The sequence below is a fragment of the Zalophus californianus genome, chromosome X (assembly GCF_009762305.2).
Source record: "Zalophus californianus isolate mZalCal1 chromosome X, mZalCal1.pri.v2, whole genome shotgun sequence".
Lineage (NCBI taxonomy): Eukaryota > Metazoa > Chordata > Mammalia > Carnivora > Otariidae > Zalophus > Zalophus californianus.
In genome coordinates, this window is record NC_045612.1 from 17,600,606 (window position 1) to 18,168,766 (window position 568,161).

Here is a 568,161-nt window from a genome sequence, read left to right on the forward strand (position 1 = left end):
AGAAAACAACTTGATTGGCTGATCAAAATTTACATCACCCATGGGGGGCAGACAGACATCCTGTGCCTCCCAATATTATGCTCTGAGAAGGACACAGCATCAATTATGCAGTTGTCTAGCCAGGAATGCATAATATGAATCTAAACATGAGGAAATATTAGACAAACTGCAAATGAGGAGCATTAAAACAAAAGGAAGGACTGTATTCGTCAAAAATCTCAATGTCAGAGAAGAAAGACTGTGCATGTTTCAGACTAGGGGAGACTAGAGAGACGTGACTACTAAATGCAATATATGATCCTAGACTGGATCCTGGGCTCAAGGGTAAAGATGTGCTAGACAGGGCATTATTGGTCAGTGGACAAAATTAAACTATGGAAGTTAGATTAGATCAAAGCTCTGTATTCATGTTACATTTTTTTTTTGATTATTCGATATGGCTCTATTTTCTGATCATTCAACTGTGTCCCACAACCAGCCTGAGCTCTCAACAGTCAGCGGTCCTGACAACCTGCCTTGGGGAAGGATGAAGGCGGAAGGATGAGCTAATGCTGGTCCCTGTGTCCAGCACCTCAGAGGTGATTGGTCTGGCTGGGCACTCAGTAAACAGTCTCTGAGGGAGACAGGCCACCCAGCGGGGCAGAGAAGCGGGGCAGAGGCAAAAGAGAACCGGTGGCCTGCATGCCTGCCCCTCCCTGGGCCCGGCTTGGCCCACATTTGGGGCCTGGAAGGCTGGGACGGCAGCCCTGCCGGGGAGTCTGGCTTGGCAAAGGCAGAAGGCCCAAGGTGGAGGCAGAGATGCAGTCCTCCAGGGGCCTGTCCCTTCCGGCGATTGGAAAGCTGGCTTCTGATTAGGGAGTGGCTGGCTGGGCAGCAGACCAGAAGATGGCAAGACCTCCCTGGGGGCAGACGAGGCAGGTGCCTGAGCCCTCATCCCTCATCCTGACCCTCCTCCCAGCACAAAACACCTAATTGATTATACTGCTAATGAATCGGTACCCCTGGAAGAAACACCTGGGTCTCCCTGAGGTCAATCTCAGAGGGGCTCGAGGTCTTCTCCCCAGACCCCTCCCTTCCGAGGCACCTGATTTGTGGGGTTCAGGCCCTGACCCTCCTCTCAGGTCCCAGGTCCTGGAAGGGCAGCCCTGCCGGCCCCATGGTTGGTTGCATCTCCTACAGAAAACGCTCTTGCTCCACCCCCGGTCTGGACGCCCTCCCAGGACCCAGCAGCACCAGCTACCCCAGAACACATCCTCTTTTCTACAAGTGAGGAAACTGAGGCCCAGAGAGCCCGAGGTAAGAGGCAGAGGAACCAGGGGACCTCCTCTAGGGCTGCCTCCTGCCCCAGGGACTCTGAAGGCACCCAGGACCCCAGGAGGGACAGGCCCAAGCTCCCTGGGGTGTGGCAGGAGGGCAGAAGCAGTGAGAAGCACAGGGGAGGGCGAGTGGTGCAAGGAGCCTGACAGGGAGGCCGCTGGGTGTTCAGGGCACCAGCCATCCATGGGGGCTTGGGGAAGACGCAACCAAGGTTGCACCCTGAGCTGGCTCCCCTCAGCCCTGACCAAGGTGGGGGGGGGCACAAGGCTTCTGAGGAAGGGGCCAGAACCGGGGATCCAGAGGCTGGCCCTGCCCTCCTTCAGACAAGAGGAGAGAGTACCCCAGTCACGAGAGGGCGACTGGGGTAGGGTGGAGGACAGACAGGGTTGGGGGTCCCTGGTCAGCATCGCGGGCAGGAGCAGGGACGCCGAGGCTGCACATTTCCTCTGTCATCTCTGCTCACAAGCCCCGAGGACCATGGGGTCGCCTCCAGGGCTGAGGGCTCACTGGCAGGCTTGTTCCCAAGTCCATGGCCTGGCCCTGGGACTTCTACCTAAATGCTCCTCCAAGGGAATTCAAAAGACGAAAAGGAGAAAGAGTCCCCCAAGTCCTCAGGAGCAACACAGAAAAGCTCTGTAATTCCAGGCGGGGGCCTCTCAGTAAGGGGTGAAGCCCTGCTTCCCGCCGGGTGGAGCAGAGAGGGGTGGCAGGTGGAAAGCTCCGGGCGCTGGTGTGTGGCCCCGTCACTGCATCTTGGCCTTTGGGAGCAGTCCCTGAACTGTTTTGTACAGGAGGTCGAAGTGCTGGGGGGCAACAGGATGGTTTGAGTGAGGTCAGGGGCAAACCCTGCCTCAAGGAAGGCCTGAGGGCCACCTGTGGGGTCACCTGCTTCTAGGCAGGACGGGGGGCGGGTAGGGGATGCCGAGGACTCACCTGGCCAGGTTGACTCTCGCACAGAGGCCTTGCCTCCCACCTGAGCTCCCACCTGCTCACCTGGACTGCCGTGTAGGCCAGCCCGAGGTAGGCATCAATGCAGATGGCCAGGAGCATGTAGAAAATGGCTGGCTTGACCCTGTAGGCACTCATCACCTGCTTCAGCTGGTCATGGAAGACAAACTTGGGGTCCTGTGTATCGGCTTTGATGTGGTGCTGCTTCCCCTCCTTCAGGTAGTGACTCAGCTAGTGTTCCGGCATGCTGAGGAACGTGCAGGATTTGTCCCACAGCTGGGTGGCCTGCGGCTGGCTGGTGGGCCAGCCCATTGCCAGGTCTAGCTGTTCCTGCTGGATCATCTGCTCCAGGAAGACTGGCATGTCTCAGGGGTTCCCTTCGCGGTCAGGTTGTAAATGACTCAGGTCAGGGCTTCTGTGATGAGCCTCAAGTTGCCGGTCAGAGTTTTAGAATTGACCAGAGACCTCACGTCCATGCTGCTGCTGCACTGGCTGTCACGGCGGCTCTCCAGGTGGGCCAGGGTGAAGGCAGACAGCCAGAGAATGGTGCAGTGCTCATGCTCCCAGGTCAGGATGTCCTCAGCGGGGTTGATCTTGTGCACCACGGGTTCCTGCAGCTCCGGGACCTGGCGGCCACTGTCTCCAGCTCAGGCAGGAAGGCATGTTGCAGCGTCTCCTTGCAAGGTGGCTAGGACGTGTGAAGATAGAGGCTGTCCGCCTGGACCACGGTGTCAGAGGACAAAGGCCACATTGTACTGAATATGCTGGAATCTGTGCGGTTCACGTTGTCTTCCAATCAGTGCTTGGTTCCCTGGTAGTTGAACTTGCCCTTCCAGGAGCAAAGAACAGAAGGTTGTACATTGCGTGTGTGCACAGGTTGGGTAGTAATTTGGCAACAGAGGCAGAGCCCTGGGAAGCGGAGCTGGCCTGTGTCTACGTGTAGATGGAGAGCAGGGCCTCCTGGTGCACAGCAAAGGACATGGGGTTGATGGTCTACGTGGCCAGCACCTTGGGCCCCATCTCCATGAACTGCTGGATGACGTCCTGGGACACAAAGGACACATTGTCTCCTGCCCTATCTTTGCTAGATTACTGGTATGTACTAATTATGAGAAATAGATTTGGAATAAATCTTGCACTTATTCTTGTCAAATAAATTTAACATAAATTGTCCTGTATTCTCTTTCATCATCATGTAACCATGTGAGATGAGGAGAGAAGCTATTTTCTGCATTTTATAGCGAGGAAACTGAGGCACAAAGTGGCTAACATCCCATATGACATAATGATGGAACTGGTATTAGAATTTAGGCTTTCTAGGGGTGCCTGTCAGCTCAGTCAGTAGAGCATGCGACTCTTGATTTTGGGGTTGTAAGTTTGAGCCCCATGTTGGGAGTAGAGGTTACTTAAAATCTTTTTTTCTAAGATTTTATTTATTTATTTGAAAGAGATAGAGAGAGAAAGAACAAGCAGGGGGAGTGGCAGGCAGAGGAAGAGGGAGGAGCAGGCTCTCCACTGAGCAGGAACCTGATGCAGGGCTTAATCCCAGGACCCTGGGATCATGACCTGAGCCGAAGGCAGACACTTAACTGAGTGAGCCACCCAGGCCCCCCTAAAAATAAAATCTTAAAAAAAAAGAATTTAGGTTTTCTCTTCCTCATTTTACTGAAGCATCCCAGGCCCAATGAAAATATTGCCAAGTTCCCTAAAATATTTTGGAAATACTAAATATAACTCTGCAAGAATTTTGCAGAGATATCTTTTAACCAATGTTAAATAATCATTAGGATACTAAATACCACAAATGAGAAAGACAATGGACTCTGAAAAACAAACTGAGGGTTCTAGAGGGGAGGGGGGTGGGGGGATGGCTTAGCCTGGTGATGGGTATTAAAGAGGGCACATTCTGCGTGGGGCACTGGGTGTTATGCACAAACAATGAATCATGGAACACTACATCAAAAACTAATGATGTAATGTATGGTGATTAACATAACAATAAAAAATAAATATCACAAATGATGTCTCAACTCAAACTCAAAAGTTCTCTCTCTCCTACCAGCTTTCTCTCTCATTGTCTCAGTTTTTTTTTTTTTAAAGATTTTATTTATTTATTTGAGAGAGAGAATGAGAGCCAGAGAGCACGAGAGGGAAGAGGGTCAGAGGGAGAAGCAGACTCCCTGCTGAGCAGGGAGCCCAATGTGGGACTCGATTCCGGGACTCCAGGATCATGACCTGAGCCGAAGGCAGTCGCTTAACCAACTGAGCCACCCAGGCGCCCTCATTGTCTCAGTTTTTGCCAATGATGCCGTTATTCTTTGCTTGCTCTTCTTCCCCTCAGCTTCCAACTTTGGCTGGCTGCGCACCCCACCTAGATTCTGATGGTTAAGATCACCTTGTCTTAGCATGCATACCTCTTCAGCAGGTGCCTTTCAAGAAAATTCAAGCCTGGGTATCTTCCTTAAGACCCCTTCTGTCCCATGGTAAACACTCTGTACTTTTGCCCCACCAAATACTTGAAGTTCAGACTACATCCACTGCAATCCGCTGTCTTTGCTCGACAGTCATAGACAACTCCAACCAGTCTTTAAATCTATTATTTTAGGTAAACCTCAATCGCCACTCCTTGGGCCTTCTGATTTTCAAAGGACACATATCAACTGTTGTCCAAACTCTAGAGAATATATATCAAGCTCAGAGTAGTTCTCTTGAAGCCCCTTTAATTTAGTTTGAAGATCGTGAGAGTGGGGAGAGAAATGCACAGCATTATGACAATCTTCTAAGTAATCCTCACTCATTGGTTACCCTTCCTGATCACTCTTTTCTTCTCTTGAATAGACCAGAGGCTGGTAATGGGCTATTTTACAATGCACTAAGCATGTCCTTCATTGGATAAATTGATATTTCTTTTTAGAATTGCCTTAGTTGGCTATAACAAATGATCCTAGACAAAGTAACTTAAACAACATACATTCCTTTCTCACAGTTCTAAAGGTTGGAAATTGGAAATCATGATACCAGCATGGTCGGGTTCTGGTGAGAGCCCTCTTCTTAGTTGTAGATGGCCAACTGCTTGCTGTATCCTCACTTGATAGAAAGAGAACTATCTAGCTCTCTGGTCTCCTCTTATAAGAACATTAGTCCCATTCATGACCCAATCACTTCCCAAAGGCTCTGTCTCCAAGTACCATCACATTGGGATTAGGGTTTCAGCATATACATTTTCAGGAAACAGAAACATTTTGCTCATAACAGGAATGATGGGTATTTGTCACATATATTTTCCAGCAGCAATTTGGAGACAAATATTCCCATTTTAACACTGTGCTTCACAGATAAGCGATACATTAAAACATAAAAAGACAAGGATCCTGGCTCACATAGCTTAATCTCCTGGAAATCCCAACAGTTTTATGCTGGCTTATAGTGTACATGGTAATTTGTGATATTGTTATCTACTTAATTCCTAGGAAACAGCACAAGTTGGTCCAACAACATTTGGTGCAAAGGAAGAGAAAGTAGTGGAGGCTAAAAGCTCAGATCTAGATGATGTCAAGAATGGGGGGGTAAGGAACTCTGAGAAACCTCTCCTCCATAAAAGCAATGAGGGGGCACCTGGGTGGCTCAGTCGGTTGGATGTCTGACTTTTGATTTTGGCTCAGGTCATGACCTCAGGGTCATGAGATCAAGGCCCGTGTCAAGCTCTGTGTTGGGCATGGAGCCTGCTTCAGCTTCTCTCTCTCCCCCTCCCTCTCACTCGCTCTTGCTCTCTCTCTCGCTCTAAAAAAGAAAAGGCAATGAATACTAGCCAAAAAATGTAAAAGCAACTTTTCCAGAACTCTAGAAATTAACTAAAAGCTTGCAAAAATCAAGAGAGCATTTCTTCAAGAAAAATGGTTTAATCTCGGTAAGAACAGTGAACTTTGTGTCATTAGAACTTCCCCTATTCCCATACTCTCTCCCCAGCTCTGTGGTAGCCTTGAAAGTCGACAGCCCACAATCACAGTGAAAACCAGCACCTTAGCAGCCGTGGGAAGGATCAGAATGACAGAGAATATAGACTTTATACTTCCTGACTTAAAAACTTACTGCTAAACCATATTAATCAAGATAGTGTGATGCGGGTCTATATAGATCAATGGCGTAGGATAGAAAGTCCAGAAATAAACCGTCACATCTATGGTCAATTGATTTTCAACAAGAGTGCTATAACCATTCAAGGGGAAAGAGTAGTCTTTTCACCAAAAAAATGTGCTTGGACAATTGGATATCCATATGCAAAAGAATGAAGTTAAATCCTTACCTTACACCACATACAAAAAATGAATTCAAAATGGTTCAAAGACCTGAAACTATAAAATTCTTAGAATGAAAATAGGTATAAATCTTTATGACCTAGGTTGGGCAATTTAGGCACTTTTTAAAAATATTTTATTTTTAAGCAATCTCTCTATCCAACATGGGGCTCGAACTCACAATCCTGAGATCAGGAGTCGCATGCTCCATTGACCGAGCCAGCCAGGTGCCCCAATTTAGGCACTTCTTAGATATGACACCTAAAGCATGAACAACAAAAGAAAAAACAGATAATTTGGATTTCATTAAAGTTAAAAAATTAATGGGGTGCCTGGGTGGCTCAGTTGGTTAAGCATCTGACTCTTGAGATAAGACAACCCATAGATTAGAAGAAAATATTTGCAAATCACATATATGATGTCTTGCATACAGAATATATAAGGAACCCTTACAGCTCAACAATAAAAGGATACCCCAGTTAGAAAATGGGCAATAGATTTGAATGTACCCTTCCCAAAAGATGATACACGAATGGCTAATAAACACATGAAAAGGTATTCAGCATCATTAATCATTTGGGAAATGCAAATCAAAATAAAATGATACCCACTATTCTGGCTATAATGGCTAGGAGATATATATTAGATAGGTAGATAGGCAGACAGACAGACAGACAATGACAAGTGTTGGTGAAATAGGAACACTTAACCATGTTAGTGGTAATGTAATGTGGTCCAACCACTCTGGAATACAGTCTGGCAATTCCTGAAATGGTTAAACATAGAGTTATCACAAGATGCAGTAATTCCACTCCTAGGTCTATTACCAAGAGAAATGAAAACTAATATCCACACAAATGCCTGTACACAAACGTTCATAGCATTATTCATAATAGCCAAAAGGTGGAGACAACTCAAATGTCCATCAACTGATAAATGGGCAAATAAAATATGGTACATTCATACAGTGGAATAGTATTGGGCAATAAAAAGTAACGAGGTACTGATACCTTCTACAACATTGATGTACCTGGAAAACATTATGCTGCATGAAAAGAGCCAGTGAGAAAGACCACATATTGTAAATGTCCTTTTGTATGAAGTCCAATATGGGAAAATCCACGGAGGCACAAAATGCATTAGTGGTCGCCAAGTGGCTGGTAGAAAGGAGGAATGGGGAATGACTGATAATGTGTATGGGGTTTCTTTTGGGGCAATGAAAATTTTCTAGAATTTGGGAGTGGTGATGTTTGCACAACCTTGTAAACATGCTAAAAATCACTGAAAAATTGCTTACTACTTCCTTCTAAACAAATATAAACAGATGGTATAAGGCTCTATAGTTCCACTTACCAACTTAAGGCTGAGATATAAACGCAACTCACTTCTTTGGATTTCCAGCAGCAGGCAGAAAGACTGTGTGCCTTGGTGTCTCTTCAAAGTATACTCTTGCCTACAAGTGAAATCCAAAGGGGGTAGTAGATGATGTTTTTTAAGATGATGCTTAAACATTATTTACAAATTTGTCATTCCCCTCCTCCTGTGAGAAAACTGTGTAACTCTCTTTAAAACAAGTTTGTGTCTAAGATGTGTTTAAAAATACCAACTTTTAAAAACAGAAAAGCCTCTTTACAAAGAGCTGCAATTATTTAAAAACTGTCAGCATCTACATATTTGAGAATTTTCATTGCATGTTAAAGACTGATTCATTCAAAAGAAGTGGAAACAGAAGACTGAATATATAGGAAAGAAAGAGAGCAGGAGCTTCCTGTAGAGTCGTGATTTCCTAGGTACCATATTTGGATTTCACAAAAGTCATTACAGGATCTTAGGCTATTGGCATAAAAGAAGGGCAGCATGATACATCATCCAGCTTTCTCCCTTCAATTTTTGATTAGTGTAGACAAAGAAGTAGGTAGAAGGCATATTGAAGTTATGAAGAAATACGGGCATCCCTCTGGTGAAAAGTGTGCTGTCACCTTTAAAGTAAGGTATAATGAAAGGATTCTGGAAGACCACTCCCTTGGGAGCATCTGAATGATGAGTCATTATAAAGAAAGCAGGAAACAAAAATCAAACACCTTCATCAGATCACGTGTTCTTGTCTATCGTTTGAGTTAACCCCACTACAGAGGCATGGCAGGAAGGCTTTGAGCACAGCCCCATCTGAGACAACCGTGGTGAGGGAAGGCCAACAAAGTGCTAAGAAACAGAGAAGTCGACTGGTAAGAAAACCCAAACAGTTTCCCCTTCTTCGACAAAACCCAGATATTTGTGAACCTAGAACACCGTTGCAAGTTCTGATTTCTTCACTTGAAAAAGGACTGGATGGAGCTACAGAAAGTCCAGAGAAGAGCATTTTTGAAACTCAGGCAAATAAAGAAGATTGTTATGTGAGGCCATGCTAAATAACTAGCATCATGTATTTTTCAGGCTAGCAAATGAAGGCCGAGAAGTGATATTATTATATACTGTGAAATCCATATGGTGACCATAGGCTTGTTTGTCATCTTTCAGTATTAGAACTTTTCATTCCTTATCTTTCTAACCATATTGTAACATATATTAATGCTTTGAAACGTGAAATGTGAACTTGAAAGCTCAGTCCTATCCAATGTATGAGCCACTCTGAAGGCAAACACACTGTTTAGGAGCTTCCAGTAACCAGTGGAATCTGGCTTTCCCTGAACCCGGAGTATTGGTCAGGGTTCTCCAGAGAAATGGAACCAATGGTGTGTATGTATATACATGAATATGATATGTATGGACTTGTCAGCCTCCATAATCATATGAACCAATTGATTATGGAGGCCGACAAGTCCCAAGATCTGCAGGGTAAGTTGGCAAGCTGAAGACTTGGGAAAGCTGATGGTATAGTTCCACACTGAAGATTGGCTTGAGATCCAGAGAGAGCTAATGTTTCTGTTCTAGAGTAAAGGCAGGAAAAAGCTGATGTCTCAGCTCAAAGGCAGACAGGAGGGATTCTCTCTTACTTGGGGAAGGGTAAACCTTTTTTATTTTATTTTATTTTATTTTATTTTATTTTATTTTATTTTATTTTATTTTATTTTATTTTATTTTATTTTATTTTATTTTATTTTATTATGTGATGTTAGTTACCATACAGTACATCATTAGTTTTTGATGTAGTGTTCCATGATTTATTGTTTGCATATAAATTCTATTCAGGTTTTCAGCTGATTGGATGAGGTCCACTCACATGGAGGGCAATCTGCTTTACACGGTCTAATTTAAACATTAATCTCAGGCCAAAATACCCTCATAGAAACACCCAGAGTAATGTTTGACCAAATAGCTGGCTGCTCCATGGCTCAGCCAAATTGATATATAAAATTAACCATCACCGGTGGTATATAGGAAATGAACCCTAAATACTTTATTTTCTTAATTCCTCATGTTTTTCTCTTTCCTGTACCATTTTTGCTAGTATGAACTTCTAGAATTCTGCCTTGATTTCCTGGACTTTCTCTCCTGTTCCTTCCACTAACTCTTTCCCCCATTCTCTGTATTCTGAGTGGCTGATGGCAGTTCTACTCTCAACTGAATGGACTACTCCAAACCACGTTGCTGACTTTCACTTCATTCACAGGTTTATCTACTCCGGTTTGGAGACCCTTGCTGCCATAACTTCACTCTGCAGACTGACTCCTTTAGATGCTGATGCTAGAATAATTTAAGATCCAGGCTACCTTGATCTTTTGGCCAATGATTTAAATTGTTAGCTATCACTTACAAGAGGGAATCCAACAGTTGATTTCATTTCCCTAACCCAAACCCCCACTGTTCACAGCTTCCTTTCTTTCCTTGTGGTCTCTTTGCTGAGTTACTACTTCATATACATATGTTCACTTAAAGTATAAACATAACAAGATTGTGTCCCTCATCTCTTGCTTTACTTTTGGTCCAATTTCACAATTTTAAAAGAATTAGACTTTAGAGAAAAAGGAGATAAATTGGACTACATAAAATTTTTAAAACTTTTGTGCTATTGACAGTATTATCAAGAAAATGAAAAGACAACCTACAGAATGGGAAAATGTTTGCAAATATATCTGATAAGGGCATAGGATACAGAATATATAAAGAACAATGACAACTCGGGGTGCCTGGGTGGCTCAGTTGGCTAAGCGTCTGTGGCTAACTGCTGCCTTTGGCTCAGGTCATGATCCCAGGGTTCTGGGATCAAGCCCTGCAACGGGCTCCCTGCTCAGCGGGGAGTCTGCTTCTCTCTCTCCCTCTGCCCCTCCCCCGTGTTCATGCTCTCTCTCTCTCTCTCAAATAAATAAAATCTTAAAAAAAGGAACAATGACAGCTCAACAATAAAAAGACAAATGACCCAATGACATAATGGGAAAAGGATTTGAATAGAAATTTCTTCAAAAAAAGATGTACAAATAGTCATTAAACACATGAAAACATGCTCAGCATCATTAGTAGGGAAATGCAAATCAGAATCACAGTGAGATACCACTTCAACCCACTGGTGTGGTTATAATACAAAAAAACAGTGACCAGTGTTGGCAAGGACTTAAAGAAATTGAAATCCTCATACATTGCTAGTTGGAATATAAAAAGTTTAACTTCATTGGAAAACCGTTTGGACGTTTCTCAGGGAGTTGAACATAAAGTGACCATATGATCCAGCAATACCACTCTTAGATATATTGAAAATACCCAAGTGAATCAAAAACATATGTCCACACCAAACAGTGCATACACATGTTCATAGCAGCATTGTTCATAAAAGCTAAAAAGTGGAACCAACCCAAATGTCTTTCAACTGATGAATGGATAAACAAAATGTTATATATTTATACAATGGAATATTATTCAGCTATAAAAATGAATGAAGTTCTTATATGTGCTGCAACATGGGGGAAACTTGAAATCATTATGCTAATTAAAAGAAGCCAGACACAAAAGGGCAAATATTTTATGATTCCACTTACATGAAATGTCCAGAATAGGCAAATCGATGGAGACAGAAAATAGAATAGTGGTTGCCAGAGGCTAGAGGACGGAATAAAGATTGGGGAGTGACTGCATGGGTGTGGGATTTCTTTTTGGGGAGTAAAACTGTTCTGGAATTAGGAAGTGGTTGTACAACCTTGTAAATATACTTTAAAATGTCGAATTGAGAGCATACATCCAAACAAGAGGTTTTACATGGGTTTTCATAGGAGCATTATTCATAATAGCCAAAACGTGGAACCAACTAAAATGTCCACCGACTGATGAGTAAATAAACAAAATGTGGTATGTCCATACAGTAGAATTTATTCATTAATAAAACTATAAACACTGATGAAAGAAATTAAAGCAGGGTGGCTTAGTCGGTTCAGTGTCTGACTCTTGGATTCAGCTAAGGTCATGATCTCAGGCTCATATGTGAGACTGAGCCCCGTGTTGGGCTCCATGATCAGTGAGGAGTCTGCTGGAGATTCTCTCTCCCTCACTGTCTGCCCCTTCCCCCCTGCTTGTGTGCTCTCACTCTCTCTCTCAAAATAAATAAATCTCTAAAAAAAGAAATCAAAGCAGACACAAATAAATGGAAAGTTATCCCATGTCCATGGATCAGAAGTATTAGTTGTTAAAAGATCCATGCTACCCAAAGTAACCTACAGATTCAACGCATCCAATCCCATTATCATTTTTTTGAAGAATTTATTTATTTATTAGAGAGAGAGAGAGAGAGAGAGAGAGCACGTGTGCGTGAGCAGGGGGAGGGGCCGAGGGAGAGGGAGAGAGACAAGCAGACTCTCTACTGAGCATGGAGTCAGATGTGGGGCTCGATCCCAGGACCCTGAGATCATGACCTGAGCTGAAGTCAGACGCTTAACTGACTGAGCACCCAGGTACCCCTCCCGTTATCATTTTTTACAAAAATAGGAAAACAGTCCTAAAATCCACAAAAGACTCTAAATAACTAAAGCAATTTTCAGCAAGAAGAACAAAGTTGTAGACCTCGTACTTCCTGATTTCAAAATGTATTATGAACTGATAGTAATTGAAACAGTATGGTACTGGCATGAAAACAGACATGTAAAAACAACCAGACATGTAGAACAATGAAAGAGAATAGAGCCCAGGAACCCATGCATATAAGTCAAATGATCTTCAGCAAGTCAGCCGAGACCATTCAATGAGGAAAGGACAGTCTCTTCAACAAACAGTGCTGGGAAAACTGGATATCCACATGCAAAAGAATGAAATTAGACCCTTGCCTTACATAATAAAAAAAAAACAAACTAAAACTAAGTCGAAGACTTAAATAAGACCTGAAATTATAGAACTCCTTGAAGAAAAAATAGAGGAAAACCTTGACATTGGTCTTGGCAATAATTTCTTGGATATGACACCAAAAGTACAGCCAACAAAAGCGTAACTAGACAAGTGGGACTATGTAAAACTAAAAAGCTCTGTAGAGCAAATGAAACAGTCGACAAAATAAAAGACAACCTATGGATCGGGAGAAAAATATTTGCAGGCTATGCATCTGACAAAGGATTAATATCCAAAATGTGTAAGGAACTCCTACAACTCAATAACAAAAAACCCCAAATAACTTAGTTAAAAAATGGGGAAAGGACCTGAAGAGATATTTTTCCAAAGAAAACATACAAATGGCCAAAAAAAGATGCTCAACATCACTCATCATCAGGGTAATGCAAATCAAAACCACAATGAGATATCACCTCATACCTGTTAGGATGGCTGTTATAAAAAAAGAAAAGTGTTGGCAAGCATATGGGCAAAAGGGAAAGTAAAAATAAAAAAATCTTACTCTCTCAAAATTAAAAACCACTGTGTACCAAAGGACACAATCAGCAGAGTGAAAAAGTAACCTACAGGATGGTAGGAAGCATTTGCAAATCATATATCTAATATGGGGCTCCTATCCAGAATATATAAAGAACTCCTACAACTGAACAGCAGAGAAACAACACCGTTTAAAAATGGACAAAGAATTTGAATAAACATGTCTCAAAGATGACATACAAATGGCCAACAAGCATATGAAAAGATGCTCAACATCATTAGTCATTAGGGACATGTGAATGAAAACCACAATGAGATACCACTTCACATCTATCAGGATGGCCACTATCAAAAAAACAGAAACTAACATGCATTGACAAAGCTACAGAGAATTGGGACCTTTACGCACCGTTGATAGGAGCACAAAATGGTATGGCTGCTATTGAAGATGATATGGTGGTTCCTCAAAAAATTAAAAATAGAATTACTATATGACCCAGCAATCCCACGCCTGGGTATAGACCCAGAAAAACTGAAAGCAGGATCTTGCAGAAATATTTGCATGCTCATGGTCATAGCAGCATTATTCACAATAGCCAAGAGGCAGAAGCAACACAAATGTCCATCAATTAAAAAAATATGGCCTATACATACAGTGGACTATTTTTTTTAAGATTTTATTTATTTGACAGAGAGAGAGACAGTGAGAGAGGGAACACAAGCAGGGGGAATGGGAGAGGGAGAAGCAGGCTTCCCGCCAAGCAGGGGGCCCGATGTGGGGCTCAATCCCAGGACCCTGGGACCATGACCTGAGCCAAAGGCAGACGCTTAACGACTGAGCCACCCAGGCGCCCTACATACAGTGGACTATTATTCAGCCTTAGAAAGGAAGGAAATCCTTGAACAATATTGTACACCTGAAACTAATACAACACTGTATGTGAACTCTACTGGAATTAAAATAATAAGCTTAATTTTTAAAAAAGGAAGGAATTCCTGTCACATGCTGCACATGAGTGAACTTCGAGGTCATTATGCTAAGTGAAAATAAGACAAGAGTTCTTGTCTTCACAAGAAGACAAACATATGCAGTATGATTCCATCTGTATGAGGTATCTAAAGTAGTCAGATTCATAGCAACAAAGTAGAAGGGTGGTTGCCAGGGGCGGAGGGGAGGGGGGAAATGGGGAATAGAATTTCAGTTTTGCAAGATGAAAAAGTTCTAGAGATTGATTGCACAACAAGGTGAATATACTTAATGCTGCTGAACAGTGCACTTAGAAGGGTTGAGATGGTGAATTTTATGTTGTGGGTTTTTTTTTTAAGATTTATTTATTTTAGAAAGAGTGCATATGCATGCGTGCATGGGGGGGTACAGAGGGAGAGGGAGGGAGGGGGAGGGGCTTAGGGAGAGGGAGGGAGGGGGAGGGGCTTAGGGAGAGGGAGACAAGCAGACTCCCTGCTGAGTGGGGAGCCTGACACAGGGGCAGGGCTCAATCCCACGACCCTGAGATCACGCCCTGAGCCGAAATCAAGAGTTGGACGCTCAACCGACTGAGTCACCCAGGCGCCCCTGTTGTGTGTGTGTTTTTTTTAAACCACAATTAAAAAGTTTAAAACAGAAAGAAATGCTGGAGGTGCTACTTTACACAACAGGCAGCAAACTCAAGGATTAATTAGTCATTCAAGAGCTGGTACAGGTTCCTATTGTAAATAAGTTTTAAAAAGATTTAAGTATAATTATAAGTGATAACATTAAAATGGATTTTTAACAGAATTTGGGATGTTTGACATTCCAGATCTTTAAAAAGATCACTAAACAGAGGATGATATGCTGTCAAACAACCTAGCTTTTGGTGCATGGATAAAAGAGACTTCTGGCCTGGATGGACCACACCTCTGACAGAATGAGGCTACTACTATGTTCCAATAAAATTAAAAGTCTACAGTGTGCCTGTTTAATTAATCAGTCACTTAAATAATATTACTTTAATGTAAGTTTGTCGAAGCCAAGTGATAACCGCAGAGAGCTTTGTAAAACAACCAAACCCAAACAGTGCTACAGATTTAAAAAACTGAAAGGACCCTTTTCATTATTTTATGGTTCTATATTTTCATGGCAGATGTTGACATTTTACCATTGTTCCAGAATCAAATGTCAAGTTATTCCTGTTCAGAATTTTCCATTTCCATTTTCAAAGAATTCCATGTGCAGCTGTATTTCTAAGTGAACTCTCTGCTTGCAAAAGCCCAGCATTTCTAAGCAGGTTTGTAAATAGGCTTGAAGGAGGACATGCAGGCACTGGAGACCTGCTTGGGTTAATTAATTCTCTTTTCAGGCATTAGAACCTACACAAGTAGGCCAGCTGGAGGTGAATGTTTCCTTTGAAAGAGATAATTATATGCCTTACCAATTGTTTGCTTTTCCACATCTCCCCCGGTCAGATTCCCCAGAATTCATAAACTAAGTATCAGGAGAGGTTTTTTTCACCTCCTGGGAAACTGAACGTGTAGATGAGCTGAGATAATAATTGTGGATAATACAGATAGTTTGAAGGTCTGGATGATGCATACAAATAATTATAAAGAGCGGACTGTGGGCTTCTGCTAAGTATAGCATCTAGAAACTGCTACGGCATTGTAAATTGGTAATTATGCTTCAATTCACATTTTCTTCCCTTTGTTAGTTATAGATGTTATTCCTCAGATTTCACACTATCCGCTTTCTTTCCTGCAGAATGCTGTGGTAAATGACTCTCTGTACCACCTCGGGTGTGTAAAAGCAAGGGGACCCAGCCCGTCTCCATCCCTGGGGGAGAGCCCACGCCCCCCCCCCCGCCCCCGCAGCAGCAGGGGGCAGTTAGGAAAGGCTTGGCTTCGGCTTGGGGTGGGGGGGTCACCGTTCAACTGGCCTTTCCTACGCCAAAGCCCACCTCACCCAGGAGATGGCTTCCCGTCGCGCTTTGTTAGGCAAACCCAAGTAAGTGTTCGTTCTTCCTTCCTGGTTAACGGATTCAAGCTGGCCCGGCCTGCTTCTGGAAGTGGCGTGAGCCCAGGGAGGCAGTCCTGTGTTGCGGGCCGCTTAGCAGCACGACTGCGTGGACTTCGACGCGGATCTGAGGCTCACTGCTACTGGTCTTTTCTTTACAGCTATTTAGAAAACGACCTGTAAAGACTAGAAATTTCATGTGCTACTCTCCTGCCATGCCTAAAATCTTGTTTGTTCTATGCTGTTGGAGTCATGGAGCTTTATAAAGCTAAAGGACCACAGTTCCTTAATGTCTTTCCTCTCCCAGCTTTAATTATGCCCAAGGGAGAGACTATAGGAGGAACAGGTCAAGAATGACCTTTGCTTCCCTTGCAGGAATGGAAGGGGACCAGAGGGGTGCTGTCTGGTAACACCTAACTGAGACACAGGTTAACAGCTTTCTCCACAGTAAAAGCAGCAGGGACAAAGGAACAGGGGACTTTGCTGACCTGTTCACAGTAGCTCCGGCCGCACAGGTCAGTGCTGCTCTGTGCCTCAAGCTCCTGTCGATTTCCTTTCTGCTGTGTCAGTGCCTCTGTCCAGGCAAGGAGCTCGTGGTGACTAATGTCTTCTCCCCATCTTGCTCTTCAGGGGGAGAGTGGGGGGTGGTGGCTCCTAAAAGTTTCCAGACTTGTTCACTGGGATGGGAGTTAGTCCAAAGGGAGAAAAAGTGGGAGGCCCTGGTGGGGGCCTCTGGCATTAGTCCCCAGTGGGGCAGAAGAGGGGCGAGAGCTGAGCTGCCCTGTTTACACCAGCTCCTTCGCGGGCTTCTCATGCTGTGGATCCCATCAAATCGCTTGATTATAGTACCAGGGGCCTGGAGTTCCTGATGGCCTCCTTTCCCTTGCTGTTCTGTGGTCACATGCAAGAAGTATCTATAGAGAAGAGAATTGGGCACGACCGAATCTTGCCTTAATTGGTAGAATGAAAGGTTTGCAGAAGGAGATTTTTGGGGGGACAGGTACACAAAGAGTGATGCTATCTATGTTGACTTGGAGCAAGAGAGAAGCTAGTCTGTAACGTTTTCCCTGTTAATACCAGCATTTCCTTCATAGCCCTCTACTGCCCCTGGGCCTGTGAGTTTTGGCAACCTTGCTTCCTCTCCTCGTGAGAGACTGGAACAGAACAGCTGCCTTAGTGCTTTCACAGAGCTTGGGGACTGGAAACACCATCAGATTTTCCATCTCCCCACAGCATAATCCATTTCTGATAGAAACAACCATGCAGTGGCTGCAAGGGGGCTGGATCAGGAGTGACCCACACCTTGCTTCCCCTGCTGGAAGGCAGCCCAAAAGGAGAATTAGGGGGAGCTCTGGTGTATGTCTATGGAGAGGAAGTAGTGGTGGAGGAAATGTTGCTGCCCTGCGAAGTCTAGAACCTCTGCTGCCCTGCACCTGAGGGCTTTGGATAGCTCTCCTTTCTCTGTTTTTTGTTAAAATAAACTTTTAATTTTAAAATAGTTTCAGATGCACAGAGAAGTTACAAAGAAAGTACAGGGAACTCCTTTGTAGCTCACACCCGGTTTCCACTGTTGTAAGCATCTGACATTGCTCTGGCCCATTTGTCATAATGAACCAAAATTGATACATTACTATTAGCTGAACTCCGCACTTTATTTGGATTTCGTTGACTTTTCCCCTAATATCCACTTCCTGTTTCAGGATCCCATCAAGGCTACCACTGGTACTAGGGCTGCCGTAACAAAATGCCATGGATGAAGTGGCTGAAAAAACAGAAATGTATTTTCTCACAATACTGCAAGCTGGAAGTCCAAGATCAAAGTGTCAGCAGGGTTGGTTTCTCCTGAGGCCTCTCTCCTTGGCCTGCAGATGGACCATCTTCTCGCTGTGTCCTCGACATGACCTTTTCTTTGTGGGCATGTACTCCTGGTGTCTCCTCCTCTTCTTATAAGGACACCAGTCCTATTGGATTGGGGCCCCATGCTCATGACCTCCTTTAACCCTAATTACTTCTTTAAAGGTCTTATATCCAAAGAAGTCACATTGGGGGGTTACTGATTCAACATATGAATTTGGGAGTCACCTAATTCAGTTCACAACACCACTTCTCTCTTTTTGATAGGTTGAGACTGAGTAACTGTGTTTCTGCCTTTACAGAAATATTTTCCCAGAAGTTTGCCTGTATTAAAAAGGAAAAAAATGGGGTGGTCATTTTAAGGTAAACGGATCGTGACTGATCCTTTCCTTTTTGGCAATGGAAGGCTGCTTAAATATAAATTTAGAGGTCCGACTCAAGTGGGCACCTCTGCTTATCAGTCTGCAATGTTTGAGAAACATTGGTGAAGAAGAACCTGCCCTCTTCACACTAGATCTTTCTTCACTGGTCTTTGCTGCTCTCTGCCTCTGGTCCTGTCCTTCAGGTGTATGCGTGACCCTACAGTTTTGAGAACATTGCTGGTAGCCCATTTATAAAACTAGATGCCTCAACTTCACAAAAGCCATGATAATTTCTGTCACCCAGTTTATGTCCCACAAAAGTGTGTGGAAAAAAGTCCCAAAGTGATCCTTGAGAGAGTGATACCAGTGAAAATGGAAGAGTGAGGACCTCTGAAATGACCCTCCTGCATCAATGAATAAGAAAACTGTCAAAAAATGTCAGATGTGGTACACACACACAGAGGAATGTTACTCAGCCATAAAAAAGAATGAAATCTTGCCATTTGCGGCGACATGGATGGAGCTAGAGAGTATAATGCTAAGTGAAATAAGTCAGAGAAAACCTAATACCGTATGATTTTCCACTCATGTGGAATTTAAGAAACAAAACAAATGAGCAGAGGAAAAAAAGAGAGAGAGGCAAACCAAGAAACAGACTCTTAACTATGGAGAACAAACTGATGGTTACCAGAGGGGAGGTTGGTGGGAGGATGGGGGAGAAAAGGGGATTATTAAGGAAATTTAAAAAAATCTGTGTAGAAAAACAACAACAACAAAGGATTATGGGAGAGACTGGTAAACATTAATAAAATGAAAGTGCTAGAAAAAAGTCAGAATTAATTTTTTTCAGGACTTTGGAAGTTAACCAAATATTTGCAGCAATCAGGGAGTGTTTCTATAAGAAAAAAATGCCTGGCTAGGTGAGAACAGTGAGGTTTGTGGCCTCTTAACTTGCTTTAGTCTTGTCCCCAACTCTCCAGCTCCCTGGTAGCCTTGAAAAACAACAGCTGACCTTCTCATCTTGGCAGCCAACAGAGGGAGCAAAACCAGTATGGAGCTCTTTCAAAGACTCATTCCCCACGAATGATCTGTCTGGTGGCTCCCTGGAAGATCCCACTTGCAAGTGTGTCTGTATTTGACCTGACTCAGAGCTTATTTAGTGTGAAAAACTTTTCCCCATGAGGCATTTGTCAAAAGCAATTTGTGAGGAAATTGTTTAACTTCCTGGCTGTCTGGGAAGGTGATAACAGTTGTAGAAAGCAACAAGCTAACTAAAAACTTTTAAAATCAAGTTAGGGAATGAGGTTTTGAAAAGCTCTCTGATATATTCCTGGGAATCTAGAGGGCCATGTGCATGCTCAGGGTTATTTACATACTCAGGAAAGACCCGAGAAGGCCCTAAGCTCTCACCACTGGTTGACTTGAGGCTCTGCAAAAGCAGAAAGTGAACAGTAAGGCAAAGTTTTAAACTGCTTACTGGAGCATTGAATGTGGACCTTATCACACACACAGCCCTTCAGCAAAGATTGGTAGACTTGTTGGTTTCGGTAGTTTAAAGAAATTCCTGTTGAATGGGTAACTGACCACCAAGCCAACTGAGCAGAGATTTTTAATGGTCACACATGACAAAGAATACAGACTTAAAAGAATAACTTCAGAAAAATCACTAAACAAGCAACAACAATTACAAGAGACAGCAACAACAACTCCCTCTGGGGAGGGGAGAGAATTTGATTTCCAAAGTTTTTATATTACTTAAAATGCCCAGTTTTCAGCAAAATATTACAAGATAAGCAAAGAAATGAGAAACCATGGCCCATACACAGGATAAAAAGCATTAAACTGAAACTGTCACTGAGGAAACCCAGACATTAGACTTACTAGACAAAGATTTTAACTCAGTCACTTACAATATGTTCAAAGAACTGGAGTAAAATATGTCAGAAGATCTAAAAGAAAGTATAAGAATGATGTCTCATTAAATAGAGCACATTAACGAAGAGACAAGAATGATAAAAAGAACCAAATGGAAAAAGAGAATGAGATCTTGACATTTGTGATGACCTGGATGAACTAGAGGATATTATGTTAAGTGAAATAAGTCAGACAGAGACAAATACCAAATGATTTCACTTACATGAAGAATCTAAAAAAACAAAACAAATGAACAAAGAAACAGCAGGAACAGGTCCATAAATACAGAGAACAGACTGTTGCCAGATGGAAGGGAGTTGGGGGATGGGCAAAATGGGTGAAAGGGAATGGGAGCTATTTATTCTATTTACAGAAAGAATAAGTCATGGGGATGAAAGGTACAGCATAGTGAATATACTCTATGGTGTTGGTGGTTTTTCTTTTTTAAGATTTTATTTATTTATTTGACAGAGAGAGACACAGCGAGAGAGGGAACACAAGCAGGGGGAGTAGGAGAGGGAGAAGCAGGCTTCCCGCCGAGCAGGGAGCCGGTTGTGGGGCTCGATCCCAGGACGCTGGGATCATGACCTGAGCCAAAGGCAGACGCTTAACGACGGAGCCAGCCAGACGCCCTGCTCTATGGTGTTGTAATAGCACTGTATGGTGACAGATGGTAGCTACGCTTGTGAGCACAGTATAACATACAGAGTTGTCGAATCACTATGTTGTACACCTGAAACTAGTGTAATGTTGTGTGTCAACTATACTTTGATTCATAAAAAAAGAACCAAATGGGGACACCTGACTGGCTCAGTCTGTAGAGCATGTGGCTCTTGGTCACGGGGTCGTGAGTTCAAGCCCCATGTTGGGTGTAGCGATTACTTAAAAAAAATAACTAAAGTGAAGAAAAAGAACCAAATGGAAATTCTGGAGTTGAAAAAGACAGTAACCGAAATGAAAAATTCACTAGAGGGGCTCAATAGCATATTTGATCAGAGAACTTGGAGATAGGTCTATTGAAATTATCTAGTCTGAGGAACAGAAAGGAAAAAGAATGAAAAATAAACAGAGCCTCAGAGACCTGTGGGACACCACCAAATGTACCAACATATGCGTAATGAGAGTCCCAGAAGAAGAGAAGAGAACAAAAGGCAGGAAGACTATTGGAGGAAATAATGGCCAAAAACCTCGCAAAATGTGATGAAAAACATTAACATGCACACCCAACAAGCTCAACAAAACCTAATTTGATTAAACTCAAAGAGATCCACACCTAGACGCATCAGAGTCAAACTGTTGAAAGATAAAGACAAAGTGAGAATCGTGCAGACAGCAAGAGAAAAAGTGATCCAAACCATAACAAGGGGGTCCCCGATAAGATTAACAACGACTTATCATCAGAGACCATGGAGGCCATATTACCTGTATGAAGGCAGGGGCATGACCTATTCAAAGTGCTGGAAGAAAGAGTCTGTCAACCAAGAATTCTAAATACATCAAAACTATACTCCATAAAAGAAGAAGCAATTAAGACATTCCCAAATGAATAAAAACAAAGAATTCTTCACTGGCCGGCCTGCCTTCCAAGAAATACTAAAGGGCATTTTTCAAGTTGACCTGGAAGGACACTAGACCGTAACTTGAATCCACATGAAGAAATAAAGATCCTCAGTCAAGCTCGCCCCATAGATAAACATAAAAGACAGTATCTATGTATCTTTCTTTGCAACTTGTTTTTCTCCCATCTGATTTAAAAGACAGCCCCATAAAGCAGTAATTATAAATCTGTGTTCATGGGCTCTTACCGTGTAAAGACGTAAAGCGAAAAGGAAGGGAGAGTGAATGCAGTTTTATGAGAGCAGAGTTTTTGTAGACTGTTACAATTGAGTTGATATTAATACGAACTAGATTGTTATAAATTAAGATGCTAATTGTAATCACCAGAGCAACCGCTAAGAAAATAAGCCCGTGTCATCGTGCCAACTGGAGAGTGATAGCTTATTTTCTTTACACTTTCTCTCTGCCTGGAGCCTGGTTTGCTCTCTCCCTGAGTTCCCTGTGTTTTCCCTCCAGGGCTGCTGCTAAGTTGGAAGCTTCACAGAGCTGGGGGTGTGGAGGGCGGGCGACTTGGTGCATTCTGCTGTATGCGTATCTAAGGTAAAGGGACTCATCATGCTCAATCTTGTATTGGTCACTGGCTAATTTCTTCTGAAGAGAATTGAAGTGAAAAGAATTCTTTGGTGGAATTATCTTTGATGAGTGAGGCAGTTCCGGTTGGAGGGGTGGCCTTCCTGGGGCCCTCTCTCCACCTCAGGCTGGCCACATGCAGGCCACATGCAAACTGCGTCAATAATACGTGCGTATACATATATATAGTTTTAGCATGTCTGTGAATGAATAACATAATTATAGACATGCTATAAACTATATATATATTATACATGCTACACATGACAGTAATATTATATATATAGTTTATAGCATGTCTATTAATGTAGGCATTCACTTGAAGGAGTCTGGGGACCAGAGGATTTTCAGAGAAAGTGTCCATATAAGGTCCCCACGGAGGCTCGGTACCGAGTTGAAGGATACAATGAGTTGATGAAAAGTAGAGGAGTCTGGACATTTCTCTGTCGCTCCTTCGCTGGGCCTCAGCGGCTTTGTGCTGACAACCTTTGTTGATCTCTTCCCACTGTATGTCCCATTTTGCATTCTACTTGCCTCTGCCCCCTCTCCTAAATGCTGGGTGAGTGATTTTGGTGTTTTGTTCCCTCTTAAAAAAATGTATATTCTACCCCAAGCCTGCAGTACTCCATACTGCCCTACAGTTGGAAGAGAAAGGAGAAATTTCGGTTGTGTTCTCTCCTTTCCTTCCCACTCCTCCCCTTCTCTTCAAGCTCAGGAGGTTGTCTCAGCCCTCGAACAGCAGGCCGTGGCTCAGATTTCGGCAGTCTGGCACTTCGTCAGGGCCGTGAGGCTCTGCTCACCCTGGGATCAGATAGGCCCAGAGACAACCAGGAAGCAGGTCCTGTTTGGACGTATTTGATGTAAAGCCCTTTTTTTTTCTTTCTGTTTTTCTTTCCATTGCAAAGGCCGGACCAGCAGGCAAAGTGTGACCACAATAGGAGATCGGTGTTGGGCAAAGGAGTGGTCAGTATCTGTGCCAAAAGCAGTGGCAGGTGCCACCGGACCGCTGGGTGACTACCCACCTTGGAAAGTAGGGAAATGTTAACAGGTCCCCATAGTCTGGAGGTGATTAGGAGTTCAGTCCCCAGAAGGGGAGCCAGCAACGCTGGTGGCATGGGATCATGGTCCTAGGTTGGACACCAGAGGGAGGGCTTAAGCTCAGGGAAGACGCACAGTTCCAGGGACTAGAACCGGGGCACAAAGAGGGCCTGGACCTCAGGAAAGGGTGTGTGCAGAGCAGTAGAAGTTCAGGTGTGGCGCCTTTCATTCATCTCGAGAATCCCCCATGTGCTGGATGCTGCATATATAATGACGCCTGGGACAGGGTGACCCCAGCTTTGGAAAGTTGGGGAACCAAAATGGCCTCAGCTCTACTACTAGCTGTGTGACCTAGGGCAAGTCACACATTGTGATGCGATTTTCTCGACTGTAAAACGTTTCTGAGGCTGCGGTGGCTCCTGTGAATTCCCAGTCTGGTTGGAAGGAGCAGATGTGTGGCCGGCTAAGGAACTGGTTCGGAAGATGCTTTCACACAGCAAGCCGAGGTTGTTTCCTCTCCACTGTTTTATTATGAAAACGTTCAGACATGTGAGAAAGCTAAAAGAAGCGCAGAGCAAACACCAAATGCCCACCCCCCAGATTCTATAGTGGTGAACGTTTTGCTATGTTTGCTTTACCATCTGTCCATCCTTCCACCCACCATTAAAGTTAAGTTGCAGACATCTGTACACTTCACCCCTAAATGCTTCCGCATGCATTTCATTACCTAGAATTCAGGGTTTATCTATGGTTATTTTTGTTTTTGAGGTAAACCTTACGTACAGTAACATGCACAAGTCTCAAGTATACTATTCGATGAGCTGTGGCAAATGTATATATTCATGTAACCCAAACCTCTAGCAAAATATAGAACATTTCCTTCACCCCCGAAGAGTTCCCTAATGCTCCTTTCTAGCCAATCCCTGCTCCACCCACCCTGTATTAGTCTCCTAGGGCTACTGTAACAAATTGTTACAAACTGGATTGCTTAATACAACAGAAACTTATTCTGTCACAGTTTTGGAGGCTAGAAAGTCCAAAATCAAAGTGTTAGCAGGCCCCTGCTCTCTGAAGGCTCTAGGGGAAGAATCTGTTCCATTTGTTTCTTTTAGCTTCCGGTGTGCCTTGACTTTACAGACATATCACTCCAATCTCTGTTTCTCTCATCACATGGTGTTTTCCTTGTGTGTGTCTGTTTTTGTCTCTCTTCTTATAAGGACCCCACTCCTATCGGATTAGGGCCCATTCTAACGACATTATTTAAACTTCATTTTATTTGCAAAGACCCCATTTCCAGATAAGGTCACATTCACCGATACTGAGGCTTAGCACTTCATTGTATCTTTTGGGGAGACGTCATTCAACCCCTAACATGCCTCTAGATGGCAGCTGCTGTTCTGATTTTTTTCCACCGTTGATTTTGCTTGTTCTAGAATTTTCATATAAATGGAATCATGTAGTATATATTGCTTTGTGTCTAGCTTCTCTCACTCGGCATGTTTTTGTAATTCATCCACATTGTTGCATGTATCAGTTCTTACTTCCTTTTCATGGCTGAGTAGTATTCCACTGTATGGATGTACCACAGTTTATCAATTCTTCTGTTGATGGACACTTGGGCTGTTTTTAGTTGTTTTAGCAATTAAAAATGAAGTTGTAGGGGCACCCTGCTGGCTTATTCGGTAGAGCATGGGACTCTTGATGTCAGGGCTGTGAATTCGAGCCCCACCTTGGGTGTAGAGTTTACTTCAAAAAATAAATAAATAAAAATTTAAAAAACCCACAAAAGATAGAAAATCTTTTAAGAAATAAAAATAAAGTTGCTGTGAACATTGAGAGTCAAATCTTTTTGTAGGCATATGATTTCATTTCTCTTGGGTAAAAACCTGGGTGTGGAATTGCTGGATGATGGGGAAGAAGGAGGGAGGGGAGAGAGGGAGGAAGTAAAGGCAGAAGGGAAAGAGTGGGGAAGGAATTCCATTTTCAAAAACTGGGCCAGAAGCACAGGACTTGCAGCAAGTTGATGTTGAGCCTTAGGGTGTCGGGGTGCAGCTTCCTACAACTCTGCTGACGAAGCCGTGTCTGGAGCTAGCGCTGAGCCTCTAGCTGGGATCAAAGTGATGTTCCAGCTCTGAGTAGAGGAGGCCTAGGGAGACTGGAATCAGACCCTTGTAGATGACCTTAGAGCCGTGGTCAGGAATTAAGATTCATTTGTCTTGAGCTGTGCCTATTCCATCACCCTCCCCCCTAATTTGTATGGGTATTGCCTGTAGTGACCAGGGTCCGTGTGTTTCAGGGTTGTTTTTTGAAACATCACTTGCTATTTCTGTGTCTAATATATATTTTCCGACCAAAGGTCCTGGAGCCTTAAACTAAATCATATTCTGGTTTCCAAATGTCATAGTAGTGGCCCTGGTGTGGCCATGTTCTGACAGAAGAAAGAAGCAGGTGAAATTAAGAGGAAGCATAGAGTCCAGTTCTCTAGGAACTACTTCTTGGGACGGTCTGGCTGCACTGGAGTCAAGTGGTCCCTACAGACTGTCGGGCTTGCCAGCCTGTGCAGCGGGCTGCGATCCCGTCGGTTGACTGCAGCCAGCCCTTGCTGCAGACCATGCTTAGGCCCTCTCTCTGTGTCTCCGAGTGGCATTCCTCTGACTCTCCTCCGGGCTGGATTCCAAGTGGGTATCTCTCTTGCTCTTAATGAGTTCCAGGGAAGAAGATTCCACAGCCTCCTTTGACAGCTTCTATTACAGTGCTTTATAATATTGTCAAGCTATGCCTTTCTATTTCTACTACACCTCATTTCCTCTTTTCCTGAATTAGTGAAAGTAGAGATGAGGCCACCCCTGCCTTCTCCCATGGCAACCCTTCTGTCCTGTGATCCTCTGAAGGTAGTTTAGTGCATTAGCCTTCGGCACTTCTTTCTCGGAAAAGTAGAGAATACATCTTTGTGTCCTCCCAATCTGAGGTATTACTAAAGGTGAGTGAATCAAGTCCCTTGAGAGCTGAAGTGACTCTTTCGGTTACTCGTCCCACCTGGACTGTTACCACACAAAGCCTTTTTTTCTTCCCCAGGCTTGCATTCAGTTAAACCCTTTTGCACATGCCTGAGGAGGGCAGTTTGTTTTCTTGCTGACTGGGCAAAGCTCACCATTCTGACACTAACCTGTCTGGTCCTGCTTGGACTCATGTCTGATCCTTGATTCTGGAAACCTTATACTGACAAGGGCTTTTACTTTACCCTTTGTGTGTGTGAAAGGATCTTTTAGATCATTATAGGTTATTAGGGGAGGAGGACCATGATCCAGGGCTAGACTGTGACAAAAACTGATATGGCGTTGGCCGTGGGGACCGCACATATTTGATGTAGAGAACAGATAGGTTTTCTCAGTTTGGAAAGACAGTGTAACATAATGGTTAAGAGCATAAACCCTGGTATTGGACAGACCTGGGTTTGAATACCAGCTCTACTACTTACTTGCCTGTGATTTAGGACAATCACAGCTGACGTCTCTCCATGCCTCACTTTGCCTTATTTGTAAAGTTGGCGCGAATATAATACTACCTGTCTGAATGGTTAAACAAGTTGTGGTAGGTCCATACAAGAGAATATTATTCAGCAACATAAAAAAAGTCCTAAAATGGCAAATTTTATGTTATATATATTATGCCACAATTTAAAAATTAATAATGTAATATACCAAAATCATTGCGTTGTACCCTTGAAATGGGTGAATTATATGGCATGTGAGTTATATCTCAATGAAGCTGTTAAAAAAAAAAGAATGGACTATTGATATATTGAAGCAGTTGGATAAATTCCAAAATCATTATGCTGAGTGAAAGAAGCCAGACAAAATAGAGTATATGCCATATAATTCTATTTATATAAAACTCTAGAAGAATGCATACTGACCTATAATGACAGAAAGCAGATCAGTGGTTGCTTGGCAGGGGGGATGGGAAGGGTCAGGAAGGAGGGATTACAAAGCAGAGCAAGGACATTTTAGAGATGATGGAAATGTTAATTATCTTGATTCTGATGACGGTTTCATGGGGTGTATACACATGTCTAAGCTCATCAAATTTACACTTTAAATATGTGCATTTTCTTGTATGTCAATTATACCTTGAAAGAGCTGTTTGACAAAATGGTACTTTTTTCATATGCCTGGTAAGAGGTTGAAATGAGACAATGAATGGAAATGGCCTGGCATATGGTAAATGCCTCATAAAATGTAACTTTAAAAAAATAGTCAGATATACAAATGGTCAATAAGCACATGACAAGATGCTCAGCATCATGAGCTATCTGGGAAAAGCAAATGAAAACCACAGTGAGATACCACTTCACATCCACTAGGATGGTATAACAGCAACAACAAGTGTTGTCCAGGATGTGGAGAAATTGGACCCCTTGTATATTGCTGATGGAAATGTAAAATGGTGCAGGCACTCTGGAAAACAGATTAGGTCTCCTCCAACATTTAAACATAGAGTTAACATGTGACCCCCTCCTAGGAATATACCCACGAGAATTGAAAACATACGCCCACCCAAAAACTCATACACAAATGTTCACAGTAGGATTATTCGTAAGAGCCAAAAAATGGAAACAACTCAAATGTCCATCAACTGATGAATGGATAAACAAAAGGTTGCGTATGCATACAATGGAATATAACCAGCACGAAAAGGAATGAAGCACATGCTATACCACCGACAAACCTTGAAAGCATCATGCTAAGTGAAAGAAGCCAGTCACAAAAGATCACGTATCCAGAATAGGCAAATCCATACAGACAGTAGATTGATAGCTGCCTAGCGCTGGAGGGGTTAAGGCGAGATGGAAAGTGATCGGTAATGGGTACCGGATTTCTTTTTGGAGTGATGAATATGTTCTAAAATTAGAGTGTGGTGATGGCTGCACAATTCAATGTGAGTATATTGAAAACCACTGGATTATACACTACAAAAGGGTGATTTTATGTTATGTGAATTATGTCTCAATAAAGCTGTTATTTTAAAAAAGTCAGTCAGCCAACAAGTATTTATTAATTATTTTCTCTGTGTTTGAGAGGAGGCGAATGTTCCTAATGCCAACATCTACCATGGAGCAATGTGAATAGAGAACATTTTTATCCAGAGGAAATATTTTCAATTTTTGTTGAACACGTTGGAAGTGTGAATGAAAGAAGTGGGAACTAAAAACATATTTGTCATAAAGTTTCCTGAAGAATATAAAGTGTTTTTTTTGTAACCTAAAGCCTTGCTACTCAAACTGTGGTCAGTAGCATGAGTACCACCTGGGAACTTGTTAGAAATGCAGAATCGTGGGTCCCATGGAGACTTAGTGAATCAGAATCTGCATTTTAACAAGATCTGCAGGTGTGTGGCATGCACATTAGAGTCTGAGAAGCACTAGCCTGAAGGTTAGCAGGATGACTTCATGACACTTTAATTTGCCTCGTAATCAGTCTGTAAGTGAGATGGTGACAGCATATTTAATATTATATTATGTTGAATATTCTCTATATAGATTAATCATAGATGTAATCATAATCCTAAAAATTGAAGCTGAGTCCATTTTAGCATAATTTCTGTCCTTACTTTTAATCTATTACTTTCCATGGCCCTTTGTAGAATCCTATAATACATTTCTTCGCAGTGATAATATTTTAGTGGTAATTTGTCATGACAATGATTAATATTTGCATATTTCAAGAAGACACACCCACTTAGTGTACTGCAAAAAATAAATCTTGGAATTTTAAATTTAAAGTATGGGTACAAAGATAATTTGTGGTTTTAAAGTTAAGCTCAGTAGTAAGAAAAACTATTTGGTATTTAGTGTGTTATTTGTTTAGTATGACAAGTAGGTAAGCTATGTTACTCCGTTAAAAGCTGTTCATTTTCAAAGGATTACAGTGTCCTTGTTAAATTGCTAAATTACATTTTCAATATTATGGGGCTGCTCCTTCATCTATGTAAAAATTAAGATAAAATGACAGACTGGTTTCATAAAATAAAACCGTTAGATACATTAATTGAGCAATATTTGATAACTATATATTTCACATATTTTGAAGTGACCATATAATAAACTTTGAAAGCATTTCTGATGTATCAATCATATGTATACATCTTGTGAAATCCAAATAATTCTCTTCTTGCCTTCCTATAGTAATATTATGCCTTTTGAATATCCATTTGGATGATAAAATGGTTTTCTTGATCTTCCTATATTGCTGGAGGTTTTATTTTGCAATTCAACTGCAGGATCTCTCAAGTATGAACATCTGGCTATTAATAATCACTGAGTAGGTGAGAACCTGTGTTCCTTTCTTCCCTAAGTTATTGTGGCATAAAGAGAAGGTAGTTTATTTGTGGTTTATTTTAGGTATCCTTCATTAATATGGTTTGATAATATATATGGCCACATTTCTGCTTCTTGCCTTTGCTCTCTTTTGGCCCAACACTTTTCGGAAGAAAAGGGACAAGTTACTCTTTAAGAATTACTCTGTTGGGGTAATCCACGGAGATTGTGAAGGAAGGGTTCAGGGTGGAAGAGAATGGTTATCCCAGCAGAAGCGAGATCAGAGTTGTCCACCAATATTTTATTGGTGAAAACATTTCTCAATATGAACTGCCCATGAAAGGCCCAAATTCTCAACATGGTCTACACAGTCCTGCATCATCTGGCCCCTTCCTCACTCACTGTGAAGAAGCTTTAGGAATATTATAACTATCTTATTTTGTGTTTGTCTATGTCTAAAGTCTGAAAGAGCTCCTTCAGTAAATATAGAATAAAAATTCCATATGAAAAGAAACTATTGAGTTACTGTTTGATCGGCAGTGTTTATCTTTTCTAAGTGTTGCACAAGATAACAATGAAAAAAATCTTCAAAAAAAAAAAGAAAGAAAAAAGGGGTGCCTGGCTGGCTTAGTCAGTAGAGCGTGTGACTCTTAATCTTGGGGTTGTGAGTTCGAGCCCCACATTGGGTGTAGAGATTATTTTAAAAATAAAAAATCTTTTTTTAAATTTTATTTTTTAAAAATATTTTATTTATTTTATTTGAGAGAGAGAGAGTGAGAGAGAGAGAGAGCGCACAAGCAGGGGGAACGGTAGGCAGAGGGAGAGGGAGAAGCAGGTTCCCCGCTGAGCAGGGAGCCCCACTCGGGGCTCGATCCCAGGGCCCTGGGATCACGACCTGAGCCGAAGGCGGATGCTCGACCAATTGAGCCACCCAGGCGTCCCAAAAATAAAAAAATCTTAAAAAAAATAACAATGCATCTTACAATCACTGGTGCTTTAAGATTCATTGAAAGACAGTACTTGCTATTCTTATGTGCATTTTCCCATGAAGTTACCCCTGCCTGGCATCTCCTTTCCCTTTCTTCTTCTTTTTAAGTTAATTAATTTATTTTTAATTGAAGTATAGTTGACATAGGATATTATGCTAGTTTTAGGTATACAACATAGTGATTTAACATTTATATACATTATGAAATGCTCACCACAATAAGTGTAGTTACCACCTGTAACCATACAAAATTATTACAATATTATTGACTATATTCCCTGTGCTGTACTTTTCATCCCCGTGATTTCTTCATTTTATAATGGGAAGTTTGTACCTCTTAATCTCCTTCACCTATTTGGCCCATCCCCACGGGCCCAACCAGCAACCACCAGTTTGTTCTCTATGAGTCTGCTTCTGTTTTTGGTTTATTTGTTATTTTATTTAATTAATTAATTAACAAAATTTATTTAAAGATTTTATTTATTTGAGAGAGAGAGAGTGTGTGTGAGTAGGGGGAGGGGCAGAGGGAAAGAGAGAGAATCCCAAGCAGACTCTGCACTGAGCGCAGAGCTGGATTCAGGGCTTGATCTCTTGGCCTGATCATGACCTGAGTCAAAGCCAAGAGTCAGACGCTTAACCGATTGAGCCACCGAGGCACTCCAGTTTGTTTTGTTTCTTAGATTCCATATATAAGTGAAATCATATGACGTTTGTCTTTCTCTGATTTATATCACTTAGCATAATACCTTCTAGGTCCATCCATGTTGTCGTAAATGGCAAGTTCTCATTCTTTTCTTTGGCTGGATAATATTCCATTGTGTATATATACCACATCTTTATCTATTCATCTTATCAATGGACACGTAGATTGCTTCTATGTCTTGGCATTTGTAAATAAGGCTGCAATAAATATGGGGGTGTATATATCTTTTTGAATTAGTATTTTTGTTTTCTTTGGGTAAATACTCTGAAGTGGAATTACTGGATCGTATGGTATTTCTATTTCTAATTTTCTGAGTAACCTCCATACTGGTTTCCAAAATGGTTACACTAATTTACCCTAACAGTGCACGAAGGTTCTTTTTTCTCCACACCTTCACCAGCACTTGTTATGTCTTGTCTTTTTAATACTAGCCATTCTGACAGGTGTGAGGTGATACCTCATTGCAGTTTTGATTTGCATTTCCCTGATAATTAGTGATGTTGAGCATCTTTTCATGAGTCTGTTTGCCATCTGGATGTCTTCTTTGGAGAAATGTCTATTTGGATCTGCCCATTTTTTAGCCATATTGTTTGTGTTGCCGGTGTTGAGTTGGATGAGTTCTTTGTATATTTTGCATATTAACCCCTTATCAAGCATATCATTTGCAAGTATCTTCTCCTATTTAGTAGGTTGCCTTTTCATTTCGTCGGTTTCCTTCACTGGGCAAGAGCTTTTTAGTTTGATGTAGTCCTAATAGTTTACTTTTGCTTTTGTTGCTCTTGCCTTCTTCCCCTTTCTATGCATACTAAAACCTTCCTATCTTTCAAGCCCTAGAAACTCCATCACCTCCTCTGTGAAGCCTCTCCTAATATCACCAGCTAGAAATAACCTTCTGCTTTTGAATTCCCATATCACTTAATCCCATTTATGGTTCTTATTTTCATTATTTTATTATTGTTGCTTGTATATAGGCCTCATCTCTTTTTCTAGTCTGTAATTTTTATTCATATATATCTCTCTCCCACTATGTCTTGGATTTAGTAATTAAATACTTGCAAAACAGTAACAATAATATTTGGATAATATATCACTATTCAAATAACAGACACATGACAGGTACTGGAAGGCCTCTTCTCTTCCATCTCCAAGATGGACTCTTCTTTTCCACTCCAAAATTGAGCTGGACCTAATGGTCCATTTTCATTTACATATTTCTTTGGGTTAAGCATTGCCACTCTTACTCTGTAAGTCCTCCCACCGGGGAACCTCAGTGTAAATGAGTTTCTAAGATCTTTCTGACAATGACTGGAGAGTCTAGGAAACATAATGATCAGTGGATCGGGGAGGGGGTGGGGATGCAAAAGTGGAAAAAGAAAACTGAAAAGGAAGGGGAGGCTCTGATAATGAGGAGAGCCCAGCTTGTTGACGACCAGCTTTGCCCAGGGTTTGATGGAGCCATTGGCTTAACCTAGAGTCCAATTTTATCGTTAGAGCATGCACCCTTCTCAGGAATTTCTTGGTTGTCATCGGATTGCCTCTCTTTGATTTTAAAATTTATTGGAAAGACAAAATTAAAGGTAATCTTAGAAGGCAAAAAGTCATCCTTAATTCTCCTACCTGAACGTGACTGTTTTCACCTTTTCATATACCATTCCAGTATTAGTATACACAGAAGTCTGTATTGAGATTTTTATATTATGTTCTATATGTATATAATGCAAAAATGTTTATATATATCTCCTCATCACATAATCTTTGTAATTTTTACTCTTAGTTACATAATATTTTATTGAATATTGATTTATATAACATACTTTCTTTAAACATTTCTCAGTAGTTGCGCATTTAAGTTCTTACAGTGTTTGCTTCTAAAAGTTATTCATCAATTCATTATTCACCATTGATATAATGCAGAGATAAATATTGATGCACATAGCTTTTCTTCATTTGAATTTATTCCTTAGAATAAATTCCCAGGAAGGAATATCATCACTAGGTTAAAGGTTCCTGATAGGTATACCTAAATTCCTTTCTGCAGTGGATATTGTAGTTCTCTTCCTAGCAACCATTTGATATGTGTGGAATTGACCTCACCACCAGCTTCCAAGTGTGAGCCCTCATTCGTCTTAGCCAATCTGAGTGATCTATCCCCTTTGCCATAGTATTTGGTCAAGGTAACCCTGGCCTAAACTATTCAGCATATGGCATTCTCCTGGCCACAGAAATGGTTCGGCTATGGCCCAGTCATTATGAAACTCGGGGCTTCTTACTATGCTTATAAAAGGCAGTAGGCTCTCTTTCCTAATATATTCAAGAAGAAGCATATAGCCTCGTTGTTTTGGCAGCCATTTTGCAACAATGAGGGGCAGCTGCCTGAGGATGAAACCAATGCAAAGAGGCAAGCAGAAGTGAAGAAATTACAATGAAACAGAGCTAGAATGGCTGGGCATTCCGGACAGAGGAAAATAGCAAGTGCAAAGGTCCAGAAGAAGGACTGTGCATGATATGTTCAAGGAGGCCAGTGTGGTTGGAGCAGAGTGAGCAGAGGAGGAGATGAAGTCAGAGAGGGACCAGCAACCCAGATTATATAGATCTTTGTAGATTATCAGAAGGATTTTTAATTTTATTGTACAGAAGTTGTTTAAACAGTGCAATCATAAAAGTTTATCATCTCCTTTTAAATTTCTTTGTCTAAAATACATCTTTCCAACGATATAATACATATTCTCTTCTAATTCCTGTTTGTTTCTAATTAAGTCGATTTTCAATAGTTAGTTTTTTTATTACTTTTTTTTTTAAAGTAATCTCCATGCCCAGCGAGGGACTCTAACTCATGACCCCGAGATCCAGAGTCCCATGCTCTACTGACTGAGTCAGCCAGACGCTCCTAGGCTGATACTCTTGATTGGCCATTTTTACCAGCTCAGAGTTGAAAACAAAGGACAAAATGCAAAGGCAAATATTGAAAGCCTTTATGAAAGTGGCTTGAAGAACAGACGGCATCCGTACTAGTGGTGGCTGGCGTGAGGACATGGGAAGGCTGTAAGAAAATGGCAAAGAAGTCCTAAGTAAGGTAAATGAAGCTTTGCAGACATGCCCTGGTTGCCGATGAAGGGAGACTTAGCCTAGAAATGAATTAGGGCTTCCTCAGTGGTCTGAAAAAATTCCTTTTGACTTGGGTCTATTCGGAGCAGTTTGGATTTCTTGAAAACACCAGTTGTGGTAGAAGGTAGACCAACTGTTGTCTTACAGCAGAAAATCTCCACAGGACAAACACTATGCCCTGCATTTGACTATTTTTCATTAATCGAGCTGGAGCTTCTGCAAGAGAAAGCCATCTTGGGTCCTGGGATTGGAAAGAGTACTGAGCCTTGACGCTCTCGTGTCTTAACAGCTGCTTGCAAAAGGGCATTTTGTAGGGAGGGGATGTTTGAAGAGGCAGTGAGAAAAGTCACAGAAGAAGAAACGAGAGGAGGGAATCAGCAGTGAAACTGCGTGTGGCAAAAGGATAGGCAAGAGGATCAGTGCAGAAAAACATGGAAAGAAGGAACTGGGGTTCTGGCAGAGGAGACTGAGTTTATTAACATACAATAATTGCAAACCGAGTTATCAGCCACCTTAGGCATATTATCTCATTTAATCCACTCAGCGATTCTATGGGGGTAGTTACTATTATTACCCCAGTTTACAAATAAGAAAACCAAGGTCCAGAGAGGTGAAGTAACTTATCCAAAGTTACCCAGGTGGTAAGTGGCAGAGCCCGGACTCTATAGTCTAGACGGTCTGGTGTTGAGTCCCATGCTCTTACTACACGGTCTTTCTCCGGCCGTGTGAAAAGAACTAGAGCAGGATTTTGACATCATCCCAAGGCCAAATTTATTTCTTTGGTTGTAGTTATTATTATTCTGTGTTTAGTGTGTGAGGATTTATTTTGTGATATGGGATACTTTGGGTCCCTCGAGGTTCCTTTCTGAAAAGTGAGGTCTACTTTTGCTTTTTTTTTTTTTCCAGATTGCCCTATGGGGAATGCTTGGACCTCTATATTCCCGAGCCAATTTTAGGACAAAATTCATGATCACTGGGTTGGCGCATGCTTTCAGTGCTCTGTGTGTTTTATTTGTGAATGCCCATCATGCTTGCAGGAGCCCGGAGTGTGCAGGGTGATGACCATCTCAGGGTGATTTAATGAGCTTCTGTGACATCCATCAGTATAAAAGCAACAGGCTCATCAACCAAAAAAAAAAAAAAAAAAAAAAAAAAAAGTGGGAATCTTAGAAATGATTAGAAAAAGGGAGAAATGAGTATTGCGAAAAGAAGGTCTTGAGAAAAGATGGAGAAAACAGAATCAAAACATACAAGGGCTTTTGGACTACATTCCTCACTGTTAAGAGAGAACGGAGCCGAGTGTGGGTGAAGCCACTAACAGAGCCAAGTCCCAGGGCCTTCCTGTGATCTGATGAGCTCTGGTATGAAGTAACCAGGGGAGAAGCTAGAGCTATAGAACTCTTTATACTTTGGGCAGGGTTTGGAGAAGATATCCCTAGTGTACTTTGAGATCTCTCTCTTAAGGATATCAAGTAAAACCTATTAATAAAAAATACCCAAAGATTTTCTTTTCATAAGCAATCTATATTCCCTGTATCTCCGAAGTTACTTTTCCTCTGGAATATGGTGCTAACAAATAACAAATTGATTCAAGGAGAATTTATATTCCTACAATACTGTCTGTCTATGAACATGGCATGTATTCTATTTATTGAATTCATCTTTTATGTCTCCTAGAAAAAAAACTTCTACCTTTGTTAATTAAATTAAGCCTAGAACCCTTAACTCTTGTCCTTGACAGTTGTCTTTCCTTAGGGATCTCTTAGAGCAGGTGGTAGCTGAGAGCACAGAGCTGGAAGTTGGACGGAGCTGTGTTTCTGTTCTACCTCTGCCATTTTCCTTCCTGTATAATTTTGGATACATCACTACACTTCTCTGAATTTCAGTGTTCTCACCTGTAAATTGGGGTTAATAAAAGTGCCTACCTCATCAGTTTGTTGAGAGAGTTGAATGAGATAATGTGTGTAAAGCAGTGCCTAACCCAAGCACTCAATTATTCATAATTACTGGCAACCTTGCTTCTATCTGCCTATAAAAATTGAGGTCCTGCTCTTCCATCAGCACTTTCGCCTAAATGTAGACACATTCACCTTTCCTGAGTACCTTTTAGCATGGTTGAGGTGAGGCTGGAATATTGAATAAGACTGTCTAAAGACGAGGGAATAACATGGCGCGCCTGGGTGGCTCAGTCGTTAAGCGTCTGCCTTCGGCTCAGGTCATGATCTTAGGGTCCTGGGATCGAGCCCCGCATCGGGCTCCCTGCTCCGCGGGAAGCCTGCTTCTCCCCCTCCCACTCCCCCTGCTTGTGTTCCCTCTCTCGCTGTGTCTCTGTCAAATAAATAAATAAAGTCTTAAAAAAACATAAAGACTAGGGAATAACAGCAGATAAATAAACAGAAAATAATATGAAACCAGATCATTGTACTTCACGCTATGGCTTGCTGTTCAGAGCACCGTCTTATTCTTGGTCCTCATTTATTTCCACAAGGTGGGTACCATCTTAACAACCCACCACCCAGGAGTGTAAGATGAGAACTTCTGAATCCTCTGACCTCTGAACCCACGAGCACTAGGATCGGTTCGTTTCCAAGACCTGCCTTCTTAGTTTCACATTCTTGTCTTTTTGCTCAGATGACTGCTAATCTGGAATAACCACAGTTTTCCAGGGGGATTCCACCCATCCTTTGCCCACAAGAGTGTGGCCTTTCCCTACAGCCATAACTTGACAACAAGATTATAATATAGCACAATAGTATTGGCATTCATACCAAAAAAATATATGGTTGATGGTGGGAACTTTTTGTTATATCCTCCCATAGTATTGTAGTTTTCTTTATATGGGTAATATAACTTATGTTTATTCTGAAGTTCCTGATATTTTGCATTTTCTATCATAATTTAGTATTTATACCTTATTTCTTTTTTGTCTCATTGATCAGAAATTCTTTTTTTTTAAAAAGATTGTATTTATTTATTTGACAGACAGAGACACAGCGAGAGAGGGAACACAAGCAGGGGGAATGGGAGAGGGAGAAGCAGGCTTCCCGTGGAGCAGGGAGCCCGATGCGGGGCTCGATCCCAGGACCCTGAGATCACGACCCGAGCCGAAGGCAGACGCTTAACGACTGAGCCACCCAGGCGCCCGTGATCCGAAGTTCTAAAACAATATTAAACATGATAGAAGATATCTTTATTTTGCTTGTTTTTTAAAAAAAAAGAAATGCTGGGGCACCTGGCTGACTCAGTCAGTGGGGTGTGTGACTCTTGGTCTTGGAGCTGTAGGTTCAAGCCCCACATTGGGTGTAGAGATGACTTAAAAATCTTTAAAAAATTATAATAATAAAAAAGAAATGATGTAGGGGACGCCTGGCTGGCTCAGTCGGTGGAGCATGCGACTCTTGATCTTGGGGTCATGAGTTCGAACCCCACACTGGGCATAGAGCTTACTTAAAAAATGAAACCAACAATAAACAAACAGACAAATGAGAAAGAAATGCTGGTAATATTCTTTGGTAAGTATTCTCTTACCTCATGTTTAACAGAGATGTTCTTTCTTGTGTCTTCCTTGTCATTTTCATGTATATCTTTACCCTTTTACCTCACAGTCCCAATTTGACATAACAGGTATTAAACACTATGATTTGTTTTTTTGGATATCTCTTCAAAATGATTCTTTTTTTTTAAGATTTTATTTATTCATTTGAGACACAGAGATAGAGAGAGAGAGAGAGAGAGAGAGAGAGAGAGCATGAGCAGGGAGAGAGGCAGAGGGAGAAGCAGGCTCCCCGCTGAGCCGGGAGCCCGATGTGGGGCTCGATCCCACGACCCTGGGATCATGACCTGAGCCGAAGGCAGACGCCTAACCGACTGAGCCGCCCAGGCGCCCCTATCTCTTCAAAATGATTCTCGATCCATCCGGCAAACATTTGTTAAGCTTCTATATGTCAGATACTTTGCTGGGATGCTGGGAAGACAAAAATGGATAGCTCCACAGACTAGTCCGAAGAAGGACAAGATAATCATGGCATTGTAATAGCACTGCATGGGCAGAGAGGGCAGCTATTCTTGTTGGGAGCACAGTAGATCGTATAGACTTGCCAAATCACTCTGTTGTACACCTGAAACTAATGTAACATCATGGGTCAACTCTACTTCAACTAGAGCTTCCCAAATGATGCACCTGACGATTTGGTCTGGGTCACAGCTAGAGCTGATATTCAGCTGGTATACACCAAAACGGTAAGACCATTTAAAATATTAAAATACTTCCACCCAGTAAATTGCTACTGCCCTGAGCACCCTGAGTGCTCCCTCCCTGACCCAGTTCCTCCTGAGAATCTACCAACTAAAAGGGTAATACCTGGTATATACAGCATGCGGCCGCCAGGACCCCGGTCCAATGCTACTACCCAGCATGGCTTGTACATTCTGATTGGTCCATTTCTGTGCCTTAGCACTTGATAAATACTGCAAATAGCACCCTTGGTAATAGTCAATATATCCATCCCTTCAACTCTCAGGGTAGCCAGTGGGCTTGGGATAACCTGACATGCCTTCTCCCCTTCTTCAGCTAGGAGCAGCCTCATCCGCATACTCCAGTGGCCCAGGCAAATATTTTGATTTTCTATGTATGCCATGAAAAGTTGGGTTGCACTGATTTAACTTAGATAGTATTATACTAATAGACCGCCTTAGGCTTGAACTATTGTTGCTTCCCTGGGATCAATCCTTTGTGGTTGTGCTTTGTTCCTTTCAAGCTTTGCTAAATTATGTTCGCTACTGTCTTACCTAAAGTTTTTATATCTATATTTGGAGTTTATATTGGTCTCTGATTTTTGAGTTTTATCTTTCTCAGGTTTGGGAATCAGGACCATATTTGTTTCATGGAATGAATTAGGTACATCCTAACTTTTTCTGTTTTCTTCCTTGAAGATGTGAAACTACCTTATCATTAGGTTAAGGGACCTGGTGTGACAGTTTCTCAATTTACTCCTCAGTTATTAATTTATTCAGGTTTTCTACTTGGAGTATGAATTTTAATATTTTATAGTTTTGCCGGGAAAAAAAAGGCATCCATTGCATTATATTTTAAAAACCTATTAGCATACAATTGTGCATAGAATTTCCTTACAATTAAAACTATTGTTTATCCTGGCTGTTATACCCCCTTTCTCATTTCTAATTTTATGTGTGTTTTTCTCACGTAGGTTTGCCAGAGGGTTAGCTACTTTATTAGCCCTCTCAAGCTACCAGCTCTTGGATGTATTTATTAATTCCACTGTTTTTACATCCTCTAATTTATTTATTTCTGCTTTTATCTTTATTATTTCCTTCCTCCTATTTTCCTGTGCATTTTTTTTTTTTTTTGCTCTTTTTCTAAACTGTTAAGCTCAATGTTTAGTTTAGTTTATTGGCCTTAAATGTTAACGGTGAGACGTAAAGGCTGTTGGACGTCTGTCAAAAGCCCTTTTCTCTGAGCTCGAGACAGGGAGGGAACGGAAAGTGGGGACTGCCGGGACCCCAAAGCCAAGAAGGCCGAGGGTGGCAATGAACGTTTTTTCTCTTGCACTTCAGCGCTTTGCCCGAAGCGTTTCTCCACAGCGGGGCAGCAGGGAGCAGGGAGTGTGGGAGCGGGCTTGCGGGCGCCCCGGGATTCGGCCGTGCCGGGGCCGCTGTGCAGAGTGTGGGTGCGAGCCCTTCACCAGCCGGTCCGCTGTCGGTGCGGGCGCCGGCCTTCTGGTTCTTGTTCCCTGGTGTTCGCTCTTTCTGCGTCTTGCTTTCCTTCCTGCTCGCCACAGCGGTGAGGAGGTTCAGTTCTCTGCACCACGGTTTTAAGCCACGCAAAAAATTGCCTTACTCCCTCCAGGGGTCAGGCCGAAGGAATCTTTGAGCTTTGACCTCAAGCTGGGACTTGTCTGCTGCCACTGTCACCGTCACTCACTCCTCTTATCTGCCTCGAGGGTTTTCACATGAGAGGCTCAAGGCACAGACTGGCTGGCTTACAGTCCCAGGAGGAGTCGAAGGAGATGAGCGGCACCCTTGAATGGTTTTAGAGATGTGTGTGGAGGACCAGGAGGCGGAGGAAAGGTACAAAATGGGAGTAGGGGACAAAGAAAGGTATCCCCAGGGAAAGGAGTAAGTCGGGATGGGGAAGGCCCGTACTTTCCTTCCCCAGCCCAGAGATCCTGCCTCTGAATAACCCCCATCAAAAAAACTTGTTTCTTCCACCCTGGCTCCTGTTGGGAATCAGTAGGGGGCAGCAGTCCCAATCCTAAGTGTAGGGACAATAGGAGGTGCCTAAGGCCTACAATCCCGGTAAGATCAGACATCTATCCACCACCCACCCCTCTGCTCCCTGCTCTTCACCCACACCACTAGCCCTCTCTCCCTCCTCAAACGTGCCAAACTCTTTCCCAACTCCTGGCCTTTGTACATTCTTGGCCCTCTGCTGGGAGCACGCTTCTTCTGGCTCTTCTCATGGCTGGCTCTTTCTCGCAAGTTAGGTCTCAGCTCCAGTGACCTTTCACCTGCTTAGAGAGGCCTTCCCTGACCACCTTCGCCTCCTGAAACATTGCCCACCCCCACCCCAAGCTACTCTTAATCACATTTTCTTCATTGAAAATCTTGTTCACTGGTCTGTCTCCACCTGAATGGAAGTTCCACTAGGCCAGAGATCTTACTGCCTTGGTCACTGCCGTATGTCCAAGTGCCCTTAGCTAGTGTTCAGCTTACAGTACACACTCAATAGATCTGTCCTGAAGCAATGAGTGAACCCGCGTGCCAAGCCATGTGCTGGTGGTACAAACCTAGAGGGAGCTCATAGCACAATGGGAGAGAAGGATTTGTAAGTGGATAATTACTACATGATGGGAGGCATATGTCCTGTAACATCGTAGACTGTGCCTCTGTGTTCGGAGAGGCCTGGTTTTAAATCCTGGCTCTGGGGCGTCTGGGTGGCTCAGTTAAGCGTCTGTCTTCGGATCAGGTCACCGTCCTGGGATCGAGCCTGGCCTCAGGCTCCCTGCTCAGTGGGGAGTCTGCTTCTCCCTCTCCCTCTGCTCCCCCTGCTTGTGCATTCGTGCGCCCTCTCTCTCTCTCTTTCTGTCAAATAAATAAGTAAAATCTTAAAAAAAAAAAAATAAACCCTGGCTCTACCACTTACTAGATACATGACTTTGGGTGGTTGTTCAACCTGTCTGGCTCAGTTTCCTCATTTGTAAAATAAGGATAATAATAACAATAAAATGATAATACTGATCCCATAGGATTGTTATGAACGTGATATGAGATGACATAGATAAAGGGTCAATACCATATTCGATACATGGGAGCTATTATTATTGAGTATGGTACACACTTAGAGCGGTGTATAGGTAGAGACTATGTCGTGATTCTAAATCTTTTTCATTGTTGCTGCTTTTGCCTACCTTTGGCTCCAGTTGCTCTAACAGAGAGCAGTCCAGACCTGGAAGGAGCCGCAGTCGTGTTCATTAATGACAAGCCCACTCAAAATAGCTTGGGCCGGGCTGATGGAGCTGGGAAGTGTTTCTCTGAGAGAGAGGGGTGCCTCCTACTTTCCGTTCCATCTTACAAAGCCAGGCCAGGATTGGGAAATTAATTCAGGTCTTTAAATGCTGATAAATGCAGAGGCACTTACTGCTAATATTTCAATCAAGTGTCAAGATAGAACTGATTAAAAGAGGATTCAGAAGCTTCTAGTTGATGGAGGCTGTATCCCTTAACCATTCTAATGTAAGACATCGTTTTTATTTTTTGTTTATTTGACCCCAGTAAATGCTACATTACTAATGCTATAAGAGAAAAAAAGTACAATTTGTACAGTGCCATTTTGCATTCATTTGAAAGAGGAATGTATTTTTAATGCATTTGGCATCCTTCTGGCTCTCCTTAATAATTATAGGACTAATTAAACATATACTTGGAAGCAATCAGTGTCAGAGCTAAAAGGAATTGTAGGCATTATTCGGGCAAGCGCTTCATTTTGTGGAGGAAAAACTGAGGCCGGGTATCTTGCTGGAGGACATCAGGCTTGAAGAAAACAGTGTTCGGACGCTTAGTCTGGTGGCATATTAACAAGCCTCCCCTTGTTCTGCTAACAACGGAGCCTCCACCTTTCTGTTCTGGGCTGTCCCCTCCCCCCTCCCCCGTGTTCCCATTTCATTCATTCAACAAAGCAATCGAGGGCCTATGTGTGCCACCTACTCTGCTAGGTGCGGGGGATGAGCAGTCCCCACGCATAGCCCTCGTTGTTCGGCTGGCAGTCTGGGAGAGAGACAGACAAAAAGACCAGCAACCGGGGAAGCATCCAGGAGGCTTACCTGACCCAGACTGGAGAGGGAGGGGAGATGGGAGGAGGCTGTCATCTAAGGCTTCTTGTCATTCCATCTAGACCAGGGAGAGCCGAAGTTTGAGTGGGAGTCACCCGTGTGAGCCGGGGTGGGAGAGAAGCCACGGGTTCTGGACAGAGGCTTACCGAGCACAAAGGTCAGGCAATAGGAGAGGCCGTGGTGTGGCTGTAACAAGGGATGAAGTACTGATACCTGCCACCACAGGGAGGAACCTCGAAGACAGGATGCTCAGTGAAACAAGCCTGTCACGAAAGAACAAATGTTGTATGATTCCATGTCTAGGAAAAGTCCAGGATGGGGAAAGCCACGGAGACAGAAAGTAGATTGATGAGTGGTTGCCTAGAGCTGGGACAGCTGGGGAGGGGGTTGGGAGGGCAATGGATAAGGGGCGTGGAGTTTCTCTTTGGAGTAATGAAAATGTTCTGAAATTGACTGTGGCGATAAATGCACAATTCTGTGAATGTACAAGAGGCCACTGAAGTGTACACTTAAAAAAAGAAAACAGAACGTGTCGTGCTCTAGAAACTAAAAGACATGCTATGGCCAGAGGATGGAGAGAGGGGGAAGGTGTGGCAAGAGATAAGGTTAGAGAGATCGTATTACTACGCAAAGCTGACATGTAGAGGGCACGTTTTCAATACGATACGCGTATTGACAAAATATTCAAAAACAACCCTAGAAGGGATGGAACCGTAATTATCTCATTTTACAGATGCGAAAACTAAGACTCAGGGAGGTTCATGTGCTCAGTTACATAGCTACCGAAAGTGGTAAAGCTGAGATTTGAACCCAGCCAGTCTTGCTCCTCGGTCTGACCATTACACTGTATGTGAAAGCAAGATCTGATCACGAAGGGCCTTGGAAACCATGCGAAAGAGTTTTAATTTTTTTTTTTAAAGATTTTATTTATTTATTTGAGAGAGAGAGAGAATGAGAGATAGAGAGCACGAGAGGGAAGAGGGTCAGAGGGAGAAGCAGACTCCCTGCTGAGCAGGGAGCCCGATGTGGGACTCGATCCCGGGACTCCAGGATCATGACCTGAGCCGAAGGCAGTCGCTTAACCAACTGAGCCACCCAGGCGCCCTGAGTTTTAATTTTTGATTCAGGTTCCTCTGAAGTGTCTTAAACAGAGGTGATAAGATCAGATCTATGTTGGAAGACATTGATTGCGTTCTTGTTGCCATGTGACCAAATGGATTAGGAAGGAGTGACATGATCAGAGGCAGTGAGTTCTGTAAGGAGTTGGTCTGAACTTGGGGGCCTGGAGTGAGAATGGCAGTAACAATGGGGATGAAGAGAAGTGGATGGGTTTCAGAAATGTTTAGGAGAATTCACTGACAGGACTTGCTGGTTGACTGAATGTCGGAGAGTAGGAGTTGAGGCTGACTCGGGATCTCCCTCGGGCAGCTGGGTGATGCTTTCTCTGAGATTGTGACAAGAGGACAAATTCAGATTTGGGCACGTTGAGTGTAAGTTCAAGTTTAAATGTTGAGGAAGAAGCTGGATATTAAGGTCCAAAAACCAAGAGGACAGACCACACTAGAAATACATATTTGGGGGGGCCCTGCCTCGCTCAGTTGGTAGAGCATGCAACTCTTAATCTCGGAGTTGTGAGTTCAAGCCCCATGTTGGGCATAGAGCTTACTTAAAAACAAAACAAAACAAAACAGAAATACACATTTGGGGAGTTATCAGCCTATCCATGATGTTTGAAGCTATGCGGGTATGTGGGAGTGCTCAGGATGATGTGCCATTTGAGAAGAGAAGCAGGCCTAAGACATAGCCGTGTACCCCACTGTTTTAGGTATGAGGTCCATAGAGTAGGACCAACACCAGGAGGATATGGCATTGCAGGAGCCAGACGGACAGAATGTTTCAAGAACAAGGGAAGGTTGACTGTGTCACGTACAGCTGAGAGCTAATGACAGCAAAGTGCCCATTGGGTTTTGCAGTAAGGAGTCCACTGGTAAGTGCAATTTCAGTGGAGTGTGGGAAGAGAAAGACTGATTATGGTCATTGAGAGAGTGATTCATAAAAAGCTTGCTTTTTCCTTTTTTCACAGATCCTACCAGCTGATTTTTCTGCTTGAGTTTCTCTCTGTCTAGGCTGGTCTTGTCAGGCCTTCTCCCAACCCTAATTTTGGTAGCTCCTGTTGGACACTCAGGCTCCTTTCCCTTTAAAGCTCCATTTGGAGGCGCCCGGCTGGCTCAGCCAGTAGAGCATGCGACTCTTGATCTCAGGGGGTTGTGAGTTTGAGCCCCATGTTGGGCGGAGAGATGACTTTAAAAAAAAAAAAAAAGAAAAGAAAGCTCCATTTTGCTTTAAAGGTTTTGTTTTTGTGTTTGTTTGCTTTAAGGGTTTTCCTGGCGATAACTAAATGGGAACAGGCAGAAGACAAAAAACAAATCTGGAAAAGTGACTTAAGGCTTCTAGAAATCTGATAAAATTCTTATGATGATTTCCTAAAATATTTCTGTAGGTATTATATGATAAAAGGGTTCTATAATTAAGCTTGTTTCCTTGCTATCTGACATCTGAAAGCCTTTAACATGCTAAGACACACCGTGCATCTGTCAGTGCCCTGAGCGTAAAATGAATCGTGCAGTGTTTCTCGAACTTTCTTGACCATGGAACCCTCTTGCTGAGAAGCATTTGTAGGATTAATTTTCCACAGAAGACACTTTGGGAAAGTCTTACCTGTGTTTATAATTCCAAATACACTTTTCGGATAGTTCTAGAGGTTTAAAAGCCCCCTCACTACTACTCGTCCACTCCTGAGGGTGGAGCTCATGCTCCTTTACTGCCACTTCCAAGTACTATCCTCTTACTCTTCACCACCATTCAGGTCAAGCCTGAGAGGGAGGTGCATACAGGACTGGAGAGATGGGAGGCTGGGAGCCCAGCTAGGAAGCGGGGCTTTCTTCATCCATCCATTCATTTGGAGATTTATTGAGTGTGTGCTATGTCCCAGACATAGGGCACAGTCCTAGGGATCTATCAATGAATCTAAAATAGCAAAAAACCCAAACCCAAACCCAGCACAAAAAACTGTTCTCATGGAGCTTGCATTCATAGCAGGGCTGAAAGACAGTGAGTAGACAAAAACACAGAGAGTGATTTAAGGGATGAATTCCTAAGTCAAGTAAGGTAGAGGAAGTGAGAATGGATGAGCTAAGCTTCAGGAGTGGGTTTAGGGAAGAGGGAGAGAAATTCCAGTTTCGCAAAGATGACTGAATGAGGAACCCACTGCAGAGCTTGGAATCACCAGTCCTATTTTGCTTACACTTTTCTTCCTCAGAGAAGGTTTGGACAGCTGTTTCTCTGCCTACTCATAAGACCGGTTGGATGGCTTCACATCTGTTACCTGGGCAAGGATCTCCAGAAAGGCACCGAACATACTGAAGGGCACCGGAGAGAGGGTTTTGGACCCCTAACCTGACACAAGTTGAATAATAATGACTTGTCCTGTACTTTGTATTTTTCAAAGTGCTTTTCTGTCCAGGTTATGATTTATTGAAAATTGAGGCTCAGAGACTGACTTGCGGTAGATCGCACAGCTGCTCAATGTCGGGGCTGGAATATGAATTCAAGTCTTTAGCTAGCAGAACATCCACACACTGGCCACGTTATTGCTGGTTTTTCAGTCCTCTTGCTCATGGACATGTCTGGATTATTCCTGTGTGTGTGTGTGTGTGTGTGTGTGTGTGTGTGTGTGTGTGTAAGCTCCCGTGGGTCTGCATGTGGGGGAGGGGAGAATTGAGTGGAGGAGGTTGGGATAATGATTAACTTTCCTTAGGGTGGGGGAAATGGTCCCTGTTAATGTTTTTGGATTGAATGAAAGAGTTTTCAGGGCAAGGGCCAAGTAGCGATTAGATCTTTTCCCTCCAAGTAATCCCCATTCAGGGCTGCGTAAATTGGAATACTGAGCAGAGGGACTGGGAGGCAGCAAACCCTTTAGTCTCTCCCAACTAGCAAGACCCTTTGAATGATGAATTTTGATGGAGTTTGTGTGAAGATTTGGGATTTTAGCTCAAAGGCAGATGTAGTGAACTTGAAGAAGGCTCAGAGGAGACAATGAAAGGCTTGGACAATTTGACTTGAATTCAAAAGGTGGAAGGGATAGGAATTGTTCTGTCGAGACCTGCCTCCCTCTCGCATCACCTCTGGTCACTTCCTGCTTTACACTTTGTGTGGCAGCCATACTGAAATGCCCACCACGTTTCCCATCGCTCCCAGCCTTTCCGTGCCCCTTGCTGCCATCATGTCTGTGTGTCATGCGGTGCAGTATGCCCAGAATGCCCCTTTCTCCACATAGCCATCCTTTGCTCAGGGGCAGCACTTACTCTTCGTGGTATCCAGCACTGTGCTAACTGTGTTAGAGGCAGTAGACCATTTAATCCTCATAGAAACCTTCTGAGGTGGCTACTGTTACCTCCACTTTATGTTCAAGTCAATGAGACTTAGAGAAGTATGGTAACTTGCTCCAAGGCTACACAGCTTGTAAGAGGAGCCAGAATTTGAACCCAGGTATTTCTCTCTCTCTCTTTTTAAAGATTTTATTTATACATTTGAGAGAGAGAGAGAGAGAGAGAGAGAGAGAGAGAGAGAGAGAGAGAGAGAGCAGGAGCGGGGGAGAGGGAGGGGCTGAGGGAGAAGGAGAAGCAGACTTCCCACAGAGCAAGGAGCCTGATGCGGGACTCCATCCCAGGACCCTGGGTTCATGATCTGAGCTGAAGGCAGACACCTAACCGACTGAGCCACCCAGGCGTCCCTCATTAGGAAATTTAGAACCAAGTTTATAGCCCATTTCTAGCAACTACACAAAGACTGAGCGGTGCTTTTTTATGTATGCCAAACGTATTTTACGTTTTAGTGTTTTCCTCCTTCAATTTTCCCCTGTGATTGGTTCCCTCAATCATTTATTTTCTGGTTGTGGTATGTGGGTTTTCTTTTTTAGATTTATTTTTTATTCATTTGAGAGAGAGCATGCGCAAGCAGTGGGGGGAGGAGGGCCCGAGAGAGAGGGAGAAGCAGACTCCCTGCTGAGTAGGGAGCCCGACGTGGGGCTCAATCCCAGGACCCCGAGATCATGACCTGAGCTGAAGTCAGATGCTTAACTGATTGAGCCGCCCAGGCCCCAAACCCGGATAGTTCTGATTTCAGAGTCTGACTTCTTCTGTTAGTCCGGTTCCTCTGAGAAGCAGAAGCCAAGATGGGATTAAACGTGCAAAGATTTCACTAGAGTGATAGCAGTACAAGAGACACTGGGGAGGTTGCTGGAGGAGGCTGAGAGAGCCATCAGACTGAGAGGCAAAGAGAGGAAAAAAGGTTGGGTAGGAACATCCTAGATGGCCATGCAGTCCAGGAAAGGTTCAGGAAGCCCTTTGCTGAGTCCTTGAGCTGAAGTCCGCCGTCAGTGGAGTCCTACATGTTTCCGCGGCAGGCCTGCCTTCGGGTCCGTCGTGCGGAGTCCCCCGGCTAGCAGCAGCCAGGGGGGAAGAAGTGCCGCCTCGTGCACGCTCCGTGATGAACACAGCACCTCGGGCCCTTGATCAGATTATGTTCCGTGAAGTTCAGGGGTTCTCTCTCGACTGGGCAGATTTCGTCCCAGCAGGGGACAGGAAGCAACATCTGGAGATAGCTTTGATTGTCACCAGTAAGGCGGGGGTTGCTCCTGATACCTAGTGAGTAGAGGCCAGGGCTGCTCTTCAACATCCTACAGTGCACAGGACAGCCCCCCCAACATAGAATGATCCAGTCTCCAATTTCAGTGATGCTGGGGTTGAGAAACACTGATGTAGTGGGAGGCTGGCAAGGGGCATTCTCAGGACCACGGCATTCTCCACCTCTCCATCTTGTCCCCTTCCGCCAATACACCCTCTCTGGCTTTCCCCCTCCGCTCACTCTGGTAGAGGCCCCCCTCTCTTACACTCCCGGCGCTCGGCGTGCCTCCTTCCCAGCACTTCCCATTGCTCGTGGTCTCATCTGTCTCCCTGGATGGACTGTGAGGATGCGGAGAGCGGGAGCTCCATCTTACTTTGCTTTGTATCCCTCACACCCAGGCTAGGGTCTGGCCCCTAGTGAATGTTTATTAAATGAATGAAGGTGGGAGAAGGCTCTGAAGCCATTTAGTGGCAAATGTTCTATAGGTGACAGGCTTTCACATAGCTCCTTTTCAGGACCCATCTACCCCAGGGGATCCTGTAACTCCCTGCTTAATGGCCACCAGTATAACAAATTCCTTCCTGAACAGTTTCACTTGAATGTCCCATAGTAACTCAAAGTCAACATGCCAATAATGAAAGGTATGCTCCTCCCCAAACCTGATTTTCTTTCTATGTTCTCTTTGTCTGTGAATGGCCGCACGACTTCTCCTATTATTAAAACTAGAAACTTGGGAGTCGCATCTTTTCCCTCACCACCCCCCCGTCCCCTAAATCACTAAATACTGAGAATTTGACCCTTAATATCTCTCAAATCTTCCTTCCTGCCTCCATTCTCACCACCGTCGCTGTAACACTGGCTCTCATCACTTCTGTTCTGGATGATTGCTCGTCTCCTAACTCATCACCCTGCCACATATCCCCTTCAGATTTACACTCGACTCTGCTGCCGGAGTGATAGTCTTAACACATATTTGAGCAGATTATCCTCTTGCTTGAAATCTTTCAAGGGCTTCTTGTGATCTCCAGGATAAAGTCCAAACTTCTTATCACAACGCCCATGACTTTCATGACCTGGACCCCTGCCTGGCTTTCCAGCCTCATCTCCTATCACTTCCTCACACATACCTTTGGCGCTGTTTCTCAGCTGGGGGTGACTTTGCACCCCAGAGAACGTCTGACAATGTCCGGAGACATTTTTGGTTGTCACAGCCCCGGGGGAGTGAGGTGCTAGTAGTATTGAGTGGGTGGAATCCAGGGATACCATTTGCTAAACAATCTGCAACGCACAGGACAGCCTCTCACAACAAAGAATTAGCCAGCATGCAAAATGTCATGAGGCATTTCCAGGGCTCCTTTAGCTCCCTGGAAGCCCCATGCCCGTTTCACTGGTCTGTGCCTAAAACGTGCCTGGAATGCCTTTCTCTCCCCTTTTCATCTGGCTAACTCCCACTTGCCCTACAAAACTCGATTTAACCCTTGCCTCTTCTGGGAAGCCTTTCCGACCTCCCAGTCTAAATCAGATGTCCCTCCTTTGTGCTCCCGTGGCCCTCAGGGCCCGCCCCCTCTCATGGCGCTTATTAGATAGTGCTGCAGTTATTTCATTATCTCTTCCCTGGGGAGACTGAACTCCTTGACATCAGGGAACACGGTTTGTTCACATACGCATCCCCTCTACTCGGCGCATGATACGTGTTCCAATAAACATTTGAATCCATGAATGAATGACCACACGATCCGAACAAATGATGGCCTCAGATTCGAAAAAAGAGTAGAAGTTGTTGCTTGCCATCAGCCTCACCACTGGTCTTCCTTTAGGGAGATGCCTACAATGTTTACTGTGACGTTGGGCCAGTCAATTGGTGAGAAGATGAACTAGAAAAATACTCCTTCCTTTATCCGTCAATATTTTATTGGTCACCTACTATGTACCAGACACCGAGGTAGACACTGAGGACCTGGCAGTGAATAGGACAGACATTTGTAAGTTGCCTCAAGGAACTTACAAATCGAGCAGGTTATACACGTTTGACTGAAATCTAGTTAGTCTAAGTAGACCACCTTGGGGAATCTCAGTTAAGGGTCTGGAAATAAAATGTATTAGAAATTTAGAGTGCTTCCCAGTCTGATTTGATTTGCTTGCAGCAAATTGACCACCTTGCAAATCCTTGGTGTAACAGGCATGTCCTTCCCCTGAGCGATACACAGAGCATAAATGCAGCCAAACTATTTCTGGCCCTGACTCTCCAGCCATAGGAAAGACTCTATCTGCAAGGAAGAAAGGAGGTTACTGATCAGAATAAGCTACAAAATAAGTGGAGACCACCCACTTCCTTAATTGACTTTGTATAAAGAAAATGAAAGCTCATTACCCGTCTTGTCAGTTGCCCCACATCTCTGGAGCTGGGGCAGCAGCTGAATAATGAAAAGCTCACTAGTGCAGAAACAGTTAACATTAACTTTGGCACTGTGTGTCAAGTGAGGTTTGGGCCTGTTATCTCTTTCCTAAGAGTCTCTCAGATTCAACTACAACACTAAGATATCCAAATGCACAGGAGTAAATCTCTACATTTTTAAAGTGGATCTAACCATACTCATTTGATTTATTTGAGTAGCTTTGGGCTGAACTAATGCTAGGGAAAGACTTATTTGACCATGATTGGGAAAATGCTATGGAAAAGTTAAAGCATTATACTCCGGTATATGAGAGAATGGGAGGGATAGTATCTTCCAGATGCCCAGAGAAATTTCCAACTGAGATAAACTCAGGGGTTATTAAGGAGTCTTTGGGCAGCAGAGGAAAGTTCCCCCCATTTCATTCATTTATTCATTTTTAAAGTTCTATTTAAGTAATCTTTGCACCCAGCGTGGGGCTTGAACTCACGACCCTGAGATCAAGAGTCCCATGTTCTTCCGACTGAGCCAGCCAGGCGCCCCCATTCATTTATTTATTGAGCATGTACTATGCATGAGGCACCATGCTGGGTATTGGAGATACTGCAATGGGTGGGTGGGAGTGTGGACAAAAATCCCTGACCTGATGTAGATTACATACTATTGGGTAAATATTTGGCAAAAAAAGGTAAGCTGCCCTGTGTGCGTGCACGTGCACGCACGGGTCTCTCTCTCTCTCTCTCTCTCTCTCTCTCTCTCTCTCTCTCTGTGTGTGTGTGTGTGTGTGTGTGTGTGCACGTCTGCTGGGCTTCTGTTCAGCCTCCTTTCACCCTACACCCTTCCCCCTCCAGGGCTGGCAAGTAGAGGTGTTGGCTTCCTTCACAGATTCCATAACTTTTGGGGGAGCTGTACTGGATGGATATGTTAAATCACTGATGCAACTGTCTCGACCCTTAGGTGCAGTTTGGGTTTTCCCCTAAACACTTACATCGCCTTTCAGGACTGTAAGGCTGTAAATGGAATCATTCTGGTTCTCAGGATCCATAATTAAGCTCCTGTGTTTGCACGTTCAAACTTTGAGGGTGCCCCTTGGGCATTTGGAGAGCATTTAGCATACTCAGCAGCCTCTGCGACAGAAGCCAAAGTGGCAGCGGGAGTACATTCCATAAAAGCAGCTCTCTTCCTAGAGCCCATAATTAGAATGTGTTAACTACATCCTCTTTGCATCTGGGACACAGAAATTCAAGGGTGACAGAGGCAGAATGGCAATGGGACCCACAAAAATGTTCTGCTATCTGTAAAGGTAAGAAGTTGGTCTTTATTCTCACTTGTCTACTAGAAGTCAGCGGTTTTTTCCTGCCTGAGATTAGACACCTAGGGAGGCATTCTATGTAAAACAGCCTAGTCCCCGGCCCATCACGAGAATTTAAAAAATGACAGCTATCATCATCATTAGCATCATCCTTATCATGTTAGCACTTCACTGTCTTAGGGAGAATGAAGTAGAAAGAAACAGAAACAGGGTCTCAGGTCTGCGATCTGGTTTTGTCATTAAATCGTCGTGGGGTCTTCGGAAAGCTCGCGTAACCATACAAGAAGTGTAATCTTTGGCAGGGTGGAATAAGGAGGAGGGGGAGGTGGAAGGAATCCTAAACGGAGCAGACTGGGGCTAGGGAGGAGATAATCCAGTTGCATAGTGTTACTGGATGTCCAGATCCACTCTTCACCCTGCTCTGTGAGACAGGAGGCTGACCCATATGGATTGCATTCATGGACTGCCTTGCCTCCTGACTTCTGGTTGTGTTTGGCACCAGCTGGGGATTGGAGGGTGGGAGGAGAGTGAAGCTGGAGAGTTTATTCCCCAGGCTCTCTCTTGATGGACTGAGGACCGGCAGTGCCTGCGTCTCTCTCTATGGAAGGCCACAGGGTCCTATAAAGCACACTCTGCACACCGTTCCCTCTCCTTGGCCCTGGGTGGGTAACAGCGCCCTGCAGTTACTATCTCCCAGGTATGACCCCATCTCTTGTGAAGGTTCCACTCTCTACCCACACCTTTGTAAGTAGCCCCTTTATGAAATTCTCCCCCAGATTACTCAGTTTGAGGGTGCCATCTTTTTCCTGCCCAGACCTTAACTGATAAACCTTGGTCATTTTTGTACTATCTCCTAAGCCCGGAGTGACATTGGCATCATGGTAGCATAAGACGTCCCTCATTTTTGTCCCTCAAGCCCCTAGCACGGTGCTGGGCACCTGGTAGGCACCCAGTAAACACCAGTTAAATGAATAAGTTAACGAACTTTGGGGAGGGTAGCTGGGTAGTCCAAAGGGAATAGGTAATTCTGGTACAATTCTGATCATCAGGAGTTCGAGGAGGGTCAATCTAGCAAGTGGAGCAACCCTAGGGCAGGGAGTAGGATTTGGAAAGAGGAGGATCTAGCTGGGGCAGCTGGAAGAAATTGAGCAAGGAGAGTATGTAAGACCCTAGTCACTGACGGAAGTTCAGGGCGGGGCCCAGATGTGGGTACGTAAGGACAGAAAAAGCAGCAATGCTCAGGTCGACTTAATCATTGGGCTTTCGGCAGGAGAGAGTGTCCTGGCTGATCACTCAAAGTCTGCGAGCTATTGGGCGGGGGTAAAGGAGTCTAATTCGCTAGACCGGCATAGCTTGAGGACTCGTAACTATTCTTTCACGGAGGGTATTTCTTGAGCCCCTTGTTCTGCTTTTGACACTTCGCAAATGATCTTCAGGACTTAACTCGGTTTCCATCATTTTCCTTTTTGGGGAAGGAACTCACACAGTAGCTGACAGTTCACTTTTTCACTATAAAATAATGAGTGACTACATGTGTAGGGGTTGAGAACATGGGCATTAGAATCAGACAGACTTTTATAAGAATCTTCACTTGACCAGTGTGGGCAAGAACCTTTCTGAGTCTCTGTTACTTATTTTTTTAACAAATGAAGCTGGTGATAGTGCTTTTCTCCTTGTGTCGCGATGAGCATTAAATGAGATAATTCATGCCGAGCACTTAGAACACTTCTGGGCATATAGTAAATACATAGTGAATGAACTTTAGCTTACATCTGTATTAGTATTTATCTTTCTGGTTTTTCACGTGTCCGTCTCTTGGAGTCTGATTAGCGCTAGAGCAAAAGCAGCACATAAAATTACGTTTCGGAGCCTGCAAAACAGAGGAGGCCACATCTCCATGATGCTGCCGCCGCCCTTCCCTATCATATTTCTATGCCAGTCACTAGCACTGGCCAGTAGGGGACCGTTATCTATCCTCTGGACTTTCCCAGCTTTTGGTCCGTGCTTCCGTAATGGTGCTTATCACATTTTAACATGTCTGTTTCCCCTACCTGATAGTGAGTTATGCGAGGGCAGGGCTAGGCACGAGAGTAGGGGCTCAGAAATACTTGTTGAAATTTTTTAAAATAAAATTTCGTCTGCGCACATCCTCCTAGGACCTTAGCCTCTTCTGAAGAATAAATTGGGCACTTCACTCAGGACGTTAGGGCACCTGCTTCTTTCCTCTTGTTCCAATCCCTATTCTTTCCATTCCCAGGCACCTGCCTCCTGCTCTGAACAAGTGCTGGAAAGCAAATATGGCAGAAATAAATACCATTCAAGCAGTGCCTACACTGCAGGGAGCCCATAAAAGGAGAAGGCCCCTCTAAACTGGAGATCTGTTTATTTTGCAATTAGCAAAAGGTCAGGAGGCCTGGCATAGAATCCAAGTGTTACTCTGCTGTGTTAGCAAGAAATGTGGGGTTGGGAAGTTATTGCTGGGGATTTGGAATTTTTATTATGAATTCCAGGAAGCCAAACTTTTCTGGGTAATATGTGAATCGCAGCAAAGTATTCTGCCATCCTTTGACCCAAAGTTAGCTCCTTTTTGGTGATATAACAAGGTCAGTAGGTCATGGGAGCTCTGGTGGGTTACCTTAAAATGACCCCTTTTGAGGATGTAACAGATTATTAATCAGGAGCCATATCAAGGAGCTATGGCTAGGGAGGAGCAAGCTTTCAACCTTTGATTTAGGAGCTGGGAATTTACAGTTCTCTTTCTTCTGCAGGGCCCTAAATTGGCTCGACATAACTCTAACAGGAGCATTTGTTCAGTGGGTGCTCTCTTTACCACAGGGCATTATGGGATACCATCCATTCAGAAAAAAACATATTGAGCACCTACTATGTGCCAGGTACTGAGCTAGGGTGATGGAGACACACAAAAGACCAGGACGTTGTCCTCAAAGTACTCGAGGGCTAGTGAGGACACAGGCATGAAAACAGAAATGCGGTCCGTTGTTAGGGGTGGCGCGACGTGGAGCATCATGGTCTCATTCCTCCATGGTCTCACTCTATCAGGGCAGAGTGAGGCCTAAAGCAAAGAGTGACCCATATTTTAGCCAGGGAAAGAGCCAGCGACGGGAAGGACTTCATAGAGGAGGTGGCGGATTTCAATTGCCCGAACAAAAAGAATCCTTTAAGTGAGAACAGTGCCTCCCGAAGATTCTGCTGCGGTGGCCACAGTATCATTGACCCTGCCTTTACTTTAGCCCTCTTCTATTGGCTTGTAGCTACTTGTACTTTGAAAATTGGTTTTGAAGTCTTAATTGTAAGATTGTGCATCTCAAATTCATTGACTTTGCCTTTGACCCTAAAATGCGTAGGCTTTTCTATCCCTCAGTTAATGCATACATTTGGTTGATTAACAATGGAGCACTTCTGTACTACATGTGTCATCTCAGGCCGGAAACTTCTTGGACGGGGAATCCCTTTGTTGTTAAAAGCTGCCTGCCTCGTAAGCTTTTAAAGCTTATTTCATCAGGTGCATGCTGGGAGGTGAGGGATGATAAAGTCTCTGGGCTACAAAGCCCCGTCCAGAAGGCCTTCCCCTCAGCACCAAACTGCCTCAGACCGTCAGTCAGTCACATTTCTGACCTGATGCCAGCCAGGGGAGCTCACATCTCCACAGTCTCCGCACTCCCTTTCTCTTGCCTAGAATCAGAACCGGAGGAGCATCTCTGTTCCCTTTTTATTCCTGTGGCTCTAAAAATGCTTTCCCATCAGCAAGCCACAATTTCTGTGATACGGGAAGCCAACACAACAATCAGTTGACATGTATATAGGAAACTAAAGACTTATTTGAAGCTTCTGCACCTGGTTCCATGTCTTCCTGGGAAACTCCAGCTACTGCGTAAGCCTGGAACCTTGGTGTGATGGGTTTCTACAGGCTTTAGAGCTGAAGTGCTCTTTAGCTGATTAAAAAAAAAACCTAAATATACATTGAAATATTGTTTTCCCACAAGTCCCTTAAATATTAAATAGCTTATGGCTTTTTTTTTCTTTTTTTTTATTTATTTATTTGAGAGACAGAGAGAATGAGAGAGAAAGCACATGAGATGGGGGGAGGGTCAGAGGGAGAAGCAGACTCCCTGCTGAGCAGGGAGCCCGATGCGGGACTCGATCCCGGGACTCCAGGATCATGACCTGAGCCGAAGGCAGTCGCTTAACCAACTGAGCCACCCAGGCGCCCATGGCTTTTTTTTTTTTTTTCTGACCATGTGGTTTATAGCTTGTTGATCTTGGAAAACACTATTCAAAAATAGCATGTCACAAGTATTGCAATCCACAGGATTGTTTTGAAGAGAGTGATTGGCCAGAGCATCTTCTATGATACTTCTAAGTCATGCCACTGATGAGCATTTGTGCTTTCCATTTGCAAATGAATGAAAGGTAATTTAATTTGGCATTAGCTAGGGGCGCCTGGGTGGCTCAGTCGGTTAAGCGTCTGCCTTGGGCTCAGGTCATGATCCTGGGGTCCTGGGAGCTGCTTCTCCCTCTCCCTCTCCCTGCCGCTCACCCTGCTTGTGCCCTCTCTCTCTCTCTCTCTGTCAAATGAATAAATAAAATCTTTTAAAAATATAAGTTGGCATTAGCTTAATGATGACCTTTATGGAACCAAAAGAGAGTCAGCCTATGGAAAAACAAAGCTGTTTGGCACTAAGCAAGAAAGTCAGGACGCATTCTTGTTGTAATGCAACTTGCTAAATGGGAACCAAGGTAAATAACAAGTGGGGAGAAATTGTCACCTATTGATCCTAATAGTGAGATGTCAAACAATGTGTCTCAAGTTTAAGAGAGGGAGAGGGGGAGAAATCCCCTCTTTTGCTTTACCATTTGCAAAGGACTCAAAAATCTGCCTCAGCAAAATCTCATCTATTTGGACTAATGGGCGTGGGGGCAGGCAGACCAATCTGAATTAGTGACAGGTTGGAATTCTGGAATGTTTTAAAACATGCCCTTTTATTAGCTGAAGTCTATGTGTACAATAACTCAAACTAACTGCTCGCAGTGGTTCCCAAGAGAGACCCTCAGAGACTTGCTTTCGTGAATAGATAAGACCCATTTGTTATTAGCAGTTTCCATTGACTCATAAACAATGTGCTGAAGTCCTTAAAAACAATTTGTTCCTTTAAGGAGATGAAAACGCATTTGTGATGTGGTTTAAAGAATCCTGTCCAACAGACTCTCTCTTCATGGAAAGTGCAAAGAGATCTCTCCCTAGATTCTTGTGGCACCTGAGGGATTAAGGCGTGGCTGGCCTGGTGGGGGAAAAGGAGGTTCACCCAGCGGTCTCTGTCAAGAGAGATACAGAATACGGAGTTGGGAAAAAATATCCCCATCCCCAGGCCGGCCTCCGCTGGGATACTGCTGGCATCAGGAAGGAGATCACTACCTCTGGAGGCTGGGCAGTGCGAACGTTTGGAAATGGGTTTTTCCTTTGCTCTCGATTACCTGTGGGGAGGACAGCCCCTGTAAACCTGTCTGCGTGTGGACTTGTCACATCAATATCTTTTGCATCCCCAGTCTCCTTCATTTGGGCGTCAAAGTGGGAAGCTGACTTTGTTTGCCCACCCATCTCCTTTCCTACCCCACTTCTTCGCCTCTCGTCCCGAAGCCCTGTAACATAAAACAGGGAGCAAACTGTTAGCTCAAACCCATTCTTGTCCCTCCCTGGGTTATTTGCCTACTCATGAGGAATTGTGGAAGATCCTAACCCTTCAAGATTGGAAAGAAAGAACTGTAATTTTGCAATGTATGACGGGCAATGGCGTTCGTTGATAAAGTTTGGAGAAACGGATCAGGAGCAGCATCCGGGCAAATCATACTGTGTGGACAGCCTGCCCTCCTTCCATCCCCAAATGCACTCACCTTTGCTCTGTTAGGTAATGTAAATATCCAGCTGCCTCTCCATATCTGGGTTGAATGTTTGTGTTCTCTTGTCTGTGTGGCCTTGACACGCCTGGCCACATCATGAAGGGTCTGTATTACAATGTAAACTCTAGCAAAGCGCTCATGTTTGTTAATCTTTGTACATTTCTCACAAACGAGTGTTCAACAAGTGTTTAAAACAATTTTTTAATTACACATATCATCATTTCAAATACACCTATCATGAAATTTACCATCATAACCATTTTTAAGTGTATAGGCCAGTAGCGTTAAATACCTTCTCATTGTTGTGCAACAGATCTCTAGAGCTTTTTCATCTTGCAAAACTGAAACTCTATATCCATTATATAGTTACTCTCCGTTCCTCCCACCCCTCCAGCCCCCCCCCCCCCCCGGCAAGCAACCATTCTACTTTCTGTCTCTATGAATTTCCCTACTCCAGACACCTCATTTAAGTGCAATCATACTGTATTAGTCTTTTCTGACTAGCTTATTTCACTTAGCATAATGTCTTCAAGCTTTATACACGCTGTGGCATATGTCAGAATTTCTGTCCTTTTAAAGGCTGAATAATATTCCATTTGTATGCATAGACCACATTTTGTTTGTCCATTCATCCGTCGAAGGACGCTAGGGTTGTTTCCACCTTTTGGCTCTTGCAAAAAATACTGTACGGGCGTACACATATCTGCTCAAGCTTCCGCTTTCAGTTCTCTCGGGCATATGCCTAAGAATGGAATTGCTGGATCATATGGTGACTCTCTTTTTAACACTTGAGGATAATCAGTGTTGTTTAATGAGACTGAGGAGGAGGAGAAACATAAACTAGATGCATTATTATATTAGAGTCTCTCTTTTCACCACATTATCTATTGAGTAGTTCTCATGTGCTCAGGCTGTGTCTGACATAACTTGGAACTTTATGGTTCCTTCTTTTCTATCACTATAACGTAATCTCTCCCTAAAAGCGGGGATTTCTGTCTATCGTCTTCTTGACTGGCAGATGCCCAGAACCTAGGATAGTGCCTGGCATTCATTCGTTCACCTGTTCAGCAAATGCTATTGAGGATCTAATATGTAGCTTGGACAAAATGCTCATGAAAGTGATCACAAGTCAGTGAAGAAAGCAGTGTTTCCTGTCTGCTTGGCTAAGGGGCAGAGTGGATGAAGGGAGGCAACAGGGTCTTTCTCAATCACTTTGTGCCCTATCAGCCAAACACTGGCAATCCCCTGCTTGCGAAGGGAGACAGGGGTGAATTTAGGACTCTGAAAGAGCAGCTCAGTGAGAAATGAAGATTGTTAGAGACAGAAGCCTTTTCCAAGTGGTCCTGGACAGAGAGCCGCCCATTCACAATACTGAAGCCATATTGAATTAGGAGGAGAGCAGATCAACCCTTACCTTAGCAGGACACGATCAACTCTTGGCTGAAAAGAATTTTGTTGTTGTTTTTGTTTCACTTTTGCCTCAAATCTGAATGAGGAGATGCGGAGCCACTATTGTCCAAGGAGAACCTTTGAATTAGGAGGCTCAAGGAATCAACCTACGTGTTCCCTGGTACTCAGTCAATCCTAGCTAGTTCAACCAGGTTGACCCTTGAACAGCAGAAGTCTGAAAAGCGTGGGTCTGCTCATATATGGATTTTTTTTTTTTGCAATAAATACAGCGCAGTACTGTTAAGTGTATTTTCTCTTCCATGTGATTTTTTAAAGTACTCTCTCCATAACATTTTTTTGCTAGCTTACTTTATTGTGAGAATACAATATAGAATACATATAACCTATAAAATATGCACTAATTGATGGTTAATGTTATTTGTAAGGCTTCTGGTCAACAGTTGTTAAGTTTTTGGGAAGTCAAAAGTTGTATGTGGATTTTTTACTGCATGGGGGGTCGTCACCCCTAACCCCATGTAGTTCAAGGGTCAATTGTAGGTACAGAGTCGTCTCAGGGCTCTCTGGGGTTCACAAAACGGGGCATTCATTCAACGGTGCCCCTTAAATTCCGGTTCTCTAAAATAGCATGTGAGACACTGCTGGAGCAGTGGAGCTGGGGGGGAAATGGCTGAGGTTCCTCACAGTTCAACCCTCAAAGGCATTTTGCAATTCCTCGCTGACTCCAAATAGGCCACATCTCTTCCCTCTTCTGTGAGCCCCGGTGATTTTCCTGGTCTGTCTTCCTACTTCTGAAACCACCTCCACTTAGTCCATTTCTTAGGGTCCTTTTCGCCTCTGTCTGGCCCTTTGGGGACAGGAGTAAGCTCTCTAGCTCTCCTCTCCTTGCTGTCATCCCCAGTGGCGCCGACACCACAGGGGAAGAACAAAGTCACAAATATGAACAGTGATAAAAACTCAAGACGTGTCACAGAGTTCTTGTAATCAATGTCCCTGCTTCTTTCCTTGAAGGTACCCAGAAGCCCCAGGGGTCTCCTGCTTTCTTTTATCTGTGAGGGCGGCTCTCCTTACTGCTTATAGGCTAAGGCGACGCTAATTAGCCTAGCATTCAAGGCCCTCTCCAAGCAGACTAAGGTCCACCGCCCCATTATTATCTACCACTCGTCTTCTAGTCTACACAAACTGTCTGCCCTCGGCAAATGGTCTCCTAATTGTTTCCCCCTCAAATAGCTGAAACTATTTTCATTCCTGTTTCCTGGTCTTTGTCCACATTAATTCCGTCAGGCTCTCTGCTACCCTTTCTTCAGGGCTCGGAGCCTTACCTTTTGTGACTACCCGGGGCCCTTGGGGGAGAATTGCACCCTCCCTGGAATTCCAGTAATGTTTCCAGTCTGCGCCCCTTCTCTGGATGCTACACCCGGGAGTACATGTGTGTGCGTGTGTGCCTGAAGGCAAGCCCTTCTTTCTACCTCTGGGGCTAACGCAGTGCCGGGCCCTGAGTAGGCACTCCGTAAGTAAACTTTCGTTTCAATGAGGGTGCATGTTCTTGAAGCTGATGCTTTCTTTCCTTAGGTGGTGTTTACTAAAGCGAATGAAGTGCGGCTGAGACTTGCTCACATTTTGAGAAAAGATGAGGATGGTGATGACTCAGTGGCAAGATCTTTTGGCAGAGAATTCATCTTGAAAATACTCGTACTATCCTGGCAATGTACACGTAACAAGAGGAAACAGCCGAACCAAGTCTTAAGATAAAGCTAAAGAGCTTTCAGCATTTTAGTAGGCAAGACTTTCCTTCCTTCCTTCCTTCCTTCCTCCCTTCCTTCCTTCCTTCCTTCTTTTTTATTACCAAGGTTGTTAAACACTGCAGTGAGCTACAGAGGTAGATTATTGAGAAAATTTGGAGGGGTGGACAATTTATTCATTCATTCAAAGGAAAACTGGCAGGCAAAATAAAGGAAGGGGGGAAAAGTTTAAGTATGAGGGATTTGGCATTCATCCATGGAAAACAGAGGAAGGCGGATAAAATCTTTTTTTCTTTTTTTTTTTTTTTTTTTTTTTTTGGACTTTTTGGTCTCTCAACTGTGTATGGCTTCCCCAGCAGGATGAAGAGACTCGTGGAGGGTGGGGCTCCTTCTTCACTGTGTTGTAGAGCCATCAAGCAGGCCAATAAAATAAAAAAGGCCTGCAGATGTTTTTCTCCTGAAGAAGGGGTTGGAATGGTTCCTGAGTAACTGTTGGTTAATGGCGATATACTTTCAGTCATGGAAAAGATACGGAGAGGCTGACAACTTTAGCTCTGATATACCTCACCCCAAGGAGTGCGGGGGGTGAGGCGTGCTGAAGGACATGGTCTTACAAAGAGGGGGGGCGGGCATCAGGAACTGGACAGACACAGCCTCGCACAGGGGCCGGACGGGAAGTCAAAGAATGAGAAGTCGTGTAAAGAGTCACTGAAGGAAAAACAAGAGAACAAAATGAAAATGTTAGAGGGACACTCACTACAGAGAAAGCAAGTTTGGAAGTTTGTGATTAGATTCTTGGCGAAAAGTACAGACAACGTGGCGTGTATTGTTGAAAAAGCCGATGAGGACATCCAACATCTTCAGTCCCAGAAACATCTGATCTCAGACTGCTTGTTTATAAAATAATTTTAGGTGTCTAAAGAGTCAGAATCTGTATCTGTAATAAGCGCTTCTGTTGATTCTTAAGATCAAGCAAGTCTGGGAAGCACTGTCATGTAATGTAGTAGAAGGAGTTCTGGCAAAGTGTGAAAACAGCAACAAGTGATTTCACTTGGAAGACAAGTCATACAAAATAAAAAAGGGGAAAAGGGATAAAAGATGGGAAATTGGATTGGGGGAATAAACAATCAGTTTTTGCCCTGCTTGCTCCCGAAATGATTTAAGGCAGTAGCAAAGTTATACTAGTAAATAACCGAATTGCTTACTGTCGGCTTGGTAGGGCACATGCGTTCTCTCATTTAATGCTGACAACAACCCCCACTTTACAGATTGAGAAACTGAGACTCGGGGAAGGGAAGCTAGGAAAGGGCAGAGCTGGGATCCAAGCGGAGGCCTCTGCTACTCTTAACTGTGTCACTAAACTACTTACAGACATCAAAACAAACCAACCCCAAAGCCCAGGAACCACAAAAGATACAACCAAGGGAAGAACTTTGGGTGAAGAGAAGATAAGGGAGGGAAAGCATGGTGACGCGGATTGGGTCCTGTTCATTGATTACAAATGTGGCTGTGAGCTAACATAACAGCCAAAGGAAGCCAAAACTCTTGATTCAGAGCATCCATAAGATAAAAGCAGACCTGCTTTTTCAGGAGAGACATCACAGTTTCTGATAGAATTTCCTGAGAGAAATGTCTCGTGTGGATCCTCAAAAAGAGGAGAAATGCTTCCATTGAAAGGATTTTTTTCCCCCAAGGGAAAAGGACATTTTGTTGTTTATTCATTTTTTAAAACTCAGGAAGGCAAATAGTGAAGCAAGGAAATCATTTAAATATGGATTATAATATTCTTCCCTTGCAAATATGTTTTGTAGTTCACATTTTCTTGGTAACAAAAGAGCTACGTGTGGAGTTTTTGTCCTTGGAGATCTTAAAAAAAGGGTGGCTCTTCCTCTGGCTTGGATGCTTGAAGGCAAGGACTGGCTTAATGGGGCCCCTTCCAACTCGGGGGCTGGGATTCCATCCTTCTGTAGCTGTGCAAACACCTTCTACCTGAGGCTGCTTAGCCAGTCTTAAACCTAAAGACTCAGCCACAGAGATGGCTATGAATGCTTCCATTGTGAGGATCCTTTCTGATAAAATAAATATTTAAACACACACACACACACACACACACACACACACACACACACACACACACACACACACTAAAACAAAACCTCCACAACATTCGGGATTAAGACACACCCAAGTAAGACATTCGCAGTAACAAAAGTCTCACTTAGTCAATGCTTGTCACCGGGGATGGAGAGTCAGCACTTAGCGCCACTCATTTAACGCCGGAGCGTTTGCTAAAGTCCTTTGTGTCTTAGATGTCAAAGAAATCTTTTCTAAGGGAACCATCAGCACCACCTCAGGGGTGATGTTTTAAGCCTAATGTGAAAAAGAGAGCTTCTCTAAAACTTCTTATATGATTAACACGGTTCAGTGCCCTTTATGACAAAGCATGGGGAGTGCAAATAAAATTCTCTTCAGGAGGAGACCTTCCTCCCCCCCCCCCCGCCCTTTTTTTGCTTAAATCATTTCTTAGCAATGTGACACAAGAAGGGAACTTTCACATTTCTGCGGGGGGGTGGGGGAGCTCAGGGAGATAGAGTCGTGCAGTTTCCACGGACCCAACCCACTCCGGAGTGTGCCAGAGGGCTCCAAGGAGGCTTCCTTGGGGGGCATGTGGCGAGGCTGAGACCCGGGAAAGGCGAGAGAGAATGGAGTTCCCATCTTGGTGTGCGTTAGGGAATGGTACGTGGCGAGAGCTAACCCTAGCCCGTTGGCCTCTGAGAGTCTGTTTGAATCTGCGGCCTTCTTTCCGGCTAGCATGGCGCGTCCAGGAAGGAGGCGCCCGGGAGGTTTCTGTAAAAAAGGAACGAGGTGCTTGTGCTACAAAGAGGGATATGTCTACCCTGCTGTCGAGGGGCAGACTGCATCCTTGCAACAGAAGGTGTCACCCTCTGGAGTGCTTGATGGACTGCTACTCTAACAGGTTTTCCCTTTATAAACAGAGGCCGGCCGCTTTGGCCTTATCTACTTGATTCTAAAATAGCTCGTCAATTTAATAGCGTTCAGGTTGTTTATGCACACACAAGGCCCTTTGAAAAAAAAAAGAAAAAAACCCTTTTCATGTCGCCAAACGGGCATTTTGAAATCAACTAATTGGATGGTTGTCTGAATTCAACTCGTTGTTTTAAAAATAACCAGTTGTTCCGCTGAATTACATTTTTTTACCCCCAAGCCAATTGGTGTGTGTAGACAGAGTTTGAGTCAATCCAGATGGCTGGCTGCATTTTTGACTTGAACTGACTGGATGTTTTGTGGTCAGATATATACAGCTCTTGATAGCCACTGGGGAACTGGAGTGGAGGGGAAGGAAGGTGTAGGAAAGTTAGGAGAAATTATATCAACAAAAGTTTCCATCTTGAGGGCCGTGGATTCAGACATTTTCTGCAATCAATCCTCAACACACACGCACGCACATGCACGCGCACACACGCATAGTTAAGAAAACAGAAATAAAGTAATAACATCCCTCCCAGCTGGCTCTGCTCACGGCTGTGGGTCTTTTCTTTCTTTCTCTCCATGAATTTCTTCACTGCTTGGGTGGCCTGTGGAGGGATTCTGGCACGTCAGCTTCATAGGTTTAGCCCCCTCTTAGGCTCACTGTTCCTTCCTGTGGGGAGCTCTCCTTTGAGGGACTCTGTGCTCCTCTCGGTCTGTGAAGGCAAGGTAGGAAAAAGAGGGCTTTGGTCGGACCTGTACCCCCTAATTCCAAGCATGAGGCCTGACTCTGACCCGTGGAACCACTTTTCCTCAGGGAAGCTGTGGATTTCCCGTAGTGAATGTAAGCGGCTCTCCCTACCCAGGCGTGTCACTACTACATTCGGAGAAATTCTGAGTTTTGTATCATCGATAGTCTCCATGATTAGCTGTCAAATTCCACTGGCCTGAGGAAGTGCGATTTCAGAGGCTTTCAAAGGCTACTTCATTCGGACTTCTCCTTTTGATTTCTTCATTTACCTTCCTGATAACAGGATGAAAGTAAAACAGAGCCAGACTTTCCCTGAACCACTTGAGGCTTTTCACCTACAAGGAGGAAAAGGTTCTCCAAACATTTAAAATCCAACTGCAGGGTGATTTCCAAAGCGTCTCCCACTTTCTGCTCCCCCCCCCTCCCCGCCCACAAATTGGGAGTGAATCGTCTGAAACAAACTCGCTTTTCCACACACAGCCAACACCGTACCTCTTCCATCTTGTGCTAAGGTCATGGTTTGCAGGAAAGTGAAGAGCAACAAGAAACGTTCTGAAACCTGGCCCGGTCTATATGGTCCCCGACTTTTCTCTCTCATCTAGTAAATCCTAAATGGGCATTGTGTTTCATAACATGGCATTTTTCAGGCCTGGCTCTTGAAGGTGAGTATCGATTCCCCTGAGCCTTTCAAAGACATCTGGATAACATTCAAAAGTTTTTGCCTATGACATTTAGGTTTGAAACGACTGCCACATGGCTTGTTGGGAGTTTTTATTTTTGTATCTTTTAGAAATGGACGGATATGACTTGGGTTATGGTCCCATCTCCGTGGCTGACCTGCTATGTGATCTTGGGATTATCACATTATGTCTTTGAATCTTGGAGGTTTTCTCATCAGTGTTACCGGGGTAATAATACTTGCATGTCTGGTCTGTCTCATGGGGCTGTTGGGAAGAACAATCCGGATAAGGTATGGGGAAGCCCTTTGTGAGAAGCATGAAGTCTAAAACAAGTGTAAGAGAGTTGGAAAGGAGACAAGTTTACTGGGGTGATTAGGCAGTCCTGGAAACCGGGCCCTTTCTTCTCAGATCCAGAGGTGTGTTGTCAGGCCCCCAAATTGCCCTACATAGTACCATCCCTTTAATCCCTGTTTCTTGGATGTAAACGCCCTGAAAGATCAAATTCTAAGGAAAAAAAAATGGTATGAATGGATATATGCCTCAGTTTGAAGAACCCATAATAAGATTAGTACAGGGGTAAGGAAACTTGGCAGGCTTAAAGTTCTGTTAATATCAGTGATGCTGTGAGTGTATTTAAGGTATATTGCTAATAGTGCAAGTCCTGTTTGCAGCAAAACTGAAGTGAGACAGATCTTCTCCCCGGATTCCGGAATCATGGCTGCTTCAGGTGTAAACACAACTGCTCGGAGAAAAGATCCTCTGTTGATCTGCTCATCTCAGAGTCAAGAACTAAACAGTGCCTGTGAGAAGAGACAAAGGGGCGATAGGCAAATCCATCCTTCATTCTTTGATTTTTTTTCTCCTTAACTGTCTCAGGGTTTCCCATCCTTGAGTGTTGTAGGGGCATCTGATAAACCCCAGATGGTTTAGAAGCACACAGAATCCTGCTTTATATTACCATCTTGTCTAGCTGCCGGCATGTGATTAAATGACCTTTTTGCCATAGGAGCAGTTACACTGAGGAAGATGAACTTTCCCTTCCACATGTGGGAGAAATGTTTTCCCTCCACATATAGACTATCCGCCAAGAGCCTGGCCTTGTTTCCAGTTGTCAAGAAATCATTTGGCCTTTTTCCTCTGAAGAAGAGTCAGTTCGTTGCCTAGTATCGAGCAGAAAAAAAGAAAAGTAAATACAGCATATGATATTTCTGTACAGCAGTAAATTAGAAATGGTATGAGTATATGTGAATATGACTGTGAAGTTTAAAACTGGGGTAGATCTGGCTGCAAGCTCAAGTTTGAAAGCTTTTTTTCAGAAGTGAATTTGAGCTCCTGTAGTTACATCCAGGAAATACGAGCCATTACGAAGGCTGGGAATTGAGGGTAAGGCCAAAAAAAGGGTCTGGAAATGTAATTGTAATTGGGGAGGCCAAGCGACAGAGGTTAAGCCCCGGGAAATGGAAAGGCAAATCGGTGTCTGAGAATTCCTGGGCCTGTGGCAGGTCTCTTGCTGGAGCCTGGCCATCACTGAACACCGTTCAGCTCTTACACCCTCCACATGGACCTGTTTTAAGGGAGGCTGCGGGAGGGTTGAGCTGGAGCCAGCAGTGTGTAGTTAAAGGAGACCCTCTGAGAGCATATGCCCCCCTCAAACTTTTGAATCCTATAAAATCTTGATAATCTGGCACGCCCCAAAGCTGGGACTGTGGCAAACCTGGCAATGAACTCCCAACGAAAAATGCAAGATCTCAGTTAGGCCTGACCACTCTGGTGGTTAAAAACAAACCTGGATAAGGACCACGAGGGTAAGAATTTTACCCTAATTGCTGTATCAACAGCGCTTAGAACATGGTGACGGTTCAATAAATGTTGTTCGTAAAAAATAAGGCAGTCTTTATTAAAAACAAAAAACAGACAGAAAACCTGGCTTTGATGGCCCTTAAAAGAAATAGTCTTTAAGTTCATAGGATAATGTGAATATCTACAATGTGCCAGACAATTTACCTATATTATCTCTAGGCCTCACAAAGACCTTGCAAGGTTATATTTTTCCTAGCATACAGAGAAGCCAAAGGAATATTGCAGTGGACGCCAGTATCCTGGCCTACCTGTACTATTTTTGTATTATCACATGAATTTACCCACCCATCAATTCATCAACCAAAGGTTAAGCTTTTAATCCTTATTTTTAAAAAGATTTTATTTATTTATTTGACACAGACAGCGAGAGAGGGAACACAAGCAGGGGGAGGGGCAGGCAGAGGGAGAAGCAGGCTTCCCGCTGAGCAGGGAGCCCGACGTGGGGCTCAACCCCAGGACCCCGAGACTACAACCCGAGCTGAAGTCACACACCCAACCAACTGAGCCACCCAGGCGCCCCTTTAATCCTTATTTTGTAAGTGAAGCTTCAGCCACGTAGGGCGGCTGGCCTAAGGTCACCCAGCTAGTAAGTAACAGAGCTGGAATTTGGACTCAGGACTATCTGACTCCAGAACCCACACTCACTCCACCATGATGCAGGGACTCTTGTCATCACCGTGTTGCAACATCAGTTAAAACAAGTAAACTAAAGAGTGGTTTGAAACTGACCGGATGGTTGAAGTTACTCGTTGCAAGTATTGACAGCAAAGGAACAGCCCATGAAGGGCCTTTCATTCCAGAATTACAATTTGTAAAATTCAGACTCCTGCAGGAGGGTTTGGATCGCTATATGTTCTATGGCATACATTAAAGAGGAAGAGACAAATCATCCAGGGGATTTTTATTGTGCTTGTTTTTAAGAAAGCAAGTTTCATGATGTGTCATAGGCCCAGCACAGATTCGGCTCCAATGTATCACCATTTCTATATATTCACAACATCATACACAAGTTAAATAAGAGAAAACAGAGCAGCAAGAATAGATTAGATTTCCTATACTTTGTCTAGTAAGGCAGGGAAATATGCACAACATTTCAGAAAGATTTCCATAGAAAGGATTGACACAGGTCTTTCAACAGGGAAAAATTGATGATAAACCCTCCTCTAAGTTTACTACCATCAGTTCCAGCCAATATAGTAACCTGTTAGACCCCCATGCAGCAAGATTTAGATAAACATAGTCTCTTACCTTCGGTACTTCACGATCTTAGAGAGTCAACATCAAAGCCTCAGTTATGTAAAGATTTTAATGACATAATTCTAAAAATCTCTAACTGAGATTTCTGGAGATGAAGAAAATACGATAGAAGTATGTCTGTTTGTATCTCCACTCTTGCAATATTGCTTACAACAAGCGTGCCTGGGCTGCTCGTTAGGAGAAAAATTAGATTCTAAATGTTGTACACAGTACTTTAAGAAGAGCACCGGTGGACCAACAAATATTTCTCAAGACTCTCCTGTGGAGATTGCACCCCATTGTTGGGGTGTGTGTTGTGAGGGCTTTGTTCAGTCATCCATTCGACATATAGGTATTGGGGGCCTGCTATGCTGTAGGCACTGTTCTAGAAGCAGGGTATAGAAGTATAGGGTTCCTTCCTTCAAGGAGTTCACAGTCACAGAAACACAGACTGTCAGAGCTAGAAGGACTCTTAGAGAGTATATAGACCACCTTCCTCAGTTGGAAGTTAAGGAAGGAGGCTGTGGGTTCAGAGATGTTAAGCTACTGAACCAGGGGCACAGTGCTCTGAGTGGCAGCACAAGAATTAGAAACCAGCTCTTTGGACTCCCTAGTCCTATGTTCCTTCCGTTATTCCAGTCTATTTGGGAAGACAGGATACTCCCACATGAAACAACTTTAGAACAATAGCAGACAAAAAGCTAACAAACCATATGGTATTAACCATAAGTTTAACAGGAGTTAGAGGAGGACTGGAGACATCCAAAAGAGCTTAAATCTTCTGAGTAATGACATGCAATTTATTTATGGCAGGGGAGACTTGCTCTGCTTCTGACATGTTGCAAGGATGAATGAGATGAAGGCATTCCAAGGAAGCAGTACTTCCCTCTGGGTCTTATCATCTCGCTCTAAGAAGATGGGTTTTGGTACACAGGCTAGCATCTCCTTCATTTCCAACAGAAAACAGGATATAAAATCCGGGGGGTGGGTGGATCATTGGTAAAATAATATACGAAAGCTGTGGAGTTCAACTTCTGTTTTGCAATTTACACCAAGATCTACTGAGACACAAAATCTTGCAAAAACCATATCTACTCTCTTCTGAGTATTGCCGAATCAAAGTGAGCCAAAGAAGAAGAATGTTCCTATGGGGAAATTTTTGTAGGAGAAACCTTTCAGTTAGAAATTTATCTTCAGATGGGCTACGGTATTATCAGAAAGTTTTTACGTGTTGTGATTTTAATAGGAACTCTCTATAAGTAGGGAAGGTGGGAATTTATTTTTGTAAAGAAAAGCTTCACAGGGCTTTATTTGAAAAATATGTATGAAGTGGCTACCATGGCACTGGGCACATCCTAGGGCAGTGCTTCTCAGGCTGTAGTAAAGGATTAGTTTATATATTTTTTAATTTTCTGTCTGACATGTACAAATACTTGGGGAAACTACAATAAAAATGAATGACTAGAAAACCCGGGAAATAAAACCTAAATACAAGACTGTTTTTAAACAATTATGAGATTCAACAGTGGGGCCAATTCATCATGTGTTTACATGTGGCCGCGGTATCAAAATGCTATAAAATTTTCTAAAGGCTTACTCTCCCTTTTTGTACTTAAACTTGGCACAGACTGGTAGCAAACAGTGCAGGGACCAGCACAAGTACCCAGACCACACTTTGAGTAGCACTGTACTAGAGGAAATAGAGAGAGAAGCGTCATGAGAACCTGTGCTCATCTAAAGCTTACAAGTCATGGTGGAGACAATGGTCCCTCCAGGTGTTGGTACAGCAAATATGGCAGACGCTGGGCTAACGGGTATAGAATGGTTTGGTACCTACTCTCCCCTTCCTTTGGCTGCAGGCCCCCACCACACTGCTGCTGCTCAGGAACACAGTCCCTCATGGATAGCCTTTATGATAACTCTATAGAGTTAGGGGTGGGGTGGGGATGGCCTTTTCTTGAGAGATGCTACTTTGGAAATTCCCCAAGACTTAGAACTGTGGATGGGGTTTGGGAAGTGGGATGGGAGACGTGGTTGAGAAAGCATCAGTTGCTATCTGTGGTGGTGGCTGTCGATTTTCTTCCCCCAGACTGCTGGGAATTCAGGGAGCTCTGAGGATGAGAAAGGACCCTGATGGAAAGAAACAACGTGAGAGTTCAACTGTTGGAGAGCCTCTGTTGACGTAGGCTCCAGAGCATAAAGACCCAGGGAAAACAAAAAACAAAAAACAAAACAAAAAAACAACATAGTAAAATTCCTTATAGGTTCTACACACCATACGACAAAATAAATATATTACATTACCTGAACCACTGTGTTTTGGGGCCATGATAATTCAAAGCAAAACAAAGGATGTGTGAATTGCCATGTGGCATATAAAGCCATGCCTCAGGCATCACCAGCCTTTAGATTTAATGCTACCATAGTCTCAACCACCAAACTACAAACCCCTTAAATTGTTTAGAAAACCAAATACCCTATGCAAGAGACAAAATGTTAGATATAGATAGATACACTATATCTGCCCAATCAAAAAAAAAATCAATGGACTGGGGGTATGAAGAAATATGTTAGGAATCTAGATCAATATCCCTCATACAAACAGAGACGGAACAGAATAATTTTTGATTTGTAGTAATCAACATGGTGCCACAAATAAAAATTTCAATAATTTTTTCCCCCAAGTCTTAGACTCTAGCTTACAAGAACCTCAGTATATTTTGTGGATTTAGTGAGGCCCAAGCATAGTCCCTGGTCTGAGGAGAGGCTATCCATCCACAACTCATAATGCAAGCATCTCAGCCGGCCCTATTAATTTTCCATACACATGGAGCCAAACTCTGCCTGGGATTATTATGCAATTTTCAAAATGGCTTTAAGTCTTTCAACTTACAAAGTTACCATTTACATTGCACTGGCCTGCTGGCTGGGATGAATGAATGAACACTCTTTCCCAAAGGACCATAATTCATTCTCTGATCATAGCTTATATGTTTGGGAGAATTGGGATCAGTGTGCCTGGCGCCTCCCCTCCTCTCTGCCCCACAAAGGACTCATACACTGCGAGAGAAGGGGAGACAAAGTGGCTGTGTGCCACGGAGTGCAGAGGTGTGGCTAGGGACGTGTTGACTGGGGGCAGCAGCGGTCCAACATATAAGCAACTGTCTACATGATGTGATTTCAGGTGCACCAAAAAAGGCCTCATTGCCCCTCAGTTTAAACACTCCCTTCCCACTGGCGAATGCCTGGAATTCCACAGTTTGGAGAGCTCTGTTCCTTTGGTTTAAAGCTTTGATCCCTGTTAAAATACCCGTACCCCTGGGTGGGCAGCCCCATTATATCCTATCAAGCAGATAGACTGTGGGCAGATGAGTCTGAAAGTTTCTTCTCTGAAAGCCGGTTTTGAGGGTAGGGCAAGGAGGAGAAGGCACTGTGCACCTGAGGGGGGTGGGAAGAGGAAGGCATAATCTGGGGGGCAAAGGGAACCGGGCCCAAGACAAACCATGTGTGCGTGTGTGGCCGCGTGCACGGCTGTGTATGAGCCCCTCCCATGGCGGCAGCTGCTGAACACCCTTTCTTAACTCTCTCCCAGAAACCTTGATTTATGCTGCTTTTGGAGCCATGGAACTAGACTCTCCTCCCAGCTACAGCAAGATAATAGCTGCTGGCTACAGCTGGGAATTCTCGAATTCTTTCAAACTGGAGACTAGGAACGAAAGGTGAAGAAAAGTTCTTCTGAGGTCCAAAGAGGAAAATGGGGCCCAACGGTGTCATCTAAATGCTTCCAATGGGGCTTGAAAGCACAGAACCATGAATTGTAGAAAGTGAACACTGGCTCAATCAGCACATCCTTTTGTGTTTCTCGACTGATTGTTTCTCTTTGTTTCTTCCAGCTGAAGAGTAAGAATGAGTCATTGGCCTGACTCCTAACACGAGGAAGGGAGCCTTGAAGGATAAGATGGTTGTTTATGTAAAAGAGCAAAAAAGAAAACCCAATCTTAATTCATAGTCACTTATCTGGGCAGTGGAGAGTACGTAGGCTTTGGGAAAGGAACTGGATGTTTGTCAGTAAAACTCCGTTATCACTGGATGTGCAGAGGGCACCGGATCGATCGCTGTTCCTGACCCCAAAGCCTGTTGTTCCTCAGGGTCTGTCCCGGTGCCTGAAATTCCACTGCCAGAGTCATCGCTTGGGGGCTGGAAGACCAGAAAGTCTTTGAGAGGCCCTTATAAAAATGGAACCGCTTCTTTTTTTTTTTTTTTTAAGATTGATTGATTGATTGATTGATTTGGCAGAGAGATACAGAGAGCCTCGAAGAAGCTGCTTGGATGGAGGAGGAGCAGATGCTTTGAGGCCAAAGACAGAGTTCCCCAAACATCTGGCTTGGGCTGGTTTGCCTCTGAGCTAGCCCCAGTCCCGGTCATTCACATAGCACCCCACAAGTTTTGCCATATCATCATATTCCCAATACTCTTTCCTGTTTTTCTTCAAGCCAGCTCACGTTTTCACTGAAAGCAGTTCGTTTCAGCACTATCTACTTAGCTTTGTCCTAATGCAGTCAGGGGTTAGGTGCACTACTCCTGTATATATTTTTCTAATCCACATTAAAATAAATATCAAGTAAAATAAAAACCCCAAACTTCACTGGCCCACCTATCACCACGGATTCATGCACTTTACTTTGGGAAGCACCCCCCTGGGCTCATACAGAGCGTATCACATAAAGAAGTTCATATTAAAAATAGGTCTCCGTCCCTCATTTCAAGGTACTCACTACCCAGTAGTTGAAAACAACTGTCGCCTTTGTAGTTAGTTGCATGAGCTCTGGAAGATCATGAATTTATGGGAGGTCATGTCTTCCTCTGCGAGGTCATGAAATTCAATCAATGCTTGCCTTCCAATCTGCCCTTTGGTCACAGGGCTCCACAGGTGGAACATATCAAACTCACCAGCCAAATTATGACTCTTAATTGGTGTTTCTTTTAAAGTGGATATGTCATTTGTCAAATGTTCAATGCAGGCGCAGGCCTAGCCCCAGGCAAAATTATGAAGTAGGAGAAGAATGCCAGATACATAGGCGGCACTCAAATGTTTGTTGAAAAAAGAATGAATGAGCCCTCCGTCCTTGACTCCTCTCCCAGCCCCCACATCCACCAGGTCACTAAGCCTTTTTCATTCTCCTCCCCAAGTACCGCTGCTAGTTTTTTTTTCCCCTTCCACACACATCTCCTCTGCCCTGGGCCTTTATCGCTTCTGGTCTGGATGACTTTCACGGCGTTTTAACTTGCTTCCATTCCTCTTTCTTCTCCAAGCCATTCTCCACAATCCACAAAGTCGATGCCGGAGAGATCTTTCCCTCAGGCAAATATGATCATGTCACCCCTCTGCTTAGCATTCCCTTAAGTGGTTCCGCAGGCTCCTTGGCCTGGCTTCAAGACTGCATCACCTGGCCCTTGCTCGCTCACCTCGGCCTCGGCCTCGTGGGCTCTTCTGACACATTCCGCCCCGCCCCCGCAGCCTGAGCGGTCGCTTGTACTTCCCGCCCTGCAATGGGGCCCTGCAGGCTGTCCCTGCTCCATCTCTGTTCATGCTGCTTCTTTTCCCTTGGCCCCCTCCTTGCCGGCTTCTTTTCTGACTTCAACTCCTGCTGGCCTTGTAAGCCTGAGCTTATGGCACCATCTCTTCTGGGAAGCTTTCCCTGACCTACCCTCTCACCCCTTAGAATGCTGCCCTTGCTTCTGTCTTATCACTGACCGTGTGCTGTGTTAACATTTTCTGTTTGGTTGTTTTCCCCATTAGACTTGTAGCTCTTTGAAGTTAGGTACCAAGGGTTAATCTTTGGATCCTCATTGTCTGTTTGCATCCCACATGTCTGGTGCATAGTAGGAGTTCAAATCTTTGTTACTGAGTGAATGAATGAATGAATGAATGAGCGAGCGCCTCAGCAGCCTACCCTTCCTTTACCTCTTTCCTCAGCCCACAGGTTCTGGCACATGACCTCCTCTCTCCTGGTCTGGCACTCCCTGGAAAATTCGTGGTGTGGAGGCTCTCCCTTTTCTTTCCTAATCAAAACCTACTTTTACCTAGATCAGAAACAACACAATCAGATGATAAACTAATCCACACTGAAGTGTTAAATCATGTCATTATACAATTTTTGAGTTCCTACCACGTGCAAGGCACCGTGCTAAGAGGCATGTGTGTGTGTGTGTGTGGGGGGGGGTCACAGAGAAGAATAGGAGAGTTAAAGATCCTTGCCTAGGAGCACATGAGTAATGACCAAACGCATTCCTCCTTTGAGAGGTATTTCATTTTCAAAGAACTGGATTTCTAATGGAGAAATTTAAGCAGGAGAGGTGGGGATTTGGGTCTAGGAGACAGTTCAAACAGCCTTCTACTCCATCTACGAAATAGGCAAGCTCTGGCTCGATGAATCTGCTGTGTCCAATGATTTCCTCATGAGTTAGGCTGGCGTTAAGCCCCAGGTTATTTTGTTGTCACCAGTTATGCTTTGCTTCGTGAAGGGTCACCCGGGGCTATCCTGCAGGAGACAGATTCTTTTAACATCCTGGGATCAGGTGCTTTCTCTGACTTTGTGTGGCTCATTGGAACCAAACGTAGCAAATCCCACGGGCTTGTGGACTTTTTAGGTACAGGAGTCAAAGATGAGGCAGGCTGTGACCCCCCCCCCCCGGGCGGTCCCCAGCTGCCCCTGAATGTGACTATTCGTGGGTTGGGTTTGCTAACCCGACCGGGGCCGCTGCGTTGGGAAAACGGTTTGAGGGAAGCCCCTCCGAGAGCAGGAAGAGGAGGTGGATTTTGTGCGGAGGAGGAAGACCTCGGTTGGCTCCGGTGGCCAGGGGCGAGTTGGACCCGGCTGGGAGGAGGCCTGCGGCGAAGCGGAGAGGGGCCCCGCGGCCAGGGAGCCCCCACGCACCTCGAGGAAGGATGGAGAGGTTGCAAAAATCCTAAAGGGAAAAGCCCTGGCGGCTGTAGGCCAATGAGCGGCGGGAAGGAGGAGTGAGGCTGGGGAACTTCTCCCAGAGCCAGTCAGAGGGGACGGCTGCTGGGAAGCCAATCAGCGCGCCGGAGCCCGCAGCCCCTCTGCAGTAGTTATGCCAGAGCGCCCTGGGTAGAGCGGCGGCGAGCGGGCAGCTGGGCTGGGCCGCCAGGAGCCACCGCACGCGCTCGGCGCCCTCCTCCCCGCCGCCCCCGCCCGGTCGCCGCGGCGCGGTGCCCCAGCCGACCCCGCAGCCCCGCGCCCCCGCCCCCGCAGGCTCGCCGCCGCTCGGCGGCCGCCGCCCCCCTGGCCGCGCGCTTGGCCTCGCCCCGCCCCGCCCCGCCCCGCCCCGCCCGGTCCCTCGTCGCCCCGCCCCGCCCGCCGGCCCCGCCCCGCCCGAGCCGCCGAGCCGTTCCCGCCCTCGCCCCGCGCCCAGGTAGCTGCGAGGAAACTTTTGCCGCGGCTGGGTAGCGGCACGTCTCCCGCTCCTCAGGGCCGCTGCCAGCCTTGCCGAGTCTCGGGACCGCTCTCGCCCCCGCTGCCACTCTCCCGCGCTCTCCTCGCTGCCCGCGAAGCAGGATGGCGGGGACCGTGCGCACCGCGTGCTTGGTGGTGGCGATGCTGCTCAGCTTGGACTGCCCGGGACAGGCGCAGCCCCCGCCGCCGCCGCCGGACGCCACCTGTCACCAGGTCCGCTCCTTCTTCCAGAGACTGCAGCCCGGACTCAAGTGGGTGCCCGAAACCCCCGTGCCAGGTGAGGAGGCGTCCCCGCGCGCGTCCCCCGCGCCCGGCGGGGAGCCGGGGTCGCGTGGCGACCGTACCCCCGGGCGCGCTGGCCTCGTGGGGCCGCGGTCGTGCGCCCGGCCGCTGGGCACCTGGGAGTGGTGGCTGCGCCCGGGGCCCGGCCAGGTCTACCGGAGGAGGGCGGAAGGGTGAGTGTGGACCGTGTCCGCATCTCCCGGGCTCGCTCTGCTGTCAGGGAAGGTGCGGGTGGGAGGCACGGCGGGGAGGGCCTTCTCGCGAGCGCCCATTTTTGGGGGAGGGCGGGAAGGTGGGAGCTGCTTCCCGGGGCCTTGGCGAACTGGCGCCCCACAGCCGAGCCGGTGCCTCGAGCATTCGCCACCCTCGCTTGCACGAACGTGCCAGCGTTTCAGCCGGAGCTGGACCGTGGCTACGGCCATTCTCTCCCCAGCCTGCCCCCCACGCCCTCCTTTCCGCAGCCTGGGCTCCCGGGGTTCGCGGGCCCAAGTGCAGGCAAAGTTGGGGACAGATCTCCGAATCCTCAGTGGCAGATAGAGTACACGCTGGGGGAAACTTTTGAGTAGGAGGGTCCCCAAGATGAGGAGGACCGAACCTTTCCCTTCAAAACAGCGTCCCTTATCCAGGTTGGCAAAATCGCTTCGGAAACGGTGCTGCCGGCCGGGGAGCAGGAGTCCAAAGATGATTTAACTCCTCCCCTTCTCAAATTCATCTGCCTTCTTGACAGGCTGGACCCTGAAGGGGAGATGATTTTAGGTGGAGGAAAGTTTCCGAACGCCTGCCTTTTGTTCTGCACAATCAGATCCTGTTGTAAGGGCATATTTTAACCTTCGCTGTGGGCTGCCGCTGTCAACAGATGAATATTAATGGCCCCGTGTGATTGACTGTCCCGCGGTTGGACTCCTAAAAGCCTGCCTTAGAATCCAATTAGGACAAGTTGCTACACTGACACTGCGGGCGAGAAGAGTTGGTTTGAAACAGGTTAATTTATCGGAGGTGCGCTCTGCAGAAGCGGCCGGTGGTGTTCGCAAACCCTGAGACGTCCGTGGCCTTCGGGGTCTCCTCCCAGCCGGGGTCTCCTCCCAGCCCGCGCCTCCAGCGAGGCGCGCGTCCCGCGCTTCGGAGGGATCAGGGATCGGGGAGCAGCCCTCGTCAAAACTTGGCTCGTGGCTCTCAACAAGTCAGAGAGGCGGGCCTGACGGTTGGACCAAGTTGTGAACGCGACGCGCGCCCTGTGGGCGCTGCCAGCGAGCGTTCACTAGCGGGAGGTTACCTAGGCAGCCGGCGCTCCCTCAGCCCTCAGCCTTTTCTTTAGGTGGATGAAAAGAGCCGAGCGAGCCCGCTGTTTGGTTGCAAAGGTAATTGGTCACCCCTTTTGGCGACTGAAATGCATTTGCGCATATGTTAAATATTGCGTTGCAGGATTTCGCTCTATGGGAGGGGAGAACTACCTCTCCCACTGTTAAATGTTCATAACGTACCACGTGGGCGTGTGCAGGAGCTGTAAGGGGCAACCTACGAATCAGTTCCACAGAGCTGAAACAACAGGCGCAATCTCTCTCCCCTCGAAGTGTCGTGGTAATTAGATTGCTAAGGCCAGAGAACATGCTCTTGTTGATAATGTAAAAATTGGTCCTCACAGGATGAGTCCCCGTGAGACGAATGGTTCCGGGGTTGGGGTTGGGGCCACATTCGGCTGGCTGGTTCGAGGCCAGGGAGTAAAGGTTGTGCTTTAAAAGAAGAAAAAGACCAGAAGGAACACACTGATACTCATTTAGCAACCCCCTCCCTCTCCACACACTCGTGCTGGCGCTGGCCCTCCCTCCTCCTCCCCAGCTCTCTGGCTGCCGGCCTCTTTGCAGCATCTGTATACAAGTACTGGGAGGGCCCACACACTGTGTGTAAGAGATTTGGCCTGGGCTCCCTCCCTGCGAGCTCTCTTGCTCCCCGCCTAAGGATGGCCATGCTGTAGAGGACAGGAATTCCTAATGGGGATTTTTTTTTTCCCCTTTTCCTCCAGTATTTCCCAAACTCTATAGGCAAAATCACTTTCCAAGGGTCTTCATATAAACCCAACCTCCCTTCTTCACTTCTCTTAAACAGCCGTGTGCGGTGGCTAGCACCTTCTAGATGGCGGGCAGGCACTGTTCTGACTCGTGCTGGAGTAAAGCCAAACTTCAAATACGGTGACACCCAGGCAGCTAGCTACCATAATATCCTGGATGTTGCTGGGACTGCGCAGATTTCCAGTACTCTTGTCTTGCCATGAAAACCATGTGTCCTGAATTTCACTTGGGCAACTCTGGTCACTGTAGAATGGGAAACATGGTGAAAATCCTAATGTCCACAAGTGGAAATAGCTCATCGGTATTTCAGAGAAGAGATGATAATGGCCGACTAAATACAATGGCAAGTGCATCATCTCAAAGTGAATAAATGTGTCATTTGCTGCTGTCATTCCGTGGTTGGAAATTGAGAGAGAGCTGCAAATTATTTGATAGTTATGAACCGTCAAGGTGACCGTTTGACTTTTTTTCCCCATCTGTATTTTAAGCCATGTTCAGTTTGCCCGTGTCACTGTACTAACTGCTAATTAAAGCTCTTTTTGTCCCAGATAAAATGAGATTTGGTCACAGGAAGGAGAAATCCTCAAGAATGTCCTGTCTCACTTAGGGGGAGCATTTGGGATTGACTGCTAACTTCGGCCATTAGCAGAATTGGGTTAGAGTGGATAAGGTACATTTCTTATGCTAGTATGGATGAGACTGAATGGCATTTGAAATCAGCCAGCCTAAAAAATAAATCACTGGTGCTGAAGGGCTACACCAGACTTCCACAAAGCAGATCTAAAGCCTTACAATCTCATGTTCCCATTTCTTTTAGAGCGTTCAAAGGCACGGGATAGCAATTCTAAATAGCATGTCCCCCAAATCCATAGATCTTTTCATACCCCACTCTCTCTCTTTTTAAGGATTTGTAACTTGGAAGGCACCACAGATGGAAACCAGGCACACAGAGTTAGCATTTGGCAGAAAAATCCATATAACTGACTTTCAGTGTAGCTCTTTTGCCCTTATTTAATTTAGAAAAATTCAGAAAAAAGCCAATGAGCTCATAAGTCTGGATGTTTATTTTGTTTTGCTTAACCTACCCACAGGCGCAATCAAGAATGGATACAATTTTAGGCAAGGAAAGTGAGCTAGTAATCAGACAATGATGTTTCCAATTGTCTCAAGGGAATGTTACAGAAGTCTGAAAAAAAATTCCTCTAAACAAAAATCAAGTGTAATTCACTTTATGAATGCCATACACCGCTTTTGTGGGGGGTGGTGGTGAAGGGGACGGTCGGGAATGGGAAAATCAAACAAACCGTGGTAGTGTTGCAACTCCCCAAAGATTGAGGGATCTTGCCTTAGAGGGCCCTGGAAAGTGCAGGAACCAATCCCGAAGGCCAAACTCCCGTGTGGGTCAAAGGCAACCCTGAAGAGCCAAGCCCGACTTGGAGTTTCTCAAGATAGATGAAACACCATAAAAATAAAAATCGGCGTTCTTGAAACAAAGGGAGAGTTTGGTATTTGTTGTTGTTGTTGTTTTAAAGTGTGAGACCTAGTGACCGTGTCTGGGTGACCAGCCGCGGCTCCCCAATCAGTTGGAAAGAGCTAGGGGTCCTAAGGTCGGGAGAGAGAACAAGACACGGGGTGTGGGTGTGGGAGGACTTGCTCCCTGCCAAGGCCGCACTAGACGTGGGGGCGAGCAGGTGATTTGTTCGCACTTTGACAAAGTTGCATTATTGCACGCTAACTGGGGACAGTTCGGAGGGCTCTTCCGGAGCATGGTCTGAGTAGATTTCTGAGGCCAGTCCTGACGGGTGGTACCGGGCTGGGCTTGGAGGGCCGCGTGGGGCCCGTCGAGGAGATGGCTGGAGGTCGGTGGAGCGCCCTGGCCTGCGAGGAACCTAAGCCTGGCGCTCCTTGGCCGGCCCCGCGTGAGGTGCTGGAGGTGCCGAGAGGTGTAAGACACAGCCCCTTTTGTCAAGGCGCTCACAGTCTAGTGGGGGAGCCTACGAGTAAACAGCCTTCTCAGGAAACTTGTAGGATTAAACAGGGTGAAAAGGGCTAGAAAATACCTCCAGGAAATTGGCTGAAATGGTCACAATAGCCAGCCTGGCCAAGGGAAAAGAACTGAAGAGATGAAGTGGGAGATAGGGCGGTCGCTCTTAATAGGGCCGCCATCTTAAAGAGAGTTTTCTTAATTCTTGGAGCAAATTCCACGCAAGCATTAGGAGATGCATGCATGGGATGGTTCTGATGGATGCTAGATGACACAGATGGTGTCAGTTTTGCAATTTTTTTTTCTTATGGGCTGGTAGATTGCGTCCAGTCTTTTTGATGCAATATTTTTGAGCTTTCTGCTACTTACATCTTTAGAGTTGCCATGTTTGCTGTTCGCTGTGGCCTAGAAAAAGGCTGCTTATTACCAACCTGGGAAGAAAGAGGCCTGGGTTTGTCTGCTATGAGACAAGACAGAAAATATGTTTTCTCCTTAAATGGCAGCTATCAATGACCACGCCAACTTTAGTGTTTGATGCATATACAAAAGCATGGGTCTTAAGAGGTATCTTATTACTCATTTCTAAGAAAATTGAAGATAATCACTTATAACTTGTGCACACGATACATCATTTGGAAAGAATTTCACTAGGGATCATATTGCTCAACTGAAAAGTTCTGGCATGCTGAATTTGTACATTTTTGTGAATGCTTCCTTTACTCTGATCTCTTGCTTTTTTCTGCATATGGTTATTTGTATGTTTTAGATTAGAAGCTTCTTAAAGGGAAAGCACTGCATTTGGTGCAGTGTTGAGCACAATACCAAGAGCACCACAGCACATTTAGTAAATTATTGACAATAATAGAATTTCTAGATCATGACGTATTCCCTATGAACACTCAGATACTTTCCTAAGCTCTGTGTCATCTTACTTATTTTAGAAGCCCAAGTCCAGTTTGTTCGGGTACACTGCTGGGGTATGTGGACAAACTTTTCAGGCTGTATATATCTTGACTGGAGCCAGATTCAGTCTTTCCTCAGTTAGCTGGCGACTCTTAACCATCAGGAAGGGCTTATTAATGTCGAGTACCCAAAGAACAAATTGAAATTAGCAACATTGTTATGATTGGCGTAGTATCATTACAGATCAACAGTTATTATAGCACATAAATTGTAAGACATCTCTTAAATCAAACTCTCTTTGATTGAATGTCAGCTAGACCTTTCTCGCTAACGTTGACATTACTGTATTTGGGAGTTGAGCTATAACACATGCACGGACCTGTTGAAGTACCTCACACGTTTCTGTAGCCTGGGATCAGAATTTGTGCACAGGCTCAATTCAAGACACCATACCAGGAGCCAACATCTATTCAGCCCTAGCCAAGCTTGCAAAGGGGTTTGATGTTTTGGGTAATCTAGGGTCTAATGGAAAGTGTGGGTAGAACCCACCCCCCACTCATTTGCCCATATTTAGCAAATTGTCTGGCTTGAAACAGGATCCCCAGCACTCCATTAAGAAATGAGCATCAGAGAATAGAATCCAAACCCGGGGCCCCAGACTGGCTTTAGAGTCAGCGTAGGGTAATGGGAATTTACCTTCTGAGATAGAATGACAGGGAGAATGTGAGTCAGAAAGCAAGGTGAAGGTGGGCATACCAGCAGAGAAAATGTGCATTTTGAAATGCTGCATGTGTGGAGAAAACCCTCGCTGGAGCACGGTAGTCTCACTTGAAGACCTCGTTGAATGTACAAAGTAAAAAAGATTTAGTTCTGTACTTCAAGTTAGGCCAATTAAACCTCAATTGTCCAAGTGCTAAGTATTAGAAATACTTGTCCGCCATTTTTAAACAAAAGTGAATCCAGAGTGATTACCAAGAAAGGCGTGTTCACTTTTGCCTCTTTTTGTGTGTAGCTGGATAAAGCCTTATTTGAGAGTTTGTATTTTTCCTCATGAATAAAAAAGAGTCAATGGTAGGACCAAAATGCATTGCTAGTGTTCCAAACAGTTAATTACTTCCAGTAGTCGAAATTGTATTTATATGCTAGATTAGTAAATCTACTAAGCTCTTTGAAGTATACTTAATAGGCTTATATTGATAAATAATTGATAGGAAGGGAGATAAAATACAAGTGAAAGCGGCAATAAGAAGGGACAGGGAAGTTAAAGCCATTATAAAAGAAACCTCCACTCACTGTATTCTATCCATCCACCTGAAAGTTGAATGATGTACATTTCTCAGAAGTGAGGATTTTGAGAATATCCTGTGTTTTTCAGAATTTCCACAATGTGGCATGCATTTATTTCTTTTATAAATCCAGAATAAAGCAGAGTTCTAGACTACAATTTTAATTGGCCTTTTTGAGTCTGCCTTTTGGAAATAAGTTTATGACTGGAAAATTAGAAATCCTGAGTATGGCATCTTTAAGGTATGTGTTCAGAGTCATCTATATCTGCCCTACTAGACTGTGATCTTCATCTTTGTGTCTGCCATTATCTAGCGAAGAGCATGGTACAAATCATAGGTGCTCCATAAATATTTGTAGACTAAATGGATGATTGGAAGTAGAAATGTATTACAAACAAAATTTCCATAAAGCCAATATTTAAGTAATTGATTCACTTTTACTAATATATTAAGGTTTCTAAAAAAAGCAGCTCCTTTTTCAGGTCAAAAATCCATTTGTTGTCTATAGGTAAGTGACAAAGGACTGGTTTAATTCATGTGGCTGTACTATAATTCCCCGAAAGAAGTAGTCTAGCCAAACCTTTCCAAGAGGTAAGTATTCTGTGCTTGTTTACAAGGCTATTCTAAGAAGTTTATAGATAAATTAAATATATCCGCCTATACGTAAATGCATTTATTTACTTTACAGATCTGTGGCATTTAGGTTTCAAAAATAATGCAACTTGGTGTCAGTTACAGAAACATAAATGGAATGTATGTAAGTTTTTCTTTGGTGTTTCTTACCTATAACATGAAGCTTCATAAATGTACATTTAAAAGGACATAATCCAAAGTGGATATTCAGCCAAGGAAATTTTATTTGAGTAGGATAAAGGGCCTCCTGAGAGGTCTCTCAATTTCTGTATGCATTGGGGCAAGCTTTGAAAGTCAGCTGAGAAAACTCAACTATTTGGCTAGGGATGACCCATCGGGAGTTCTTTCAGCTAGAGGCTCAACTAGGAAAGAGGGTAAAAAGGAAAGGGATGATGTTCATTTGAAAATAATATCAGAATTGTGTTTGCATACTTTCCTCCTTAGTTATGGTTCTGCTCCCTCTCTCCCAAACTCTGCATTCTGGTACTTGTGGTATGTATCAGCATCCTGGGATACTCCATTGCTCTTTGTCCATTTTTGGTTCGGAGGATTGAAGCCGAGGGAAACGTGGGCGAGAGAGGAAGGGCTAGAGCAACAGATATAGGGAGGACATCCAAAGCCCTTACTCTGGTGTGTATCAGAAAGTTCACTGACACATAACACTCTGAAACGATTGGAAAACGTTTGAATTTGGAAGCTTGCATGTTCATAGCAAATACGGAGATATGTCCCAAGTGCATTTGGGTCCCTGAAATACTCTATTTGTACTTCTTCTTGCTTAGTATCCTTTTTTTTTTTGAAGTACCTAGCTTATTCATAGCCTCTGCCAGACCCTACAACTGTTGAATACAGACGCCATATTTGATTCCGCATGATATCCTCTAGAGTGGTGAGTAGAGTGCCTTGTATAGAGTTATTAATAAAGGTTGGAGCTAAGGTAAGAATAAACACCTAAAGACACAGTCTACAGGACTTGACTGCTGTTGAATGAGATCCTAGGATGGCATATACCTAGAGAAGGACTGAGTCCCTGGATGCATCACTGTCTAAGTTGATCTGCAGTAGGATTGAGGATGGGGTGGTGGAGGTGAAGCCCATTTATTTCTTCTTTGTGGTCCTGGGAGCCTTGTTGCCCCTCCTTCAAAACTGAAGTCTGGGGAGGAAGTGACAAGTAGAGAGAAATTTTTACCTACAGGTTTCTCTAAGATTTACTTATTTATTTGAGAGGAGGGGAGAGAGGGAGAGAGAATCTTAAGCAGACTCTGTGCTGAGCACAGAGCCCCATGTGGGGCTTGACACAGGGCTCGAACCCACGACCCTGAGATCAGGACCTGAGCCAAAACCAAGAGTTGGATGCTTACCTGACTGCGCCCCCCAGGCGCCCCGCCCCCCAGCCTTCTTTAAATGTGGTGTTTGAGGGGCACCTGGCTGGCTCATTTGGTAGAACACGTGACTCTTGGTCTTGGGGTCGTGAGTTCAAGACCCAAATTGGGCATAGAGCCTACTTTAAAAAAATGTGGTGTTTGGATATGTTTTATATGTATTTATATTTATATACACATGTGTGTGTACATTCATAGTTTATGTATGTATAAATATTCTATATTTCTATTATTTTGATAGGAACAACTTATAATTATGTGCTATTTAAACTGTTTGAAAGTTGCTAATTATTACTCTTAGTAGTGAGTGGTCTTTCACAATCCTATCTTATATTTGTGTTATGAAAGCCTTGCTTTCATATATTTTATGTACAGACAATGCAACCACTCATAAAGTTTCCATAGCTTCTGAGTTCAGGTGACCTGCCTGGTTCCAACACACACACACACACATATGTACACTCATACATACACACATATACTATCCCTACATCTATACATCCTTAATAACCTAGAGAAAAAGCCTAACTTACCCTGGGAAGAGCTATGGGGTACAGCTTCTCAGAGCTCGAGTAAACCATTTTCAGTTGGATTGGCCCCAAATTGTTGCAGAGTGAATTGTCACTGATATCATAGAGAACATTTATTAAGTTCCATCATTTTCCTAAGTACAGAGATGTGATCCTCATTTAAAGCAGTGGTGGTCAACCCATACTGTGAATTTGACTCATTTCGGAGAATGACTTCTCGTGCTGGCCACATTGCATGTTGAAGTCCATAGCAAGGAGAATGTGACCCAAGAGGCAGTTTCCAAGTTAACTTTCATGGAGTGATTGTATTGGGGACAACATTTAGTTGTTTGGGAAAACAGATGGAAATCCTCAGGAAAGCAACCTACTAATATTGAACTCTATATGCCATTGCTGCATAAATATTGAAAAGTTTTTCATTCTCTACCTCAGACAATATTCAATGAGCCCTGATTCTATGCCAGGTACTGACCTAGGAGCTGATGCATAAGATACAGTCACCGCCTAGGGAGGGAGCTGTGTAGGGATCTGGGGGTTGTTGAGCTATGGAAGAGGGGTGCCTAGCTGCCTTAAGTGGGCTGTCACGTAAGGTATATGCAAAGGCCTGTAGAGACAAAATGACACATTTGTTGGACTGGACTGGTTTGGATTGGTTGGAGAACAGCCGTGGCGGGGGGGTGGATGTAGAGGAAAGATGAACTAGAAAAGTAGGCAGGAAATGATGAGGAGTTTCCTCAGGCTGTATCCAAGGATGATGAGGAGCCATGAAAACATTTGAAGAAGAGAAAATGGTATTCAGGATGGAGAATGACTGGTACAGAGTCTTAGTCTGTACAGGTGAAAAAAAAGCAGGGCAGAAAATAGGGGAGTAAAAGATCAAGTTGAGAGACCAGAGGAAGTGGATCAGGTATGACTTGTTGACTGGATATGAGGATAGTGGGGAGAGTCTAGAACTTCTGGTTTTTCTGGGTGGTGGGGCTATGGCACATAATAGGTGCTCAGTAAATATTTGTTGGCTTAGTGAAATAGAGGAGGAACATATATTTTTAAGTAAACTCTACCCCCGACGTGGGGGCTCGAACTCATGACCCCAAGATCAAGAGTCGCACGCTCTATTGACTGAGGCAGCCAGGCGCCCCAAGAAGAACATATTTTTTTTAAAGATTTATTTATTTATTTGAGAGAGAGAGAGACACAGTGAGAGAGGGAACACAAGCAGGGCGAGTGGGAGAGGGAGAAGCAGGCCTCCCGCCGAGCAGGGAGCCCGATGTGGGACTCGATCCCAGGACCTTGGGATCATGACCTGAGCTGAAGGCAGACGCTTAACAACTGAGCCAGCCAGGCACCCCAAGAAAAACATGTTTTTAAGGGGGGAAATAATGAGTTTGATTTTGAAGGGGTGGAGTTTGAGAGGTTCTTTGATCATTGAGGCAGAAATGTCTGCTAGGTAGTTTAGGTTGTGTTTTGGATGATAGACGAGAGAAATCAGGGCTGGGGATACATACTCGGACATTAACAACATATAGATGGTAACTGAAACTCTGGGAATAGATGAGATCACTGGGAAATAGTGTATACACTCTCCTGGAGTTCAGAAGAAGCATAGTTGGGACTCATCAGCATATAGGCTCAAGTTGGAAGTCAAGGGTGTGGATGATATTTTCCAGGCTTTTGCATGTGACACATCTTAAAATGCATTTTGCCAACATCTGGTGATTTAAAAAAAACTGCCAAAGACTTCAAGAATTCTCTTGATTAAGAGAAAGTATGAGTAGATGTTGTCATGGTCCAAGATTTTGCAAATAAGATAATGCGCTAACACACACACACACACACACACACACACACACACACACACACACACAGGGGTGTGGGGGGAATGTAGAGAAGCACATTTGAAGCAAGGGATTGGATTTCTATTATTTTTGATAGCAGTAATTAATAATTTTGCATGCTATTTAAACTGTTTGAAAGTTGTTAATTGTTACTCTTAGCAGTGGGTGGTCTTTCACAATCCTACCTACATTTGTGTCGTGAAAGCCTTGCTTTCATATATCTTATGTACAGACAATGCAACCACTCATAAAGTGTCCATAGCTTCTGAGTTCAGCTGACCTGCCTGGTTCCAACATAGAGGCCCCCCTGCCGCACCCCAGCCCCCACTGGGGACCAGCCTCCCACTCTGGAGAATGAAAGCTGTAGCTTTTTGGAGCTCTGGTCTCTATTCCACTTCAGACTGGGCCCTGCTGGCTGGTCTCTGAAACATGTGGTTCCAAGCAAATACTAGGCATACTTGTGTAATTGGGCTGATTTTTCTTAAGTGTCTATGGAGATGTAGTGTGTGTGTGTGTGTGTGTGTGTGTGTGTGTGTGTGTGTGTGTGTTTGGTTGGTGGGGGGGGGAAAGGGTGGTAGAATTCTCTGTTTCTCTGGCATGAAGAGTTTCTTTAATTTCCCTATTGTTCAAGAGGTTGCCTTCATCCAGGCTTCTATTTTCATTCAGTGTAAACTTGAAACCCCTTGTTCTCCAGTAGATTTTTTCACGACCACTTTCAGGTTAATGAAATAGTATGGAAGGGGCCCCAAGGGAAGAGCACAGAAACTACCATTTACTGAGTGCCTACAATGTGCCAGTTGCTTTATATTTAATCTCGTTTACACAGCAAACCTGAAAGGGTGGCGCTGTCATCTCCATTTTACAGATGAAGAGACTGAGGCCCAGAAAGGTTAACTTTCCCCGAGCTTGTGTAATATGCGGAGCCAGGATTTGCATCCAGATTTGTCTCACTTGATAGCTCATGCTCTTGCCAGTATGCTCACTGGATTCTGAGGGGAAGGAAGATGGGCTGGATAGAAAGCATTTGACTTAACTTCCCACACTCCTTTGACTTTATGACATTTTTCACTCCGGGCTTCTCTCCTCCTCTCAGGCTGATTCTGTCTCTGCTTGTTTGCCTTCACCCTCCCACCCTTTCTTAGATGCAAGCGCTCCAGTCATGTTTGTCCTTTGCCCCTTCTGTTCTCTTTGCTCATTCCCACACCCATTCCCATGACTTCATTATCTTCGCTGTTTGAATGACTCCCGTCTCCCTTTCCAGCCTGACCTCTTCCTTGCTGTCCAGTTCAGGATCTGCCAGTCGCCCTGCCAAACATCTCCATCCAGAAGTCCTGCTAAGGCTTCCCTTTCCGCAGAGCCAAAAATCAGTCCATCATTTTCTCCTCCCGCCTGCACAAAACTGCCCCCCTCCAACATTCTGCATCTGTGGCGATAGCAACTCCGGTACCCAGACCTGAAACCACGCAATCATCTTGGACTTCTCTTTGTCCACCTCTCACCCCCGAATTAAATGGCTAAGTCCTGCGAGTCTATCTCCGCCATGTCTTTTGCGCTTACCTCCTTGGCCCGTGTGCCTTCTGTTTAAGCACAACAGGCCATGAACTCCTTAACTGAAAGGACCCTGTAGTTGTCTGCCTCCGAGCCTTTGCTTGTGGACCACCTGACTGTCTGCCTTCCATCAGTGCATGTTCTCGTCCTGGCCACCCTTCAAGGTGGCCGTGCGATGTCATCTCCTGCATGAACCATATCACGGTTCCCCATGCCTAGTTCCCTTTGAACCCTGGTCTCATTGTACTTCTCCTATGGCCTTGGTTCTCTCTTGCTCTTCTAGTTATTTATGTCCTTGACCTTTTCGTCTTCCTAGAGGCTTGCTCCTTAAAGGGTGGCCCATGCACCAGGAGCATCAGCATCACCAGAGAGCGTGCAAGAAATGCAGAATCTCAGGCCCCATCCCAGACCTGCTGAATGAGACCTGTATTTCTCTTTCTATTTCATTTTATTTTTATTTTTTTAAAGATTTTATTTATTTATTTGACAGAGAGAGACACAGAGAGAGAGGGAACACAAGCAGGGGGAGTGGGAGAGGGAGAAGCAGGCTCCCCGCTGAGCAGGGAGCCCCGTGTGGGGCTTGATACCGGGACCCTGGGACCATGACCTGAGCCGAAGGCAGATGCTTAACAACTGAGCCACCCAGGAGCCCCGAGACCTGTATTTTTAAACAAGATCCCCAGTTGATTTGTATGCACTTTAAAGCTGGAGAAGGGCTGCTTCCAAGTGTAAGCTCCTTGAGGACAAGGACCTTGCAGGACTCAGGGGAGGGTTTTGCACATAATAGGTCCACGTTCTTTTGATTTCTTGCATTTGTGCTGTGCTTGGCTGTTCATTCATTCATGTGGCCCCAGCGATCTATACACAAGAAATGTATGCAAGAAATGTATGAGGGGGGAGGATGGGAGAGGAGAGAGAGAGAGATTCAGAGAGTGGGGGTGAGAAGGAGGGAAGGGGGGGTTGAAGAATGAAGGGGCTGGATTGAGCCCATATGCTGGCTAATAACTTTGCGACTAGTTTGGAAAACAATCTTTGCGCTCCCAGATAGTTAGAGCCTCTTGTCTACGCCTTGGCTTAATTTAATGTGGCCAGAGGCAAGTGTCTTCCAAGACCATTTTGCTCTTACCCTAGGGACCTAATGGTTTCCCACTTTTTTTTTTTTTAACTGGGCTTCTGGGGTGTACCTTCTCTGGCCATCCCCAGAAGTCAGAGTGGAGCTTTTGAAGCTATTCAGAGGGCCATGGAAGAACTGTGCTCAGTGTTTCAAATAGTCCCGTTTTCAGAAACTGATTTTCTGCTTTGTTTTCAAACTTCAAAGTTTATTTCTGAAATAAAGGTTTATTTTCCCCCACGGAATTCTGAAGGTTTTATACAAGTGTTAATTTCTAAAACCTAAGTCATTTCTTGCCTTTGAAACTTCAGTGCTGTGGGTCAATTTAATAACGTTGCCTGAAGGTTCTTTTGGCCTTCAAAAGCTGTCAGATTGCCTTTTCTTTGTTCTTTGAGGGAGTAAGGTTGCCTCATTCACAAAGCTTGAAGGAGTTGGAACCAGCTTTAGTCAATCATTCAGGCTTTCTCCACCCCTCAGCAATATCCAGTTTTATTTTCAAGCTAGGTCCTAGTGGCAACGAGATGTATCGCCGACTAAGTTCTATGTGAAAGTCTCTGAAAACTCATCGCCATTTATTTCATAGAGTAGAGTGATAAGAAGTAGCCTGAGTTATTAGGATACCCGTAGCTAAGGGGAGCAGCGGGTGTTCTGAGCACACCCATCGCTGCCCTTCTGGGGCTTAGAAAAGCTCCAAAGCTACCGAGCCCCCCCTTCATCATCTGCCGGACTGCTCCCCACATCTTTCCTTTTTGCCTTCCTCCTTTTCTATCCTCATGCTCTCTCTCAACTGGTTATAATTTAGAACAGAAGGTGTTTTATGGTTTGTTATATTTATTGAATGGTTTTGTGTTTCTTGTTCTCTAAAAAAATTGGAGGAGTGGAATGTTTTATATTTCCCTGTGTATTTTAGTTTTTAAGTTGTGTTTCCTTTTCCTATAGCTCCTGATTTCCTTTTCTCCTCTCTCTTCCCCCATCTTCTTCTGCCTCCTCCACATCCGCTTGCCCTCAGTGATTCTGGAGAGAAAACAGCCTTTCCGTTTCTGCCCGCATATTTGGTTTGGGTACCTGGTTACTTCTCCTGGGGATATTTCGAAATTCGATTCCTTAGTTTGGAATTGCAGAGCTCTAAAATATGCACCAATGAATTTACATTCCACTTTCTAAGAACTCCGAGTATTTAAAAGGGTTTCTGTACAGATAGCACCAGGCTAAATATATCTGACTGGAGTATCTCAGATCATTGCTATGTAGTTTACATTCTCTCTCACTTTGTCATAATTCTCGATGAATGCAAATTGCATCTTTGTTCTTAGAAATCTCTTGTCTTCCACCGAACTGCCTTTTTCTGAAGATCAGGGAGCCCCCTTGAGACGCTGCTACAGTGGGGTGGAATTGACACCTAGCTCACAGGCTAACCAAATGTAGCTTGCTTTTCCCTGATGAAGTGATCACATTTCAGGACATCATGTCACTTGCAGGATTTTATTGTCCTACTTTCAAATTTGACTTCAGGTTAAAGAGCGTCTTCCAGTTGGACTATTCCTTGGTATTTTTTTCTTCGTCTTTACACTTAGGGGGATCTTTTGTTTGTCCTGTGTCTATTATCTCTTCCAAGCTTGGCCAAGGCTGTTAGGTTATGCACCTACGTATAAATATTTAACAAGATAAGTTAGACAAAACGTGCTGGGAGATACTGCAGCCCTTCCATCCCCACCCCTGCCTCCGCCCCCACTCAGTTTTTGTGTAGAGTCACAGATGGTTGCTTTATCTCAGATGTTTAGATTTGGAGGACATTCCTTTGCACTTTGCTTGATGGACACAATGAAATGGAAGCATTTGAGTCAATCTGGACTACCAAAATGGTAGCACCAAGTAACAGATAACATTAGGCTCCTCTTCCTATTTTTTTCCAACTGGTTACCCAAACTCCCCTAAGCCAGAGAGTTTTAGGTAGGAGATTGTGTTTTTAAAGAAAATATTTCGGATAAAGACTAATGTTCTCGAGTCAGGAATAACAATTAGTACCATTCATTAATCAGGGACATGTTTTGACTTTGAGTCCTGGCTAGGAAATATAAACTGTGAAAGTCACACATATATATGAACCTCAGGCAAATTTATGACTTGTCAGCCTTTTAAGGTTAAATTCTTAACCCCAAATCGGGGCTGGCTTTATATGTGGAGTCCAGCACATTCCTCTGGGCCACTGAACACCCCCCCCAACCCCGCCGCCCCAGCCCCAGCCCCAGCCCTTTGCTTAACAGCAGCTAATGGCCTAATGAGCAAGAAGGATTTCTGCCTCTTATCAGCTGCCTGAACAGCAACAGGAAGGCTGATATACAGAGTACGGGTCAAAACCCGAGTTCTCGAACCAAAAAAACTACAGGCGCAGTTTAAAACTCTGGCTATGTGGTATCCGTGCAGTTATCAATACCTATCAGCGAAGGAGCTGGACACTTGAGTTCAAACAAATAGCAATAGTTGTCAAAAGTATGAACATTTTTTGCTAATAGTTCGTTCCTTCTTTGTTTAGTTCTTCTATAAATAGCCTCCATATAGTCTTTAATGAGCTTTTAGTTTGCGCCTGGAGGTTGTTATGGTCATGCGGGGGTGTTTGATTGGCAGATGGTGAGGATGGAGGCAAGGATATTTATGTTTTGGCCCGGAGTTTGGAAGGGGTGCCAAATAAACGTAAATAGATATCTACTACTACTTTTATTTGTTATTCAAGCCGAGCTTTGGAATAAATATGCACTCAGCTTGCCACCGAGTCGGAGAAAGCTTTGTGCCTCCTCATATCGTACTCAGACATTTTTGAGGAGAAAGAGTCCTTGCCTATTTGTTAGAACCACTTGGAATCCAGGCTCAGACTCACATAGAATAAATATTTTAGGTTATTCAGTGCCCATTATAGTGAAAGCCCCTTGACTTTCATCTTGTGCATTTGCATTTTTTCAGAGACAATAATGAAAACATTTTTTTTTTTCAGATTCCGTCCTGTTGTTGAAGATCCTATTTACATAAACAGGCATTGTTGTGGCTTAGGGGAAGAATGTGGGGTCCCATTCTTTAGCTCCCTGTATATCTTTGCTAAGGCTTGTCTAAATAGAAGTAATGACGCTTTAGTCTAAGCAGCTTTTCTCATTTAGGTAAGCAGGGTGGTTTGAAATTTCAGTTTACTAGATAATTGAGTCTCTTCTTAATTATGTCAGGCATGCAGGTTGCTCTCTTGATAGTAAAGACCCTAAAAATCTAGTAATCTCCTCAGGCATCCGTTTGGTAATAAAATCCGGTGCATTTTCAGGGGTTAATTTTCATGACAATTGTTTGTCCCCTCCCCACCCCCACCCTTGAAGAAACCCTGCTATCTTTTAGGGCCTTGGTCTCCTCACGTCTGCCAGAGCACACTTAGCAATATATGTCACGGTGTTGCTGGAGTTACCGGATCTAGAGGAAATTTAAATGTATTCAGATTCATGCTCATTACACAACTTTCATTTCGAGTTTTTAATAGCCTTGTCATATTTCTCAGAAAATCATCGGCCTGACTTCGCCAGACTTGGTTTTCTGCCCTGAATGAAAAGCTGAAGATCAGCAAAAGTGGAGCCTAACTATCCCCTATTCGATCCTTTAAATCAAAAAAAGAAAAAAGAAAAGAAAAGAAAGGAAAAAGAAAAAAAAAGAAAGAAAATCTCAGAGGTCATCCGGGGCAGAGTGAGGTGGGAAAAACCTAAAAAAAAAAAAAAAAAAAAAAAAAAAGCCCAGGCCGCCTTCACATCTGCTAGTCATTCCCACTGGTGTGACTTCAATTCAGCGAGTTTTTATTGAGCACCTGTGGTGGGGGCGGTGCTAATAATCGTTAACATTTATTGAGCCAGGCGCTGTGCTAAGCCCTTTATGGGCAACATCCCATTTAATCCTCACTATAGCACTACCAGGTGGGTAGCATTATTTCCCCCATTTTACAGATGGGGAAACTGAGGCTTAGAGAGGTTTCATGACTTGGCCAAGGACAAATATTTTTCCGAAATGAATCACACTTAGTCTGGTCCCGGAGCCATGTTCCTAATCACTACTCTTGCGAAGGGCTCCGCATTTCTGGGAGTTACTCCTGAAACCAGTTCTGAGAACCCAGACTGTGTGAGATGCTGGGGATTCAAAACCAAGCATTCCACTCTCCCTGCTCTTGGTGGGGGAGGCAGACAGGTAGACAGATGCGGACCAGGCATGGGGGGGGGGTCTCCCGATCTGTGGAGGGGAAGAAGGTGGGCATGGGGGGTGGGGAGCCGTGGCTTGAATCTGTGGGAATGCTGTGTCCTGAGTGAGTTCAGCAGCCTGGGGGTCGTGGGCATTTGATTTTCCTGTTCAGTGAAGGTCATCATCTAGGAGTTGAACTGCCTCAGTGATTACATCAACCTGTTTCCATCATGGCCCCAGCTAACTGTAGCATCAGGTACCTTGAACCCAGCACTGCTTAGACACGCATGGTCAGCATGGTTTGGGACCTAATTGGCTCCATAGTTCCTGTATCACAGTTTCTCTCTGATTGCACTTCTCCCTTAAAAAAAAAAAATAAATTAAATGAGGCAGATATTCCTGAACCAAACTGCTGTGATCTTGAGAGCAGGTGGTTTTCTGAAGGTCTGAAGGCAGGTTATTTAAGACTGGCCGCCCACAGGGAGACCCCAGATCCAGGTTGGGTTCGTGTAGCTTGATGTGGAGCCCTCCTGGCATTGCCTGTTGGAGCCCACACGGGGCTCTGGGGAGCTCTGTATCTGCATCACCCACGCCTTGACAGAAGAATGAAGTGACTATTAAAAATTTTTGAGTTTTTCAGTGAAATCATGGGAATGGAAGCAAAATCCCCAGATCACTGTTTGGGTAATTTATTTTTGTTTTTCATAGCTCCCGAAGAAAGCAAGGAGGAAAAGAGTCACCAGTGAGCATCACTGAGAAGTCTTTTAGGTGTTGCATTAATAACTTAGATTTTCCTTGATTTGGGGAGACATTTGGTTCAGGGTAGAGTGGACGCACCAACATGTGTGTTTGTGCATGTGAAAGACAGACAGACAGACAGACAGACAGACAATATCCTTTGGCTTTCAGTCTCAGCTTACCAAGAACGCCTTGTGTCTTGAAGCTTCCTATAGTTGCTCTGCAACGGTTTGCTCGCCAAAACCCCTCCCGTGCACTTTCTCCTTCATTAAATCTCTTCCACAGAAAGGGGTTGCCACCAAGTCTAGACTTCGGTGACATGTAGGAGGAGGGCCAATTAGTGGGGATTTTGATTCCTATTACATGAGGGTGAGGCGGGGGGAGGAGGAGGAAAATCTGTCCTTCGCAGTCCTTCAGATTCTCAAGTTCTAACACAACAGTATGTGGAAGATGTATAAAATTACCGGAGCATTTACACAGCTATTCCCCAAGATGGCATAAATGCCACAGCGCTCGTGCATGTCAGTGTAGACACTCAGACCAGCTGAAGGGTAGGAAAAGCGAGAAGATCAATAACGTGGCTTCTCCCTCAGGGATCAAGAGTGAGTGTTTGATTTCCTTGCGGTTGCATTTTGCTCAGGTGCAGTTCGTGTGTTGTACTAACAAGGCAACCGACCCCCTTTTCTATAGGTTCCTGTCGTCGGGAAAGAGGAAAGATAAAATAGAGGGCACTGATTATTTACAGTGGCTGAGAATGTAATTACAAGGTGCAATGGCTTGAAACTGAAATTTAGGTTAGCCATTAGAGCCGGGAGAAGCATCTTAACAGTAAGGGCAATTGGGCATCGGAGAGATTTGCTCGGGAGCTGGTTAAGCAGTATCTCCCCGAGTGCCCAAGACTAGGAGAGAGACTCCAACCAAATTCGTGGTTGGGCTGGAGGCCCAGGTGGATAGACATCTGCCATTGTTGCCTGGCTCTGTTTGTGACTACTTGCTAGGAGCTTGAAAACATTTCTTCATGTATCTGAAATATGCCTAGTTTGTGAAGCATAAGAAAACAAATGCAGTTGAGCAGTGAGAATGAGGCGTTTGGATTGGTCTGAGGCCCCCCCCCTTTTTAAAAAAGATTTTATTTATTTGAGAGAGCAAGCGAGCGCACAGGGCGGGGAGGGGCAGAGGGAGAGGGAGAGAGAATCCCAAGCAGGCTCCACGCCCAGCGCAGAGCCCAACGTAGGGCTCAATTTCACGACCCTGAGATCATGGCCTGAGCTAAAATCCAGAGTCGGGCACGTAACCGACGGAGGCACAGTCTGAGCACCCTCTTAACAGACTTTCAGAAATATGGGCCAAGGACAGAGGCAATATTAGGATTTTTTGCTTCTATAAGGGCTTCCTCCTTCTTATAACATAGGACTGTTGTTGTTCAAGTTACATTTGGGCTCTGTCAGTAGGACTTTCTTAGGGCTGACCCTAGATAAAATTTGGTTTGAGTCTCTTTTTAAAAATCTTTCCTTCCTTTTTGACATTTCCCCTCATCCCCATCCAGGTGTTTTGGGTTGCCTGCCCACTCCCTTCTTTCCCGTGCTGGATGAAAATCCCAAGTAAACTCTTTAGCCTTGAGGTAATAAGGACATTACTCCAGGGGTGTTGCACTTTAAGACAAAACCTGAGGAAATTGCCTAACCAGAGTACTGACTCCTCCATGATGAAACATTTCAATACTGCTAGGCAGATACTTGCAGGTGGGGTAGAGGGAGAGAGTGGGGGTGTTAGCTTCCTAGGGCTGCCATACCAAATTGCCTCAAATTTGGTGGCTTAAAACAACCGAAATTTATTCTCTCACAGTTCTGGAGGCCAGAAGTTCAAAATCAAGGTGTCAGCAGGGCCACGTTCCCTCCACAGGCTCTAGGGGCGGATCCTTCCTTGCCTCTTCTGGCTTCTGCTGGCTCCAGGCCTTCCTCGGCTTGTGGGCTGTGTCCCTCCAGCGTCTGCCTCTGTCTTCACCTGACCTCCTCTTCTCTGTGTCTCCCGCCTGTGTGTCTCTTGTAAGGACGCTTGTCATCGAATTTAGGGCCCACCTGATTAATCCAGGATGAGTATTCGTTCATTCAGCCAACAAGCATTTGTGGAGTGTGTACTATATACCCGGCGCTCTGCCATGTCAGGGAGTACAAGGATGGCCAAGATACACTTCCTGCCTCCAGAAATGTACAATTTAATGGTAGGAATACAAAAAGTATGCCAATAGCTATAACACCTAGATTGCAAAATTCGCTATTAGAGGGACAAAGTGTGCTGCGAATTCTGAGTTGACGGCTCTTGGGGATTATTTGGTGGGGAGGGTAGCCGGGGTAGGGGCGGCAAACATGATGAAAAAGACACTATGGATGAGAAGGTTTGAAGAGCTGAAGCTCAGGGAAGGGCACTCCAGGGACAGGAATAGCATGAGCAAAACAGGGAGGCTGGAAATGGAGCCATGTGTTTGTGATGCAGGAAATAAGTTTAATTTAATCCTCAGAACCATGTCGAGAGGTAAGTGATCTTGTCCCCATTTTACAGGTAAGGAAACCGAGGCTCAGAGAGGCAGTAACTTGCCTATGATCACACCGCTGTTAAGTGGGGTTCATACCCCCCTGGTCTATCTGGTTTCACAGGTCCTCCCTTTGCCACTGTGTACCATCCCATCAGGAGGCTCCCTGCCGTTCGTTGGTCTCTGGAGACAAAGGGCTATATAGAAGGGGATGTGGCTATTGCGCAGAGTGAAGCGCTGTAAGCCTGAGTCGTTGGCCTTGGCCCCATATCTATGTTCATGTAGAGCCAAGTGCTACTGACAAAGCAAATCCTTTGCCTTTTTGTTGTTGTCCTCCCAATGCCCAGTCTAGAATGGGCTCAGTGACTATCAATTGACCTACAGTTGGGGAACATAGATCCTCAGCTCTGAAATTACCTTAGCCAGGCCTGGATTTGAGAAGATACTTGAGTAAGTCACACAGCTGATTTGGTAGCAGAGCAGGTAAGAACACTTTAGTCTTGGTAGGGAAGGGCTCTTCCTCCTGCCTCCGACGTGATTTCATACACAGGGGAAAGGGCCTAGCGCTCAGATTGAGCCTAGGGTGTTGAAATTCTCAGCTATACTTCAGGTCTGCATATTTGAAGATTGTATCTGAAAAATAGAAATTATACATCTCCTGAAAGATGGGATCTCAGCTACTTATCTGAGTAGAATAACAATTAGTGAAAGAGTGACTCAGGGAGACAGGGAAATTGCCTTAGTTTAGTCCCTCTGGCAAAATTCTAAACTAAAAGGTTTTTTTTTTTTTTATCCCAACTGGCATTGTTCTCCAACCCAATTTTGTTTTTATTAGGACGTTTCCCCGTGTCTAAAGAGTATGAGAGAGAGAGAGAGAGATATCTTTATGTGGGGCTCTGAGGACTCTTCCTTCATTTTCCCTGGAATACCACTCTTCTAAAAGTTGCTGTAGTAGCATCAGTTAATCTGATCTAGTTCCTTTAAAGCTGAACTCTCTTGAAGTTCTGGCATTGGTTTCAAGTCAAAGGGGAGGGCATCAAGCCCAAACCTCAGCGGGTCCCTGGAGATACAAAGATGAGTCAGTCAGGGGTCTTTGCATCGAGGAACTTAAATCCGGTGGAGATAAGCCATGCAGATGTAACTATGATGCAAGTTAGAGTAGAAGTGTCTTCATAAAGGATGCAGAGTGCTGTGGGAATTCAAAGGACAAAGCTTGTGGAGTACATCTCTTTCTGCTCCCATAAACACTGGTTCCTGTGAGAATCCAGTCCAAAGATAAGTAGGAGTCGATGATACCTCAGTAAAGCTGGGAAAAAAGTTGTAAAGATAACAAACAAAAAAGAACCAAAGATATGTGGAAATCATCTTGTAGCAGGACTCCCAGAGCTCCTCAGCATCTGGCCCTGGCCACTCTCCACAGCTCACTTTTCCCTGTAGCCTTACCAGGTTTCTTGGCAGTGCCTGGCTGGGCCACCCATTTTCACACCCCTGTGCCCTTGCTCCCTTTTCTTTTCTTTCCTTTTTTCTTTCTTTCTTTCTGAGAGAGAGAGGGGGGGAGGTGAGGGGCGGTGCACGTGGAAGGGCAGAGGGAGAGAGAATCCTAAGCAGACTCCCTGGTGAGCATGGAGCCTGACGCAGGGCTCAGTCTCACAACCCTGAGATCGTGACCTGAGCTGAAATCAAGAGTCAGACACTTACCTGACTGCGCCACCCAGGCACCCCCTTGTTCCATTTTCTTGAAGGGTTTTTAAGAAGGAGAATGATGTGATCAGATATGTCCTTTAGCAGGATCTCTCTGGGGCTCGGGTGGAGGAGAGCCTAGTAGAGGTAGGAAGACCAGTGTGGAGGCTCTTACAGCTGTCCAAGTGAAAAGAGGCAGGGTGATGAGGGACATTTACAAAGTAGAACCAGTGGGATTTAGTGGCATTTGGCTACAGGGAATGAGGGTGGGTAAGGTGTCTAGAATGACCTAGAGGTTTCTAGTTAGTTTGGAAGTCCATATCCTGGACAGGGACTGTGTCCTGGTCTTTATTGTACTCCTCGGGTTGGGCATGGGCCCTGGCCCAAAGTAGGCGTTCAGTAAATGTTGGATGAATGAACCGTACACCACTTTGGCCAGCTGAGGGTAATCAGTGAATTTGTATTCCCAGAGCACATGTTGACTGCTGGTTGGGAATGGGGTCCAGAAAGAACCTGTTTGTGGGAGAGTGTAGCTAGCGGTCTAGGGATTCAACCTTTACCAGGCATGAAATGATACGCAGTTAATTGACAGTTGGCAGTAGAGATAAAAGTAATTCATTCTTTAATTCTCAGGCTTAGAGAATGGCTTATCTCCAGGGTTGCTTTAAACTCCCAGTACTCCAGTGTGGTAGCGACATTTTGGCCTGCCTTTTACAGAGGCAGAGTCTGTGGTGGCCCCAGGCATGATCTTTGATTTGAAGTCTGAGCTCGTGATACCCAGGTGCACCCTCTGCAAGGTCATGTTCTTTCAGGCTAAATAACAGAAGGGTAACCTTCAGCTGGGTTCCCTAAGATGATTTCTTCCACCAGCAATCATGACTTTCCCCACCAGTTTCGAATGAAGTCATTTCTTTCATCTGTATTCCTATCTTGATTAGTGAGAAATTAATGAGCGTGTAAGATTTGATTTAGATAATGATTAATTAGGGGAAAAGGCACCGTTCTAATAGCACGTCACTATTATATGCTAAGGAAATTAGTTAATATTTTTGGATGGCTAATCGACTTGTCCTCCGTTTAAAAAAATACCTTTTAAAAGTGTCTGATATGATTTTTTGGTTCATTAGTAGAGCAACCTGCACTTAATCCCTTGGATAATTTTAATAGGCATCTATTACTTTCCCTACAAGTCATGAAGCAACCAGTTTGGGATATCATTCATTCTTCTGCTTAATATTTCTTTAATGATGATATTACATCATTTTTTTAGCACAATGTACCTTTGTTAGCAAAAAAAAAAATAATCTGCCGTTCATAAAGCAGACCTTGGCAAAGAAATGTGTCAAATCATCATATATATATGTATATATGGAAAAGATTTCAATTTTCATTGTTACTGAGCCCTGACGATTCCCCCTCTTCTGTTGTTGTTCGAATATGTTTTATCTGCTCTTAGAAAAGTATAAGGAGCAAGGTCTACATTAATATTTCTTATGTTCTTTATTGTGTTTTTTTAATGGGATTTTTGACAATTTATAGTCATTAGTAAAATTGCAGTGGAGTAAAATAACCAACGTATAGAACACAATAAAGGTAATTAGAGAACTGGCAGGCTGGAAGTGACCTTGAGTGGTTATTTAGTCCATTCCCAGTTTCAGGCCGTAAGACTCATCCTCCTACGCAGCACTCCTCCTGGAGTTCTGCTTTTGTTCGAGAACCAACAGCAGACCTTTATAGCCTGGGGGGCCAAGCCCCCAGGTTTCTCTGCGCACTCCCATTCTACCCTGAGAAGCTAGCTGTGCCCCACATACCAGCAGGCAGGTTAGTCTTGCTGCTGCCAAACCCATTGTACCCCTTCGCCTCTTCAAATCCTTCCCATCTAGCTCAAGTCCTACCTCTCCCCTGGAAGTTTCGTTTGGCCCCCAGAGCCTCTGGTGAGCACTCATTTATCTAGCAAATGTTGTCCATAGGACGTATTTTAAAAACCAACTTGATTGAGATAATTCACAAACAGTAAAATACACCTGGGCTGAGGGAAGCATTTAATGAGTTTTTACACATGTACGCACCCATGAAACCCCCTATCCCCAGTGAAAATAGACTCTTTCCATCACCTCAGAAAAGATACTGCGTATTTTGTCACCTGACCACATACCAACTTTTACTGTTCTCTAGCTATTTTTGTGTGAAAGTCTGGTCTCTGTGTGTGAGTTTTGTATTTGTTTATTTTAATGTTGCTTAACACATACTGTGCCAAGAAGGCCAAGAGCTTTACCCACATCATCTCACTCAGTCCTTGCAATGACTCTGTAAGGTAAATGCTATTGATAATCCCCTTTTAGAGATAGGGACAGAAAGGCATGTGGGATTTAAGTGACCTACCCTTGCTTGTGCGGCTAGCCAGTGGTGGCGTAGGACCACATGATAAGCAACTTGACAAGGGGGCCACACTGTGTTCGCTCTTTCCCGCCCATAGTGCCTGCCATGATGCTGACCTCCAGGCCATTAATACTTGCTGATTTGGAATAAAATCCAATAGAACAGATGTATTTAGACAGACCTACAGCACATTGTTCACTGTCCTCTTCCAATTAGGGGCAGGGCTCAGGCCTGAAATGGGGTCTCCGAGTGAATGTGTGAGCCTATGACCGCAAGTTCTTGAATGGAGCCAAAAAAAGAGCAAGAACCGGGCCCAAAGGACAGAGGTCAAGAAAGCAAGGCCACAGGTAGCCAAGGCTGAGACATCCCCTGACACAGGAGTACACATCAGGAAACAGCCTTCTGTGGTCCACCTGTGCCCTAGCCTCTGAGAGGGGAAGTAACTGGTAAGGGTGCCCAGCTTGGGTACACGTGGCAAGAATCCTCCAGAGGAAAGCTGCCATAATCCAAATATCCCTTTTTAGTTGTCGGACCCAGAAGCGGACCCAGTGTGCAAGGAAGACATTGCCTCAAAATAATCAGAAATAAATTACTTTATAGTCCCTTCAAGTGAAACAGCTATTTGTGTATCTTCAAGATGTTTGGAAATTGATTTTTGTGATATTTAAAAATATTTTTCCAAGATCAAAGTTAAGTGCACAGATGTAAAATTTTCGGGGTCATCTGCCTCCACTCCCTCGTTTTAGATCAGAGAGACACGAAGTTGTTTTTACCCGTGTTCTCGATCTGAGGCCCTCATTAATTCAACATTATATGCGCAGGGCTGAGTGGGATCGACGGGGCATCCCAAGGAGATGGGTGTCATTCTCTGTTCTTCAGGAATGGAAAATCTAGGAGAGGAGATTATAGTATGAAGGTACTTTTTAATCCTCCAAAATAAATGTGAACTAGCAACCCTGTAATGACTTCAGTTAATTTTTTTTTAAGCATCTGAGAATGCAAAGTTATTAAGCTCCAAAGACTTGAACCTTTCTGGCTCATTTGAATAGTCAGTTGCTGAGCCTTCGCCTCATCTCCAGCCCAGGCTATATTGCTTGTCTCTAGTCCCATTTCCCAGCCAAATTCCATTTTTATATAAAAAATGAGCACCTCTCTGGTGAGTGTGGTCAAGGATTACTTTTCCTTTCCATCTAATAAAGGAGTTATTTTCCCTTGACCATCTTTTGTTTCTGACATTCTTAAAGAATGCTTTGCTATTTATTATGTCTTTTGTACGTTGCATCTGATTTTTTGAATTGGCCTTTCTGCTTTCATTCATACAAGTATGTACCAGTTCTTGGTGTACCTCCTTAGTTATTTGCCCTTGGTTACTTTTTATTTATCCCACTTGAGATTTGGTTTCCAGAGGAATTCTTTGTTTCGTTGATGAGGATTCCTCTCTAAATTCTTTCTCTACTTCTTTTGGTTCTGCTTTGTTTCTTTCATGCGTCTGTTCCTGCACTGAAATGGTTCTGTTTCATTATTGTCATTTCATTTAGGCATGTCTAGCTCTCCTGGCCCACTTTGTTCCTTATGTTCTCTTGTGCTGAAGCTTATTTTAAGCTGGCCTATGAGTTATATGAAATTTACTTAAAATGTTTTTCCCTTTGGTATATATTCCTCTCCTTCCTGGCTTGGAAATTCTGAATTCGTATCAGCTTATAGATGTTTTTATTTCCTCAAATACATAGCTAACTCTTAGCACCCAGATCAGTGGTCCTGGTTTACTGATTGATCAGGTACTTTTAACCGGGAGGGAGGATAGATGTTACTATATGTACATTTCTTATATCAGGATATAACCTACATCTTTCTTCATGATGTCTGACATCTTTCCCCCCAAATTCTCACTTGACATTTTGTTCTGTTCAAGATGTTTGGCTCAACGAATTCTTGAGGTAGTGGGAGATTTTACAATGATAAGACTTGACCAAGCCAGGGAAGGGGCCACACTATGCAAGCTCTAAGTTACCAAACTGATGTCATGGTGATTCAGAGAGGTGGTCCTGGGTTTCTGCAGGTACACTGAGTGGTTTGTTACCTTCTAAGACCCAACAACTCATAGTACTGCACAGAGGAAAGATCTGAGCCCCGTTACTTTGTGATTCCCACTAGCTAGAGCTGGTGGCAATAGGAACATAATCAACAGCTACCCTGCCGAATAAACCCTACCATTCCCGAAAACTGGAAGTCCTCACCACTGGAAATTTAGAAACACAAAGGATTTTATTTAGAACATTTAATTTTGTGAATGTATTCAAATACAGATATTTTAAACACACATGACTTAGGCATCAGTTTGCCAAGAAAGTAGATGAAACATTGCCAAATGGACAGGAACTTGGTACATGGCAAGTATCTGCTCTATAGGATTTTCCTATCTACGCGTGTGTCCCAACCAACCTTGTTTAAATCTAGATTAGCCACTCTTCCCGAAGGGGACTCTTTCCCTTCGTGGTCCAGTAAACCGCATCAGTTTCTACTCCTAGAATAGCATTACATTTTGTAACCGCCCGTAGAAAGAACACAGTGAGCTAGAACTAGCTCTGTTTTGTTTTTTCAGAAGATAATCATAAAGCCTTTAGGCTTAGACCGTATTTAAAATCGGTTTAAGGCTTGTCTATGAGATTGACATTTATAGGAGATAAATCTGAACTCTGTGTCTCCAGACCCCAAATTGTATTTTGACACATTAAATATCACCTTTCTATCCAGTGCTATAAATTGCAGTGCTGGATTCGGTTTGGTGATATGTATTATCTGTGCTCTCCGTTGACAACTTTTGTCAGCTCCCTTGAGGAAGGGGAGGGGGAGAGCTCGAAGTCCATACCCTGGACTCCCAGCAGTGATGTCATGTGAGGCAATACTTGATGAATTTCAGTCCTAAATTAAGAAAATAAAACTTGGACACGTACATTAAGGTCATGATTAACTGGAATTCCTAGGGAAATAAGATGTAATAGAAATAAATTTTCTGGTCACTTAGGACTAGCTAGTCTCTCACCGCACACCCCACCCCCCATCTTTTAAAACCTCAGTTGTTACAGAGCTGTCTAAAATGTCTGCCTATGCTTTCCTTCAGTAAGATTTGATGTTTATTACAGGACCTTACTTTGCCAAAGACCTTACAGGACTTTGGGGGAGTCTTCCCTCTACCCCATACACATGTTTTGTCATCCTGGCTAACTATGTTGCTTTTTTGCACTCATCTCCTATGCCTTAGGTATTTATCTCTGTTAACCCCTTTAGACAGTGAACTCTTTGGGGTAAGGACCATGTCTCTCTTGTTCGAAGTGGTACCTCCGCCATGTAGTGCAGTGCTTGGCACATAGAAGATGAGTCCGATTGAGTCCTCTGAGAAGCAGATGCCAGTATGGCACTAGATGTCTAAGGGAAACCTTTGTGAAGGAAAATGAGCAGGGAGCTGAAGGCTGCTGGAAGAACCCTCACACTGTGGTGCAGGTCTGACCCTGTGGCGGAGGAGGGAGGGAAAGAAGGAAGGTAGGGTAGGAAGAATCTTTGACAGCAGTACAGTTTTAAGAAAGTTTTGTCAAGGTCAACGGGGAGTCCTTGAGCCCAAATCCCTGTCAGCAAAGTTCTGTGTCTCACAGACCTTAGCATCTTTGTTGTGCTCTTGTCATTGGCTGGGGCAGCCCCTGGGGATTGTGGCTCGGGTACAACATGGTGGTGAGCTCAGAGCACAGCAGCTGGGGCCATTTGTCAGTTACACGCAGCGCAATAGGAGATCTGAGATGTGCGTGTTCATGGCCCCTGCAGAAGGATCTCAACAAATGCTCGTTGGAGGGAGAGTCTGAGTACAGTGGGAGTTGCAGAAGAGAAGGGAGACTGGACTTAATAATCACTGAGCCCTAATATTTGCTAGTATCGGTGGAGGATATAAAATCATTGGACTCCCCCTCATTTCCTTTGTCTCTCCTCAGATGTTACCTGATGAAAGAAGCCTTCCCTGACTACCCTGTATTATAGAATTGTTGCTGCCGCCACCAGCTACCCGTTCTCCCTGGCTTTGGTTTTTAAACATTAAAAAAAAAATAATAACAGCTTTATTGAGGTATAATTAACATACAATAAAGTACATATTTTAAGGGTATAATTTAATAATTTTGACACGTGTACAGCCATGAGACAATCACTGCAACCAAAATTATGAAAATATCCATCGCTCTGACAAATTTCCTCTCTCCCGCCCCCTCCCTGCCCCGTGTCCCCTCCCCAGCAAACACTGAACTGCTTTCTGTCATTATAGGTTAATTTTCATTTGGTAGACTTTTGTATAAATGGAACCATAGAGTATGTAATTTTTTTATGTGGCTTCTGTTGCTTAGCATAATGTTTTTGGGGTTCATCCCCATGGTAGCACGGATCAAGAGTTCATTCCTTTGTATGGCTGAGTAGTAATCCACTGTATGTATATATCACAGTTTGTTTTCCCTTCCTTCCTTTGTTCTATTTTCTCTGTAGTACTATCACTACTTGACTATGTGTGTGTGTGTATGTTTGTGTGTGTGTGTATAGTTTATTACATATATATATACACACACACCATATATATACACAAACTGTACATATACACAACATATATACAAAGTACACATGCGTGCCAGTTTATATCTGCTATATCCGTGGTGCTTGGCACGTGGTAGGTGCCCAATAAAATTTTTGTTGAATGACTCTCATCTACTCCCCTGGCTTCACTTTTCATTCATATGCTGATGACATCCACGGGTGCAGAAATGCCTTGTGTCACCAGTGAAGAGCTGAGCATGACAAAGGTTTCAGTCATTGGGAAACTTGGCAGATGATCATTATTAACTGAGACATAGAACACCAGAGATGGAACTGTGTGTGTGTGTGTGTGTGTGTGTGTGTGTGTGTGTGAGATACATCGAGTTCAGTTTGGGGTATGCTCAATTTGAGATGCCCATGGAGTGGTTGCAGATGTGGTTTTGGAGCTCAGGAGAGAGGTGAGGGCTGTGTTAGGGAGTTCAGCGGTCATGTGGGTATAGATGAGATCATGGGTGGGGAGAGATGTAGAACGCGGGGGACGGTCAATGACATTAAAGTGACAGGCAGAAGAAGAGGAAGCACAGAAAGGCAGATAAGAGTGGCCGTAGCAGTAGGTGTGTGCGTGCACGCATGTGGTGCGTGTGTGTGTGTGTGTGTGTGTGTGTGTGTGTGTGTGTGTTGGGGGTAGGTTCACTAAAACAAGGGAGGAGGAGAGCCTTTTAAGAAGGAGAGATTAGTCGACTGTGAGGGATGCTGTAAAAGGTCACATTGGATGAGGACTAAGAAGAGGTTCTGCTTCCCTAATTTTGGAATAAGCGAGGAGATTCTTCATTTGGCAACTTTTTATGGAGCTGCAAAAATGAAAAGGTACTGTGCATCATAAGTGAGGTGGCAAGGAAGTAGCTCAGGAGTTCAGATTCTAGCGCTATTTGAATAGCGCTAGAATGTTGTAGTTGTAAGGGATTTTGGTGATTGTCTGAATGTTAATATTGTCCTCTGGTTTATTCCTCTGTGAATCTTACCCCAGACCTTTAGTTAACAACAACAGCAAAGCTTTGATATGATATTGATGTTTGAATCATTTATCCCAAAAATCCACATTGGGTTGGCAGACATACATTTCATTAGGAAATCATAACCGGAATTTTGAAAATTGCCTTTTGGTTGTGCTCTCATTCATAAATTATAATCAAGAAAAATAAATTGTAGGAGTGAAGATTAATCTTTTAACGGACAAATTAAATATCGGTGTTCAATGACGTATACTTGGTGCTATAAATTAGTTTGTGCAGAATTTATGAGTCAAACCTAGGCAATTAATTCTAATGGTTATTCAAAAAGAATCAGTCATAAAGGTAATTGGGGGAAAGCAGGGATTAGTTAAGATAAACACTAATTTTGAATAATCAAGATTTTATTGTGTTTTTAAAAAAATGCATTGTCTTGCCTTGTTCGCTTCATTTATGTGTGTGTGTGTGTGTGTGTGTGTGTGTGTGTGTGTGTGTGTGACATTCTGCTTACTGAAACATGAAAAACTTGTTTGTTTCAGGATCAGATCTGCAAGTATGTCTCCCCAAGGGCCCAACATGCTGCTCCAGAAAGATGGAAGAAAAATACCAACTGACAGCACGGTTGAACATGGAACAACTGCTTCAGTCTGCAAGTATGGAGCTCAAGTTCTTGATCATCCAGAATGCTGCAGTTTTCCAAGGTGAGTGCTGGGGATCATTTTAGATGTGCCACCCTACGGCATCATTCTCTGGGCACCGGGCTTTCAGATGCTAAGTATAATTTATAAATTACCATGCCAGCATTAATGCTTGACAGAGAAACTTCCCAGTGAGAGATTCTGTTTAAGGAACAACACAGTTTTTAGAGACACTGAGTTTCACTCTTTGGAGAGGTGGACATTGTCCAAAGTCATTGTCCAAGGACATTCTGTTTACCTGTGCGCAGAGGCTGCAAATCCCTACAGAAAGGGTAAATGATATCTTCTCTCAACAAGCCCTGAAGATTGGTTTAAAAAAAACAAAAGAGGTTGCTTAAATACCAGTTTTCTCCAGGCGTGGGTTAGATGCTTGTGGAACACGCCTGAACTCCTTCTGACCGCGGGGACCATTTCCAGAGAGATCAGGAGCTTGACTCGACAGCCCTACATTTTCTTATTTGCGTGAGTGGTTACCTCTTCTTTCTTTGTGAGTCTCCGTCCTTACTACACCTGTGTGTGACTGTGAAAGGAGCTGTTGTGGCATTTGCCAGAATGGGTCAGAAATTCCATTTCTCCTCACTAACTTGCAGGACTGTCCCAGCAGGATGGAGAGTACCTCCCTTGACTCAAAGACCCAGCTAGGAATGACGGTGATAAAGTGCTCTATATGTATTCATTCTTTTAATCTTCACAATAACCCTACGAAGTAAGTCTTATTATCAGCATCCCCATTTAACAGATGAAAAGCCAAGGCACAGAATGGTTAAGTAACTTGCTCAAGGCCACATAACTAATAAATGGTGAAAGCAGGATTTGAACCCAGGCGGGCCTGGCTCTTAGAGTCTGTTTTTTTTAACTACCTCGATATGCTGCCTCCTGGGAGGGGAAATTAATTACAGTTATTGGGGCTTGTTTCTATCTTTCCTGAGGCATGGGACACCAGCCACTTTTTTCTTGCTCTACAGAGAATTGGGGTCAGATAGAAAAATAACGCTTCTGATGACTTGATGTTCCAAATTTGTAGGTTTATGGCACCTTGATAAGGATTGACCTCTTTGAATTTTAAGGTAGGTTGATTATAGCTTATTTTGTGTGTTACAAGGAGAATCTTAGAATTAGCTGAGAAAATTATTCAAATTAGCTAATAAAGCATACATTCATAATAGTTTCGTGGGTCAAAGCCTCAGGGGATGTTGGGTTGATTATATGAAGTACAGTACAGAAGCGCGAGGTATTTGTTCACTTATTTATGCGGCCAGACTCTTGTGAAGAGTTTGTTGAGACTAACAATTTGGCAATCGAATGAATAATTTAAGCTCATTTTAAAAATACATGTACCATTCATGTACTTTTTAGATTAGTTTTGGAGCTGATCTGCTGGCTGAAAGTGGGGTGGTAAGAAGTGATGGGACATGAGAATTGGGTCAAAGCGGAGAGCTGAAACTTACTCTTCGGGGGTGTCCAGGTGCTTTTCAGAATGGAGCGTTGTGATTTGTTTCATTCTCAGAATGACCCGACCCACTGATGTTATCTGACAACTGTGGGCCCGCCGGAGGCGGGCGGGAGAGCGAGTGCGCTCACAGTCCAGCATGCAGAGTAGCGGACATGGCTGCCTTTCTGAGGGCCTGGGGTGTCAGCCTTCCCGTCTCTGCCCAGTCCTGCATTGTGCATATTGTGTTTTCTAGGCCCGGAGTAGCACAAGACGAGGAGAGAAAGGAAGTTCTGACCAGATTTTGATTGGCTTTAGCGTGGAGGTTGAACACTAGTCGTGTGAACGGAGGCTGGAAAGTGGGGGTGGGGGTAGCATCTACTAGTTGTATCTTCTCTCTCTCTCTCTCTCTTTTTCTCACCCACACACATGTACACACACAAATATGTATTATTTCTCCAGTTGTGAACATAGGAGGACAAGTCTGGCAAAGGAACATGGAGACAACTCAGTGATGTCTGAACTCGCTGCGGGTGCCTTCTACCTCATCACCATATGGACTCAATTCTTCCTCTTGTTTCATTCCCTTATTCTTTCCCTGCTTCACATTTAGAACAAATAAACCCCATAAGAAAAAAGAAACCATGGTCCCAGACCTCAAGGCAATTATGCCATGTTTGTAGAAACATCGCCCCCGAATTCTTTCTGTAACAAACATTGGGAGGGACAAGACTAAAATCAGGGACCGCTGCAAGCTGATGTATTATTGCTTGCTAAGAAAAAGAGGGCAGCCACTTTTCCCCCCTTATAATTACTTATTATTCTGACGAGCTGAAATTGGGAGGGCACAGTTGTTTCTTCCTTAAAATACGCTCCCTCCCCAAGATTCCGGTAGACCAAATCCGTGCTCCAATACTTCACTCCTATGAAATTTGATGCAAGCTATTTTCTCCACCACATGAAGTTGAAGAAAGCTCATCTTGATATTGGCCTAGATCCACACTCTCTTTAGGATTCCTTCACTTGTCCACACTGGGGGTATTTAAGCTGTGAATGCTTTCTGCAAATATGTGCACAGTTCCACGAGCAATCCTTACTGCCTCGATTTGGATTTTATGTCTTCGTTTGCAAGAAGCCTTTGCCCTCATAAATGAGCCTGGGGCCCTTTGCTACAGTGGTTGGAGCACTCTCTCGCTAATGTTGTTTTGATAATGATTGAAGCATTAAAAAAAAAGTTCTTTATTTTCAATCTTTGCATTGCCTCGTTTCCTAAATTTAATTTACTTGGATGTGCTTAGTAAAATGGGGCAGCACAATTGTTTTTTGTTTCTGCTTAATTAATTCTTCTTGAAAAACTCCACTAAAAGATTTTTTTTCTCTTTTTCTTCTCCCCTACCTAATAATAATTACGATGATAGTAATACTAATGGCAATTTATTAAGTGCCTCCTACATGATGCTTACTCTTACATAATTCTCTCATAGGATTTATCTCCATTTTACAGATGAGGAAACTCATCGATGCCCCAGCTTCTTCCAAGCCATCATGTGACATGGTCGTCCTTGTTCTTGGTGTGCTTGAGATGAAGCAAAATTAGGAAGTTGTAGGATCTGTGGTCCTTGAGATGAAAACCGGCATCGAATTTTGAATGTTTCAGCCTCTCTCCGCCATCTCTACACCTTCAAACAAAGCTCAGAGCTTTGTTTTCCTTGCAGAATGTCATTCTAACTTTCAGACGTGTCCTATCAGGGAGTATTTGGGGGGTATGCCTAGGAATTTTTTCTGTATTGTGGATGATTCCAGTCTTCCCCAAGGTGCCACTGACTTTGAGGGAGAACATGCTTCAGCTTTTCTGGAAGTTGCCTAACCTGCAACTTGAACTGGCTTCTTCAGAGGGGAGAAACAGAGGGGTTAAGCAGAAGACATCCCTGTGCTCCCGAAATGCATGGAGCTCCTGCTGAGGTGGCTGAGAGCTTCTCAGGTCCTTGTTCTGTGGCTACTGCTGTTCCAAATTTATGCATGGTCTTTTGGCAGTCTGGATTTCCTAGTTTTCTAGCCAGTGGTAGATAAGGAGTTAGGTGGAAGGGTTATGGAAGAATGCCAGAGGGAGGTACCTATGAGAAGCAAGAAGTTATGAGTGCCAGGAAGGGTGGAAGACAGAGAAGTAGACTCGGGGGCTCACTGAATGGGGCAGTCCTGAGGGCATTCCGTAGAGGGGTGCATCCTACATGCCTCAGTAGCCCCTATATTATAGGAGGTCCAACAGCCGGTGTCCATAGTGATGGTTGTGAATCAAAGAAAGATCAAATTACTTGCACCGTTTTTCTTTTCCTTCACATTTTCATTTGAAGTGGCTAAAATATATTTGGGGGGTGGTGTCTGAAAGGCAATGAAAGAAACACATGGCTTGGAGTCAGAACATCTAGGTTCTAATTCTAGTTCGGTATTGGTAAGCTTTATGACTTTAGGTGGTTATTTAGACTCCATTAGCCTCAGTTCTGCGATCTACAAAATGGGGGTAATAATTACAGTCCTGCTTCCCCCCATAGGGTCGAGGTAGTATATATGAAAGTGTCTTGAAAACTGTGAAGCACTGTATTCGAGCACTATTATCTAGACAGCTCACTTATGTGGCCTGCTTTACCCCGGGTGGTGCCAGACCCATGGCGCATTGCCATTACAGACGTGAGCCTTGATAAAGCCGGAGGTCACGATATACTTCACCCACTTTTGCCCCCTACAGATGATATTCAAACAGCTTCTGGGCACAGGTGAGAGAGCACTTGGGTAAAGTAGCCTTTGAAAAGGGGGTTTCTTTTGTACCTTCTTAGATGCGAAACTGTGCTGTTCGAAATGTCAGTACTGCCAGGAGCAGTCCTTTTTCTCCAGCTTCCCGAAGCTTCTCTTCTGGCCCCTATCTGGTATATTTTACACACAAACAAGCAGCGCGAGTGGGAAGGGTTTGTTGTGTTCAGGCCATATATCATTTTTTCAGGCCGTATTTTATTTGCATTGTCTGGCCCACGAAATTCTGGCAGTGTTGGAAGGTTTCTTCTACCTGCTTTCTACGGAGGAGACGAAAAAGACATTTCCACATGGCGGGGGGCAGTGGGGTGGGGGGGACCGTGTTTCTGTGCTGCTGTCTCCCCACTCCCTTGCTTCCCATTTCCATCTGCTCTTGGCAGTTCTTACACTTTTTTTTTTTTTCTGTCAGATTCCTGTCTCTCCCACTCCCCCTAAAGAAAATTGACCTTGGTTAGAACACCCTTTTCCATCAGCTCGGAGCAATTTCTCCAGTCATTTCTGCTTGAAATAACTGTTTAGGGACATTATTCAGGCAAAGCTTTTTTCCTTCACAGTTAATATGTGACTAAATAATTGCTCGAATGTTGATAAACATGTTTTTGAGATTCAATCATTTGTTAATTTAGTTTTTATAATGTTGTGGGGGTTTTAAGTGAGCACTGAGCAATTTTTCTCCATTTCACAATTTTTCCCCTTGACTAGTCTGACAGTTCTCCTGCTCACGCTCCAGCTCCGTGGGGGCCGAGCCCCACTGAGTCCCTGACTCCGACCACGGGTCATCCTGTCACAGCCCTTTCTTCTTTGAAAATAACGTACGGGAGAGAATAATTACGTTGATGTCTAATCAGAACTTAATTCCTTTGCTAGGGCTAAATGTAATAATATTAAACTGGATAGAAGAATTTTAGGAACGCAAGCCATGACCATGAGCGAGGTGATATATCCTCAAAAATGTAAATTATTAATCAAACCACTCATCTGTACAGCAAAGCTCTAGTAATCCCATTATAAAAGGGTGAATTTCTCATCAGAGCCCAGAAGATGCTGGTTTTAATTAGTGTACTTTTATGGCGCTGACTCAAAGAGATATTTTGGTTACAGAGTTTTTTAAAAAAATGCGATTCTTTAATTATTAGTGCTATTGGAAACACAATTGGAAACTGGGTGTTTAAAGTCATTTTAGTTTTAAACTTAGAACTTTTGGATTCAAGTCGGTTTCAAAATTCTGTGGCTTTCACAGAGCCAGAGGCTGGGGGAGTTGTAAACCTTTACTGTGCCCTCTTATTGATTTAGAAAAGTCAGTCATTAGGCTGAAAACTGTTTAATAAAAAGAGCTTAGAAAAATGACTCAGTGTGCGGGTGGAGACTGTTCCGGGGCCAACGTGAGGTGAGGAGATTATACAGATTAACTCTTTACCCCAGCCCCGGTCCCTCAATTCAACAGGGTTCTGAACACACCCCCTCTGGCTGCCATGCTCCTGCCCACCTTCTCACTAGTGTGCCCAACGAAGCAAATTAAAGGACATTGTCCCTGCCCTCTAGAAGCTTCCAGGAAAAATACCACTTTTGCCTCGAGTGATTACCCCCTCCTTACCCCCACCGGGATTTGTTTACTTTCTGAAAACATATGTTTCCTCCTCCTCTTTCTGTCTCACTGAGTGGTGGTACCTGAGAGCGGAGTAATGAAGCATATGTTTGAGAGATTTGAATTCTCCTGTCAGTAGAGTGGAGACAGAAACGATTTTCCTTTAAGCTGGAAGCGGTAACGTAGAAATTAAAAACACCTTTCCCTCTGTGGACTGTGGGAAGCTTCCAGGGGCTGAGGTGCACCCCTGTACCCCTCCTTTTTTCCCCCCTCATCCTGGCTTCCAGTCAGCCACCGGGTCGTGTTTGTCCCTTCCCGTTCCCCCACATCTCCCTCTACCCCGTTCCCTTCTGCCCTCTCTGGGTCTCAGTGGTCTCGCCGAGTGCACACTGCTGCCCGATGGCCTGGTCTCCGATTTGAGTTCCAGGCTCCATCAGCTCACACCTAGATACCGGCAAAGGCAGAACTAAGTGCCGTGCCTTTGGACTCCTCCTCTGGCTCCCAGGCCAGCTACAGAGTGTGATGTTTAGGAGGGCAGGCTCTGGGGTCATGTGGTGGGGTTTGGGTGAGTCTGGTAGGACAAGTGGGGTGGCTGTGGAGAAGAGGAAGCTGAGGGCTTGGGCCGAGAATCAAGCCTCCCCTCCCAACATGTGCTGAGTTGGTGGGAGACAAATGGAAAGTCTCCTCTTCGAAAGTGTTCTATTAGTATCATCTCACTAAAACCTCACGGCAACCCTCTGAGGTTGACACTATGATTAGCCTCATTTTACCCCGAGGAAGTGGGGCTTTAGAGAGATGAAGGGGCTTGTCTAAGGTCAGCCAACAAATGGCAGAGGCGGCAATTGAAGCTGGGAAGGCCAGCTCCAGAGCCGGCATATTTTTTTTTTTAAGATTTTATTTATTTATTTGAGAGAGAGAGAATGAGAGATAGAGAGCATGAGAGGGAAGAGGGTCCGAGGGAGAAGCAGACTCCCCGCCGAGCAGGGAGCCCGATGCGGGACTCGATCCCGGGACTCCAGGATCATGCCCTGAGCCGAAGGCAGTTGCTTAACCAACTGAGCCACCCAGGCGCCCCTGTAACCGGCATATTATTATATATTGCCTCTCTGTATTTTGTTTCACAGTCATGGGCAACCTCCCCAATTCTAGCTGGCTTTCTTGCAGGGGACTTCTGTTGTATTGAATTAAAAAACATTTGCTGAGCAGGAACCTAGCATGTCTGGAGGCAGGCATTGTGGGGGATTCAAAGGTAAGAAGCACTTCCTGCTTACCTTCACCTTCTAGAAACCAAGACTTTTATACATGAATAACTTGGGTACAAGGCATCCCAAGAGAAATGCTCTAAGAAACGTTTAGTAGTCTTCTGTGGGGAGTAAGGGTAGATTCAGGTTTTGTGGGGCCCAAAGCTTATACAATCTGGGGGCCCTCTTTAAGAAAAAGAAGACAAAATAAAAACTACAAAATGCCCGTGGCTCTTCCAGGCGGGGGATCACAAGCGTGGGTCCCTGCAGCTTAGGTTTCAATAGCTTCCCACGAAACCCGCCTCTGTATGGGAGTGTGAGGTTGGAGAGGATTAATTCCAACTAAAGGGTAGAGGTTCTTGGAGGAGATTGCCTGTATGAATTCCCCCAGACAGACATGGCTCTTGATCAAAGAGAAGGGCAGGTGAGGGAGTTAGGTAAATCAGTGCACATCTTTTTTCTAAATTAAATTAAAATTGGAAGATTATTAATTGCCTACCAGATACCAGTCTTGCTGGCCTCCCTGGCTAGCCTCGTAGCATCTCAGCCTTCCCTCTCGAAAGAGCAAGATGCCTAGGAGACATGCAGAGAGGGGCGTAGTATGACAGACGTGTGCTTGGGCTTCCGGGGGACTGGAGTCTACATCCCAGCTCTGCTAAGTCCTCTCTTTGTGACCAAGAGCAAGTTACTTCTCTCTGAAGTAAGAGGGTTAATTAAGCAGGGTTAATTCAGAGGAGGGCTGTGAAGAGTTCAGCCCTGTGTGGGTCTGTAGGAATCCAGTGAAGGGCAGCCATTGTTTCTATTATTCCCAGTTGTATGTTTGTCAGCATCATTGTAGATGGAGTAAAATATCTTGCCCTGCAGTATTGACTGTCACATATCTGGCACATATACTTAAAAAAATGCTTTTCTATGCTTTCATGTAATTATGATTCATATAAAAAAGTTCCAGTATACCCCCTCCTAATCCTATCACTCAGAAAAAATGTGTTTTCTTCCTTTCTCTCTCTCTCTCTCTCTCTCTCTCTCTCTCTGTGTGTGTGTGTGTGTGTGTGTGTGTTTAAGACTAAATAGTATGCACTGTCTAAATGGTCCCCTAGTGGTCTGAATGAGTTAACGTAACCTCGAGATCTAACTAGCAGTGGCAGACTCTGATTTCATTGGGTTGCTTTAGGAGAGGAAGGAGAACAAAAATGATAAAATGAACCAGGATGTTTATGATGCTTCCTCCTATGGTTGAAGTTCTTTAGCTTTAGTACTGGACCTGATTAACTGAAATGTAATCATTGGATTAGGCCAAGTTCCAGTGTATTCCCTCTCCTGGGATCCTGTATTTTTCCTCTACTACTTACCAAGTTCATAGTGATACGCGTATGGATGTTTTGTTAACATGAGTCTCCTTTACTGGAGAATGAGCTCTCTGAGGGTAGGGCTTATGTGTATTCTACCTCACTGCTATATCCCCAGGTGAGATATTAGAAATTACTCACCCTAGGGGCTCCTGGGTGGCTCAGTTGGTTAAGTGACTGTCTTCGGCTCAGGTCATGATCCTGGAGTCCCGGGATCGAGTCCCGCATCGGGCTCCCTGCTCAGCAGGGAGCCTGCTTCTCCCTCGGACCCTCCCCCCTCTCATGCTCTCTCTCTCTCTCCATCTCATTCTCTCTCTCAAATAAATAAATAAAATCTTTTAAAAAGGAATTACTCACCCTAGGTGAGTAAATGTTTGAAAACACACACATGCATGTGCACGCACGCATCTACACATGTACATAATTAAAAGAAGTAGTATTAATAGAAACAGATTTCCAACTCTTCCACTTCCTCTGCAGCAAGTACCACTACGACCAAATAGGAAAAAAAAAATACAACCTGTTGCCTGCAGCATTTATTTTCAGGTTTTATTTATTTTTATTTTTATTTTTTTTAGAGAGACAGAGCAAGCCGGGTGTGGGGGGAGGGGCAGAGGGAGAAGGAGAGAGAATCTCAGGCAGGCTCCATGCCCAGCATGAAGCCTGATGTGGGGCTCGATCTCGAGATCCTGACATCATGACCTGAGCCGAAATCAAGAGTCGGACGCTTAACTGACTGAGCCACCCAGGTGCCCCTATTTTTAGGTTTTAAACTCTACTCAGATATAAGATCTTAGGAGTATAGCTAATAGGTTGACGCTTTCCCATTTTGAGATGAAATGTCTTATGCCTGAGCTTCTGTCTCTGCTTACGGCCTCACCACTCCCTGGCTTGCTGGTTGTCTTTTCTTCCAGTCTGATCTAGGCTCTTCACTGAGAACTGTGAAGAAGTCTCAGGGCCACGGATTTACACTTTGTGACCAAGACTCATGAGACTTGTGACACCTGTCAGCCTCTCCAAATATGCTCTTATGTGTCATTCCTGATTACAACGGGCACTAATTCTCCCTCTCTAAATGCCAGATTAAAAAAAGTAATAGAGCAAATTTTCTTTCAGGATATTCTTTTTTTAAAAAAATAAGTTTTGACTACACAAATAAGTACCACAGGAGTCTCCCCTCCTCGGTTTGCGGTTTTACTTTCCACGGGTTCAGTTGCCCGAGGTAAACCCTAGTCTGGGATCAGATGATTCTCCTTCTGACAGATTGTCAGAAGGACAGTAGTAGCCTAACACTATGTCACCAGGCCTACCTCATCCACCTCACTTCATCTCGTCACGTAGGCATCTTATCTCACATCGCCCTGGGAAGAAGAAGGGTGAGTATGGGACAATTAAATGCTTTGAGAGAGAGCCCACATTCATAATAACTTTTATTACAGTTTATCGTTGTTATTGTTCTATTTTATTATTAGTTATTGTTGTTAATCTCTTACTGTGCCTAATTTATAAATGAGACTCTATCATAGGTATGTACATATGTACGTACAGGGAAACGTAGAGGGAAAAACATAGTCTATCTAGGGTTCTGTCCTATCCATGTTTCAGGCATCCACAGAGCATCTTGGAATGTATCCCCAAGGATAAGGAGGGGGACTACTGTACATGTTTATTGGGAAAATGAAAAAACACGAACAAAAAAGTGGAAAATAAAAATGACCTACATTTTAGCTCCCAGAGGATAATTACTATTAACATTTTGGTATATAATCTTGCATACTTTTGTTCAGTATTATACATATATAGGTGTATGTATATATTTTTCAAAAATGGATTATATAGCTTTTTCATGTGACATACGCTTCCTTCCATGTCAATAATATATTTCTATAATACAATCAAAATATAGTATTTAGAGACCACATAGTACTTAGTCATGTGGCGGTCTCATATGTTATTAATCCAACCTTCTTTATTGTTAGAAATTTAGGGTACTTCCAGTAAACCATAGTGAGATAAATAACATTCATGTAACTGAATATTTATGCACATCCTTAATTATTTTTTTAAAAGATTTTATTTATTTATTTGACAGAGAGAGAGAGAGAGAGACAGCGAGAGAGGGAACACAAGCAGGGGGAGTGGGAAGGGGAGAAGCAGGCTTCCCACCACCGAGCAGGGAGCCCGATGCGGGGCTCGATCCCAGGACCCTGAGATCATGACCTGAGCCGAAGGCAGTCGCTTAACCAACTGAGCCACCCAGGCGCCCCTGTGCACATCCTTAATTATTTACTAAGGAAAAATTCCTGGAACTGGGATTGCTGGGTCAGAGGCAATATAGTTTTTAAGGTTTCTCACATTTATTGCCTATTTGACTTCTATGAAGTTGTAGCTCTTTTCACACTCACTAGCAATATATGAGTGTCTATTTGCCATTTTACAGTAATCCCACTTTGGGTGAAAAATAGTACTCTTTGGTTACTAGGGAGATTTGATGGTCATATATACTTTTTATTTTGTGAGTTTTGTTATTAATATTCTTTTATCATTAAAAAATTTAACTATTCATTGTTTCTTATTGAGATGCCCTTTCTTATTGCTTTGTAAGAGCTCTTTATATATGCAGGATGCTAACCCATTTTATATGATATAAATTGCATTTACTGATTTGTTTATTTGAGTTTACATTTTTTATGGGGGTTTAAAAACACCTTCAGTCAAACATATCAATGTCTTCCTTTGGTTTCCAATATATTCTTTGATTATTTACTGATTGGTAACAGCTTTGGTATGAATCAAAGATGTGTTCTGTTTCCTGTTCTGACACTAGCTATGTGAAAATTGGTAAGTAATTTAGTGTCTGAGTTTGTTTTTTGTATGTGCAAGATAACACCTGGCCTGCCAACCTGCCAGAGCTTTTACGGATCAGAAGAGGTAATGTATATGAAAATGCCTTCAAAGTTTAAAGGATTATTTTTGTTGTTATTCAGCTATCCCCTGACACTATTAATCTGAACAAGTTCATGTTTACTGTACTGAAAACAGCATTGCCTTTCCTTCTCCTGGATCTGAGACCTTTCTGGCCATGTAGTAGGAAGTAGTCTTGGTCTAGAAATACACTGGAGTCTGTGCTCTGGTAGTAGGAGAGGTGCTCAGAGGGTGGTGAAATGTTGCCTGCCACCAGTCTCTGCCTGGAGCATGGATTCTGGGCATCCATCCCACCTTCCCAGCTGGGAAAATGGGCTCTGGAACTACGCTTTGATGTAGTATGTGTGTTTACTTCCACATGCCCCCGCCCTTGGAGGGTAGCTAACGAAACCCATTCAGTGAGGCCAAAGTGTCTGTTCCTGTCCAACAGAGTAGTAGGTGGGGGAAAACCCAAAAGCCTTCTGTCCACACTCCTATTCCTTGGGGACTAGAAAAACAGTACTCTTTCTAGCAATTAATATTTGAAACAGATACAGTGGCCTATCAGATAAATCAGTGGTTTAGCACAGTTTTGTGGTACACATTCTGGAAAGAGTTGTTTATTGGGAAAACTTTTTTTTTAAACCACGAGATGACCATAATTCTCCCTCTCTAAATGCCAGATTAAAAAAAATCAGAGAGGCAAGAAAAACAATTAGAGTATCTCATGCATCAAAGTAATCATTAGTAGAAAAACAAAGTATGTTCTTTCTGGCAAGCTCTCTCAGATGGTTGAGATGGCGTATAGTAGGAGAAGATGCTTAAATGATGCACGTATTATTTCAAAAACAACCTTGAGGGGTTTTGTTTTTGTTTTGATGGGAGGGGAAGATAGTGCATGCTCTCATAACTTAAGCCTTCTTCAAGGTCAGAGGCCTCTGGAAAGTTGATGAAGTTAGACATTTGAACTCTTCTGGGTCACTTCCATGAAGGAGAAGCAAGGTTAGCTTATTGAATGTCTACTATGTGCTTGGTTTGATTAATCTTGATAACAGTAATGATACTGCTAGGTATGATTATTACAGTTTCACAAGAAATGGAAACTGGAGTTAAGAGCCATTAAGCAAAACACTTAAGGCCACATAACCAGTAAGTGGCAGCATTAAGTTTCTACCTTCAAAGTCGTCGCTCTTTTCATTGAACCACATTGTCTTCTTGGACTTAGAGGATAAAAATAAGCCTTAACAACTCATAAAAATGATCATGATCGGGGCGCCTGGGTGGCTCGGTCCGTTAAGCATCCGACTCTTGATTTCGGCTTGGGTCGTGATCTCAGGGTTGTGAGACGGAGCCCCACGTTGAGCCCCACGTCGAACTCCGTGCTGGGCGAAGAGCCTGCTTGGGATTCTCTCTCTCCTTCTCCCAGCGCCCCCCCCCTTAAAAAATGATCATGATCATAGTTTGAAAAATAGAAAGGGCTGTTGGAATCTGTACAGTAATGGAGAAATAAACAAAATACCCCAAGAATGACCCCCCAACTTTATTTGGCAGAAGGCTGCAAATTCCACTGATGGGAAGCAGTTCTCTGCAGGGACATGCTAGGGTGGGTTAACTATACCCTGATGTTCTGTGACAGCATGGCAACCTTTCCTATTGCCCTCATACAGAATCACACACACACCCTTCAGAGTTCATTTTGGTACTTTTCGGCCTAACATGGAAAGGGGCTGCTAGTCTGACAAACACAATCTGGCCAGATGTTATTATTTTGCACTACATTTAATTTCTTCCTGCCAAAGATTTAGACTTCTTTTCCCTGATAAAGATCAGGGGAAATTGTCTGGTATTTACAAAATCCCATCCAGGCGTATCTGTTACAATGTTCACTTAGCAAAGTTTATTAGATTATTAGGGCTTTAAACCCTTGGGCTCTTTCATTATTGAAATTAAAAAAAGAAAAATCCAAACATCTTCAACAAATTTAAGTGGCATAATTAGACCCTGGACTTGTGTTACAGGCATTTTGGAATTATGAAAATGATTTAAATAGTATTTGCTTCCTGAGAAACTTGCTGAGTTTGACAGGGATGAAAGGAAAGCGGTTATGCTCCTTTGGTCTCCCGAGTTAATGGGGAAAGTGATATCTGGAACTGAAATAAATTTGCTATAGTAGTATGGCGAAATTATTCCCATAAGTAGTTAGCCATACCACACAGGGCCTCTCTTTCTTGGCCTAGTTAAAATGTGGGCACCACACTATTAGAGGAACATGTGGGTCTGTCACTTCCTTGCTGATGAAATCCATTTAGGGTAACACTGAACCAGACCCCTTAAACTCTAATTTTTGGCGTATACCCATACTCTACTAGGCATACGAAGATAGTAATAGAAATATTCAGTATTTTCAAGATATAATAAGTTCTGGTTTGTATACACTACCATTTTCCTCAAGGGATTTCACTATGCTTTGCATGCAATGATTATATTTTCATGCATTTTCCAAGTTGGAAGTTGGTGGCACTATTCTTACTTTCTCTAGCTTAGGAACGGAGGCAGGGGAGGGTTTGGGCTGGGGACCTGAAAGAATCAAGATTAGGAGCCAGTAACTGGTCAGGAACTTTAGCTGTATGGTGTACATGGGACATTGAGGCTGGCTAGACCAAGGCAGTCTAATTATGCTTATTTGTTTTGGGGAGTGGGGTGGAGTGGCACTAATTCAAGCACCCAAATTTTGGAATACCAAACTTTGCTTAAGAAAGAGAGAGGACTGGGGCGCTTGGCTGGCTCAGTCGGTAGAGCATGCGACTCTTCATCTTGGGGTCGTGAATTCAAGCCCCATGTCGGGCATAGAGCTTACTTTAAAGAAAAAGAGAGAGGACTGTGTAAGAACATTGAATGGAAGTGTTCATTATATATGCCAACTTGAGCATTTTCTTCTATTATATATTTACTTGGTATCAGACTAGGCTTTCAACAAATTATGAAAGCCCAGTTCCTCAGAGACTATGTTAGAAATATCTCACAACTAAGCAGGACGATAGTTGGCCTTTTTCTTTTTATTTTGAAGCCCTTTATGGGAAAACCATAATAGTGCAAACATATGTTCATACATTAGATATACAGGCCATAAATGCTGAAATGGCAGAAGTGAACTCAAGGCAGGAGGTAAATATTTTGTAAAAATTAATGATCTAGAGTGAACTCTCATTAACTCTGGCTCTGTTAATTTGAATATTGTGATAATCTGACTTGGACTGAAGTTTACTTTCATCCTATTTATGAAGAAAGAATCTGATAAACGAATTAATAGTGTATATAAGATTTGCAGGAAGCCATGTTTAACTTGCTTGAAGGACTTGAGCAAGCCCATTAATTAGCTAATTATAAGGAGTTTTGCTTATTAAAGCAAGCCTGATAGAACCTCTCCTTGGAAACACTCTATTAGTGAGTTTGAATTACTCCAGGTATGGAAAAATAATAAAAAGTAGTGTCATGTTTAAGAGAATAGATTCTGGAATAAATTGACTTGACCTTGAATCTTGTAACCTAGAGGAGGTCCATTTAACCTCTTTAAGCCTCAGTTTCCTCATCTGTAAAATGGGGGCAAATGGGGCACCTGGGTGGTGCAGTCCGTTAAGCGTCTGACTCTTAATTTTGGCTCTGGTCATGATCTCAGGGTCGTGGGATTGAGCCCCGCACTGGGCTCCGGGCTCAGTTCAGAGTCAGCTTGAGTTTCTCTCTCCTCTCTCTGCCTTCCCCCATGCTCGCTCGCTCTCGCTCTCTCTCAAATAAATAAATCTTAAAAAATAAAACGGGGACAATAAATGATAGGATCTAACTAACCATACACAGTTGTGAGAAAGAAATGATATGAACTTAACTCAGAATGCCTGGTACATAGCACATGCTCAATAAATGTTAGCTGGTGTTTGTTATTCTTGGAAAGTAGTTGTAAATCACACTTCACTAACTTACATTATCTTTTCCTTCATCAATTCAGGTTAGTGAGGATGTTCTAGGAAAACATCGTATTTGTTGAGCTAGCTGTTCCGGAACTGGAATGAGAGTCCATCTGGGGAAAGTAACTTAATAAATTGGCCTACCTCTTCCATAGGCCAAATATACATATGGAAAGGGGTTGATTATCAGGTTCAAAGTCCTTTTAGTTTCCCAGGAGGGAAATTCTATTTGAACAGGTTTTATGTTATAAGCTTAGTTGACCATGAGTTCATGTTGTGAAGTTATTTTCGAGCTTGAAAAATACCAAGAGTTTAATATGTCTGAATATTTTACTATAACATTTCGAATATAATCCCTTTTCTTATCCTGATGACACTTTGCTACACAAATGATAGGTGTTAATTTTGGAAGAGAAATAAGTAAATACTGGTAAATAAAACAGAATATAAACATCACCCTGAATCTTAACACTCAGAGATGACCATATTCAACATGGCCTTCTACTTTTTCTCTGTGTATACCCAAACACACGCATGTAGATATTATAACAAAAATGGAATCACACTGCGCATATTAGAAGCAGTGCTGGTGATAACCCAGAGAGCGTGCATGTTTCCTTTAGTTATTTTCAGGTGTGCCTTCAGATAGGGCATGAATTTGTGATCACGAGATGGACTTGAACTTGAAAAATTGCATAAAATTTTACATCTGAGAGTCCTCCTCAGATCTGTTTCTGTTGAAACCAGTAGTAATTCAGCACAGAGAATATGGCTTCAATTATTTTTATAGGTCCATTATAATTCCGAATTGACGTTGTGTGTGTGTGCGTGAGAAAGAGAGAGATGGGGGAAGAGACAGAGACAGAGAGACGGACACACACTGAGAGAGGACAACTGCATCTGCTGGGTGGAGGTTTTCCCTGTTGTGTGGTCTGGTGACAAGAACATTGGACTGGGAGTAAGAAGATATGGCTTGTAGCTCTGACTCCATCATGACTCACTGGATGACCTTACGCAATTAATTTCATTTTTCTGGGCTTTAGTTTTCTCATATATAAAATGTGAGGTTAGGCCAGATAATTTCTACAGCTGCTTGCAGCTCAAAGAGTTTGAGTTTTTTTTTTTTTTTTTAAATCAGACTTGCCTGTCTGCCTGGAAGAACCCAAGGCTCTGTGGATATCTTCCTAAAGAGAGGAGAGGTGATGAATCTCAACAGTTTCTTCGGCGCCAGATAGACCAAAGGCTGTAATTTTTAGCCTATCAGGAGTTTGACTTTTGGAAGTGCTAAATCCTCCATTAGGAATAAATGTGGAAGCTCCAGGTTATTTATCGTTATTTACACTTTCCATTCATAACTGTCAGTGTCAAAGTCTCTGTCGACATAACTGCGTCAACGAGGTTAGCTTTAATCAGGTTAGTGGTGGCTAAGTCACAAATATATCAAATAGCCAATCATAATGCAGGAGTCCTCTAAAGCCTGACTGAATTATTTATTTTGTTATGATGAAAATGTCTGGGCTTTATTGGGTTTTCTTTGAAGAACTTGATGTCTAGAAGATAAAAGATCAGTGATTGTCTCTCAGATTTTTATTCTGCCTTCCTTCAAGGCTTTTCATTTTTCACAAGCCGTTGTTAGCACTTTTAAGTCAAGGTGAGAGAGCTGTGGTATTTTTTATCCTAGGGGTTTAAGCATGTGTGAAGAACTTTTACCTTTGATTTCTTGTCCTCTTTCTGTTGTATGGAAGCTATGTGACCTTGAACTAACCACTTAACCTGTCTGAGCCTCATTTTCTTCATCTGTAAATTGGGGATAATCTTAGCCTTGTCTAAATCTCAAATTGTTATGAAACCCAAATCAGATAATGCTTTAGTTGTCATACAGATGTAAGGGTTTTTATTATCATCATTAAGTGTAGTGCTATTATTTAGGCCCTCAGTAGGTAGGTCTGACTTGATGGGACAGATACGATCCTGAAAAATGATGTGGAAGTCAGTTTTAGAAATCAAAACTCTTCCCTGCTTACATTGTACCCTGATATGTTATCCAGAAAATTTTGTCCTCCAGAGGTCATTAAAAAATTAAAAGATTCAGGGGCACCTAGTTGGCTCAGTTGGTAGAGCGTGCAGCTCTTGATTTTGGGGTCATGGGTTTGAGCTCCACAATGGGTGTTGAGATTACTTAAAAATAAAATCTTCTTTAAAAAAATTAAAGGACTTCACAAACTTAAGATCACATTCAACTGAAAAAGGACCCATATTCAAATAAAACACGAGCACTGCAAATCATACTAAATACAATGCTAATAATATAGCTCCAGAGACTCTGAAAAGGGAAATAATTCATCTCGCTTTAAAGATGCTCAGGACCTATTTGGGGATGGATGGCATTGGGGAGTGGGCTGCTGGCATTGGGGGGGGGTGTCAGCGAGAGGAGAGGACAGGAGGAAAATCATGTAAAATCTAGCTCTTCCGAACAGTCCTCTCTGTGTCAGCACACACAACTATTACCAACCCCCACCGCACACTTCTTACTTTTTCCACACATCCTAAGTACAGATGGTGAAACTGTAGACGTGTGCCTTTGTCCTTAGAATAAGTTGTATGGTCTCTCTGAGAATCACTTTTGTTTCCTTTTTTTTTTTTTTCCTACCAAGCCATTCAGAGGCCCTGCTTACCAGCATAGCAGGAAAGAAAAGAGATAAATACGTGGGGCCGAAGCAGAACACAAAGGAAGCAAGAGTAGACAATTGAGAAGTGTGGAGAGAGAACATCTGAGTAGAGTAACATGGCCACCAGTAGGAAAGGCTTCATATTCGCCCAGTGCATGATCTCATGTTTTAAGTTGAGTCACGGCTAACTGATTTTCATGTGCTAAAGCAAATTTACATGTATTGAGCATGTACTAACTGAGAGTGACATTTATTGAAAATTGAAGAGCTAGGGGGGTTTTATTTTGGGTGAGATGGAAGCTTTGCTCCCAGGAGTGATTTTGCCAGCCTCTTCTAGCTGCAAGGCCCTTGGGAAGCTCAGCCCTCAGAGAAGTGCTGGCCTTGGAATCAGAACACATAGATTCCAGTTCCAACATGGTTATTCTCTAGCCCTGGGACCAGCAGCCAGCCCCCTGAGGCCCCAAGGATCCTTTCCCAAGCCTGCCGGTGAGGCTAGGTCTCCCTGCCATGCTGCTCTGTGTCACCTGCCTCAATTTCCATGCTCCCTCCCTCTGCCTCTGCCCTAGGACTGACCACACTGGAAATAATGTGCTTTGGATGGGGCAGGAGGAGCAAGGGGGATGTCTGTCCCCTTCACTGGACCGCAAGCCCCTCCAGGGTCTGGTTTGAGTTCCTCTCTGTGTCTCTGCCCAGTGTCAGTGTTGGTACGTGGATACACACAGTAGACCTTCAGTGGATGTTTGTGAAGCTTCATGCAATTTCTCTAAACCTTAGGTTTCTTATCTATAAAATGGAGCTACTACATGTCCAATCTATGTTAGTTGTGAGAATATGAAGATGTGTATATAAAATTACATATTAGGGGCGGCTGGCTGGCTCAGTTGGTAGAGCGTGCGACTCTTGGGATTGTTATGTGTAAGTCACATCTTAAAACATAGGGCTAACTTCTGAATGGAGTTTGGGCAAATTAACCTTTCGGAAGTGCAGTTTCTTTGTCCAAAGAGGTGAGTAGACTAGCACATCAGCTTTATCTGGGGTCCATGGATGGGTTGCAGTGGGTCCTCGAAGCCCCTGTCATTGTATGTAAAACTTCCGGTATTTGTGCCTTCTTTCCTAGAGAGAGTGCATAGCTTAAATCAGATTTGTAAAGGGGTCTCTGCCCCACCCCCCACTTCCCAAACAGTTAAGAACGACAAAACTAGCTAATCTCTAAAACTCCATTCAGCTTTAATCTGCTTCTATGAAGAATCCTAGGCTGAACAAATAGACTTCAATTTATGATTATTTAATGGACTCAAAGAAGTAGTCTCAGTTAGTTTAACCACACTAACGTCAGGATTCCCAGATGTAATAATATCCACTTGGGTACTGACCATTGGCATTTCCTCCCACCCAGATGCCTACTTGGCTTGAGGGGAGAACTACTGTTTTGGATGTGGTCTTCCATCTCCTTTCCCAAATGTGATTATTCCATCCCACCTATGTTGCTTTTAAGAGGGGCTGGGGCTTGGTCTGCAGAATTAGAAGCTTTACTCGCATGTTTGTCAGCCGAGTGCAGTAAATATCCTTTAAAGAAATCGACTAGGAAGAGTGGAGCTATAGCTCAGCCAAGCCTTAGAGAGGAGTGGCTCCATGGCAGAGTCCAGTTGTGTTTGTTCCGATGATAACGAAGAGGCCGTATACCATTTCCTCCTCTCAGGAAGTGATACAGTTAAAATATCAACATCTGCAGAAATCGTAAGGTTGAGTCACTTGGTTATGTACACCATTTTAATAAAGAGAGGCGTAAGTCAACCTATCAGATTAAGTATGGTGAGTAGAAGGAAGCGATCCATCAGACCGTTTTAGAATCCATTGCTGACCAGTGGGAGAAGTTTGCTGACAACATGGGCATCTCACCTTCATCTTTGGGAGGGGAGCACCCTCCAACCAATCACTGAGAAGAGTACAGTGGAAAAAAAACCCAAGCCACAGGAGGCAGAAGATGGAGTTTTTATTCATGGCTCCCATGCTAAGCAAATAGCGTAGCATTGGGTAAGTCTCTTCCTGATCTTGAGCCTCTTGGGCTAGCTCTTATCTAAGGGCCCCTTCCAGGGTTGTTGTAATTATTGTTGATAAGAATTACAATAATAGAGTTTCCGTTTATTGTCTTCTATGTGCCACTATGCAAGGGGTTTTAGAATAAAATTGATTTAATCCTTACAGTAATCCTGTTAAGTAGATGGTGTTACTCCATTTAATGAATGGAGAAAAGTGAAGCTCAGAGAGGGTAATCAGTTTGTTCAAGTACTACCGTCTGTCCACCCTTTCCTGATTTCTCTTCTCCCACAGCCAGTCATGGCCAAGTCCTGCTGGTTATAGCTCTTCTCCATCTTAAAACCACTGCCCTGGTTTCAGCCCTCAACTGCTTCCAACTGTCTCCCTACCTCCAGTTTTATGCCCTTCCTCTAGGGCCCATCAGTTTGTTTGTTTGTTTGTTTGTTTAAACAGGGAGAAAGAGAGAGGGAGAGAACAAGTACGCAAGTGGGGGAGGAGCAGAGTGAGAGGGAGAGAGGGAATCTTAAGCAGGTTCCACGCTCAGCACGGAGCCTGACATGGGGCTCAATCCCATGACCCTGAGATCATGACCTGAGCCAAAATCAAGAGTTGGATGCTTAACTGACTGAGCCACCCAGGCACCCCCTCCTCTTTCCAGTTTTTACGAAGTAACTCGGGTACCACCTTTTCAGGAAACCTTCCCTCATCACCCTCTCCACTGGATTAGGTTGCCCTCCTCTGCGTACCTCGGGTCTGCTTCATTAAAAATAGAATACTAGCCAATATTTAATCAGCATTTACCATCCACCAAGTAGTGTGCTCAGCTCATTATATACATTAACTCTTTGAATCCTCACAGCAACCATATGAAGCATAGGCACTATTAATGCCAAGATCTACAGATATTTGGTTCAGTTCATGTTTACAGATACCACGTTTGCCCATGATCCCAAAGCTATGACATGCCCAAGCTGGGACTCGAGACCCAGATGCACTTACTTGAGAACCTGGTCTCAGCCTCTGGTTCCTTGGTGTATTTTGCCTCAGGTGCCACCTTCACCAGGAAGCCCCCACCTATGGCTCTTCCTTAAATTACTTTAAAATATAATTTGGGTTTATATAAATAAGTTCAAATTTAATATAATTAAGTTTGAAGCTGAAAATGAGCAGTTCCCAGGCATGATAGGCTTGAGGTACTAAAATGACCCCAGGATCAGGTAATCCTACATGTACATAAAGCAAAACACTTTAAAACATTTTGACTTCCATGAGACACATGGTGGCTATTTTCCAGGTCAGAAAACTGAGCCTAGAGTGATACGAAGTGACTTGCCTAAAAGCAGTTTCTCAAGCTCAGCATTACTGACGTTTGGGACTGGATAGTTCTTCGTCCCTGGGCGGGGGGCTGTCCTGTGTATCATAGAATGTTCAGCGGCATTTCTGGCCTTTACTTTCCCCTCTCCCGCGTCATGATAGCCAAAAATATCATCAGACATGGTCCCATGTCCCCTGGAGGGCAAATTCACCTCCGGCCTGGAGGCCCCTGCTGGTGAGAGGCAGTTGGAAAGCTTTGGACTGGCAGTCCAGTTCTCTTCTTGTTCTGTGAGCTGGCTCCCACCCTTGTGCTGATGAGGAATATTGTGGTCTGTGAGGTGCTTTTGCACATTAACCTTTCAGAAAGTGTTCTTTTTATGCCCTAGAAATGGTTTGGTGACGAACCAAAGAGGAGCTCACAGTGATTTCCTGGGGTGTTTTGGTGCTTGAATCCTCTTATTCGATGTTGCCGGATTTTCTTTTCCTAAACTGTGTGTGTGTGTACACGTGTGTACACGCGTGTGCACATGCACACACGTTGTCTGGGAGGGTTTGATAGAAAAGGACGTGTGTATCAAAGCTTTATTGCCTGGAGGCTTATGTGAATCAGCACCTTCATTTTACTGAGTTCCCGTTTGCCTCAAGTGCCGGGTTTTCTCCATCGGAAGTATTTCCTTGACCATGTCAAGCATTTCGGTAGGTGCGTTATGTAAGTTCACGAGTGAGCCCTGCTCTGGTTCTCACGAGAAGGCTTTGCGAGGGTGGTTGGTTCTCCCAGGGTTTTGACCTTCTGAGAAAACCGCTTATTTATAAACTATCCTTCCATGTAGGGCTATGCACGACCCTGAGAACCAGTCTCCTCTCCAACCCCTCCACCCCGAGAGAGAGCGGGAACGCTTTGCTTGGGTAGAGCAGGGAAGCTACACAGGCCTGGCTGGACTCCTTCAGCGCAACCCTCCCAGGAAAGCTGGGGGGTGGGAGAGTGGGGATTTCTTCCTTTTTCAGAAAACTTTTGATATTTTTCGAACCACAAAGGTAGTTTTTCTGATATGGGAAAACGCATGCAGTAGTTAGACACGCTCAATGTAAAAAAGGAAATTATATGTACATATATATCCCTCTGTTTCCTTCCAGACTTTTCCCACGAGTTTGTGTACATACACACATGCTCCCTGCGCACTCACACAGTTTTCCCCCCTACGTAAATGGACCCGTATGGTTCTGCCAACATACTTTTTCACTTCGTAGATCTTTGGCATCTTTCCCAACATGTACTTGAAGACAGCTGCATAATATTCCCATCCATCCACTCTCCTCTCGGCACACCAGTTATGTGCGCGCTTTCTTTTTTTTTTTCCTTCTCTCTTACAGTGCCGAAGGGAATATCTTTACTCACACGTTTTCATGTTCATCTGCCTGGAGCTGAAGCCCCTAGAAGTTGCAAAGCTGCGTCCAGGGCAAGGTTTCCAGTATCACACTCTCTGCTGCCTCCCGCCGTGCAGAGAGAGCGAGTGAGCCAAGTTTTCCATAGCTCACTGGGGAAGCTCCTACCTGATCACACCAGGGGACTGACCCTGAGCACTCCACCTAGGAAACTGTGTTCTCCTTTTCAGCACGCCAGAAGCCAAGGAACACCAAGCTCTTGGCTCTGCCCTGCTCTGCCGCCTCGGCAGAAGACCTATATCCTGCTGTCATACTGCAGGCCCGAATTTGGAGGGCGTTTTTGGTTAGATGCCTCAAAAACTTCCTTTTTCTGTTTCTGCCAGCCGGTCAACAGCTATTTAGGGGGTGACGGCTGTATGCCAGGCACTGCTGGGTGTTTTCAGACATGCACATCGTAGTATTCCGATGTATGTCTCAAAAAAAATGTAGCTCGGTCTGTCTATGGACACGCTCTTGTTATTTTTATATCTTAATTAAGGGCTCATAGAAGAAATGCTTTGCTGTAGACTGAGTTTCAATTATTATTTCACAAATAATCCTTTTAAAGTGGGTTAGGTCCTTGTTTGTTTGTTGTTGTTGTTGTTGTTGTTTGGCCCTATCCATATAAATCACTGTCTCTATAGAAAAGCATCAAATTCTGTTTTCACAGAAGGCAGGGAAATAAGTGGTCTACACATCACCATTTGACTCCCTTCACCCCCGTCCTCCTTACAAACATCTCAGCCACACAAGTGAAGTTTATGTCAACTGCCAAGCTATCCATGCAAACAAGACCCCTACAGCTAAGGAGTTTAGAGAGAGAGAGGAGTGGGATTGTCTCCTACTTCCCAGGTCACTCTGGTGCAGAATATTTCTTTTCGTGTGGTAATTCACTACCCAGAAGTTTGGCTTCGGTACTGTGTCCTTTTTCAGTTCTATAAATTAGGAAGGGGGTTCCATAATGCCACAGCTTCTCAGAGTTGACAGGAAGCTTTACAGGTCATTGAATGCAACCCTCTTACCTCTGTGTGACTCCTCTGTACATCGTATTCCGAGAGAGCCATCATTTGGTCTTAGAGTGAAAACGGCTTCCGGTGAAAAAATCCACTGTCTTACGAGGAAGCTCATGTAACTTTTGGTCAGCTTTAATTGCCAGTTCTTATGTTTGTTGGACTCGAACCAACCTCCTTGTCACTGTTTCTTTGTAACTGGTTGCTCTCATGTGGATAAGCTTCGACTTGGTGATGATGCCCCTAAATTTTGGCACCCTAGTGATCTCTGCCTGTAGTCTATGGGCATACTTTGAGTGAGGCTGCCAACCCGAGGCCCTCTCTATTGAGTCGGTGCGTGTTGAACTTAAAGTCGGGCAAAATTCTCCAAACTGCTGTCACCAGCCTTCATCCCAGGTTTGGTGTGTTGGTCTTCTATGAATAGGACATCTTATTAAATCCGAGCCAAGATTCTAGCCTGTTGAGATCACCAGGGTTTCAAAATGGGTTAACTGTTCCTTCCAGCTTCATGCCGTTCACAAACTAGATCAGCGTACCACTTACGCCGTTGTTCCAGTCATTGATAAAAATGCCGAGCAGGGCAGATCACGCAAGTTCCCCACCAGAGGCTTCCTTTCAGATTGCCGTGAATCTCTTACCTAGCACCTTTGGGGACAGCCGTCACAGCAGTGAAGGGACCAGCCGGCGGAACTCGTGACAGATCAGAGCAGCCTGTCTTGGACATGACTGCTCTCTCTGTCCTAGGCCCTCTCGAAATCCAGAAGCGGTGTGTCCACTGTATTCTTCTGGTTTTGAGCCCAACACTCCCATCATAAAAGGAAATGAGGGTAGTCCGGCATGACTTGTTCTTATAAAACTATGCCAGCTTCTTGTGATTGCCACTGAGTTTTTGAAATGCTCACAGATCTTCTGCTTGATGATGTGTTCTGAATTCTTGCTTGGGGGCGACGGGAGACTGGCGAGCCTGTTATTTGTGACAGCAGCCCCCTTTCTCTTCCCCTCTCAGAAATATGGGAACCAGAAGGGCTTTGGTTCTGCTCACCCTCACCACCTCCCCCATACCTCTGTTTCCACAAATACCCCTCTCTTTGTCACCTTTCCCCCTGCTGGGCTGACTTTCTCCTCCTTCCCATTCCCTTGGACCCCTGCGCTCAGTTTTCCTAGGTGAGAGCTACTTAGTGTGGTAATGGGTGCTAATGGGCTAACGGGTTTTTGACAATGAGTAATCTATTTGCTTTTTGAGCAGGGCCTAAATCCCAACATGTGATTAGAATGGTGGTAATTTTGGGCACCACGGCAGGTTATTAACGTAGCGTGGGAGGCTAAAGCCTTTTGTTTCCTCTCAAATAGGTGACTCCCATTTACACCCCGTGTATGGCTTTCTGCCAATTGTGTTGGGGGCGATTTCAAGCCAAATTGATTGGCTAATTGCTTGTGGTCATCCGGCTTTTCAGCTGCTCGTGTTGCATCCCTGGAGGTAATTAGCACTTCCAGAACTGGGGGTGAATTGGAGTTATTCATGGTCATGGCTTCTGGAGTGGGAGCAGGGGCCGCACTAGCTTATAGTTACAAGTGAATCATTTTTACTTTAAAATAATTACTGAGGATTGATGAGTTTCTTTAACAATTTTTAAAAATCCATTATGGAGAAGTTTGATATACAGTTGCCTTCTAGAGTCATTTGAAGTGGCCAGTTGGGTTCTATATATTGTGAGATAAACTCATTGGTAGGAAATAGCTTCAAAAATGTCGAGCATTTTCTAAAAGCGACTGGAATTTCAATTGCAGCCCTGTACCAGCACACATAGTGGAATATTTTCCAGCCAGTGTTATGCTAAAAAGTACAGAATACACTTTTCATTAAGAATGTCTTCATATGTAAATGCCATGTAAAACCCACTGGTATCTGACAGTGATCCCCAAATTTAGAATCGTCCCAGCTTCGAGGCAATTTCTCTCTTTTAAAAAACAATGTCCTTGGGCAGTTCATAGGACACAGGGGGACCAAGCAGAGCATCTTAGGACCCTATCCTCCCCCCCTCCCAAAACGTGGTGGCATTCAGTGTCAGCACTGAAATTCTACCTGTGGTGGTCAAGGAAGGCCTAGCGTCATCTGCTGAGTTGGATTCTTCCTTTTTCATAATTAAGTGGGAGCTGATATTGTCATCTTTGGGAGATTCAGCCTGAGGGTGATATGCCCTAGCAATGCAAATAAACAGCAGGCTTGGGCCACTGCTGAGCCCAGGGCTGGGAAGCCTTGGCCCAACCAGCTGTGGAGTTCCAGTTCTTCCCATGCTGTTCAGGGTGGTCCCCCAGGCCTTTGACCTGCTGGCTGGTATTCAGCCCTCCTCCTTGGGATTCTTTTAGTTTTCCCTCTCTTGTGTTAGAGTCCCAGCCTTGACTAATCCCGGAATTCAGGGAAGGCTAGAGGAGAAGAGGTAATAATTCCTTTTCTCTGTCCTCCCAGTCATCAGATAAGCCCTCTCCCATATTTCAGGATGGGTTGGGGTTCTAGAGATGACATGCTTTAGATGATTCTTTCTTAAGAATCATCTTGCTTTGGGGCATCTCATAATGGGGGAGCCATGCCTGAGATGGCCTGTGTCCTGTATCTCTGATCAGAGGTCCCAGTCTGCTCTCTCGACTTCCTGTTTTCAGTAAGTTTGATTTTTACTTTCACTTGCTTGTCTATTCTCAGCCTGTCTCCTCTCCCTGACTAAATGGGTCAGATTTTGTTTCCTAAAAGGAGATTAAATTGCTCTTTGCTGGAAAAGATAAACAATCACTGGCATGGGGTGTGTTTGTGTGTGTGTGTGTGTGTGTGTGTGTGTGTGTGTGTGTATGTGTGTGTGTTGGCAAGGGATGTTTGGGCGGGGATTGTAAGGCTTCTTTTCTGAAGTCTGTTTTTAATCCTAATGGCTCTTTGAATTCAAATCCTGGCTCTCTCTGTGACCTTGGGCAAGAGGCTTCTGCTCTTAGACCTCTACTTTCCCTGTCTTTCAAATGAATGAGAGAAGAATCTCGTAGTGTTGTAGTGAGGGCCAAGCAAATAAACCTGTGTGAGCTTCTAGTCACAGTTTCTAGGAGGGTCAGAGGAAAAGGTGGGCGGGGGGTGGTGGTGGTACTTTTGTGGTCACCCCCTTTCACCTGGAGGAACAGACAGCAGTGGGGAAAGTTGTTTTTTTCTTTTGAGGATCCAGTGTGTGACCCCGAGGAAATTGCACAACCCATCTATCCCCAGTTTCTGTCCCCAGAGACCGAGCTAGATCTTCTGAGCGGGGATCAATCAAAGAGCTGTCTACGGCAGTGGGAAGTGTCATGAGAATAAACAGCTGCTCCCTCCACCCCACACCCCGTCCTGCTGCTAAATGACTCTAGGGAAGAGGAAACCAGTCATCAAAGGCTTCTGCCACCTGTGCGCAGCTGGTAGTTCCTGAGGTCACTTCTGTAGTGACTAGAGGAGTTTAGAAAGTCTCCACTGGGCCAAGTCACCGACATATCCATTCCCCTAAGGTCCCTCCATTTGCTGCCTCCTGCGTCCTTCACTCTGAGCTGGGAAACTCCGTGGTAAGCTGGGACGCGCTGGTCTAGGATTCCCCTGCGTCTTCCACGGTGCCATTTTGGGAACAGCATCTCTTGAGAGATTCTTACTATAAAGAAAAGGAGTAGAACAAGGCTGTCTTCCTCCTGTCCCTCCGGCCTTTTTTTTTTTTTTTTTTTTTTTTTAAAGGAAGATGAGAGAGTCACTTCCCTTGAGTTACTTGCTGCCAACTGTTTCTCCCAGGGGATCCAGGTTGTTTCAGCCAGACCTCCCTTTGCCTGGCTCTAAGGTTACCCAGCCAACTGGTAGTGTACAGGGGCCCAAAGGTAAGGCTAGTCCTGTGTTCCGGATGGGGCAGAGTGGCCGGTGACTGCTAGAGGGCAGCAGAGGGCCAGGAGCAGGTCTAGACGTGCTTAATGGCCAGATGGTCACCAGACTGGCTGACAGAGCAAAGGACCCTGGAGGCTCCCCATTGTCAGGGAAGAGGCAGGGTGGTCCCTAACCAGGGGAGGCATGCATATCCAAGAAGTTTTAACAGAACATGGCTATGACCCCTTACAGAGGGGTCAACTGGGTTGCTATATATCCAACACATCACGGTAGGTAAGGCCAAGGTTTAGTAAAAGGGGAGGGAAGGCACATAGCCATAAGGATCAAGTTAGAACCAGGGCTGGGTCAGATCTCAACTCAAGGTTGGAGTAATCAGGGTTGGAGAGCTAGTAATTGGAATGGCTTGGCTCAACCATTCACTGAGGGTCTCTCAAGAAGGCACAGTGATAGAATCATTAAGATCATGGACTTTAGGGTCACACAGGAACTGGGGTTTGAATCACTGCCCTGCCATCTATTAGTTAAGCGACTTTTTGTTGTTACTCAGCCTCCCTGCACCACAAGGAGGTCACGCACATGATGCTAAAGATGTTTTTATGCATATATACTAAGGACGTGTTTGTTGAGTGAGTCGTCTTTATCCAGAGGTTGTTTCAGCAAGACTGGAGTTACTGATAGTAGCTCCCCACCTCGATATTCTATTCCATTCGGCTTAGTACTTCTTCTTGTCCCTTGTCTGAGATGGTGCTGCCCAGCCAGTGGGGGCCTAATTGTGAGGGGAGCGTGAATCCTGCTGACAGGGAGGGACCCAGGAACCGTGGGAGAGGGAAATGTTCAGGTCTGTAAGAACTCAAGAGATAAGTAAATTCATGTGAAAATCAGGAAAAGAATATTCTGACTTATTCTAAAATGGCATCTTCTCTATATTTTCATGGCTTTTCTTATAGCTGAAGCTAGAAGAAAGCCTGATGAAATGAACAGACATTTTATGAGTCTCAGGCAAGGCAAAAGTGTGGAGTATCCTGTTAAAACTAAGTGGCCACGTAAATGCATTGCAGTATCCTGAATTTGAGCCTGCAACAGATAAAAGACATTAGTGGAAAACCTGGAGAAATCCAAATAAAGGCTGTAGTTTAGCTAATTGTATTGTACCAATGTTAATATTTTAATGTGACAAAAGGTCTGTAGTTAGGTAAGATGTTATATGAGGGGAAGCTTGGTGAAACTAGCTTTTTTTTTAAAGATTTTTATTTTTAAGTAATCTGTATGCCAACATGGGGCTCCAACTTACACCCCCAAGATCAAGAGTTGCATGCTTTACTGACTGAGCCAGCCGGGGGCCCCAAGCTTTGTAACTCTTCTATAAATCTAAAATGATTTCAAAATAAAAAGTTTTCTTTTTAGTGGCTTAACTCTTACTTTCAACAGTGATGAGCTGTGATTTGTTTTTCATTTCACTGCACTGTGTTTGAAGATGTTTTGAAAATACACAGGATGGGGGGGTGGATTATGATACTTTCACATACGCAGATTTTTTTTTTTTTATTTGAGAGAGAGAGAGAGAGAGAGTGCCCGTGAGGGGAGGAGCAGAAGGGGAGGGAGAGGTACAAGCAGACTGTGCACTGAGCACAGAGCCTGACATGGGGCTCGATCCCAAGAGCCTGAGATCGTGGCCGGAGCCGAAACCAAACCAAGAGTGGGCTGCTTAACCGACTGAGCCACCCAGGGGCCCCTCACATACACAGTTTTGAACTCTGCCCTTTTGTTGACAATGTATATAGGCCCTTTCACATGCCATTGAAGTATGTGAGTATAATCGTTAATATGCACAGTGTACTGAACCAACTTCTTACTGATGTACATTTAGATTGTTTCCACCTTCATGCTGGTATAAATAATGTTGCAGTGAACACACGTGTAGATATATCTTTGTGCTCATTTCTGGTGTTTCCTTGGGAGCGGAGACCTGAAAAAGTAAAATGACCACATCAGAGAATATAAACTTTTAAAAAGATCTTGATATACCTAGTACCACATCACCCTCCAGTAGGTTTTACCAATTCATATGCCCAGGAGCAGCATGTGAGTGCCCATCTCACTGCATCCTAATCAATACTGAGTCCTTCCCTATGTACTCGCTCTCACCTGGTCCCCTGCTGAGAATCTCACCTTCAACCTGTGGTTTTATAATGGCCAGGCTTAGTCCCCTACTCCTTCATTCTTTTACCATTTTTATATATAATTCCTTAACATGGTAGCTACCTGGGACATGATCTTTACAGGGAACATATTGTATTGATAGGTACCTGGAGATTCCCTTTCATTTCCAGGAATATTGTGAATTTAACATACAAATTTTGATTCCTTTTGATATTTACACACACACACACACACACACACACACAATATCATTGACAGAAGGGCGTTAGGAAAACAAGTGAAAGTTGCCATTTAGGAAGTCCTACCTACCCACTGGGGTTTGGAGAACACCAAACCTGGCATGGGCTGGGTTGATTTGAATGCACCATTGCCCAGCACTGCGCATTCTCATGCATGGTACGTAGCTTCTCAATAAACAGGACTAATGGCTGAAATCTGAAAACTTGCAGTATTGCGGTGGAGGCAAAAGGGCCTAGAATGTTTTTGGCGGTGGAAATGTCATTTTTGCTCCTAGCTCACTGTGTTGGGTGGCAGGTGAACTCAGGGCTCTCACTTGACACCAGTGGCTCTGGAGGAGAGCATGCTGGCCAGTGACCTGGTGGCCCATTCTGCATGGGGACCGCTCTGTCAGAAAACAAGCTGCCACCGCTGGCTACATGGTTCTTTCCGCTTCTGTCGCCCTTCACAGTCTCAGATCCTCTTGTATTTATAAGACTGCTTTAATAGTCTTGTCTTGTAATTACATCTGGAGACAGGAGACAGCATCTTTTGATAGTTCAAGTCCTAACGCATTTAAATTGCCCTCCTAACGCTGTAAAAGAGTCAAATTACATATTCTGGTTTGCACTAGACAGCAATAAATGTCAAGGTGCCATCTACTCTGGTACTTAACTCCTTGATGCCATCTGTTTTGGTGTTCCTTACCCGGATGGTACACTGGTGTTTTCCCATCTCCTGGCTCGAAAGGATCAAGTTGGGAGATAAATTTCACTATTCAAAATATATTAAAAGGCAGAAGCAGTTTATAAACATTGCTTTGGAAAGGTAGGCATCGCAATAAAGTCAAGGACAGGAACCTGATTCAGTAAAGGCAACATTTGACAAGATTGTCATCTACTTTATTTTTAAAGCTGCAATAAGATGTAATGACAAAAAGACCAATGATGCATTTCAGCCAAGTGATATGAACTCTTGCTAAACCAATGAAACTGTCAGTATACTATGGTTTCACATTTTCTATAACATAGTAGGTCACCTTAGGACACTTAGTCACTTATGACTTTTTACCACTGATGCAAAATCAATTTGGCGATTTATAATCTTACATTTCATTATGAAAGTATATGATTCTGCACGAAAGCTGCTGGAGAAATAAGAGCTTTCTGAAGCCCATTCATTCCTCTCCTGTTCAGGTAGAATCATAAAGGAATAAAACCAATCACGTTGTCTGATGTTTTGAGACTTCGAGCAGTTTTTTGATTTCTATTTTTTTTAAAAGACATACCAAGTGTACAATTTCTAACCCCGGATGCAATTCTGAATGTTAGATAAAATTGCGGACATTAAAAAGTGAGAATTTTGACTGAAGAGCTCACTTTTTCACCTACCATTTTAAAGTTTTGCGTGTGTAGGCTGAAAGAACCCTTGGCTTAAGTATGCCAGAGGGCGGGCTTTTTTGGTGTGCTATATTTGGAGTTTGGAGCTCCAGCTCTCCTCAAAGAGATGGAGCAGATGGTTATTCATATTTAATACCGTCACATTTTTCAGTTTATTTTTTGGAAATTGTGAGTTACAGAATGATAAACCAGCTGTATTTGAGAGAGGGGTGGGGGGAAAAGGAAGAGGAAGGGTTGGAAGCTTTATTATTTTTATTTTATTTATTTATATTATTATTACTCATTATTACTATTGTTACACTTGCACTTGGAAATGCCTTCCCTTTTCTTCTCCGGGACAAATATGACACTGCTTTTGGAAAAACCAATGGCAGTAATAAAATGCACATGACAGATCCTTAGTTTTAGGTGCTTATTAGCACAGTCGAGGACAGATCTGCTTTCATAAGATCATATAGCACACAAGAACATAATTAACATTGACCGTATAGCCCTTTTCTTCTGTTATGAACTCAACAAGGGTTTCCTTTAACCCTCCCTCAGGACTATTCATCACACTCATAAACACATCTCCTGACCCCCACCCCCAAGCTTCAGTCACATGTGTGCCTCTGGCAACTATGGCTGCATTAACGCTGCACCCTTTATTATTTTTTTAAAGATTTTATTTATTATTTATTTATTTATTTATTTATTTATTTATTTATTTATTTGAGAGACAGAGAGAGTGAGCGAGAGTGCAAGCGCACAAGCAAGGGGGAGCAGCAGAGGGAGAGGGAGTGGGGAGCCTGATGCAGGGCTTGATCCCAGGACCCCAGGATCATGACCCCAGCCAAAGGCAGATGCTTAATTGACTGAGCCACCCAGGCACCCCAATGGACCCTTTAAATGGGAGATTTAAATTTGAGCTTTTCTTCCTTTTTGGGTTTAAGTCGTGATCACAGGGCAGGCAGGGGTGTCCCCCGGTATTAATTTAGATTCAGCTTGTGATCCAGCATCTCTGGTTTGTACACGATGCAAAGACCGTGCTCCTGTGATTTGCCTGCCCCCATTGTCCCAGGTATTTCCACTCACTGGCATCCCTCCTATTTGTGTCTTCTCTCTCAGACTACAGTCTGAACACATGAGAACTCACCAAATGAATAGAGAAATACAGAGGAGGAACTGAATAATTAAAACGAGAGTTGCTTTGCACTTTCTGTCTTGCTGAGAAAGGTATTAGAGCAGGTTTAACTGGCTTCCTGTGCACCAGGCATGGGAACAGGCGCCTGCACCTGCACTGTCTCATTAAAACTCACAGCCACCTTGTAAGGTAGGCAGTATTATTCCCTATTTTAGAGATGAGGACAGTGGCTCGGGGAGATGAAGTAATTACTGTGATACAATGAAGTCTTGAGAAGCCAGATTACATAGGGAATGGTAGCACACACCATAAGAGGGGTTTAGAAGGTAGGTGAATGAACAGTTCTGGCTGTTTTTTTTTTTTAATTAAGAATCATTTATTGGCATCATACCTATTAACTTTCAAAAATACAGAGAAGATAGAGAAGAAAATAATTCACTCATGATACTAGGACCCAGAGATAACCACTCTTAACAGCTTGGTTAATAGACTTTTTAATAGACTATAGACACACACACACACACACACACACACACACACACACACATTTTAAACGAGGCTTATAATATACAACACCATTTTATACCCTGCTTTTTAAACAACCTAGCAATATTTTGTGAACATTTTCCCGTGTTATTACATAGATGTCAACATGATTTTAGTGGTTCGGCAATATTCTGTTGTCTGGGTGTAGCATAATACATTTAACAAATCCATCTTGGATATCTTAATGAGAACCAGTCCTCTGGTTCAAGAATGCTCCCCTGATGTCATAAAATGCATGGTAATGTGGCTTGTTAAAATATGCCGATACGCATTTCATTATTAGGTAGCTATGGTTGAATGTACATAATGTTACCTACTTCTTTTCAAGCTGGTGGTTTCTTAGGACATCAGCCCAAAAGTCTAACTTTCACAGTTTCTGCTTAGACATCAACAGGCAACACTAAAGCCAATAACCCCCCACAGAGGCAGCTAGAAGGATGATGGCCAATCAGAAGGTGTAATTTAAGGGAAACAGAAACTCTCTTTTCCCTGGAATTTTCACTGGATGAGTCCTCTGGGTTGGGCTACTGAAGACTGGTTAAAAGGCAGTTGTTGCTGTTAAATCAGTGTTGTGTCTGTTAAATCAGTTTGGTACATCCATAGACTAGAATATTATAAAGCCACTAACAATGATGTTTTTAAAGAATATTTCATGATATGAAAAAACAATCATGATATGTTAAAATTTTATAAGTAATAGGATATGAAACTATATATATATATATATATTTCCCCAGTTTGATTAAAAAACCATGTATACATCTATGCTACAATATCTGGGGATTTTTTTGGGTGGTAGGATAACAGCTCATTTTATTTCTCTTTACATTTTTCTGGATTTTTCAAAGATTTTACAGCAATACATATATTTACTATAAAAAAAGAAATCTCACTTGAGTGAGGGAAACATCAAACCATTACTCAATGCTCACATTTTTAAAAAGTAACATTTTTTTTATTATTTACTATGTGCTAGGCTCTGTACTAGTATCTCAGTCTTTACAACAATGATGGAAGCTGCCATTATTGACCTTTTGAGGAAGCCATTTTGCCTAAGACAGCACAGCTTGGACCGGACAGAGCCAGGATTTGAACTTGTGTCTATTTCCAAAGCCTGCATGACGTGAGATAGAGTGGGGACAAATATAGGGAAGTTTATTTATTTTTAACTGGTTGAAAACCAAGCAGTCAAAGCAGTTCTGGGACAAGAAAATACAAGTTGATGGCCAGGATATAGGTACAGAGCATTTATGCTAGCAAAACCTGGGAGGTCCTTTGGCGCCAGGGTTAGCCCAGGGGCTCTGCATCCCTGGGGCTAATAATATCTAACCTCCCAGGGCTTTTGTGAGGATTAAATGAGACAATGCACATAAAGGGCACATGGTACATGCTTGCTCAACAATGTAGCTAGTATTATTATTTCTCTTATTTAGGACCTTGCTTGTTATAGGGATTAGAGGCTCCAAGAAGCCTGAGGCAGGACATGTTTACCCTAGTGAATCCTGTCACATCTTAATAGTCCTCAAACATTCCTGACCAGTTGAAATGCCTTTTATTTGAAACTTTCAAATAAACAAGCCCTAATCAGCTTTGTGGACCCCACCAGCTTTTTTTCAGAAAACTATTCTGCTTCTTGGGGGGTTATTTATTTACGCACTGAAGATAGGGACTTTGTGTAATACAAGGGAAGCAGGAGGTGATTGGTTTGGAGTTAATAGGCAAGCTTTCTCCCCCCCCCCCCCCCCCCTTTAACCTGAGGCGGCTTGATTGGGTTACGCTCCTTTAAGACTCTTGGAGAGTCTGGGAATTTTGAGAACAAAAGCTCTGTAGGGAGGCCACCAAACAGAGAAGGCTCTTCACCAATCTTTGTACATTCTTAAATTTTTCATTCTGTTCCCCCCCCCTTCGGTCCCTTGAATTGAGTGGCATTATCTTGAAGCCATGGAGATTTAAGAAACAAGCAAGGTTGGCCTCTCTTTGTTGAGTTTATGAAAGCCATATTTAGTTTTAGGAGGAATGTATTTTTCCCTTGGGAGGCCCCTCTATACCTGCAGCCATCAGAAATTCCATATTAAAAATCCCACATTTAAGTCTTTACAGCTAAAGTCTGTTCTTGCATGTCTGGACCAAGTCCAGCTGTCAGACTGAGATATTATTGACTTTCTCTTCTCAAGTGAGTGGTTTACATCTGCTGGCTCCATTTCTTTACCACTCATTCTGAAACACCTTGTAATCTGGCTTCTGCCACTGCCTCTTTGCTAAAATTGCTCCCCTTGCAGATTACCAGCAACTGACTTTGTGCTGAATTCATCAGGGCTTATTTTTCTTTCTCACCCTTGAACATCTCTCTTTGCTTGGCTTGTGACACTACATATATCTGTTTCCCTCCTACCTGTCTGGACATTCCTTCTCTCCTTTTTTGATGGCAGATTTTCCTCTTCCAGCCAAATGTGACTGTTCTCCAAAGGGAGGTCTTTAGTACTCTCCTCTCTTCATTCATTGGCATGGCTTCCACTTAACCACCTCCATGTAATTAACTCTGCAGGTCTGACTCCTTACCCATGCCCCAGTCCTGTATTTCTTATGGACTGATGATCATTAAAATGGTCTTGTGGAGTCAGGCATTGTGCCATGTACTTAATGTACATCATCTCCAATTCTTACAACACTCTTCAAGGCAGAGAGTCTTAAGCCCATTTTAGGTAAGAGGAAACCAGCTCAGATAAGTTACACACGGTTATATTTTTCCATTCAGATCTCTAACCATCAACCAAAACTCAGCAGAGAATATCTTGTTCTCTGGCTCCGAACACCAAACTCCTTCTCCCTTTAAGGTAATGTCACTCTCCCACTTCCTGTTATATCACTTGCAGCCTGAGAGAGTTGAAAATCAGACAGGTAGTTGCTTTGGAATAATGCCCTCCCTCCCCGATAAAACCAACCCTTTCAACATCCCCCAAGCCCAACTCATGACGAACTCAGTGTCTTGAAAACTGAAGTTCAAGCTATCCTACGGACTAGCAATTCCCAACCATGATGAGACCTAAGTCTGATAACTTTCTCACACTGCGCGCTCTGGGTTGCCCAGACTTAAGCTTGATTGGAAGCGCTCACGGTGTATTCGCCAATCCTCAAGGAAACACCCTTCCCAAGAGGGTCCCTCCCATGGGCGGGGCTAGCGGAGGTCCTGTGCAGTTTCCAGTGCACGACGGTAATCCCGCCCCTTTCCTGTCTCTAGGACCTGAAAGCCTATTGGAATGTGAATGATTTAGCAATGGTATTTCTATAGTATCAGGGCAACTTTCAATTCACTATTTTTTTTAAAGAAAATTACTTACAAATGTTGGTAGTTCAGTATTCCTAACAGCTGATGGAAAGCACATATTCACAGCTGATCTGGACATACCAATGTGTTGAGACAATGGGTTTGAAACCACTTCCACAGACTTTTAGGGAAGGCCCAAATGCCCCTTGGTGAGGGTCAGCTTTCTTCTCTGTGTGGCTCATTTGCTTAATGCAAAACATTTTAAACCTGATACTCCTTAAGAATCAGAGAATCGAGGAAACTCTGCGTCTTTTTGAAGGCCGGGAACGGAACCACCAGGCACTAACATCTCATTGAGGATTCTGCACGTGCCAAACCAAATGCTTTCCTTGGGCTGTTTTTACTCTGCTAGCATCTTTGTGACCATTTCATTTTTCAAAGGCAGTAATCTGCCATAGCTGCCATCATTTTCAATGGGAGCAGTACAAAAGGTCAGAAGTTCAGGTATATGCTGTCTTGTGAAGTGAGGCTAAAAGAGAGTATAGACCCATTGAGAGATTTTGGTTATCTGTTCAGTACTTCACTTTCTTCTCTTAGGAAAGCATGGGAGCCCAGAATTGTGGTGACACCGCTCTTCAGTCAGACTTGACTAGGATGGCAGCATGGTGTTGAAGGATAAACATATTCAGATTAGCCTTTGGTGAATTATCGTCTTTTTTTAAAAAAAGATTTTATTTATTTATTTATTTATTTATTTATTTATTTATTTATCAGAGAGAACGAGAGCAAGAGAGCACAAGCAGGGGGAGCGGCAGACAGAGGGAGAAGCAGGCTCCCTTCTGAGCAAGGAGCCAGATGAGGGACTCAGTCCCAGGACCCTGGGATCATGACCTGAGTTGAAGGCACATGCTTAACTGACTGAGCCACCCAGGTGTCCATGAATTATCTTCTTAATAAGGAAATTAGAATATTTTTTTAAATCGGAAGAGCTGGGTATTTAATCACTGGCAAGAAAAGAAGATAGAAAGCTGGTGTGTTTTCCAGGATTTTTACCTGTATCTGGTTGAGCAAATGTGTAAATATGTCCTACATGCACCGCGTACATATGTGCTTTGTCCGCAGCTAACACAGTGCCTAGCATGTACTTGGGGTTAAATTAAGATTTGTAGAATGAATTTGTTCCTTTGGCAAAATGAATATTAAATAGTTCTGAGTTTTTAAGACATGTTCCCTATGGTGGTTAGCATAAAGAAAAGTTTGATGGGGGTAGAATCTAATTTGAAAAAAAAAAACACGGAAATGCTTATGTTTTAGGAAAAAAACTTTATTCCGAAAGGTAAAATATTAACAGTGTCTCACCAGGCTACTTTTCTTTTTCTTCTTGAACTATAATATAGAGAGCATTTTTCACCTTTAACTTAGCACACGCCAATTAAGGTCGAGGGCAGTGGGGAGGAGGTAAAGTTGAAAAGGTCACTGGGAAGCATCACTCCCATCTGGTCACAGTGGGCCACGGAGGACCTGCATCAGATTCCCTGGGAGGCTCGATATGTTCTTGGGCTCTCCCTGCAATTCTTATGCCCTACAAGCGAAGACTTTGGCCTGATGCTGGTTAGAGTCTGCCTAGCAGCCAAGGTGACCTGTGACATCCTATATGCCCCTCTGAGTAAAGTTACTGAATAGAAGTCTAATTACAGCCAGTCTAGCACATGGGGAATCAATTCAATCAAGAAATGGTCCTAAGTACCTACTATGTGCTCAGATTGTGTGATGTCTTCTGTGGAAGTGTGAGACATGGTCCTTAACCCAGAGATGCCGAAAGGCAAGGCAATGACAGATGAAACAGACAACAGTAGCAAGTAGTCTGAGAGGCATAGTTGGAGAAGCAACTGTGAAGATCAGGTACTATAAACTTTCCAGTGGCAAGGAAGATGGGGTCAGATTAGAAATAGAATTTCCCAAGGTTTGCCAGACAATCGGTAGAAGTTGGAGCTACTACTCAAGTCTTCTAATTCCTAGATACTTTTTTCATTCTGTCATATAGGTGGTTATGTGACATTTTGACATGCTTGCATTGATCAGCTATTTTGATGCTGGGAACTTTTTGATGAGGGCCATTTTGACATGAGGGGAGGGAACTTCTGCAATGCCCTGCAAACAGACTAATAAAACATTCAGCTACTTTTTTTTTTATTATCAATTAATATGCAAACCAGACAGCCTCACCCCATCCCTCTGCTTCACTTCATTCCTCAGCCTTGAAGGTGGAGATCGGGGATGAGGTGGGAGTGGGGGCTCAAGGGTGGAATGGACATCATGGATAGGGTGAAGCTCAGAGAAGGGATGAGGGATGGGATGGGGGGTCAGGCACCATCTGGCAGGCAAAGCCCACATTGCCATCATGTGTTCTCCACACTGGCTCATCTTTAAAAGCCATTAATCATTCTGGGCACATTATCTGTTCATTCTCTGAGAATTCTTTTATTTCTTGACTAGTTTGTTTCTTAAAATCTCTGATTCCAAACTTTCAAAGGGGCAGGAATGGAGTAGGGCAGGATATTTGGATCACAGTATGGTCCCATCGTCCCAGGTGCAGGCTCCACTGGGAATCCTTGAGTCCGTGACTCAGTTGTCTCCTTAATACTCCATGTAATACACTGTGGAAAAGTAATAGGTTTTCGCTATTTTCAAAAGCATAAAGGTGTCAATATCACGTTTTGAGGGAATAAGACTGGTAGGCTCTTTCAAGGTTTGTCCTCTTTCAAAATCTAACAAAGTGAAGAGTATGTCTGGGGTTTTTTTTTTCCTGATTATAAATGGATGAAATTTTCACTTTCTCCACGCAGTATTTAGCATAAAATTATTTTTAAAGATTTACCCTGAACGATGAAGACTATAATGCAATAAAGGGACACATATTCAGATGTGCATACTGAAGACAATGGCAAGGGGCTATTCCCTAGAATCTGGGTAAGGACAGAGGAAGAAGCGTCAGGGAGGTAAGTGATCAACAGCCTCCAGTGGTCCGTGTTTCTCATGGCTGCAATCACAATGCCTGCATCAGAGCAACCGCGCCAGAATGTCAAATATAAATATAGGATGTCTGGTTCTTAGCAAAACATTTGAGAGTCTTTCTGTAAAATCCTTGTGCATAAGATTGTGAAATTTGACTGCATAACTAGTCATTAGGCAAATTCACAGCTGGTTGAGCAACTGATGCGGTATCATCTTGGAGGAAGATGTTTTAAGTTAAGGGCCAGGGAACGGCTTTTCGGCTCTACCTGGGCATTCATTCATTGAACAAGTACTGAGCGCCTACGATGTAAAAGGCTCCCTACTTAGCACTGTGAGGAAAACAGGGTTGTCCAGGTCGTGGCCCCTGCCCCAAAGCAGCAGATTCTTGATCATAATTGATCACAAAGACAGGCTTTCTACTTTGCAGATGATCTAGAGCTGGGTGGCGTGGCTTAATATACAGGATGACAGAATCCAGATTTAAAATGACCTCAACTTGTAGGAACTCTAGGTCAAAACCTACAAGATGAAATTTAACAGTGATAGATGTAAAGTCTTGAATTTAGGTTTAAAAAATTGCATATGTACAGGATATGAGAGATGTGACTTGGCAGCCGTTTATGTAAAAAGTTCTTGGGGATTTAGTTGATCACAAGTTTAATATGAGCCAACAATGTGGTGTAGCTTATTTTTTTTTTTAAGCAAAACAATTTTAGGCTGTATTAGAAGCATGTGTGCTGATCAGACCACATCTGGAGTATTATGTTTTAAGTATAGTCACCACATTTTATGAACATTGACAAAGTTGAGTATATCCAGAAGATAGTGACCAGGATGGATCTGAAATGATGTCACATGAGAAATGGTTGAAAGAAAGAACCGAGGAGATTTAGCTTTTACTTCAGGCCTCCGTTTATTTTATTTTTTATTTTATTTTTTTTTAAAGTAGGCTCCCTGCCCAATGTGGGGCTTGAACTCATGACCCAGAGGTTAAGAGTTGCATGCTCTACCTACTGAGCCAGCCGGGTGCCCCTAGGCCTCAGTTTAGACCCTTCAAGTCTTGGTTAGGTTCCCTTGTTATGTATTCTCACACTCTGGACAACCCCCCCCCCCCCCCCCGGTCTTCCTCCTTAGGCTCGGGACAAGATATCTGTGGGGCCCTAGTACTGTGCTTGAGACGGGTGGGTCCTCAGCAATGTTTAGAGAATGAGTGAGTAGAATTTTCACATGTGAGGGCCTTGGGGAAAACTGATGAAAAACTGTAGCGCTTGGCATCTGTAGTCATTAAATAAAAGGACAGAAAAGGAACTTAAAAAGTTCCTAAAAGCTTTAGAATGGGTCTTTTTTTCCTCATGTTCTTTTGGCCTTTGCTAGGACCCGATACTGGATTTATGTGTCTGCTTTAACATAAATCTTAAAAAGCATTCTCTCTAGAAGGAGCATTTAAAAAAATGAGTTCAAGTTCAGGGACCGGTTATCAAGGACATGCAAATGAAAACAATGAGATAACATTTTTTAACACACAGATTAGAAAAGAGTATCTAAAAAGTATAATATCCATTGCCAGTGAGGATTTAGTCAAGTGGACACCCTCATGCATTTCTGGTACAACCCTTTTGGAGCAGCATTTTGGCAATATGTATTATTCAAGGCCTGGAAATATTCATGGTTAAATCCAATAGTTCCACTTCTGGGACTTTGTTCTATGAAAGCCATCCTGAATACAGAAAAAAAGAAAGCTTTATGAACAGAGGTGTTTTCTGATAACAAAAAAACTGGAAACAACAAAATATTTAATAATAGAGGAGTGCATGGTTATATAAACTGTGATATGTCCATTCGATAGAATGTTATAAAGTCATTAGAGTTTGTAGTTTTCAAAGGATACACAGCTGTGTATATATAGTACAACTGAGTGAAAATAAATAAATCTAAACCTGTGTGTAGAAAAATCCTGGAAAGTCTCACACCCAAATGTCAACATTGGCTGTTTTTCAGTGTGAGAAGATCATTATTTTCACATTTGGTCTCCTTTTTTGCATTCTCTAAATTTTTCTTTAAAAGGCATTTTTACACTGAAGACAATTTATAGCATGCCCTGTTAGGTCTAGGAAGAGACCTGTAGAGGCTAGGCCTTCAGCCCTGCTGTGTATCACCAGTTTTATGGACGGCATTCTGAAATTGTATGGAAAAGACAAACCCGAAAAGCTTCAGAACAAAACTGATTTTCATTCTAAATTTATTTTAACTTAATTTTAATTCACTTTAATCCAAAACACATATATTGGAGCGCCTGGGTGGCTTGGTCGTTAAGCGTCTGCCTTTGGCTCAGGTCATGATCCCAGGGTCCTGGGATCGAGCCCTGCATCGGGCTCCCTGCTCAGAGGGAGGCCTGCTTCTCCCTCTCCCACTCTCCCGGCTTGTGTTCCCTCTCTCACTGTCTCTCTCTCTGTCAAATAAATAAATAAAATCTTTAAAAAACCCCACGTACATGTAACTACATCATGAGCAACTTTAGATCAAGGGTATGTGAGTGAACTTCTCAAATGAAAGATGATGCAACTGTTCGAAAGAAAAAAGGTCAGCATCCCAGATTCTAGAGAGCAAGGTACCTTTTGCAAAGGGAAATGAAAAAGTGCCTTGTGGGTAGTAGGCACTTTAATAAAGTCTTGAATGACTGGCTCTTGGAGGTGAGGAGGGACAGATGAGAGATGGATTGCTAATGCGTAAGGTTGAATGTCTTGATGGATACAGAAGAACCTGGATATCAGGTATTATCTTGTTAAATCAAAATCTGTTCGAAGGGATATTTAGATATTGCTCAGATGTATCAAAGTTCAAGTTGTCAGACCTCTGTACATTGTAAAAATGCATCCATTACAAGTAATTTGCACTAACCCATGACTCTAGATACTCAATCCAGTTCAATTCTTCTATGAAAATTACTAGTAGTTTTCCCAATATCCATTGTTTAATTTCACATGCATAGTACCTGTTCACAGGCACGTTTGATGTAAATTTCGTTGTGGGCTACACATTAATGCAGCCTGTCCCCTCATCTTTTTCTAATGACGGCAGGGAGTTTTGGTCCTCGAGTCATTATTGTTTTCCTAATCCCACTTAAAAAAAAAAAAAAAAGGGCACTGCCTACCTCAGAAAACCGAATGGTTCTGTTTTGTTTGTGATATTGGGGGAGATCAGCAGTCTACCAGGGGTAAATAACAGATCCGGTTTCACTGAGAATGTTCAGAATGTTTGAAGACCATCTAGGTTTGAAGAAAGTGGAATTTTTACCTATGTTAACATTTAGTGATCTTGCTTTTTGCAACTTCAGCTCTACTTAACATGTATATTTATTTCTGTGGCATTAACTTCCTCCTGTTTTCATGTATATTGCGTGTTAAGGACAATGCTGTTACGAAGGTGAATTTAGTAACAATGATTTATGTTCTTTACCTATTTTTTTGTCCTTTCTGTCTCCCCTCTCCCGTGTTTTCCTCTCTCTTATTTTAAATATTTCCTTCATCTTTTCTTGTATCACCTTATTTCTATCCCAGTGGGGAGCAAACTGTTCTTCAGAACTGGTCAAGTCCCTTCTTTTGGGTTGTCTTTTTTTTTTTTTTTTTTTTACCCCAAATCTCTGCTAAATGAAGACTTTCATACATCATTGGATTGGCATTTCTACAAAGCCGAAGAATGGAGAGTCTTTGAGAATGGATTTGATAATGCATTTTCTTTTAAGATGTCCTAGGCTGGTTGATGCTGACAAGAGATTTTCCGTCTGATAACCTAAAGGTGTGATCTCCTTGGGATGAGTATTCTTACATGGGGATCTGGATAACTTGAAAGAAAGCTGTGTACTTCAAAGCTCCCTTCACCTTAACCACAGTCAACTTTATAGTCTCACTGGTCTGGCAAGTGTTAATAGCTTGATCATTTGCCTGCAGATAACTCCACTGGAACCTGTAGATTATTTCAGTGGGGGATAGCCAGTGGACCTTTGATCTCCATTTAGATAGAGAGAGAATAATTCAGAAGGAATTCTATTGGAGTGATTTATGGCAGAGACAGCCCAATTTTATGAATGTTTCCCCCCACCCCAGTATGTCCAAAACATGTTGGCAGATCTCAGTAGAAGATGTACTCTTTCCATTGTTACCCCTTTCCATGAAATGGGGTTCTTGGGGATATGATTTTTCGACCCCCGTTCTTTTTTTTTTTTTAACAAAATTGTTTTAAGAATAAGTGTCTGCTGATCGTTAAACATGTAAAATATTGGTTCTTGGTGAGGACAGGGGAAAAAGTGATTTTTGAAAGGAGCAGATGGTACCCCATGGGGTGAAGATGATGTGGTAAATTTGCTTTCTTTACCGTGTGCATAAGATCATGTACAAATGGCCAGAAAGCGAATGAAAGGTACCCTTGAGGCCATTTGCACTTAGCTGTCAACTCTCTTTCAGGAAAGGCTCTTTTTCTTTATTTTTCTTTTTATACAAATCTAGGCCCCAATGTTGTTTGTTAGTTTCTTTTACGGCTGCTTATTTAGTGCTGCTTCATCAAGGGCTTAGGTTTCTCTTTGAAGTATCTGAGTCCTACATCTATAATGCTATTCTTAAAGCCTCTAGTGATTAACTAGACTGGAGCCAGTGACCTAGCCAGCATCTTTTGCCTTAACTGCCTCCTGCCTTCTTAGCAACATTTGGGTCTGTGGGGGTAGATATGCTAGAAGGATTATTGGTGGTGGCACATTTCCTCCTTGGTGGCTTTCTTGGTCTTGGGAACATCTTCCCCGTCTCTCTCTGGGTAGCCAAGGACTCTGTTTTCACAGCTAAGACTTGCCTCCTCTCCTTCTCAAGCTGGCTTGACAGTGGTCTCAGCACTTAGTTTTATCATTCTCTAGCCTTTCATGTATTTTCCTTTTTTATTTCCCAGTTAGTTTGTAGTGCTCTGGGGTTGGGGGGGGGGGAGACTATGTTTTATAGAATAATTCTTTTTTTTTTTAGAATAATTCCTTTCTTAAGATGTATGTGGTCTAACGACACACTTGATTGTCTCACAGTTTGAGACCAGAGGAAGAAATGATATAAGAAACAGAGGGCTCTGGAATGTCAAAGAAAAAAAAAAAACAACAACTTCAGAGACAGGAAGGATTGGTACTAAGCTCTCCTTAAATACCAGTTAAAACAACGTCAGATATAGATATCAGAAAACATAAGCTGGATATAGATGAGAATGTTAATGTTTATTTTAAGGTTATAGCACTGGGATCCAAACACTTCAGCTGTACTCCTGCCCTTTAGATTGTGTTGGGGATCTGTTCCTCAGTACTGGTACAGCTGTTGGCGAAAGTTCTCAGGGGCTGTGGCGATGGAGATCTCCTGGTCCCTTTGTCATCCGAAGGCCAGCGCCACCCAGGTTGCCAGCCAGAGAGCAGGGAGCCTGTGAGCCAGGCCGTCGGTGCCTTCCTTGCTGTTCCAGCTGCAGGCTTGTGTGTGTCCTTTTCTCCCCTCAGTCACTTTTTTTTTTTAAAGATTTTATTTATTTATTTGACAGAGTGACAGCGAGAGAGGAAACACAAGCAGGGGGAGAGGGAAAGGGAGTGGCAGGCTTCCCATGGAGCGGGGAGCCGGATGCGGGACTCGATCCCAGGACCCTGGGATCATGACCTGAGCCGAAGGCAGACGCTTAACAACTGAGCCACCCAGGCGCCCCTCCCTTAGTCACTTTTGCTCAGTGTGTCAGGGTCAGGGCTAATCAGAATCCAGAGCCAGAATTAGGACAGTGAAGCAGAAGACCACCGTGCACCAGAATGGCGAGTGAGGAAGGGAGGAGAGGGGTGGGAATGATGAGAGCCAGCCCCCTATTGGCTCCCCACCGTGTTGCCCTTTCCTTCTCTGCCAGTGGCTTGCTGCGAAAAGTGATACCAAGTTCAGTAACCGAGATGTGAACAAAAAGGAAGTTCAGTGCAACATTGTTTTATAATGGTGAACAATTGTGAATGGTTGTATGAAGCACAGTATGATAAAACCATTAAAAATGGTGTTTTCAGAGATTTTTAATGACAGTTGAAAAATGCTCACGAAATAATATATATGTAAAAAAGCAACATATCTGATCCCATTTGACCAATATAATACACATAGAGAAAATGCTATAAGGAAATTACTAGCATATTAATGGAGATTGTTTTTGCATGGTAGAATCACGGGTAGTTTCTTCGTATTGTATATTCTAAAATTTCCATAATGTAGATTTATAATTCTTTTTTTAAAAGTATAATCTCCATTTTATTTTTATTTTTTCCAGAGAACAGTTTCTCTTCAGTCCTTAAGGACTTCGATGCTTACATGGGCTTTGGTGGAGGTGGTGGGGGTAGCACCTTTGGGTCTAAATTGGAGTGGGGGTGGGGATGTTGGGTTCTTCCCTGCTTCAGGGGAGCGATTCTAGACTACCTTGCTGTGAATGGCTCGCACAGTAATATAGTTGCAGACAGCTTGGGACGCACAGAGGCATCGAAGACACTCGCTTTGGGAATGCCCCTGGTGGCAGCAGCCTCTACTGTGGCGCCAATAAGGAACTTCTTAATGGCCTTGACCTTGGGTATGCAACGGGCACACTTGGTGCCGCAGATAGGCTGTATGTGGCCATGGTCCTTTGTGGCGCGATCATTGTTCCTTCTTTTCATGGTCATCTTCAGTTAACTAGGAAGACATAGGTTGGTAGAAAGGTTCAGAGAAGATGAAGCCTCGTACCTGTGTTTTGTTGCATCCCCAGATATCATGCCTGGAGTGAGGTACGTACCTCTGATGTTCCCTCAGGCACCATGGCTAGTCTGTCTGGATGGCCTCTGACTCTTAAGAAGAAGTGTGTCGAGTTGCTCCTTCTTGCTACCACCACTTGATTGCACTTCTTTATGGAAAACACACCCATTTTTTTTTCTCACAGACTTTATGCACAGGACCCTCTATGTGCCAGGCAATCAATAAATATTTGATTGATCGTTCTCAATGCAAATTCAACATTTAACATTCAAATACTGAAGTTTCCCTAGTGCCAAAAAACAAAGAAGTCTCTGCTAGGAGAATGCCTGCTTGAATACTTTGAACCAGCTACTACAGATCAGTTGGCATGTGTGTGTTCTGCTTCTGTGCTTTAGTTTAAGTGGAACTTAATAACCACTAGACTACCAGTCAAATCACTTGTTTAATGGCCACCTAGAAAATCAGGACCCTCCAATGGTTGGCAGGAAACCCGGAATCCTAGAATTCAGTTAAACAGTTGATTGAACATTCCTTGAACTAGGCTTCTGGATTGGGGGGTGGTGGAGGGTGGGGGTAGCATTTATGTAGATAATGGTTCAGACTCAGTCCCTGTTCTCTGGGATCTTACAGTCCAGTGGAGTGGGGGTCACTGATGATGAGCATTCTCAGGGAAGACACGCTTTGACAACCAAGAGCCATGCACCGCATTTGGTTGGCAGTGGCTGTGAATGCCAGGCTCCCAAGGTGCTGGAACAAGGAGGAGAAAGACGAGATGTGTGTGTGAGAGACAGCGGAAGAAGGAACAAGGGATGGCCGTAAGAAGACCATAGATGTGGGAGGTAGGGCTCCATTCAGTAACGTGCTGATGTTGGCTGGGGCTGTCATGGGGTTAGGGCACACCCAGCTCCGTGTCCCACACCGTATGAGACTGATGTTCATTATAATAACCAGAGCCATTGAATGGCTTATGTTTCACATACAGAACTCCATTTACAAACAAATATAAGAAAGATCCATAGAGCAACGCATAAGTATTTAAAAAGTTACTTTTTATCCAAGAAGACCTCAATCCGCAAATACTTAACAAAGTCAGACATGAAGGGGGATACCAGAAACCCACGCATGTGCCTTTGAGCTGTTTACTTAGCTGGGAAGCCCAGACGTATACAAATGGAAAGTTTACTCTTGTTTTAAGGCAGCGCGGGCCGATTGCTGATAGATAGTAATGGCTAGCGGAGCAGAGGGGATGGTCAGCTCCCTGGGGCTTTGGGCAGTCGGGAAAAGTTTCCATGTTCTTGAGCTGGCCTGCGTGGTTGGGCAGGATTTAGGTTGGCCCAACATAATGCCAGATCTGCAGAAACGTGGTCTTTTGCCCTCTGAGAAGTTGCAGTGTCTGACCTGCTCTCATAAACTCCTCCCCAAAACAGGCTTGTGCACTTAGCAGTAATAAATTGAACCGTCAACTCCTTAAAGCACACCTGGTTGATAATTAGCTCAATCACATTGTGTTTCGGTCATTACCCTTGGATTTCCCAAGGATGAGCTTAATTCATCTCCCACATTAAAGTGAGTGCCTGCATGACCCAAACTCGACTGAATAGAATTTCTGTCTCTATTATGTCAATTTAATGCTGTGGTAGTTTTATTGCAAAATAGGTATTGGGTTACAATTTGCCACCCAAATATCTGCGCAGAAATTGTTAATGTGTGCTGTAAAAAGATCTCCAGTGGCAGAAGGCTCTTTTTTATCCTAAACGTGCTTGATCTGAAGGCAGACAAAAGAGGAAATGAGCTGCAACTCTGATTCGGGGAATTTAGAGTTGATAAGATGAACTGTTGTTTATTCAGAGACTACCTATTCAGGTTTTATAGCTTATAAACGTATTGATAATGGATACAGCCCCTTGCTTCCAAGGGTTTACAGAGCTTATTTTGTGTTTTAACCACACTCCCTTCGCCTCTGACCTGCTGCTGGTGGCGTATGTGCTCTATTACCAAAGGAGGAAGGCAAAGGGGCACCTTTATTGTATCGGATTACTAGCCAGATGCCTGGAATGCTCACATCTACTCACTGGTTGCTGTTTAAAAGGGAAAAATACAGATCTAACCACTTCTAGGAATGGTGCCAGGTGTCTGTACTAAGGCAACCCAACTCCAGAAGGCTATAAAAATAGCCCCCAAGTAGTAGGTTCTGATTTCCCACTGAGCTGACCAATAAATCCACCAACCAGTTAATTAAAAATGCTGGGAGGGAATGTTCATCCTCCATTACCCACCTGTTCTTGTGAATACTCATTGGTTACAAACGGGAGGCTACAACTTAGCGTGTCAATGTCCGGATTAGGAAACTCTCTTGCTCGTTTTCACATCCATCCGGAGATATAAATGGCCAGTGTGGTTGCCTGATACTCCTACTTGGGTGTCAAGGTTTATTTGAGGCCAAAGCAATGTGAGGCTTCCAAAGACAAACCCAGTTATTACACTTGCCTTAGGGTTTCCGGCACCATCCGGAAGATCATATTTGGACAGCCTACCTCATCTCTCCCTTGTTCAGGCTATGAGTTTTCCTCTAATGTGCCAAAACCTGACGGAAAGCCTTCCTGCCCTGACTGCTGCTATGAGCAGTATAGCACAATAGACTGAGAGGCAGAGAGTGCTAGAGGTTGAATCTTCTAGAATTTCAACTTGATAAAACTTAAAAAGAAATCAGTCAGTAAAGCAAGCAAAACCTTGGACAAAGTAGACCATCAATATCATCCTAATCACTAAAGTCGTTAAAAGGTACACAAAGAAAGTAATAGTTATTGGACTCGGGTTAAAAGCTGGAAAGAGGAGGGGCTCCTGGGTGGCTCAGTCGGTTAAGTGGCTGGCTCTTGATTTCAGCTCAGGTCATGATCTCGGGGTCTGGGATTGAGCCCCACGTCAGGCGTCCCACTCAGCGGGGAGTCTGCTTGAGGATTTGCTCTCTCCCTCTGGCCCTCCCCCTGCTCGTTCTCTCTCTCTCTCTCTCAAATAAATCTTTAAAAAAAAAAAACTGGAAAGAGGAAAGCAGCGGGGGTGGTGGAGAGTGAGGGAGACACAAACTCACTGAACACAACTGGTCACCAAGAACCTTTTCTGAGATACCGCTATTAATGAATTATGTTTCTTGCAGAGTTTTTTTCTTTTTTTTAATAATTTTTTATTGTTATGTTAATCACCATACGTTACATCATTAGTTTTTCATGTAGTGTTCCATGATTCATTGTTTGTGCATTAACACCCAGTGCTCCACGCAGAACGTGCCCTCTTTAATACCCATCACCAGGCTAACCCATCCCCCCACCCCCCTCCCCTCTAGAACCCTCAGTTTGTTTTTCAGAGTCCATCGTCTCTCATGGTTCGTTTCCCCCTCCGACTTACTCCCCTTCATTCTCAGAGTTTTTTTCTTTTTAATTTAGAGGCATTTTGATGGAAAAGAGAGAATGCTCATGAAACTTGACTTCTAGACTGGGCTCTGTCAGAAGTCCATTTCCATTTCCTAGGGCTCAGTTTCCTCCATCTGCGAACCCGTTGGCCTAGAGAAGCACTAGTGATTCTTTGCCCGCACCCTAAATTCATGGGACAGTTGGCTTTTGAGTCTTTATGAATTGGAACTAGAAGTTTTTTCATAGAGTGAAAAGTTTTGGGAGAGACTCCTGAGTCCAAGGGTACAGAAGCTTAGCAAGGACAGAAACTTCTCTTCCAAGTGAGGAATTCTTCGGTCATCAGGAAGCCTGATTGATTGGGGTGGATATGCAGATTGCTTTTTTCAGGCTTTCGGGTTGCATGTGAGTGTGTGTTCGGTTCCAAGATGCTTCTAGAGCTGAAGCTCTTATATGATTTGCTGTGCATTAGCAGGATATGAATTATGAATTCTGCTTATACTTGATCATGAAGACCACAAACTGGGACCCTATCATCTGACAGTCTAACGCATGCATCCCTTTCTCTCCATCAAAAGGGGTTTGTAAATTGTCATTAGGCTTGAGATACCAACCCTTTACATAACACCTCTATGTGCTGCTACCTGAGATTTCTTTAATAAGGAATGTCAGGGAGACTCAGAATCACATTATGGGAGAGGAGGTTGAAAGAACCGAAACTTGGGGGATTAGAGTTTCAGGGGGCCATGCTGCCTGTTATCAAAAATGTGAAGGTTTCTCAAGTCAAAGTAGAAACTTGTGTGTGTGTGTGTGTGTGTGTGTGTGTGTGTGTGTGTGGTTTTGGTGTGGGCGGAGGCAAACTGGGATTAATGGAGGAGAGTCTAGGTAGACATAGATTTCTTAAGCCAGGCAATAACTTTCCAGCAATGTAAGCTGTTCAAAGCAGGGAGAATGAGTTACCTCAAGGAGGGGGCCAACTTCCCACTGCCAGGCCCCATCACAGAGTTGGGGTTAAAAGTTAGTTTCTTTGAATGGAAGTTGGACTCTGTTTTCTGGAGTCGGCCAGTAGGGATCCAGTGGGCTGGGGATGCCCCCACTACAAGGAACAATTCCAGGGCCCGCACCCTGTCTCACTTGTATTCTCCGCACCTGACGTCGGGCCTGATCACAGAAGGAGCTCAGAAGATGTTTGTTGGCCAACTGATTGAGTGACAATGTAAGTAAGCAATAGATGCTTTTGGTCCCTCAGTCAAGTGTATTAAATTGGTTCCCATGTCTATGGTGTCCCCCTTTTCTTCAGATGTTCCTATGCCTTTCACTCACAGCAACTCCCTCACTAACAACACTTGTCATTGTCAGAGCGCTAACACAGTTCCGTCAACAAAAGCCCCTTCCATAGCAATATAGATGAGAGAAAACACACGACTTTAATGTTAGGTAAGCATCAGCAGAGTTACGTGCATGTGTAAGGCAGCGCAAATGTCACCACGATGTCTGGCATGTCTTTCATGAATTTTGGTGGAGAAAATATTGATACAGAAAAGTGAAAGAGAGGGCAATTTAAAACTTCTCTTATTTCCTTGTGAGACAAGAGGATGCACCTTGTGAAAGACATCTTAGCCAATTCTAGAGGTATTTGCTTTTCCAAGGGTCGGGAGACCATGAACATTTGTTGTAAAACTGAAAGGTTGAGCCTTTTTTTTTTTTTTTTTCATCAGACCTAGTATGTTCTCAAGGAGATACCTGAAGAAGGGATAATGGGTAGACAGGGACTTCCCTCCTCAATAAAAATTTCATCATGGCATCACCAGACATGGTTAGATAGTGGGTGTTCCTCGTGGTTTTCTCAAGCTTCCTGAGGGCGAACTCATCTGTGGGGTAAAATGTCTTCCCAACAAGAGGCCACTGCATCTTGGAGCCGGAAACCTGCCTCTCGTCACCTTGGTTGATTCTATAGTTCCCACTTTTTAAAAATAAAACATTTTGGATGAGGCTTTGTACAAATAGAAAGGTCATATTAAAGGGCTAAACAGCTAAACCTCATGGGAAAATGCAATCTCTTTCCCCACAGTATAGCTTGAGAAGCCATTGAAAAGTGATAGAAACTTCAAAACTGTAATCTGATCAGAAGCTGAAGAAGATACCGATAGCTCTCTGAAAGGCTGGGCCCTGAGAAATATTTGGGCTAGCGCCTAATAAAGTAATTAAAGGCACATGTAAATCTTTGGTTGCTTTTGGCTGGTGTGTGACTGTGACTTTTGCTTAACCTAACCCGCACCCTGCCGGCAAAGCTTTCGCCGACTCTCCACTCGTGTGGACACTGCCTGTTTACCTTCATTTGTTCCTCTCTGAGGTCTGTAAAAGTCTCCCCGCGGATTCCTACAGGCAGCCTTTGAAGGTGGTTTGTCAGAGCAAGTATCTGGCTCTTTCCAGCCTGACCTTCTCTCTCTTTTGGTGTGCGGTGGCTTGAGGGTGTCACCAGAGGAATACTGCTTTTGAGCCACCCTGCTCACCATTTAGTGAAAAAAAAAAAAAAATCCCAGCATCCTGTTTGGACAGATTGTCAGCTGTGACATTAGACCTTCCTGCTATGCAGAATGGCTTTCATCACTCTCCCACCCCATTCAGCAAGGTTAAAGGTCTCAGGAAGGTATTTGACTTGTGGCTCAGACTTGCCCTCACTGCTGAGCAATGATGGGTCTTTTTGCTTGAGCCACTTAGGAGGCGCCAACGGGAGGAGAAGTGAAGGAGCAGAAATGAGTTCATGACAGCATTTGAAATGAAGAGGGTGTCAAGAGGAAAATAGGGTATACGCTGAAGGCTTTGCCTATAGATTTTTTTGTTTGTTTGTTTGTTTGTTTTTGAAATTCTGCTTAGGAAGTAAAATGGTGTTTTTGTGGTGTTTAGTTCAAGGGTGGTAGAGGGAAGCTGAAAAAGAATATAATTTGTCTTAGATGAGAAGACCCTCAGAGGCAGGGACTGATGTCCCTTTGCCATTTCTGTTGTGATCCCAAATCTACAGATGACACTGTAGGTACCTTATTGACTATTGAAAGCTGTGGTGTACTTTCACGTTAGAAAAGTGTGTGTGTGTGTGTGTGTGTGTGTGTGTGTGTGTGTGTGTGTGTGTGTTCTCCAAAAAGGCATTCTGTCCTTTCTGGATTTTGTAATGTATAAATAATAAAGCCACAGGTGTTCAGGATATTACCCTTTTTATGCCAAGTTTAAGAAGACTCAGTCTAGGTGATTCCCAACTAAACTATTTGGGTGCTCTCACTGGGTGTTGCATAACATTCAGAACATTCTTGAAGCAAAATGATTTTTAGTTCATTTTAGGAAATCATTTTATATTCAAAGCTGAAGATTTTTGCAGAACATGTCTCAGAATTTTTTTAACAGGAGGCTTATTGAGATATAATCCATATACCGTGTACAATTCAGTGGTTTTTAGTATATCCACATAGTTGTGCAGTCATCACTGTTGTCTAATTCCAGAATCTTCATTACCCTAGAAAGAAACGCTTTACCTGTTAGCAGTCACTCCCCATGTCCTAGCCCCCTCAGCCCGTGGCAGCCACCATTCTACTTTCTATCTTTATGGATTTGCCTATTCTGGACATTTTGTATAATGGAATCATACAGTATTTGTCTTTTCATGTCTGGCTTCTTTCACTTAGCATAATGTTTTCAAGGTTCATCCATGTTGTAGCATGGATCAGAACTCTGTTCCTTTTCATGGCTGAATCATATTCCGTTGGCTGGATAGACCACGTTGTATTTATCCACTCATCAGGTGATGCCCATTTGAGTTGTTTCCATTTTTTGCATGCCCAGTAATATATCCTGAAGAAATAGCCAACTAGGTGCATAAAGAATTAGGTTATTTGTTGTGACATTATAAAAGTGGAAAACTGGAAATAACCTGAGTCTCTAAAATTAAGGGATTGGTTCAGTGATGAGAGCTATATGACGGAATACTGTACGGGTCTCAAAATGGTGTTGTAAAAGAATTTATAATGATGTAGAATGCTGACAATTTCTTGTTAAGCGACAAAATAGTACATAAAGTGTGATCCCACTTTTATAAAAAATGTGTTTAATATGCATAGAAATAAGGGTAGAACCATAGGTAACAGAAAACCATGGTTCTCTCTAGATGGTAGGATTATGAGGGAGGTTTTTTTTCTTTTTTATCTCTATTTTCTAGTTTTTCTAGAATTATCCCATAATTATTTATTGAGTACATAGTATATGTGCTAGACATTGTGGAGTGTGCATGTATTTTGTAATGAAGAAATGAACACTTAATATTATTATTAAAAACAATCCAAAAGGGAGTGTGGGAGTGATACCCTGTGTCCCCACACGGACATACACGCCAGCTTCTGGAGATGTGACAGGATCTTACAGGCAGCACCAGGGTGTTATGTTTTAACTCCAAATAGATTACAACGTACTGATAATGACATATTTATCAGGTAAGAAAGACATTGAGCCACTGTTTTGGAGCGGTCCTGTGCATGTCTGCCTCCCCACCCAAACGTCTAGCTCTTCTTTCTCTACAGGAAGTGATTGGAAGTGGAATGTAGAGTTTATTTCCGCCTCCATGGTCTGACATTTTGACATTTCCTGAACTGCAGGATGTTTGAGAGCAAGCAACTTGGCTTTTACCGGAAAAATTAATGATACTGCCACTTTTACATAGTGATGGGCCTTTGCAAGAGGACAGAGCTATTCAAGTAGGGAAAAATGAGATGGTTAACAGGATGACAGTAACAGAAAGGTCTTGAGTCTGGAAAAAAGCAGCTCATTAAGCATTGATTATCAGCATGGTGTAAACTCAGAAAGTGTTACTACATTCCATGCCATTGTTGTGTGGAGGAAATTTAAATCTGTGTTCCATTTACATCATAAATGAGATTTGTGTATCCTAATAATAGGCCAGTCTTGCCTTAGGCTGCATCAGTACACACAAACATATTCGGTTGCTCCTCCTGGCTTGTCACATCAAGCCTGGCACGAAAATTCAGTCACAAAGACTCACACTTGCTTGTGTGTTGCCATACAACCATCCCTGTTTGGAGATGAAGTCCATTTGGTCCAACTGGAATATGTATAGTTTCTCTGGGACATACTTGAGTTACTGCTCAGGGCAGGCTGTAGTGTAGGGCGGAGGTTAAGATTTCCGAGTCTGCAGTTAGACCAACCTGAGTTCTAAATCCCTGATGAGATTGAGGCTCTGTGAGCCTCAGTTTTCTCATCTGTAGAATGGGGATGAAAAGCTCTGTCATTCTACTTCATTTAATGGGTTGATGCCCAGATTAAATGAAGTAATCTAACCCTTACAACGCGCTCACCATATTTAAATTGTAAGAGCCCAGTAAACTTTTACAGTTTTAATGAGTATGCAAAGGAATTTAAAGAGGAAAATGGAGAGAATTCCTGTTATTTTCTCCCCCCCTATTCCTTATTTTTTGCCTAAAATGGATTGTTAAAATAGCTAAAACCTCAATTTTTAAATATAGGCTTTTTTTTAAAAACAGATTTTATTTTTAAGTCATCTTACACCCAACATGGGGCTTGAACTCACGACCCCAAGATCAAGAGTAGCATGTTCCACTGACTGAGCCAGCCAGGCGCCCCTAAATATAGGTTTTAAGTGCATTTTCTAGCACAATGATGAAATACTGGTGTTGGCATGTAACAAAACAAAGCACGCAGAGACATATAGCATTCATACCCAACAAAGCCTGTGATCAGCAATCGTGAAATCATCTGTGTAGAGTCCTCCAAGTTCTTACTATTTCTTCTCAGCCTTTGGCCTTTCATAATGACGAACACATATCTCAACATTAACAGATTGGCTTTTTCAAATGAGGTGCTTGTGGGCTTTTCTATAATTCTTGACAGACTACCAGTCTCTCAGAGCACACCACTCCCTCTCTAACTTGCTGCTTTTAGCCTCCTGGGGGCTCAAGAACTAGGTGACAGAACTTGTCAAGACTGGGTAAAGCACAGTGTTCAGCTCTGACTGAGGATCTGGGTCAGAGGGAGAGGGATCTACATTTTTGCTGCTGGAGGTAACTTTTCTTTGATTGTATTTGGACCGTTCTCTGCCTTCTGGATCCTTGGTAGTCTATAAGGGAAATCCAAATAATGTTTCTCAGTAGAATTTGTGAGCCCGTTAACACAAGAGAGGAATGTTCTTTCGCTCACAAAGAGGGACTGTTCAGGAAACCACACGTAATGACTCTTTGACAAATAACCCAGTGCCACAGTGAATTGTTACATTGGGGTGGGTACTTTTCGAATCACCAGAAACAAGCTTTCTGAAGTGATAGGTGATGTGGAGGCAAACGTCTCGGGGAAGGGGAAGCTTTGAAATGCCACACGACATGTTTACAAGGGTAAAATATTTAGTGCTGCGATAATGTCATCTGGGTAGACAAAGGGGAAATATTTCTATCTAAAATGTCTGGTTCATATTTGACTATAGACTAACATACAGTAGAGTAGCAGGCTAATGTCTTGAGAGTAAAACTAAAAATACCGGAAAGCGCCCAATTTGGAGCAGGGAACAAAATTTTGACTTTGATATGTGCCTTCCCTCCTTCAACATGATCAGTGAACAGGGCATCTCTGCTGTACTTTCAGGTGAATTTTCTTGGATTGTAGTTTATGTTGAACATTGGTTGGGCTTCCAAGTGAATGACAGATGCTAGCTTTGACATTTATGTGTTCCCATACAAATGACTTATAATTTTCATTCAGGAAGATGCCTGTCTATTAATGTGCCTGGGCTTCTCTCCACAGATACACAATCACAACATTGTAGCTGGGGCTTCCCAGTCAGACCAGCGGCCTCTATAGGCTGCATAATCTGGGGCCAGTTGCTTAATCTCAATGTCCCAGTTTCCTAATTGGTAAAATGGAACGAGTAATAACCATCTCAAAGGGTGGCTATGAGGATTAAATACGAGACTATGTGCGAAGCCCTGGGACAGCCTTTGTCGTCGTGGCAGTCCATCCGTTAATATCACCACCCAAAGCTAGGCTTGGCTTTGATGGCTGTCTAAGGAGACTTCCGACAAGTGAGCTTAGCTGCGCCTTCTTCGTGCTATTCGTTTTAATCTTTTGAAGGCCCAGGGGCTTGTTGCAGTCTAGAGGAATGTGACTCTGGGAAGTGAAGACAACTTGCTCATAGAAAACTGCTAGGCGATCATAGTGGAGTATTCTTGATGCACCAAAATGAAAACTTCTTATGGCAATCGGTAAAGGCAGTTAGAGGCTGTGTATTTTTTTCGCTAGGCATCTGTCTCTCTCTCTCTCTCTCTCTCTCTCTCTCTCAATGTAGTCCTTTAGATGAGCACTGGGGAAACTTTTCTTGACTCTGGGATCTCCGTGAGCTCTGCACCAGAGGCTTAATAAACTTCAACTATGAATGAGCCATCATTACCATAATAAAGGCTCACTAACCACTGGTGAAAGCCACAGGTTAATTATTACATAAGGGTTGTATAATGTAATTTCAGGAACTAAATAATTAAAAAACTTAAAAGACCATTTAATGTATCTTTGACACAGTGCCAGAAAGTAGAAGACAACCTCACTTTAATCATTTAACAGGGATTTAACAACTCATGCAGCACATACAACTCATGAAGCAGTTAGTATATTATGGTTGCAGTGTTGAAAAACAACCTTTCCTCGGGACTAGTGGAATTCAGTAATGAAAGCTAAAATTGAATACAAATAAGAGAGGAGCCAGGGTACTGGGAGAAGAATATAGGTCATCAGGACCTTACAAGTAGACTTCATAGTATTCAGAATTTGAGTGTCTAGATTCCAGAACATATCCAATCTGCTTTTAATTTCAATCCCAGGATAGTTGCTTAAAAGGTTTCTTCAGCTTAATTGCCCTCTTTCATGCTCTTGACCTTCAAGTTAAATTCCTTCTATTTTATGAAACCTGACTTTAAGTTTCCGTGCCTCGTTCTGTGTCCTTTCAGTACATATGTATTTTGTATGTAGTGCATGTATGATTCTATTTATTTATTTATTTTTTTAGATTTTATTTATTTGAGAGAGAGTGAGAGCTAGAGAGAGCACACACAGAGGCAGAGGGAGAGGGAGAAGCAGACGCCCCACTGAGCAAGGAGCCTGATGTGGGACTTGATCCCAGGACCCCAGGATCATGACCTGTGCTGAAGGCAGATGCTTCACCGACTGTGCCACCCAGGTGCCCCTGTATGATTCTGTTTAATGGCAGCCTGGCGGTAAGGACCACATTGTATTAGAACCTCATTTAAATAAATGCCGATCGCAGAACCTTGAGTTCCTGATTTGACCACGCTAGTTGGGTACCATAAATGCTCAGAGAAATGAAGGGGTAGGGAAGATTGTACAAAAGGAGCTATTTTGCTGACTCCAGAGTGGTGGTATTTCTAAGTAAATACCTCTATAACCTTCTGCTGTAATTGTATTGGAAGGCGGTGGGATCTATAAGTATTGGAAGTACCAGAATAAAGGCACAGGCAGAATAAAGGATATTCTAAACCTTTTGCAGGTTTTAAAATTTGTTTAAAAGATGCTTAGGGAAGGGCTTTAATACACATTTTCATATGTGTGTGTATGTACACATACACACATATTTCTAAGCTTATGTGAAACAGATTGTGAAGGCATTTGGGGCAAAGTTCAGAACCTTTTTCTTTTTTTTAAAGATTTTATTTATTTATTTTGGTGGGGGGGAGAGAGGGAGGGGCAGAGAGGGGAGGGAGAGGGAGGGGCAAAGAATCTCAAGTGGACTCTGCACTGAGTGCAGAGCCCGATGCGAGGCTCGATCCCATGACCCTGACATCATGACCTGAGCTGAAATCAAGAGTTGGAGGCTTAATCGACTGAGCCACCCGGGTGCCCCAGAACCTATCTTTAAGTAAATGATGGTTCAGTTTGAGACATTTTGCTGGACCTACGGATCTGTTTTAGCAGAAGAAGGATATGATCTTAGACCATGAGGAGTAGGGGAAGTAGGAGTAGCTGTGGGCAAATCTATTTGGAGTTCTCTGACCTATTAGGAGTCAGGTTGGAAGTGAGGCTCTCATGGGATTGGATAGGCCCTCCTCCACCATGCTTTTCGGCCTCTGAGCAGGGCATATTCCCATGTCACGCCTGTCCTCTACATCATTCCCTTCCTGTTTGCACAACTTGCTGAAGGTCACATGGTGAGTTAGTGGCAGAGCCAGATTATAAATTCTCTATAGGCAAAGACTTGGTCTGTAACTTTGCTTATGTTGGGAGCAGAGTTGGAAGGCACAATTCAGGTTGCTGACTGAGTACCCCAAGGGCAACAACTTGTTAATTCAAATGGCAGCTAAGCCACAAAGAGCTATTTAAAATATCTGGTGGCCATTTAAATGGAAATCAAACAAAATGATTTGTCATTCTAGGGGGAGAAAAAGATGGCGCATCTGAACAGTTGTTTCTAAAGAGCACACCCAAGGTCCAGTGTTTTTCCGGAGCAAAAATAGGCAAATCCAAGCAGGATGTAAGGGCTATTTTGCTCAGTAGCACCTAGAAACAATTTCAGTCAAGGTCCAGATTTAAATGGTTGTTACCCAGGTCAAGCTAGGGATTAGAAAAGGTGGCAGATGAAATCAACTCAGAGTCTGGCACCAGTTACAAAAGGAAGCGGGTCATTGGGTTGTGTTTATAGAGGAAAGAGAATGGATTGTAAGATTGTTATCGCTGGACTCATGGTAGGGGAGGGGGCCCTCATTTGAAGCCTTGGCCCCCAGAGGAAAGGAGCCCAGAGTGCTTTAAGGACTCACACATAATTGGCCATACATTCCACAGGAAGAAGGCCTGCCTCTGGCTACATCCCTCTGCCTGGGAGAAAGGGAGAAAGGAGGAGGGAGGGGTCTGGGTGGGAGGGGGGAGTGGGGATCAGGCCTCTGGCATCCTGTGAAGACGGTTCTAAAGCATCGCCAGATTTTTCCAGCCTAGTTTCAGACTTTACATTGAAAACTGGCCGATCTCTAGAAGCCTCAGCTAACCACTTGTGGAAGTTTTTTTTACTATTGCATCAGTTAGCAGTGGCATACAGTTTCTACAGTCCGGGTTTTTGTGTTTGGTTTTGGGAGTGTTTTTTGTTTGTTTGTTTTGTTTTTTGTTTTTTGTTTTTTTTGTGGGGTTTTTTGGTCCTGGGTGATCTCCTTGCCCTTTGATGTAAAGGTTCTGTACTGCTTCATGGTTTGCAGCAAACACTGCCCCTGACCCTTGAGGGAGGAAAAAAAGAACTTAGTTCTCCACTTTACTCTTTGAGGATCCAGGTAGCAGAGTGACACATAGAAAGTACAGTTTCACTCGACAGAGGCTTTGGGTGTAGTTCACCCCAGTGACTCATACCTGATGATCAACACGAAAACAAGCAGCTAAGGAGTTTTCATTAGTATCCAATTAGTAGATGATTTGCTTGCTAAGTGCGTCTGCTAATTCATTAACAATTAGATAAATTAAATTTAATGGAAAGGATTTAAGTTTGAAAATAAAATGCCACACATATTAATTTTAACTCTATAGATTAAAATCCATTTGCTGTTTCCCCCCAAGCCCCTTCCTCCCTCCCTCTCTCAAATTGTGCACGGCACACAGGCAATTAGAGCTCACAGGGTAGATTGTTTTTCTCATTTAAAGTATCTCTAGTCTCTGGAAATCAGTCCTCCAGTGGAGCATGTCTCTCTGTGTCTCTAGATGAGTGTCAGCGACAAATGGTGCTTGTGCACATAATACTGATGGGGATTGTTGGCGCACAGTGAGAACAGGAAAAGCCCTCCGCGATACCGGGAGGGATTCAGGAAGGTATTTTAGAATTTGAAGGGGCTTAAGGGTTGATTCCGCTGCTGATATTGAATTGCAGCATGACCAAATGATTAACAAACTTGTCTTTCTTGAAATATCTCAGGGCAGAGAGGTTCTCAAGTGATTGCAAATTGGTTAATGACTTTAAAAACAAGTAACTTTGCTGAGTTTTCCTAAACAGTTGGGGATGTTTAGAAGCCGGGCGATTTAGATCAAGTCGAGATACACGGAACTGGAAAGCTGATATTCCTTCTTTGGGATAAATCTCGGAATCAACGCTACAGTTTAGGGTGTTGCTTTGAAGGCCAGTACCTTGCATTATTCGAAATAACTTCATTTCAGCATGACCGTCAGTGATGATAGAAGTTGCAACACATTCCCGCTCTAACACTTTGGGTTGTTTTCATGGTCTTTCTGACTGTTTTTCTGATCTTTGGACAGATCTCATTCACAATTTCCTGGAAAAACAACCAGCCTTTTCCCACAGGGGAATCACATTATGTAATTTTTCCTTGTTATCAAATGGAAGATTGAATCAGCAAAGCTAAACAGGGCGGCAAGGCAAACATCAATGCGGATTGGTCTTTTCCGTTTTTAAAAGGCAGTATTCAACCAGGGGAAGGTTGTTATTGTTGTAATCTATTCAGTGTGTGGAGCTGAAAGCAATAAGATGTTGCCCGTAGGCCTGGATCTTTCCTCCTCTGGAAGATGGGAGAGACTCTGTGGCCCCGTGGGGTTGGTGACTTGCCAGGGTAGTTTCACATTTCTCAGAAACTGGCTGTGGTTGTACAGTTCACATCAGTATTTTGCTTTCAACTCATATTAATAGGTTGTTGAAAGTTCAAGTGAACGTTGTTGAGCTTGAGTGAGTGAAAAATTATTTAATAGCGTCTGTTAACTAGAAGAGGAGATCATTCACTGTTAGCTGCCATCGGGATATCTAATTTCTCCTCGAGGACCTGACCTGATTTTCTATCATACGAGGGTCAGATTACCATTTACCTCAAAGTCAGCTACTGTGCTCGTAAAAGTTGTGTTTATTTTCTCTCTCTCAGATATGTGGCCATAAACACTGGGGTAGAAGCCTCACTGGACTTTTGTTCTCCTTTTACATCGCTTTCTCTTAGTGGAGTTGTCCTGTTTTCTCCCTTACCTTTATATTCAGTTTTAGGGGATCATATAGAAAAATCCTCTTATTTTTTTTTTAAAGATTTTATTTATTTATTTGAGAGAGAGAGAGAGAGAATGAGAGATAGAGAGCACACGAGAGGGAAGAGGGTCAGAGGGAGAAGCAGACTCCCCGCCGTGCAGGGAGCCCGATGCGGGACTCGATGCGGGACTCGATCCCGGGACTCCAGGATCATGACCTGAGCCGAAGGCAGTCGCTTAACCAACTGAGCCACGCAGGCGCCCTAGAAAAATCCTCTTAAAAGGCAATGGTTGATGACGCCAATCTTTTTAAACAGTTTTAACTATGAAAAACTGAAGGGTCTTTAAGTGAAGCAAGGTGGTGATAGATGATTTAGAATATAATGATTCTAATAAGGAGTGCATTCTTTTTTTTTTTTTTAATACAGATCTAGTCATTGGATTGCCCTTATTGTTTTCACTTACCAGCTTTCTCAGTTGATCATTGGACTGACTGACCTCTCAATATCACTGATTTTTGAATTTTCATTTAGGTGTCACAGAGCTGATCACGGAGTTGTTTGATTTTTGCATTTGGAGTGTGTTAGGCTTCGTCAAGCACCCAGCGGTGCTCTGAAGAAGCTTGGATTTTATACATAAAATAAAAAATAATCACTTGAAGACCCATGGATGGAAATTTGGGTCAATTTTCTTATCACCCAGGATGGGGGAGGGAATGGAGAGGCAAAGCACTTAACCCTATGCAAATAATTTACTGATGTCTCAGATTTAAAATGTTTCCCTGAATATATTCTGGCACTTTCTATCTGAGGTTTATTCATTCCAACTAAGCCATAGTAATCCAGTCAACACATTTTATTTTATTTTTATTTTTATTTTATTTCATTCTGAATAAGCTGTATGCCCAACGTAGGGCCCAAACTCATGACCCTGAGATCAAGAGTCCCATGCTCTACTGACTGAGCCCACCAGCCACCCCTCCAATGTTCTCTTCTCTAGCAGTTTATAAATCCTAAGTTTGTCTTATGGGCTGGGAACCTTGTCAGTGATGAGAGACAGATTAAATGCACTGTGTCCTCATTTGTCATACTTAGTTGAATGCTCTTTGACTTGACTCCTACAGCCGTGTGGACATTCTAGCTGTGAATGTAACTGGGCAATGCAATGGTACTTCCTTTCTCACCTTACAAAACCAGGATGTTATCCTGCTAAAATAACCCCAAGGAGTATTCAACAGATTCTGACCCATTTTATCAGGTACTGTGTTTAAAAAGAGAAGAAAACGTAAGAAGCACATTCCGAGTGTGGAAAAGTCAATCGAGGCTAACAGAATTGAAATTTCTCAGCCCGGTGCTTTCCAGAAACACCTTTTTTTGGGGTCTCTCTTCCAAACTTTAATTATTTAATTTTTGTCTATAGTGGTGAGGACTTGGACCTCTCAAACAATGATCATATGACCTTAGTCTTGTAATATTGTTTTAGAGTCTACAAATATACTTTCACAAACATCTCATATCATTTCCAAAATGGAGGTAGAGAGGAAATATTACTTAAAATTCTTTTTCCTGATTACGAATGCAATGCATGTTTTTTTAAAAGAAAATTTGAAAATGCAGAGAGTATAAAAAGACCATAAAAGTCATCTGTAATTTCATCCAATGATAACAAGGGTTCAGTGGTTAATATCTTGGTGTATTTTCCTCTAGTCTTTTTTCTTTGCATGTGTGTGTCTGTATTATAGTTTGTATTATATTATGTGCGCCTTTGAAACCCACTTTTCCCACTAGTCACTTATTATGAACATTCTAGTTCATTAAGTATTTTTCTAAAACCTCAATTTTATGGCTGCATAGTTTCCATTGTATGGATATAGAATAATTTATTTGGACTTGATCATCTGTTTAGATTGTTTCTGACTTTTCCAGTTAGAGCTCATGCTGTGATTAACATTCTGGTACATAAATATTTGGGTGCGTTTCTGATTCTTTCATCAGGGTAAGTTCTTAAAATTTCAGGATTACTCAGTCAAAAAACACAAATGAAGATGTAAAAATTCTTTAATACGGCCTCACAGTTATGCTTTGAGAAGTTGTGTCTGTTTAGTTCCACCAGCAGTGTGTGAGTAGAGAATAGTTGGTATTATCCCTATTTTACAGATGCAAAAGCTCAGCTCTAGAGAGATTCCAGGCTTGTCCAAGGTCACATGACTAATATAACTTGTCCTTTGGTTTTCTGACAGTTCTATATTCTTTCCACTCTACCACTGTTGTAGTAATCTCAGTGACAGATCTGTAGTGATTTAGCTGTGTGATTCGTCAAGGGAAACTTAATGTAGCCATGGCCTTAAAATAAATTTACTTCGATTATTATTTACAAACTCTTAATGTGTTTGGAATTTGATATATAGTGAGGACAGTACATAAATGCATGGCTCACCTCCCAAAGGCATTCTTTTATATTTTCAGTATGTTTTCTGACTTGCACCTAAAATATCCCACTGAGAAATAATATCCTAAAGTGATTTTGTTGTTCTGTTTTGGTCACCAAAAGCTGGTTTACGATATTATTCTTTGTTAAGTAATAGTCTTTCCAGCCTAGCATCAGGACACTGAAAAGATTCCTTCTGTCAGGATTAAAGCTGCTCTCAAGCCATAATAAGTAACCCTTAACATCTACAAAATGAATTGAAACTTTTATTGACACTCATTTTTGGAAGAAGGGGAAAAAACCCACAATTTTTATGTCAAGACTCCAGAATGAGATGGGATATAGCAATTAAAGATGGCCTCCTTAAATGGAACATAACCAAACTAAATGTGGGAAGTAAAACAAACATCTACCCTCTCCCCCCAAAACAAAACAAAACAATAGTACCAAAGGACAAACCACATTCAGTAGTCTTCATTTCTTTCCCATAGCATGGCCTCAATTCTTAGAATAGCTAGGCACTATGACCTTTGTCTGAGGATGGTCCATTCACAACTTCTAGGTCATCAGAGAGCCATATCAGAACTGTGCTGAAGACTTCTTGCTCTTTGCCTTAGAGAATCAGTGTGATAACATTGTTTTGCTTCTGGATTCTGGGTAGATAGCACTTAAGTTGGAAGTAAAACATTCAGATTCTGAAAGCGGGATTAGGCTTTATCTTGAGACTGTGTTTTCTTTCCTATCACCTTACCCTGGGAGTTCCCCACCCCCCCACCCCAAGTGTTTCATAGGTACCATTGCTTCTGGAGTTAGGAGCATGTTTTTGTATCTTCAGAACGTCTTTGGTTGGAAAAATGCTTTTCAGGTGTTAGTGGGGTCTGTATTCTGTTTTAGGCCCTTGTCATTGTTATTTCCAATCATATTATCTCAATGAAACAGGAGTGTATGTAATAGGAATTTTGTTGTATTTGACAACCAACTAAAGATGGCTATGACTTATGATCATGTTATCTTAATTGCTGAAAGTATGGTTAATATTCCTCAGTTCTTTTCTGTTGATTGAACAACTGCTGGGGTAGATGGCACATCTCAATGGCTCTAGTAATAAAGATCTAAATAGCCTAATAGGGATGCCTGGGTGGCTCAGTTGGTTAAGCGGCTGCCTTCAGCTCAGGTCATGATCCCGGGGTCCTGGGATCGAGCCCCACATCGGGCTCCCCGCTCAGTGAGGAGTCTGCTTCTCCCTCTGCCTCTCCCCCTGCTCCTGCTCTCTCTCTAAAATAAATAAATAAAATCTTAAAAAATAGCCTAATTATATATCTGAATGTGGTAGTTCTTACATGTTTCAGGAAATAACTATTTCCCCAGCTTTACTGAAATATAATTGACATTTAACATGGTGTGAGTTTAAGGTATACAAAGTAATGGTTTGATATATGTACATATTGTAAAATGATTACCACAATAAGGTTAGGTAACACATCCATCACCTCACCTAGAAGTGTGTGTGTATGTGCGTGTGTGTGTGTGTGTATGATGAGAAGTTTTAAGATCTGTTCTCTTAGCAACTTTCAAATATACAATATGGTATTCTTAACTGTCGTTACCATGTTGTACATTATACCCCCAGAACTCTATTCGTCGAATAATTGGAAGTTGGTACCCTCTGACCACCTTCACCCCAGGAAATGATAATTTATCATCAAGGTATTTATACTGAATTCAGATAGTGATAATAGTGTAGGTCCCTGTTGCTTAACCTTTTTCAGACAGCAAGAACTGCATTTTTAATATATGCATCTGCTCAAGTTAGATTCTCAAGAATGTTCATGTCCTGGTAAACATCTTGAGGCAGATATGGATTTCTTGAGCATGTACAAAGTGCCAAGCACTGTGCTAGGTACTATGGGGGTGATATGTAAGATGCAATTTCTCCTGTCAAGGGGGTTTACGGTCTAGCTGACAAAGAAGCCATGCCCATATCATCTCTTTTTGAGTTAAGTGCCAATGATGGAGAGGCTATTGATAAAAGAGTATGAGCGACTGTGACATCCGTTGCAAATAAATATAATGGCCTGAGCAAAATCTTTGAGGCAGGAAACGTGAGCTTGGTGGGTGCCAAAGAAACTATTGGGGCTGGAATAAAAGGTTCTTTCTTTTTTAAAGATTTATTTATTTGATTTGAGAGAGAGAGTTAGTGAGCACGGGGAGGGGCAGAGGGAGGGGAGAGAGAGAATCCTAAGCAGACTCCCTGCTGAGCGTGGAGTCCAACGTGGGGCTCGAGATCACAACCCCGAGATCATGACCTGAGCCAAAAGCAAGAGTCGAATGCTCAACTGACTGAGCCACCCAGGTGCCCCACGAATAGTTCCTTAAAGGGAATAACATAGCAGAAGAGAAAGTTGAAAAGGCAGGCAAGGCAGGGGACAGAATACGCTCATTTCCATCTCCCAGCTGTTTTCTAGGGCTATATGCCTGGAACTCAATAAATATGAATAAATTTTTTTAAAAACACGTGTCTAATTTAAAGCAACACCCAAAGAACAATATCTTGAGTTAATCTGTACAACATGTGGCATTGTAAAATAACCCTTCAGGGTGTCCTATTTTAAACAGCCCCCTTTTTAGTCTCTGCATATATCATGTGGGCCACCCAATGAGACCAGTTGGAAATGAGAGCTGTGGATTAGAAAATTTTGCCAGAGCGGTTAACATCTCATTGGATCAAGCTGAGCAGCTGTGTGATTTCAAACTCACTACTTTCTCGTGAAATGATGTAGCATGGATTTCTGGATGTTTGGAAGGAACAGTCATTGGTCACATGATCTCACATAAGAGCCTTTCACATGAGATACACCACTAGCCAGAATCTGTCCTTGACACATGATCTGTTTTTTCTTGTTCTCTCTTGGCCACTGCCTTCATCTGTCACGTTCTTTTAAAAGCAAGATCCTAGAGCTTTGCTTTCAAATCAGTATTCTAAGGCGAATTTTGTGATGTTTTGAATTAATGGCAGGGAACCAGGGGTATGGGCGATTGCAAATGGCAGATGATGAATAACTCATTTATATGTGACTTGGAAAGTCTGTTTATACTTACACTTGACTACGGGTGAGTCTGTTTTTAAAATTCACTTTCAAACTAAATAATGAAGTCTTACTGTAAAGGTCTGACTTGAGCTGCTGAGAGGCTGGCCTAATTTCCTGCAACCTGCTCCATGCTGGGTAGAGAATAAAAACATCGCCTGTTGCCCAACATATTACTTACATAGCATTGTTCTAAGTCTCACTGACAAGTGTAACTGAAATATTTTATTCTGCAGCTCATGACTATTTCCTCTTAGTTTGTCCTCAAGAAATATGGAAGGGACTACAATCAGAGGACTTAAAAAGGAAAAATAGGATAGTTGTGTATAAGGAACTATAGGGAAAGAAATATACACAGAAAATGGAAGGATTGGGGTTCCATGGTATCAACAAATCTTTAAAAGATTGCATGAAATAAAGGGGTTGAAGCAAAACCAAGATAACATGACATTTAATGCTCAAGAAGTTATTGGTCGAACCAAACCGAAAAGCTCACACAGATCGGGGGTGGGGGGTGGGGGGTGGGAAAAAGGTTTCTCTGAGATGAAGAAATTGGATGGTTTATGCACTCCCAAAGTGCAATTGCAAAAGATTGGCAGGGTGGCTGTGGCAGGGGGCGGGGCGGGGGGGGCAGATGGCTATAGAACATGGAATGGGAGGATTGTAAAATTATTTTTGAAAAAGCAATGAGAATCTTGTTTTTCAACAAAAAGGATATGTCCATAAATATGCGATTGTGATTTAGTGGTTTGTCGGGATTACAAACTGGATCCCAGGTAAACCTCGGGAGATCTTCTTAGGTATCATAATTAGAACTGGATCATTTTTATGCTTTCCAAGTGTCTGCTCCTGAAGACCAGGGTCTATTTTGAAATGCTCATTCAGTAAGCCATTGTGGATTTAAATCTTATGAATGTATGTAAACTCTGTTTTTGGGAAGCCATTAGCACCTCTTGGTTTGAATAATGTAATGAGTTCCATATATTCAAACCAGCCGCTTCCCACTCCACCGCCCATGTGACTCTGTTTTAAGCTTGTCTTTGTTTAGTTTCAAAAGTCTCCCTTATCTCTGCTGTATTAGGATTTGGCGAATGAGTTCACTTCACCTTGTGGATATCCATTATTATTTGACAGACTGATTATATCCCTTCTGCACCTTCATCTATTCAGACTAGAGTGCCTACAGTCTGTAATCTCTGTTCATATAGCAGCTTCTCCACTCCACCCCCCCGCCCCGCCCCAAAGATCCCCGCTGACTTTCTCAAGCTTTATTCTGTCTTGTCACCCATGGAGCCTGGAAGAGTATGTTGTAACCGGGGTGAAAAAGCATCTTGCCTGTGCCCCTGGGCATCATTTTGCTCATTTGAATGCTTCGTGGATGATCATTTACATTTCAGCAACATTCTTTGGATTCGGGGGGAAATATATACGTCAGGACTGGCATAGGACCGCCTGCCCTTTTCGTTGGCTGCCCTACCCGCCAGCCTACAGGGTTGTCTGCGATGTTTGTTCATTGGCAAAAGAATGCCAAAGGGTAGTGTGTTAATGCCTGGCATCATTTTTAAAGTCATTAGCCTTGCATTTTATTTTTGTAGTGAACTGGGATGGCAGCCTGCCAGGGCCAATTAACCAAAGTTTAGAAGACTATGCGGTTGAGGTTCCAGCCGTCTGTTACCTGCGCAGTTCCTGCCAGTTAGATGACTTTCACTAGGGCTACTTTATGAGGGTATAAAAACTTCTTAGCAAATTCAGTATTTTATTAGGCACCGCACAGTCCCTATTTCAGGAAGACAGTCCATACCAGGAAACATACAGGAAAGGAAAGACTTTTCTGTTCCCTCGGTGGGGGCCTTTTAAACATGTTAGCCATCTTGGCAGTTGGCACTAAGTGAGGGAGGCACTTGTCATTCAGAGGGGATGGTTTTAGCATCTGTGATTTGGAGACACAACAGGAGCCAGAGTAGTCAATGCTCCGGCCCTGGGGCGTTTAGGTCAGGCAGGTTTCTTCCAGCATCGATGCTGTTCCTACTGGGGATGGCAGGAATCAGGGGCACCAGGAGCCTCTTAAAGCAACAGGAGTTAAGCCCATACAGCAAAACTGAGGCTGAAAGTAAAAAGAGGCTGACTTTGAAGCCAGGAGGCAAATGATTGGTTGAAGGAGCCGGGTTTTTAAGTTGAGAACTTAAAAACAGCATCTGTATCTTCTTTTCTCCCTTCCCTCCTCTCATCTCTGTTTCCCTCCATCCTTATGCCTCTCAGGGTCCCATCAAAAGCTCCCAAGGGAATAACACAAATGAGGGAAAGATAGTTGGATGGAAAGAGAAATCATTCTAGTATTTTCGTCGCTTTCTCTTCCACCTCCACTCTGACTGACTGTTGCATGACTAGTTTGGGCTCCAAAGGACCATGAATTACGCTAACAAAAACAGGAATGTGTCTTTAATATTAAATGTTTTGGTGATATCAAGATGCCCACAGAAGCATTTTGGTAGCCATATACAACTGGCTTTGTCCTACAGAAAACTACATTTATATCCATTAACACCCCCTTGACATTTATATACGAAAGGAGAATTGTCTGAAACTCAGAGGAAAAGAATACATGGGATTTATGGGTGCTTGAAACCAAAAAATGACACTTTTTCTTCCTGTCACATTCCTTAAGTCTTTGAGGAGATCATTGCTTGGTGTGCTTGGAGACAGTTAATGTAAGAGGTCACCTGGTGCCTTTAAGTTCCTTGGGAATTAAACAGGATGGAAACCAGTTCCGGGACCATACTTCTGTCCTGTCTGGCATCTGTGTAGATCCCTTTGGAGGGGCCTAAATGTCTTAGCAGCGTTTTTGCTATCGTAGGGCTTTCGCAGTCGCTGTGAGGTAATACGGCCGTGTTTATTGTGCACCGTACAGTTGTACCACTGGACGATGAGGAACTGCTACTTTATATCGCCTAATCGCTTCTTTCTTCCAACTTCGTATGTGGTTAGAAGTAGCTGATCTCTTGCCTCGTATTTTTCTATTCAAGGCTTTTATGGTTTTAAAAGGAAATTCTTTGGGGTGTGCCGATTTATTATATTTGTTGCCAATATTTGTTTAGCATCACCTGTAGGAAAAGGATGGCATATTGGGCAAAGATTTGTTGTGCACTTGCTCTGTGAGACACGTAAACCCCTGAGCACGGTACCTCTCACATAGTGGGTGTGAGATGGTGATCTTAACTTGAGCAGTAGCAGTGGAGGTAGAGAAAAGCCAGAGGTGGGTGTGAGAAACATCGAGAACATGAGAACTGATGGGGCTTGGTGACTGGTTGGAAGAGGGTAAAGGTTGTGAGTCAGTCGCTACAGGAGGGAAAGGGATGACTTCGGTCATCCTGAGTTTGTGCTAGGGGTCACCCACCTATGGGGAGATGTCCAAGAGGAGTCAGAAATACAGAGGAGAGCTTCGGAGACATGTGGAGACTTACAGAGAAATCCAGAAGTTACCTACATAAGGCATCATAATCAGAGTCAGGAAAATTGGAAGATTTGCCAAAGAGTTCTGAGAAGAAGACCCAGCAGAGGAAGAGTCAGAGAGTCCAAGTACGCTTGAATACCAGAGGATGTTAGCATGGAAGGCAGAGAGCTTGAAGAAGGAGCCGTGTCAGATACTACAGAGAAGTAGGAAAGGATAGAGTGGCCATCATGTTCCGCAACTCTGAGGTCATTGGTGACACTGGAGGACCAAATTTCACTAGCGTGGTAGGTGTGAAGGCCACACTGATTGGAGCTGAGGAAGTCAGCATTGATTCCTCTTTTAATATATTTAGGAGAGGGCGTGTGGTAACTTGAGACAGGAGGGAAGGAGAGGAGATTAGGTGAAGAAACAGAAATCATGTGGAATGTCTTCAGTTTTATTGAGTAAGGAGAAATGCCATTTGCTAAGAGTAAAGAGGACAGGAGTGGGTTTGGGAGGTGGGAAATTGGAGAAGCGTGGAAAATGGGAAAGGTTGAGATTGGCCGCCCTCAGAAATAGCAGGTAGTCAGCAAGATATGAGTAAACATCAATGATGTTGTTAAACATCAACCAGGGCTCAGCTCTATTGTGAGTTTATACCGTCAAAATGGCAAAATTTAAGTGTTCCTGGAGAAATTCCTGAAATTGGGGATGGGAGCAGAGAAAAAGTAAACAATCTGGGGATTGGCAAATTGAGGAGAGAGAGAGAAGTCACATGGCGAGGACTCTTAGAGACTACCAAGAGCACAGGATATCTGGAAGAAGAAACGTGACGACTTAAGTCATACGTTTTGCTACCATTTATTCTCTCTGAAACAAATGATATCAATTGTCCTTCCAATTGTGGCTTGAGGGGAAAAAAAAAAAAGAGGGATTCCCTCTACCCCTAACTTACTGCTGTTAAAGTGATGACTGGTACATCATCACTAAAAAATCAGAGTTGAATGTCCATGTGTGAGAATTCATTGAAGCCATATGCAACATAAAGTAGTGATTTCTGTACTTGCTCAGGACTCCTAGAACCCCCGCAAAAAAGTCACTCTCCTTCCCCACCCTTTGGAAAGTTCATGTTACTATTCTGTGCCAGTTATTAAAACAGGCTGTGCCATTCAAGCTTGAAATGCGTTTGTGTTGCCATGGTTTGTGTCAATATTCTTTCCCGTCATGCTTACAGTTGCCTGTGTTCACTGAACCCCAACAGGTGCGACTTTAATGTAGAACTTAAAGAAAGATGCAGGGAAACATCTGTTAGCCTTAGATTCGGTGTGCACTTTGAATGAAGTTATAATTGTGACATTTTCTATTACGTACCAAGGGTTGATTTTGCGAGGCATTCCTTCCAGAACTCATTAGTTCTTGCTAGGCACCATGCATCTGATCTAAGATGATTATTCCTGTGAGCGACACAAGAAGCTATTAAATCCAGCTTCTATTTTCTGAGATGGAGAGTACTGTCATGTTTGCCTCCAGAGACCCCCAGTTTCCTACCATTACATTTCTTCCTTGGGTTTTAAGAGTGCAGAAGAAGGGTGGGGACTGGGACAAAGAAAGGTGGGTGGTGCTGAGTACGGGAAGGAGCTTGAGCTCCGTGAAAGTAGGGAAATCAGGCCTAATCTCATCTCCATTTCCCTTAGGATCCGTGATAGCTGTTTCTGGAGGCTTTTTAGGTTTCTTAGAACTTCTCCGTGTGTGTTATTAAACCTTGTCTGTTCCTCTATAGTTATTAGCTGTAAAACCCTTTACAAAACCTCAAAAGGGTTTCTGGGCTTAAGTAGATACAGATGGGGAGTGGGGGGGGGACCATATAGCTGTGTTCTGCTTGGCAGTGGGCCCAAGAGAAAACCTGGGTCAAAGAATCAGTGTTGGCAGTCGAGGAGAAGAGGGAGGAGGCCAGCACCTAGGGCCCATTGACAAGAAAGCGAAGATCGATTTGGGCCCAGAAAAGGGCCCAGGAGAGGCAGCTTCTTAAGAGGTCTTCTTTTCCTCTGGCTGGAAGTCATCTTCCCTCGCTTTAAACTTGACTTGTATCTCTGTAAAGGGGCCTGTGTTTTAGTATCTTGTACATGTTGTTTCACTGTTACCTTGTATTTTAGTAGCCAATTGTAAACTTGCCTTACCTTTCTGTTTAGACGTCCAAGCTCCTTGAGGGCAGGTACAGTGACTGGCATTTGTTCCAGTGCCTTGCCCACAGTGGCTACATATGGAAATTTTGACTGGAGACCAAATATGTAGGTTATGATCCGCCCTTTCTCCCATTGCTTCCATATGTGGTTTTTGAGCACTACTATTATAGGAGTAGAGGGGAGTTTTGAGAAGGTGGCCTGCTCTCCGGGAGCTGCCTGTCTAGGCAGGAAGATGAGACACCGTAGGCCCCCTTTGATTCTATGCTAGTGGCAACTTGTTCATGTGTCTTTCTCGTTTCCCAGTTGCAGTTGTAGCTAATATTCTCTTTGCTCTGAAAACCATGATCTATTCTCCTCCAGCCATTTATTTTCTGGGCCCAGCAAGCCAGTAATTTAATAACTGATCCAGTGAAGACTCATTGTCAGACCCGACAGTGACAGTGACACACTCCTTCCTGGGAGCTACTCAGGCATTTCAAGCCACAAGAGAATCTTAGAGTCAGTGCTCTTAGTCAGGCACTAAATGCCTAGCCTGGGAGCCTGAGAGAGAGAGAGAGAGAGAGAGAGAGAGAGAGCATGCGCAAGTGATTGGTTCTTTCCCAGAGGGCCACTTCCATCTCTTATTTCCCCCTTCCCTTTTCCGGTTCCGGTAAGTGACTGGACTGGTTTGGGGGGCCGTAGCTTGATCTCCAAAAACAACAGAAGGTCTTTGAAAATGACCTTAGTTTTTTTTTTTTTTTTTCTTTTGAAGACTATTGGAGCAACAGGTTAGCTGGGATTTTTTTTTTTTTTTTGACCAGGGAAATTCTATTTCCTGTATTTGCTAAGAACGTTATGAATGAGTTACCATGTTACTGTAGGTTAAGATAATCTAGAAATGTATCTGGAAAATCTATTTCAATTACCTTCTGGGTGCTTTTAGTGAAAATAATAAATTTCAAAGAATTAGGAGAGTCATAAAAATAAGTGTTATGAGGGGAGTATGTCTCATTTTTCACCTTCAAAATTAAATACGCACTGTCAGGGTCACTGCCTTGCTTGTAGCCGCCATAGGTAACTTCTGAAGGAGGTAAAGGGAGCCATTTCCCATAACACAGAGATTAAAGCATGCAATTTACTGAAAATCTAAATAAAGAGTGACCTAATGCTCAGTTGTGCACTAAAAGGGATGCTGCTTCATATTTACAATTTGCATATGGGTACCCTGTTGAAACTTTCATTTGCATACATATATAAGGTATTGATTTTTGGTTAATGGGACATGAGGTCATTTCTCTTTAGTTTCTCTCAATTTAAGTATCATTTTCTTTCTCTCCGTATTGCTCACATAGAGGAAGGCAGAAAAATGGCCTCAGATGGTTGTGTCTGGAAATGCTACGTCTCTCAGTCTCTTTTTCTTTCCATTTTTCATATTTAAATTGTCTATGTACCTCGGTAACCTCAGCAGCTGGTTGCTGCTTCAGCCTCAAAATTTGCCCGACAAGAAAGAGTTATGCCCTCAGACAGTCCCCATTGCATGGTCTATGGAATGCAGTGAGGCCCTGAGGCCCCGGCCCGTGTGAAGTGGCTTGGTTGAGCTTGTTGGGATACAATACAGGCACTTGCCTGGCCCTCCTAACTGAGCTGAAGATTTACTGCCAAAATGGCACCAGGGCTTAATTAGATGTGGGCTTCAGAATTTTTAACTATTATCCTGGTTACTTACCAATTACCACACAGAAGAAAAGACGAACAAGGCACTCCACATTGTTGAGACAACAGAATCAACTGATTTACACCTGCCTGTACATTCTGATGCAAACAAACTTTACATAGACTGCTGTTGCAACGACCGAAAGCCGAATGGATTTACCCTTCTAGGAGTGCATTTTCCTGTGTGAAAGGCTTCTCGCCTTTTTTCCCCCTCCTGTTTGACCCAATAAAAACACACACAGCTCATTATAGAGTAGGTACCCCGTGGTGAGGATTGCTTGTGACTTTCCAATATGAAATGACAATATTTATATGCATCTTTTTTTTGGTGAAAAGTTGCAAAAGTAATTTATTTTGCAAAATACCACCTGCAGTAGTGTAACCTTAATTACACTGTTTTGTTGGTTTATGTGTAAAAAAATAAGAATGACTCTTATTGCTTCTCAGTACCCAGATGACACAGTGTAATGTTGTCTGTTTTATTTTTATTGTTATCTTTATGTATTTATTTTTTCTTAGGGAGAGAGAGAGAGAAATGGGGTGGGGGGAGGAGGGTGAGAGGGACAGGGAGAGAGAGAATCGTAAGCAGGCTCCACACAGGGCTCGATCTCACGACCCTGAGATCAGGGCCTGAGCCAAAACGAAGAGTCGGATGCTTCACCGACGGAGCCACCCAGGCGTCCCTGTTACCCATTTTAGAAGTAACACTTCCCATGATAGGTTTGAATTTTTAACTTGTAGAGGGAGAAAACATTAATATTAAAATATCTTTTTGGGGGGGTAGGATATAAATGAAAAGACATCCCACAGATAACTGTAATTGAATTTTATTGAAGGAAGAGAACTTGTAAATAGGGCAACAGCTGGACGTCTTAAATTTAAAAAAACCCAGAAAACAATATCCCATTTAATGTACTAGTGTCTAAGAGGGAGTTTATTGTGCACACATCACACTTGCAGTTCAAGAAGAGCAGGGGCATGCTTTTTCCCACCGGCAAACTGTAATCTGCGTAAAGCACCAGGTATGTTTCCCTAAGCCATTGAAATGCAAGGGACTTTGAGAATGAAAGAAGATCCAAAATTAACACTAGTTATTTCCGTTTCATTCACAGTTTGAGAGTTGTGTTTCACACTCTCATTTGAATAAGATATTTTCTTGCTTCATGAATACAAATTTTCAACGACAACAAAAGTCAAAGCACATGTTGGTAAATTGTAACACATTTCCCCATAAATTTTCACCAAAACTTCAGAAGGGCACTCCCAAGGAAAAAAAAAAAATATTTTCAAATTGGGCAACGTAGCCCATCTGTCAGTTAGACTTGGGTTCAGGGTAGACGAGGCTGCCGGAGATGTGAGTGTTGCCTGTTCACAGAGATTAGGGATGGGGCTGAGCAGGATCGGGGCCAGGTGGCCCGGGGAGGCGATGGAGGTTACGGCTCTTTGTACATACCCACCGGCATGAGATGCCAACAGCTGGAGAACAAATTTGGTATAAATTCCCGGGAGCTACTGTCAGTTAATGTGAGCCTTCCAGGAACACATACCAAATAATAGCCTACTTTCTTAATTCTATTATGGGAAATTTCTTCAGAGTCAATCCCTGTGAAATGGGATCAGAAACGGCGTTAGTCCAAACCGTGAAGTGAGTGCAATTTGGGTTTCATGCCCTTTAACCTCTTCTTCATCTTTCATCCATTCTCCTTCCCCCTCCTAAGGTGCCGATGCCGTGAACGTGCTACCCCAACTGTCCCTATGCCTCCCTCCCCCAACACTACCACCCTGCCGCACCCTTTCGAGAAAATACCCTGTGATCTAGATTTTGGATCTATTGCCCTCCCCTCCTCTCCCTCTGGGTGAAGTTAGCTGGGTATTCCTGTTCTTCCAGATGCTGGCTGTGTGAAGGGAAATGTGTCAGTAATCAGAGAGGCTTAATGTGTTCTTCTTCTTAGGAGTGTTTCCGTGTTAACTAGGTGTGTGTGTGTGTGTGTGTGTGTGTGTGTGTGTGTGTGCACGTGCGCGCGCATGTGCACAGTGAGGCTGGTGGCCGTTGCATAGTTCCCTTAATACAAAAGGATGAAATGTACATGATGGCATTTATTCGTTGTGGGGCCTCCTCAGCACTCCCCAAACCCCATCACTTGGGTGACCCCCTTCTCTGCCTGAATAGGAGATGTTTGCATCCATTTATTCCCTACCTGCCAGAAATGCAATTTTAAGATTGTTCCTGTTGCCCAGTGGAGCCACGAAGAACCTTTCAAGATTAGCAAAATATTCATTCTTATCTAGAGAGAGATGGCATCATTCTTCAAAATCCTTCTCTTACTATGCTTAAAGAAAATATATATTTTTTTCCCTTAAAGCGTTGGTCAGAGTATTGAGACCCAGATTTATGACTATTCTATTGACAAGGGATTATTGCACAGATGTTTTATTTGCTGTTTCTAGGGGCTTATCAAAAATAATTGACTAGCTGTCATTTTCTGCATGAGACCAATTACTATTGACCCAGCTTTGCTTATTGTTTTCATTAATGTCTAATAAAAAATGAAAATGTTACAGAATGTTCTTAGAATTGACATGAGAAAAGCAGTGTTAAGAAGTGAGTGGGTATCTCTTGTGCTTTCCTAGTGTTGCTGAGCAGAGCCAATGTTTGGTGCCAAGAGCTGTGTGAACAAAAGCATCTCCAGTATGCAAAAATCAAATCCACCAAAGCCAGGTTTTGGGGGCCTGGGGGTGGGGCGGGGAGAGGTAGTAGGCTGTGATGTGCACCTTCTAGAGTTGGGCAAGGCCCCGACCATATGTGAAAGCCTAGGAGGCAGTAGGATAGCTTCTGTCTCTTCTGTGATTAATATAGTCAGGATTTTTTTAAAGAGAAGAAGGAAGTGAGACAGGTGTGATCTGTGACTTGGCACCTTATAAAGGCGAGGGTTGCCTGTTTTACCTTTGTTATGTGGTCCGTTGGTTGGACGTTACATGTTGATGCGACTTTGTGCTGTCGTCTAGGAATGACTGTATTTCTACCATGGGAGGAGTCTGGTAGATGACGTTTGGCAGTTGCTGATTAGACAGGAAGACACGTGTGACTTATTAAATAAGTGTCCCATTCTTCAAGGGTAGGGTGAAAAGTAAAATCCCTCAGTTACAGAGTGGCCAAAAAAAAAAAAAAAAATCCCCTTTTCCTAAAAGACCAAGATTGTAGCCAATAAAGGGGCAATGCAAGCTTCTATTTACATGCAAATATAATTTATGGGTTTGGTTTAAGGAGCTGAAAACTATTTTTGTATGAATTGGGGCTCTTCCTCTTCAGTTTCTTTAAGCGTCTCCAAATATATTTAGTATCATCTATGACCCAGTGCCCATTTAAACTGGTACAGAGGACATAACCAAACTTGAGCCGATCGAACTTTGGGGTTGCTAATCTTTTAGAACCAAGAACTCAGAGTTGAAACTACATAGTCACCGGTCAGAGTCTAGCTCTTATGGGCCAAATTTCAGATATGCCTAACCAAGTCGGTTGGTTTCATTCTTGTCATTGGAATTAAACAATCACAGTCAAAGCTCCTTTGTTTTTGAGAGCCCAGCGGCCCCATGTTACCCCAAGTAACCAGACTGGATGCAGATTAGTCATTTACTGTGATGAGATTATCTATAACTAAAATTTTAAGCCTCTGCAGTTTTGGGCCTATACAAATAAAGCCTCCTCCCAACTGGGTTACAATGAATATTCCAATCAACTTTTTAAAAAGAAGACTCGCCATGTGTGCTGGAATACGAAGCTTGAAGATGCTGTCAATGTTGATTCCATAGGACTCTCTATAATTAACTTCGTAGTTAACCGCAAATCTATTGTCAGACTGACTTGAGTTAGAATCCTGGTTCTAGCCTTTTCTAGCTGATGAACTCTAGACGAGTCCATCTTTCTCGGTTCTGGTTTCCTCATTTTTAGAATGGGTACAGTGACAGAACCTTCCTCGTACGAATGTTGTCCCGATGAAAGAAGATAATGCATGCAAAGCCTGGCACATAGTAAGCACTCATTAAGTGCTAGCTGTTAGCACGATTTTTAACTGTCATGGTAGTTTTTCACAGCTCTCTGAGTGCTGCTTATTTGCTGGCCTCCCTCATTAGGCTGTGAGTACTTTCAAGAGAGGACGACGTCTGCCTGACTCTCCTTTGTATGCCCCGCACGTAGCCTGGAGACTGTGAAGTAAGCACTCTGGGCCTCAGTTTCAAAATCTGGAAAAAAGGGAGCTAATATTGGCACTTACCCTCATAGGGTTGTTATGAGGATTTAAACTATTACCTAGGCTAACATATGGACAAAAGCCTCAGTGATTCACGTATATACTTGGAATTTACTTTCCTTTTGTATTCGCAGGATTGCCAAGGGTCCAGTGGTATAATGCCGGTAGTGTTTGCAAACTCACAATCGTGACAGAGACGTTGGGGAGGGTGTCGGTAAATCTCTCTTGAAATGTTCACTTTGTCAGGAAGCTGAAACCTGCACAGACATGCACTCGCTCCTTCCGAAGCCCCAGATCTTGTTTGCTAACGTCATTCATGGCCACCCGAAGTAGCTGGGGATGCCTTCCCCTTCGTCTCCACCCCCACTCACCCCGACCGGGCCCTGGGGTCCCTGGCAGAGCACAGTCCTTCCACAATAGCTTTCTTTCACCTAGGTGCGCATCCGGGCTTCCCGAGGGGATTCCCAGGGAGCCGCCAAGACAGAGAATTTTAGTCTGGAATTGCTGGTCTCCAGGAGCAGCCCCCCTCAGGCCCCACGAGCTCTGCGTTCAGAAATCCTCTCCAGGAAGGCTGGCCAGGGAGAGCAGAAGGAGGCCTGCATTGTCGCAGAGGGTCCTGGAAATGGAGCCTTGAAGTCTTGAACAGAAGAAGATGAGGGCTTCTGAACATGGTTCCGTGGTTAATACGTTTGGGAAATGGTGGGTGAAACAGGGCTGTAATTCACTAATGTATGATTCTAATCTCCAAGAGATATAGTACATAGGGTTTTCTAAAGTTACTAGACCAAGAGACTTATTTTCCAAGGAGTAGTTAATGGGACAAAATGTTGCATGGAATCCACTTTTGGAATATTATCCCCTTCACCAATGAGACTCATTTTGGTTTCCATCTTCCAAGACGACCTCCTGTTCATTAAGATACCAACCGAAACCTTTAGTTTTCCATCTCTCAGAGATGAATCTGGTCCTAATCTAAAAGCACGGTGAGAAATGGCAGTAGTGCACGGTGGAGCTGGAGCAGGCGAATGCAGGAGTGCGCGGCGATTCGTCAGAAATGAACCTGGCTCTGGACTGACACTGGAGCACGGGGTGGGAGGGGCGTGAGCAAGAGCGTGAGAGAGCATGCGCCATCAGCATCTCAGGGTACTGTAGATGCCAGGTCGACGGGGTGCACGCGGAGGCTATAATGTAGCGTACTGCTTACCACCCAACACTTTCTTTCTAATTGGTCTACTCAGAAAGGGCACCTTTTGCAATCCCTCCATCCTTTTTCCAGCTGGATGGCCCAGAGGGGGGTGCTTTTTTGTGTGTCTGTGTGTGCCAGAAGGGTCCCTTTCCCTACTTTGCACAAAGGCACACTATGTGCTAGCAGGGGTCCTAAGGGTAATTACAAGACGTGGTGTGAAGGCAAGGGTGTCTATTTGGTATTCGAGGGGACAGGTGCCGGAAGACTGGTGATTGTTGGGAATTTTCTTTGGATAACGGCAGCGCGCTCCCTCAGCAGCTCACTTTCCTAAATTGTCTATTGTTCCGCTTATTAGCCTCTATACATACGCCCTGCTCTCTGTACCCAGATATCTATTCATCTCGATAATGATATGATCTCCCATCTACCATACCATCTAAGAATACTCTCTGGCACGCTAAAATATCTCCGCAGCTCTGCTAACCCATTCTTATAACAAGACAAGCTACCCTTCCCCCTTTTTATCCCTTTATCTATAAGTACTTTTTAAAACAAGGGCTGACAGCTTTATTGTTCAGGAATAATTGCCAAAAGGCTTAGTGGACTGTACTTGCCAGTAAAAGGTTATTTGCTGACTTGGGATATGGGTTCCTTTGCTGTAGTGTGTCATTCCAATTATGTTGTCGTATCTTGAGCCTGGTGCTGTTCTGGGGGGGGGGGCACAGTGAACATGGCGGTGGCTCATTTGTACAGTGGTGGTTCTTCCCCATTTGTCCTGATGCTTTCATAGCTATCATCTGGGCCTTCTAGGTAATCCAGGCTGTTCCTTTCATCTTAAAGATGAGGAAACTGGCCCAGAAAGGGGATATGGGTTACCCGAGATCACACTGTGGGTTGATGGTGAGGACAAAATAGAACCCAACTTCCCCTCACCCTGAGGCCAGGACTCTTGAACTCATAGCTTTGGAGACTAAATTCATAGGGTAAAGGGGGAGACTGCATTCATATTTGAGTGTTTTCTGACATGTAAAATTTATGTAGATAGCTCTGCCTAGCAGGAGCCAAAGAATGATAATTCAAAAATAGTTCTGTAAACTTCATATCCAAGTTAATTAAACAAACTTTTATTGATCTAAGAGAAACTGGTTAATCAAGTTCATGATTCATTCATAATCAATTTAACTCGATATGAAAATATTTGTGGTACAAGCAAGAGATGGGAGGAAAAAGGAGCCAGAAAACCAGAAGAACAGGACAGAAGGAAGGGGACTTAGGGAAGGAACCGTTATGTGCGTGATGGAGAGGGGTAGATCAAGATGGCTGAGGGCAACCTAAACACAAACATTACACAGTAGATAATTAAATTATCCATTACTCCATGCTGTGTATCTTTCTTTCCTGAGTTCAAAGCATTTCACCAATGTTATCACACCCAGCATCACAGTATTCCTTTGAAACATGCAGTAATTATTGATTCCCTAAAGCACACACTAGTGAAATGACCTGGCCCAAAGCAGAGGCCATGGAGATAGACCCTAAAAGTATTGCCAAGCTGTGGGGCAATAGAACTCACTCATTTAAATAATATGTGCTTGTTCATGTTAGTCTTCATTAACTTGTCTAACAGTCCCATCATTCTTAATTGGAGTTTTTGTTTTGAGCCCTATGAAGTTAGTACATGTTCAGTGTAGAACATTTTTAACGCTATGGAAAACAAGAAAGAAGAACATAAAACTCATACCACCGTCCTGCTATCCGAGGAAGATTGCTATTAACATTTTAGTGTGTGTTCTTCTGTTTTTAATGCATTGTAATACCTTTGTAGTGCTAGAAAGCAGCAGTATTGTTGCAGGAAGTGTGGAAAATTCACAGAAATGTTAAAAAGAGCAGTAAAATCACCTCTCATCACACTACCCAGTGATAATTACTGTTAGCATTCTGGTATATTTCCTTTTACCCTCTTTTTTCCCCTATGCATTCACAAAGAAACATACACTGTTTTACCCAAATGTGATTATGCTGCATATATAGTTTGATACTCGCTATTTTCGCTTCATGTTACATTATGAGTAGTTTACCATGTTTTTAAGTAGTCTTGAAAACATTATTTTTAATGGTTGCATAGAATTCACTCGTGTGGCTGTACCATAATTTATTATGAATGTACTATAGTTTATTTACCATTTCCACTGACAGTGTATGAGAGTACCCAGCTCACCCAACTCCTTGTCATTGCATTTTATCTCTTCACATCTTGGCCAATTTTCTAGGAGAACGATGGAATCTCATTGTTTTAACTTTTCATTTCTTTGATTACTAATGGGGGTGAACTTATCGAAAAGCAGCTCAGTTTTTGACATGTGGCTTTCAACGCCTACTGAATGCACAACTTCTAGTCAAAACCACATATACATGTTGAGGGCTCATGGCTCCAGTTGTGACAGAACAAAGATTGCCTTGCTAATATGTTTTATATAGCGCTGGGCTTGGTGCCACAGCCGCTAAATAAATCATAAACTCCCTGACAACCGGGCCCATGTCTTAATCATTTCTGCATCTCCCAGAGCCCCCAGCCTAATGCCTGACACAGAGGAAGCCTTAATAAATGTTTGTTAAATGCATATGGAGGTGGAGCTTTTGTGAGGGTCAATGTGAAGTTACTAAAATAGTTTCTGAAGTCTTGACATGGGAAAAAAGAATCCCCAGAGTTAAAATTTAGAAACCATTGCTTAGGACTCAACCAATCATCTCATTACAAGGAACAATGAAGAAACTGATCCCTTCATACAAGGGAACTTGGTGTGTGTGTGTTTGTTTGTTTGTTTGTTTTGCCGAAAGGAGCCCTTTTGCAGCCATGATACCACATCCATGTGCACAGCAGCACCAGGATAGAGGAGAGCCCAAAGCAAAGCAAGTAGAGGAGCGCCTGGCTGGTTCAGTTGGTAGAGCGTGTGACTCTTGATCTTGGGGGTGTGAGTTCGAGCCCCGTGTTGAGCGCAGAGATCACTTGAAAAAAATAAAATTTTTAAGAGAAAAAAAAAAAAGCAAAGCAAGTAGAAAGGACCAACTGGCTGCAAGAAAAAAATGAATGGATAAGAAGAAAGGGGGGCGGGATGGAAAGAAGAAATGTGGAGTCTGGAGCTATTTACCTGCACTTCCCTGTTTGGTGAAATGTTATAGAGCATTAAGGCCACAAAGATATGTGGAGATTGTTCATTTTTCTGAGAAGGAAAATGGGGCTTAAAGAGGTGAACTGACTTGGCCATCGTGATGCATCTTACATAAGAGCAGAGCTAGGTCTGAAATGAGGGTCTTCTTCTATGAGACCTTCCTTGACTATAATCCTACTCACATCCCTAGGCCCCATATCAGAACAATTAAGCAGCTTGAGCTTCCCCATCCTCCTTGCCAGTTCTTTACTTAAGACATATCTCTTGTCTTGCACTTCTTACACGGCACTTACAATCATGTTTTCCGTCTCTCCAGTAGACTGTGAGCTCTTCGAGGACAGGGACTGAGTCCTCACCTCTGTAACCCCAGTATCTAGCATGATACTTGATGCATCTAGATGCTCAATATTTGTTCATGAAGGATATCATGTTGCTTACCAAAGCTTAGTGTTAGGTTTTGGCATTCAGACCCTAAGTATCTGGAAATCTTTCTAGTCCGATACAGTTTTCAGGCACCGAATCACTCCCAATAATTTCTGCTAGTAAGTAAGGCTGCACTTGGAAAGGGGAAGAATAACTATTGTAGAGAAGCAATAGGCTGGGGAAGGGGAGTATGAAGGAAACAGAGGAGATGAGGGGAAACCGAGGAGGCTAGAGGAAGGTGATATTGGGTAGAAGGAAATGATTCTTAGTGGGGTATCACACCCATTTCACAGATGAGAGGAATGCGAGATGTTACCTGACTTGCCCAGAGTCACACAGTGCTGAGGTGGTAGAGCTGGAATTCAAATTTTTGTCTGATTTCAAAACTTCACCTTTTCCTTGGGTTTTCCATATGCTCTATGCTGCCTGTCACTGTACAGTAGTAGGAGGTCACTGGCGTTAAAAAGAATAAAACAGAAGAATGCTTTTCTTCTTAGAATTAAAAAAATTACATGTCACTTTCACCAAATATTAATGATATGCCAAAAACCTTCTTCTTTTGAGACTTTCCCCTAAATTTCCACGATAATTTTAGCCCTTTGGATTTGCTTATCTGTGTAACATAAATTTTATTAATGAAAGACAATAGCAGTATTGGAAAGCACCAAAACTATATATACATTTTCTTGCCTGATTGTCGAAGGGACAAAATACCAGCCTCTGTGCAGTTACTGGAAATCTGGCCACCTTGAGCCCACCTCCCACACTTTTTGCTTCTCTCTTGGCTCTACCGAACTTCCCACCAGCTCCACGATCCCCATCTCGGCATGCTGCTCATCTCTTGCTTGGCAAAATTCCCATTTTTAAGACTCTCACAACCAATTGGCGCTTCATTAGAAGTGATCAGTTGCTTGCCAGGATTTTTAAAAGTTTAAGATGTATTTATTTCCTCAACAACAAGGAAATCTTGCCTGGATCTTCAAAGAATTTCATTTTAGCTATGTGTTCTCCCATGTAAAGTTAATATCCACAGCAGTTGATTGCACCTAGCTGGTTCAACAGTGCTCCAGACTCAATAAATTTTCTAATTATTCCCGTTCTCCTTTCTGGAGGCAGCCTGGCACCAGCTGTAAGGGAAGGCAGGAAGACGGGCCTGTCTCACCCTCCACCCCTCAAAGGCCTTATTAAATTACAAATTCCATCTGTTCCCAAGAAGAACTCAAACTGAATAAAATATTGGGTCATTTGGTTTAATATCTTGACTTGATTTTGCCTTAATGAATTTTATCATCATTCTGCAAGAATCTAAAGCTTTCTTAGCAAAATTTGAGAAATATAGTTAGATGACTATATGGTGAGATCTGAGACCTGGAAGGGACATAAATAAGCCATTTGGCTCATCCCGCTGCTTAGGTATCTCAACACCTAAATCATATGTGAGTGATGGTTTTTCATCGCATTTGAAAAGATTTCTAAAGATAGATATTTTGTATCTTTTTTTTTTTTTTTCCTCCAGCAGTCTGTTCCAGTGTTTAAGTCTAAGTCTCTCTCATGGTCAAGAAGTTATCCCTAATGTTTGAATTTTCTTCTAGCTATGCTTTTAGGCCCAATTGATATGAGCAATTTAGAAATCGTAGGGAGATACATGACATTGAAATTTGCTGAAAAGTACTCAGAGTTGGATTACAGTCGAAACAATGAAGAATCACGCCAATCTGCAGGGATGTGAGCAGAAAAGGAAACAGTATAGTTGATCTCATCATGGATTTGCATGTAAATAAGGATGGAGCAGGGCATGGGAGGAGGAAAACAACGGGAAGAGAAAAGGGGAATTTGTATCAATGTCATTGGAAATGAATCAGTAGAGGAGAACGATTTTAGGGTAACAGTGTGAAATAATTGGAAGAGATAAGGCTCACTTCAGAGAGAGTAGCAAGATTTAAGGACATAGATTTTCAATTGAGAGAGCAAGGTTGATTGTACAAAACCCATGCGATCTCCCCTATGACTAGTGCCCTGGGAAGCATGGAAGGGAAGTAGATAGACGAAGATATTAACTGGTTTACCAGGAGGGCGAGGGAGTGGTGCAGTCTCTTTTTTTTTTTTTTTTTTAAGATTTTATTTATTTATTTGAGAGAGAGAGAATGAGACATAGAGAGCATGAGAGGGAAGAGGGTCAGAGGGAGAAGCAGACTCCCCGCTGAGCAGGGAGCCGGATGCGGGACTCGATCCCGGGACTCCAGGATCACGACCTGAGCCGAAGGCAGTCGCTTAACCAACTGAGCCACCCAGGCGCCCTGGTGCAGTCTCTTAGAAGCTAAGTTATCTGGCTGATTTTGAAGCACAAGTGAAGAAAAAACTTTTTAATACTGTAATTGGAGTGATGTGCATTATGGGATTTTATTTAGCAAGGACCTTTGTAAGGCGTTGGCAAAATTAGAAGTCACATTTGAGAAGTATCTCTTTTGAACAGGTATTCATGTGGGCCAGAGTAAAGGTCTTTCTTGAGGACAGCGGAATATAAATGAGGGGTAGAATCTTCCAGGGTGGACTTTTGGAATAGCTCATTTAGACAAATGAAAGTTCACATTTTCTCCTGAATATTATCACTGTTTCAAGCCTAATTGGAGATTCTGCCTAAGGAAAGAGAAAGGTGGATCAGGTGAAGACTGTTCTCACCTGAGGTACATTCTTGGGCCCCTGAGCTGAGGAGTTGCCATTGGTGAGGAAGGGTGAACTCACCAAGCACATACATCTTATATGTACTGGCAAGTGCATGATCATTGGACTGCTTATGAAATGGAACTTGCATGATTCTGAGGTAGCATTTCTTTGTACTAATGTCAGAAGTTTTTGACCAAGGTTGGTGGCTGTTGTAGTAAGGATTACTGAGTAAATACCACATCTCTGTTCGGTAGAGTGTTATTAGCTATTGATCTCCACCCCCCTCAGAAATTGGACAGTAGTGATCTCTTCTTGTTCTTCAGGATACTTCCAGGCTTTGGAGGTTCTGATAATTGTGTGAAGTTCTGAACCTTCACTCTTCAAACCATTTTACAAATCACTGTGGAGAAGCTAATGAGAATCCTGTGAATTTGCCGGGTTTGAACAGTAAAATCTGAACTTTTTTTTTTTTGTCTTAAGCTGTAAGGAAGAGCTCAGCTAGCTTTTTAAAAGAACAACAACAAACCGCATGAGTCAAACCCTAAAGATGAGCATATGATGAAGAAGAACATTAGTATCTTTGAGTTTAAATTTGTAATCTCAGGCTTAAAGTGAAGGTTATTGATTTCATCCATTTTAATATTTTGCACAATAGTCCAGACTTGAAGTGAGAGCAATAGAGAATTAGGTAAATTCTGGTCCATGAACTATTGATTAAGTAACAATATCTTTAAACCCAAGAGATGGCTGATTAAAAATAACTACCCAGGCAGTTTCCCCAAAGTCATAGGGATCCACAGATGGGTCAGCCAGGATCTCTGCCCTCAAGGGACTTCTAGTCTGGTAAGAAAATATATACCAAAAATAAGGTTGACTACCAAAAAAAAAAAAAAAGAAAAGAAAAGAAAGAGAAGACCCAGCCCAATGATAATCCAAAGTGGAATATGTCGTATGTGGTAAAAGAGGTAAAGACAGAGCTATACACGTTTAGGAGTGGAGGAGACTACAGTTGAGTGGGGGTAGGGAGATCAGGTAAGGACTGGACCAGAGGATCAGGTGACAGTTAAGTGGGCCCTGTCTCCACCAAGGATCAGGAAGGCTGGGCACAGGAAATGAGATTTTTCTCTTACTTTTTTGCCAGATGGAAAAGATTTGAAAGTGGTTGAGGGGAGCTTACCAAAAAAAAAAAAAAGAGAGAGAGAGAGAAAGAGAAAGGAAAAACAAAAATGGTTACCTCTTGAGCTAAATGCTGGTATTAAACTTTATTAGAAAGTTTGGTGAATTATGGACATGTTATTATTATATGTTGACAGATAAGAACAGATGTTAAGTACAGTGATTGGGAAAAACGTGTGCCTCTGTGGTCTCCATAAAATCTGTCTTTGAATCTTAGAGTTCTTACTAGAATTGCTCAGAAAGTTCTCAGAGCCATGCCAAACTTCAGTGAACTCATTAGTCTGTTGTCCAGCTTAGTTTATCTTGGTTAGGTGAGAACACATTTTAAAAATATCTTCACTTTCCCTTAGCTATCTCTTCAAGTATTTGACAAGAAGTCTTCTTTATATTTCGCCTAACTCACTTAAACGGTATTTCATCTTATTCTGTCTTCAGTAGAAATGGAGATCAGCCATGTGTATAATATCCTGGAAGACTTATTAAATGTTTTCCCCATTTCATCTAAGCTTAGGTAATTCCACTGTCATTACCTTTACTCACAAACCTCATTCCCCAGCCTTTTGATGATCTTTTTCTTGAAACCTCTATGTTCTATACATCTTTCCTTCCTCTCCCCCAACCACAGACATTTAGAGTGTATCAGTTGTTATGCTAAGTGCTGCAACATATCAGCCCTCCTTCCCAGACAACACTGATGTTTATTTTGCTGGTAATGGGACTGCATGGCCCTTATAGGGACTATATACCATAAAGGAAGGGTGTGTCTTTGAACCTTACAATTTTAATGACTTTCATGAACAAATTCATCAGTGTCACTGGAAATGCTGGATTTCTTGTCTGTTCCCAATTGATTTCAGTTTCCTCTGGGAATGTGATCAGCATTGATATTCTTGCAGTCTATCAGCGTGCATGCTTCAGTGCTGCTTTTTGTTTGGTATGGCCACTTCAGTTGGTTTATGTGAGGATTGTATATCTCCTGGTTCATCTTCCAGTCCATTACCCTTCTCCATCTGTGAGCTCTATGGGAGGAATACCATAGAATCTTTTAGGAAGCGGGGTTATGATGGATTTTTTTTTTTTAGGTAACAAATTCTTCCTTCTTGTTTGTTCCTTGACTCCCCCTCCCTGGCTCTAACCTCTTCTTTTACCATCCCCATATTTCTTCACCCACCCCCCCAAACAAGCATAGAATCTGTGGCCATGAAGTGTCAGTAGACTCTGATTTAGGCTGGGGTCTGAATTAATTTTGAATTCTTGGCTGCCACAAATGTTGCTGTAATAATTATTGACTACATCTCTTTCCACCTTTGTTTTTATCCATACTGACTGACCTTGTGTTAAGAAATACAGAAACTATTTCCCTTCCCTTTTTCCATCATTTCATGTATTTGAAATGACACCCCTCTCTTCCTTCATCAAAGTGGCAGCATTGATTTTCTTTTGTTAATCTGTGCTTCTGTTTTCAGATGAAACAATCAGACCCATGTGTCTGCAAATAGCTGTTTCTGTTATCTCTTCTGACTAGTAGTTTTAATACAAATTTCCTTTCTTATGGTCAACTTCTTTTGTACAGTAATAGAAACAGGCATCAGAGAAATAAGCACAAAATATTCATCCTGATTGTGACTCGTGGGCAACAAGTCAGGTACTTTGCATTGTGCTTTTCTCTGTAAGTGGGCAAAGCCCTGAGGATTAACTCATTCCAGTTTGGAAAGCAGCTCATTCTTATGTTTGAGCGTGACTGAAGAAAAATTTCCTGTTTGCAGATATGTACCTGTGCTAACTGTGGTTGTAAAAGATCTTTCTTTCAGATTTGAAAGCCCTGAGCTGGAGGACTGTCATGGAAAATAGGCAATGGAAAAGCCTCCGAAAATTGTTTCAATTTAAGCCAACTTGTTCCATTTATAAAACTGTTATATAGACAGTTGGATTTCTGCTTTCAGTGAGTGCACGAGTGGTGGTAGCCAAAATTGAGAGCGTATGAAATCCACAATTCATATGATAAGATATCCTTCCTGAATAATGAAAATTATGGTGGAGAAATAAATCATCAAGCAGGAATCTGCCTTTCAAGAGTTGCTTTTAAAGATGTCTATGCCCACTCTGATGTAAGAGAAGATAAAATATCCCCTTTGGGAAGAGAAATAAAAGTATTCCTTGCTGCAGATGGCAAACTGTAGAGAAATGCCCTGTGTGTGGTATCATGTGTAATTACATCATTTCATCTTGAAACATTTTATGGGTTTCGCCTTGCTGGATGTCTGTTGTCTTTGTCTTGTTTATTATGCATACACTCAGTGTATATGTATATAAACATATAATTTGATTCTATAAATCCACCTCAATTAGGTAATCTTGGCTTTTTCCTTGCTATATGACAGGAGGGGTCACATACCAGAAATTTCCAAATAAAGCACATTTAAGTGATCAGTCTCAAAAAAAAAAACAACAACAACAACAAAACTCTGTTACCTATTAGTTCTCAGAAGGAACAGCTCAGGTTAATGGAAGCTTCAGAATGGGTTCTATGAGCAAAGCTAGTTGAGGTGATGAAGTTTTGTTTGACAAAATTATACTGAATCTTATGATATCAAATCTTAGAATTAGTCATCTGTAACTCGTAGGCACAGAAAACAATATAGTATGTATTTATTAGGGTTGGCTGAACTAGAAAAATAAAACATTCGGGTGGCACTTAGAGAGGAGAACAATGTAAAGAAAATAAAAGGAGCCATTTTTCAGAATTTCTGAAAGAAGGCAGTTTTGCAGAACAGAGTGAATTCTGCCTTTTCATGTTGGATATCGTTCTGGTTCTCATCCAGACTGGGTCACAAGTTCAGTATAATAAATTTATGATGACTGCAAAACCAAGGCATCCCCTCAGGTCTTTGGAGATAAATATGGAAAGAGTAGTGGAGAAAACAAATATGTATTTTCGTTAGCCATGTCGTGTATAAAGGAGGTAAATAGTGGAGTATTCGTCATTCACTTGAGAATGGTGCCATTGGAAAGTGACCCTCTGGCAAGAATTCTGCAATAGCTTCCAAGAGCTACGTTATGTCTTTGAGGTCCACTGTATCATTGGGGTAAGAGGAGAATTATTTCCGTATGTGTGAGAGTTAGCCTGTATTTGAAGTTATTTAAAAAGAAAGCAGTTGGACCTCATTAATTCAGAATTCTGTTAATTTGTAAACAAGATTGCCTGAAGGAGCTTTTAAACTGCTTAGGAGAGTAAACTTTTCAAATACTTCAGAAGTAGTGCCTGGGATACTAATTTCAAATACTTATTTGCATGTGAGGCAGAAATCCTTGCCAGGTAAACTTTTCTTCACTGCAGTCTAGCTGTGGTGTATACAGTAATCCTTCCATAAGTCTGAATTCCCTTAATCACAACGATAGCGTATGCCTACTTGCACCTATGCACTTCCCCGCCATCTCAAGAATTTCAGCTCAGGATTATAGAAATCTCTCCACTTACTCCCAGTTGCAAATTAGGGAGTGATATGATATATAGGGCCTCAAAATCAGAACACTTGGACAGAGGTCTGGCTAAAGGAACAGAATGTCTCTTAATATTTTACGTGTAACATAGAAGGGTGAATTTACAGGGATCTCACTAAAATCAGTATGCTGGAAATTTTGCAGTCAGCAGACAATGGTAAATGAAAGTTAATGGTACAGCACCCTTTAGCACTCGTTTACCAAATACCATTGATACTTGGTTTACTGAATGTCCTGTTTTTTATTGTTTTATTTTGATGAACATTAACAAATATTTAGAATGGTTCTGCTAGGGTCACTTCTAACCAGTCTTCTGAACTCCAGGGAGTGTGGCATTCAACTACATAGAGAATGCTGTGGGAGCCCAAGGTCCTGGGACCTGCTCTGATCTGAGATTTGGACCTTCATTTCCTAGGTATCTGAGAAGTGGGCTTTCTCTTTCTGGATCTGTTCCCTTGTTCTTGTTAAAGGCTGAACTTTTCCTAAGCTCCCTTGAGCTTTGAAGAAAGACAGACTTCCAAACCCTGACCTTCTTCTTCTTGTTCTTTTTTTTAAGTAGGCTCCATGCCCAACACAGGGCTTGAACCCATGTTGTGAACCCCTAGGACTGAGAGTCGCATGCTCTACTGACTGAGCCAGCCGGGCGCCCCGAACCCCCCACCTTCTGTCCTCAGCCAAGCCCATTGGCACGCCCAGCTTAATTCTCTCTATTTTTAAGTCAGCAGGACTCGACTAGTTTGTAGCTACGCATTCCCCATTCTTTCTGTTGGACTCTTAGCCTTTTTTCCTCCCAATTTCCAGCTCCTTCCAGCCCAGACTTCCCCTTCCACCTCCTGTGATCCATTATTAAGTCTCAGCTTGCGTTCCTCGGGACCAGCCCCTTATCTATTCCAAATTAGCATCTACAAGCAGAGTCATTTGTCTAAACTTGGACGGTTGTGTTGTTCTACTCCCACCCAGGAGGAATGTGAGACCATAACGAGACAAGGGATTTTGTATTCCTGCTCCTTCCGCTGTTGCCTACACCCTCCCTATCTTCTGAACCAGCCCCCTCAGGGTTGGGCCCAGGATTGGTCAGTTTTTCTAAGCTTCTTCCCATGGTAAACCCACTAGCTTACTTACTCTTTCCCTACAGTGACCATATCTTCTGAACTGAACATGGTGGGAGTTGGGGCATATGGTCTAAAAGGGGACCAAATATTTAAAGTCAGAACCTTAACCCCCTCCTTCCATAAGCATCAGGGTAAGGGAAGGTGGGGAGAGGGTGGGGGCTTTGGGAAACAAGTCTTTGGGTATGAAGAGTAAGCTCTGGTTTTTTCTTTTCTTTTTTTTTTCTTTAGAAGCAAAATGGATTTGCCTAATAAGGTTTCACAAATATCTATGCTCAGTCTCCCACTGTTCTAGGGCCCCTGTACAAACATCCCCAGGTTTGTGTGTTTAATGTGGCCTCCTCATACTCTTTCTCATGGAGAACAAGAACAGTCAGACCTCACCAGCGAGTGTCCAGTCATGTTTTTAAAGTTCTGCTGGCCTTGAGTGTCACGGTTAGCTTCCCTTTCTTCGGATGTATATTTTGCCAGTCATATTCCCTCTTTTGGAAAACATCTGGAATACTCTTTTAGCTGTCTTATGATGATGGTCTTCTGTGAGATCTATCATCTGGGGCTTCATCACTTGCTAAAAGGATGTATAAACCAAAGAATGATTCCTGGCAACAGCCGTGTAGCTCATGTCGTGTTAAGATTTTAACTGCCATGGTTTTTTTTGACCTAGGCTTGGAATTCACACATCATCACTTCTGCTGTATTCTGTTGGTCACACAGGGCCCGGCCTGATTCACTGTGGAAAGGGACTAGACCAGGGCATGGCTACCAAGACGTGTGCATCATGGGGGGCCACCTTGGGGCCTGGCTACCACACCATCCACATGAATGAGGAAAAACCTTCTGAGGACTAAAAATAGAACTAATAATAACAGGACTAGTAGTTACTACTTCTCTGTCTTACTTATTTCTATATAGAAATTCCTTATGTAGTTTCTGGATGGCCTTCTCTCCCGATTGTCTTCTTACCTCTTTGTCTCTACTTTTCTGTTTCCTTCATGCATTCATTTCTTCAGTCTACCCTTTCAACGTGTTTCCTCAGGGGCTTATCTTTGTTTTTGCTCTGTTCTCACTGTGGGCATTTTACCTGGGTGACCTCGTGGGTGCCTCCTGCCAAGGACTCAACCACATACCTTCGGCCTAAACACTGTCATTCTGGGCATCTGTCTATAAAAGCATCACACACCAACCATGCTCAAAAACGTAACTGACCACCTCTTTCTCTGAGCTTGCCCTTCCTGTGCCCTGTTTCTGGATGAATGAGCTGCCTCATCTCTGGACTATGAACTCTTTGAGAGTAGGGTCCACTTCTTACTATCTTTTTAACCCCTTCACCTGACCTGCTGTCGGGCATGAAGGAGACATTGGAGTGTTTGCTGAATGAACCTATGCATTGTGAATTCTCTATCTGTAGGCATCTTTATGCTTATAAGAGTAGTGGAATGCCAAGCTGGTAAAAATAAATTATAAGAAAACTTTGATGAAATAGTGTTTTAAAGGATAGGTAATGCATTACGGTAAACTGGGCAAAAATAAATATGTACATAGGTGTAATATTTATGGACTGTTTTGAGTGCTTACTTATTAACCAGAAGAGATGTCTGAGAGTCATTGCTAACTATTCCCTGAGGTCTCAAAGTCCAATTTGGCCAAAAGGGGCCCACAATTGCAGGCATTTTCAGGATGGGAACAGAGCTCTGCCTTTTCAAAAAACTTTCTATTGGATATTTTACAATGTGGCCCTTTGCAACTGCTCCTTGCTCCAACCCTAGCAGAACTCCAGCTTTCTCCTTTGACCTACCTACTGTCCATATAATGCCCTGGTTCTGAGAAGCTTGGACTGAAACCTCTGTCAAAGGAGAAGGAAAGAGAAAATGGTGGCAGTGGTGATGAGGAGGAGGACGATGATGACATAATGATGACAATGATGATGATGATGATGATGACAATCATGATGACGATGATGTTGATGATGGTAATGATAATGATGAAGATGATGACAATAATGATGATGACAATGATGATGGTAATGATAATGACAAAGATGACAATGATGATGACGATAATGACAAAGATGTTGACAATGATGATGACGATGATGACAATGATGATGGTAATGATAATGACGGAGATGATGACAATGATGATGGTAATGATAATGACGAAGATGATGACAATGATGATGATGACGATGACAATGATGATGATGATGATGGTAGTGATAATGATGAAGATGATGACAATGACAATGATGATGATGATGGTAATGATAATGATGAAGATGATGATGACAGTGATGATGATGATGGTAATGATAAGGACGAAGATGATGACAATGATGACAATGATGGTGATGATGGTAATGATAATGACAAAGATGATGACAATGATGATGATGGCGATGATAATGACGATGACGGTAATGATAATGACAAAGATGATGACAATGATCATGATGACGATGATCATGATGACTATGATGACGATGATGATTAACACCTACCAGTTGTTTTCTAATGTTCCAGGTACTGTGCTCAGTGGTCTATCTGCATTATTCCCATTTAACCCTCAAAACAACTCCATAGGATAGGTGCTACTCTTTTTAACTCCATTTTAGAGATGAGGAAACTGAGGCTCCCAAGATCACACAGTGAATGAGAGAGATGGATTCAGGTGGAGATTGAAGTCTATCTGACTCACGACCTCTCTGTGACCCCTTCCTCAGCACTCAGCTTCACCTTGATGGTTGCCAGCTGCATACTTTTCTAATTTTGCCTAGAATTATTGAATTAAGGAGAACACTATAGGTCATATATGTTGCCTATAAATCTGTACAGGCTGTATATGCTGGGTACAAGACATGATAGCTTCTGCTAATAGTTTAGTTTTCTCTCTAATTTGAAGCTCTCAACAGCTCAGTGAAGTGCCTACGAAAGCTCTTGTCACCATTTATGGGAAAATAGGGCCTGAAGCAGCTAAGTGATTTGCCAAAAGTCATCCAATAAGCTTGTGACAGAGCTGGGACTAGAATCTCAGTCTCTCAAAACTTAGTTCATTGTTTTTTTCTTTGGTTTTAGTGTTTGGAGCCACCTTTCTAATCATCATTAGCCAGTAGATACACATGGCTGATTTGTGTTCTGAGACCTCTCAAAAGATGGATACTTTTAAAATTGGGGAACAAAGGACCCAATATCAGTTATGAACTTGAGAATTATCCCAAAAGTATTAATGACTCATTTGCCTTCACCCAAGCACCCTCTTGATTCCTTTCACTTAATTAAACAAGTCTATTGTCTTAGGGTTCCCAGACTCTTCTGAGGTCCTCCTGCCAGGGGTCCTTTAATACAGCTTCTCCCCACAAGGGGGAGCCAAAAATGCTCAGGGGGCTGGGAAATGAAGCCGCTCAAATACCAGGCTCGGCTTCCTCTCTTGCTTGTTTTCCCACGAAGGCCCTCCAAGCACACAGTCTCCAGAAAGGAGAAGCAGATGGTGCTGATGCTGATGGTGGTGTGTTTGTATATGGCCGTGGGATGGGGGTGGGGACTTCTGTCTGAGGAAACTTGGCTCTGACGGATGAAGCCATCTGAGCAACCAGTCAACACTCTGCTCTCCGTACCTGTTTCTCCTGCTGGAACTTTGTCTCACAGAGCTGCTCTTTCGCCACTGTACGTGGGAATCGGATCGGCTGCTCCATTAGCACTCAGACCATCATCTTGCCCCATCAACGCACTGGGCTGCTTTTGCCCCCTCCCACTAAGGCAGTTAAACAGGACTAGGCCAGAAGGCTTCTGCTGCTCTCTTTGCAGAAGCTGGGTGGATGGGAGACCCCGTAGGACTATGCCTTTTAACACCGCTTTGACTTTAGTCAAACCTGTATTTCAGCGAGGCCAGGAGTTAAGAATGGTTGCTAATGCCTTTGACAGCTACAGCAAACTTCTGAATCTACATCTGAAGAGTAAATATGGCTAACAACCAGAAGTACATATGGGGGCGGGGGAATGAAACCTTTCTCTGTATGTAAAAATTAATTAAACTATTGTTTTTATTGACACCCCGCAGATCTCTTTTCAATCAGAAATACTTGAGAAATTTACATGTGATAATAACTTTCAAATACAAGATGTCCAAATGTCGAGTTAATGTGTTCAGGGAACAAAAAGACTCAAGTACTCAGTATGAGTTTCACATAACATCTGCTTCCACGAGTACTTTTGGGACCCTTTGAGGCAAAGACAGTAGGGAGCCTTGACTTATTTGCTAGATGTGCAGGTGAAGCTGGGAATACCCCTCCCATCTCCCTTCATTTTTAAAAATGGAGATGAGGATTTCTAAGTATAACTGATTATTTCAGGAAAAAAACGAATTACAAATCACTTGAGTTGCATAGATAACAATATTTATAAATGAAAAATGGGGTTATTTTTGAGGATGGAGAGAAGCAGACTATTACAATGACATATTTTGAATAATGTAACCCCCTAGCTAAGGTGTAATTACTGAATTTTTAAAATAGTAAAGCAATAATCTAGTAATTCTAAAAATCCATTTGGCTTTCTGTAGGCATTTAAGAATTATTGTTTGTTTTTCGGCGTGGAAGTAACATCTTTCTCAGTTAGTTTTTGGAGCATGGCCACTGCTGGATGAAGGGTTCCAGTCGTGCATTATATTTCTTCTGTATAATTGTACTGAAAGAATACATTGGCGTATTGTATGGCTTATAATGAGCTGGAAATAAAAATGGGAAAAAAAGCCACAAATCCTCAACAATAAATTGGTTATTCTGGATGTTTTATTTTTCAAGCAGTGATACTGTATAAATTGAATGAAATGTCAAAAAAAAAAAAAAGAAAGAAAAAGCTTGTTGGTATTTAGTGTGAGCATTAAGCTGAAGCTCCCCCAGCTACAGAACTGATCAGTGACTAGACTTCTTGATTCTACCAAGGAGGTCCTTCATAGAGAGCCATTTAAGCTTTTGTCTAAACCTGCCCTTGAAGACAATTGAGGTTCTGTGTATACCTGCCCTTGAAGATGTGTTGAGTTAGGCCTGAGCCCCTTCTTCTATCACTCTGGCCCCAAATCAGGCACTGATGAGGTTTTGTGATCCTGTGGTCACAGATGCAACTAAAGTAGTTAATAACAATTGTCAGAAACATGTGCAGTTGTTACGTGACAGTGATTATCTTGAGCCATGAGCAATCATTTAACCTTTAGGCTGTAAGTTCCTTACTTTCTTCCTAATTCCTTCCATGGATCTTGTAGGAGTCCAGTCTGGGAGTAGAGATTGTTAAAACCTGCAAAGGGTCTGGGATTTTCACCTGATTCTCAAGCCAGCATGTTAGCCTGAAACAGTTTCATAGACGCTGGCAGGAGACACAAGACTCTTGGATCAGAGAGGAACAGTTTCTTATTCACAGCAGTAGCAGTAGCCGGAAGATCAGCATTTTTGCCCTGGTCCTCTGAGTCCTGGGACCCACACGATGACGTGAAGATGGCTAGTTGGTGTTGGCACATTCAGTGGGTTGCGCTGAGGGAGAGGGTCCCTCAGCTTAAGGAGCTCAAATTTTCTATAATGGGCAGTAAGCACACCGGTCCTTGCTCCAGAGAGAGAAAGACATTATCTTTTCTATTTTGAGTAAACTCTGCCACCAATGTGGGGCTCAAACTCATGACCCCGAGATCAAGAGTTGCATGTTCTACTGACTGAACCAGGCAGCCAGGTGTCCCCGGAGAGACATTATCTTTATTACAACTGGATCATAGTCATCTCTGTCTTCCAAAGCTGTAAGCAAACCAACTCTTGCTTTCAGGGCAAGATACTATCTCTGGATTTCAAGGATGTTGGCTATACAAGCATTCTTGAAAAGATATCTTGGAACAAAGGCACTCCGGTGCTTCTGTTGACAAGATGTACGGTAACACAAGAGATCCATGGAGAATCATCTCCCAACACAGACTAAGGCCTCTGAAGAACTGTTGCCTGGTCTGCCCTTGGGTGTTGCTGCTGACAGCACAAAGCACCCCAGTCGTCACCATCATTACTGTTTTTGCTGTCTGGAAGAGTATCGTTCTGAAGCTGCTCCATCACCCTAAACCAAAAAGCCCATACTCCATGCCTGACTCCATGTGTAGTCTGGAGATTGGAGCCGGTGGACCTAAAGTTACCATGTTACTTTGATTTACCACCATACTCTCACTTAGACAAACAAACAAACTGACCTGACTGAGGCTTAATGTAGCCCCAGCTCAGAGGCTCAAAGTTTTTAGAGGGAAAAATCATTCTTTTGGCAGGAAAGAGTTGGAATTTGGAAGCTTAGGCCAACTCCCAGTCCCTGAAGAAAAATCAGTCTCCTGACTTAGCCTTTAATAAGCCTCTGGACCAAGGGGTCAGGAGGCCAGCCAAAAGATCTTTGTTTATCTGCCATATTTTCTTCATTTAGGTAGAAATGTTACTTTTAAATAAGCAAGCTGTGCCTTCGAAGGTAACAAAAAATTATATTGAATTATAGAGCTGTGTCAATCACAGAGGTCCAGAAATGATTCTGTGTCTTTAAAAATTATTTTGCCTTAAAGGTACTTGTCTCTCCCTTGTCTGATTCGCTTCTAACCTGAGAGAAGTCTGTATTGCCAGATTATATTTCATAGACTCTTCAAGTTGGAAAGCATCTTTGAGTCCTCTAGCCTACCCTGGTCCCTAGGGCAAAGTCCTTGCTGCAGCCCCTTGCCAGAGGGTCATGTGCCTTCTGCTCAGAGACGTAGCTGGGCCATCAGAGCCCCAGACTGGGTGAAGCCCTGCATCTATTCTGGGCTCTGCCATTGATTGGCTATGACACTTTGTGCATATATCACATGTCTTCTCAAAGCCCAGGTGTACTCAATCTAAAGAGAGACGCACCAGATGATCCCCAGCATGCCTCTAGTGGGTCTTTAATTCCTGGAACATGTGAATATTTACAAGTTTTGAAAGGATGATTCTCTTTTTCCGATGACAGAAGTAACACGTGCTTATTTTAGAAAAATAGGAATATATATATTAATAAAAGAATCATTTTTGACCCTGTTACCAATTTCAGTGCACATTTTTAGTCTATTTTATTTGTGTGTGTGTGATAAAATTGAGATCATAGTATTCTGTAATTTGCCTTTTTTACTTCAGATAGCATGAACATCTTATCATAGCAGTTGGACTTTATCCTGAAGGCAATAGATAGCCACCGAAGAGTTGTAAGTAGATTTTCCTATAAGTCATCCCTGTCCAGATCAGAGACAGAGAAGAGATAAGAGCACTTTCATACAATTTTGAACTTGATTCCTTCCGTTCTTTATTGCTTTCTGCACAGCAAAAGAACAGCTCATGGTTATCTTCATTAAAGATAGAAGTTATAGATTGTTCGAGAAGTTTAGTTGTCTTGAGATGCTCTATTATGAGCACTTGCATGTGTACATTTATCTGTTATGAAAACAAACTAGAATGGCACATTTGAAGATATTAATCACATAGAGACTATTTAATTACACCACTCTCAAAAGTATCAACTACAAATATCAAGCCTCACAGCTCCCAAATCAGATATCGGTAACAATTGAGCCAATTTTTCATAACATGTGAGCCAACTGTTACCAAAAAGCTTCTAGTGGTCAAATTTATTTGAGATTCCTTCATTCTGTATACCTTCAAAAAGATCTGATCCTATATAAATGTAGGACCTTTACAATTTTAAAACCAGGGAGACGGAGGAACCAGAAAGGGTGGATACCATGAGATATCTGGACAAGCCAATCCAATAGTCTGTTTCCTAGCAGCAAAAAGTAAACAGGAAAATACATTGGCTTGTATAGTTTTTATTGTTGCTGCAAAAAAATATTTATACTTGTTCTCCCAGACAAATTTTATTCTGAAACTTATTCTATGGGCCCTTGTGTGAGAGATCATAGGTTACAGTAGACACCTTCAACTATAGTTTTGCGAACAAGCAACAACCCTGTTGAAATGGATGATTCCTGTATCGACCTTCTACATAAGGGTGAGAGTGTCATATTAAATCGTAATTCAGGGTAGACATTTCTCTGGAGGCTGAGATAATACAGTCCAGGTACTTGGCTTTCTGATGATTTAATTTCATACAGAAATAGAACTGGGGAAACACAGATGATCATCTAGCTACCATGCCTAGTTGATTTTTTCTCAAGGGTCAGATGCCTCAGGTGAACCATCCACTCATGATAGCTGGCATAGGAAGCCTCAGTCAGGTAACTCTAGGACTAAGGGTCTAGGTTGATTCATATGTTTTGAGCAGGTGTTCAATAAAGTTTTGTTGAATGAATAACTTACCAGGGTCCACAGCATGGACAGAGTCTTTCTTCCCTCTTAGTATTCTCTCTCTAATAGGAACCACCCTACATGAATCCGTTTTTTTTTTTTTTTTTTCATGTACTGCTTGACTTCTCTCCTTATTTAGCTCTCTTTTATTAAAGATTTTATTTTGTAAGTAATCTCTACACCTAATGTGGGGCTCGAACTCATGACGCTGAGATCAAGAGTCGCACGCCCTACCAACTGAGCCAGCCAGGCGCCCCCTTATTTATCTCTTGATGATGATCTCTTCCTTTTCTTTTTACCAGTTCTACCTTTAAGCAGATTGCAACTGCCATGTTTCTGGACAACAGCTGTCATGGAATGCAAACACAAGTGCATTTCAAAAATAACTCCTCTTATAATTGCAAAAACAGAAAACAGCCAGCAATAAAGGATTGGTTAAATTATGAAATAGCAATATGATGGAAACCTATGCAGCTGTTTAAAAGATGTCATTGAAGAGGATTTAATGACGTGGATATTCATGATGTTTTTAAGTGGGGGAAAACGTGTGTGTATGTGCATATACATGTGTTTCTCTTGATAGAGACCTAAAAAGAGGGAAGGACAGATGCAGAGTGTGCAGCTTTGGGTGGTGGAATTACAGGTGATTTTGTTTTTTTTACATGTGCTTTTCTGTATTTAAAAAAATATTGTATAGCAAACATGGATTATTTGTGCTTAAACAAAATACATAAAATGTAAAACTCCTTGGCGGAGAATACAAAGCCCTTCCATATCTGTTCACTGCATATTGCTTCAGCTTCTATCTTGATGATCTCCCATCCTTTGCTGTATGTCCTGTAAACTCCAACCCCACTTGAATTTTCCACAATGCTCTGGGATTTCCCCAACCAGATTGCTAGCTCATGAGGGCAGGGGCTGACTGGGTCTTAGCCACATCCGTATCTCCTGCCCTTAGTGTGGTGCTCAGCACTTAGCAGGTGCTCAGCGCCTGTTTGTTGAATGGATAGCCCAGGTATCATGTTCTTTTCTCAATTTTAATCAGACCCTCCCTCTTCCTTCCTGGCCACTGGTGCACTTGTGCCCTCACACTTTCCAATCACTGGCAGAGTCGTGTATTTGAAATACAAACAGGCAGTCTGATTCTCAAGTGGTAGACCTCACAGCATACAGTGGTTGTGATATGTTAATGTGGATAGTCACTGAATGTGTCCAGGGTTATTTAACAACAACCCTTACAGATGTTCTTGCCCTTATACATCATTTAACCCCTAAACAAGCTCCTTTCATGAAATCATCCCTTCATTTTAGGACTTACTTTGAACACATACAAGAAGGAAATGATCCAAAGGCATCCTAACTATTAAAACCTGTAGGATCTATTTCCCTCCTGAAACAACATATCTGGCTCTGTTTTCCCCTAAAAGTAAAATCAGACCTTGCAGAGACAGTATGATTTAAACAGCACCACCCAATTAATTTTTTTCTGGTCAATTTTGTTTCAAAAACAGTAATTAAGCATGGCCCTCTGTAGCATCTCTTTCTTTCTTTTCCCCAAGGAGAGATTTTGTATAACTTCGCTTTTGTCTTTGCTCAGCACTTAGGCACGTGTGAGTTTTCACTAACCATTCTGAATGTAGGCAAACGCAATGTGGTAGGAACAAACACAAATCAAGACCACATAAATTAATAATCTTTTTAGTATCATTGTCCTGTGTGCCTTTAGAAATTAATTTTCATACCAGCAAATCAGTTCAAAAGCTCCTACTTCTCCAGCTATTGTAAGAAACACAAACTTCCTTTGGCAATTTTGTGAATGATACAGGAACCTTTTTTGTCTATATTTAAGTAGCAAGTATCATATGGATTTATGTAAGGAAAACAAAAATTCACAGCAAGAAACCAGCCACCTCTGTTAATCAGTACAGTATGTGGGAAAGTGAAGTGTAAATTATGACAGGTAGATCTTTTGCTTTCTTGTTCTGTCCCTTTCTGACTAATTGGGCGTATGAATTTATCTTGCTAAATCTTAAGGACTTTCTTCAGAAAATATAGGTCAATAAGCACCTCCAATAGGTTTATTAATGAGGAGAGAGCGTCTTCTAAAGAGCTCGGAGTGTAGAGCATAGAGCACAGTAAGGTTTCCTGGTTCACAGCAGAGACTCTGGACCTCAACAGAAGCTTGGCTTTAATCCCAGCCTCACCACTTCTCAGCTGTGTCATTTTAGACACACTGTTGCACCTCAGTGTGTAAAATGGTGAAAATTCTAGTACTTACCTCATAGGATTATTGTGAAAGTTAAGTGAGTTAATATTTGTAAAACACTTAGAACATGCCCACACTGGGGCACCTGGGTGGCTCGGTCGGTTAAGCGGCCAACTCTTGATTTCGGCTTCAGGTCATGATCTCAGGGTCCTGGGATCGAGCCCCATGTAATGCTCCATGGTCAGTGGGGAGCCTGCTGGAAATTCTCTCTCTCCTCTCCCTCTGCACCTCCCCCTGCTCACTCTCTCTCTCAAATAAATAAATAAATAAATTATTTTATTTTATTTTATTTTAAAGATTTTATTTATTCGACAGAGAGAGAGAGAGACAGTGAGAGCAGGAAAACAAGCAGGGGGAGTGGGAGAGGGAGAAGCAGGCTTCCTGCCGAGCAGGGAGCCCGATGCGGGGCTCAGTCCCAGGACCCTGGGATCATGACCTGAGCTGAAGGCAGACACTTAACAACTGAGCCACCCAGGCGCCCAATAATTTTTTTTTTTTTAAAAAGAACATGTCCACACTTTATAAGTGCTAGGTACATATGTGCTCTTATTTTTTGAATCTCTAGATTGTGAAATGATGTTATTACTGGCATAATTAGGTTAGTTTTATAAAATATTCTGTAAATTAACCTATAGTAAAATTTATTCTTTTGGTATAGTTTTTTTGATTATTAACACATGCATAAATTCATGTGACTACCATCAAAATGAGGATACAGAACACATCCATCATTCCAAAAAACTCCCTCCTGCTACCCCTTTGTAACATCCTAGTGCTAACTATTGGCAGTGCTGATCTGCTGTCTATCACTGTAATTTTGCTTTTTCCAGAATGTCACTTAAATGAGATCTTACAGTGTAGCAATCTTCTGAGACTGACTTCCTTCACTCAGCATAATGCCTTTGAGATTCATCCAGGTTATTGTGTGTGTGAATAATGTGTGTTCCTTTTTATTGCTGAGTAGTGTTCCATAGTTTAGATGTATACTACAATTTGTTCTTCCATTCTCAAGTTAAAGGCTATTTGGGTTGTTTCCAGTTTGGGGAAAATTACAAATAAGGATGCTATATGCAAAAGTATATAGGTTTTTGTGTTAATGTAAGTTCCATAAGTTTTCATTTCTCATGGATAAATGCCTAGAGGTAGGATTTCTGGGTCATATGATAAGTATATAGGTCTAAATTTATCAGAACTGCCACATGGTTTTCCAGAATGGCTGTACCATTTTGCACTCCCACCAGCAATGGATGAGTGTTGCTGTTGCTTCAGGTCCTTCTCAGCACTTGGAATTTTCAGCAATATTTATTTTAGCCACTTTAGTAGGTGTGTAATAGTATCTCAGCAGTAGCTTTAATTTGCATTCTCCCAGTGGCTAATGGTATTGAACATTTTTTTTCATGTGTTTATAGGCCATTTATGTATCCTCTTTAGCAAAGTGTCTGTTCAAGTGTTTTGCCCATTTTTAAATTGGGTTGCTTGTTTTCATACTGTTAAGTTTCTTTAATGTAACATTTTATTTAGAAATAGTTTTTTTTTAAAGATTTTATTTATTCATCTGAGACACAGGGATAGAGAGAGAGAGAGAGAGAGAGAGAGGGAGGAGAGAGCCTGAGCAGGGAGAGAGGCAGAAGGAGAAGGAGAAGCAGGCTCCTCGCTGAGCCAGGAGCCTGACGTGGGGCTCGATCCCACGACCCTGGGATCGTGACCTGAGCCGAAGGCAGACGCTTAACCATCTGAGCCACCCAGGTGCCCCAGAAATAGTTTAAGAATCACAAGAAATTGTAAAAATAGTACAGAGAATTCCCAAGTACCCTTCACTTAGATTCCCCTGATGATAATATCATACATAACCATAGTACATTGTTAAAACCAGGAAATTGACATTGGCATAATACTATCAGCATGGGCATACACTAAATTAGGATTCCACAAATCTTTACATGCACTTTTTTTCATGGGTTGTTCTAAAAAATTTTATTGCATCTGTGGATTTGAATATACATCATGAAAATCAAGATACAGAGCTGTTTCATCACCACAAATAAACTCCCTTGTGCTACCCTTCAGCAGTCACATTCCTCCCTCAACTCTAACCTGTAGTAAATACTGATCTGTTTTTTTTGCTATAATTTCAAAACTTCAAGAATGTCATATAAATGGAATCATACAATAACCTTTGGAGATGGGCTTTTTTCTCTCAGCATAGTGCTCTTGGAGATCTCTTACTTGAGAGCTCTTTATGTATTGTGGATACAAGTCCTTGTAGAATATGTGATTTGCAAATATTTTCCTCCAGTCAGTAGCATGTCTTTTTGTTCTCTTTCAAGGTGTCTTTCTCAGAACAAAAGCTTTAATTGTGATGAATTACTCAAAATTATCTTTTTTTCTGTAATAGATTGTGCTTTTGGTGTCATGTAAAAGAGCTCTTTGCCTAAGCCAGGTCAAAAAAATTTCTCCCATTTTTTTCCAAAAATTTTATGGTTTTATAATTTACATTTAGATCCATAATCAGTTTTGAATTAATTTCTATATAAGGCATGGTTTTGGGGAGAGGTTCATTATTTTTTTTTTTTAAAGATTTTGTTTATTTGACAGAGAGAACAAGCAGGGGGGGAGTGGCAGGGAGAGGGAGAAGCAGGCTCCTGCTGAGCGAGGAGCCCGATGTGGGGCTCGATTCCAGGACCCTGGGATCATGACCTGGGCCAAAGGCAGCTGCTTAACCAATTGAGCCACCCAGGTGCCCCAAGAGGTTCATTATTTTTCCATACATGTTTCTAATTATTCCAACACCATTGTTGAAACGACTATTTTGGCTCCATTGAATTGCCTTTGAACATTTGTCAAAACTCAGTTGGTCTTATTTGTGTGGCTCTATTTCTCTTTTTTTTTTTTTTTTAAGAGAGAGAGTGAACATGCAGGGGGAGGGGTAGAGTAGAAGGAGAGAGAGAATCTCAAGCAGGCTCCATGCCCAGTGTGGAGCCTGAGTGGGACTCAATCCCACGTCCCCGAGACCATGACCCAAGCTGAAATCAAGAGTCAGACACTCAACCAACTGAGCCACTTAGGTGCCCCTGTGTGGATCTATTTCTGGACTTTCATTTTATTCCATAGATCTATACTGATACTATACTGTCTTCTGTTGAGAATACTGGAGGTTTTATAGTAAGACTTAAAATTGGGTGCTATGGGGCACCTGCCTGTCTCAGTCAGTAGAGCATGCGACCCTTGATCTTGGGGTTGTGAGTTCGAGCCCCATGTTGGGTGTAGAGATTAGTTAAAAAAATAAAATCTTAAAAAAATTGGGTGCTGTGATTCCTCCAATTTTATTCTCCTTTGAAATTTTTTTGGTTATTCTGAGTCTTGGATTTTTGTAGGAATTTTAGAATTAGCTTGTCTGTGTGTACAAAGAAGATCTTGCATGGATTTTGGATGGAATCACGGTAAATCTATAGATCAGTTTGGGGGCAATTGACATTTTTATTATGTTGAATTTTCATGTACTTTGAAGCCCTGTTATTGGGTATATGCACATTTAGGATTAGTTTTCTTTCTTGTTGGGTTGACCCTTTTATCATTATGTTGTAATGTCTCTCTTTATCCCTGATCATTCTTTTTGCCTCATACTCTACTTTTTCTAATTTTAATATAGTCACTCCAGTTTTCTTTTTTTTAAAAAAATATTTATTTGAGGGGGGAGGGGCATAGGGAGAGGGAGAGAGAATCTTAAGCAGACTCCATGCTGAGCATGGAGCCCTACATGGGGCTCAATCTCACAACCCTGAGATCATGACCTGAGCCAAAATCAAGAATCAGATCCCTAACTGACTGCTCTACCCAGGTGCCCCCCAGTTTTCTTTTTAAATTTTATTTTTTTTTAGTAATCTCTACACCCAACGTGGGGCTTAAACTCATGACCCCTAGATTAAGAGTTGCATGCTCTTCTGACTGAGCCTGCCAGGCATCCCTCCAGTTTTCTTTTGATTAGTGTTTGCATGGTATGTTATTTTCTATCCTTTTAATTTTTACATATTTATAGATTCCCCAAATTTCCTTCTGTTATCGATTCCTAATTTCACTCCATTATGGTCAGAATATCCTTTGTATCACTTCAGTTCTTTTAAATTTATTTATAACTGTTTTATGATCTAATTTTTTAACCATCTTAGAGAATGTCCTATGAATACTTAAGAAGAATGTGTATTCTGCTGTTTCTGAAAGGAGCATTCTATAGATGTTCATTAGGTCTAGTTGGTTTACAGCGTTGGCCGTGTCTTTTTTTTTCCTTGCTGATCTGCTGTCTAGCTGTATTATATACATTATGAAAAGTGAGGTATTGAAGTCTCTAACTATTGTTGTTGAATTGTCTCTTTCTTTCTTTAATTCTGTCACTTTTTCCTCCATGTATTTTGGGGCTCTGTTTTTAGATTCAGATATGTTTATAATTGTATCTTCTTGATTGATTAACCCTTTACCATTATAAAATGTACTTTGTCTCCAGTAACTATATTGGTTTGATATTAGTATAGCCACTCCAGCTCTCTTTTGGTTACTGTGTACATGTTATACCTACATCTTTTTCCATTCTTTTACTTTCAACATATTTGTTGAAAATTGAATCTACAGTGTATCTCATGTAGACAATATATAGTTGGATCATGTTTTTATATCTATTCCATCAATGTCTGCCTTTTAATTAGAGGGCCTAATAAATTCGTGTTGATGTGATTAACCAATAAGGTAGGATTTACACCAGTCATTTTACTATTTGTTTTTATGACTTATGTTTTCTCTTGTTCCACTATTTTTCATTTCTGCCTTCATTTGTTTTAAATAGATATATTTTACTGTGCCATTTTAATTCCCTTGTCATTTCTTTTGCTATATATATTTTTAGTTATTGTCTTAGTGCTTGCCCTTGGGACTGCTGTTAACTTCTTAATTTATGACAATCTAGTTTCAATTAAAAATAATGTACAAAAACTTTGTTTCTCTATCTCCTTTATGTTGTTATTGTTACAAGTTACATATTTATCCATTGTGTTTCCATAAACACAGATTTATAATTTTGTTTTATGTAATTGTCCTTTGTTAGGTAGGAGAAAAGAAGAATTACAAACAAAAAAAATTATACTCTGTTTTACTTATATTTGCCTATGTAGTTACCTCTAATGGTGTTCTTTATTTCTTTATTAGATTGGAGTCACTGAATAGTGTCCTTTCATTTTGCCCTGAGGGATTTGCTTTAGTGTTTCTTGTAGTGCTCTTCTGCTACTGATGAATTCCCTGTTTTTATCTGGGAATGTCTTTAATTTCTCCTTCATTTTTTAAATTGAGGTGAAATCCAAATACCATAAAATTAACGATTCTAAAGTGAATAATTCAGTGACGATTAGTACATTTACAATGTTGTACACCCACCACCTCAATCTACTTCTAAAACATTTTCGTCACCTCAAAAGGAAACTCCAGCCATTAAGCAGTTACGTGTTACATGTTTACTGGGTCAAGTGATGCCAATCCAAAGAAGAAGCTTAACTCAGGCCAAAGCAATCTATTTCAACAGAATGATTTTGAGTGTGATTGACAATTATAGAATTATTATAATATTTGTTTTTTAATACGAGCATCTTTTTGGCAGACACAAGATTCTAGGGTAAAAAACACCATATTTTCTTGAAATGGCCATCCCCAAGCAATAAATGTTTCTGGGCATGTGCTCATTATTCGTCTGGAACAATTTTCAGGTCCACAATGGATATAAAGATGAATAATACCTACATGGGCAGGGGTAGATATTATTACCTTTGTTATGTAGGTGGGGGATCTGAGGCACAGAGTTTGCTCAGCCAGTAAGTTTTAAAACTGTGTTTTGGTCTTAGGTCTTCTGACTCTAAAGTATGTGTCTCTCAGTAGGCCCATAATTGCCTTTATCAAGTTCATAATCTGAGACAATAGGAAGGAAATGCTTCAAAAGAGAGATAAACTGTCCATTCTGCCACAGTTAGAACAGAACTATCCTCCATGTGCTAATGTCAGAACAGAACTATCCTCCATGTGCTAATATCCCCAAATGACAGATAAAATTGACTGCATAAGTATTGTAATGTTGTTGCTCTTCACTTATTTGGGCCACTTAAAAATGTGCCAGGATTATACAGGTATTCAAAATATGAATAATTGGCTACAGCCTTTACCAGAATTCTCTTGTTCTTCTTAGGAGGTCACAAAGCTTATTAGTCAACAGAGCACACACGTAGCTAGCTAGTGATAATTAACGTACGTTTATATTTCCAAAATAAGCTGTTTGGAGGTTACCCTTGGTCATTAACTCATCCTCATTTTTTCAATTATTATGTGTTGGAAAAAAATGATTCTGTCAAAAATGTTGCTATAGAGGCGGGTGGCTGGAAAGATCACTTTGTAGGCATTCGAAAACTTTCATCCTTTGGTTCGCAGGCACGATCCCTTTTGCAGGACTTGACAAAATGCATTGAGGTTGTACTACGTGCTGGCTGCTGGACTTCCTGGCCTATGTTTTCTCAGTCGTAACTCTGAGAGTCAGTTTAAGACCCTGGAGCCAGAGCATGTGATCACGTGGCTGTACTATCTCCCACCTGCCAGCTAGCTGTTCCTCTGTCTTTTGTGCTCAGCGCTCTGCAGGCTGCCCTGTACCTTCAAAAGCCCTTGCCAGCCAGATATCATTACGCTCTTTGCTGCTAGCTGAGGACAGCTGGGATATTCTGTCCATGAGAGAGAGTGTGTGAGAGTATCGGGTTCAAGCTAGGTGCCCTATAATTAATGATTTCTTGTATGGGCTTCTCCCCATTTGCTCCACCCAAACACATGACCCCCTGCTCTGACTTCTGATGTCTGTATATTTCTTTATCTCTGTCTTGCTTCTGCAACTCCCTGACCTCCCAACAGTGCTACCAACTTGTAGGGTCTTAGCAGACCTGCTGGTCCCACAACCCATCTGATGACCCCAGGTTTACTGTCACTCGAAGTCCCAGCATGACGTTTTATGGAAAACAAGGCATCCTATTTCTGATTCCTTTTTTTTTTTTTTTTTTTAGGATTTTATTTACTTATTTGACAGAGAGAGACACAGCGAGAGGAGGAACACAAGCAGGGGGAGTGGGAGAGGGAGAAGCAAGCTTCCCGCAGAGCAGGGAGCCTGATGCGGGGCTCGATCCCAGGACCCTGGGATCATGACCTGAGCCGAAGGCAGACGCTTAATGACTGAGCCACCCAGGTGCCCCCCCCTTTTTTCTATTTCTGATTCCTTCCCACCAGGTTGAACTGCCTGCCTCTGTTACCCACAGCTAAACGGCATCATCTGATGTCATGAGCAGTAAATATTGCACTAATTTGCAAGAAAATATGCGTTAGCAGCACTACTGGAAAATGAAGTCAAAATTGACTGTATAAGATCTATGTCTTATGCTGCCCTTTACATTCTGGTTACCACTTCTACTTTTATCCTTAGAACTGGGACACTTACTTCTCTTTAGTTACATATAGTATCATGATGACACTGGTAACAAACATGGCTTGAAGAGGTGAGGTTTCCATGTTTTATTTCTAAGCATTTCCGGAGCAAGCATCTAAGTTGTCACTGGTTGCTCCCATTGTAGATAAGATTATATAGTTCTATTGTGGTTAGCTGTGTGGCCCAAACTTGATTTCTCATCGACCAGAGAGACAGTGAGGAAGACAGCTCAGGCTTAGGCTGGACTGCAAGGACTGCGGCGTAATGGGAGTAGAGGCAAGAGTAGATTTTGGAACCATAGAGATCATGGTTTGAATCCAGACTTTACAGCTCTCTGCAGATGACCTTGAGCAAGTTTCCTTAAGCTCACTGAACCAGTTTTTTCATCTTTAAAATGGAGATAACAGGGGCAATTTGGTGGAGCTGTCGATTAAGAATTGGACTCTTGTATCAGCTCGGGTCATGATCTCAGGGCTGTGGGATTGAGCCCCGCGTCCAGCTCCACGCTCAGCGTGAGTCTGCTTGAGACTCTCTCTCCTTCTGCCCCTCCCCTTGCACTCTCTCTCTCTCTCTCTAAATAAATAAATCTTTAACAAAATGGAGATGACATCCTAATGGGATTGCTGTGAGGATGAAATGAGATATTATACAGAGCACACTTGCACCTGTGCCCACCACCGATGTGCATGGAGGCTACGTAACTTGCCCGAGCTCACGCTGCTAGTAAGTTGTAGAGTACAGTCTGGAATGGAAACAGTTTGATTCCAAAGACTCCTGCTCTTTTTACTGTATTTTTTTTTTTAAACTAGTAATGGGGCATTTGAGTTGTTAGTCCTTAGAAACACAGAAGCTTGGGGCGCCTGGGTGGCTCAGTCGTTAAGCATCTGCCTTCGGCTCAGGTCATGATCCCAGGGTCCTGGGATCGGCCCCACAATCAGGCTCCCTGTTCTGCGGGAAGCCTGCTTCTCCCTCTCCCACTCCCCCTGCTTGTGTTCCTGCTCTCGCTGTCTCTCTCTCTGTCAAATAAATAAAATCTTTAAAAAAAAAAAAAGAAAGAAACATAGAAGCTCAGGACTAGAAGAATTCAAACAGTGTCTATTATGCCACTGATCAGATATTTGAATTCCCTTCACGACATGTTTCACAGAAGCCCTCTCAAGATTTCATCATGCTTTTCTTGAGCACCTCTAGTTTGTCTGTGATTTACTTAACCTGTGTTGAGCTTATTATACTCTGTGGCCAAAAAAACCCAAAACCAAAACCAAAACCAAAAACAAAAACCAACCCACCCCAAACTGCTATAATTCAAGGTGCCTAACCATATTTGTGTTCTGTTGCAGAGGGCACAGTGGAAGAGAAGGGGTAATGAGAGTGAGACGCAAAAACAGGGACATAGTTTAATGAGGAGAAGCCCCTGCCTCCTTCAGTGTTGGTAGCAGGTTAAAAAAAAAATCCATCAGTAGAGAAAATCACCAAGGCAGTCTCCAGCCCAGCATGCCTGTGAACTGATTTTATCGTAATGCGCCACAATGTGGGCTGGGTGTTGTGGCATACCAGTTCTAGAAAGAACCGTTCTGATCTAGACTCAGCTCCATTTTTGCTGGAATGAGGAATCTTGCCAGATTCCCACAGGGATTGGGCAGTCTTTTATTGCCATAGTGGAGATAACTATAACTTCACAATTTGCCCAGAGTTTATGTGGCCTATCCACTCTATTGAGCTTGTTAAGTTGTTTGGGTAATTTGATTTTTAGCTTCCCGTAACACACGTTATATTCTTGGGGGGGGGGGGGCAATCGGTCTATTTCACTCTTCATTACTTGTTGTTCAATAAACATCTAAGGAATTCAGGGTGTTTGGTGCTGGAGCCCTGGTTTAAGTCCTCATCGTTCGGATTACACAGCTCAATCAGTGCTCAGAGTTTTCGTAGTTAGATTAACTCCAGAGACGCCCAGCTGCTTGTAGACCAAGGTGGCGGGAGGTGGGGTGTGTGGAGGGGGAGATGGTCCTCTGGTCTCAGCTCATTTCAATTCCATATCTTGGGGAGGATGCTCCTCAGTCTTGTTTAATGTCATAATTTTAAGCCACTTGGAATAATATTCTCCTTTGCTTTAATGTAATACATCCCTGTGCATGTTCTTCAGTAATTGAAAGGGATATTGGACAAATTTGATCTGTCTAGCTTTGACTTATGCTGTCCTTATCTTGGCCTTTGTGTCATTAAGAAAAAAATTGGTATTGATCTTGGACAATGCCACTACATTGTGCCGCAATTTTTCTTCTTTGCTAGTGGAATATAAATCGATAAAAGGCAGCTGCTTTAGACGAGGGCCAGATATGGTGCTGTCATTTATATATTGTAAATCCAATGATAGCTGATCAAATCAGTGCCTCTCCTGTTCCAAACTTGACATGATTGAATTGTCAATAAAAAAGATTTTACAGTAAGGGAAGGAGAGCTGACAGTGTAAATGTCTGAAAACCCAATGAAGCTCAATATAAAATGAAACAATGAGCTAGGATATCATTTTATAATTTCCAATGGGAAAAAAATATTTAGTAAATCACGGCTGAAATTGGGGATGATCACAGGAGGGGGGGGAAGCAGGAATGAAAAGCCAGCTAACTTGCATTATAATTTTTGAGAACTCTGAAATGCAAATTTGTAGATGCAAATTTTAGGAATTATGCATCTGTACTCACTGAGTTGTTTATTTACAGAAATGGTTCAAAAATTCTCCACTTCCTCCCTTCTCCATGTGCATATTTTCTAGTGAGAATACCCAGTTGCTGGGGAAAAGAAACAAGCACCTCCTTCCGCAGGCATCCTGCTAACTTCTGGGAAGTGATTCAGAAGCAGATCTGGTAGAACTTGATCCTGCATTCTCGAAGTCAACCAGTAGAACTCTGGTTTCACTTCACAGATCCCTAGAAGGATTCAGATTTGTTTTTTAAAAGCAAAAGCTCTCAATAAGTAACCATGGAAATTTCTTAGAGAGATACACCTCTCTTGGTATGTGGCCCATCAAACTTAGCTTAGGAAACGAATATCTTATCCCCTGGAACTTGAAGAAGTCCTGCCTTTTTTTTTTTTTTTTTTTTTTTTTTTTTTTTGAGAGACCTGATTAATCTCTTTGCAGATGTAAGAGTCTAGAACTTGTTTGTATGTTGAAAGGCATAGGCAGTCCCATTGGGAGAGACCAGGCTGGAACTGATAAGTGGGTGCTGTTTCATTTCAAAGCTGCTGGAGGCATGTTTGCGTGATGTGCTTGCCTAAGTGGTTGTTCTGAATATCTTTTGGAGGGCTTATTTTCCAGATTTTCTAATGATGACTGGGTTAACACGATCTTATAAACCGTGGCAAACGGCACTCCCAACACCCCAAACGCACTCTCATGTCTGCGCAGGGCACCTAATTGGAAAGATGAATCACCACTGTGCATCTAGGGTAAGACTAGTCTTATTTTCTGATTTTAACTTGAGACAATTCAAATAACATTTAACATTATTCTCTTCGTCCTTGTTGAGGAACGTGATACCACTCACCATCCTCTCCCTCTTTCTGTCATTTGCTCTTCTCCTCTCTAATATTGCTCTTTTTTTTTTTTTTTTTTTCTGAAGCTTCTCAAAACCATTTTGGTAGCTTGTTCTTTGTCTCATTCAACCAACTTCTTTTCTCTCATGTCCCGGCAGTGGAGTTCTCATAAAGTTCAATCTGTTGCTCTCAGGTTATTATCATGGCTACCATATACTAAGAGTTTTTACAAGCCAGGGACGGACTGTGCTGTTCAAGTTACATGTATTATTTCATTTAATACTCACAAAATCTCTATAAAAGTCAACCATCTGAGCCCGTAGAGAGGAAAAAGGAGGGCTGAGAATCTTCTAGATTCTTGGTTAACACCCAGTTTTACTGACAAGGGGAAAGAGTAGGAGCCAAACAAAGAAATGGAGAAGTAATGATCAGAAAGGAAGGTGGGCACCAGGAAGGGCAGGATCCTGGAAGCCAAGAGAAGTTCATGCAATACCCACTGTGAATATGACTCCCCAACATGTACATCCCTGTCCTCACTTTATTGCTCATGCTTTGTACCAAAGATTCTGTGGGTGGTTTTGAGGGGAGTCACTGACCCTCTGAAATGTGATACGAAATTTCATGTGTGCACACGTATACTTTCTGGGGAGTGGGTTTGCAGATTTCATTAGGGACCCATAAACAAAACAGAGGTACGTCTTCAGGTCCATACCATGAACTTTCCATTGGTTATTTGCCATGGTCCCCTCAGAGTCAACATATCTAAAACTTCATTTAACCTTTGCCACCTCCCTGCAAACTAGTTTTTCTTCTCACCCTTTGGTAGTACCATTATTCTTCTTGAAGCTGTCTTTTGCTTTCCCCCATACATCTAGTATATCACCATTGCTTTTAGGATTTCCTCTTTCCCTGTTCTTACTTCACCACCTTCTCTTAGGACCTTTCCTCCTATTGTCTGGATTATTGAGGTTATTCTTTTTTTTTTAAGGTTTTATTTATTTATTTGACAGAGAGAGACACAGTGAGAGAGGGAACACAAGCAGGGGGAGTGGGAGAGGGAGAAGCAGGCTTCCCGCGGAGCAGGGAGCCCGTTGCGGGGCTTGATCCCAGGACCCCGGGATCGTGACCTGAGCCGAAGGCAGACGCTTAACTACCAAGCCACCCAGGCGCCTACTGAGGTTATTCTTAACCAGGATCCTTGCTTCCTAACCCTCTCTGTTTTACAATGAGGCCGGACTTATGTTTTGAAAATTACCCTCATCACATACAGCAGGATATTTAAGAAGATATTTAAGTGTTTATGGGCAGCGGAATCAGACCTGTCTGGGTTATAATCCCAATTTCTCCTTTCATTTGCTATGTAACCCTAGTCAAGTTGCTTAATATTTTTTTTTAAGTAAGCTCTACACCCGATGTGGGGCTTGAACTCACCATCCCGAGATCAAGAGTTCCACAATCTACTGACTGAGCCAGCCAGGCACCCCGGTATTTCTGATTTTCATTGTGCCCATCTGAAAATAGGGGATGCTAGTACTACCTGCTAGGCTTGTTGCAAAGACTCAACGGGCTAATCCATGGAAGGAACTTGGCAGAGTACTAGCACGTTGTAAGCTTTCAGGAGAGAGTTATTGTTTTTCTCACTGAAGAACACAAAATGTCTCCCCAGTGCTTACCTCACAGCACATAACATCTTCTGTCTGGTTTTTCAGGCCTATCGGAAACTGGTCCTGACTGTCACCTCTCCAACCTCACCTTACCCCCCTCAAGGCCACTTCCTAAGTGTGCTCTTACAATGCGTACCGCACCCCTACCTCCTCCTGGAGTGTCCGACCCTATTCCTTTAGCCTTCCTCCCGGCCCCAGCTCCCGTACTTTTCCCTGACCATGGCGGTCCCTGCAGTTCTCACCAGTTTCCTTTCTCTCTCGTACTTTGAAATTGTCCATGCTGTCCAATTAGTACCTTCTAATAGACGGCTCTGCATGGCTTGTGCTTTACTTACGGGCTTATCATGCTGCAAAATATGAAGCAGCGCACTTGTTTATTGCTTATTCACTGCTCATTTCATGTTTTCATGTTTGCTTCTTTTTAAATCCAATCCAGGCACTAGTCTCTGTTCCACGACCTGTAACAGTTTCTCGTTATCATGCACTTTCTTGGGATATTTGTTTGTTCATTTGGTTGTTTTATCAAACGCTCCAAGTCTTCAGGCAGAAGTTATTAAAAATTTGCTGCCTGGACTTAGTTTTTGTGAACTCAGGTATTTGGAGACTTGGAATTCCAATGCCACAGTGGGTGGCTCGGGGAGAGCCACCTCCCTTCTCGGGCACCTCATTCCCAGAAATATGTGGTGGATTAAGTGTGCTAGGCTAGGTGATCTCTGTAAGTCCCCCCAATCTCTCAGGACTCTGGGACTCTGGGGAAACGAGGAATCTGCTCCAAAGACCTTCCCCAGCTGCCCTCTCTGCCTCTGCCCCGGCTTGCTTGGGCTTTGACAGAATGCGGCGTCTTCAACAGGGCTTACGTGCTGTCCTTAATTGAAACTGTTTTGTCTCTCCTAGTGAGCAGACAAGCCTCAGTTTACGAAACCACATCAGCAGATTTCATTCCAGGGTGGGGAACTGTTTCTGACAAGGAGCCCCACAAAGTATGTGTGCTTCAGAGAAAAGGGAAAACTGAGTAAACAAATACTCCCTTTGCTGAAGGAGGATGTGGGTTGAAAATCATATTATAGAGGAGGTATCCCGGAGTGTCCTGGGTAACCAGCCAAAAATTGGATCTGGTTTCTCTTAGCATGGGGTAACTCACCACGCCAACTGACATATTTCTCCAGTGACCTCTACATCCGAACATGTCCCCTAAAAGCACAGCTGTCTGTTCTCCATGCTCCAAGCCTCACTGTGTGCCCTAACAGCCTGCAAGATGCCATTCTGCAGATGTTTCTTCCGCATCCCTCGACACAAGGACACACTGGGCTCTATTACGTTTCTGACATTTGGGCGATTGCATCCCCTCCTGGAGCTCGGGAGTTTCTTTCTTTCTTTTTTTTTTTTTAAAGATTTTATTTATTTATTTGAGAGAGAGAGAGAAACAGCATGAGAGGGGAGAGGGTCAGAGGGAGAAGCAGGCTCCCCGCTGAGCCGGGAGCCTGATGTGGGACTCGATCCCAGGACCCTGGGATCATGACCTGAGCTGAAGGCAGTCGCTTAACGAACTGAGCCACCCAGGTGCCCCAGGAGCTCGGGAGTTTCTTTTGTCTGGCACGGGCCACCCGTGCTTGAGAAGCCTGGGCATTGTGCAGTGGCATCCTGATGCTGCCCGGCCACCATTTCTACCAAGTGCCCAGGTCTGTGTTGACATTAATTTGCAAGTTTCTATCTCAGGCTATTCTAGTGAGCAGAGTGGGAAGGAAAACATTGGCATGTCCTCCAGAATTTTAACTAACCAGTTGGCTCTCTGCTGCTGGGTATTCTGTGCACCGCTAGCTCCAAACCTTCCCTAATTATGCAGACTCATCAGGAACGTCACCTGGAAATTTAATGGGTGGCTGTGCACCACACTTCTTTCATTCCACATCAGAATTATTGACATGATATTGACATTCACGGGCAGGCTGGTTTTCTAATGCCGGCCAGAGAATCAGAGTTTCTTTCTTTCTTTCTTTCTTTCTTTATTTCCTGACTTTACCTATCCTTTTGGAAAACCTGAGAATGTCATTAATACTTAACGCTGCACATAGTGTTTCCACCAATAATACTTTCCCCAGAGATTAGTCCTCAGAGTACACAGGACAGGGTAATTAGGTCTATTGATCTTTGCTACAGCCAGTGTTATCGGAATGGTGATCAACTTTATAAGTAAGATATGGATATTCATTTTAGCTAAGGAGCTCTTGTTTCTTAAACATTCTTTGCTCTAACAGAGGCATTGCTAAGCAGCTACTGGGAGATCCTATGGAGCTAAAAGTCTCTCTTTTACAGGACTGGTATTAGGGGCCAGAAGGAGTAGGGGCTGGCTGTGCCAAGAATGCGAAAACCTTGAACTTAAACAGATTTAGCCCATGGGGCAAGTTTCATAAAGTCAAAAACTCTGTCAAGGAGCTCCAGCCCTGCCATTTAGGTTGACAAGTGAATTCTCTGAAAGAGAGTTTCTCAGGTAAAATGTTCAACTTAGAACCCTTCTCAGGAGACTCTTCCGTCCCTTCACTGAGCCTCAGAGTGGGGGCAGGTAATGTCTTAGCTTGTAGCTGGAGATAAGTCTTAAGCAAGTGGCTTTGACAATGGTATCGGAACTTACAGAGGTAGATAAACATCTACCCAGAGACCCACAGTGTCTGGGCCCTGGGCAGGATAGTTCCCTGGATTGTCTGGCACGTAATTCCTGGAGTCCAATAATATGAGCCCGCTCTGCCGGAGAGAGGCTCCTAGGGAGCCAAGAATACCTTGTGTTTATCACATATATTAGCCACCCTGAGCTATTTTCTCTTTGGTGTCCCAAAGAGGCTCAAATATTCAGTGACAATAGGTTTGGTTATTTGGCTGGCAGGAGTTGGGGGAGGAGGATGAGGGCTAAACTATCAGGCAGGCACATACCAAGTAGGCAAGAGTCCAGTTACAAGGGAAATGGTCTACCAAAACCTGAGTCAGGCCCCAGGCAGCAAGATCAATTCAAAGTAAAGCTAGGAAGATCTGGTCTGAGGTCTCCTTTTATCTCCTTGACCCCGGTGCCCACCACCCATCCCCAGTTTCCTGTAGGGCTTATGTAAATCATGGCCACTGCTTTCCAGGCACATCTGTATATCTGTATACATAGCCTGAGTCAACCAAATTGAGATCCAAATTCATTTCAGTTTATATACTAACAGCATTTTGTTTCTCAGATGGCTTTGGAATTAAAAAAAAAAAGTATATTCGTCTGGCTAGAATGGTAAATAGTTTTGAGACGAGACCTGTCTGCAAGGTACCTCTTCACCAGAAGTATCTAAATATTTTTATGTGACAAAGTCCATCAGATACACTTAATATCTGTTTCTAGCTTGAAAAAAAAAAAAAACAATCAAGGGGCGCCTGGGTGGCTCAGTCATTAAGCATCTGCCTTTGGCTCAGGTCATGATCCCAGGGTCCTGGGATCGAGCCCCACATCAGGCTCCCTGCTCTGCGGGAAGCCTGCTTCTCCCTCTCCCACTCCCCCTGCTGTGTTCCCTCTCTCGCTGTCTCTCTCTCTCTCTCTCTCTCTCTCTCTCTCTGTCAAATAAATAAATAAAATCTTTAAAAAAAAAGAAAAAAAACAATCAGAATATCTAGATTCCAGTGAAAGTTCAATAGGATTTTACCCAAATGACATGAACATTTGTTGAAATTTGGGATTATTTCATCAGTTTAGATATGGCTTTGGGTCTTTACAATAGCTTGCTCTCGCCTTTTTTTAATCCCAAAAAAGGAGGTTTGGGATCTTTCATCGCTATTTCCAACAAAATCTCTTTTCCTTATTTGGTTTTTAACTAAAACTTTTATGAAAGACACATTTTAACTAAGTCTAGGTACTTGTTGAAGGATTTAAGTAGCTTCAATATTAACGAAGTTATTTAAGCCTGGAAGTCTCAGGACAAGTTTAAGCTAGCACCTCAAACTCTGTGATTAGTCAGATGGGAATTGTCTGTGGACACCTGAGGGCAGATTTCGGCCTACATGAGCAGCTACGTTGATTTTTGTGACTTCAGCGTGGCTAGTTTTCAGAATTAGACCTTTTTCTCTTGATTTAACTCTTGTGCCTTGACCTATACTGTATGTAAATGATGTCTGATGATAAAAGGGAATGAGTCACACTTAAGCAGCAGCATCAGTGCCCATTAAGCAGAATATAAATAACTGTCTCTAGATATGCAACAGAGATCTAAAATGGCCCCATGGGAGCTAAATTATATAGGAGAATTTCCTGTGTAATTATTCCAAAACAAAAAAACAAAAAACCCTCACTGATTTCAGCTAGGAAAGTTCTCATACTCTTTAGCCAAATCAGTGAGACTGAACTTTATGCTTCCCTTACTCAGACTTGTTGCTTTTTATCTCGCTGGTTTGATCCCCCCCCCACCCTCCCTCCTTTCCACTCTCTATCTTTCTCTTCCTTCCTTCCTTTAGGAACAAAGCTCTGTAATTTTAAGTATGGTAGCTAGAGATATGTAATTAGCTAGAGCTGTATACCAAAGTACAAAGCTTACATTTTTAAATGACTCACAGATAGAGCGATGATATAAATTATTGTCCAAAAAGGGATACTTCTGAGAGTGGAAGGAAGTACTAAAAATAATCAGTGGTTTAGTTGACGTACAAGGTATCAACTGAGACTGTAGCAGGTGAGTCAGGATGTATGGTCACAGAGATGACTATTCACAGAGATGACAAGGCTGGTGAGGTGAAAGAGGCTTCAGAAGGCATCTGGTCTACCCCCTTTAGAAAAGGAAACAGACTCTGTACCCACAATGACTGGTTCTGATCCAGGTCTTCTAACTCCCAGTCCAGGCTTCTTTCAACTACTCCCCCTCCCTCACCACTACAGCAAGCTGGAAGGACATACAGCGCAGAGCCACCTTGTTCTCATAGCTTTTTTTTTTTTTTCTGTCCAACAAATAGCTTTTCAATGTGAAGCTTTTGAGAGATGAGAATCTTCAGCTCCCCTTCTCTCCAGATCAGTGCCTCACAACTAAACAAGTGCACTGATTCTAGTTGAACCTCCACTCAAACTAATTGTGGTCTTTGCCATATCTTTTTGTAGTTGAGTTAGGATGGGAAGTTTACAAAACCTAAGCCAATTAGATATTATAGAAGCATTCAGATAGTTTAAATTAAAAAATACCGTTCTTAAAAAAAATGGAATCAAGTGAATCTTTAACTGACTTTGAGGCACACCTTCCAGACTAGCCATGTTTGAGTGATCATCTGCTAATCAACAAGGTACAGCTGCAGAGTAAGTTTTTCCCAAAATAATGAACTTGAACTTGTGCATTTGGGTGAGAGGTGAGAATGAGTAATACTCTCAGCTGCAACTGACATGTTGGAAAAGGAACAGAACACAGCTGAAAGAAATTGGGCCAGAAACTGGGATTAAGCTTATTTATATAATGCCCACTATCTCCTCTTGCCATTATTCTGTGTATATTCTCTCATCTCTGTTCACACAGTAGATTCATTTGCCCCGGTGATAGACAGGTAGTGTGGGGATAACCTCGTTAATGAAGAGGATGGGTTCCCACAATACACTTTGTTGTCAGCAACTTCATGACCATGGTAGAAATGACAGAGCAAATGCACAGATGGGTTTAATACATGAAAGCAAAGACTTACAGAATAAAAATATTGTCAGATCCTAATGGAAATATGGATGTGACTGATACAAGGCCCTCAACGTTGACATCAATATCTCACTCCCGTTTTAGGTATAGCTCAATAATCATTTGTTGACTGAGTGGCAGTGCTGGATGCCACCATTGATTCGCCACACCAATGAGTTTTTCCTTTCGTTTGTTTAGTTACTCTGCATAGGAGGAGGTTTTGTGGCCAGCAGTAACAACATTGGCATTTGTTTTCCTGGGGACTGTATATTTCGATCACAAGGGATCAATTAAGGCTAGGAATTTGGGCAGCTGCAACCCAGCACACCTAGACTGGTGAGGGATGGAATATGAGGATGCCTCTAGTGCCTTCTCCCTATTCTCCCTCCTTTCTTCCTTCCTGGTTGGTACTTTCTACGTAGTGACTTGATCATCCTGGGACTTTATCCAAAAAACCCCTGTATATCCAGGCAAGCTAGCCATTTGGCTTCACAAATTGCAAAGTTTAACAAATGACCAAAAAGAGCTCCAACATAACTAATAACTTCATTGGAAGTTAGAAAGTTTATTGATGGAGGTATATAAAATTGTGTAAGTATTGCTATAGGTCGGTCAATTATTTCCTCAAGTCATTGGTTTGTGTACTAAGTTGGTCCTTCCCATCACCTTGTCTCACCTCATATTCTTCTCACACACTCTATATAGCTGATGTCTCTCTTCATGGCCCTCATTTGAGGTTCGCTTTCTAGCCTTTCCCTTACATGCTTGTGGTTTTTCTCCATCTTCTGTCTCTTCTCCACATCATTGAGCTTGTTTAAATTAAGGGAACAGAGATGTGAACAGGAAAAAGAAAATAGCCCGAAAGAGTTGAAACCCAACTTTTCTAGTACCTTCAGAACATATCTTCATGTATATACATGTGTTTGTATTTGGGAATACCTGAAGCCAAGAGCCATCTTTTTTATTGTGTATGAAGTTTCATTTTGTGTGTTATGCCTCTTTGTGTGTGGCAAGAGGTGTAGATATACAGACAAAACTGTAGGTGGTGGTGTTATAAATTCGCAAAACTAGAACAGGTATTTGGTTGTTTTCTGGTTTTATGATACTTATTCCGTGCTGGGCACATTTAAAGACATTCCCGTTGAATTCTCACGACTCCTGTGAAGGTGTGGAGTCTTGCCCATAGTCTCACAGCCAGTAAGTGGTGGGACTGGAATTGGAATGTAGATTCGTCTGGCTCCAAAGCCCCAGTCTCTTTCCATTATACTATTTCTTCCAAACATAAATGATTCTGGGTTTTACTACTTTCTGATATTATAGCATATAAGGACCAGGCATATTTCCCCACTGGCCTCACTGTTCTTGTGTTCAATTTCTTTATATCCTGAAGTCTGTAGAGTAATTTTTCTATTTTCAAAGCATTCTAAGCTTTGATTTCTATTTTGGGATTGGATGACCCTTCCCCCATTTTCTTTCCCCAACACATATGGATTACTTTGAAAAATCAAACTGTCATTTGAGACTAAGAAGGAAAGGCAGAGTGTGTTAAATTTCTCCTTTTCTTGTGGGCATGGTTTTCATTAAGCTCTCTCCCTTTCTTGTAGGGAGCAGCCCTATGGGCCCAGGCTTATACTTAATTTTGTTTTATGCGGACATTGTCTCCTCCCTATTCTCAGGGTTCTTTCATGTTTGCTTCATAGTGGTATAGCCAAGTCATGCCAATGGCATTGTAGTGCCTTGGCCTTCAGCACTCGGCCACTATTGTTAATGAGCTGCTTTCTATCTGTTCTTCACTAAGCACCAGATGTTCATCCTTCAGCTGTATAATTATTGATTTTCCTTAATTCCGAAGGAGCAGGTCGTGCCTTTGCCATATATAATCAGGTATTAAACATAGTGTACCCTTTTCTTAGGAGATACTTGTTAAAATTTTAGGTTGCCCCCTATGAAATTGCTGCTATTTTACTTTTCTTTAAATCTGAAAAAAATGGCCATTTGGTGTGGTTTAACCTAATATTTTAAAATAGGACTATAAGATGATTCCTGAAGCCACTTAACTATGATGCTGATAAGAATAAAAGCTAACATTTATACAGGCCCTGCTACATGCCATGTACTTTATATGTGATTTCTCATTAACTCCTCTCAAAAACCTTAGTACTGATATAGTATTATTTCCTTATCAAGGAAGAAACTGAGTCTCAGAGAGGGTGAGTAACTTGCTCAAAGCCATACACATTAATTAGCAAAGCTGGGATTCCAACCTAGGTCTGGCTGATTCCAAAGCTTGGGTCTCTTCCAACTGTGCCATCATTCTCATGTTGTCATTGCATATAGGGAATTGTGTATGATCAGGCAGAGGAAGCAGAGTTCATTGGTGACCACATTCAAAGTTAAGCTGTCTTCCATCTGATTCCAACTTTAACCTAGAACTTGACCTTATATTTTACTACCCCCAAGTCCTAGACTGTGTCTGCTCCCTTTCCATGGGCTCAGTTCCTTTCCTAAGGCACTCTGGGAGAGGGAGTTCCAGGAAAGGCCACCCACCTTTATTTTCTTCCTAGTGTGAGATGGGGGCAGGGAACTGTTGGAGGGGTGGGGAGTGGACTGGGCTGAAGCCCTATAGATGGCCCAGTCTGTGACACTACCACAACTTTCTGTGACTGTTTGATTTTTGTGTTTGATATATTTCCCTTTGATTTGCAAGACTAAATAATAGATCTGATGATTCAAAGGCTACAGCTTGAATTCTATTTTTTTTAAAGATTTATTTATTTATTTTAGAGGGAGAAAGAGCTTGAGAGAGAGAGCACAAGCAGTGGGGAGGGGCAGAGGGAGAGGGAGAGAGTTCAAGCAGACTCTGCGCTGAGCGTGGAGCCCAACTCAGCGCTCCATTTCACAACTCTGAGATCACGACCTAAGCCCAAACCAAGAGTCGGATGCTTAACTGACTGCACCACCCAGGTGCCCCTTGAATTCTGTTTTCATATATTTAGAACAACTCCAGGGCCAACTTTTTCCCAAGTGTGCCTGCTTCTGAGTAATCTGGTGAATAAACAGTCTCTCTGAAAAACTAATGTTGGAACTTACCTCTCCTGATACTTCACTGATACTTTAATCAGGACCTATTTTAAATGGACACCATTTGGTATCTAATGGTGATATTCCATCTTTGCATACAGATAATATTATACTCCTATTAGATTTTTGTAAATAAAGCAGGATATTTCCTAGGGTCCATTACTTTAAAAATATATGTTATGTGAAGAAAAATGGCAAATGCAGGATGGTAAAGGTTTGTAACAGATTTTTTAATCGTTAGCTTTCATTAAAAATTATTTTTAAAGGAAGATTAAGATATAAGGTTGGGAACAAGTTAGAATTCTAGTTCATAGAAATGCAAGAGATCTTGGCCCAGGTCTGTTTTTCACGTGAAGAAAAGCAACTTTTTGTGGGAGGGGAGCATCCAAGATTGTGACATAGGAAGACCCTGAACTGACCTCCTTCCATGGATACACCAAGTCTACAGCTACATATGGAATAGTTCTCACTGAAAAAGGACTGAAACCTAGCTGAACAGCTCTTCCACAACCAGGGATAAAAGGACTACATTAAGATAGATAGGAGAAGCAGAGACAAGGTCTTGCTAAAAACCCCTCCCCAATATGGTGACACGCAATAGGGAGCTTCCTCATGGGTCCAGAGCTTCTCCCTAAGGAGTGAGAGGTTCGTGTCCCACGTTGGGCACCCCAACCTTGGAACGTGCACTGCAGAGGTGAAGCCTCAAAAATGTCTGGCTTTGGAAACCAACAAAGTTCATATCCAGGGACCTGAGGGGCTGTGGGAATCTGACATACTTCTTTTGAGGGGGGCTCATGCATAGATTCACCCATCCAGGGACCCAGGGCAAAGGCAGCAGTTTGAGAGGTGACTGGATTATATGTGAACAAGATGCATTTTGCTAAACTTCAAGTGTCTGCCAGGGGGTCAGAGACCAGTTGGGACCTCCTTTGTGGATGAAGGCACTGGGTGTATCATTTTTGCATTCTCCTTCTACCATGCTAGGGCAGGTATGTGCACATGGACATGGCCTCATCAAAGCCACAGGCATGTCCTGCCTCCATTGCTCTTCTCCTAAATCATTAAAGCCACAGGTATGCACCATGCCCAGTGATCACCCCAGGCTCCACTAAAGCCCAGGGCATGCCCCAACCCAGCACTCTTTCCCTGCATCATTAAAACCACATTGGTGCCCCATCAGTACTCTACCACAGCCTCGCTGAAGCTGGCAGCTTAGCACAGTCCACCCAGGGGATGCCTCTTGATTACCTGCCTCTGGTAGCCAGAGGATCTTGTGTTCCTGGGCCCCATGGGACTATGACAATAAGAAAGACAATTCAGAGCAGGCTACTACACTCAGGGCACTGCATAGACGGCAGACTGAAACACACCCCAAGCCAGCCTATGAAAAAGTCCCAATTACTTGTCCTGGAGCTTCAACCTGAGAGATGGGCTTCAGGTTTATTACACATCTAAAGGCTACAGAGGCGCTCTCAGGGATTATAGGCAGAGAGACACCATCTTTGTGCCTTGCCTTGGCCTCACCATAAGCTCACAGGCCCAAAAAGGAGATTATACATTTGTCTGAAGCCCCAGTTCTTGCAGCTGTCACCCCAGGGGACACCTCCAGATCTGGTCTGGTCGTTGGCAGTATCTACAGTTGTGGTCCCACTGGACTATATATATTTACGTATGTTAAATCTGCTGCCTGAGGATCTGGCTTTCAATCAGCCTGAACAGGTGCTGACTGAGATCACTCCCTTTGGAACACTGACTGGTCTTGGCAAACCCTCAACAACTGGGACCTATCAAGAATAAATCAGCCTTACACATTTAATGCAATCCCTATCAAAACATCAATAGCATTTTTCACAGAGCTAGAACAAACAATCCTAAAACTTGTATGGAACCACAGAAGACCCCAAACAGCCAAAGCAATCTTGAAAAAGAAAATCAAAGCTGGAGGCATCAAAAGTCCAGACTTCAAGTTGTATTACAAAGCTGTAGTAATCAAAGCAGTATGGTACTGGCACAAAAAGAGACACGTAGATCAATGGAACAGAATAGAAAACCCAGAAATGAATCCACAATTACATAGCCAATCAATCTTTGATAAAGCAGGAAGGAATATCCAATGGGAAAAAGATGGTTTCTTCAACAAGTGGTATTGGGAAAACTGGACAGCAACATGCAAAAGAATGAGACTGGACCACTTTCTTACACCGTACACAAAAATAAATCCAAAATGGATGAAAGGCCTAAATGTGAGACCTGAAACCATAAAAATCCTAGAAGAGAACATAGGCAGTAACTTCTTTGACATCGGCCATAGCAACTTCTTTCTAGACACGTCTCCTAGAGCAAGGGAAACAGAAGCAAAAATAAATTATTGGGACTACATCAAAATAAGTTTCTGCACAGTGACGTAAATAATCAACAAAGCCAAAAGGCAACCTACGGAATGGGAGAAAATATTTGCAAATGACATCTCTGATAAAGGGTTAGTATCCAAAATCTATAAAGAACTTATCAGACTCAACACTCAAGCCCCAAATAAGCCAATTTAAAAATGGGCAGAAGACACAAATAGACATTTTTCCAAAAAAGACATACAGATGGCCAACAGATACATGAAAATAGCCTCCACATTACTGATCATCAGAGAAATGCAAATCAAAACTACAATGAGATATCACCTCACACCTGTCAGAATGGCTGAAATAAATACAAGAAACAACAGGTGTTGGCAAGCATGTGGAGAAAGGGAAACCCTCTTACACTGTTGGTGGGAATGCAAACTGGGGCAGCCAGTCTGGAAAACAGTATGGAGGGTCCTCAAAAAGTTAAAAATAGAACTACCCTATGATCCAGCAATTGCACTTCTAGGTATTTGCCCAAAGAATACAGAAATACTAATTCAAAGGGATATATGCACCCCAATGTTTACAGCAGCTTTAGCTACAATAGCCAAACTACAGAAACAACCCAAGTGTCCATGGATTGATGAATGGATAAAGAAGGTGTAGTATATATATTTGACGGAATATTACTCAGCCATAAAGAAGAATGAAGTCTTGCTATTTGCAATGACAGGGATGGAGCTAGAGTGTATTATGCTAAGTGAAACAAGTCAGTCAGAGAAAGACAAATACCATAGGATTTCACTCGTATGTGGAATTTAAGAAGCAAAAACAAATGAGCGAAGGGGGAGTGAAAGAGAGACAACCTAAGAAACAGACTGTTTACTATAGAGAACAAACTAATGGCTACCAGAAGGGATGTGGGTGGAGGAGATAGGCTAAATAGGTGGTGGGGATTAAAGAGTGCACTTGTGATGAACACCGGGTGTTGTATGGAAGTGCTGAATCACTATATTGTACACCTGAACTAATATACTGTATGTTAACTAACTGGAATTTAAATAATAACTTTAAAAAGAATAAATCAGTCTACTTAGACAATCACAAATGTTCAAGAGACAACTGAGAGCTAGGGCAATGTAGAATGATAAGGTTCATCTCCTACTCAAGGCTACTCCTTCAAGACTGGGAGAGGTAGCTGTTTCACATAATACATAGAAACAAACACAGAGAGTCAAGCCAAATGAGGAAATAGAGGAATGAGCTCTAAAAGAAAGAATAAGACAAGACCTCAGAAAAAGATCTTAATGGAGATAAGTAATCTATCTGAAAGAGAGCTCAAAGTGACGGTCATAAAAATGTTCACTGAACTCAGAAGAAGAATGGATGAACACAGGGAAAACATCAACAAAAAGAAAATATAAGAAAGTACTAAACTGAAGTCATGGAGCTGAAGAATACAATAACTGAACTGAAAAATACACTAGAGGGGTTCAACAACAGACTAAATGAAGCGGGAGAAAGGATCAGTGACCTGGAAAAGAGAGGAGTGGAAGTTACCCAAACAGAGCAGCAAAAAGAAAAAAGGAATTTTTAAAAGCGACGAGAGCTTAAAAGACCTATGGGACAGCATCAAGCAGGACAAGATTTACATTATAGAGGTCCCAGAAAGAAAAGCAGAACAACATTTATATTATAGAGGTCCCAGAAGGAAAAGACAGAGAGGAAAGGGGGACCAAAAATTTATTTGAAGAAATAATGGCTGAAAACTTCCCTAACCTGGGAAAGGAAACAGACATCCAGGTCCAGGAAGCAGAGAGAGCACCAAATAAAATGAACTCAAAGTGATTCACACCAAGACACATTGTAATTAAAATATCAAAAGTTAAAGAATCTTAAGCAGCAAGAGAAAAAACAACTTGTTATGTATGAGAACCACCACAAGACTATCTGCTGATTTTTTAGCAGAAACTTTGCAGGCCAGAAGAGAGTGGCATAGTATATTTAAAGTGCTGAAAGGAGAAAACTTCCAACTAAGAATACTCTGTCCAGCAAGGCTACCATTCAGAATTGAAGGAGAGAGAGTTTTCCAGACAAGCAAAAGTTAAAGAAGTTCATCAACACTAAACTGGCCTTATAAGAAATGTTAAAGGGACTTTTTTAAGCTGAAAAGAAATGGCACTAATTTATAATAAGAAAACATTTTTTCCTCTAGGTTACTGTAAGAACACAATATGTAGTACATATAACATACAAAATGTATGTTAATTGACAGTTTATGTTATCAATAAAGTTTCCAGTCAACAGTAGAGTATCAGTAGTTAAATTTTGGGGGACTTAAAAGTTATATGTGAATTTTCAACTATGTAGAGGGTCAGCATCCCTAACCCTTGCATTTTTCAAGGGTCAAATGTAGAAACACAAAAAATAATGAGAAAGGAATCTAAGCATAATGCTAAAGAAAGTCATCAAACCACAAGGGAAGAGAGCAAGAGAAGAAAGGAACAAAAAGAAATTACAGAAAGAGCCAGAAAACAGTGAACAAAATAGCAACAAATACCTACCTATCAATAATTATTTGAAATGTAAATGGACTAAATTCTCCAGTCAGAAGACATGGAGTCGGCTGAATGGATTAAAAAACAAGACTCATCTATACATTACCTATAAGAGAATCACTTCAGATCTAAGGACACACACAGACTGAAAGTGAAGGGATGGAAAAAGATGGTCCATGCAACTGGAAATGAAAAGAAAGCTGGTGTAGCTATACTTATATCAGACAAAATGGACTTTAAAACAGACACTGTAACAAGAGACAAAGGGCATTACATAATGTTAAAGGTATCAATCCAGTAAGAAGATATAGCATTTATAAATATTTATACACCTAACATAGGAATACCTAAATATATAAAGCAAATATTAACAGACCTAAAGGGAGAAATTGACAACAATACAATAATAGTAGGAGATTTTAACACCCCGTTTACATCAGTGGATAGATCATCTAGACAGAAAATCAATAAAGAAAGATTGGCCTTAAAGGACACATTAGACCAGGTGGACTTAATAGATATATGCAGAACATTCCTTCCAAGAGGAGCAGAATACACATTCTTCTCAAGTGCAACATGGTATAGTCTCTAGGATAGATCACATGTAGGCCATAAAACAAGTCTTGATAAATTTAGGAAGACTGAAATCAGATCATGCATCTTTTCTGGCCACAGCAGTATGAAACTAGAAACTAATCATAAGGCAAAAACTAGAAAAATCACAAATGTGTAGAGATTAAACAACGTGCTACCAGACAACCAGTGGGTCAATGAGGAAATCAAAGGAGAAATAAAAAAACCATTAAGACAAATGAAAATGGAAAGAAAACAGTCCAAAGTCTATGGGATGCAGCAAAACATTTTAAAAGAGACGTTCATAGGGATACATGCCAACCTCAAGAAACAATCTTAAACAATTTTTCACTTTACACCTAAAGGAACTAGAAAAAGAACAAACAAAGCCCAATGTTAGTAGAAGGAAAGAAATAATAAAGATCAGAGGAAATAAGTGAAATAGAGACTAAAAAAAAAAAATAGAAAGGATCAATGAAAGTAAGAGCTTTTTCTCTGAAAGGACAAACAAAATTGACAAACCTTTGGCTAGACTCCCCATGAAAAAAAGAGAAGGCTCAAATAAATAAAATCAGAAATGAAAGAGAATTTATAACTTACCATAGATGATTATAACAGACTACAATTAACAATTACACACCCAAAAAATTGGACAACCTGGAAGACTTGTATAAATTTCTAGAAACATACAATCTTCCAAGACTGAAATATGAAGAGAAAATCTGAATAGACTGATTATTAACAAGGAGATTGAATTAGTAATAAAAAAACTCCCAACAAACAAAAGTCTAGGACCAGACGTCTACAGTTGTGAACTCTACCAAACATTCAAATAAGATTTACTACCTATCCTTCTCAAACTCTTCCAAAAAATTTAAGAGGAAAGAATGCTTCCAGCCTCATTTTATGAGGCCGGCATTACCCTGATTTCAAAACCAGGCAAGGACATCACAAAAAAAGAAAATTACAGACCAGTATCCTTAATGAATACCAGTGCAAATATCCTTAACAAAATATTAGCAAACCAAACTCAACAGTACATTAAAAGGATCATACACCACGATTCAGTGGGATTTATTCCAGGGAGATTCAAAGATGGTTCAACATACACAAATCAATCAGTATGATAACTGATTAACAAAATGAAAACAAAAGATAAAAATCATCTCAGCAGATGCAGAAAGAGCATTTGACAAAATTCAACATCCTTTTATGATAAAAAGACTCAATGAAGTGTATATAGAGGGAACATATCTCATCATAATAAAGCCCATGTATAACACACCCCACAGCTAACATCATACTCAATGGTGAAAGACTGAAAGCTTTTCCTCTAAATTCAGTAGTAAGATAAGGATGTCCATCCTGACCACTTTTATCCAACACAGTATTGGAAATCCTGGCCACGGCAATTAGGCAAGAATAAGAAATAAAAGGCCTCCAAATTGGAAAGGAAGAAATAAAATCATCACTATTTGCAGATGACATGATACCATATATAGAAAACTCTAAAGACTCCCACCCAAAAAACCTGTTAGAACTAATAAAAGAATTCATTAAAGTTTCAGGACACAAAATCAATGTATAGAAATCTGTTGAATTTCTACACACTAATAACTATCAGAAAGAGAAATTAAGAAAACAGTCCTATTTACAATTGTATCAAAAAGAGATGGGGCATCTGGGTGGCTTAGTCAGTTAAGCGTCTGGCTCTAGATTTCAGTTCAGGTCTTGACTCAGAGTAGTGAGTTCAAGCTCTGCATTGGGCTCCACGTTGGGCATGGAGCCAACTTAAATTTTAAAAGAGAGAGAGAGAGAGAAAACCTAGTGATAAATTTAACCAAGGAGGTAAAAGACTTGTACACTGAAAACTATAAGACATTATTAATGAAAGAAATTGAAGAAGACACAAATAGATGGAAAGATATTCCATGCTTGTGGATTGGAAGAATATTGGTAAAATGTTCACACTACTCAAAGCAGTCTACAGATTCAATTCAATCCCTATCAGAATTCCAAAATTCCATTTTTCACAGCACTAGGATAAACGTTTCTAAAATGTATATGGAACCCTCCAAGACCCCAAATAGTCAAAGGAATCTTGAGAAAGAAGAACAAAGCTGGAGGTATCACACTCCCTGATTTAAAACTATACTACAAAGCTATAGTATTCAAACAGTATAGTATTGCAATAAAACAGACACATAGATCAATGGAACAAAGAGTCCCCGCCCCCCCAAATTTATGCAAAAATGGTCAATTAATTTGCAATGAACGTGCCAAGAATATACAATGGGGAAAGAATAATCTCATCAATAAACTGTTTTGGGAAAGCTGGGTAGCCACATGCAGAAGCATGAAACTAGACCACCATCTTGCGTTACACAAAAATTAACTTAAAATGGACTAGAATGAAATCATAAAACTCCTAGAAGAAAATATAGGCAATAAGCTCCTTGGTATCAGTTATGGTGTTGAATTTTTGGATCTGACACCAAAGCAAATTTGTTAGTCTCATAAAGAGTACAGGTTACATCAAACTAAAAAGCTTCTGCACGGCAAAGAAAACTGTCAACAAAATGAAAAGGCAACCTACTAAATGGAAGACAATATGTAGAAATCATATATTTCATAAGGGGTTAATATCCAAAATATGTAAAGAACTCAATAGCAAAAAGCAAAACAATCTGATTAAAAAATGGGCAGAGGATCTAAATAGACATTTTTTCAAAGAAGACATCCAGATGGCTAACAGACACATGAAAAGAGGTTCAACATCACATCACCAGGGAAATGTAATCAAAACCTCAATGAGATATCACCTCACACCTGCTAGAATGGCCAAAATCAAAAGAGAAGAAATAGCAAGTGTTGGCGAGGATGTGGAGAAAAGGGAACACTAGTGCACTGTTGGTGAGAATGGAAGTTGGTGCAGCCACTCTGGAAAACAGTATGGAGGTGCCTCAAAAAGTTGAAAATAGATTTCTCATAGGATACAGCTATTCCACTATTGGGTATTTATCCAAAGAAAATTAAAACACGAATTCAGAAAGATATATGTACCCCTATGTTCATTGCATGATTTTTTTTACAATAGCCAAGATAGGAAGCAACCTGTGTCCCCCTGTGGATGAATGGATGTGGTACACACATACACACACACACACACACACACACACACACAGATGCACATACACACAATAAAATACTACTCAGCCATAAAATAGGAGGAAATCTTGCCATTCATGACAACATGGATGGACCTAGAGGGTATTATGCTAAGTGAAGTCAGAGAAAGACAAATACTGTATGATTTCACTTATAGGTGGAATCTAAAAAACAAACGGACAAACAAAACTCGTAGACACAAAGAACAGATTGGTGGTTAGCAGAGGGGAAGGGGGCCTGGGAGATAGGTGAAGAGGGTTAAGGGGGTCAATTGTATGGTGACAGATGGTAACTAGACTGATTGTGGCGATCACTTTGTAGTGTATACAGATGTCAGATTATTAGGTTGCACTCCTGAAACCAATATAATGTTATATACCAATTTTACCTCAATTAAAAAAATTTTTTTTAAGAATAACAGCCTGATATCAGACTTAAAGAAGGACCAAGTTGGAACAGAAAAGAGAGAGATTCAGTGTTTTGGCCTCAATGCATTTGAGGTGCCGCTAAGACACCCAGAGGGCTTGCCTGGGGCTCAGGAGAGAAAGGTCAGGGCTGGAGAGAGATGGAGGAGAGCAGGGTTCATAACTGAGGATGGGGTGGTCTGCTACAGGTGTTTTGGAACTGGTTAAAAATGCAGATTTCTCGGTTCTGCCCTGGGAGTTTCTTGGACAGGGCCTGTTCTTCTGTGTTGTTGTTGTTTTGTTTTGTTTTTCCCTTTTATTTAATAAGCTCCCCGGGCCATTCTGATTTGCAGCCCGGTTAGTTCATTGGCTCATCCATCAATTCAGGACTTGGCTGTTGCTTTGTTGGCTCCAAAGGGGATCATAAAATGTGAAAGATTCTTCTCCTGTCCTTTCAAAAGAGGGTAGTTTCCAAAGCAAAGCAAGTTTTAGAAATATATTTTAAGGAAATATTTATGAAAACTCCAGAGGCAGTGGGGCCATTTCCCTTGCAATCCTGGGTTTGATTTGTTTAACTTTTTAAAGGAAAGGAAATCATTTTTTTGAACTTAACCCAGAATTTGAATGGGTAATTTTTGCATATTTTCCGAAGTCTCATAAAGAGTAATAATTTAGAACAAAACTAGAAAGTGGGCTAATTTTATTATGTTAAATAAAGAGTATACTTAGCAATTATTTGTGGCTTCCACACTAAAAATACTATTTTATTTTTTAAAAATAGAGCCCTCTAAATATGAAAATCATATCTGGACTTAAAGAAAAAATTGTCTTTGGACAGGTACAGATGGTGGGCCGTATTTGAGGTTGACTTTTGGATATTTTCCTCTAAGGGTTATCTCCAGCTCTAAGTGTAATCCCAGGGCACTCCACGCTTCCTAAACAGATGTTTCTCACTTGAGACATATGGAACCATCAAGGATTTTCCCATTTGACTGTATTGTAGGAGAAGAGAGTACCATTGCTTTTGGGGACACTTAGGGCCAGTCTAATTAAATTGAAGGCTGGAGGAAGCAGTGGCTATTATAAGCCCCAAAGGTTTAGAAAGAATCCATAGACTAGACTTGTCTTCTCAACCTAGAAACCTAGAATGGGGCCATTTTGAACCATGGTACCTGGAAATGTCAACTGGTCTAAATTCATGGTTGTGGAATTAAAACAAATCATATCTACTTTGGTTATCAACTTAGTCCAGCATTTTGTTTTGGCCAATCCCTGCTGGAGTCCTATTTTGTGAGTTTCTTCTATATCTTTCCAACTCTGCTCATTGTCTCCCTCTGCTGATCTAGACAGATGTTTCCTCGTGGAGCTGGATACATTCCCTATTCCCTGGCAGGAATCTCATTAGATGGGAAACTTGGAAAGATTTCTGAATGATTGATAAGTCACTAGTGTGGGACGTATGGATCGTTTATATCAATAAGGCGTTATTGTTTATTTGGGAGCGAGTTTTCAGAACTGTTTTATATGTGTCATCTGCTTCTCACAATAGTCCTATGCGATAGAGGGGGTAGGGTAGCTTCAGCATCACCATTAATAACCGGAAACCAAGGCTTTGGAATGATCTCAGCCAAGGGTCCTTGCCATTCAGCCTTGCTATAGAATCAGGAAGAGTGATGGATAAGAGAATTTATGTGCATGGGCTTTGAAACCAGTTTTGCAAACTGCAGGCATGGGATCATCATCATTCCTAGTTTGTCCATAGGGGGAAAATTAGGAAGCACAGTGTTAGGAGTCACACAACTCATACAAGACTGTTGAGGCTGGACCATGTCACATAGCTGGCTCTTAATATAGTATGTTGTTTTCATTATAATGCCTCTTTGCAAAATGCTATTAACCTTTCATGAACTGATGAAGCTGTGTGTGTGTGTGTGTGTGTGTGTGTGTGTGTGTGTGTGTACAAACTAGTGTTTCTTGACTTTTCTCTCAATGATGGAGGGCATTTGTTCTTAGCAATGTGCTCATCTTATATATAATATTTAAGATATAGAATGCATGATCTTGTGAAATGCTGTTTGTGTCTAGAACTTCAGCTATTCCTCTCTGTGTTCTATTTGTATTGACTCTCACATCGGGGAAGGGGTTATAGGGCTTGGGATTTATGATTAAGAGTGTTAGAATTTATAATTGTGTTGGGAATGGCCAACAGAGATGGAGATGTCAGCAGGTGCTGGGTTTTTTTTTTCTAGGCCCATTTTCTGTTTCTTTGTTGCATTCTCTGTCTTGAAGCACACACACACACACACACACACACACACACACACACACACACACACACACACACCCCTAGATGGTTAATTCATTCATGTGCAATTAAACTTAGAATGCAGACTTCATGGAGACGACACATAAAAAACAAAAGCTTAAGAGACCTATTAGTGAAGTTCATCAGAGTGCCTGAGGTATAAAGAATCTTTACAGCCTTGACAAAATGTATTTCTAAGTGTTCTTTGTTTAACCGAGATGTGCTAATACACGCTGTATTGTATTTTAGTGTTCTTGACCTTTTAATTAAAATCCCTTGAAATGAAAGCTTTAGGAGATGACTTAGATGTAGTCGAAGTTACCAAAGATGATTGTTTGTTAAGATAATGCCAGTTTTGCTGTCAGTTTTTGACAACCACACTTGCTGTTTCTTTCCCTAGAGGGAGGGAAAGAAATGTTTTTTTTTCCCCCTGCAAGATTTTATACAGTTGCACTAGACTTTATATGGATTTGCTGGATTCCTAAGCAGAAAGATGTGTGTAAAAACACATGTTAGCAAGCACATCTTGATGTAGCATTAGACCAATGAACCTCCATTGACCAAAGTAGGAAAGGATACAGCAGCAGCACAGCTCTCTTGCTTAGAATCCTCTCGATGGAACCTGACAAAAAGCAAAGAATGTATTTCAAAGAGCATCTCTGTGTGGGCCAAAGACTGGGACCATCTATCTGTCTAATTTCTGGTCTGCTTAAGATGAAAAGCTCTTGGTGGTAGACATTTCTCTTTGAATAAAAAAGAAACCCCCTCGGTGAACTCTGTTGCCACCGTGTTTTCTTGTGAGGTGTTCCTTACAAGAAAGTTTCGGGATTCATCAATCTGTTCTGCCTCTCCTACTCACCTTGATCAGTAATGCTCAGATCTCCTAGTTCATTTACAAGGGAGACACTTGTTTATTCAGCTTGTTGCTGGTAAAGGAAGATGTCTTACATGGGTACACTTCAGATGATAGTAGTGATGCTTCTTAGAAATGGACACATGAATGTGCTTAAACAAAAGGCTTACCTCTCCCATGAAATTGCCATGTGATACTTACCCTAGGAAGAGAGGTGGCCTTCAGCCTGACTCTGAAACTCCTCTCAGACATGGGTCATCTTCTTTGATGGTGCTTTTTAATTCCCTTAAATTCCAAGCAGACTGCTGGCCCTGTTTTGTTATCATGCCAGACCTTCCCACTGTGCACGGTTCTCATTAGAGAGCTCTTTCTACAGTCTATGCAGAATGCACTTAGGACATTTTCTGCTTTGGCGTTCTGAATCTGCAGCCCACTCTACTATTTGCAAAGCCATTAGCATGTGATTTTTCTTTCATTTCTTTTTTAAAAAATAAATGACCACCAAAAGAGATTTCAGAACAAAATGAACCCCCAAAGGCTAGATTGACAGTATTCATCGCTTTGCTGCCTGTCTCCAGATACCATCATAACCGTATTTCAAGGGTTGTGCTTGCGTGGTCGTTACGATGCAGGGGATGAAGTCAGACCAAAAGTGGGACTTGCAATTCTTTGCTCAAGTTCACGGAAATCTGAGTGCCCTGATTTGTCATCCCTAATATCTGGGTTGGTCTGATGTTTTAACAGCATTGCCCATTCTCTACATCAGGGGAATGTACATTTCTGCAGTACATTCAATAAAGTTCTTTGGCTCTGAGGAGCGCTCAGATGGTGGAGGAGGTCAGATGAAGCCCAAGAGCCTTCCAGTCCCATGACAGCATCAGTATTTTTTTTGTCTGTTCCAAATACCGAATTTGGTTCTTTTTTTTTCCCCCTTCACCACCACACTTTCTCCAAGGCAGTCGATCTTTGGGAGTCCAGAGAACAAAGGGATTGAAGGTGGCACGGGTCAAAGAAAATGCGAAGCCATCTCTGTTCGGAAGGGGACTGCTACCATTCTAGATGGCTCACACCACACCAGTCAGAAAGCAGAGGCTTCTCTCCAAAGTCATTCATGTGCCTTTGTGTTGACACATGGACTCATCATCGAGGCGCCCTAAAAGCACTGGAGCCCATCCTTCCCGACGGGGGGGGGGGGGGGGCTAGATAAAGTGCTATTGGAAGACTCTGCCTTTCCTTCTTAGTCTCAGACTTTTGCCCTTTCAGGCTCCAGAGAGAGGTTACAGCTATCTGCAGCCCCTCATGGGAGTAACATACATTTCCAAACAAGAAGGATGGGAGTCACATTCTTCTCATAGAGGACCTTGAATGGGGTGAGGGAAAAGGCATCCAGGAGAGCTTCTGGGAGAGGGTAATGCTTCAACTGAAGCTTTAAGTGTCAATAAGGATTTGGGATGTAAAGGACAGGGAATTCAAAGAAAGACCTTTCAGGCCTAGGGAGTAAGCAGCATGTGCGAAAACCCAGGTGGCGCTATAGAACCGACTTACAAAGATGCATATGATAAAAGACCCGACCTCGCGGAGCTCACAGGCAGTCAAATACATCTTCTGAATTGCTTTCCCACTGGCGAAGGTGACTTTGTCATGATGTACTCAAGTTCAAGCCTTGTGCCCCGGGCCGGTTTCAGGAACATGCCACCTTGCCCTCATAGGGCGCCCCGCACGGAGGAGGGCCAGTCCTTGCTTTAATGCCCTGTTGGCGTCCGCTTGAGAATCTTAGTAATTTTTAAACAAGGGATCCCGTGTTTTCATTTTGTGCTGGGCCCCACAGATTATGAGGACAGTCCCGTTTGTATCCCTTATTACTTTAACAAGTCTCAGCCCGAGGCGAAGCAAAAATATCCAGTGCCCCTTTTTATATCCTTCTGTCTTCACCATGCCCCCCCCCCCAGCTCCACCCCAGTGTGGGAAGGCTCAGATAAACTCATTCCTCCCCAAGTTTAGAGGGCTTAGAAGATGCAAGAACTGTGTGCCGGGGGTTCCGTTTCTAAAGCAAGGTGTTTATCGCAGCAATAGCCGCAACAAAAGCAGCGTTTGAACCGTGCTGTTTACAGAACTCATTCTTGCATATTAGTCCCTGCACGAGGCATAAGCAGTCTGATGATTTCTGTGCTCTGCTCATCAAAGGTAAATAAACAAGCTCGATGGATCTGCGTAGCTCCCTAAAGCAAGCATGCCCATCCTCTGTCCCATGGAGGCCAAGTACCCGGGCTCGGCATCCAGCAGTTTAGGTGGTGGCTGTAGGAGGCCTCAGCCCCCCCTTCCTCTCTTGCCAGCATCGAATTAAGGTGGAGATATTCTTTTATTGAGGTAAATTGGTTTATAACATTATATAAAGGTGGAAAATTTGAATACTGAGGCATACAAAAGGAGGAGTTAGTGTCAGGCTGAGGGACCCCATTCATCTTGTGGGCGTCCAAGCCAACTCGCCCAAAGATGTGTAGACCAGACTCTCCTCCTCCTGAACATCATCATCATACCAGCTGTCTGACCAGCACCTCTTTTCATTATCTATAGTCCAGTCTTTCAGAGAAGGAAAGCTGGTTCGCTCTATTATTTTAGCTAGATATACCTAAAATGAAGTATAAAATCTTAATGTGTTACTGAGCTCCAGTTGAATTTAAAATTGACCTTTCTTCACTTGTGCTATATAAGCCTTATAAAAAAAGGGATTTCTTGATGTTTTACCCAGCTTACCGTATGGAGAAAAGATTTGTCTCCTTGAGACATCAAGAAACTTCTTCAGGGAAAAGGAATTTCTTCTTAATAGCTTTGGAAGAATTGAGAGAAGGCTTAAGATGAATGGGAGAAATTAGATTTAACAATCATGTATGCACTTTAAGCCCAAAAACTATACCACTTGTCCCCTCACCTTCAAGGAGACGTGGGGAAGGGGGGCTGGTGATCAGAGAAAATTCCAGTAATAGGAAGACGTTTATTTTTGTGGGCACAACACCAGGTTCAAGTAAACCTGGCAGCAGGTGATAAATATCACAGAGGTCTACTCATTCCGTCCCCTTTAGGCTTTCTATGTGCTGGGCATTGTGCTCTGGTCTATGGAATACAGGTGAATATAATAAGGTCTAGGTCTTGGCTCTGAATGCAAAGTCTTAGGTGGGGACATCAACATGTGCCCAGTTGGGACATCTGATCGCAGCTGAGCTCATCTGACTCTAGTTAAGAACTTAGATTTCTAATTCCAGGCTCAGGGGCAGGACCCTGAGGAGCAGTGGCAAGGCAATTGAGAAGAACTAAAATTCTGGCCGGGAAGCCAAGACAGGAACACAGGCAAGATAGAGTGTCAGGATGGGCCAGGATGACTGGAAGTAACCCAGGTATGTGAATCACAAGAAGTTACCAAAAGCCCAGTTACTGCAACCAGGGTAAAAAGTCAGAGCAGGACTGGAGGCCCAGGGAGACTTGACCCTGAGCGCTGGGCCTCCTAGGAGCTTCCCTAGCTTTGGAGATTATCCTGAAGCTAGGCAGGGCTGGCCTACCAGAAGGAGTTCTAAGGAGGGGTTGTCTATAGTCACTCAGAAAATAGTGGTAATGAAATCGAGTGAGTTTAATTGTGGGGGCAAAGCTAAAAAATGTTAATGATTCCTAGAAGACTGAAAAAAGAGGAAGTTATCTCTGACAGTTTATAAATTGTGCCACTTAAACTGTTGGTTAGTTTGGAAAAATGTGTCCTCAGAAATCCTGATTTGAGTGGTGACTCCTCAAGTAACTGAGGCAGTAGGATGTTAGAGAAACCTCATCTAACTAAGCACTGAACTGATCTGTAGGAATAGAGAATGTTCCAGACTTTGAGAAGGCTGCCTTTTTAAGTAGTTTCTGTTTTCAGTCTCAGAGAAGGTCTACCCAATGCCTAATTACCTTGCTTTAACTTAAAACCATTTATCTTCTCCCAGTTCACACATTTCTCGATACTACTATAGCTAAGGTCTAAATTGTCAGTACATTTCTCTTCAGGCACATTTAAGGATTTGTCATAACATGATGGAGAGCCATATTTTTAAACTGGGGTCCTTTAAAAACTGTATCAGCTTAGGGTTGATTTTGTACTTACACTTCAGCATACAGAAATGGAATTTTGCTGGTGTGTGTGTTGGAAATGGCTCTTATTGCCTTCTGAGTTTAAAAGAGAGAAATCAAAATTACTGAAATAGTAACCTATGAAAAATGGCCCTAGGCACTGCCCATAGGACTCTTGCTCCATGGAATGTACTTGAGTCCATGTACTATATAGATGATGATTGTTTATTCCAGATGCTTATGAGAGAGCTAGCCCACCATTCTTCATATGGTAGCTGTTCAGGGAAATAGCAGTATTCTAGCACATAATGTGCATTTCAAAGCGTTAAGATAATTTATATTACTTGTAATATAACCTTTTAAAAACAGATTTTTCCGTCCATAAGTATTTAGATACATGAGATAGTAAAATTTTTACTGTTTTTTTTTTTTTCTTTTTGAAGATCTGAATGAAAGATTACACTTCCCTGGATAGTTTTCGTGACAGTCTATCTTCTCGGACCTAAGCCAGGTTGTTCAGAATAGAAGCTGGAAATTTTCTCTTGCCTCACCCCACCTTGACTAGGCATTGCAACATGAACTTGGAATTGGGACCACGTGTGACCCTTATCCATTTATTTAATATCTAATCCTAGCAAAGCATAAGCAGACTCTTTGCCTTTGTAGTTTTTCATGGCTATGACCACTTTATGTGAATTACCGCAAGGGAAGGACATGGTCCCTGACAGGCAGATAAAGGATAGTCTTTCCAAAGGACATTGTTCCTGAGGAATGTAATAGCTTTTTAAGTGTTCCTTGCTTCTTTTGATTATACCAGTTGCTTTCTGGTTGGAGTAGCCATATGTGTTTTAACTACTAAGTTTTGGAAACGTTCTAGGATCCACGCATGGGATTCTTCTCAGTTGGCATATTTTAGGCTGAAAGCACCATTTTGTTGCCTGTGGATACACAGGGGCTTGGTTCGGTTAAACACACACTTATTAAATGGCCCCCTTCTGTGTCAGACTCTGAGGTAAATACTGCGACATAAAGACGAGAGATACAGTTCCTAGTCTCTAGGGGTTCACAGTCCAGTGGGGAAGACAAATGGATAAATAGGTATTTTCAATATATCATGACAGATTCAGGGGGAGGAATGCAATGGATACCATGGGAGCCAGTACGGAGTCATCGTTTCTGCCTCTTGGAATCTGTTCTACTTACTACTCACCAGATGGATTTTTAAGTCTTCCCTAAATTAGACTGGGAAGCCATGAGCATCTTCAGCCACGCAGTAGCCGACGTTTTATCATAGGGAAGAGTATTGACAGTGGAGATGCTGTGGAGATCGGGTACATTTAGGCTCTGGGATGCCCAAGGCCACTGTGGAGGCGGGTCTACAACCCCGATTTAGGTTTGTGGTCTTTCTCTTCCACAGGGTGGGGAGGAACAGATAATGAGTGGAAGCAGGAGGAGGAAGGGAATGGGAGAAAGCCAGAGAGGCACTGGGAGGAAGGAGTTGAGAAAATAAAGAGGCATATGGTCCACTCTTTCTCCCCTCTACCCCCCATCTACCAGCCTTAAAGGCTAAAAAGGTGACTGACCCCGGTATAGACTTCATATATTTTCAATAAGTTGTATTTAGCCGTCTACTCCTTCCATTCCTTCTTAGCAAATTTCACACAAACGACGAGGCCTCCTTTGTGCTTAGGGACATTCTCAAGCACTTACGTTTTTATCCTGGAATTCACGGGCCTTGCTCTGTTCTGTGTTTTATTGCCTTCAGCTTACTTCCTGTTCTCTTGATTAAAAACTAAAGCCTCTGTAGAAATGATAAGAAGCTAACACTGGAGCAGACACCAAGCATTGCTTCCCAGGGTCCACACCCTGTCCAGGTGAAGCGAATCTAGGGCACTCGGGATTCAAAGCCCCAAACGGAACCAGCTTTGTGCACACATTGCTTTAGAGGCTTTGCCTTTCTGCCTTTTCGGTGGAGTTATTTAAATAAGTTTAGAGCTGTTTGTTTATTTTTTTCTTTCATTCTTCTGCCTCACGTGCAGATAGAGGAGAAGCTTCCCATATCAGCTTGGTTTAAATGATGCTAAAAGGGATACATTTGCTGGCACTTATCAGGGGACTGACTGAAAATGATCACCTCCGACAGCCCAAGATGGACCAGCTCTTTCTTCTTCACCTCCTGAGGGTCGAAACCCTCTCAACTTTGTTAACAGGAACTTGCAGGGACAAGCCTACCCAGCTTATCTCATTCCAAATGAACACTTTAATTCACCAAAAGCTTACAGGGAGGCAACACAGGTTTATAGAAGAAATACCATATAAAAGCCTCTCAGAGGTCCAAGGCAATGATCTAGTTCTGAAGCTAGAGATTGTTGGTTTTCCACACAAATATATAGGCCGGTAGTATTGTGAGCAGTCTACAGTTGCAGCCTGAGGGGTTGTGTGGAAGATTGGAGTCCATAAAAGGATGTACCCAGGGTGCGGAGAGGATATTCTGAGTTTGGTGACTTAGGAAAAAATATGAGGAAAGTTTGCTCGGATGTAAGACTTGAAGCATATTTATTAAGAGCATCAAGGTTTTTATTTCACAAGAAGGTATGGTTAAAATTAAATTTATATATGTCATAGCAGTGAAGAATTCAAAAGCACTAGAATATGCAATTGCAATAGAAATTCACATATTGAAGGGTTTTGGGTTCTCATTAAGCCCTTAAATTTCTTAATAGAAATTACATGCGTATGCACATACTTGTTAAGTGTAATAAGTTTTTCTTCATATATATTTTGACGCACATATTTAATATTGTAGCAGGGTGTTCAATTTTTGGATTTAATTATACCCCTTTTTAAAACTCCCCAACTTATTATAATGGGTACCGTGTTTTAATTAAAATGCATTGTCACCAAGTTCCAATGATAAATGTCTCGGAGAGGCAAATAATCAGATTGTAAGGTCAGCTTCCTTTGATGCCAGGAGTTGGCTTTGTTTTGGGGGGCGGTGATAACTCGGGATAATCATAAACCAAAAGATTATCATTATCATTTTATTATATTACTCTAGTTAAAGAGAATCCATCAAAAGGAAGATTACATTTGGCAGCCCTTTGCATCATGGCCTCTTTTGTCACAGCAAAATGTGGCTCCCTCCCCTAGTGTGTAGAAAACAACCCAGGACACTTCTGGCAGCTAGCCATGGAGTCTTTCCTGGCTTTGGCAAGAGCAGATGGTTTTGGGGTCTGTTGTTCACATTTGATTTCCATGTTACAAATTTTGAATGAAGTCTTTACTGAACCCTTTGTCCTGCAGTCTGCAGCTCCTCACATCAGGGGGCAGCTCGGCGCCGTCCCGACATGCCAATTTGACACCCGAGTTCTGCCATTTATCTGGAACTTGGAGTCCCCCTACCTCTGGCCCTCTGCTGGAGGGAAGCAGTAAGTGTGGGTATACTGCCCTCCCGTGTCCGGCTCGGGGAGGTGCCGAGGAGCAGGATCGCCGAACTCCAGGAACCAGGGGGAGACCAGCACGTGAGCCCTCACTTAGCACTTGGGGGCAGCTGGGGAGGCGCCTGTTGGAATGCCAGATCCTTATCAGAACATGCTAGTGCTGAGTGTCCTTGAGTGCCGCCATGGTCCGGGGACTTTCAGCTCTGGGAAGCCCACCGCCTTCATTGTCTTGCTCGACACATGTTTATTGAGCATCTACTATGCCTTCAGTTTTTAATTCGACAGATATTTATTAGCACCTACTAGGTGCTAGGCCCTGTTCTCTGTAGCTAGGGAGACAGCAGCGAACACGATGCAGTGACAAGGGGGTGCCTGGGGGGCTCAGCCGGTTAAGCATCTGCCTTCGGCTCAGGTCACGTCAGGCTCCCTGCTTGGCAGGGTGTCTGCTTCTCCCTCTGTACCCCCCTTCATGTTCTCTCTTTCGTTCACTCTCTCTCTCAAATAAATAAATAAAATCTTAAAAAAGAAAGACGCAGTGACAAGGAAAAAAAAAATCCTGGCCTTAACAGAACTGAAATTCTATTGGTGGGGCCGGGGACTGACTGAGGGCAAAGAGACGGCCAACAAGGAAATCATGAATGAACGAATAGACAGATGGATGAAGGAAAAGAACGAACAAGGCAATTTCAATTTTATGGTAGGTGCTACGAAGAAAAAGTAAAGCAGGGCAGAGGTAAAGAGGGCTGTGGGTGGTGGTGACAGGTAGGGTGGTGAGGAAAGCCTGGCCAAGAAGGGAGTGTTTGGAAGGAGAGCTGAACGAAGTGAGGGAACGAGTCATTTGGAACGCGCTGAGGGAGCTGAGGCATGGAGGGGGAGAGACCGTCTTAAATACTCACAGCTTCTTCAGTGGTGGAGGTACCGCTAGAGTACATGCTCCCGGATTCCAAAACCAGTGTTCTTCTCTATGAGCTCTAGCTACGTAAAATAGCAGGGGGAAAAAATGGTTATTGAGCTTCTTCCCTATACCAGGTAGATGGCTCGACCCTGGGTCAGGAAGAGACACACAAACATGAATTAAGGTGACCGCCCTGCTGTGCAGAGGCCCAGTGTCCAAATGTTTGTGTCTGACAGGTATCTTTTGCATGGAAGAGTCGGCAGTCACCCACATGAATGGCACGCTGATTGCTCCAGTATGGCGTTGCAGTCCCGTGGTGCCTGGGACTAGACGGTTGAGTGTCGGGTGGCCTTTGTACCTCAGAGGATGGGTTTCCGGGGTAGCCGCAGCAGCGGGTCACTTGCTGTTTCTGCCCCTACCTCCCCAGCCCTGCCCAGCACAATGGCTGCTCCTTGGATTCCGTGGTGGTGGGGAGGGCTGTGTTGGCTGGCTTTGAAAGGAGCCAAGTCAGGGGGACTCTGTGGAGGGAAGGTCTCTATTATTCACAGAGTGGTGGGGTGATGCTCAAAGGTCATCAGATTCAGAGACAGGGTCAAAGTACTAATGAGCTGGAACCCTCATCCACATGGCAGGGCAGTCCCTGAGGAGAGACAGAGGCGATGGTTGCCTTTGTGGAGAGCCCGCCCCACACGCACTTTCTGGCATGCCCTCTGCCCTCCCTGCTCTTTACCTCCCGACTCCTGTTCCTTTCATGGAACTATCTATACTATGTGGTTTGGCCTAGGTTCTGTCTTCAGAAGAATTAGTCTCTCTTTCTCATTTCTTTTCACATAATGGTTCCAAGATTGGGTGGGAGGATTTTTCTAGTTGACCGTTAAGGCCCGATGCTCATCTCTCTCAAATCTATTATCATATGTAGATACGGTGTCATATCTGACAGCGTAATTACGGACATGAGTGCGAACACACCAGTAGGTGCGTTGTAGGGGTGTACTAGGTGACTGCTTTAGCATCTGTTTACCTCGGGTTTTTTACTACCAGAGGAAAATGTGTTTTTTTGTTGTTGTTGTTCGTTTTGTTTTCTTTTTTAATGAGCATTTTCAGAGTACAGAAATTTCTAGCGGAAAACATGTCCTTTTGAAAGATAAGTATATTTCATCTGCAACAATAACGTACCCTTTCCTCTCCCCACCACTGACTCAGAGAATGACACATGTGACAATCAAAAAATGAGAGTTTGAAGTGAAATATGATGAGTATAATCTGAGGTCAACTTTTAGTATGGCCCGTGTGAGTGTAATCAATCTCCTGAGGAAATGATCACCTCCTCTTCCCGGGGAGAGAAATGTTCCATGTGGCTGGTGGGAGGGGAAGGAATTCTTTGCCTCTGGTGCTTGCTGCTATCGAGGACCACTTTGCTACATGTACTTCTTTCTCAGGGCTTTCAGATTCATTCCCATCCTCTCTCCCCGCTTCCTCTTCCTCTTTCCCCCTCGTAAATCAGCCGGTATATCCTTTTTTTTTTTTTTTTTGCGGATCTTTACTTCCTCCACGTCTTTCAGCCAACTGACTCCTCATTTATCAGTTGGCAACTAATTGCACACTGATGACCCTAGCTTTCTCCCGGCCCTGGCTCGGAGGTGGGGGAGCGGCACTCACTGACCTCATTTCATTGTATATCTTGCATCAGCATTGTTTGGGAAAGAAGTGATAGCCTGGGGGAGCTTAAATAAAAACAGTAGTTAACCAGGAGTTTCCCCAAGTTTTCAGCTGACTGAGAAATTTCGCCTCCTGGAAATTCTCCACTAAGTGCTCTCTACTCTCGTTTACCACCGTCTTTGGTAAAGTTGAAGGATGGCAAAAGGATCCACGTGTGCTGATTTTAAAATGATAATAGCTTATATTGGCACGGTACTTTCAAAGCCTGTTTGCGCCTGTCTTATTTTTCTCCCATGAAGGATATGGGATCATCGCCATTTGATGGTGAGGCAGCAAGACAGGGGAAAGCATTGCAGACTCAGAATCAGAAAACCTGGTCTCGGTTGGTAGTCCATGGAGGTGACAGATGTCCCTTGAAGACTCTGGAAGTAGGTTGTTCTCTGATAATTAAACTTTAAACAAGATGCAATAGATCAAACCAGAGAGATGTCACCGGGAGGTAGTAACGTTGTTAAAGAAGTGATATGTCAATGAGAACAGAAGCTGGAGAGAGTAACTACGACAGAGCCCGTCCAGCTCTAAGGCCATGGGTGTCAAAGGGCCACTTCCTATGGCAGCTTTATCTTCATTGTGGACACCTGATGCCACTGAAATTTTACATGATTTCACTAACTCACCTGGTTATGATTCCAGGCCCACCCATCAACCTTCTGATTATAATTCATCCTTTTCATGTAGCTTGTCTGTGGAGAGCGTGGCCAGAGAATGTGAGAATCTGGTCCCCCTAGTAGTAATAAATCACATTGCAAGTCAGTACCCAGGCATTCTAATTATTTATGCCACTTTCTTGGGAGCTTTAAAAAAAAAAAAATATTTTTTTTTTTTTTTTGAGTAAGCTCTACAGTCAACGTGGGGCTTGAACTCATGAGGATCAAGAATCTCATGCTCTACTGAATGAGCTGGCCAGGTGCACATCTTGGGGGCTTTTTTTTTTTTTTTAAGCATGAGTTAGATGAGCACCTGGGACACTGGCAAAATCAGATTTCTGGATGGGCAAAATTGACCAAATTTTAGACCATGGTAAATTTGTCAAAGTGAAGCCTCTGCTGTGAATCCTCATAGTAGCCGCCTGGTCCCGTTGGCCTTCCCTGGTGACATCCTTCCTTATTGCCATGCACATATTCTTTGGAATATCTAAGGATTTTTGTATTTGTAGGCTGTGTAGCCTTGGGCAAGTCATTTCTCCTCTCTGAGCCTCACTGTCTGCCTCTTTAGAATGCTCTGGAATCCATACAAATAAATGTCAGGTGGTAGTATGGGGGAGGAAGAAAAAGACCAGATTGAGGTTTGACATCAAAAGTAATTTGTTTAAATCATATACCTAGCTGACGGTGGCCCAAAGTAGCATTTGACCCTTACCGTATTCTTCTCTACCAGCGGTCGTGCGCAGGGCAAGAAGGGGCTGTGACGTGAGCTGGGGGTAGGAAGGCAAAAATGGAGAAAGCTCTTGAGCAGGCAAAGGCACTGTAGCTCTTGTTTCAGAGGTGAAACAAGGAGGCTGAGTCCTGCCTGAGAAGAAGGAATTTGTCACTGAGCTTTGGAGAATTGGTAGTAGTGATAGGGCCCTTGGTGCCCTCTCTAAGGATCTGAACAGACCCCTAAATTCAAGTTTTACTTCTGCCCACTGTCTGGGTCTTGACCTAGAGCCCAGGAGCAGAGTTTTTTCCCCTAAATTTTTGTCATGACCTCCCTTTGGTTGCTAGATCTCTTTCCCTGGGAAGCGATCAGCGTTTCCCTTGGACTGTTGCAGATGCTTCTGGATCTTAGGTATATATCTCATCAAAAATCTTTGAGGGCAGAGATATAGTCCTCTTTAACTCCCGAGAGCTAACACAGCACCTGGGAAATTAGTAATGAAAGCCTAAATCACCGACTTACCAAATGAAGATCTCTTTGTGAGTGGGTCTGTCCGATCTTCTGCATTCCAAGTCCTGATGATGATAAGAGTAAAACAGAGTGGCCAAGGGTCTTGGAACTGGATCATAGGATGCAAAGAAAGATAGAGCATCTAGCTCCACCTCCACAGTTTACATATGTGGGCACAGAGGCCTGGAAGACTAAAGCCACTTCCAGGGGCGCCTGGGTGGCTCAGTGGGTTAAGCGTCTGCCTTCGGCTCAGGTCATGATACCTGGGTCCTGGGATGGAGCCCCATATCGGGCTCCCTGTTCAGCGGGGAGTCTGCTTCTCCCTCTGCCCCCACCCCACTCTTGTGCTCTCTCTCTCTCTCTCTCAAATAAATAAAATCTTAAAAAAAAAAAGCCACTTCCAGATATCATACAGTTAGTTAGTGACAGAGGTAGACCGGAAGCCAGATCAGCTGACTAAGGCTAGGCTAGGCTAGGAGTTGTTGAGCAGAGGACCAACCTCACTGCTACTTGGCAGCAGTGTGGGGGCCTTTTGGCACCTACCACTATTCTCTGTTCAGTCCACCCTGTTCAAATTTCCTTTGTGCTGGAATGGAAATGGTTAATTGGATTCCTAGAGATTCTTTACCACCTCGTCCAGTGTTTCTCCTGTCTAGAACCAAAGCGTGACTGCCAGAAGGAGTAAAGAGCATCCACAACACGGTGGGAAAAAGATCCAAAAAGTGAATCGTTGTTTCTTAGAGCCACGGGATCCTTGGGAAGTCCCGGAGTGTTCCCTTTCCATGGCTATTGCTAATGAGTGAGAGAAAAAGGTGTATGTTCCGATATCAGGTTAATGACACACGACTGTATCAGATTCCTGATTTCCTTTGGTCAGTGTTAGCGGCTCCCGTCTACAATTTTATGAGGCTTGGATAGTGTCCTGGACCAGGGATTTGAATGGCCCTAATTCTTTAAGATTATAGGAAATCCTCTAGAAATGGAATTCTGCTGGGATCCTACTGCTTTGTGATCATTTTCTATTGCTTTAAACAGTATTAAGCACCAAGTTATCCATCCAACCTGAGAAAGGAGTTAAATAACCACTTAAAGATAGAGTCCGATGGTAGTCCCTTTGTTTTTGTCCACCTACCAGATAGCCTGTGCGTGCAGTTATAAAATATTTGACTTTGAACTTTTTATTAGTGAAGATAGATGCCTGACTGTGTTTAAAAATCCTATTGGGTTTTCAGACATACTGTATAAGATATGTATTCTTTATTTTGACAGGATTATATTTAAAGTAGCCTTTTGATGAGAGACATTTATCTTTTCTAGATCTTTTCTCCCTGGCGACTTGCTGTAACTTTTTATAAATCAAAGGGCTTATTGATCTATAGATTTCATATTATACTGTGCATGAATGGCTGTTGCTATATTACTGGAGAAACTGCCATATAGTCAGGGTAAAACGTATTGATTTTCATGGACTATAGTATTTGCAGAAAGAACATGTTGAATTTTAATTTCCTGAGAATGTCAACTCGCCTTGCCTGTCAAGAAATTAATCTGGGACTAGTGTTTACTGATGTGATATCAGTCTCACATACTTGATCAGACATCATGTCATCTTATTACATCAATATCTTTCAGAGGCATAGCCAGCTCTTATATTCAGAATCTCATCTCTCCTTTTGATGGTGTGCACTTCACAGTAAGGAAGCAACCAGCAAATGCAAAAACCAGTACCTGGCCCACGATAGGCATTTCATTTTAGATATCATTTATTGAAATCTTACTAATGCCTGGTGTGGTACCAAGCTATCCATCTATCTATCTATCTATCTATCTATCTATCTATCTATCTATCTATCTATCTATATCTCATTTAGTCCTCAAAATAAATCAATCCCGTGAGGTTGGTCCTACCATTTCCCTTTTGAAGGTGAGAAACTGAGGCTCAGAGAGGTCATGTAACTTGCCCATCATCACACAGCCTGTAACCCATAAAATGTGGGTAGAGCTGTGGTTTGGACTTGGTTCACCTGACTCTGGAGTCTACTTAGCTGTCCCGCGTCTGGCCAACAGCCTGGAACTGGCTTTGAGGTATTTAAATCTACCCTGTCTCTGACAAACAGCAAAGACCACCCCACTGCTCCACTTTCCCAACCAAGGGAGGAAGAGAGAATCACACCTGGCAGGAAGATCTGTGCTCAGGCAGTGCTGGAAGCAGCCGTCTACATCTACAAGTAAAGGTCCCCAAGGGAAGTTGCTCTCAATGAAGTTGCATACTGGTATGGGAACCTGAATTTCAGATGGAACCACCTCAACAGTTCCTACAGATTTACTGTTTCCTCCAGGGAAAGACCCAGTGGTTACTTTAAAAGCAGTATAAAGACCAAAGCCCTTATGCAACGAGGAATGATTGTCCAGAATAGGCAAATCCATAGGGACAGAAAGTAGAGGAGCGGCTGCCTAGGCTGGGAGAGGAGAGCGGAGAATGGGGAGTGCCTGCTAATGTGTGTAGGGTTTCTTTTTTGGGGTGATCAAAATGCTCTGGAACCAGACTGTGCTGATGGTTGGGCATCTTCGTGCATACACCAGAAACCACAAAATTACACACTTTAAAGGGGGTGAATTTTATGGTATGTGAGTTATAGCTCAGTTTTTTTTTTTTTAAAGAAATATTGTAACATCTGCCTAGAGCATCCATGTCCTTGGGGGTTCTCAGTGCTCTGGGATGCCATTTGTGGCCTATGACTTTTGACCAAGCAACAGTGGGTGTTTTTGAGATCAGCTTTGCCCGGGAGCTTGTCAGCATGGGCTCCTGGTTACCGATGGAGTTTTTTAACTCCCTGATTACAAATTTCCTATGAAAGTCACAGAACCAGTTTGGATCCCTGCCTCTCTGCAGGATACTCAGGTAAGGGCTGTTTTTTTTCTTTTTTTCCTTAGAAGAAATGTAAATAAAGTGTAACTCCCCCAAATAACTTGATTTATCTTGAAGTGCAGCAATTTGCTACATGTGCGTTTTTCAGAAAGCACTAATCAATTCCAGGTCAGAATCAGTTACAGCGCCCCACAAATTGATAGTGAGGTCTTAAAAAGGCTCAGCAGCTTTGGAACGTTAAATTCACTTGCTGTAAATTTGGAATAAGAACATAAAGAATCACTTTCCAGCAAGATGATGAAAATTCATCATGTTCATTATGTGTTTCTTCAGAAGCACACTACATTAATTTTCCAGCTCAACTAAGTGGAGGAAGTAAGGTTTCTTGTTACTGAAACGTTGCTCTGATGTTTAGAGAGGCGGTCCAATTCCATTAATGAATCCAATCTGCTCTGACTTGCGATACTGTTTAATGTGTCCTAAAAACCCTAATGTTGGGAAGTGTCATACAAACCAGTATCAGGGGTTTTTCCCCCCCTTAAAACAAGGCCCAGTTGTTTATAAAACTGAGTTTTGTTTTCCAAGGATCCAAACGCTTACAGTCAGCTCTCGGTTATCCACGTTAATGGAGGTACGCAGAGGTGTGGCCCTTCTGAAAATAATCTCTCTTTGCCTCTGGGGTATGTCTTGGTATTCACTTGACTCTGGAGGATGCATCAGAACCGAAGGAAGGAGGAAAACGAAGAGGTTCCTCTGGTCAGCATCTCCTCAAAGCCCCCTTCAGGTACCTGTCCCACTCTAGACTGTGCTGGAGAACAATAGCGTCGCCGCTGAGCCCAAAGAAGCCTTCTGCCAGCGAGGTGCAATAACGAAGTGTTGTCGGGGCACCTGGGTGGCTCATTCGTTAAGCATCTGACTTTGGCTCAGGTCAGGATCCCAGGTCATGATCCCAGGGTCCTGGGACCGAGCCCCGCATCGGGCTCCCTGCTCCGCGGGAAACCTGCTTCTCCCTCTCCCACTCCCCCTGCTTGTGTTCCCTCTCTCGTGTGCCTCTCTCTGTCAAATAAATAAATAAAATCTTTAAAATAAAAAAAAAAATTAAAAAACCAACAACGAAATGTTGCCATGGTGAAAAGGCCCGTTGCTCAGTTGTAGGCCAGCACAGAGAAGTGAAAAGAAAGCTCAACTTTGTTAATAAGAACTTGAAAACAAGGTAACCCACCCCGGGATAGTCGAGCCTTACCGGCGCATGGCTCCAGGCCCTGTAAAGCGCAGCTTTCCGGCTCACCTTAGGAACCCCAGAAAGCTTTGCAAATCTACGCTGTGGTAGAATCGCTCCACACCACCTGAAACGCAGCCTATGTTCCTGTGAGTGGGGCCAGCTGTCAAACCGCTCCTAAGAACACAGTCCAGAAGTGCGGATCAGGAAGGGGAGGGGGCACCTAGGCTTCCTGTGGTCCCAGCACCTCCAGGCCCACGGCCCCTGGCTCGGGCCTCTGTCTGCTCGGGCTCTCCTGACCACGCTGAGTTCTGGGACACCTGTTCCATGAGCACGTTGTTTTGGCCGGACGTCCGCTGTGGATGCACAAGCCTCTCTGTCCACCCTCTGTCCACCTGACCCTTTGGCATCTGCCGGCCTCTACCGGCCTCCTGAGTTCTCAGGGCTAGCCTCTGCTAATCTGCTTCCATGCTGTCAGAGTTGAAAGCTTTAGCAGCCTGTGTGCATAGATGTGGCACCTATTCTTGTGACAGAGCTCCGTTACCATGGCAACGAGGTGCAGAAAGTCTATATGATAGGCATCCAGTCTCGGTCTCTCTGGTCATTCCTTGGTTGTCAGTGCTAATGGGAGGGAGCAGAAGCATAGGCAACCTGATGGAGCCGAGGACCCAAAATTCATTTGTGTTTGATGTTGGAATGGGCGCACACCATCCCTCGGGCAGCCATAGATGAGCAGAGATGGCCGTTAAGTCTGGTCAGGACTTGCGTTGTATAGGGTAAGGTGCGAGGGGAGGGACGAGAAGAGGAAACGGGGACAAGGAGAAGACTAAGAGGGAGAGAGAGAGGGGATAGTGAGGGGCAGATGGAATAGAACATGTAAAGAGACATGCTGAGAGGTGCAGTGTTTCCGTGAATTAAAAAAGGCGAGCGCTGAGCACTTCCAGAGGTAGCTGGCCTGCTCTGCTGGGCTCTGCTTTCCCTTCTGTTCATGAAATGGAACGTCAGATTTGCATTTCTATCACCATTTCAAGCTTGATTATTCTAACAAGTGCTCCTCAAATAGATAGCCACCTTTTTATTATACTTTCCATAGAGATGAAATTTAGCAAGTGGTAGTAATTACGGTGAAGGTCCCAGCCTCTAGCAGAGCATGTGAGCTCGCAGGGTACCTGATTAGCCGTGATGTGGCACTGGTGCCCGGCCAGGGGCTTAGGGCTAATACTTTGTCTCCCACAGAGAAGATGGAAGGGAATATCTGGGGTCATCCATAAGTAGGATCCCTCTGGTAGCATTTAGGGTTGTCTCTTCTCAGAGCAATTGCTATTTTGGGAATGGGCTCACTGATGAATCACTGGTTTGCATGATTCATGGAGGTCTTTGCAAATGACAGTGCTTCTGACCCAAAAGGAATTATGAATTTCTGTTCTCGGAAGTACCGGGAAGATTAAAGCCCCTGGGAACCCTAAATAAGCTGGTAAAGGCATAGGAGAGGTTGGATTTCACACCAGGCAGGAAATGCCTTTAGGGCGAGAATCATACCTGATTCTCTTCTGGGCTCTCGGAACCGTTAGTACAGGTGCCTGGCACAGAGCGTGTGCTCATGTGCTCAGGGATGGAGGCTAAACAGGTAAGGGGAGCTTTGCACTATTGCATTTTCTTAGCCTTGTCCAGTTCCCTTCTGCACCTTCCTGGGGCACGTTTACGCCCAGCTGCTACTTCATCAGCCTTGTCTGAAGGTTTCAGAAGAGGAGTCTACTTCAATATATCACTGTGGCCAAAGATCTGGAGCTCCCCTTTGCAAACAGAAGAAGTCAGCTAGTAGAGAGGGTGGTGCAAGTCATTTTCTCAGTTTGTCGAAAAAGTGCTTTATTGGTCTCCTGTCAGCCTGGCCTTAAAGTCATTTCATGGAGTCCCCCGTTGCCTCATTCTGAGCCGTGACACCTGGCCCAGCCCTGGCCTCTGTGATCCTGGCAGTGTAGCCAGCCAGCTGTGACAGTCGCCATCTGGCCTGGTCTTTCGCTCTTCCTGCAGCAGGACCGACTAATGTGACAGGGAAACATTCCCATTACATTTTTGTGGATGAGGCAGGCCAGTGGGTTTACTTTTGAAGGGAAGGAAATGAGACTGAGAGAGATTTCCTTCTAGCCCATGTTGCCAGAGAACTTTCCATCAGTGAGGCAGTTGGAAAAGAATAGGGAGCTACCGTTATACATGCCGAGGATCGATTCAGAGAGAAAAACAATAAAAGATACGGAATTAAAAAGGAACAAAATGTAAGGCTGTAATCGGGGGAGGAAATACAATATCTTTCATACCAAGAACATCATTTCTGCAATAATTTTCAATAAGTCAGTGGGAGCATTGTAATTCCACAGGGCTTGAGATATGAGAAAAATAAATACTTGGAATAAGCCATTATGGAGAAAGGTCCCTGATGAGTTGCTATTCACTACTATAACGCTACTAAAACAGAAATCCTTTGAAATCTTTTTGGGAAGTTTTCATCCAGGTACTCGAGTTCATTTTTTTCCTTTCCTCTGGGGTGCCAACGGCCCAAGTAGACTGTGAGGAGTTTGATCGAAGTGGTGTCGCTACCCATTGATCTCCTTCTAGACCATTAGCAGTAGAACCTGCTTCGTTTTGAGGCTAAGGACCACATTTCTGGAGGGTGGCTGTCACTGAGACTGCAGTTCCAGTGTTGTCAAAGCAAGTTGGTAGGTAATTATATGTTCCCGTAGAGATTGCTTTCAGAGCTGGGTAATTATTGTGAAACTGACTAGCTGGAACTCACAATTAGCTCAGGTCCAGGCTTCCCAGGCCACCAACAACTACCTGTCTTTCAGGCAGGGTAATCTTGGACACAAATTGCTTCTCTTAAATGTTATAAGACACAAAGGCACTTAAATTGAGGTATGGCTGAACTCTCTCCTAGAAAAGCAGAATCTGTTATCAAAACAATTGTACAAATGCAAATATTAGACCACTAAAAAAAAAAAAAAATCCTCCTTGGGGAGGGACAAGTAAGAAGAGGGATGCTCTGAAATAGTTGGGCCGTTTCAAAGTTTAATATAATTAAAACTATTTCTTAAGGCTAAAGAGAAATGAACTTTACTATTGAATAGTTAGGAAGCCATAAACAGCTCTCCTGGCCTCCGAGAAGCATTCTCTTCTTTTCTTTCCCACTTTGCCTAAGTCAGAAAAATGTAGTGCCTCTCCATAGCTTATAAGGGTGTCTAGGTCCCTTCCCAGGCTGGCTCCAGCCTGCTTCCAGCCCTCCTCTTTCATAGGGTCCCCGTAACCATCCCATTTTGTCTATCCACATGGCATTTATGGAAAGGTGCCATGCCCAAGACGTTGCTAGGTGCATTGTGATCTAACGCCCTTTTACTTCACTTTGGTGGGGGCTTTATTAGTTCACCATGCATCCTACGTGGGCCCCATTAAACAAAATTATGAGGTGCTGAGTGCTTGGGCTGGGGTTGTAGCAATGGCCTGGGGATAAAGAGGGGGCTAGGATGGAGTGGGAGAGGGAGGAAGATGGACCAGTGAATGAATTTGAAGAAACCCCAGCGAATAACGAAAGTGATGGATGCGATCCACCTCCTGTTTTTGATTTTCAAAAATTTTCCAAATTCCTATGAACTCCCCTAAAGTCATGCAAGATGAAATTGGCTAAGCACGCCATGATCTATTAACACCATGGAACATTGCTTAGCTAGATGGAAATGTGACTGTGAAATAGTGTTATTAGTAATAGCTAACATTGATAGCTTATTATATGCCAGGGACGGTTCTAAGCATTTCATATATATATATATATATACATATATATATATATATATATGTATATATATATAATCGTGTAACCCTCAGAACAACCTTCTGAGGTGAGGTACTATCATTATCCTGATTTTACAGGTAGAGAATCCAAAGTACAGAAAGATTAAGTGACTGGCTCAAGGTCACACATCTAGCCAGGATTCGAAAGGATGGATTCTGGCTCCAGAGTTCATGCTTTCAACTACTCTGCTGCAGTTGTCTCAGTACATGAGAAAGAAGATCAGAAAGTCTGTAAACCTAGCTACGCACGTATAGGTACATTGATAAAGACAATTTGCAGTGATACAAATGAATGGATTTAACGTTAAATTCATTCTTCCGTAAAGAAGCTTAAATGCCTAAGAGAAAGGAAAGAGTGAAAATAGTTTAGTGTCATGGAGGTCAAGGGAAAGCAATTTAGGAAGGAGGATATCCACAGTGTCAAATGTCAACTGAGTCAGTAATTAACTTAATAACTTGAAGCAAGTCATTCAGCCTCCTTTGTAATTGTTTCCTTGTCAGTAAAATTTGCTGTTGCCTTACAGCTATCTTTTGAAGATTAATGAGATAACATTAATAAAGTCCTTGTGGTTTCCTTCAATAATAGAGACTTTTTTCAAAATACCATGCACAGTTGCAGACCATTTCCTAAGGGGTAAAACTAAAGGCAGAATATATGTGCGTTTTCCGAGTCTTGTGCAGCCGGCTAAGATAGTTTATGTCTTTCAATTCTGGTTGGGTGGCAACATAACCTGAAATGCCTGGGTATTTAGAGGGAGAAAAAAGCAAGCAGGTTGCTTGTTTGGCGCCATGTAGGCAAACCAATTGGTGGATTGACTAAAGTTTTCATTTTTCAGCATCCACGATGGCCAGTCAGCGCCCTTTGATTTCTCTTTCATTCGTTCACCCACACCTATTCATTTAGCAAATGTACATGGAGAGTCTCCTGTGTACCCAGAGCCTATCTAGGTGTTGAATGAGACACGTAGGCTTGCCTCAGAGCACACTCATGCTGAGGAGGTGAATTTGTAAGTCTAGACTGTCATTACACCACAACGTGTACAAATTCAGCATGGGCTTTACACACAATGTACTACTATGGGAATGCCCAGGAGAGAGACCAAGCTAGGAAGGCTGTTGATTCTTTGTCATCGAATTGGAAGTTTGTGTCATTGTTCTCTCTTTCCAGGTGAACAAAATACAAATGCGTTGAAAAGCAGAGACAACAACTGAAATTTCTTAACCTTAGCAACTACACGCACAGCACAGACTTCTAATAACCTTTCTGATGGTTTCGTAGGCAACTGCCACGCAAGTGTTTCCCAGCCCACATTACATTTAGCGCTAGCGAAATTCATATCCAAATAGTCTTCATGTTCCCTCTGATCACGTATATAATAAGTCCAGTGCCTTTGTCACGTTGTTATTATAACTCTTCAGAGCCCCACCTGCTATTTCTTGATTCATCCCCGGCCCCTATTTTGTTATTATATTCACACCAAGCTCTCAGAGGCGGACGAGCCACCCCACATCGAGAAGACAACCTAGTATTTCCAGGCGACTGTGTCTTTCATGTCTTTGGCTGCTATATTTAACCAAGTTTGAAGTGACCTTTTACACTTTTACCAAGTGAGAGATCATGAGAATGCTGTCATAGGTTTTATGTCCATCTTGCTCTGGTTGAAAAGGACTTGATTATTATCTTAAATTCTCTGTCGTTTGTATGATCTAAAAATCATACCGCTGTTTCAATTAATGTCAATGGCTAAGGGTCCATTACTTGTTTTGTTTCCAAAATATGTATCCGTAATGGAAAACATTATTTGTGTGACTTTGTGCTGGTGGTTGCATGTAATTTGTAGCTCGACAATAAGCAACTAAAGAGGGGGGGGCATCTGAGGGGCTAGGACCTATTCGTTCTTTTTTCATGACAGCGTCTTTCCCATTTTGCTTTTGGCTCTTTGCCTTGCTTCGTGTAGTCTTCATAAACAAAGGGTACCAGGTAGTTCAGATAGCTCAAGCAATCATCCCAGTATAATTCTCTCATGCTCCAGCTCATTGCTGAAGCTCAGCAGGCCCTCCTGCTTTGGACCCATGTGAGTTTGGGGTGAGGGGAGAAATCATAAATCTGCAGCAGTTAATACGTGTCACCCCAAGATTGGCGGCCTTCGGGAGTGTGCAGACCTTTTCAAAGGAGGGTTTTTGAGAGAGCTTAACAGATAGTCCACTGTGTTCTTCACAAAACAAGCTTTTTACTGCAAATGGACTTTATAACTAGCTCTTACACAAGATAGTTCCAAAGTACTTCTCCCAGCAGGAGAGAAAGTGCTGGAAAGTGCCATGATGAACGAACAAAAACCTGGGACTCGTGGGACCTGACTTTCAGCTCCTGTTTTCTCAGTTTCCTCATCTGTGAAATGACAGGCTTTGATAATCAGCGTGTCTAGGTCTAACTCTGAATCCGACATGCCTGGGGAGCTTGTTAAAATGTAGATTCTTGGGACCAGTGCCTAGAAACTCTGAATTTATAGGTCTATGGTAGGGCCCAGGCATCTCTGTGTTTAACAGGCATCCCAGGAGATCTTGATATCAGAGGTTTTCAGACCAGCAATGTCTAGAAGTCACTGAGATACAGGATTTCTAAGCTCCCTTTCAGGCTTAAACCTGTGTAATTCTAATATCAAAGATTTCTAATCTAGGCAATAGAGGCAAATAAGCAGAATTGATAAGAGGAAGCTTATATTCATATTTTCATGCCAGGCTTTTGTGTTCTGAACTCAGACTTCTGGGCATCAGGCCCAGCCAGAAGATGTCGGCAAGGTTGTGGGTCCAGCAAGTATGTTGGAATCAGGGTTTAGAATCCTACTCTGGGAAGGGAAGGTGAGCACTGTGAGGTCACCGTTCGGGGGCAAGAATTTGGGTCCAAAGGCCTGGGGCAGGCAGTAAGGCATAGACAGGAGGCGAAGGCTACCTTACAGGAATTGGCTGAGATTTGCAATTCAAGTAAGAAGCAGCTAAGGAGGGGTAGAGACTAACAGAGAAGTGGAGAAAGGTGAGTGGAGAATAAAAATAAAGAGCTTGGAATGAACTGATGGTCCGTGCATTAGTAAAGAAAGACTGTGACTGTCAAGTTTCTACACTGATTTTTGAGGACACTCATTGGTGTAAGAGGAGGAGAGCAGATGCATGGGCTGTGATTGGAACAGAAATGTCTCTCAGGTCGGAAGGTATTAGAGATGAACCTGGCCCAATATTCTCCTGACCTTTTGGACCATCGGTGCAAGGGCTGAGGGGAATGAGTCTAACTGGAAAGGGATAATAGCCAGACCCCAGTGTGAGCGGAAGATGGAGGTGGATCTGAAGGAGCCCAGGACACCCGGCTCAAATGACCCAGAGAGATCTGATAATGTGCGATAATGAACAGTGAAGGGTTTCTGGTATCTGTAGCTAAACATAAAGGAGACGCTCTTCACCTGATAGTTTTCCACACAGAGCAGTGACCTGTATAGGTACGTTTTGCTCCTTCCATTGAAAGCCTAGAAGAATATAGGCTCATTCGGTTGATTGTCCTCAGTGCTATAGCAGTAGGACACCCTGTGGATCTAGGTGGGCCAAACGGTGCCTGAGAAGGGGTCTGTGAAGGGCTGAGGCTTGAGAAATGTTTTATGCCATCCCTGGGAAGACCAGTAGGGGGAGCCAGTCATTTGGTTGATGCCCTATAATCTTTGTCATGAGATTGCTTGAGACAGTGTTTTGACCAGAAATAGCTATGGATTTGGTTTATAATATCTCCTCAGTTTTCTGCCATATATATTATTAGAAAGATATATTTAGAGTAGATAAACTATAGAAATAACTCCATAATTACAACCCTGGAAGTTGAATGTATCACAGATTGAAAGGGCTTCTTTGATTTGACAGAAAAGATGCCTTTGACCACTGTTCACTGTGCTCACTTGTTGATATTTGCCATGCACACCACATTTTTTCCCTTCTGGGAGGCTTTTTATTTTCCATTAATTCTGTGGTCTTATCCTTTCCACAGATAACCTTTAAAAAGAGTTCTGGGTGCACGTCTCTCTTTAAGCCCATAAACTAACACCCCCTTTTAATTTTTTTTTGTTTTGAAATAAATATATACTAAATGTCATAGTTATCAGCTCTCCTGAATTACTGTCTACAATTTTCAGACATGTTCAGAGGTGACTACTTAATAGCTTACTTTTCTGTTGCCAAGGTATCTCTTTTTCAAAGTGGTGCTCCCAATTTTGCCAAAGTCACCCACGTAGTTAATCGTTTATGTCCGCTCCTGTAATTTTCTTGTCAATATACAAATCCTTTTGCTTTGTCGGGGAAAGATTGTATAGTCATTGACCCCTGCACAATAACAATTTTTACAGACTTTTATGTGGAAATAGATTTCTTTTGACAATTAAGAGCTGGGCAGGCTAGACAAAGTGCATTCTCTTGAGCTCCAGTGCTAGCAAGATGGTCAGTCTTATCTGCCTGTTTGTTTATACCAATCTTACCATGTCTGGAAATGTGTAGTTGGGGCATGGAAGCTACTGAGTGGGGCCTCCCCAAGAACCTGAAGATATTAGAAGTGAAATTACCCCCTAAGAGTTAAGCTAGAATATCAATAAGTCATGACTGAGTACAGAGCTACACAAATTCCCATTACAAAGGAACAACGTAGTCACATATTTCTTCGTAGAATTTTGTAAAGCATAAATGTAGGAAAAAGACAGGAAGCAAATTGCCGAGGGTTGACTATTATTGGCAATAATTGGCAGGAATATGGGCGATTATTATTGTACTTCTTTGAACTTTGTTTTAAATTTCAAAAAGAGAGAGAGCAGGACTGAGACAGAGACAGACAGATTGAAGGGCTCCTAGGAAAAAAGACCAGACAGTAGCCTGATTGACAGCATTAACACACTTGAAGAAAGAATGTGTCAATCAGGGAGTGGGGGCGGGGGTGGTGCCATTGGTCATGAAGGGATGAAAAGGAGACAGTCACAAAGATTGTAGCACTGATCAACCCCCCTCTGCTCAGGGAGAGAGACTCTCTTGTCCAGCTCTGGACTAGGCACAGAGGCAATGTAGCAAAGCGGTTAATGAATGGGTTCCCATACCCGGACTGAGGAGGGTTCCTGTCTCTTGCCTACCACTCCCCAGCTTTATGACCTTGGGCAAGCGGCCACACCTTTCAAAACCTCACTCTCTTTTCTGTAACGTGGGGATTTTCATAATGGTGCTTACCCCATAGGGCCTTTGTGAGAACACAAGGAGATATCTTATGTATTTAGCACAGTGCCTGGCACATAGTAATTCCTCCTTAAGTGTTAGCTATTGTTTTAATATGATATTGTAGTATCCTATTTATAGAGATATATTTTAACATGATTCAACGTTCAAATCTTATAACTTGAGTTGACATCAATTCCATGTTTATTAAGCAAGTTTTGGATTGTAATTTGCCTTCCCACATTGTCTACCAGTAGGGAGATTATGTGAGGATCTGTGCCTTCATGACTTACGTTTGTCATTGTAAAGTGGTACACTGGCATTCAGCTTTGATTCAGAAGTCTTTGGAGGGTTTGACAATATGGATTCAATCAATCTGGGACATTGTCAAAATTGAGTTTGGATTCCCCCAAACCCTGGGCTTTTTTTTTTTTTTTTTTTTTTGGAGATTACCCTCTGTGATCTCGGTCGATGTGAATCCACCCCTGAGCAAAATATATACTTGACTCTGAACCTCATGAGGTTTCCTCGAAGCCAGTCTTCCAGCATCCTCCAGCCAAACTAGCTCCCTCTGTTTCTATCAGAAATTCAACAGAATAAAATAAAAATTTCATGCTCCCTTTTGATGCTGTTTGAAGTATCGGTAATGGAGAATATGCATTTCAAACTACCCCCCCCCTTCTCCAAGGAAACACGCTAGGCTCCCACCCTGGGCATTGGAGAGAGGTGCTGAAGAGTTCAGGCTTTGGAACCAGATAGACCTCACTTTGAATTCTAGCTGTGTGGCCGAGGGCAAGTTACGTCTGCTCTCTGAGCCTCAGTTTTCTCATCTATAAAATGGGAAGAAGAAGAAGAAGAGTACCCTATCTCATAAAGTGGTTGTGAGGGTTAAATGAAGTAATAAGTGTAAGGGGCATAGAATAGTGCCTGGTCCAAATGACTATGCCGTGTGTCCAGATATTACTTGTAACTGAGTCATTACAGAACCAGGCTGCTGACATCACGTTAACCAATGGTACTCCACCTGGGTTGTCAACATCAGCACTGGTTCCCAGGATGCTGTGGCATTCTTAAACTTTACTGAAAGAAAAGGGAGCACATAGCATTTATTGGGGGGGATGGGCTATGATGATAAGATCAGCCAAATTGGGTGACATGATTCCAGCTAGAGACATGGTTCCAGCTAGGTCGGGACCAATCACAGTGAGCGTGTTCATTGGGTCGCTTGTCGGCAGCGGACCTTTCTTGGTGTAGGTACGCACTGGCAGGACACACCAGCACCTATCTTTATGACCAATACTGATGTAGGTCTGCTCAGCTAAATTAACATTGTCATCTGGCCCACCTCATTTTGTGGAAACAAGTTGGCAAGCTCAGGTGTGAGTTGACTCCCATAGCCCCTTTGGCTAAAAACAACGGACCGTATACCTTTGTGCTTTGACTCCAACGAGCATTGAGAAGTGGCAAACAAACTTTTCTTTCATTTTTTTTCTTTTGATGGCAACATTCACTGAGCTCCCTTGGTGTTCTTTGAGAGGCACATGGAAAGGAGACTGAAAATCAAATACAGGAATAGGAGGGGGACGCAGAGAAAAGAGGCAGGTCATAATTGGTCAGCATATGAGTTATTTATAGCTTGTTCTATAGTAAAGACTCCAACCCCGACGGTTCTGAAAAGTTTAAAGACCTAGCACAGGAATGGGGCAAGCTAATTATGAGCCGATCACAGAGACGATTTGAACATCGTTTATATCAATATTCCAGTGAACCGTTGACATCATGGTGTGCCAGCACCAGATGACATCCATAGCTCCTTCCCTGCTCCCTGCCCAAAGTATTTAGAGCCAAAGGAAGAATAGAAAAGAATCCACTTCTCTAATTTGTGTTCAGTCATTCTGAGCCAGCGGCATTGCCCTTAGTGACTTCCATCCATGGGCAGATTTGGGAAAATGACAAAATTGAATTTTAATTCATCTTTTTTTTTTTTTTTTTGGTGGCACATGTCTCAAACTGGAACAGTGACATTCTGAGGGGCTTCTCCTTTGTCTCTCTTTCTTTAAAGGGATAGAATTTTCGGTGATGTCAACTCCACTGTTCTAGACTCCACCAGCTGGAATTTATAGCCTGGCTGAGGCCGCTTAGATCAGTGAACAAGGACACAGTCAATTGTGCTGTCTCCCTTTGCCCAGAAATCGGGGCTGCCCCCAGGCCCGTACGCGGGGCCCCCAGGCATATTTAAAGAAAGTGCTAGGCAACAGGATAAGAAGGCCTCGTTAGGGAAAGTGACTATAACTTATATTTTAGCGATTTTCTTTAAAATGCCCAATCTCAAAATCAGCTTTTTCTAGGCACTTTGCCGAATTACAGCAATGGCCCATTTTAAAAATGCCTGTTTAAAATAAGCTTTCTTGAATGTAACCCTGTGGCAGAGGTCCTCCTGGCAGAAGGCCACTTAGACATCACATCACTCCAAGCATTATTTTAAAATAATGCCCAGGCCGTTTAGTAATTGAGGTGCTGTTTTCTTTGAACCCAGAAAATGTCAGCGTACTCAAAGCAGAGAGAAATGGGGCTGGCCTGGCCAACAGCTGATTTTCCTTTCCCACAGGTGTTGCCTTTATACGGATCGAACCTGGAGCGTTTACACGATCCCTTGTTCATTGATCTGGGTCCCGTGTCCTATCTTCCCTTGATTCACCCCCTGCTCTCCCACCCCATTCCCTCCCAGATTTAAATATTAAGTTGAGTTTGGGGGGAGTGAGAGATGGCGCAGTTAAAAGGAAGGAAATCCACTGTGACCTACTCAGGGCAAAACTCCTGGAAGCTATGAGGAAGACGATGGGGAAGGTGAGGAGGATGCTGTGCTCTGTTTTCTCCCCTCATCAGGAGTAGAAATGGAGCAGAGTAGCCAGGGCTGCTGGAGGTTTGCCAAAGAGAGTTCTACAATCATGGGCTTGGGACTGCTGCACATAAAGCCTTGCAGTTCCTTAGAAGCTTGGGGACAAATGGCAGCAAAATGCATCCATGTCTCTGATGCTGCGAGTAGCTGAGCTAGCACTGAGTGGCGGGCTTCCTGCTTTTAGCTCAGGCTGCGGGGCTCTCTCATACATTGCAATAGGATGGCTGCTAGAGGTACTCAGCCGACACAGAATGGGAAGCTGAATCAGGCACTTATATCTGTGGGAATGCTGGCTTGTCCTTCTGCCCACACCCTCTTTTCTTCCAGGTTGTAATTTCAGGATTATTTCAATCACTGGCTCTCCATTTGGATAACTTCCTGTTAAGCCCATGCCCACATTTTGTTAAAATAATCATCTGTTCGCGATTGTTTGGAAGGTCAAATTCCATCAGACCACCTCGTCCTTAGTCATTAGCGTTACATGTGATTGCTTTATAATACAATACAGACCGCCCTTGTGGCCCACAGAGTCACTCCTTTGTCACTCTTGAATGTGTGGCATTCGGCATTTGCTACAAGGAGCAAATGTGCTTTATGTAGTGATGTCTTAAGAAATGCCCATTTAAAAAGCAAATCAATGAGTTTTCAATAAAACAGATGTTTCTCTAACCCACTTCTCGGAATTTGCACTAGGGTTTTAGGCTCTTCAGATAGCTGCTGAAGCCCCCAGTCATGGCTACAGACCAGAACTCAGGCAGTAGCCAAGCCTCAAAATTTAGCTGGTTTGGTGCAAATAGCTACCAAGTAATAGTCCATCCAGCCCTAGAGAGATGAGATGGCTTGCCTCGTAGATTATATTGGTACTATGGTATCTTTTCAACTGCATCTCACCATTCTAGATGTCAGTAGAATTGGTTCTTCATCTAAAAACCAAGGTGGAGTGGGGTGCCTGGGTGGCTCAGTCAGTTGTGTCTGACTCTTGGTTTTGGCTTAGGTCGTGATCTCAGAGTCGTGGGATCAAGTCCTACGCTGGGCTCCGCATTCAGCGCGGAGTCTGCTTGAGATTCTCTCCCTCTCTCCCTTCCCCTCCGCCCCTCCCCTTGCTTGGACTTGTGTGCATGTGCTCTCTTCCTAAAATAACTAACTAACTAACTAACTAACATCTTAAAACCCAAGGTGGAGAAGGAGGTGACGTGAAGTATGAAAGAGGAGAGAGATCACAGACAGTACTCAAGTATGTACATGCTGTCTTTTTGGATACATGATAATAATTTTCTTCTTAAACAAAAGAAAGGCAATATCAGACAGAAATTGTTGAACACCTGCTGGAAGAAGAAAGAAAAGCGTGATTCCTGAGACGCTCCATGGAGTCCCCTCTACTGGAGGAAGAATTCTTGATTAGGTGCTCAGTAAATCGTGAAACACTTTCTCTTCTGCATGGAAACATTTTTGACTTGTTGAGAAGCATCCAGCATTTTTCAAACTCTCCAGCCGTCGAATCATAATTGCAGATCCTAGCAGCTGCCCCACTACGTTGATGGCCCCATAAGAACAGGGAGGGGAATGGAGGCCACCACGCCCAGCTTCCCCAGGGACATCTTCACAATAACACTGCCATCTTCCTACCAGCTGACTTGTTTTGTCAGTCTCAAAACAAGAGCTTTGCCCCTGCTCCCGCCCCATTCTTTCCCAGAGTCTCATACCAGGCACAAACACACGTGACTCCATCCTAAGGAGGAGGCAAAAGTCATTTTATGAAGTTTTTAGAATATAAGAGCAGCATGCCGAAAATAAGACATTCCTTCCTTTGGCAAGCTCAGGGGCAAGCCACGTGGTTGACCCGTGCTGGTGGTCTACCCCATTCCCACCTGCCCCTGACCTTGGCTGCAAGTCACTGCTGCCACACCTGGTGAGTGCACCTGCACAGCTCTTTCCCCCTGAGTTCATCAAGCCAGCCTTCACGAGTCCCCTGGCCTTGGCCCTCCCTGGGTTTTCTTGTGCCGATGTCCCCTGCAGGAGACTGAGTCCTGACAGACAGCCAAGATCCTGGCCCCCGAGTCTTGTCTGCCGGTAGCACTTTGAAGGAACTGTGGCTCAAGGGAGGGCCTGACCTTTGTGAAAAGGCCAGCTTTTCAATTAAATACCATAGTTTTACGATTAGAGCTGAGAATCTGAGATTTGATACCCATATCAATAATCCCTAGGAAATGCACAGTATTGACTTTTTTCACTTATTTTCTTATAATTTCCATTCCACCATGGCTATAAGGCACTGCAGGTGGTGTGTTTCTAGGGAATTGCTGTTCTTGGTGAGTAGTTGGAATCATTCAGGCTTTTGCTGTATTCCTCACATCTTACCCAGGTTATGGAGTTATTTTCCTGAAATGTCCAGTGAACCCAGTGCAGCCCAACAACTGAGATATTAAGGGGTTTTTTTGTTTTTGTTTTTGTTTTTAGAGTTGAGCCAAAAAGAAAAGAAAGGAGGGGGGGGAGAGAAGCTACCCATACCTTGAGGCATTATTGCATAGTGTTTTAATGGGTAAGCTCTGGAGTCAGACTGTTTGCATGCAACTCTTGGCTTTTCTACCTACCCACAGTATAACCTTTGGCAAGTTGCTTGACCTCTCTGTGCCTCAGTTTTCATATCTGTAAAATGGAGACAATAGTATACCCCCCTCATAGGATGGTTCTGATCATACGTGAATTAATTCACACAAAACACTTGAAATACTGCCTGGCAGGGATAAATGCTCTGTGGATGTTAGTTCTTACTATACCTTAAGCCAATCTTATGTGCTATGCAATATTTTCCCTAGAAGGAAATGGATATAATGGGGAAAACATTGCACAGATAGGAGTCCTGTGTTGCTACCACCAGCTACTGTTGTAGCTATATGCCTTAGAGTGGATCTTAGCTTCAGCTGCTTTATCTGTGAAGTTGGTATAATAATAATTCCCTGAACTACTGTTTGCACACACGTATGCGTGTGCACACCGCCCACATACACTCACGTTGACTTCCAGTGATAGATAAGGAGGAGAATTAAATGAGAATATGACATTTTAAACTCTGAAATGACACGAAACACTTCAGTTGTGCTTGGTGTTGCCGCATATGCTATGTATACTGAGGCTGTAACAGATTTTCAGAACAAGGTGTTTTATGCTTTTCAAAGGAAATAGGCCATCCAGTACTTTATCATAGCTGGTTATTGCAAGCCTCTAGGGCATAAGGACCATTTTGTTTGCATGTTTTATTCGCAGTCTGGCAGATAGTGTGCATTCGGTACATATTAAATGGAAAAATCTTAGTTTTACACAAGTGAAATCAATCTGATGATACAGCTGAGATGCCTCAGAAGTGGTCTTTAAATAGGTTTCTAGCAAGTGGTTAATATTATTGACTTCCCATAACATCAGGGGCCTGTAATAATTTAGGTCCCAAACAAATTGAAATTTGGTTTGGACAGACATCTTAAGAGACTGTGTTAGGGTTCAGTGGGAGAAGCAATACCTCAACCCTTTGGGGCTTGGGATCTCTTAGCCAAGATTTACCTTATCTTTCACAAGACAGCAGACTGTCGTTGCATGGCTCTGTGTGTAAAAAGTGAAAAGAAAATTGTTACAGAGAGTGCTCAGTGAGTACTTGAGTATATGAACGAATAAGGCCTTGCGGAGGGTGGGGGGAGTGTGTAGAAATTCTAAGTCGACTCAGATCGGGGAATTCTCATTAGTTAGAGGAGGAAGGATGGGAAGGCATCTTCCAGTAACCAGGGGGAAGAGGAGTCTGGTGCTTTCGTAATCGCTGAAGCTTTGGCTGTGAAGCACTTGCGGAAGTACAAAGTGCCATGGAAATCCTTAATAACAGGTTACAGACGCAGTTCTTTCCAATAACAGTGGTTGCATAAACTACTGACAGTTGACCTTTCTTAGGGTACTCATTTAGTATCTTAAGTGGTTAAAGAAGGAAAGAAGAGCGAACAAGAGCAAGACTGGGTCAAAGGAACACATTAATTGTCCTGACAACACAAAAGACCCCCTAGTTCTTGTGCTCTTTCTTTTTAATATCTAAAGGTATACTGAAGAGAAATACGGGATTTTATTAGATAAAAGCACTAACAGAATGTTTGCACTGGAACCTTTAAATGAAGCCATTCCCTCTTTATGGAGCAGAATCTTGCATTCAATATGTCTTCAAAAGCCGATTTGTATTTTCCCAAGCCATGGTTAGGAAGAGTAGGTGGTTCAGAGAAGAAACTCTTTAGCCTTGATGTATGGAATTATGGTCACACACTATAAAAAGAACATTTCGCAAGTCGAGAAGACAGTAACCAAACCTAGAATGTCGCCATGATTTTTTGGTCTAGCTAAGACATAAGCCATTCTTCTCATGACAGTTTGGAGTTATCCATGTCCAGTCCCCATAAACTCTTTGGAGAAGGACCTTTTTTAAGAAAAGAAAAGATTTTAATTATGGAATGATTTGGTGAACCATGGGGGCTTTTTCACTATTTGTCGTGGGTTCTCAGAGTGATGGTAGAACTTCCCTTCCTTGGATACTATTGGGCTTTCTTTTGAAAGAGTGAACTGCAAGATCTAAGAATGCAACCCCAATGCCTCCTTTGGTAGGTGTTATTCCTTCACCATGGGAACCTTGGAGAAGTAAGAACATTTCCTAATCAACCAAGAGTTGGCTCATTCAAGTGAAAGCCTGGAAGACAACAAAGAATGAAAAAAAGACTAAGGATCATGTCTTAAAGCAGAACTAACTCATCAAGGTGATAGGGCAGGGTATGGTCCAGCATGAAAAATGCCAGCCCACACTATTCTCTTAGAAGGACCAGAGTTATTCAGGGCATGTTCCCAGTAAAATGAATTCCTGATCCCCAGTGAGTTCTGTTAAGACAAACTATCTGGAGTTCCCCTACATTCTTCTCTTTCGCCACCTTCCTGATTTCCCAAGGGTGGCTTGTTCCTGAATCCAGTGTGAAGACAGACATATGTCTTCTGAGCTGTGATGAAGCCAGCCTTATTAGTGCCTACCTAATTTTAAAGTTGTTATATACATTTGACCAAAAGTTTTAAGATATGGCTCAAGAGTAAAAAGAGAAAAGATTTTGGAAGGACCATGCATGCACGTCCAACCTCGGGCCCTGACAACTGTGGGGAAGACAGTGCTGGGCTACTGATGCGTCCCTGACAAGGGTCTGGCCATGCAGGAATACAAACGCTTCTATAGTTGCTACTCAAAGTCGTGAGAATACGTTATTGAAGTGATATTTTGGCTTGAGGTGGTAGGTATATCTCCTCTTTCTCTCCTTCTCCTTATTTATCTACCTACCTGTTTATTTACAGCCTACCTTGTCCCCAAAAGAATTTAAAGTGCCCTATAAAAGGGCACATTAATAAGAGCAGGATACAATGCGACCAAAATACATAGGGATAAGTGGCACCAGGACTAAGGTTAGGAGACGGATGCATGACCTGAAGTTTATTATGCCTCGTAGAGGCGGGCCATAAATTTCATCTGTATGTTCTAGCAACACATGTGAAGAGGGAAAAATGATCGGATGCATGAATCACAGTGTCCAGAAGGTTAAAACAAATTCGTTTTTCAGACAAGCTAGTGGAGGGTAAATGATAAGAACTAATAGGGTTGATGGAGCAGAGGTGTGGCCAATTGCAGAACCATGTAATTTTTAGCAGTTAAGGGTATTCATTCCTGAAGATTCTTCCAATCAATCATTTTAATTGCCTTTCCTGGTCTGTGATAGCCTTTGGGGGGAAAATCTATACGTACGTACGTATGTATGTATGTGTATGTATATGTTTCTATCTACGAAATGGTATATGTAATAGCCCTTGAAAAATACATTGCTTTCATTGTTTTCCCACTCATTTCTTTCCTTCTGATTGATGTACCTTGGTATTTAGAAGCCTCGCATGTGAAAGTTAAAAGAAAGGCTCCATCCATTTACAGTCTGGTCATGGGCCTGCACAAATAGATGGCTGATCCTTAATAGCAACTTATTTCTAAGCTTGGTCAATTCGAGTTAATGTGGAACATAAAATATCAGGTAAATCCAGCAGAAGTTGGAGCAACGCTTTGCGTATCTTCTCTGTGAGCTATTCTAGAAAACATGGGGGCTTTTCTTACAGCCTAAACTTGCCATTTTTATGTGGCTGATTTTTTAAAAATTATCCAGTATTCGAAAATAACATTGAAACGTGTTGCCTATTTGGATGTTTTGGTCCATTAACTTTTTCTGGTGGTTTTCCCAATTAAAATTACACTGATGCCATATGGCATCTATTGTATGCTAAAACTTCCTAACTCGTGGAAGGAATGTCAAAGCAGACCGAGGAAGAAGACAGAGTGAGTTAACACTTTCCAGTGATTTCTAGTCACTAGTTACATCAAGGACTAATTTCCAAGATCCAGTTTTTCTCATTAAAAAATCAATATTTATATTTTAGAGCAGTTTTAGATTTAAACCAAAATCAGGCAGATAGTACAGAATTCCTGTTTGCTCCCTCTCCCCTGCATACAGTTTCTTCTGTTATTACCATTATTAGCATTAGTGGAGTACATTTGTTATAATTAATGAACCAGTACATTGTTATTAGCCAAAGTCCATAATTTACAATAAGACGCACTCTTTGTGTTGCATAGTTCTGTGAGTTTTAACAAATGTATTATGTCTTGTATCCTCCATTAGAATATCATACAGAACTATTTCACTCCCCTAAAAATTCCCATGCTTCACCTATTCACCCCTCTCCCCTTCTCTACCCCCAAGGCCCTGGCAACCGCTGATTATTTTAGGGTCTCCATACATTCCTCTTTTCCAGAATGGCAAATAGTTGGAATCATAGAGTGTATAGCCTTTTAAGGCTGGCTTCTTTCACTTAGAAACAGACATCTGAGGCTCCTTTCTGTCTCTTCATGGCTTGATTGCTCATTTCTTTTTATCAGTAAATAGTATTCCATTGTATGAATATACCACTTTTCGTTTATCCTGTTGAAGGATATCTTGCTTGCTTCCAGTTTGGGGCAATCATAAGTAAAGCAGCTATGCACATTCATGTGCAGGTTTGGGTGTGATTATGAGTTTTCAGCTACTCAATATGGTAAATATCTAGGAGCACATGCTGGATCATGTGGTAACAGTATGCTTAGTTTTATAAGAAGCTGCCAAACTATCTTCCAAAATGGCTGTACTATTTGATAACAGCTGTGTTGCTCCGCGGGTTCGTCAGCATTTGGTATCGTCCGTGTGATGAACTTTAGCCATTCTAAGAGTTGTGTAGCGGAATCTCATTGCTGTCTTCATTTGTAATTCCCTAATGACACATGGCGTTGAGCATATTTTCTCAGGCTTATTTGCCATCTGCAAATCTTTGGTGAGATATCAATCCACCCAGATCTTTGGGCCATTTTCAATTGGGTTGTTTGTTTTCCTGTTGAATTTTAAGAGTTCTTTTTATATTTTGGATACAAATCCTTTATCAGATATGTTTTGCAAATTTTTTTCCCAGTCTGAGGCTTGTTTTCTCTTTCTCCTAACAGATTTTTCTCTTCATTCTCTTAACATCACATAACACATGTTTTTACTTTTAAAAAAATTCCAACTTACCAATTTTTTATTTCATGGATTGAACTTTTGTTGTTGTATCTAAAACCTTATTGCTAAACCTGAAGTGATCAAGATCTTCTTGCATGTTATTTTCTAGAAATTTTATAGTTTTGCATTTTACATTTAGGTCTACAATCCATTTTGAATTAATTTTTATGAAAGATATAAGGTCTATATCTAGATTTATTTCTTTGCATATGGGTATCCAATTGTTTCAGAACCAGTTGTTGAAAAGACTGTCCTTTTTCCATTGAGTTGCCTGTGTCCTTTCTGTGAGTCTTTTTTCGGGCTCTGTATTCTGTTCCATTGATCTGTTTCTTTATTCTTTTGCCAATACCATGCTGTCTTTATTACTGTAACTTTATAGGAGTTCTTGAAGTCGGATATTTCCAGTCCTTCGATTTTGTTATTCTTTAGTGTCATGGTGGCTATTCTGGGTCTTTTGCCTTTCCATATAAACTTTAGTATTGATATCCACAATATAACTTGCAGGGATTTTGATTGGGATTCCATTGATCAAGTTGGGAAGGATTGACTCCATAATACTGAGTCTTTCTGTCTATAAACATGGAGGATTTCTCCGTTTGTTCTTATACATATTTTTGTTAGAATTATACCGAAGCAATGTTACATTTTTTGGGTGCTTATGTGAGTGGTATAGTGTTTTCAATTTGAAATACCAATTAATTATTGTTGATATATAGAAAAAATGGGTTTTTGTATATTAACTTTGAATCCTGCAACCTTACTTTAATCACTTATTAGTTCACAGAGAATTTTTTGTCAATTCTTTGGGATTTTTCTACATAGACAGTCATGTCATTTGTGAGCAAAAACAGTTTATTTCTTCCTTCCCAATCTGTATGCCTTTTATTTCCTTGTCTTGTTGCATTAGCTAGGACTTTAAGTACAATGTTGAATAAGAGTGCTGAGAGAGACATCATTGACTTGTTCCTGATCTTACGGGCAAAGCCTCTAGTTTCTCGCCATTAAGTACAATGTTAGCTGTAATTTTTTGTGGGTATACTTTATCAAGTGGAGAAAGTCCCCGTCTCTTTCTCATTTGCTGATGGCTTTTATCATAAATGGTGTTTGATTTTGGCAAATGTTTTTTCTGCACCTATTGATGTGATCTTATGATTTTTCTTTTTTAGCCTATTGAATGATGGATTACATTAATTGATTTTTGAATGTTAAGCCAGACTTGCATATCTGAAATAAATCCCACTTGGTCATGGTGTATGATTCTTTTTATACATTGCTGAATTTGATTTGCTAATATTTTGTTGTAGATTTTTACATTTATGTTCATGAATGATATTGGTCTATAGCTTTTCTTTCTTGAAATGTCTTTATCTGGTTTTGGTATTGGGGTAATGATGGCCTCATAGACTGAGTTAAGAAGTGTTCTCTCTGCTTCTGTTTTCTGGAAGGCATTGTAGAGAATTAGTATCCTTTCTTCCTTATATGTTTTGTGGAGTTTACCTGTGAAACCATCTGGACCTGGTTCTTTCCTTTTGGAAGGTTGTTACTTATTCACTCACTTTCTTTAATAAATACAGACCAATTTAGATTATCAATTTCTCATTGTGTAAGTTTTGGTAGTTTTGTCTTTCAAGGAATCAATGCATTTCATCAGTTTTATCAAGATTATAGCCATAGAGGGACACCTGGGTGGCTCAGTCATTACACGTCTGCCTTTGGCTCAGGTCATGATCCCAGGGTGCTGGGATCGAGCCCCACATTGGGCTCCCGGCTCAGTAGGAAGCCTGCTTCTCCCTCTCCCACTCCCCCTGCTTGTGTTCCCTCTCTCTCTCTCTCGCTGTGTCTCTCTCTGTCAAATAAGTAAATAAATAAAATCTTAAAAAAAATAAAGATTGTGGCCATAGAGTTGTTCATAATATTTATGTATTATTCTTTTAATACCCATGGAATCAGTAGTACTGACTCCTCTTTCATTTCTCATATTAGTAAAGTGTGGTTTTTTTTTTTTTCGCTCTCTCTTTTTGGATTAGCCTGACTAGATATTTTTAAATTTCATTGATCTTTTCAAAGAACTAGATTTTGGTTTCATTGGATTTCTCTATTGATTTTCTTTTTTAAAAGATTTATTTATTTATTTGAGAGAGAGAGTGAGTGTGCACAGGTAGGGTGAGGGGCAGATGGAGAGGGAGAGGCAGAGAATCTCAAATATACTCCCTGCTGAGCATGGAGCCCGACCTGGGGCTTGATCTCATGACCCTGAGATCATGACCTGAGCTGAAATCAAGAGTTGGACGCTTAACTGACTAAGCCACCCAGATACCCTATTTCTCTATTGATTTTCTGTTTTCAATTTTATTGATTTCTGCTCTAATTTTTATTATTTCTTTTCTTCTGCTTGCTTTAGGTTTATATTACTCTTCTTTCTCTGGTTTCTTTTTGAGTTGAGATCTTTTTTCTTTTCTAGTATATGCATTAGACATTCAATGCTATAAATATCCCTCTAAGCACCTCTTTTGCTGCATCCCACCCATTTCTTTTTTTTAATTAAGTTTTTTATTTTAATTCCAGTATAGTTAACATACAGTGTTATATTAATTTCAGGTGTACAGTATAGTAATTCAACAATTCTATATGTGACTCTATTCATCATAAGTGTACTTTTAATCCCCTTCACCTATTTCCCCTATTACCCATCTCCCCTCTGGTAACCATCAGTTTGTTCTCTAGAGTTAAGAGTCTGTTTCTTGATTTATCTGTCTCTCTCTCTCTCTTTTCCCTTTGCTCATTTGTTTTGTTTCTTAAATTCCACATATGAGTAGAGTCATATGATATTCATCTTTCTCTGACTTATTTTGCTTGGCATTAGCCTCTCTAGCTCCATCCATGTTCTTGCAAATGGTAAGATTTCATTCTTTTTTATTGCATCCCAATTTCAGTAAGTTGTATTGTCATTTTAATTTAGTTAAAAATATTTTAAAATTTCTTTTAAGACTTCTTTGTCCCATGTGTTATATAGAAGTATGTTGTTGAATTTGCAAATGATTGGATATTGTCTTGTTATCTTTCTGTTATTTATTTATAATTTAAATCCATGTGGTCTAAAAATATTCTTGGTATGTTTTCTATGCTTTTAAATGGGTTAAGATGTATTTTATGGCCCAGAATGTGGTCTATCATGGTGAATGTTCCATGTGAGCTTGAGAAGAATGTATATCCTGATGTAGGTGGATGGAGTATCCTATGTCAATGAGATCTATTTGATTGATGGTGCTGTTCAACTATATCCTTACTAATTATCTACCAGATGTATTTGTTACTGACAGAGGGATGTTGATGTCTCCAACTATAATTGTAGATTTGTATATTTCTCTTTATAATTCTATCAGTTTTTGCTTCACATATTTTGATACTCTGTTGTTAGGTGCATACACATTAAGGATTATGTCTTCTTGGATAATTGACCCCTTTATCCCTAATAGTTTTCCTTCTTCCAAAGTGTGCTTAGTCTGAAATTAATTTAGCTCTTCTAGTTTTTTCTTAGTGTTAGCATGGTATGTCTTTCTCTATCCCTTTGTCTGTATCTTTATATTTAAGATGTGTTTTCTGTAGAAATCTATAGTTGGGTCTTGTTTTTATATTTACTCTGATAGTCTCTATTTTTTACCTTGTGTATTTAAAGATTGTGTGTTTAAGTAATCTCTACACCCAACGTGGGCCTCGAACTTACAACCTTGAGATCAAGAGTTGCATGCTCTACGGACTGAACCAGCCAGGTGCCCTTACTTTGTGTATTTGAACCATTGACATTTAAAGTGATTAGTGACACAGGGCACCTGGGTGGCTCAGTCGTTAAGTGTCTGCCTTCGGCTCAGGTCATGATCCCAGGGTCCTGGGATCGAGCCCTGCATCGAGCCCCGCATCGGGCTCCCTGCTCGGTGGGAAGCCTGCTTCTCCCTCTCCCACTCCCCCCGCTTGTGTTCCCTCCCTCACTGTGTCTCTCTCTGTCAAATAAATAAAATCTTAAAAAAAATAATAAAGTGATTAGTGATGTAATTGGATTAGTATCCACCATGTTTGTAACTGCTTTCTATTCATTGCACTTATTCTTTGTTATGGATGCTTTTAACTTTTCTCTCTTCCTTCTCTGGTTTTAACTGAACATTCTTTATGATTCCATTTTTTCTCCTCTCTTAGCATATCAATTATATGTCTTTTTGAAAAATTTTAGTGGTTTCCATAAAGTTTGCAATATACATTCTAAAACTATTTTAATCCACTTTCAAATAACACTATATTGCTTCACTGGTAGTACAGGTACCTTATAACAGATTATTCCTAATTTCTCTCTCCTGTTCCATCCACGTCCTATAATCACCAAATACATTGTTGCTATTATTGCTTTGAACAGTTATCTATTAGATAAGTTTTTTAAAAAGAAAAATAAAATATTTTATTTTACTTTTATTTATTCCTTCTCTGATGCTCTTCCTTTCTTTATGTAGACCCAATTTTCTGACCTATGTGATTTTCCTGAGAAATTGCTTTTAACATTTTATGCAAGGCAGGTCTACTATGTCAAATTTTTTCTATTTTTGTTTGAGAAGGTCTTTATTTTTCCTTCCCTTTTCAATAAAAATTTTGCTGGAAACAGAATTCTACATTGGTCAGGTTTTTCTCTTTCAACACTAAATATTTCACTTCCCTCTCTTTTTTGAGAGAGTGAGAGAGCGAGCAAGGTGGGGGAGGGGTAGAGGGGGAGAGAGAGAGAGAGAGAGAGAGAGAGAGAATCTTAAGCAGGCTTCATGCCCAGTGCACAGCCTGATGTGGGGCTCAATCTCATGACCCTGAGATCATGATCTGAGCTGAAATCAAGAGTCAGACACTTGACCAACTGAGCCACCCAGGCACCCCACTTCCCTCTCTTTGCTTGCATGGTTTCTGATGAGATGTTTGATATAATCCTTATGCTTATTCCTCTATAAGTGAGATGACTTTTTCATCCTCTGGCTTCTTAGAAGATTTTTCTCTTTCTCTTTGGTTTTCTGCAGTTTGACTATGATATACCTAGCAGTTGGTATTTTGATATTCAACCTGCTTATTGATCTCTAAGCTTCCTGGGCCTTTGGATGGTGTCTATCATGAATTTTGTGAAATTTTTGGCCATTATTACCTCAAATATCTCTTCTTCACTGTCCTCTCTTCCTTCTCTTTCTGGAATTGCAATCACACATATTCTACACCTTTTGAATTTGTCTCACGGTTCTTAGGTATTCTTTTCTATTTATTTTTTCTCGCCCCATTTTGGTTTGGGAACTTTCACTGACATTTCTTTAAGCTCACTGATTCATTTCTGTTTGTGTTTTTGATTTCTAACATTTCCTTTTTATATTTCTGGCATTTTCCATCGTTGTATTTACATTACCCAATCTGTTCTTGTATGTTGTTCGCTTATTTCATTATAGCTCTTAACATGTTGATAATAGTTATTTTAAATTTCCTGTCTGATATTTCCAAAATCTGTGCCATATCTGATTATGGTTCTGATAATTGCTTTTTCTCTTCAAACTGTTTTTCTTACCTTTTAGCATGGCTTATGATTGTTGAAAGTAAGGCATGATATAGGCTAATAGGAACTAAGGTAATTACACTTTTAGTGTGAATTTTTATGGAACTGGGCTATTTAATGTTTGCTCTAGCTATAAATGCCAGAAGCTTTAGTTTTCTATAGTTCCCTTATTTTATTTTTTTTTCTCACCAATTGTTTTTGGGTTTCCCTAATAACTCCTTCTTAAATAGGGTCTTTGTCTTTCTGGTGGTAAATTATAGGAGGAATAGTAGTGGTCTGTAATCTTATGATTAATCTTAGGCTTTCAGTGAGTCTAAGTTCTTGGGCTGTGACCTTCAGAAGGTTTTCTCAGCTTTTGTTTTCTCCCTTAAGATAGAACTAGAGGGCTAGAGGGGGCTAGACTTGTCTAATTGCCCGTCTACCAGGTATATTAAGCTTTGGTAAAGTTGTGTTCTTTGGAGAACAGGTATTTGTTATGGAGAATGCTCATGGTGTATTCCTAAATTATTATTTCCCCCCTCCCCCTGCCTGAAAAACAAGGAGACTTTTCTTAGATCTTCACCATGAGAACTCTGTATGTTTCCTGGAGATAAGTTCATGGAGGTATGGGGGGCTTATAATACTGGGGGCCCAGGAGCTTTTAGGTCTCAAGCTAGTCCACATTTAGCCTCTGTCAATTTGTCAAAATTGCCCTTTAAGTGTTCCTACTAGTTTATGGCTCTAGTGGCTTCTGCTCCAGGTAAGCTGATCATATCTGTGATTCTCTGTGTTTGCCTATCTTCCCTTATTTCTGAGTGGCAGTTTGCCCTGTGACCTCAGTTCCTTGATGGGTCTAAGAAGAATTGTTGATTTTCAGTTTGTTCAGCTATTGTCTTGTTGTGGAGGATGGGAACAATGAATTCTAGGCTCTTTAGATGTTGGAGCCAAAACCAGAAGTCTCCCAATGTCCAGTTTTCAAAGGTGGTAGATATTGTAAGATTAATAAGGGGTTTGGGGGAGACTGCCCTACATTCAAATTCAGGACCTGGCCTTTAATTAGAGGTAGTACCTTGTACAAGTCATTTAACCTGTCTGGGCCTCAGTTTCCTCACCAGTCAAATAAAAATAATTCCAAGTACATATGGCTATGTTAAAGTTAAATGAGAAGACATATATGAGCAAGCTTATCACAGATCCCGGCATGTATACTGCAGGTACATCGCAAATGTTACTTTCCTTTTTCCATTAAAGTACCTGTGCTTGAAACCAAGGACCATTTTGAGTCCAGCTTATCACATGGCATCTATCTGAGGAATTTAAAAAGTTTTTATAAAGTATTTGCCATTCTTACAATGTGGGGAAAAGTGCTTTGAAAAAAGAACCTGCCTCTGTAAGGACTGCCCTATTCTTAAGGGCTTGAAGGTATTCAGCTGTTCATTCATTCCTCTCTTCCAACTGCAAGTATAATATCCTTTTTGAAAGTATGCAGCCTTCTGAAAAAGCCCATGAAAACACATTTCTTTCTGTCTGAGTCGGAATACAGAAACATTATTACCAAATACTAAAGATGATCATTTTGCTACAGTGGTAGGCTATATGTCCAGAGGTTAGGAGGGTGGTTAGTAGAAGTTGTTGAATCACTTAGAGAGATAATAAATAACCTGATTGCAAAATTCACTGTCAAACCACATCTGGATAATTGTGTCCCCTTTTGAGCACCATCATTTAAGGAGGATGTTGACAACACTAGAGTGTGTCCAAATAGTGGTGCCCAGGATAGTGATGGGGGCATCTACAAATTGAGAAAACTTGCTATATTGGGATGTATATTAACTCAGTTTATTAGCTCTATTTATCTGTATCATTTATCTTTTTATATAGTATAAAATATATTTTTTTGTTCAGTGCCAAATTTTTCTTTATAGCTCTGATTTTTACATTGTTCCAGTTTTTCTTGGATATAACTCTTGACTCCTTTCCAGGAAAGACACAGAGGGAATCCTCCCCTAGCTTAAGTGTACATTATTATCTGACCCCCCCCCCCAAAAAAAAATCAATGGGCTGAACTTCCTTGCAGTAATTCTAGCCCTTGGCTTCATTTCATGAAATCTCCAGTTGCCAACCTCAAGCTGAGCATCACTTTTCACCTCGCGTTGTTTCCTATAAGTCCCCAAGGAGCCTTCGCTTGAGCAGTTATGGTTTGGTCTGTTGTCCTGGGATGTAGAAATAAGGGGGTTGGGCAAAACCCAGAGATGTGCTAAGTGGATTCCGAGCTGTGAAAGTTAGAGCAGGGAGCACATGTGCGCTTGAGGTTAGATGTGAACTGGAGCCTTTTCGCCCTGCCATCTGCATTGTTTTTATTCTTTCTGCAGAAGAGTTCATGATCTTTTGTAATTTTCTTTTTCTATTGATCCAGCAGTGCTAGTAACAGAAACTTAAAAAAAAAAAAAAGGTTATGGCAGTACAGTCTATGGAATTTCACTGTCATATATCTTGCACGTTAGAGAACACACGCACTGTGGGATGAAGAGATGAAATTTGCCTTGTAGAGAATTCATTTTAGGGTAGCAGTCTTCCTTCCCTTACCTCATGCTGCCCCAAGCAAAGGTGAAAGTACGACTCTGCTTTGTCGGTCTTTGGGCTGTAATTTCTTCTAATACAATTCCATCTGGAGAGGTGAAGCCAATGGGAAAATAATGAACTTTTAAAGGAACTTAACTTTCTACAAAGATTTTCGAGGATATGTGTGTTGGCTCTAGGGCTGAGGGCAGCTAGAGTGTAACCATTGCTGGGAGACAATAGTCTGAAGCTGACTACTTCTACTTTGCAGTTATGTGACCCTGTGAAAGTGCTTAAACTATGCTGAGCATCAATTCCATCAACCATAAAATGGGGATCACAATATCAAATTGAGAAGATTGTTGTAAAATGTAGATATCATAATATTCTTGGAAATGCTTTGTAAACACCAAACCATATAGTTCGTGAGTAATCTTAAGACGGGATGGTCTATCATTTATTTCCATCTACCCAGCACTTCTATACCCCTAGCACTTAGCACAGAGCCTAGTATATAATACGTGATTGGTAGCTGAAATTAAAATGAATGAATAGTTTTAAATCTCCAAATTTCTGATGATTTTAAAGAATTCATTGACTGATCCTTTGTATTGCGCTGGATGATCTCTTGGCCTCATGGCCTCATTCAACCTTTAGATGCAAGGATTGAGACTAGAGTAGCATGTGGGGTTAGGAAGAAATTGCCATAAAGTAGTTAACTTCTCCAGGAATTGCCTTATGTTCTAAACAAAATAGGACAAAACAAACAAATGAGCATGTAGCAGTTGATGGAAATGAAGATTAACTTTCTTGAGTGGGCTTGGAAGCCCAGTAGAATTACACTGGCATCTGCTCACCATTGCTGGGCATGTCATAAGCCCAAGGGAAGAATCTAGCAAGCATGTTCTACCTTGTGAGGGATCTGGGGCAGATGGTGGTGGCACAACCTAGAGCTCACTTCTGCCACAGATGACTGCGATATTGGACTAAGTGATCCCAAGGAGCTGGTGGAGTACAGTCTCTCTAGTAGTCTTAAAGTAGTAATAATTTGATTTTTCAAGGCTCATGAATTGGCATCATTTAGACTACATCTGTCATGGACCTTTGCACTTTGGAAGGAAACAAAAGTACTAAGTTCATTTTAAATGTCTCAGGATACTTGGTTATTTTTGTTTGTTGTTAAGCTGTCTTATTTCTTGAAAAACCTATCATTATGGTTATTTTCCTTTCCTTCATATAAATGTGGAACTCTGATTATTTGGGATAATTTGTGTCTTGAGTGTTTCAGTTTGGAGAAAATGAGATGATGACATTACTACTTTCTTTCTCAAACCAATGACACTAATTGGGCCTTATGCCAGGGGGTAGGGGCAGCAGATGTAATCTTGAATTCATAGTCTCTGTAGAATAGATAAGGCTTCCAAGCCAATTGGAAGCCAAACTTTACCAAGGAAGCTCAGCAGTCATCCTTCCAGATGTTTGGTTTGCAAATACCAGAGGTGTTATTTGCAATATCAAATGTATAGATAAGTGCATGGATTGGTTTTTTTTTTCCATTCAGATACCCATTTGGGGGATACATTTCATTTTCAGGTCTGACAATCTGTCAGAGAGCTCCCTTTAAAGTTATCTTGAGAAAATCTACCAAAAATGATTAAATTCGTGATAGTTTTTATACTCGGCTAAGACCTTGCCTCTCCTCTGGGGCTGAACGGGCTTAAAACTGTTATGTGAATTTATATGGTAGTATATGGTTTGTTGCCAAATATTTATCTCTGTCTAAAAATGAAATGTCTTGAAATACATTTTCTTTTTAACTGAATAAATCAATGAGAGAAAGAGAAATAACTTCTCATTTAGCCAATTTTTAATCGATATTCTCGTGAGAGGCCGAAATGTTAACCGAATCCTGGCTTTTGTCATTTGAAATACAATTTGTGTGTTTAAGAATTTATGTGCACATCAGGGTTTGGACTTCATGTTCAGAAAGGAAAATTGATTTATAGGAGCAAACAACCGCAGGAGTAGAGGTAATGCTGGAAATGAATATGAGTCAATTATTTAAGGCAAATGGGACTTTAATCACCACAGCAATAGAGAAATCTCAAATTCAGTTGCACCCTGTGTTTTCAAGCTTTAATCTCTGGGCATTTCTGTATCTCTTATTTTGCAGAGGCCTTTGAAATTGTTGTTCGCCATGCCAAGAACTACACCAACGCCATGTTCAAGAACAACTATCCGAGCCTGACCCCACAAGCTTTTGAGTTTGTGGGTGAATTTTTCACCGACGTGTCTCTCTACATCCTGGGCTCTGACATCAATGTGGATGACATGGTCAATGAATTGTTTGACAGCCTGTTTCCTGTCATCTACACCCAGCTCATGAACCCTGGCCTGCCTGAGTCGGCCTTAGACATCAATGAGTGCCTCCGAGGGGCAAGGCGTGACCTGAAAGTATTTGGGAATTTCCCCAAGCTTATCATGACCCAGGTTTCCAAGTCACTGCAGGTCACTAGGATCTTCCTCCAGGCCCTGAATCTCGGAATTGAGGTGATCAACACAACTGATCACCTGAAGTTCAGTAAAGACTGTGGCCGAATGCTCACCAGAATGTGGTACTGCTCCTACTGCCAGGGACTGATGATGGTCAAGCCTTGTGGTGGCTACTGCAACGTGGTCATGCAAGGCTGTATGGCAGGTGTGGTGGAGATTGACAAGTACTGGAGAGAATACATTCTGTCTCTGGAAGAACTGGTGAATGGCATGTACAGGATCTATGACATGGAGAATGTCTTGCTTGGTCTCTTTTCGACAATTCACGACTCCATCCAATATGTCCAGAAGAACGGAGGAAAGCTGACCACCACGGTGAGTACTGGTCTGCAGTTTTCTAAGGAATTGGGTCCTGTTGAGGTGGGGCAGTCTGGCCAGCATCGGGTGCTGAGAGAGAGAAGTGAGGGTAAGATCAGGGGGTAGGCAGAGATGGTAGAGGGACTGAATGATCTCATGGAGCTAGGCAGCACATTAAGACCACAGACTATGGATGGGGCGCCTGGGTGGCTCAGTTGGATAAGGGTCTGACTCTTGATTTTGGCTCAAGTCATGATCTCATGGGTCATGGGATCAAGTCCTGCATTGGGAACCTGATCTCAGCAGGGAGTCTGCTTGAGATTCTCTCCCTCTGCCCCTCGTTCTGCTTGTGCAAGCTCTCTCTCTCTGTCTCCTCCCCTCTCTTTAAGATAAATAAAGAAATCTTCCAAAAAAAAAAAAAAAGACCACAGGCTATGGAGTCATAATGCCTGGCTTGAATTTTAGCTCCACCTACTTAACTGCTGTGAGACCTTGGGTGAATCATCTTATCTTTATGAGCCTCATATTGCTGATTCATAAAATAAGGCTAAAAAGAATATCTTCTTCATAGGGAATAACATGTGTTAAAGCATTTGGCATGTGTGTGGTCCATGGTAAGTCTTCAGTAAATATTAGCTATCATTCCCATTGTTGTTAGTCATTGTAATCCTCCTGACAACACTGTGAGGTGGGTATAATTATCTCCATTTCATAAATGAGGATACTGAAGCTCAGTGAAACTCTAACTCACCCCGGGGCACCCAGCTTTAGTTAGTGGAAGAGCCATGATCCAGAAATGGATCAGGTTTCCCTTTAATTATGTTATCACCAGTTTTTCTGATTGTGATTTCACGCTCATGCTCTTAATCGCGTATATCACATTACCCTTTTGGGTAGTGCCTTTAAACACAGGAGGCCCAGCCAGAACCCACTAACTCAACCTACACAAGAACAGAGGTGAGGCAAAGCATCTGCGTGCTCCAGCTGTTGTTTTCGCAGCCTTGGTTATACCAGTCTACCCCTGATGGGCTTTGTGATGGGGGCAGGACAGTTCTGTTAATGGGGCAGCAGTTGGCTTGGTTTCAGCCACACTGCACCTGCTGAGCTAGAGTGCACACATTCAGAACCACAGGAAACACCCACTTTCCAGCGCGGAGCAGAACCCACGACAAAGAGCTACCAGCAGATCCCATGAAGGTGGTCGTGACTGATCCCTGAATGCTGCCAGCTTTGTAGACAGAGGTGGCAAAATCATATACTACACTACCGTTGTTGAGCTCCAGCCACATTCCAGGTGCTCTGCTGGCCAGTTCACATATTATTTCACAGCAGTCCACAAGATAGGTCCTAATAATGTCCCCATTTTACACAGGGGGAAATGAAGCTTAAAGAGGTTCAATACCTTGTGCAAGGTCTCAAAGCTGTTAAGTGGAGGTGGGGGAATCTGTGATTCAGACCCAGGCTGGGCTGGCTTGGTTGACACAGACTCTTAGCGTTTACACAGTGCAACTGCTGTGTACTCAAAGCCATTGCTTACCTGGAATGTGGAGGGCAGATTGGGCCATTTAGTCTGGCTTTAAACTCGGGAAATACAAAGCGATGGGGGTAATTGGTTTCTTTGGTGAGTTAAATTAGGAAGGAGGATAGAAATGGTGCAAGCGGCAGCATGGCTACTCACGGAGCTGTTCTAATTGCCCCATTCACAATGTTAGCCATTTAAAACACATTTACTGAGAAAATATTTTATAGTAAAATGAACAGAAATGTCCTATCTAACGATAGTGTTCTTCAGTGGCTAATTATTCCCTTGACTGCTTTATAATTTGAGGCCAGATTCTGGGGACTTCTACAAAAGTAAATCTCATGGAACTAGAAAAATGAGAAGTCGATGTGTTTGTGAGTTCCCCCACCTGATAGTGATTGAGGGCCCACTATGTGTCAGACACAAAGCAAGGGTGCCAGGGGTGTGGAGGTGTCTTTAATGAGAGGAAAAATGAGGAGACAATATTAAAGACAGGGTATGGGAATGTTTAAATGTTGCCTCTGATATTGGTCACTTCACGGCAACATAATGAATCTTGAAAACATGTGTTCTCCTCTGGTGCTTCTAAACACAAAAAATAGGGTGGGGAACTGGTAAGGGGTTAAGGGCACTGTTTTGATGGGGCTCTAGGTGTAAAGGCTTATTTAGTAAACATTTATTAAGCATCTGCTTTGTTCATGGCACTTTGCCAGGTGCTGGGTATTCATAGTTACCCAAGACATAGTTCTTGAGTCTTACAAAGGTCAGTCTAGTTGACAGACAGATGTGTAGCTGAATAAATTTCACCATAGTGGACATTTCACCATAATGTGAATGTTGGAAGGGCCATGAGAGATTAGCTAGTCCAATCCCATTGATCTACAAATGAAGAAATACAGTTCAGGGAGGCTTGCCCAAAGTTATATAATTAATGGAAGAGCCCAGAAGACTAGAATCCAAGGTCTTCTGCGGCTTCAGTCTGGTGCTTCTCTTAACTACCATGCTGGTCTGTCTCCCATTAGACTCCCCACTTTCATTCTAAAAGCTCCATTAGGATTTTGCAAAGACATCATGAACTTAAATTGGATAGCTATTTTAGGGTGCCAGACCTGCTGTATTTTAGGTGCATACGTGTGTGTGTGTGTGTGTGTGTGTGCGTGCACGCATGTGTGCATGTGTCCACATGCACGCTCATGCAAGAGGGCGTACATTTCATGTCATTATCATTCAGGAAGAAAGGCCTTGGCTGTCAAGAGGTGCTCAGTGATGCAGTCCCTTTCTGTTTTGGCCATTAAGGGCCTGATTGCTCCCAGCTCCCAGCTGGTTATGAGAGCGTGAAGTCTGCCTTCCCCAGGGAACGCCTGAACTAGAACAGAAAGCATATGTAAACTCTGCCTTGTTACTGTTTTATGACCACCAACTCTAAGTAATATATCCCAAATGGTGGGGGTGGGGGAATCATTGGCCAGGTGTGATCCAGCCCATACTCTGTACAGGCCAGAAGGGGGCTGGGCCATTTATGGGGGTGGTGAGGGGAAGTGAGGGTTGGGGAGACTGCAGAAGTCTATTCATGTTAACAACCCCACAGAATGCCCCAGAGCGAAAGCTGATTTAAAACTAAAGCATTAATGAGGTTCTGCTGTAGCACCCTCACCTTCCTGTTGTGATAAAATGTAAAATCCTGCCAGTCCGTCCTGTTTGAGGTTAAGTTGTGGTGAGAGACCTCTTTGAAAATATGCTCTTTCTGAGTTCTGATGAGACCACCTTTTTAGCCAGCTATATGCCATGCCGTAAGTCCTGCCATACTGGGACTTTGCTCCTTGCTTTGGTGGCTTCTATCTTCCCCAGATTATGAAGGACATTTTGGTCTTCTAAGTGAACCAGGCACTATTAAAGTTTTGTAAGTACAGCCTGTTAGTGCTTTCATTTTCCCTAAGATAGTTTTCACTTCTTCCACCTACCCAGTGGAGGCATGCGAGTGAATGTCGGGCGTGTTCCTCACTGGCAGCTCTCCTGGAGGTGGTAAACATCTGGTTCCTAAACTGGGCTCATCATTGCTATCCCCTGTGGAACATGTTAAACAGACTCCTGAAGTCTAACCCCGGGGCTTCTGATACCACAGGTCTGTGGAGAAGCTGGAGAATTAGCCATAGAATTTGTCAGTTTAAAAGTACCCTCAATTGATTCTGATACTCCTTTGGGAACAAATCCAGCCACCTTGTTTTGAAGATAAGGTAAGGCCCAGAGATTGGGAGTGAATGACAGTTAATGGCAATGCTAGGATCTCTAATTTCTCATCTATAAAATGGGATTGATATATGGAAATGAATTGAAATGATAGGTACAAAGTACCTGGCAGAGTTCAAGGCACATGGCAGGTGCTCGCTTAAACCCGGTCTAGTACGTTTTCTGCTACATTTTTCTAAGTGCCAGATGGACAATGAGTTCTTCTTAAACTTATTTTTTCTTAGATTTTATTTAGTTTTTTGACAGAGAGATAGAGCACAAGTAGGCAGAGAGGCAGGCAGAGGGAGAGAGAGAAGCAGGCTCCCTGCTGAGCAGGGAGCCCGACATGGGGCTCAATCCCAGGACCTTGGGATCATGGCCTGAGCCGAAGGCAGCCACTTAACCAACTGAGCCACCGAGGTGCCCCTTAAACTTATTTTTTAAGTGCCAGGACATTTCATGTCATGTTTGTCCAAAGAGGTGACTAAAATATTGTGTGAAAATGTGTGTGTGTGTGCACGTGTGTGTGAGAGAGACAGAGAGGCACAGAGACTGAGCGAGATTGAGAAAGAAGAGGGAGGAAAGAAAGGGAAGGAGAGAAAATTTGTGCTGAGATGTCCAAGAAGGTTTAAATGATGGGACTGTAAATAGATCCATCTTGACTCTTTATCTACATTTGTGAACTAGGTTAAATATCATGGCCCCAAGTGAGTACTGAGCAGGTTTTTAATAGTATTTGGGTGAGAGCATCACTGTTAAATTTATCAGCACATTATTGAATTCCGCGTCTTACACCTTGAAGCAAATACAAATATGTACAGTCATTAGTACGTGTGTTTTCAACATTGTTGTCGCACCACAACCCCATTGTCAAATGCGACAGCCTTCTTTTAAAAATGCAATTGCTTTTATTTGGAAACCATTTTGATTGTCATCACCACATACCAGTGTATGGATTAGAGGCATAACCGTTGTGCGTTTCCTACCCATTGATTAAAGGATTAATAAGCAACAGTTTGGATGTTTACTGCTCTCCCAGAAAGTTTCCCAAAAGTCTCTCTGATTTCATTTACTTCCTGTACCCCCCACAGTCGTTGCTCACATATCCTCATGCGGCTGTTTGCCCTGTCAGTTTCCCATTTGTACTCATGTACTTTCTTTATTGATTCATCTCAGAGTTTCTCGGCATTAGTTCCTCCTCTCCCACAAGTTCATTACCTTGGCTTGTTATATGCTTCACTGAACGGTGGGCAAAATTGCAACCTTTCCTACCACCACTCCTCCCGGTCTTTCCTCGCTGTGATATTTATTTTAGCATGATCTGAAATAGGACTGATTTCAGGGAACATTAATGAGTGCTCATTGCAGAAGCACCACGATAGACACCAGGAGCCACAAGGAGTGGTAGAAAGATGACCGTGACCATGTTGCCGTGCTCAGGGGTCACTTGGCTAGCAGGTAGCCAAGCTAACACCTAAAGCCAGACCTGTTGGACTCCAAAGCTCATGCTTTTAACCATCATTCTATGGCTCTCTCAAATACTTCACCTCTGTCTTCACCAGAATCTCCATTCCCTGAACAGAGGCTAACTCGGTGTTTACCATCTTGTTTAATATCCTGTCTTACTCTCCACTGTTTTTCCAGCTGCACAATCAGGGTTTGAATTCATTCTCCCTCCTTGGAGACTCTTGCTATAGTTTTTCCCAATGAAGGACCAAAAGACACGAGATTTTTAGTCTTCATAACACTTAAAGGCACAGAGAAGTTGCTTGGGGAATGAGGACTGTTTGTGCAGGTGATGAAAGAGCCAGTCACGCATTGAAATGACTTTGCCTAGAATCTACGTGAGCAGTGCCAGTGGTGAGGAATAGCTTATTTTTCCATGGCAATGTTTGGAATCTGCCCATTAGACCAACAGATGGTTTTTAATGCATTTGCCTTTGATTCTGCCCCTTCCTGGTACATCCGGGTCTCCATTATGGAGTTTCCTCAGCAGGAACATTGAGTACTGAGAACCTAACCTACTCCAGTATCCAAGTACATCCATTTCCTTTGCTAGAATTTCTGAAGATACCTGCAGCGAAGTCAGTATTTATGTGTGCTAGGAAGCTCTGGGGAAGATTCTCTGTTGATCCTCAACAATAATTCACTCTATCAAATTCTTATATTTTGCTCTCTGTGTGAGTGACTGTAACTCATCAGAATTTCCAAGATGAGCCCTCCCTTCATCTCTGCTTTGAAGGCTGAGGTTAGAATGTCAGAATGTCAGTGTTCCTCTCCTTGTGCTATCACTTTGGACTTTCATTTTTTAGTCTCCGATAGAGATACCTTGTCTGAATTCATACAAGCTGTTTTCAGTACAAAGTGGTTTCAAAGTGATAAAAACAAGTAAATGACTCACTACCTAATTAGTGTCCGCCGGTCAGCATCTAGAACTGTGGTAAGCAGCATCATTTGCATGAGGTCCATTTCTGGAAAGACAAAAATGTTTATAGGCTGCCATTCTTTCTTCACTCACAATAAAAATAGCTTTAGTGGGTCCCATGGGGGGAAATACATAGTTTTTAAACATAGATTACCTACTTATTGAAGAGAAACGTACAAAGGAAAAAATTGGTACCACTTTTAGGCACTAAATGTTAATTTCAGGGCGCGTTTCAAACGGTGGTCACACTGGGGAAGCTTTTATACATGCTTCATCCTGAAATTATATATATTATGGCTCATATTAGGAAATTAGGCAGGCCCTTCACGAATCTAGAATTACTCACCTTTACCTTGGCAAGAAGTGGCAGCGTGATTACCAGTTGTTCTCTGTGTTCTGAATCTTTAGAAATAAGTTTTTTCTTTCTGTGGTCTGTGGACTGATGTCACAAGACCATGTCCTCAGGAACTGTGAAAGATCAGAGATCTGTACCCTAATTACAAGCTAACACGTTCGTTGGCCACACAGTTTCATGGATGCTGGTTAAAGACACGAGACTCCCTGGCTCAGAGATGAGGGACAGTTTATTTCTCACAGCAGTGGTAGCCAGAGCATCTGCATCTGTGCCAGACCCCCGAGCCCCGATTCCCATGGGGTAAGGCAAACGGGACCAGATGGCTACCGCACCCCCAGTGAGCTGCATTACAGGAGCAGAGCCTTGAGTTTCTGGAACTCAAATCTTTGACAACAGGTAGTGAGCCTGCCTGCTCTTCTCTCTGAAGGTAGGCACTGTCTCTGTCTTCCAAGGCTGCCCGCTCTTCAAGGGTACTGGAAAAAGAGCGTGGGGAGAAAGTGCCTATGTGTCCACGACAGGCAAAAACCCAGGAGACCCATGGAAAATTGGCCAACAACACAGGATCCCCCAAACTTGGGCAAAAGTCCACAAAGATCACCCCATGACTGGATCTTCCAAGAATCTCTGTGCCCCCAGCATTAGCCGTGAGGGGAGTCCGAAATGATTCTTCTGTGTTGAGTGGCCAGGGCATGGGAGCACAGTGAGAGCAGCCTTGACCCTGGGGAGGGCAGGCAAGCCCCTGCATGCTTGCTGTCTCCATCACACACTGAAGCATCCCCAGGAAACCTGGAGTCATGTACACGGCGCGATTCCCCTCCCCGTACCTGGAATAAGGTTCCTCTCGGCAAGGGGAGCATGACACCATTCAGGCACAGTAGCACCACTGGTGACCTTGGCTCTCTTGCCCCCTGGCGCCTGGGCATTCTGCTACCTTGCTCAGGTCTCCGGCGACAAGTGCTTTCTACTGGGACTGTTTTGGAGCAGGCAGTCTCCCCGCCCCCACCCGGAAAATTGAAAATCTATTTGAACACCACAGAAGCATGTTGAAATGAAGTTACCCTGCAGCACAGCAATTTCCTCGGGTGGGGGCGGTTATAAACTTGCCATGATCAAGTGCGTCACAAAAAGGGCAAAGACGACAGACTTTGGGGCAGATTTCTTCTAGCACATTGCCGCTTTTGGAAGATAATCTACAAAACTGCATGACCCACAGCTGGCACAATTTTCTGAGCGCTGATACTGGGCATAGACTGGGGCTCACAGTTCACTGCTCCTTTCCTTGTGTGGGGGGGGAATGCTAATAGGGGAAGACAACTAACCTCTGTTTTGGTGAAAGTACAGACTTCTTAATGTCCTTTTAAAATGTCCCTTTGGGGAATGGGGCTCAGAATTCATCAGACTTCTCCCAAGCAATGCTGGAAGGGGCATGAAGGATCTTATTGGGGTGATGGAATGTTCTAAAACTGGTCTGTGGCGATGGTGGCACAACTTAAGTCAATTTAATAAAAATCATTAAATCGTACACTTGGCATGGGAGAATTGTACGAATCCAAAAATACGCCTCAATAACATTGTAAAAAAAAGATTTCATAAAATAAAACACTGTGGAGTTAATATATAAAGCACTTCAAATACAGCAATGTATAAGCACATTATAAAACAGCTAGTAAAACAATACTTGTATAAATATTAACCATATCATTCAAATAAATTACTTTATAAAGTAAAACAGAAACAAACAAAAGCAAATTCTGGAAGCTAGAAGACAAAAAAAATGTCCCTTTGGGAAGTGTATAACCCAGCAAGGGTGCTTTCATATTTCATATGGGGGTGGGGGTGTGCAGGGGGGTTGATGCTGTCTTCTTATTACCCAGTTCAAATCCTTTCGGAAGAATATTCAGAAAGCGAATTAATTTTTCCTTTTTTCGTTCCACTCAGAATGCCTGAAACAGATAAAGTAGGAAATGGAGTCATTATATTTGGGCGCTGTCTATTATCATTTACTGACTGAGAATCTATCTAAGCCTTGCTGCTTTTTGCAGATAATTAATTTTGTTCCTAAATGTAGGAAAGAGTGATTGTAATCAGTATGTTTGTACTTTCAGCCACAAATAGAGCCCATCAAAGATATGCAGTACAAATAAACCTCATAAAATATGCAGCCCGAGCACTGCTTGAAGTTAATGTGCTGTTTTTTTTTTTAAAGAAAAAAATTATATGTATGATTTTTGAAAGTTGTTCTTGGTATTCTTATGTAGTTAATAGATGAACTCCTCTTTTTCTAACTCAAGCCCACACTCTGAATTATTTTTATCATGAAATCTCATAAACTCAAGCTCAAGGGGACTTTGATTTGGCATGGAAATCAATTCATCAACATACACATATTTCTGAGATCTGGGTGTGCGTTTCTCTTATGCTTCTAGAAAATTATGAATAATCAGATCGAAGTTTGAGGTTCAGGTTCATGGGATGAAACCCAAGAGCATGGTTATTTGTGAAGGACTCCCTCTAAACTCTTTAGAAAGACTTTTTGTACTTTTTTTTCCTGGCCGCCCACACCAGCATCTGTTCTAAGCCTGTCCCTTGTCCCTCTCCTTCACAATTGTACCTTGCTTGGTGTCTTGTTCATTTAGGCCCTGTAGTTGGTTGAAAATGGTGTTTAATCATGGTTCTGTCATCCTGGGAAGCACATTTCTGCTTCTGCTGATTCTCTAATGTGTTCCCTCTCTTGAGAAGTAAACTCACTTCACTTAGCAAAATTATATATCATCAGAAAACACTTCAAAAAGGTTATCAAGGGCGGAGATCTTAGTCCCTGTGGCGCAGGTAGAGGGGAAATATTTAAGTGTATGTGGGACCTTTTCACGCTTCTACAATTGCCCACTGTGCAAAATAACATCAGGCCAGGAATCAGAATAGGGATGTGGGGTCTCCGCCTTGTGCGGCCCCAGGAAGTGGCCTGGGAAAAGTGAGTTAGTCTGTGCAGTAAAGAAGATCGTGACCATGAGTGTGATCACGGAGCACTTGCCATGTGCCACACACAGTTCTAAGCTCTTTACATGAACAGACACATTTGATGCATACGACAATCTGGATTAGGAAGGAATTCTCAGGGCTATTTTCCAGGTTAAAGAACGGAGGCTGGGAGAGTTGAAAGTGGGTGCCAGCCACAAGGCTGCTTCAGTGGCTCTCTCCACTGCCAGGGCTCCCGAGGCTCATCTCTTGCCCGGGACCAGACCCAGTCTCAGACTGTGTAGACGGAGCCTGGCTCCTGCTGCAAGAGGGTGCTGGCTGACTCGGTGGACGTGTGGCAGGAGGGAGAGCTAGGAAGTTGCTAAGGGGCTCACATCCCTGCCTGCTCGCTCAGCTCTAATTCTTCATGTTTCCTCCACGTGGCCTTGAGAATAGCATGGAAACTTCCAATGGGCTTAGCTTTTTCTTCTCTGCTCTTCCTCATACTTGTGTTAATCCTAATTAGATTTTTCTAAATCTGCTTGGAGCTCAGACTTCCCCCAGGATCAAGGGCTATTCCATTTTTTATCTTTTCTTAAAAAAAAAAAAATCCGTTCTTGATGAGCTTAGGTTGAAAATATACTTTAAAAAATATATGGCGCCTCCATTTCCCCCCTTTCAGATCAGAAATCCAAAGAATAGTGAAAAATACCAAGCGCTGTGGTTTTCTTATTCTGCATTAAAACCCTGCAATGATCTCTTTTCAACATGGAAGGAGTTCTGTGATAACTGTTTCTGATTTACTCCAATGTCCCATTCGCCTTAAATTCTTCATGTAAATGAATGGTCTTCTTCACTGTAGCAAACTTCTAGTAGATTTTTTTTTACAATTATGAACACTTCAAATCACCTTTGAACAGTATCTTCACAAGTTTCCTAGACATAAAGTACTCTACACAAAAGAAGACACTCAATTAATGTCCTTACTCTGATTAAAAATAAAGCAATAATTGTGATAAATTGGCATAATCAAACTTGACAGAAAGAAGGTATAGAAGACATGTTACATCTCCTTCCAGTATGAAAAGGATGTTAACAAGCTCCAGATCACAGAGGGTGGAAGAAGACACACTGGTGGAAACATTTCCCTCACACATCTGTGTTTATCAAGTTTTAAAGTCTGTTTCCTCCCCGACCATTTCTTCTGAATCTGTAATCCATTGATTGCAACAAAATTAATGCATAACTCAAACTGCTCTGCTGTGAAAAGCCCCATTCAGAATTGTCTTGGCTCTGGTTATCATTGACCAAAGAGTCCTCGAGATACCAGGAACAATAAATTACAATGAACATCCATTTTTAATAGCACCATAAGAGATTTTTAAGAGCTAAGCTCTTGAGATGGAAAGCAGAGTCAATACCCTGCACAGGAATGGGTCAGCTTGGTGTTGCAAGGAGCAGAGTAAGAAAAGGTTGTGTAGTAGAAAGAACATGGGCTTCAAGGGTTAAGATGTAAATCTCTGCTCAGCCATTCTTTATCTTAGTGACCCTGGCCATAGTGCATCTTCTTCTCCCTGAAACTTCGCTGCTTTATCTGTAGAATGGGGATACAAATGCCAAACTCTGGGGGGATGCCTGGGTGGCTCAGTGAGTTAAGCCTCCGACTCTTGATTTCGGCTCAGGTCATGATCTCGGGGTTGTGAACAGAATCTGCTTGAGACTCTCTACCTCCCTCTCCTTCTGCCCCCCCCACCACTCACGCTCTCTCTCTCTCTCTCTCTCTCTCTCTCTCTCTCAAATAAATAAATAAATAAAATCTTTTAAAAAAAAGCCAACCTCTGAGAACCACTATGAAAACTGGCAATAATGCCTGGTGCACAGTAGCACCATCAAGTCTGACATGTAACACGATCTGTCTCCTATGCCTCTTCTTTCTAAGTCTTCCCTCACATGGGGTGGTTCATCTCTGTGGTCCTCTCGTTAGCCCTACCAGCACCGATAAATATTTACCGAGCTCCTGTGGCAAAAACCCTATGCCTGGGACGGGCAGCACAATTATCAACAAGCCATGTCAAGAAGCTAAACCAGTTGGGTTGCAGCAGAATTTCTGGATTCTTTGCTTAATGTTAGGGTGGCTGTTTGAGGTGAGGCTGCTCATCTGGGTACTCCATGTTCATCCTAAAGACGTGATGCTCCTACTGATCTTTGCACTCACAGCTTGGTGTGGCCTTGAGCAGGTTCATTTGGCCTGAGTGGTTGTAGGCCTCTGCTTCCATTGGCCCAACCCTGCTACTGAAAATCATGTTCTGCCAGATGTTCAGGTGACTTGATTCCCAGCCAGGCAGGACAAGTTGAGCACACAAGTTTGCTAGCTGCTCACAGTGGGCTTCATAGAAGACTCATGAATAAAGGGCAATGTGATATATCTAGATTCCCGATGGGGATTTTGAGCATTTATCTTCTTTTGCTCGGGTTTAGTGCTGAAATCCTTGGGAGGGGAGGGAGGACTCAAGCTGTGTTTATGGCTCCTTTGTTTTCGAGTGTGTGTGGTGCAGTATAATGCTAAATTGCTTTTACTGTGTACCACTGTTAAATGATGATTAAATTTAGGTTGACATAAAAATGAACAGATATCTATTATATATCTTTGGAATAATTTAATGATACCCCCTTGTTTGAGATCATATCCTTTTATTAAATCCCTAAATTTCCTTGTCTGTTCTTATCCATCTTGCCCACTCAGAGTCTCTTCCCCCTTTATAATGATTGGCAGCCACCTTTCTGATCCCAGGGATTGGGTTATCACTCTATTTCTTTTGATGGAAGGAAAGAGGAGGAAGCAAAGGGAGTTTGGGGAAGTAAAAGGAAGATGGGAAGTGAATCAGACCATTTAGAAATGGTTTTTTTTTTCTAGGTACGTGTCCTCTGCAGGTTTTTGCTTAATATAATCATTGCCCCAGTCAAACTAGCACAATACAGATAAGTCACAAATTTCAGATTTGAAAAATACAGAAAAATACAGGGACATCTGGCTGGCTCAGTCGGTAGAGCATGTGACTCTTGACTTCAGGGTCGTGAGTTCAAGCCCCCTGTTGGGTGTAGAGATGACTTAAGGAAATAAAAAGTACAGAAAAATACAATATATCTCAACTGATTTACTTGCCATTCTCTTAAACCAAGCATCAGTTTTAGTGTGTGAGGCTACCATTCTCCTCCCCTCATCCCTACTAAACAATTTCTTACGTGGAGTAGGTGTTTCGTTCTTCTCTTAAATCAAGCTAAAGGGGAATGGAGTTTCTGCTTGGGATAATGAGGAGCCATTAAGAGTACAGAGAAGATGAATCTCCACCCACAAAATCAGAAGTATAAGAAGAAGTACATTTATTATTATTATTTTCTTGCTTTCTCTTTTTAAATGATAGACTCTTTTTAGAGCACTTTTAGGTTCACAGCAAAACTGAGCAGAAAGTACCGAGTTCCCATGGACCTCCTGCCTCCACATCCCCCAAAGTCCATGGTTTACATTAGGGATCACTCTTAGTATTATAAATTCTATCAGTTTGACAAATGTATAGTGAGGCATTATAATATCATACAGAGGCTTTTCACTGCCCTAAAAATCCTGTGTTCTGCCTGTTCATCCCTCCCTCCTCTCTAACCTGTAGCAACCACTGATTTTTTTTACCGTCTTTTGGTTTTGCCTTTTCCCGGATGTTATATAGTTGGAATCATACGGTATGAAGCCTTTTTAGATTGGCTTCTTTCACTAAGTACTATGCATTTCAAGGTTCCTCCATGCCTTTTCATGGTTTTGCAGCTCATTTTTTTTCTAATGCCGAATAATATCCCATCGTCTGGAGCATCTTTTATTTTTAAATCAATTTAATTTCAACTCCAAATCTTTATTCCCATTGGGTTAGTGGTAAATCCCCCCTCATTACTTTTTTTAAAAAACAGCTTTGTTGAGATAGAATTCATATAGAACACATTCACCACATATAACCACTGAACTGTACACTTTAAATGGGTAAATTGGTGAATATATTCACCATGGAGTTGTGCATCTATCACCAAAGTCAATATTAGAAGAGTTTTAGCATTCCAAAAGAAACTCTGTACCAGATAGCTGCCACTTCCCATTTTGCATTCCCCTGCCCCTGGCGACTGCTAATTTACTTTCTCTCTCTCTGGATTTGCCTATTCTGAACATTTCATATAAATGGAATCCTACAATATACGGCTTTTTGTGTCTGGCCTCTTTCACTTAACATAATGTTTTCGAGGGCCATCCATGTCGTAGCATGTATGAGTATTTCATTCCTTTTTGTGGCTGAATAACATTCCATCCTATGGATAGACCACATTTTGTTTATCCATTATCAGCTGATGGACATTTGAATTGTTTCCATTTCTTGGTTATTATTCATAGTGCTGCTAAAATCATTCATGCACAACTCTTCGTGTGGATATATATTTTCATTTCTCTTGGAAATATACCTAAGAATGGAATTGTGGGTCATATGGTAACTCTAGGTTTAACCTTTTGAGGAATTGCCAAACCATTTCCCAAAGCAGCTGAACCATTTTACTTTTCCCACCAGCAATATATGAGGGTTCCGGTTTCTACACATCCTCACCAGCAATCGCTATTATCTGTCTTTTTTTTATTATAGCCCTCCTAGCGGATTTGAAGTGGTATCTCATTGCAGTTTCAGTTTGTGTTTCTCTAATGACAAATGACGTTGAGTAATTTTCATGTGCTTATTGGCTAGAGATGTATATCTTCTTTGCTGAAAGGCCTATTGAGATTCTTTCCTAAATTTTTAATCAGGTTTATGTCATTTCATTGTTGAATTGTAAGCATTATTTATATATGTTGAATACTAGACCTTTATCAGATATGTGATTTGCAAGTATTTTCTTCCATATGGTGGGGTGACTTTTCACTTTCCTAATAATGTTCTTTAAGACATAAATGTTTATGATTTTGATGAAGTCCAATTTATCTGTTTTTGTGTATACGGCATATCTAAGAAACCATTGTCTAATTCAAACTCGTGAAGATTTATACCTATGGTTTCTTCTGTGAATTTTTTTTAAAGATTTTATTTATTTATTTGAGAGAGAGAATGAGAGAGAGAGAGCATGAGGGGGGAGGGTCAGAGGGAGAAGCAGACTCCCCGCTGAGCAGGGAGCCCGATGCAGGACTCGATCCCGGGACTCCAGGATCATGACCTGAGCCGAAGGCAGTCGCCTAACCAACTGAGCCACCCAGGCGCCCCTCTTCTATGGATTTTTATAGATTTAGCTCTTATACATAGGTCTATAATCAATTTTGAGTTAATTTTATACATTTAATGTGAGGTAGGGGTGCAACTTTATTCTTTTGCTTGTGGATACCCAGTTGTCCCAGCTCCATTTGCTGAAAACAGTAGTGTTCTTTCCCCATTGAGTGGTCTTGGCACCTTTGTCAAAGTGAATAGACCGTAAATGTATGGGTTTATTTCCGGACTCTCAATTCTATTCCATTGATCTGTATGTTTAGCATTATGACAGTACCATGCTGTTTTGATTACTCTTGCTTTGTAGTAAATTATAAAACTGTGAAGTGTGAGTCTTCCTACTTTGTCGTCTTCCAGATTGTTTTGGCTATTTGGAATCCCTTGTAATTCCATTTCAATTACACAAGCAGCTTGACCATTTCTACAAAGAACTCAGCTGGGATTTTGATAAGGATTGCATTAAATCTGTAGATCGTTTGGGGGGAATATTGCCAGCTTAGCAATATTAAGTCTTCTGATCTATGAACATGGAATGTCTTTACATTTATTTAGGTCTTCTTTAATTTTTTTCATGGTTGTTTTGTAGTTTTCAGTATACAAGTTTTGCACTTCTTTTGTTAAATTTATTCCTAATATCATAGTTTTGTTATTGTAAATGGAATTGTTTTCTTTTTTTAAAAGGTTTTATTTATTTATTTGAGAGAGAGAGAGAGAGAAAGCACAAGCAGGGGAAGAGGGAGAGAAAGAGGGAGAAGCAGGCTCCCTGCTGAGCAGAGAGCCCAACCCAGGGCTCGATTCCAGGACCCAGAGATCATGACTTGAGCCGAAGGCAGATGCTTAACTAACTGAGCCACCCAGGTGCTCCTGGAATTGTTTTCTTAATTTAATTTTTGCATAGTTCATTACTTGAGTATAGAAATACAACTGGTTTTTGTATATTGATGTTGCACCTGGTAGCACTGCTGAACTCATTTATTGATTTTAATAGTTTTGTTTTATTTTGTTTTGTTTAGTCCTTGATGTTTTCTGTATGTAAGATCATGTCGTCTGTAAATACAGATGGTTTTATTTCTTCTTTTCCAATCTAGATGCCTATTATTTCTTTTTTTTTTTAATTTTTTTATTGTTATGTTAATCACCATATATTACATCATTAGTTTTTGGTGCAGTGTTCCATGATTCATTGTTTGTTCATAACACCCAGTGCTCCATGCAGAACGTGCCCTCCTCAATACCCATCACCAGGCTAACCCATCCCCCCACCCCCCTCCCCTCTAGAACGCTCAGTTTGTTTTTCAGAGTCCATCATCTCTCATGGTTCGTCTCCCCCTCTGACATACTCCCCTTTTCTTCCTCTCCTGTTAGCTTCTTCTTTTTCTTTTTTCTTAAAATATGTTGCGTTATTTGTTTCAGAAGTACAGATCTGTGATTCAACAGTCTTGCACAATTCACAGCGCTCACCGTAGCACATACCCTCCCCAATATCTATCACCCAGCCACCCCATCCCTCCCACCCCCAACCACTCCAGTAACACTCAGTTTCTTTCCTGAGATTAAGAATTCCTCATATCAGTGAGGTCATGTGATACATGTCTTTCTCTGATTGACTTATTTCACTCAGCATAACACCCTCCAGTTCCATCCACGTCGTTGCAAATGGCAAGATCTCATTCCTTTTGATTAGATGCCTATTATTTCTTTTCCTTTCCCATCCATCCCTCCCTTCCTCCTTTCTCTCTCTCTTTCTTATTCTCTTTCTTTCTTTATTTCATTCATTCATTTTTCTTCCTCTTGCTGTCTTTCTTTCTTGCCTCATTACTCTGGCTTATACCTCCAGTACAATGTTGAACAGAAATGGCAGGAATGGACATCTTACTTCAAATGTCCTTTTCCTAATATTGGAGGAAAATTCTTCTGTCTTTCCCCATTAAATATAGTGTTAGCTGTGGGTTTTCCCTAAATGCCCTTTATTAACTTGAGGAAGTTCCCTTGTATTCCTGGTTTGTTGAATACTTTTATTATCAAAGTATGCTGGATTTTGTCCAATTCCTCTTCTGCATCTAGTTTATTTCTCCTTCCAATCCAATTTTGTATGTGTTCTTTATTCTATTAATATAATAATTATATTGATGACCAGATGTTAAACTACTCTTGTATTCCTGGGATAAAGCTCACTTGGTCATGGTGTATGATCCTCTTTATACATTCCTGGATTTAGTTGGCTAGTATTTTGTTGAGGATTTTTGTATTGATATTCATAAGAGATTCTGGTCTGTAGTTTTCTTGTAGTCTTTGTCTGGTTTTGGTATCAGGATTTAATACTAGCCTCATAGAATGAGTTGAGATGTGTTCCCTCCTCTGTTATTTTTGGAAGAGTTAGATAAGGATTGGCATTAATTCTTCTTTAAGTGTTCAGTAGAATTTGCCAGTAAGGCCATCTGGTCCTGGGTTTTTCTTTGTGGAAAGATTTAAATTGCTAATTCTATCTCTTTATTTGTTTTAAGTTCATTCACATTTTCTATTTCTTTCTGAGTCAGTTAAGGTAGTCATTTTAGGAATTGTCCGTTTCATCTATGTTATATAATTTGTTGGCGTTTACTTTTTTTAGTATTCCCTTAAAATTCTTTTGATTTATATAAGGCTGGTAGTAATATCCCTTCTTTCATTCCTAATTATAGTAATTTGAGTCTTTTTTTTGTCTCAGTCGGTCTAACTAAAAGTTTATTAATCTTGTAGACTTTTCATAAAAAGAAAATTCTTTTTCTATTCTTGATTCCACTATTTCTGTTGCAATGTACTATTTTCTTCCTTCTTCTTGGTTTATTTTTAATGTGCTCTTCTTTTTCTGGTGTTATAAGGTGACAGTTTAGGCTATTGATTTGAGATCTTTTTTTTCCCCCAAAAATAGTTGTCTATAGCTATAAATTTCCCTCTATGTGTTGCTTTAGCTGCATCCCATATGTGCTAGTATATTTTCATTTTCATTAATATCAAAGTATTTTATCATATTCCTTGTGATTTCTTATTTGGCCCTTTCATGCTTAGGGTCTTAGAGACTACATATTAACCAGTGTATTGTTTAATTTCCACATATGTGGTTACTTAGGAGTGTGTGGTTTAATTTCCATATATACGTAGATTTCCTATATTTCTTTCTGTTATTTCTTATTTGATTCCATAGTGGTTGGAAAACATACTTGGTATGATTTCAATCCTTATTCACTTATTGAGGCTTGTTTTATGGCCTAACATATGATCTGTCCTGGGGAATGTTCCATGTGCAGTTGAGAAGAATGTGTATTTTGCTGTCATAGGGTGCAGTATTCTATAGATGTCTGTTAGGTCTTTTTGGTTTATAGTGTTGTTCAAGTCTTCTGTTTCCTTGTTGATGTTCTGTCTAGTTTATTTTAATCCACTACTAAAAGTGAGATATTGAAATCTCCAACTATTATTGCTGAATTGTTTATTTCTTCCTCCAGTTTTGTCAGTTTTTGCTTCATGTATTTTGGGGCTCTATTTAGATGCATATGTTTATCAATGTTCTATCGTTCTGATGGATTGACCCTTTTATCAGTATAAAATGGTCCTCTTTATCTCATAATATTTTTGATCTAATGTTCATTTTTTTCTGATATTTCTATAGCCACTTCTGCTTTCTTATGTTTACTATTTGCATAGTATATCTTTTTCAATTATTTTACTTTCAATCCATTTGTATCTTTGAATCTAAAATATGTCTCCTGTAGATAGCATATAGTTGCATATATTTTTTTTTATCCAAGCTGACAATTTCTGTTTTGACTGGGGTGTCTAATCCATTTGTATTTAATTACAGATGGTGTCTGACTTAGGATGGTTTGACTTACGATTTTTCAACTTTATGATGGTGTGACAGTGATACGCAGTCAGTAGAAACCTTACTTCAAATTTTGAATTTTGCTCTTTTCCTGGGCTAGCAATATGTGATACTCTCTTATGGATGCTGGGCCACGGCACTGAACTCCCAGTCAGCCACACGATCATGAGGGCAAATAACCAAAACACTGACAAGCATTCTGTCCCCATACAACCATTCTATTTTTCACTTTAAGTGCTGTATTCATGAGATATTTACCACTTGATTATAAAATAGGCTTTGTGTTAGATGATTTTGCCCAACTGTAGGCTCACGTAAGTGTTCTGAGCACATTTAAGGGAGTCTAGGCTAAGCTATGATGTTGGGTAGGTTTGCTGTGTTCAGTGCATTTTCGACTTAATATATTTTCAACTTATGATAGGTTTATCAGGATGTAACCCTATCACAAGTGGAGGAAGATGTGTACTGATATGGTTAAATTTACACCTGCCATTTTATGCTTTGTTCTCTATAGACGGCATATCTTTTTGTGCCTCTATTTCTCCTTTGCTGTTTTCTTTTCCCTTAAGTGATTATTTTCTGGTGTATCATTTTAATCCCTTTAAAGATTTTTTTCCCCACTATTCTTTGGTTATTTTCTTAGTAGTTGTTCTAGGAGTTACAGGACACAGCATGACCTAGAATCTACTTCAGATTTTTACTAATTTAATTTCAGCGAGGTACAGATATAATGGTCCTTTGGTTTTCCTCAAATGCGCTGTCCACTCCAGTGGCCAAATAACTGTCTACTTATTTTCCTAGAGTTTGAAGATGATCTGTTATGTTGGAATGGGGCCCGGGGTAGTTCTTTACCAGCAGTTCTGCCAACTGATTCTGACTCTCGTTTCGCAGCTACCCGCTTTTCTTTTGCTCAATCTTCATGGAATTCTAACTTGCCTCTCTCCCTACAATCCAACGTACTTTATGCTTTCTTTTGGCCACATTGTATGTCACTGTGACATCCAGGTTAGTACTGTTCAATAGAAATATAATTCAAGTCACATATGTAAGTTAAAATTTTTTTATTTTTATTTACTTTTTTAAAGATTTTATTTATTTATTTGACACAGAGAGAGAGACAGTGAGAGAGGGAACACAAGCAGGGGGAGTGGGAGAGGGAGAAGCAGGCTTCCTGCGGAACAGGGAGCCCGATTGTGGGGCCAATCCCAGGACCCTGGGATCATGACCTGAGCCGAAGGCAGACGCTTAACAACTGAGCCACACAGGCGCCCCTAAAATTTTTTAAAACCACGTTCAGTGGTGCCTGGGTGACCCAATTGGTGAAGCGTCCAGACTCCTGGTTTTGGCTCAGGTCCTGATCTCAGGGTCGTGAGCTGGAGCCCCTCCTCAGGCTCTGTGCTCAGGGGGGAGTCTGCTAGTCTGCTTAAAAATTCTCTCCCCCTGCCCCTCCCCACACTCCCTCTCTCTAAAATAAATAAATAAACCTTTTTAAAAACCCACATTTAAAAAGTAGGAAGAAATAGGTGAGATTAATATTTTTATTTCACCCAATATGTTCAAAAATTAACGTTTTGGCATGTAATCAATATTTTTTAAATTGTTAATGGGATATTTTATGTTCTTTTTTTAAGATTTTATTTATTTATTTGAGAGAGAGAGAATGAGAGATAGGGAGCACGAGAGGGAAGAGGGTCAGAGGGAGAAGCAGACTCCCTGCTGAGCAGGGAGCCCGATGCGGGACTCGATCCCGGGACTCTAGGATCATGACCTGAGCCGAAGGCAGTCACTTAACCAACTGAGCCACCCAGGCGCCCCTTATGTTCTTTTTTTATCACAACTTGGACTAGTCACATTTCATGTGCTCAATGGCCACGTGATATAGATTGGACCCTGCAGTTCCAACCTCCCCTTTGGGAAGGAATTCATAGGGCTGTGCTGTAAAGTGTATCTGAATTTCCTTGCAGTACTGACAATGGCAGTCCCTTCCCAGAAAAGCCACTTTCTACAAATATAACTAACTGCCCTTCTATCTGCCCTGCTGAGAAATGCCCACAAGCAAAAGGAAATAATGCAAAGTGTGTGTGGTCTAATATGCAACTGCCCATCCAGAGCACATTTTCAGGCAATCAAAAATTAATTTATGGGAACTAGTTAATATTTCAGTTAATGGTAGTAGTTTTTTATATCTGTAGGGAATACAGGGTAGAAGTTTAAAAGCTCTTTCAGATTTGCCATGGGAACTCTTGATACCAACAGCCTGGGGTGGATCACCTCCAAAGGACTGAACCAGAGGCCCAAGGAAGGGGAAATCTACAGGGACTGGAGAAATTTGAGCCCTCCAGAAACCTCTCCCTCCTGAACAGTGTATTTTTTCTTTTTTTGGCTAGAGATTAGGAGGTGGTAAGATGAGTGGAGCCATCTCTATATCTGCCCCAATCTCTCCCTGTATCATTTTATCTGATTAGACTCATCATAAGGATGATTAAAGGTTTCTCATTACTTGCAAATTGCTTATTCTCACCTTACCTTTGCTCTTTAAGGAAGAGTTACCACTTGCTCATCCAATTCTTAATTTTTCTTAGCCACCCAATTCCATGCCTACCCTGTTTGCTTAAGATTGGGGACAGTCCAGCTGGACTAATCGAAGCCTCTGACTTCTTGTAAAGTTATGCGCGCTCTCTGCTCTCATCCATTTCCTCAATGTTGCTTTCTACCTGTTACTCTCTGGCTTTGACAGTAAGTGGCTTAGGATTTAATTTCTCTTTTTTGCAAAATCCACAGCCTACCATTCAAACTCTTTGCCCGGATGCTCCTTTCTTCTTGCCCAGATTCTGGGATCAGGTCCCTGAGCTCATGGTTTCTAGACCCTTATCTGGGTCCCTAAAGCTTGTGGCCTGATTCTGTGGGTAGATCTAAATTACCTGCCTGATTCCCTTCTCTTAATACAGCATCTAGATTTCCCTGGCGAGAGTATTAGCCAGAAACCCTACCCCACACCCACCACAGCCGACTCTCCTGGGCCCTGGCCTTGGATTTCAAAGTGACAGTAGAAGAGGAAGAAAGAAATACTCATTGAATGCCACTTTCAAGGCCATGTCCAACGTTCAAGAAGCAGCAAGTGAAGACATCTATTTGAGGAGCCTTCCTCTGCAGAATGGAAGAGGCTACTGGATAAAAAAAGAAAGCAAATCTATCTGCTGGGCAGCTAGGAAGCCTTAACCTAGACAGGGCAGACATTTCCTTGTTTCAAGCCAGAATGGGGAGGTTTAGTTGGTAGAATGTGACAGACAAGCCAGCAAGGGAGAAAAGGGAGGGTTAGAAGCATAGCCAACTAAGCAAAGGCAATATGGCTGCCTGTTGTAACATCTGCAAGTTCTAGGATCAAAGGAAGAAATCCGTAAATACTTCAAGATGTTTGCTTTGTACTGTTTAGCTAATGGCCAAATGAAACATCAACTTATAGGGGAAAGTGAAACACTTAAGTGTCCAAATGTAGACAAATAGTCCGGCTTAGCACATGCCCACATGCCCATAAAAGAAGACCATAAGAGCCTGGAACTTCATTCTTGGGATCGGCCTCATGGCATTTTTGTCACGCGGGGTTCTCCTGTCAGCAGCGCCTCGACCAGTAGCCTCCCAAATCACAAGCTCCCCTTAATGGTCTGTTCTGAAAAATATCTTAAGGAAACACTGACCTTGGGTTAGACCTTTGTTTCTGTTATCAAAGCCTCTCCATCTCTGATTCTGGAAAACATTCTCCCTTTTCTTGGTCTCTCCTTCTCCTTAACCTTGTCATGTAGGTCATGTAAAGTTTTTTTTTTTAATCAATTTTTTGATTTACGTTTAGAGAATACTACCTTTGGAGTGGCCCTCAAAGACCTAGTCTAGCCTCCTCAGTTTGAAGCCGAGAGCACTCAGGCATATGACTTGAGGCAAAGGATTTGCTGAAGATGAACCAGTTAATGTCAAACCAGGGTAAAACCTATGGCTTCTGACAAACAGGCCGGTATTCTTTCTGCTGTACCATTCATTTCTTTGATGTGACATAGTGACTATGCTTCTAAGGTTTGCTTTTAGGATTATTCTATCTTCTTCTGCCTTTTACAGAAAGATTCAAACTGGCATCGAAGATGCTCCTTGATTTTCTTTGCTTTTTGATTTTCGGATCTCTAGAAATCACAATAGGTGCATAATTAGTTTGGATTTCAATGCACAGAGTATTATGAGCATTTTTATGTGAAGAAGAGAAATAAAATAGGCAGAAGATGAAATTTCTTGCCAACATATTTTTGAATCTGTGTTTTTACAAGTTACCTGAGAAATTCTTTATGCAGAAAGAATCAAATATAAATATGTAATCGAGACCAGGAAAACCTCTGAAGTATGGCTCCCTATAGAAATAGCATAATAGAACCCCAGTTTTGTCTCTCCTTGCTTAGACTCTTGCACAAGTCCAAGCAAATCAATATGAAAGTGTTGCTCAGAATGTGCCCCTGTTATAGCCAATTAAAGGTCGAAGTATATAATTTACATAAAATGGATGGGCAGGAACAAAAGGTATCTGTTGGGCCATGAGGAATGATTCTATTTCATTTGCAGATGAGTACTACATAGGTCATTGAAAATGCAAGATGCAAATCATTGTTTTTTCTTTCTAAAAAGCATTTTCCCCCCCTCAGTTTGGTCTCAGCCTGTTTTATTCTCTTGTTGCATGCATGCCATAGTCATTAGTACAATTGAATTATAGAATGACCTACACCGTGAGACTGTTAGGCAGCTTGATTGAAATTATCTTTATAATGGAAATCAGAGAACACTTTTAACCTTGTTAGAGCACCACTGTACTGTTGATTAATATATAAAGCGAGTCATAAATTTCACAGTGAGCTATTTATTTCCCGACAATCTTGTGAAAGCAGTTTGGGCCACATTACAGAAACTTTCCTCATACCTTTGTCAGGCTGACACTAATGATCCTGATTATTTCTAGGACTTTCAAAGTGTCAGTGTTAATTAAACTAATGCTTTAAAATATGGGTAGAAAAGAACATTTGAATATTATATCTTAAATGTTTGACAATGTGTATGAGGCTTCTTTCGTTACCTGGGTAATTTCAGAGAACTGACTTCATTTGATAAAAGTTTCTTTCCAGGAGCAAATGCATGCCTGATTCAGTGGCAGGAGCCAATATCACCAAGGTCACAGTTTCCTCTCTATATTCAATGAGTATTTCTTGAGTACTTTAGATATGTTCTGTGCTGGATCATGTGATACAAATAAAAAGATATAAAAAGGGGGTGCCCGAGTGGCTCAGTCAGTTAAGTGTCTGCCTTCAGCTCAGGTCATGATTTTGGGGTCCTGCAATGGAGCCCCACTTCAGGCTCCCTGCTCAGCAGGGAGTCTGCTTCTCCCTCTCCCTCTGCCCTTCCCTGCCCCCCCACACTCTCTCTCTCAAGTAAATAAATCTTAAAAAAAAGATATAAAAAATCTAGTACCTGCCCTCAAAAGAGTTCATGGTCTAGTGAAGGATACAGTCACAGAAAGAGAGATGACCTGTGTATAGACATTTGGAGGAGACAGATTAACGGGGTATCCAACCTAGCCTGGGGAGATCAGGGAAAGTGTCCTAGTGGACTTCTGCCTGAATGAAGGCTCTTCTGGCTGCTGAAGAGGTGAGGGCAGGGTTTGTGGGAAACACACGACTGGTGACAAGAACCACAGAAGCTTGGGGTTTAGGTGGAGACTGAAGGATAATGGAGGCAAAAGGGTCCTTCTTACTTCCAGAACTCATCCTATGGCCCAGACCCTGGTCTTTGGCTATACTACACCACCCAGATCCTGAGACCTTGCATTAACCCTGGCAGAAAGGACCCTGTTCTACTGCCTTTCCCTGAGCCCCCCACCCCATAGCTGGCTCCAGCAGCAAGAAGGCAACATGGTGGCTGGAGAAATCAGGCCTCCCACACTGGACCAGCCACCTGTGGATATGGGAGGTTTGGAAACAGGAGGATGTAAGTCTGGGAGGGCCTGGATTATTTCCAGAAAAGAAAAAAAAACAGAAAGGTTTGGTGGGGAGGGGAATTGATCCTGTTTCTTAACAAACCGCTTTCTATAAAATCATAACCTTGCTTTTAGACTCCTATTAGGGGAATGTAGAACTAATTAAGAGACCCGAACATCATTAATCATTATTTTACTTGAGTAGTAATCAAAAAAAAAAAAAAAAAAAAGAGCCTTCGTTGAAGTCACTGGTAGAAAAGCTAATGCACAGCTTCTCAGGCATATTGCCCTTCTCGGCTCAGGCTGTATTCACTCATAAATTGCATACAAAGAACTAATTGCTCACTTCCAGAGTAAAATGTACTTACTGTCTCAGGTTGGACACATAGCTTACAAAGTCAAGCAATAGCCAGTCTTTGTTTTTAGAGAACATTGCTAAAGGCAGTACTCAACCAGATGGCCAGGACGGACATGCGGCTGAGGCCACCACTGGGCTGGTTCGGTGGACTTCGAGTGAGTGGGAATAGTACACTCTCTGCAACAGCAGAGATTCACGGAATGACTTCGGGCTCTCATTTAAAACGAATGTCTCCTAGAAGGGAACTATGTTCTCTATCTACACATTCTCCTGTTCCTTCCTCTTCTCTTCCTCCTCTTCCCCCCTTCACTCCTTTCCTTCGCCTCTCTCCTCTTCTTTTTCCTTCTTCTTCCTCAAGAAAAATGTGCTGGTGAGAACAGGTTGCAGTTTCCTTTTGAGGGAAATCCTGCCAAAGGTTTTTTTTTTTTTTTTTTATCCCCGGAGGCAGATCTACCACTGGCCCCGGAGTGTGGCTGTTTGCATGCGGAACTGGGTTGGAGCAAGCCTTACGCCTTTCCCTTGCCTTCAGGACAGGTTGCAGGACTCAAAGTGGAAACTCAATAAAACTTTCAGAAGCAAATAAATAGAACCTAGAAGGCTTGTTTCCCTGGAGATGGGGAGGCACCATATGTCAGTTTCATGTTTTTAATCAAAAGGCCAAGGCTTCATCTAGATTGTAGTAATAAGTATTTGCTTTCCAGAGACTTTCACTGAAATGACAAATGTCTTTCCTTTCACTATTTCTCATGCATTCCCCCACCCCTCCAGATCAGAGAAAAATCCAGTACAAAGTAAAATGCCCTTAAGAAGCTCCTATAAATAACCTCCTGTATGATGTGCTCTCATTATCTAACCTGTTTACGAGGGAGAAGTTACAGCATTTGGTTGCCCGAGAAGCTTTGGAGCCCAGGCTGTAGCAGAAGGGGTGCTGCGTGTGAGACCCTTAGAGCTTGTTTAGTCAGATTGTGTTCTTGGGCCAGCAAGGAAGCAGAGAACCAGATCAGGGAGGAGAGATGCGTATAGAGGAGAACAGGAGGCTGGAGATAAGTGTGGTAAGAAAGAGTCAAGAGCAAGAGCATGGGGCGCCCAGGTGGCTCAGTGGGTTAAGCGTCTGTCTTTGGCTCAGGTCATGATCCTGGGGTCCTGGGATCGGGCCCCACGGCAGGCAGGGAGCCTGCTTCTCCCTCTCCCTCTTCCCCTCCCACCTGCTCATGCTCGCTGTCTTGTGCTCTCTCTCTCAAATAAATAAAATATTTTTTTAAAAAAGAGGAAGAGCATAAAGTATGTTAAAAAGCACCCTGTATTGCTTTTTTCAATTTTTGGAAAGATTATAAGGGGGTAGGGTGAGAGAGTGAGGGTGCAGTAGAGATGGGGGAAGGGAACCGCTGTGTATTGAGCCCCTTTTACGTACCAAGTGCTGTGTGAGGCATTTCATGTAGATTCCTTCATTTAACCCTCACCAGAAGCACCCAAAGTGGGACTTATTGCCCCTGTTCTACAGATGAGGAGGCTGGGGCTTAGCGAAGTCACATCACCTACGTTTTCTTTCCCTCTGAGAAGCAGCAGGAGACCTGGGACCTTGCCTCCCGGCCCATGTTGCCAAGTCTGTAACCTGAGAGCAAATAAAGACTGGCGGGCCAGTCAGGGGGTCAGTACACTGAAAGGAGCAAATTGGAGGGAGGGAAGCTAGATCTGGAGGGAGTTCTTGGTAGGAAGAGCACACGGGTGCCCTCGTTTTTTCAGCAAAGTACAAGGCCACCCAGATAGGAAGTGATTCCTGTGGAGGACGCATTTCAAGTCAGGTCCTCAATACGGAGTAAACAGAGATTTGTGAGCATGGAGGCGGGTGGGGAGAAGGAATGTTCGAGCACACAGGATCAAGAGGACGGTAGAGAGAGAGAGGAGAGTGACGGCTTGCAGATAGGGGGACCCCATGCGAAGGGGATGGGAGAGTTGACACATCAGATAGACGGGTGACTGAGAGCGAATGAGTAGGTGACAGCCAAAAGACTCCAGGGAATACCTCATCGGGTGGCTCGCTCTTCGGCCATTAGTGTAAGGAACATTTATATGCAGTGATCCGGGCAACTGAAGGCTAACTCCACATTGTCATTCTACTTCCTGCGTTTTTATTATAATTATTTGATTATTTGCTTTTTAAAGGCCTCTGTTGACTCATCCATCCAGGTCACCTGTCTCAGAGTTGCTACCTGAGGCAGTGTCCTGAGGGAGGCCTGCGCGGAGGCCCTTTGCAGAAGAGTTGGAAACTGGATGCTAGTATGTTCTTTTGTTGCTGAGCCGCCCATGTCTGGATCAAAGCAATCCATTTCTGATTCATGTATGTTATTAGCTCTGGCAGGATGGCAAAACGTGAGTCAGATACTGTTTTGTATATTAGAAAAACCTAGATAAGCAAACAGAGAAGGAAGGGATTGCCTTTATTAGAAAAGCAATCTTTTGTGATAGATCTTAGCACCAAGCAATGAGTTTTTAATAAAACTGAGCAGATAGAGCACTCATCTGTCTGGTCTTGCTCCCCCTCTTCGGCTCCTGATATGTATGATTTCTTGACACTAGCAAGAGGCCCACTGATTTGTCAGTTAATCAAAAGTTGCTAAAGGAAAGTCAATACAGAAGAAACTAATCATCAGCCTGTCTTTTTCCAGTGACTCTATGGGACTTCCAGGCTCCGAGCTGCCTGTTCTCTGTGTTAGTGTTACTCAGGGTAGTACCTGTGCCCTTGTTGCAAAGGGTGAGACTCTCATTTTGTTTCTCTCCCTCTTGATAGAAAGCTGGGGGCTGACTCCTTGGAAGAGCTGGGAGAATTATTATCACCAGCTATGTGTAGCCAAGTGTTGCTTTTCCTCCCTCTCTTCTTCGGTCATATTCACAGTACTTCATTTCTTTATCACACCTGCCCTCCTCTGGCCTTCTGTCTTTGGGGCCCCGCTCTCACTCCCCGTAAAGCAACTCCAAAATGAAGTAATTTGATTTTTCTTCAAGTGGAACAACATGTTTCAGGTGTCCCCAATCTAAATCTAATTGCCTCGACCAGGAGTTTGTCATAGAAGCCACTAATTTTGTGCACGCAATCCCCACGTGGGAAGGATCTGATGTGATGATGGGGATTTTTGCTTAAAGCCCCTTTCCTCCTTGGAACAGACTTGCTCTGCAAATCCTCTTGGGTTACACAGAGGCTAAATGATTTGTCCAAAGTGAGTCCATAGCGGAGCTGAGATTATGTCTATGTACGATATTCTGAGCACCAGAAAACGGCATTTGAAATTAGTAGGAGACTCTCTGTGGCCTGACACTCGGATCTGCTCTGAGCCCCAGCTGCCTGCAGACTGTGCTCTCCTGACAGGTTCCAGCCTGTCTGATCTGATGGTGCCTCACAGGAGCCCCGTGTATGGCGCCCCCCCAACTATTTTTCACTGTTATTTGTCAACATCATTATGCTAAATTACGAAGCCTGTAAAAGATCATGATACAGGGACCAAAGTTCTTGTCCACAAAAGTCATACTTTCTTATGGCGGCTGCAAAACCTCCAGGGACAAAATGGCAGAATGATAGGGAAAGAAGGAGATGTCCTCTACTTTCAAAGGGAAATGACTTCTCTAGGCCTGCTCTTAGAGTCCTAGGACTTGAAGATGCCAGAGTTGGGAGTGATGATTTAATCCAGTTCCCCTTCCCCTCTTTGTTTCATGGTGAGGAAATGGAGGCCCAGAGGAGAGAAGAGACCTCACCAAGGACCTGAAACCCCAGTAGCCAGGCGAGGACCATAGTGCTGGATGTGTACAACCCTGATTCAGTGACTCAGAATAAGAGATGGCTTTTAAAGTTCAAATCTGGGGCTTCCAAGATCTATTTCAAGTTCTCCTTCTACTTCAGCATAAATAAAAACAGCCCCCACTTTTTAACCCCCAAGCACAGCAGGAGAGTCATGCATTCTGGGTGTTACTTGAGACCATTCTTTGTGAAGGGAGAAATAGAGAAATCAGTTGGCCAGGACTCTTTCTCTTGCTGTTCGTTGATTTTTCCATCGTCTTAAAGACCCCAGTTTCTTAAGTAACCTCCTACTGGCTAAATCTTTGATCCTCAGTTGCTCCATAAGGGGCTTCCTCAAGTAGAGATTATAACAAACACATTAGGGTTTGGAGTTGTAGGCCGTGGTTTCAAGACACTGTTTTGTCTTTTACTAACGGTGTGGCCTTAGGCAGTCCCCTCACCTTTTGGAACCTCACTTTGTAAAAAAATAGGCATACTATCTTCCTTCACAGGGCTGGTTTCCAAAGCTCCTCGGTGATAATATAACATGGACAAGTACTTTGTAAAGAGTAAAAGGGCTATACGCAACCAAAGTGTTAGTTATGGGGGTGCCTACCATTCATATTTCATGAAACTAGTCTGGAATATCCTCAGTTCTTGGATGATCTACCGAAGCATTAGAATAGCCATCTCTCAATTATTTGCACTAATGGTGGGGCAGAGGATCACACAGATAATTCGAAATAGCGAGTCATCGAGAAGCCATTTCCGTTTGAGTTTAGAATGTATATTGTTTGGGGAAGCTTCTGAAATATGCTTGTTGAAAGCAAAAGTCAGCTAAGATGGAATTACATGAGCACACCCAGTGCTTCCAGAAGCAGGCCACGGGCGAGTCCCTGCCCTTCTGCGGGCCTCTGTGCGGTACCTCCAAAAGGGAGAAGGGCCTTAAGTGACCTCACAGTCCCTGTCGGCTCTGATATCCGTGTGTCTGTGAGTCTAAACATATGGCAGTGGAGTAGGGCTGGTTTTAGACGATGCCCAAGATTTTGTGGTTGGAGCTGTGCCAATACTAGGGAAGGGAGTCACAAGCTGCCCAAATGGTACTGCCTCATTAACAGAATAGGCAGAGAGATAAGCAAGTCCAGGATGGACAAAAGCATGGCTGACATTTAAGGAACCGGGCAAAAGATGAGATTGGAGAAGAGGGTGAAAATAACACGTAGCGGCACAAAAGGTTGGAATGAAAGCAATGTCCAGTGCTGCTGTCACCGAGGAAATGCACAAGACAAGCCTCTGAGCTACTTCTGCCCAGGGTCACAACTCTTCTCAATTCACCTGATTTGTTCTCTCCTTTCAATCATGTCCTTTTCAAAATGCATCTCAAAAGTGTTTCTGAGCCATTCTGATTATAACTTTTGCTAAAACCAATCAGCACAGGTCTGTCTACAGTGCAGGGCAATCAGCAGAGACTCAAGGTGTCGGTCAGAGACTATGGCTTTATTTAGACAGACTGAGGCTAATGGGTTTGACTGAAGTTTCATCTGGAACAGTCGTGAACAGAGCCGTTGCCTAGCAGGTACACGGCTTCCTGTACATACAGTGCATGGTTAAATAGTGTTTTTTTAATGTTTGCCTGAGAAATGGAGGCTGAAAATGATGTATGTTGCACTCTAATATTTTTTTCCTTTTAACTCTTCTAGTATTCCTTCAGCCTGTCAGAATTGAACAACCGCAATAATAGCAGCAGATAAAATAAGCCCCCAAATTGGGCTCTCCTGACATACTATGCTGTGTGATGGTAGCTTGCAGGCCAGGTCTTCTTGTAAATTGGGACCCCAGGGACATCGTTGTATGTGATTTGGGATTCTGTGATAGGGTGCCATGTAATGTTGCATGGTCGTCAGCCCCGGTTTCATACACCATGCATTCCTATACCTTAAATCAGACTCAAGTCTTCATTGTATAGAATGAATAGAAAGCAGACACATGAATAGCAACAAGCTATGAGAAATGAAGTACAGGTTCATATTAGTCAGTATCAGATAAGTGACAAACTAAAGGGGTTCATCAGACTACATCCATGTATATGCGATTATGATTATGATTATGATCACTACTACCATTATTTTATTGTTAAATTGTAAGAGTTCCTTAGGTATTTACAATACTAAACCCTCATCAGATATAAGATTGAAAATATTATCTCCCATAGGAGGTTGTCCTTCCACTTTCTTAATAGTGTCCTTCAAAACGTGGAAGTGCTTTAATTTTTATGAAGTCAAATTCACCTTTTTTTTTCTTTTATTGCTTGTGCTTTCAGTGTCATTGCCAAATAAACCCAAGGTCACAAAACTTTATGCCTGTTTTTATTTTTTCCTGAGAGTTTTATAGTTTTGGCACTTGAATTCAAGTCTTGATCCATTTTGAGTTAATTTTCGTATGTTGTATGAAGTGGGGGTTCAAATTCAGGGGTATGTTCCTGGATCCAGCTTGCTAGTATTCTGTTGAGGATTTTTGGGTCTGTCTTCATAAGTGATTTTGTCTGCACGTAATTTTCTTTCCTTATGATGTCTTTGTCTAATTGTCATATCAGGCTAATACCAGCCTCATGGAATGCTCACTTTTCTTACCAAGATTCCATCATTTTCTTGAATATATGCCCCCTCAGATTGCTGCAATCCTTTTGTTGATTTCCAGAGCTATGAAAAGTTGATTCTGACCATTTTTTGCCAGTTTTTCTCACTGCTTTTCTGGAACAGAGAATTTTCCCAAGTTCTTATTCTGAAATTTTTGCTAAGGTCCTATTATTAATATATTACTATTTCATGCTGTGTAGCATTTTATTGCTTATCATTCAGTCAACAAATAAACATCTATTAATCACCTAACAAGTGGAGTGCTTTGCTAAAGACTGGAAATACAATGATGAACAAGACTGCTTTTGCCTGGGGGCTCCTGGGCGGCTCAGTCAGTTAAGCATCCGACTCTTGATTTCGGCTCAGATCATGATCTCAGGGTCATGAGATGGAGCCCTGGGTCGGGCTCCCCTCTCAGCAGGGAGTCTGCTTGAGATTCTCTCTCCCCCTCTGCCCCACCCCTGCTCACGTGCACACGCAGACTCGCTCTCTCGCTCAAAATAAATAAATAAAATCTTAAAAAAAATGCTTTTGTCTGTGCCCTCATGAAGCTTACAGTCTTGTGGAGGAGGACAGAGGTTAAAAGACGCAATTACAATTCAGTGTGATAAGTGCCATGGTGACAGAAGTGAAGAGGGCTGTAGGAGATTCTAGAACGGGATCCATTTCAGACTTGGGGAAGAAGGAAAGGCTTCTGGAAGGAAGTTAAAGCAAGGGGATGGTTTCCAGGCAGAAAGCAGAGCATGTGTGAAGGCTCATGATGCTATGAAGGAAGAGAGCATAGAATGTTATGGAAGGAGGGTGGCATGAAGCTAGGAGTTTCGCAGGAACAAGATCATCAAGGATCTTGTAAGTGAAATTAAGATATATACTTGATCCTAAGTGCTATGGGAAGCCACTAAGGAGTTTTAAGCTGAGCAATAACATTATCTTTGCTGTGGCTCCAGCACATAGAACACATAGTAACTGATGAGTTAAAAAAATATTATTAATAAATAATATTTTAAATTATAACTAACTTAATTTGTTTATAATTTTCTTACAAGTTATTATATTCAAATTATTCTGGGTGTTGGTGTAGACCAGATGTTTTGGTGTCAGGACTCTTTTAAAATTATAAAAATTAGCTACCACACGACCCAGCAATTGCACTACTGGGTATTTACCACAAAGATACAAATGTAGGGACCTGAAGGGGTACATGCACCCCGATGTTTTTAGCAGCAATGTCCACAATAGCCAAACTATGGAAAGAGCCAAGATGTCCATAGACAGATGAATGGATAAAGAAGATGTGGTATATACATACAATGGAATATTATGCAGCCATCAAAAGGAATGAAATCTTGCCATTTGCAACGACGTGGATAGAACTGGAGGGTATTATGCTGAGCGAAATAAGTCAATCAGAGAAAGACATGTATCATATGACCTCACTGATATGAGGAATTCTTAATCTCAGGAAACAAACTGAGGGTTGCTGGAGTGGTGGGGGGTGGGAGGGATGGGGTGGCTGGGTGATAGACATTGGGGAGAGTATGTGCTATGGTGAGCACTGTGAATTGTGTAAGACTGATGAATCACAGACCTGTACCTCTGAAACAAATAATGCAATATATGTTAAAAAAAATAAAAAGAAGAAGATAGCAGGAAGGGAAAAATGAAGGGGGGGAAATCGGAGGGGGAGACGAACCATGAGAGACTATGGACTCTGAGAAACAAACAGGGTTCTAGAGGGGCGGGGGGTGGGGGATGGGTTAGCCTGGTGATGGGTATTAAAGAGGGCATGTAGTGAATGGAGCACTGGGTATTATACGCAAATGAGTCATGGAACACTACATCAAAAACTAATGATGTAATGTATGGTGATTAATATAACATAAAAAAAAAATTAAAAAAAACCCCTCATCTATGAAAACTTCTTTGTCATCTCCTACCCTCTCCAAAGAGAATAAATAACCCTTCCCCTTTAAAATAATTTAAAAAATTAAAATTAAAAATTACAGAAGCCCCAGTGAGACTTGTTTATGTAAATTATATCTATTGTTATTTATCATATCAGAAGTTAAAACTGAGGATTTTAAATAATATTTGTTTACTATTTCATTAAAGATACTACTAATAAAGTCATCATGTGTTCACATGTATTTTTTTCTAAGAAAGTAGATGTGTTTTCCAAAACAAAGTATTTTAGTGGGATGAGTGGCATTGTTTTACATTTTGCAAATCTCCTTAATTTCTGACTTAATAGCAGACAGCTGGATTCTCATATAGGCTTGTGCACTCAATCTGGTTAGATTGATGAAAATTAGGCCGCACACAGATATACAATTGGAAAAAAAAGTGTTTTAATATGCTTTTTACATAATTAAGGCTATTTTTCTCTGATACTACACAAGAATTTGACAAGTGATAGTTTCTTAAAGGTTAGCCACAATATGGAATCTGAAACCATATCAATTAACTTTTTATTTTGTGTTACAATAAAATCTTTCTTGTGCTTTGAGTGGATCTTTAGCCGTTGTGTGATTTTGTATCAAACTGCATTGGTCACTTGAAAAATACTGGCTCACTCAATTAGGCAGATTTGCCAAAAGTTAACACTTCATTGTACAACATCAAAATATCATATATATTAATGTCACTACCTTCTCATCAGAAAAGCCTTAAGTCAAGCTTGCAGTAAAAGATATAAGTTTTCCCAAATTACAATTTTTGCTTGATGGTGAAAAAGTTTTACATTTATTTTTAACTATTTTTTAAAGATTTATTTATTTTTTGAGAGAGAGAGGGAGAGGGAGTGGGGGGAGGGGCAGGGGGAGAGTGAGAGGAAGAGAATCTCAAGCAGACTCCCTGCTCAGCGCAGAGCCTGACACGGGCTTGAGCTCAGAATTCTGAGATCATGACCTGAGCCTAAATCAAGAGTTGGATGCTCAATCGACTGAGCCACCCTGGCACCCCAAGTTTTTTGAAAGAGATTGTAGAGAATTGGTATAATTTCTTCCTTAAGTGTTTGATAGAATTCACCAGCAAACCCATCTGGGCCTGGTTCTTTCTGTTTTGGAAAGATGTTAATTATTGACTCAATTTCTTTAATAGATACAGGCCTATTCAGATCATCTGTTTTTTTCCTGTGTGTGAGTTAAGGCAGATTATTTCTTCCAAGGAATTGGTCCGTTTACCTAGATTATCAAATCTGTGGGCATAGGGTTGTCCATAGTATTCCTATGGGCATTCCTAAGTGGGTTTCATTTCAATTTCCATGGGATCTGTAGTGATGTCCCCTTTCACGTCTGATGTTAATAATTTGTGTCCTCTCTCTTTTTTTCTTAGCCTGGCTAGAGGCTTATAGAGGTTTTTGATCCTTCCAAAGAACTAGCTTTGGGTTTTGTTGATTTTCTCTATTGATTTCCTGTTTTCAATTTCATTGATTTCTGCTCTAATTTGTATTATTTCTTCTCTTCTGCTTACTTGGGATTTAATTTGCTCTTCTTTTTCTAGTTCCCTAAAGCAAAAACTTAGATTATTGACTTTAGAATGTTCTTCTTTTTTAATATATGCATTCAGTGCTCTAAATTTCCCTCTAGGCACTACTTTCACTGCATCCCACAGATTCTAATAAGTTGTATTTTTGTTTTCATTTAATTTTCTTTGACCCATGTGTGAGTTAGAGCATGTGGTCTAATCTCCAAGTATTTGGGGGATTTTCCAGTTATCTTTCTGTGATTGATTACTGGTTTCATTTCACTGTGGCATGAGAACAGACATTGTATGATTTCTTTTAAATTTGTTAAGTTGTATTTATGGCCCAGAATATGGTCTATTTTGGTGAATGTTCCACATAAGCTTAAGAAGAATGTGTTGTCTGCTGTTGTTGGATGAAGGAGTCTGCCTTTGTCAATTATATCCTGCTGATTGATGCTGTTGTTAAGTTCTGTGTCCTTACTGATTTTCTGCCTGCTGGATGTGTCCATTTCTGAAAGAGGGGTGTTGAAGTCTTCAAATGTGATAGTAGATTCATCCATTTTTCCAGCAGATCTAGCAGGTTTTGTCTCATATAATTTGATGCCCTGTTGTTAGGCACATACATGTTAAGAACTGTTATGTCTTCTTTATCATTATGTAATGCCCTTCCTTATCCCTGATAACTTTTCTTACTTTGAAGTCTGCTGTGTCTGAAATTATATATAATCACTCCTGCTATATTAGTGTTGATTAGTGTTTGCATGATATATTTTTCTCCATCCATTTACTTTTAATCTTTATGCATCTTTATATTTAAAATGGGTTTCTTATAGAAAACATATACTATCAAGTCATGTTTTTTGATCCACTCTGATAATCTCTGTCTTTTAATTGATGCATTTAAACTATTGATATTCAAAGGATTATTTATATACTTGGATTAATATCTACCATATTCTTTACTGTGTTTTCTATTTGTTGCCCTTGTTCTTTGTTCCTGTTTTTGTTTTCACTATTTTTCTGCCTTTTGTGGTTTTAATTTAGCTTTTTATATGATTCCATTTTTTCCTTTCTTAGTATATCAGTTTTAGTTCTTTTTAAAATGTTCTTTAGTGGTTGTGCTAGAGTTTGCAATATACATCTACAAATAATCCAGGTCCACTTTCAAATAATACTATATCACTTCATGAGTCTTGTTAAGTTCCTTATAATAGCAAAATAATCCCAATTCCTTCTTCCTATCCTTTATATTATTGACATTTATTTCACTTATATAAGCATATATAATGATATATGCATAAGATATATACATAGCATACATAATCAAACATTGTTGTTATTAGTATTTTGAACAAACTTGTATCTGTTAGATCAGTTAAGAATAAGTAAAAGTCTTTATTTTTGTTTTACCTTCACTTAGCCCTTCTTCAGTGCTCTTCCTTTCTTTATGGAGATCTGAGTTTCTGACCTATAATATTTTCCATCCCTCTATAGAACTTCTTTTAACATTTCATACAAGGCAGATCTACTAGCCACAAATTCCTGTAATTTTTGTTTGTCTGAGAAAGTACTTTTCCTTCATATTTTTTAAATGAAGTGTAGGTGACATACAATATTATAAGTTTCAAGTGTACAACATAGTCATTCATTTATATACACTACAAAGTGATCACAATAAATCTAGCTACCATCTGTCACTATGCAAAATTGTTATGATATCCTTAACTATATTCACTATATAAAATCATTAACTATATTCCCTAATGCATTGTATCCCTGTGTCTTATTTATTTTATTACTAGAAGTGAGTACCTTTTAATTCCCATCCCTTATTTTGCTCATCTCTCCACTCCCTCCCTTCTGACAACCACCAGTTTGTGTCAATGAGTCTGTTTCTGTTTTGTTTTGTTTTGTTTTTCAGATTCCACATACAAGTGAAATCATACGGTATTTGTCTTTGTCTGACTTATTTCACGAGGTCCATCCATGTTGTTGCAAATGGCAAGATTTCATTCTTTTTATGGCTGAGTAATATTCCATTATATATGAATGTTATATAATGGATATATGACTATGTATATATTGGATATATATTGAATATATATATTGGATATGAATATATATAATATCCAATATCCATATATATAATATCCAATATATATATATATATATAATATCACATCTTCTTTATCTGTTCAGCTGTTGATGGCAACTTGGGCTGCTTCCATATCTTGGCTATTGTAAATAATGCTGCAGTGAACATAGAGATGTATATATTTCTTTGAATTGGTGTTTCGTTTTCTTCAGGTAAATATTCAGAAGTGCAATTGCTGGATCATATGATAGTTCTCTATTTTGTTTTTTGAGGAACCTCCATACTGTTTTCCAGAGTGGCTGCACCACTTTGCATTCCCACCAACAGTGCACAAGGGTTCCCCTTTCTCCATATCCTTGCCAACACTTGTTATTTCTTGTCTTTTGATACTAGCCATTCTAACAGGTGTGAGGTGATATCTCATTGGGTTTTGATTTGCATTCCTCTCCTTCACTGTTTTTTTTTTAAAGATTTTATTTATTTATTTGAGAGAGAGTACAAGCTGGGGAGAGAGGCAGAGGGAGAGGAAGAAGCAGACTCCCCGCTGAGCAGGGAGCCCGATGTGGGGCTTGATTCCAGGACCCTGGGATCATGACCCGAGCCAAAGGCAGGTGCTTAACCTACTGAGCCACCCAGGCACCTCCTTCTCCTTCACTTTTAAAGGTTAATTTTTCAGGGTACAGAATTCTAGGTTGGTGACTTTTTTCTCTCAACACTTTAAATATTTTACTCCACTCTGTTATTGCTGGCATGGTTTCTGAAGAAAAGCTAGATGTAAGTCTTATCTTTGTTCCTCTATAGGGAGGGTGTTTTTTTTCTCCCCTGACTTCTTTCACAATTTTTTCTTTATCTTTGATTTTCTGTAATTTGAAGGTGGCATGCCTAGGTGTAGTTTGGTTTCTTTTTGTTTGTTTGTTTTCTGTTCCTTTGTTTTTTTTTTAAGATTTTATTGAGAGAGAGAGAGAGAGACAGAGAAGGCAACAGAGATAGTGAGAGAGAGCATGAGTGGGGAGAAGAGGAAGAAGCAGGCTCCCCATCGAGCAGGGAGCCCAACTGGGGCTTCATCCCAGAACCCTGGGATCATGACCTGAGCCGAAGGCAATTGCTTAACAGACTGAGTCACCCAGGCGTCCCTTCTGTTCCTTTGTTTTACATTTATCCTGCTTGGTGTTCTCTAAGCTTCTTGGATCTGTGGTTTGGTGTCTGACATTAATTTGGGGAAATTCTCAGTCATTATTTTTTCAAATCCTTCTATTCCTTTCTCTCTTTCTTCTCCTTCTGGTAATCCCATTATGCATATGTTACCCGTTTTGTGGTTGTCTTACAGTCCTTGGATATTCTGTTCTGTTTTGTTCTGTCTTTGTTCTCTTTGCTTTTGGGGTTTTTTAAAAAAAGGTTTTATTTATTTTAGAGAGAGAGAGCATGTGCACATGTGTGCAAGAGGGGAAGGGGGAGGGAGGGGAAAAAAACCTTGAGCAGACTCCATGCTCAGTGTAGAGCCCAACATGGGGCTCGATCTCACAACCCCGAGATCATGACCTGAGCCGAAACCAAGAGTCGGACTCTTGACTGACTGAGCCACCCAGGCACCCCTGCTTTTTGGTCTTTGAGGATTCTATTGCTCTATCTCCTAGCTTAGAGATTCTTTCATCAGCTGTCTCCAGTCTACTAATAATCCTGTCAAAACCATTCTTCATTTCTGTTATTGTTTTTTCTCTTTAGCATTCTTTTTGATTCCTTCTGGGGATTTCCATGTCTTTGCTTACATTGCCAGTCTTTTCTTGCATGCTGTTTTCTTTATCCATTATTAATAAATCATAGTTGTTTTAAATTCCCAGTTTGATAATTCCAACATCCTTGCCATGTCTGGTTTTGATGTTTGCTCTGTCTTTTCAAATTGTGTTTTTTGCCTTTTGGCATGCCTTGTAATTTTTTTCTTGATAGCTGGACATGATGTACTTGTTAAAAAGAGTTGCCATAAATAGGCTTTTAGTATTGTGGTGGTAAGGTGTAGGGTGAGGATAGGCATTCTCTAATTCTATGATTAAGTCTCAATCTCTTAATGAGCCTATGCCTCTGGACCGTGAACTTCACAGGTGTTTTTGTTTTGTTTTGTTTTTATCCCCCATTAGGTGATGCAGGGTGCCTAGAGTGGGGTAGAGTTGGGTATTTTCCTTCCCCAGGTGAGTTAGGCTCTGATAATACCCCAGCAGCTTAGGCTTGGGTTAACTAGTTTCTTCTTAGAGCAGGACTTGTTAAGAAGAATGGAGTGCCCTGGTGTATTTCAAAACGGTTCCTTTTTCCTCTCCTTGCTGGAAGCCTGAGGGAATTTTTCTCTGATATTTACTATGGGAATCTGGTCAGGCTCCTGCAGGTAAATTTCATAATATTGTGGAGGCCTCCTTATGACCGGGTCTCCCTGAAGATTTTAACTGTCAGAGTTTTCTGCACTAAGCTTCCAGCACTTTGTCAATTACAATTCCAGTTTTCCTACCCCAGCACTGGGTCCCAAGGTGGTTTCTGCTTCTGATTCTCTGCTCTGCTGAGCTCTGACTCCCTATATTTGCCTGTCTTATCGCTCCAGTCTTGGTGACAGTGATTTATCCTCTGTCCCTCTGTCCCTCTGTCCCTCTGTCCTTCCTTCTCCTATGGGTCCAAGAAGAGTCGATTTTTCAGTCTGTTTAGCTTCTTGTTGTTAAGATGGAGTGGCAGCTTCTAAGTTCCTTATATGTGAAACTGGAAATGCTGATAGTACAAATTTTATCATTGGCTACAAACAGTGTCAGTTGTTTTCCTTGAAGTAGTAGACTCATTTTGTTCCTTTTAAAGAAAATGCCTGCCAAATACTCAAGTGTAAATAACATTAGTTTGTCTGTCAGTCTTTTATATAAAAATAATGTTTCATGAAAAAAGTGCCTGCTTCATCTCAACTCAATCACGCATGGGCTTTTCCTCTAGATGATCATCATACTTCGGTATGTAACAGAAGTACTTTATGCATACTTCTCATTTCATCACACATAATATTAAAAAAGACATGTCGTCAAGGGTCAAGATTTACTAAAATTATTTTGTACTGCTTCTTCGAGTTCCTTCTTAAATGAAACTGGATTTTTTATTTTTTTATTTTATTTTTAAAAGATTTTATTTATTTATTTGAGCGAGAGAGAGAGTGGGGGAGGAGCAGAGGGAGAGGGACAGGCAGACTCCACACTGAGTGCAGATAGAGCCCCACGTGGGACTCAATCCCACAACTCCGAGATCATGACCTGAGGTGAAACCAAGAGTCGGATTCCCAAATGACTGGACCACACAGGCACTCCTGAAACCGGATTTTTAAAAAAGTGTGAGTGCTTAGCCCTGAAAAATACAATAATTACCATCTCAGAGTTTGGTGCCACACCCCTGACTCATGCCATTGCTTTTGCACCATCAGTGTAAATGTCCTCACATTTGCTTGAGGATAAACCATGAATTTCAACAATGTCATTCAACACTGGGACGATTTCAGCACTACTCATGTTTCTCTCCCAAAGCTCTCACTTACAGATCTTCTTCAATGATTAGTTGGTGCTGATACTGGATAAACGTAAGCAAAACAGCAAATCCAGTTCATGTCTATAGATTTGTCTATTTGAAAGGCAAAAACAATTCCACTGAGGCCATAGTAACCCCCCATCTTTATGTTTGCAGCTAAATCTTTAGTTTCTTTCATTGGAAGGTGGCATAATTTCCTCTACTGACTCTTTATCCAGTAGACACTCGGCAGTGTCAACTCTACAATGTTGTTGTTTTTTCAGCAATACCACCAATTCTTTTTTTAAAGTTTTTATTTAAATTCCAGTTAGTTAACATACAGTATAATATTAGTTTCAGGTATACAATATAGTGATTCATCACTTCCATACAACACCTGGTGCTCCTCCTGACAAGTGCACTCCTTTTTCCCCATCACCTATTTCACCCACCCCCCTACCCACCTCCCCTCTGATAACCATCAGTTTGTTCTCTATAGTTAAGAGTCATTTCTTGGTTTGTATCTCTTTCTCTCTTTTCCCCTTTGTTCATTTGTTTTGTTTCTTAAATTCCATGTATGAGTGAAATTATATGGTATTTGTCTTTCTCTGACTTATTTCGCTTAGCATTTTACTGTCTAGCTCTATGCATGTTGTTGCAAATGGCAAGATTTTGTTCTTTTTGATGGCTGGGTCATTTTCCATTGTGTATATATACCACATCTTCTTTATCTATTTATCGGTTGATAGACGCCTAGGCTGTTTCCATAATTTGGTTATCGTAGATAATGCTGCTATAAATATTGGGGTGCATGTATCCCTTGGAATTAGTATTTTTGTATTCTTTGGGTAAATACCTAGAAGGATCATGGGGTAGTTCTATTTTTAATTTTTTGAGGAACCTCCATACTGCTTTCCAGGGTGGCTACACCAGTGTGCATTCCCAGCAACAGTGCACAAGGGTTCCCCTTTCTCCGCATCCTCACCAACACCTGTTGTTTCTTGTGTTGTTGATTTTAGCCATTATGACATGTGTGAGGTGATATTGTGGTTTTGATTTGTATTTCCCTGATGATGAGTGATGTTGAGCATCTTTTCGTGTGTCTGTTGGCCAGCTATATATCTTCTTTGGAAAAATATCTATTCATGTCTTCTGCCCATTTTTAAATTGGATTATTTGGTTTTTGGGTGTTGAGCTTGATAAGTTCTTTATATATTTTGGATATTAACCCTTTATCAGATATGTCATTTGCAATTATCTTCTCTCATTCCTTGATTGTTTCCTTCGCTGTGCAGAAGCTTTTTATCTTGATTTAGTTCCAACAGTTTATTTTTGCTTTTGTTCCCCTTGCCTCAGGAGACATATCTAGAAAGAAGTTTCTACCACCAATGTCAAAGAGGTTACTGTGTTTTCCTCTAGGATTTTTATGGTTTCATGTCTCACATTTAGGTCTTTAGTCCATTTGGAGTTTATTTTTGTGTATGGTGTAGGAAAGTGGTCCAGTTTCATTCTTTTACATGTAGCTGTCCAGTTTTCCCAGCACCATTTGTTTAAGAGACTGCCTTCAACAATATCCCCACTGGATATTCTTTCCAACTCTGCAGTGTTCATTAATTTCTCCACTGTTGTGTGTGCTTCTTCATCTACTATAATACCATGCCCCACACGATGCTTTACCGGCCTTTCCATTTCTCTTCTGAAAAACCATAACAAACAATTTTGACTTTTACATAGCTCATAACATCTACTTTTAAATATTTAATTCCTTTTTCTTTAAACTCTGAATAATTGATTTCAAGATGACACTACACCTTAGGTCACACTATAGTGCTATTCTGAAATGTTCTGTTGCATCAGACACAGTAAGATAAATTATTAGTGTCTATACAGCCAAAGGAATGATAGCTTTTTGTCATATTCTTGTTTCTTAATTATGGTTGCAATCTACTGTGTAGGTTCTACCTTTCTATGATTCAGAGAACTCTGATAGGTCAGTTTAACACCTTTTAGCATCTTTAGACCTAGACATTGCAACTAGGGATTGAGCAAGTGAGTCTTCTAATCTCCCTGTTTGAAGCCATTTTTAAATATCAGAAAAATATGTTGTAAATAAATTTTATTAAAATACATAATGACATATAAGTTCTTCAATAATAAGTTCTAGTTAACTTTAAAACTTAGATGATTTTTCAAAAAGTATTTCTAAATATTACAGATATGACTACAGAGTGCATTTACTTCTTTTTTAAAAAGATTTATTTATTTATTTGAGAGAGAGAGAGAGCACAAGCGGGAGGGGTAGGGGGAGAGAGAGAGTCTCAAGCAGACTCTGCGACGAAAGTGGACCTCAGGGCGGGGCTCAATCTCATGACCCCGAGATCACAACCTGAGCGGAAACCAAGAGTCCGATGCTTAACCGACTGCGCCACCCACACGCCCCAAAGTGCATTTACTTCTTATGTTTTCACATAGACACAAAACTTCTAGATTTCAAAGTAACAATTTATTAAATGAGAATGAGATAACAAAGATTATAGTAGGCATCACCTAAGTAGCCAGTAAGAGCACTAAATACTGAGAATAAATTAACCTCTTAAAAGTGCATGTATTTGTCCCCTAAACCAGCTATTTTAGAAACTTTTAGAATGCACAAACACATATTCCAGGGCAAAGATTTCATTACACATTATGTAGCCTCTGGAAAATCCCTTTTTATGTTTCTGAGGGAATAAGAGTGTAAAGGGCAAACAAAGTCTTAGTATTATTATGGAGATAGGTTTGACCTCTAGAACTTCCTGAGATGGTCTCAGAGAACTACAGTTAGAGGGGATGAATCCAGGGGAGGTCAAAACTGGAGCTTGGGAGACCAATTAAGAGGATGTTGGGATGATCTATGTGGCATTGGCTTTCCAATCTGTGTGTGTATCAGAATCCCTTGGAGGGCTTGTTAAACCAGATGGCTGGACCCCACTCCCCACCTTTCTGCTTCAGTAGGTCTAAGGCTGGGCCTTAAAATTTGCATTCGTATGTAACAAGTTCCCAGGTGATACTGATGCTGTTCATTTGGGGTGGCCACACTTTGAGAACCACCACACTGGGGCCTTGCGGCTCATCTCAGAACTTACCCTAGACTTACTGTATGTGAATCTACATGAGTAAGACTCCCGGATGATTTGTATACTTATTGAAGTTTGAGAAGCACTGTTCTAAGAGACAGTTAGTGGTATCCTAAACCTGAGGATGAAGAAAAGCGCACAGGGTTAAAAGTGATTTATAAGAACAGAAAAAGCCCCAAACTTAAATGGCTGGACATAGGGAAATAAGAGAGAGGGTGAAATCAGATATGCTTTGGTTTCAACTGAGTAGATAGGTGATTATTCCTTTCCACTGGGGGAGGGGATGCAAGCAGAGGAGTGCATTTGGAGGAGTGGTATTTGAATTCAGCATTGAATGTTTTGGCTACATGAAGTTCTCTTTTAACCCCCACCATATTGGTCATATTGGCCATATGTGATTAAGAAATACTGCCCTGGGCTCCCAGTCCTGGGAAGGGATTGGTATTGCATAAGAAGTGTGAGGCACACGTGCAGGATTCTATTTTTCAACTCAGAATCCACTTGTGGCAAATATAAATCAGTAAAATGCCAAGTCCCTTCCACAAAAGGGTATTGAAAACCTGTCTCCCGGGGCATCTGGGTGGCTCAGTCATTAAGCATCTGCCTTCAGCTCAGGTCATGATCCCAGGGTCCTGGGATCGAGCCCCACATGGGGTTCCCTGCTCCGCGGGAAGCCTGCTTCTCCCTCTCCCACTCCCCCTGCTTGTGTTCCCTCTCTTGCTATATCTTTCTCTGTCAAATAAATAAATAAAATCTTTAAAAAAAGAAAAAAGAAAGAAAACCTGTTTCCCAGCCCCATAGCATCCATCGCCATGCAAGTTAGAGACAGCAGATAACCAGCAAAGATGATTTGCCACCAAATGATTACCAAATCAGTAATCGGGGCCCTGAAGAACAGAAGGGGATAGTCTAGGTATCCCAGAGCAAAGACAAGAGACTGTGTGATGGATGCGCAAACAACGCCGGCAGACTCACTGTGCTTCCCGTTCAGAGTGGGGACCCAATCTCATCAAACCTTTTTGCTGCCTTCCAAAAGTCCCCAGTTGAAGGTCTCCTCCAAGTATTACTTACAGCTAGCAATGTACGTGACCAGCGGAGCCAGGATGCTGACACTCACGGCAAGCTGCAGAAGGTGAGCAGTCCCCACTTACAGGATGAATGAGCCAGATTTCTGTCTGGATGTGGCCGACTTTGCACATTCACCCCCTAGTTTCTTTGCTCCTCACACAGCTGCTAGGCATGGCAGGCAGTGTTATTTCCACTCTGCAGACGAGAAAGCTGAAGGAAATTAAAGGACTTGTGTAGAGTCACTGAAACAGGAAGAGAATGGGACTAGAACCCAGGTCTCCTGACTCCAAATCGTGTGCTCTTTTCGCTATAGTATAATGCTGTAGTTCCACTGAACAGCAGACTGATCTGCAGGACAAGTTCCCCTTTTTTAGATTCCAGTTTATTTCAAGAGATGACTTCAGGGACGCCTGGGTGGCTCAGTCAGTTAAGCATCTGCCTTCGGCTCAGGTCATGATCCCAGGGTCCTGGGATCGAGTCCCACATCGGGCTCCTTGCTCAGCAGGGAGCCTGCTTCTCCCTCTGCCTGCCACTCCCCCTGCTTGTGTTTTCTCTCTCTCTGACAAATAAATAAATAAATAAAATCTTTAAAGAAAAAATAGATGACTTGAATGGAAGGTTCACACAATGACACCTGATTTCCTAAAATAGCGTGATTCATAATGCATTATAGTTTATTAGCGACTTTCATTTTAATGGTCAAGCAATTAATGATGAGTCACAGCCAAATGTCTGTGACAGGAAAAAAAAAAAACGCTTACATTGTCACCAGGTCTGTTCATTATCCTCTGTGCCCTATATCCAGATCAATCAATAGTTAATTAATAATGATGTGCTTCCTGAAGTACAAGGTTATAAATTAACTTAATGCTCATATGCATATTTTTTGTAGGAAAAATGAGTGGAAAATGCCTGCCATGCCCATCTCATTGTAAGAAAATGTATGTAATGATTACAAGCATATAATAAGAATGGTTTGCCCAGCCAAATGTTTGTTCATTTCTGTTAATCAGTATTCATTTGAGCTACTTTCATGCAGTTTGTGGAAGCAGTGCAATCAGTTGAGTAGTGTGGCAGATTTAAATCAGTAATAAAAGCCCTGGGGAAATTAACAAGACAAAACATTAACCACAGACTAAACATTAACATATATTAGCATTTTTATTATACCTGTAGAATTGTTAAATGAGCATGGTTACCACTATTAAAAAGTTTATGTTGTAGATCACATAATTTCAATATATGTTTTGTTTTAAAACTTTTAAGATTTAATTAAATGAAACTGAACAACAGAGTAATAGACAATTCAACAGAATGAACTGAAGTTCGTCATTTTATTTCCGCTGGAAACCTACGGGATTCCCATCCCACCCTATCCCCTAGCCCCCAAGGTATCCTAAAACAAATGCCACAGGTAATACTCCTCCAGAGCGGACCACGGGATCAGAGTTGGTATTTAAATTGCATAACCGTAGAGGAAGTTTCATGTTTAATTCTTCAGGGTTCTGATGAATCCACTGACGACCCCAAACTAAATTTACACCAATTATTTAGCAACCGTTCTCAGAAAAGCACTCTTTGGGGCCACGGTAATCCACTGGATTCTAGCAGAAAAGTTATTCTGTAATTAAATAAAACTGCAGAGATCCTCTAGAGCTCCTCAAGTCTTGGTGACCTCGGGAACAGCTCTTGAGAGGGAAGGAGATATGCTGATCACCTAGTACCATTCTGTGAGACCTCCATCTTCTTCCTCAAAGGCTGTCGAGTTTCCCAGGCAGTAGGAGGTGTCTGTGGCTCTTCTACAGACTCACTAATGGGAACTTCTCTCTTTCTGTTTCTGTTTCTCCCTCCCCTTCCTCCTCTTGTTATGGGCCATGTAAGTTAAAACACACACACACACACACACACACACACACACACACACACACACACACACCTCTTACTTATTTCTTGAGAAAGAAAACATTGGTGTGCCTGGTTGGCTCAGTCAGTAGAACCTGCAACTCTTGATCTTAGGGTTGTGAATTCAAGCCCCACGTTGGGCATAGAGTTTACTTCCTGAAAAAAAAAAAGAAAAAATGTAAAGCCTTTCCTTCATCTGTTTTTATTTTTTTTTAATCTGGTTTTTTAAAACCAAGCACAAAAATAGATCTGTAGGGCTAGTTAAGAGTGGGAGAGAGTCAGAGATACTCTTTAATGTATTTGCATCTCTTCCCCCATTTTCTCATCTTTTAGGCTATTGGAGCTAAAGGCTTAAAATTGTTGCATTTTTGGTAGCCCTAGGATCAACCAGGAATCTCCAGTTGGGGAAAACTATAAAGAATATAGTCGGGCCAGACATCAGACTAGACCTGGGTTAAATCGTAGGAATTACAGATTTTGTAGCCACTGCAAGAATCTGGCTTCAGCAGTCAGTCAAGGTCCAGGGACAGCCTGCAGCAAGCCACCTCGCCCACAGAACCGGACATCCAGTGCTTTAGGATGATTACTAATCCACTCTTACCTGGCAGGCCAAAGAGTTTAAATCACCCCACTAGAAACACTGCCTGAAACTTTGGTTAGAATTGGATGTCCGTTTTTGGCTTATCTTTAATAACTAACCCTTCTTTAAAGTATGTTTTTTAATCCTTCATAATAATTGGTCTCCTCCAGTTATGGACAGGATGTCCACAGGACTGCAAAGCTGGGCCACTCTCAATACTGGGAAGCCCAGAGCCTAGTGTCTTGATTTCTTGTCAAGAAATCACTGGCATGGGGGAAAAATCAAAACCAAAAACTCAGGGCACCTGGCAGGCTCAGGTCGTGGAGCGGGTGACTCTTGATCTCAGGGTTGTAAGTTAGAGCCCCACGTTGTGTGTAGAGATTATTTAAAAATAAAATCTTTAAAAAATAAGCTTGGGTTTTGGAGTAAGCAGATGTGCGTTCAAGTCCTAGCTCTGCCATCATGCTTCAGTTCCTTAACCATTGTGAGCCTCAGGTTCCTTATCTCTAAAATGGGGTCAACAATACCAGGTCCGTATGCCTCAGAGGGTTGTAGAACTCATCATCAAGAACAGAGAATGGCTAGAGAAGTTATTAGTAAGGCAGGAGGCTGGAATCAGCTATTATGTTACAAATGCGAAGTATTAGTATTATTGAGAAACTTGCAACATAGACTTTCTCTGCTCACTCACTCAAAGGGAGAGATCAAGTCTGAGTTTTTTGGTCGCCTGAGAGTTTCCAGAACCAACATCAAATGGGGCCTGAGAATCAGTATAGTTATATTTTAACCAATGGGGTATCTGCATTTCTTGACATGTCAGTTATGGGGTGCCTATGTGAACTGCCTCAAACCAAATGCTTTGCATGGTTTCAAAATCTTTGGTAACATATTCTACTTGAAAAGTCATTTTCAGGGGCACCTGGGTGGCTCAGTCGGTTGAGTATTGGCTCTTTATTTTAGCTCAGGTCATGATCTCAGGGTCATAGGATCAAGCCCGGAGCGGGGCTCTATGCTCAGTGGGGAGTCTGCTTGTCCCTTTTCCTCTGCTCCTCTCCCCGCTCTTTCTCTCACTCTCAAATAAATAAAATCTTTTTTTTAAAAGTCATTTTCACCTTTTTCTTTTTCAGAGGAGTTCAGAATCAAATACGGCACTTCACATATTGTATCTTCCTTTTTTGCATGAGACCCGAGTGACAGGTGGAGTGAAGCTGTGGGACCAGGTCAAAAGGAAGGCTTGTTATGGGTGACAGGTAGAAATGGGGTTGTAGGCCAGGTCTCTTGAGGCCAAGTCTCCTGGGCTTTTCACCATACATTGCTGCCCTAGTGGTGTAGTCTCCTCATGCATGTACAAAGCCAGTTCTCAGGACCCTGCTTAGAAAAGAATCCTAGGGTTGCTAGGATGACCTTCTGACCATGGGTATGGTCAGAAGTCCTGCCTTCGTCTTCTTCTTTTTTTTTTTTTTTAAGATTTATTTATTTATTTGAGAGAGAGAAAGCACACGGTAGGGAAGGGCAGAGGGAGAGGAGAGAAAATCCCAAGCAGACTCCACCGCTGAGCACAGAGCCTGATGTGGGGCTCAATCCCATGACCCTGAGATTGTGACCTTAGCCAAAACCAAGAGTCAGGTGCCCAACCGACTGCACCCACCCCCCAGGCACCCCGAGGCCCTGCCTTTTTAGGTTTCAAGTCTTGTAGCACCTCAGAGCACCGTTGCTTTCCCTGCCATAGGTTCTGGCACATGAATAAAGGCACCGTTAGGAATCACAGTTCGTGGAAAATGAAAGTATTTTCTATTCCAGGTCTACTGATAGAGACACTCGCCTGTCTAATAAATCCACTGGCACTAACTAAATTTCAAGATAGCAGCACCCTTGACCAGGTACATTAGTCAGTGGGAGGAAATTGGATTGCAGTTGTTGTTTAAGAGTCCCAAACTCTTGGGCAGGACTTGGAGTTCTAAAATGCCACTCGAAAGGCTGGTGCTTCTTCTTCAGCAAGTGCGGCTGTAGAGTGAGACCCAGGCCTCCAGGCGTTGCCTGATGTTGCCCGAGTGTAAAGCTGAAAGGACCTCTTTAATGTGAATACTGCGTTTCTTTGTAAATTATGTTTTCTTTTTGTGGCCACCTCTCAAAATGAGCTCATAATATTCACCTACAGCTCAGACAATGTGGAGGTAAAAGATGTGGAGAGAAGAGCCCCAAGGGGGGAGGGTCTACATTTGACAAATGCTTTGTATATGTGAAAAATTTGCTTCATGGTAGATTTGTGGAAGAAAATGCAGCCCATCTGATAAGATGTGGCAGATTTCAGATGGGAGTGGGTTGGGGACATTGGCAGGACACCATTGTTTGCCCCTTACCCCACACGGAGCCTTGGGGAGTCTGCCTGATAATGCCACATTGGGTGGCTTGGGAAGAAAAGTCACACTGGCTACATTCTCATTTGTTCTTAACCTTCCTTCTTTTGCCTCGCTGCACCCCCTTTCCAGTAAGGTGAGGGGGGTTAGAAACTTTAAAGTCTTGCTGTGGCCCAATTAGCATTCACAGATACAAAGGGCAGACTTTCAATGGGGAGGCAGGTTTCACAGCTGTGGCTTGTGAGTAGACAAGCTACCACGAAAGATGTGTGAACGATTTTGATTTTGGTGCTGGCTTTGGAACAGGTGTCGGTCAAGAGAGTGTGTCTCGTGCTCCTGAATGTGCCAAGAATACTTTGATCCTGGTGAAATAGATTCTCACACTGATGTATGTTCACGGAGTAATAAATAGAGATTTATGGAGCGGAGATCAAGGTTTGGTTCCACAAATGTTCCCCGGCTGTGTGACAAAGTAAACATGTATATGTCTATGAACATAATTTTAGGATGCACGGTCTGCCCTCAGTTATTTGTATCTGCCTTGTAAACTTTGGAAGTGATTGGAACCAAACTCCCCAGTCCAGCCAGGCAGTCCCCTCGCCTAAAGCACCGTCAATTCGGGTAAACTCAGAGAATACAGATTCTTTATTTGAAGTTAATATCTTCCCGAGTCAAATAGCATTTCATAAACACATCTGCAAAATTCAGTATCCTACATTTCACAGGCAAGCGGAATATTTCAAAATGTCTGCACCTCTCATTTCCTTCCTGTTAAGATCTACTACTGAGAATAGCTGGTCTGAATATCAGACTATAGGCGCTGTCTTTCATCAGTGGATATGATGCCACTACTGACTTAAGATTCTTTTTTTTCTAATTCAAGAATTGATTTATATATGGAAAACGTGCCAAAGCTATACAAGCCAAATGCCATTTTTGCTTTTAGAAAGACATAGATAGCTTCCTAAATGTGATGGGGGCCATCTTGAGAAATCCAGAAACGGATGACCACATGCAGCCCGTGGCCTGTCAGTAAAATGGCGTGCCAGGCCTGACACTAGGAGTTTCCTTCCATTCATTTCAATTAATTTGCCTTTACTGAGTGCCTAACAGCATGCAAAATTCAGTCTGAATTCCATGGAGGTACAGAAGTACCAAAGATAGAACCTCTGTCTTCACCAGGTATTTCTAATATTTTTCCTAAAGTATACAATCTATATATTCACCTTGGCTATGTTGGCTATGTTTTTGAGGACTGGGAGTTCCTTTTTTAAAAAAAGAGAGGGAGAGGGAGAGAGAGTATAAGTAACTGGAAACCAAGCATCGTCCTCTAGGGAGGTGATATTGTGTAAGCTTTGAAGTCAGACAATGAATCCACTGTGTATTTACCACAGGCAAGTAACAACCTCCCCAAACCTCAGTTTCTTCACCTCTAAAATGGGGGTGATAACATTTAGCTTAGTGTCTGGCATAAGGGAGACGTGTTAATACACACTTCTTTTTTTTTTTAAGATTTTATTTGTTTATTAGAGAGAGAGAATGAGAGAGAGAGAGAGAGAGCACATGAGAGAGGGGAGAGTCAGAGGAGGAAGCAGACTCCCCGCCGAGCAGGGAGCCCGATGCAGGACTTGATCCTGGGACTCCAGGATCATGACCTGAGCCGAAGGCGGTCGCTTAACCAACTGAGCCACCCAGGCGCCCCCATACTTTTTCATATAGAAGTTCATTTTAGGCTTTTGTCTGAAAGCGCAAAAATAGAAACCTACAATAATTGAACCACATCATTTAGAATTGAGATAAGAAAGCTGATGCCATCTTTTAATCATTGAGTGTCAAAGAACTAAGCTTTCAAGGGAGGCATCCAACAAGTACTTTTGAATGAACAAGTGAAGGGACAGAGAAAGGAAGGAAGGAACAGAAGAGGAAGGAAGGGTGGAGGGGGGGAAAGAGCGAGGGAGGAGAGGAGATAGGCTTTCTTGAGCACCTGTGTTCTTTAGTACTCTCGGCCCTGGCCTTATTCAATGATAACGTGATTCAGAGCTGACCACACTGGCGATTGATTCGTTGGCTTGCCTTCTTCCTTCCCTTGGGCGTTTTTACGAAAGCCAGATGAGCAATTACATTGGCATTTTTCAGAGTACTCTACCCTGGGTCTTCTGACAGAACTCTCTGCATGGGAGGCTGCTCTATTAACAGGCTACTCTCCACATCTCTCACACCCCCTCACCTCCTGCACAGGTTCTTTCTAAACTTTGTAATTCCCATTTGCGAACTTCTTCATTCGTATAAATACCAAGGGCCATTGACAGGTATCAATAGCCTAAGTCTTTTGTAGAGGGTCCTCTCAAATGTGCAGTTCACTATAGAGGAAAAGCATTTTTCATCTTAGGAAACCTTTGAATAGGCTGTGCTCAGAGCCCCCTCCTCCCCCTCCGCCAGTCTTCAGCCTTCTTTTTCACAGATGGCTCTTTGCCTTAGAAGCCTATCACCTTTTTCGACTCCAGTAATAGCTTCGTTCTGCTCTTTAAAAAGAAATTGGGGGAAGACATTGAAGTGCATTTCAGAATTTGTTTCTACTATCATATCTGTGAAAGTATCATATAATTATATTACATTTCTTTTTCAGATTGGCAAGTTATGCGCCCAGTCTCAACAACGCCAATATAGATCTGCTTATTATCCTGAAGATCTGTTTATTGACAAGAAGGTATTAAAAGTTGCTCATGTAGAACATGAAGAAACCTTATCCAGCCGAAGGAGGTGAGAGGGTTTTTTTTCTCTATTTCAGCGTACAATTAGCAATTGTGTTGTGAGGTCAAAAACCTTTGGAGTGAAGCTTCTTAAACACACGTTATTTTGTTCTTTTGAGTAGAGTTTGATTAAATTCTATCATTTGTCAATGCCAGAGAAGAAAGATACCATATTATATCTAAGCCATATTTAAATGTAAAGTTACCCTATGTAGATATCCAGCAGAGCAAAACAAGGTGGAATGGATTTCTCTATTCAAGATATTTATTGATTAAACAAAACGTTTTCTGCTTGTGATCTGGTCTCACAGCTTTATGGCTTCGCTTGTGGCTTTCCCATTATTAACAGTCCAGGTCAAGTTCACCAGAGAGAAACTGGCAAGACACACTCATGTATATACACATACTGCACATTCTATACACTCTTGTAAGTATATAAAATGAAGGATTCAGTTTCTGTTTCTTAAGACAGCAGTCAGGGGACTAAATTGAAGTTTGTTTCTGATTCTCTTCATTCCTCCTCCCCTCATCCGGATGACTTCTTCCCCTGTTCTAGCTTCATGGTTACAAATAAGGAATAGACATTGGATGGGAATCCCAACACAAATCTGGGAGAGGTGCCTTCCCAAAAGGACTGCACCTGTCCCCAAGCCTGCCACTGGCTCAAGAATAGCCAGACATGAGCTCTGCTTCCTGATGACTTTGAGGGAATTGGGAGAGACTGGCCTATAGATGGAAAATTAAGAGATGAAATCAGCAACATCTCAGATGTAGGCTACATTATGCCATTCATATCCACTTACTTTTGCAGTGATAACTCTTAGTCATATATGATCCAGTTTGGAGTGAGAGAAGGCAGTAAGGGTGCTTGAGAGATAATCCTCCAAAGAAGCATTTCAGGAAGTTCCATTTTCTTCTCTTTTGTTGACTTCCAACCGAATGGATTTCTAGTTTTCCTGTAGCAACAGTTTTAAAGTGTGACTCAAGCACCCAGGAAGTCCCAGAGACCCTTTTCAGGGGAGTCTGTGAGATGCTCCTTTTGCTAACTACATATCCATGTGAACCTGGGTTTTGTTTATATACTTCAACCAAAACAACACATTGCAACAGATTGAATGCAGAAGCCAATGGGAGAATTCAGCTGTCTCCTAATACGCCAGGCTAAAGATAGTTTCTAAAAAGGCAAAACCAATATCACTTTCTCACTATTTTTTTCATAAAAATAGTATTTATGTTAACACATAATGGCTCATTGTTAGTTTAAAATTAATAAATAAATATTTTTTCCCTGAGTTTTAATTTCTAAAACTGAAAGTATCAAAAGATACATATCGTACGAACAAATCTCTTTGGCACCCTCATTCATTTTTAAGAGTGTAAAGGAGTTATATTATTTCTCCACTGCTACATAACAAATTACCCCAAAACACAGTGATTCAGAACGACCAACATTTATTATCTTACAGTTTCTGTCAGGAATTTGAGAACAGCTTAGCTGGGTGGTTGTCAGTCTCTAAAGAAATTTTGGTCAGTTTCTGGGGCTGTAGTCATATGAAGTGTAGATCTAAAGTGGCTCACTTAGCAAGTTAGTGCTGGTTTTTGAAAGGAGGCCTCGGTCCCTCACCACATGGACCTCGTGAGTGTCCCCGCAGCATGGTTGCTGGCTTCCCCAGTAAAACGCAATCCATGGAAGAGAGCAAGGAGCAAGCTGTGATATCTTTTCTGACCTAGTCTGGGAAGTGACATACTGTCAATTCTGGCATCGGTTTGTTAGAAGTGAGTTCCCAATTCTAGTCCACACTCAAGGGGAGGGAAATTAAATTCCACTTCTTGAAGGAAGGAGTATCAAAGAATTTGTGGACATATTTACAAATTGCCACAGGGGTCCTGGCACCAAAATATTTGAGACCCATTTCCCTATAATATAAGGGAACTTTGGGAAGTTTCTGTCATTCTGGGAAGACAAAATTTGGTCATTTTTCCAGACCTCCTTTAACCCCTGACTTTCCTTTGTCTGTTGTTTTCCATTGCTTTCACACTTTGCCCAAACCACCTGAGAAATTAACCTGTCATTGATCTTTAACTAAGGGAAACCCCTTGCATATTGGGCTGAAGTGAATGATTTATATTTATATTGTATTATTATAATATATATTACATATTAATGTTATATTAATAATGAATCGATATATAATTACTAATATATTAATATTTAAAATTATATAAATATAATATAAATTATATGGTTGTATATAATTTATAATTATATTATTTATAAATAACATACAAAAATAAAATACAATGTAAATGTGTTGTATTATATTATACTACATAATTATTAGTTTAAAATTAATAAGAGGGGCACCTGGCTGGCTCAGTCAGTGGAGCATGCAACTCTTGATCTCAGGGTTGTGAGCTCGAGCCCCACACTGGGTGTAGTGATTATTTAAAAATAAAATCGTAAACAATTTTGTTAAAATAAAATTAAATTAATAAATGGAATTTTAAATTATAAATGACATTTATATGTTATAAATGTAATATAATGTAATATATTTATATAATATTGTACAATAATATGTATTTTCATATATGTGGCTTTAGCCAACTCAGCAGACATTTAGGAAATACCTATTATGTGCCAGAATGTGTGCAGAGCATCAAAAATCAAGACACAATCTCAGCTCTCCAAAGCAGTCTGATGTGGAAATAGACTTAAATGCAAATAATTCCAAAATGGTTTTATAAGTGCAAAAGATGTCCAGAGTCTATCCCTAGAGGCAGCCTACAGGAAAAGTGAGAGCCTCTGCCCAGGGAGTTATAGAGGGCCTTCACGGAGGAGGTGGTATATGAATTGGTCACAGAATCATAGGCAGAGTTTGTTCAGATGAAACACACCAGCCCAGGCCCATTTTGAGACCACCCATTTATGAGTAAGTAGGAGGCCCTACTTTATCCAGGCCCTGCTGCCATGGCCTCTGTCTGGGGCTCTTGTGGGACCCATGCCCTGTTGCCTGACTGGGGAGGGCTCTGTGATGTTGATTCCTCCAAGGAAAAAAGAAATTGATGAGCGGGTTCTTGGCTGGGCACCCAGATTTGGCACTTGGTCTAGATGAGTTTCTGAACTTGTTGCTAAGCACAAAAGGAAAGAAAACATAATAAGAAAAACTACGTAGCCTGTTGGCTTGAGTAAGCGGTGGTCAGGCAGGACTCCTTTGGGTGTTGGGAACACGAGCCTACCCCATGATGCTTCCCATCTCTTGCAAACTGAAACATTAGAGTCCAAGGCCAGAGCCTTTCCTCCTGAATTCTCTTGAAGAATCAGAAAGCAAAACAACAGGAGAGTGTCTGATTTCAGTTAACTCCCTCCAATAGGCATTGTAAACCCTCTTAGGGAGAGGGGAGACTTGGGGATTAAGATGATCTCTTGCTGCATGCCCCGGCCCCTGCAATCTGATGTTATTAGCAGGACTTGCTTTGGCAGAGTGTCAGTACCTCTATAAATTTCTCGGTATGTCCTGCACAGCACTTCACACTGTCCAGAAAAATACATGTGCCTCCAGCACCCCTCACACCCATGCCCAAGCTCCATCCTCCGTGGTTAAAAATATGATAATTGGAAAGGAACCCTATTGTAGCTTTCTGTCTGTGGAGGTTGGGAGCAAGCTGTCTGAATCTGATTATGAGTTGAAAAGCCCTTTGCCTTATTAAAATAACGACACACAAAGAAATGCAGTATTCCTTTGGTAGCATTCAGAAGTCATCTGTTTGTTTTGTCTGCCCCCAACTGGGTAGTTTGCAACACACAACTAATCTTAGAAATAGCTTAGTCCAATTTAAAGGCAATTTAATACTCAACTGGTGGCCTGCAAATGGGATTCAGCGTTCCGTTAAGGTAGAAATATTGAAAATATCTGTCATCGAATTTAAAACAGGGCAGGACAAGACGCACAAGTTAAGCAACCCGAAAAGAAGCAATGCGATTTCCGTAGCCCTTGCCAGCCCTAATATCTTCAGCCCTTCTCAGTAGCAGCCTCTCCCTCCTTGGGCCTCCTGAATGTCTCCTTCACTGCTTCCCATATGATGCTGTCTACCATGTCATTTGCGCACCGCCCCCCCCCCCCGCCCCGCAAAGTTTGGTGGACTGCGTGAGCACTCTGTCCTTTTTCTAAGCCCCGCATTTCAGTTGAATAGTCCATCATGGCCCAACTGCTAACGTGTGAGAAAGTGGCACAGTCCCTCCGCCTGCATCTCTGTAACCCCACCCTTCCCCTTCCTGCGCTGCCCCTCCTCCCCTCCCCCTCTGACTTGGTCTACAGGGGCGATGGATTAGGCGACACTAGTAAATGACCTAGAAAGAAAAGAACAAAAGCCGATCTCAGTTCCCTGGTCCCAAATCAATGCTCACTCCCACTCCCTCTCAGACTGCTGCTCTGGTTGGGCTAGGCAGCTTTGTAAGCTCAGTGGTGCCTTCCACCCTCCGAACAAAACAACAAAGTATGTCCTGAGTGAATCAACGAGTTTTGAGTCTGGTACAAGTCATTCTGCCCTAAATAGGACGCTACTTCTTTCATCATTTGTCAACACCATCTATACGCTAAGCATTGTGTACGGATTAGGCTCTGATGAATAGGAGGCGCTCCTAGCCTAGTTAGGGGGAAGACACACAAATAAATAATTTTCAAACACCGGGGGCAAGTGTCGTTGCAAAGCTGTGTCCAAAAGGGTGCTGGTACCACGGCTGGGGAAGGCAGCGGCCCCCTTGCAGAAGTCAAGAAAGGCTTCTTGGAGAAGGTGACTCTGGAGCCGGGCCTTGGTGGGAGATGAGAAACTCAACAGATGGAGGAGGGAAGAGAGGATGTTCCAGGCAAAGGGAAGTGCACGAGAAAAAAAGTACGGGCTAATCTTCGGAATGGCAGGAAATGAGAGTTTCGGGTCAGACGGTGAACGTTTCTCTGCCGCAGAATTAAACCTGATCCTGCGTCATTCCCTTTATAATTATTTTAGTTTGTTCACTTTTCTGGGTTTTCCATTATTTTTTTTTTTAAAAATAATGAGCTCCTATTACTTTATATTAAGAAAGAAAGAACCTGAATGATAAAGGAGAAAAGTTCAGGATCTGCAGTTGGGGATGAAAGGCTGTTTTTACTTGTAGTGCTTTCCAATTAGTACCGCTTTGATGCCTGCCCAAGCAAATCACTGCAAGAAAGCCAAGGGACTCCCCTCCCCCACGACCCGAGAAGGGGACGCCCCTCTTGAGGACGGTGGGAGCCCTCCAGGGGAGATCACGTGCACCCAGCTGCAATATTTCAAAATGGCTCGTGCACGCAAAGGGGCCCTGTCCCTTAGTTCCACGTTTAACACAGTGAATAGAAAGCTCTAGGAAGAGACTTTTTTTTTTCCCCCCCTGAGCACACTGCTGTAAGCAAGTGTTGGGTTTGACCTAAGTGAGAGCCCTAGGCTCTACTATTTATATGTCAAGTGGTATGTTTGGCATGCACGTATTAGAATAAAGTAGAACTGGAATCAAAGAACATTCCCTTCAATCAAATTGTTTTTCCCATCCCGGGCAACTAATTGTCCAAACGGTCTATCTTTTTTTCTTTTCCCTAGAGACAATTCCGTTGAGCAAACTGCCTTAGTTCATGGGTGGAGGTTCTTTTGTTGCCTGTCATGGGCTACTAGCACAAAGAAGAGAAATCTGGACTGAGTCCTACATGGGTAATTAATATGTCACCTAATTCCATTTCAGGTATCTTTCTTTAAAGAGAGAAATGGAAATATTCACCTTGCCTCCTTTTAAGATTATAAGCAGAGGGACAGGGGGCTTTATTCAAGGAAAGATAAAAGCAAAAGACCCTCCATTCCCAGGCCAGAAGGAGTTGAGGAGTGAATGACCAAGAAGAGGGGAAATGAGAGAGGCCCAGTAAACTCGGTAGGAGGTAAACTGCGCCTGTCACACTCGCTGCTGTCAGGGCTGTGATGTCAGAGGACATTAGCACCTGTTGTCTGGCTCTTCTGAAAAGCTCATTAACTCTCCAGCAGTTTTGAAAGGCTTTCTTCTAGCCTGCAAAATAGTGCATCTGGATTTGTTTTCAAAAACCCAACTTTCTCTTGGGAGACCGAGGTCTAGTTTCCCTCCCACAGTCTGTGGAAGGTTTTGTGTGAAGGAATGGCCGACCCTGTAGCACCAGTTTGCCAAGAGCCCGGCTCTCTCTTCTCCTGAACGTGGGGACTGCCTCACCCCCAGGGGCCCCGAGAGTTCTTTGAGAACCTGCATTCGCTTCATTATTCTCGGGTGCTTTTCTCATCAAACGCACCGTGGATTCTAACGCGAATAATGTACTCGGAGAACCAAAAAGAACTCCGTGAACTTGCCTCTCAAGAAGAATAGGTTTTAGAGGACTAAACATAAAAGCCTACTGGAGAGCCAAGTCGAGAAGGAAATATATCCAAATATTCACAGTGATTATCTCTGGTTGGTAGGACTATGAATAGGGTTCTTTTTTTCCCCATCTACCTTTCTGTATTTTCTAAATTCTCCATAGTGAGCATGTATTTCTTTTGCAAGGAGAAAGAAAACCGACAGACCTTATTTTAAAGGATAAAGGAAGAAATAGATTTTAATCATTGTTTGCAGCTCTTGGGCATTTCTTTTCTCACTCCTCGCCCATGGTTTTAGTTCACGTCGAGCCACATCTGGCCCCCTTGACTATCTCCGTCCATTGCTCCAAGGGACAGCCCTCCTCCTACTAGACAAGCCTGTCTTCCTCTGAGACGTATCTCACTCATTCTCTACCCTTTTGGGGGTTATATCTCAATAAGGCTGGTATAACACACCATTCATCCATATAAAGTATATAATTCAGGTGTTTTTGGTATAGTCACAGGGCTGTGCAACCATCACCACCATCAATTTTAGAACGTTTTCATCACCTCAAGAGGAAGTCCTGTGCCCTTTAGCTATCATTCCTCAGGCCTCCTCTCTGCCCCCAAGCCCTAAGCAACCACTAATCTACTTTCTGTCTCTATAGATTTGCCTATTCTGGACATTTCACATAAATGAAATCATATAATATGTGGTCTTCCGTGATTGGCTTCTTTCACTTAGCGTAATGTTTTCAGGGTTCACCCATGTTGCAACGTGTGCGAATATTCTATTCCTATTTAAGGCCAAATAATATTCCGTTGTATGGACTGTGTATTTGTTTATCCCTTCATCAGTTGATGGACATCTGTCTTGTTCCACCTTTTGGCTATTGTTAATAGCACTGCCATGAGCATGCATTTACACGTACCTCTTTGAGTACTCATTTGTGATTCTTTGGGGTATATACCTAGGAGAGGAATTGCTGGGCCATATGGTAACTTCTATACTTGACTTTGTAAGGAGCCACCGAACTGTTTTCCACAGCAGCTGCATCGTTTTGCATTCCCCCCAACAACGTGGAGGTTCCGCTTTCTCCACATCTTTTGCAACACTTTATTGTTGTCTGTCTTTTTTATTTTATTTTATTTCTTGGACTTTTTTATTATAGTCATCCTCGTGGGTATGAAGTGGTATTTCACTCTGGTTTTGATTTGCATTTCCCTGATGACTAATTGACATTTAACTGGACTTCATCTTGGCCCTCCACATCTGATTCTTACACACAAATCCCTTTGAAGGCCACCACCATCTTATCAGGCAAAGACCATTCAAACTGCTCTACCAGATTAGCCCAGGGGGTTACCCAGCCCAGTACCTAGCTAGTCTTTGGAAAAAAAAAAAATACCAGGAAGAATATGTGGGGAGAGAACACGGTTATGCTTATTAATACTCACCTCAAACAATGAAGGATTTATCCATCTTGCACATAGAAAATAGTTACCTGGAACTTGAAAAAAAAAAAAACCCTTAATTATCTTGCATACTATCTGAAACATAATGTATATGTCATTAAATATTCATATTCTACTGGCTTATAATAATGGTAATATTGACCATGACTAATGTTATGGGGGGATTACTTTGTGTCAGAGACTATGCTAAACACTTTACGTGCATTGCGTCAATCATCACAGCGACCTATTATTAGCTTCATTTTACAGTCAGGGAAACTAAGGCCCAGAGGAGTATAGAATTTGCCTAAGGTTATGCCGCCAAGTAAATGAGGGAGTAGCTGGCCCTTGACACTTACGTGGGTCAGACTCCAAAATCAGTGCTCTTACCTACTACTCCTAACAGCTTTTCAGGGGCGGTTCGGAGACTCCAACCATCATTATAGCGTGGTTGCTAAATGAAACTTTTCCAAATTCAAAACAGTTAATCCGGAAGCGAGTTTTTCAAGCACAATCTCTTCCTAGGTCCATCCTGTATGTCCTGTGGTGGTAATGAGTACTCTATGACATGGGATGGCCTTCTGTGTCTCCAAGTTACCTTGCTCAAGTTTCAAAGAGATTCCCCTGAGCCCTAGAATTTGACGACCCAGATTGTGTTCACAGTATTCACATTCTCTGCGGTTTTCTTAGACGTTTATCTTGACCCCACCAAGTAATGTCCTTCCATACTAAAGTGGGAGGTCTCGTGTTTATGGCAGCCCCTCATCCCCTTGATGTTTAGACGGACCCTCTCTGAATCTTCTCCAACTTGCCAGTGATCTTTATGATCAGCCCAGAAGACTGTAATGGTTCAGGGGCTAGGAGAAGTTCAGAGTGTTTTTTTGTTGTTGTTTTTGTTTTTGTTTTTTTGTCTCTTTTAACTTCTAGGCAAGTCAAACTGGAAAACTTTGCCATGAGTTCAGTTTTTCCTGCCATGTGCTATCTTAGAGAGAGTTCAGAGGTGGGAGGAGGCCTAAGGGAAACTCTTTCATTAAAGAGCAGGCCGTCGCCTCCCATAGACTGATGGCCATATTCCATTTCCTCATGGAGGTGGGGGATTACTCAGCCTCAGCCTTTACTCTCTCAGTTTCCACTCTTGGGAACTGTATTATTACCTTGTAAAACAGAGCATCTCTCCTATTAGCGTTAATTGAACCCATCTTTTTCCTGTTAGAAACTATAATGTTGACTTTTATTTTCCGAGCCCTGGATTGAGCCTCTTCACTTTGGAGGTTGACAGAGCTCAGCCCCCAGCAGTAGGCTGCGAGGGGGGTTGAGCATAGCAGGAAGCAACTGTTGGGGTATCGGGAGTTATGTATATCCCAATAACCTTTCTTGAGTTGTTCTGTCCATCACCCTGGCTTTGCTGTGACCCGAGCCTTTGTGAAGATGTGCTGAGTATTGTAAGTGCTCTCCCTCTTCTAAATCATCAGTTGAAATGAATCGTTTTATGGTAATAAAGTGGAAAAATGCAAGAAAATAATTTCTACCAGTCTTCCTCTTTTGGCCAGATCCGAAAACAACCCCCAGAAGGCTTTTCTGGGCTCAGGACTCCCACCAGTGTCCAAATGAGATTCAGGCCTCTGGCTTCTCCAGAGGCCTATATATCAGGCCAGTCCATTCTTAGCCTGGAAACAGTATTGAATAATTACTCCACTGCCGGAAAATTCCCTGGCCGGAGTCTCTAAAAACTTAGTAGAGACTTAAGATAGACTTGGTTATGAAGAACGCTTTAACTTCCTTTCTGCCAGGAACATTGCTTTAGAAGAATAAAGAGTATTTTATTTGTGTTTACCATCAGACATCTATTGTGTAGATATTTTAATATTTCTTTATAAGCATAGCCACTTCTCTCCAGTCTGTAGTGTCTTATTTTGTGTGTCCATGTACAGCTGAAACAAGATAATAGGCCAGAAAATTTGCTGGGTATTTATGTGTGTGTGTTTATACCTATTTGCATATATAATGTGCTTGCTCTCTTCTCTCTGTCTCGCTCTCGCTCTCTCTCTCTCTCTCTCTCTCTCCCCCTCTCCCTCTCCCCCCCCACACATTTGTCTTATATGTAGCATAAAAGCCAAAGCAAATAAATAATAAAATATACTAGGATCCACTCTCTCCTGCCTCCCACCACCACCACCACCCCCTCCCATAGTTACCACAATATACAGACAAAGAACAAAGAAACCTTCCTCCTCTAGCAGATGTGAGTTTCTCTGGCTATATTGTCAGGAGAATTTCGTAGAGCGTACACTGCTCTGAGCACCCTGTAATTCTGATCTGCAACTATTAGCCCGAGCCTATATGGAAAGGGGCCATCTCTAGGGTAATAGCATTGTAAATTACAATCAATGCACTCAATTACACCCAGAAACCAAAAGATACGTAGTGCTCCCGCGTGCCTTGTAATCAGCACCTTTGAGAACATAGGTAACAGCGTTCTGAACAAAAAATGGAAGCCGAATGTGTAAGAAAATGAATGTTGGAATTAAATCATCCTTCTGCTAGGAGCAGCACCTTATATGGCAAGCAACTTTTCTTCCCCCCAATATCATTTTATTGATTTTTTTAAAAAAAACTAAATTGTGGCCTTGTAACCAAGAATGTCTTTTTTAAAATCATTTATGGCTCTAATCAGCCTGGCAGAGACTTTCTGTCATGCTGATAAGGAAATTAAACTTTTCTCATACTGGGTTTACCTGCCTCTTATGCACAGATGCTTTCTTTTTCTTTCAGGGAACTAATTCAGAAGTTGAAATCTTTCATCAGCTTCTATAGCGCTTTGCCTGGCTACGTCTGCAGCCATAGCCCCGTGGCTGAAAATGACACTCTTTGCTGGAACGGACAGGAACTCGTGGAGAGGTAATCTTTTTTTTTGAATGTTAAATATAGCAGTGTTTGAGAAAGACTCATCATAGGTCTATCTCAAGGTTGTTTATGTCTTTTCTCTGCCTTCACTAACTTCACAAGAAGTGTTCTTGAAAAAAACATACATGTGAGCATCTGTGACAAGCCCTTAGAGAATTTACAAACTTTAAAGCATGTAGAGAACTGTGTATTCAGGGACATTTTACCAGGTGTAGAGCATCAAACAGCACCCCCCTTTTTTGTCTTTGGCTTCTCCATTTCCCTGTTATGTGGACCCTTATTTATTTATTGGTTTGAAGAAATCATATACACACTAATAGCTACCGTTTAGTGAGAGTTAACTGTGTATGAAGCACTGTGCTAAGTGCTTGTCTGTATTAACTCTTTTTATCCTTACGCCAACCTTCAGAAGTAAATTATTTCCCCCCATTTTATAGATGAAGATGGAGGAGAGAATGGGGAGGGGAAAAGGGGTACCATTTCACTGAGCAATATTGCTGAAATGGTTCATCACTGAGTATAATCTGTGCTAACATTTGTCATCTGTGAAGAATTTGCTCATTGCTGGAAAGGAAATAATATATGTTCCTTTATTCAGTAAATATTTACTGAGCACGTTCTAAGCGCCAGTCACGTTGAAGTGAACAAAACAGGCAAAATTTCCTGTCCTCCCGGAGCTCTCAATCTAGTGAGCTAATGGCACTCCTAACCTCCATGGCTTCCCATGTGTAAGGAAGAGTTTGGGATTAAGGAACGAAATCAGGGGGGTAAAATGCTTAGGAAACCATGGGGAGTTGATGAGCAGGCTTCCAAAGCTATTTGTCCAAGTGGCAGCGTCTTGTCGAGGAGAATATAGGAGCTACTTGAACTCGAGTTCTGAATCTTTTACTAATGAGTCACTTAACCTGGGGCAAGTGACTTAATCTCTCTGGGCCATGGTTTCCCCATCTAAAAAGTGAGATGGTTGGATTAGAACCTTCTAGCTCTGGCAGGCTGTGGGATTTTTTTCTCTTACCGGTTCATTTGTTCATTCATTCATATACCTTTATAGTTTGAGATACTGTGGGTTAGGCACCAAGGATATGAGGCTGAAGACAGGAAGTTACCGGCTTTGAGGAGCTTAAGGTCTAGTGGGAACCAACATCAGGGCATGGGATAATTAGTCATGATGCTAAATGGAATGAATTAGCAATGTAATGTAATGGACTAGAGGAAGGCTTTGGAGCCACATGAACTTGGGTTTGCATCTCAGTCCTGCTACTTACCATGTGGGGCCTTGCTGGGTGGGTCACTCAACCTAGAAAGTCCCAAGGCCCTCTTCTGTAAGGAAGGGCTTCTCACAGGGTTGTTGTCACGATTAGGTGAGGTCATAAAAGTAGAGTCCGTAGCAGACTGGCATATACCAGAAGCTCAGTTCATGTTTCTTCTCTTCCTTCTCCCTTTCTCCCTTCCCCCGCCCCCTTCCCCACGCAAGGCAAAACACATGCCTGAAAACAGCTTGTTTCCCAACTAAGCTGTTTTACTGACCTGGGACAGTGAGAATGAGGTGCTAATGGGATGAGGCATTGAATTTGCATGGAGATAGACTTCCCTCCAGCAAATGTGAATCAGGCTACGGGGATCAATGGCCCCGTGCATCCACTCCACTCTGGAGAAATAGCATATATTTATTATTCTAAAAGCTCATCAGGTTCTAAGTAGAATCATGGAAATGTACTTAACTGTTATGACATATTTTTTTTAAATTGTCAGAGAAAAGCAGTTGGTGTTTGGCTTTGTTAAAAGCAGATGCTGTAAAACAGGTATAAACAATATAATCCTTAAAAAAGAAAATGCCCACAGGTCAAATATGTGGTTCTTGCATAAGCTTCAAGAGAAACCATCACAGTGACTTACCCACTGGGATGCTAATATGGTAAAAAATGAACAATTCCCGAATACTAATTTGTTTTAAGCAGCATATCTCCTAACCATGGTCTGCTCCTAAAGAGGAAATGTTAGTTAGCGATATATTTATTTGCTAATGTTCATTTAACAAGTATTTGAGCACCTACTATATATCAAGTGTTAATATGGGTTTCTTTATTGTTGTGACCGTTTAAGGCAAATGCTGGAACCCTGCTGGATATACCTTCTATTGTTCCTCAAGAAAAACAAAATTAGATGATCCAGTTTTAGTTTATTCAAAAGAATTTCTTCCCAGGCCTATGTTTTGTGAATTAGTGGGATTTTTTTAAATTGAATTTGGTGCATATAAGCTACTTCATGCCCAGTGTGCTTTCATGAAGGATGTTGCTCGAGAACCAAGAAAGTCCTCCCCTATCAAATGGTGGAATCCAAAGCCTGCTGAATTTGAATGAGTCTAAAAATTAGCCAAATGCGCTTTTGCACCATTACAATAATTCTGTTAAATGAAGTTTTTTTTTGTTTAATTTGCTGGCTTTAAATATCTCAGGGTATCAAACAAAATAATAAAATAACACAAATGGTATAGTATGGAGAAAAGGTATTAATTCAAACCCATATTTATATTTCTGAACAATCTATTGTTTTAACGCAACTTTTATTGTTGATATGTGCTATCCAGGGAGGGAGGGAGGGAAGGAAGGAAGAAAAGAAGGGAGGGACGGAGGGAGGAAGGAAAGAAAGAAGGGAGCAAGGGAGGAAGGAAAGGAGGGAGGGAGGAAGGAAGGAAATCAAACCTATTTGTAGACAGTGTAAGGGTGCTATAATCCAGGAAGTGACTCTTCCTTGGGTAGTAACCTCAGGTTATAATTAACCTACACTTAAATTACTGACCTAATGTGATGATGGGTCTAGGGAATAGTGTCAAACCAGATTTTTAAAAAAAAAGTACTCGGGAATATACATTTAATCATAGGAAGTTCTGTAGCCTGAGGACATGTGTGCACTCTATTTGTGCCATTTATAAAGATTAGCTTCACACTGCCTGTCTCATCTATAGTAAAACCTCTTTCCAGAGCTTTTCATTGAATTTCTCATTTTGTTCGGTCTTAAGTAATAGTTGCCACTTCACATTGTCAAATCGGTTGTAACCTTGTTATCTTTATAGGTTGGGTTTGTATTCTTTTCAAAGTATTTTACTTTTAGTCAAGAAAACTTATGAAAATCAAGGATCCTGAAAGGAAACTAAACTTGTCAGTGGAGACACCCGATTAAAAGGAAAATATCAATGCTAGGGAAAATATGGATCAATATCCATGACAGCTGGGTCGTCAGACCACTCAACTTTTCAAGAGTTCGACAAGTCGCTAAATATGGTCTCTAAATATGGTTGTATTTCACATCCATTCAATTGTTTGCTCTTATGAAACCAATCAGTTGAAATATGAATGAAGAGAATATTTTCACAGACCTAGTCTGAGGGAGTACCACATAAGCCTGTCATTTGTCCTTCTAACCTCTCCCCACCACAACCCTTCCCGCCCCCCCCCCCCAATCTTGGCTTGAGATAAATAAACATTGGCTCTGGGATTTAGCTGAGAAATCCTGGAATTAGCAAACTCAGGCTCGTGTGAGGTACACTCTTTCATCTGAGATACCATGGATCCTACGGGCAAAGATTTCCTACAGTTGCCAAAAGTGGAAGATCCTCCGTCTTTTGCCTTTGTGGTACTACAGAGAATTTCAGTTAGAGCATTTCTGAGAGCAAGAAAAACAGAAAGGATCCCATGGGAGTAAGTTAACACTGGGCTTAACAACAGGTAACCATGGGCTTTGCCTGCATTGGCACTGAAAATTCCTGTATGAAGAGTGAGCCATTTAGTAAATACATCCCCATACGCCCTCCTCATACCCCTTTTCAGGACTGTTAGGCCAAACATCTAGATCACGGGCTAAAATTTTCATTCTTCTTCTGGATGGTTTGATACCATCTGGAAGGTAAGCCCCATTTTACTGCTGAATCAAGTTGATCTTTAAGTTAGTGTAACAGAAACTACTTAAATTTATACATGTGCAAAAACTGCTAGTCAGAGAGAAAAAAAAGTGCCATCTTGTCTTGACATGTAGCATCTGATAATTCAAGTTCATTCAACAGAGATGGAGCACATCTTATACACTGGGCCCTGTGGGGGCATAGTGATAAGTAGAATCCAGTGCCTGCCCCTGCTGAGGACTTTACAACTTAATGAGAAGAAAGGAAAAATAATCAGCCAGTCTCCTTCCCCAGTAGGCTCTACCCATCTGTGTGCGTGTGTGTGTGTGTGTGTGTGTGTGTGTGCGCGCGCGTGTGTTATTGAAGTGAAATTCACATAACATAAGATGAACCCTTCTAAGGTATACAGTTTGGTGGCGTTTCGTACATTTGTGATGTTGTATAATCACCACCGCTATCTAGTTTTAAGACATTTGCATCGCTCCAGAAAGAGAGCTTGTACTCATTAGCACTCACTCCCCACTCCCCGCCTCCCTCAGCGCCCGACAACCGGGAGTCGGCTTTCTGTCTTCGTGGATTTACCTATGCTCAATGTTCCATACAAATGGAATCATTGACTTAGCATAATGTTTTTAAGGTTCATCCGAGTTGTAGCATGGATCAGTACTCGGTTCCTTTTTATGGCCAAATAATATTTCAGTGTCTGGATGTAGCACATTTTGCGTATTCACTCGTCAGTTTCCTACCCAAGTTTAGTGACCCCTGAGCAACTACTGCTCTATCGGGCTCCACCCACCACGTCTGGAGTCAGTGTGGCTCATCCTTAACCTGGACAACAGGGCAGCCAAACCTTCAGGCCGCCCAGCCCCAACATCTTTGACCACCACCTAAAAGGCTAGCCTCTCCCTCACCTCTCCTGCTCTTTGTATCCCTTTGCAATTCATCTCCTGAGTCTTTTTTCTCAGCCCAGTGTGTGTGGTCAACTGGCCTCTCCTCCAATCAGCACGCCTCCCATCGGGTTTGATGCTTCCCTAGTGACTTTGCAGCTTCCTGGTTCTGTATATACAAGCGCTTGGACTTCGTGGCATGGTGCCTCAGTCCCCTCTGTGATTCAGTCCCAGCTGCTCTTGCTCCTTGTCATGTGACTGAGCCTGCATCCCGATGCCAGCTCCAGAATGTTGCTGGTATCTCCTTGACAGTCCTACAAAGCCACTTCTGCCCATTATGACTCAGTAGATCCATCTCGAATTTTCTCAGGATGACTCTGGAACACTCAGGGGCATACATGAGGCACCTGGCATTAGAGAATAAACTCCCTGAGATCTGCAGGGGCAAATTTCACTGCAGGTAACTCCTCTCCCTCCTCTGTGATCTTACCTCCCATTTCACCTGAGGGATTGTATACATACACACACCCACCATGAATTCTCCTTTATGTCCTCTGATCACACAAGTCTTCCAGTGTTCATGATGCCTTTTCAGAATTTCTCTGCTTACTGGGGAAAGGCAGAAAGCAGGATACACAAAACAATTATCTTAGTTCTCAAGGACTTTTGTTCTTGTTTCAAGACCTATTGGATGTTGCAGCAAAGGAGGGTAAGGAGACTTTTTCTCTCTCTTCTGCTGGGTTGGGGGCATAGACTGTGGCATATCAACCAGTGGGAGCAAACACCTGAACACCCAATTCCTGCCGTATGCAATATAATTCTAAAAATGAGAGCAACAAAGGGTGCCCGGCTGGAGCATGTGACTCCTGATCTCAGGGTTGTGGGTTCGAGCCCCACAGTGGGTGTAGAGATGACTTTACAAAATAAATACCTAAGTTATCTTAAAAATGAGAGCAACAAAATGGCTTGTTTTGCGCTTATAATCTAGGAAAGGTGCGAGGGAACAGGTGATTGTTTTCATGATGCACTTATTTTGAGAACACTGCATTTTGAGGAATTTGGTGGAGAGGGACCAATTCCTAGCACCAACAGGTCTTTCACTGGTGTACAGAAAAAAATGGGAAGAACTTCAGAGCCTTCACTTTGATGGTGAAGGAATTAAGTGAAGATAAGACCTATATGCACAGACAGACACACAGATACAGACCCACAGCTCAATGCAATCACATCTGAATAGGTTAGCAATACGGAGCAAGGGCTAGCTATAGCTCCCAGGCTCTCGTGCTAAAATAGGTTATTTGTTATTTGGGTTTTGCTTGTTTGTTGTTTAGATTTATGTGATGGCTTTTCTCCAAATGGCTCAAGGCCATGTACATAGAACTTTATTTTTTGAACAAGATATTATATTTAGGTCCTCTCTACACCCCACATGGGGCTTGAACTCACAACCCGGAGATCAAGAGTCACACGCTCCACTGACTGAGCCAGCCGGGCTCCCCCATACAACCTTAAATATGGGATAGCCAATGGAAGCACCAATGAGGAAGTAAATATATACGACAGAATACAGAGCCAAGAGGAAGGGGGCACAGGAAAGAAAATAAACAATGGATAATGGACACAATATTCAAGGGTATTGAGTAGGTCCTAAGGTCATTCGATTCCCAGCTTGTGTAGGCACAAGCCAGACTGAAATCATGCTGAAGCCAAGGCTCCGTGGCTCTTCTTAGCAGCCCCTGTCGTGACAGTTTGAGAGTTAGAGACTGAAGTGTGGTCTTCAGCATCCCAGCCTTTTCTTTCCATGGCTACTTCTCCCCTTGGCCCCGATAACCCACAGGAAGCTCTGCTTACAAAAGGCTGGCAAGAGGGGAGAAGGTTGGTCTTATCAATGCCGAGCTCTACAGTTCTTGGTCGCCCTCAGACATTTTGGGATTTCATTTCTGCTTCCGTTTTCCTAGAAGCAGGAACATGACACTTTATTCTTTCTGATGTGGGGAACTGCTGTGTTCACCCGAGTGCGTGCCCTAGAATGAAGGTACTGAAGCATCATACTGCTTTGCTCGGATGGCAGCTTACATCCTCTACCTGGCTTCATGTAAGTCACGATTGTTCATGGAGAGGCTTGGAAGGAGAAGTGGATCCTGTAGAAAATGACTTAATTTGGTATAGCATGAAATGTTTATGGCAGCTCAAGATTTTTTAAAATCCTGGTAAGGTGAGGGGCACCCGGGTGGCTCAATTGGTTAAGCGTCTGCCTTCGGCTCAGGTCATGATCCCAGGGTCCTGGGATCGAGCCCTGCATCGGGCTCCCTGCTCAGTGGGGACCCTGCTTCTCCCTCTCCCTTTGCCCCTCCCCCCTGCTCTTGCTCTGTCTCTCTCTCTCTCTTGCTCTCGCTCTCTTTCTCTCTCCCAAATAAATTTTTTTTTTTTTAAAATCCTGGTAAGATGAGACAGATAATTTTGGAGTGTACCCGCATGTAATAATCCCCCTAAGACCTTAGATTGGCATATTTTTCATCAGAGCTTTATCTCAAAAGTAGTGTTCAGTGACAGGTATTTTTCAGGATCTCCTCTATGGTAATATGTGACATTTATCCCTTAAGATTATGGTGTCGCCTACAGTAGCTCTACCTTCAAAACCGAGAGAGGAAAAACCTGGCTCATCCCACTGACTGACAGCTTCATGTGGTGTGCCATGTTTGGGATGGGCTGTCCTTTACTACAGTCACGTCTGAAGTAGCAGGAGATGTTTTCGCAGCTCAGTATTGATGTTTGTCACCACCTGGTGAAGGTTCGTGGCTTATTACTATAAACAGATTGTGTCCTATTAGTACTTATGCCAGCCCCTCCCGTGTTCAGCTGGATCATTTCATTGTATGGAGAACATTTGGGGGTCTTCAAGGCCGGGTCTCGGGATATCCGTATCCTCAACAATTAAGCACCCCTCACAATCTGCCTTTGAAATGTGATTCTGATGGTGGGTAAGGCTTGTCTCCTCTCACGATCGTGACTCAATGCACCAGAGCTCTTTGAGCCCAGAAGGCTTAGGAGAGGTGTCCCTGAAGGACTTATCACTGCTTTTAAGAAATTATTAACATACTAGAGTTTCTTTGCTCTGTTAGTCTTACTTGCCTCCTTCAAAGCAAGTGCACTGGGAGGTCAGAGACTGATGATATGGATGCCCCCCGTCCTCAGAACATTTTTCTACATCTTCTTTGGGAAAAGCCTTGAGGGCATATGGCCAGTCTTTGTGGTCTACAGGTTGTTGGTTCTCAGCCAGTTGGTCTTTAGTGGTGAGGGTTATAGTAAGAAGACCCTGAGAGGTTAGCAAACATGAGCCAGGTGACTGGTGCATCTTGGGAAGAGTACAGTCTTTAGAATGATACAGATGGAGATGTCATTTTTTTATTTCAATTCAATTAATTAACATATAGTGCATTATTAGTTTCAGAGGTAGAGTTTAGTGATTCATCAGTTGCATATAACACCCAGTGCTCATTCTATCACATGCCCTCCTTAATGCCCGTCACCCAGTCACCCCATCCCCCCACCCCCTCCCCTCCAGCAACCCTCAGCTTGTTTCCTAGAGTTAAGAGTCTCTTAGGCTTTGTCTCCCTCTCTGATTTCATCTTATTTTATTTTTCCCTCCCTTTCCCTATGATCCTCTGTTTTGTTTCTTAAGTTTCACAGAGGAGTGAAATCATAGGATAATTGTCTGTCTCTGACTGACTTATTTCGCTCAGCCTAATATCCTCTAGTTCCAGCAGATGGAGATTTTAATCTTGGTTCGGACACTGTGTGCTTCAGGCAGGTCATTGGACATCAAAGTCTGTTACCAGATTTGTGAGATGAGGATGATACTCTACAGCACTGTTGTGAAGATGTGTTCTGGCAAGGAGGCACTGGGTAAATGATAGCCTTGCTGATGTGACCACATCATTATCGTTTGGTTGAACAGGCCAGAGCAAGGGTGAAAAAGTATAGGCCATTCTTTCTGTAAAAGGAAACTGGATCTGGGAGACATATCTACAAGTCTTTTGGGATCCAACTGTTGAATGGGGTAGCTGATCAAACCTATTGGTCCTTCTGGTAGTTAGTCACTCAGGATCAAAGAGAACAGACTCTTTAACTTGGTCATGTGAAGGACAGGGAAAGGTCGGTCAGGGAAGCCTCACTTTGGAGCCTCCCACCGATGGCCCTGCCCTCGGACCCCTCGGGCTCCTTTGATGTGGTGACTGTCATGGTGGTAGTGATTCTTCTCCCCTACAGGCCGCAGGAAGTGACCAGCTGGTGCCACTTCTCTACTACCTCTGGCTCCAGTTCTGCCCCCAGCGTACGAGCGCTTGGCGGCTTCTTTGAAAGCAGCTCAGCTCTCCACGTTTTGTCCTTTCCTCCCATACTTAAGCAAGGTCACAATATTGTTTGAGTTTCTGGTGACTTTTACTGATAGACATACAGCGCAACAGTTGGGGGTTAGCAAAAAGCACACAGAGGCAAATTTCAACATGGCAATCGTAAGACCCAGTGTAGGCGTGTTTAAGCGTATAACTTTGGCATCAGCCAGCCTGGGTTTGGATTTCTGCTCTAGTGTGCACTAGCCCTCTTCTTCCCTGAGTCCCTAGGGTCTCCCCATCTGTACAATGGGGTTGATCACTTCTACCTTAACAGATTGTTGAGAGGATTCGGAGGGATGGTGAAATGCAGAGTATAGCGCCTGGAACACAGTAGGCCCTCGAGAAATGGTAGCTACTATTTCTGTTGTTCAGTAAGAGAAGCCTATAAAAAAGGCCCTCGCAGCTCTTCCCTGGAAGATAGACGGAGCTAGGCCTGATGTTAGCTCCATTCAAGGACCCATTTCTTAATGCTTTAGGAAGACAGCTTCACCGGCTCCCTCTCATTTTTAACTTATTTCCTCTCCTTTCTTCCAAAACAAAACAAAACAAAACAAACTCCATCTTTGGTCCCAGTTGGTGCACATTTGGTTGGTACACCTTGGTCCTAGTTGGTAGGCATTCGAGTCCACTGGGGATCACGTGAGAGTTATTTGCCTCTAAGGCTATGTACCGGGCTGACCTCCCTCCCTTCATATTGCATTGTATAGCAAATATGGCTTAAAGAGCTTCTCCTAGGGTTTCCTAATTGTGATTAACACAGGGAATGGAATCTTCCTCAAATACTTACATTAGAAACCAGGACTGGTCTAGCTGCCGGTCAAGGTGAGTTGCCCAAGGCTCTAATGTCCTTTCTGTCACCCTTGGCTTAACCTTTGTGGAAAAGGAGAGAGATCATTAAAATCAGTTGTGATCTCCCAATTTCTCGAGCCAATGAATTTTATTCTTTTACGTGAGCATGGCTTTGATTCTTGGCTTTGTCGCCTTTATAATGACCTTGCATTTCCCTGTGAAGGAAACATTTTAATTGGTGGCTCCAGTGTCATGGGAGCTTCCTACTCTTTGCCCTCTCATATTTTAGTGACCCCCCCCCCATATCAGGTGATCTTAAAAACCACCCAGACCGTGAACTCTTGCCTGGTTTGAGCCCCTCATTTGCACAGCTTCGGGCCCAGAGCTGGGAGGAGTCTCTGTTCAGCAGAAGCCAGACTAAGCTGTCCTCACCCGAGGCTGGGGTACATCAGCTTTGGATTGGAGGGACAGGTAGGAGGGTTGTGCTCCACAAGAGCTCAGGCTGAAAACTTAATCTCCAGTTACTACTAGAGAGGATGAAGCCAAGGACTATTTTAGAAGGGGCCAGAGAAAGAGCTGTTGGACTGGCTTACCCCTACCTATCCTTAACTCAATGGCATCTCTACTGGGGAGCCTGAGTCCTCCTGCCCCATGCCCTAGTCTGGGTTTAGGACCCCCTCAGCACCTGGGTGCCCCTCTGGGCTGGCCCCTGTATTATCCTGTGTTGGAAGTTTCACACATGTCTGTCATTTTCTACTAGCTCCTTCTCCCTGCATATCCTCATTGCTTAGGTGCCCCTGCCACAGAGTAACATCTCCAAACGTGTTTATTGAATTCAGTGGGTGAACCGATGAACATACGTGTGGCTAAACAAACCTGAGTACCAGACCTGGCTCCCCTGTGGCATCACTGTGCACCTTTGGGTGGGCTGCTGCAACTCTCTCTGTTTTGTCTCCTGTGAAATGGTGAAATGAACGCCTCCTCCTTACCGCCTCCGTAGGGTTGCTGCGAGCCTCCAATAAGAAAATGCATTTGAAAGATCTTCGCAAATTATGAAGCATCCCGCATTTACTAGGTATTAATGTAGAAGTAAGTAGACCAGATATGGCGGGAAGTTCTGCCCTGAATAAATGGAACTCTGTGTTGGCTAATTAACACAGCATTACTGGGCTCTCTTCACAAAGGCATTAGCAACTTCCTGGGTATCTCTCTCTCTCTCTGCATCTTTCCAGAGATATTACTTTTTAATTTGTTTTTTCTTGAAGCAAATCCACCCATCCCCACAGATTCTGTTTTCAAACAAGTCAGTCCAGGTGCTGAAGAAACCGGTTGGCCCTGGATAAGGAAATACTTTGAGGGATTGGTAGCGTCAGTTTAAATTAATGAAAAGTCTGAGTGACAGACCATTTTAAAATAAATGTAGTTTTATTACTTTCAAACACATGTAATAACAGCCCTGGGAATAGAAGCTAGAGAGAGATAGCCTGCATCAGAGAATCAAAGCAAACAAATAAGAATCCGTGATAATGAGCCTATTACTGGGTGAATGTCCTGCTAAAGACTATCATCCTCAAATTGGCTAACGTTCCCCTAGTGAAATCCATTTATGTTAAGAAGCGCTTTTTTCCCCCTCCCTTCAGAGATATGAGGAAAGGCCCATTAAAAATCGCTACACATGGGGCACCTGGGCAGCTCCATCTGTTAAGCCTCCGACTCTAGATTTTGGCTCAGGTCCTGATCTCAGGGTCGTGAGATCGAGCCCTGTGTTGGACTCCACGCTCAGTGCAGAATCTGCTTGAGATTCTCTCTCCCTCTGCCCCTCCCCCCACTCACTCTTGTGCGCTCTCTCTCTCTCTCCCTCTCTCCAAAATAAGTAAATAAATAAAGTCTTTTAAAAAATCGCTACACATGTCTTCTGCGTAACCCAGCTTTTGTAAATGCTAATGGATGGCATCTAGCAGCAGTCTCCTGCACTCTGGCCCTAACAAATAGTAGTCCCAAACAGCAAACACCCTGGGGCCCCTACAGGGATCAACTTGTCCCAGCTTGCCCGAGACTTCTCCTTTTGGGCACAGAAGGTTTTGAGTCCTCAGTCCCAGGCAAAGCGAGACAGCTGGTCACCTACGGGCGCCTATGCCTCTGGCAGCCTCTAAGTATGGAAGAACGGTGTGGTTGTAGGGGTTGCCATTGGAGGGATGAAGGCGGGCTGGGGGAATTGCAGCTCACCCATTCTGTTGGTCTTTCTGCCTTCATTTTGGGACTTCTCTTACCATTTCCTCCCTGAAACATGTTGATCCCGTCTGTCTTCGCTGTACCCCCCAAATCCCATCTAAAGGCGTAGCAAAACTTGAGAAAGTAGGAGTGAGACAGCGGAGGGGGTTAATGCTCGTCATAGCTAGCATGTCTATGGTGCGTCCCAGGCACCAGGCACTGTGCTAGGCACCTCGTGTGCATTAACTGAGTTATCTTCACAGTAGCCTTCCGAGTTGGGCGTTACTGTTACCCTCATTTTACTGATGAGGCTAGGTAACTAACCCAAAGCCACAGCACTAGGAAGATGGGCTCTAGACTCAGGGAGTCTGTGCCCCTCTACCCACGACACTGCCCTGCTTATCAAATGCCTATCTGCCTCCGAGGCTAGCCCTCCATTCAACCTCTACAGACATGGCTCCTATAATAAAAAGCCATTGCCTGTGTATCCCCTGTGAAGCTCTGGAGCCCTTGTAAGAAGAGACCCTCTTAGCCCATGCAGCCTGGGTCCTAGGTCTACCATGGACTGGTGTGCAACCTTGGACAGGTCACTGCCCTTCAGCTTTCTCTTTTATTTATACAATGAAGATGCTGGACAAAGTGACCTTGAAAGCTCTTTCCAGTTCTAACAGGCTCTGAGCTCCTATGACAAGGATATTTGAGGGGGAGGGAGTCTGAAACGAGGAGGAATGCCATCAAGCCTCCCTGATGACTGGGAATTCCCAGTTCTTTCCCTGATGCCTTCCCAAACAGACCAAAGTGAAAGTGCTTCCAAAGGAGCCCCAGGGTATTCATCGCTGTCCTCAGGATGGCAATGAACCCTTCATTTGACTCCTCCAGGTATCTCTGGGGCTACAGGAGAGCAGGTGGGTTGGCTGTCTGAGATGTTGTCAGAGTTGTTCTGAGTTTCTGATATTGGAGAGTTTGGGGTGAAATTCATATAATTAAACCTTAAAGAAAATGTCTCCCCCCGCCCCGATAGCACCACATAACCCAAAGGGGCTTCTGAGCAAGAGAAATGGAATTTAGTGTCTGTTGCCCCAAATACTCTTTGACACAACCACCCGGAATTGAAATTAGAAGCCCTCTAACCACAGAGATCTATCAGTGAGGGGAGAGCTCCGTGGAGAGAAGTGCCCAGGGCTGAAGGGCAGGTAAGAGCAGAGGAATACCAAGTGGCTGAGCAAACTGGCAGGAGGGAGACGATGTTCACTCTCTCCGAGACCCTCCGGGCTAGAGAGCGAGGCTAATTTTTGACCTAGTTGTCCTTGTGTGCGTTGCCGTGAGCTTTTATGAAGTATTTCTGTAGCCGTTTTCTATTTCACCAAGTGCTTTACAGTCACTTTTATTTGGCTTAGTAAAGTTTTCCTGGAATGCCATCTACTTTCTGGTCAGGAGAGTCCCCTCTCGTTTGCTTGGCACCTCTGTGCGCCCAGCCTCACACAATGGGCCGCTTGTTCCGGCAGCCGAGCAGGTGCAAAGAGTCGAGGGGCTGACGGCACCTGCAGCCACTGGGCTGGTTGGACTGGGGGTGCTTTACACTCCGGTTCACCTTTCCTTGATTGTTTGGTTTGATTTTATTGCTGGCAAGCAGAGCGCGGCGGTGCCCAGCTTGGGTCTGCCCAGGGCACAGCTATTCTGATCATGGGACGCTGACCAATGGTTGGCCCTTTCCGCTGTGCTCAGGGATTCTGTTCTAGTCCCCCTGCCCAGGTCCACCATCGCCACCGTCTTCCGCCAAGCAGACGTGCGGACTGTGCTTCCTCCTGCCCGCCCCCCTCCCCGGGCTCTGACTACAGCCTGGATTCGGGGGCTTGGGGAATGCTTTCGAGGGAAGAAGACAGCAGAAGGAGCCAGTCCGCTCTCAGCAGACAAGACTTTTCAGTGTCCTTGGGCAAGTCTAGCACCGGGTCGCCATTATTCTTGAGGGGGGGGGTTCCTTCGTCCTCCCATCAGCCCCCGCAGCACCCTCTGCCAAGTGCTCCCATCAGCCCCCGCGGCACCCTCTGCCAAGCTCTCTGGGTGTCGTGATGGAGGGTGGCGTGTGTGTAGGTGGGGCAGGAAGAAGTAGAGCTTCACACTCTAGGTCACAGATTTGCTGGGGGATCCAACACAGTCACTAGTCGAAGATTTCATTTTCTGAGGACCAGGTTTGCCAAAGCCAAAGGAAGGATGTGGGCTTCATGGGAAGTCCAGATTAGAGATAGTGGGCCAGAACACTGGAAAATTTGGGACCTCCAGCTACCAAGGCGAGGGGGGGTGGTTCTGTGGCTGAGCTCGGGGCTATGTAGATGCTTAACAGGGAAGTGGTGAGTAGACAGCACTTGCATTCTGTAACTGATGGAAGACGGAAAATCCTTTCTTGGATGCCCAGAACTGAGAACCTAGGCACTTCGCCATCAGATTTGGAACTCTTTTTTTTTTTTTTTTTAAATAATATCTACACCCAATGTGGGGCTCAAACTCATGACCCCGAGATCAAGAGTCTCATGGTCTCCTGACTGAGCCAACCAGACACCCCTGACACGTTTTCAAAGTTACTGCCTTGACCATAGGAAATATAACAGGTATATCACATGTGTTTTTGCAGCAGGAGAATCACATTGATTCAGACTCAGAAATGGGCTGAAGTTTACACTTGGAGAAGAATTGTTATTGCTAGCAGGTGTGTATGATGGATGGGCTTGGCATGGGCGTGCACTGCCTGCCTGGTCCATGGGGATGGTACAGAGGCTAGAAGGAGTGGCGCTTGGGCTGGGGGAACTTACCTGTCGGGCTGGCCCACTCAGGTGGGAAGTGACCCACCCCCTGAATAAAGATATTCACTGGGGCCTAGGGAAGGAACCCTGCCTTTCTCCAGGTAGGCATTGGTTTCCAAAGTGGTGCCATCTAGGGGGTGGGACACAGTGGCCGGTTTTCCTGGCAGGACCCAGACAGGAGTCCAGCATAAGGCAGGTTCTCACTCAGGGGCTACAGATTGAGGGGTGGGGGGAGGCCCCGGAGAGAAGACAGCTGACAAGAGCTGGGCAGAGTAGGTTAGAGTCTCCACCATACAAGCTGAGGTCTGGGTGAGGCATTCAGTCTCCGTTCAGCTCAACAGACATTTATGGACTGCCTCCTGTATGCCAGGCATGGGGTGAAGCAGAGGACTGACCCAGAGACGAATACAAACAAGGAAACCAGGACAGAGTTCAGGTGGCACAGCCCAGGGAAATCTAGCTGGCAAGAGGAAGTTATGCCCAAACCTCTGGGGCTCACTCCCCAAACAGGAAAGACTGGCTTTGAGGTGCAAGACTAATTCCAGAGCCTGGGGCTTGACAGGCCGGTCAGCCAAGTGATCGCCTTCCTGCCTTTGTCACCACGGGCTCAGGATCTGGGTAGGCCTAATCCTGCACACTGAAGGCTTTGAGGCCTGCACATGAGTGTGGCTAAGACAAGAGGAACTGACAGCCAAACAGCGACAGGAATGGTGAGCTTTCCTTTCAAGTGTGTCGGCGGTACCTATTCACGGGAACGCAGTGTGTCCTCCCCTCGTGATCTTTGGGGGGTCATTAAATAAGGTCCGGCGGGATGCCCGGAACAACACCGAGGACGCTTTCCTTTGTTACTGCACATGCTTGAAACACAACATGAGGGAAGAAAAGAAGTCCCCTTTTCCCCTAACTCCGACATGCCTGCCTCTCAAACTGGTCAGCGAAGTGTGACTGTGGGTCGACTTTGGGGGTCCCGGCCTCCATTTGGCAGATCACTGCGTTGAAGAATGGCTGTTTGTTGTGGACCCGCGGGGACCTGAGACAGACAAAGCGGTGTCCTCAAGAGAGAGATTTGAACAAGTGTGTGGGTGTTTTCAGGAGCCATCGAATTCATGACTTGTGCCACTTCTGCAAAGTGGGAGTAGACAGTTTGGGGTCCCAGAGAGGAGGAATGTAAAATGTGGGGAGACGTGTGTGTCGGGACTCTGACACCCCAAGTGCGTTGGTCACTGCCCTGGGCCTCAGGAAATGATTTGTTCTTCAGCGGGTGACAATTAAGTTTGAACCATTTGAAGTCCTGTCTGGTGAGTCCCCCACCCCCCTCCCCCCAGAGGCCCTGTCCCCTGGAAGCTCCGTGTGAGGACATCTCTGCTGAAGCTACGCACACATCACTGCTCAATCACAATCCGAAAGAAAGCTTTGGGTGCTTTTGGCCGTGTCATTCTTCCCTAATCCTACACCATCAGTGCCCCTGCTTAGACTTGGACTTTAGCTGCGGCGTCCTTAGACAACTGAGATGCTTTCTATTTCTTCAGGTCTCTTCAGCGTGGGGAGGAGTGGATTTGACGCTTCCCCGGACAATTCATCGCAAGGTGTCTTCATCCTCCTTCCGGAAATCCTTTTCGAATACCATTTATTGCACACCTACTGCATGTCAGCACGGTGTTCAGTGCGTTCACATAATAATAACAGCAACCCTCATCTGGATGTGCTGGGCACTGTTTTAAGCACATTGCCTGTGCTGTCCCAATGTACTAGCATTCAGGCTATCAATTCATCCTCAAAACAAGGCCGGTGGCATCATCCCCATTTTACAGATAAGGAAACTCCAGCCCAGCAGGGTTTCATTATTTGTCAAAAGGCACACAGTAAGTGGTGGAAACCAGCTCATGAACCTATGTCTCGACGACAAGGCTGGGGCTCCTTCTGCCCCGTGACTCAGCCTTTCTCAAGTGTATGATGTACTCGTGGTCTTGGTAAACTGCATATACTAAACTGACTTTCACCTCCTGAAACTAATTACTCATCACTATTTTGACCATCTGTCGCTGTGCCACAATGCTGTCATGGGCTGTTGAGGTAGGTGACCCGTTCTCTGACTCCCTTCTTGGCCCTTCCATTGGGGAGCGTGACAGCTCCATGGAAGTCATATCCGCTTGGATATGGAGACATGGAGACATGGGACATGGAGACGCTTGGCCTCTCCGGGCCCCAGTCTGCCCATCTGTAAGTGGAGGGCATTGGACTAAATGATTTCGAGGGTTCTCTCCGACCCCGATATTCATTCCCATGAGCCAAAATCTAACTTAAAAAAAAGAAAAAACTAACTTAAAACAGGTAAAGATCATTTCCTTTTGGCTTAACTCCAGTGGGACGAGAAAACATCTGGTTTTCTGGGCTAGTTCTCTGGTCTAAGAGGACTTGATAAATGAGTTTGGGGTGATTGAATAATAAATCCCCACTGCACACCCTGTCCTGTGACAACCTAACCCCCCGGTTCCCGAGCTTCTGAATTACATATTTCTTTCTGGTTTTGTAAGAGTGAAACTGGGTCGAAGTCTTCTCCTTGACATGTCCTTCCGCAAGGACATCCCGCCCTCCCCCGCGGAGAACCCTGCGCCAGTGCCGCTCGCCCTGGCCTGGCATCCGGACTGCTGGTGGTCGGGCTCTAAGCCCAGGAGGCAGTCCTTACCCGCCTTCCCACACCCCGGGCTCTGCCTAGCCCGCGGTCTCACTTTGGCTTCCTTATTTACTTTTCTCTCTCCTTACCTCGAGGTTCCATTCAGGTGATCCCCTCATCATCAGCCTTTTCTCTCTGCATTCCCTTCTCAGTGGGGGGCTGTTCCCCACAGCCAGACTCTTCTCCCCATGGAGGGTGATTTTCAACTTCTCACGCTTTCCTCGCCATCTGGAAAATATTCTTTGCTTCTCTAGGTTTAAATGACTTCTTGAGTATATTCCAAGACCAAATCTTTCAGTCCCCCCCCCCCTCCACCCCTCACGGGGAGCTTTGAAACTAGGTGAAAAACAGATTCTAATAAATACAGATAGTCCCTTGTATAGTTAATGCCCACTAAAGGAGATATAAATGGATCGACATCTCTCCGGCTTCTTCTCTAGCTTTTACTTCCTGTCTGTTGAAATGTATTTGTAATTAATTTCTGAAAGGCTGTTGTTCGAGAACAGAGGGGCTTCTAGGAGTATGGTGGATATATGTTTCTGGCACTCTCCTGGTTGAGATTTGCTCTCAAGTGGTACTGCTGTGCTGACAAATATGGAAAACATTTTCCTTTAAATATGTGCATAAGTAAATAAGAAGCAAATTGTTGCTATCTTTATTAAATGCATTCACCAAACTCAGCTCTTTTCACCTTTGCTTTATTTTTCTGTTCCTTTATGTAAATTAAGACAGCATCCTGGATAGAAGGAACTTTTTTTTAGGCCTCTTAACAAGATGGTTTTTCTACCCTGTATTCTGGTTTGTTTTTAAAGCTATTTATACTCTTTCAATTATCCCATTTTTCCATAGTGATTATTGTGGATTATTTATTCATTTCTAAAGAAACGAGCTGATAATCAGGGGCTGCATGCAGTACTGCAGTCTTTCCATAAGATGGCGCTCTGAGAATGTGAGCTCTGTAACTTGCCGCTCTTGGTCTAACCTGGCGGCAAATTAAACTTTTGTAAAATCACTTATTTTGGGGGTGGTGGGGGAGTTAGTCCTTCTAAGACTCGCTCTCAAACACTTGCCACCATTCTAATGCCTGGGGGAAGAAGGAAAGTGCATTTTCTAGAAGCCTCCCTGCCTTATATCCGGGCTAGCAATGTTTGAAATCAGCAGTGTGCGTTTTAAGGGACCTTTTTTTTTTTTTTTTAAAGATTTATTTATTTATTTATCTGACAGAGAGAGACACAGCGAGAGAGGGAACACAAGCAGGGGGAGTGGGAGAGGGAGAAGCACGCTTCCCGCAGAGAAGGGAGCCCGATGTGGGGCTCGATCCCAGGACCCTGGGATCATGACCTGAGCCGAAGGCAGCCGCTTAATGACTGAGCCACCCAGGCGCCCCTTTAAGGGACCTTTTAAAGAACGGACTTTCTTCTAAAGGGCGGATTGTGATACTAACAACTTGTGCTGGTAGAAAAGCCCCTCTCTGGGCCTCAGTTTCTTCACCTACCAATGAGTGGATTGGACAAGATGATCTCTTAAGGGTGCTTCCGTTTCCAGTGATTTCTACGTTTGAATTCATTGATTTCTTTCCACTACACCCTTGCTGCTGCAGCCAGCACAGAAATGGGAAGAAAAGATCGCCCATTTTACGCTTGTTTGACTCTATTCCTCTTCTACAAGTGCTCTCTTTGCTTCAACTGTCCCAAGACAAGCATGCCCAGATGTCCTGTTTTAATTAGGTTCCTTTTCTCTTTATGGCTTTTGCACCGGTACCCCCCTTCTCCTCCCCCCAATCCTTGACCAATCTGCCTGAACAGAACCATGTCCCCCTTTTCACTTCACAAATAGGGATTTCTTGGCATTATGGCCGACATTTTTGTGTTAAGCAGATACCAAAGTGGATGGGAAAAGGCAAAGACACTGCATGTAATACGTAAAGGTGATGCTTCTTAGATCACATGTAACATGTCCAGCTAAGAAAACTTGAGATTCTGGAGATAGGAACTTCCCTCTTCATTTTTCTTCCTCTGCTGGCTGGTATTCATTGCCAGAACCATGGCAGAGCTTTAGGAAAGAAGCAGTATTCCTGAGAGAGGACAATTAATCTAATTAGAGATGAGTGTCACTAAGTAGATAACTCATCATTAAAATCCTCCGTGGCTGACGGCGTCCCCGTTCCTGGCGCTCTGGGCAATCTGTGGATGAGGGTCGCGCAGTGATGGCTTGTCCCCGTTCAGAGGCTCTCATGGACCCTGCACGCCAGTGGCGCAGAGGGAGCCAGTGAAAATGAAATGCTGAATTAATTAATGCAAAAGCTATGGAGACACCCCTAACCGAGTCCCTCCAGGCTTGAAGCGGAGCGTGCATGGTCCATAAAACTCCCCGGGGGCACATCACATCTGCCACATTGCTATAGCCGAGGGGACATTCTCCTGCATTCATTTTCCTGTTGTCCTTAGAGATTTTCAGATCGCCTTTGGTGCCTGTCTTGTGGCGTGCTGGTGGTGGTGGTCGTGGCAGATTATTTATTTCTCTGACCTCAATGTTGTATCTCCCAAGAACGCAAAATTTCACTGAATAGCAATACCTTTGGATCTGTGTTTGGGGGAAGTCCAGGGCAACATCGTGTATATTGCATTCTGTAAATATGCGTTCTGTCCTAAGAAATCACCTTTGAGGGGCGCCTGGGTGGCTCAGTCACTAAGCGGCTGCCTTCGGCTCAGGTCATGATCCCAGGGTCCTGGGATCGAGCCCCGCATCGGGCTCCCTGCTCGGCGGGGAGCCTGCTTCTCCCTCTCCCACTCCCCCTGCTCGTGTTTCCTCTCTCGCTGTCCCTCTCTCTGTCAAATAAGTAAATAAAATCTTAAAAAAAAAAGAAGTCACCTTTGAGCTGGGCTGTTAGGAATGGCCACCGTAACTCTTACCAAGAAGAAGGATTTCCCATAGGCCCTGCTTTTAATTATCTTTTCCTTCCTTTTGTTTTCTCTTCTGCCTTAAGAAAATTAACTACTATATAAAACTTCACTCGTTAAACATTAAATTATTATAAAGCTTTAAAAATGTACAAGATATGGAAGAATATAAAATAAAATTAAGAGTTCCCCCAACATCTCCCCTTGCTCACCAGAGATAACTGCTATTATCATTTCTTAAAAATGTTCTGCATCTATCTGGACACATAGAAAGTACAGGAGAGTCATGCCTCTGCAGACCCAGTTTTTTTTTTTTTTTTGGTTTGGTTTTTTAATACTTGACTTGCTTTATGGATTATTAAACTAATAAAACTGTGCCCTCTGGAGGCATCCTGGCGTCGGAGGCGGGGTGGAGGTCTCTGAAGCCCAGGTCGCTGGTGCCCGAGCCCCGCAACAGACCCATTTTTACCCCAAATGGAATCACACCGTACATTCTTGACCACTGCTTCTATCTGCGGCAATGTATCTTGAATTTGGCTTCATGCCAACACATACAGATCGACTTCGTCCTTTTCACGTCCTCATAATATTCCATTTAGTACTCATGGCTTTTAAGATTCCATTCTGTCTTTTGTCCAGCTAAGGAGAACAGGGTAGAGTGGTGGGAAACAGAAATGATCGGGGCGTGGGGGAGGTATTGAGACACCTAAAGAGAGAGTGCAAGATCGCCGAGTTTTAAAATAGTGCCATGAAATTTTAGCAGCTATGGGAATCAGTTGGATCAGTACTTTGGGTTACTGCTTTGAGGAATACAGAAAATAAAGGCAAGTTTTAGGTCAAAGCCACAGGCCAGCTCTTCCTAACACTTCTGTAACCAGAAACCATGCTTAATTTACTAAAGTCCTTTGAGGATTTAAATAGCACATGGATAGAGCGGAACAGTGGATGCTATTTCAACTTTCAAAAAGTTTGGCAAGCTTTTCAACCCAAAGCTGTTTTTAAAAAATTGAGTCACCATGGGATTGGAGAGCAGTGTTTTGTCCTGGCTCCTGATCCATAGCTTGGAGATAAGAAACCAAAAAATAGAGCAAGCAATGGGGACACTTTTCCGGATGGCGGGAAAGAATACAGTAGGGCCGCAAGGGATCAGCTGGGGGACTAATAGGATTTAATATTTATAGGTGATTTGGAAGAGGGAGCATAGGGCAAAATCGCTACATTGGCAGATGTCTTTACACTATTCCAATGAGGATCATAAACTTTAGGAAGACGTTTGTTTTGTAGGAGCAGGCATAAAAGTGGCCGGCAAGCTTCAATATGAATAAGCCCATGGAAATGTCTCTGGGGACACATTCCTGAAGTTCATTTCAGAAGATTTATAATAAGCCTTGCCTCTTTATCTGTGAATAGGGTCTCTGCTTCAGGCGTCAGTAGGTGCAAAGAAAGACATGATGAAGTTGCTGGTATCATCAGGAGGGAGATGGTATTTAAACAGCATTATGTGAACATAAAAGAGGAGGCTGGTAAGCTGATTGCCACAAGATATATAAATAAAGAACGCTGCTTTGCATTTCTTTAATACAGCCCCAAGGGCAACTGGTGTCTGATGGTTGGTGATCTGTGTATTCACTAATCTTCAAAGTTAAATAAGCGGAATATGTTAGGCTATCATTTCAGAAGAAATGCAATCAAATGTTCTCTTCAACTTTACTACAAAATATTTTCCTTTCCATGGGGCGCCTGGCTGGCTTGATCGAAGGAGCACCCGACTCTTGATCTTGGTGTCATGAGTTCAAGCCCCATGTTGGGTGTAGGGATTATTTTAAAAAAGTATTTTCCTTTTCATTGGATGCCTTTTAATTATGAAAGTCAGAACTAGATTTCCTGACCTCCTCTGCTACCACACGTCTTTTTCAAGGCATGTCCTTAATATTGGCAGATACATTGTATCATGGAAGGGAACACCTAACAAAACCAGATCAGTATCTTCTGAAGTTGTGGAATTTTCAGTAATAAGTAATAAAGATGTCTGCCCTACCCACGTCACAGTGTGGTTGAGAAGCTCAAGTAAGCTGAATGATAAGAAACTGCCTTGCACAGTCATATGCAAAAATACAGTAGTATTAATTATTTATTGCATGTCATAATTTGGGATTACGAAGTGAGGGGCGCCTGTGTGGCTCAGTCAGTTGAGCGTCACCCTTGGGCTCAGGTCATGATCTCAGGGTCCTTGGATCAAGCCCCACGTCAGGCTTCCTGCTCAACAGGGAGTCCGCTTCTCCCTCTGCTCCTCCCCCGCCCCCCTGCTCATGCTCTCTTTCTCTCTCTCAGATAAATAAATAAATAAAATCTTAAAAAAAAGAAATATGAAGTGACTAAATTCTAGGAAATTATCCTTTATAGCTATTCGTGCAAATGTGCGAAGATTGGTATACGAGGATGTTCTTTGCGGCGTTGTATTAGCAAATTATTAGAAATAACTCCATTGTTCATCAGGGACTGGATAAATAAATTATGATACAGCCATACCGAAGAATAAGGACAAGACAGCTGTTTATGTTCTGACATGGAAATATGTCCAAGATATATATTAAGTGATAAAAATTTGCAAATCAGCATGACTAGTATACTTCCAATTTGGGTTAGAATTATGTGTTAGTAAAAGAAACCCCTAGAAGAATATAGATCAGACTGTTAGCCATGCTTCTCTCTTGGAAGGATAGGATGATGGGGGAACTTTTACTTTATGCTTTGTTTATTTCTGTACTGTTTAAATTGTTTACAATGAACATTATTATTTTTGTAATTAAAAATACAAATAAAAGAAATACGAATTTGCCCTTAACACACCGACTATCCTATTGTAATTGGGGGGAAAAATGTATCAGGCGAGGGCAAATTTATACTGTACATGGCTTGGGAATGCCTCCTGAAAAGAAACCCAACTCCAAGGCCTACAAGAAATGGTGGGAGGAGGCAGTGGAGGAGAAGGAAGAGGTAAAGGACATATAAGCATCTTTCTTTTTCCAGTGAGTAGAGAGCACACTCAGAGTTAATGTCCCTTCTGCGTGCGTGTTCCCCTGACTAAGACGCAGGACCTCCCTTGACTAGCTCTCATCACTCTGAGTTGCCACTGGCCCTTACCCTTCTGGACACCACACTAGATCCAGAACACAATAAGGGAGGGGACTTTGTCTGCCTTGTTCTTGTTCATTGTTGTATCCCTAACTCCTTGGGGGAAAAAAAAAAAAGATGTTGAATTAATGTTTGTTGACTGTTGAAGGTTCTCCATTGCAAAGAGATTCTTTCGGCAGTTGTTTACTTTTGCACCATAGGGTCATCCCGTGGTTTAAAAGGCTGAAGAGAGCTTGTGGTCAGCTTGACCACTGGCGTCAAGTATAGTCAGCTTTTATTTTGCTTGGGACCCTCCTGTGACAAACCTTTTCTTTACTGTCCCCTTTCCAGATACAGCCAGAAGGCAGCAAGGAATGGCATGAAAAATCAGTTCAACCTCCATGAGCTGAAAATGAAGGGCCCTGAGCCAGTGGTCAGTCAAATTATTGACAAGCTGAAGCACATTAACCAGGTAAGTGGTAAATTGAACAAAAATGGAAATGGGGAAAAAAAAAAATGAGGGATGGTCAGCGTCCGCCGCTCCACTTGTGTTCTTGGGCTTTTGGAGAGGCAGCCGTTCTTCATTTCCTTCAAAGATTCCCTCTGTGGGGGCGCCTGGGTGGCTCAGTGGGTTAAGTGTCTGGCTTGTGATCTCAGCTCAGGTCATGATCTCAGGGTCATGAGACCAAGCCTCAAGTCGGGCTCCACGCTTGGCGGGAGTCCGCTAGATTCTCTCTCTCCCTCTGCCCCTCCCCCCACGCATGCGTGCGCGCGTGCGCGTGCGCACGCACACGCACGCACGCACACACGCACACAGTCTCTCTCTCAAATAAATAAATCTTAAAAAAAGATTCTCTCTGTTAAAAAGGACTTCTGACTCTTGTTTTTTACTCCATTTTTATTTTAAGTTTATTTTTTTTAGTAATTGCAACACCCAACCTGGAGCTCGAACCCATGACCCTGAGATCAAGAGTCACACGCTCTTCCAACTGAGCCAGCCAGATGCCCCTTCACCCCACTTTTAAATAATAAAGAAAATATTGTAATATTAGAGAAAGCTTGGAAAATGGAAACATATTTCTCACAATCCCATTATTCTATCCAAAAATATATCTCACAATCCCATCATTTTTAGCTGTTCTTTTCTAATATTTGTTCAGAAAACCACACTCACACAGACTTGTTACATAACTGGAACTACACAAGTGATTTATAGTTCTTAAAATTAACACTATATTGGAAACACTTTTTCATGTTGTCACAAATCTTCATATTAATCATTTTTTTTGTGGCTGCCTAAGATTTCTTTAAGTATTCATCATAATAGTCAGTTTGCCTTTGCTGGACATTGAGATTGCTTCAAATTTTTTACCATCATAAATAAAGCTACCTCTTCACGCATGGTGCTTTCTCCTGATCTTAGATCATTTTCTTAAAATATTGGTGTTATCAGGTTAAAAGATAGGAGCATTTTAATGCATGTTTCCAAATTGCTTTCCAACGGGGACGTGTATCAGCTTTCACTGCCACTAGGAAGATACTAGAAGACCAGCTTCACTGCACCCTTGCCAACTTCTGACTCACTGCCATGCACAGAGACACCCACAGATTCCCTTGACCTGTACACAGAGTTTTTCCTCTCATGAGGAGTTTAGTAACTAAGACACAAATAGAAGTTAGTTGTACCATCTGCTTGTGATTGCTTTGTGGCCACAATAAAAAAAATGCCACCAAAAGTGCCACCGTATACCAGAGTGACAGTGTTCCTGCTCCGTGATCCATGGGTGGGAGGGCCCTGGCACCACCAACTTCTATTTGTAGCCTGGAAAGAACTTAATGCAACTAAAATCCTTATGCAGGGGCAGAGGTTTGTGTATGAAGACACTGGCATGGCTTTATTTTTTAATATGAAGATTAGCAATGACATTTTTGTGGTTCTTAGAAAATGTTTGGAAGGGCTTTCTAATAGTGGCATATTTCACTGCAAATGGCTTTGTGAAAGTATTTACAACACACTTGGGTTTGGCTCCTCCAGTGCCTAATTAAGTGCTCTGCACTCAGTGAGCACTTAATAACCAGTTGTTAGTGCTGCTGAGCACATGATAATGGAAGTCGCTGCCTGAAAGACCCTTCTCTCTGTGAACTCCCAACCTCACGAAGTTCTGCAGAGCCCGGCTAGACGTAGTATGATTTCTCCAGAATGCGTCTCTGAAGGGTTCAGAGCACAGTGTAAACCACTTCTGTGGAGGTGTTAAGGGCATGATATGCTTCACCTGGGGACAACAGCGGTCATTGTCCTCTGAATAATTTCCCAATTATCTCTACCCGGCTCTATCTGGGGGGCTCCACTCGACTGGTTAGACCACCTCCCCCCCCCCCCCCAACACACACACACTAGTGAGGCCAGACTCTCAGGCTGCATCACTGTGCCCCTAATCCTAAAAGGATACTATCAACAGATCTCTTTGGTCAGTGGACCTGAAGGAACACCTACTATGTGCTCAGCCAGGTGCCAGGGCCTTTGGGACCCACAAGTCTGATGCTCTGTATTCATAGCTTCCTTGGAAGGAAGCACAGGCATAGAATGTGCTTTCAGATAGAAGGCAGCCTGTGATGAAGAGCCAGAGGACGGCTGCCACTCATCCACTCTGGCTGGCTGGCGGAGGCCTGAGGTGGGCGGGGCTAGGGCAAGAAGCATCGCAGAGGGCGGGAGCGCCGAACGCTGCCATGAACAATGAGTAGGTAAAGACAAAACCAGGGAGTGGCAGGCATAAGAAAGATCAAAGGCCTGCAGATGGACTCCCCAGTGGAAAAAGGGAATGCCATATCGTATCAGACGTGGGCTTCTATGTGATCCAGTGGTCGCTACCAAATACAGCCTTACCGTCTTCTTAGCGCAGTGGGCAGCGCGTCAGTCTCATAAAAAATACAGCCTTGTAGCAAAGACGTTGAGGGTTTGATATTCATACTATGGGAGACCATGTGGGATAGTGGGAAGAACGTGGGCTTTGGATCCAGATGGATCGGAGCTTGGCTGTGGATATTACCAGGTATAGAACTTTGGGCAAGTCATCGGACCTGAGCTTTAGTTTTCTCATCTCTAGTACAGAGAGATATCAAAACCTCTCTTACAAGGTTCTTGTGCGGATTAGAAATCTTATCTATACCCCCATTATAGAAAGCTTAAATATAATTATAGATATAACATATTTTATGTATTACTTATTTTTACCTATATACACAAATATATATAACTGCATATGCCCGACAGTAAATGGCAGTTGAGATGATTATAATTCAGGATTTTCTCCGTAGGCAGGACTTGAGTTTGAAAGGGAGCATTATTCCCGTACTTTTTGCCAGTCTGTCTAATCTGCTTCCCCAATTTTGTGTGACTGTAGATCCCTTTCATGTGTCTCTTCTTTGCTCCCCCATATTGTTTCCTTCCATCCCCTTCGTCTGACTTCCAGCCCCAAAAGCTGAAACCAGTTCATGGGTAGGGAGGTGTATATTATGAGAGTTGGAAAAGGCACCATTACAATTTCTTTCTCCCACCTCTGCCGTGAATATGTGTGTATGTGAACATTTTTGGTTCCCTTACAAATACCATTGAGCAACCAATTAATTCTCATTGATAGACCAGTTTTACCTGTTTAAGTAGAGCTGTTAAAATTGCTTGGGCTCCAAACACCCACAGTGACTTCTTTTTCTCATCTGTGCCCAAACACATTTGTTTTCAGACCTTCAGTAAAATTCCTAGTTTGGCTGTGACTCAGTCTGAAAGTGAGACATTTTAAGAAAGTCAAAGAAGAACGTTACAATGATGATAACGATGGTGAAGAAGATGATGATGATGTGTCGCGTTTGTATAGCACATAACCACATTTCAAAGTGATTTCATGTTCTAAAAGTCTAACTGGTTGTGCTGGGAAAAATAGTCAACCCGGGATGGTATGAGATAGAGTCCTATCACAGAATCAGTCTTTTCAAGAACTCATTGTTGCCTTTGGACATTATTTAGTCCTTACTGACGCCTGTGAGTGAGTGATATATGATCATTGTCCCTTTTTTATAGCTAGGGAAACTGAGGCAGAAATCCACCGAAGGCTGAGTGGGCATGCTGCCAAAACATCTAGTGAGTTTGGTCGAAAATTCGATCAATGATCCAGATGTTGTTTCCTGTACACTGCCAAACATCTGGATTCACTGAATGCCTGGCTAAACTGACCTAAAGTTTTAGTGACTGGAAGGGGGGAGGTGGATAGAATCAAGTTAACTTGCCCAAGTTCACACGTAAGTGAGTGGTGAGTCTAGGAGTGTAATGGCTATTTTCCTAGGCCCCTTGCTTGGGGCTGCATCTATTAAGCTATAGTAGCGTGCTCCAACATACACATCTGTAAATGCAGAGCTACCTACTTCTCTCTATCTATGCATGTATGCCCACGTGCGTCCATCCAGATGGACCGTAGCTGGGCCATTTATGAGCACTTCCCAAAATAACTCTTCACTTTCTTCCGTGGCAATTCTCAGCTGCCTCCTTTCAGGTTATAGTTGCTGTTGGTAGCACTGGAAATAATATACTCACTAAGGGAATAAAGTAACATTATTTCCATATTGACAGTCCCATGGTGTAACCTTGAGGGGATGGGTTCAGGGTCAGGCCTGGGCCCCTTTCCTGGGAAGGCCTGCAGGTGTGGAATGGCCTCCCCTCCTCGTTCCAAGCCAGAGTTCATGTGTAACATTCCCACGATTGGAAATGAGGACCTTTTTATTTCCTTTTCAGTTTCTAATTTGTGCAAGGATTTATTGTCTTGTGTTAGCAGAGCAGTTGAACTCCTTTAAGCCCTCAGTATCAGTTCTGAAATTTGCTAGGCAATATTGCTTTAAACACACACACACACACACACACACACACACACACACACGTTTTGTTTTTATTTTTGCCTGGAGAGAAGACTCCCCCATATACCAAGAATGATCACAATACGTTCTTACCCAGATGATACTGTGGGCCGTTTGCCCTCTAACCCAGCTCTGTTGGTGACATTTTCTCTCTCTTTAAGAGTAGCTGTGTAGTTAGTGTGAATTTAGCGGTCCCTGAGCTGTTCTCTGTTATTCCTCCCCAGGAAAATCTCGCTGTTTATTGTTTTTCCCCAGTTTCAGTTCCGGTTCAAATGAAATTCCAGAAATTGTTTCCCTGCCTGTTGTAAACAGTTGAAAAGCTCTGACACCAAATTTCATTCAAAGTTGGATAAAAGTCTCATCTGTTTGGGATGGTTGAAATGTCCTGCTGAATGGTGGGGGAGTGGACGAGATGGCCTCTTAAGATTCCTTCCAGCCGTGTGATTCCATGATTTGTGGCTCAAGGTCAGCCTTTAACCCAGCACCCTCTTGTGAACAAGTCTTGTGACTTTATTCTCTGCTCTGCCACTCTTTTTAAAACACCCTGTTCCCAGGTCACCCCTTTCTACTTCGTAACCTCTCATCTTTTCAGATTGTTCTCTTCCCACCAGTCCTCCAAGCCTGGGCAGATGGAACTTCAACTTCCCCTTCCCTGCCCCCGCCCCCCAATTCTTCTGTCCTACTGCCTTGTGCCCATTAGGCTATGAAAACATTAAATTAGAAAACCACTTTTGCATTTATCAGCCCTCAAGTTTCCCTCCTCTGCGGCCAGATAGGTGTCCAGTCTTTGGATCAGGTTAGCCACGTGACTCCATGGGAATGATAATAATTCTGCCATATAATGGCGCAGCGCGGTTCAGTTTGTAAAGCTCTTTCATGTACATTAGATAAACTGATCTTCACAATGGCTCTGAGAAGCAGGCATCATTACCTCCATTTACCAGATGAAGAAAGGAGGGGCACAGGAAGGCCAAGTGAGTGACAGATCGTAAGTGGGAGGCCCAGACCTACGATCCAGGGCCGCCGATTTCTGGCTATGTGCTCTTGCCTTCTGCTTCTTTGAAGCCACGCCCCACCTTGTGTCGGTTAGCAAGATCTAGACAGAGAGGACATGTACACGTGCAAGAAGCAGAAACTCCTTAATTTGTCTAACAACCTCCAAGTCCCTGATATAGTCATTTCTATGGTTGAAGCTCTGAAATCATCAGCAGAGAAAGAATAAGCACGCCATTTACCAAACCTCAATTAGAAGATTCTTACAAAACCAACTACCGTGCTTTCTGGTGTGGAAACTGAGACACTTGGTGACATGGCTTCAAGTTAGGCACAGCCCGCAAACTTTCTATTAGCTATCTCAAATTTATAAAATGATGCCAGGTGGTCAAAGAAGAATTTAACATGTAAGCAGACAGTGGGACAGCGCCATTTCCATCCCGTTCCATAAACACCTGAAAAGTATTTTTAAGATGCCTGACAGATGACTCCGGTATCGTGAAAAGGCGCTGGCTTCTGAAATAGAAAGTCAAAATTTTTCATAAGTTAATTAGTAAAGTTGTTAAGTGTCAGAGAGGTTCTCAGGACATTCCTTAGCATGTGATTTAAAAACAAAATCTGGAAATGAATCTCAGGCATGATAGAAAACACTCTGAGGAACTTTTTTCAGAGTCTTCCCACAATAAAACCAGCGACAGTCGTAAAACACTGGCCTAGTCCGATGGTTGCTAGAAAAGCCAACGTTGATCTAAAATTTCGAAATAAAAGGAGAGACCATTTGAGAGGCAAATATAAATAAAAGGCCTTTCCAAATGGAATTATGTCCCAGTGTCTGTCACACTTCTTCACATACAAATAGCGTGGCAGAACTTTAGGAAGGGCCATTTCCAAATGGAGCCAGAACGTGTGTGTGTGTGTGTGTGTGTGTGTGTGTGTGTGTGTGTGTGAGAAAGATGGAGTATCTACAATGACGTGTTAACAAGAGCCAATGAATGACTTCTGAGTTACAAAAGGACAATGTGAGTTGGTCTTTAAATAGCAGACCTAGACTCTGTGGAGCTAAACATTATTTCATGAAGTAAAAGGGAATTAGCCGATGCATTCCAAAACACATTTATCATTAAAAAATCTTCTGTCATTTTGCTTAATAGCCTGAAAAATAATTACAATGTCTGGTGGCTTTGGGGAGCATGTGTTTTTAATATCTTAATTACTATGTACAGTTTAATAACACTGCACCAAGAAGAATTCCCAAGTATTTCATATTAAATTTATTGCAAATGAGCTATTTGCTATATTTAGAAAATACAGGACTAAAGGTACGGAAATTGGGCCACGTATTTTAGTCCTTGCTTATGAAATGAAATTACTCAAATGAAACGGAAGATGAGTCGGGAGTGGCGGGCCAAAATGTTATTGGTAGCGGTGTTGGGGTAATCTTGATTTAGCAATGAAGGGAAATACGGTATCTTTTTTCACTGTAGTATTATACTCTCTTGAGTGTTTTGTTTTAGTTAGAAGTATTGGGCGTGTCAGGGGCGCCTGGGCGGCTCGGTTGGTTGAGCGTTTGACTCTTGGTTTCAGCTCAGGTCATGATCTCAGGGTCCTGGGATCGAGCCCTGCAGCGAGCTCTGTGCCCGGCAGGGAGTCTGCTTGTCCCTCTCCCTGCCGCCACTCTTGCTCTCTCTCTCAAATAAATAAATTTTTAAAAAACGGGGGGGAGGGGAACACCCAGGTGGCTCAGTTGGTGAAGTGTCTGACTCCAGCTCAAGTCACGGTCTCGGGGTCCTGGGATCGAGCCCTGCGGCAGGCTCTGTGCCCGGCGGGGAGTCTGCTTGTCCTTCTGTCCCTCCCCCACTCATGCTCTCTTTGTCTCTCTCTCTTAAATAAATGAATACATAAAGTCTTTGAAAAAAATGAAATATTGCACGTGTCACCTGTGGAAAGACAAGCTCTACATATGACAAGAGAATTCTATCTAATTGTAAAGGTGACCAGATTTACAAAGTTAGAGATATATTTCCAAAATAGCTATGAAATCCATGAGGTCTCATATTCTGTTCGTATCTACCTCCTGGCCAAATGCGACACATTTTTTAAAGATTTTACTTATTTATTTGAGAGAGAGCACGTGTGCACACACACCAGTGCGGGGGTGGGGGGCGGGGGGGGGAGGGACAGAGGGAGAGGAAGAAGCAGACTCCCTGCTGAGCAGGGAGCTCTCCTGCTGATCCCTGAGATCATGACCTGAGCCTGAGCCCAAGATAGACACTTAACCAACTGAGCCACTCAGGCTCCCCTGCAACACATTTTTTTAAAAAAATAAATAGGTACAAATGGTTGCTCTCTACCCCCGTAAACCTTCACTATAAGCCATGTATCAGTAAATGTATGTTCAAATACTGTTTGAGAAATTCAGAGGTAACTTTTTACATCTATCTATCTATCTATCTATCTATCTATATGATATAAATTCTGTGTTTCCTATAGCACCTAACATAGTATCATGTATAGAGTAGACATGGAACATACACAACATTTTGGTGATCAGTTTATTCAAAGGACTCAACCTTGGCTGCTCAATTTATTTCTGAATTTAGATTCCATTTAAGGCACTCCTCGCATTCGACATTGAACCAGCTTCTGTGCCAAAGGGCAGGGTTACATAAGTGCAGGGTTATCGTTAGCAGGGGCTTTTAGGTCATAGGTCTCTGGTTTTACCGGTGAATAAATTGAAGGCAAGAGAGAGAAATGACGTGTCCAGAGTCATACTGCCAGAAAACAGCAACGCCAAGCCTGGGAAATGAGCACGTTAGTATTTTGCCATGCCATCGCTCGGCTTCCAAAGGCTCCCGTGTCAGGCGAGACGTGCTTGCAAACACGCAGGCACATTTTCCTCTACGGTGCTCCGGAGCATGGCAGAAGCCCACACTTCAGCAGTTCATCTTTGGAACCAAAAGCAGAACAGCATGAGGCAGGAACTTGCTAATTATTTATCCCTCATTACGGATATTAACCAGTGTTTGGTCAAAATGAGTACACCTTGGGGCCATCACCTCCCTGAGCCCATGGAGCAATGGCCCGCGTGGCACCGTGGGGGATGGGCGCGTCTGCTGGGATCACTGAACCCAGAGCAGGAAGAGGTAGCAGGACCTGTGGCTCACACAGCCTGATATGCCCCCCTCCGCCCACCCCCCACCCCCCACCCCGGGTCTGCCTCCGGCTCCCATCCACGTTCAGGGGCCAGTCATCCTTTCGCTCTAGGGCTCTGGATCTCAGCTCCTCCACCTTCCTGGGCCCCCCTGTAACAGTTTCTCTTAGTGCATCCTCCCTCCTTCCAGAATGGCAAAATTAGCATCCTATTAGTCAGTGGGCTCCGGTGCCAGTTAGCTCAGTTGTTCAGGCAGTGTATTCAGATCGGGCTCCATAGGGAGTAGAGATGTGGGAGACGTGCTTGGTGGGGGGTTGTTCTGAGTCCCCCATTCCTATTTTAACCAGAGCTGCTACAGTTTTAAAATCTGCTTTACATATCCGTCTTGAGTAAGATTTCCCTTACACAGAGGGTTCCGACTGCTAACACAATAAAAATCTCAGGGTGCCCTTGAAGTTGACATTAAAGGTTTAAGCCCATATGAGCCATTTTTTCATTCGAGCATCCATGCAACAGATCTCCTCAATATCTACAGCACACAAGGCTGTCACAAGAATGCCTTCCAGTCCCCGTTAGCCACCTCCTAAAATGAACTGTTGGTTAAAAGGGGGACCAAATGGGCGCGTGTGAATGGCTTGGTGGAGATATTATTCCTATTGGAAGTGATGTTCCTGGTGGAAGGCCCATGTTCTTGCACTAGTGAGCCAATAGACTCTCCTTTGAAGCTGAAGACCAACACATCTCAGTTCTCCTTGCCCGCGCCATTAGGATTCTGACGACATCCAATGGAAATAAAACTAGCTTGTCTATACAGAGCAGACACTTTTGACCCTGGATGGCAGCCCTTTGTTCATTGGCTCAACCAAATGTTTGGCCTCCGTCCTGGGTGTGCCCAGGGTTATTTGAGACCTAACCCTGTGCTGTAAACTTATTTGACACGTGACCAGAGATGTTTCCATGTTCTGTGTGGGCTCCGTGTCAGTACTTAGTAAAATGTAAAATAACAATGATGGAGTCAAGTCTGTATCCCTAACTATGTGCTTGTCTTGGATGGCAGCTGCAGTGATTTTGCATAGCAACTGTTAAGTGGAGTATTTCCAGCATTTCTAATTAATGTCAAAGTGAAAACTACATTATTAATACGCACTGGAAGATATCAGATAGTTTCCTAATAGGGTTAAAGTATGATCTTCTTTGTTTAATTAGTTGATCTGGATATTATTTTCTTCATAGTTCATATTCTGCCAGGACGTCACTTTTCAGAGTAAAATCTGTTCTGTATTATGGGTGAGCAGTTGACAAGACCAAAAAAAAGCTAAGAGAATTGCTATCATGGTCTGCCATAAATAATGAGGCCCAAGTTCACATCAGTTATACCCCAGGGCACTGAAGAGTCTTCTGGTTATTATCATGGTATCACTGTTAGCAAATTTTGAGTCATCACAATAAACAGAAGAAGAGCCAAAAGACTGGAGAGAGACCTGATTTTTTAACCTTACGTTTAATAAGGGGTAGAGGGACATCTGAGCAACTCAGTCTGTTAAGCATCTGACTCTTGATTTCAGCTCAGGTCATGTTCTAGGGTCATGAGATCGAGCCCAGCGTTGGGCTCCACACAGCTGAGCGTGGAGCCTGCTTAAGATTGTCTCTGTCTCTTTCTCTCCTTCTGCCCCTCCTCTGCACTTGCTTGCTCTCTCTCTCTTTTTCTAAAAAAACATAAGGGGTAGATATTGAACTGTGGAAACCACAAATCAGGGAGCCTGGTATCACATCTTAGTAAAATTCTAGATTAGATTCTTGGAGAGCATGAGCTTTTAAGAAGCCACCATGATGATGCCTAGGAGCCACTGTGGGCTCACTCAGAACAAATCAAGACATTTCCCTTTATGAGTGTGTGTATGTGTGTCTGATTTTACTAGATCAGGGGAATGGCACAGACACGGCATACCCACATTTCAGCAAGGTGTTTGCCAGAGATTCCTCTGATCCTTTTTAAGCAGGTGGCAAGTAATGTTGGCTAAGTGATCATATAGTTTAGTCAATGTATAGCTAATTAACCATCATATCTGAAGAATATTTTCTTAACATATCAGTGTCAGCCTGGGGAGAGGAGTTTAGTTGTTTGCTTTGTACTTGACCCTTATCGCCTCAAGTTTTTACCAGTCACTTAACTGAAGACAGAGAAGGCATAATTTTAATATCTAGTGATGGCATGAAGCTACGTAGGGTTAGCTAATACATAGATAACACAATCAGGATCCAAAAGTATCTCAGCGGGCTGGAATGGCAGAGAAAATTAGCAAAGTGAAATTTTACAAGGATAAATGCAAACAAAGTGTTACATGTAGATTCACAAACTTGACTACAAAAGCACAACGGGGGAAACGCAGCTTAGCAGACATCTTTGTTTTTAATTATGATGGAAACAGCAATAAGGAGCAATGAAATCTTCACTGACCCACAAGAATATATCTCTCAAATAGAATGATCACTTAGCAGCTCTTTGGATGTTGTGGCCATTATTGGCAGGGTGAAGGGAAACATATATGTACGTGTGTGTTGGGGTGGGAGAGGGAGGGGCATGGAAGTGAGTGGCTGGGAAAATATTCTCTATTCTGTTTAGAGGTTCAGAAGGACTGTTTTGGGATTATAATGTTCACTGCTCCACCTGAGTTTTTGTTAAACTAGTACTACCTGCTTTAGTTGTTAAGTCTTATTGGTGTGTGATTTAAGGTCGGGGTGAAAAATCTGGGAGCCACAGCACTGTGTAATCTAGTTTGGGGAAAGTAACAAAGATCTTAGAACCAAAGATAGATCTCTGCTCAAATCTCAGGTATGTCACTTTGTGATTGTCTAGATTTAGGCCAAATTATTTAACTTCCTGGCACTCAACTTTCCTAATCTGTGAAATGGGTATACTATGATCTATCTTGAAGGGTTAGTACAAGTGTTAGAGACAGTAACACTCAATATGTTGTAGCTACTCTTTTTCTTCGTATTATGATAGTATGAAGAGTTATCATAAAGGAAAATCTGTAAAGGGAGTGACCTTTTGATTGGCTTCTCCGTGCCTCAGTTTATCAGTTTCTGGAATGGAAAGACTACAGCTTTTCTAGTTTAGATTGTTACTTAAATGATTTAAAATTCTAAATATAATAATCTAAATCCTAAAGATTCTTGGAAAAATATATCTAGCCAACCTTCGACAGATTTTTGAACTATTTAAAGTTTAGTTTGGCTCAAAGTAACTGAATGGAAAATGAAGAGGATAAATTTTTAAAAATTTATACATATATATATATATATATATATATATATATATATATATGGAGTGTGTGTTTAAATCAAGGTCTTCAGATTTTCCCAAGTTTGAACTCTGCCCTAAAGTGGAGGATCTATAAATAGGCAGTCTGCCCTTAGAGATCTTACCACATGATCCAGAAGTCCCATTTTATCTTCAGCCCCACCAGGACCTTTCATGGAAGGATGGTATCAGGTGAAGATACTTCAGAGCTATAAAGTCAGGGCAAGTTAATCTGCATTCCTTTTGCATTTTGCTCTCTGGTTGAAGATGGTGAGAGGTTCCTATATTTAAAACCCGGCTGACATGATATCCTTATTGGCAGATGTCTCACAGGAGGTATTTAGAATGATTCTGAGCGGCATATAACATGTTTGTGAGTGTGTGTGTATTTCACATGCCGACAGAGCACAAAGAATTCACAGGGCTTGGGACTACTGAGCTTTCTTGAGACACCATCACTCTCAGCTGTTGGGGTGATGTCACAGATGCCAGGAACACTGCCTAGGTCCCAATTCCCAAAGCTCTATTTTGCGTTGCAGAGCCTAAGGCGGACAAGACCCAGTCCATGGGCTCTACCATCAAAGAACTTTGGAATTTGTTAGCCACAGGCTGGGACCAGCAACCACTTGTTGTCTGGGCAAAAGGAAAGCTGCCCCCTGCTGCCTGAGGCTTTGTCCCTGCCTGGGATACCATGGAAAATGGGGAAGGAATCCAGACTCATTAATGAGCTAATACAAAAGATGAAGCCAAGCTAGAGGCAGTTCATTAGCTGCATATGGATTCTTGAGGGCAGTTTGAAGGATCTCCAGATCAGGACCCAGTGGCGCTGTAGCCTCTTGTTTGCCAGACCCAAGTAGAGGATAAGAGTATCCCTGTGGGAAGCAATTTCCATATTGCTGATTTCTTTTTTAGGGAATGCCATTCCTTGAGCTATTATGTAGCAAATTGGCTGATCAATAAATACAATCTGATAACCCACGGTACAAATTATTGTTAAAGCTACTGGTTTCATTATGAGATGCTGAGATGGAGCTCAGCTCTGAGCTTCTACTTGGTTGAATGGCATTTGTTCTTGTCTGTTCCTGGAAGTCACTTAAATCATGACTACTACTTCCTTTTTTAAAAGTTTTATTTATTTAAGTAATCTCTACACCCATTGTGGGGCTTGAACTCACGACCCTGAGATCAAGAGTCGCACGCTCCACCGACTGAGCCAGCCAGATGCCCCTAAACCATGACTATTTCTATGATTCCTTTCAAACTGATACTCATCAGGCAAGAAACAAAGTAAAATATAATGCACACACACACACACACGATATATGACTTATATATCATATCTATAAAATCTCACCTTTTATTGAGCAGTTACTTATTGAATGTCTATGTTGCAGATAGTGCTGAGTTTGGTGGGCTCTGTTGATAAAGACATAGACACACTTATAGTCACATATACATATATCATTGCCATTTGCATTCATTTGTTCAATATCGAGCAGCTCTGTGTGCTGAGCACTAGGGGTAGGGGCTGTGGACAATGATCCAGACAACTTAAATCCAATCCTTGCTTTCAAGGAGGAGGATGAAAACATCCGTACATAACTATAATCCAAGGCCTAGCGTAAGTGTCATGAGAGAAATAGAAACCAAGGACTATGCTGGCCCCAAGAAGGGAAGGATTAATTCCTACCAAGGGTATTAGACAAGACTTCAAAAATAGGTAGCCTTTAAGCCAGGCTTTGAAAGACGAGGAGAATTTTGACAGATAGCGGTGGGAAGAAAGGATCTTCCTAGCAGAGGAATGTGGTGTGAGCCATGGCACAAAGACATGAAAGTATATCCGTAAGGAGCCTTAGTCTAGAAGAGTCTGAACTTTACTCTGTTAGCGGTGGAGAGCCAGTGAAGGGATTGGAGGAAGAGAGTGGCATGGTTTGACTGGTGTTCTAGGATGTTAACTCTGCCAGGAACGTGGAGGGAGGTCTGGAGATGAGAAATTGGAGGCAAAGAGTCCATTTAAGCTTGTAGGGTTTGCGGAGCAGAGAAGGAAGGCCCGTTATTAAAATTCATTAACCTTCCTTTCCAATGCCTGGTGGAGCAGGTTAGGGGATGAGAGCTGCTCTAGCCCCGAAGTCCAGCCAATCATCTTTGGGTCATTAATGGGGACATAGGCAGGGCTGTAGCTTGCAGTGGTCTGGGTCTCAGACGAGAAGATAGCATGGCGTGACCTTCTCAAAGCAGACCAGTTACTGTATCCAGGTCCCACAGCAGAAAATCAAAAGAAAAATTCTAGTACCTCCACAGATCTGTCCCTCATTGAACCCTAAGGAGAAGTTCTCACAATGTAGTATTTAGATTCTCCGATGAATGTGTTAACTATTACTTTTTAATCAATTCGTCACACACTTTTTTTAGTCAGGATTCCAATTAAAAGTGGCTCCTTGGCTGTTGAATGTTGAGTGCCATCCATCCGTTCACTGAAGCCTCAAAAATTACCGAAACTGTGAGAAAGACTGAGAGAGATTATAGTGTTTTTCTTCAGCTGCCACTGTGGGTTCTTAGATGTGCTGGGTTTCGTGACAACCTCACAACGAGGAGTGGGGGAACCCGAGGGAAGCAGTGAGTGTTCGCCTTCTCCAACCTTCTTAAAACACATTTTCCCATTTGTTATCAATTCCTGTGTTTTTCTAATTATGGCAGCTACTTACAGTTGGTGCTGTTTCCCTAGAATGGTCTCCAGGAACTTTATAGACTTTCTCTCTAGGACCCTGCTTGTGAATTTTACCCAAGCGTATGCCGACCGTGAGCTGACCTGACCTGTCCCCAGGACCGGTGGGCTGGCACCCGGCCCTGCTCTTTGTCCCCACTGCGCCGGTCCTGTGCCCTTGCTACTCAGAGCAGATGCTAAGAAGGCAATTGAGGGGGGCGCCTGGGTGGCTCAGATGGTTAAGCGTCTGCCTTCGGCTCAGGTCATGATCCCAGGATCCTGGGATCGAGTCCCGCATCGGGCTCCCTGCTCCTTGGGAGCCTGCTTCTCTCTCTCTCTCTCTCTCTCTCTCTCTCTCTCCCTCTGTCTCTCATGAATAAATAAATATTAAAAAAAAAAAAGAAGGCAATTGAGGTGTCTCGTTCAGACAGGGTAGAAGCTTGTTTATAGCACTTCCACCAAGGGTAGCGTCTTGTCTGCCCCACACCTCACCGTCTCTTCTTCTAGAATGGTGCCTGGCACAGAGCAGGCGACCGGTAACTCTTGCATGAATCTGGGAAGGCTTCTGATCCAATTTGTAACTTGGCTGTTTTCCTCCAGCTTAGGAAGACATTCTCCCTCTAACCATGATGCTATGCCTGTGCCGCTATTGTATTTGGGAAGCAGGTAACTCGTTTCCTAGTTTCATAGGTACACAGGTAGAGGGATGTTTTGCTCCAGAATGGATCCTCAGCATCTCAGCAGCACTTGATTTGGATGATGAGATTTGGGACTTTTGAGCTAATGAGATTTTGGAATGAGAGTTGATGCTGTAATGTGCTGAGATTTTGAGGCATGTTGTGATAACATAAATATATTTTGCATGTGGGGTAGAGATGAATTGGGGAGAAATTGTACGTGTGTGTGTATACAGCAAAAGCAAGAGAGTTGGGGGGGTTCTTTCCACCATTAAAACAATTACAGAATGTTACATTGGGGTTTTGTCTTCAGAGTATATACAGAATATTTCAAGTCTGCCAAGAGTCATCCAGAATACTTCTTTCTGCCTTGACTTAAAAAAAGATTTTATTTCTTTTTTCCAGCCTTATTGAGATACAGTTGATATATAACATTGTGAAAACTGAAGGTGTACAATGTCTTGATTTGATACACATAAGCATTGCAATATGATACCATCGTAGCATTAGCTGCCACCTCTGTCATATCACATAATCACCATTTCTTTTTTGTGGTAAGAACATTTAAGATCTCCTCTCTTCCTTCACCTTCTTGAGCAATATGGTGGAATGGTACCAGTCTTCCCCATGACGCCCCATTCCGTTATGCAGCAGGTGCTCACCTTGATAGAACCTGGATAAATCCATGACCTCTCTACTTGTTCTTTTTTTTTTTAACCTATTCTTTTTTTTTAGGACTTTATTTATTTATTAGAGAGAGAGAGAGCATGAACAGGGGGAGGGGCAGAGGGAAAGGGAGAAGCGGACTCCCCACTGAGCAGGGAGCCCAACACAGGGCTCGATCCCAAGACCCTGGGATCATGACCTGAGCTGAAGGCAGATGCTTAACCGACTGAGCCACCCAGGTGCCCCTCCCTCTACTTGTTCTGCCTCCCTGGTCTGACCTTCACTTGGTGGCTATGCTGTGGCTCCCATCTAGTGGAATTATTGCTGACAGAGACCCCAGGCCATGGCCTACTCTCCCCTACTATGCCTGTTCTGTCCTGTAAAATATGGTAGTAAGTGAAGATGGAAAACCAATTTTATCTGTCAAAGCTCAGTTTGTTGAAGTTGGAAGAGCTGAGATAAAACAGTAATCTGTGTGCCTATTTTATTTCTAGACTCCAGTCTTCCTGGGTCCTGAAGTCCTGCGGTGACTCATGTCTCCGTGTTAGGTAGCTAGATGCTGGGAAATTTTCCCAGCATATAACCTTGTGGGTTATAAAAGTGAATAAAGTGACCAAAATCTTTAGCACCACCTCCCCTGTTGACACAGATTTCTCATGCTTTCCCCCAGGAAATAGTCTCTCTGAGGAAGGACAGATGAGTCAGTGATCTCATCTACCTTCAGCATATTCCTTTGGACCTACTATGTACCACTTCCTCTGAGCTCTCATCTCTCTGGACATCACTAGCCCTGCCCTCCCTTTCCCGTAGCCAGTCAGCAAGTGCTCATTTTTGTAACATTATTTGTCTGAGATCCTTTGTCACCCCTATGCCACGAACCTAGTGCAGACGTGTCTGACTTCATCAGCCACGCCCCCTTTGGGCATGGAGACTAGAAAAATCAGTGAGACACTTACTGCCCTTGGCTTCTTACGTCTCTCTTCTTAGAGCCCTATGGTCTCCGACAGGACTTATATTTTGCTTTTTGTTGATCCATTGGTGTAACTTCTGTCTCTACCACAAAAATACTTGCTGCCTCCCATTTTAAGTCCCCGCCTTACTTGCCGCCCACGCTCTGAGGGAGAGGCACCTCCTCCCCACAACTCTTCCCCCTTTCTTCCTACCCACCCACTCTCATCTTCCACTTCATTTAGGAATTTTCCCTATACGTGTTTTTTTTTTCCTCTACACCCTTAGTGATTCTGTCTTTAATGGAAAGTAGTAAAAAAAAAAAAAAAAAATGACCTGGAGAAAGACAGTGATCAAGGCCAAGCGGCATTTATCGAGTACTTGCTGAGTGCTAGTTACTCCACTGGATGTTTTGAAGCATCAAATAAAGAGCACTGTGCTGGTTATATGCTCCCTTCTAGATTGAAAGAAAATCCATAATCTATAAATGCTTTTTTTTCAAAGCAAAAACACCAGAAGTTTAGAAAGGAATTCGCAAGTTGTGTTGTAATGCAACTGATCTCTTGCTTCCTGAGAAAGTTGGTTTCTTGCCAAAGCGTTCAATTCAGGCCCACGCAAACTGGGTGTATTTATAGAGGGCCAAACGAGGAAGAGAACATGATAAACTTTCCTCCCCAGTACAGCAGACAATGGCAAACAATCACCAGGTGAATGCCACGTAGCCCAAAAACTGGGGAGCTAAACGCCATCTAGGTATGGGGGGGCCTGACATCTGCTAGGGGGAAGCGCCCCCCACCCCTGGAGGTGGCTGATTCAGGGTCTGGGGACTCCAAAGTGTTATTCTGGAAGATGGCAAGCCCTCAGGCATTTGGGGGACCCTCTCTATCTTGGGGAAATCTAGGAGACTGGACCCACTATAACTGCCGCTGAATTCTTAACATAAAGATGTTAACAAGAAAATGAGAGTCTCTGCATTTAAGTGTTTTAACGTTTATGAGGCCCTTTTATTTACATTGTCACATTTATTTCTTACTACCATCCTGTGAGCTAGCTATCATGAATATTTTCTTTTATAGATGAAGAAACTGACACTCAGATTGTAACAAAAAGGTTGACCTTACTCTAAATTCCGTGATCTCTATTCTCCTCTGTTGAGGGAAGAAGAACCGTTAAGACAGTCTTATTATCTAGGAGGTCACTTGGAGCAGCCTAGAGCTAGCCGCTCCACCTCTAGCAATTTCTTCTGAGGAAAGGGTATGACAGTCCACCAAGATGAATAAGGATATTTCAGCGGTGTTGTTGGCCAGAGCAAAGAATTAAAAGCAACCCAAATTTCCATCGGTAAGTTTATTACGTGAACGATGTCATTTCCATACAGTGGAATAATCGGCAGCCATTTAAAAATATTTTTTTAAGATTTTATTTTTAGGTAAACTCTACACCTAACGTGGGGCTTGAACTCACAACCCCGAGATCAAGAGTCAGACGCTCTACTGAGTGAGCCAGCCAGGTGCTCCTAAAAATATTTCTAAATACTGTTGTGCATGGAAATATATCCATGATAAACTGTTAAGTGAAAAGGCAGCTTATGAGACAGTATTAAAGTACAATCCAATTTTTACCAAAAAGGGGCACACATATATACATATGCCTGAGGGGAAAAGTCTGTAAGAATATGTATCAAAACTTTAGCAATATTACGGTAATTTTCATTTTTTTTTAACCTTTCTGCACTTTGCCCCCATGCTTTAAAAAATTATTTTTAGGGGCACATGGGCGGCTCAGTTGGTTAAGCGTCTGACTGCTGATTTCAGCTCAGGTTGTGATCTCAGGGTGGTGAGATCGACACCCTCGGCCCCCCACCCCCATCCAGGCTCTGCACTCAGTGGGGAGTCTGCTTGAGATTCTCTCCCTCTGCCCCTCCCCCCACTCACACTTGCACACGTGTGCACGCTCTCTCTCAAATAGTCTTTAAAAAATTCCTTTTTAAGTCAGAAAAAGCAATACATCTATTATGATTTAAAACAAACACTTGGAATCGGACGAGGACAAACGTTAAGACTGAAACCACCACCGTGGACCAAGTCTGAGTTCTCACACCTTCCCCATCGCCACCTTTCCTGGCCATCTCAGAAGTAACCGAGGCCAGACAGGAGGCAGCAGGAGAACCATCTGGCCTGGTGGCCTCCTGACCAAGGCAAACGGCCCCGACATTTCTGCCTCAGCGCCCATCCCCTTAGTGCTGTGCGCAGCACCGAGGGCCTTCAGAAAAATGGCCCCAGAGGCATGTGGCCTCATGACCCACTTCACCCAGGACCCCTTGCTGACAGGCCCACTGAGACATGTGTGCACAGTTAGAAGTGGCCCCCAAGCTTCTAAGCTTCCCAGAATAACCTAGTATTAGTCCGTCATTCACAAATTGGCCCAAACATTTTGGAATCTATTTCTACTTTTTGCCTGCCCTACCCCTGAGGGAAATGAATTCCTTAAGTTTAGTGTTTGATATTCAAAGTAGGGCCTCCCTTCATCCAACCTAAAATCATCTCTTTCAAGTTCAAGGGGGTAGCCCCCTAATTCCAGTGTTCTAGGACATAAGTTTGTGGTTACCATAACCATCAATTGCATGCACTTCTCTGATTTTCCCCGTTAGCCTTCATCTTTTCAGACTCAAGAGGCCAGTGATTTCAGTCTGTCATCATATGGCTTTGCCTTGTTCTCCACCCTTCGTTATTTTATTTCCCCTTCTCTGGACAGTTTCCTTTTCCATTTTGTCTTCTCCAGTATGCCATCAGCAGAATGTAATCCCAAATATTCTGGGAATAAGGTACAGTGGCTCTAAAATCAGCACTGCAGCTTAAAATCAACTTCTCTCTCACGTGGGTTGCTAGATGCAAACCTGAGAAGTTCAGCTTTCCATGGCAGGAGCCTCATCACTAAAGAGCTACGGATTCTAGTCTGTTTCATTTTCGCTGAGATGCGTCCGCCGTCCCCACTTTATATTGTCTGCTACACCAGGACCCCACAAAACCCCAAACAGAGTTTGATTTGGAGGCGAAAAACCCTCACATCAACGCAATAAATGGTGCTTCCAAATGTAACCTTCCGGCTCTATGAAATAAGACAGCCCTCATCTCTCGCAGACCAACGGTGAGGCCATCTGACAGTTTTGCCACGCCAGAGACTTTCAGTCATTCCTTTACACACGTGTAAAACCTTCAGACTTTCTGGAGAAAATAACCTTTATTTCAGAAAGTAGCTTTGAAGTTTGAAAATCCAAGCAGACCAGGTATTTCTCAGCACAGAAAGGACTTTTCCTAAACTTCTAGAAAGCTAATAAGGCTTTCAAAGGGCAGTGACAACTTCCTCCGATGGCCACAGTACAGGGAGCTCCAGGGCTGGGGACCAGCTGTTACAACCAGGGCGCTGAGGAGCTCGCCAGACCTTCCACCGTGTTCGCTCCCTTCTCCCTTTCTCTCCATGCCCTTTTTCCTCCTTCCCTCTTTCACTGTCCTCTGGCTTCTTTCTTTCTGTTCCTTACCTTTCTTCCCCCCCCCCATCTCCTCCTCCCCGACATCTTTTTTTTTTTTAACCATTTCGTTCCCCAGACTCACTGTAGCCTAGACCTGGAGTAGTTTGAATTCTTCATTATTTCTATTGAATAGCATTTTCCCTTCCTTGTTCTTCTTTTTTGTTTTTCAAAAGGAGGGGATGTGAAGATTTTATATCTCTTCCACACACACAAACAAAAACCAAGCTAAATCAAATGGCTTCTTATTTGCGTGTAGCCCCAGTGGATTTCTTTTCCCCCTGTGGGTCACTGGCCCTCGATAGGAAAGAGGTCCCCACCCTTGCACCAAGGGGTCTTACCAATTTCATTCTTCTCTGAAAAGGGGATGAATAACAGTATGGACAATTAGTTACTGTGGGCGGGAGAAGGAATTTGACTGGAGGCAATTTTCTTTGGAAAGCGATAGGAAGGCACAAGAGATGGTAGTAGTTCTACTTGTGAAAAATAGAGGGTAGAAAATCACTTGGTGGAAAGTTCAGCTGAGAACAGGAACATCTGGGGCTTATTCATGGTTTTTCAGAAGTTTTTTGAAGCTTTTTTATTAGCTGGGTTGACCTCAGATTGAGGAGGAGATTTTTCAACTGTTAAACAGTTTTTTCTTTGCATTCCTAAAGTCATATTGTGTTCAGCTTGTTAATATCTGCACAGGGGGCCTTGGGCAGAGTCGCCCCGAGCAGCATGCTTTCGGGACATATTTCCCCATAGCTGTTATTTCCCTTTCTTGTTGAGGATTTGCATGTGTCCCTTTCATCCAGGCACACAGCAGATTCCTCCACAAATAATTGCATTTGACATCACAGTTGTTAGAGAAAATTCGGGGTGGGGGGGGAGAGAAATCCCCATTTCCCTCATGCCGAGGCAGCTGGAGGGAGGAAGCAGGTTAGACAGGGAAATGCATAAACATACCTGGAATGTAGCAGCAGGTAATTCTGTCTGTGTTAGTCACGATAATAGCTTGCATGTTGGAATATCAAGGGTGTAGATTCCAAGATGTCTAGAATTCAGAAAGAAAAGAAAACAAAAACAAAAACAAAAACAAAAACACCACACATCAACACCTTGCATCCCATTGACTTACAGGGCCTGACGCTGGAAACATTGGCTAACATGTTTAGTTACTATCCCGGGAGCGTGTGCCAAGGCACTTTCCCACTTTTTTTTTTTTTTCCTAGAAAGGATTTTAGGTCATTTATTTGGAGCTTCTGGTGGGCAAGGCAAGAGCATCTTGTAGGGAGACCCCAAACCCAGCTTCTGATAGGCTGGGGGTGTCATCAGATTGCACTCCGGCGGAAGTTCCTGTTACTGGGACCCTCAAAAGGCAGACTCTCGGAAAAGGAGTGGTTTGTTTGGGGTGTGATGCTGTTGAGAAAAGTAAAAAATAATCTATGCACCACTAACACTATGCCCAGAAATAAGTTCCTATGTTCTGTGGCTAAAACTCTTGGAGGTAAGTCAGTGATGTGGTTTTTCTTTTTCTATTAACTGGCAGGCCTACAAAGGTTCCGTGCAAGTGAAAGAATTTAAACAAATTTCCAAAAATTTGACATTTGAAAATTTGGGGAGTTATTCGGACACAGATGTTCTGCGTTCTGTGTTGGGTTTATGGTCTATGCCAGGCTCCTTGATTAACAGCTAGAAAACACACAGACAGTTCAATAAATCAACACGTAGTTCTTGAGCTTCTATTCTAAATATGTTTGTTGTTTATTTGGCCACTGAGTGCCAGGCTCTAGGCTGGGCCCTGGGAATCTGGAGAGGCCTAAAAATGAATCTGATACAGTTCTACCCTCAAAAAGCTTTTGGCCTCATAGAGGAGAGAGACATAGGCTCAACTAATTTCAATACAGGGCTGAATGTGATTGGGATTTTAAGACAGGTCCAAACAAAGTGTTGTGGGCACACAGATGAAACAATTAGATTTGGCTGAAGGGATTGGGGAAGAATTTGTGGAGGAAATGACATATGAGACGACTCCTGGAGGATAAATAGAATTTCAACAGAAAAGATCAGTCAAGGTGAAGAGAACAGTGTGGGCAAGGCGTGGTGGAGTGAAACTGCAGGGTGTATTTGGAGAATGGGGAGTAGTGAAGGTGTGTGGCGAGAATTGTGGTAGACAATGGGCAGTTATGAAATTGAGTTAGGAGCCCAAGAGAAAAGTCTAGACAACAGAATTTGTCAAAAATTCAGAACAGTATCGTTCCCTTGGAACCAGGTCTCTTGAGAACAATATTAGAACCCAGCCTCTGTTCTTTGGGGGGCCACAATTAAATTAAGAGGCAAGGCATTCATTTATATCTACCCTGGAAGGGGCACCTAGGTAGCTCAGTCAGTTAAGCGTCCGACTCTTGATTTCGGCTCAGGTCATGATCTCAGGGTCATGAGATCGAGCTGTGCAGAAGCCCTGCATCGGGCTCTGCGCTGGGCGTGGAGCCTGCTTAAGAGTCTCTTTCTCCCTCTGCCTCTCCCTCTGCTCCTCCCCCACCTCCGTTCGTGTGCTAGCATTCTCTCTCTCTCTCTCTCTCTCTAATAAAATAAAAAAATAAATATTAAAAAATAAGTATCTCTCTGCTGGGAAACAGAACAACCTATGTATCATATGATACAATATGCATGGGCACCAGCTGAAGAGTAGATGCAAGAAAGCACACGATGTATTATTGGTGATTTATTGTTTTTGAGGTCAACCTGGAGCCTTGGTATGCGCCCCCCCCCATTCAAATGTCACACCCTTCCTAGACAAACACTGCCACAAACCACGAACAGACTTTATTCATCAACGCTAGTGGTTGGGAAGGCAGGGGGCAGAGGAGAGAAGGTTGGCAGGCAAAGGAACAAGCAATTCATTTTTAGGTTGGAGAATGAGAAAATTAACTGATCGTAAATTCCACGTGATTGGTTTTTCTCCTGCTTTGTCATGAATAAAAGACCTGTTCACATTTTGAAAGTAACACCTCAGAGTACAGAATGGAATAAGCAGGCAGGCCAAGTTCTCCCTTTGTTTTCATAAAGGTGTGAGAATAGGAAGTTTGTCTGACCCACATATAGACTCCCTAGGGGACAAAAACCCTTCTCATCATGTATGAACACATAGGTATTTGACACTTCGGGCTGCACTAAAAATGGGTTCAATTAAAAATAATTTAGTAATGACTCATTTTGAGTGCCAGGTGCTTACACATCTTTATTATTTTGCCTCTAAGAATTCCATAGGTTTGGAAGATAATCCTTGGGTGAATTAATGTTGCCCCCAGTAGAGTTCCTTTCTGGACGCCATTATATAAGTCCTCGTGGACGGCCTTGAGGAGAAGCCCTGGGGAGAGTGTGGTTTACAAAGAGTGAACTTCCTTGCTCTCCCTTTGGATCTGGTTGGCTAACGCATCTGCTGCCTTTCAAAGCGTTCTTCCCAGTTCATTTCCATTCCCCTATACCACAAGGACCGGTGCACCTGTCTTGTACTGGAAAGGAAATAAGTGTCAAAGTGAGAACAAAATAAGGACAATTGGCTCATTCCAAGTTTGTGTGGGACTGCAGCACAATTGCTTTTCCCACTGTGGTGGTGGAGGCGGGGGAAGTGGCCACGTGAGGAAGGAGGGTGAAATCGGGCCTTGTGTCCCCATCCACTCCAGCTACGATCCCTTTATTTATTTATTTTTACAATTTTCATTATTGAAGCAGAGCTGACCTACAGTGTTATGTTCACTTCAGGTGTACAACGTGGTGATTTGACAAGTCTGTACGTTACTCAGTGCTCTCACCGTGATAAGTGTAGTTACCCGGCTCTCGTCCCTTTAAATCACCCCAAAGCATGCCAAGTTCTTATTCTGAAGTGGATTTTCCAGAGAGCCTGTCTTCTGAATAGTGAGGGGAGATCTGCTAGCGAGAGCACGCAAGTCACCTCCCCCTCCTCAAAATGGGATCGAGGCAACAGCAGAGTCAGGGCATCACGAACCTCCAGTTTGAATAAGATGTGATGCCAAGGTTGCAATGACTTTCGGGCATTGAGGATCCCGTAGCATTTCTTAAAGGAGTGTTTGCCCTGACCTCCTTGGCCCAAGTTCACATCTGGTAATTGCATCTGTTGACACTGGCTTCCCTTGTCCTCTCAGCTGTGTACAATATTGCCTCTTGCATCCTGTCTCAGACTGTTGGATAGTGTCATTATGTGCTGTTAAACAGCACTTGCATTTCACCCAGCGGGGAATGCGTGTGGAAACCCTTTGGGAAGAGTGGTGCTATAGAAATGTCAGCTCAACAGCAGTTTTTCTTTTGTGAACCAGGAAGTGGAAGTGTAAGAAACAGATCCAAACACTGTTCAGCATAACCATTACTGCAGACGGCAGAGTTGGCAATGACCAGATGCAAGGCCAGATAGGCCAGGGGTCAGCAAGACCCCTTATCGATAGGGAAATGAAAGCAGAACGTTTTTTTGAAAGTCATTTTGGGGGTGCCCTGTGAGTTCCGAGGAACATCTAAGGAATTTTGGAATTTTCCAGAAAGTTGATAGCTTCTATTTGTTGGGGTCTCCGCAGTGTACAAAGTGCTCTTTATGTACACAGACACACTGAATTCCCATAGCCCCGTGAGGTCGGTATGACTATTATTCCAATTTTACAGCACAGGGAACTAGGGGTTAGTGATGTTCGGAGATCTAAAGTCTCACTTCTAGCAAGTGGAGGAAACAAAAGAGATAGGAATCCAGGTCTTCTGACTCCAAATTCTTTACCCTTTGCAGCATACCGTAGCTCAGTGACTGTGTTGGGTATGGTTTGAAGGCCAAAGCATGAATCTGGCATACCTCCTGGGTACATTTTAAACATTGGGTTACTAGAATTTGGGGGCATTCTGGAAAGCGCAGGTTTTTGGGTTTGTTTTTTTTGTTTTTTGTTGTTGTTTTTTTTTTTTTTGGACACCTGAAGGTTAGGACCAAATTTCAGAATGTTAACTGTTTTAAAAAATAGAAACCTTGGGCGCCCGGGTGGCTCAGTTGGTTAAGCGACTGCCTTCGGCTCAGGTCATGATCCTGGAGTCCCGGGATCGAGTCCCACATCAGGCTCCCTGCTCAGTGGGGAGTCTGCTTCTCCCTCTGACCCTCTTCCCTCTCGTGCTGTCTCTCACTCTCTCTCTCTCAAATAAATAAATAAAATCTTAAAAAAAATAAAAATAAAAAGATAAAAAATAGAAACCTTTCTAAAATAGACATGCTCTAAGTTGTCACCGCAGTGTCAAAGATTCTTTTTGGTTCCTTGGGCCTTTTGCTCTGTCCCAGAGGCCGCCAGGCCTCACAGGATAGCTCAAGTAAATACTGTCTTGCTGGGGCATTTTCATTTTCTGGTCACTCCTGTGTTGTTGGCTAAACAACGGTATTTTGCATCCATAAAAGAGTGAGTATATGTTGTAAATGACTAGTTCTGCAAAGAAGTTTACTCTTCTGATGGGATCTGTCTGTTCCGATATAAATTTATTGCCATTAAATATTGGCTGCAGGAGCCGTGAGTGTGGAATTAGGTGTGAGGTATAGAAAAGAGCTCCTGTGTACTATAGAAGAAAGGAGTATACACTGAGCAAAGAAACACATTTCCTAGGGGACAAGGCAAAATAAAGCAAATATGGAGAAAAGTGAGAGACATGGGGATAAAAGGAGAGCTTGCACAAGAGTAGTGGTTTTTAAAAAAGTGTCACCTTGAACCTCATGGAGTTAATGTGTCTCCTGGCTGGCGACATGATTATGGTGGTTGAAAGCTAGGTAGGATGAGGAAGGAGTCTGGCAAGACATTGCTGGCTTTGGGCGCCTGGGTGGCTCAGTCAGTGAAGCGTCTGCCTTTGGCTCAGGTCGTAATCCCAGGGTCCTGGGGTCGAGTCCCACATCGGGCTCCCTGCTCGGTGGGGAGTCTGCCTCTCCCTCTACTCCTCCCCCCTGCTCATGATCTCTCTCTCAAATAAATAAATGAATTATTAAAATTAAAAAAAAAAAGACATCACTAGCTTAAAGATAGCTAGCTTCCTCTTGGGTTTTGACCTCAAGGGCAGGCATTTTCATCCAAGCTTGAGTTCCTCCCTTGTCACATTGACTAACATAATTTCTCCCTTTTTGCAAAGATATTTGTAACCATTTTATTGAGATATAATTCACAAGTCATAAGATTCACCCATTATAAAGGTACCTACCGTCCAAAGAGTTTTAGTCCATTCAGACAGTTGTGCAATCAATACCTCAATCCAACTGGGAACATTTCCATCACCCCAACAAACTCTACCATGCCTGTTTGCAGCCACTTCCCATCCCCAGCCCCAGGCCACCACTCAACTACTTTCTGTCCCTACGGATTTTCCTTTTTCTGAATATTTCATATAGGTGGAACTATACAAGATGTGGTCTTTTGTGTCTGTCTTCTTTCACTTAGCATCATGTTGTTGAGGTCCACCTATGTTGTGGCATGGTGCAGGACATTGTTGCTGTTTATTGCCAAGTAGTATGTCAGTGTCTGGATAGACCACACTTTGTGTATCCATTTACCAGGCGATGGACATCTGGATTGTTTCCAGATTCAGATTCCTGTGAACAATGCTGCTGTGCACATTCACATACAAGTCCTTGTGTAGACCTATGTTTTCATTTCTTTTGGATAGATACCTAGGAGTGTAACAGCTGAGTCATATGATAGATGTACAGTTAACTTTCTGAGAAACTGCTAAACTATTTTCCAAAGTGGTTGTACCATTTTGACATTCATTGGTGCGAGCAATGTTTGAGGGTCCTAGTTTATCCACATCCTATTCAACACCTGGTGTCATTCTTTGAGAATAGACTTTCTAGTGGGTATGTAGTGGTATCTTGCAATTTCCATCTCCCTGGTGAGTCATGAGGGTAAAGCATTTGTTCCTGTGCTTCTCAGTCACTTGTATATTTCTTTGATGAAGTGCCTATTCAAATCTGTTTACATGGATATTTTATAGTGTAAATAATGGGAGGGAAGTAGGAAGAATGTGACTCTGCTAAGAGATGTTCACACTCCTCCCTTCTACACGTTAATTAGCCTTTGTTTCTTTTTGCAATTGTTTTGGGGGTTTTGTTTATTTGCTTTGTTTTGAACAAATAAAGGACTGAAGTGGTCTATAGTAATTCACTGGCCTACACAGAATTTCTGAGGACATGGATAATCTTCTTAGTGGAACAAGAGTTTCTGTGCTCCAGGGCGGAGGTCAAATTACCTGAAACTGCTTTAGGTGGGACGTTACAAAGTGCTATCATGTGTCTCTCATCTCATCAACTCTTCATAGTGGCTCTAGAAGGTAACTTCTTTTAATCATCTGCTTTTCACAGGGCAGACTCTGATTCGGCAAGTGACTTGTACAAGTATAATCAGTTGGTCAATCGGTAGAGCTGAGTTTTGACCCCAGCTTTGGCTTCCAGTCCTCTACTCTTTCCACCATAGCAGGCAGCCACACTTCAAGGTCCACTTTGGTTCCGTGTGTCAGAACTCCAGCAAAGCCCAGACCAGCACCTTCAGGATATCACATGTGGGAATGGCTGCTGGACAAACTTTCCGGAAGCATTTCCTCCATTACCTGATTGAATGGTTTTGTCCATTTACCCTTGGCCCAGATGTCTGGGTCTCTGTATTACAGACAACCTGATTGTAATCTGGAAACAATGAGGACTCAGAACATCTGTTGAGAGAAGGAAATCTAATAGATGAGATGGCATAGTCTGATTGGAGATTATTTTAGGAGCAAATCAGTTTACATAGAAGCAACCAAACAATGTTCAATTGATAAAATGCTGACTTGCAGGATCAAAATATTGTAAAACAATATTGAATGGGGAAATGAGAGTACTAATGTATTTATTACTGGGGAAATTATTTTTTAATTTATTATATTCAGTGGCTCATAAGGTTTTAGGAATGTTTCATTGCAGGGGGTGGTAATAGTTCTGTGTCAGTCAAGGGCATGTTTTTAAGCATTTTGTCTGTTTGGACTCAGAAAACACTGAAAATGCACCTGAATTTCAGTGATGTCCATACAAAGACTCCCAAACTGCCTCACATACTCAGATACAGCGTGCACACACGCACGCGCGCACACACACACACACGCACACACACACACACACACACACTTTCTTTGTTAGGTGATATGCCTTGGTTGGGGTTGGAAAATATGGTTATTATTACTGGGGCCTGCAAGAGAAATATAAAACACAGTCCCTTCCCCTGAAGAGCTTACAAGTAACAAAGCAGTTAATAGTCACACAGAGAGAACAATTAGAAAATAATACAAGGCAGAACCTAAGAAACTGCTAAATTGAGCACAAGAACAATAAGAGTTGGGAGAAGGAAATGATCATGGGAAGCCAAGTGCTGTGGCCAAAGCAAGGCATAGTAGGGGCGCTCTATCTGTTCAGCATCAACTGTATTAAACTTCGAAAATTACGTACTACAGGTTCATTGTAGACATTTAGAAATCACAGATAAACAAAAATAAATTAATCCACTCCTAATCTTACTACCCAGAAATAACCACTGCTTGGACATGTGCTAACTCTATATTGTGTTGCTTTTAAAATAAAAAATGTTAACTGTTCTTTAAAGAAACCAATAAAAACTCCTCTATCCTGAAAAGCAATCATTATCACTCATTTGCCTTGGCAGTATATCCCCAAGTGTGTTCCTCAGAATTTTTATTGGTGTGATTTCTTTTAAAATTTCAATTCAATTAGCCAACATACAGTACGTCATTGGTTTCAGAGTATTGGTGTGATTTTTTTAAAAAAGAATTCCTCCACCAAGTATATGAAATGATGCTCAAAATCACTGATCCTCAGGGAAATGCAAATCAAAACCATAATGAGTTACCACCTATTTGGATGGCTACCATCAAAAAAGAAAAAAAAATCGCAGAAAATAACAAACGTTGGCATGAACATGGAGAAATTGGAACTGTTGTGCGCTATTGGCGGGGTTGTAAAATGGCACAACCACTGCGGAAAACAGGGTGGTGGTTTTTCAAAAACTTAAAAATGGAATTACCATATGATACAGCAATGCCATTTCTGGGTACAGATCCAAAAGAATTGAAAGCAGAATCTCAAAGTGACACTTGCACACCCATGTTCACGGCAGCACTATGTATAATAGCCAAGAGGTGGAAACAACCCAAGTGTTCATCAATGGATGAATGGATAAACAAAATGTGGTATGTACACACAATGGCATATCATTCAGCCTAGAATGAAATCCTGTCACTTGCTACAACATGGCTGAATCTTGCAGACATGATGCTGAGTGAAATAAGCCAGTCACAAAAGGACAAATACTGTGTCATTCTACTTAAGAGAAGTACCTAGAGTTGTCATATTTCATAGAGGAGAAAGTAGAATTGTGGTTGCCAGGGCTGAGGGGAGCAGGAATGCGGAAGTTGTGGTTTAATGGGTACAGAGTTTCAGTTCTGCAAGATGACAATGTTCTGGAGATTGGTTGCAGACCAGTGTGTATGTGCATAACACTACTGACCTATTCATTTAAAAATGGGTAAGTTGAGGGGCGCCTGGGTGGCTCAGTCATTGGGCGTCTGCCTTCAGCTCGGGTCATGATCCCAGGGTCCTGGGATCGAGCCCCGCATCGGGCTTCCTGCTCAGTGGGAAGCCTGCTTCTCCCTCTCCCACTCCCCCTGCTTGTGTTCCCTCTCTCGCTGTGTCTCTCTCTGTCAAATAAATAAATAAAATCTTTAAAAAAAAAACAAAAAAATAAAAATGGGTAAGTTGGTAAATTTTATGTTATGTGTACTTTACCACAGTTTTAAAATTTCTTTCAAAAGCATTCCAGATGCTCAAATAAGGAAGCTGCAGATTAAACAAAATTTGTTTGTTTACAGCAGGACTTCTCAGAACCTTTAATACGCTAATGTGCCTTATGACTCTCCAAGAAGAGATGTAGCGAAGTGTGTTTTCCCAACTTACGTGACCAGGGATCTCTTTTTCCAAAGTTTTATGGAACTGGGGAAGTGTATTAAGGAATACACCTTAGGAAATATTACTATAAAGTCTTGGCGATTTAACATCTTCCCTCTCCAATAGAGATTTCATTTCAAGCAGATACCTGGGGTGATCAGTGTTTATCCGAAAGGAATGTGTTGCTAGAGAAAGAATGGCAAGCCCCGCAAGTGCCTAAGAAGAAAAAGAGTTGGGGGCACAGAGCCACCCAGCACCTCTCAGATCTCTGCTTGCCAACAGCCAACTGTTCTGCCCACTCGCAAGTTCAGCCCCTCATTTTGGCAACCGCGAGAAGGGGCCCTCAAATTTAGAAACTGTTCTTAGGAGGAATGATCTCCAGTATCTGATGATAAAGTTTCATGATTTCATTAAGGCATCCAGTCATTCCAGTACAGATAGCAGGCATTTCCAAGCGGGAACTTGAACGCAGTGCTAGAAACTTTGGATGGACAGAATTCAGGTCAGGGGAAAGATAATTCTCTGGGTTGAATATTTTCATGTGTAATTCAAAACGCGAGGTTGTCAGTAGGTTTAAATGTACTGTAGTTGAGTTGAAGGAGGATGTCATGGTTAAAAGCCAAGAATTTCCTCTAGGAGCAGGTGAAAAAACAGCTGACATTCCCGATTGTTTTTCTAAGTGTTTAAAATGACTTTTCCAGACCTAAAGCCTGTAAGCATTTTATTAACATTTGATTAGCAATTATTCCTTACTGTGTTGAACCTGAAATTAGGATCAGGTTTCCTTACATTGCCATCAAAAAAAAAAGAAAAAAAAAGCCCAAATAACTCAACTTGCACAAAGAATCATTCCAAAATAATTTCCCCTTTTCTTCTCCTTAGCAATCTCAAAAAATCATGGACTGTTGGAGCTGGGAAAGACTTGGAACTCATGCAGTCCAATTCCCTGCTTGCATATGTGGGAAAACCAAGGCCCAGAGAGGAGAAGATAGATTTCCCCCAAGACCCAAAGAGTGGCAGAGCTGAGAACACTTAACTTCTTTAGCGCTCTCTCCGATACACAGATCTGTGGGGGCCCAATATCGCTATGACTCCAGGTCAAATTTTTTATAATTTATTAGACGAATGAATAACAGGGATTTTATTTGAATGCCAGAATGCAATTTCTCTTAGGTAATAATACAATTTGTAGGCTAGGCATGAAACTTAAGATCTGAAATAAATCAGTGTTCACAGCATGTAAGAATGTACAGTCAACTATAATGTGACATTTTGTTTTATGTGTAAACATACAGCAATTAGGTCACGTATATCCACTGGAATTACTTGGTGGCTTTGATTCGTGTGGATGCCCATAGCAGATTTATTCCAATTCTGAAGGGAATTGTTATTGTGAATTATCTGGCTTTATAGGAACTCTGTACCATATGCCCTATTTGTAAGCGATACACAGACCATGTAGCTAAATTAAAAGCAGGAAATAGTTGACTTGATAGGAAAGGTTGGCTAGAATGTAACAGAGGTAAAAATGTATGTTGCTTAAGGGAAAAAAGGCTTTTTGCGATGTTTACTTTCACTTGCTAATTAGCATTTTGGTGTGTTTGTATTTAAGGCTGTGTGTCATTAACCGGCTTTATTTATTTATTTTTTAAAAAGATTTTATTTATTTATTTGACAGAGAGAGAGACACAGCGAGAGAGGGAACACAAGCAGGGGTAGCGGGAGAGGGAGAAGCAGGCTTCCCCGCCGAGCAGGGAGCCCGATGCGGGGCTCGATCCCGATCATGACCCGAGCCGAAGGCAGACGCTTAACGACTGAGCCACCCAGGCGCCCCAATTAACTGGTTTTAAAGCCACCACCAATCAACCAATTAGGGTGACAGTTCTGATGTCAACCGATGCTTTATCTCATAGTTCTCTTCAGGGGTTCTCAGTGCACCAGAAGAGCCAGAACAGGGACATGCTCTTTTCACCAGTCACTCGGGAGGAGCCACCAACTAATGCAGATGTTGAGATAGGTCCAGTCTAGTTACTTTAGGACAGCTCAGCATTCTCTATAGAGCGGCCTCCGAATGGCAAGATTATAAACAGCAATGACAAGAACAAAAATCAGGGTGGCTTTAAAGATTGTTAAAATGCCTAAACCATGAACATGAAAAGTCAAACTGGTTAAGCCCTATTTTCCTTCTGTCCTAGACTCCAGGTTCCTGGAAGGATCGACTAATGTCAAGAAGGTGGGATGGTGCAAAGAGGAAGCCTAGTAGAGGCGGCTCTTTCAGAAAGAGAATTACTGGCTTGGTAACTGCAGTATTTGCAGGAAGCATTGTAGCCCCGGACATTATGTTTCCCCGGGGCCCATGGAGGCAGTCTGCATTTTCCCATAGACTGCCCACAGAAACATTTGTCTTCTTTATATATTCGGGCTGTGTTTGGAATTTGCCTTTTTAATGTTTTTGTAAAAACAAGCTCCAAAATATTACATGTGGTGTCCTAAGATGCCTGTGGACTGGAACAAATACACCTGTGAATGACCTAGCCCCATCTAGAAGTCGGGCCCGTGTTGAATTTGTACTCCTCAGACAGAAATCAGCATCATCCGTTTAAAGGAAAGACTGGAGCTATGTTCCAAATGCATTGGCTAGTAATATTTCTTCTGTAAGATGAAGCTGGAAATATGATGGAAGTTTCAGCAACATAACCACTTCATATGCTGAGTTTCCCACTCAGTATCCAGAGAGTCATTCACACAGCCCCTATTACTATTAAAGGGAGGAGTGAATTTAACTCCCCCAGGAAATCATAACCTTCCAATATATTATTCACGGTTTAGGAATCATTTTGATTTTCTACCTCAAGAATTTAGCCAAATGAGAACTATTTACTGAGCTCTTTTTTTTCCCCCAGTACTTCTTCATGTGCTAAAACTCTACAGGCTCTTGTCATATCAGAGCCAGCTACATTGCTTCTCCTTGCATGACTCACTTTCCCATCATCTGAATGAGTACTGAAAGCAAATCCGTGAGAGTCTTGTGGAAGATTAAGACCACTGAGACTTTGGTGTAGTAAGATATTTGATATGCTGGTATAATAGTTTTCAGGCAAGTTAAGATAGAAATAAAATAAAGGCTCTTCCTTAAGATTAAGATTATCGTAAGAAAATATCTTTTCACAGGAGTGGGCACCAGGTCATGTCTATAAAGAGTAGAATTTTCCAGTGACCTCTTTAATGCCAACAATGGGAAATTTAGTTCTAAATTTGAGGTTGCAAATTCTTCCCAGTTGGCTGGTTCCCTTTTTTTTAAATTTCTTTTTATTGAGATAAAATACACATACCATAAAACTCACCCTATTAACATGTATAATTTAGTGGCTATTAGTATATTGAGCGAGTTGTACAACCGTCACCACTAATTCCAGAACATTTTCATCGCCTCAAAAAGAAATCCACACCCGTTAGCAGCCACTCCCCTTCCCCCGCTCCCACAAGCCCCTCACAACCACTAATCTGCATTGTTTCCGTGGATTTCTCTATTCTGAACATTTTAAATCAATGGCATCATATAATATGTGGTCCTTTGTCACTAGCTTAGCATAATGTTTTCCAGGTCCACGTTGTAGTAGGTATCAGTCCTTCATTCCTTTTTATGGCTGAATAATATTTCACTGTGTGGGTATATACCACATTTTGTTTATCCACTTGTCCACTGATGGGCATTTGGGTTGTTTCTACCTTTCGGCTATCGTAAATAATGTTGCTATGAGTATTGCTGAAAAAGTATCTGAGTCCTTGGTTTCAATTCTTTTTGGTCTATATCTAAGAGTGGAATTGCTGGGTCCTAAGGTAATTTTATATTTATATATATATATATATATTTATTTATATGTATATACATACATATGATGTATGTAATTTTATATGTATATTATATACATAACTTTATTAAGTTATATATAATAATTTAATTTATTGAAGAGCTATGAAACTGTTTCCCCAATGGCTGCACCATTTTACATTTCCGCCAGCAGTGTATGAGGATTCCACTGTTTCCATATCCTAACATTTGTTATTTTCTGTTTATTATTATTATACCATTTTAGTGAGTGGGAAATGATATGTCATTGTGGTTTTGATTTGCATTCCACTGATGACTCATAGTGTTGGGCATATTTTCATTGGCCATTTCTATATATTCTTTGGATAAGTGTTTATTCAGATCTTTTGTGTATTTTTTAAATTGGATTATCTTTTCATTTTGAATTACAAGAGTTCTTTAGATATTCTGGATACAAGACCATTATCAGATATGTGGTTTGCAAAAAATTTTTCCCAGTCTTTCGGTTTTCTTCTTATTTTTTGATACACAAAAGTTTTTCGTTTTGATAAAGTCCAGTTTATCTACTTTTTTTCTACTGTCACTTACACTTTTGCCTCACTCAGGTTCACAAAGATTTACCCCTGTGTTTTCTTCTAAGAGTGTTATAGTTTTTAGCTCTTACATTTTGGCCTTGGGTCCACTTTGAGTTAATTTTTGTATATGGTATGAGGTAGGGATCCAAAATAATTCTTTTGCATTTGGATATCCAGTTTCCCCAGTACCAGTTCTTTTATTTCCTGTTGATCTTCTGTCTAGTTGTTCTATTATTGAAATTGGGGTATGGAAGTCTCCAGTTACTATTTATAAATTGCCTGTTTTTCCTTTCAGTTCTGTCCATTTTGCTTCATGTCTTTTCAAGCTCTTTTGTTAGGTACATATACATTTATAATTGTAAATTATTGGTATATTGACCCTTAAACATTAGGGGAAAATGGCCTTATTTGTCTATAGCAAAAATTTTTGTCTTAAACTATATTTTGTCTGATATTAGTATAGCCACTCTAGCTCTTTTTCAGTTACTGTTTGCATGGTATATTTTTTCCATCTTTTTACTTTCAACCTATTTTTGTCTTTGTGAAATGTAGGTCTTATAGGCAGCATATAATTAGAACTCTGCCCTTAGACTGGAGAATTTAATCCATTTACACTTAATGTCATTACTGATATGATAGGACTTACATCTGTCGTTTTGCTATTTGTTTTCTATACGTTTGTGTCTCTTTTTTCCCTCTATTCCTCCATTACTACCTTCTGTGTTAAATAGGTATTTTCTAGCTCATCATCTAATTCCCTTGTTATTTATTTATTTATTTATTTATTTATTAAGATTTTATTTATTTATTCATGAGAGACAGAGAGAGAGAGAGAGAGAGAGAGAGAAGCAGAGGGAGAAGCAGGCTCCCAAGGAGAATGGAGCCCGATGCGGGACTCGATCCCAGGACCCCGGGATCACGACCCGAGCCGAAGGCAGATGCCTAACCATCTGAGCCACCCAGGCACCCTTGTCATTTATTTTATTATGTTTTTAAAGTAATTTTCTTAATGGTTGCCCTCTGGGTTATAATTAACATCTTAAATTATAGCAATCTACTTTGGATTGATACCAACTTAATTTCATTAGTATATAAAACATCACTACTACATAACTTTGTTTTCTCTCCCCTCTGTGCTGCTACTGTCATACAGTTTACATCTTATATGTTATAAGTGCATCCACACATATTTATAATTATTGCTTTAGGCAATTGTCCTTTAAAACCAATAGGAGAAAGTATTTGCTGAACAAAACACAATAATATCATTTATGGAGTTACCTTTACAGATGTTCTCCATTTTTCCTGTGCCTTTCGGTTATTGTCTAGTGTCGTTTCGTTTCAGCCTAAGGGACTCCCTTTAGCATTTCTTGAAGGGCATGTGTAATAGTGAAAGCTCCCTCAGCTTTTGTTTATCTGGGAATGTCTTACATTCTCCTTCATTTTTGGAAGGACACTTTTGTCAGATATAGAATTCTTCATTGACAGTTTTTTTTTTTCTTTCAGTGTTTTGAGTGTGTTATCCCACTGCCTTCTCAGGTTCTTGGTTTCTGTTGAGAAATTGGCTATTAATCTTCTTGAGTATCACTTGTACATGATGAGTTACATTTCTCACTGCTTTCATGGTTCTCTCATTGTGTTTGACTTTCAACGCAGTGGTGTGAGAAATAATAGGCTTGGATAATTATTTAATCTAGAGCTAGAAAGTGAAATTTCACAAAGCAGTACAATGAAAGAGTATGCTTCTCTAAAAGCAAGGTAATGTTTCTAAGTGTACAGGTTTGGCCTGTATAAAGGAGAGATTGTCTTAATGACAAAAGTGAAGGAACTATTTTCCCAGTTATGTTGATGGAAAATAGATCTCATTTCTGGCTGGTATACCTAGAATCAGAAACAAGTCAAGCTGGGGTAGGATAGAGCAGGACATGTTTTGGAAAGGAGAACTGGTTAGCATTAAGAGCAGCCCCCTGCAAACCTCTGTGGTCCTCCAGCTTTTATATTACTTATTCAGACAGTTGTGTATTTGATTTCCATTAGTAAAGGTATCTGCATAAGCATAAGTACCTAAGTGTGTGAATTTGGTGGGCACTTAGTCCCTGGTATTGTGGGTGGTGCATTTATAGCAGAAGGTCTCTGCACTGTCAACTCACAGATGGTAATGCTGGAATTTAGTTCAAGCTTGTGGAATCATTACATACAACTTTACCAATGGTTACACTGTATATGTTCCTGACTCTTTCTGGAAACATGAAAACACAAGATGTCCACCATCTGAAATGTCAGGGTAGTCCTTAAATATGGTTGCTATTTAAAGATGTATAAATTACAACCAGCCCACCAAATTTAATCTTTGGGACAGCAACATATTTGAAGTTTTGATTTAGTTGAAAGCCACCATGATTTAGGAATCCACCATTCAGTTTAACCAAATTGATCAAATGTCTAAATGTGTATAAGAGAGTAGGAAACAAAATGGAATTATGTTTAATTGAATGCAAATGCAAGGATTTCAGTATGACTATGTTTCTCTGAGATGTTTCAACTGGAATTACTTGGGAATAGACAGGAAGAGATGAATGGGAGAAAAGGAAGTACCTATATTTTGGTGGGTTGACTTATCCACTTAAGAGTAGTTGAGATTGGGGTGCCTGGGTGGCTCAGTCATTTAAGCATCTGACTCTTGATTTTGGCTCAGGTCATGATCTCAGGGTCATGAGATCGAGCCCCACATCAGGTTCCCCACTGGGCATGGGGCCTGCTTAAGATTCTCAACCTCTGTCCCTCTGCCCCTTCCCACACCCCTGCTCACACACACATGCTCTCTCTAAAATTAATTAATTAAAGGAGTGGGTGAGATGAGGACTTTGGAAGGTATTATTCCCCTACTTTCCCACACCTTCCAGAGAGGAACTCATTATGAACTATATATTTCTTGAGGACAAGCTCCATGTTCTTTCACTACCACTCACTCATGCCAACCAGCCTAGCAGTTGGCTGCCGCATGCTCCCAGGAGTCATGTTGTCCTCTTCCTAGCCTATGATTTGACCAGGTTTGGCTAAGGACCCAGGAAGAAGAACCTCATTGTCCACCTTCTGGACCTAAAGGCTTTTTGCAACTCTCAAGTCCCTTTGCCTCTTTCTTATCTTACTTGCCCTCAGCTGATTCTCCTATGATATGCCCAAGGATCTGGCAGAAAGCTAGTGTTACTTGCAGCACTGATAATGGTTGAAAAGTTCTACCAACTATTGCCTTTGTGGGCTTGCCGTGCTCATTTGTAAAATGGGGCCATTGGAGCATATCATCTCTCAGGCCCTTTCTAACTCACTTACCATTCCAAGTCTATGACTTAAATCCCTTAGTAACATGTTGAATATAATGCTGAGCACTTCTGGGTCCTCAAGACATCTAATACCTCCATTTCTCATACTGGACACCATTCTGTGGGAGGTGAGTTCTCTGCTTCCCAACCATCTCCTTCCTTGTTGTATCTAGCTAGGGCATACAAGTTGATTTCTTCAAAGATGAAAATTACCATGGCTGTATCCACAAGTATGTTGATGCAACATGACGTTCAGGATATATGCATATTACCTGGTATGTCAAAAGAGGTTAAACATTGTGGAGGAGAGAAACAATTAACAAAATGTTAACTGTGACTAAAAGGAATCCCAGAGGATGGTGGAGAAGCCCATGTTAGAACAGGTCAAGACATTCTTACCTACTAAGCTCAGTGAAGAGAAACAAAGAAAGGTGGGACCATAAATACGTGTTGGCTACAGTCTGTTATAAGCTGTCCATTTTCTCTCCCACACTCATATTCTCCTATTTCTGCAACTCCATCACTACTATCATCACCCCATAGCTTTATGGGATAGGGAAGGAGTCCAGGTAAGACAGCCAGCCAAGCACTTCAGTTCCAGGAGCAAGCAAAAGGTATGTACCCCATCCACCAAAGAGAACCAACAGTGAAAATAATTCACCATAATCTTTACCGACATATACCTCGCCAAAATAGCATAGGATCAAGCCCTGCCCAGCCCTGAGCACAAATTAGCTGGACTTGGTTCCATGATGCTCTTTCCAGACCTTGTGGTTAAATTCTAGTAAGCTTCTTAGGAAAAACAAGGGGCCTGTCTGAGGAATGGATTCCTAGACAGAGCCAATAGGAGAAATGCTTGGTGGGGTTTGGAATTCAAGGATAAGAAGCAATGATGAGAGAGACCCAGATGGGAATGGAAGTGATTGTATCTTCACTAGACTCCAACTCTGTGCTTTTTTCAGAGACGTGAAATTAAGATATGCTACCAAATGGCAAGTGTACAGATATACTGAATTAGTGAGTGCTTTCCTTAGGAGATAAAGGGTGAGTTTGAAGGACAGTTTAGCCAAATGCTAAGTAGAAGTTATTTTGTAAGCACACAAAATCAACCCAGCAGAAAATTCTGCAACTAGAATTTCTGAATGTAGAATTGCCTTAGCTCACATTGGAAGAATGATCTCCAACTACTGATGTTGGGATCACTACTACCAATGATGATTAATGTAAAATGACTATGATTTTTGTTAAAAGACCCCATCTCACCAAATAAGGGATTCCGACAAGGTAGTGAATATATTCCAAGTGTTAATGGCCAAGTTTGAGTTAACTACAACATTCAGTGATTTCCTTTAAAACTGTATCCTAGGGGTGCCTGGGTGTCTCAGTCGGTTGGGCTTTGGACTCTTTGATATTGACTCAAGTTGTGGTCTCAGCATTGTGAGATGGAGGCCCATGTCGGGCCCTGTGCTGGGAGTGGACCCTGCTTTAAGATTCTCTCTCCCTGGGGCGCCTGGGTGGCTCAGATGGTTAAGCATCTGCCTTCGGCTCAGGTCATGATCCCAGGGTCCTGGGATCGAGTCCCGCATCGGGCTCCCTGCTCCTTGGGAGCCTGCTTCTCCCTCTGCTTCTCTCCCTCTCTCTCCCTCTGTCTCTCATGAATAAATAAATTTAAAAAAAATCTTTAAAAAAAAAAAAAAGATTCTCTCTCCCTCTCTCTGCTCCTCCCCCTGCTCACGCATGTTCTCTCCCCCTCTCTCTTTCACTAATAATAATAATAAATAAACAAACAAACAAACCATATCCTAAACAATTACCAAAAGGCAGGGCTCATATTCTTTTGCTATTGCCATTTCACATTCCTTCGTCCACTGTTTGACCACTCCATTCAAACCACTCTCGGTATAGAAAGGCAAACTACACCATGATAAGGAAGTACTTAATCATTTGGTGGCTGCAGGGTGTAACTAGGGTTGTCAATGGCCCTCATAAAATTCCAATGCTCTACTCGTCTTCTGTGACCAGAGTGTTACAAAACGCATACATGGTGGATCCAGAAAGAGCCAATTGTTCTAGCATCTTTAATGCTGTGTTTACCCAATGAAGCACTGTTTTAGAACACATCCCAACTTTTCATATTTGAAAGAATTACCCAAGCATTTCTTTTTTTTTAAGATTTTATTTATTTATTTATTTATTTGAGAGAGAGGGAGAGACAGAGACAGAGCATGAGCAGGGAGGAGGAGGCAGAGGGAGAAGCAGACCCTGAGATCATGACCTGAGCCGAAGGGAGACACTTAATGGACTGAGCCCCCCAGGCGCCCCCCAAGCATTTCTTAAGCTCATCTTCACTCAAGGAGCAAGGCTAAAAAGTATAGAAGATCACCATTCTTTTGCTTCTTCTATTTCAACCTTTCAAAGTATGTGATTAAATATGAATATTATAATAATTTTATTCATGTTTTCTGTGGAAGCCCATTTCCCTCTTAAGATTCTGTAGCCTAAAACTTGGAAAAGGAAAGGTTTGAAACTCTCTGACCTCCAAGGAAATAATAACTAGAAACTGAGAATCTAGTTTTTCATCAAGTCCCAGCTAATTTATTTATACCAGATGTACCAATTCATTTATTATACTTCAGATAATATAATTTTGCTGTAATTATCTGTAACCTATTTCAAAGTTCATATTTTTCAAATAGTATACCAGAGTAGGACAACTGTTTTCACTGAAAACCTATTTTTTAAATCCTAATCTAGACCTAGTCTTTAAAGGAAGAAACCTTTGACAGGAAAACTAGAGGTATCTCAGTGATCCTCGGTGGGCCAGAGGCCTTCCAGCAGAATAGTGAACCATCGTTCTCCAGTCATTGAGGTTGATCCTTCAAGCCCCGTGCTTGATGACATGGCTAACTGTGGTTCATACACAGAGGTTATTTTTAGAGGCAAGAATTTTCATTTCCCAAAAGTATAACCACAAGATGTCTATTTGGACTGAATCAGGTTTATACACTAGGACAATAGTAAAAGCTCAGACCATGCCTGTGTAGCCTCAGTTCCCTGAGGAAATATGTAATATCTTAGTACACCCTCACCCTGGGACCCTTGCCCTCTGGCTGGCTGTGGCAATTCCTTTGGAAACCAAGCGGTGCTGGGGGAGTTCACAGATGTCTTCCAAGTAAGTTTTCCTTACAGAAACAGTTCTATTTTGTCCTTGTGGCTTTTCACGGTGATTTAAAACTGACATAGGGACAAGTCACTAATCTTCAACAGTGGTGGTAGCCCAAGTCAGATGTTTTCAGAGAGAAATTGGACCCGGTGGCCTACAGGGACACTGCTGTCACCACACCTGGCAGCTCAGCCTGAGCTGCCCCTTCTCCAGTCTAGGCCCACCTTGACTCCAACCTTATCACTGGCACCCTACTTCGTGGGACTTTTGGCCCCTTAAAGTGAGATTTAGTCTGCTAAGGCTAATGGAAGGAAGGCATTACAGAGCCCAGAATTAACACATACAGACTGACTAATCTAGCAAACAGAAGATTCACTGAGGATTGGAAGAGGCTCGCTGGGTGGCCTTGGGAACCCCATCCAGCCACTTAGTGCTTTGGTTGGCCACATCCCTTTGGGTTAGCTGGTTCATTTGCTTTAAAAGATCAATTTTCTGCCTTCCTCTTTGACTTCACCCCACTTTTTTTTAAGTACGCTCCACACCCAACGTGGGGCTCAAACTCATGACCCTGAGGTCAACAGTCACCTGCTCCACGCCTGAGCCAACCAGGTGCCCCCAACTTCACCTCACTTTATCAGAGGAGGAGGCTCCCTCAACTGGGGCAGAATGTGGGACCTGCCTCTCAGGGTTGCCCTAATAAAGTGAAGGCTGGTAGTCAGTCACTTAGTCTCTCTGTACATCTGTCTAGCCTCAGTGTCTCCAAGGGCTCCCTGGCAGGAATCAGCTATTTCCAGACCTGAGCAATAGCAATGGCAGATCAGATCAGGGTTGCAGAGATGGAGATTGGGAGAAATCGTAAGCGGGTGAATCAATTGCTTATTTATTTTTGCTAACCCATTGGTTTATTCATTCTTTCAGTTAGCAAGCATTTCCTGAGTACCTACCATGCCTCAGGCACTGTTTGGGTCCCAGGACCATGGCCCTTCCCAGTTAATGATGGAGTACAGAAGCTCTCATCGCCGACCCCGCTCCAAATCCTACCAACCTTACAGTAGCTACCCTTAAACAGTTGTCATGCTAAAAATGGGTACATTGTCTCACATCTCTCTCTCTCTAACAATTCCCTGATTCGTAAAATGAAGCTAATAATACTTGCCCTGCTGTCTCCTGGAGGTCCTGGATGGATCAACTGAAAAATCAGATATGGAAGTACTTTTAATTATAAAAATAATCCAATGCTGATCGTAATGACACATTAAGATTTTTTTGAGGGCCTACAGCGTTCCACAGAACGAGCCCTACCCAGGCTGTAACTGAATGTCAGCTAACACCAACAATTCAGAATTTGTCCCCTTCAGAGATTCAGATTTTAGAAATATACAAGTTTTAATATATACCATTTTGTGAACACTTACTATGTGCCAGATACTAAGCTCAGTGCTTTACGTGGATTACCTCATTTAATCCCCACAGCAATGCACTATGGGAGGTGGGTACAGGTATCATTATACCCACTTTATAGATGAGAAACATAAGGCTCTGAAGAGTTAAAGAACAACTTGTCTATAGCAACAAAGCAGTAAATGATAGAGTCTGGACTTGAATACAAGTCTTCTGACTCTCAAGTATGAGCTTTTAACCACCGCACTGGACTTCCTCTTGGAAAAAAAATAAAACTCTGTACAGGTCTAAGCTAGTGGTAATATTCTTATAAATTTTTTATTTTCAAGCAGTGGACAGCTTCCTAAAACTGCAGAGAACCATTTCTACCACAGAGAGGGAGCCCCACCGAAATAATTTTGTTTTTTGGTGTCTTTTTTTTTTTTTAAGATTTTATTTATTTATTTGAGAGAGAGAGAGCAAGTGCATGGGCAGGGGGGAGGGGCAGAGGGAGAGGGAGAAGCAGGCTTCCCGCTGAGCGGGGAGCCCGATGCGGGGCTCAATCCCAGGACCCTGAGATCATGACCAGAACGGAAGGCAGACACTTCACTGACTGAGCCACCCAGGCGCCCCTCCACTGAAATAGTTTTCATTGTAGCCCCAGTTTGCTGCTTTCACCTCCTGGTTTGTTTTACCAGCTAGACATTTATTTCATTGGGAGGACTTATTTGCACAAGTTTCAGTGCTCCGTTAACAAACACAAAGTAAAAATCGGGGGAGCTGGAAGTGCTAGAGAAAGCGTGTGCTATGAATAAGAGGCGGACATGGAAGCAAAGCCCAGACAAGAGCGCCTCTGGGTGTGGGTGGCCTTCTTACTGATTCCATATGGAAGCCCAGCCTCTAGCGGGTCCGTTCGCTCTCCATCGCTAACGTCTCTGCGTGCATCCTTAGTGCACAGACCCTTATCTTACTGGGAGCATCCAGATGGATTTCCTCAGGGAGCTCTGGTGGCGCAATTGGTTAGCGTGCGGCGCTCATATAGAAGTTTCCGCAGACTCTTAAAAAAAATTCCACCCAGCCTTCTTTCTGGTACCTCCAAGTCTGCCCACAGAGTGTTAACTTGTTTTGCCTTATAGGGCATCTGTAATAAGCTTTTTGTGTCTGCTTCTGGGTCTGCTACCACTGCTTCTCCTCTCCTTCCTCTTCAAGATCATCGTTATCCTCAGCAGCAGAGTTAACATGTTCGAGAACTTACTATCTTGCCAAGCAACGTGCAAAACACCTTCCACACCATCATCTCTTTCTTTGTTCACTCATCCATTTAATGAATGTTTATTGAGCGTTTACTTTGTACCAAACACTGTGCTATATACACACTGGTAATCAAAACAGACCGTTATCCCTTCTGTTAGTCTAGTGGAGGTGCAACGGGGGAATTTATCATTACAAACCATGGAAAGTTCTGTGACAGAAGGCCACACGGGACTCTGAAAGGTGAGTGAATAGCATTATCCTCCGTTTTACAGGTAAAGAAACTGAAGCTCAGAGAGATTAAATAACTTGCCCAAAGTAACACAGCTCGTAAGTAGGCCGAGTGGAGGGAGATTCAAATCCATGCTGGTCAGATTCCAAAGCTCACACTCTTAACTGCGAGGCTTTATTGCCTGTCCAATGTGTGAAGTGCACATATAGCCATTAATTCTAGCCCTATGCATTGGGATTCTGGCTTCATCTCAAATGTGTGGACTTGCAATTGTTTCCAATTAGTTGTGGCTGTGGTTTGGTGCATTTGTTCAAAGAAAGCGTGCACGCAAAACAGAGGTCACGTGCCCTAAGTCTTGTGGATGTGCACGACATATAAATAATAAGGCATTCCAGAAAAGCTTTTGTTTCCCATTAGCTTATGCTACTCAAATGCAAACAGTAAAGCATGTGTTTACATTGCTGTGGACATGGAAATCTGGGCCCCCCAAAGCATTCCTTGCAGGTTGTATAAAGCCGAGCATCCAAACAGTTCAAAATCAGTTTTGTAAGCCCAGCTTAATCGCTTTAAAATGTAACCTGGATTCCAGATACTGAAAAACTGCCCAGAGAGAGGTATGTGAGTGGCCCAAGGAGACAAGACCAGCTAAAGCCTCCAACTATGTACCAAACCTCATATTTGCAGGTCTCTATTTTGCTTCCGATCCTTTATTTTTAAAAAGCTAAAGAGCTTAAAGTCAAGAAAACACGTAGCCATGTAACAGCAGTAATGGAATTTTTCATTCTATTCTAACCAGCTGTCTGAAGCTTTTCAAAACAAACCTGTTTGTGATGAGATGGTTTGGTTATTTAAGGCACAGTGGATGGCAAGGCTGGGAAAAACAAGTGAGAAGCATCCAATGCCATTATCTCTCCCTCCCTGGGTCTCCCACCCAATAATAAAAGGCTTGCCCATCAAGCTGTAGTTCACAGCCAGCATCCGAGAATGTGGGATTGAACGGGAAATCATCTCAGGTAAAAGCAGTTCGCATGGCAAAAATGTGAAATCAAAGCCCCATTAGTTGATGTCTTTACTTAACACAGCATTTTTTTTTTTTTTTTTTTTTTTTTTTTGAAGAGCTCTGGGCTTGGAAGCAGAAGCCCTTATTTTTAATGAGGCCTCCATCACTTACTCAGCGACTTGGTCGAGTCATGTGGCCTCTCGGAGCCTTAGAGTCCTCCCTTGCTAGGGGTGGGGGTGTGGGTAGAGAGGGATGGCAGTCTTCCTCATTACACAAATTGGTGGTGAGGAGTTGAGGATTCTGTGAGAGAACATATGTTAAGCCCTATAACACAGTGTGTGGCTGATAAGGTTCATATCTTTGCAATCAAGATAATTTCAAGAGGCATGTTATTTATACCATATAGACAGATCAAGAGTTGCTGCTCTTGCTGGTCTAATTTCAGCATATTTGATCCCCCCAAAGAACAACAAGTATGTTCTTTGATCCTAGTTCTCCTGCCAACCAGGCACAAAAAGAGCTTTGGCCAAATCACATCGTCCCGTGCCACGGTTTTCTTTTGTTATCCTGGCTATGGTTTTAAGAACATGAAATTGCTGTATTCTAGCTATTTTTTTTTCTCTTACACTGCGGTTCTAATTTTCTTAAGTAATTTTTCCAGGCTTCTTGGTTCCTTTTATCACACAGCCCTGGGTACCTGTTCCAAAGCTAACTATAAATATTTCACTTTCTAATCAAACAAAGTCACTCACCTTTACACAAGGGTATTTTCATTAACTAAAAGACAAAAAGGTCATGATGTCCATACTTAAGTGAAAAGGAAATCATCAGACTGAATATACTTTTTGAAAAAAAAAAATGGTTTGAAGAGCACGTATTAAGGAATTCAAACACACATGAGGCTGAGGTGACTCTTTACCAAACATGGTTTCAGAGGGTTTCTGGGAAGTGCAGTGACACTGGAGCAGCCTTTCTTAAAGAGGGAACTGTGCTTCACTCTTGGCAAGATGGCGGGAGACGGATCTAGTTAAAAATGCAGATCTGTAGAGGGGAGGGGGGTGGGGGGATGGGTTAGCCTGGTGATGGGTATTAAAGAGGGCACGCTCTGCATGGAGCACTGGGTGGTATATGCAAACAATGAATCGTGGAACACTACATCAAAAACTAGTGATGTAATGTATGGTGATTAACGTAACATAATGAAATAAAATTTTAAAAAAAATGCAGATCTGTGCTCTACCTCAGGCCCTGCTAAATCAGCAGCTCCCTAGATGTGGCCTGGGAGCCTGAGTTTTTAACAAGCATCCTAGGTAATTCTTATGGACACTGAAGACTCCCTCCCGTGGTATGTAAAAATGTACATATCCTTTCCCTTATGTTTTTTTTTTTTAAGTAATCTCTACTCCCAACTTGGGTCATAAACTCATGACCCCGAGAGCAAGAGTAGCACACTCTACTGACTGAGCCAGCCAGGTGCCCCTAAAAAATGTATATACCCTTTGACCCAAGAATCCTACTAATGGGAAACTAAGGAAATAATCCAAAATATGGAAAGAGTTAGGTGAATGCTCCTGATGTTTCATCTTTATTTATAAGAACAAAAGAACTAGAAGTGATGTCAATATTCAGTATTAGAGCATGGTTAAGTGAATTTCAGTAGATTTCTTAAAGGCACCATGGAGGTGTTTTATCATATTTAAAGAATAACAACAATTCTCTGAGGCAGGCATTATTTTCCTCATTTCACAGATGAGGACACTGAGGTTTAAGAGAGAATAAGCAACAAAGTTAATAAGTGGGGGAAATGCTAATAAGGGAGGAATCAGAATTCTAACCCCAAGTCAGTCTGATTCTCAAGGTCAAATACACCAATGTAAAAATATAGGCATTACAAAGAAGCTTACCTTTGAAAACACAAATGTTTATTAGAGTTTGGGAATTGGGGATTTTTTTTTTTTTATTTCTCTTTCCTGTCACCTTTCTCTATTATACTGATACTTACATGATTCAAGTATTATATTATAAAATAAAAATCGATCGTATATTTAAGCAACTGTGATAGTCTCATGCAGCTCAACCAGAGTTGCAGGGAGGCTAGGAGCTGTCGAAAAAGCTGGCTGTGAAAAAAGCTTGTACGCTTCCTGCTAAGGTCTGCCAGGCAATGCATGGCAGAAATGTCAGGCTTATAGAATGATGATGGGGGAAGTGGAGTGAGATAATCAGACCTGTGTTTCAATTATTCTGAGCCTCGGCTTTTAAAAAACTCACAGAATAGTGTCCTTTGAAAATGGTAAACAGTTAATCAAAAGCATTAGGCACTGAAAGTTAGCTGATTTGTGTGCAAGGCCCTCATAACTTTCTTTTTTATAAAGTGAGCGTGCAATCTAGAAGACATTGTAAAGAGTGAAAGAGGGAACAAAAAGGTCAATATTGTGAATTGTAATTAGCTGATTTGATTTCTGTGCCAAATTCTAGGCTGTACTAAATCCACAGTTCTCGCTGGCAATTCCTCATCCCTGACACATTACCCTTCTTTCAACACTCTGGAGCTTCAGACTCTTCTTTAGGACTTTTGCCTTAACAATAGTTTTCTAGGTTTGGATTTGTTTTGTCAGTGTGTGCGGGTTAGGCTCATCAGCAGATGGCTGTGTATAATGGTTTCAACATAAACTATAATCCTTCAATGTTGAGGACGTCTCCAAAATGGGGGCCATTTAAGACTAAAGTAGTAATCTCACTGACAACGTTTTAAAGGTTGTTTGTTTGTTTTTTTTATTAATTGTACTTTAAAAAATTGAACTACGAGAGAATACTGGGGACATCATACACGAGGCTGGAAAATGGCCTCTCAAAGATTAGCTATCGATCTTAGGCAGGATAGTACAAAAGCATTTAGCTATTCATTCACAAGTTCTTCTATCATTAATCTGTGCTTTGGCTTTCTCATTTTCATGACGTTGTGGCAGTAGCTTTGAAAGAATTAAAGATACCATGCCCCTTTATTTTGCTACCATTCGATAGCACATTTATTGAGTGCCTACTGTGTGCCAGGCACTACCTTAAATGCATTGAGGTTGAAAGATGAAGAAGATTCGGCCCCTGGGCATCTCACAGGCTAGTGGTAGAGCGAAGTCACGTGTATACTAAATAATGCCAGGTCGCGTACATAAAGTGCTATTTAGGAGGTACAGACAAAGGAAAAAGTGGTGGAAGAAAGAAAATGAGGACCGTAATGACCATCTGTGGTAGCCAGGAAGGCTTTATTAAGGAAGTAGCATTTGAAATTGGATTGAAAGGATGGTGTGCTTTCAACACAGAGCAATGAGAACAGCCCATATTAGGTGCTCAATTGATGTTTGCCGATGGGACTAGTCACAGGCGCAGATATGATATGTGCTTGAGAAATAGCAAGTTCTCTACATCTAACCGCAAGTTCCCCTTAAGTGAACAGTTCTTACTCAGTAATCTCACAACATACATGAAGGATGTATTTTTGAAAATTAACCTAGAAATGCTTATGTCAAAAGCAATTTTCTCACATAAAATAACGGTAAATGGTAGTTGGTCAAACTAAAGTGGTACTATAGTCTAGATGAGCAGTGTTCAAACAATGGTTTGTGGACCCAGGTAATCCATGAAGCCTAGGGAGCCACAAGGTCAGAATTACTTGCACAACAGTACCGAGGCGTTATTTTGCCTTTTTCACTGGGTTGATGTTTGCACCAATGATGAGTACAACTGTCAGCAGCACAGTATAAATCAAAGCAGTGACACCAAACTGTACCAGTAGTCACCATATTCGTCACCAGCACACAGTTGCCGGAAAATAAAAAGCGGTTTCACTTAAGAATATCATGGCTGGCCATTAAAAAAAAAAAAAAAATTATCATGGCTGGGGCACCTGGCTGGCTTAGGCAGTGGAGCATGCAACTCTTGATCTTGAGGTCATGAATTTGAGCCCCACGTTGGGCATAGCAATTACTTCAAAAAAAAAAAAAGAGTTATGGTCAAAGCAGTAAAAATGATTAGTTTATTAAACTATAACTCCTGAGTGTCTATTAAAAAAATATTCTGTGTGTATGGGTGGTGAAGTCAGGTAAGTGTCTGATTCTTGGTGTCAGCTCAGGTTGTGATCTCAGGGTGCTGGGATCAAGTCCCGCATCGGGCTCCATGCTGGGTGGGGAGTCTTCTTGAGATTCTCTCTCCCTCTCCCTCTTCCCCTCCCACTCGGGCACTCTCCTCTCTCTCTAAAAGAAAGAAAGAAAGAAATCTTAAAAACAATATTCTGTGCACACTTAAGGTATTTCTGCTGCAAACCGTATATAGCTGTGTGTCTCAAGGAAAAGCACTTGTAAGATTATTTAAGCTATGAGCTAAACTGGCCTCATTTTCATCCAATGCTATTTTTATTTGAAATAATGACTGACAAACTACGGTTATCCAGACTTGAGTATTTGTGAGACATTTTCTCTGAAAAGAACAAGGAGAGCCCATCAGTTAAAGGAAAAGCTGATAGTATTTGTTACCAATGATAAAATTTAAACTTTCAAGAGAAAAGCAAAATTTTGGAAAACGTATATCCGCCACCATGACCTTGAGAGCTTCCCAGTACTTAGACTTTTTCTAGTTAGATTGGAGGCGATGTAATTAATGAATGTGATTTTTTTTTTTTTATGTATCATATAATGAAAGGTATTGACATTCAGAAGACCCGCATAGCTCAGTGAACCAGTATTTTTGGATGACCCAAGTATGATGACACAAAATGGGTAAAAGGTCCATTCAAAGTTCAGAACACACCAATGGATTTTAATGTAACAGAACATGAAAAGTTGATTCATGTGGTTTCATATTCCACATTGCAGCTAACTTTTCCCACTTGTGGTTTTTATGAAGTATCACTGAAAAATATTCACAGTTATCTGGAAAGGCTACTAAAATACTTTCCTCTTTTCCCACTACATATCTATGAGACACTGGAATTTGTACAAATATTTCAATCAAAACAACATGTAACAACAGATTGGATGGAGAAGCAGATATGATAATCCAGCTACCATATTAAGCTGGACTTTAAAGAGATTTGCAAAAATGTAAAACAATGCCACCCTTCCTTCTAACTATTTTATGTCAAGGAAAAATGTATTTCTTTTTCATTAGAAAATGTTATTTATGTTAACACATCATGGGTTTATTACTGTTAAGTTTAAACTAGTTATTAAATCTTTTTTACATTTCTCAGTTATCATTTCTAAGATGGTAAATGTCAATAGATAGAACTTGTATAAACAGAAGTTCTCTGGGATTCTGAACAAGAATACAAATTTTGGTCCTGAGACCAAAAAGGTTGAGAATCACTAGGTTAGCTTATCCTAGCCTATGCATCTATAGTATACATTTATTTTTTTAAAAAGATTTTATTTATTTATTTGTCAGAGAGAAAGAGGGTACAAGCAGGGGGAGTGGCAAGCAGAGGGAAAAGCAAGCTGCCCGCTGAGCAAGGAGCCCGATGCGGGACTCGATCTCAGGGCCCTGGGATCATGACCTGAGCCGAAGGCAGACGCTTCACCGACTGAGCCACCCAGGCGTTCCAATACATTTATTTTTTTTAAGATATTATTTATTTATTTGAGACAGAGAGAGAGAAACCACAGGCATGTGGCGGGGGGGAGAGGGAGAGGGAGAAGCAGGGTCCCTGATGAGTAGGGAGCCCGACACGGGGCCTGATCCCGGGACCTTGAGATCATGACCTGAGCTGAAGGTAGATGCTTCACCGACTGAGCCACCCAAGCGCCCCTATATTGTACATTTAGATGTGTAGGATGAGTTGGGGTGGGGAGGGTCAGAGAGGGGATGCGTTAGAGGCAGTAGGGTGGAGATGGTGCTAGAGTGGGGATGGTAGGTGGCTTGGCTTCTCCAACACCATTAGAGGTTGCTGGACTTTTCTTTCTTTCCTTGAAAAAAGAAACAAACCCACAGTCACATTTCTCTATGGTATATAGCCTGTTCCGTGTAGATCTTGGGGTAGGAGCTAAATCACAAGTGGAGAACATGAAAGTATACTTTGCAGTGACAATGAACACAGATAAGAGAAACCACAGAAGCCAAGATGTGTCCGTATATGCATTTTTTTTTTTCTGGATACCTCTTGTGCAATCACAAAAATCTCGCTTTTGGTAGATCCAGCATCTTTTGTTGGCCATTATTTAGAAGTACGAGGTGGGTCCAACTTTTAGGGCTGGAAAATGGGTGGTGGGGCAGGAATAGAGGACACTGGAATACAGCCGTGGTGAGAGATGGCAAGGAAAAGTGCATGGGGTCTAAGAACTGCCCTCAGAGACCGTTCATGCTGTGAGATGGGCTCCTGGGTCAGTGGAGAGATTTGGGGGAGGTGGGTGTTCGGGCGCCTGGGTGGCTCCATCGTTAAGCATCTGCCTTCGGCTCAGGTCATGATCTCAGGGTCCTGGGATCGAGTCCCACATTGGACTCCGTGCTCGGCAGGAAGCCTGCTTCTCCCTCTCCAGCTCCCCCTGCTTTTGTTCCCTCTCTCGCTGTCTCTGTCAAGTAAATAAATAAAATTAAAAAAAAAAAAAAAGGCATTGACCACGTAACTGAAAAGCCAGACACTGAAGAGCAAAACAGACATGCCTCCTAGTAGGCATATTATCTACAACAAAGCAATGTGAATTTCAAACCACCTTATGGAAATTGTGAAGGAGGGAGAGATTTTTAGTTTTTCTAGTGATCAAGGCATGGCACATTGGCAGTTAATTGTAAGTATGTATTTAAAATGTGTGTAAAATGCCATTGCTAGGCTCTTCATCTGGTGTGAAGCATTTGTTGTTTGAATTTAATGGAAATATCATTGTAGGAGGCTTCCATAGGGATCTTTCTTGATCTTGGGGTCCTCTCAGCCTATAAATATCCTTAGTCTGTCACATCTTAAGTTTCTCATCAGTGAGGTCTCCTACCATGGAGGCTTTCGGGGACTTAAATACCATGATATGGAAAGTCTGATGCAGTATACACTGGCTACTGGGTGGTGGAAGTAGCATGGAGGAGTAGAGAATCATGTCAAATGCTATGGAACATTCCAGAAGTATAAAACTCCAAAGAATATAAGCAGTTGGGACGCCTGGTGGGCTCGGTTGGTTTCAGCTCAGGTCGTGGTGATCTCAGAGTCATGGGATCGAGGCCCACCTCGGGCTCCAGGCTCAGCACAGAGTCTGCTTGGGACTCTTTCTCCTTCTCTGTCTCCTTCTGCCCCTCCCCCGTGCTCTTGCTCTCTCTTTCTCTCTCAAATAAATAAGTCTTAAAAAAGAAAAAGAAGATAAGGAGTTTACCTTACCTACTTTTGAAAATGGCTTTTTAAAAACTTCTGTGTAATTCATTCAACATTTTTTAACGCCTCCTGTTCGCAAGATGCTGTTTTAGACCTCCCTGAGAAATCTAAATTGCTGCTACATTTCTGGTCATTTCTTTCAGCTCCTGAGAACCATGTCTGTGCCCAAAGGTAGAGTTCTGGATAAAAACCTTGACGAGGAAGGGCTTGAAAGTGGCGACTGTGGCGATGATGAAGACGAGTGCATCGGGGGCTCAGGGGATGGCGCGATGAAAGTGAGGAACCAGCTCCGCTTCCTTGCAGGTGCGTGTGCAAGCCGGCCGGCACCCAAGCCTAAATAGCCATGCTCACAGATTCAACACCAGTTGCCTCCGCTCTCTCTAACTTTCTGAAAGTCCCCGCACCCTACGGTGCCATCAACTCTGCAAGGAAATACTACACTCTAGAAAAAACAAAGTTTTCAGGTAGCCTTTCCCCCCCCCCCATCACTGGACCTGGGTAGATGAAAAGGGTAACTTCCTGTTTTTGTTTTTGTTTTTGTTTTTTATTGTCTAAAATGAACTGACCAAGGGCGCCTGGGTGGCTCAGTTGGTTAGGCGGCTGCCTTCGGCTCAGGTCATGATCCTGGAGTCCCTGGATCGCGTCCCGCATCAGGCTCCCTGCTCGGCGGGGAGTCTGCTTCTCCCTCTGACCCTCCCCCCATCTCATGTGCTTTCTCTCTCTCTCATTCTCTCTCTCTCTCTCAAATAAAATAAATAAATAAAATCTTAAAAAAATATCTTTAAAATGAACTGACCAAATCAGGTGGCTCTGTTTCCCGTTGGACATTCCTTGGTTCTTCTCAGTTATAAAAAGCAACGCAATCTTGGGAGTGTAGTGAACACCAGTAATGGGGTAACTTTGGAAGGAAGCATAAACATACTGCTCTTGTTTCTCTCTTCACACCATTGCCCATATTTATTTCCGTATAGATACCCCTCTTTTGTCCCTTCTTAAATTATACCCATCCCTCCACTGTATGTTAACTATACTAGAATTAAAATTTAAAATATGCATTTTAAGTATGATACAGTGACAAAAAACTAGCTTTGGGGGTAGAGCAAATATGTATTTGCATTCTGGCTCCCTTCCTCCTAAGTCTTCACTCCCTCGTCTGTTAAATGGGGATCAATACCCTAACTTCATAGGACTATTGGAGGATTACATCAAGAGGGAAAGTTTGTAAAGCATCTAGCCTGGTACCTAGCACATACTAGGTGCTCCATAATTGTTGGTTTCCTGGAATGAAATCTTTCACAGCCATCTCAGTCCACACGCATCCCCCATCTTCTCTGAATTGCTGAAACAAACTCTACCAGTGCTTTCAAGAAATTGTCTGCAGTGGCTCCCAAGTTCCATTCCTAGGGCATAACATGATCACTCAGAGGCTGGCATCGTATAATAAGTAAAAATAATAGAAGCCAATGTTCTCTGGACATTAACCAGGCTCCAAGCGCTGCGCCAGAGCTTTGCCCACATTGTCTTGTATTGTTTCCACTATGAGCAACGGGTGGTTATTATTCCCACTTTACGGATGAGAAAACCGATGCTGGAAGAGGTAGAGTAATTTGCTTAAGGTTGTGTGGTCACTGAGGGCAGAGTCAGGATTCAGAGCCAGGCAGTGAGGTTTCAGAGGCCTCTCTTTGAATAACTCTACTCTGATTTCTTCTTTCTCTGCTCATCTGGACAATTGTAAAAAGACTGAAATCTGCTTTGCATTTTGCCACCCAGAACAGCTTTCACTCATCTAAAGGCTGCCCAGATGATTCCCCAAAATATTAACTGGCTCCAGCATCGGTCCTTGGGACACACCACTTTTTATCCTTCTCCAAAAACGTCCTTGCTTACCCCTCCTCTCGCTTTCCTGCCTATAAGCCACCTCCCTATCCATTTCAAACCGCTACTCCACAATTCCATGGCGACTTAACTTTTTTAAACAGTGTTTGGTAGGGGACCTTGTCAAGGGCCTTTTCAAAATCTAAATAGATTACATCCACTGGTTTCCCTTTGTCCACATTGCACATTTATCCTCTCAAAGAATTCTAGTCAATTAGTTAGGCATGATTAACCCTAAGTGCTTTGTAAACTGTAAAACACTACACAAATGGTGGTTAATTTAATTTACAGGAAAAATGATGCCTTACTCCGAATAGGTTACACTTGCGTAACATGTTCAGCGATCCTACCAGCCTGGCGCTCCCTAGGTCCCCTTTGAAATGCTTCTCAGGGAGAGGAGACTTACTGGCAATCTGCCAGGCTCATGGCACAATAGCTATTTGGAACGACAAGCTCTACACTTTGGTCAGCTCTTACACAATTTTACCCCAAATCTGGGCAGATGCCATCTGGTCCTGGTGATTCATCAACATCCACTTAGTCAACCAGACTTGGAACACTGTGTGCGTTTACTGCCATCTCACTCAGAACTTCCAAAGTTTTCCTCCAAAACACAACTTGGGAATAAAAAAAAAAAAAATAACAAGGCTCAGAGGAGGGTTAAGACCCTCTTTTATCTCCCTCTTGTCCCGGAACAGACCTTTTACCCTTTTACACCGTAACTAGCAAGCGGTCCCCCTGGCTTACTGCCCTGGCTCACTTCTTCCCTTGTTTTGCTGCATTGGATGAAATGCAGGACACCTCTCTTCCTGACTTTGCTTCCAGCTCCCATGTGTCCTAAGGCAAGCCCCCTTCCTCTTCTTGAAAGTCTGCTTCTCCATTCGCGAAACAAAGAGAATGCCCCATGCTCGCAGGCCATGCTGGGACAGCCAATCCATGATCATGTTCCTCGATTTGGCTTGAGTCCCTGGCAGGGTGCTTATTGGAGTCTCGGGGACATCTTTTTTAGAGTTTTCTTCTGACCTCAAGGGTCCCCTGCTTTCTTCATTTTTCTTGGCTATGTTAGATTGTAGCAATTCAATAGCATCATCATCATCATCATCATCATTATCATCAAATCATCCAAGCAAAGCATTTGGCACGGTTCCTGGCACCTAGTAAGCACTCAAAAAATGCTATCTACTCTTAAAACGACGGGTCCTTTGCTGCCTCTGCTGACCTCTGGGAGCTCAGAGAGCCTGCAGATGTAGCTTAGGCATTAGCTTGTTTTATTAGTTTGGTCACTTAAGACCCACAAAAGGCAATTAAAACCAGGTAACCAACATTCAGCAATATCCCCACTACTCGGTGGCCCAGCAACATCTGTATCATCTGGGAGTCTGTTAGAAACGCAGGCGCTCAGGGCCCACCTTGAGACCCACCCAATCACAGGTCACTGTTAACAAGAGCCCCTGGTGATTTGTTGGCAGCCCTTATCACCCTCTGATTGAGCACTTGCAGCATTTAGGTTTCATGCCTGAAGCATCTAAGAAGCCACTAAGCTGGCCCACAGGGAGCTAAGTGTTCCAGGAGGTAGAGAAGAGGCCTGAGACCCAGTCACCCACATGGTAGATTAGGACACTTGGGTTCCAGCTGTAGCACGTTTCCTCCCGGTGGGACCTTGAGCAGGTTATGTAGTGCTCTGAGCCTCAGTTTGTCCAGTTGTAAAGTAGGGACACGCATCCTTGCCAACCTCAGTGAGTTGTGGAAATCAAAGGTGATGCTGAGCCTGAAAGTGCTTTGCAACCTGTTGAACTCTACAGATATTTATAACAACCAGGAGACTGTTACTATGAATCCCCAAATCTCTGGAAACTCTCTGGCTTTCTCAGCATCCCTAGCTCAGCACGTATTTTCTGCGAAGATAGAATTGAGCCCATGAGTTAGGAAATGCTTTTGCACTGAACCCCATGTTCAGACTCCCTTCCAAAGACAGACCGGCCGCGGTGGAGCTGGTGCAGTAAACTGTCTTGTTGCCGGGCTGCCATCAGCCACAATTGTTCCTAGTTGCTGGCCTTGTCAAAGCCCTTATTGTAAGCTGCTTGGGAAGCTGGCTACTCCCAGCACTTTGGCTGGGGCTGATTCCTGAGAAGCTTTGCAAGCTCTGGCCAGGTGTCCCTAGCCAAGACATGATGACTAAGCATCTTAAGCATCTGCCCCCTCTCCGCCAAGTCCCCACTCTCGCCCACACAGAAAACCACACGCACATGTGCATGTACTCATGTAGGTGCACGCGCGCGCGCGCGCGCACACACACACACACACACACACACACACACACACACACACACACACACACACACACACACCTGCTCTTGGAAACAACTGAAACACTCTTACAAAGCAACCCAGCAAGAAACACCCATTTCAGGGATCTATTACCACTCCCTCACCCCCTTCCTCCCTGGGCTTGTTCTTGCTCCAGCTTGCATTGTTCCATGGGTACAGCCAGAACATTCTGGTGAGCCTGATGTCTTTATCACTGCAAGTCAGAAAAAGAAGATAATCTTGACTCAAGCTGGGTCAAAGACAGGGGGAAGTGATCACGGATGCCGTGGAAGCCTCGTTCTTGGGAGGAGAGAAGTGGAAACAGGCCGGAGAAGATAAACACATGCCCAGTTGCAACGTAGGACTAGGGTAGCTCTAGCCGGTTGGTGGTGAGTGGAGGAGGAGGCTTCACGAAACACGTCTTGGGCTTACAACTTGAACCAATGCTAAAACCCAATGGATGTTCCTTACCCATTTAAACAGATGTTTCTTGTGGAAGTGTTAGCCCTCAAGAAACTTTCAGTTTTGCCATGTCAGTGTGGGGGCTGAAAAGAGAAAACCTGCCACTTGTTCCCGGGCTCGAGGTCAGGGTGAAGGTGAAGTCCAGGCCCAGGCAGGTCCCTTTTGCCATTCGGCGCTGTCGCGTCCAGGCGTTGCGAGGGGAAGCAGCTGTCCACTCCACCCCACCAGTCACCTCCTCTCAGCGGTGCTGGAGCGAAGCCATTAAGACTCACAGCTGTGAGCCCCATGAGTCTCTACACTCAAGATTTCCTCCTTACTGTTACTTTACAATCTGGAGGCAAAAGAACAACTAAACACAAAACAAGACCAGCATTTAGGAAATAGGAAATATGTCTTTTAGGCCGGTGATTTTCATTCATTTTTTTAGTGCATCAAGTGCAACCTTATATTCTGACTTGTAGCAAGCCTGTGCACATAGAGGAGGTGAAGGACACTTCGATAGCTTACCTCTTCTGAGTTGTCGAGTCAGACCTTCAGAGTGCAAGCTGGCAGTCACCTTGTATGAATAAATTCATTAATGGCTTGGTTTGGTGAGAAGGATAAAACCAATGGAGGAACTGTATCATGGGCCTTTTCTCAGGGGTGACATCTGCAAGATTATAACGTTTTCGACCAAATCACGTAGCCTGCCAAAGAATAAGTAGAAAATTTGTAGAGGAATGAAATGTCCTGGGGGCTTTTTTATGGGAAAGTTGTTGAGTCCTGTTCAGAGATCAAAATACATGTGGAAACAGTAATATATCTATTTATACCACCTTATTGGTCATAAGTCCAGGAATAAATTATGGCAGTTTTCCCAAAGTGTATTCTATAGTTTGATAGTCCTACTTCCTCTGCATACTTTGCTTCTCACTAAGTAACCCGCTCACAGAATTCTCAGACAGCATCTTGTAGTGACTCCCTCCCACCTTCTTTCTTGGGATATCAGTCCCTCAAACATGTGACCCCAGTGTAAGGGGACCTCATGTCACTCACTGTGAGGTGGATCCCATCTGATGGATGAACGCGATACCCTTCTTCCTTCAGGCTGCTGACGCTTGGGACATTCAGGGAGGGAAGGGCATTTCATCTACAGAGTCAAACAGTTTCCGTTCAGCTTCTGCCCCTTGCCAGTCTTGTGACCTTGGACAAAGTCACTCAGCTCCCCTGAGACTCGGTTTCCTCCTCTATAAGAATAATGTTGAAATATTTCCTGACCTGCAGGGGCACCCAGGGGGGTCAGTCGGTTGAGCATCCGACTCTTGGTTTCGGCTCAGGTCATGATCTCGGGGTCCTGGGATCGAGCCCTGCATTGGGCTCTGCACTCGGCAGGGAGTCTGCTTAAGATTCTCTCTCTCCCTCTCCCTCTGCCCCTCCCCCGCTACTCTGTGCTCTCTCATGCTCTCTCTCAAATAAATAAATACATCTTTAAAAAAATATTTCCTGACTTGCCCACTTCAAAAGTTGTTGAAGGAAACACAGGTGACAAAGGACATAAAAGTACTTTATAAACTGTAAAGCAGTTTCTCATTTGGGGTAATATTGTTAATATTGTTTAGTACCATTGGGTTATAAGTTTTAGTTGCCAAAAGCCTGTAGCTAAAATTAGAAAAATTAAGTCCCCAATGTTCTGGCCAGCAATTTTCATTATAATATGCTCCTCCTTCTCCATCCCCAAGATGGCGTTTTCAGTTACTCATTAACTTGTTTCTAGCTCAGTGAGAAGGTATTTCAACAATGACAAATATGTCTGCTGAGATGTGCAAATAACCACAGTCACAACAGTGGTAGTCACCTACATCTTGAAGGAATCACAACTACTTATGTTTTGTTTTCTTTGGTGTTAGAGGGACAGTGAGGGCAAGGGTCGATGAGTTGCGGAAGGTCAAGAAAGGGCCTGTAATTTTTTTTTTTTTCCATTCTAACTTGTTCTTAGCTCTGAGCAATCTACTTTCATGCCTTGATCTTTTCGAGAACAAACGCCATAGGGAAAGCCGAAGGAAGCAAAGCTTACTATAATAGCACTTCATGCGGATACAGACCAGGTGGTTTTTGCTCATAGACTGACAAGACAGCCAATCTCATCTCTCTCCAGAGCTTTGGGCAGTTTCCATGGCTCCCAGAGACGGATTTTGATGTGAGCTTTAACAGTGAGTGATATTACCTGCCTGTTCAGTACGTGTACCCAGAAAAGGCCCTTCTCCACGCTTTAGTGTCACCTAAGGAATGAGTACAGGTAAGCTGGTGACAGTTGAGAGTAAGGGAAGGTAAGAACTTTCCATAAAGTTACCATAACATGAGATGCTTTAAGGAGTGTGTTTCTTATTATTCGCGAGGAGATGTTCAGGGGTTCACTTTTCTAGGCCTACTGCCCTGGGAGACTTTCCTGCCTGAGCCATTAGGCTAGGAGGCTTTTATCAAGGGTAATGCTATGATAGTTAGGCTTGCTGGTGGGTCTTACATGGAACTCTAAGAATTGGGGGAGCACTAGGGGGGTGTGAACAATTTGTGGCCATTGTATTACACTTTATGATCAGTTTCAAACTAAAAGGAAACTGTTGCATATATGAATCTGCCTAAATGGTGCAACTGATTTTCTCTGGATGAAGCCATGTTGGCCAATTTAGCGACCGCCTCGACTAAATTGTGGTCGTCTAGTATGATAGAAGGGAACGGGAGCGAGAGAGTCAACATGACTGGTAGAACACTGGAGGAGGAACCAGCAGGAAAGGGGCAAGCCCAAAGCCTCTAGCTGAGCTGAAGCCATCCCTGGAGGAGAACATCCACAGGGGATCTGGGAAAGCAGGGGTGTATGCCATCAACTGGGACGTGCTCCACTGCAAGAAGAAATACCATCTCAGAAAGAGAGAAAGATGTGATATCTAATTAAACCTGTGCAGTGGCCCTGAATGACGGTCTCTTGCGTGAACCAAATCAGAAGAGCCCGGTGTAGCAAGGAGTCATGAGTCTGCGGAGTAAGACAGCAAGTTAGGGGTCAGGGCCCACCAGTCCCGGGGGCCGCACATGGACATCAGATCTGAGGCCAGGCTGAGGTCCTGCTCTGACGGGAGGAGGGACTAGGAGGCACCAGAGGCTTTGCGGTGGCCGACCTTCCACAAAACCCCTGAAACGCCACACACAGGCACGTATGTCCGCACACGCACGCTCACATGCACGCGTCCTCAAGGCTCTCTTTCCGATTTGCACCATGCTGTCCTTTAACTTTGGTTAATATGGCAAGAAGGTGTAGCCAGTTATCTTCCCCCCAACTTATTTGCCTGGGGCAGGTGCAAGGAGGGGTCCAATTTGCTTTGGTAGAAATGAAGTTACTGGCAAGTTTTTGTTTGGTTAGTTGTTTTTTGTTTTTTTGTGTTTTTTTTTTTCCTGTTTGGTTAGTTGTTTTGAAAGGAAAACTTGTTATAGTGCCTGTCTGCATACACACCTGGCTAAGAGATGCTTAATGATCTGGTAAAATGATCCACGGCACTTACAGTTCTTAACATTTCTAAATATACTTACTGAATTTTAAAAACTGCCTTTTGATCTTTTTTTTTTTTTTTAACAATCCTAATGGTTATGGGTGAGGGTAAATAAGACTTTAAGGTGAGAATGGGAGACCAGTGCAGACAGAATCTCATAATTGGTAGCTCGTTGATGAACTTGAGCAGTAATATAATTACCAAATAAATAAAAATCGGTAGAGGCTATTCTGTAAATTCTGGTGCCAGAGAAGAGTCTATGCCAGAGCAGGGAGCAATCTCATTAGCAACTTCAGGATGGGGTTCAGAGCAAAGTAGTGTCCTTGACTAACGCTGAGCTCCTCAGAGGGTAGCAAGCAAGTCTTTTTCATCATATATATACACTTAGCAGCTCCCGGTCACCAACCTCTGGCACCCACCCCCCCGCACCTTGCCTTGTAATCGCCACTTAGTAAGTGTTCAAAAAATATTTCATTTATCCACATGCTGTGTTTACTTCTCAGCATTTGCTTCCTTTTGCCTTATATTTGGCAGGTTTTAACCTCACTGCTTCTTTAATTAGCTTCCTCAAAGTAGCCTTTGACTTCTAGCAGCTGAATTTGTGAGCAGAGAGATCGGCGATCCCTGTTCCGGTCAATATGGGAGTAGGAGCTCCTGTGAGGCAGGCAGGACGTGCTGTGTGAGTCGCTGTATGTCTGTAGTCTAGTGTACCTCTTGAGGAGAGTGAGCAGGATGGTGAAGAATCTGCAAACAGGCTTAGTGGAAAGATAGAAGAAGTAGTGATGTTCAGTCTATTCAAGAAAAGAATTAGGGAATGTGAATGTTGTCTTCTAATATTTTGAGGTCTTGCATGTGGAGGATGAAGGTAGATCTAGAGCCAATACGTGGAATTTACCAGGAGATCTATTTTGATTGAGAAAAGGGTGAACTTTGTAACCCTTCAAGCTGTTTCTCAGTGGCATGGATTGCTCTAGGGAACCATCAGCTTCCTGACTCTGGAGATATTTGACTAGAGATTAAATAACCATCTATCAGAAAGATTGGCTGGGTGAGGCTGGGGTGGACTGTCAGAAAGTGAGCAGATACCTACATCATGGGCTCTTGACTTCCATGGTCCTGAATAGCTCTGCGATGCTATGGTTTTATGATGATTCAACCATGCAAAGAGAGCAAAAGAGAACCAAGATAGTGGAACAAACCCATGAGGCAATTTTTCTGGCCGGGGTTGGGGAGGAAAGAGAAATGGAGAAGTTATCCTCTCTGGCTGTATTTGAGCACATGTCACCAATTATGAGTTTCTGTAACTTCTTTCCTAAGCAAATGGATCCTGAGGAATGACAGATTTTTCCAGGGAGTAGTTCCTTTCAACATTGTCTCTGTCACTCATAGCCTCTAGAACTCCAGTTCTCATCTCTCCCCAGTCATTTGCAGGCTTGTGGCCTCCCTGCCCCTATGTTATAAAAAACAAACTGGGCTACAGCCCCTCCTCCAGCTACGAGGTTAGCCCGAATGGCAGAATCGTCAATATCAAGGTTGTCTGGTCCACAACAGTCTCCCGCACCACCCTCTCTCTTCTGACCCTGGCCTCACAGAATAGACCAGTGCATCTCAAGTTATCTGTGGGAAGGACTGGGAGGCGGGGGCTTTGTTCCTCCTTAATCTGTCATGGACCAATAGTTTTATAAAATATAATAAAAATGAATTGCTACAAAAAGGAAATCACAAAAAGGCCTACAAAAAATAAGCCACAGTTTTTAACTAGGAGACTCAACAGACCTAAAAAATCTCTCTGTCAAATTGCTATAAAAATTGCCAAGTGCTTACTTCCAATTTCTGTGCTTGTCTCCTCACAGATTGGCAAAAAATAGCAGAGCAGCAGACCCCACTCTGAGTAGGGAGGAGTAGCCTGCTGTCGGTGTCTCTGCCTTGTCTCCCCCTTCCTGCTGGAGCCCATGGCGGAACAAACTCCAAAGCAGTGGTTGAAATGGGGGTGAGGGCAGTGTGTGCTGCTAGACCTCCATAAGCCCTATCATCCCATCACTAGCTTGATATTGACTGGGATGGAAATATTTACACCACAGAAAGCAGCAAAACCTACAAATCAGGGCTTGATGTATCATTTTGTTGATTGTCTAGACTCTAGACTTAAGAGAGTGATGGGAAAAGGTTAACAGTGTGGATTAAACTTTAAATTGTGTGGGCTCTGTGGCCATTACATTGCAAGGAGCATAAAACGTGAGGTCCATTCCTCAGTATTCGAAAACTGTTATCGGACTTAGCAGAGAAGTCAACTGCCATTGTTGATGAAGGAATGAGATTCCAACATATATCTTTGTTATTTCCTCTTTGTTCCTTAACGTAAACCAATATATCAGCCACTGTTCTTGCAGGAACTACACTTGCTTGTCAATCACGACCCTGGTTTGGTTACCGACGTTAAGAGCCAGGCAAAATTCAGTGAAAGGATTCTGTGAGAATCCATTGGCTCTACGGAATTTGTAATAGAGTATCGTATATTTTTATTATTTGGAAATTGTGTGTCCCACCTCCTTTATTCCATCAACAATTAAAATGAGCTAGGGACGCCTGGGTGGTGCAGTTGATTGAGCGTCTGCCTTCGGCTCATGTAGTGATCCCAGGATCCTGGGATCGAGTCCTGCATTGGGCTCCCTGCTCACCGGGAAGCCTGCTTTTCCCTCTGCCTGCCACTCCCCCTGCTCGTGCTTGTTCTCTCTCACCCTCTGACAAATAAGTAAAATCTTAAAAAAAAAAAAAAAAAGCTGACATGCATGCTTTTTTTTTTTTTTTGAGAACCATTTGTTAAACAGTTACCAGTGTACCATGGGTTGAAGGGGTACTTTGGAAGATTTGTTTTCCTTCCTTCCTCCTTAAAGGTTCTAGGCTTAAATCAATAGCTTTTTCCACCACGAGTGAGGGAAAGTTTCTCTCTTCCTAAGTTATGCTAGAAAATGAAAGAGCCCCTCATTTTCAGTTACTCTGAAATCTAGGATTCCTTTGGAATCTAAGACTTGGAAAAATTCCTAACTTGGAAACTGTTAACCAGAGCCATAAACTTTTCTTTTTTTTTTTTCCTCAAAACCCCTTATTCCCTGTTGAGGTCGATGGGCTCTCAGAGAAACCTCTGCTTAACCACTGGAAATCTCATCAGTCCCATCCCACAAGATGGGAGTCTTGTAGGCCAGCTTGTGGGGCACTGAGGCAAGGACCACTTTTAGGGGCCAGTCTCCCCATATCAGACGGCATTATGACCAATGATTACCATGTGCTGGCATTAGCCCTGGTTGCACAGAGTTAGAGCGGAACTCCTAATATCGGGTTACATTTCGTTGGCTTGGTAATCACTTTTTTAACCACCGACCATATGGGCAGAGGTTGGAAGGAAAGCTAAATTTGGAACACACCCCCACTCTCCTTTTCAACATTTCTTTCTTGTTTGCGCCTGGAGGCAACATATTACTCATATTCCCATACAGCACCAATTGCTAGGGGTCTGAGGAATGAGATTCCCCCCAAATGTGGTCAGATCGGGGAGTCGGAGGTTTTCTATACCAGTGTGCAGGGGCGTGTAGGAGCGTCCGTTCTCAGCCTCTGTGGGTTTCTGAACCTGTCTGTGACACACAGCCCTGGAAGGCTAAGTCCATCGTGACAAGAAACCCGGGGACTTGGTGTCTGTGGGCTCATAACATCTTCCTCATTTCTAGTCAACATCCAGAGATCGCACCTTTCTGCACTAATATCTTTCTGACTCAGGCTTTTTGGAGCATGGAACCATGAATCTCTCTCTCCCCATTTAGGGTTTTTTTTTTTTTTTTTTTTTTTTTTCCTGTTCTAGCTTTCCTTCTCCCCATACACCACTTTGTATGGAATGATAGAGCGGGGAAGATGGATGTGTTTGGGTCAGTGGTAATGATTTGGATGGCATCCATGGCAATCACATGCATTTCAGTTCTAGGACACCCTGAACCTGAATACACAAATCATACGTTAGCTGAAACCGGTACTTTTAGCACCTCAAAGGGATTTAGAACCAGGTTTGGCTTAAGGAATGAAAATTAGTCTGCCTTCCTTCAAAGAAAGCTTGTGGCCTTCCCGCTGACTACCAGCCAGCTTGCAGTCCAACGGGCATTCTCCTGGCTGTCCCTGGATGCCGGGCATGAATGAGGGGTAATGAAGCCAAATCCATCAGCCCAGCCTTTCTGAATCTGGCCCTGGCTTATTTCTCCAACCTTGGCTCCCACTAACCCCTGCCCCATCCTGTGTTCCAACAACCTGGAAATTCTCACTGCTCCTGAACTTGCTGTTCTGCTCTTTAAGGTCTGCCTGGGTCTTTATAAATTCCCATCTTTGTGTTATCCATAATGCACTCAGCCCAGGGCCTGCACCTTAGTGGGTTCCAGTAAATGCTGGCTATTAATACTCTGCAATGCTGGTCCATTAGCCCATAATGATTTTCCTTTCTCTACCTTTAAAACTCAGCTCAGATGTCGCTTCCTCCTCCGTGAAGCCTTGCCCTAGACAGAGTGCTGTGTTACTGCCCACTCTAGCATTCATCAGTTTGAAGCCAGGCAGTTCCCAGGGTCTAACTCAGAATTGGTGCTTAGTAAGTTTTGGTTGCATGGCTCTGGCCATACAAAAATGAACAAGCACAGTACCTGCCCACGTAAGCTCCTAGGCTGGTTCGGAGCAGTGAGGGGAGGTGGGGAGGACAGACACCTAACTAGATAATTATAATGTGATGTTCTTAAAGCACTGATTGCAATATGCACAGGGAGTTGTGGAAACACCAAGGAAAAGCTTCAAACCCAGACTGGGGTGGTGAGAAACTGAGCTGAGTCTTAAAACAGTGTGTAGGAGTCAGGCAAAAAGGGGAGAGCATTGCATGTTGGGAGGATGGTATGAGATAAGACACGGAGGTGAGAACAAACATGGTGGTTCTGGGAACAATGTGCAGTTTGGTGTGGCTAGAGCAGAAAGAGGTAAGAGGTAAGGCTGAAAGAATCGTGAGGGGTCAGATCATGAGAGCCTTCTATGCCCTGTTAAGGAGCTTGGCCTTGATCCTGTAGCAGGGTCTATAAATTCACAACATACGGTTCATCAGCCTCCCCAACCACCACCCCTCCTCTGGCAGACCTTGATAATCAATCACAGCACCCCACCACACTGGGCCCAGATGTGACCTCATAATCCTTCTCAACATAACACTGCAGGGAACACCACCAAGAGATGGAAGGCGGCACTCTGGTTGGCTGCTCTGGGGGTGTGTGTGTGTGTGTGTGTGTGTGTGTGTGTGTGTGTGTAAGTTGGGAGTATGAGAGAGTACAAGTTATGGGAGAATTATTACGTGATCAGAATTGCATTTTGGAAATCTTCATGAGAAAGAAATCTTGAAGAAGAAGAATCAACAGAGCCCAATTGTTCAGCGGTGGCAGGATGAGGGGGCAAGAGTAGTCAAGGACAACGTCAGTGTTTCCACCTTGGGCAAATGCGCAGATGCTACTGCCATTCAGAGAGAGAGCATCATGGGTTTGGCATGATAATAATAGCTTACTTTTTGAGTGCTTACTATGTGCCAGGCACTGTTTTAAGCATTTGACGTGAAGCAATAAATTTTATCCTCCCAACAACCCTGGGGGGTACCATTATTATTATCTGTTTTTCAGATAAAGAAACTGCACAGAGAGGTGTAAAATATTGAAGAGCTAACAAAATCAAGGGCACTGAGGGATAACATGAGGGCAAGACAAGCTGAAAACACATCACTGAGTCATTTGGATGAATATGGACAGAGCCAACCAGGTCACCAGGCACCCAAGCTAGAGTTTATCAGTTCATCTTAAATGTTTTGGAAACCAAAGGATTTATTATTCTTGGAAGAGGCCCACCACAATGTGTATAAATCCATCCTACCTTCACCATGTCTGTTCTGCTCACAAGGGCAAACATCAGGAGGAATATGAATTAAAACAAGCCTATCCAAATGATGACCTCCATGGTTTCCAAATGAATTTTCAAACATAAAACACATCTAGCATTTATCAATTAAAAGGACAAGGTTAGAGGAGTATTGAATTTTAAGAGAATACATCACATTAAATTGTGCTGTTTTTTTTTTCCAATGATAAACCTCTTCTTATTTCAGCAATTATGTTATGTACGTATGTGTGAGTGCGTAAATGGATAGATTTGCTTCGTTTAGTAACTTTGTACTTTCCAAAGCGCTTCCTCATCCCTTGTTGGAGCATTCCAATCAGGAATCTAGTTGCTTTAAGGAGCATGCTGTTTCAATGGCTAATAGATGTATCCTTATTTTCTTGTTAGCTTTATGGCTTCTCTCGATATCTGGGCCATGTCAGCATCACAGAGGCAAGCACTCCCAGGAGTCAGGCGCCCTAGCGAGGAGGTTACAGATGTCCATGGCCTGCAGCCTGAGCATGCAGCTCAGCACTGGAGTCAAGGTGCAGTGAGGACTGTGCTGTCTGGGATTTCAGACCCCCGGGGCCATGCTGCCTATTAACCCTGAACTCAGACCATGAGGCCATGGATTTGCTAATGATCCCACAGTGTCCTCTGGAATTTTTTATAGCTATAAATGAGCTATAAATGTGCATCTTTTGCCTGAACATGCCAGTCTCATTACCACCTCTTTACTTTTGCTCAGACCATTACATCTGCTGGCAGTGCCCTCTGTCCTCCTGCCTAACGCCTCCCAATACTTCAATACCCACCTCCTCTACAAAGGTCACTCTTGGTGACCTCAGCCCTCCATGATTCTCTTTCTTTCCCTAAACCCTTATATCCACTTTTCTGTATATAACAACAATAACAACCAACTAGCAGATTGTGATTTACAAATAAGTTCCAAATTCATCATCTGATTAAATCCTTCTTACAACCCTGCAAGGTCAGCTCTTATAGAAGAGCAAACTGAGACTCAGAGGGTTAGGTAACTTGCCCAAGGTCAATGGATAGTCAGAGCTCGAATGGGAGCCCAGATCTCTCTGATAACAAAGCCCACTTCTGTAACCGCCTCGTTTCATGGGCCAACACATGTAGCTGATAAATATTTGCAGATGACCATTAACTTTTTCCATGGAGTTGATGCTCAGAATCAGAGTAACCTCAGCAAGGATAGTTCAGAGCCTCTCCCACTTTTTGGGATGGCATAGGGAGGGGCTGAGAGAGCAGTGCTCAGCCCAGTTGAGTTGAACTATTTTGAACTACCAGGAGAATTTTCTCTTTTTTCCATCTACCCCCTCTCTCTCTCTCTCTTTAATTTTTTATTTTAAATGTAAGCTCTCCACCCAATGTGGGGCTCAAACTCATGACCCCAAGATCAAGAGTCGTGCGCTCTACTGCCTGAGTCAGCCAGGCGCCCCCCTTTCTTCCCTCTCTGCATAGACATATACATTCCCCATATCTTTCTCATGAATCATAGTTCCTCTGGGGGCCTGAGCCTGGCCCAAAAAGGAGGGACTGACGAGCACATGGTGTTCAAGTAATTCACTCCTCTGCTCCACTTGAGAGCTGTAATTATTGATCCACAGCACATTCTTGTGCTCCGTGACCATCTGGCCTAAGTACATCCCAGGCTATCATTTGCTGGGGCGGCAGTTGGTTTGGACAGCTTATCCTGAAGGTAGCTTTGGAAACCTGCTTAATCTTGGTTCTGGGAGACTGAGCAGGCAGCCAGGGTAAAGGCCCCATGCGCTGTTCTTGGGCCCAGTGCCCCAGCTAAAATAATACATTTAGAATTATTCATTATCCCTGCAGACCAACTCTAAATTTTAAATTGTGTGCTTGTGAGTGAGCCTGGCTTCTTGTAGGTCTTTGGTATGTTCGAGAATTGCATGTTACAGAGATTCCTAATGAATGGGGGGTGAATCTTATTCTAGCATTAGTAGTAACAACAAAGATAATCGTAGCAGTCAGAAACAGAACAACACTCACCACCAGTCTCTCCATGCTGACATTGGCCTTAGTGAGTATTACCACATTCATCTCTACAACACCCTAGGAAAGCCGGTAATACTATACTCCCATCTTACAGGTGGGGAAAATGAAGCTCAAAGAGATTAAGTAAATGTCTCAAGGTCACACGACTAATAAATGGTTGAGCCAAGAGTCCAACCCATGCCTGTTTGCTCCAAAAGCCAAGAAACTATCAATACTAGCCTCTGCTGCAGCACCTCCCTTTCTACCTCATGGTCCTCTTGCCTGTGCCATGTAAGCCTTGCATTCGGCAGCCCAGAGAGACCCCCGGGCACTGTTTCAGCCAGTGCTGAGGTCAACAAGAGGGTAATGACCAGCATCCAGCATTAAGGGCCTGAAACTGGTCGTTCTAACCATGCTGTGCTCCACTGGCCAACCCTTGAGCCTCATTACTCTCGGTTCTCCCCACGAAGAAGGTAGAGATAAGAATGCAAATGGAGTGCGTGGGGTGATAGGACTAAATTAATTTGATCATCCTGAACTTTTGTAAAAACATAAAACAGATCTGGTCTAAGATTTACTCTTCTTTTCCTTGGGCTAAGACATACAAAACTCATGGTCAGCTTTGCTGGCAAGCCAAAGGTTAAAGATGTTCCATAAAGAAGAGATTGGTTTTAAAAAATCCACAACCTTAGCTAAAAAGTGTAAATTTGTTCATAGTGAAGTCTAGTAAGAAATGACCAACAGGCCTAACCAACTTGAACCAGCAGTTATCTTTGGTTTGTATAATGTGGACAGTGAAAAATTGATAATTTCCTCTGCATAAAGAATGTTGCTTTTATTAATACAGGTCTCTGTGGAATCTCATTTTATTTATTTTAATTAATTAATTTTTTTAGTAATCTCTACACCCAACATGGGGCTCCAACTCATGACCCCGAGATCAAGAGTCGCACATTCTTCTGACTGAGCCAAGCAGGTGCCCCTGGAATCTCATTTTAAATATGAGCTGATGAACTGGTCCTTTCATTTAGTAACAGCTTTATTAAAATATAATTCACATAACTATACAGTTCAACCATTTTAAGTGTAGACTTCCGTGGGTTTTAGTATATTCACAGAATTGTGCAACCATCACCACAATTAATTTCAGAACATGTTCAGCACTTTAAAAAGCAACCCATATTCCTTCGCCATTACTCCCCACCCCTCCCCACCCCTAACTCTAGGTACACACTAATCTGCTTTCTGTCTCTATGGATTTGCTTATTCTTGAAATTTCATACAAATGGAATCATGTGTGGTCCTTTGCAACTGGCTTCTTTCACTCAGTAGAACACTTTCAAGATCCATTCCTGTTGAAGCACATTATCAGTAGTTCGTTTTCTCTGATTGCCAAATAATATTCCATTGTACGAATAGATCACATTTTACTTAACCATTCAAAAGTTGATAGAAATTTGGGTCGTTCCCACCTTTTGACTATTGTAAATAATGCTACTGTGAATAAGATTTTGTGTGGACCTGTTTTCATCACTCTTGGATACATAACTAGGAGTGGAATTGCTGGGTCCCAAGGTGACTGTGTTTAATAGTTTGGGAACTGCCAGACTTTTTTTCAAAGTGGCTACACTATTTTATGTTATCCCCAGTTAGTCTACATCCTCTTCAACATTTCTCATTACCTGACTTTTTTGAATACAGCCAACCTAATGCATGTGACATGGTTTCTACCTTGTGGTTTGTATTTGCAGTTCCCTGTTAACTAATGATGTTGAGCATCTTTTCATGTGTTTATTGGCCATTTGTGTGTTTCTTTGGCGAACTGTCTGTTTGGTTGCTTTGCCATTTTTAATTGAGTTATTTCTCTTTTCACTGTTAGTTTTAAGTGTTTTTTTATATTCTGGATACAATCCTTTATCAGATGTATGACTTGCAAATGTATTTTCCTGCTCATGAGTTGTCTTTTCACTTTCTTGATGGGTATCCTTTGAAGCACAAAGGTTTTAATTTTCATAATGTTCAATTTATCTATTTTTCTTTTGTTATTTGTACTTTTTGTGTCATATCTAAGAAACCATTGCCTAATCCAAGGTCAGGAAGATTTACATCTATGTCTTATTCTAGTTCTATAGTTTTGGTTCTTATATTTATGTCTTTGATCCCCTTTAGTTAATTTTTGCATACGGTGTGAGGTAGGGGTCCAAATTCATTTTTCTGCATTCCCCAGTAATGCCACCACCATTTGTTGAAAAGACTATTTTTTCTCTATTGAATGGTCTTTGTACCCTGTCAAAAATCAATTAATTGCAAATGGGAGAGTTTATTTCTAGACTCATGATTCTATTCTATTTATATATACTTATGCCATTTCCACAGTGTCTTGATTACTGTAGGTATGTAGTAAGTTTTTAAATGGGGAAGTGTGGGGCACCTGAGTGGCTCAGTCAGTTAAGCAACTGCCTTCAGCTCAGGTCATGATCTCAGAGTCTTGGGATCGAGCCCCACATCAGGCTGCTTATGCTCTCTCACTCCCTCTCTGTCAAATAAATAAATAAAATCTTTTAAAAAATTAAAAATAAATGGGGAAGTGTGAGGCCTCCAACTTTGTTCTCCTTCTTCTAGACTGTTTTGACTGTTATGGGTCCTTTGAATTTCCACATGAATTTTAAGATCAGCTTGTCAATTCCTGCAAATTGTAGTTCAATTTTGGGGTGTTGACATCTTAACAGTATTAAGTCTTCCAGTCCAGTAGGGTGGGTTTCCATTTATTTAGGTCTTCTTTAACTTCTTCCAACAATGTTTTTTAGTATTCAGAATATAGGTTTTGTAATTCTCTTATTAAATTTATTTTCCTGTATTTTATTCTTTTTGATATCATTATACAAGGAATTGTTTTCCTAATTTTCAGATTGTTCTTTGTAGAAATACAATTGATGGGCCCCTAGGTGGCTCAGTCGGTTAAGTGTCTGCCTTCCACTCAGGTCACGATCCCCGGGGTTCTGGGATCAAGCCCCACATGGGGCTCCCTGCTCAGTGGGGGGCCTGCTTCTCCCTCTGCCTGCTGCTCCCTCTGCTTGTGTGCTCTCTCTGTGTCAAATAAATAAATAAAACCTTTTTAAAAAAAGAAATACAATTGATTTTTGTATTTCTGCTTCCTTGTTGAATTCATTTATTAGTTCTAATAGTTTTTTAATGACTGCCTCATAATTTTATTAACATTGGATTATGTTGCCTATAAATAAAGACAATTTCACTTCTTCCTCTTCAATCTAGATGCCTTTCACTTTTCTGGCCTGGTTGCACTGGCTGTAACTTCTGGCTCAATGCTGAATAGAAGATGCAAGAGCTGGCATCCTTCTTTTTTCTGATCATACAGGGAAGCCTTTCATGCATTCACCTTCAAGTATGATATTTGCTCTGGGTTTGTTGTGGATGCCCTTTATCAGTTTGAGTAAGTTCCCCTCTATTCCTAGATCACTAAGTGTTTTTACCATGAAATGATGTTGAATTTTGTCAAATGCTTTTTCTGTATGTATTGAAATAATCATGTGGGTTTTTTCTTTATTCTCTTAACACAGTATTTGATATTGCTTGCATTTTGTATGGTAAACCAACCTTGCATTCCTGGGATAAATTCCACTTAGTCATGGTATATAGTCCTTTATACGTGTTGCTGGATTTGTTTTGCTTCTATTTTTTTTTAAAGATTTTATTTATTTATTTATTTATTTGACAGAGAGAGACACAGCAAGAGAGGGAACACAAGCAGGGGGCGTGGGAGAGGGAGAACCAGGCCCCCTGCTGAGCAGGGAGCCCGACGCAGGGCTCAATCCCAGGACCCTGGGATCATGACCTGAGCCAAAGGCAGACACTTAACGGCTGAGCCACCCAGGAGCCCCTGTTTTGCTTCGATTTTGTTGATAACTTTTACACTCATATTTATAAGGGATATTGGTCCGTAGTGGTTTTTTTTTTTTTTCTTGTGATATCTTTGCCTAGCTTTGGTACCATAGTAATGCAGGTCTCTTAGAATAAGTTGGAAATGTTTCCTCATCTTCGGGTTTTTGAAAGAGTTGTGAAGGATTGCTGTTAATTCTTATTTCAACGTTTGGGAGAATGAAGCCATCCGGACCTGGACTTTGTCTATTCAGATTTTCTATTTCTTCTTAAGTCAGTTTTGGTAGTTTGTGTATTTCTGTGAACTTATCCATTTCATCTAGGTCATCTAATTTGTTGATTTACAGTGGTTCATAATATTCCCTTTATAATCCTTTAAAAATTATTTCTGTAAGGGCAGTTATAATGTCCTTTATTCATTCCTGATTTTAGTAATTTGGGTCTTCTCTATGTTTTCCTTGTTCAATCTAGCTAAATGTTCTTCAGTTTTGTTGATCTTTTCAAAGAACCAACTTTTGGTTTTGTTGATTTTCTCTGTTGTTTTCCTGTTCTCTGTTTCATTTATTTTACCTCTAATCTTTATTATTTCCTTCCTTCGGGTTGCTTTGAGTTTAATTTGCTCTTCCTTTTCCCATGTCTTAAAGTAGAAGAGCAGGTTATTGATTTGAAATCTTTTTTCTTGTTTAATGTAGGTGATTATGGCCATAAATTTCCCTCTAAGCACTGCTTTCCCTGAATGCCATGTTTCAGTATGCTGTATCTTCATTTTCATTTATCTCAGAGTAGTTTCTAATTTTCCTTGTGATTTCTTCTTTGATCCAGGTTTATTAGGAATGTGTTGTGTAACTTCAACATATTGGTGAATTTCCCAAATAACTTTCTGCTATTGATTTCTAATTTCACTCCATTGTGATTGGCAAACATACTTTGCATGAGTTCCATCCTTTTAAATTTATCAAGGCTTATTGTGTGGCCTAGTATATAGTCTATACTGGAGAATGTCCCATATACACTTAAAAAGATTGTATATTCTGATGTGAACTGGTCCATTTTATCTGCAGGATTGATATGGAGATGTAAGATACTTTCTCAGCTTCAACTTCATAGTTTAAAACAAGATTCAGGGGCACCTGGGTGGCTCAGATGGTTGGGAGTCTGCCTTCGGCTCAGGTCATGATCCCGGGGTCCTGGGATAGAGCTCCACCTCTGGCTTCTGGCTCAGTGGGGAGCCTGCTTCTCCCTCTGCTTCTCCCTGCCTCTCCCCCTGCTCATGCTCTGTATCTTTGTGTCTCGAATGAATAGATAAAATCTTTTTTTTAAGATGTTATTTATTTATTTGACAGAGAGAGACACAACGAGAGAGGGAACACAAGCAGAGGGAGTGGGAGAGGGAGAAGCAGGCTTCCCGCAGAGCAGGGAGCCCGATACGGGGCTCGATCCCAGGACCCTGGGATCATGACCTGAGCCAAAGGCAGATGCTTAATGACTGAGCCACCCAGGCACCCCTAGATAAACTCTTTTAAAAAATTAAAAAATAAATAAATAAAACAAGATTCAAGCAATAATCCTTCCTCCATGTCCTTCTGAAGAGGGCATGTGATTCACAATTACCATTTGATTTCAGGATTGAAAACAAACCTACAGGAAGTCTTCTTTCTTTTTTTTTATTTTATTATGTTATGTTAGTCACTATACCGTACATCATTAGTTTTTGATGTAGTGTTCCATGATTCCTTGTTTGTATATAACACCCAGTGCTCCATGCAATACGTGCCCTCCCTAATACCCATCACTGGCCTAACCCAGCCCCCCACCGCCCTCCCCTCTAAAACCAATGAACCATGAGAGACTGTGGACTCTGAGAAACAAACTGAGGGAAGTCTTCTTACTGCTTCAATTCTTCTGCCTTTTAGAAATATAGAGGCAGCAGTTAATTATCCACAAGGGGATTTTTCATTTTTGTGGTCTGTCCGAAGTAGTCTATAGCTTTCAGTCCTTCTGTCATCCATTCCAGGCAGAGGCTGCTGATTTAAGCCAGGACAGAGGAAAGGGGATTTTGAATACCCAAACGTGGTGGTTTGTTAGCCTGTTACCAAAGCCGTAGGGACTCAGTAAGTATGAAACCTACATTTGACTAATGTTCTCAGCCTCCTTGATGACCAAATCAGATCAGCTATAGAAAATGGCTATCAGGACACCTGAAAATAGTAGCCAGTCTAAATGAATAGAGCACAATGGCTGAGTATGAGTGGCTGGATGAAGTCAAATGTGATGCTTAAATTGTCCATTGGTATCATTTATGCCATTTTTTAAAAAAAGCTGGCTATTCCTCAAAAAATAAGTTCTGGAATTAATTTCCTATTTTAAATGGTGTTCAATATTGCCTTTTGTCAGCAAAACCATTCTCACTTGTAGATTTATAAAGTAATGCAAATAAACATCAAAGAAATAAAAATATTATGATCAACCAGGATGTGGGTTCCAAGACAAAAAGAAAAAAACTTGATCTCCTTTCATGATTCTAAATTCTCGTACTTATGCCATGCACATATGTATAAGTTTATAAAGCTATGCAATAATAAAATCACAGACTTTCACAGTAGGTAAGTTTAAGATTGAAACACAGGAGAACCATTTCTTACGAGATTTTTTTTGAGTTCTTATATGAACACTCTTAAAATCCAGCCATGGAATATCCTGTCTCTACATAATAAAATTGGGTACACTGGCTGCAGCAATATAAAGATGGCCAAGGACCAACATGGAATGGTGAATCACTTTAGGCATTTGGTCATGGCGCCAAAGACCAGGCTCTCGGACCTAGACTGTGCATCTAATTATCTTTCAGTAAATCAAGCTAGTAAAGGCAGTGAATCTCATGCTGAGAAAAGATGGAATCCCAAACTCAATGGGGCCTAATTCTATTGAGAGTTTGGAGAATGGATGCCTTTAAGGGAATTGTTTAGTTCAACCTAGAATGAGTCATCCACAGATGTGCCCATTTCATATTATATTCATTAATACCTCTGTTTTAAAGTGTTCTCTTTTTGGTACAATGTTTCTAGCATAACCAAAATTTATGTAATCTAGAAATAACTTCCATCTGCTAATACTTATTAAGCAATGTGGAGATGGCTTTTAAGAGCTTACTGTCTGTATCTATAGGGACACTACATGGATAGGTGTTTATGGCCACATGTGTCTCACATTTAACCATAAAATGGATACCAACATCCATCCAGCACAGAGTGATTTGAAATACAGCATTTAATTCCCAAATGTTAGTTTTGCTCAGAGAAATACAAAACTTTTCTGGTTGGAGAAGAATTTATGGAATGATGTTTCAAGGCTATTTTAATTAAAATTGTATCTTTAGTTCAATTAAAGCTCCCATTAATAGGGATGATGATGTAGCTGTGGACTGTCCTCTAAGGAAAGGCAGCTGTTGTCCCCAGCTTCCAGGAACTACTGGGATCACAGTTTCTGAATATCTCACACACACACACACACACACACACACACACACACACACACACACTTGCACACGTGCATCCCATTGTTGGCTCTGAAATCTTCCTTATTGGCTGGAGACAGAAAAAGAGCAGAGACATAGCAGCTTTGAAAGGACTGTGGCTCTGAGGTTAAAAGCTCATCTGTACCTAACAACCGCTCTAGCTTGTTCATTCATTTCTTCATCTGTTACTCATTTTTGCATGCCTTCTACAGTTTCACCCACTCAACCTTTTCAGTCTCATCCCTTGCTTCTCACACAGTCCAGCCAAACTGTTTCCTATTTTCCATTTTTCCATGCCCCCGTGCTCATACATATGCCATTTTTTTTCCTCTAGCTGGAATACTTCTGTCTCTCCTTCCACTTATTCCTTCCCCTTAGCCTCCTCATATCCAGAACTACCCATGCTTTCCAGCCCCAATTTAAATGCTTCTTCCTCCATGAAGTCTTCCATGATCTTAAAACACTCCTACCCAATCCAAAAGTGATCACTCCCTCCTCAAAACTTCCTGCTTTGCTGTACCTAGTTGAGGCAGTGTGACAGTAGATAAGAGGATAGCCACTGACAGATTTTGTAGTTTTGGGCAAGAATAGTCTCTGAATCTCAGGTCCTCCGTTTGTAAAATGGACATAATAATATCTGCCTCATAGGATTCTTAGAAGGATTCAATGAGATAGAACATCTACTGTGTGGGTTCTTAGATACACTATCATTGGAACTGTCCTCGAGGGCAGGGACCATGTCCTGTCGGCGCCGAGCATTGTGCCTGGCCCAGAGTTGGTACCATGTGAATGTTTGTGCAGTGAATAGGCACCCCTTTAGGAACGGGAATGTGGCGGAGAAGGAAGACAGGCTTTCTAGCCAGCTGGGAGGTGATCCGTCATGTCTGTCACTTGCCTTCCAGTGGCTTCCTCGTTAGCCTATAAAAGGGAGCTGCCCTTTGTGGATTGTAGCAGCTTTCTCTCTTCCTAAGTTGGGGATCAGGTTGAGCAATGAAAATTGGGTGCTCAGTGCTTCATTTTAGTCTTCTGGTTATTGTCTGAGCATTTGCTCTTCTGTGTAGGGTTTGGAGCTCATCCTTTGCCTAAAGACTGAATTCATACGGAGTTTTGCATTGTTACACTTCGAACCAATTTCAACCGGTTTGGTAGTTTGTTTATCCTTGGCCAGTGTGACTTCCTTTTCTCTCCCAATCTCTTTGAAAGAGTCCATAAAGCTTTTGGTACATTCAAAAGATTCTGAATTGTTTTATGTGTAAATAAATAAGAAATGCTTTGGTTTTTCCCAGAGTGCCCCTCTGGTAAAGTCAAGAGGAAAACATGTGTTATAAATGGGCCTTAGTTTTTATTTGTTGAATTTGGGCCTCTCTGCAATCCCTTTTTGGCAGATACATGGAGTAAGTTGAATTCCAAGTGGACTTTCAATTAAACTGCATTTCTAGAGTTCCTTAAGAAGAGTACGCCTTGGGGGAAAGGGGAAAGACTCTTCAGTGCCAAAGACACTGGTCAATACCTTTTGACCACATTTTCAGGAGATGAAGGCAAGGATCCATCCAAACATAAGTCAGGGAACTCAACTGTAAGAAAAACAACTACCTGGAAGGGCTCTTCTATGGACCATTGCCAAGGAGAATGTGAGTTTGGTCCTTTGCAGACAAAATGTGCAAGTCTTTACTGTGTTCTCAGAATCGTAGGATACTGTCCCGGTGGGGTGTGATTTGAGCATACCCAGACATTTGGCCATAATTTTTAAGTGTTCAGGGCATTTAGTCTGTGTTGTTTCTCTCTTCTTGGAGCCATGGGAAGGATCTAGTGGGTGAGACAGACTGGATATGCGACACTGTGTCACAGTGCCATATGCATCCTCTTCACTCACGATCACCCCGGGATGGGAGAGACAGGGTTCGCCTGGGAAACTCAGTGTTCTGCCCATTGGCCTGGTGCACGGTAGGCATTCACGAGGTAGTTGACCAAATGGAAAGTACTTGCCTGACAAGGCTGCTTTCCTTATAGCTTTCTGTTGACATCAGTGTAGGAGAAATGTTGGTGAAATACTCATTGGTCTTCCTCTGCCTTTCTGACTCGAGACAATTCCTGCTTAGGAGTCACTGAAGTTGGAAAGGAGGTGGAGGCAAGGGGAGGATTCCCTTTTTAGTTTTATTCTATCTTACCTGTCTCTACTTGGGGGCGATTGGCGTCTGGGCACACTTTAAGGTTTTGGGGTTTGTTAATCACTCATTAGCTTGAACAAATCTCTTTCTCTGGCCTGGAAGCCAGAATTGAGCCAGATCACAGGGTACAGCAGAATTGCCTCCTTGGGCTCTGTGTGTCTGGTGGTGGGAGGGGAGGTGAAGCTGAGGAGATGCGGCCCACTCTGTAGTAGTAGGAAGAGACCCAAGACCGTGTTTTGGCCTAGAGTCTGCTCGCCTTCATCAACATGGACCAACTGGTGAATATTTGACTTGCACAGGACACCTGCAGCTCTACGTGTATGTTACATTCAGTTTGATACTCCATGTGGTCTTGGTAGGTTTCTTAGGTTAGATGTAGTACAGCTGAAGATTTTGGAAGTAGTGGTACTGGTACATGTATGACTTCCATATCACCACCATGTTGGGAGTATTATTATTATTAATTATTATTATTATTATCATTAAAAATTGAAAAGTCCAAACAAGCCCCAGGGGCCACGTGCTGTGAACAGAAGTGCCTGCGTATAGGTCAGGCCTCACGTGTCCTCTCTGTAGGAGGGCCACTCTGCTGGGGTCTGGGAGTAGGGGACGGTTCCTGAGCTATACACCTGAATCCATCACTCCCTCTCCCGGCATCTGCACTCCAGACAAATGGCCCATCCATCTTACTAGAAGACACAATGTCATCCAAAAAGTTGGCAGCCTTCAGAAGAATCCACTAGGCCAGCAGTGCCCATTGGGGGTGTTAAGATGGAGTCTGGCAAGCTCTATCATGTTTAAAAAGGAAGTTCTATGGCTGGTCCAGTTCTGGGGCTGCTTTGTTTGGAACAATTAAGCAGTGACTCTCCCGATTTTGATCAACAAGTATTTATGAGATGCCACTGATAGCAGGTCTTCTGTGAGGGACTTTGCATCGCTGTCATTTAATGCCTTCAGCAGCCTTGGGAGGCAGGTCATGGTGCTCACTTGAGAGATGACGAAACCAGGGCTAACAAGGAAAGTGACTTTCCCAACGTCTTACTGTCATCAAGGCTTAAAGCTTGGATTTGCATTCAGGTCACTGTCTTCCTTAAGTTCTCAGGAATTCTTTCTCCTTCTTACTTGAAATCATTTCATGGCTCAGCTCGACCAAAAAGCATAAATCTGTTAAGGGCTCCAGAGTTACAGGTCCCTTGGGGATGGGCCATTTAACCAACGTTAGTGGTGACCTTCCAAGTTTCCCAAGTTCCTCCCTGGTTCACCGCGTGCAGAGAGCATGAGTGGCAAGGCCTTACTGATGGCGCAGAAGCTTTCCGCATCTCCGCTAACTTGGGAAGGCACAAGGCATGAAGAGAAGGTGCCCAGAGAGAGGGAATTCAGTTCAGCCAGGCATTTCAGCTCAACTCACAGATTTGTACTGAGCACCTCCTTCACGCCTAGCGCAGTGAAGATAAAGAGGCTAAGTAAGACAGCACCTGCTCTTTATGGGGAAGGAAGATACAAAAGAATCATAGAGTTTGGATTTAATCCTATGAACAGTGGTGAGGTACTAGGGACTTCAGAGCCGAGATCTGACAACTCCCAAGGTATGCTTTTACTTGTCCCTACAAGGCTGCTGTGGGGGTCAGGGGTGGAACATGGGGTCTAGCTGGGAAGAACGTGGGGCACTGGGCGTTGGAAAGCCTGACTATACTATACCAGGGTGTTAAAGATGGGACAGTTTCTGCATCTTTGCCTAGCACCTCCCATACATGTGAAATCCCACAGTTTAATGGAAAGGATATAAACCATCTGCAGCAACATATTTGTTTAAAAAGGAGACATCAGCATGAAGACTTAGCAACTTTGAACCAGTCAAAAGAAGAGCATCTGCCTGATATTTTCATAGTGGTTCTATTGATTGTTCATCTTCCATTCTTCTTGTGGTTTGTGCTACTAGCATGTTTGTATTGGATCTGCCAAACAAAGCCCTGAGAGGAAAAAGAGTTTGTAAATTGTCACTTTGGAAAGATGAAAATCGATAGCAGAATTAAAGGTCCCTGTATCTTGAGCCCACGGACATGCACAATTAAGTACATATGATTTTGAAAGGCCTTTTACACCTTGAGAGCCTAGGGAGCTTGGGAATCTTCCATCCCTGTCCACCTTTTCATGGAAAGCTTACATTTATTAGGCACCTACCGTATGCCAGGCACCATGCTAAATGCTTTTGCCTCTCCTCACAGCAACCCTGTTTTATAGGCGAGGTAACTAGGGCTCAGAGAAGTTACATAACTTGTCCAAAATCAGAGTTGAGACGTGGTAGAACCAGTATTGGCAGCTATGTCTCCTGGCTCCCGGTCCAGGACCTTTATCACCAAACACACCACTTCCCTCTCAGGTCTATTTTGTACTCCTAGAGCGTGCACGGTATGATGTGAAGCCCTGAAAAGGGATGAGATTCTCTGATTTGCCCATGACTGTCTGTTGCCACTTAAACAAAATCCAGGGCTTTGATGACTGGGAGGGCCATGTTGAGAGAAGTGGGTACTGATCAGGCAGTGCCAGCCCGGGAAGGTGGCCCCGACTGGCTATGAGAGAGCATGAAGTCACCCAGTCTCTTCGGAGGATGAGGAAGAGCTACAGGGCAAGTCAGATGAAGACGGGAGCAAAGATACACTTGTCTTCTCAATTTTGCCCCAGATAGAAGCATTAACAACAATGTGGCCATTGAATTTCTCAGTGCATACAGATCCCAGTCACTTCTGGGGACCTATCTCTCCTAAGAAGTTGATGGGCTGAAAGCAGAGTTCAAGGTTGATAAATGGACCCAAACCAAACTAACAGTGGCAGGTCACTGGAGGGTAGGCCCAAAACTGGTCTTGATCCTACCATCCCTCTCATCTCCTTAATTGCTCTACTAGGTTATGAATCTATAATTTGGAGTTGGCCTAATCTCTCCAGCACACTCTTCTCCAAAGTACTTCTAGAAGCAGCCTGGGAGTGGGAAATGGTTGGCCAGAGCGCTACCCCTCCCTCGACAGAGGGCCAGGGCAGAGAAACACCTCATCTGTAGAAATGGTCTGGGTATGCACAGGGGAAATAGGAAGTTGGGTTGAGTGTGGCTGAATAAAATACTCCCTGATGCCTGGACCTGGGGTCCTGGCTGTGGAGGAATCAAATTTAGGGAAACTTTGTCAGAGAATGAAAAGCCAAGGAGACTGAACTGCCTCAAAAAGAAAAATGCAAGTATTTGAACTTTGTTATTTCAAATATGCCTGATGGTCTAGTTGTCATTTTTTTTATCAGTAATGAAGCTATAAGGAGTGACAACTTGATTTATATCTGAAAATCTAGGATCTGGCATTTTAAAATACTTCCTGGAACTTTATATAAGAAAACATTTCTTTCTGGGGCGCCTGGCTGGCCCAGTCAGTAGAGCGTGTGACTCTTGATCTCAGGGTCGTGAGTTTGAGCCCCACATGGGGTGTAGAGATGACTTAAATAAACATAAGAAGAAAACCATTTCATATCTTTAGTTTTAACTATGACCTGTAACTGGCTCTTTATTTTCTCATTCGAGCAGAATTTGCAAGAATGTTTTTTTAAAAGATGTATTTATTCCAGAGAAAGAGAGAGAGCAAACATGGGGGGGGGGAGGGGGAGGAGCAGAGGGAGAGGGAGAAACTCAAGCAGACTCCACACTGAGCGTGGAGCCCAACACAAGGCTCCATCTCACAACCCCCAGATCACAACCTGAGCCAAAACCAAGAGTCGGATGTTCAACCGACTGCGCCACCCAGGCGGCCCCTGCAAGAATGTTTTTAACGTTTTCCATGCTAAGTACAAGTAACTGTGCATATTCAAACTCAGGCTATCTCGGCACAAGTCAGTCAGACTGACTGTCTAAAAAAGTAAGTTGAATTCAACGAAACAGCTCTTGTGTCTTGTGTCTTGGGTCCGTAGCATTAGATTGCCAGCTTGCCTTTTCTTTCTCCCCCCAAAGGGTTTTGGAATCTTGTAGCCGAGCTTCATTTATTGGTTCATGGACAAAGGGTAAATACGCCCAAACTCAGCCTTGCATAATTCTCCCCTACTCCTCTTCAGAGACAGAGACAGATTTCATTATCCTTTTTCTTTCTCCCTGTTCCCGACCGGTTCCCTCTCTTTGGTCCCCAAACTGGGACACGTGCAGTATCTCTCAATTCCCTCTACAGTCCTGAAGGCCGTGGTCTTGTGTCCATTTTGTAGATTAGCAAAACGAGAGCTCAGATTTAAAGGACTGTGGCCACATAGCCAGCAGGTCCAAGGGAGGTGGGAGAAAGAGGGTTAGGAACCTGGGACTCTTAGTCGCTCACGCTGCCTTTTCGGGATCCTAACATTCGCATGGTGGTTCTGGGGTTCCAACTTATCCTGTGGAAACAGACTGGCGTCTAATCAAAATGGACGTGCCCATGCAAATTCCATCTAAGTCCTACTTTACTACATTAACTACATCGCAGGTAGAGACTGAGGCACAGACATGAGTGAGTTTATTCTTGATCTTGGGAAAATCAAGACCGGGACTTACTATCTCTACGGGGACCTGAACGACGCTCTCTCCTCACTTGAATGTTGCTTGGAAAGGTTCTCGTGACTCCTGGGCCTGTTAGATTTCCCACAAATATCCCAAGATGCCCCAAAGTTTTTCAGGCACGATTTTCATTCTTTCTGAGTTCTCTTAAAGTTGAAACAGAAAGCCTCTGTGTGGGTGCATGTGTATATTTTTGAGCTCTGTGCTTTATGTACTGTGGCTTGAAAACCTCCCAGGCTAAGGTCTTACAAGCTTCAATATTTGATGCCATATGAGTCCTGTCATCAAATACAAACTGAATTCCCTAATGGGAAATGCACTTGTTCTGGAACACTGCCAAAAATAGTCCAAAGAAGACACTTAAACTTGGCTTCCCCAAATATCTGTGATGACAGATGATCAGGTGTTCAATTAAAACCACAGAACTGATTTTTAATTCCTATTGAAATCGTTGCAAGGGCTCCGAGTTCTAGCCCTCGTCCACTTTACATGCCTTCCCCTTAATTAACATAAAGAAATTAATGTCTTACAAGCTTCCATATTTGATGCCATATGAGTCCTGAGGATATTTCAAGGGAGAAGAAATGTAAATAGAATGAAATTCTTAAGCAAGATTACTGATATGACAGAACTAAAGAGCTTGGGAGTGTGTGAAAGTAGCTCTTTTCTTCCCTTTAATAAGTCCATTACTTGCACTTGGGCATATTTTAAGGTCCTTTTCATGCTGAATCTAGAGTTGAGCATGCTTTGCATTTCAAGCTTTGTCTATGAATCAGTAGAAGCCAAAGTTATTTCTGCTTTAAAATCACAGGAGCCAGGAACAGCTAATCTCTTTTCATTCTGAGTTCCTTACATTATTTTACTGGACAAAGTTTGTGTTGGCTACAAAACAGGCCATTCATAACATCTATGAGAAGGAATTTAGGTAAGAATGGAGAGAGATTGTAGGATGTAGAAAGACTCCCTCTCCTGAGGCCATTAAGAAATTCCAAATTGGCAGAGTTTTGAATAGTGACATGGCATTAGCCTTGCTAATTTCAGTAATTCACGCTGATTGCCTCTGTTTACCGAGCTACCAGATGAAACCTTCCCATAACTACAGTACCGGGACTGGACATGCTTCTCACCCAAGGTGAGTGGGTCTTTTAGAATAGGCGATGGGGGCTGGGGGGAAAGGTGAAGGGCGATCATGGCTAGCACAATAGTGCCTCTCAGTCAAAAACTCTTTGAAAAGTAGTGTATGTCTTTACTTCCTCAGTCAGACCTGTCCGGCATTGTCAAAGTCAATTCTCTCACATAAGTCAATCTCGTGTCTTTCTTTAAGCGGGAATGAGGATATGAGACCCAGGATTTGTCACTTTTCTTATCGTGTGGCATCTGCCCTCTTTGACTATCTCTGTCTGGCTTTTAATTGTGATCGTTTCAATTACTGGGACTGGCCAAGTAACCCCTCCCAAGTTTGTTTGTCTGTTTTCAAGTGGGAATACGTTCACTCTGCAGTTCATGAAATGTGCATATAACCTGACCGATAGTTAATGGCAAAAACCCCAGGGGAAAAGGAACTCCCTTTTAAAGGAGTCTACATTTAAAAGACATTCTCCTAAATCGCTCTGACTAACCGGCACCTCACGTCGTGCTGGAAAAATGTACAGAGGGACATCTTCAGAGCCTCGCAAGCTGAGAAAGTGGAAAGATCGCCGAGTGTTTGAAAGGGTTTAGGGTTTCATTTGAAGAGCATCCCCACCAAACCCGGGCTCCGATACACCGAACGCCAGCCAGGCGGGCGGTGGCAGTCACCCCAGCGCTGTGCTGTGAACCCGAACCCGCAGGTAAGGGGGCATGGCCGGCGACCCACACCTTCTGCACGGCAGGCCCCCGGTGACTGACTTGGATCTCCTGTCAGTCGCTGACTGGGACCGAAGCAAAGGATCCTTCCCTGAACACCTCGGGTCACCAGACAATAAAAATGAGAGGCAGACAGACAGATGGAGTGCGGGAGGGTGGACATAAATAGGGGGCTTGGGGGGCATGTAAAGGCACAAGAGGTTGACTTGGGTTCCCCAGTAATGTGTTTCTCTGAGAAAGGTCTAATAGTCAGAGTTTTCTCAAACGACAAACAATACCATGCTTGTGGAGCACGTGAAGGTTTAGAAATCACAGTATACCTCTTAACGCGCTTGAGAAGTAGTAGGACGTGTTCTCTGCTTACGGGCCCAGCAATAAAGGGCTGTGGATCTGCCTCCCTCGGATTCCCCTTCTCACAACCCTCAACAGGCCCCCCCCTTGCTCAGAGTTGCCCCCACTCTTGGTTCGTGCCTCTCTTGGGGTGCTCCTTGCTTCTCTCATTCCAACCTGGATACGAGTTTTTGTTTTTGTTTTTTTGGGGGGGGTACAACCATCTCATCCTCCCGACTGCAGAGAGGGCTCCTCAAGGGCAGGCCCGGTGTCTTCTCCTGTCTCCCCTGGCCTGCCTGGTGCCCAGGACATCAATAAATGTTCCTAGCGCTCACCGAGTGTTTCATTAATTTATGACATTGGCCCCATCAGACTCAACCCAGACCCGCCCCCCCCCCCCCAGCTAACCTGGAAATGGCAAGGGTTCAGAGAGGCCTCAGGGAAGGAAGCTATGCAGGAAAGAGAACAAAATGAGGTGAAGGGGGGAGGCAGAGGGAGACTGGCCAGTGAGGAATGCTGCTGGATTCTGTGGTCCAGGCCCCGCACCCTCCGAGTGCTGCCTGTCCGCCTGTCTGCCCACCTGTCTGTCTGCCCGCCCGCCCGCCCGCCTGCCTGCCTGCCCGGCCGCTGGGGCATGAGAAAGGTGAAACCAACAAAAATCAAGTTGAAAAGGAGGCCTCCTAAACTTGGTCTTAGGCTTAATGCAAAGGAGAACGATTTGAGGATTAACTTACCTTGTTGTTAGTTGAAAGGGGCTTTGGATTTCTCCCCGGGGTGACCTAAACTGTAATCTGCCTCTACAGCCCTCGGTTAATACTTCTTCCATTTGGGAGGAAGTCATAGTGACTGGAGAAGCTCGATTTACTTCCTCTAATCTCTCAGCAGAGAAATGAAACAGACAACAGAATTTCTGCAGGATGCAGGGAGACCTGATTGGGACAAATCAATTGAGGAAAACAATCTGTTTAAGGAGAATGATGAATCTTTAATCGTGCTGATCCCTTTAGCAAATTGCTTTCTCTGACGACACTGCATACCTAATTACAGTTTGCTCATTTTGATTTTCCCCCTACGTTGTCGCTTTGCTGCTTATGTAGTTGTGGGCTTGCCGGCTGAGCAATGAACTTATTACCGGCCTTAAAAATTCTCGACCAACTGGATATCGGGTCAGAAATGTCACCGCTTTTGGAAGTGAATCACATGTCGCCAAACAATTACCTTTCCTTTAGCACTTCATCAAAGGACCTAGTTTCCACCCCTTAATGCTTAGGATTCCCTCCTCTGGGAAGTTTTCTCAACATCCACCTAAAATCAGGAAAATAAAAATGAAAAACAACAGTAAGATGGGTACAACCAAGGACCATAGGGAAGTTCATGTACAAGGATGTGCTCCGCAATCTAGTTTAGCGTAATACTGGCTTTCGTGATGAACACACTCTGTTGCCAGCTCACATTCACTGCTCGCTCCCTGGACTTCCAGCTTGTCTTTATGGCCCTCGTGCCGAGCTAGATTTGTCATAGCTTGGAAAGGCATAGTTTGTTTTAAATGAATCGGGGTTTTTTTAATAGCTGTTGCATTTGGGTGATAACATTTTAAGATGACTTTTCCCCAAAGATTTCCTAATACCATCCTATGTCTTGATAGCCTCTACATCATCTTTTCAAGAAAAAATACAATTAATCTCCTTTCTCTCAAATCTTTTCCAACCAGTCTTTCTCACCTTCTGTCCTACTGCCCTGCAAGCTAGCTCCCATGCAGCCTCCGTTCCTACATGCCAGCTTTATCCTAGGAATAGACCTTCTAGAAATACACCATGTATCCAGAAGTGTGTGTCGGAGGATGTTCACTGCAGCATTGTTTGGGCGAGGAAGGAGTGATGCGCAAACGGAATGCCTCTCAGTGGGGAAACGGCTAATGGTGATATTCGCACTATGGAATTTCTTGCCGTGATTAAATTCTATGTGTATTAATATACAAAGATTTCAGAGAGATTGTATCATATGCATGTGCATAGAAAGTACCAGTGTTTCTTTATTTACCAGTCATTACCCCCGGGGAGTTGTGGGGGGGGGAGTGGAAAAGAGGGGGCTTTCTTTGTTGCTCTATATACTCAGGTGTTGTTTGAACCTTTAGCTTCAAGAATGCATTCATGTGTTGAGTAGTTTAAAAATTAACAAAATAAAAGGACCCTATCAACTGTGCGGGAGGATAGTTTGCATGAGGACAAAACAGGGAGGCTGCTAGTCCAGGTGAGAGATAATGAGAGCATAATCGAAGCAGTCCCAGTGGCAATGGAAAGGAGAGGAATTCACAAAATAGTAAGGGACACAGAATTTACCGGATGTGAGCATTAATTAGACCCAGAGGGTGAAAAAGGAAGAGGAATTAGGGAGTCCTGCAAGTTTAGGGCTTGGACAAGTGGATGGCCAGTAAGAGGCAATCACCAAACCAGGCTGGGAAGGGGGCGAGGGTGGGGGGGGGGGACAGGAGAGGGGACTAGAAAGGCCGCATTGTTTGTGACTTGTTGTGACATTGTTTGTGACTGTTGCCGGAGAACCGTCCAGGTAGAAATGGCCAGGGAGCATTTAGATCTTCAGAGAGATGTCTGAGATGTCTGAGAAAGAGAGATTTGGGAATCCTCCTCAGTGATAGCTAAAACCAGGGGCACTGAAGAGAACATTCAGGAAGACTCATAAAGCAAGAAGAGTGGAGGGCCAAGGAAGAGATGAGAGAACACCCATCTTTAAGAAATACAGCTTGAGGGATTCTCAGAGGAATCTGAGGATGGTCCGGAGAGGTAGAGGAGAGCACCTGCAGGGAGTGATGTCTGAAACTAAGGGGAGGCCAAGCTTCAAAACGGAGAGTGGCCAGCAGTATTGGATGCTGCAAGAGAGCTCAAAGGAAAAAGGAAAAAGACCCCACTGAAGGTTCAACTGTAAACTGGCATGAGGGATCTTACTGGATATTGGGTGGATGAAAATGCTCAGAAATTGAATTATGATGCTGGTTGCACACCTCGCCGAAATCACTGAAAATCATTGACTTGTACCCTGGAAATGTACTTGAAATGCGTGAATGGTATGGTATTTAAATCATACCTCAATAAAGTTGTTGAAAAGGTAAAAATGTAAAAAGCAAACAAACAAACAAACAAGCAAAAAAAAACAGTGCATCAGGATTTAGTTTGGGGCAGGCTGTGACTCCAAGGGGAGCTTTCCAGTCTAATCTCTTCTTCCTAACTGGCTGGGAAAGCCCCCATGAGATAAAATGACAGGAATCACAGGAAGCTACTGATGCCACATCCTGATTCTCTCCCACCCTCTTGCAGTATCAGAAACTACTTTGCATTTGATTTGCTTTTCACCAAGCAATGAATATTACCACCTTATTCCCTGTTTTCCTTTTGGATCATTGCAGAGGAGCTGCTGTGTTTACTTCCATTATTTTTTTTAGCATATGTTTCCAGAAGAAGTTTAGGGTGCCAGGCTCTAAGGCCCCAGTTTCCCTCTTTTGTTGTTGTTGTTGTTGATTGCATTTTGATTGTTTAAACATGGCTTCTTTATTGGCCATGCAAGGCCTGTTCACTCTGACATGCCGTCGTTCATTTTCTTTTGCTTTTTTTTTTAAGTCTTGATTTTACTTCCAGTATAGTTAACATCCAGGGTAATGTGAGCTTTGGGTGTACAATAGAGCGATTCAACATTTCCACACTCACCGTGCTCGTCATGACAAGCACCCTCCTCAATCCCCATCCCCTGTTTCACCCATTGTTCGCCTTCCAATGCCTCTATTATGCTCATAGCGTGACACCTTGCTCGTCTCAGATGCTTTTCCTTCTTCATTTCACTTGGCCAATAAACAGATGCATTCGTCTTGGTTGACGGGCACATTTGATGTATCCCGTAGATAGGCAAAGACAATACCCCAAATTCCTGCCCCCTTCTTAATTATAAGGAACTGGGGCCGCCCTTGGCTCTACCTCATTAAAGTACTCATTTCTTGCTAGGTGCATCTTCTTTTTATTTTGGTTTGATACCTTCCTGCTGCTTTCTCTCCTCCTGCTTAGTGAACTAGCTGCCACCCTTGGTAGTAGGATTTTCCCTTTTCCTTCTTACATCTTTATAGCTGTGGGTTTGGGCCACTTGGCGTCTTTTTACCCTTCCTGGCCTCCCTCTGGACTTGCCTACTTTGTTCTAAGGCGCACAGAGCTATTTGTATGAGGATCATCCAGCTTTTTCTCCTCAGTTGCCTTCCCCTTGGGTCCTTCCAACTTATGTCCTCATCATGTTCCCAAAGTGATTTTCCTCCATCTGATGCCTCTTCTTTTCTTCCTGTGGATCCTGAGTGATACCATCATGTGGCTGCGTTGAGCAAGATGTCTACCACCTGCGAATTACTGCTAATTGTTTAATATTGGTAGGGAGAAGATTCAGTGTAAACAGTTGCTGAGTTCATTGCTCCATCTTCTGTATAGGCAGTGTCCTCTACTGACCATCTCATACCATATCTGTACATTCCATATTGCCTGATAAATATTCACATTATTTCTGAGACTTAGCCCCTACCTTCTTAAGCTGGACGGACTATGTGGTTCTCTCTCCCCATTTTAGGCAGGCCGAGAGTTACTCCCTTAAAATGATGTCTTGGTTGATAACTCCTTGGCAAACTTAGAGCCCTTCTCTCTAAGCCAGTCGTGGTCTCCAAAAGACACCATCCCTTTCTTTGAGAGAGGCTCCAAAGCAGTCTCTTTAGATTCCTCTGCACACAGTATCTGTGTCAAAGGGAGGAATGCAAAGGTCACTTGAACCTGCTCCCTTCACCCTTTATCCCTGCCAAGAGACCCCTAAAGACCAGAATGGAATCCTAGAATCTCAGGGTTGGAAGGGTCATCAGATGCTACTTACCTTCCCCCTCATTCTGTGTTTGAACCCCCTTACTGATATCTCCACCAAATGGCTGCCCACACTCTCCGGGACCACCTCCAGAGATGGAGCTCACTGTTTAGGGGAGGCCTATGCAATTTTCAGATTGCACTAATTATTAGAATGTTCTTTATTTAAGTCCAAGTCATTTTCCCCTTAAGAGAAAAACAAGGCCATGAAATAGTGACTACACAGGCATGGCAGGTACCCAGCTGGCTCAGTGGGTGGAGCGTGCAACTCTCGGCCCCAAGATCAAGAGTTGCACAGTGAGTTCGAGCCCCACAATGGGTGTCAAGATGACTTAAAATAAAATAAAAATAAAATGGCATGGCTATGGAGTGAGACAAATCTGAGATAGAGAGAGGAGAGAAATTGCAGAGGGGGCATGGGCAGGTGCAGGGGTTGGGGGGCAGGTATCAGGCAGGACCAGGGAAATGGTGCAGAGTGGTAAACAGTCCAAGAATAAGGAAGGAGATACTAGAACCACTTCTAAAACAAATAGAACCCTGGTGAGAGGTTTCCATTCAAAGTGGGAAGGAACAGAAAAGCATCTTTAATATTTAAAATCCACCAGAGGATTCCAGCCTTGCCCCTTGCCCCTTGCCCGAGGATATGGAAAACATCATAGTGGAGACCAGAGAGAAGGCTTAGTAGAGCACGGACTAGATACAAGAGGAGAGAATAATAATCGGACACAGGAAACGAGTTGAACGAGCAATGGGAAGAGAAAAAGGAGTGAATAGAGAAGTGGAAAAGGGGGGAAATAAAAGCACGGAACTTTTAGGTTAGGGCAGTCAATCTATTACCCGGGCCAGCACGTAACTGTATTTTCCTGGCAGCCATCCCGCAGAGCCCTGGGAGGGGAGAGGGTGCCGGCCTGCGTCAGTGCGGGGGACGCAAGGCTCATTGCTTTGTCTTGTCACAGCCAAGCAAGGGACTTCACGAACGAAGCTCTATTTTCATGTCACACAGCCAGGTGCTGAAATCCCAATCACCAGCAGCCCCCAGGCTTAAGAATCGGTGGTGAGGTGAAGGGCAGGGTGTGTGGCCCAGAGGTGGGTAGATGGCGGGGCAGCGGCAGGGGTCAAAGGCATGGGAACCCGATCGCGAAGTTTCCAAGTAAGAAATAAATGGAACCTGCTCACCAGAAAACCTGTTTCCTGCCCAGCATGGCCCGTGGAATGCCGGCTTGTGTCAGCTGCTTACATAGCAAGGCATCAGGTTCCAGGCAGCAAAAGGGAATGAGAAAATAATCTTTGTAGATCCCATGCACCCCGAGTGCAGGGAACTGATGCTGGGGGGTATCAAGAACTGGCTGTTGTCAGCACGGCTTCGGAATCTAGAAGTCAGGGTCGGAGTCCTGCCATTTGCTGTCTGGGCCGCCCCACCACAGGCCCTGCCTTTGTCTTGTCTTCATCATAGCTCCGCGGGACTCTTTCCCCTAAGGAAATCATCAGGTCATGAGAAGAGACTCTTTGGGAAGGGTGTCTGCTAAGGGAGTGGCCCTGCACCTGCAGATATTCTCAGGAGACTGAGGATAATGTGTTCGTGCAGTCAGTCAGTCAACAAGCATGTCTGTAAGTGTCCGTGCTAGCCAGGTTCTGTGCGGCAGCCACAGGGACGAATAAGACTCATTTCTTACCTTGATGGGGCTCGTAGTCTAGCTGAGGACAGGAACATAGAAATACTAAGTCTCCTATGAGACAGACTGAGATGAATCCTATACTAGAAGTACAATCCAACTAAGAGCCAGATAGGGGAGGGATTAATTTTGGCTGGGGCAAGATGGGAAGACTTCCTGGAAGAGGTATCCTGTAAGACCATCCCAAGCTGAGGGAACAGCATGGGGAAAGGCATGGGAACTTCCAAGAACTTGCTTTTTCCAGCAAATGATGAATGTGATGGTATGAGTCCAGCATACGGTACTTGGAGAAGTATATGGGCAGTGGAAGCTAGAAAACAGGATGAGGAGCAGCTCATGAATGCCATGCTAAGGAAATAAGACCAGATCCCACATCCAGTAAGGAGCCATCAAAGGACTTTGAGGAAGAGACAGATGTGATTCAACTTGTGATTTAGGAAGAGAGAGTTGTCTTGTTCCCGCTGTCACTGACTAGAACAGTCCTGCTTCCTGGACAGTGCTGGGCCATTGGAGAGGAGTGGGTATCTTATTCATTTGGGACCCTGAGGACTACAGGGGCTTTGGGAGGTGAGAGGGGCTGAAGGAAAGCAAGAAATGGTCGGGAGCGCCCGGGTGAATGTGAGAAGGGGGACTCACTGACGATCCAGATCCGAAGATGGGAAGGTGGGAAGATGGAGCCAGTATGATAATGTGTTCTTCCAAGTAAATTGAGGGGAAAGTAATCGCGATTCCCCAAATCCCACTGATGATGATGGAGGCGTTTCACAGTTGGAGAGTTTTGAAGGAAGAAAATCAGATGGAACAACTTAAGGAGGCTTTTTTTCATCTTTCATTTATAAGGACACCTGCCGGCTGTTGATCTCTGGCCTGCAGTGTTCTCACAGCCGGGCTGAGGGTTTTCAGGGACTCGAGCCATTTGGACCCATTGACTATTGTGCTAATAATTTTCTCCGCTGTTGGGCATTGCCAGGACATTGCAAACATTTTAGTTCTTGGGTATGTTTTTTGTAAGATCCACCATGGCTTATTAAAAATGGAAGATTACCACACTTTGGGTTTTCCCATCCAAGTGTACCTAAAGCCTTGCTCCAAATGCCATCATGGTGCTTTTCACTGAGGATCTTGGAGCCTGGTCTCCGAGGGACCATAAGGCCCCTCCCTCACTCTCCTAACACCTCACCAGCAATTGGATTTGGCCACAATAAGTGACATTTTGTGTTTTCCTTCTATATCCTCAAAGCCCAGAGATGCATACCTCTGTAGCGGCATCATGCCTGAAATTCATATTATAAACAGAGCTCTGCGAATCTAAACCATTACGTTTTTGTTAAAGAAATGAAGACAGAGTGTATCCGTTCACTGATGTCTTTTAAATATGGTTTCAGCTTAGCATCATCTGTGTGAGCCACAAAATAAATGTGAGTTTCCAGAGCTTCTATAAAAATTTCTCTTAAAATAGTTAGCCTCTGATTAAAATCCTTGACATAAACTGCCCTCTTCCGCCATTCCCAATTGCGGAGTCACATCTGCAATTCTAGGCTAGTGTCTAAATATCCGTTCATTTTAATTCTTTTGGACAACTTGACTTTCAAAACGCCGAGGGAGTGCCACGTGGGGGTGGATGCTTTGGTATGGGGTACGTTCACACACCCCTCTGCAAAGTGAAATACTGGAGTAGCAGTGCACTCCCTTTAGGAACTGGGATTTGCCCCAGATGCCATTATTGTTTGGTTTCTATAGGTTTTTTTTTTTTTTTCAATCGTGGTGAAATATATACAACATAAAACCTGCCATTTAAACCATTAAGTATACAATTCAGTGACATCAATTACATTCAAAATGTGATGCAACCATTACCACTATTTCCAAAATTTGCCTACTCTGCCCATTTCATATAATGGAGTTGTATATTATGTGGTATTTTGTGACTGGCTTCTTTCACTGAGCATCGTGTTTGTTTGTTTGTTTTTAAGATCTTATTTATTTATTAGAGAGAGAGAGATCACAAGCAGGGCGGAAGGGTAGAGGGAGAAGCAGACTCCCCACTAAGTAGGGAGCCCGACGCGGGACTCAATCCCAGGACCTTGGGATCATGACCTGAGCTGAAGGCAGGTGCTTAACTGACTGAGTCGCCCAGGTGCCCCTGAGCTTCATGTTTTCAACTTTTATCCATGTTGTGGCATGTATCAGTCCTGTGTTCCTTTCTGTGGCCGAATAATATTCCATTGTATAAATGTACCACATTGTATTTATCCATTCATCCATCGATGAACACTTGGGTTGCTTCCACCCTTTGGCCGTTGTGAGTAATCGGCTATCAACATTGGCACGCAAGTCTCTTCTGAGTGTCTAGCTGAGGTTGTCCGTGTATCAAGGATGACAAGAATACAGCGCTTCCAAAGGCTGTCTTGAGTCAGCACTCTGGAGGCACCTTCTAACGAGGCGTGGTTGTACAGACTAATGACGTATTGTGACACAGCCTCTGGGGCACAGGGTGACAGCGCTTCGTTTCACTCACTCTCAAGCTTCTCCAAAGGCCGATCAGGACTCTGTAAACCCATATCAGCTCCTGTTGTCTCCTCAACTCAATATGGTTTGTTTTTTCGCCACCGCCCCACTGAACTTCTCTCAAGAGTCTCCTGTAACCATCTAGTTGACACTTTCAATAGCTGCTTCTCGGTTCTTTACATTGCCGGACCTCCCCATAAACATTGGACCATGCTAGTCCTCACCTCTCTACAATGTCCCCTTCCCTCGCCTTCTCCAAGCCTGTTCTCATCTGAGTCTTCTCCGCTGGCATTGCAGCACAGTGTCTCTGTCCCACGGGGTGAGGTGATTTCTCCTGTGGGAAGTGAAGGCTGTGATGAAGCGTGATTCCCATGGAGCCGTCAGGCAGCCCTGGGTGATAAGGATCTGTAGACATGAGCGGAGGAGTCGGGACACTCCTGCGGAAGGTGGTGATAATTCTGGGGCTGGTGGAGGAGGGCCGGCACCCACACCACCCGCTCATGCTGTCAGGGTTTCTAGGACACAGTTGTTCTGTTTCTGGGAATATGACTTGACTCATGATATACCTAAATAAGTATAGTAGTGGCCCATGTTATAATAAGATTCTATAGTAAAATAATTTAATTTCCAAAGGGATTAAGTGATATTTTTGTTTGTTCCTTTCTTAATGGCTAAATGCAATAGTGAAGCATTAGTCGTAGTCCGATCCCCTGGAAACCATTTTGTATTAGTTTTCTTTTCTTTTTTTTTTTTTTAAAGGTTTATTTATTTCAGAGAGAGAGAGAGAGAGAGCACAAGCAGGGGAGGGGGATGGGGCAGAGGCAGAAGGAGAAACAGACTCCCCGCTGAGCAGGGAGCCCAACGTGGGGCTCGATCCCAGGACTCTGGGATCACAACTAGAGCTGAAGTCAGACGTTTAACCAACTGAGCCACCCAGGCGCCCCACCATTTTGTATTAATAAACTAAGCGGTCGGAGCCCCAGGTAAGGGCAGTTATTGTGGTGTTCTCTCGATAAGGCTGTTGTCATAGAAAAGCCTACCGGAAGTCATTAATGAGGAACATGTGAGTCAGTGTGTCCAGCGTTGAGTAGCGTACAAAGCCCAGATGACCCTAGTATCCTACCAGTGCTTTTAAGACCTTCCTACCTAAGGACTCCGTACATCAATGAGGAGTGAGAGTGAGCACCTGCTCCTGAGGATCTGGGACAGAACCCGAATGTCCTCGTAAACATGAGGTATTGGATGAAGTCTTAAATGAGTTTGCAAAGAGGGCATTTCTCCTCCATCACACAGCCTTGCATGTTTTAGTATAAAATGGTGTGCTCTCCCCCCTGTATGTCTAGGGAAAAGCATGCCATGGCTTTATGCACCCACAGCCCGCTGCAGTGTACCCTGAAGAGGCACATAGCCCGGCCTCAACAACAGAGGCCTCTAAGAGGGGAGGCCGTGCCTACACTACTGGGGAAATCCACCGTGGTTGTTCAACAACCCAGAGGATGTTTGCAGCCTGGAACTGGCTGTAGGAAATGAAGTGGGCATCTCATTGCCCAGCCCTCTTCCGGGAGAGGCCAGCAAGTTCTTCCCAGAATTTACAGTCTGCAAAATCGGCAGCTCCCTTGTTTGTCAAGAAGACACGTTGTGAAATGGTCCCGTTCCGAAAGGAGTCCCCCACTAGACCTATTAAAACCCAGAGGCCCCGAGGGTGCCGGCTTCCTCTCATCTGATCTATGAAGAAGAAAATCTAGACTCCCAGAGACCCCAGGGTCATTAGCAAAGTCACTTTCTTCTGCTTTCAAGTCCAAGGAGTCATTTCACACCTGAAAGTTCACAAAGGAGTAGGGGCTGATGGGGCAGGCGGAGGGTGGTGTGGACGGGGTGGGCACGGGAGCCGAGATCTGTTTGGGACTCTGAAGTGAATGGCAGCGCCCGAGGGTGTCTGTGGGAGCGGGCCGCAGAGTGAGCAGCGGCACAAGGCACACGATTCCTCCAGAGACTTCCCCGCTTTCAGCCTCTGGGGTCTGCCAAGCAATGCACTGAAGGTTTCACATATTCGCGTCTTGGGAGCCAACTGTACCCAGCAAATGCGAAACCCAGGGCCAGCAGTATTGCTCTGTTGCTATATTAGGGCCGGATTGAAGCCATCTGCCGGCGCAGGCTTAGCAAGGAAGAAACCCCCATGCTTGGCTCAACAGCAGCATTCTCTCCCCTGGGATTTCGATACCAGCTCTCCTTTCAGGCTGGCCCACGAGGTCTGCCTGCTGGTGTGGGCGAGGCCCCCATGGCCAGGCATGGCTCCCCTTGATGCCCCCGCCATCGGAGGGCAAGCATGTGCATCCTATCATGCGCCCAAGACCCCAGCGGCTTTGGAAGGGCCCTCAGGCTCGTCTCGCTGGCTGGCAGATCCTCCCTGGCTCTCTGTGCCTGCCAGCTTGATGCGCCCCGGGTCTGGTAACTTCTCCCCCAGAGCTCTGCGTGCACGGGCCTCGCAGGTTATTCCACCAAGATTTCAAGAAAAGCCAAACAGTGCAACGCAGATTTATTTATTGCCAGCGTCTCTTATCCGAGACTAGATCAGCTCAAGAAGAAAGAGGATTCAGAATTCGGTAGCTGATGAACAGTCCAAGAGAAGCAGCTGATTGCCCCCTACTTGCTTCTGGAGGTTCTGCTGGGGACAGCCCCTGGGCTACTGCGAGTGGAGGGAAGATTGCAGCCCCCAGCAGACTCTGTCCCTCCCTGGGCCCCGAGAGCCTGGGAATCTGAGAGAACTCAAACTAGAAGGACACGTAGAGTTCATCTAGTCCAATGTCTTGATTTGGGCAGATGGAGCCACCAAAGTCCAGAGTAGAGGGAAGTGACTTGCCCAAGGTGAAAGAGTCAGACAGTGGCTGAGCCGGGCCTGGAGCCCAGGGCCCCAGACTATCAGGATGGGACAGCCTTCCCTGGGAACTCCACTAAGGCTGGAGGGTTCCCCACAGAGTGCTTTGCCCAACTCAGAAAAACTTCTCTTTTTTAAAATTTTTTTCAAAGATTGTATTTACTTATTTGAGAGAGAGTGAGAGCTAGAGAGAGAGAGAGAGCACACACAGAAGGAGAAGCAGAGGGAGAAGCAGACTCCCCACTGAGCAGGGAGCCCGACATGGGGCACGATCTCAGGACCCTGGGATCATGACCTGAGCCGAAGGCAGAAGTTTAACCGGCTGAGCCACCCAGGCGCCCCTCAGAAAAACTTTTCAACACAAAGTATAGACCTTGATGACTGATGATTATTTCAAAGGGATTATCTAGGAGTGGCTGGCAAGCTCAGTCCGTGGAGCGTGCAACTCTTGATCTCTGGGCTGTGAGTTTGAGCCCCACATCGGGTGTAGAGTTTACTTAAAAGTTTTTTTTTTTTTTTTTAAATAGCCTTTTTTGCCTCTGCTCATCCGAGAGAGCAAGATGGGTCACCAGCAGCTCTGCTGGAGCCCCCTGGGGAAATTCGGCCAGGGTTCTTGTTCTTGCCATGTCTGCTTGAACTGGCACCATCTGATCCAGAAATATGGCCTTGAAGTGTGCTGCCAATGTGTCCATCAGTGTGTCTGTCAGTGTGTCTGTCGGTACGCAAAGGAAATGGGCTTCATTAAGTTGGATTATGTGAACTTCCTTGATATCCTTCCAAGATACCTACCTTAACTGCAGATATCCAAGATACCTACTTTAATGCCAACTCATTGTACATAAGATAAAAGTACGTCAATGATGAGTGTTCCAATGTGAATAAATAAATAAATATAAAGAGAGTATCTAATGTGCGGCACTAAGGAAGGCACAATGAGAGTCCGGGCTGAGCGTTTAATTAGTATGGATTGTTGGGTCTACCCTCTGGGTGTAGGCAAACTGATTACAAATAGAAACCGATTTGGGGGTTTTGTGTGAAAATATCCTTGCTGGTTCTCACTGACAGTCAACTGTAAGGTAGAAACAATTTATGTGCATTTTACAGTATGTACCTAATACAGCATAGATATGCTCTGGAAAATCACTGATAAACAAAAAAATATGAATGACTTAGAAGGGAATGGTTTAAGATGATTCCCATAATAGATCTGGTTTGTAGCAAAATGAGAAAGTTTTGATTTGGTGTAGATTTAGCTTCTTTGTCGGTTTTTTTAAAAAATGTATATTTGCTACTGGCTGATCCCCAGATACTGTTCCCACAGGCTTCTTGTTTTTTTCTAAGACAAGATGTCTGACAAGTCTCTCCCACTTAAGGCTGTCCTCCAAACTGTTAACAACGATCTTTTTAAAAAAACACCAATCAGATTGTGTGAGTTTCTTACTTAAAAACCTTCAATGGCTCCCTATTGCCCACAGAGTAAAGTTTTAGCATTCCCAATCCACCGTGATTTGGCCCTCACTTGTCCTTCCTGCCTTGCCTCTTATCACCCACCATGCAACACACACACACCCCAGCAGTGTACACCCTATGTTCCCTCCCATCATAGAGGCTACTTGCTCTTACTGAGCATGCCCTGCCTCCACTCTCTGATATTGATGATTTTGCTCAAGCTGAACCCTCTGCCTGAAATGAACAACCATCTCATTCTGCTCTGCCATGGTCCCACCCATCCTTGGTGGTATCGGTTATATCCCACTTGTTCTAAAAGTCTTCCCAGATCCTTCTGTTTGGAATTTTTCTCTCCCCATGGTGTTTTGCTTGTGCCTTTATCTGAGCCCTTACTACCTTCTGCCAAGTATCTAGTTGGTTTGTCTCTTGGTCTGTTTTCCTTGTCAGGGTGTGGGATTCCTGAAGGCAGGCACTAAGTCTCTCTCCAGCCTTCTAGCTCAACGCTTGGGACAGTGTAGGCTACCCTTAAGTTTGTTGAATTAAACTGGGTTATATTTCCCCTGTCCAGGAATATATCCACATTTATCTTTGACCAAAACCCTATTTCCTCTGTCTCCCATAATGCTTCAATGTCATGCTAAGCTGTCCCCATCGTCTCGAATCTCCATGATGGTGGCCCATTGCTGATTTCTTCAGGGCAATGGAAGGGACATAATTTTCATTCTCAGTCCCCAAGCCCAGAGCTCTTTTCAGGATTTCACAAAGCTTAATAAGGCTACTCAGTCAAGTATGTGATCATTTTCATGTGGAAACACTGACTTTTCTCATGCTCTTGAGTTCTCTTTGGCAATATATATTTTACTAATCAAGGCGGCATTTTTTTTTCAAGAAAAAAATCCATTACTACTTAATCACTGCAGTTGATTTGATATACAAAATTGTTCAAGAGACGGTATAGCTTCGTATGACGTTCAGAGTTGGACCTGCATTTAAACAGCCCCTCTGTCACTTACCAGCTGGGTAAATATGGGCCAAAAAAGGAACCTGAGTTGGAGCTTCCTCGTCAGTAAAATGGGAATTATGATGCCTACCTCGCAACATTGCTGAGAAGGTTAAGTTAAATGAGATCATGTATATAAATAGCTTAGCACAGTGCCTGGCCCACAACGAGGACTCTGTAACTGGTCGTCATTTTTATAATTCCAAAACATAGGGTCCAGGAGATAGAAATAACAAATGAGGTCTTTGGTGGCAAAGAAGATTCGAAACTCCTGGGCTTAGCATCTGCTAGGTTTACCATAACTGCTCTAGGACGTGAAACTGTCCAGTGTTCGCGGATTATTTGAAGAGCAAGATAAATAACACAGGGGCTGAGTGGTAACATGAATAGATGTTGTTTCATCTTGACGTTGGGCAAGGGGAATATCCAGAAAAGGAATCCGAAAGCAACGCTAAGAGTTCGCTCATTCAGGTCAACCCTAAAAATACTCCTCTGCATTTAAGTTGAGAAGTTGCCCTGCGACTCAAGGCTGGGCTTTCAACAGCTAGAGCCATATGTGTTCTCAACTTTGGTGAAATCCGATCGTGACCTGAGCTTGTGCTGACCTCGGCCTTCGCTTGTGCGCTGTGCATAGTTCACCTTTCCGAGAAAGAGGTCTGACTTCCAAATAGAGCGCGGCTCTTTGTTCTCCTCTTCTTTTTCTTTTCTTTGTGTGTATTTATTTTATGGGGAGAGGGAATCCCGATTAGAGTCAGCCGAGTCGCTTTTCCCTGGGTAAGAGGGTTCTCTGGAAAATTTGATTTGAATTCTTCTCGGCACTCCAGGAGAACAACTTTCTCAGCTTTAGAGAGGTAAAAAAGTCGTATCTATTAAAAGGTAGGACACGATTTCTTAGTACGGCAATGAAAACTAATTATACTTAACCACAAAAGAGAAACATTATTTGTATTTAATATGACAGAGGAGTCAATAAAACATATGTTCAAATTAAGAGGAAAAACCTTAATACCCATCAGATACAAAGGCAAAGGATATGAACTGTCATGCATTAAGAAATGTAATTAGTAAACGAAGACGGAGGAAGAAGTTGATCTGTGTAGTAATCAAATACGTGCAATTAAAGAAACCTTGATATATTATCTTATGCTGACTGCAATATCTTTTTCCAGTTGAGGCCCCGTAAATTTGGTTCCCTCGTCATTGCTGAGGGCAGTAGAAACTACCTTAGCCCTTTTGGGAAAGGAGCATTGCAATCTGTGTGATCCCCCTGGCTTTGATCACCTTGCCCTTGCTGCTGTTGCCTAGCCTCTGAGCAGCCCTGGTCCCGGGCCCTGCTCTGCGTGCATCCTGGGCCAGCTGCGTCCTCACACTTTCTTCCTGTGACTTACTGAGTGTTTCATCCCTTGTAAGAGGAGCCCTTCCTTCTCCTTCCTTCCTTCCCTCTGTAGAATCCCAGTCATTCCTCCGTGCCTGTTGCTCTGTATCTCAGTGTCCCCGAGGGATCCTTCCGGCTCTGGGGCCACAGGCCAGTTGGCTGGTGAGGGCACTCACATCACCCCACCTTCCCAAGCTATTGAAATAGAAACACTGGCAACTGAGTCTAGAAAAGCCAAGGGAGTCGATCCGAGTTCTAAATCTGGAAAAACAAAGCGGAAGGAAGCTGACCTCTGGGCCAGGGCTGGCCATCTTGAATTTCCTGACAAACCACCATCTACTCAGATGTGCCTTCTGAGAGGCGTTTGCACTGGGCCAGTGCCAACACCCCAATTTCTTTTCAGAATGATGAACGTATACCATAAATGGTAGGTGGTCAAAGAAGGAAAGCCCTTACCCATCGGCCTCTCCTTGGTCTTTGCTCGGTATCAGTTTAAATCCTATGCATTAGATCAATTATGCTCTGTGTGTGTGCGTGTGGGGGGGGGGGGGTGTGTGTTTAAGTTGGGGGTAAATGAAAAGACAACATAAATCAAAGAAGAAATATTTGGGAAAAATAAAACAACTTTCAATGGCAAACTACCCTATCCTCGACTCTCATTCAAGCGAGGCTTCCAGGAGAAAATCTGGGGGGCGCAGGGCCCAGGAGAGGCACATCCCCGCCCTGTTGACACACACATACGCAAAGGCACACACAGAGTCACCCACCCAGCACCTTACATTGCAATACCAGTGAGATCTGGTGAAAGAGACCTTCAGGCACAGCCCTGCCTAGGGAGGAGATGATGTGCAGCTCCCGACCTGCACCCTGGGGTGTGGGTGGGTGGAGCAAAAGGGCAGAGGGGAACAGCCAGCCTCTCGCCCTTGGTGTGACCTCGGGAAGGAGCCTCTCTGGCCACCTCCTTCCTTGGGAGGACCCCCCCCCCCCACGCACACAGCCCTGGCTCCTTCTCAGCCGGCCACCTTCCTTTCCACAAAAGCTGGGGCACCCCGGCGGTCCAGACCAACGCTTGAGCCATGGCTAGCAGACACCTGATGCTGTCGGGGATCCCGAATTTCAAATGTTTCTTTTCTTTTGGCAGAACTGGCTTACGATCTGGACGTGGATGACGCGCCTGGAAGCAAGCAGCACGTGAACCAGAAGGACAACGAGATAGCAGCCTCTCACAACCTGGGGAACAGCTGTTCCCCGCTGAAGGTTCTCACCAGCTTGGCCATCTACGTGGTGGGCTTCTTCCTGCTGGTGCACTGACTTCCCAGTGCTCGGCACCCATGCTGCCCAGCGGCACCCCGTGGCCTTCCTCTGTAAAGGGAGCCACCTTCTTATTTTTTTTTTTTCTATTTTTTTTTATCTTGTATACCTCCTCCAGCCATTAAGTAGAAGACCAACCATGTGTTGTGTTTTCGAAAATCAATGGTGTCTTTGAGGAAGGTAAATTTTAGTGGTAGTGTAGGTCGTCTTTTTGCAAAGAAAAAAACTCAAGTTGTGCCAAATTATTTTCCTATGTTTGGTTGCTAGAACATGGTTACCATGTCTCCCTTTCTCTCTCTATTTCTCTTTCCCTTTGCATGGATTTCTTTGGAAAAAAATAAATAAATGTTCAAATAAAAGTGCACTGGGTCTTTTCTTGTAAGCCCTCATACATGGTGACCACGCGGTGCTTTTCCTACCCCTCACCTAGCTTTCTGTTCAGTACGGGAAAAATCCTATCGGGTGTCAACGAGGTCATTCAACCCTACCTCCCTGCCTGCCTGTTGTTGGCGGATCAATCCTGGCCCCAAGCCCCGGTCAAAGCCTCCCTCCCAACACATTCTCAATGCCTGATCTCCACGTGGAAGTCTTGAGTTAGAGTGTTCTTGCCAGTGAACAAAAGGTATCTCAAAAAGTTCCCCTGTCTCTCTTTACGAATTTCCCTTTGCTGAAAGCGCTTCGCCCAAAGAGAAACCCTCCATTTGGATCACGTTCAATCACGTGATTACCATCCTTCCTTCCCCCAACCCGAGAGACGTAGGCCCAAGAAAGAGTAACTGTGCGAAGAACTAACTCCCCAAGCTTCTCTGCTACTGTCTCGGGCTTGTCGTCTGTCACCCTTCTCCAGGGACAGGGCCATGGCGGGGCCAACAGTCACCCTGGGTCAGGCTGCAAAGATGGGCATCGGGAAAGCCTTGATTTACAGCAAGTGACCGCGTCCACTCTTGGCTACAGGTGGGTTTCTTCGACACTTGTATCCTCGACAGCGAGGTTTTGTGTACCTGTTGTGTATCAGGTACTGTACCAGACGCTGGAGGCAGGCGAAAACAAATATTTGGTCCCTGTTCTCCTGGAGCAGACGGTCTGGCACCAACACACCTTACCAGCTCTTTGCCAATTGTAGGCCGGTGTTCCCACTGAAATCTGGGTCTTACGTGTGCAACATCACAAACCATCATGGCGCCGATGTGGATATCTGGACATGCTGCTGCCAAAGAACCTCAGGAATAGCCAACTTGTCACTGTCACAATGCCTAGCATGTGGCTCATTTGCCAGGTGAGGTCAACAGAAACATTTGGTTTTTTTCAACAGAAACGTTATTGGTTCTTTCCAATGAGCAGGAAGTCAACTCCCACCCGAGGACAAGGACAGGAGAAGCTGAATGAGTATGAGAAAGAGAGGGTGAGCCACCGTGAAGGAGCGTGAAAAAGGTCAAGGAAGGGACCAGAGAGTCCCCTTTGATTCTAGAAGGTGGTCCCAGCCAGGATCTCCAATTTCTGTCTGATGGCCAGAGGTCACCATGCGAGATGCGGGAGGTGCCATTACTCACAACTTATTGTCCCCCCTCCTGCTGTCACCAGCACACTTCTGGCAGGGTCTCCTGTGGACCACAGGGCTCCAATATTTATTTTCGTCCTCTGCAGAAATTCTCACAAACACAAACTGGAAATGCTTGGTTTAGTGTTTCCTTCCGTTGCTTTTGTTGAAGACTATAATCAGTTGTATTTATTAATATGATTTCAGTGATTTGTAGCAGTTGGTAAGACTGGAAAGGGAATTATCTTTGTTTTTCAAACCATCATTATTTCTGTCTTTGAATGGGATTTGTACAAATCTTTGTTCTTGGATTCAGGAAACCTAAATACTGGGCAGGTTTGCTCCCGGGCCCCGGAGGGTGGTATTACAACAGCACGGGGGCCAGAAGAAAGAACTAGAGCCGACTTCTCGCCTAATAATCGTCCCTGTCATTCTTCAGGAAGGTTTTTATTTAATGTGGCAAGAAGAATTTGTGGTTCCGAGACCAGGTTTTATGCCTGCAGGCAGGAGAGGACTGTTCTAACGTCCGTTCTTCCTCTCTGGGAGGCGAAAGGGATTATCAGCTTTTATTTTTTAATGTATTTATTTCTTTTTTTTAAAGATTTTATTTATTTATTTGACAGAGAGAGAGAGAGAGAGACAGCGAGAGAGGGAACACAAGCAGGGGGAGCGGGAGAGGGAGAAGCAGGCCTTCCACTGAGCAGGGAGCCCAACACGAGGCTCGATCCCAGGACCCCGGGACCATGACCTGAGCTGAAGGCAAACGTTTAACAACTGAGCCACCCAGGCGCCCCTTAATGTATTTATTTTTTAGATTTTATTTTATTTTTTTATTTTTTTAAGGGGGAGGGGCAGAAGGAGAGGGAGAGGAAGAATCTCAAGCAGGCTCCCACTGGTAAAGGCTAGAGTCAGGACAAGATGCCTAGGCTCTTTGTTGCTCCAATTTCGTAGCATCATTGTCTTGCCTGGTGCTGGTGTCACGTATGTGCTGTTCCCATATGCTTCTTAGGACTTCTCCAGCTTGAGGTCATATTTGACATACTTCAGTGCCCAGAACATGGCCCGAGCCAGCCAGTGTGTCTGCTGTCTTTGGTACACTGTCTACCAGCTTGGGTCCATCAAGGCTGAATGGTGGGGCAGAAGACACCTCTTCTGGGATATGCATAGCCTGCTGACTTCAGCTAAATGGTTGGGATGAAAATGAATAACCATACCCCGTGACAAACCATGGACACTCCGCCATCTTTTATTGACATTTTGTTTTACCCAATAGCTGGTCTCTTTTCACTTTCCGTCCGTGCCTTTCCCTACCCTTCTATATTTTTTCTTCCTCTAGTTCAGAATCCAGTTTCACAGCTAGTTAGTGGCTTTTCATTTTTGAACTGTTTATTCTACCCTCTGATTTAAACTTCCTACACGCAAATTATGGTAAGATGACTATTTGGTCCTTAGAATAGGCCTGGCAGCTGGGAAGCTGTCCCATCGTGTTGGAAGTTTCCAGGCCTCCTTCTCATTTGAATGCACGTGTGAACCTCCAGCAGCTCCACTCTGGTACTTGACCAAGGTTAAATCAGGGAATAACCTGGGGAATCCCTAGGCTGGAAAACACCTGCTGGCTCACCCCGCCATCTTTGTTTGATGACTGCCTGAGGCGGGGCTCTCACTGGCTCACAGAGCAGCCCATCAGTTGCTGGACACCTCCAATTTTTATCAGATTTATTTTATTCAAAAGAAATACATATAGATAATAAAAATTCTAATAATAGAGCATTATATAAAGTTTTAGAAACGACATGTATCCCATAATTCCATCCTCCATAGATATTTACTATTAAATATTTTATCTATATCCTTCTAGGCTTTCTTTCTCCGTATATGTATATTCACACTCATGAGATTATACCAAACATACAATTCCATACCATGAATCAGGCTTTATTAGGTTAAACCTAAGTCGGCCTTCCTCGAATTTTCACCCATGGGTCCTGGCTCATCCAGAAGGGCCAACGTGAAATGAAGCTACCACCACTCTTCACACAGCTGTTCTTCAACAATAGTTTTCAGTCACTGACTCTTGCCTGTTTGAGGATTTGTCTTCTCGTTGCTGTTCCTAACAGCTCCTTCAGCCCCTTCAGCCCTGCTCTGCACTCCGGCAGGTCCGTGGTTCTCGTGTGCTGTCCTGCTGGTCGCTGAGCCCACGGGGCCGCTGGAGTCCTAGCATGATGGAGCCTGGGTGCTTATGTTTCCACAGAAGCCCAAGGCCTCCGCCAGAGCAGTCCTAGAACTCAGACACTTGCTTAGAAGCCACCGTACACACCGCCTGAAGGATGAGCTTGGGGCCAACGGAAGCCCCCAGAGGTTTTTGCAAGAATGGCGGCCAAGCCGGGTCTCTTCTATCCCAGACTTCTGTAGTTGGTTTTTTTTTAAAGCTGAATTCCAAGGACTTTTGATTTTACTTGTCTGTATATTGGGGCAGACACTAGACACCATGTGTTGTGTGAGTGTGAGTGTGTGTGCATGTGCGTGTGTGTGTGTGTGTGGACTAGGGTGGAGACATTTTTTTTCTTGCCAAGGCCACGCGTTCGAAAGTCCTCTTTTGAAATTGTTCTCGAGCCAGTTTATGTACCATATACAAAAATTAGCCTCATTTCTTTATAGTCACACCTTGTTTGGAACCAAAAATAATGTTCTTCAGCTTCATCACCCACCTCATTCACAAGGTTTGCTGCCAAGTGGCTTTTAGCTGTTTCCAAAAATCAAATCTGCCTTCAGGAAACAAAGGCCTTCCTAAGAAGATTCCAAAGAATGTGCCATGGGCTATGGAGGGTTTTTTTCCCAAAGAAAAGTTCTAGAGAATTTGAAGAGACTGTCTCTTGGAAGGACATAGCACTAGTCTGGATACAGGTCTGCTAAGGAACCAACAAAATAAGCTCATTGCTTTTCATTCACTTTTATGTATTTAGAAATAAATATATTGAGGCACCTGGGTGGCTTAGTCATTAAGCGTCTGCCTTCGGCTCAGGTCATGATCCCAGGGTCCTGGGATCGAGCCCTGCATCAGGCTCCCTGCTCCTCGGGGGGGCCTGCTTCTCCCTCTCCCACTCCCCCCGCTTGTGTTCCCTCTCTTGCTGTGTCTCTCTGTCAAATAAGTAAATAAAATCTTAAAAAAAAAAAGAAATAAATGTATTGACCTTGATTCATGTTAAAAATAGAGTACAGGGCTGGCATACAGTTGGTGTTTAATAAGGGTTTGATGAACCCAATATTCATTATATAAGCATTTATTGAGCAAAGCTTTGTGCCAGACCCTGTGTCACGTGGGTTTCATTCACATCTGTTGAAGGAAACAGGCAAGAAATCATGGTACGGGGGCGCCTGGCTGGCTTGGTCAGGGGAGTGTGCAACTCTCGATCTCGGGGCTGTGACCTTGAGCCCCACGCTGGGTGTAGAGATGACTTAAAAATAAAATCTTAAAAGAAAAAAGGAAATCACGGTACAATATAAACACTATAATAAGGGTGTATGTCAGATGCATGGGAGAGCAGAAGTCAGTGGGTCAGGGGTATAACCCTTGAAGAAAGTGTAGAAGAAAGGATATAAATTGTCCAGTGTTTGCAGAAAGCATAGAAGATGACTTGAAGAAATTGTCAAAATTTTCCACATTACCAAGGAGGAAGAGTGTCTCAGGCAGAGCAGCAGGACCTGGGTCCATAGTGGACCACACCCAAGGCTCTTCGTTGTTGGGCCACGTAAGACACCAGGGTGCCTGCCCTCGGAGCGGGGGGGAGGCATACTGTGGGGGGGGGTGTGCATAGGGTATTGCCTAGCACTTAGAAGCGATGGACAATACATACACCCAGCAGTGTGGATATTTCTTAAAATCATACACAGTATGAGTAAAGAAAAACTAAGCAAGAAACCGAAGGGACTATATAGCATCTCACCATTGAAACGAATTAAGACATATTCACAGAGGACAGCACACATTTCCCAAAAATACATGCACGCCGAGGGATACACACTGACCACATTAAAATGGTCGCCTTTGCGTGCGAGTGGGCTTTGGGCATAAAAAGGAATAACGAATGAGTCAGACAGAGCAAGAGAGGGGGATCGTCTAGGCGAGCTCTGACGATATATCGACCGTGAACTAAGCAGCAGCTGTAACTCAACCCTTTGCACCTGAGGCCACAAACACAACCCAAGTCAAAGACAGAAGGGACGGACAAGAAGAGGGAAGAAAGAAGGCAGCACAGGATTCCAGGAGAAACATCTCTCCGGGGCCTAGCATATAGTAGGCGCTCAATAAATGCATGTTGAGAAAATAAACAAATGAGCCAAGTGTTCTACCTCAGGCTACATGGACCTATTGGCCAAGCAAAGAGGCCTTCAGTTAGGTGGCATGTCTGCCACCGAGTTGTCTCGACTTAGCATTTTGGAGGTGATTCTCAAGTGAGTCACTCAGCTGGAGCCTCAGTTCGAGACAGCATGTTTAAGAGCTCTTTTGGACAGGTGATGATTATAGCTTTCTTTTGGGGTGAAAACCCCCAGTTTCCAGCACCATTAGGCAATGAAATTGTTATACTTATTCTGCTTCGCTGGAGTCCTGAACTCACCGTGATACTCCAACACCTTCATTTTACAGATGTAGAAGCGGAGGCCCAGAGAGGCTAAGAGACATGCCTAAGGTCACACAGCAAGGTGGGTGCCGAGTCAGGATCGACTCGGAGCCGTTATACATACACGTCGCGTTATATATACAGCGTCCCCTTGACAGAGCAGAATGCACAAACGGTGACATTGGGGAGCTAAAGTCAAGGCTGTTTGCGGAAACCTGCGTGCATATGGACAGACTTAGTCGTACTGATCTTCATTTTGATTCTCGTGGCAGTTAAAAAAAAAAAAAAAAACTCTTATCTCACAAAACACATTGCCTTTCCAAATGAATGCATTCAAGCCAGGGCCTGCTCCAAACCAGTTAATGTTGCCCTTACAAATTGGAACCTGGGGTGCAGGAATTCCATCATCCTCCTGAAGCCTCCCTTGTCACAACAGAGGCATTGTTCTTCTCACTCGTAAGGTTTGGTTTCGTGCCTTTTCTGTAAGATGTTAGGTATTTATTTTGTTTTGTTGGTGCTTTTGTAATCAGTCTAGACATGGGCCTACACCAGCCCATCCAGGAGGCAGATAAAACTCCCACAGTGGAATGAGGTAACCCCCTCCGAGCTGTTCTCTCCAGGGGAAGGCAGGACGGCAGCCCCCCTCAGCAAGCCCCCAAGCCAAAATGTTCGGGAAAACGACCACAGAACGGACTGAATTCCCTAATGAAGCAGGGAGGACATGTTCCGTCTCCGAAAATACTCCCAGTCCCACGGTAATCTTCATTTTGTCCCTGAGATGAATTTGCTGCCCACATTGTTGTCTAAATGCTGTCTCATTGCAAATGAAAAGTCTCTCTCTGCGGGGGTCAGAGAGACTGCTTACTCTGAGCCTCCGCAATTGAGGATTTGTAGACTTGACTTTACCCTGAGTAAACAAAGGCACCTATAGCAAGACAACAAACGGGGAGGGCATAGGGCACAGATTACTTGGATTTGATAGAGGTGGGTTTCCTCTGCCCTCTTTATGCAAATTGTTCTTGAATTTTTTCCTGTCGCAGAACGTATAGAGGCCTGACTTATGTTTCACAATTCACAGGGCTGATTACATTTACTTCATTGTCAATGGATAGTAACGCTGTTTCACCCTTCTGGAAAATCTAAAAAGGTTCATCCTCCCCGCAGAACCTCCCTGACACCATCTCTGTGACGGGAGAAGCTTCTGGAGCCCTGGCAATTCCGAGTAAGAATGTGTCTTCATGGGGCCCCTGGGTGGCTCAGTCGCTTAAGCGTCCAACTCTTGATCTCGGCTCAGGTCTTGATCTCAGCGTCATGAGTTCAAGGCCCACATTGTCTTAAATTTTTTTTTTTTTAATTCTAAAAAAAGAATGCGAGGGGCGCCTGGGTGGCTCAGTTGGTTAAGCATCTGTCTTCGGCTCAGGTCATGATCCCGGGGTCCTGGGATCGAGCCCCGAGTAGAGTAGGGCTCCCTGCTTGGCGGGAAGCCTGCTTCTCCCTCTCCCACTCCCCCTGCTTGTGGTCCCTCTCTCACTGTGTCTCTCTGTGTCAAACAAATAAATAAAATCTTTAAAAATAAATAAATAAAATAAAAAGTAAAAAAAGATATGTCTTCAGCTTGCAATCAATGAGACCATTCAGCCCGGGGTCTCGCACAGCACCAAGCTCCACCTCTTACACTAGGCAGTGCCACCGAAGTTCGAAGCTCGTGGAGTGAATGTCAGTGGCCACCAAGCACGAGCCAAACGTGAAATTTGACCATAATCCTCAGGTCTGACCTACTGCCGATAGAGATAGAGCGCCCATTAGTAACCTTAGGCTTGTTTCGTTTGGACTGGTATCATATTGTTTTCTGCCATTTTACCAACAAGAAAAGTTAGTCTCTCACGATTTCTAAAACTTGTGTATGGCTACAGTTGCAAAAACACAACAAGGCAAAAATATTGTCTAGGAGCAACAGCAAAAATAGGGCTGTTTGCAAATGGCCACGGACTGCCTGAACTTCTAAGTGAATGTCCTTTCTAACTCCTTAGGTAGAGCAGAGTCCTAAACCATCCAAGAAGGATTCAGTGCTTTCCCAATGTTTTGTTCAGTGTATCTGGCTGGATTTTAATTCTGGGAATATCAGTAAATTGTGTATGTATCATACAGAAAGCAAAGGGCATTTTTTTTTTTTTTTTTGCCAAATCTGTTGGATTATAAAGAATTTGCCACATTACGGTTTTTGCAGCCCAGAAGCTCTTGGTTAAAGGTTGTCCTTCTATTATCATGAATATTTATAACACAGTTTTGGGTAGGTTTGCCTCCACGCCGCTTTTGAAGTGCTGATAAACATTGGTAGTTTCTCTGTCATCAAAATGGTTCTTTCTAGTGTCGATGGTCTCAGTTCCTGTGATTTCAGACACCCATTTAGTCCTATGGACCCTGACCACATAAAATCTATGGGTCCCCAGCATGGACCCCTCACATGGATTCTGAAAAAACCTTAGAAAAGTGTAGAAGTTTTAGTCAGTATCCTCTTGCTGCCCATCATCAGGTCAGCCAACGTATCAATAAGAACATTATAGGGGCACCCGGGTGGCTCAGTCAGTTATGAGTCCGACTCTTGATTTTGGCTCAGGTCATGATCCCAGAATCCTGGGATCGAGCCCCACATGGGGCTTCACGCTGGGTGTGGAGCCTGCTTGAGGATTCTCTCTCCCCCTCTCCCTCTGCCCCTCACCCCACTTGTGCTTTGTCTCTTTCTAAAATACATAAATAAATAGATCTTTTTTCAAAAAGAACATTATAATAGATTCTCATCACAAGGGAAAAAATGTAACTATATGAGATGATGGATGTTAACTAAACTTCTCGTGATAATCATTTCACAATCTACACATATATCAAATCATCATGTTGTGCACCTTAAACTTGTACAATGTTAGAGGCCAATTGTATTTCAATAAAACTGGGAGAAAACATTAGATATTATGTTCTTAAGTCCTGTGCAGCCTACTCAAGGCTTGTCCTGAGGCTCGCATGAGGGGGTGGACAGGACAGCATTTGGAATGGTTAGATGTATCCGCTAGAGGATTCGAAAGGACAAGTATCAAATTTTCGATGTGATGAAAGCTAGGCCTGAGGAGTGGGAAACCTCAGCTCTCTGGGGCCTTTGTACCTGCCCAGCACCCCCTGATGTGACACCACACCCTCCCTGTCTGAGTGAGGAGTCTCCTCAGCCTCAAATGGGCAGTGGGTCCTCACAGCAAAAAAGTCTCTCAGAGACATCACAAGAAAAGACTTATGACTTCCAAACCTCCTCCCTCATCACCCTCTTCCAAGCATTTTATGCTTGAAGCTGGAAGTCACCTTGAAGAAAGAGGTGAAGATGGGTACTATGCGTTGAACACTGGCTTCAGTGGAAGCCAAGAATCAGGGTTCCTTGGAACAGAGCATCACCGAAAATTGTCGGCCAAGGCCAACAGCCCACATGACCACTGTGAAAAATAGTTATTAATCTGTTTTGTCTCATCCCTTATTTCTTCTGAAATAGCCTTTTCAAAGCCTTGTCAATGCGGTTGGAATCCGGCCCCCGTTCTTTTGCACCTAGAGACTCATGGTTCATTTTCAGTTGTCTTCCAACGCCTCTCCTATTGATCACTTTCGTTTCATCCCTTTGCTAGGGCAGGAGGCGAGGCCCAATGGGATCCCACCCATGACATTCACCCCCAGGAGACAGCCACATCCCACTGAAGTCACCGATCGACTGTTAGTCACAAGCTAGGTTTCTGAGAGGGCCTGTGCTCATTATAAAGATGAGTATCCGTTACAGCCCTGCCGGAGCCGGGGAGCAGAATGAGAAGCGTCTGAAGATCAGGTTAGATATAGCCAAACTGTGAGGGGGGGTTAGGCTTCCCAAGAGTTGACCAGAACTGCTAAAGCCTGTGCTTTGAGCCGGCCTCAGACCTAAGGAAAAAGGTACTCGTGTTCTCCAAGGCCCTGCCAGGCCTGTCCCCCCAATTAACCCTAACGAGAGCTTGAGTTACAGAGTGACTTCTACCAGCGGTGAGGCAGGAAGTCCACCCGGTCACATACCCACATCCGACACCCCCTTCCCAGCAGGAGCCTACGGCTTGCACAGGGAAGCTTCGCAGTGATCCCTTTCTCCTTGTGTCTGGACTTGGCTGTGTTGATACATGGCTCCCCCCTCCTCATCGGTAAGCCACAGGCCTTGCTCCTGTTGCTTGAGTAAACACCTTTCAGCCTGGTCTGTGCTCTGAAACACAGTGAGTCACAGGCCTTCTCTCGCGATCTGGCCCCGGCCCTTCCAGAAGTCTGGATTTCCAAGCTGGAGGGAGCCAGCAAGCAGGTACGGCTCAGCCCTGAGGTCTTCTGAGAGTCCCATCTTACTTTTTGGCCTTAGGCTCTAAATGGCATGTCAGAGCAGCTGAGCCCAGCTTCCTCCGTTGCTGAGCTCCTCAGAGGTGCCATCCACAATGTTCCCGGGAGTCCAGATGCAACTGGAAAGCTTCTGAGCCGGCAGCCGGCCAGGACTGGTTTCCAGTGCCGTCCACATTCTTCCTCTCTGAGTTCTCCGGAAGCTGCAGAGCTTAGTGTTTCTTATCCAAAAATCTTCTGGCATTTTTTATTTGTAATAATTCCAAACCCACTGAACATTCTTATAACAACTGAGATTTGGGAGAGAGGGTGGAAAAAAAGGATCGGTTAGATGATTAAGGGCATACTCACTCCTAGGTGCTGATTTTCAAAGGGAAATGAATTTGATGGCCCCGTTTGAGCTCTCTGGGAGTGTTGATTTCCTGCCTGAGCCCCCACACAGCTTTTCTATTGTTAATCGGCTGGCTGCTTCGGATGGTGGAGGTGTAGGATTTGGGGTTGCCAGGGGCTGGGATCCAGTAAGGCTGGCCAGGTCTGGGAGTAGCTGAGCTTATGCCTCTCACACGAGGGCACTGGCAGAACTCACTGCTGCTGCTAGCCCAAGGCCCAGAGGGTGGGTTTTCTCACTCTTGGCATGTGCTATTCTGCATGCTGCATCCAGAAAGAGATGGAAATCATCCAGGGGCAGAGCAAACAGGCCCTCGAGGTCAACAAGCCCAGTCCCCTCAGCCGATAGATGGAGAAAGTAAGGCCCCCCGGGGTAAATGAGGGACATTGGGATGGTTCTAGAGCCTAGGGCCTCCTGGCTCTCAGTCCAAGACTCATCTGGTCCTAGCCCATGAGCAGCATCAGAAACAAGACAGCATCTGCCAGGCCAGAATTTGGAACTTTCTCCATATCAGTGTCCCTGGTTTCTTAATCTCTAACCCCTCCTGTCACCAGTGCTTGTGACAAAAATCAGACCAATAAATACCTCGCAGAACCTTTAAATTGCCTGGAGACTGGAAGACAAGTACTAGAGCAGTTGACAGGGAACCTATTAGAATAGGCATTTCTTGTGAGTCCTAAAAGACATGAATTTTCCCCAGAGAAACAGATGGACATTCATTTCAAGGGCCAAGGAGAAGAAAAAACACATTTACTTAAATGACATGGTCTCTTTCTTCTTCAATGACTCAAGTACAGGCTCTTGCCTCTGCCCCTGGGGGCTTAGTAATGCACATATCTGGAGACCTGCTTCTCACATGTCTGCTCAGTCCTTCATTATAGGGAGAGAGAATTCAACTGCTGGTTCCAGAAACCGTTTTCCAAGAATAACAGCGTATCTGGCCCAATTTAATGCTTTCACTTCTACTTGTTGGCAGAATAAAGAGGCTGGGCATTCCCTTTTATCCACTCCCATCACTGAGGTTTGGCTGAGACCCTTCTCTGGAAATCTCAGCTCTAAGGAGAGGTTCACACACTTGGTTTTTAAAACCAAGGGGAGACGTTGACAAAGGCAAGAAGGTATAAGTGAGGAGAAACTAATACCCTCCCTACAGTAGGAGCTAATAAGATTGGAACCATAACTCCAGCAATGCTAAGTGAAGGGGCCACAGGGACTTGGCGCAACCTGGGCCTCAGTGCACGATTCCAGAGGCCCTGGTGTCTCTTTGAGTATAAGGAACACTGCCTGAGAGATTATGGGGAGAAACTGAGCTCCTCTAGAGAAGGCTCCAGACACTATAGAGCCATCTGGTCTAGAGGAATCTATATTTGCATCTCAACACTACTGTCACAGAAAGCCATGGAGCCAATTATCCTTCCTGAGATATGAATACCATCGGTGGGAACACAGAACATTAGTAGCTTGGAAACTCTTAACGGGCCTGGGGGAAAACTATATAAATTGTGAGAAAACAACCCTTGTGATCATTTCACTTCAGTGCACATTGAGGTTTTTTTTTTTTTTTTTTATTTCAGACAGAGAGAGAATGAGAGTTAGAAAGCACGAGAGGGAAGAGGGCCAGAGGGAGAAGCAGACTCCCCGCCAAGCAGGGAGCCCGATGTGGGACTCGATCCCGGGACTCCAGGATCATGACCTGAGCCGAAGGCAGTCGCTTAACCAACTGAGCCACCCAGGCACCCTTGAGTTTTTATCTTATATGGGTCCCTCTCCTTACATTTTTTTAAAACATGACAGAGTGGTTATAGCTTGTATTTAGCACTGAAATTTTGGAAGAAAATCTCTTCCTTAGTCAAAACCTCCATTTTAGTTCCCTCCAAACTAGTTCTTAAACCTTGTTGGGAAGGGGGAAGGAGACATTGAGGGGTGGTCTGAGATTTCCTTGAGAATCATATAAAACCTTAGGTCTTTCCAGGAAAAAAAAAAAAACCCACACAGATACACTGTGATAAGCAACCTCTGTGATGGCTCCCAATATTTTCTTGGTAATCACACCCTTGAATAACCCCTTCCCCTTGACTGTAGGCTGGACTTAGTGACTTGTTTCAAATGAACTGGATGTGGCAAAAGTGGTGGGATTAGGTTATAAAAAGACTATGGCTTCCTTATGTATATTTCCCCACAATAATAATAATAATAATAACAATAATAAAAGACTGTGGCCTCCATCTTGCTTGTTTGGTCTCTTGCTCTCTTGCTCACTCACTCTGAGAAAGCCAACTGCCATCTTGTAAGCTACACTGTGGAGAGAGTCACATGGCAAAAAACTAATGTCTCTGGGCAATCGCTAGCAAGGAACTGAGACCTGCCAGCAGCCACGTGAGTAGAAGCAGATCCATGTTCAGAAAGCTCTCAGATGAACGCAGCACCAGGTAAGCCACACCTGGATTCCTGACACACAAACCTTGTGATAATAAATATTTGGTTTTTTAAGCTGTTAAATTTGGGGATCATTTGTTATACAGCAATAACTAACGCACATCCATGCACACAAGATTTTACACAGAGGTTCAGGGGATTCTAGGATATCCTAAATCTCACTCCATGGCTCTGCCACATTAACTCCATGTTAAAAATCCCCAGACTGGGAGGCTCCTGGGTGGCTCAGTCAGTTAAGCATCTGCCTTCGGCTCAGGTCGATCTCAGGGTCCTGGGATCGAGCCCTCTGTCGGGCTCCCTACTCAGCGGGGAGTCTGCTCCTCCCCTCCCCCGCTTGTGCACGTGCTCGCTCTCTCTCTCAAAATAAATAATAAATCTAAACAAACAAACAAACAAAATCCCTAGACTGGGGGCACCTGGATGGTGCAGTCGGAGGAGGATGAGACTCTTTGTGTGTGTGTGTGTTGTGAGTTTGAGGCCCACACTGGGTGTGGAGACTACTTAAATAAATAAAAACGTTAAAAACAAAACAAAAAAACTTTAAAAACCTCCCTGGACCAGTGATGACCAATAGAAATATAATAAAAACCACACAGATATTTTAAATTTTCCAGTAGCCACATTAAAAAAGTAGAAAGAAACAGGTAAAAATAATTTTGATAGCACATTTTATTAAACTAACATGTCTAAAATATCATCATTTCAATGTGTAATCAATATTATTATTTATGAACTATTTCCCATTCTTGTTATAAATCTTTGAAATCAGTCATGTCTTTCAATACACAGGACATCTCAATTTGGACTAGAAATATTTCAAGTCCTCAATAGCCACAGGTGGCCAGTGGCCTCTGTGGTGGACAATGCAGCCCCAGACTAACATGAAATTCAAGTAATGAAGAAACTTTGACTTCAACAAACTCTGGCTATCATAGTACCTGCTACCTGATAGGGAGGCTAGCAGGGCCTGCTGCTATCAAAAAAGTGCAAGGGGGTAAAGATGATAATACTCTCCACATTGATCTACAGCTCCAACACAATTTCTATCAAAATCCTAAGTAGGTTTTTTTTTTTTCGGCAGAAACTGACAAGCTGATCTTAAAATTCATATGGAAATGCAAAGGACACATAATTGCTAAAACAATATTGAAAAAGAACAAAGTTGGATGAATGACACTTCCCATTTCAAAACTTACTACAAAGCAACAGTAATCAAGAGAGTGTGGTGGGTGTTATAAGCAAAAAGAAAAAAAGAAAAAAGAAATAATTAAAAGAAAAAGAGAGAGTGTGGTACTGGAATTGGATTGACATATAGATTAATGGGACAAAATTTAGAGTCCAAAATGAACCTATATATCTATGGTCAGTTGATTTTTTTTAAAGATTTTATTTATTTATTTGAGAGAGAAAGAGAGAGAGCATGGGCAGGGGAGGGGCAGAGGCAGAGGAAGCGAGAGACTCTCAAGCAGACTCCCTGCTGAGCCCAGAGCCCAATGTGGGGCTCAATCCCACAACCCTGAAATCAAGAGCCGAAACTAAGAGTCAGATGCTTAACCAACTGAGCCACCCAGGCACCTCAATGGTCAGTTGATTTTTGACAAGGGTGCCAAGACCATTCAATGGGGAAAGAAGAGTCTCTTCAACAAATGGTGCTAGGAAAACTGGATGTTCACATGTAAAAAAATGAAGTGGAACCCCTACCTCATCCCATATACAAGAATTAACTCAAAATGGATCAAAGACTTAAATGTGAGAGCTAAAACTATAAAGTTCCTAGAAGAAAACATAAGGTAAATCTTTATGATATCAGATTTGGCAGTGGTTACTTAGATACAACACCAAAAGTACATGCAAAAAAAAAGAAAGAAATAGAAATATTGGATGTCATCAGAATTTAAATGTTTGTGCTTTGAAGGACACCATCAAGAGAATGAAAAGACAACCCACAGAATGGGAAAATATATTATCAATCTGTACGTTTGATAAGGGACATGTATCTGAAATATATAAAGAATTCTTAGGGGCACCTGGGTGGCTCAGTTGCTTAAGAGTTTGCCTTGGGCTCAGGTCATGATCCTGGGGTCCTGGGATCAAGCAGGGAGTCTGCTTCTCCCTCTCCCTCTACCTTACCCATCATTTTCTCTCTCTCTCTCTCTCTCTCAAACAAATAAATAAAATCTTTAAAAAAAAAGGGGGAATTCTTACAACTCAATAAAAAGGCAACCCAATTTAAAAATTGGGCAAAGGATCTAACAGACATTTCTGCAAAGATAGACAAATGGCCAATAAGTGCTTAACAAGGTGCCAACATGACCATGAGCCATTAGGGAAATACACATCAAAACTGCACTGAGATACCACTCGACACGCACTGGGATGACTATAATTTTTTCAAAAAGGAAAATAGCAAGTGGTGGAAAGGCTGTGAAGAAATGAAAACTCCTCCGCGTTGCTGATGGGAGGTGGAAAGCTGTGCAGCTGTTTTGGAAAACAGTCTGGCCGTTCCTCAGAATGTTAAACAGAGAGGTAACCTATAACCCAACAACTCCACTCATGTGTATATAGAATAACTAGAAGTAGGGACTCAAACAGATACTTGTACACCCATGGTCACTGCAGCATTGTTCACAATAACCAAAAGGTGGAAACAGCCCAAAGGCCGATTAGTGGGTAAATGGCAGCAGATAAATGGGTAACCAAAGTGGTTTAGCCATGTAATGGAATAGTATTCAGCCATAAAATGGTGATGTAGTGACATGGCAAGTTATAGTAACTTGGATGAACCTTGAAAACATGATGCTAAGTAAAAGAAAGCAGTCACAAGAGGCCACGTATTATATGATTCCATTTTAATGAAATGCCCAGAACAAGGGAAATCAGTAGAGACTGAAAGCAAATCAGTGTTTATCTCCGACCAGGGGCTGGGGGGAGAGAGTGGGGAGTGATGGCTGATGGGTACAGGTTTCTTTTGGGGATGTTGAAAATATTTAAAGATTTATTTTTTTTTAAAGATTTTATTTATTTATTTGACAGAGAGACACACAGCGAGAGAGGGAACACAAGCAATGGGAGTGGGAGAGGGAGAAGCAGGCTTCCCGCGGAGCAGGGAGCGGGATGCGGGGCTCGATCCCAGAACCCTGGGATCATGACCTGAGCTGAAGGCAGATGCCCAACGACTGAGCCACCCAGGCGCCCCTATTTACTTTATTTTAGAGATAGAGCAGAGGGAGGGACAGAGGGAGAGAGAGAATCCCCAAGCAGACTCCCTGCTGAGCGCAGAGCCGGATGCAGGGCTCAGTCCCAGGACCCCGAGATCATGACCTGAGCCAAAACCAAGAGTCAGATGTTCAACCGACTGAGCCACCAAATTTTATAAAATTAGACAGTGGCTATGGTTGCACAGCACTGAACGTGCTAAAAGTTACTCAACTGTACCTCTGAAATGGGTACATTTTGCCGTCCGGAGGCTGCATCCCAGTAAAGCTATCACCAAAGCTCCAGTGGCCTTTCAGGCATCCTTGGCGACACGGCATTGCCTCCCTTCTTTTTCAGGGCCATCTGGAGGCTGCCCGGTGCGGCGGAGACAGGGAGGGATGAAGACAATCAGAGTTAGGAGCCCCCGCTCAGCGCCGGCCCGCGTGCTGTCGCATACGGTCATCTCCCGTCATCTGTGCTCTGGTTTTTCTCACTTCACACACCGGGGGAGTCGCTGGGTCAAAGCCATCCCACGAGGTAAGGGGTGGAGCCAGGATTGAAACAGAAGCCCGCCAACCCCAAGGTCGCGTTCCTCCCGCTCTCCCGCGCTCCCCTGGGAAATCCACATCGGGTATAAGGACAGGTTGCCTTAGTCAGCCTGGCAGGCGCTGCGCGTGTCCCAGCGCCACAGCGGGTCGGGGACGCTTTGAACCCTGGTCGTGGTGGCAAACTCAAACGCCCACTGGGGCTTGGCGGGTCACGAAGGGGGCCGGGCTCGGGAAAGGCTGTGGTGAATCGGGGACCGTGCGGCTCCTCTACAGGGAAAGGCGGGTACCGGCCCCAGCTCACTGTTGCCAAAGGGTCCCAAGGACCTGCGATGGCCAGATGCTGATTTTTTACAAGAAGCCAAACCTGTGGATGTTAAATACTGGCGACCGAGCCAGAGTTTTAAGGCCATCTCTGGGGCAAAGCCATCACTTGCCCTGTGATTCCAGCGGAGGGCCCACCAGTTGGCAGGTCTGAACTAGATAATCTCTGCTCCCTCTGGCTTTCGCATCGCCTGAGTCTCTCCCCGCCAGAACTGATCCTGCGGGCTCCGGTGAATGCAGGGTTCACGCACGGGTTTTCTGGACGCTCCGTGGCATTATCCCTGTGGGAAATCAGACCCCAGAGAACAGCCTCTCTGGGCCCGGGCTCCTAGTCTGCGGGGGCGGCGGCCGAATATGGAAGACACTTTTCCTCCCCACCGTGGCCGTGACTTCTCCTCGAGCTCTTCCCCGGGCCTATTGGGCGGGTGGGGAAATTCGGGCATGAGCGGCCCCCTGCATGGATGGCAAGTGGTGTCTGGGACTCCAAGCTTTCGAAATACAAGGCCTTGGTTGAATGTCTCCTACAAAGCCCCACCCAGTGCGGTAGGAAGGCGGCATTTTGAAGCCCCCACTCGTCGCTTTCTCCAGGGAGTAGGCCAGAGCCAGGAATGTGTACAAGGAGCTCCTTGAATTGTTAGGTTTTCACCGTGGATGTTGCCATGAATTTTGTGATTTCATCGAGGAATAGGTGCTACCTTATCCTTCTGGTGGTTTGGAAGGGATAAGGAATTAAATGTGTTATTAATATTTGGCTTTTTAAAAACATACACTCATGGCTACAGGAGAGCCAAAATGAAAGAAAAATTCTTTTTGGCCAGCAATTCCCCAGTGCATTAGAGTGGTCCCTGGAAGCATTATTAAGTCAAAAGATATAAAATGTTTCCACAGAATGTTGTTTTTTTAAGATTTTACTTATTTGAGAGAGCACGAGCAGAGCGGCAGGCAGAGAGGGAGAGGGAGAAGCAGGCTTCCCCCCGAGCAGGGAGCCCGACGTGGGGCTCAATCCCAGGACCCTGAGATCATGACCTGAGCCAAAGTCAGATGCTTAACCAACTAAGCCACCCAGGCGCCCCTCCACAGAATGTTGGATACTGATTCCATCTTCTTTGCTACAAAGAGAGAAACCTTCCGGTAAAAGCTAAAGGGTTGGGGTCCAAGAGAGTTCTGAATTGTCATGGCCAAAGTCTTTCCTACCTCACTGCCATTGACTGACCTTGGAGAGGCTGTACTAGAGGCCTGGGCATGCTCAGGGACATAGGCCACGGGTAACAGGCCTGCTCCTGAGAGGCTGGGTCTGCTCAGGACCCTCCTCCGAGGCCTGTGGAAGCTCATGTGCCGGAAATAGTCACCAACCCAGTTGTAGGCATTGCTTGCCCCCCACAACCCCTGTATCCCCATCTCCCAACTCTTTGCAGAATCATCTAGGCAAAACCTGTTGGTCTTCACTCCAGGCTCTCCAGTCCTCAGAGCTCCATCTAGCTGAGTACCCTAGTTCCTTACCCAGGCTTTAACAACCTCTTTGGGATTTGCTCTTCTGACTGCACCAGCTCACCCTCTCAGTGATGCCCATTCTTGCTCTTTGGAGGCTGAATGAAATAAGGCCCCTGGAAAGATATGACATCCTAATTGCCAGAGCCTGTGGCTATTTCCTCATATGGAAATAGGGTCTTTGCAGGTGTGATTAAATGAAGGGTTTTTTAATAGGGAGATTATCCCAGATTATCTGGGTGGGCTCTAAATGCAATGACAAGTGTCCTTAAAAGAGGGAGCTCACTGAGATTTAACAGGCAGAAGAGGAGGAGGCAATGTGACCTGCCACGGGGACAGAGATTGGAGGGCTGTGGCCGCAAGCCAAGGAATGCTGGCCCCCACCAGAAGCTGGAAGAGGCTAAGAAGACACTCTTCCCGAGAGCCTCCAGGGGTAGCGCAGCCCTGACAACACTCTGATTTTGGACAAGTAACCCTGATTTTGGACTTCCGGCCTCCAGAACTGTGAGAGGAGAAATTTCTGTGCTTTTTTTGTTTTGTTTTGTTTTTGTTTTTTTTAAAGATTTTATTTATTTATTTGCCAGAGAGAGAGACAGCAAGAGAGGGGACACAAGTAGGGGGAGTGGGAGAGGGAGCAGCAGGCTTCCTGCAGAGCAGGGAGCCTGACTTGGGGCTTGATCCCAGGACCCTGGGATCATGACTTGAGCCAAAGGCAGATGCTTAACAACTGAGCCACCTAGGGCGCCCCGAAATTTCTGTTTTTTAAGGCACCAAGTTTATAGTCATTTGTCACAGCAGCCACAGGAAACGATAGAGGAAGCCTGCATCTCAACTTCAGGCAGGACTCCTTCCGGGTTAGGGACCTCACCTGGCCCCTAAGGACGTACCAAAGAGGGGAGACCAACAGGGCCAACAAAGGCCTCGGTTCATTAGGGTGAGATTTTGGGGTCCAGGAACCTTAGGGAACACCACTGAAGAAAGTGGATTACTTTATCTCGAGTCACACAAATTTAGAACCTGCAGGAAACACAAGACTGGTGAAGTGCTTTATAACAAGACCGAGTCCTCCAAGCAGACTCGTTGGCAGGCATGACCCTCTGGGGGACCTGATTCTGATGCTTCCAGAATCCACCTGGCAGGTGGGTGAGAAAGCACTAACCTCAAAGTATTTTGCCTAAACTTATTTATCGAATGCAAGCCCTCCCTCTTGGCCTCGGTTGCATCCTGGTAGCATCTGGGGAGCTTTTGAAAATCCCAACACACAAGTTGCAACCTAGACCAATTAGATCAGAATCTCTGGGGATGCGGGGCACCTGGGTGGCTCAGTCATTGGGCATCTGCCTTCGGCTCAGGTCATGATCTCAGGGTCTTGGGATCGAGCCCCGCACTGGGCTCCCTGCTCTGCGGAAGGCTGCTTCTCCCTCTCCCACTCCCCCTGCTTGTGTTCCCTCTCTCGCTGTGTCTCTTTCTGTCAAATAAATAAAATCTTTAAAAAAACAAAAGAATCTCTGGGGTTGGGCCTCAGATATTGGTGTGTTTCGAAGCGCCCCAGATGATCCCCATGTGCAGCCAAGGTTGGGGACTGCCCCTTAAGTTGTAACCCTCAGCCTCATCCACCTGCTAGCATAATGCGACCCTGGGAGGTCAGGATGGAGGAAGACAAGGGAAAAGGATCTTTTGAGATCTCACGTTCAACCTAGCTAGAGAGAGGGAAAGAAAAGAAACAGTGAGTGGAACAAAAAGCTCTTCTGAGCCCCGTCTGAGGACCTCCAGATGAGTAGCCCAGCGGGATCAGTGCACCAGACAGTCTCACCCCCCGGTGGGCATTCCAGAAGCACCGATTGACAGGCTCCTGGTCCCCTTGGATGGGAAATGCCCCTGGGGTCCTGGGATTACTTGGTTTAAAATGGCACAAGTCCTTGAGCTGACAGGGGCATCCCTGGATGCTGTTATCCTGATAGAAAGCTCGTGTGGGATGTCATCAGAGCGACGACTGACCTCCTCCAGCAGAAAAGGACTAAAGACAACAAACTCTCTTTTCTCCTCCCCTTCCAGAGTTTTCTTCCCAGAATAATTATAATGTCTGTATAAAAATCTGGCTAGTCACTGTCATTTCGATGAACTATGGATCATTTATGCTCGGTTATTGTGCCCTGTAGAACCAAGTGGAAAAACCGTCATGCAAGTCTAATGAACTGTGTGTGAGGTTGGATTTCAACATGAAACTCTGTTTAGCAGTCTTCAATTGCTGCTCACTCTCATAGTGCTGTCCTAAGTCCACAATCTTCAAATATTCGAGGAAACATTTCTTCCTGGTGCTTGGCTCTCTTGAGTAATGGATGCCATCCGTTAAGTCACCAATGCTCAAAGCAGAGTTCTGTGTCTGAGACATTTGTAACTTTGAAAAATGCCAGTCAGACCTCAGAGATGAAAAAAGGGAGCCTTGGAGCAGGACTGTTGGAATAAAACATGACCAAATTTGCACCTTCCTTGCATGTTTTCATAGCTACCAAATTCACGGTACCAACGGTGCTGGTTTATCGTGGAAATTGTAAATGCAGCAGAGCCCCTGGGAGCCAATATAACGAAAAGGTGGATTTGTGTTTGCTGTAGCCAGCCAAAAATAATGAAGCTGAAGCAGTCCTCAGAGAGAAAAAGGGCTCGGCCAGGAATGTGTGGGAAAACAAAACTACTCTGTCCGCTCCAGCTCAGCTTGGGAGAAGAGAGAGTGTCAAGAAGGTCGAGTTTCGAGACTCTCCCTAGGAACTCATTGCAGGCCAGCAGATTTGCTCTGAAGTCATTGTCCAAGAAATAGGACGAGGCCTGGCTCCATCCAGCTCCCGACTAGACATGGCAAGTGGAGTCACCTTGGGCCATTGCTGTGTCCTGGGGGGAGATGGGTGGGGAGAAGGGCTCCCGTGGCGGCGGGGGGGGGGGGGGGGGTAGCAGCAGGCAAGTAAGCCAAGCCTAAGAAGCAGTCAGAATCCTTTGGTAACAACTTAATGGCATTCCCCTCAGCTGAGGTAAGGGGGTTCCTGTTAGAAGCAGATGAACAGTTCCTGGCATGTTTACACAGCTAGTGAGTTTGTTGTCTAAGAAAGTTTCCGTTAATCAAATAGAGTGTATTTTGTTCAGAGTCGGATCCTTTTGAAAATAAACATCTGATCTTATTTCACTAGAAATCCACTGTTGCAGCCTATTCCGACACTATCAGAGTTTTTCGCTCTTTAAATGCCACATTAAATAAATTGTATTTGGGGGTTTTTACCCCCTGCCCCGCCCCACCACCCACAAAAAATCCAAACTACAGCCCCCAAACCAGAGCACTGAAAATCGTGGCCTTCATGTCTCTGGTGGTGGCTGGTGGGACCCGCCGAAGCTTCAGCGGCACATTGCGTGTGATGACCATCAGCTCTCCTCCTGCAACTTGAGGATGGGAGAGCCTTTAACACCACATTTCCTTTGAAAGTCAAGGGTGTGCGCACTGGCAGTACATTTTTCCTCGTGGACGTAACCAATTTTAACTGATTTTTCTGGACCCACGAAAGCGCCATCAGCCCAAATTTCCCCAGAGCCTAAGTAAATAGAAGTTGCGTTGGTACGTGCATTTTTTAAACGTTTCAAGCATTTCAACTCCTACGGAAATATCCACAATCCATTTCGAAATGACACTGAAGGAGAAGAGGACAATCTCAATCTGCTCGTGTTTTAACTAACAGAGCCCTAACACTACCCGAGAGAGAAACATTCTAATGAAGTTAATTAAGAATTAATGAAGTTTACTAATTAGTAATTAATAAAGTTCTCATAATGTGACACCTGACATTTAGTTCTGTGATTTCTTTTTCTGGTTCCAGATGTTTTTTTAATTATAAGAAGAGCACCGGCCTCATAAATGACGCTCTTCCATCTTTCCAATAGCCGTTGTTGATCCGTGGGCATTTTTTTTTTCTCTCTGTGACTCATAGTAAAGGTCATTTTTCTTATTCCTTTGATGTTCACAGATGCATTTACATTCGAACAAATCCACAAAGTACCAGGACCAGCTACAGAAAGACACACGTCTTTGGAAATATATTTCAGATGGAGATGTTTTAGAAAATGCTAATATACAAATCAGTCCAGCCTAAGATGGAGCTTCGCTGAGCCTCATCTGCAGTCTTAGACATAAACAGTGGGGCAACAAACTGCCTGGCCCAACTGAAGCAATCAGAGTTCCAATACACAACAAATTAGTTTCGCACCAAGGGAAAGGTCATTTCTTTAATCCATGTCTTTGGGGAATGTACACAAATGTCATTCTTCCCAACCTACGTAATTAAACAGTTTAACTGGTGTGGCCATTCACTGTTTATTTTCCCATTGGGTAATGGAAGGATGTTAGCATCAGTGACAAGGAGAGAATAAAGACAGTTACAAATGTGTGGATGATCCACCCCCCAGCCCGCGGGTGTGTGAGTGTGTGTGTGTGTGTGTGTGTGTGTGTGTGCGTGCACACGCGTGCACGTGTGACAGTTGCTTTCCCTCTCTCTAAGGGAGCCAGGAAAGTCTTGCCTCAGACCCCAGGGCAAGAATCAACATCAGAGAGCCTCTTTGCCAGGGAGGATGGGCTGCTCCAGCTTTCCTCCTTCCCTACCCGTGTGGCCACTGGATTTGGTTCTGGGACAACTGCCCACCTCACAAAGCCGGCGGCACAGGGTGCTCAGCGGGGAGGAGCAGCACCGGGTAGGGGTGGAGGAAGGAAGCACCGGATTGGAAGTCAGATACACCAGGCTTACGGTCCCGGCTCCCGCACCATGTGACCTTGGACATGTGCTCACTCTTGTCTGAAGTTCAATATCTGCCTCTCTAAAAGGGGTTAATAGTACATAAGGCAAAGGTTTGTGTAGGGTTCCGGGAGATGATCAGCGTGAAGCGAGGTTAGCACAGTCCTGGCAGGAAGTGAGTGCTCGGTCCGGGAAAACTCTGCCTCTGTGGACACAGGAAGATTCCAGGGGTTGCATGTAGGGGACAGGAGGAGCCACGATTGGAATGGGGCATGTGGAAGGACTTCTGGGGTGGCTGGCAGAGTCCCGTGCTGTGTCCTGGGTGGCGGTTACGAGGGCGCTAATATTGCAGTAACTCACTGAGCCGTGCGTTTGTTCTTGGTGTTGTTCTGTGTCTGCGTTTTATTTCCTAATAAAAAGATTACAGTAAATAAAGGACAACAATTGTTTGTCTTCGAAGGAAGGAAAGAAAAAGAAAAAGAAAGAAATAGGAAGGAAGGAAGGAAGGAAAAAGAAAGAAATAGGAAGGAAGGAAGGAAAAAGAAAAAGAGAAAGAAACAGGAAGGAAGGAAGGAAGGAAAAAGAAAAAGAGAAAGAAACAGGAAGGAAGGAAGGAAGGAAAAAGAAAGAAATAGGAAGGAAGGAAGGAAAAAGAAAAAGAGAAAGAAACAGGAAGGAAGGAAGGAAGGAAAAAGAAAAAGAAAGAGAAAAAGAAAAGGAAAGAAACGAAGGCAGGCAGGCAGGCAGGCTTCCCTCCATGACCGCTGCCCGCCCTCTGACTCAAGAGCACAGCCGATTTCCCATTTTGTCCATGAATAAAGCTCTTTCCACTCGCCTTAGACCACTTCATCACTGCTGACTACCTCCACCCCCTCCTCCGGCCTCTCTGACCGCTGCTTTTCTTGCTCCCTTTTCTCAGCTGGCCTTTAATGTACCCGTGGTTCCCAAGGTCAGACCTGGGCCTCTGGATCTTCCCTGCCCCCTCTCCCTGGTGAGCTCATCCTCTCCCATGGCTCCCGTGACCGGCTCCATGCCAGGGCTTGCCCACACTCTATCTCCCGTTCTGGTCCCTCCCTTAGGCACCCAGGCTTCATACACCCCTGTGCTTCTCAGTTTCCCATGTAAGGCGCCCCCGGCCTGCACCAGACCGTGAACTTTGATGTTAAGTCATCTCTACCGCCAGCATGGGGCTCGGAGCCGTGATCCCAAGATCGAGTCACACGCTCTACCGATAGAGCCCACCAGGCACCCCTTTATTTATTTACTTATTTACTATTATTTTTTTAAGTAAACTCTGCCCTTGGCTGTGAACCTGTAAGCACACCAAGCTGCTCTTACTACACCCTGCCCTCATTCAGCGCAAGTGAGCCTGGGGCCCTGCGCCACTGTCTTCAGCCCAGATCTAGTTTCTGCTGCCGCTTTATCCTGTCACCACTCTGGTTCTGCAGAGGTCCCCACCTTCCCGAATTCCTGTCTCTTACCCTGATTCAGACCTCACTCTCCCAAGGACGTTGCTATTCTAGCGGCCCCCGCATTGCCTTGAGTGAGCCCCGTTACACCATGTGCCTCACTGGTCCAACCCAATCCAGGTTCTAACACTGATATGCATGGTGTTCTTTCCCTATTTGCCCCAGCTCTGTGATTGGGAGAGAGGTGCTCTTGCTGAGGTCACAGGCCCTGCTGAGATGGGCCACCACCACTGTCCTTCCAGAAAAGGTTATGAGGGACACTATTCAAAACCTTGACTACATCTTAGTGCTATGCATCTGGCCATTATAGACAGAGACTTTAGTCTGGATTATGCTGAAGGAAGAGAGATGTCTGCGGTGCTGAGGAAGGATGATCATTCAAGACGAGTAATTGTGCTTGTGTTAAGGAAGACTCCACATCCATGACTGAGCAATGTCATCACTCACTGGTGGTGGGCAACAAGAAAACCAACACATCCGAGCCCCAGCCCTCCCCATCTGACCTGTCTTGAGCCTTACCAAAAGCCAGAGACTGTTTTGAATGCCCCTAGAATGACCAGAGGACCAAGTGTGTATGTAGACCCATGTGAAAATGGACTTGGGTCCAAGAGGACTCATGCCAAGGCCCCCTACTTCATAACCTCACACCCCTCCTAAACACTTAGGTCTCCAGCTACTCCAGACAAACACCAGCCGGCCCCATTCTTCTCCCTGCCCCACACTAAGCAGTCAGGGTCCCCACCAGCTTCTCCCTAGCACCTCAGAGGAAAGAACTTAGACTCCTTTCTTTCTTTTTTCCTTCACTTAGGTCTTAGAGGCACCTCAAACTTGACCTGTTGAATGGATACATTTACTTCCACCTGCCCCACCATCTGTTCCATCCAGTAAATAACACCACCATCCACCTACTCACACAATCCAATCAAGGCACCATTCTTTTTTCGGTTAACAGTTGTATTTATAACAGGCATCATTCATATGTCATAAAATTTAAACCTTTCAAGCATACAGCTCAGTGGTTTTAGCATATTGACCATGTTGTGCAACAATCACCATTATCTAATTCCAGAACATTTTCATCGACCTGAAAAGAAGCCACGTACCTGTCAGTGGTTACTCCTCATTGGGCCCTACCTCCCTCACTTGGCCAACATAGTAGTCTGCTTCCTGTCTCTCTAATTTTGCCTATTCTGGGTATTTCGTGTACATGGAGTTATGACATGTGGCCTTTGGTATGTGGCTTCTTTAACTTAGCCATAATGTTTTCAAAGTTCACCCATGTGGTAGCATGGATCCATATTTATGACTGAATAATAATCCATCGTATAGGTATAAAATTTTGCTTAACCATTCATCAGTTGATGGGCATTTGGCTTGTTTCCGTCCTTTGGTGATTGTGAACGCTGCTGCTATGAACATTTGAATGCAAGTGTTTCTTCGAATACCTATTTTCAATTCTCCTGGGTATACATCTAGGAGAGGAATTGGTAGGTTATATGGTAGTTCTATGTTTAACTTACTGAGGAACCACCAAACTGGTTTCCATAGTGGCTGTGCCATTTTGCATCCTACCAGCGACATATGAGGGTTCCAATTTCTCCACATCTTTGCCCGTACTTGTTATTTTCCTTTTTTATAAAGTTTTTTTTTTTTTTTAATTTTAAGTGCCATCAACCTCCCAACATGGGGCTTAAACTCATAACCCCAAGATCAAGAGTCACACTCTCTACCAACTGAGCCTGCCAGGTGCCCCTTTAGTTTGCTTTTTTAAAATTGTAGCCATCCTAGTGGGTGTGAAGGGGTACCTCATTGTGGTTTTGATTTGCATTTCCCTAATGACACAATGTCAATCATCTTTACCCGTGCGTGTTGGCCATTTATATCTTTTTTGGAGATACAAATGTCTTCGTGAGTCTCCTCTCTTGTTTTGTGGTGTTTCTCCTTTGGGCCTCTTGCACCTCCTCCCCCCTTCTTCTTAGACACCTTCGTGGGCTCCTTCTGTTCTGTCTGCCCCACCCCTCAGATTTGATCTTCCCTAGGGGTCTATCCAAAGTGCTTTGTTAAACAACAACAACAACAAAAAACAAAAAACAAAAAACAAAGTGCTTTGTTTGTTCTCACTCCCCACACTGTCTTTGGGTGATCTCATCTGCCCCATGGTTTCACCTCTGTCTCCAAGTTGGCAACTCCTGGATTTTCCTCTTCAGACCAGATCTTTTTCCTGGGCTCCCGGCCCATATATCCAGCTGCCTCCCCGATGGCTTCACTTGGGTGTCTCACAGCACCTCACACACTCAACGTGCCCAGACAGCACTCACCCCTCTCCCACCATTCCAGAGCTACTCCTCCTCTGCTCGGTCACACGGGCCCAAAACCCTGGAGTCTTCTTTGGCTCCTCATTCCAAATTTCTAATCAGTAACAACAGCCTACATATTCTACTTTGTGGATCTTTCCAAATAGACCATATGCCCAACAAAGACTTAGAACACTGAATTACTTTCTGGCCTACCACTCTAGGTAATAAACTATTCAAATAGAGCATGCTCATAAAATATTTTCAATTTGAATGAGTGCTTGACCTGTCTGAAATCTACTTCCTAGGTTAGGTATGAGAGGTGGGGCCCCTATTTCTGGGTTCAGTTTCACTTCTTTTCCTGCCTACTACCTCTTCCCTTGTCCATGACCTCATTTTCTCTCACCTAGACTATGATGAGAGTCTCCTAATTGGTCTTCCTGCCTCCAGTCTCCCCTAGTTCTGAAATCTATTCTCTGCACTGACAGCAGGGTAAACTTCCAGAAGCACAGCTCTGATTATGTTGCATCTATTTAAAAAAACTCTTCAATGGTTCTCCTTTGACTACACATATAAGCTAAAAATCTAAACTCATGGGCAAGTATTAGGCACCCAGCTGGCTCAGTCAGCAGAGCATGTGACTCGATCTCGGGGTTGTGAGTTCGAGCCCCACGTTGGGTGTAGAGATTACTTAAAAATAAACTGTTTTCAAAAATAAGTAAATAAGAAAACTCATAGGCAAGTATTGAAGATCCTTTGTGATTTGGCCCATACTGATTCTTCCAGCTTCATTTATTGTTCCTTCAGGGGCACTAAACTACCTGCCACGCCAAGAACACACTATTCTTCATTGCCCTCTGCCCCTTTGCACATGTTCTTGTTCTGTCTGTCTCCCTTGTTCCCTTCCTGTCCCTCTCCCACAACAACTGGCAAACTGTTATTCTCCAAGATCCAGTATAAATATAATCTCCGCTGTGAAGCTTTATTGAACTTTCCCGGACAGAGTTAGTCATTCAATTCCACTTGGTTCAGCTAGTGCACACTCAGCTCCTATTACATGTCATGCGATATTAGGCATAAGGGCACAATAATGATGAAGTATATGGGTCCTACCCTGAAGGAGCTCATAGTACTGGGGGGAGGGGCATGTTAAGAAAAAAATGACCAGACAGCGTGGTAAATGCTGTGGAGAGAGAGTTCTACAAAAGTGATGGAAACACCTAAGAGGCAGTCAATAAACCTACCTGCAGGGGTCAGGGAAAGGTACTGTGAGGAGATGAAATGTGAGCCGTGTCTCAAAAGAGGCCATGAGGTGAGCTAGAGGATGCAGAAGAAGGAGCGAGCTTGAGAAAGGAAATTCTGAGTTTGGTTGAGTCTGAGGCACCTGTGGAACATCCAGAAGACACTGAGAAGGCAGGTGGAAACACTAGGGGTCTGGAGCTCAGAAGACACCTGCGAGGTGCTGATGCATATTCGAGAGATGGCAGCACTTGGTAGTAGTGGGAGCCGTGGGAGGCTGGGGGGCTGGGAGGTAAGACTGGGGGGGAGGCTGGTGCGCACCTGGCCCCTTTCCCACAGGCGGCTGCACTCTTACTTCTCACGCGCGCTCTACATGGCACAACTACGAGGTTGAGCACAACTCAAGGGTGGAGTTTGAGGCTTGCCCGTGTTAGCGTTTCTCCTTCTCCCCTAGCATCTTCTCTACTGCCAGGCATACAGTAGGCACTCCATACCTGCTTGAACAGCAATCACTGAGATGAGGGGTGGATGTCAAGGGACTGTAGCTGTGAGAGACCATAATGTTCGTGGTTGTTTTCAGTGATGCTATTAAGGATCTCAGAGCCTTTGGGATGGGACGCAGAATAGGTTAGGGAAAGGGCTCAGCCCGAGAGAAGAGAACATCAAGAAACAGAGGTAGATGTCCTCCCCAAAAAGCTTTCAAACAAATAAGGTCAACACCCACCCTGTGTCACCCACCTCCTGCTGGGATCAGGTGTGACACAATCGGATCGAGGCTACAGTAGAGCATGTTTTGGGAAAAGCAGGACAAAATCGGATTCGGGAAATCACAGGTTTATTTCACTCCTAGCCCCTAGTGTGCTGAGGTCAGGCAGGCGTGAGGCAGGGAGTGAGCTCCAGAGGAGCCAGCCCTCCAGTGCACCTTAGGCGATTGGGTCAGGAGAAGGCTAAGGAGAAAGAGTACCCCACTTTGCCCAAGAGCTTCTCAACTTCTGTGCAATGCACTAGACCACAGGCTTTAACAAATCCAGACTCTGGGAAGCAAAGAGGTCTTCTGCTGGCTGGCTAAGGAGGGCAAATGAGGGCCAAATATCTTCTCACTAGGTTTGGGGAACTCATCACTCAGTGCCGGGGCAGACTGGTGATGCAAAGTGCCGTGGGCTTGAGGCTTTAACCCGCCCAAGTGACAGCTTGATTTTCAGTCAACATTTTGCTCTATTTGCTTTATATCACATCGTTTCCACTAATCCATCCCTCAATCCAGCCATCAGTGCGTCTTATTTGGGGGGTTTATTTCCACATAAGCTGCAGACACAAGTGCACTCTCCTCCCGAACGCTTGGCATTCACATAATTAACTAGAGTGTACAATGCGTTTGTTTTTCTTTCTTCGAGGTAAAATTTGCACACAAGAATTGCACAAAGCTTCAGGGTACATTTGACAAGTTTTATTTTGATGATTATACACCTGTACCTCACAAGGTCTTATCAGAACGGGAAACCTGAGTTACTCGTACTCCCCTCGGCAGACTCCACAGCCGACTGCATTCTGAGGTCATCTGACCGAGGAGCTAATGCATTTGCAGCGGATGCTAAGGTGACCTTTGTAGATGTAGCGGACACTGGAGTGGAAAGAACTGGTGAGCTTTATTGACTACAACAAATGCTAGAGAGGGCAAAATTCCCGGGCGCCTGGGTGGCTCAGTCGGTTAAGCATCCAACTCTTGATATCGGCTCAGGTCATGACCCCAGGGTCCTGGGATCCAGCCCTGCTGAGCGGGGAGTCTGCTTCTCCCTCTGCCCCTCTCCCGCTCATGCTCTTTCTCTCTCTCATATACATAAATAAATAAAAAATTTTTAAAAATCCAGAGTGCATTATTCCTTTAGGGTAGAAGGAATGCCGCACTGCAGCAAACCTCAGAGGCTGGGGAACGGGAGGAGAAAAAAGGGTGTAGGAGTAATCAGGTTGACGTTCAAGTGTACAGAATCGAGCTTCATTCACTCCCACCTCACTAAATCTAGAATTGCAGTAGTTTCAACCAGACAGGTGAAGGTTGACCTTTGAACTCTGTGTGCAAAAAGCAGGGATGGGCCAGCAAGGCAATGATTAGACATCTGGAAGGGCCTCAGAAGGCAGGTCTCCGGCCTGGAGACACCCAGGACTTTGTGCTTAGCCAGGATGTGCTCCCTGCTCTCCCAACCACTCGTCATGTTCGGACTGATGAGGATCTTTTTAAAAAACTCATCTGAAAGTTGAATTTTTCACCAAGTCCAAGTTCCCTTCCCTCCCAGTTTCAGTGATTCAGGGTGGCCTGATGCCTTGGTCATTACAGAAGGAGTTCTGTCCTGGAGAAAACTGAAGGCTGAAATGTGGTTAAGGTCAGGGCTTTATCTAGCCGACAAGGCACTCTCTTCTCTCCTCACAGACTTAAGTCTCGAGCTACACATAAGATGCCCCCACCCAGGCCAACTATCTTTAGCCATGCCCTGCTGACAGCCTGAGCTAACCAAGTGGGTCAGATGCCAAAGCCAAGGGCAGGGAGCCTCTCCTCCATGGTGGCTACTGACCCACAAAACAAATGTCGGTTGTAGGTCACACAATTATCAAAAGCGACTTCTGTTTGCAGTGACTGCTTCTTAAGGGGAAGGGGAAGGTGTTGGGGCCCTGTTTCTACCGTCGAGCAACCTACACCAGGTCATTAAGAAAGTGGACCTAACACTTGATTCCACACACTTTCTTTTTTACAGATATGTTTCATTCCTTCTGGTGGCTGGAACGAGGAAGGGTATGGAAGAGAACGCAGAAAGGAAAATGGCTGGGAGGGAACAGGAAGATAGAAAATGATTGGAGGGGCCCCTGGGTGGCTCCATCAGTTAAGCGTCTGCCTTCAGGGCGCCTGGGTGGCTCAGTTGGTTAAGCGACTGACTTCGGCTCAGGTCATGATCCCAGAGTCCTGGGATCGAGTCCCACATCGGGCTCCCTGCTCTGCAGGAAGCCTGCTTCTCCCTCGGCTTGTGTTCCCTCTCTTGCTGTCTCTCTCTCTCTGTCAAATAAATAAATAAAATCTAAAAAAAAAAAAAATTAAAAAAAAAGCGTCTGCCTTCAGCTCAGGTCATGATCTCAGGGTCCTGGGATCGAGTCCCGCATCAAGCAGGGAGCCTGCTTCTCCCTTTGCCTCTGCCGCGCCCCCTGCTTGTGCTCTCTCTCTCTGTCAAAATAAATAAAATAAAAAAAAGAAAGAAAGAAAGAAAGAAAATGATTAGAAACATCGGCGCCAAGGTGGCTCAGTTGGTTAAGCATCTGACTCTTAGTGTCGGCTCAGGTCATGATCTCAGGGTCTTGAGATAAAGAGCCCCTTGCCAGGTTCCGCACTCAGTGCAGAGTCTGCTTGAGATTCTCTCTCCCTCTGCCCCTTCCCCTGCTCTCACTTTCTCTCTCTCTCTCTAAAATAAAATAAATAAATGAAAATCTTTTTTAAAAAAACTATTGAAAAAGGTAAAGGCGTGTGGGGGGGTGCCTGGCTGGCTCATTCGGTAGAGTGCAATTCTTGATCTCAGGGTCATGAGTTCGAGCTCCACGTTGGTTGTAGAGATGACTTTTAAAAAAGTAAAAGATAAAGGGGGAAGGGAGGCAGGGCTTGGCACCAGGGGTACTGAGAAAAAGAAACTGGCAGATAGAAAGGTAAACGGGTAACAAGGAAACAGGAGATAGACGCAACAAGGGAAAGAAAATGAGACAGAGAAGATTGGGGTATCAGCCAGGCGGACCCTTTAATTTGATTGAGGGGGAAATTGAGGCCCAGAGAGGGGAAGTGATTTGGCCAAAGACCTGCTGCTGGTTAATGCTTGAGCTGAGGCTAGAAGTCCGTCCTCCAGACTCCCGGGTCAGGAGCATGTCCATCCCAGCATAAGCAGCCTACATTCCAAACTTTCTTGGAGGGCCCCGACATCGTTTATTCAGGCCAGACGTTACATGACGAATCTGAATTAAGGGGGGAGAGCAGAAGCCCCAGGTCCCACCAGACCAAGTCCGGACAACCGAGAGCCACGGTGTGGTCAGAGCCGGAAGCCTCGGGCCCACGGGCACTGCCGAGTGAGGGGGTGCCCGGCAGGGGCTTGCAGGGGTCCCTGGGCCGACGGGGCGCCCCGTGGACGGACTGCCTTGGCCAGGAGGAGAAAGCTCAAACCCCGGGCCGCATATCGGTGCCTGCTGGGAGCACAGCCGCGTGCCCACTGCCCGCTCCCAGCACGGACGCGGAGACCGCACAGCGGCTCCCGGGAAATCGGACGCAGAAGGCGTGAAGGCTCCCCGACCGCAAGCTGCCCCTGGGCTCCCTCTGGGCTGGCCTCTGGGCTCTGCCGATCCAGGGCAAGAGAGCGATCCGGGCCAACGCCAGGTTTGTCTTTCCGTTAGGGCCCCTCAAGCCTGACGGCTCCAGCAAGTACTTTGTGGTCGCCCCAAAGTACTCGGCAATTCACGGGGAAGCCCAGTCTAACCTGTCTCCCTCCCACAGCTTCACAAACTTTTCACTCAACTTTCCCACGGCTGGATATAATTAGGCACAGAACCAGAGGTTCCTGAAGCCTGCCATATGCCTACATATATACCCATTTGCATGTGCAGAAAATGCTTTTGATCACCAAATCTTATATAGAAAAGCTGCTTATAGTGAAGTTGCTTAAAAAGCCCTCATCTAAGTGGCACTTATCTTTTTCAGGAGTAAATCTGGGTTTAATTCCTGCTTGGCCTCATCCAACCATGCAGGCAAGGTTCCTCACCTGCCTATTCTGCTCTCAAAACCCTATGGAATCTTCCTTCAGTTCAATCCCAGGCTTAGAGTCATATGATCTGGGGAGGCCGTGGTGAATGTGACAAAGAATAAGTGCTGCCGGTAAGGACTGAAATGTCCTAGGTGGCAGAAAAAGCTGAGTAGAGTGACTAGCACCTAATAGATGCTCAAGAAATATCTGCCGTAAGAGTCCTTTGCTGTCAGTCGACCCAACGTCATTTTGCTAACACCCGGAGAGATGAAGTGACTTGTCCAGGATCAATCAGCTGGTCGGTGACACAGCTTCCACTAGGTCATGGGTTGTTCATACGAAAGGGGAATTTTTAAAAAGTAGGATCCTTCTAGAATCACAGTCTTCAAGGATTGCCAAAGCAATCTCCTTGGACCTGGCACCCAGTGATAGACTGAAAGTGCTCATGATTACCGCGTGCACTGGTTTTAGTCCTGCCCTCTGGCTCAACACAGAAGAAGCCACATCCTTCTACATGAAAAAGATTTGATGCCAGTCAACGCAACCTCTCCAAGGCCCCTAATCCTTCAACTGTTCTCCACTCTCACCATCCCCGTCACCCTCCTGTGGTTCATAGAAGTCCCTGGGACAGTGATGCCCAGAGGCGGGTGCCACCCTCTGAAGGGGACTGCCTGGCCAGGGCAGGGGCGTAATGTCCTCCCTGGCTCCTTCCTCCAGATGTTATCAGAGTGTGTTGGCTGTTTCAGCGGTCACGTGGCACTGTCCGCCCTTATTTAACGTGTGGTCAGCTCAACCCGCCTCCCCCGAAGGTCTTTTTCAAAGAACTGTTGTCAAACCGTGTCTCCCTCATGTGGTCTTTGTACAACCGAATCTTTGTAAACTCGGCACAGCACTCTCTGTGTGCCCCACGACCCAAGTTCTGGTCACTGAAGGAAGATGCCACTAGATTTTCCTGGGCCGGAAGGCCTAGGGCTAAATGTGGAAACTTGAGCTAAATGTTCTTCCGCGTTGGCTTTTTTTTTTCTATCTACTGTATTTTGATCTATAAGAAAATTAAATCGGGATAATTTCTGCAAACAGCTGGCACTTAATGGTTTAACAGCATGCGTATGTTGGGAAGAGTGGCATTTATTAAGCGAGTACTGTGTGCCAGGCATTGTTAAGTGCTTTATACATATTGCCTCATTCCTTCTGATAGAGGTGGGATCCTTATCTCTGGTTTACAGACAAGGAAAATGAGGCTCAAGAGAGCCCACTGTTACCAAGGGGAAGAGCTGGGATTGGAACCTAGTCCTGATGAACTCCAAAAGCCATGTTTTTTCATTTACACTAGGGGTTCTTAACCTTGACTGCACATCAGAATCACCTGGGGAGCTCTAGAGCCTCCCAACACCCAGGCCCCACCCCAGGCCAATTAAAGCCGTGTCCCCGGAGGCAGGGTCTGGGCCTGAGTAGGTTTTAAAGGCTGCCCAGATTGGCGCCTGGGTGGCTCAGTCGGTTAAGCGTCTGCCTTTGGCTCAGGTCATGATCTCAGTGGTCCTGGGATCGAGTCCCGCATCGGGCTCTCTACTCTGCAGAGAGCCTGTTTCTCCCTCTCCCCCTACTCTTCTCTCTCTCTCTCTCTCTCTCTCTCTCTCTCTGTCAAATAAATAAAACCCTTAAAAAAAAAAAGCTCCCCAGGTGATTCTAATGGAACGGTAAAACCGCTGCTTTCGACCGAGGTGCATTAGTTCGGCGTGGATGGGAGTGCAAGGGCGAGGCTCTCCACGTTTTTAGCACTGGCTGCTTCGAAAAGCAAGACTGAAGTCGTGTAAGGTGCTAGCATCCAACACATGGCGACGGAGAACATGAGCCTGGGCCTCCCTGATCTGGTGGAGGAGGTGAGGGCAGCCACGGAAGCTCCATTCTAACTTCAACCTCTCGAAGCTTCTGTGGTTCATAGCCTCCAAGCCACGGGCATTCTCCTGACTGTCTTCAGTTCCAAAAGACAGGCCCGGCCCATCTCCTGCGAGACCAGCCTACAGGTAGGTCCTCGACATTCTTCTGTGTTTCTTTGACGGATCAGAACCAAAGTCCTGGGATTTGGGTTCCTTCTGGGAGGTCGGCCTGGAGGAACGGAGACTGTGTGGAGTCCTTCCTGTTCTCTTCTGGCTGGTCCTTCCAGGGGAGAGCTCCTGATCAAGGGTTTTCAAAATTAGGAACGGACATGATGCAACTAAGAAAATAATTTGTATATTAGCAGGAGGTGCAAATCCCCAGAGAGCCCGCTGGAAAAAAAAATAAGACATTCCGAGTCAATGGGAAGTTGTAAAACCCAGCACCGTGAGAACAAAGGGCGCAACCATATGGAATAGCTTATGCGAGGCAAGGCAGGGGAACCCGTGTGGGAACAGCGCGGGCTCCAGAGAGACACCTAGATCCGTTCAGGGAGAAGCCAGGAAGCCCTGGGAATCTGAGAGAGCCGAAGGAGCCGTGGTTGGAGTAATTCCTCCAAAGAGGGGAGAGTTAGGCTAACCGTCTTCTTCCTGCGCCTTCTGTTTTTCCTGGAGGTCGCGTGGGCACACGGGATGACTTGATCCCCGTCCGGCCTCCAGTGCTGGCCCGAGCGGTTCTTTTGTCAGCAAATCCTGCATGTGGGTTTCCCCCTTGACAGCAGTCGGCGCCGTGGGAATAAACCGTGTATCTCTCAGAAACCGGAATGTGATCCCAGAGTCGGTTCCCTGTCTGATTTAGGCGAAATACACATGTTCCCTTGGACTGTGGAGAAAAGGGGACCACGGGGCGCCTGGCTGGCTCAGTCCTTAGAGCATGCGACTCTTGATGTCTGGGTTGTGAGTTCGAGCCCCACACTGGGTGTGGATGTTACTTAAAAAAAATAAAATCTTAGGGGCGCCTGGGTGGCTCAGTCGTTAAGCGTCTGCCTTCGGCTCAGGTCAGGATCCCAGGGTCCTGGGATCGAGCCCTGCATCAGGCTCCCTGCTCGGCGGGGAACCTACTTCTCCCTCTCCCTCTGTGTGCGTGAGAGCTCTCTCTCTCTCTCTCTCAAATAAATAAATAAATCTTTAAATAAAATAAAATCTTTAAAAAAAGGGAGGGGAGTACCAAGTGGTTTTCTTTTTTCTCTTCCTTCTTTTCCTCCCTCCTTCTGTTCTTTTTCTTTCTATCTTTGTCTGTGGCCCTGAAGGAGTCAGGTAATGTCACTGCCGCGGACCTCCGTTTCTCCCCTGTTTGCCTGGGCAGACACCCCGAAGAGAGACTTGGAAGATAAACACAACATGTCAACACATTCAAAATGTTTCCCTCGCATGGATCTCCCCTCACACTTCTTTCTAACACTGGAGGCATGCGACATTTCCATGGGAGGAAAGTCTCAAAATAGCAAGTAGTAAACAGCGCCAAAGAGCCGGATGCAGCTTTGCCCTGTGCCAGCCCTCGGCCCTGCTCCTGTCCAGGGGGAAGCCAGCTCTTTCCAGCCCCAGGCGGCTAAGCCAGGCGACAGGGTCAGATAATCAACGGCAGGTGTCACACCCCAGAATAAACCCCGAAGGAAACAAAGAGGAGCTTACAGAACACTCAAGGTTTGACTGCCCACGGGGCAGCGTTGGCTGGCATGCTACAAGGCAGCCCTGCCCGGGGGACTGGATGGTTAAATCCCAAGTGTCCTTGGATGGGCAAGGAAGGTGAGCGGGAGAACAGAGGGGGTCCTGGGAGCTTCCAGCCAGGAGGGACTGAGGGAGACAACTGCAGTGTTTATTCAGCTTACAGCGTTCATTTTTCCCAAGTCATCTAAATGAGTTAAAGAGAAAAAAAAAAAAAATCATCCTACTGGATTGAGTCCATCACTAAATATTTGGGACACACGCTGAAAGGTTAGAAGCAAACTCCTGCAAAGAAATGATGGCTGGAATGAGGGAGTTGGCTACCAGAGGAGGGCTGGGACGAAGGCCAACAGTGACCCAAGAGAGAATGGGGAGCAGTGAAATGATCCATGAAGTTTCTTGGCATTTTCCAGCACTCCTGGAAAGAGAGCGGCTCATCAACTTCACTGAAGAATCTCCAAACAAATAGCTCAACTGTCTCCAGAAATGGGCTGGAAAACGGGACTGAAAGTTGTGGAATGACTAGTTCAAGTCTGGTGTCTGGGGCTTTCTACTGCGGTTTGGTGCGCCTCTGACCCCATTTGCCCTAGTCTTCAAGGTCACACCAAGTGCCCGGCGACGTCCCAGGAGTGGTTTTCCCCATCCCCACCTGGACCTAACCTTCTCTCCCAGCCTCCGTCGTGGTGAGGGAGTGGATTTGAGCTGGTGATCTCCTTTGCCTCAAAAACAAAAACCTACCCAAATTAACCCAAGTGGTGTTTGACCGATTTTCCAACAGAAACCTCATGAGGAAAGGGGGAGAGGGACCAGTATAGTCGGCATCCCGTTAGACCGAATGTACCCCAAAGCTAGAAAAAGTGTCCAGAGCACTTCCTGTTTTGCCCTGGGGTCACCCCATGGCTATGGAAATGTCCTTCCAGGACCCAGGGACCCAGGTGCTGTGAGCCAAGGCTGAGCGGACAAAGCACGCAGAATGGCCCGGGGCTGGCACAAAGAGGGGGACAAAGAAGTGGGTCCAGGAACAAGGGCAGATCTGGACCCTCCACTGCGAGCCAGAGTAGAGGCCAGAAGGTGTACGAGAAAAAAAAAAAACGAAGAGCCCCCAAAGGCACTGGCGCCTCCAGGCATGGCCTTGCTCGTGGGACAGTCCTCTAGTCTGCGGATAAACGTGTGCTGTAAAGGATGCCCTCCTGGTTAGAACAATAACATCACCAGCACATTATTACGTGTGGTACAGACTGAAGTACGTACTCCTGCCCCCCAGGAAGAGATCACAGTTTAATGTGGGGGAGCAGAACCCCAAAGCAGCTAATGCAAGACTAGAAATGGAGGGGCAGGTACACGGGGACTGCTCACCAGCATTCCTGAGAGCAGAGTGAAGCATCACTGTGGGGCTATTTTCATGGCAAGAAGCTCATATGCACCTTTAATCCCGAAGGAGCAAGAAGAAATATCCTTCAATCTCTGTTCCAAATCTGTGCTGAAAATTTACTTTAAATGTTTTATGATAAAGGCTACAAAGTCTTATTTAGCACACTTTCTAAGGATTTCTTCTGAAGCAATTTGTAAATGTTAGAAGTATAGGCTTCAGCAAAGCAAAACAATTGTGCTTTTTTAAAAAAGATTTTATTCATTTATTTGACAGAGAGAGAATTTTATCACTACAAAACATAACAAACCTGTACCCATTCGTAGTCACTCCCATTTCCCCCACCGCCCCCCAGCTCTAGGCAACCACTAATCTACTTTCTATGTTTGCCTAATCTGTTCATTTCATATAAATGGAATCACAAAATATGTGGTGTTTGGTAAATGGCTTCTTTCACTTAGCATAGTGTTTCCCGGTTCATCGTCGGGCAGGATGTATCAGTACCTCGTTCCTTTTACTGACCACATGATGCTCTATTGTATGGATACTTTGTTATCCTTTCCTCCACTGATGGACGTATGGGTTATTTCCGCCTTTGAACTATTCTGAATAATGCTGCTGTGAACATCCACGCACAAGGTTTGTGTAGAACTGTGTGCTCAGTTCTCTTGAGGATACACCTAGGAATGGAATTGCTGGGCCAAATGGTAACTGTATGTTTAATCTTTTGAAGAACTGCCAGGACGTATTACAAATTGACAGCACCATTTGCCCAACCCACAGGCAACCTATGAGTTCCAATTTCTCCACGTTCTCACTGACACTTAATTGTCTTTTTGATTATAACCGTCCTGAGTGTGAAGTAGTAGCTCACTATGGTTTTGATTTGCATTTCCCTAATGACTCATGATGGTGAGCATTTTTTCACGTGCCTAATGGCCATTTGTATACCTTCTTTGGAGAAATGTCTATTCAAACCCTTTTTCCATTTTTAAATTGGGTTACTTGTTTTTTTACTGTTGAGTTGTAAGTAGGTTCTTTTAACGTATGTTCTAGATACAAATCCCTTCTCAGACGTATGATTTTGCAAATATTTTATCCCATTCTTTGGTTTTAAAAAGATTTCTAATGTAAAAACCGGGGTGCCTGGGTGGCGCAGTCGGTGAAGTGTCCAACTCTTGGTTTCTGCTCCGGTCGTGACCTCAGGGTTGTGGGACCCAGCCCCGCATCGGGATCTGTGCTCAGCATAGAGTCTGCTGGAGTTTCTCTCTCCCTCTCCCTTCGTCCCTCCCTGCCACGCACTCCTGCATTCTCTCTCTCTGAAATAAATAAAAAAATCTTTAAAACGAAATAAACATAAAAACTACTCAAGGCGCCTGGCTGGCTCAGTCCGTGGAGCATGCGGCTCTTGATCTCAGGGTCATGAGTTCAAGTCCCACACTGGGCATGGAGCCTACTTAAAATAAAGTAAGTAGGTAAGAGTATGAGCTAAGGATTTTTCTTTTTTTTTAAGATATTTATTTATTTGAGAGAGAGAAAGCATGAGCAGGGGGAGCGGCAGGCAGAGGGAGAAGCAGAATCCCCGCTGAGCAGGGAGCCTGAGGCGGAGCTTGATCCCAGGACCCTCGGATCATGACCTGAGCCGAAGGCAGGCGCTTCACCGACTGAGCCACCCAGGTGCCCCAAGGATTTTTCTCTAGAGAGAAAACAAGGGAAAGGTAAGCAATCCAAAATAGTCCTTGTTAATGGGGGGGGGACCTCCAAACTATACCTTGAGTTTAGCTTTCTCTCTACTGACCATTCTATAGAAGTATCATGTTTGCCCAGAAATAAACCCTCACATCTATAGCCCATTGATCTTTTTCAAGATTTATTTATTTATTTGAGAGACAGAGTGTGTGTGTGTGTGTACGTGCAGGGCAAGGAACAGAGGGGAGAGGAACAAGCAGACTCCTTGCTGAGTGGGGAGCCTGATGTGGGGCTCGATCCCACGACACCGAGATCATGACTTGCGCCAAAATCAAGAGCCAGATGCTTAACCAACTGAGCCACCCAGGTGGCCCATACAGTCGATTGATGTTTGATGAGGATGCCAAGACCACTGAATGGAGAAAGAATGGCCTATTGAACAAATGGTGCGGGGGGAAACTGGGTTTGCACGTGCAAAATAATGAAGTTGGACCCTTACCTTATGTCACATACAAAAAAAAAAATTAAATAGATCAGACACCCAAATTTAAGAGCTAAAACTACAAAACTCTTAGAAGAAATCCCAGAGGGTTCTTTTAAATGATACAAAAGCATAGGCAGCAAAAGAAAAAAATAAATAAACTGAACTTCATCAAACCTGAAAACTTTTGTGCATCAAACAACACTATCCAGAGAGTGAAAAAACCCAGAGATGGGAGAAAAAAATTGTAAATCATGTATCTGATAAAATCTAAACCTCTGGAAGGATCTACGAACTCCTGTACCTCAAAAGCAAAAAGACAAACCTCCCAGTTAAAATGGGCAAAGGACTTGAAGAGACATTTCTCCAAAGAAGATACACAAATGGCTCAACATCGTGAGTCATCAGGGAAATGTGCTTCAAAACCACAGGAGAGGGAACATCATACCCAGCAGGTGGTTACAATAAAAGGGCGGGGGGAGGGGCGGGGAGAAGTGTTGGCAGGGATGTGGAGAAATTGGAATCCTCACATATTGCCCGTGGGAAGGTCAGATGGTACAACCTCTGTGGAAAACAGTTTGGTGGCTCCTCAAATGTGAAACAGAGCATGACCATCTGATCCAACAATGCCACAGCTAGGTATACACCCAGAGAATTGAACACGGAGACTCGAGCGGGCATCTGTACACCCATACCCGCGGCATCATTATTTATGAAGGTGGAAACAACCCAAGTGTCCATGCACAGGTGAGTGCCTAAACAGAACCCATACAATGGGGCATTGTTCAGCCTTAAAAAGAAATGAAATTCCTACATATGCCACAACTTTGGATGAACTTTGAAAACATTGTGCTATGGGGCGCCTGGGCGGCTCAGTCGGTGAAGCGGCTGCTTTCGGCTCAGGTCATGATCCTGGGATCCTGGGATCGAGCTCTGTGTGGGGCTCCCTGCTCAGCGGGGAGCCTGCTTCACCCTCTCCCTCTGCCCTTCCCCCCTGCTTGTGCTGGCTCTCTCTCTCTCTCTCTCAAATAAGTAAATATAATCTTTAGAGAAAAAAAACAACAACATTGTGCTAAATGATATAAGGCAAACAGAAAAGGCTTGGATGATTCCGCTCATGTGAAATATCTAGGATGGACAAATACATAAAGACGGAAAGTAGATTAAGGTGACCAGGGCCTGGCAGGAGCAGGGGAGATGGGGAGTTATTGTTTCATGGGTACAGCGCTTCTGTTTGGGGTGATAAAATATTTTGGAAATAATAGTGGTGTTAGTTTTACACTGTGTAATTAATTAATGCTGCCAAATTGTATACTTAAAATGGCTCAAATGGTTGCTTTTTTCATCACAATAAAAAACAGTAGAAAGAGGTATTCTTTTTTAACCCCCATGTAGTGAATTGTAATGGTGAAGAGGGTCTGATGGGCAAAGGAGCAAATCCCTGGGTCAATTGGATTAAGAATGTCTAAACAAAACAAAAAGAGGGGGCACCTGGGTGGCTCAGTCGGTTAGGCAGCTGCCTTCAGCTCAAGTCATGGTCCCGGGGTCCTGGGATCAAGTCCCATACCGGACTTCTTGCTCAGCAGGGAACCTGCTTCTCCCTCTCCCTCTGCCTGCCTCTCTGCCTACTTTTGCTCTCTATCTCTCTGTCAAATAAATAAATAAAATCTTAAAAAAAAAAAGAGGAAGGTGACCCTAACAATGAGGAGTATACATCAGGCAAACAAGAATCCCAGCCAGAAGCAGAGAACAGAAGACTCCTGGCGAGTTGGGGACCCCTGCCGACCATCAGTCGGGAGGAGGTAGTGGAGATCCACCAAACACAGCGGAGGTTCCTCACCTGCTTCCGGTCCAGTGTCCAGGGACCCTGCCCTCCGTTCTTTTGACAGAGGGGCTCTGCAAAGCTTCAAAGTCACAGCTACCATTCAGTCCCAACGAGACGTGTGAGGCCAGACCCGTCAAAGGCCACAAACCGAGTCTGTGTCCCAGGTGAGCCAGCACCACTGGTGGTGGGTGTCCTGTGACCATGTCCAGCACCTGGTTACCCCTCGGGCCCTGGCCGGTCCCGTGGTCTAAGGTGGTGTGGACAAATGTGAGCTCCTGTATTCCTTCTCATCTGCGTCTCAGACGAAACGTGTCTGTTTTCCATTTGGTTCATGAGACCAAGGGAGTCCGCGTCCTCATCTGCTGGTCTCCTGGCCCCTCGGTTCCACTGTTGGCGACTCTGCCACTCAACTACTCACACCTGCCTGTTCGGGGTGGCCCCCCCATCCCGGGACCGGTGCTTGCAATACCACGGAATGGAATGCACTTGTGCACAAAACCGGCGTTTGGTCTATATTCTCTAGGTCTTCTAGTTTGAGTCTTCTGTTTGTGGAGCCAAATGCTTGCCTGGCTTCTTACCTTCTCCCCTGTCCTGCCCTGTGGTCCCGTGGAACTAGCTCCCCGTGCCCACCCACCCCCATTTCCTTCTACTTTTCAGTTTCGGGAAGGGTTCCTCTCTGCCCACCTGCTCTCAGTCTCACTGCTTACCCTTGCCACCAGGCTTGTGTGGTCCCTGATCTGGGCTCCCTGGGCTTTGCCCCCCTGCTTTATGTATACATGTTGCCCCGGGGGTCTTTACTCTAGTCCACCCACCTGCTTCGGAACACCAGCTCTAATTTGACTGAAAGTTTTCTCTCTCCCGATCCACTCAATGATCACAGTTGCCTAGAGTCTTAGCTCTGATGGATGACAGGCTTCTTACTCCGGTGGCAATGAAACCAAGCCGTAAGCCCAGCCCTTTTAAATAGAAAATAGATCTCTTAAAGGTTGTTCCAAGAAGCTTCAAATTATAAAGTGATGATGAACATCCCAAGAACACATTTTACCCCCAGTTACTTTGGGAGCTAAACACAGTCACAAAACATTCACTGGCTACAATAGTTTACCCAATAGACAAATTCAACCCATGCTTAGTGCTCCTATGAAGTGAGGCACCCCCCCCAACAGTTGAAATCACTTGAGATTTGGTGTTTAAAAAATAGAATTGAAGGAGTCATTGTGGAAAACCCAGAACTTTGTTGGGTTTCCTTATACTTATTTTTCGTTCAATATTGTTTTTAGTTGATTTACATATATCGGCGGCATCAGAATTTCTCCACGCCTAGGGTCTCTAAAGTTTTTTTTTATAAAATCCTGGATGGCCACAGAGATATGTGGATTCCCCATAGTCCCGCTGGGAGTTATCTAGGCAGCGGGGACAAGGGAGAAAAAAGATGGAGTTGAGAAATGGGTGAGGTCCAGCTTGGGACATTTGCTTCAGGCCGTCTCTTGGGTGCAGGGGCTAAACAAATGAAATTCAAAGCTAAAGCAGGGCTAAGACTAACAGACGTCCAGGTTCAGGTTTCAGCGAGTCACAGAAAGGCAACTTAAGTTCAAAGAACAGGCATTTGGCTCTATTTTTTTTCTTTTTATAAAGATTATAAAAAGCTCTTATGAAAAGAAAGTTAATTTCTGTGACTCATAAACAAAAGATCTCCAAAGCTCCATAAGGTTTCTATGCAATTATGTCAGAATGACTTGATGAGAAAATCAATAATCCCATGCTTCCTATGAGTGTATCTGTGAACACAGTATGCACTTCATGAGAGCAGGGTTAAGGAATGGTGTTGCTTGTCAAGGAGAGAAGGGGGCTCCCTCTGGTTAATAACGAGAGCATTTCCGTGCGCACCAGGGCACCCAAACTTGACTTTGTCCGTGACTGGCTGCTAGCCACGTGGCGAGAGCATATATGAGAAACAGAAGCTCATTCTCCAGCCCCTAGGTAGGTACTAAGTTGAGCTGCTAAGAAATTATGGAGGTAAGTCATCTGGGAGGGGGGGTGGTTCCCAGGTGTGGAAAAGCCAGTGACCCTCTGCATCAGGAATAGCTGAGAACAGGGAGTGCCCTCTGGGACCTCACAGCACTAAGACAGAAAATACAAGATCAGAAAAGAAGACTCAGGCAAATGTCCAAGAAAGACTCTAATATTTACACACTACCATACTTGACTTCTACATGTTACCCCAGCATCAGAAGGAAAAAAAAAATCCTTTCTGCAAACATGAGAAATGGTACCTCCAAAGAAGATGTCAGTTGCACATCAAGGTTCAAAGAACATACTCACTGCAATATCCCCAGCACCTTATTCTTACAAATTGTTTCTGAAGGTGATGCCAATAGCCGGTGACCCCAAGGAAGCTCTAGGTTGACTGCAACCACCCTCCACCCAGCTTTGGAGAGCCCAGCCTGCTCCTTGTCTCCGAGGGCCTCCTAAAGGAAAAGTGCATGTGAAGGGGGCCTAGAGTTGGGGACCTCTGAGGAGCCAGAGCAGCACAGGGAGACCAGGACCTGCCCTCCACCCAGCTTTGGAGAGCCCAGCCTGCTCCTTGTCTCCGAGGGCCTCCTAAAGGAAAAGTGCATGTGAAGGGGGCCTAGAGTTGGGGACCTCTGAGGAGCCAGAGCAGCACAGGGAGACCAGGACCTGAGGAAGACAGACAGGCCAAGGGGACAGCAAAGGGAAGAAGAGGCACCATTTCACCCAGGAAGGGTGGATCCTATCCTCGAGGTCTAGCTCCGGCCCTGAGAACAGACGTGAAGGAGGAGCGCCCTGCCTCCACATAGCTGTCTGGGCGCCTTCCCTTGGCCAATCAAAGGTCCACTCAGGCCTCTCCTATAAATTCCAAGCTCACGTATCCAACTGTCTGCTCAGCTCCTCCACGTAGATGTTGGATAAGTTTCTCCAGCTTACCATGCCAAACCCCAAACTCCTGATTTTTGTCTACCTCCTTCTTCAAACCCACCCACAGTCCTCTCAATCTCTCTGAATGCAACTCTGTTCTTCCAGTTGCGTAGATCAAAGAGACCTCCGGCATCCTTCTTGACTCCTCATTTACTCTCAAACCCTACATCCAGCCCAACAGCAAACACTGTTGGCTCCACCTTCAAACTATAGCCAGAATCCAATCACTTCTCATCTCCAGCATTTCCACCACCCTGCCCCGAGCCACCATTGTCTCGATCCTGGATGATGGCAGTGGCCCCCTCCATGCTTCTACTTTTATTCTCCTATACCCTATTCTAAACATGGCAGCCAGACTAATCCACGTAAACTGTACTCAGACCATGTCACTCCTGCTCGCATGCTGCCATGACTCCCCATTCCATTCTCAGTCAAAGCCGAAGTCTTAATCATGGTCCACGAGGCTGTACGCGTTCTGGCCTTCCATTGTGCCTTCTTATACTGCTTACCCCCTCATGCATCCCACCCCAGCCACAACTTCCACATTGTTCCTTGAAAATGCCAAACACACTCTTATTTCAGAGCCTTTGCTCGGACTGCTCCCTCTTTCTGGAATTCTCTCCCCCACCCCAGATCCTCTAGTATATTTGGGTCTTGAGATGGGAAAAGTTAGACTTCCTTCTCTTCAGGAGGTAGGGGCAGGGAAACCAACCCTTTTCTCCAGAAATGTTCTTCAGTAGTCCGATGTCTCCTGTGCCCCCTTGCAAAGCCAGATCTGTCGAGAAGTTTGGGATGGGGTAGTTGGCCCTACTATTCGGGACAGATCACAACTGAGGCAACCGAGCTGAACAACTGCTGGGCTCCCATTCGGTGGGTTCTGTGGTTCGGGTGGGCCAGCTCTGGGCTCCAGTACTACTGGGCCACCCCCAATCTCCTCTGTTGCCTATCGCCACGAGTCTGTAAATTCTACTGGAAAAGGGTCCTTCTCTGTTTTGTTCACCGCTATTTTCCTAGCACCTCTATCAGTGCTTAGGACATAGTAATGCTCAATAAGTCTTTGTAGGATGAATGAATGAATGAATGAACCCACGAAATGACCCAGTATACCAGGGTGACCTTGCCTCCTGCCTGCATCTGAATCATCGCTCTTTCTACATTCTTCTCTCCCAACCTGTTGGTTCTCCCTGGCTTGACTTTCTCAGTTCTTTGTGCTGCGCCTCCTCCTATACCTTTTCCATGTCTCCTCCCCATTCCCAGTCCACAGCCCGAGCGCTGCTTGGACTGCCAGCACAGTTGGCAGGGGCTTCGACAACAGCTGTCCTATCCTGCTCGCTGGAGACCCAGTGGGGCACGTGCCATACTCAGTGCATTAGACACATTTTATTTAAGCCCGAGAACGCTACGTGGATGGCATCTCCAAACAAAGCCGGCTACCCTCCACGTGCCCTCAGATCAGGCCTCCTCCCTCAGACCAAGAAAAGGGGTGCTTTCTCTGCCCTTTGCGCCCCTACTGTTGACCCACCCAGCTGTCCTTCCTTGGCTTTGCCTCCCGTGGTTCCATTCAAGTGTCTTCCCGAGAAACCTCCCAGAGTCTGACTCACCCCATTCATTGTCAGGCCCAAGTTCTGAGTCTCCAGGACGCCTCGGCCTGAGCCCACCCCGGGGATGACCCACAGGAGGACTGAGGCCCGGATTTCAGCTGCCAATGGTAGCGAATTCTCCCAGAGCCCCCATTCCCATCTTGTTCTCCGGCAATCCAGCCCAAGCGACCCGCATCGCTGGGTAGCACGTTCCCTGGATGTTTTGTCTCTAACCAAAGACTTAAAAATCTTTGCCTGGGAATGGAGTGAAAAGCATTTTTGGAAATATTCAAAACATGCATCTCTGTTCCTCAATGAGAACCAAAGCCGAAGATGTGAGGTTTATAGGACATGTCAGTGGAAAAGATTACTTTTCTCAAAATACATTTGTTAAATGATAGGTAAAACAGCAAACGGATGGGAACCTACAACTGGGAGACAGCACAGGAAGGGGGAAATATGATTTTTATTATAAACATATGCATTTTATTATTTCTCCCAGTGAGGATGGGGATTGAGAAGCTGCAGCTGTGACAGGGCCGGGAAAGAGCCGTATTTTTAGACCTGTCACTTTAAAATATACCTTCGTCTGCTTTGCGGCAGCCTTTCTCTAAACAAGGCCCTCTTGGAGCCCGAACACAGGCGAAGATGAATATACGTGGGAAACAAATGACTAGCTCCCCTGGGCCGCAGGAGCGCGTGCGCGGCCCCCCCCCCCCCCCCCCCCCGCGCCCCGCACTAGAACTTGGCTTGGCCCCGCCCCCACCCAGGCCCCGCTCCTGCCCTGCCTGGCTCCTCTGGTCCCACCTGGTACCAAGTCCTGTTGGTTCTTTCCCCAGAAGCCCCTTCCGCTGAGAACAAACGAGGGGCTACAGCTTAGTGGGGCCGCCTATGTGCTGTGGACACATTTCCTTTCATCTACTCCACTTCCCCACGAGGCAAGCAGGGGGATCAGCCCAGTTTACAGACTAGACGGGGGGGTGGGGGGGGGGGAGGTTTCTTGCTCCGGGTTAGGGGGCTTGTAGGTGGTGGATGGCGGATTCGAACCCAGGTGCATCTGGCTCCGAAGCCCTTGCCCGCGCCATAGGCCGTGCTGTGGCTCCATCGTGCCGGCCGCCAGCCTGGGCGAGGCGCTACCCACCCCGGGGACCACCTCGCTGCCCAGCTGCCCCGAGGCCGGGGCCCGAGCCACAGCCCAGGCCACAGACGCTTCTTTCTCCACCTCCCCGCCTTCCTACGGTCCTGGGAACTCCCTGGGACTCGTATTCCAGAATCCTCACCCGCCCCCCTCCCCGAACACCCTGCCTGAGCCCCCACTTTCTCCCCGGCTTCTCTCCGCCAGTCACGTCCTCCTCCCGGACACCCGCGCTGGCCCTGCTCACTCCTGCCCCAGCGTCTCTGCTGGCGCTGCCCTCCTCCACCCCAACCCCCTTCCCCTCCACCCCCTTCAGCCCTGCTGAAGCCTTCGCCGAGGACTCCACAAAGGGGCGAGCCCTCTCCCACGGTCCGGTCCACTGCTGGGGTCTGTGCTCCGCTAAGACATCTTCCAGTGGTCTCGCGGGGCTCTCTCCTGCCCACGGCACACTGCCCTCCTCCTCCCCTTTCTCCTCTTCCTCTGGGGTCTGGCCTGGCACCATATCCGGGCACAGAGCAGGTGCCCCGTGGTTTCTGGCCCCTTTTGACCTGATGCTACGAAGTCCCGGGCTAATGGGGTTTCCCCAAAGCAGAGGGCTGCCAGGGAGGGATGTGACTCGTGGGGAAGCCACCACCTAGTTCACGGCGATGCCAGCACCTCCACCCCCGGGGCGGGCTGTCCAGGGAGCTGAAAAGCCCTGGGTCAGGCCTTTCCACCAAGTGATCAGGCCTCTTTGCGTCCTGAAGTCAAGCAGCCCCTTTCTTCCTTGTGGCATCCAGAACCAAAGTCCTGGCACAACAAGTACGAGTGACAGGCACTTTATTACCGACATGTCATCGCCTACATGGGGCTGCTCTGCCGACAAGATGAGTTCTCCAGCCACTTTGCAAATGCCTGAATTATGGGTTTACTCAATCTCTCACGCTGCCAGGCTCAACATTTTCGTTTACTGCTCTTGTTACCCTTGGCATGGTTCCGGGGCTGGGGAAGGCAGAATTCTCCCAGGCTCATGGCTCCCTAGGGACTCCAAAAAATACCTTGCCTTAAACTCCAGCTCTTCTTTGGTCTGAAGGCATCTCTACGCCCTCTCCTCCCCCCCCACCTGCCCATGGCGCCATCAGGGTCTCGGGCCTGCAGATAACAGTGGAGTGCACGTCCACGTCTTGGTCCTTGTTTTCGAAACCATTTCCTAGTGAAATTTCGTCATTTTGGGAAACAAGTCTGTCAGGAAATCATTTCAGGCAAAAATCAAATCCACAGCACTCCACACAAATAACAAACAGCCTGCAAAGCCCTTCAGTGGGACTCCAAGAACTGCCATTTGGAAGGGAGGTCAGGAAGTGGAGCGTAAGCATCTGGTGTTCTAAAAGCCTGGCCTGGGGGCTGTGTACAGATGTGAGAAGCCACAGGCTCTGGGGCCTGGCCTCTGAGTACCTTCTCTTTATTTATTTATTTTCTTTCCCGGGATTGATTTTTGGCCACCGGGGCACTGAGTCACCCAGATCTCAATTAACGCTGGAAATGCTACTCAAACACATCGACTATTTATCAGGGTGATGGGCCATTTTCACTGAGTATTTATTTTTTAATTAGCCAAAGTGCTAATTTGCTTAGCATTTCTTGGCATAATTGGTGCTGAGAGGTCTTTGAATCTTCAGATGGTCCCTTTTGTCACTCACTTTCCAATTCACTCTGGCTCCTTGGGCATATTGCAGAGATGGATTAACTCCGTATAGTCCAACACCTTTGTTTCCTGAAACTAGTGTGAAAACAAGCACTTTGACTCCTGGAGTGTCTCAAAAAGAAGATGAGTTAACAATAGTAGACTCTCCCCAAAACACCTCTCGTTGAAAGAGCACAGCGTGTTTCAAGAATGTTAACTACTTAAGTCTCCCCCCACATCTGCATCCTGAATCCAGGCCATCCAGATAGCTCTCCCTGGATGAAATGTAGTCCCATCTAGAGTAAAATCCCCATGCGGAAGCTATAATTGCTGGAGTTGCAAGTTGATGGACAGTTTTTGGTCAACATCCAAAAAGTTGCTAACGCTGTAATGAGATCTTCATTGGAGGTCCCATTGGATCAAGATCTCCCCCGCCTCCCATCTAATTGGAAAGATGATGCTTCTAGGCCTGTGTTTCTCAAGTGTAACCTATGGTCTGTAAGGTGCCTTCCCTTTTCCAGTGGCTGGCTTAAAATGCAAGAACAGGATGTGCTGACGGTTGGGTGAAGATCCTAGCCAGAGCAAAAAGCAAATGGGAGGTGGAGGCAAAGGCCAGCCGAATTCATTCCGGCTCGACTGCTAAAAATTCCCCAGATGTTAACTCAGAGAACTGGGAGTCCTACTTTCCCGCTGCTGCCACAGGCCTGGGCAAAAGGGATGTGGCTTGTAAGGGAATCCAGCCACTTGGTATAAGAAGGAAGCTGTGGGACACGCGGCCGGCTCAGTCAGTAGAACGTGCGCCTCTTGATCTCAGGGTCATGAGTTTGAGCCCCACGTTGGGAGCAGAGATTACTTAATTTAGAAAAAGAGAGAAGGAAGATGTGAGGAAGATGTGACCACGGTGGGGGTGGGGGTGGCCTCATTTCCTCTTTTCATCATTCAATTTATGATACATTAAGAATTCTTCCAGTCTGGGGCGCCTGGGTGGCTGAGTCGTTAAGCGTCTGCCTTCGGCTCAGGTCATGATCCCAGGGTCCTGGGATCCAGCCCCGCATCGAGTTCCCACCTGCTCCGCAGGAAGCCTGCCTCTCCCTCTCCCACTCCCCCTGCTTGTGTTCCCTCTCTCACTGTGTCTCTCTCTGTCAAATAAATAAATAAATAAAATCTTTAAAAAAAAAATTCTTCCAGTCTGCCTTATTCCACCCCCCCCCCACCCGCCAAAGGCACTTTCCCTGACACCCCTTCTATAGAAAGGCAAGGCTCAAGAAGTTCAACATGAAGTGGATTTCTAGGGTGTTGGCCCCCGGGGAGTGATTTGCTTGCTTGTTTGTTTTTACCATGGCTCTCCATCCCTTGGGGAAGCTTGACTTACTTGGCAGCTGACCTTGGTAGAGCCTTCAATGCTATCTGCAATCTTATTTTTGTCCTGAGTCATCTGCCCCTCCCGTTCACCACACTGATGACGAATCCGAGACTTATCACTCTGAAAATCTCCAGCCCCGCCTCTGCTTCCTTCACTCTTAACAGGATGCCTTGCAGATGTCCTTACAGAGATCCATGCTATAGAATATGAACTTTCTTCTTCCTTCCCCTGTCTTCAAATTTATCTGTAGGTATATGTTTCCAAAACTGTCCTTTCTTCATTTCCCTCCAGTGTCAGCAAGGGGTGTCCTACCTCATCTCCAGTGTCTTGATGTCAGTCCCTCCCCGCTCTGAGCCCTTGATACATGGCTCATCATGTCTACTTTCTATGTCTTCAAACTCTCCCTCTCTGCTTACTTCTACCCCCCAGACCCCATAATTAAGTCCCGATTTGGGGGAGTCATCTTCTTTCATTTGCCCTTTAAACGGGGGTTCCGAAACAGGGCTCTGTCCTAGGCTTGCTCACAATCTCCCTATTGATCTCATGTCATGTACTCCCATTGTTCAAATACCTCCAAAACACCAGATTTCCCTCTGATCATATCCACTGCTTTCTCCCCTCATTTTCTTATGAGCTCCAGGCCCGTAATTCCAAATGTCTTCCGATGACACACAGCTCCACCTAGATATCCCATAGGCCTTTCAAACTTTGCCTGTCCAAATTGAAGACATCTTTCTTACCTCCCACTCTCAACTGGGTCCTTTACCTGTTTTCCCTCTCTCAGTTGATAACCACAGGGCATTCACATGGCACTATTCATAGTAATTCCCAGATGGACACGACACAAATGTCTGTTCACAAAAGAATACGATACAGCATTAAGAAGGAAAGAGCGATTTCTATTAAAAAATGCATGGAGAAATCTCACAATGTTGTGTGAAAGAAGCCAAACAAAGGAATACATACGGCAGAATTCCATTCATACAAAGTTAGAAGACAGGTACAATTCCTCTATGGCATTAGTTGTCAGGTTAGTGACTACCCCTGGAGGGGGCTACATGACTGGGCACGGACCCGAGGGGCTTCTACAATGCTGGTAATGCTCCGGTTCTGATCTGGGTAATGGCCACCTAGCTGTGTTCAGACTGTGAAAATTCATCAAGCTGCCACTTAGGATTCGTGTGTGTTTTTATGCATATATTATACTTTATTGAAAATGCGTGTCTTGAACAATAGTAGCCATCTTTGCAACTTTTTAAGAGTTCTTCTGTCTCTGAAGCTTTTAAGGTATTTCACATACAAGTTGTCTCTTGAAATCCTCTCCTCCATTTCGAGGACCGTTTTCATCTCTTGCGTGGTCTGTTGCTGTTCTCCAGATGGGGCTCTCCACTCTTCATCTGTCTCCACCCTCACTCGGTCCTCTCCACTAACACCCACATCTGTTCACACCCTCCTCCTGTACTCGAAATCCTTTAGTGGATCCTCTTCATGGAACAAAAGGCACGGAAACATAGCCACGGATTGGAAGATGAAGGTCTAGGAGAAAGAGGTGTCAGTGAGGACACTTGGCAGCTGGGTGACACAAGGGAGGTGTCCTGAACAAAAATATGAAAGGCAAGAAGGTGAGTAAGCCCTGGAGGGGAGCGATGGGCTCAGATTAAGCCATAGTGAGTTCGAAGTTAGTGGCTGACAAAATTGGGTGGAGGATCCAGGTCTGAAGATTGAATCCAAGATTCAACATACAGGAACAAGTTGGGTACATAGGGGAGAGTAGTGAATCAACACCTCAGGTCAAGCCTACACAAGGGGAGACCGATTCTAAAGAGCAAGGGGTGACTTCTCATCGGGTAATTTGGCTCTGAAGGAAGTTAGCCCCTCTGCTAGAGTTGATCACACCTGAAAACTCAAATCGGTGCAGCAAATGATGGCTATGCTCTACTAACTCAGTGCCCATTCCTCAGGACATACAGCTGGAAGGGCCACCCAAAAGCTCCAGTGACTCCCAGTGGCCTGTAGCCTCCAGGGCTGGAACTTCCTTCCATCAGTGTCGCTAATAGCCGGGAGTCCACAGAAGAAACCATAGCCCTATCCCAAATCCTCAGCTCCTCCCCAAGGACATAGGGCTGAGAAAGAGACACTGTTCCCTCTACTCTATTATGGCAGCAAGGGCACAGTGCTGAGGCCCTTCTGTGGACCTTACCCTCAAAGGTACCACCTCCCACCAACCCCTTTTAGATCAAAACTCTCGTTTTTCAATCTGCCTTTAGTAAGTTTGCCAACCCTTTATTCTTCAGCCCACAATAATACTTTTTTGGTGTTTATTATATAGTGCCCAAATTGGGTTGGGGGAGAAGCAGGTTATCATACATCTATAGTATGTTCCTGTTTTAGTTATAAGAAATATATATATATATATATATTTCAATGGTTATATAAACACTTTTGCATATATATACACGACAAATATATATATATGAAAAAATGGGGGCACCTGGCTGGCTTAGCTGGTAGAGCATGCAACTCTTGATCTCAGAGTTGTGAGTTCAAGCCCCACGTCGGGTATGGAGCCTACTTAAAAATATATATATATTTTAAAGATTTTATTTATTTGACAGAGAGAGAGAGAGAGAGCAGAAGCAAGCAGAGCAGCGGGCAGAGGGAGAGGGAGAAGCAGGTTCCCCGCTGAGCAGGGAGCCCGACGCGGGGATGAATCCCAGGACCCTGGGATCTGACCTGAGCAGAAGGCAGACGCTTAACTGACTGAGCCACCAAGGTGCCCCTACTTAAACATATACATATATATATTATATATGAAAAAATGGAAGGAAATAGACCAAAATGTTAATAGTAAGTGTCTTTTAGAAATGAAATCGCGGGTAGTTTTATTTTCTTCTTTGTTTTTCTCTTTGTCATATCATTTTTAAATGCACATACATTATTTTTTTAACAAGGAGAAAATCCCCCAATGTCTTCTTTTACTCAAAAATTAAAAAGCATTTCCCGTTAACAGCACAACCTCCCTGAAGATAGCAACTACAGACTCTAAGGAAAAAAAACTAAAAGAAAAAAGAAAGAAACCTGGAGATTCTGGAGAGTAAGAAACAAAACAAGGGGCGCCTGGTCAGCTCAACTGGTGGAGCATGTGACTCTTGGTCTCGGGGTTGTGAGTGTGAGCCCCATGTTGGGTGTAGAGATTACTTAAAAAAAAATAAATAAAATCTTAAAAAAAAAAAAAAGGCAGATTTTGGATGGGAGCTGAAATGGGGAAGAAAGGACTGGCATGGGGTGAGTTTCCATTTTTACAGCTTATAGCCTGATCCCAGACTACCGTTGCAACATGGCACAAGACAGCTAAAACTCCAATAGAAAACCTTTCTGGCCTGAAGAACCAAATGTCAGAACTCAGGGTAACTACAGCCACTTGAAAATGCCAGGAGAATCCAGGAAAGGAGGGAAGTGGAACAGAAAAGCTCCATATTCTGTGAATAAACTTATACTTAGCCAAGGTCTCTGGCTGACCCCAGGACCCTTGAACCACACATGCCTAGGGCAGACTCAAATCACATTACAGCTAGAGGTAAAAGATTTGAGCTGATAATCAAGCTGAGCTGGTGAGACAGACTTTGCAGTCCGAGCCTAACCAAGTTAATTGCTTGTTAAAACAAAAACATCAACACTTTTGGAGGAATATATGAAAATCCAGAGTCTCTACAACCTAACAATTACATTGCCCAGTATATGATTAGAATTACCAAATATACAAAACCAAAATCAACAAACAAAAAACAAAAACAGGGGTGCCTGGGTGGATCAGTCGGTTGGGCGTCTGCCTTCGTCTCAGGTCATGATCGCGGGGTTGTGGAATTGAGCCCCACATCGGGCTCCCTGCTCAGTGAGGAGCCTGCTTTTCCCTCTCCCACTCCCCCTGCTTGTGCTTTCTCTCTTTCACCCATTCTCAAGACAAAAAACTATCAGCTGAGCACAACACAAAGATGACCCAGAAGTTGGAATGATCAGACAAAGACTTTGAAGGAGGTATTATAACTATAGTCAATGAGTTGAAGAAAAATATGCTTGTAATGAATGTAAGAAAGAAGGATATCTCGAAAAAAAAAAGGGAAATAGAAACTATAAAAAATGAATGAAATTCTAAAACCAAAAAATATAGTATTTGGGGAAAAAACCTTGAATGGCCTTAGAGGAGCATGGAAAAGACAGAGAAAAAGTGAGCAAATGTGAAGAGATCACTAAAAATTCCCCAGTCTAAAGAAGAGAGAGAACGAAGATCAGAAAATAAAATGACCAGAGCCACAGGGATCTGTGAGACAGTATCAAAAGATCTAACATACAAGGAATTGTCCCAGAAGGAGAGAAGAGGGAAGAAAAAAAAAATTTAATAATGGCAAAAACATCCCAAAATTTGGTGAACACCAGACCGGATAAATATGAAGAAAACCATGCCTAATACATCATAATCAAGTGGATGAAGGCCAAGGAAAAAAGTAAATCTTGCATATAGCCAGAGAGAAACAAAATATTATATATATATATAGGGGAATGAGCACTCAAGTGACCATGGTCTTCTTCCCAGAAACCAGGAAGGATGAAGACAGTTGGAACATCTCTAAAGTGCTAAAAGAAAAGCTGTCAACCCAGAATTCTATAACCAGTGGAAGAATCCTTCAAGAGTACAGATGAAGGGCACCTGGCTGGCTCAGTCGGTACAGTGTGTGACACTTGATCTCAAGGTCATGAGTTCGAGCCCCACCATGGGTGCGGAAATGACTTAAAATAAAAAAATCTTTTAAAAAACAAAGTAAAGATGGGGCGCCTGGGTGGCTCAGTTGGTTAAGCGGCTGCCTTTGGCTCAGGTCATGATTCCAGGGTCCTGGGATCGAGCCCCGCATCGGGCTCCCTGCTCAGTGGGAAGCCTGCTTCTCCCTCTCCCTCTGCTGCTCCTCCTGCTTGTGCTCTCTTTCTCTCTCTCAAATAAACAAATAAAATCTAAAAAAAAAAAAAAGTGAAGATGAAACAAAGACATTTTAGATGAAAGAAAACTAAGAGAAACTAGTTGTCAGGAGACCTGCGCTATAGGAAATAAGTTCTTCAGACAGATGGGAAATCATACCAGAGGGAAACTCAGAAATTCAGAAAAGAATGGAGAACATAAGCAATAGCGCCCGAATATAAACTTAGTAATCAAAGTATTTATTTAGCCAAATGTCTAGGTATAAAATACTGCAAGGGGCTTAAGGGCTTACAAAAGATAGCAAAAGATGGGGCGCCTGGGTGGCTCAGTCGTTAAGCGTCTGCCTTCGGCTCAGGTCATGATTCCAGGTCCTGGGATCAAGCCCCACGTCGGGCTCCCTGCTTGGTGGGAAGCCTGCTTCTCCCTCTCCCACTCCCCCTGCTTGTATTCCCTCTCTCGCTGTGTCTCTCTCTGTCAAATAAATAAATAAAATCTTAAAAAAAAAAAAAGATAGCAAAAGAATTTACTGAAAAGACAGGATTCACATTGTATCAGTAAAGTCATAAGCAGTTTCCTACTATTAAAGACATGGTTAGTCTCCCTTCTTCACTATAAATATGTGAAGGCTTTAACCAGTGTGGCTGAAGGTGTCTCAGAGCTGATCAAAAATGGATCATTTCGTATGTCTCAAGAAGGTCTTGGTTTCACGAAGGCCAGTCTGTACTGGGATGGTGACTTCTCTCTTCTCTCTTCTCTCTTTGCCATTTTTAACAAAACCCATTGCTTTTCTACTTGTCCACAGGGGATACACGTGCACTGCTGGATACCTCGAAACTTCCAGTTATATCTAGAAGCAAGTTACAAAATTACATGCTTATCACGACCAAATAAAACTCCAATGAAACGTGTTTGTTAAGTTTTATTGAATTCAAAATAAAAATTATGATGAAATAGTATTTGAAAACAATTATAAAAATAATGTTCAAACACAATATTCAAAGAATTGTGGTTATAATGTTACTTCTACACAGTGTTAAGGCAATTTGGTATGACCGTCTTGAGAAGCAAAATGTTAACAAGAACTTAAAAATGTTCATCCCACTTTTGGAAATTTCATTCATTAAAAAAACCAGGAAGGGGGCACCTGGCTGGCTCAGTCAGTTGAGCATCTGACTCTTGAGCTCAGCTCAGGTCTTGATCTCAGGGTCGTGGGTTCAAACCCCTCGTTGGGCTCCATGCTGGGCATGGCGCCTACTTCAAAAAAAAAAAAAAAAGAAGAAGAAGAAGAAGAAGAAGCCCTGCCTATGAAAGTGTTCAATTCAGTATAATGGCAAGTAGTGCGAAGCTGAAAACAACCATTCCCAAGAGGAGGGAGATGACTAAGTAAACAACTGTCCATTCATAGGATAGAATATCAGGGAACTATTGGGGCACTTAGGTGGCTCAGTCAGTTAAGTGTCAGACTCTTGATTTGGGCTCAGGTCATGATCTCAGCGTTGTGGGATCAAGCCCTACATCAAGCTCTGTGCTGGGCGTGGAGCCTGCTTAAGATTCTCTCTCCCCCTCTCCCTCTGCTCTTCCCCCTCCCTCTTTTTCTCTCCCTCTCTTAAAAAACTTATTAGGAAACTATTGAAATACATTATGTGAAAAATGAAAGCATATAAAAATGTGTGTACTCTGATACTCGGTAACAAAAGCAAATTACAAAATTACATGCTTATCACGATCATGATAGTACACATATAGGTATTAATTCATTTGAAAAATTTTATTGACCATTTACTTTGTACCAGGCATTGTACTATGTGTAGGAGACACAAAGGTGAAAAAAACATGGTCCCTGCTCTGCAGGAGATTCAGTCTAAGTGCAAGTCATACAATCGAAGTGAAAAGTGTGGGGCGCCTGGCTGGCTCAGTCAGTGGAGCATGCGACTCTACCTCGGGGATGTGGGTTCAAGCCCCACGTTGGGTGTAGAGATTCCTTACAAATAAGATCTTAAACAAAAGTGAGAAGTGTTATAATCCACAAACTGCTTTTGGATGGCAGAAGGAACATTAAAGCCTGCTGAAAAATAAGGGAAGACTTTACAAAGGAGCTAAGACATAGGTGGACAATAATGAAAGGGAATATAAAGAACAGAAATCCGTTGTAGCAAGGTGGAAAGATTAGGAGTCATTTACCTTTCCACTTTCAAATTCTTTATAATGTTAAATGCTTTCATAATAAAAAAAAATGGAAGCTGTAAAAATAAAACCTTTTATATCTGGCCACTGTGGGAAAGCTGTATGTGAAATAAACCACAAATATATTGTAAAAATAAAGAAAACACATTTTGAAAGAAAATGTAGACGGTTTTCTGGGCATCTTCCTCCTCCTCACTTCACATAGGGATGGGCCAGGCAGTTCTCCTGAGTGGGCAGTGACATTTCCTCTCCCCCCCACCCCCGCCGCCGCATGACACTTCACTTACAATGTCTACTCCAAATGGTGGTGGACTTACCTCCTTCACTAGGATTATTAATAGTCTGGAGCCCCTCAGTTTGGGGTTTTTGTTTTGTACCTGAAGCTAGGAAGTGGCCATGCCAGCAGAACTCCTTAGATTTCCAGGAGGCAATACCAGTTTCGTGGGCTGAATGGTTGCCCCACAAAAAGATGTGTCTGTGTCCTAACCTCTAGAAACTGTGATTATGACCTGACTTGGAAAAAGGGTCTTGGCAGACATAACTAAGCCAAGGATCTTGAAATGAGATCATCCGAGGGGCGCCTGGGTGGCTCAGTCGTTAAGCGTCTGCCTTTGGCTCAGGTCATGATCCTGGGACCCGGGGATCGAGCCCCGCATCGGGCTCCCTGCTCGGCGGGAAGCCTGCTTCTCCCTCTCCCACTCCCCCTGCTTGTGTTCCCTCTCTCGCTGTGTCTCTGTCAAATAAATAAATAAAATCTTAAAAAAAAAAAAAAAGAAATGAGATCATCCGAGATTTAGGATGGGCCTTCTAAGAGAAAAGCAGAGGAAGATTTGGGCTGGGACACGGGAAGAAAGCTGTGTGAAGATGGAATCGGAGACTGGAATCATGCAGCCCACAGATGAGGAACGCCTAAAGCCACCAGGAGCTGGAAGAGGCGAGGAAGCTATGATGGTTAATTCTAAGTGTCAACTTGGCTGGACCACAGGATACTGAGATACTTGCTCAAACATGGTTACTCTGAGTGTTTCTGTGAGGGTGCATTTCTGATGACATTAACATCAAATCGGCGCGCTTTGGGTAAAGCAGATTGCCCTCCCTAAGGTAGGCAGGCTTCATCCAAGCAGTTGAAAGCCAGAATAAAACAAAAAGATGATCCCACCCCCACCCCCAGCAAAAGAGAATTCTTCAGCAGTCTGACTTTCAACTTGATAGGAGACATTAACTCAGGCCTTCAGCCTCAAACTGGAACATTAGTTCTCCTGGGTCTCTCCCCTGCCAGCCCACTCTGCAGATTTTGGACTTGCAAGCCTTCATATTCCTTGTGATGAATCTCTCTCTCTCTCGCCATAGAACATATATATCCTATTGGTTCTGTTTCTCTGGAGAAGCCTGACTAACACCTAAGGATAGTCTTCTAAAGGCAACAAGAGGGAGAAAACTCTGTTGACACCTTGATTTCAGACTCCTGGCTTCCAGAACTGAGAGAATGTGTTCGAATTGTCTTGAGCCTTCCACTTGGTGGTAAGGGACAGAGGCAGAGGGAGAAGCAGGCTCCCAGCTGAGCAGGGAGCCCCACTTGGGGCTCGATCCCAGGACCCTGGGATCATGACCTGAGCCGAAGGCAGACGTTTAACCATCTGAGCCACCCAGGCGCCCCTTCCATGGGCATTTTTACATCCAACACAGGAGTCAGGGACATGTGCAAGAGTAAGAAGGCACAACGTCATGGAAACACCCACACAGAACTGGATTCAAATCCTGACTCTAGCACTCACCACCAGTCAGGAGCCGGGATGGGGGGTGGTGGTGTAAGAGCCTCACTTAACCCCCACGAAGCTATTTCCGCATCTAAGCAATGAAGCGTCCTCTAAGGAATAGACATCATGTAGGTCACGTGCCTGGCCCACAGTACCAATGATAAATCGTGCCTCTTCTCCTCCCCCCAACCCCTCCTTCTCTCCCCTGTGAGCTCCACAGGCAATCCCATCTGGCCTGACATCCCTGACTCCAGCCGGAATGCCTGAACCATTTCTCCCAGCTTGTGTAGTGAGCACCCTGTTCTTGTCTCAGGAGAAAGTACCCCTTTACCCCGCCCCACCCCCACCAAAATCCTATTCCTCCTGAGAGCACAGCTCCCACTCCCCTGCCCCAGGAGGTCTTGCAATGCCCAGGCCAGGGTCCTCCCTGCCTCCTCTGAACTCCTAGAACACATTCCCTGAACAGTTCCTCTGGCTCTTAGTGGCGTCTACCTTTTGCTCCTTCCCTTCCTGTCTGTGCAGCCAGTTCCCAGCATGCAATCAGGCATTTTGGGAACTAGAAACCATTTCCCATAGAAACAATGTCATGGATGATTGTCAGGCTAGTGAAAAGAGTACTCAATACTCTATTGGGCTTTGAGCCTCTGGAAAGCAGGCCTCACGTACATTCCAAGTATTATAATTATGATCCGTTCTGCATAAGGAGGAGCAAGAGAGATGGTGCCCCTCTGTTCTGGCGGCACCATCTTGCATAGCCGCCTCCTGGGCTAATATCCATCCAGCCTCGGCTTCCCACGTGGTCCCAGCAAGGCGGCCTGCCTGTCGCCCGGGGCCCCGGGGCCCTCGGGGAGTCTGACTCACGGTACCAGAAGGGTCGGTCGCCAGGGCCGGTCCCCTGCTGTCAGGCAGGTCCAGGACCAGACCACCCACCCAGGCGGGCGACCGAAGATGTCAGGGGAAAGGCCACCGGCCCAGCGGGGCACCCGGCACAGAGCTCAAGCAGCCTGACAGGCACAGAGTGCTGCCCCCGATGCACCAGGGAGGGCAGCAGGGAGGAGGGGGCCTCCTCGCCCTTGTCTGTGGCCTGGTGGCAGTGGCAGCAGGCTGCGGAGGGACCAGGGGAGCCGGCCTGGCCCACGTGGAGGCCAAAGTGAGCGTGGGCATGTCTCCTGGGACAGGGCTGCCTTTTCAGCCCCAACTCCAGCCTGGACAGCCACTTGCCCTTTTACTGGGACGGGGCTCGGAGAAGGGAGGTCCCTCCCTCTTGCAGCTCAGGGTTGGGGGCTCTTCCTCTGGCCCACAGGGAGATGAAGAGCAGCTCAGCACTCTGCCTGGGGCTCAGAGACAGGATGGAGGTCTGGGTCTGGGTTAGCCCATTTAACTCCATTTAGCGTCTGCTCCCCAACCCTCAAACTAGCATTATCAGCATCACCTGGGAACTTAATAGAAATGCGGACTCCCGGGAGCACCTGGCTGGCTCAGTCCGTTAGAGCACGCGACTCTTGACCTAGGGCTCTTGAGTTCAAGCCCCACATGGGGCATCGAGCTTACTTTCAAAATAAATAAATAAAAACAAAAAAGTCTTGCAAAAACAAAACAAAGTCTCCCTATTAAAAAAAGGGGGGGAAAAAAGAAATGCAGACTCCCAGCCCCCACCCCCACACCTACTCATTCATAATCTGCATTTTAATAAGATCCCCAGGTGTTTGGTATGTGCATTCAAGCTGGAGAAGCCCCGCCTTAATTGTTAAAGGCTGACTGGAATAAAACTTCCATTTGCAATTCGATGGTCTGGGACAGCAATGGTGGTTCCGGCCATGGTCAAAGCATAAAAACTTCCGAGGCCTGGTTGGGGTCAATCAAAGCCAAATTCACTGCAGGCCAGCACAACCTCCCCAAACACTCAAGAGGTGGAATTTCCAGCAGGGATACACAAGGTACCCAAGGGACTTCTGTGATGAGTGTCCATAACCAGCGACTGCTAGGTATTGCTGTATGTGTTTATCTTATCATCAACTAGACTGTAAGGTTTAAAAGGCCAGGAATGATACTGTATGAGTGTATATATTATGGGAGAAAAATGGCATATAATTAGGACAAGCTTTGAAGTAGGCGGACCTGCCTTCCGGGCCCAGAATTTCCACTAACTTACTGCATATGGTCTCAGTCATGGCACAGGGTCTTTGGGAACCTCAGTGTGGTCATCTGTAACACTAGCAGCTGTAAAAACCTGCTTCCCAGGATTGTTGGAGGATGAAATGAGTAAGCATCAAAAATGTGCCTTGTAGGGGCTCCGGGCTGGCTCAGTCGGTACGGCCTGTGACTCTTGTTATCAGGGTCGTGAGTTCGAGCCCCACATTGGGCATAGAGATTACTTTTTTTAAAAAATGCACCTGGTAGTGCACCTGGGTAGTCGGTTAAGCATCTGCCTTTGGCTCAGGTCGTGATCTCAGGGTCCTGGGACCGAGCCCTGGGTCAGGCTCCTGCTCAGTGGGGAGTTTGCTTCTCCCTCTCCCTGTCCCTCCCCCCACTCATGCTTTCTCTGTCAAATAAATAAATAAAATCTTAAAAAAATAATAAAATAAATAAGTAAAAAATGTACCTGATAAATAATTACAGGCACTCAATGAAACAGTTACACCTTTCCCTAGGAATCTCCTAACCCCTGTGCCTAGCTCCAGGCCGGCCCATTTTAAATGCTAAATAAAAATACCCCAGGTAAATAAAAAGATGCTAGGTAAATAAAAATAGGCTAGGTGCTGGATCTCCTAGATGGTCCTTAACAAACTGCATTTTAAATAAACAGCTCTTACCGTTAAAAAAAAATCTTTTGAGCAGAATTTTGGTCTAATACAATTTAAATGATAAAAAAAAAAACACAAGGAAAGTGCCTTTTAGGCACTGAGATTAGGACTCAAGGGAGTTGAACTGGTTTTAGCAGGAGACACAGGGTTCTGAAGGTGGTCTAGGTGAGAGGTTACAACTGGTTGGACTAAGGTCATGACAGGAAGTGAAGGGAAATGACCGATTTCAGAATATACTTTCAAGATAGCCATGATACGGCATATTAACATTCTTATGTACATTAAATTAGAAAATGGATGTAAAAGTTTTCTCATATTTTGGGTATCAAGATGATAGACAACTATAAAAGACTAGAAAAAAAACATGCAAATAAAAAGCTTATATCCTAAGGTTAATATAGAAAGTTCTTTAAATTTCTGCTCAAAATTAAAGACACAGTAGTCAGTAAATTTATTTTTATTATTAATCTATTTATTGATAATATGAAACATGTTGAAAATCTGCAAAAAAAAACAGCTTATGGAGCGCCTGGGTGGCTCAGTCGGTTGAGCTGCTGCCTTCGGCTCAGGTCATGATCCCGGGGTCCCCGTTCGAGCCCCACATGGGGCCCCCAGCTCAGCGGGGAATCTCCTTCTCCCTCTCCCTCTGCCCCTCCCCCCACCTCGTGCTCTCTCTAGCTTGCGCTCCCTCTCTCAAGTCAATGAATAAAATCTTGAAAAAAATAAATAACTTACTGTTTTCCTGTTTTTCCAAACAGCAACGCAAATCATCCTTGCTACGGACATTTTTGGAAAACACTGGAAAGTAAAAAGCTAGCTCTTTCCTTGCAGTTCAAAGGCAGAGGCTCGGGTGAGTTCAAGATTCAGCTCCATCCCTGGCCCTGCGAGGGAGGCCCTGTGGCTGGAGGTGTCCTGGACATTAATACTGCTTTACAAGAGGTGCGGAAGACCGCCCTCATCCAGGATGGCCTAGCACCGGGAATTCACAAAAGCTGCCAGAGCCTTCGACAAGGCCAAGCCCACCTTTGTGTGCTTGCATCCAACTGTGACGAGCCTGTGTAAGTCAAGTTGGTGGAGGCCCTTTGTGCTGAACACCAAATCAACCTAATTAAGGTTGATGACAACAAGAAACGAGGGGAGAGAGGCCCCTGTGGAAGGGACACAGGGGGAGAGCCCCCCACCCCACCCCCCCGGGCCAAGTGCTTGCTTGCAGCTGTGTTATAGTGAAGGACGATGGCAAAGAGTCTCAGGCCAGGGATGTCATTGAGGAGTACTTCAAATGCAAGAAACGAACAAATGAAAAGAGTTGGCTCTTGTTCCTCAAAGAAAAAAAAAAAAATCTAAAATTTGCTATAATACCACCAGGCAGCCACATATCATGTCGATGCGAACGTTTTGGAATATTTCCTTCCATTATTTCTCTCTCTCTTATATTTATATAATATAAATATTATTATCTCTTTTGTATTTATATAATTTAAATAAAGAGAGACGGGGGTGGGGGCGGGGGGCACCTGGCTGGCTCAGTCGTTAGAGGGTGCGATTCTCAATCTCAGGGTTGTGAGTTCGAGCCCCACCTTGGGTGTAGAGATTACTTAAAATTAAAAATAAAATCTTTTTTAAAAAAGAGAGAGAGAATCTGAATCTGAAGATCAAAATAATTACCTGTTATTACTGTTGTTTTATACAAAAGTTTGTTGGTCTCAGAAGACGATGGGCCAGGGGCGCCTGAGTGGCTGAGTCGTTAAGCGTCTGCCTTCGGCTCAGGTCATGGTCCCAGGGTCCTGGGATCGAGCCCCGCATCGGGCTCCCTGCTCTGCGGGGAGCCTGTTTCTCCCTCTCCCACTCCCCTTGCTTGTGTTCCCTCTCTTGCTGTGTCTCTCTCTGTCAAATACATAAATAAAATCTTTAAAAAAAAAAAAGAAGAAGAAGAAGACAATGGGCCAGCTGGGTTTCCTTTCTCGCTGAGCACTGAGTGCTCTGGAAACCCAGGCTTCGAAACCGGCCACACTAAGACATTTCCCTGGTTCCGTGGCTCACCGCAGATCTCCACATGATGTGTGCTACACAACCATGCTTTCAAAGAGAATATGCTGAATAGAAAGTGGGGGAATAAGAACACATCTGAATTGGTGACCAGTCCAACACAATCCATGTTTCCAACCCAATGGCCTTTTCTAGCAAAATAACGAGAAGTTGAAATAAGGGGCTAGGAGACAAGTGCCTTTGAAAACTTAACTCTGGGCGTGCCTGGCTGGCTCAGTCGGTGGAGCGTGTGACTCTTGATCTCAGGATTGTGAGTTCGAGCCCCATGTTGGGTGGAGAGCTTGCTTTAAAAAGATAATAAAATACAATTTCTGAAAAGAAAGAAAACTTAACTCTGGCTTTGTCTAGTACAAACCCTCTAAGCACACACTGTTTCTACTTTAACTGGGACAGAAAGAGGAGGTACTTGAAATTGAGCAGGAGACACATTCTTTCATTGATCTAGGGGAGAGGAAAGCATGTCTCTCGATCATTGGTCTTTCTCCACCCAGGCCTGACCCCAGGCTCTCATGGCCTGGATAAATGCTGTTTCTCTTCTGTCCTCTGTCCAAATCTTGTTCTTGATCCTGAAGGCTCTAGGTTTGAAGTAGGAAGGCATGGTTTCGAATCCTCCTTTCTGCTACTTGTAGTGCGGCCTTGGCTGCGACAGGGAACCCCTCAGACCCTCAGTTTCTACATCTGTAAAATGAGGATAATGATATTACCTCTCTCCTTGGGTTATTATTCATTAGGATAGCCTCCAAACCGTGGGCACCGGGGAAGTATTCAATAAATGAGAGAGCGTAGGATTCCCTCCCCATTGTACATGATAGACTTTGTAATCCAAAATTCACTTCTCTTCCATCCCTTCACCAAATCCTTGAGGCTGATTTCATGCCTGGAGCCCAGGATCTTTTGCTTTTAACTAGTCCAAACTGCTGCTTCTAACTCCATCTTTCTTGCAGCTGGGACTTGGGCCACATCGAGGGCTTTGGCCCCACCTTTTTTCCCTCCCAAACTCACCCCCCACTGCCCTGTCCCTTCCTCCCCATGAAGCACTTTCATCCATTTCTTCCACTCACCATGCCTCCCTGATCATGGGAGATGGGACAACCTCCCAGGCTTTAGTCACTAAGCCATCTTTCTTCATTCAAATCCCACTCACTTCAAAAGGCTTGCTTAAAAAACAGACAAAACCAGTAATCAAACTCAAGGGGGATAAAGGTGCTCCTCTCCCTGATAATCACAGCATAGTTACCCTGGAAGAAAAAAACAACCAACATTTTTACAGAGGTGATAGTCCGTGCTGGGACCCGTGGGCTGAGACGATGCTCACCTGCCATAGATAAGAGGGTATGTTGGTTCAACCCCTTGGAACGAATCTGGGCAAGAGTGATGGAACCATGAACATGTTCATACTCATTAATCTTATATTTCAATTTCTAGGAGGTGACTTTAAGGAAATGGTAAGAAATTTGGGTGAAGGGACACCTGGGTGGCTCAGTCGGTTAAGTGTCTGCTTTCAGCTCGGGTCATGATCCCTCCTGGGTTCGAGTCCTGCATTGGGCTCCTTGCTCAGCGGGGAGCTTGCTTCTCTCTCTCCCTCTGCCCCTCCCCCTACTTGTGTGTGTGCGCGCGCGCGCTCGCTCTCTCTCTCTCTCTGACAAATAAATAAAATCTTAAAAGTAAAGAAATTTGGGTGAAAAGACAAGACGTTATGCTAATACACATTCCCGGTAGTGTTAGTTACAATAGAAGAACACTGGAGACCACCCAAAGGGCTAACAACAACACAATTGTAACATACATCCTACCGGATCCCCTAGGGGTAGTTTGCAGTCACTAAAATAAGGACCATGAAGCATCTACCTAGAAAAGTTTACAGTGTGAAAAGCAAGGTACAAAAAGTGTGAGTGTGTGTGTTTGTGTGTGTGTGTGTGTGTGTGTGTGTGTGAATATACAACTAACGAAACGAAAGCTTTGGGAAAGGACTCAGAACACAACACAACTAACACACAGCAAAATACTACCAGCCTCTGCATTTGGGAGTTGCAATTATAAATGGGGAAGGGTTTTTCTTTTGCTCTACTTTTCAAAGGTTCTCTAATGTGGTTATAATACTGTTACAAATATATGTAAATTATATGTTACTTTTATAAATAGGTATCTGAAGCCTCCCTGGAATTAAGGAATTCCGCACAAGGAGTTCCCTTCCCAAGGAAGGACCACCAGCAGCCCTCTCCCCGGGCCACGTCAGTCAAACCGCCAACAGACCATCCCCCCCCCAAGGAACCCTATTTGGGGCTCTGCTGATCCCAAGGCCCGCGCCCGGAAGATGGGCCGGGTCTGCGCCCTCCCGACGTGGTAAACCCTCGCTCCATCGCCGGCCGGCCCCGAAACACCTGGAGCGGCGGAAGTGGGAGGCCGAGCGCGGTCCCCGGGCCCGGTCCCGGTCGCCTCCCACCCAAACTCATCCCCCACTGCCCCGTCCCTTCCTCCCCATCGCGGGGAGGGAAGTGGCCGCGGAGCCCGGGAAGCCAGAAAGTGTGGCGACGCACTTCAGGCACTTCAGGAGATGCCCAGTTGGGGCAAACACTTCGCGGGAAGCAAGTTTTCGTGGCAATTGGGAAAACTGAAAGCAGCAATTCAGGTGTGTGTGCCCCTGCCGTGATTGGGAGTGAGGGCTGTTGCTAAGCCACGGACTGGAGTTTGGAGACAAAGGAACCGGATGGGGGCCAGGGTGTCAGTGCGGGAAGGGACTTCTAGGGGAAGCCAGAGTGCTGCCTACTATGTGCCAGACGCTTTAAAAACACTATCCCTTTAATCCTCAGCGTACCTCAGTCAGGAAAGTATTATTGTCCTTGATTTTACGTGGGGGGGGGGGGGGGCGGAACTGAGGCTCAGAGACTGGCTGTCGGTCCAGGGTACACACTGGCCAGTGGCAGAACCAGGGTCAGGCCTCCAGCTGTCCTGGGCTCTGGCCCCTTTCCTCTTAGGTCCAGGCCAACCCCTTTCTTTTGAAGATGAGAAAACTGAGAGCCATCGAGGGTAAGTGATCATGCGTTGTTGCAGAGCTCATCAGAAAGAGGCCAGGACTTCAAGTCCTGTCCTGTGAGACCTGGCCCAGCGCTCTTTCCGCCCCACCGCCCCCCCTCCCCCGCAACCCACCACCCCCGGAGGCCTCTGACTTACCTGCTTCTAGCGGGTTCCCCAGATCGCGAAGCCCAGGTCGGTGTCTCTCTGGGGGTCCTTTGCGATTTGGGACTCTGTTATTAACGTCACTATTATTTTTATTTCATTGGATTGTTCACTTCTGTATCTCCTCCCAGCCTGGGAGTATTTGTGGAAAAACATTATCTGTAAAGTAAAGAACATGTAACTGAATACATAAAAGCTGTTTGCCCTGGGGCTTTATGTTTGAAACTGAAGTCGGCTCGACCATTGAGCGTATTATCTGGATGATATCTAATACCGCCACTTCAGAGTGTGAGAATGAACTCTTTTCTTACAAGAAAAAAATCAGAAAAGAATATTGACCTTCCTAATGTTTCCCAGCACAAAGAAATCCATCTACTGTAGATTCCAAGACAGACCAGACCAATATGTTGACATGCTGGGCTCAGATTTCATTCCTGAAAATCTGGAACCTTATGCTGTATAAATAACATGATCTTTTTCCTTCGTTCGAATCAAGAGAGAAAACAATTGCTGGCAGATCTCAGAGTTTGCCCTCCCCCTAACTGTCCCCACAAGTCCTAACTTGCTACCCACAAGTCATGACTCGCATATTTTCATTTGAAGAGTTTTGAAATGTTCTGGAAATCATAGGGGGAGAAAGAACCAAATCCTCCTGAGAAATAGAGTAAGGGGAATTTTTTTGTTAAAGACAAAAAGAACATAAAGGCGAAATGTCTTGCATATATGAGTGTATATGGAAATAGTTAATGGGACTCGATAGTAAGCTTTCTAGCTTAGCCTTGTCAGATATAGAAGTGCTGTTAGATCTGTCCTCATTTTTCAGAGGAAGGAATATGCCCAAGGCCATAGAAGGAACTGGCTAACTTGGATTTCTGGTTATGTGCTCACTTCTCTGGGCAAATCAGAAAATCTAAATACCTAAAGGTGTTTGTATTACCAAAGTTATTGCTAGAAATCATTGTAATTCTAAACATGTTTAGAGGTCTTAGAGTAGTGTCACATTCACTGCTGTTTAAATGACAGTCAAACCCTCTGATATATTTCTAGATTATTTAAATAATGGTTTTGTTTTTTGTTTTTAGAGAGAGAGATTGCGTGCGGAGGAGGGGAGGGGCGGGGGGGAGAGAGAGAATCTTTTTTTTTTTTTTAGATTTTATTTATTTATTTGACAGAGACATAGCGAGAGAGGGAACACAAGCAGGGGGAGTGGGAGAGGGAGAAACAGGCTTCCTGCGGTGCAGGGAGCCCGATGCAGGTCTCGGTCCCAAGACCCTGGGATCATGACCTGGGCCGAAGGCAGACGCTTAATGACTGAGCCACCCAGGAGCCCCGGAGAGAGAGAATCTTAAGCAGCCTCCACACCCAATGCCCGCTCGATCTCACCATCCAGAGATCACGACCGGAGCTGAAATCAAGAGTCAGACGCTTAACCAGCTGAGCCACCCAGGCGCCCCTCTGGATTATTCAAAAAGGAGGAGAGTTAAGGGCAGTGGCCATGCCTTATTCATCTTTATATTTCTGTGCCTGGCACCTTGTGTCAATTGTATAAACCAGTTAAATAAATGGAAATGAGCCTATTGGCTAATTCCTAGGCTATTTCCTGCGGTACATGCTCAGAGACAATGGAATGTACTGTAGAGACAGATAGAACTGGGTTGGAAGCTGACTGACCTTGAGTGAGTGATTCCAGTAAGTGTCTTGGGAGTAGAAGCAGAGCCTAACACTCCACTGGCTGTTGCTGTGCAGACTTACTCCCCTCCAGTCCATTCTTGCCAGTATGTCTTTCAGTAGGTTCTCATTCTCATCAGGATCAAGTCCAAACTTCACATAGGGTCCTCTGTGGCCTGCCATGCCAACCCCATCAGGCAGGTGTCCCCCCACTCCTACCCCCCTCTGCCCTGTGCGGAGCCTTAGGTTTTCAGTCTTTGCTCCCCAACCCCCAAGGCCAGATGTTAGATGGCTCCATGCTTCTCCCTTGAACACCCACCTCTCACCCCTTCTTGGCTAGTGAATTTCTACTCATCTGTTTTAAGGATTTATTTATTTATTTTAGAGGGAGAGAGAGAGAGAGAGAGAGAGAGAGAGAGCACACACATACCAGAGCGGGGGCAGATGGAGAGGGAGAGTCTCAAGCAGACTCCACGCTTAGCTTGGAGCCTGACACGGGGCTCCGTCCCACAACCCTAAGATCATGACCTGACCCGGAACCCCAGTGTCAGACGCTGAACCAACTGCACCACCTGGGCACCCCCTCCTGCTCATTTTTTACCTAGTCCTCAAAGCATCTCTTCCAGGAACCGTCTCTCATTTGGGCATGCAGAGTGCAGCATTCCCTTTTCTCTGCTCCCCCGACACCCTGTAGGTGTCTGTATATAGCACCTGGCAGACTGGATTGCAATGCACTGCTTCGACGTCTGTGTCCCCGGCTCAAGCATGATCTCCTTGAGGGCAAGGACTGAGTTTTGGTCATTTCTGAGTCCCTGGTGCCTGGCACAGCGCCTGGCCAGAGCAGCCTAGCCCAGCTACTGAAGTTTAAGCTACCCCGAGGAGGGGTTTTTCGCGGGTGGGACCACAGCAAGCGTCCATCCAGTAAGGGTGTTTTTCTTAGTTGGGGGAGGGGTCAGAGGGAAAGACTAGGGTATTCGGGGGCTCCCGATCTCCACAGAAGGAGGATTTTTTTTTTTCATTTTCTAGAAACATTCGGATAATAGTCAAATGTCACCGTTGCCTGGGTTTCTCCCCACGCCACACCCCTCCAGTCCACCTCCACTCTGCCCCCCGCCCCCACCCCCAGGGTAAAGCCTAGTTTCCTGTGAGTAAGGTGTGGGGGCAACAGTTAGCTTTGGAATCCTATCGGGCATTACAAGATCTCTCAGGCGATCTCACCCGTGCTGCAAAATAGCAGCCTCTGGAACAGACGGATTGTCTTCTAGAATGAGAGCGAAAGCTGGGATCCAGAAGGATGTGCCAAGGCCAGCTACTATCTGAAAAGCAGTAAGAGCATGCTTTCAGGAATTATAGTTTTACTGCTTTCAATCATACAATAACAGTAACAACTAACAAAGTGTTGCCCAAAGAGTTTGAGTTCACCTCTTTGAATAAATACAGGAAAATAAAGTGGAACAATCCATTACTAGAAGCAAAGGATTCCAAGTGCTTTATTTTTTTTTAAGATTTTATTTTTAAGTAATCTCCACACGCAACATGGGGCTCAAACTCACCACCCCAAGATCTAGAAACACATGCTCCAGTGACTGAGCCAGCCAGATGCCCCTTAAGTAGATGCTTTAAAGACGTTTGGTCTCTGTAGTAGGACCAGTGTGTTGTTAGCACACATTTGAGATTACTTTGACTTTCAAACCCATTCCCATAGATGTTCCAAGGCAGCACTATCCAATAGAACTTTCTGAGACGCAGGAAATATTTTACATTCGTGCCGTCCAGTCTGGTAGCACACATGTGGCTGCTAAGCACCTGCATGGTGCCTAGTGCAATGGACAAGCTGAATTTTAAATTTTTCTTAACTTCAGTTGATTTGCATCTAACCAGCTATGCGTGGCTAGCGGTTAGCATATTAGACAGTACAATTCCAAATTAAAGGTCAGCCCAATCAAGGCCCCAGTCACCTTGCCACATAGATCACAGCCTCTGGCCAGTTTTCTTTGAGCAAAGCAGTTTTTAGAAAAATTGACACAGGCACTTTCCTGAAAAAGTTGGAAAAATATGGAAAACTTCATTAGCCCCACTCTCAAGATTGTTACGACCACTGATGCATTTTGGTACATTTTTTTTCCCACTCTGCCCAGCTTGCTCATGAGGATCTGGACACCCCCCCACTCTTTTTTTTTTTTTTAAGATTTCATTTATTTATTTGACAGAGAGAGAGAGGAGAGCACAAGCAGGGGGAGCGGCAGGCAGAGGGAGAGGGAGAAGCAGGCTCCCCGCTGAGCAGGGAGCCCGATGCGGGGCTGGGTCCCAGGACCCTGGGACCATGACCTGAGCCGAGGGCAGAGGCTTCACTGACTGAGCCACCCAGGTGCCCCAAGACCCCCCTTTTTTGAAGTAATCTCTACACCCAACATAGGGCTCAAACCCACGACCCCAAGATCAAGAGTCCAACGCTCTACCGACTGAACCAGCCAGGCAGCCCCAGAGTTAAGATTTCAAAGGCGCTTGTCTCTTGTTAGTCAGAAGGTCCTTACAGGGCAACAACAGACTTGTGTTCCTCAGTGGCCTGCAGGGACCCTCAGGAGCAGCCAGGGCTGGTCATCTGTGGCCTGACACAAGGGCCTCAGTGGGGGTGAGGCTGCTCACCTCGGCGCGCCCAACCACCATGGCGCGCCCAACCACCATGGCGCGCCCAACCACCATGGCGCGCCCAGTGTTGACTAGCAAGGGGGCACGGGGAAGAGTCCTCTGTGTGCTCTAGTTTCGAGTCCTGTCCTGTTTTTTAACTTCTTAAAAACTCTCTTCAAGAGGTAAACTCTGGAATAGCGGAGCTGTGAAGTTCCCTAGCAGAGGGCCAGGGCTCCTTCCCCTCAATCGCTGGTCCTTTCAGAAGCTTTCCAGGTCCAGTGACGAGGGCCACTTCCTCCCCCACCCCACCCCCACGCCCGCCACCATAGCACTGCCGCTGAGGAGAGGCAGGATGGGGGCAGAATGCCATGTACTTACCCTCTCCCAGAAAGTCTCCTCTGTTTTGTTTGTTCAGCAAAGTAGGAGCAAGTGCCCGTCACTGTGTCACTTGGAAGCCCCAGGCAGAGAGTGAGAGAGGTCACCAGCGCCTCTCCTCGGTGCCCGCCGTCACTATGAAAGGCCTGCTTGCCTGCTCCCACCATTCCCTTCTTTCTGGGCCGCCTTTCTCCCAGGCCTTCTAAGAATGGCCTGCTTGAAACCCGAGCCCAGTTCTTTCCCACACGGGAAGGAAAGATTCCCACAGTGGAGGCAACCTTTTTAAAGGCTCCCATGGCACACCAGAGGGAGGGCCACATTCCTCTGGGAAGCCAGTTGTGGACCCCGCCAGGGGGTAGGGTAATTTGCCCACACTCCTCTGCTCCTTAAGGGGATCTTTCTGGCTAGGCCACACAGGCACGACTCTCCCGTGTCCTCGTAGTTTCCCTGAGGGCCCTGGCCATCTCGTGGTCTCCAGTAACCTGGAAGTCGGGACCCTATTGCTACCTTCCAAATCCCCTAGCCCTGTTTGCTCCCAGTAAATTTAAACAACTGCATGAGTGGGTCTAAACTCCCCTTTGTGCTATAATTAGGCTGGAACAAGGCTCACCCCAGGACAGAAATACTGTATGGGGCGGGTTATAGACCGCTGCTGGGCCCCACAGTAGGGAAGTAGCGACCTTTTGAATAGGAGGATTAACACATTAGCACATAGATTCCTGTTTCCGGGGAGGGTTGAATTCGAGGATAAGAGCTCCAGCTTGTCCGAGATGGGGGAGGGGGAAGACTGTGTGTTCCCGGGGTACCTGGGGGGGAGACGGTCAGTGAGAGAAGAGGCCAACAGGTACCAGGGGAGCAGAACAGCTCCAGACCGTCCCTGGCTCAGTGTCGTGCGTGGCAACCTCAGACACTCCCGAAGGGGAATCATCTCCCTCCCTCGTCTGTCTCCTCCTTCTTCCCTGTCAGGTGGTGCTGGGGCAGCTGACTCTGTTTCCAGCTATGCCCCCGAGACAGTTGTCCCACTTCTGTCCCCCCTCTTTGCCCATTAGCATCCGGGGCGAGTAGAGGTGGGTGGGGTCCGTCCCAGCTCCCCTTGCAAAGGGCTCAGTCCTGGCCCACCGCCTTCGCCCTGCTACTCTCAGGATCTCACGGAAAGGGAGCTCTTGATGTCCTCAACGGGCCAAAGGGGAGGTGGGGGGGGTGGCCGGGAGGGGACCCATAGGGTCTTTGTACCCACTCACGGAAGTGCATTGAAACGGGTCCTGAGCCAGCAAGGGAGGATATAAACAATCAAGGGGCCTCGGTGAGTTTTCGGTTGAGATCTGCACATTCACGGAGCACATATGTTCCAGTGGTGGGCTGTCTTTGCGCCTTTCATTTAATGAGTCCAGGTTCTTGAAAATTCTTTGTAAATTGTAAATGGAGACGGATACCCCCTCCTGAGCGTAAAGTATTATTATTGAAAGTAGCACTCAAAAATCTCGAACGTTTTCTTCAAAATAAATATTCATTTAAGGGCCGAATACACTTACAACTTGATGGCACTCCAGATAGCGCTCCAAATCTGCCTCTCAAAGCCCACATCTCTAGATTGAGTCTATCTGGCCCGAGTGGCTGAATTCTGCTTTGTGAATAGCCACTCTTTCAGGGAATGATGATTTGTGTAGGGTCAAAGGTCAAGAATGCTAATTTCACATCCTTTACTCCTCGAGTACCTTTAGGGGACCAGCAAGCTAGTGAAAAATGGTTTGGAGTTTATAAATGTCTTGTATTTACTTGCCAAGCTTGCTTGGTGGCAGCTCTACCTTGGGGCCGAAGAATGGACTTGCCTCGGAGAGGGGCCTAACAGGTGGGATACTACAGCTGTGCCTGGCCCGGCTGGCCCAGCCCCAGAGGGGCCCGCCTGGCACCCAGAAAGTCCAACATCAGAAGGAAGGCCCCACACCTGGAGTGCCCAACTCCCCCAGGGTCAAAGCAGGAGCATCCTAACGCACCCCAGGAAGTGCTCGGTCTGAGGCACGCCTCCCCCGCCACCCCCCCCCCCAACCCCCGGGACAACGGCTTAGGAGACCCAGCTTTAGTTTCTAGGGGAAGAAATTGCCGTCCTCTGGGCCAGGATGGGCAGCGGACCCAACAGCCCCCGAGGTGAGGATGCCAGGATCTCATGTTTAGTCACTTTGAATCATGGGCGGTTAGGGCTTTGGTTTTGCAAATTTGGGCAAAGAAGCAGGATATGTGGTTAGGGAGACAAAATCAGAAACTTAAACACTCACCCACATGGAGAACTCATTACCTTAGCAGGCAACCCATTTAGATTTGAACAGTTCTAGTGGGTTAGAAAGCTCTTCCTTATATAGAGTGGAAATCTGCCTCCTTGTAGCTTTTCCAGTCCCTCCTTCAGGAACCACGGGGATGAAATCTGTGGTTTTCCCCCCACAGGCCTGAGGAGCATTGTTCCCCTGCCCCTGAGAGAAGACGCGACATCCCTAAAGCACACGCTATCTCAGGGGTTCTGCTGGGAATCCTTCCTGACCCCAGGTGAGCTCTCCTCCACCCCAAGACAAAAAGGCGGCCCAGAATTTCCAGTGTCAACCAGAATGTTGGGCTTTGGCTAATCCGGTCGATGAATCCCTAGCCACTTGAAGCAGATGTCGCACAAAATCCCATAGAGTGAGTGCCTTTACTGTGGTGGTGGTAGGAGCACACAAAAGATATTAGATGGCTACAGCCTTAAACACATCTGAAAAGGTCAGGCTTTTAAAGAATCTGCGCATGTGCGCCCGCACACACCCCTCCCCCTCCCCCTCCCTCTGCCCCCTCCCCTTGGCTTCTATCACTCTTAACAGGCATTTTGCTGTCAAAGACTCAATGCCGCAGAAGGTAATCTGGGCACGTGTTGTAGAGGTAATTATCTCCAATCTACTGCAGGAGATGACTGAGCCACCCCCCCTCGGCCACCTCCCCCACCCCCATCTGCTCCCAGCCTGCCTTCCTCCACTGAACTGCCCTTGGCATGCTTGTACTTGGTGGTTCATTTTGCTCTGTCTGGGCCAAGCAGCCCACCAGCCAGCCAGCCAGCCAGCCAGCCAGCCAGCCAGCCCCAGCCACCAGTGAATGCCACTCAACACAACTTAAGCTGAAGCTTCTAACTAGCCTGTTGACCAGGTCCCCAAGGTCAGACAGTCCGCTACTTCGATGGAGGCTATGCCCTGTGTTGAGGACTGTTCTAGCCACTGTGAGAGCCACAGGGAACAAAAGAAGTACAAACCAGGGGCCCTTGTCCCCGACGGGTTTACAGGCCTAATGAGTGATCGCCAAGTGACTCTCTTGAGAAAAGATTTAAGGACACTTACAAAACCACATACAAGTGGGGTATAATAGGGAGAGAAGTGAGCCAAGGGGAGAGTCTAAGTTCCTTGAGGGGAGGGCCCTGCCTTTGTGTCCCTCCAGGAAGGGCCTCTCCACTTCCTTATTAACCTTTTGTCTGGAACCTTTAAAAGGAACTTTAGGCTGGCCAGCCTCCTCTTTCTCTCTGGTCTCAGGCTCGAGGATCAAGTTGACAACTGTGGGGACTTCATTGACTTTAGATGGGGGTATTTCAATATCTTGCTGAGATGACTGAATAGGCCTTTGAGGTACATCCATTTGGAACTCAGCATTCCGGCCAGGATAGGAATGATAAAGCTTTCCTCTTGAGGGTCTTCCCCTATCGTTTCCTGCTTTATAATAATAATAGAAGTAATAATAATCGTAACAGCAGCTGCTCATTATCCAAGCCCTTGTCTATGCTGGGCACTTTACATATTTTATTTCGCACTGTCTTTTATTTTATTCATTCAGAAACATCCCTCTGCAGAAACAAGAAGGCATTCATCCACTCCGCTTAGCACTGATGAAAACTGACCCAGAAGCCCGGGTCCAGCCTGAGGTTTTGCAGGAAGGTGAAAAATAAATCTGAAGAGGACACAGGGGGAAAAAAAAAAAAAAAAAACCACCGAAGGAATAAAAAGTTTTGAACAGACAGGTGAGATCCTGTTATATAAACCATGGCATCCCAGCCACATCTCCCTATAGCAAAATACTGGCGAAAATGCTGGGCACTGGGACATTTACTGAAAGCAGTATTTAGAGCAATTGAGAAAATGAGCTCAATCCTTCACATGTTTTGAAATGGATTTTTGAAAGTCGGTATGGCACATCAAGGTAAAGAAGGAAGGGAGCTGGGGCGCCTGGCTGGCTCAGTCGGTGGAGTATGGGACTCTTGACCTCAGGGGTTGTGAGTTCGAGCCCCACATTGGGGGTAGAGTTTACCTAAAAAAAAAATAAATAATCTCCCTCCCCCAAATGGAAGGGTGCTAATATTTGTCATCTGTATTTTGTGTTCAAGATACTTTTAATCTTGGGGCACCTGGGTGGTGCAGGCAGTTGAGCATCTGACTTGGTTTCGGCTCAGGTCATGATCTCAGGGGCGTGAGATTGAACCCCGCATCAGGCTCTGCGCTCAGCATGGAGTCTGCTTGAGTTTCTCACTCTCCTTCTGCCTTTGCCCCTCCTGCTCCTGCTCCTGCTCTCTTTCTCTCTCTCTCTCTCTCTTTCTAAAATAAATAAAATTAAAAAAATTTTTTTAAAAAGATACTTTCAATCTTCACAACCACCCTTTGAGGAAGACACTATTTTTATTCCCATTTTCCAGCTTAGGAAACAAGTCTGGAAAAATGAAATAATTTTCCCAAGATCGCATATGAACCAAGTGGCCGAAGATGCAAACACAAGTTTACCCAATTCCAAATCTAGGATTCTTTCCTCTACGTCATATTGCCCTCTAGCAATGAATGAGTTAAGCCAGACCATGGGACAGCAGAGGACAAACCCCAGTTGTGTTCATCCAGCTTCAAGCAGAGTGCTGAGCTGCTCTTCATCTCCCTGTGGGCCAGAGGAAGAGCCCCCAACCCTGAGCTGCAAGAGGGAGGGACCTCCCTTCTCCGAGCCCCGTCCCAGTAAAAGGGCAAGTGGCTGTCCAGGCTGGAGTTGGGGCTGAAAAGGCAGCCCTGTCCCAGGAGACATGCCCACGCTCACTTTGGCCTCCACGTGGGCCAGGCCGGCTCCCCTGGTCCCTCCGCAGCCTGCTGCCACTGCCACCAGGCCACAGACAAGGGCGAGGAGGCCCCCTCCTCCCTGCTGCCCTCCCTGGTGCATCGGGGGCAGCACTTTGTGCCTGTCAGGCTGCTTGAGCTCTGTGCCGGGTGCCCCGCTGGGCCGGTGGCCTTTCCCCTGACATCTTCGGTCGCCCGCCTGGGTGGGTGGTCTGGTCCTGGACCTGCCTGACAGCAGGGGACCGGCCCTGGCGACCGACCCTTCTGGTACCGTGAGTCAGACTCCCCGAGGGCCCCGGGGCCCCGGGCGACAGGCAGGCCGCCTTGCTGGGACCACGTGGGAAGCCGAGGCTGGATGGATATTAGCCCAGGAGGCGGCTATGCAAGATGGTGCCGCCAGAACAGAGGGGCACCATCTCTCTTGCTCCTCCTTATGCAGAACGGATCATAATTATAATACTTGGAATGTACGTGAGGCCTGCTTTCCAGAAGCTCAAAGCCCAATAAGAGTACTTTAGCTTCTCAGTCAGTCTCTCACACACAGAGGCACGCACACACACTTTAAAGAGCAGGCCAAAAAGTGTTATAAATAAAATTCTAGAACATGAGTGGGAGGAATAAACAGGAAAATTTCACTGTAAAAGATGAAAATGCACTAACTTCTTGCAGGATGGCATCACTCAGCCAACCCACAACTGTGCTATTAATCAGAACCCAGGCTAGATATGCCGTTGCTCTGCTCGGGCTTTTTCCTTTCCTTGTCAATACATGTTAGAGACGGTGTAAAGCCTGTTGGTTTTCGGGGTAAGGCCAGCAGGAAGAGAAAGAAGATGGTCTTCATGGGGACGGTAAGAGAGCATACCCCGATGGGTCACACTTACGTTGCCAAGCATTCTTTCCATCCAGCCAGACAGGGCTCCGAGCTGCCAACCACGTAGGTGTGGCTCACTGGCTCTTCCCTCCCTCTGGTTCCACTCTTCCCCAAGCTGACCGTCCCCCACTCTCCTCCCTCTGCCCATCTCCGAATTCTCATCCTCTAGACCTTTGTTCAAGGCATTCTGTTTATCTAACAGGCCCTCCTATCCCTTGGAGATCTTTGGTGTGGCCACCTCCCCTCCCCTGGACCCACCCACAGAAGGCCCAGTGACCTCAGCCCTCCGCTGATCCGGAGGACCACCGGCTATCTGGAGCTAACACACCCTGCCTGCCTTGTGAGTTAGTGGTGCGGTCCCTCCCGACAGGGGATGCTCCTGGATTACAGGCCAGCTCTGTGGCTTATTCCCTGTTCATAATATGTGCTTGACACGTGACCTTTTTCAAAACTAAAAGCAGAGTTGTCCAGGAGGCGTTCCTTGTTTTGATGACTTTAATTGAAGAAGCATAATTCACTAGACGGCTGTGTACATGATTCATGACTCTCGCGACAATTCCTCCATCAGCTCATTCTCACCTTGGTCCTTTGTCTCCCCACCCCCCACCCCCATTTTTGGCTTAGTGTTTGTGATGGGCTAGTAATTCTTATTTTGCAGGCCAAGGTAGTGTTTTCTAGAATAACATTCATAGCTCTAGAGCTGCTTTTGGTTCTTAGATTCTACAAACTCAAGAAACGCACACACAGAGGTTGCTAAGAAGGAGAGAGAATTTTGTTGGCCTCCGCAAATTAGAAATAAAAGAGCCCTTGGGAAAAGATTGGTTCTGAACAGCTCAGAAGAACTCTTAGAGAATCTGCTAAATAATATTTTTGTCTGCTGTTTGTAAATGTGACTCGCTTTGAAACCATCTGTCATGCAGTCCTTTGCAGAGAGCTGAGAAGTATTTAAATCTGTGAAAATGAGTATATTTTTGTATATACCAAAGCAGTATTTTAATGGGTCCCTGCTGCATGTTGTCCAGTGCATTCTTTGAAACATGATTTTACCCAATTGTCAAGTAACATTTACAATGGAATTCAAAGAAGGGATGTGGCAGTGAATGGAGAGGGTGTGGTGCGGTTTGTAGCTGTGTTCCTTCACAGAACGAGAGCCCAGAGGCTGCAAGGCAGGTGGTGGAGCAGGGTTTCTTCAAGGGTGTTGGGGGGGTAGGGTTAGGGTTTTTGCTCCTTTTCCTCCTGCTTAAGGAAGCAGCCCTTCCCCAGGGCGGGGGCGGGCGGAGGGGAGTTGGTGGGGAAGCAGGAGGGGGATCGGGGCGGGACACCAAGGCCAGCTGCCCCTCATTTCCTAGTAAAGTTCTAGCTTTGTGCAGCCGGCTTTGGGCATTGCTGACAATTCAGTGCCTCCATCTTTATGACATCGCTGTTTTCACTGCTGCCCTTGGTCCCTGCGGCTAATATCCCAACCGAGCAGAACCCAAGACAGCTAAATGACTGGTGGCGGCTGCAGCTGTTGCAGCAAGAAATTGGAACATCATTGAAAAGCCTTCCTCATGTTGAATGGGGAAAGTAGGCTCAAAGAAAAACTTTCTCCAAACACCTGGGAGGCGAATCACTGGTGTTTCACACATGCTGTTTTGGGTCCTGAGTTGTCTCTTGGGGGATATGTCTTGTCTGCCCACCAAAATTGTAAGTTTCAGGGTGCCCGGCTGGCTCATTCAGTAGAGCACATGACTGTTGATCTTGGGGTCATGAGTTCAAGTCCCAATACATTGGGGGGTAGTGTTTACTTAAAAAATTTTTTTTTAGATAAAATTGTAAGTTTCTCGAGGGCCAGGATCTTGTCTAGGGCAAAAATCAAGTGTCAGAGCTGGAAGAAACTCCAGAGCCCCAATCGCACAGATGAGAAAATTGGAGTCAAGAATAGTGGCAAAGTTAGGACTCAGTCGGAGGACTCTGATTCACAGCGCAGTGACTTCTCACCATGCCATTCTCCAAGCTCTGCCAAAGACAGACTACTCAGCTACTGCCCCACAAAAGGCGACAGGATAGAACCTTCTCTTAACAATACCCAGCCACAACCCGTGATAAAAAATAGTATCTCAAGGGGCGCCTGGGTGGCACAGTCAGTTAAGTGTCTGATTCTTAGTTTCGGCTCGGGTGGTGATCTCAGGGTCATGAGATTGATCCTTGCGTCGGGTTCCACACTCAGCATGGAATCTGTCTGAGATTCTCTCTCCCTCTCCCTCTGCCCCTCCCACTTGTGTGTGTGCGAGCTGTCTCTCTCTAAAATAAATAAATAAATCTTTAAAACAATAGTGTGTCAATACCCAAAAGAATCGGAGACCAGTGCTCACATACATGTGCATGCGTATCCATAGCAGCATTATTCACGTAGCTAACGGGTGGGAAAAGCCTGAATGTCCATCAGAGGATGAATGGATTAACAAATTATAGTATATATGCACACACAGTGAATATCCTTGTAGCTGATGATTTATGCATCTCCTTGGTTATTTCCTTAGGATAAATTCCTGGGCCTGCAAAAAATGGAAACAACACAAATGTCTACCAAGCAATAAATGGACAAATAAAACGTGTGTATCCACACGATGGAATATTATTCAGCCATAAAAAGGAATGAAGTATTGATGCATGCTACAATATGGATGAACCTCAAAGGCATTGTGCTAAGTGAAATGAGCCACACAGGGACCAATATCGTATGATTCCACTGTATGAAATGTCCAGAATAGACAAATTTATAGAGACCAGAAGTAGGTTAGAGGTTGTGAGGGGCTGCTGGGGGGGGGTGGTGAAGTGGGGAGTTATTGCTTAGTGGGTATAGACTTTCTTTTTGTGGTGATGAAGATTTTTTGGACCTAAGTAGAGGTGGTAGTTGTACAACCTTGAATGCCTTTATTCACAGTACCTCAAATATTGACTAAAACCCGCAAATTTTCAAGATCATTATCATTTGTATACATTTATTAAAGGTAGACACATTAATATGAATCCATACTTTAAAGGAAATAAAGTTAGGAGTCATAGAAATTAGATTTGATTATTTAAAATCAGAAATTGGACTTCTGAAAACAAATTTTTCTATTTTTTTTGACTTTTGTTTTTTTAAGTAGGCTCCACACCCAGCACAGACCCCAGTGTGGGGCTTGAACTCACGACCCTGAGATCAAGACTTGAACTGAGATCAAGAGTCAGATGCTCGACTGACTGAGCCATGCAGGAGCCCCAGCTTTTTTTTTTTTTTTTAATGTAAGGTCTGCACCCAACGTGGTGCTTGAACTCATGACCCTGAGATCAAGAATCACATGCTTCACCAACTGAGCCAGCCAGGCGCCCCTACAGGTTTTTCTTGATACATTTTTTTTTTTTTTTTTTTTAGCTGCCTCCTTCCCTTGACCCTGAGAAGTCAAGGGAAGAAAGGCAGGGTTCTCTTGGAGGTGGTGGAAATGAGTGGGCGTAAGCCCCTTCCTGGGTTCTGCCCACTTTTGTGCGTCCTTCCCCTTCCCCCGCCCCCCCCCCCCCCCAAGGCTGCATGCTGGAATACGGCACTGGATACTCTGAGAATTAAGAAAATGTCAGTTTGAATTATCCAAAGTCATGCTGGGTAAGAGAAGCATGGTATATGTGAGCATGAGCAGGAAGGGACGTGGGAAAAGCCAACACCCCGCCCCCCCCCCCCCCCGGCCCTGTGCTGTGTGTGCAGCCTGGATTCAGCTAGATGCTATGAATGTCTGTGCAAGTTCCTAGTTTCCTTGCTCATTTGAATCCATTATTGTTATAGCAACAGTTCTGTAGACATCACCCATCCGTGGTTAGAAAATGACAAATGTCAAACTATGTCTGACCCTGACTCTCTTCAGCTCTTTTTATCTGTGGTATCTCTTTGGAATAAAAATGCCTACTCCCTGCTGGGTCTTCTTAAAAATGCACATTGTCTCTTCACATAAAGGCAGGGATGATGGCGCTATGGAAAAAGAAGAAGAAAAAGAAGAAGAGGAGGAGAAGGAGAAAAGGGAAAAGGAATTCCATCTGACTTTTCAGGTTTCAAGTGCAAGTCTCACTACCTGTAGGGTTCCCTTGGCATTTCATTAAGGACCTTCTTATGTCGCTTAAAACATTCTGTCCCCTTCTAACTGGGCCTTGGTTTTGTGGCTGGGTTTTCTGATCCTCACGGTGGGGCGAGGGGGTGGGGTGGCGGGGGAGACAAGGCTTTATGATGTTCGGGGCCGGAGTTGGGGAGGGCACCCTTCAGATACTTGGAGCCCTGCGAGGCAGGCGGTGGGGGTGGGGTGGGGAGGGCTGCCACCAGATAGCTTGCCTGTTTTTCCAAACAAGGTAGAGAATGAATATAAAATGCAGCAGACACTACCACATGTAACTACGTGTCCTTTGCAATCCCGAGGCACAACGTGCCTGAAACCTAGAAACCCCTGTTCCCTCTTGCCACCGTTCTAGTCAGAACCTATATTTTGCCTCTGACAGTCTTTCATGGGCTTGAAATTTCAAATGCAAAAGGAAAGGTCAAGTTTGAGGTGGATGGGCTAGACAAACGTCAAGGTCCCTTCCAGCTCTCACATTCGAGTACCCTCTGCTTGGACAATGCTGGGCTGCCTGCCTCTACCCTGTCCCTTTGCTTGTGCAATTTTCTCGTCGGCTGCATGCGATGTGGGAGAGTCATACAAACCGTTTTGAAAAATGAGTGTTTCAGAAGTACCTTCGCATGTATCGGTGGTTTTATTGAATCAAAAGGATATGAAGAAATAATTTTCTTTCCATGAATGCTCCATTTATGTCCAGTGGGCAAATTAGAGAAGGAACTCTCCCAATTATATTGAAATGCATGTTTTACATCTAAAGCTGGAGGTCAAATCATAGGCCACAAGCTAGAGTAATGAATATCTATGGTAACTGTTCTGCCATCACCGGGAAGTACACCCACTGAAAAGTGGGTTCTTTTTTTCAGTAATTAGAAATGCTCTTCATACACCAGACTATAGATAACAGCTTAGGGATAGAGAAGGCTAACCAGCTTTCCATACAGATTTTGGTCTTTGTTCTCTGATGAGCGTGAGATGTGAGTTGTCATTTTTTACAGAAGCTACATACTTCATGAGACCTTTGCCCCAGGAGTAAAGTAGGAGAACATGTCAGTACCAGCGACATGAGAATGTCCATTTTACTCTCTGGGCCTCAGTTATCTCACTGGGAAAATGGGCACAAGAACACGTTTACTGGAGAGAGAGAACCCTAGTGGATAAAAATAACTCTGATCTCCCTGTGTCCAACAAGTTGTATAATTCAACGCTAACTATGGAGACCAATATGGATATAATTCATGTGTTCCAATACAAAATTATTAGACCAAGGGGCGTCTGGGTGGTGCAGTCCATTAAGCATCTGATTCTTGGTTTCAGCTCAGGTCGTAATCTCAGGGCTGTGAGACTGAGCCCCGTATCAGGCTCCACGCTCAGCGGGGAGTCTAAGTTTCTCTCTCCCTCTGCCCCTCACCCTCCCACTCTCTCAAATAAATAAATCTCTTTTGTTTTTAAAAAAGACTGAGCCACCCAGGCGCCCCTCAAATAAATAAATCTTCAAAATCATTAGACTAGGGGCACCTGGGTGGCTCAGTCAGTTAAGCATCTGCCTTCAGCTCAGGGATCCTGGGATGGAGCCCCATGTCAGGGTCTCTGCTGAGCGGGTAGCCTGCTTTGCCCTCTCCCTCTGTGTGCTCGCATGCTCTCTCTCTCTCAAATAAATAAATCTAGAAAAAATTATTAGACCAATACACTATCATACTAAATAACATTTCAATGCTGGCGAGGCTGGTTCTGAGCAAATTGTGAAGTGGATGGAATGTATAATAACCATAACGAGAGTATTAGCTAATATTTACTCTATGGAGTCCCAACTTTTAGGCCCCACGATAGAAGGGATACTGTTTTATTCATAATTGTGCTCCCAAAGCCTTAGTGTTGCTCCCAGTAAATACTTGTTGAGTGAAGGAATGAGTGCATGGAGAGCAAATGAGTGCTTTGTACCGGGCAGGGTGCTAAGTGCTTTCTGATTACGTCCATGTATTTCTGATTTCCATGCCTTGTGCTGAGGACACAAAAAGCGCTTGGGGCCCAGAGGAATGCTTTTCATATGTTTTTCTGTTGTAATCCTCGAGGGGTAGGTGTGACACCTGAGGAAAAAAAGCCAGGCTCCGGAAGGGTAAGTTACTTATCTAAGGACACGCGGCCCGTAAATGGCAGAGCCGGCACTCGGCTCTCGGGCTGCCTGGCCCCACCGCCTAGCCTCTTCTACTGCCTTTCCCTTTGCATTTGTTTTCTGCTCTTCGTCAGGAATCCCTGGATGAAGAAATGCTGGGCCCTTACCACTTGGTGGAGGAGACGGCCGCGGCCTCTTTCAATCCATTCTATGCCTCCTGGCCTCCCCAGATCATTCTTTCTAAGGCACCACTTCTGTCTTTTCAGTGTCGGCTTATACATCGTCAGTGTTGATGGGATCAAGATAGCATGGTCATCCGGGGGTAGCGTGTCCCGGTTATCTGGCACCTTCTGTCATGATAGCCTCCCAGATGAACCTGGACTCAGCCCAAATCGGGTCTTTGCTAGCCTCCACTGGCCCTCTACATCCCCACTCCTCTCCCTGGCAATTCCTCCCTGTCCTTCAGGGTCCAAAGGAAGTCCTACCTTCTCCAACATTTATCCATTAGCCTTGCACTGTCGTCGAAGTTTTCCTGGGTCTGTTTTGGGCTTGGGGCACAGTGAGAAGTGACTATAATTGAACTTGGACTCAGAGGGCCTCAATTTAAGGCTCTGAACCAGTTTCCTCACCCATAAATTATGGAAAATAATACATATTTCACAGATAATACATATGGAAGCAATTCCTAAACTCTGCAGTACTAAACAAATATCAGTTATTATTGCGAGATTGGCTTCCCACAGAAGACTTTTTAGGCAAGGAGTGGGAAGCTTGCAAATGATGCTATCAGACTGATTTTGTGACAGCCCCTGGGTGGATGGATGGGGAGAGAGAGAGAGAGAGGTCGGAAGCCAGAAGACCTGTTAGGAGGTAGGCTCTACAGTCCAGACAAGAGGTAATGGAAACTGGACAAGTGTTGATGGCCATGGAGTAAAAAGGAAGACTTGAATTGTCCAGGTGGTTAGTGAAGAAAAAGGGAGTACAGTGGGGAACACGGGCACAAACAGGAAGTAAGGTGGCTAGGTACCCGTTGCTGGTAGTTAAAGTTGTAAACACAGATGAACTCTCTGAGGGAGAAGGAAAGGTAAGGCAACCTTCAAGTATTAGAGAAAGAATACTAAAGGGAAGTATGAAATTAGGAGACAGGAACAGACTACGCACATCAGCTCTTTCCAAGTGACTGATCCTTCAATTACGGGTACTTCTGTAAATTTCCAAAGGGACCAAGAGGAGGCTGACAACCATACAACAAAGGGCAACTTGAGATGACCTTCCTGGGGGGGACAGGCCTTGCCTTGTGTTACCCTCACCAGCGTCTTTCTCCACGCATCTATGGATCCCACCTCTCCAAGCAGACAGTCAGCTCCTTAAATGATTCTGGTCTTCCAAGTTTCTAGAGCCTTCTCAGAACAAACTTTGCTACATAGCAAGTGGTCAGCAGGTATTACTCGCTTGGTTGCTTGAAAAGGAGAGTCACAGGGCAGGGGTGGTGGGGGAGAACATTACTTGGTGAAATCTAGGCTGAAGACGGGCTGAGTTTGTCTGGCAAACTTTTATGACATCTTAAGCAGTCACTAACATTTAAAAATCAGGAGATTTCAGGGGCGCCTGGGTGGCTCAGTTGGTTAAGCGACTGCCTTCGGCTCAGGTCATGATCCTGGAGTCCCGGGATCGAGTCCCACATCGGGCTCCCTGCTCGGCGGGGAGTCTGCTTCTCCCTCTGACCCTCTTCCCTCTTGCGCTATCTCTCATTCTCTCTCTCTCTCAAATAAATAAATAAAATCTTTAAAAAAAAATAAAAATCAGGAGATTTCAAATACAATTCAAGGTCTTTTATTCCTAATGGACACTGGCTCAACAGGTGAACCTGTACTCTTGCAGGCAGTAGGCATTCAAATCAAAATAAAGCCCGAGAGAGAGCGCTTGGAGGCCGGGGGCAGAGGAATCCTCAGAGAAAACATGACCAATGCATGGTCATGCTGGTGCAGACAGTGCTTTGGAGGCCTCGAAGCAGGAGCCAGTAGTTCTGCTGGGGGGGACCCAGGAAGGTTTTCCGCAAGAAGTGATATCTCAGCTGAGTTTCAATGGATGACTAGGAGGAAGTTGTCTAAGGAGTGGAGGGGAACAAAGGGTATTCCTAGCAGGGGCAGGGTATGGGTGCAAGAATGTCCATGGCATGATGGAGAATGAGGGGCCGAGCACCAGATAGACAAGGTTAGCAGCGGTGAGTGCATACCTTGTTCTCTCTGCCCACCAGCGAATGTACCCCAAGGCCTCATCAGGAGAAATGCCTCGCCTGGGAAAAGCAGGTACACCGTAAAGTCATTCTATCTCTCTTACCCAGTGCATTCAACTGCAAAGTCTGTCTGGCATATATGTCTTCCCTCCCTCTAGGGATGAGCAGCACCGGGTACACAGTAGGTGCTCAGTGAACATTTAGTTCTCCGAAATAGGGATGCTTCCACAGGATCTGGGCAGTTGCACATTCACAGCTGACCCTAAATAAGACCCAGAGGACTGTGTTCTCTAACAAAAAAAAAAAAAAAAAAAAAAAAAAAAAAATCACACGGGATTTGGTCAGAGGTCTTATGATTTTCAGTCTTGGTTCAGCTACTCAGGATTTCCGTGGCTGTGAACGAGCCACGTAATCTTGCAGAGACCCAGTTTGCTCATCTACTTTTATTTTTTTAAAAAGATTTTATTTATTTGAGAGTGAGAGAGCACAAGCAGGGGGAGGGGCAGAGGGAGAGGGAGAAGCAGACTCTCCGTCTGAGCAGGTTGCGCCGTGGGGCTCTATCCCAGGCCCCTGGGATCATGACCTGAGCCGAAGGCAGACCAGATGCTTAACCGACTGAGCCACCCAGGTGCCCCTGCTCATCTATTTAAAAAAAAAACAAACAAACACTAAAAATGTCTAAGAGTAGAGGAGTGCCCCCAAAGGCACTTTGCAAATGGTGAAGTACTATATGACCCAATGTAGCGTATCTGTAAAAATGGAATACTATTCAGCCACAGAAAGGAAAAAAGTCCTAATATCTGTTCCCACATGGATGAATCTTGAAGACCTGATGCTAAATGAAAGAAGCCAGACACAGGTCACATATGGCAAGATTCTATTTATACCAAATGTCCAGAATAGGCAAATCTATAGAAACATAAGGTGGATTAGTGGTTTAGGGGAGAGGGGAATAGATTTTCCTTAATGGGTACGGGGTTTCCTTTTGGGATGATGAAAATATTCTGGAGCTAGATAGTGGTGATGGTGGTACACCTTTGTGAGTGTACTAAATGCCACTGAATTGTATACTTTAACATGGTGAAAATGGTAAATTTTATGTTTACGTATTCTACCACAATAAAAAAGCTCCCCCAAAAGTGCTATATGAGAGTTGATCACCTTGAGAGGCTGTTGATTCTTACATTCTACGGGCAGTACCCAGTCCATTTTCTAGTATTCAGAAAACTTACAGAGTAGACGCATCTCCACTAAGGAGCCTCTTTATAAGAGAAAAGCTGGAGTAGGGGTGGGGGGAGGAAAGGAGGAGCTAGGGGCCATCTGAAAAGGGAAGCTGGATGGTATTTGTTTCGTAGATTGCCAGTTGTTCACCCTG

At 43.6% G+C, this 568,161-nt stretch overlaps 1 protein-coding gene and 2 pseudogenes across 1 annotated transcript; 1 reads left to right on the forward strand and 2 right to left on the reverse strand.

Moving 5' to 3' along the window:
• Positions 1-2,060: 2,060 nt before the first annotated feature.
• On the reverse strand, positions 2,061-64,413 carry LOC113930521 (annotated as a pseudogene).
• A 12,106-nt stretch (positions 64,414-76,519) lies between these two features.
• Positions 76,520-480,017, forward strand: GPC3 (glypican 3). Its single transcript, XM_027608126.2, has 8 exons — positions 76,520-76,869; positions 107,792-107,953; positions 289,908-290,602; positions 342,695-342,828; positions 353,412-353,537; positions 377,560-377,680; positions 430,309-430,468; positions 479,500-480,017. Exons 1-8 carry the CDS (start codon positions 76,695-76,697, stop codon positions 479,667-479,669), a joined length of 1,743 nt encoding a protein of 580 aa, XP_027463927.1. The 5' UTR covers positions 76,520-76,694; the 3' UTR covers positions 479,670-480,017.
• Positions 153,614-153,961, reverse strand: LOC113930717 (annotated as a pseudogene).
• Positions 480,018-568,161: the final 88,144 nt, after the last annotated feature.

What these genes read in the sequence shown, in the direction of transcription:
- GPC3 (XM_027608126.2), top strand. Translation starts at nt 76,695, where the DNA reads ATGGCGGGGACCGTGCGCACCGCGTGCTTGGTGGTGGCGATGCTGCTC. An exon ending in GAGGAAAGCTGACCACCACG is followed by an intron (nt 290,603 to 342,694) that starts GTGAGTACTGGT and finishes TTTCTTTTTCAG; the next exon opens with ATTGGCAAGTTATGCGCCCA. An exon ending in ACCTTATCCAGCCGAAGGAG is followed by an intron (nt 342,829 to 353,411) that starts GTGAGAGGGTTT and finishes TTTTTCTTTCAG; the next exon opens with GGAACTAATTCAGAAGTTGA.